General features: G+C 45.1%; 3 protein-coding genes, 1 non-coding gene and 2 pseudogenes across 4 annotated transcripts; 5 read left to right on the top strand and 1 right to left on the bottom strand.

Moving 5' to 3' along the window:
* Nucleotides 1-62,930: 62,930 nt before the first annotated feature.
* Nucleotides 62,931-67,695, top strand: LOC127198913 (40S ribosomal protein SA-like; annotated as a pseudogene).
* Nucleotides 67,696-108,963: 41,268 nt separating this feature from the next.
* Kank4 (KN motif and ankyrin repeat domains 4) lies at nt 108,964-156,855 on the top strand. Its single transcript, XM_051156827.1, has 9 exons — nt 108,964-109,168; nt 132,372-134,315; nt 135,650-135,761; nt 137,706-137,924; nt 139,399-139,486; nt 142,387-142,606; nt 146,477-146,619; nt 151,126-151,326; nt 156,700-156,855. The coding sequence occupies exons 1-9, from the start codon at nt 108,964-108,966 to the stop codon at nt 156,820-156,822; spliced, it is 3,255 nt and encodes a 1,084-aa protein (XP_051012784.1). The 3' UTR covers nt 156,823-156,855.
* Nucleotides 156,856-159,024: 2,169 nt separating this feature from the next.
* On the top strand, nt 159,025-168,275 carry LOC127198891 (rho GDP-dissociation inhibitor 1-like; annotated as a pseudogene).
* A 50,885-nt stretch (nt 168,276-219,160) lies between these two features.
* Patj (PATJ crumbs cell polarity complex component) lies at nt 219,161-503,493 on the bottom strand. The gene is made up of 42 exons (XM_051164507.1): nt 503,386-503,493; nt 489,562-489,617; nt 489,296-489,462; nt 488,549-488,743; nt 486,535-486,674; nt 485,187-485,382; nt 482,130-482,258; nt 474,484-474,702; nt 472,734-472,833; nt 470,252-470,343; nt 468,648-468,789; nt 464,095-464,235; nt 460,846-460,934; nt 457,585-457,641; nt 439,467-439,601; nt 430,212-430,373; nt 424,712-424,843; nt 407,666-407,875; nt 403,326-403,442; nt 401,324-401,728; nt 392,035-392,152; nt 385,978-386,152; nt 381,169-381,240; nt 379,170-379,347; nt 376,595-376,705; nt 371,604-371,681; nt 366,869-366,968; nt 333,188-333,384; nt 313,466-313,557; nt 292,682-292,754; nt 280,469-280,555; nt 262,457-262,528; nt 258,358-258,475; nt 256,403-256,578; nt 239,965-240,048; nt 232,821-233,014; nt 231,603-231,750; nt 230,588-230,674; nt 226,096-226,204; nt 225,517-225,554; nt 220,728-220,850; nt 219,161-220,065 (listed from the first exon to the last, which is right to left on the bottom strand). The coding sequence occupies exons 2-42, from the start codon at nt 489,581-489,583 to the stop codon at nt 219,916-219,918; spliced, it is 5,430 nt and encodes a 1,809-aa protein (XP_051020464.1). The 5' UTR covers nt 489,584-489,617; nt 503,386-503,493; the 3' UTR covers nt 219,161-219,915.
* Nucleotides 503,494-514,796: 11,303 nt separating this feature from the next.
* On the top strand, nt 514,797-514,898 carry LOC127207525 (U6 spliceosomal RNA). The gene has a single exon (XR_007832924.1). It is a non-coding gene; the product is annotated as a U6 spliceosomal RNA (small nuclear RNA).
* Nucleotides 514,899-514,983: 85 nt separating this feature from the next.
* On the top strand, nt 514,984-553,639 carry Tm2d1 (TM2 domain containing 1). The gene is made up of 6 exons (XM_051164495.1): nt 514,984-515,192; nt 517,357-517,426; nt 522,512-522,620; nt 528,143-528,234; nt 536,616-536,689; nt 553,512-553,639. Exons 1-6 carry the CDS (start codon nt 515,022-515,024, stop codon nt 553,620-553,622), a joined length of 627 nt encoding a protein of 208 aa, XP_051020452.1. The 5' UTR covers nt 514,984-515,021; the 3' UTR covers nt 553,623-553,639.
* The last annotated feature ends 23,077 nt before the right edge of the window (nt 553,640-576,716 follow it).

The raw sequence follows: 576,716 nt of genomic DNA, 5'->3' as shown, positions 1-576,716 counted from the left end.
TTCCATTGAACTTAACTACTGAATATAAAATTCTGAGATTTGGATTTATAAAATTTAGGCCAAAGAAAGTAGAAATATCTACTCCACCCCCACCTATCAAAAATAGGAAAAGTGATTATTCTCATTTAAAAAACCATGGTCTTTGGGATCAAAGAGCTTTTTACTCAGGAGGCATAAGAGAACTCTAAACACATTGCTGTGTGTATAGGGAAGTGTGTATGCATGCATGCTGGTGTTAAGTCATTCTGTTATTACACCATAATTTTTGTGCATATTCTATTTTTAACATATAAGATGGCCTTTTCTACGTTAAGAGTATGAAAACCACAATGATTTGTTAAAACAATTTAATCCACCACAATCACTTCATATTTACTGATTTATCACAACAATATTTATTGAAATATAGATAAAAGTTACAACTTTAGGTTTGCACACAATATATCTTTATGTGTTTGTTGTTTCAAACAGGCATCTTAAATTAATTTGTTTTTATACCTTCATATGTGGAAGATTTATGTTTTCAATTAAGGATTTTATTTGGCTGCTTGGAAAGAATCTGTCTAAATGATTATTTTTACAATCTTGAAGCATCGAAATACATCTTTAAAGCTCAATTCATTTGGAAGACGTTTGCATAAATTGCATGGCTTTGAGGTCGTACCATTTCAATTATTTGTCTGTAAAAGCAAACAGTTCGCTAACTGATGTTAAAATTTGCTTATAATTATAATATTCAGATTTTCCCATCATTTTGCATTATAAATTTTACAATAACCTTTGTTATCTCTTCATTGCTCTTTAATCTCTTTCAGTCAATTGAAATATAAAGGGCAAACAAGGTAGACTAACTGCTCAATTTTGCTGAAAGACACTGGGCTGAACTTTAACTTTATTTTTTAAAGATTTGTTTTTTTAATGTGTATAGATGTTTTGTCTCCATGTGTGTATGTGCCACACATATGTGCCTTGTATCCTTGGAGGCCAGAAAAGGGAGTCTCATACCCTAGAACTGGAATTACATATGGTTGGAGCTGCCATGTGGATGCTGGGGACTAAATCCAGGTCTTCTGCAAGATCAGCAAGTGCTTTTAACCCCCTGATCTTTCTTACAAACGTGTATTGTTCCTTATACATTAGAACCCTCAACACACTGGGACTTCTTGGAGGGTCCCTTTTGCTTGTGATGTTTGTATGGGCATCTCTAAGACTGTTCCAAATTACTTATGGTAACTCATTTCTAATATTTATAAACTGGCAATTATACGTTAATTTATATGTGTTTTAACTCACTTAAAGTATTTGTTTTTAATATGTATGAGTGTTTTGCCTGCATGTATCTGTATATAATATATACACACACATATATATGCACACAGAGGCGAGAAGAGGGCTTCAGGTCCCCTGGAACTAGAGTTACAGTAGGTTGCGAGCTGCCATGTGTGTCTGGGAATCAAACCCAGGTCCCCTGGGAGAGCAACCAGTGCTCTTTAACTGCTGAGCCATCTCTCCAGCCCCTTGACTCATTGTTAGTTTACTCAGGAATAATGGTTAATCTCTGTTGTTGATTTATTTCGACTACAGAAGCCTAGAAGGTTAATAAAGGTCACTTCTGTGTGATTCTAGAAGGATATTTCCAGAAGTGATTGAAATGTGGGGGGTAGCAGCTGAGGGGAGATGAAGCACCCCTCAATGTAGACAGTGCCATCCAACAACCTGGGGTTGCAGATAAAACAAAAATAGGAAGGGAGAGGTCTGCTAGAACAGACTTGCTCTTGGACTGTGCTTCCTGGCCCGTGAGGCAGCTGTCATGCCTCCAGGGCCCTGACACTGCCTCAGCTCAGGTCTAAAATAATGGAGTCACACAGCGAGGGACTGAAATCAGTGTGCTGTGGGCCCGGGCGGGCGAACCCTTCCTTCCTCTTTCACCGGCCCCTTCCAGGTATTCGCCCCAGCGCTGGAGAGACTGACTAACACTGCAGAGTGTTTCTCACTTCTCACAAGTCAGCATGCTTAGGCTGAGTGTGCCCTGGTCCGTGTAAACAACAAGCCTTCCAGATCCTCAGCCTCAAAACCCTCCTGGAGAAGAGGGGCGTGGCTGGCATGGCTTCTGGAAGCCGTCAGAGAGCCTGCCCTGCCGAAGCTGGCGGTGACCTGTTACTTTACATCTTTGCACAGCCCTGAGTGCTTATATCCCAATCTGTGTAAGGAGTTAGCTCTATTAAAACTCTGTTAAAAACGATAGCGTCAGAGCTGGAGAGATGGCTCAGCAGTTAAGAGCACTGACTGCTCTTTCAAAGGTTCTGAGTTCAATCCCCAGCGACCACATGGTGGCTCACAACCATCTATAATGAGATCTGGTGCCTCTTCTGGCATGAAGGTGTACATGTAGGTAAAACACTGTATACATAATATATATATATATATATATACGATAGCTTCTTTATTTCTTATTGCATGCATTCCTTCTAATGCTTATTTTCCTGTGATAAGAAAAAACACTGGGGGATATGTAAAAGTAACTTTTATTCCTATGATTTAATTATTGTCTCTCTAAGGCTTAACTGCCTCTGTCTGCTAACCTAGACCCAGATGTGGGAAGCTTCTGGCTTCCGTGCAATCTAATACAGGCCTAGAATGCTTATAGCCTCTGAGATCTTCTGATGAATAATCTCACCTTTTCTAGCTCTTTCTGAACTCTGCCTAGCTGGCTCATCTCAGCTATTCTGGCTCAAACTAAGCCGACTGATTCAATCTGGCTTCTCTCTCTCTCTTTGCCTCTGACTGCATTGCTCTGCCTGGCCTCAAGCTAACTCTAGCAATCTGTTCTAATCTCCTGGCTCCTTCTCATTCTCTGGCTCATTCTGTCTTCACCTATGTCTAGTTTGTTCTCATTCTCACAGTAAAAACTGCCTCTGAAGCCAGGCAGTGGTGGCACACGCCTTTAATCCCAGCACTCGAGAGGCAGAGGCAGATGGATCGCTGTGAGTTCAAGGCCAGCCTGGGCTACAAAGCAAGTCCAGGACAGCCAAGTCTACACAGAGAAACCCTGCCTTGAAAAACAAAGAAAAAAAAATTACTGTGGAGCGCTCCCTACTCACTGCCATGCGGCACAGGCAAGGCTGAAGATACCTAGAGGCCCAGGCGCCCCTACAATGGGCAAGTACATGATGAAAGGTGGTGAGGAACAGCCTGATGTGTATAGCCTGGCTGCCACCTGAGGTCATGGTGTGGTCCTGGCCCATGCCACCAGCCACCCAGGGCCATGTCTGGATCTGTGGCCGTGCAACAGCTGGGGTCTTTGTCAGTGTCCTCGGTTCATATTACCACCAAAGGCCATGTGGACATCCCTAGTCTGGCTGCCTGGGGCCATGTTGATGTTCAAAGGCTGTACAGAGCTGGCACTTCTTTCTGGCTGCAGCACCCAGTAGAGTGGCTCCCAAACCTTGCCTGGGCAACATGGTAGAGCTGGCTCTGGTGGTGTGGGTGTGAGATAGCTGACCCCTCACCTGGGCAGTGCTGTAGACCTAGCCCTGGTGACCTCATTGTGGGAAAACTAGCCCCAAGGCCATGAGAGCAGGAGAGCTGCCCATACCCTTTGCCGGCTGTGGCACTTGGGTGAGCTGAACTCACTGGGGCAGTGCTGGAGACCTGTAGCCCTGCTGGCATGGGTGCAGAAGAGCTGGCCCCAGTGGTGTGAATTTGAGAGATGCAGGCAGGAGAGCTGGCTGTGCCCCATCACCTAGGCAAAGCAGGAGAGCTGGCCCTAGTGGCACAGATAGGAGAGCTGGCGGGCTGACCAACTCAGCTATCAGGGCTGTGAGCTGACCCATCCCAAAGTCTACTCCACCTATGAAGTGCTGGAGCACCTGAAGGGCCAGTCCTACCGATTCAGCACTGCATGATCTTCATGACACAGGGCAGCAACAGGCTATCAGAGTATTGATAGTGTGGCAGAAGCCAGAGGCCTGGAACCAAACCAGTGACTCACTGCAATGACCATTTACAAGTAAAGCTGTTGGGTACACTGTGTGACACACCATGACACTGCAGCATGCAAAGGGAAATGGGTTTTGTTTATTTTGTTTTGGCTTTGGGGGTGTTTCAAGGGTAGAAGGCAGATATGGAAAGAAGTGAAGATGTGTGAGATTGGGGTACATGATGTGAAATTCACAAAGAATCAATAAAAAGTAAAAGAAGAAGACAAAGAAGAAGAAGGAGGAGGAGGAAGAGGAGGAGGAGAAGAAGAAGAGTTGTTGTGGTCATGGTGTCTTCACAGCAATGTAAACCCTAGCTACAACAAGAGCCTTTCCTTGGCACCCACTACTTCTGTCTGCGTAGAGCAGGGGGGCCCAAGCCACCTTAACTATTCGTGGAACTACTCTTATTGTTTCTCTCCTAACTTTGAATATCATTTCTTAGTCTTTCTAACTTACAAACCAGCCTGGCAGATGGATAAACAAAGGACACAGTAGGCTGTTCTCCATGTGAGGTCACCAGCAGTGACCTGGGAGGCTTGTCAGCAACATCAATGTTCTTTCCAGCCTGGCATCTTTTAAACAAAGTAACTCCAAGTCAAGGAACCATAAGCTGTTGAAAAACAACAGGCATCACACGGAGAACAAAAGTCTTCTGGGTAGTGTTTTATTTCTGTTGAGAAATTTTAATAGTTGCTGGAGAAAGAACATAAAGTGTTGAGAAATAAGACATCTGCATCATCAAAATGCTCTCGCAGAGGCAAACCAGACCCGTGCTACAATAAAAAACTCACAGCATTGAATCAGGTCTGGCCCTTCCCTAGCGTAGTCTTCTATGTGCACTTGAGATGATCTGGCAGGAGCGTGCATCACTGTCAGTAAGCACTTCTCCTTCCTCAAGAGTGATCACGGTCTTTTCACAGAGCATCTTAAACAAACACACCAAACATTTAAGCAACACAAACTTAACTCCAGTTTACTCGCAAAATTAGGATACCACAGAAGGGAGAAAATACTGTAGAGCAAAAGGGGTTTCCAACATTTTCAAAGCTTATTCATAATGGATTCCTACCCTCTGCAGTAATGTGTGTGTTCCTGGTAGAGTGACCACACCCCAGTCAAAGGCCTCATACTTTATGAATATGTGGGCAGCATGAGTTGAACTCAGTAGGTTATTTTTTTTTTTAAGACACAAGAGTATCTGGGAGGAATTAGGGGGAGACATAGGGATGTGTGTTCATAATACATTGCATGTATGTTTAAGTTCTCAAAGAATCAATAAAATTTTTATATTTAAAAAAAAATCATTCTCCAAGCCAAGGCCAAAGCAAACACTTCTCCTTGTCCTGTACCTTTGTAGGAATGGCTTCACCTGCCCCCCCATGGCTTCACCCGCCCCCCAGTTCTACCTCTACTGTTACCCTTGAAGATTCTTTCTTGATTTAAATACCTCACTCTATCTTCTTGTGAGTCTTTCCCCCCTCAAGACAGGGTTTCTCTGTGTAGCCCTGGCTGTCCTGGAACTCGCTCTGTAGACAAGGCTGGCCTCCAACTCACAAAGATCCGCCTGCCTCCATGTGCCACCACCGCCTGGCAACCCTTTCTTGTCCTACCCTTTTTTAGAAGTACATTTCAGCTCTGATGGGCCACTGCTTTCCTGACCCTGTGTAAGCTGGAGGCCGTCAAATTAATAATATAAGTAATACCCCGAGGAAACTAATATTCCAGCAACAGAATGGGTTCTTTATTGCTTTGTTATTTGGTGATTTCACACTGTACTTAGCTCTATCAGATGCTGTCGAGTTCTTTGTATATAAATATCAAGGTCTCTTTTCTTATTGCTATTATTGCTTATTTGTCTCTTAAATTTTTGTTGTTTATATTCATTACAAATGGAAATATGTCACATACGGAGATTTTCATCCAAGTATATTATATATATATATATATATATGTCCACAACCCATCCCTTCTTTTGTTCCATTCCCCCGACTAGGCCCCTTTGCTCCTCTGGACATACATGATGCCATGCATCTATGTAAAATCTAAGAAGGATTATCTCTAGTTGCATCGATTATTCTGTGAGCAGCAAAACTTTGTTTCTCTTTGTTCCTGAAAACCAATCCATTGTGCATATACACCACATCTTTATTATGCACACTCTCCTGTTACAGGATTGCTAGATTGAATCCATAACGTAGCCACTGTGGCTTACCCTTCCATGAACACTGGTATGGAGTTGTCTCTGTGATATGCTGGTCTGAGGTTCTTTGGGTAAACACAGGAGTAGTGTAGCTGGTACACCTAATAGTTTTTGAGAGCCCTCCATATTGACTTCCATAGTGGCTGGACCATTTCTATTCCCACTAGCATCATATATGAGTTTTCCTTTGTCTACACCCTTGCCAACCGTTGTTATCTTTTTTGATTCTTTGTTTTTGTTTTTGTTTTTTTGTTTCCTGTGTAACCATGGCTGTCTAGAACTCATTATGTAGACTAGGCTGGCCTTGAACTCACAGAGATCTGCCTGCCTCTGCTTCCCTGAGTGCTAGGATTACAGGCGTGTGCCACTTTGCCCGGTGTTGTTTATTTTCTTAATGCTCTCATTTACATTTCTCTGGTAGCTGGTGGGGTTGACCGAATTTTCATGTGTGTATTAACTGTTTCTGATTCATCTTTTGAGAAATCTCTATTTCATTAGTCCATATATTGGTTGAGTTGTTTGGTTTGTTGTTTAGGTTTCAGAGTTCTCTTATATTCTAGATGTTGGTCCCCTCTCAGTAGAGAAGGTTTCCTCCCATTCTGTGAGCTACATCTTTACTTGATTTTCTTCACTATAAGGAGGCTTTTTGGTTTCTTAAGCTTTTGTCAGTTGTAGGTGTTGTTTGCTGAGCAGCTACAGTTCTACTCAGAAAAGCCACTCACGTTTATCTTAAAGTGTTTCCCTGACTCTTTCCTCCAGCAGCTTCAGAGTTTAAGGTCTTTATAGGTTGAAATCAGGTGATACTTCCAGAGCTAGTATTTTTTGCTCAGGATTGCTTTGATTATCCATGGTGTTTTGTGCTTCTATATGAAACTTAAGAGTTTAAAATTTTTTCTGTAAAGAATGACATTGAATTTTTCATAGAGATTTTGTATATATTGCTTTAGGGACTAAGGCCACTTTTATAATATTAATTCTTCCAGCCATGAACATGAGAGATCTTTCAGTCTTCAGTGTTTTGAAATTTTTAAAGTATAGGTCTTCATCTCTCTTTTTTTTTCTTTTCTTTTTCTTCTTCTTCTTTTTTTTTTTTTTTTTTTTTTTTTGGTTTTTCAAGACAAGCTTTTTCTGTGTAGCCTTGGCTGTCCTGGACTCACTTTGTAGAGCAGGCTGGCCTCAAATTTACAGTGATCCACCTGCCTCTGCCTTCCTGAGTGCTGGAATTATAGGCATGAGCCATCACACCCACAGTCTTTTACATCTCAGCTCAGAATATTCCAAGATTTTGTTTCTTTGTTTGTATGTTGTGTTGTTTCTGCAATTTTGAATGGGATTGTCCCACAATTTCTTTCACAGCGTGCTTGCTTGCTACTGGTGTGTAGGGAGGTTGTGACATCAGTGTTGATTGTCGGTCTGACAGGGTCTGGAGTCACCTAGGAGACAAGCTTCCAGGCCCACGTGAGAGGGATGATCTAGATGAGCTTATCTTCTGCACATGGCTGTGAGAGATTTTCTCCACTAGGATAATTAAGGTGGGATGCCTTACTTTAAAAGTCTGAGTCACTGGTCCAGGCCTGGACCCTGGAGAGGATAAAAAGGAGAAAGAATGCTCAGTATCAGCGTTAGAGCCTCTCCTTTTTCATTTCTCTTTCTTGTTTGGTTTTTTGAGACAGGGTGTAGAGGAATTTTAATTCAGAACATAGCTGCTCTGATAAGAAATCACACCCAAAAGGCTTGCTAGGTCTGTGGAATGCAGACACGCCTTTAATCCCAGGAGACAGGGGCAAGCAGATCTCTGAATTCAAGGCCAGCCTGGTACAGAGCAAGTTCCAGGTAAAGAAAAGCTTAGGTCCGGGCGTGGTGGACTCTGGAGAGACAGGGTATGCAGATCTCTGAGATCTAGTGAACTCTGTTCAGGCAGGTCAATTAAGTCAGGGAGCTGAGAGGCAGGGCAGTGGAGGGGTTGAGTTTGTGGCAGTTCAGCTCATGGAATACTGGGAGGGTTTGTTTCACAGAGACAGGCTGAAGAGAGAACAAACTAGACACAGGTGAAGACAGACAAGCCAGAGAATGAGAAGGAGCCAGAAGACTAGAACAGATTGCTAGAGTTAGTTTGAGGCCAAGCAGAGCTATTCAGTGAGAAACTGAGAGAAGCCAGATTGAATCAGTCAGCTGGGAGAGGAGTTTAAGCCAGAACCAGTTGAACCAGCCATCCAGAGTTTAGAAAGAACTAGAAAGGGTGAGCTTATTCAGCAGTAAGTCTCAGAGGCTGAAAGCATTCTAGGCTTAGGTTAAATTTTATGGAGGCTAGAAGCTTCCAGAGCCAGGCCTAGGGTAGCAAACAGAGGCAGTACGCCTCTAAAGCAACAATTACCTAAGGGTAATAAAAGTTATTTTAAAAGCAAAGTTCCTTTTTGTAGCTCTGGCTGACCTGGAACTGGCTCTGTAAAACAGGCTGGCCTGGAACTCACAGAGATCCACCTTCCTCTGCCTTCTGGATTAATGGCGTGCACCACCAGGCCTGGCCCTCTCTTCTTTCTTACTGTGGATGCAATTTGAGCTGCTTTGAGTTCCTGCTGCCTTGATTTCCTAACCATGGTGGACTCTTCTCTGGAACTGTGAGCTAAAATAAACCCTTCCTTCCTTAGCTTGCTCCTGTCGTGCACTTTATCGCAGCAAGGAGACAAATAACTGAGAGAAAGCTTAGTATGTTATTTTTTTATCCTGCCACTTTGTTAAAAATGTTTATCGGGCCCAAGAGCTTTCTGGTGGGATGATTTATCATTATCATCATCACCATCGTCATCATCATCCTTTTTGTTTCTTTCACTTGTCTTACTGTTCTACGAGTTCGAGTACTATATTGGATAAGAGTGGAGAAAGTGGGCTCCCTTGTCCTGTTCATGGTTTTAATGGAATTGCTTTAAGTTTTTTCCCATCTAGAATAATGTTGGCTACAGGTTTGCTGTACATTTCTTGGTTACATTGGGATTGTTCCTAGTCTTTACAGGATTTTTTTCTTTAAAACAACATCTCACTATCTAGTTGATCTGGAGCTTGCTATGCAGACCATGTAAGACTTGAGCTCACAGATTCCCGCCTGCCTCTGCTTCCTCAGTGCTGGGGATAAAGGTATGCACCACCATACCTGGACCCGCAGGGCTTTCATATGAAAGGATGCTGCATTTTGCCAAAAATGTGATTTCTGCCCGTGAGTCCACTTATATATGCATCACGTCAGTTGATTTGGTTGTGTTAAACGGTCCTCTCCTCTCTAGAATGAACCTAATCTAATCATGATCTTTTTCGGGGTTCTTGAATTCAGTTTACAAATATCTTATTGAGAATTTTTACATTTATGTTCATCATGGAGATTGGCCTAAAGCTGTGTGTGTGTGTGTGTGTGTGTGTGTGTGTGTGTGTGTGTGTGTGTGTGTGTGTGTGTGTGTGTCTGTGTATTTGATTTAGGTATCTGGGTAAAACTGGATTCATACAGAATTTCTTCCTTTTCTGTATCTTGAAACAGTTTGAGAAGAAGCATAGGTGTTACTACTGCTTGAAAGTCCTGATAGAATTCAACACTGAATCCAACTGGAGCTTCCCTTTTTAAATTAGGATTTTCTTTTAATTTAATGCTTCAAGTTTATTGATTGTTATCAATTTGTTTAAATTTTAAAATCTCATTTTGTCTTAATTTTGATATGATCATTTGCATCTAAAAATTCATTAACTTCTTTTAGATTTTCCTTTTTAGTGGAAATATAAATTTATGTTACACACTAATGATTCTCGGACTTCCATTGGTATCTGTTGTGATGTTTCCCTCTTCATCTCTAGTTTTATTAATATAGGTAGGTCTTCTCTCTTCTTTTTCTGGGTTTGTCTATAGGTTTGTTGATCTGTTTTGTTTTGTTTTTTTTTTTTTATCCTTTCAAAGGCAATCTTGGCTTTATTGATTCTTTATATATTTTTTCCATTTCATTAATTTCTGCCCTGACTTTCTAATATAAGCACTTATAGCTACAAAATTCTGAGAACTGCTTTCACTAGAGCCTATGGGTTTTGATATGTTGTGTTTTACTATTTGTTTGATCCTGAGAAGTTCTTTTTCACTTCTTACTTTCATTGATAACAATCCAGATATTATTCAGTTGTGCGTGCTGTTTAGTAGCTGTGAACTAGCATGTGTCTCATCATTCCTCTTTCTGGTTTTGTTCTATGGTGGTTGCATAGAATATAAGGAGCCACTCTGGTTTTCTTATGTTTGCTGAGATATGTATTTCAATACAGACCTATTTTGGGGAAAGCTTTGTGGTATACACAGAAAACTGCATATTACTCAGCCTTTGAGCTGAGTGGCGTTGAAGTCACTCACTATATAAATTGTTAATCTATCTTGATGGATCATTCCCTTACGTGAATGACATGTTCTCTATTGTGTATTGTCAGTCCACGAATGAAGCTATATAAAGAGATTTCTGAGAGCTTGTGGGAAAAAAAACTCCAAGTAAACAAGACAGTCCCATGGGGACTGCATACAGCCTATGATGTGAGCTTGCCATGGTGACTGTACGCAGCCTGAACTCAAGTGAACTTTGCTCATCTGACTTTGTGTGAGCCTCGAAATATAAAGTATCTGATGCCCTGAGTAAAGATGGCTGATGCATGAGCCTTTAGCCTCATTTTTGGCTCCGCTCTCCCAGGTTCATTCCACCAAATAGAGCAACAGTGGCACCCGAACAGAGACTTGAAATTGGGTAGAAGGTAAGGCTCTCACAGAAGGAGATGAGTGAGTGTAATGGGACAGAAACCAGGGAAGGCTTTGCCTTATGTCAAACTTGTACATCATTTCTTTTTTTTTTTTCCTTAAGATTTATTTATTTATTATGTATACAGTGCTCTGCCTGCCTGTACACTTGCAGGCCAGAAGAGGACATCAGATCACATTATAGATGATTATGATCCACCATGTGGTTGCTGGGAATCGAACTCAGGACCTCTGGAAGAACAGTCAGTGCTCTTACCCTCTGAGCCATCTCTATAGGCCTGTACATCATTTCTTTTAAAAAGGGAGAATCACAAGGGTTAAAATCACAGCTGTTAGACTGCTTGCAAGTTGTTTGTGATCGTGATCATAAGCCTGGGTTTCCAGAAGAAAGAACGTTAGATGAAGAAGCACAGGACAGAGAGGCATATAGAAGAGGGGAAGAAATCCTTGCTCAATTTTGGAATAATTAAGGAAAATAAATTTCCCTATGCACGCACAAGGATTTAAGAAAGCCTATGAAAATGCTGTTTCTAGTTAAACAAAAATTATACAAGGCCCTCGGAGTCTTATGTCGACCTCATAGAGAGACTCAAAGATGCTATTGAAAAACAAGTAGGGGTGGGACACAAATCCAAGTATTATTATTAAAACAACTGGATTTTGATAACACCAGTGACAATTGCCAAGGATTAGTCAGGCCTCAGAGAGAGAGAGAGGAAATATGGACTTCCTAAAGTTATGTAGAAATGTGAGGACCTACAAACACAGAGCGAAATTAGCTCCTTTAGGAGCCTGTGCTGTTCAAAGACAGATGTCAGCAAATGATTTTCATTGTAGCCAATCTGGCCACTTTTTAATAAATAAATAAATAAATAAATAAATAAATAAATAAATAAATAAATTCTGCTGGACACATCTTGGCAAGGCAGGTAGAATAGACTCCAGGGTGAGCTCACACTTCCTGGTTGCCAAGACAGGAACCTTCGGGGTTTGGGTGAATATTTTAACCGACTCTGCTGTTTATTTAAATTCAGATGACAGCGTGTTGGGTGGACTAAGGAAGATTCAGAGTCTTCCAGACAAGATGGTTAGCTTTGTTACCCTAGTTTGCACAACCTCGCCCAAAATGAGTACCCTGGAGGCTCAACATGGACTGGCCTCGTTAATAAATTAGCACATGAAGGACAGAAGCACTGAAAATGCAAACCTACCTAACTTGAGAGAAAAGGAATGTCCCAGAAGGCTTGGGAGTGTAGAAAGGATATAATGGACGGAGACATTTAGGATGAGGCCCATGAGGATGGAGTCTAGTAAACGGAAAATTGGGCTGGATGGGACCTGAGTGGAGTGCAGACAGAAATGAAAAGAAAGTGAGAAAAAAGGGAAAAAGGGAGCCCACTGAGGTGGCACACACCTGTAATCCCAGCACTCAGGAGGCAGAGGCAGGCGGATCTCTTCTGAGTTCAAGGCCAGCCTGGTCTACAAAGCGAGTCCAGGACAGCCAAGGCTACACAGAGAAACCTTGTCTGGGAAAGGGGATAGAAAAAGGAAAACGGGTTTAGTGTACTCCTTCAAGCTAAATTTCCATGCCTTAAAAATAAAAGGTAAATACAAATTATTCAAATCCTATAAAAAACATGACAGTAATACTGAACTGCTAGCGCCTCTGTCTCTAGATAGTACTGGCAGGGAAAACCTGCGTAGGAAGAAAACCAGGAACAGCTGTGGCTATTGCTGATGAAAGCTTCTCCAAAGGGTTGGTGCAACGAGTTGTCTGTTGGAGATTAAAAGAAACAATGCAAACAGCCCTTACAATGAGTGGAGGCTTTAAATCCAAAAACGGTAACATTTGTGCCAGCTTCAGATTGCAATCAATCTGCTCTTTCATTAGGAGCTGCTACTTAAGGAAGAACTACAGCTATCTGAATCCACACTAAAAGAGGCATTTGTGTATTGTGTGGATTGTTTACTGCCTTTAAACTTACTTATTTCCCCAATAAGTGTTCCCTACAGGTATTATAGACAAGAGGATGAACCTTTAAAACGGATCTATGTACACCATAAGGGCCATAAGATACCAGCCCTCATGCTCGATTAGTAAGTCAGAGAGCCTGATGTCAAAAATTGATATGGGTTGATCCTTGCTGTATTATTTTACCCTTACCTACTGATTCGTTTTTATGAGCATTGCAGAATCCTACAGATTTTCAATTTATTTATTTCCTTCTTTCTTTCTTTCTTTCTTTTTTTTCCCCCCTTTCTTTTTTTAAGACAAGTTTTCTCTTTGTAGCCTTGGCTGTTGTCCTAGACTCACTTTGTAACCCTGTCTGTCCTCGAACTCACAGAGATCTGCTTGCCTCTGCCTCCCTGAGTGCTGGGGTTACAGGAGTGTGTCACTGCGCCTGGCTGGGTTTTCAAATTTCATTTGCAGACTAGGAAATCGTCATCCAGCTGCAAAACTATGGGGTTTTCTCATACAAGCTGAATTTCTGATCACAAAAATTTCCTGCCCTCTCCCAGTCCACAGGCAGATATTTATACTGATGTCTCATCTAATGGTGCAGGGCACGATTCACGATCCAGATATTCATCAACCTATTTTTTGTTTGTTTGTTTGTTTGTTTGTTTGTTTTTCAAGGCAGGGTTTCTCTGTGTAGCCTTGGCTGTCCTGGACTCACTTTGTAGACCAGGCTGGCCTCAAACTCACAGAGATCCGCCTGCCTCCGCCTCCCGAGTGCTGGGATTAAAGGCATGTGCCACCACGCCTTTAGGTTCATCAACCTATTAATATTTCTTTTTTTAGATTTATTTATTTATTACTTATACAGTATTCTGGCTGTATGTACAGCCGGTACCCCAGAAGAGGGTACAGGATCTCATTATAGATGGTTGTGAGCCACCATATGGTTGCTGGGAATTGAACTCAGGACCTTTGGAAGAGCATCCAGTGCTCTTAACCTCTGAGCCATCTCTCCAGCCCCCTATTAATATTTCTTTTCCCACCGCCCAACAAATAGAATTGGATGTTTGGATTCATTTATTATCACTGGTTCACAAACCCTTGTATATTGTTTCAGATTTGCTTACGGTGTAGGGCAGAAGGAAATAAACGAGCTTCTATCATAGTACGTCTTGTGTAAAGCTACCGTAACACTGATCTAACTTTGGATAGTATTGATTGTTTTAATTGTAAATTAAATACATGCATCAATGTGATCAGAATTCTACTTCCTTTTGTATTGCCCTCACAAAAATTAAATCAACAAAATTATACACGAGAATATACTAAATGTAATTTACAAAATTTGAGAGGGAACTTAAGTTTTGATGTTAAACAGTTACAGCAAGAAGTTCTTGACACATTTTTCACATTGCTCACCAGGAATTTCTCTCAAGGGTATGATTAGAAGGAGTGGTGGCATTCCTGGTGGCAGAGTATAACACAATGCTTTCACTGGTCTAATATAATTAATTGTGTTTATAATCTGCTTATTTATAGGATACTCATGAGTCAGTCAACAACATCTAGAATCTAAACAACTCTGGGCACGTGTTGTTATAAAAAACCAAAATCCCAACTCCTTTGATTTTACCAAAGAAGACTCAGGAGCCAGACACTGGGGTGAAAGCTAGTTCAGAGAGGCAGAGAAAGCACCCAGCTGACCTTCCTACTCAGCTGACGTCTCAGAAGGAAAAAGCTAAAAAGCTCTCTCCTCTTCTCCACGCTGCCTTAAATACTCTTCTCTCAATGACTCCCCTTTCTATTTACTTCCTGTCAGCTGCTGTTTCCTGTTCCTCGTGTGTTTAGCTACTGTTACAGGGTAGTCTGTTCTTTCCCATAGCACCAGGTTTGCCTTCATCTTTCCTGTTGGTCACAAACATTCTCCCCAGTAGCACCTGTAGAACTGGCCTGTGTTTTTCTTCTGTTATGACAGACACAGTATTCTAGGTGGCAGCTGTTGTTGGAGCCTCAAACACAACATTCTAAAGCATCCTAGGTTCAATTTTTCTACTAACAAATCTGCTGATATTATATGTCATTTGGGTATTTTTGTTTTGTTTTGTTTTGTTTTTGTAGTTTTCAGTGTACCTGGTTGTTCTGTGTGTTTAATGTGCTGCCTATAATGTGGTGTGGGGAGGTTCATTTCTGGTTGTGTTTGAGGCAAAGGAACAGTGACAGATAGTACTGTGTGCTCTGAGACGTTAGTTGCTATGGGTGTGACCTGAAGGAAAACCATAAATCAATATTAATGATGGCTATTGGGTTGGTGTAGAAAAATAGAAGGGAAAAAAATAAAAAGAGACAGAAAAGAAAATGGGGGTAGATGTGGCAGTTTTGGTGAAAAGCAGAGTAAAGCACGAGGTAAAAAAAACACAGCCAGATGGCTTAAAACACCCAGTTCTCACGAGACCAAGATGCCGAGATCCCACAAACTAGGGCAGTCTCTCTCTCTCTCTCTTTTTTTTTTTTTTTTTTTTTGGTAAAACCTGTGAAAAGGAAAATCAGAAGAAAAAGAAAGAATAGAGGAGAGGAGAGAGGGGGGAGGGTGGAGACACAGTTAGACAGAGCTGCCCTCTGAAATTGGCACTGGGTGCTAAAAAGAAACCAAAAACAAACAAAGAAAAACGAGGAGTAGCTTTGAAGAGAAGTGGGTGAAGAGGGGAGTATGAAGGAGGTCCAGATTGCTCACTGGCTCCAGTCTGGCAGCCACCCAGTCTTTGGGCAGTCCTTCATGGGTTGGGTCACACGTGCTGGTCACATCCCTGTGCTGTCCTTACGGAAGCCCGGAAGCCCGGGAGCTCCTAGACTCTGGAAGGTGCTCCTTTCCAATGTCCGGCACACCGCTTACAACCCGAGTTTGTGGTTTCCTGCGGACTGTGCTTCTAACCAGGTTTGTACTGAGTGATTCTGATCCAGCCTTTCTGGTTTTTTGTTTTGTTTTGTTTTGTTTTTGTTTGTTTGTTTGTTTTGTTTTTCGAGACAGGGTTTCTCTGTGTAGCCTTGGCTGTCTTGGACTCACTTTGTAGACCAGGCTGGCCTCGAACTCACAGCGATCCGCCTGCCTCTGCCTCCCGAGTGCTGGGATTAAAGGCGTGCCCCGCCTTTCTTTCCCCCAAAAGTATTCCTTAGCCATGTTTCAGAGGATCATCTCCCAAGAGTGCAGGTAGGTCATGCAGTAACCAGGCTCCCTAAGCTGCCACCTTAGTAGTGATCTTTCAAAAACAGGGCTCAGGGCTTCTGAGTGCACAAAACAGGGTGCTTTCCCAGTGTTCCTCCTTCCTCTACCAGGGCTGCTGCTGTCACCTTCTGTCTGCCCCTCCTTTTCTTTCTTTCTTTCTTTCTTTCTTTCTTTCTTTCTTTCTTTCTCTCTCTCTCTCTCTCTCTCTCTCTCTCTCTCTTTCTTTCTTTCTTTCTTTCTTTCTCTGTCCTGGAACTCACTCTATAGACAGGCTGCCTTCGAACTCATAGAGATCCTCCTGCCACTGCCTCCCAAGTGCTGGGACTAAAGGTGTGAGCCAGCACTGCCCAGCTCCTTCTCTTTCTTTAAAACATCAATTATAAAAGTACAGATGTTCTGTGCCCCGCTCTTAGCCCGCAGGTCACCATCTGTCCACTTCTTCTCACTGGAGGGAGAGCTTCCCAAACCAGGCCACTCCTCCTGAGTACTATTCTTACTTGACGCTGTCATTTAAACCAGGGTGGCTCCTGCTGCTCTTCAACTTCTCCCAATTTCTTACCCAGATGGTTTAGTCTTAGATCCTGGAATCCCCGGGTGTTTGCAGCTCCACTGAAAAGTCGGTTTTCACAACCCCCGCCCCCCGTCCCCGGATTTAGATCAAAAGATGGCAAATAAAAAATTGCTTATATAGTTACCCCCCAATACTAAGCTGCAGGCTGTTTTAAGAAGAGAGCTCCATGTGATTTATCTTTGTGTGTACAGTGGCAGTATACACACACTAAATTACCAAGGTCTTCGCTAGTCTGACTCTGAAGTTCAAGTCACCTCTTCAGGATCTCACAGAGGACTTTCCCCCCCTAATTTTCCTTCATGTTGGACAGTTATATTTTTATTTTATTGTTATAATATTTGCTATATACTGAGCTCTTGCTCTGCCTTGTTTTGTTTTGTTTCCCTGATGTTTGATGCCTGGTGTAAACAAAGTAATCAATGAAGTTTGAGTCCATTTTAAAAAATATTCTAGATCATAGGCTTTCAGAATGCATATATATTAACATTAAATATTATATTATTAACAGCATTAATAAGTTGTTAGACTTGAGTAACTAAAATATACAGGGCTTCCTCGTTAAAGAAGAGAGGACATACAGGAGTATCTGACCAATTAATAGAATATTTAAAGGGCACCTAGAAACTGAAGGAAACCTGAAGGTAAAAGTAAGTGTGCCCCATGGGAAGGGTGTCTTCAACAAAGGACACTTTGAAGCAGTGCAAGAAGGCTGCAGCAGGGCCACAAGCCTATCAACAGTAGGTGGCAGTCATATCATAGCACTGACTGATCCTCAGCCATCGAAGGAGTGACCTGAAAACGTCAGAAGAGAAACTTTATGGAGAACAGCAGACTGCAGCTATCCTACAAGGCTGATATGTCAAAAAAAAAAAAAAAAAAAAAAAAAAAAAATCACTATTTTCAGTAGCAAAGTAAAATTAAAAACCACAAAAGAATAGAAGACTAGTTCCAGGGCCATTCCGGAGCCCCATCTGGGGAGCGCCTTTCTTCCCCCAGTGGGGTGGATACCGTCCATGGCTTAAAGAGAGAGGGGGTAGGTCCGCTGGCAGAGTGTTTGCCTAGCATCTACAAACCCTGGGCTCGCTCCTAAATTCTGGGGTAGCTGAGCATGAGAAGTGTATGCCTATAATTTCAGCACTTGGAAGGTTGCAGGAGGATCAGAAATTTAAGGTCTCCCTTGACTACATACCCAATTCCAAGCCAGCCTGGGCTATATGACACCCTATTAACTGAAGAGGGTAGGGACAAAAGCCACAGGGAGTGACTATCCACAGATGGGGGGCGGGGGGCGCGGAGCCTAGGGAAAACCTTTCTGACCAAAGCCACGAATCTTCCCCTGCCACCTCCCCACCCCCCACCGACCACAGACAGGTTTTCTCTGTGTTATAACCCTGGCTGTCTTAAAACTCTCTTTGTAGACCAGGGTGACCTCAAACTCACAGAGATCCACCTGCCTCTACCTCCCAAGTGCTGGGATTAAAGGCATGAGCCACCACCACGCCCAGCCCAAGAAGCCATTTTAAAAAAGATACCTGCTGAGTCAGTCACTTGGCAACCCCGAAAAGCAAAAGGCCTTTTCTGAACCTCACATTTTGGAACTCAGAAAAAGTGTTCACATGACGGTACACTGAAACCTGGCCTGCAGAAAGCCTGTAGCTAAGTAAGGGAAACTGAGTCAGACCACGCAGTGTTCGGCAAGATGAAAGTCTGGGCTGAGCCATAGTCTGGGGTGGGCTACACAGGCACAGGGTTTGCACAAGTGTCTAAACCCTGCAGTGGGTCACCCAGGGGTATGGCTGACATCCACAGCATGACTGTTTGAAAGACCTCCCAGGTGGGCTGGTACCATCGTCATTGCCCAGGCGAGAGACCATGGACAGACTCTGACCTCTTGCGAAGTCCTTCCCTTCACTTGTGTCCCTCACAATATGTCAGGTCAGTGTAGTGCATCGGCTTCGTCTACTCTGCTCTCTTTTTACCTGCTCCCTCCACACACCTTCTTTTTAAAAATGGGTTTTCCCAAAGAACATAGGACTGGTTGGAGTTTGGAGTCTCCCTGTCTCAGCCTCACAAGCACAAGTATTGCTTTAGGTTACCTGGTTACCTCTCTTTTCATCCGCTGCTAGCCAGCCACAGCTGTCTCATCTCCTCCCTCTGTCCTTTTTTTTTTTTTTTTTTTTTTTTGGTTTTGGTTTTGGTTTTTGGAGACAGGGTTTCTCTGTGTAGCCTTGGCTGTCTTGGACTAACTTTGTAGACCAGGCTGGCCTCGAACTCACAGCGATCCACCTGCCTCTGCCTCCGGAGTGCTGGGATTAAAGGTGTGCGCCACTACTGCCCAGCTTCCTCCTCTGTCTTTATTGTTCCTGCTTCTGCTTACCTTTCCCTCCTCTGCTTCCTCTGACTTACTGATGCTAATGGTTCTTGCTCTGTTTATCCCTTCACATCCGTATCTTTGGCATTTAACATCTTAACACAGAGTAATGGAGTCCAATCAGCTATCACCATCTTCTCAAACGGGCGTCTTCAGGTGTGGCCGGTTCTTCAGATAGTCTTCTGCTTTCAGAGTAGTAGGCGGGATCTACCCTGGTGCCCTGAGAGTGTGGGCTGTGGGCCCAACACTAAGTGACAGCCACAGGGGAGAAATGACAGCTCAACCCTACTGTAGCCCAGCCCCATTTCAACGACGGCTGAAAGAAGGCAACCCACAAGCTCAACACAAGACCTAATAACGCACAAGCAAGAAACAGGAGGAACCAAGTCCCTCCAATTAACTCGCTGTAATGGGCTCCAACTGGAGAATTAGACAAAAATCTCAAAGAATGATTATACTGATCAAGAAAGTCAGAGGATATGAATAAACTTTCGGATAAATTAAAAGAGAAGAAACAGATGAGTAAAATGAAGTCGACACAGGATACAAATCAGTAAAGAGATAAAAATACTAAGAAAATAAATTTAAAAGCTATTTTATTATTTTCAGTGTGTCTGCATGTGGGTATGTGGATGTGAATGCAGGGGCCTATAGAAGCCAGAGCCATTGGGCTCCTTCGGAGCTGGAGTTACAGGTGATCACAAGTTGCCTGGTGTGAGTGCTGGGAACGGAACCCGAGTCCTTGAGAAGGGCAGCGAGCACTTTTGCCGGTTGAGCCATTGCTCTAGCATCTGAGAAAATCAAATTTAAATACTGGGAAGTAAAAAGTTCAACAAATAAAGACTCATCAATAGAGTGAATAGCATAGAAGACAGGAGGTCAGAGATTGAGCAACTTGCAGACAATGACAACAAGAAGTTAACAGGAAAACTATGAACAGCGCATGTGAGGTCTATGGGAGCCACTGAGGAACAAGTCTTGGCACCATGAGCATAGAAGAGGTGGAGTTTCAAGCTAAAGGCATAAAAACTTATTCAACAAAAATGTTCTAGATCTAGAAAAAGATTATAGGAGGCATTTAGAGTATCAACCCCACAAGATTGGAAAAAACCCACCATGATACATTATAATTGAAACACTAAATAAAATATGTTTTCATATATATGTGTATATACATATATATGTATATGCATGTAGGGAAGAAAAGAAATTGGGAAAGAGACTAGTGGAAGGGAGGGGAAGGAAGAACTAAGGAGAGAGAATGGGTGGGAGAGGTGACAACACGCTTGGAAGAAACTGTCCTTATGAAAAAACCAGCACTGTACGGATGTACTCAGTGGGTACATGCTGATAAACTACAGAGCTAAAGGAGGTTCTTGAAGCAACATGAACGACCTTTGCACTGAAATGCTCACCAGACTGCAGTACTCCGTTCGCGATTCTAATCCCAGCCCTTTGAAGAACATTCAGCTATGTTTACACTGTGGTGAATAGTGTGACTTCTTTATCCCATGTAGTCATGGCCTAAATGACACATGCACAACCTGGCATGTTCAAACACTTGAAATGAAGATGAACCTTCAAGATAAAAATAAAGATGACAAAGGACAGGTCCCCGTGTGTTTGAATATGTAATCGTACACGTGAACACGGCTGTGGTGAGCTCTGGGATCTGGCAAACCTGTCGTATAGAGAGTCACACATGAGCATGACGGCAAAGCCCAGGTGTCTTGCAAATCTTAAAATATTTCTCTCTGTACCCTGGCACAAAGTTTTTAAATCTCTGGGATTTGAAAGTATCTTGACACACAGCTGTAATCCCAGCACTTGGGAGGCAGAGGCAGAAGCAGGCAGATCTCTGAGTTTGAAGCTAGCCTGGTCTACGGACTGAGTCTATGGCAACCAAGGCTATACAGAGAAACTCTGTCTTGGGGGGAAGTATCTTGACCTTCTATTTTTAACTATTGATTAATGTTCTCAAGCCACCAAATGTTTTACTTTAGAGATTCCAAGCCACCTCCTTGGCACGCTCCTTCTAAGTCAGTGAAGATCACCTGATTCTTAGGGTCAGCAGGGTTCTCAGGGACTCGGACACTAGCCTGATTTTATTTGAGCCAACTGATGAGAATACAAGCAGCCTCATGATCAACAGAGTCCTGGCAACAAATACAACTTCATCCCTACCTGAAGGCTTTGTGCCCAGGTATAAGTTGTTGTGGTAGTGGGCATGGAACCTAGGGCCTCATGGATACCGCAAGGGTGCGGCCACTGAGCTATATACAGCACTTCTGTGTTTTGAGACAGTCTCGTTTCTGTCTCAGGCAGCCCTTAAACTTTCCCCACCCTCCTGAGAAGCCAGAACTACAGGATTGTGCCACCGGGCCTGGCTATACTTTCTAGTTCTTCTAACCTGAGCAACTGTTAGGAACGCTGCTATTGTCAGTAGGCGACCCACCAGGGCTGCTTGTTTTCCTCTCACTTTTCTGGGCTATAACTGTGAAGGGGCTCTGACCGGTTTCATAGGACTATCATCTTAGTTACGTACGCAACAGAAAGCAGTCCCTTCCCATTTGACTCAAATATTAAACTAAAAAACAGTATAAAGAGATCAACAATCAGACCATTATTTCTCAAACCCTTTTTTAAAAAAAATCATTTTCTACTTTAAGGGTTTTTTTCCCCCAGATAAATTTCCCCAAACAATATTTTCTTTATTTTAAAAAAATAAGGTGATATTGTAGACATGTGTGTTTCTATATCTCTTAGCCCTGTGGAGAACACAAATCGTTCTAGCCTTGGAGTTTGCGGGGCATTGAGAGTGCAGTACAGAACAATTAAGAAATTAGAGGTCAAGTGGGAATCACTCAATATGTATCATTTTAAATCCAGAGCCCTCATTTATTTATCTGACCTTAAGGTACAGTTCCTGGGCTTCCTGAGCAAAAGTCCCCATTTTCCTTGTGCCCCTTGGGGCAACTGAGCAGAGATTGGTGTAGGTTAGAGCCCCTGTAAAGTAAGGTCTATGGCTATTACCAGGACACCAATGAAAGCGTCTTCTTGAGGTCTGGAGAGATGGTTCAATGGTTAAGAGCACTTACTGGTCTTGCAGAAGACTCGGGTTCTGCTCTTAGCACCCCCATGGTGGTTCTCAACTGTCAATAACTCCAATTCCTGAGGATCTGATGGCCTCTAACTGGGCCAGGCATGCACTGGGTGCATGTAATATGTCTGGGTAAAACATTCATAAATGAATCTTTTTTTAAGAAAGCATCTTCTCATGTGTATGAACATTTACTCCTGCTTATTTGAAATCCCACTAGCCATAACCAACTACCAGTTTAAAAAATGTCGCAGTGTCTATCAGGAACTGCCAACTATACTGTGAGTGACAATTCCCTGCATGAACTCAGACTGTGACTTCTCTTCAGGGAAAAGAAAAATTAAAGGTCTGAACTGATACACCCTTTAGAGCAACTTCCTTTATGAAAATTACCAGACATTCATTACTTAACCTAAAGGTAAAGCTAATCCAGCACCAGAGATAGGGACCAGTCAGCCTAGAAGAGAGCCAGGCCAAAGAGGAGCAGATGGGGCAGGGGTGGGGCATGGGCAGGAGCGCAGGAAAAAGTAAAATGTCTGCCTTGATCCATACATTTGATCTTCTTTTTCTCAGCCAAGCCTCACACACTAAGCAAGTCCTTTACTGCTGGACCACAGCCCAGATGCTTACTAGGAGGTTTACACTGCCACCCAAGAGCTTGGTGAATAAGGAGTCACCTACTTAGCAAACCAGTCAAAGCAAAGGCATTCGATGTGGCAGAGGACAGAAAGTCACATGGTGTAGAAATAATCCTTAGGCACTGCACTGTTCATCTGGTCATAATATTTAATCATTCTAAGGATATTAGCAGTAAGTAATGACTTCCTTTCAATTGCTAGTCTCTTCTTCCAAGAATGCACAACTCCTACTTAGCACCACTTGAGGTGTAGTCTTTGGGGAGTCGTGAGAATTCAATGAAGTCATAAAAACAAAAACAAAACAAAACAAAACAACAACAACAACAAAAAACTGGAGCATTTACAGTGCGATTAAGAGAAAGGTGTTCTCGCTCCCTCTCCCTCCCTCGTTTTTGGGCTTTATGAAATGAATAGCTTACCCATCACCCATGTCTTGTCATAATGTCTAGCACCATACCAGTCCAAAAGCAGCAAGGCCACCCAAAGACAGACTGAAACCATGAGCCAAAACAACTGTTTCCTCTTTATAAAGTGATGGTCTGAGGTGCTTTGTCACAGTGAAGGACAACTGTGAAAGATACCAAATCTCTAGGCACTGGAAACGTTGTCTTAATGTTTTCTTACCACCAGCATTAGTTTCATGTAGTGGCAAATTAATAAAATTCAGTGGCTTAAAAACTGGTGTTGTAAATGTTTTACCTTATAGTTCTTGAGGTCAAAATAGAGAAATCAGCTGCACTGGGCCAAAGTCAAAGTGTCATTAGATGTATTCTCCTCCTGGGATTCCCTGAGGGAGATGTATTTCCTTGTGTTCCCAGATTCCAGAGGCTGCCCACATATCTAGGCTTTTGGCCTCCTTCCATGCTCAGAACCAGCAGTGACATCATTCTGGCCCTGCCTCCACTGATACATCTCCGTGATGATTAACTTTTGATAGTCGGTGCCACTAGACTAAGAAACACCTAGGGTGTGGTGAGGCACCCCTTTGGGTGTATCTGTGAGGTGTTTTCAGAGATTTACTTGAGTAGGAAAGACTGGATGCATGGCACCATTCCATGAGCTGGGGTCCCAGACTGAGTAAAAAGAAAAGCAGGAGAGGGTGACTTGGACCCATTTAATTTCCTGACTTTGAGTTCAACGTGGCCAGCTACAGCGCACTCCCATGGCCGCGGCTTCCCTGCTGGCTGGACTGTAGCCCCTGAAACTGTCAGCTGAAATGAACTAGCCCTTGCTCAGACTCCTTTTGTGAGAACAATGAGAGAAAAGTAACCAATAGAGTCTTCTCTAACCCTGCTGCTTCTTTATGACGCCCCTTGTAGCCTGCCATAGTGACATACGCCCATAGGCCCAGCACTTGGGAGGATGAGGCAGTAGGATCAGGAGTTCCAGGCCGTTCTCACTGGCATAATGAGTTTGAGGTCAGCAGGGCTGCAAGTCCCAAAAATCCCACACAACACACACATACAAAGAGCTTGGTGGTAACAGGGGATTACTCCCTAGAGCGTCTAGAATAAATCTCATCTCAAACATCTTAATCACATTTGCAGGACATATTCATACATTAACTTGATTAAAAAGTCTTGGACATTTTTTGGAGGGGAGGGGAACAGAATCTCATTTTGTGGACTAGGCTGGTCTCAAACTCAGAGATCCAACCGCCTCTGCCTCTTGAGTGTTTGAGTTAGATGTGTGTACCACCATATCCAATCAAAAGTCTTAGAAATCTTGAGGAGCCATTATCCTGCCTACCATCCCGGGGGACCCACCATAGTGATGCTGACTGGGAGTGGGCTTAAAAACACTGGAATAAAATGGAGGAGCTCTGGCCCTCATTCTCTCAAGGTGAATTAGAAGACTTACCCAGAGCCCTTAGCCAAGGGTTTTCTTTACAGCCTATCCTTCCATTGGCTTCAGTCCACAAGCCACCCAGCCTTTCCCTTGACACAGGACGAATTTGCTTAGACCCGCAACTTCCCAAACTCTGCAGTCCTTAAAATACGATTCAAAGCTGCACTGCAGGCTCTTTAGCATACCACAGAGATTCATACAGGCTGGCTCGAGGGACGGAGACATTTGATTTGGTGGCTGGTCTAATATAGCCCCCTTTCTGGCACCACACATTCAAGTTTGTGTTTATTCTTAATTATCAAGGATAATGTTGGAACCTAACATGGAATGTCAAGAAGCCTGGCATCCTCTGTCTTCTCCAGTTGGCATCCCTTCACACTGGATTGCTCTACGGTTCCCAGGACATCATTCCCACCTTGGAAAGTCTAGACAGCCAAGGCAGACGGCCATGAAACCTTCCTTATTCACATTCTAGGAAGAATCCCACTTTCATTTCTAGCTCTCTTTCCTTTACTGTGTCCCTGATTTGATACTTGAGTCATTCCTCATGGTCATGCTTGTGGAAGATGAATGGCAGAAAAAAATTTCATTTTAAACATCAGGATTTTAGGAGGTGAACTCAGGGCTTTTGTACCTGGTACCTCTTTTGGGATGAATCCTAATTGTGGTAGATAATTTACAGACCAGAGAATTTCTGGAGTGGGAAGATTGGCCTGCCATGAAATCTGATCATTTTGTCTCCAGATTAGATTGTGCTTTATTGTGATCAAAGCTGGGTTTGGTGATGCACACTTACAATCCGAGCTACACAGAAGGAGAAGCCAGTTTCCCCTTTGTTTCTTTCTTTCTTCTTTCAAACAAATATGAAAGAGATGATAGAAAGAAAGAACTATAAGCATGTTTTAGTTACTTTTCTATTGCTATGATAAGACACCATGACCAAGGCAACTTACAGATACAGAAGAGTGTATTTGGGGCTTACAATTTCAGAGGGTTTGAGCCCATGGCAATCATGGTGGGAAGCATGGCAGTAGGCAGGCAGACATGGCACTGGGGAAGTGTCTGGTAGCTTATCCACAAACACAAGGCAGAGAAAATGAAAAATGTGGTCCTCTCTGCCCCCAGGATTGTCGGCCACTGGCCCATGAGGACAAAGGGAGCAGAGGCAGTGAACGGGGTTTGGAGGGCCAATGAGTTTGACAGACAAGATTTCTGGGATCAATTTCAGAGAGACAGCTCATTTTATTGTTTCAGGGTTGAGGTATATAAACGCTCTTAGGGTTACAGATGAGAACCTGATTGTCATAACACAGTACCTGATTATTATATGGGCAGGCAAAGGGGCGGGACTCATGCGTTGAGTCACATAGCTCTGTGCAGGGTCATAATCCAGATACAGTCATGCATCTGTGCCTAAAGACACTCTCCAGATAAAGTTAGTCAGAAAAGAGGAATCCTTGCTAAGAAAGACTTCCATTTTGCGCCGAGCTCAGAGAGTTATCTGGACATGGTGGATTGTAGCTTTAATAGCAGGGTCTTCCATCAGAAAAGGGAGAGAGAAGAAGCCAGGCATGGTGGTACATGTCTTTAATCCCAGCACTTAGGAAGGCAGAAGCAGTTGAGTTTCTGTAAGTTCAAGGCCAGCCTGGTCTACAAAGAGAGCCCAGGACAGCCAAGGCTACACAGAGAAACCCTGTCTTAAAAAAAAAAAAAAAAAAAAAAAGGAAGAAAGGAAGGAAGGAAGGAAGAAAAGGAGAGAGAGAGAGAGAGAGAGAGAGAGAGAGAGAGAGAGAGAGAGAGAGAAGTAACTGGGAAAGGCATAGGCTTTTCAAAGTTCATCCCCAGTGGCACATCTCCCCCAACAAAGCCACACCCTTTAATCCTTCTCAAACAGTTCCACCAGTGGGATTGGAGGGGACCAAGCATTTACAGATATGAGCCTCTGGGAGCCATTCTCACCCAAACCTCCACAAAGCCACAGCTTAGTTTATCTTATTCAGCTTGTCAAAACACTAATTTCCTATAGATCTCCCAGTATGAATACAGTTCAAATGATTATCAATAAACGGTTCGCCTACCTGTATATTGCCATACTAAATCACTGCTGCTACCATCTGCGATGGTTAGCTCTTGTTAACTAGACACAACCTTGGATCGCCTGATATAAGAAGATCCAGTTCACGGTTGGCAATACTATCCCCTAGGCACGGGGTCCTGAACTGTGTAAGAGTAGGAAACTAAGATGAGCACAAGCAAACAGACGCATGTGTATGCATCCATATCTCTGTTCTTGACAGACAAGGTGATGTGACTAGCTGTGTGAAGTTCTTAACCTGGACTTTGCCACAAAGATTAGCTGTAACCTGGAATTATAAAAACAAGCAACTCTCCTCTTTCCTACTTGTCTTTTGTCAGAGTATTTAGCACGGCAACAGAAATTAAACTAGGACACCACCCCTCACAAGTTTCTCTTAGCTATCCAAGAACTGAAAATCTAATTCAAATGACCTCTCTTTCCAAACCACCCTTCCGCCCTGGGCCACTGGGGTTTAATAATGGGAGCCGAGGAGTAGGTCTGGAACGGAAATCACTTCCTCCTTGGGAAACAAGGGGTCAGTGTGGGGGACGGAGCAGCTGGGCCCCACACAGAGGCAGCTTTCTTCCAGTGGAATGCCAAGCCCACGAATGCCCTGCCCTCAGCTGTTCCAGTCCCTGTTAGGACCCTCTGTTCTGGGGCCCTAGAATGGGACCTGCAGGTCAGGCCTGCTCTGTAGCCCAGACTGGAGTCTCCAACCCCATGGCAGCCTTTTCTCTCCATCATGCTAGGCTAGGCATGAGTTCCCTGTCTACCTGAGTCCGGGCCTCATGGGGTCTCACTGAATCTTCTCAACTGACCTAGGTGTTATGATCTCTGTTTTGTGAGGAGACTAAAATCCTGCATCCATCAGGGATTCAGCAGAAAGTAGATGGCGTCTGTAGAGGATTTAAGAAGAAGGAGTGACTACTGACGGAAATGTGAGCAAAGTTAAGAATGCCAGCAAGAGTTGATGAGGCCCCCTGGGATTAGAGAAAGATGAAAGCCTTTACCATCTCTAGACTAAAAGGGAAGAGAGAGGTGAGAGTCACGCAAGCCTACAAGATCAAGTGAGGGAGGAGTGCACTAAGTGAGAAAGAAAGATGGACACAGTTGTATCTTCCACAATGTCTGAATGTATTAAATAAGAATAAATTCACAAGCCACATGGGTTTTGTTGCCTACAAGTGGTCCTTATTTTCCTTGATAGCTGCCCAAAGCAAACAGAGCCTCTTTTGTTCCAATCTTAACTACTAACATTAGCTCTCTCATGACATAATATGCATACATGTGTATATAGGCATACATATACAGGGACAGTAATATATATTCTGTAATACATATACTCTGTAACCTATAATAACAGTATGTAACATATATGATATATAGTATATTGTAACTATATATTATGCAGTATTTAATATTATATAAAATATATTATATATATAAATGTGAAGTGTTTATATATAGATAAAAACATATAAGCCGGAGGTCATGGCTCAAGCCTTTAATCCTAGCACTCAGGAAGGCAGAAGCAAGAGACTTCTGTGAGTTTGAGGCCAGCCTGATCTACAAAGTGAATCCAGGACAGCCAACGCTACACAGAGAAACCTTGTCTTGAAAAAAAATACATTTAATATATAAAAATAAAATTATATATAAATGAAAGCAACATATTTATATAAATATTTTATATTATATTAAAATTATATAATAATAATAATATAAAGAAAACCAGACATACATACACACAAAGAATGGCTATAGGGCTAGAGTTCACAGCAGAGTTTAAGGAATTTCAAAAGAGAGGTCATGAAGACAGTTAGATATTAACAAATGAGTAGGTCTGGTCATGGAGTCTCAGTGGAGCTGTCCAGGCAAAGTGGAGATAGAGGCCATAAAGGGGATGTCAGAACCAGGTCCAGATGGACAAACGAGTGGACGGACAAACACCAATTCACACAAGGCCATGCCAGCATCAGAGCCCAAGCTGGGATGACACCCCTGGAACAGCCAGAAATTCTCTGCCTTTTAGATTCTTTGGTACACACACATCAGGTGATCAGATGACAGGTCAGTGACTAGGGATCTCTTTGTAGGGGCCAGGTGAGTGGTGTCACCCTTTTCTCAGCCTAGTGTGCTTGATAACGTCTCAAGTCTGGATTTCCTGGTATGAGTTAAATATATATAATCTGGATTTGCTTTGATAAATTTTTAAACATTTTAAACATTTGTGTGTGTGTGTGTGTGTGTGTGTGTGTGTGTGTGTGTGTGTGTGTCTACGTTCATGTGAACCAAATGCGTACAGAGGCAATGGATCTCTTATACCTGGAGTTACAGGTGGCTGTGGGTCACCTGATGTAGAGTGCTGGTACTTGACCCATGATCCTCTGCAAGAGCAGTATGCATTGAACCACCGAGTCATCTCTCTAGAATGTATAGATGTTCTTGTCAGCCTTCCATTGCTGTGCTAAAAACTGACCAAAACAACAACTTGAGAGATAAAAGAATTTGTTTGGCCTACACTTTCACATCACAGACCACCACTGAGGAGAGTCAGGGAAGGCATGCAAGCGGGGACCTAGAGACAAGAGATGGAGCAGAGGCCATGGGGAAGCACCGCCTGCTAGTTCGCTTCCTGTTTCTACCCAACTTGCTGCTTTATGCAACCCAGGACCACCTGCCCAGGCATGGCACCACCCTCAGTGAGCTAGGCACTTCTCCATCAGTAGGCAATCAGGGAAAAGCCCCATAGACAGGTCCATAGGCCAATGTGATGGGGGAATTTCTCAACTGACTTTCCTTCTTCCTAAGAGTGTCAGGTTGACAACCAAGAGCAGCCATCACAGAGTGTGACACCATTTTCACCTCCTGTGTGTGATGCTGGACAGATGATACTGGTCACACGCCCGTCAAGGTGCAGAGTCATCCTGCTCCGTGTTTGCACTCAAAATGGAGTCAAATGCTGCTTGTGAAATGAATTCTCACAGCCTGAAAAATCCACTGTTTGATGTACTATGAGCAACCTAGAGCAGCTTGGTCACAACATGGGGAGGTGGGCCGGACTTCAACAACATCCCCGCTCATCTTCCATCTCTGTGTTTCATTGATCAAACCCAACTGGAACAGGAGGACAAGGGAGGCTGGAGTCGTCAGCCCAGAGGTCATAGTCCTGAGGGGCAAGAGAATTTTCACACAAATCCTGAGAAATTAGTAATCAGACCAAAGTCCCGTGCTGGATTTAAATCGTGCAGGATTCTGCCCTAATGTCTTCCTTTTGTTGTTGTCATCACTGCACACTACACACGGAAGCTACTGCGATTGGAAGGAGATAATGTTCAGCTCACAGACCAGTGGAAGCCAACATCTATTTAAAGACTTTTAAAAAGAGTTTTGTTGGGCTGGAGAGATGGCTCAGAGGTTAAGAACACTGATTGCTCTTCCAGAGGTCCTGAGTTCAATTCCCAGAAATCACATGGTAGCTCACCACCATCTATAGTGTGATCTGATGCCCTTTTCTGGCCTGCAAGTGTATATGCAGGCAGAGTGTTGTATACTAAATAAATAAATAAAACTTTTTTTTTTTTTAAAGAAAAGAAAAACTTAGAGAGAGAGAGAGGGAGGGAGGGGGAGGGAGGGAAGGAGGAAGGGAGGGAGAGAGAGAGAGAGAGAGAGAGAGAGAGAGAGAGAGAGAGAGAGAGAGAGAGAGAGAGATTTGCCATTTTTTCCTCCAAGATAGGGTCTCTCTGTGTGTCCTTGGCTGTCCCGGACTCTTTGTAGATCAGGCTGGCCTCGAACTCACAATGATCCTTCTACCTCTGTCTCCCTGAGTGCTGGAGTTAAAGGCATGCACCACCACACCCAGTTTGCCAAATTTTTTTTTTATCACAACCTTTCAAACTGTTTTTTGTTCATTTATTTTTGGTTTTTGGGTGTTTGGTTTTGGTTTTGGTTTTTACATACTGGAGATTCAAAAATGTAATTAAACATAACTTTTACTCTTTTTTTAAACTGCATTAAGCATGCAAATACTCTTGCTCATTGAAACACTCTTGGCGAAGCCCTGACATAAGAGTTGACACAGAGAAGATGAAGATGTATGCAGGGGAGAGGATGCGCTGGAAGACACAGGCAGGGCAAACAGCGGCTCCTCCAGCAAGCCTGGCATGAGGTTAGAAGGCAGGGGCCAAAGAGGAAGAAGTGGGAGGGCTTTATGACAGCGGTGAATGACAGGGAGTGACAGGGCTATACTGGAAAAGAACGAACAGAGGCTGGGATATTATGTGGGTCACTTTCTGACACACTGAGAATAAGAAGGATGCTTCAAGACAGGCAGACCATTTTTTTTTTTTTTTAGTGTACATTATTGGGGTTTGGAAGAATGCTTCCTGCTTGAGACCCAAGAGTGGCCAGCATGCCTGAATGGAAAACAGAGTGGAGGAGACCTCCTAACAATATTCATTGCATGTTTCTCTTTCCTAGAAGAGGATGTCCCACAGCGATGACATATTCTTAAGGTGTCTTGTGTGTGTGTGTGTGTGTGTGTGTGTGTGTGTGTGTGTGTGTGTGTGTTTAAAAAGCACTGGTGAAGAATGAAAAGAAAAGAAGAACAAGAATAGAGTAGTCAGATGAGTCCCATCTCCTTTCAGCCAGAGCATGTACTCCACTCAGTAGCTGTAGGACCACAGTGGGAGGAATGACTGGCTAGCAATGGCCAATGAGCAGAGAGGCAACAAAGAGGCAGGAGCAAGGGAATCCTTTAAACTTGGTGATTAGAAGGCCGCTGTCTTATCAAAGCATGCTTCTGAGTAACATTCCAGGATGGGTAGCTTTGAAGTGGATGGTATGGAAACAGACGGACTTTTTAAGAATGCTTTTGCTCAAGGCTGAACTAGGATTAAATGTGCATAATGACTAGACATTGTACGCAATAAAAGCTTGGTATCAGGACTCACTCACGAAGACATCATTTTAAAAGGATAACTAGAGCCTACATCCTAAAAAACAAAGCTTCTCTCACTCTTGTAGTCCATTTGGCTTCTATACCAAATTACCATAGCCTGGGTGCTTACAAATAACAGACACTTATTTTCCATGTTTCTGGAGGCTAGAAAGTCTGAGACTAAGGTGCTGGCAGATTTGGTGTCTGGCTCAGAGGTGGCCATCTCCTCACTGTATCTTCACGTGGTAGGAGGGTGATCAGCTCCCTGGGACTTCTTTTGGGGAGTGCTAAGTAGCCATCTTGATGGGCCCACTCTATTAGCCTAGGCACCTTCCTAGCATCACCATGGAGGTCAGTTTCTGCATGTGAAGTTTGGGACATAAATATTGGGTGAAATAGTACTGGGTGAATAAAAAAATATAACTCATGACTTGACCTGTCGAATTCCTGGCGCTGACAGCTTATAGCAACAGACCCGGCTGCTTTCAACCTTGGTGAGAGAAGCTTTTTTGTACAGTAGACAGCAGTCAGTGTAGCTGCGTCGCTGCACTAAGAGACCAGGTACTCAATCCTGAATGGGATATCTGTGTTAGCCACCTGCACCAAGGCTCGAGATATATCATGGAAAGAATGCAAGGGCCAGAGGATGCAGATGTGCTGTGGGATGCTGTCTTCCGGGCACGACATAGCTAGTACGATCATGAACTCTCAGCACAAGACTGTGAGATCAAGCCATAGCATAGATGGAGGAGGAGATCTCCAGGCCCCACGCTTTACTGAGTTCTTTGGCAGTGGGTAAATTGCTGAGGGAGAGAGAATCGTTGCTTTGAGCATGTGTGTGCTGTTAAGTGTCCCACTGCTGTAGTCCCACATGTATGTGCACATGGGCAGCACTAGCTAGACTTAATGGGTAGAGAAAGAGAGGGAGGGAGGAAAGGAAGGAGGGAAGGAAAAAGGGAGGGAGAGAAAGAAGGATATTAAATTAGGAGGGGCGTTTTATTGGGATATGGGGAAGTTGAAGGGAGGAAATGGGAGTATATATGATCATATTTCACTGTATACATGCGCAAAATTCTCAAAAATAAGCATTGAAGACAACAAATTCATGATACTCAACACACAAAGGAAGGTGTGGGGAGGGGAGGTTACAGAGAGAATAGATGTTGATGCCGGAGCGACAAATCGCCCCTGAAAGAAAGAGCTGGCATCACTTGTAGGACTGGTGCCATTGGGTGGATGCTAGGGTCTTTTACAGGATGGAGGAGGGATTGCAGGAACTTGGTGGAGGACATGTGAAGGCTGCCAAGCATGAGAAGAAAGGGAGCAGGAGGGAGGCCGGGGAGACAAAGAAAGCAGAAGTTCCACTCCAGGAGCCTTCAGTGCTGTAAGTTTCACGCACCTATTAGAAGTAAGTGTGCTGATGTCACCATGGGTGTGGCGTCTGGAGCTAGAGGAGAGAACGGAGCTGCTCATAGAATTGGATAGTGTTTGTTCCTTGAGCCTCTGGTGATGCCACCTGGTGAAGAACGTAGGTAGAGAAGGTGCCTAAAGACCGAGCCCTTGGGCACACCTGCATTAGAGGCTCAGAAGGAAAAGGTCACAGGTCAGTGTTCTTCTAACAGGAAGAACGCTGAGAAAAGTGGCCATCTTGATAAAGTAGTCACAAATGTTTGTGTTATGAAAAATGATGCAGCCAGGGGGAGTACCTTTGATGGCCGATGGTGTGAAAGAGGTTTATTGGGGGATGGAGGAGGAGTGAGGACCCGGGGAAGGGATAGAGACAGACAAGTGGATGTATAGACAGACAGACAGATAAGGAGAAAAGCCATTAGGGCAGAGAGGAGAGAGAGAGAGAGAGAGGAGGAGGAGAAGGGCATGTGCAGGGAATACAGAGAGGGAATGTCAGGAACAGAGAGAGAGCTAGGGGGTGGACAGGTCCTTTTATATGCAGAAACACACTTGGCACATATGGTGCACAGGTGGCAGGTGATGGATGGCAGCAGTTGATGATGTAAGCAGTTGCTAGGTCCCTGAGAGCAGGCCAGTGGAATTGCCTATACACGAACAGTATGTCCATACCCACTACAATAGCCAATGTGGTAGCAGGTATCTCAACAGGATTGCCCCCTTTTTCTTGCTTGGTCACCCCAAAACCACCTACCCAGAGTCAAATTGACAGGAGCTCATTGAAACATCAAAGACTGTGCTCATCCAAGGTACCTAGCCATGGAGTCAGTGCCCAGCCCAGCTCCAAAGATTCTATTCTTCAAACTACTATAGTTTCCTCTATAGTTGGATGGTGCTTAGCATGCACAACTGCATGGGGCAGCTTGCTCCCTTTCCTATCATATCCAGCAGCCGTGACATCTACTCTAGAAATTTCTTACAATTTTAAAGTTAAAAAGCCCTTCCAAGCCAGGGCTTGGTGGTGCATGTCTTTAATGCCAGCACTCAGGAAAGCAGAGACAGTCAGATCATTGTGAGTTCGAGGCCAGCCTGGTCTACAAAGTGAGTCCAGGACAGCCAAGGATACACAGGGAACCCCTGTCTGAAAAAACACACACACACACACACACACAAATCCTTCCAAGGCCTCCTAATTGAGATAGATAGATAGATGATAGATAGATAGATAGATAGATAGATAGATAGATAGATAGATGGGCTTATCATGGCAATTATAGGCACAAACATGAGAGCCAATGGTGTGACTGGTGATATTTGCTATTTAAGATTCAGTTTCTTCTTCTGCTAGAAAAGGAAGAAAATTAGCCACAACTTCCAAGGACTTTAATGAAAGTTGGTGTCAGGAAGAGTCACATGCAGTCAGATGCACATGCACATCTTCAATCCTAGGTCTTAGGAGGCAAAGGCAGGTGGACCTCACTGAGTTTGAGTCTAACCTGGTCTACATAGTGAGTTTCAGGCCAGCCAGGACAACATAGTGAGACCCCACCTTAAATTTTTTTTCAAGTAAAGAAAAGGTTTGCATACTTTACTCAGCGCTTGCCTCTTAGCTTATTTGTATTACTGCAACTTCCTCACCTTGGGAATTGGCTCTCCGATAAAAAGCCGATTTGGCTCAAATGCAAATTAATGAGGAGCATCAGCTCAGGAGGCAGTGCAGAACTGGCACAGCACAGCTCAGCAAACAAAGCCATCTGGGGCTCTGTTTGGGTCTGTTATTCTTCCTGTTCAGAAAATGCTTGTTTTATTACAAGTCTTTTTTCTAAGTTACTTACCATGAAGGCCCCCACGGCCCCCACTTAGTACATGTCAGGAATTTGGGAGTTTGCGAACAAGAGAACTTTGAACTTTGAAAGCCTCCTGAGATCTGGGATGTGGGCCCTGGAATTCCACGTGGGGTGAGGCATTAGAAACATAGGGTAAGCAAACCCAGGAGACCAAACAGGGCTTACGGCTCATGTGCAGTATACCCTGTTTTCTCAGTTGTGGTTTGCTGGGTATCTAGCCAAACACCCCCCATGTTTCTGAAAATAAAAAGAGGATCTGGCTCTGGCGTCCATGTAAATTGACTGGTAGTATGTTTGTATTTCTTTCTGTGCGCCAGGTGCATCATGTGTAGCCAGGTTTTCTTTCTGCCTCTTCTGGATTTCCTCTACAGCCCATCCGACGACCCAGGTCCGTATCTGAAAGTGGTAACAGGAGAGACCTGGCCCGGAGCCCAGAATCTTCCGGGTTCGGGCTGAAATGTAAAGACAGCCTGGGCTTTAAATGAAGACAAGGAGGAAAAAAATGTGTGTTCCAGGTTTGACATTGTGGTCCTCTGTGCCTTGATTCTTTCCTGTCAAACAACAATGTTGTCACTAATAGTTGTGGGGGAAGGTGGCTCTCTAGTTTTCAAGAGTTCAACATACTGAATGGAAAAATAAAAAGAAGAAGAAATAAAACAGAAAGGACATGACTGCTCCTAGGCATGGTGGAGGACATAGTTTATTGTAGATAAAAGGGAGAGCGTGGGTAGAGGCGGAGACATCTGGGAGAGTCCAGAGTTGACCAGACCGAGCTGAGCCTTGTGGGAGAAGGGAGGAAGAAGAGACAGTGGAGAGAGGGGAACCGGGTACAGAAGCCAGGAGGTCAGAGGTACAAAAAGGGGCAGGCAACCAACCGACATGTCTGGATTATATAGGAAGAGCCTCTGGGGGAGGGGCAGCCCAGTGCCTGGGCTGAAGAGTTGAGGAATATAGGGGCCAGGGTATGGCAGCCATACCCTGTAACAGGTAGGGACTGAGAAAGGCTGGGAGAACCTGGACGCCAGGCCTGCTTTGATATGTTAAATAGCCACCTCAGCAGCTTGTTTCCACTTGAAACTTAGCACATATCAGTGATAAGCAAGCTCACTGCAGATGCCACCTCCAAGCTTACCTCAACCTTCAGAAGCATGAGCAAAGTCTGCGTCCTTGACTCCTTCTCAAGAATGTGCAAGGTAAAGCCTTGCAAGAGAAGTAACGATTCATCCTACTTTCTCTTTTTCGATTTCTTTCTTTCTTTTTCTTTTATTTTCTTTTTCTTTCTTTCTTTCTTTCTTTCTTTCTTTCTTTCTTTTTATTTTTTAACCAAGACAGGGTTTCTCTATGTTGCTCTGGCTGTCCTCAAACTAGCTCTGTAGACCAGGCTGACCTTGAACTCAGAGATCCACCTGCCTCTGCCTTCCCAGCCCTGGGATTAAAGTCCAGTGCTGCTATACCTGGCTTGATGTTACTTTTTTTTAGTTTTGGGTTGGTTTTTTTTGTTTTGTTTTTGTTTTTGTTTTTGTTTTTTGGTTTTTCGAGAGACGGTTTCTTGTGTAGCCTTGGCTATCCTGTATTTGCTTTGTAGACCAGGTTGGCCTTGAACTCACAGCCATGTGTTTACCTCTGCCTCCCTGAGTACTGGATTACAGGTGTATGCCACCATGTCTGGCCTTTGATGCTACTTTTGAAATAAATCTTGTATTATGGGAAATTCCTACTGTATGAGAGAGACCAGCTCCCAAGCCTTCCCCTTTCACTATATCCTTTTTTCTCCATCAGACTATTTTGAAGCAAATCTAAAGTCATACATTGTTTTCCCTATATGTAGAAATCTTTAAATTATTAGAACGGTTTTAACACAATGATAATCATCACAAAACCTCACAAAATTAACAGGCCTGAGCTGTGCAGAATGGTGTACACCTGTAACCCCACCACTTGGAAGGCTGAGGTGGAAGACTGTAAGTTCAAAGCAAGCCTAGGCTACACAGAAAGTTCAAGGCTAGCCTGGGCTACATAAGAAGACCCTGTCTCAACCCAACCACTCCTCAAATGTAACTGTCTTCAATATCTTTATCTGGTTGTTTCGTAATTATTTTTCATATTTTAAGTGAAAATCAGAATCCAAATAAAAACTATGTATTGTACAGTTAATATATAATTGTCTATTTTTGATCTTCAGATCACATAGCCCTCATCTTTTTATCTTTCTTTTCCTTTTGTATTAGAAAAGCTAGGTCAGCGTTCTAAAGGGTTTCCTATAACTCTGCACTTTGCTTATTTTATCTTCACTTAACCCTTTGCTTATGTGGCCTAGAAATTTGCAGTTAGATCTAGAGACTTGAATAAATTTCAACATGAGGGATTTGGGCCAAGAATGTCTCAGAGATGTGTCCACCAGGAGGGAAGTGATGCCATTTGTCTCCTATTAACAGCTGTTGGAGGTGATACTACAGATACAAATTACTGACGGTCAGTTTATATAATTTTTTAAAGTTAGTATATTTAGCTGAAACACCATCTAAAGAGAAACGTCTTTTAAAAGAATAGTGGAGGCTGGAGTGATGGCTAGAGACACTTTTCCTGCAGAAGGCTCAAATTCAGTTCCCAGTGCTCATACTGGGCCGCTCGCAGCCGTTTGTTACTTCAGAGCCAAAGGATCGGACTCCTTCTAGCCAACCTGGGCACCTGCGCTCACGCAGTGCACATGAGTTCATGCAGCCTCACACACATACACCTAAGTAAAAAAAAAAGAATCTTTAAAAAAAAAAGAGGGTTCTTTCTCACTATGGACTGAAATGCATATCTACAAGAAAGACACTAAATACTTGAATCTCTTATTTATCAATACTCAAAACGAGGCAGTTCCCCACAATCCAGCTATCATCAACACAAAATGTAAATGTAGCAAGATGAGTGTGCGTCTCCTGGCACCGATGGCTTTGCTCACTGGGTGATTTCCCTGCTGCTGGTCAAGACACTGTCCCTGCCTAGCGCACCCTCTGCATTGATAACCAGTCCTTGTCCTTGCATTTTAGAATGACAAGGAAGACCTAAAGAGGAAGTTTGTTCACAGTTGTAATCGGCACAAAACAGCTCCGGTTGCTGTTTCTCACGGGCCTTGCTCTGTTGTTGCCCTGCCCTGCAAGAAGGCCTGAGTCACAGTCCAGCTTACACAGTTGCCACCCGCGGGGGCATTACTGTCAGGATAACTTCCTCCTCGGTCTCCTTCCTTGGTCACTCAGTGTCTTCTGCCCAAAGAACCGGTTACAGAACAGCAGAACTGAGAAGCACCATGGTCATCTACCAACTTTCTCTAAGATAATGACGTAAAGGTCTGGTTTAAACCTGAACAAGCAGCATACAAGCAACAACAAAGGCCCACAGAGGGTTACCCACCCCAGCATGTGCCTGCATGTCCATCCTGGGGATTCGAAGCTTGGGGAACTTAGAGTCCAACACATTTGCTCCTCAGATGCTACAAGGAACTGGGGAACAGCTAATATTCCTAGAAGGCCTTGTATGTTCTACCCATTAACCCACTATGAGGGACAGCCATGTCCCTTTCTTAGGATGTGGCTTTGTGTGTGTGTGTGTGTGTATGTTTATGTGTATCTCACAGCTAACTCCATGATACAGTAAACAAACAAACAAAAACTTTTAAACATTATTGGGGGCTGGAGAGATGGCTCAGAGGTTAAGAGCACTGGCTGCTCTTCCAGAGGTCCTGACTTCAATTCTCAGCAACCACATGATGGTTCACAACCATCTATAATGTGATCTAATGCCCTCTTCTGGCCTGCAGGTGTACATGTAGATAGAGCACTGTATACATAAAATGAATTTTTAAAAATTTATTGCTTATGTGAGTGTGAGTATATGAATGTCTGTGTGAGTGTGTCTCTGTGAATATGTGAGTGTGTTTGTGTCAGTGTGTGTCTGTGTCAGTGTGTGTGTGTGCTTGAGCACGTGTGAAGGTCAGAAAACAACTTTTGGGAGTCAGTTCTCTCCCTCCACCTTAAACACTAAAGATCTCTGGAGATCAAATCCAGGCTGTGAGGGGCTTTCACTGGCTTGGACATTCTAGCAGTCCCAAAGAAGAATTTTTAGTCCTCTGTACTTTGAGTTTTCTAATCTCAGAAAAATTAGCAAAATATGCTTTCAGAATGAGCTCTTTATGATAAATGTAAAATTTCAAAATATAAACATACTTTCTTCCACAAAGAACCCTTCCAAAGCAGAGGGCCTGATTTAAACCAACATTTCAAATGGAACACAGGTGAAGCCACAAGGCTAGGATCCAGAGCAATATGGGGTTGTACATATAATAATGCTACTGCTTTTGTGCACTTGGCACAGCAGTTCATGGCGATGCAGGAGACCCACCATCTCCCACAGACTGAAATGCTATGCCTTGCCTATGCTGGGGGCTGATACCAGAAGTGGCTATGTGGACTGTGGCACGTCCCAGCTTATGGTGACATTGTCCCATAGGTCACCCTCTATAAGAAAACACACCCACAATTTAGCTTAGAATTTGGTGTCAGGAATACATGTCTTTGTTTCTTTCTTTTTTTTTTTTCAAAATTAGAAAGGAAGGAAGGAAGGAAAAGAAAGATAACAGAAAAAGAAAAAGAAAACAAATCAAACACAATTTATTGCCTGTTTATGGCATGGGAACATTAGTCTTTCGAGTATGTCTTTTGAAGGGTGTGAATTGCTTGGGTTTTGCTGATGAGAGAATGAGTTGGCACTAGGGCACAGAAGAGCAGTAAAGTTTCTTTTTATAAATCAGACACCGTCTGGGCAATGATGATGCACGCCTTTAATCCCAGAACTCAGGAGGCAGAGGCAGGTGGATCTCTGTGAATTCAAGGCCAGCCTGGTCTACAGAGTAAGTTTCAGGACAGCCAAGAAATCCTGTCCCAAAAAAAAGAAAAAGAAAGAAAAAAAAAAACAGAAAAAAAAGAAGAAATAAAAGAAAAATAAATCAGACACCACTCAATGCCTAGTTTTCATTTTGCCTAGGCTGTTGGGAGGCTTAGCTGTAAAGGGTGATGCCCTCAAAGGCTGTTCTATTCCAGGTTCTAATCTCAACTGTTAGCCCTTTCCCAGGGGCTTTGCTTATTTATATTCAGCACTCTAGTGTGCAAATATTTTCCTCAGCAAAAGTGTCAGAGGTGGAATGGAGTTGTGCCTGAGTTCTACAGTCAGGTGGACTGAGTTTGGTTTGGCGGAACATCACGCAAGCCGCCTCTCAGCTGTGCGCCTTGCTGACTGCGGCATGCTGCAGCGCTCGGAGCACGCTTTTGCAGAGGGTCTGGGAGAGAGTCCACATGCGATAAGGGTTGACAGCACATAACAGCAAAAATGAAAGCAGCGCTGCCCAACATTTAGACCCTGTAATGGATACTTTGTGTGCATATTTGACCACACATGCCAGGCCCATACTTGCCAACTGTAACTCAGAAGCTTTTATCACTGTGAACCAAAATTCTGTATTATTGAAGAACCTCTGTATTTCCTCACCTCAGCCCTGGTAATCTTATCCCATTTTGTCTCTGCGAAGCTGACTAGAAAGCACATCTGAATCAGATGGCCATTTTATGTCTGCCTTTTGTCACAGTCCAGCCGTGTTGGTAGCATATATCAGACTTGCCTTCTCTTCAAGTTTGCTTTGTTTAAAACCTATTCTCATTTGACGGTGCTGTTTGGATGCTTGAAAGCAAGTCTCAAACCCCTGGGTGACATAAAATGGAACATCAAACCATCTGTAAGTGAAAAATACACTCAAGGCCTACACATTAATTTCCCTCATGGCCGTGGTGGCACTGAGCATGGAATTTTTTTATCATGGAATTTATGGTTGGAGAAAGAAAAAAGGAAAAGAAAAGCTCTTGTGTGAGAAGGTGATTTGGTCCATGGTCTGTGGCTGTGAAGAAACAATGACCATGGCAACTCTTTAATTGGGGCTGGCTTCCAGGTTCAGAGGTTTAGTCCATTATCATCACTATGGAGGACATCCAGATCCGCGGGCGGGGTGCAGGGGGTGGGGGAGGAAAGAGAGAGAGAGAGAGAGAGAGAGAGAGAGAGAGAGAGAGAGAGAGAGAGAGAGAGAGAGAGAGAGAGAGAGACTGGGCTCTTGAAACCACTCCCAGTGACACATTTCCTCCAACAAGGCCACACCTCCTAATCCCTCTCAAGCAGTGTCACTCCTGGATGACTAACCATATATGAGCCTATGGGGCCATTCTTACTCAAACCACCACAAAAGGGACCAAGATGCTGAATGAAGTCTCCAAAGCTCTGCTCTTCCACGCTTATCTTGGTGTTGGCACTGGTCTTGGCACTGGCCTCCTGCTGCTGCGCTTTCCAGAACCAGGAGTCGAGCGTCTGTTTTGGAAGCTATCTACCCCACTGGCTGGACCTGTAGAGAAAGAAGGTGATAATGCACCTGGAAGGAAGGCAAATCATACTCAGTGACGTGAGAAGGGAGAAAGTTGTTGCAACGTGGAAGAATACTTTAAATACATGATTTAATACTGAAAGCATTTCCTTTTCAGAACAAGGAGAAAACCAACCTTGGGTCATAGAAATACATGTAATTAAAGTAGGATCATATATAATTTTTAGGTCTTAATTTTTTGGTATATCTTCAAAATGTATGCCAAGTTATATTTGTATAAAGACATATAAACGCATACTAAACTCTCATCCACCCCCTGCTGTGTTTCAAAGTCATCAACATGAGCATGATTTTTTTTTCATCTGCATTCCTAGCCATCTCCTTCCTTTTTATTTTGGAACAAATCCCAGACAACATATTTCCTCTATAAATATTTCAGTATGTGTGCCTAAAATATAAAGAATGAAAACCCCAACAATAGCATTAACCTATGTGAAAAATGAACAACATCCTAATTTTTATAAATATCCATTCAGTCATTTCTGTGGTTGCCTTCGATCCTACAGTAGTGCTGAGTGCTTGTTAGGATCAGAACCCATTCATTAAACTGATTATTTCTCTCAAGTTGCCTTCTATTCACATGTTCTCCTTTTCAGCACTCCTGCCTTTTAAAATCCCCTGCAATTAACTTGTTCAGAAACCAGGTTGCCTTTCCTGTGGACTGCCCACAGCCTGGAGTTTTTTCATGGAATTCCCACCACACTTTTTACCATCTTCTGTCTGTCAGTCTGTCTGTCTGTCTGTGTCTGTCTGTCTGTCTGTCTCTCTCTCTCTCTCTCTCTTGCAGTTTATGTAACTGATAAAGAGGCTTGATGAGAATCAGGTTTGATTTTTTATTTATTTGTATGATTTTTAAAAATTTTAATTTTGATAAGAATATAGGTGGTGGTGTCTATTTCACCAAGAGCCTGGTATTATTTGTCTCATTTTCATGATGTCAATATTTATTAATGACTACGTGGCATTTCATGTAGACTGCAAAGTGCTGACAATCCAATTCCCACCACTTCCTGTGTAAATTAAAATCCTTTTATGTTGGGTGTGGTTGTGCATGCCTTTAATCCCAGCACTCAGGAGGCAGAGGCAGGTGGATCTTTGTGAGTGAAAGGACAGCCTGGTCTGCAAAGCAAGTCCAGGACAGCCAAGGCTACACAGAGAAACCCTGTCTGGAACAAAACAAAACAAAACAAAACAAAAAGTCCTAGCTGTCCTAGACTCACTTTGTAGACCAGGCTGGCCTTGAACTCACAGAGATTCACCTGCCTCTGCCTCCCAAGTGCTGGGATTGAAGGCACCATGCTCCGCTCCCCCTTTCTTTCTTTCTTTCTTTCTTTCTTTCTTTCTTTCTTTCTTTCTTTCTTTCTTTGTTCTGGTGATGGAGATCAAATCCAGGGTTATACAGGGCTTTACCCACTTTAAGCAACTGGTTTCTCACCGAGACACACCCCAGTCCTCTTCTATCTTTTGCAGTGAGGTCTCGTTGTGTTACTGGGGTTGGTCTTGAATTCCTGGTCTCAGGTCACCCCGTCCCCTCACCCCCTCAAGGCCTGTGACCACACATCCAGCCCACTGCACTACTACTTCCGAGCCGGGGTCGGGGTGCTCTTGGCAGGTTACAGAACCCCTTGAAACACTGACTGGTTTGTCACCAAACTTGAAGTTTGTAGCAACTCCCTCACTGGGTTAATGCATTGAATAAGCATACTGGGGACACTTTGCCCAGGAGCTGACATGAGGAAAGGGCCCCAAATAAATGAACTATTTACCTATGACCTTGGAACTTGGAATAGAATAATCTGAAAGGAAGTGCCATTTTATAAAAGATTCTCCTCGGGGTCTTTCTGAACCCGGTCGTCTCTCAGGACATTTACGCTCCTGCTTTACCAAACCTTACTTTTTCAGACATGGAGCTCTTGAGAAATGGCTGATTCCAGTTCCCTCAAGTAAGGGAAATGAAGCAGCTGCCAGGCGGGCTGGCTTCCTTGAGTGGACAGAAATTTCTAGAGCCACACGCACACAGCAGATAAGGGCTGCTTCCCTTTATAACGAAGGTGAGATTTTTCCAGAAGGGCTTTTCCTTTTTCCACAGCCAAGGTCCAGCCAAGGCTCCTTTTTCTTCACCCCGCATTTTTCCCTCTGTCACTTTCTGTCTTGAGTTCAGTTTGTGCTGGAAGTTGGGGGTGGGGCCATTTTCTGCGCCAGGGAGCTAACAAACATCAGAGTGACTTTGAGCCACATGGAATCCTCCTAGCTAACACAGAAGAATGACTTTAGCATCCATTCATGCACCCTTACCCAGGTCCTAAGATTGCCCTTTGGAGCAGGAGAGCGCACATCTGAGAAGAGCGCTGGCTACTATTTAGAGGACCTAAGTCCAGTTCCCACAATATGGCTCGCAGCTGCCTGCAATTCCAGGTGCAGGGGATCTAACATTACTTACATACACACACACACACACACACACACACACACACACACACACACACACACACACACACACACAGAAATAAATAAGCAAAATAAATCTCTCTCAAAATTGCCCAGCCGCCCCCCAAAAAAACCTATGGGCACAAAGAAAAGTGGTATGGAGGGGACACCTCCTTCCACAAGAGAGACAACAGCCATAACCAATGGTAGTTAAAATACCATACGAAAGAAAGAAAGAAAGAAAGAGAGTACATATGGCAGTGTAAGCACACGTTAGGTCTCACAGCCTTCAGGGGCCTCTGCAAGTGGCGGACTTTGTAGCTGGAGCCTTGTTGGCTTCGTGATAAATCTGCCCCTGCTTATCAGGAAAGCTCAGTTAACAGGACTTTCTGGGAAACTTTTTATAGACTAGAGACTAGTTTATTAGCCTGTGGGTTGAGGCATTTCCTTATTTTCTAAAACTGTACAGTCACCTTATTTAGCAGCAGAAGACTATGCATGACGGCATTGAAGCTGGGGGAGGGGGGGTTAGCAACAGCCGCACCCAGAATAGTTATGAGGGCACACGAGCCTTGGCAGTGCCCAGCAGCCAGGTAGTAAGTACCCCGTGGAGTAGAGGCAGCCCAGCCACAGAGGGAGGGGCCGCTAGTAATGTGGTCAGTAGCTAGCAAGGCCAAGGAAGGCAAGAAGACAAGTCCCTGAAGACCTCCCTACCCCACTCCTACGTCTGCTCCCCCGCTCCCAGCCTCCAGCCCTCAACCCCCAATATGGAGCTGCAATTATGCTGACAAGCTTGGCTAGAGAATTTGGATCTGTTCCCACTGTGGCCTTACTGCTATCCTTTGTGTTATCAGGCCTTGAGCCTCAGCCAGGAGAAGCACCTGTGTGATTCCACGTGGCACTGGATGCTTACCGTCCCCTGGGAGCACTGGGCCTCTGCACTCCAGAGACCACAAATAGACTGTTGTTGCAGATGACGCATCTCAACCCAGGCCCCGGCTTCTGGTTTTGCATTTTCACGAACAGCTAAAAGTTTAGCTCAGAGAGTCAGTCCCAGCATTCTCAGTTTCACCCAATGTTAAGGGTTGCCACTTTGAAACCCAATTATTTCAGAAAATCAGGAAATGACTAAGGAATTAATTAGAAATTATTATTTAAATTAATGGAGCTTCCAGACCTGCCCTTGTGAGCTTGGAAACAGATCCCTTTTTGTTAGAATTCATAAGAGCTGCCCTAGAACTCGGCCCAAAGTTCCTTAGATGCATATCTCTGTAATGAGCAAGAGGTTTGGAAATGCACCCGGCTTCTGCAGTGTGCTTTATTGCTTTTCAAGATGCAGAGTGTTTTAGCTATTAAAAAAAAAAAAAAACAGCACCACCGCCACTTCCTACTTTTATTTCCATCTGCCCAGAAGAAACACACAAAGCGTGAACCTGTCCCGTGGCATGTTCTGTGGGGACAGAAGGCACATTAGAAAGACGCAGTGAGACCATTTGTGGAAGGACTGTAGTGCGGTCTACCTATGAGTGAGAGAGAGAAGTGCTCGGTGGGCAAGTCGCTCTCAGACAAGGCTGACAGCCTTATGTTTAATCTCTGAAACTCAGGTTAGAAAGAGAGCTCTGAGCCCTACAAGTTACCCTCTGACCTCTATATGCATGCCATGGTTGGAATTCTTGTGCGCGTACACACACACACACACGGACAGGGAAACAGACACAGGCACACAATAAATGTAATTTGACATTTTTGAGCTACAACTAAAACCCACATTTTAAGAATCAGTATCACTTGGCATGGTGGCGCACACCTCCTTTAATCCCAGCACTCAGGAGGCGGAGACAGGTGTATTGTTGTGAGTTCGAGGCCAGCCTCATCTGCAGAACAAGTTCCAGGACAGCCAAGGCTACACAGAGAGACCCTATCTCAAACCTCACTACCCTCCCATGCCCCACCAAAAAAATAATTGTACCAGCAGGAATGGAGAGGTGGCTCAGTGGTTAACAGCACTTGCTGCTACTCCTGCAGGAGACTCAGGTTCAACATGGTAGCTCACAGCTATCTGTAACTCTAATCCCAGGGGACCTCACACTTTCTTTTGGCCTCCATAGGAATCAGGCATGTATGCGATGCATAGATATACACGCAGACAAAACACTTATAGACAGAAAATAATAGCCAAATTATGGAAAAAGTTGTTTTTTGACCTCTACATCACCCCCCCCCACACACACACAGGCACACATATGTCACATTCACAAATAATTTTTTAAAGGACTATATCAGGAATTTATGGAAATTCTTTATTCAAACTCCCCTGCCATGCTTGCTTTTGTGTATATGAAAGTAAATTAGAGAGGAGCCCTTTCCTTCCCAGCCTGGCACTGTAGGGTTGCAAAGAAAGATGGTCTCTTACATAACTGCCATGCAATTGTCAAATTCAGGAGGTTAGTAGTGAAAAGCCCCTGCACTTGTCAGTTATCTTAGTCTCATCCGGCGTTGCTGTGGACGTGTTAGGGCTTACACCAGATCCGACGCTGCACGTATCACTCCTCTTTAATCGCCCTCAGCCTGAGACCCTGCCTAGCCCCTGGAGGCCTTGACGTTTTCAGGGTTACAGACCAATCATTTTGGAAAATGTCCTCCAACTCAGGCTTATCTGACGTCTCCTCGTGGTGAGGTCCAGATTTTGTTTCTTTGGCAGAGTTGCCAGGGAGTGATGCTGTGCACTTGTCTCCTGTGTTGCTGGGAAACCAGCCTCTACCCCAGATAAACCAGCATTCTCCAGGCTTCTCCCCTCCAGAGTTGCTGTTCTCTTTGTGACTAGCGTGCTATGTGGAGACACCTTGAGACCGGACGTATCCTGTTTTGTTTTGGTTTTTTTACATCTATTTATTTATGGGGCAGTGCATCACGGCATGCCCGTGGAGACCAGAGACCAGCCTGTAGGAGTCACCTCCTTCCTTCCACTACAGGAATTACATAAATAACAGTGTGGGCTCTCGGGGGCTGAACTCAGCTCACCTGGCATGGCAGCAAGAGATTTCTTTCACCCACTGAACTATCTTGCTGGCCTCATCAAAACTGTATACACATAGCAGCATCCGCAGACAATTCTTCAGTTGTTATTATGGGTTGTTTATTCTTCGATTTTTGAGACAGGATCTCATGATGTAACTCAGGCTGGCCTACAGTGCACTATGTAGCCTGTCCCACACCTTCCTACTAAATCCTCCCAAGTACGAGGATAAAGAGATGTACACCACCATGCCTGGCTTCACTGACAACTCTCACTTTTATTAATTATTGATGTGACACTTGTCAAATAGTTACTGTCCAACTGTATCATGCACTACACATGTTTTGGTTGGCATTCTGTTATAAGAATGTGTCAATGCATTTATTTTTATCAGCATGGATTTGAGTTACAATTTTACTCACTGGAGTGATAAAATCTGTTGCTCTCAGTATTTTTATATGTATATTCTCTCAGAGTAAGCTGGCCATCGTGTGTTTTTTGTTTTGTTTCTGTTTTGGGGGTTTTGTTTTGTTTTAATTTTATTTTTTGGTTTTTCAAGACAGGGTTTCTCTGTATAACAGAGCCCTGGTTGTCCTAGACTCGCCTTGTAGACCGGGCTAGCCTCTAACTCACAAGAGATCTGCCTGCCTCTGCCTCCTAAGTGCTGGGATTAAAGGCATGCATCACCACACCTGGCTTTTCTTTTTCTTTTCTTTCTTTCTGTCTTTCTTTCTTTTTCAAGTGGAAGTTTCTCTGTGTTGCTTTGGCTGTCCTGGACTCACTTTGTAGACCAGGCTGTCATTGAACTCACAGAGATCTACCTGTATCTACCCCCACCAAGTGATGGGATTACAGGAATGTACCACCATGCCCGGCTGGACATACGTTATTTCTGAGTATTATTTTTTCTCTAAGATAAGGTATTCTGGGCTCAAAATGAATCTACTCCTAAAGTCAGCTTGGATGTATTTCATAAACCTCAACATGTTTCATGATTGTTCAGTAAGTACAGTAAATGCTTAAACACACTCTTGACCTTTGCCCTCGTCAATTAACCAATGCACAAGTTTTCACACATTAAGGTAGTCTGCTGTGGGTTTAGATATAAACAGATGTAAAAGTGAAACAACGTAGAATCTACAAGTGCATATCAGGGTTAGCACGATCTGACTGCAGAGGGTGCTTGCTGTAAGTGGCATTACAATGAACTTTTCGATTAAAGGTATTAATGATTTTTTTTAAATCTTATTTACTACCTCTTGGAATTCAAAAAGCCTAAGCACTCAATATGTGAAGACCTTAACTTAATAGATGAAGTTTCAGAATTATTAAAAGAAAATCATTTTGAGTGTGTTCAGACTCTGGAGGTGCTGTAGGATTTCCTCCATTGGTGACATGTGTCTCGCCAAACCACACTTACTGGAACTTGAAAATCCAAGATTAAGGCATTGAAAGGAGAGGTTCTCAAGCAGAGCAGAGTCAGCAGGCGGGGGCCTCATGCTTGCATCAGTGTATGGTGAGAAAGGTGGAGAGGCACTCTGGTGCCCTCTGCCCTTCTGTCTCTCCTCCCGCCCCGCCCTTGCCATCCTCCCCCCCCCCCTGCCATCCCCCCCCCCCCCCTGCCATCCTCCCCCCCCCCCCCCCCCCGCACCAATGAGGACACAGTGCTCTCTGCCTTTCTTATGTTGAGAACACTAAAGGTATACCCAGTCCAGACACCGACCCTGTTGCTGTCATGATCTTGGACATCCCAGACCCCAGGACTATGAGAAACAAAAATCACCCAGTCTAAAGAATGTTGTCACAGCAGCACGAGATGACTGCTACATCTTTCTTCAAGGTAGAGTGTTCTTAAGTTGGTTCTTACCTGACTTATAAAACCTATTATGCACTGAGTGACTTGCACAGAGCAGAAATTTACTCATCACAGCCCAGAGCCTGGGTGGTCCAAGACCAAGGGACCAGCAGACACTGACAAGGGCCTTCTCAGCTGCATCTGCACAGGATGGAAGACAGAAGAGTAAACAGGCTGGGTGCAGCAGGGAGCTTCTTTAGAATTTCATCCACCAGGGAGCAGCCCCCGCCCCCGCCACCCCCCACATCCCTGCAGCCTACCTGGCTCTTACAGTCTCCTCTTCATCCTATTAGTGGGAAGCATCCAGATTTTGGAGAGGGACACATTCAAAGCATGTCAACCCTCTCAGCAGTATCAACTTTGCTCCTAAAGCATCCTTATCTGATGCAATATTTGTGTACCGGCTTGATTTTCATCAGGATATTTCTCCACTGTATCTTTTCTCAAACCTCTATAATCAATATTTGTTGTTGTGATTCTGTATATTCCTATGAGCAATATAGAACTAGACTTATTGTTCTTAAATTTGGAGGTCTTCTTTTAAAGATTTTGTTTGGTCATTTACATTTATTATCGATCTTTTTTGAGCTTATTTATAATATGTTGTTTGGTTTTTTAAATTAACTATACATTCTAATTTTCTAAATTTATTGAATTCATTTGTACCTCTTTCTTAGAATCTGACCCATTCATTTGCTCTGTCCACTTTGTTGATAGAGGGTTTTTAGTTTGGGATGCACAGCTAGGTCAGCCGTTAGAACTGGTGGCTGCTCTTCCAAAGGAGAACACGCACACTGGACAGGTCACACTACCTTCAACTACAGCTCCACAGGGTCTGACGCCTCTTGGCCTCCGAGGGAACCCAGATGCATGTGCACGATAAAAGCATTTATTTTAAAACGCTTTAATAATATTTCGTGGCAACAATATGCATGGCAGTGATGGCGCACGCCTTTAATCCCAGCACTCAGGAGGCAGAGGCAGGGGGATCTCTGAGTTTCAGGCCAGCCTGGTCTACAGAGTGAGTTCCAGGACATCCAGGAATACACAGAGAAACCATGTTTCAAAGTACTCAAAATAACAACAACAACAACAACAATAATAATAAATTCCTTATAATCCTGCTAAGTTTTGTAGAGTCTTTAACTTAATTTCTGCTTCTATGACTATATATCTTTTCTATTTTTTTCAACATAGCCAAAGGTTTATAAATTGTATTGACCCTGGCAAAGGATCAGCTTTTACTTTCATTTATTTTCTTGACTATCTCCTGCTTTTCGTTGTATTAATTTCTCCCCAGCCTTAGTTTTTGCTCCTTTCATAGGCTGTGGTTGGGACTTGCTCTGGGTGATGCTTTTCCTTTACAATAAACATCCATGCGATACCTTCTGCCCAGGCTCCAGGCCTCAGACATTTTGGCTCATCAAGGCTTTGCTCTCACTGGGTTCAAGGCATCCACGTATCTATCACCACCTCTTTGACCAGAGCTAGTTGGAAGCATCTGCTGTATTTACTAATGCGTACGAACTTCCAGGATTCCTTTTCTTCTCTCTCTCTTTCTTTTTTTAAATATTTCTTTCTTTCTTTATTATGTATACAGTGCTCTGCCTGCATGTACGCCTGCAGGCCAGAAGAGGGCATCAGATCACATTATAGATGGTTGTGAGCCACCACGTAGCTGCTGGGAATTGAACTCAGGACTTCTGAAAGAGCAGACTGTGCTCTAAACCGCTGAGCCATCTCTCCGGCCCCAACTTCCCGGATTTCTACTGTTTGATTTCTAAAATATTTTACCGTGGTCAGAAGCCTTCCTTGAATGATTAGATTTCTTTTGAGTTGATTTTTTTTGGCAGGTGGACTGGAGAGATGGCTTAGTGGGTAAAGCACTGGCCACCAAGCCTGATGGCCTGAGGCTCATTGCTGAGACCCACATGGTGGGAGAGGAGAGCTAACTCCCACAGTAGCCCTCTGACCTACACATGCATGTCATGAATACATAAAATAAATAAATGTAATAAAAATGTTACTGTTTTGTTTTATGGTCTGTAGCAAAAAGTTTTCCACACATACTTACTATACAATCTGTGTCACTAGATGGGGTCTTCGACACATGCTTACTTGAGCTCTTTAATAGTGTTATTCACATCCCTGATCTTCTTACTCCAATACGGAGAGAAGGCTATTTGAATCTGTAGCTATAATTTTTAAGCTGTCATGTCTTCTTTTAATTCTTTTAGTTTTTGCTGAATGTATTCCAAAATCCCAAAAGTATAATTTTATTAGTTTAAAAAAATTCATTTTTATTTTATGTGTAAGAGTATGTTTGCCTGCATGTACGTATGTGTACCATACGCATACTTGGTGTCCTCAGAGACGAGAGGAGGGTATTAGCTCTCCCAGAACTGGAGCTACACACATTGTGACCTGTCATGTGGGTCCTAGGAACTGAGTCTAAGTCCTTAGAAGAACAGCCACCTTTCCAGCCTCCCAAAGGCACAATTTTTAAAGCAGATAGCTCTTACCAGGTATGAATTTAGCGGTGCGAATAGATAACTCTGTGAATGATTATTATGTCTTCCCGCTATTCGTTCTATCAGAAAAACAAAGCAAACAAACAAAAACAGAGAGCAAGTGCTGCTGTTTGTTTATAACTATACTGTCTTATCTAAAGCTTACTTTATCTGCACAGTGCAGTTACTCCTCATTTTTGTTTAGCACGCATGCTTCTATCCCTTTGGTACCTGAAACTGAATCTAAGGCCTTAAGTATACTAGGTGAGTGCTCTACTGCCAACCCGTCTGTCCTCCGGCCACATATTTTCTATCCTTTCATTTTCTTTCTTTCTTTCTTTCTTTCTTTCTTTCTTTCTTCCTTCCTTCCTTCCTTCCTTCCTTCCTTTCTTTTTGTGGTTTTTCAAGATAGGGTTTCTCTGTGTAGTCTTGGCTGTCCTGGCCTCACTTTGTAGACGAGGCTGGCCTCGAACTCACAGCGATCTGCCTCTCTTTGCTTCCTGAGTGCTGGGATTGAAGAAAGGCATGTGCCACCACCACACCCAGCCTATCCCTTCACTTTCATTCTACTGGTATCATTGAGTATGAGGTCAGAAAGCAGCAAGTGATGTATTTTTGAGGCAAAAAAAAAAAAAAATGTCAGGGAAAAATTTAATTGCCAGCAAAACCATCCTTAAAAACTCTATGCCCAGCTAAACTATCCACCAAGGATGAAGAGAGGAGCCAGGATGGTGAATCTGAGTCTCAGGTGTCATTGTTCTGAAAGTACTGAATTTCAGGCCAAGCCTATGACTTTGAAATCGGATTTGTGCTAGTTACAGGCTGAGATCTTCAGCAGCCTCAAATGGTAGGTGGGACCCCTCAAATGGTAGGTGGGATCCCCGAAGTTAAGGAAGCAATTTTATTACTTAGTGAAGTTAATAATAATAAAGTACAGAGATGATAACTAAATTAAACCCATGGATTAATGTTTCTCTGTGATATTTAGGTCCAAGTGTTTGGTTAATCGTGAAAACAGTATATACACTTTTGTGTTTGGGTCTGGAGAGATGGCTCACTTGTTTAGAGCACTTGCCAAAGGCCACCAGACACACATGTGGTTCAGAGACACTCACACATACACAGAGAATAAAAAACAAATAAACCTTTAAAATGCCCAAAAGTGTTAAGGAAATCTGACATCAATCACACCCCTTTTATTTAGAAATGTTTGTTAAACTTAGTGTTTTACTTTAAAACATGCTCAAATTTTTTTTCTAATTGCTAGAGGTGGAATCTAGGGCCTCATGAACATTGCTCAAACTTATCACTGGAAGCATCGGGTAGGTGAGTTATAGCAAATTGGGGGTAGAGCTGCTCTAGAGTTGTTCATTTGTTTTGTTTTGGTTTGGTTTTTGTTTTGTTTTGTTTTGTTTGTTTTGTTTTGTTTTGTTTTGTTTTTTAGATATTATCTGATGACTTAGCTTTTTGGTCAGTGAAAGTGAATGGATGAAGATAATCCATTCTGAAAGGATTTACCCACCAGTCACAGGATATTAGGTCAGACACAGAAACAGGTACCAAGCGGCTATTACCTAGGCTAAAGATAGCACAAGCTAACTGGCACTGATCTGCATCACTGTAGCTCTCACAAGTACAAACTACCAACCAGTCACTCAAACTGTGCAGAGTCTTTAACACAAGTGTGCCTTTTTTCCAGAAAACCTCAGTTCATCATTTTTTGTTTGTTTGTTTCGGCAAAATCTGTAGAGGATGCATTCTAAATGCAATTTATAAAAATATGGACCAGGTGCCCAGCTCGGAGGTCTCAGGGAAAAGTTGTGACACTGTTTCTTGCTGGTGTTTGAGGTGACACACTGGCTGGTGACACGAGCAGGTGGTTTCCGCAGAGCCATCACTTAATGTCTGCTTTATTGGAAAGAGGATATTTCTTGGTTGTGTTAAACTGGGCTGCTGATGCACTTGGGGGCCTGCTTGATGAACCTGGACCAGTTTCTGTCATTCGGGATGTGGGAACAAAGGAGAGATGTTAGATCTGGGACATGTGACCATCTCAGTGTTGCAGGCTGCTGTCACATGCACACACACACCACCAAGCCGCTCCCGCGCCCCCCCCCCCCCCAGGCAAAGCAGCAGGCAAGGGCTGCAGGAAGCAGCAGTTCCCTCACTGTGGCCATGGCACAGCCTGTCTTGAGAGCCTTGGTGGTGACATCATGGGCAGCTATTATCTAGGCCGCTTCCTGAGCAGTCATCAGCCATTGGGAATCAGAGCAAGCCAGTGGGGGTTCTGTGTGGGCTCTGGTGGCCCCAGTGCGCAGACTGAATGAGTGCTTGAGATTGCTCAGTGAGAATGCAAATGTTTTCAAGGCTCTTATGAAAAATATCCTTGGTTTTAATTAACATGAAACAAAATCCCAGGGGTTGTAGAGGGGCCTGTCATATTCATATGTTTTCCTTAGCATTCCTTTAAAACTAAAGTCTAATTCTATGTCTTTCAGGAAGTAAGTCTCAATAAATCTCAGCAACTGATAAGACTTTTGTGGAGAAGATGAAGGCAAATAAGAGAGTGGAAATTCAAGACACTATTATTCTGACACTGAAAAGTCCTGTAACCACATTTTATACTCCTGTGCCAGGCAGTGGGAGCCCAACAGTCACTCAGCCTTGTCATCGCATGTGTGAGATCTGACCTGATTTAGAAGCACACGGCAGAAAATTCTCAAATACCAGCTACTTAGGAATCAGAGGGAGCTACTAGAGTTTGCTAATTCATATTATTTTAAAACTTTATTTTCGTGCGTCATTGTGAATTTAGGCTGTGTGTGTGTGTGTGTCCAGCACTGGTGTCTCAGAGTTACTATTGTGATAACACCAAGACCAAAAGTAACTTAGGGAGGAAAGGGTTTTGGGGTTTTTTGTTTTTGTTTTTGTTTTTGTTTTTTTTGCATAACATTTTATTTTATTTCTTTTTACAGGAGTTACTTTCTTTCCCTTCACTTCTTTTTTTTTTCCATTTTATTATTTTATTCATATTACGTCTCGATTGTTAGCCCTTCCCCTGTTTCCTCCCATTCTTCCCTCCCTCCCACTTCCCCCCTTCTCCCCTCCCCTATGTCTGTGATTGAGGGAGACCTCCTCCCCCTATAGATGCTGGAAAGGGTTTAATTTGACTGAGACATCCTGAAGCACAGCCCAACGAGGGAGCCCAATGCAAGAACTCAGAGCAGGAACCAGCAGGCAGGAACTAAGGCAGAGGCTGTGGAGCTACTTACTGGATCACTCCTCAGGACCTACTCAGCCTGCTTTCTTTTTTGTTGTTCTTGGTTTGTTTGTTTGTTTGTTGTTTGAGACAGGGTTTCTCTGTGTAGCCTTGGCTGTCCTGGATTCTCTTTGTAGACCAGGCTGGCCTCAAACTCACAGAGATACACCAGCGTCCACCTCTCCGAGTGCTGGGATTACAGGCGTGTGCCACCTGTTAGCCTGCTTTCTTGTAATAGCACCCAGGACCAGGAACCCGGGAGTGGTGCCACCCACGATGGTCTGAGCCCTCCCACACCAATCTCTAATTAAGAAATAGCCCTACAGCAGCTGTTCTCAGCTTGAGCCAGGACCCTTTCCCAAGGGTTGCCTAAGACCATCAAAAATCACACTGTTGTTCACATCATGAGTCATAACAGTAGCAAAACTACAGTTATGAAACAACAAAAGTAATTATATGGTTTGGGTCGGCACAATATAAGGAACCGTGTTTAAAGAGTCGCACCATCAGGAAAGTTGAGAACTAGTGCGCCACAGGCTCCTCACCTACGGCCAGATCCAACAGCGGCAGTTTCTCAATTGAGATTTTTTTTCTTCTCAGATAACTCCAGAGTCATTAGGGTTTTCATGGGGAATGTCTGTAGAGTGCTCTGGTCATATTAACATTCTCATACTGTTGATTATTGTGACCTGCCGTTTTCATGTGTGTGATGTATTCTTTACAGTCCAGCTTTCGCTACTGAAATTTATCTCTTTCATCATTCCTAGGTATTTTGTAGCTCCTGGAGATGGCGTTGCTTTCTTGACTCTTGCTTCAGGTGATAAACTATCGACATTTGACAGCCGTGATGGTTTTTGTATTTCACAGCTTTGCTGACTTTGTTCTAATAATAGTGCTCTAATGGAGTCTCTGGGGTTCTTCTTCGTACGAGATTGTGTTGTAGAGGGCACCAGGTCCTTGCTCTCCTCTCACAGATAAAGCACTAGGGCAGTGGTTCTCGGCCTTCCTAATGCTACTACCTTTTAACACAGTTTCTCAGGTTGTGGTGACGGCCCCCCTAACCGTAACATTATTTCATTTCTACTTCATAACTGTAATTCTGCTACTGTTACGAATCATAATGTAAACATGTGGTGTGCAAGACATCTCATATGCAAACCCTTTGGGGTTGAAAGCCACAGCTTGAGAGCCACTGCAGCAGGTAAACCAGGAACGTTAAAGGTGCAGATTATCTCCTCAGCAGAGGAAATGCAGTTAACAGCCTGGTGATGTGTGCTGTCTGCAGGACCAGGCCACACCTGAACTTCCCCAGACTATTATGTTTATCCCTGACTCTTCCTCTGTAGACCTTTACCTAAAGCACTACTTTTCAGTCAGTGGCCTAGGGAAGATGACACGGGTACTGTGTAGACCACGCCAGCTCCTCCCCTGTGCCCTGTCGGAGGGGACGTACCTGTTTTGCAGAAGTTTTGATACAGTCTCACCTTAAGCTTTATTGTGACAAATGTCACCAGGGAACTTTCTCCCCAAAGTTGTTCTGTATTTAACTATGTCTGAAATAAATCGCCTGGTGTCAGAGCAGCACTAGCTAAGCCGTGTTGAACAGGATTTCCTTCTTGCCTCACACAGACCGTTACTCTCCGGGCGGGTCCCCGCATCATGTGATCTGCAGAGTGGCCACTTTCTGTTTTCCAGTTTCAGTGCCCTTTCTTTTGCCCCGTTGCTCCAGGTGGGACTCCTTGAATACTGTTGAATAAAGCAGTCATAGAGGGATCCCAGGCCTTGTTTAGCATCTGAGCTGTCGGCTTGGCACACATGGCTTCTATTATGTCAGATTTATCCTTCCTTTTGGAGAGAGGGTGTCACTAATTGGGCTGAAACTCATTATATAAATCAAGCTAGCCTCAAACTCACCATCCTCCTGCCTCGGCACCATTCGTGTTGGGATTACAAACATAAATAGGTGCACTGGTGAAGTATTTTCTTCCTGTATCTAATTTGTCCACGTTGTAGTGATGACATGATGTTGAATTTTATCTAATGTCGTTTCTGTATCCATCAAGATAATCACGTGGCTCCTTTTCATTTATTCCCCTTGTGTGTCGTATCCTAAAGCTCTTATACAGAGGTCCCAGACAGCAATGGGGTCCAAAGTCACAAAACCTGTCTGCCACCCATGTCCCCTCCCACTTTTTAAGGGTTTTTTGTTTTGTTTTGTATTGTTTTACTTTTAGCTATATGTATGGGGGGGGTGGGGGTGGCGGGCAGTGTATGCACATGAATGCAGGTGCCTTTGGAAGCCAGAGGAAATGGGTCCCCTGCCGCTGGAGTCACAGGTGTTTGTGAGCTGCCCAAGTGCATGCTTGGATCCTCCACAAAATCAGGAAGGACAGATTCTGAACCACGGAGCCATCTCTCCAACACACACACACACACACACACACACACACACACACACACACCTGCCAAGTTTCTATGCAGTTGTTGGCTAAGTGCTTAACCCTTTGAAGTGAGGGTAAAAATGTACATCTGTGAAAACTTACTGCTTAACAGACAGTTTTGATTGATTCAGGCTGTGAAACACTCAGGAAATAGATATTTGTTGGCTATGAATGCTTTGGGGGTATAAGTGGTGCCACTGAAATGTGTGCTTACAAATGGTTGAGAGAATTTTTCCACCGTACAGGCTTGTCATATTTCTGTGTGTTATTCACACAACCTTATGGGAGAACTAAGCAAGAAAAACCCACAAGAAGGGTAAAAATGGGAAACTGCCATAAAAGGGTGGCCTGGGGTAGATGGCTGTGGTCGGAAGACAGTCATTACATTTTTCAGGAATGCCTTCTGTCCTATAACCAGAACCTTTTGTGGTCTCTTGGCAACAGGCAGACCTCACAGACAAAAGCCTGACACCAGAATTAGCAATGCTGAGTCCTCTCAGGCAAAGGAAGAGTGCTTATGCTTGCAACTCTCCAGAAGCCTGTAAACGGAGCTGAGTGAGACCCAGTTCCCTCCAGCTGGTCAGCCCCGGTTATCACACTCAGCCAGCACTTACCGAGCACCTGTGCACAGCCATTAGGGATGTTAAGGGGTATTTTATTTGCTCCCTCCACACAAAGGTCAAGTTTTCGCAAAGGAAAAGAGTAAAGTGCATCGTGCCAGCCAGTGGGATTCCTTCTCAGCCTCCCCCTGCCACCACACGTTACCTCGGTGGCCCTTCACCCTGTCACCACAAGGGCCACACTTTGCCACAGAGACGTGTGGTGTGAGTGAAAAGTGAACTTTGCGCGGGTTCCATTGTGGTGATAGCTTCAGTGGTAGCAGGTGTCCCCAGCCTCGCCTGTCTGGTCACACATGTGTGGCTTGGGCCTGGAGATTCAACTTGGGAGTTGGGAAGCAGTTTCCAGCGCTGGCTCGTCACTTTCTTACTGCGTGGTGTTGGGTAAATGACAGAGCCTCTCCTGGGCTTTCCGGTGTCTTATTTCTTACATTGGAAGATGCAGGCTAGAGCGGGACTTAGCTCGAGGCGGTTATGAAGATTGAACAACTGACTCAGGTGATATGGTGTTTGGAAAGGAAGAGGCCCCCCGTAGGCCCACAGGGCGTGGCTGTGTTAGGAAGTGGTGCGGCTGTGATGGAGGAAGAGGCCACTGGGGCTTTGAGGTCTCCTATGCTCAAGCCATAGCCAGAGTGGCAATTTTCTTCTTCTGCCTGTGGCTCCAGATGTAGAGCTCTCAACTTCTTCTCCAGCATCATGTCTGCCTGCATGCCCCCATGTTTCCTGCCCTGACAATAATGGACCAAACCTCTGAACTGTAAGCCAGCCTTATAAAGGTGGCCAAGAATCAGTTTAGGCTTGAGATTCCTTTGGCTTCCCCACTGGGGCCAGAAATACCTATTGGTCTGCCAAAGCCAAATAATTTATTTAAGCCATTAGGTTTAAATCCGTTGGTGTATAGGATAGAAATAACCAAAAGGACAAAAGGGCAGAGGGTGTATTGTCATCAGCCTACCATCTTGGCCCCTTCCAGAGCGGTCAAAACCAGTTTCAAATCAGTGGGGGCTCTCTCTCTGGCCCCAAGCACCTTGGGGAGACTGTCTCCTGGCAGAGTGTGCTGGCAGTGCCCCCTCCTTCCTCTTCTCCCACCTCTGTCCCTCTCTTCTCTTCAAGCCCTTCCTCCAGGAGGAATGCCTTTGTGGCTGATTTGTCACTTGGCAGCTTCAGCTGTCACTCCTCTTTGCTTCCTGACCTTGACATTTCAGACACATTCCTGGCCATTTGGCCATCTTGTTCACTTGGTGTGAGTGACTGTGTCATCTGAAGGCTGACTGTCCACTTTCATGGCTTCCTCAACTGCCTACATCCAGAAGATTCCCAGCCCACTCTTCTGGGCTCCAGACCCCGGTGTCTTCCTACTGTCCTGTGAGGATGCTCAGAACTCAATCCTTCCAAAAATAATTTTTTAAATGCCCTCAGCTTGCCCCGTTGGTGTTCTTAGTCAGTGATATGAGCATCTGTTTAATCATCCAGACTTGAAACTTGAGCCGAACATCAAACGCGTCCTTCCATTCCTTACCCACAGCCTTACGCAGGAGGAAGGGTAGATGGGGATGTGGGGTGATACGCCTCTCAGGCCTGCAGGTATCAATTAAGAATGTCTCTAAGCACTGTCAAGAGAACAAAGCGACAGCATACAGACTGGGAAAAGATCTTCACCAACCCTACATCTGACAAAGGTCTAATATCCAAAATATATAAAGAACTCAAGAAATTAAACACCACCAAACTGAATAACCCAATTGAGAAATGGGGCTTGGAACTAAACAGAGAATTCTCAACAAAGGAATATCAAATGGCTGAGAAACACTTAAAGAAATGCTCAACCTCCTTAGTCATCAGGGAAATGCAAATCAAAACAACTCTGAGATTCCATCTTACACTCATCAGAATGGCTAAGAGCAAAAATTCAAGCGACACCACATGCTGGCGAGGATATGAGGAGAGAGGAACACTCCTTCATTGCTGGTGGGAATGCAAACTAGTATAGCCACTTTGGAAATCTATCTGGTGCTATCTCAGAAAAATGGGAATAGGGCTTCCTCAAGACCCAACTATTCCACTCCTTGGAATATACCCAGAAGATGCTCCAGCACACAACAAGAAAATTTGCTCAACCATGTTCATAGCAGCCTTATTCATAATAGCCAGAACATGGAAACAGCCTAAGTGTCCATCAGTAGAAGAATGGTTAAAGAAACTGTGGTACATATACACTATGGAATACTATTCAGCTATTAAAAACAAGGAATTCCCAAAATTTGTGGATAAATGGATTGAGCTAGAAATGATCATAATGAGTGAGTTAACCCAGAAGCAGAAAGAGTCAATGGTATATACTCACTTATATCTGCATACTAGCCCAAGGGGCATGTCCCACGAAAGCCTTCACTTATCAGGAAACTGGGACAGAGGACATCCTATTGGGACTCTAGATAAGAGAAGCATGGGAGAATAGCAAAGTAGAAGGATCCAGAGGGTCCTAGAAACCTACAAGTAGAACATTATGATAGGCAGATTTGGGCCCAGGGGTCCTGCTCAAACTAAGGCACCAGCCAAGGACAATACAGGCAGTAAACTTTAAACCCCTACCCAGATCTAGCCAATGGTCAGAACATTCTCCACAGTTGAGTGCCTCACATTTGACCATATCCCCTGGAGGGGGAGACCTGGTGGCACTCAGAGGAAGGACAGCAGGTTACCGAGAAGAGACTTGATACCCTATGAGCATATACAGGGGGAGATAATCCCCCTCAGGAACAGTCATAGGGGAGGGGAGTAAGGGGAAAATGGGAGGGAGGGAAGAATGGGAGGATACAAGGGATGGGATAACCATTGAGATGTAACAAGAATAAATTAATAAAATAAAATAAAATAAAAAATAAAAAAAGAATGTCTCTAAGACCACGCCCCCCACCTGCTCTCCATCCCCACTCTCTCTGCCCCTGTCAGGCTCCCACTATCTTGCTTGGGCCATGGACTTTCCTCTCCCACCATTTCCCTTCATGGCCTCTTCCCTGATGACATTACCTTTCTTGATGGTGGTGATCCTGCTTGTTTAAACTTCCCTTCTAGAAGCTCAGAGGGTCCCCACTTGCCTATCAGCCCCTCCAGACTCCCACCACCCCCACTCCACTTTTATTGCCTCCCATGCTTGAAGCCCTGCTGGTCACCGGCAGCTCTCTAAGAAGCTTCATCATTTCTTCTTCTTCTTCTTCTTCTTCTTCTTCTTCTTCTTCTTCTTCTTCCTCTTCCTCTTCCTCTTCTTCTTCTTTAAATACTTTTATTTTATTACATGTATATAAAACAAACTACATACAGCAAGGAGAACCATGTGACAATCATGAGAATAATGAGTTCTATATATGTTACATTCATAGTGACTTGGCCATCTGCATTCGTCCCATTTGAAGTAAGTGTCTTTCCTGTCTTGGGTCTAAATTTCCAAATGAAATTCAATATCTTTCCTATCTCAACTCTAATAGCTTAACTTCTTTAACTTAGTCTAAGACCATCTTGGGACATTACTGCTTCTTAATGACTTCCTCCTTCCTCGCCTCCGAGCACCCTCCGTTGCCCAGTGCCAGTACAGGTGTCCTCCCTCTCATGAGGCTTCCCACTCCAGGCCTGGCCTAGGCCCAGTCATGAGTGTAATTGAGCACTTTTTTCTCTGTGGTCACAACATTGTGTTCCTGCACTGTGAGCTATGCTACATCCCATAGCTGAACCTGCTGAGTGAGGGGTGTCATTCACTCCTGTCCACATGTCAGATTTGCACAGTGCCTAGCTGCTAAGACACACAACCGATGTCCATTAGACACATTGATCAACTAATTGGAAGTTTTATATTGTTCTGTCTGTAAATAAGGGTATTGCCTTGCGTGGTTCATAAAGAGGTTGGACACTCTAAAATGCAGTCATTTGGTATTTCTGAGAGTCCTTTACCCCAGTCCCTGTACTTTCTTTATCCAAATAGGCATGAGGGTCCTCTGCATACCTGGCTCTGGGCTGCTGGATCTGAAGGTCATGAGGAAACCGCTCTGCTTTCAAAATGTTCACAAAAGGGGCTACCTGCTGGATGCAGGGACAAGAACCCTGATGTCCAGACACGGGGTGCCTATTTTCTTTTTCAGAGGGCAGCTTTTTCAACTGGCAGGTCTGGTCCCTTGTCTCCTTACCAGCTTGTGTGCTGTAGGTCTTGTGCATCGCTCCCAGTTGCCTGTGGGCCACCCTCTTTGCTTCTGTCAGGGTTGCTGACTCCAAGGCACAGCCTTGCTACAGAACGAGGCCACGCCCATAGGATCTGGATAAAGGAGATTGATGAGGCAGGCATCTTCCCATGGCCACCAGCTCCTTAGGTCTCACAGCTATGCAGCCACCGAGGGCATCTTTCAAAAGAACCTCAGAACAGCTTGAGACACAGGCTCAGGGGCCTGGAGAGATGGCTCGGAGGTTAAGAAGCGCTGGCTGTTCTTCCAAAGGTCCTGAGCTCAGTTCCCAGCAGCCACATGGTGGCTCATAACCACCTCTAATGAGATCTTGTGCCCTCTTATGGCCTGCTGGCTCACACGCAGGCTGAGTATTGTGTAAATTATAAATAAATAAATCTTGAAGAAGAAGAAGAAGAAGAAGAAGAAGAAGAAGAAGAAGAAGAAGAAGAAGAAGAAGAAGAAGAGAGAAGAAGAACAGAAGAAAAGAGAAAAAGAAGACGAAGAAGAAGAAGAAGAAGAAGAAGAAGAAGAAGAAGAAGAAGAAGAAGAAGAAGAAGAAGAAGAAAGAAGAAGAAGAAGAAGAAGAAAAAGACATGGGCTCAGACTTGGTCCTTAGACTTAGCCTCTTCACACAGAGGGTCCCACTGAGCCTCCCTGCCCCTACCCTAGCTCCCCTTCACCCTGAATTTGCTTTCTTTCCCTTCAAGCACTGGTATAAGAGAACTGTATACCCTCCCTGGACCCATTTGGCCTTACTTCCTTCATTGAGTAAAGCCTTAGTTTGGCCACTTGCTTTGGGGTGGAGCCCCCAAGCTCCAGAGAATAGCCATCATCACACAGGAAACTGTGGGCTGAAGGTTCCATGGTCAGAGAAGAGTAAGGGACCTCTAGGGCAACTTTCTTTTTCTGCATCATTCTAGCATGCCTGACAATCGTCCTCTGCCAGCCACCTCAGGGGTAGCCTAAGTTAACAAATGCAGGCATCCCAATAGTGGGCAGTATTTTCAGGAGTGGTGGAAAGCCTGTGGAAGAAAGGGAAATGCTCCACAGTTGCCAAGGGGTCTTGCCCACCTCAGGTCGCTGGGGACCATTTTGAGGTCAGAGCAGTTCTTTTTCTGCCCTAGGGCCAGCTGGTTTAAGTAAAGAGCCCAGTACCTCAAAGGGCAGCTCTGGGTAGAACAGTTTTTGAAGTTTCAGTGTCAATGGTGCAGAGCTTACTAATGACTCTTCTGTCTCCGAAAACACTACGCCAGGTACACAGCCACCCACAACAAAAGCTCCTGCCCTCTCTCTTCTCCACCAATATCCAATTTCTAAACAAACCCTGTCTGCTTTGTCCTTCAGAATACATGACACTTGGAGCTATGCCATTGGTATCCTGCACCGCCTTTCTCCATCCCACTGCTGCGTACCTTCACCATTGCATAAAGCCTGACTCAGCCCACATTGTCCATGGTCTTTACGATTCTGAATTAACCTACTTTCTAAAGTGAATCCACAATCCGAAAACACAACTGTAGCACTTTGATTGAGGTCGATCGTATACATTCAGTGGCAGGAAGTACGAGCCACTCAGTTTGTACCTTCTCAGCAGAGGTGGCGTGAGCAGGGACCCTGCCTCTTGACTGAGCAGCTATTCTGTGAAGGTGTGCCCTTTTGTGGTGCCTCAGTTGCTGCCTTTTTGTGCTTTTTTTTTTTTTTTCATTGATTTCACTATTGAAACAGCCCCTGAGAGTTCTGTTGAAGAGTGAGCAGCAGGACAGAGGGAGCCAAAGCAGTCAAGGGCTCCACAAGACGACCTACAGTGTAACCTAACCTGGGCCCATGGGACTCACAGAGATTGAACCACCAACCAAGGAGCATGCGTGGGCTGGATCTAGGCCCCCTACACATATGTAGTGAGAGGATCAGACATTGCTAAAAAGGCCCGTGGCTAGAGTCAGGTAGCTTCCACAGGCACCAGTCAATCCGAAATGGAGTCACTAGCCTCCCTGGCTATCCCAGTTAGAGTCACACAGCCACAGATAGGATCTCCCTAGAGACCTTTAAAAGAGCCTGTGAACTCCTCCTCGGGGTAGCTGCTATTTTGTATTTTGTTTTTACATACTATTTGAGTCTGGGGTCCTCCTTCAGCGATTTTTGGACCCTTACAGTAGCAGATGTGCAGCTTAGTCAATATATGGGCCTCCTGCCTCTGTCTCTGGATCTCCTTCTCCTAGTGGGCTGCCTTGTCAGGCCTCAGCGGGAGAGGCTGTGCTTAGTCCTGCTGCAGTTTGAGGTGCTGGGTGGGTTGGTACCCATTGGGGGCCTCTCCTTCTCTGAGAAGGAGAGGGGAAATGGGGGAGGGTGTGTGGGAGGAGAGGAGGGAGGGGGCTGGGATCAGGCTGTAAAGAGTTTAAATAAATAAAAATAATAATTTTAAAAAAGAAAGAAATAGTCCCAAGGGTGGGGCTGAAGTGTTGTTCTGAAATGCAAGGAGATTATGAGTACCTTCCAGGAAATACCTGTGTCAGGCCAGCTTTGTTCAAACCTTAGCTCTCTTGAGTTCATTGCTAACAAAACAAGTACATTGAGTGAGGTGTCTTTTATCTGAAATACACAAAACAGTGTTGCATGTTCTTCAGTTGATAAAAACACTGCAACAGGACACTTGTTTTTAAACAAAATTTCAAACGTTTGATTTTACCAATAAAGACTTGGGAGCCGGATGCTGGGGTGAAAGCCTGCTAGCTCAAAGAGGCAGAGAAAGCACCTAGCCGACCTACTTACTCAGCCGTAGTCCCGGAAGTTTTTGTTTGGTTTTCCGAGATAGGGTTTCTCTGTGTAGTTCTGGCTGTCCTGGACTCACTTTGTAGACCAGGCTGGCCTCGAACTCACAGCGATCCGCCTGTCTCTGCCTCTGCCTCTGGGGTGCTGGGATTAAAGGCGTGCGCCACTACCACCCGGCCACACTATCTTAAATACTCTTCAATTCAATGTCCTTCTTTCCTGTTTACTTGTGTTCACTCCCTGTCAACTGGTTGCTTGCTCAGCCTCTTGGCCTAGGGTTAATTTTATTTAACTCTTGTTTGCAGAAAGTTCTCGGGTTAAAGGTGTGTTCTAGGAGCTGGGTGTGGTGGCACATGCCTTTAATCCCAGCACTCAGGGAGGCAAAGGAGGCAGACCGCTGTTAGTTCGAAGCTGGCCTGATCTACAAAGTGAGTTTAGGACAGCCAAGGCTACACAGAGAGACCCTATATAAACAACAACAACAACAACAACAACAACAAAACAAAAGTAAAAAGGGTGTGTTCTAGGGCTGAGCCACACCAAAACAAGAAACAGGTTTTCCAGTTCACAATCTTGGGGTTCACACGTGATCAAATATCCTCCAGCAGATATTAACCTTGGTTTCCCCTGCGGGCGGCATTGGCTAACTCCGTGCTGTGGTGATTTTATTGAAAGTGACTATTGCCACTGGTGAGAAGTACGTTGACATCAGACTTAAAGCAAAAATGAAAACTTAATTAGGGCCAAAGCTGCCTGTGTGGGAGCAATGCCAGGCAATAGTAGGTTCTCAACAAATACACAAATGAATGAACGAATGAATGAGAAAACACTTTGGACATTTTCATTTTCTTGTGGTTGTGAGCCTCCTTTAATGACTGAGCCGTCCCTCCATGCCAGGCATCTTCAAATGAAATTAATCAGTCCTTCCGTTATAAGCAAGGCAACACAAATCACAATCACAGTTTCTGTAGAAATCACAGCATTTTTAAATCATGTTGCATTGCAGACGACTTGAAATATAGTGAATTTTTATAAAGTCTTCAAATTTTATAGTAGATCATTTTCCCACTACAAGATAGTATCACATAAGCAATTCTGAGTCACAGATCTTTTAAAAATGCTCTTTTTAGTTTAGGTTTTTGTCATTGTATCTCTTTTTAAATTTTATTTTGTTTTATGGGTACTTGCCTGCATGTGTGTCTGCATAATATTTCTGTATGGCCTAAAGGCCTGAAGAGGGCATCAGATACCCTGAGCAATACATTTCGATAACTGAATATAATTGACTTGCCTTAATCAGGTTTTCTATTGCTATGACAAAACACCATGACCAAAGCAAGTTGGGGAGGAGAGAGTTTACAGAAGGGAAAGTAATGGCAGCTACGCCGTAAACCCGAAAAGGACCCGGGAGAAGCTGTTGCTTGCAACTCGGGCTATTGCTGCCATTGAGAATCCTGCTGACGTCAATGTGATCTCCTCCAGGAACTCTGGCCTGCAAGTCATGCTGAAGTTTGCTGCTGCCATTGGACCCTTCAGGGAGCCTCAGCTTCTAGTGGAGGCTGGTCTCAGGGCTGACCACCAGCCCCTCACAAAGGTGTCTTATGTCAACCTGCCCACCATTGCTGTGGGTAACAAGGACTCCCCTCTGTGCTATGTGGGCATTGCCATCCCATGCAACAACAGGGGAGCTCACTCCATGGGTCTGACATGGTGGATGCTGGCCCCGGAAGTACTCCGCATGTGTGGCACCATCTCCCGTGAGCACCCATGGGAGGTTATGCCTGATCTCTACTTCTACAAAGACCCAGAGGAGACTGAGGAGAAGGAGCAGGCAGCTGCTGAGAAGGCTGTGACCAAGGAGGAATCCAGGGCAAATGGATGGTGCCAGCTCCTGAGTTCGCTGCTGCTCAGCCAGAGGTGGCAGACGGGTCTGAGGGTGTGCAGGTGGCTATAGAGGAATTTTAACTCAAACTATGGCTGCTCTGGCAAGGGATCACATCCAAAGCCCTTCTAGGTTGGAATGCAGACACGCTGGGCAGTGGTGTCATAGGCCTTTAGTCCCAGGAGACAGAGGCAAGCAGATCTCTGAATTCAAGTCCATCCTTGTACAGAACAAGTATCGGGTAAAGAAAAGCTTAGGTCCAGGTGTGGTGGTGCACGCCTTTAATCCCAGCACTCAGGAGGCAGAGGCAGACATTTCTCTGTGAGTTCAAGTCCAGCCTGGCCCACAAAAGCGAGTCCAGGGTAGCCAGGGCTACACACAAAAATCCTGTCTCAAAAAACAAAACAAAACAAAAAACAAACAAATAACAACAACAAAAAAGATAAAAAGTTTGTAAAAGAAAGCACCCATATTTGAAAGTGATGACTAATTGAGTGGCAGAAAAAAAAAAATCAGAGAAAGATTTGACAGAACAGGATCCCCCCCAACTCTCACAAGAAGTGAGAGAGGAGTTACTTAAGGGAACAGCACAGAGAACGAGGGAGAGAGAAAGCATTTTACAGAGACGTTGAGAAGAGGACAAGCCAGAATATGAGGAGTCAGATGACTAGAACAGATTGATGGAGTTAGACTGAGGCCAAGCAGAGCAATTCAGAGCCTGTGAGAAAAGCCAGAATGATTCAGTCAGCAGGGAGAGGTGTTTGAGGTCAGAAAGAACTAGAAAGGGTGAGCTTATTCAGCAGTAAGTCTCAGAGGCTGAAAGCATTCTAGGCCTGGATTAGATTGTACGGAGACTGGAAGCTTCCATAGGCTTAGGTTAACAGACGGAGGGAGTAAGCCTCAGAGACAATCAAGCAGATAGGCCTAGGTTGTATGGAGGCTAGAAGCCTCTAGGACTAGGACTAGGTTAATTAGGCATATAAAAGTTACTTTCACAGGTGCCCTCTGTACCCATCCAGCAGCTCCCTCCTGAGGCCCAGAGCACCCAGACAGCCACAGAGGCCTGGAGCGCCCAGCCAGCAACTGAGGCCTGGAGTGCCCAGCCAGCAACTGAGGCCTGGAGTGCCCAGCCAGCCACTGAGGCCTGAAGTGCCCAGCCAGCCACTGAGGCCTGGAGTGCCCAGCCAGCCACTGAGGCCTGGAGTGCCCAGCCAGCCACGGAGGCCTGGAGCACCCAGCCAGCCACTGAGGACTAGTCAGCAGCTTCCACACCACAGGCCACCGAGTGGGTTGGAGCCACCTCTGAGTGGTCCTGAGCTGCTCTGCAGAAACCTGAGCAAAGGGAAAAAGTGGAAAGAAAATAAAGTTACTAAAATTAAAAAAACAAAACAAAAAACAAATAGCTTTAAAAAGTCCCACAGTCTTTACAAATTCAACACATTGAAATTTCAGACCCTTTACAATACCCCCACTCTGTGCATGCATGCGTGCGTGCCGGGGGTGGGGGGTGTGCGTGCATGCCTATGTAGTTTTTTGAGACAGGGTCTCTCTGTATAACAACCCTGGCTGTCCCGGAAATTGATCTGTAGACCAGGCTGGCCTCCAACTCACAAAGATCCACCTGCCTCTAACTCCAAGTGCTGGGATTAAAGACGGCACCACCACCACCTCCCAGCCTAGCCAATCTCTCCTAAAATCTAAAGTTTTTTAAAAGGTAAAGCCTGTCAACTGTGCCTTCCAGTAAAAGTGCTTTCATACTTCAAGCAGGAAAGATCAGGGCACAATCCCAATTAAAGCAAAGCAAAACCAAATTCCAACTGTCCAATGTCTGGGACTCACTCACGATCTTCTGGGCTCCTCCAAAGCGCTTAGGTCACTTCTCCAGCTCTGCCCTCTGTAGTGCACACAGCTGTCTCCCAGGCTCCAGCTGCCTCCACTCCGCTGCTGCTGTTTCCTTGATGGTCATCCCATGGTACTGGCATCTCCAAAACGCTGGCGTCCTTCTGCTGCAACTGGACTGCACTGTCAACAACAGCATCTCCTAGGCTGTCTTCATGGTGTCAAGCCTCAACTCTTCTGCAATGACCCTAGGCCTTCAACTGCCCCTGAAGCTTCACCTTCACCAATGGCCTCTCCTGGCCTCTTAACAGTGCCAAGCCTCAGTTGCTCCCCTTCATGCCTTCAAAGCCAGTACAACAAGAGGAACTCTAACATATTACAAAGTCTGGCTGTTTCAGGAACACAGCTTCTCTGTGCTCTCAGAAAACATGTCCCAGAAGAGGTCACCTCGGTGATGCTAGTCTCTTCTTAAGCACCGCTAATTTCCTAGCTCCAGCCAACCAGCATCAAGTTAAGTATCCAGCAAAGCAAAGTTTCACTTTAGACGTTTGTTCTGGTATCTTGTTAATCACAGCTGATTCTTCAGCCCCAGCTAACCAGAACCACAGGATCTTAAATCAAAATAACAAGGGGCCCCAACAGAGCCTTTCAGCTTCCCTCTGAAACTTCAGAAGCCAGGCCTCCATCCTCTGCTCTGCTCTCAGCCATCTTATCATCTAAGATCACACAGGACAGCCCACTGAGCTCTTAATACCCAACGGTTCTTCTAGGCCAAGGTTCCACAGCCCTTCCACAATCCTCCTGCAAACCATGATCAGGTCTGTCAAAGCAAGACCTCACTACACTGGTACCAATGTGTTTTAGTCAGGGTTTCTATTGCTGTCACAAAACACCATGACCAAAAGCAAGTTGGGGAGGAAAGAGTTTAGTTGGCTTACACTTCCACATAGCTGTTCATCACTGAAGGAAGTCGGAACAGGAACTCAAACAGGGCACGGTTCTGGATGCAGGAGCTGATGCAGAGGCCGTGAAGGGTGGCTGCTTACTGGCTGGTTTACATCACTTGCTCAGCCTGCTTTCTGATAGAAACCAGGACCACCAGCCCAGCGATGGCACCACCCACAGTGGGCTGGGCCCTCCCGCCATTGATCACTAATTCAGAAAATACCTTACAGCTGGGTCCCATGGAGCCATTTCCTCAACTGAGGCTCCTTCCTCTCTGATGACTCCAGCTTGTATCAAAGCCAGCCAGTACATGAGTTCTTCTGAAACCTCCTGGTTTCTGTTTTCTGTATTTAAAATAGTAAATATTAAAACACTCTGGGTAAGGTCCATAGGCACACAAGTACGTAAGAACCTTAAGCTCAGTGTGATGACTTGCCCCAGAATCCTAGGATCTGAGAGGCAAAGGCGGGAGACTGCTGAGTTCCATGCCAGCCTGGGCAACAGAGTCAGACTCTGTGTTAAAAATAATTAAACAGGCCTGGAGAGATGGTTCAGAGGTTAAGGGCATTGACTGTTCTTCCAAAGGTCCTGAGTTCAATTCCCAGCAACCACATGGTGGCTCACAACTATCTATAATGAGATCTGGTGCCCTCTTCTGGCCTACAGGAGTACATACAGGCAGAAGACTGTACAAATAACTAAATAAATCTTTAAACAAATTTTAAAAATATATATTTAAAAAAGGGGGGGTTGGAGAGATGGCTCAGAGGTTAAGAGTATTGCTTCCCAGCAACCACATGGTGGCTCACAACCATCTATAGTGAGATCTGGTGCCCTCTTCTGGCCTGCAGGTCTACATGCAGGCAAAACACTATATATTTTAAAAATAAATAAATCTTTAAAAATAAATAAATAAATAAATATAATTAAACAGGGCGTAGTGGCACAGGCTTTTAATCCCAACACTTGGGAGGCAGAGGCAGGTGGATTTCTGTGAATTCAAGGCCAGCCTGGTCTACAAGAGGTTCTACAGAGTGAATTCCAGGACAGCCAGGGCTGTTACACTGAGAAACCCTACCTCGGAAAAATCAAAATAATAATGATAATAAGTTAATTAATTAATTAAGTTTAGCCTTGCTTCAGGTATCAAATCAGAATTGAAGTACATGCCCAAACTACTTAGGAAAAATTTGGGTCCACAGAAAAATCTGCCTGCTGACACCATGGGCTGGCTCATTCTAAGGGCTCCTCCGTGAAGACTACTCCTTTGTGTGTCCCCTCAGGCAGCAGGAAGAGCACAGGGAGGGTGAATTACAGCGGCCTCCTCGAAGTGTGTCTGGTGTTGAACACATGCAGAATTTCCTCAGGGCCCAGGCAACGGCACCGTTCCAAGTTTAGCCTAGAGACTCACACACTTTGTAAATTGCTATTGGATAAAGATGAGTAAAGAACAGACATTGAGTAAGAACTTAGAAGTCCTTGTAGCAACTTGCACCTAATAACAACACAGGCTTGCAGCTTGCTTGCACGTTGCCGGGTTCGCATGTGGCTTAACTTCCAGAGTTCCGTGGGTTGGAGTGTTGGACCACTAAGAAGTCAGGATGGTGAAAGATCCTTAGGTCATTCCAGAAGTCCTTGGGACGGGGGAAGGCAGTTGGCTCTCCTGGGAGGCCCTCAGTTTCACGGCTACTGCAATAAAAGCACTAGTGTGGCTACTCCTCAGCTTCACTGGCTGTGTGACCCGTCATTCCTGTACATGTGCCCATTATGGTGATGTTGTCTACACAAGGTCCTTACAGACCTGAGCTGATGCCAAGGACAATCTGGGCCTCTAGATGCATCAACTTCTTTTCTTTATTTAATTAACCTTGTTGTAGTTATGCAGCAAAGCTATATGACGGCATCCATAATGTCACACCATGCAACAGGTCTCACGTGGGATGTTTATTAAGGGAGGGTTACAGAGACTGTCTCTGGATTAGGGGGGGAGGGAAAGAGGTGGGGGAAGGGAGCAGGTCCTTTTACAAGGCCTGTACAGGGAGAAGTATGCAGGGAGGGTGACAGTGGAGGTATGTGGCTGGTGATAACAAGCCCTGTTGTCACCAAGTCCTTGGAGCTGGGGGTTGGAGGTGCCTGATGGCTAACAAACCTTCCTTAGGTATTTCATTAGAGGCGATAGACTAATACATTTTTTTTTTAATCCTACAAAATCAGTGTTCTGATGGGCAGTGGTGGCACATGCCTTTAATCCCAACACTTGGGAGACAAAGGCAGGCAGATCTCTGTGAGTTCTAGGCCAGCCTGTCTACAAAGCGAGTCCAGGACAGTCAAGGCTAGACAGAGAAACCATGTCTTGAAGAAACCAACCAACCAAACAAACAAAACAACAAAATCAGTGTTCTATGGTGGGCTGGAAATTTATAAAACAAAAGCAAAACAACCACACATACAAAATATTGTTTGGTTTTTTTCCTCTTAGAATTTGGGATTCACCACCATGGGAGGGTGGTGAAGAGAGACAGAGTAGGAGATGGAGAGGGTAAGATTGGGCAATGTTCTGAATAATGGATGAATAAGATTCTGGGGAAAAGCCGGGAGGTGGTGGTGCATGTCTTTAACCCCAGGACTAGGGAGGCTAAGTCAGGCAAATTCTGTGAGTTCGAGGTCAGCCTGGTCTACATAGCGAGTTCCAGGATAGCTAAGGCTATGCAAAGAAAGCCTGTCTCAACCCCAAACAAGCAAACAAACAAAAAATTCTGGAGAAAGAAGAGACCATCCTCATTCTAGCGGATCTGGAGAATGTCCAGAAGGCAGGACGTGATGAACTGTTTAGACCAACATCCTCAGGCAGAGAAGGTGTCTCTTGGGTACTCCTTGAAGGGGGGCCCCACACGGTGTGTGCAGCAGAAGTAGGGAGGCAAGGAGTGGAGGAGAGTGCAAGGTTGGAAGGACAAGGCAGCACCAGGCTCTGCTGTACAGCTGTGTGGTATGTGTGTGTGTGTGTGTGTGTGTGTATGTATGTATGTCTGTGTGTGTCTGTGTGTGTGTGAGTGAGAGAGAGACAGAGAGAGAGAGAGAGAGGGAGAGAGAAAGGTGAGAGTGGGGGGAGCCTGGAAACACTTGTGATATCTGCTTATGGGTGTTGAAGATGGGACGCTTTCCTTTCCTGACAAGTTACAAAGGGTCCTTTACCACCCTGAATGGGATGAAATACACACACCTGAGTTTTAAATGGTAAAGTTCATCATGACAAATCAAAATTGAACTTACCTTCCTACTGCCCCTTTCAGAGAAGAAAACTTTGTTCTTCCATCTGAATGTACAAATGTTCAGATGGATTTCCACACTTGGGTGAACGAGTGCAAGGGCAGGCGTGAATGAGGAATGTTCTGGAAAGATAGCATGTTTCCCTTGGCACCCTCTCTTACTCTCATCTGCTTGTCTGGAATAGATCAGACCCACAATGCCTACATTCAGGGAAGTCCAGGAACCTATGACTGTCACCTTAACACGACAAAGAGACTTTGCAAATGTGATCATACAGGTTTTTTGAGATTTCAATATAATTATATCATTTCCCCTTCCCTATTCTCCCTCCAACCCCCCACGTGCCCCACCCCTTGCTTTCCATCCACAACCTCTTTTTATTTAATTATTATTACATATATGTGTGTGTATGTGTGTATGTGTGTATGTATATATGTGTGTATGTATGTATGTATGTATGTATGTATGTATGTATGTATGTATGTATGCTTTTAAATACAACCTGCTCAGTCTGTATAACATCACTTGTATGTATGCTTTCAGGGCTGACATTTTGTATTAGATTAGTTGGTGTGCTCTTCCCTACTACCCGGGGCTAATGAAATCTTGAATCTTGGAGAACCTACATAACAAACCAGCATAACTCCTAACTGCATCCTAAATATCTGTCGGTGTGCTTACAGATAACTGTAGCTCTCACCTTCATTAAGGAAACTTCTCTTGCATCAGACAGAGACCATTGCAGAAAACAAACAGGATTGTGGTTATTCGATTATTTAAGAAACTGTGAGAGACAAAAGGCAGAATGAATGAACGAACGAATGAATGAAACCAAGGGAGACTTGGTCTGACCTTAGGTAGGACTGTGTGTACTCACAGCAAGAAGTACTTTTGTCACCAACATGAGGGGATGGCCAAAAATGCCTACAGAAGAAGATGTGACGTGGCCCCCTATAGGGCCAGAAATGACTTCCAAAGTCTGAAAGGGAAACTGGGAAGTATGGTCTTTCAACAGAAAACTGTTAGTGGAGCCCAGTCCCACCCGATACAGCTAAAACTCAGCTCCTGCATGCAAGGCTCAGGGATCACTTCTGCAGAGAGGGGCAGAAGGACTGTCAGAGCCAGAGGAACAGGAGGTTTGCGTGAGGCTTTGCTTCCTAGAAACTGCGCTGTGAAATCTCACCACGAGACTGTCTAAACAGCAATAGATTGTGCTAGTGTGGATGGGAGAGGTCTGTCCTGTTTTAACTACTAAGATTGCTCTGATCTGTTACAGCTAACACAAGAGACCCACAAGCCATGCTTCCTCCCTCCTGCACGCTCACTTTCTCTCACTTAGCACTCTCCAATGGTGATTTCTGTAATAAGCAAAATGTCCTATATCTGCAGTGGGCACTAGTTACCTCTGACCACAGAGCCCTTGAAGTATGGTGACTGCAACTAAGCGGCTGATTTTCAATTTTATGTGATTTTAATTAATTTTATTTAAATAGCCACATGTGTCTGTTGCCTACCCCATGGGACAGCGGTGTGGATTTTACTACAATAAACAGAGAAAAGCCTGGGGGTAGCGATCAGTAGCAGAGTGCTCGCCTAAGATGTAGAAGACCCAGTGTTCCATTCCTACCCTACTGTGGGTGGAAACTCCAAACAAAAACAAAAAACAAAAAAACAAAAATAAAGCAGAGAACTGAAACACAGATGCCATGACCTATGCAGACCTATGCATGACCTATGCCATGACCTATGCAGACAGGCTGTCACAGGGCGTTTTATTTGTCATCATCAAAATGAAGTGAATATGAAAATAAGTTTTGCTTTTACCCAACTACAGGGTTGAGTGTGTAGCTCAGTGAGAAAGTGCATATTTAGATGTGTGAGAGCCTGGATTCAACACACACACACACACACACACACACACACACACACACACCACCAGCTCAGCGTCTTTTACCTGTCTGTGCCCACTGGACCCCTTAGTAAGAGATCTGGCCCAAGAGTCCAGGGTTCTCAGCTTAAGCATGTAGCTGCGGGGACAAGGACACAAGCCACTGTCCACAAAGCATCACCAACATATGTGAAGTAGGCTTTCTCAGTCCTGCATTTGCAAGTGAGGAAGCCAGGGGAGGTGAGCAACTAGCCCAAGCCCCCAGGTGGCGCAAGGCGCAGAGGCTGTGTTTGGAGCAGTTCTGAGGCCAGGGCTCTGGTTCTGAACCTCCGAGCTTCATCACTCCTGGGCACATTGTCTTCCTCTCCTTGGACTCAGGGTTCATGGTCCTCACACTGTCTGCCCTCTGGGCTGAGGACTTAGCAAAGGGAACAACTGTGAAATGGGAGGGGGGCTTTCAGAGTGCCAGCACTGCCCGGTGCCCTAGAATGATTCTGCAGTTTTCGTGATGTTGCAAAGACTTTACACTTTCCATTTGAGCACCTGCCGGAGGCCAGCTCAGCCCAATCATGGAAAAACCAATACCGCTTTGGAAAGGTCATCCCTGCTCTTCCAATTCCAGTCAACATTAAAAATGCAGATGCTTGCTATTTAAATACAGCAGCAGGCCACCCAGCTCGGAGCACGCAGCTCAAGGTAAACCACAGTGGGCAGCCATCTCCCACTGAGGCTCAGCAGGAAGGAGGCAAAGGACACCCAGAAGGGCCTGTGTCACACCAGGATGCTGGTGTCACCTCCAGCCCTGTGCAGGCTGGGTCCTCAGAGGTCATGCAGCGCCAGTCAATGAACCAGACAGCCATTGATTCAGTCAGTCAGGGACCTGCTGGCTTCCCTGCCGGTGTGCCCTTGTGCTTAGCACAGTGCCTGCTTCAGAGTCTGAACTCAGGAAATGTTACTGAATAAATGGATTGCTTCCTTTGCCATCTTTTTTTGGGGGGGGGGAATATTTTCTCATGTCCCAGGCACTGTGCTAAAGTGTTCCGATTGATGCCAGTATGAGCCACTTGGGAAAGTCAGTCCTGAGTAATTTACACCTAAGAAGGATAAGGAATTCAAATAAACAAATAATGCCAAGTGATGCCGAGGTACCAGTTTCATAATTATGGCTTCTAGAGATCTGTCCACAGTGCTTGGAAGGGTGCCTGCTAGAGAATGCTTGCGATGTCAGCAAGAAAAGTGGCCTAGAAAGAGGTGCCAGGAGCTATACCCAGAGCTGCCTTCCCCGCCATCCCCCACCTCCATCCCCCCCAATCCCCCAATCCCCCATCCCCCAATCCCCGCCCCATGTCCAGCCTCCTCCATCCACACAGTGAGCTCCGAGAGGGCTGGGTTGGACCTTACTCAGTACTGTCTCAAGTACCTTCCATGTACGGTCGCGGAGCTCTCTGAGCATCCCCACAGCAAACATTCTGAGGCAGTCATCTGGCTGAGCAGAAATGTGTGATGCGCTCAGATGCAGCTACGGATGGCCCAGGCCAGAGCGTTTTGAAGATGCAACTTCCCATCAGTGCTGTATTGCAGAGGCCCCTTGTCGTATCATTATACAGATGGGAAACAGAGTGTACAAGAAGCCAAGGTAATGTGCCTTGTGTGCTGAAGTGGAAGAGACCTAGTTTAAAGTCAGGTCTATCTGCTCTAAATGACAAAGTTATTCCAGACTCCCATCCACTTAAAATGATCAAGGTGTCAGGCAACTGGACAGGCTGGCATCCAGGGACTGGACAGGGTGAGCTAGCCTCACCCAGAAGAGCCAGGGAACAGCTATGGGGATAGGCACTGAGTGCCCATCAACTGTGACCACTCTGTTGTGTGTGGGTCCATAGCTCTACCGTGGGTTGCGCTGTCTCCCCAAACAATGATATTTTTAGCAACAGTCTTGTTGACAACAAATGATTAGCTGTCCAGCCAACTCCTAACCATCCCTCTAAATCAAGATGTCTTGTCTCTAGAGGAGCCTTCTGGATCTCTCACAGCCAGTTGCACCTTTATGGGTGTTAGGACAGGACATAGCTCAGACCTCTTCATGGGCTTCCTTATTGCTCTACTACATGGGGCTGTGGGCTCCTTTTGGGCAAGTCTGAGGTTCCCAGTGTCTAGTGATGATGAGTGATAAAGGTCCCTTTCTACCAAGAACTGCTGCTGAGAGTGCACCGAAAATGTAAGGTTTATGACTTGGACATATCCTCTGGCTTCCAGGTGTTCTTTTTGAAAAATTATTTTATTATTTTGTGTGTGTTGGGCAGGGAGGGAGGGGGTGTTTTGCCTACACATGTTTGTACGTTGTATCTATGCTATGCCCCTAGAGGCCAGAAGAAGGGGCTGGAGTTATGGATGGTTGTGAGCTACCATACAGGTGCTGGGGGTGGAACCCAGTTCCTCTAGAAGAGTAGATGGTGCTCTGAACCACTGAGTTATCACTCCAGCCCTGTCCATGTCGTCTTGAAGCCGTTAAAAACTCAGTAGAAAGACAAAAGTCCCTCACTTAGCCTTTCTCCTCTCCCTCTCCAAACCCATCCATCACACTCCAGGCACCGAGCATTATTCAGTCACAGGGATGGGGCTGTCCAAAGCATTAAAATTCTCCTGAAGTTGGCTCCTTAGTAAAGAAAGATAAACACATGGAATAAATATTAATGAGCTCATGATGTTCCAGGAAGTTGACATGTTTCACGTGACTTAAACCTCAGACCAACTATCCCTATCTTTTGGATATGTAAACTTAGGCTCAGGGTTTAGTTGGATGGATGGATGGATGAGTGACGAACAGATGGATGGGCGATGGGTGGATTGATGATGGATAGATTAATGATGCCTGGGTGGTAATGGCTAGAAGCTTAGGATCCAAAACATCCAGGCAGGGACTTTTCTTTCCCTGACTCACCTCAAGGAAGGTTGGAGAAGGGATATATTGCATAGATGCCCTCAGGGCAGAAATGGGAGAGGCACTATGTTTGTGGAGCTGTAGCTACAGTCAGTAGCACACTGTGTCACTGTGAGAAAAGGAGCGTAATGTATAAAGTCCCATATCTCTGGCCACTATTAACAAACTGTTTTCATGGGCAGTTTGGAAAGATGCTTACTTTACAGTCAGTTCACTAATGCACTCATGCATTTTCACTGCTCTACACACAGTCAACAGCAAAGGAAGAAAAAAGAGGAGGAGGAGAACCAACTCACAATCAGGACGGAGAAAGTAAGATACAACAGAACTCCAAAACAATCCTGAACTCTCCGGCCAGCTGCCAGGCACTGTCTGGCACTATGTGCATCTTCTGATGACTGCTCACACCAGTTCTGCCCAGAGGGAAGTAACATCATGTGTTGTTTCCCTCCTCACACCAGGCCCTAAGAAGAAAGAAAGGTTGGCCCCGAGTCTTTCAATTGCCAAGAAAGGAGCAGCCTCCACCGAGAGTCATATATGTAAGCGAGGCCTCTCCTGAGTCTATTGACCTGCAAGAGCATGGAGTTTCCTGGGAAGTATTTTTCCATAGGGGAAAAGGATGGTTCCAAACAAGCTAATGTAGGGTGTGGGAGAGACATGCTGTGCCCTTCTCCCGCCTCAACTTTACATGCTCCTGTTTGGATCCTGGGCTAGGTAGCCTGTGAGTTAAAACGGAACAAGCAAAGCCCTTTGAGTTATCAGGAGCCCGAGTCTTGAAACCACCTGTCTGAATAGGAAACCGGCAGGCAGATGTTCACCCTGGTGACATTCCCTGAACCACCATCCTGCTGTGTCTGGAGTGCTGGGCTGGGCTTGGGTGCTGGCACTAGAAACCAAGAGACATGGCAACAGCACACAGAACAAGTCCCAGAAGAGCAGCAGGTGTGGCAGGAGGCAAAGATGGCAGTGCATGGAGGCCACCTGGCAGCACCTGCACAGGAAGGCCCATGTAGAGGCACGGAGGTAGACAGACTTGGGTGACGCAGAGGAGGTCAAGAGTGAACTCAGCTGTGTATCATGAGGACTGTGCGAGCCGGCGTATTGTAATTTCTCAAAGTAAAAACATTTATAAAGACCCCAAAAGGCAAACTGGGCACAGTGGTACACACCTGTAATCCCACGACTCAGGGAGGCAGAGGCAGGCAGATCTCCATGAGTTCAAGGCCAGGCTAGTCTACAAAGTGAGTCCAGGACAGTCAAGGCTACACAGAGAAACCTTGTCTCAAAAAACAAAAACAAATACAAACAAACAAACAGACCTCAAAAGGCCTCAGGCCCAGTGGAGTTTTAGAATTATGTGAAAAATGTTGGTGTTTTTCCTTCTAAAAGGACAGTTTGACAAATGGGTCTTGGGTGACGTGGGGTAGGGCATCGTTTCTCAGCCTGGCTGGTTTTGCCCCACTCCACTCATCACCGACAGAAAAAGAGGCAGCCGCAGTCAAGTTAGGTTGGCTGCTGACTTGTGACCTATACGGTTCAGGGCAGAATCAGGAGCCAGCCAATCAGATCCTAACCTGGGGAATCTGAAAGATGGGGAGAAAACCTAGTGACAGCGACAAGAGACACCCCAAGACCACACGGTTCAGGAGAAACAGTACTCAGGGATCCCCAGCCCAGCAGAGCCCTAGCTCACTTAACCTCACTCTCTTTTTCTTGAGGTAACAGGGTCTGTTGGAGTGGGGGTGCCTGAAAAATGACCTCTACCACAGGACGAGTCTAGTATGAAGGGAGCCTGGTTACTTTGTAGTTAAAACAAGGACATTTTATCAATGTATTGCATTGCACTGAATTGCGCAATTTGACACAGTGTAGCCCAGGCTGATCTTGAGCACTCTCAGTCTCCCCCTCCCCCCCACTCCCTGCCCCCCTTTCCAATATTGGTATGGCAGGTGAGGGCCACCATGCCTGGCCACAAGGCCACTGAGAAGCACTGTGAAGAAGGTAGAGAGACTCAGGGTGACAGGCATTGAAGGCTCTGATGATCGATACCTCATTCAAGAAAGGCAAACCTTGAGTGGTTTCTTAGGTTAACCAAGGAGCTTGACTGTGTCACCTCCCAGCTTCCCTTTCTGAGAATTCAGGAAGAGATGTTCTTTTCTAAACCACTGTTCCACATCCCTAAAATGAAGTTGATAACAGGCCTCCTGGCCCAGTGAAGGCAACCTAGAAGCCTGACACTTGACCCAGAAAAGCCTGCTGATCTGTCCACTGCAAGGGTCCTGTGAACTCCATGAAAAGCAAAGGATGTAAGAAGAGGTTGAGAAATGGACATGTGGAATGTCCTCCTGGAGTGCCGAGTGTAGGTCTGTCCACGAGCAGGATCACACTCCTCTCTCTGCTGCCCTAGGACTCAGTAGGGTGGAGGCTCTAGGGTGACCCTGTCACAGGCACCCTTACTCACCGCACTTATGAATAGGAGCCTGTCTGTTTCTGTCTTAAAATAGCTGAAAAAGATATTTAAAATGAGCTTCCAGTTGGGTGGTCAAATGGCTTTTTATTGTCCCGCTCTCATGAGAGTTCAAGAATTCGCTCATATTTTCCTTTTTTCATTTATAGCACAAGTCATAACAGGAAGGGCCACTGCTCTCTGTAACTTCCTGACTCAAGATGGTTGGGCTGTCTAAGGGATCTTGGAGTCAAGCAAGCATGACCCTCCCTACCCCCCAGCAATGGAGTCCTCTCTCCAACACTGTCCTTGCCAATCAGCTAGCCTTAGGTCCCACTGCCAGGTATGGGAAACTCCAGACTCCAGTGGAGAAGCTTAGGGGAAGGGAGCTGAAGTAAAGTGAGAAGACCTAGCCATGGGGGCAGAGACTCTGACCCCCAAGGCCTCCTAACACAAGATGTCGCCTCTGTATACTCTAGCATAGACCCTGGCTAAAACAGGGGCTCCAGAGCAAACACGGTCCCTGCCCGTCTTAACCCTTGCCTTTTCCCTTGACCATTAATTTCACTCCTTGCAGTTCTTGTCCGTTGCTGATCAAATGCCTACACGGCCATTACACCCTCTGGAACCCTCTTCCTGATGGTTGTTCTGGGGCCCCTCCCCTCTTCACCCTTGCCTCCCCCCCCCAACATCCTCACAGAAGGGTCTCTCATGTTTGTCTTAGCAGAAGTTTTCATATCTTCTGCAGACCTTCAAGGGAAAAATGTTTTCTGGAGCCATGAAACTCAGAGGCAGAAGTGGCAGCTGGATTGTCCGCCTCTTCCACTCTACTGCTTGTCTATGCTCAATTCTTTTTTTTTTTTTTTTAAAGTCTCAGGCTACCCACCTCTCCTGATCCTGGGCATGGACCACTGGCCTACACTCTTCATAGCCACTCAAGGCCTGGCTCATGGTCTTGTTCTCTGTCTCAAGTCCCATGGCATCCCTGGAGATTTTATGTCCTGGGTTGACAGTGGATCGGTTTGACCTTCTGGGACTTTCTTTCCTCCTAGGCTGTCATCTCCATTCTGTGTCAGCCACCAGCCCCAGAGCTCAGCAAGGTCTTGGCCACAAGCTGGTATCTTACTCTCTGGTTCCTTCTTCCTTCTGCTCAGCTATGTCATGTCTCATCCTCATGATCCCCGCACACTGACCTACAAGGAACCTCGGTCTTTGGACCTTCGACTTCCGGCAGCCCACAGTTCTCTGGGCCACGAGTCCATCGTGTTGTTGAACCTTTCTCTCCTGACAAATTCCATTACATTCTACTAGCTGTAGCAGAAATCCCTCAAGCCAAATCCTTCCCTGTTGCTCTGCACAGCTCTCCCCTTTTGTCACCCTCCACTTTGACTTTCCTCGTTTCCCTCTGTTTGTCCAATCACCCTCTTCCTCTGCTCCATCACATTTCCAGGCCATCTGTCCTGGCCACACCATGGACGCTGCCTTCTCCAGAGTCAGTGTTAGGAGCTCCTGGCACAAAGCAGCCATCTTATCATGCCCGAGAGTTCGGAAAGTCAGGAAGTTGGATTGTTTCCACTCTGTTAAACCAGAGCCTCATCCGGGAGGACTTTGAAGTCTGAGAGTGACTTTATAGCTGTGAGCTAGATTCACCATGGCTTCTACATCTAACTCCTGAGTTAGGACGGTGGTGCAAAGACTGGGTCTTTTAGTCAAAGACCTACTTGCAGGCTCTCTAGGCAGTGGTCTTGGGTAGTATGGCTTCTTAGAGGAGATGTTTTGGTTTGCCAATGAATAGGGTAAAAATGGCGTTTATGCCTCAGAAATCCTACAACATCACTTCTACTACACTTCATTAGTTAAAGAAGTCACAAGATACCCAGAATTAAAGGGAAGATGGCAAATCCCCCATCACTCATTGGTGATAACATTACAATGAGAATTGGTCTTGGGGACATATGCTTTTAACCCCAGCATCAGGGAGGCAGACACAGGTGGATCTCTGTGCACTCAAGTTTAGCTAGCCTACCTAGTGAGTTCCATGCCAGCCAGAGCTACAAAGCGAGACCCCAATTTTTTTAAAGGGGCTTTAAGAACCTACAGGATAGGAATATTATTGCAGCATCTTTGAAACATATAATTAGCTACAGACTTCAGTAATCTTCCAGCTACTAAATTAAAAGGTGAAGCCTTAGTTACTTTTCCATTGATGTGGCAAAACTTAAAGAAGGCAGGCAGGCATGCAGGAGGCAGGCATGCAGGAGGCAGGCATGGAGGAGGCAGGCATGGAGGAGGCAGGCATGGAGGAGGCAGGCATGCAGGAGGCAGGCATGCAGGAGGCAGGCATGGAGGAGGCAGGCATGCAGGAGGCAGGCATGCAGGAGGCAGGCATGGAGGAGGCAGGCATGCAGGAGGCAGGCATGGAGGAGGCAGGCATGCAGGAGGCAGGCATGCAGGAGGCAGGCATGCAGGAGGCAGGCATGCAGGAGGCAGGCATGGAGGAGGCAGGCATGCAGGAGGCAGGCATGGAGGAGGCAGGCATGCAGGAGGCAGGCATGGAGGAGGCAGGCATGGAGGAGGCAGGCATGGAGGAGGCAGGCATGCAGGAGGCAGGCATGGAGGAGGCATGAATGCAGGAGGCAGGCATGGAGGAGGCAGGCATGCAGGAGGCAGGCATGGAGGAGGCAGGCATGCAGGAGGCAGGCATGGAGGAGGCAGGCATGCAGGAGGCAGGCATGGAGGAGGCAGGCATGGAGGAGGTAGGCATGCAGGAGGCAGGCATGGAGGAGGCAGGCATGCAGGAGGCAGGCATGCAGGAGGCAGGCATGGAGGAGGCAGGCATGCAGGAGGCAGGCATGCAGGAGGCAGGCATGCAGGAGGCAGGCATGCAGGAGGCAGGCATGGAGGAGGCAGGCATGCAGGAGGCAGGCATGCAGGAGGCAGGCATGCAGGAGGCAGGCATGCAGGAGGCATGCATGGAGGTGGCTGGCATGGAGGAGGCAGGCATGAGTCTTTTGAAATCTCAAAGCCTGCCCCTAGCCATACATTTCCCCCAGTGAGGCCACCCTAATCTTTCCTAAATAGTTCCACCAACTGGGAGACAAGTATTCAAATAAGAATCCATGGGGCTGTTCTCATTTAAACCACCACAAGGTAATGGTTTGACTTTTGCTGCATTTGGATTGTTGATTATCCCCTGTCTTGTCAAGATTTATATCCGCTCCCTGGGTTGCCACATTGTTATAGTTCTACAAGACCCTTATTTTTTTTTAAAGACATTGATTTATTATTAAGTATACAGTGTTCTACCTGCATGTACAACTGCAGGCCGGAAGAGGGCATCAGATCACATTACAGATGGTTGGGAGCCACCATGTGGTTGCTGGGGTCTGAACTCAGGACCTTTGTGAGAATAGGTGGCGCTCTTAACCACTGAGCCATCTCTCCAGCCCTACAAGACCCTTCTGTTCACTTCTGCCCACCTCCTCATATGCATGTCTGTCCTCCTGCCGATGAAAGTGCCCCATAGTGTGTCTGTGTGTCTATCAATCCACAACATACTAGGCTTTTGGCTCCTGTCCTGTAGTGTGTGTGTGTGTAGTACATATATATATACCTACATACATACACATACATGCACAGGTAGGTATATATACCTACATATATACACATACATGCATAGGTAGGTATATATACATATAGTCTTAGCTCCTAAATCTATCTCCTAAAAAACTTCTTTCTAAGAGTCAAGCCTGCCACTCATGAGCCTAGTGAGCATGCTCAAAAATGGCTCAGTTTAGACATCTCCATCTTTGACTATGAGCTTCTTCCATCTCTGGCATTATTTCTCTTATGGGTACCTAGTTACCCAAAATTTGGACCCTCCTTTTCTCTTATAGTTCACGCCTCATTATTTCTCAGGATATGCTCATTTACTTTGTAAATGTTCCCATAACTTTTATTTGTTGTCATTTTCAAATTAGAAGATTAAGAATCTAAGAGATTTGTTTTGTTTTGTTTTGTTTTTCTTTTTTTCTTTTCTAAGAGATTTTTATTTTCCAAGATTAAATGGCTTCTTATTCTTTCATGTGTTAATGAAACACATACTGAGTACAACTTTAGTTCTAATAACTGAAATAAAAAAGCTCAAGACAGAGTTCCTGGACCCTTCCATGGGAAAGATGAGCTTGTAAGCAAGCCATTCCTACAAGGTGTGAGATAAATACAGTGACTGTGACCGTGGGAGACCTTGGGTAATACCAGGAAAGACCCTCGCCTGGGGCAGGGCTGGAGCAAAGGTAGGCTGTATTCTTGCTATGTAACAAATTACCTTCTAGCTCTTTAAATAGTAAGATTTCGTTAGTGCAAAGGTTCATCTGGGTACAACTTAGATGGGTTCCTGGCCCTGGGCTGCTTATTATCCAAATGCTTGACTTGGGAGAAGGCTTACCCAGCGCACGCTCATTTGACGATCACCAGGCTCCAGCGACCAGGCTATTCCCAGCTACGCAGCTGGCTCCCCCACCCCACCCCACCCCCAGGGCAAGGATGCTGGGACACAGAGCGAGTGAGCAGAGAAGAGATGGAGCCCGGAAGTCAGCAGTCGGCCCTTTTGTAACCCAACCTCATGTGTATTCTCGATGTTGGACGGGAATGACTAGGTCCTGCCTGTAGCGAGAAAATTGCACAAGGATATGAGTGCCCAAAGGAGGGGGCCGGGGTCACTAGATCCTTCTCAGAAACCATTTCGTGGCCCAAAGGAGATTTCTTACCGTGACACCGGGACTCAGGTTAGGGCGTAGCTATTGACAGATGAAGGACTGCAGGACTGCCCTGAGCAGAGACTGCGGTAGTGACACCTGCCGGAAGTTGGAGAGAACCGGAAGCTGGGGAATCATAAGGGTAGGGAAGGCTAATCGGTTTGCTGTCAGCTGTGTGGGGCTATGAGCAAGGAGACTTTGACCACTGATTCTTGTCATCTGATGCATACACTCTGCCTCCCAACTTAATGTCAGATCCCTTGCTCAGTGTGTGCCTGCCTGTTAAAACTGTGTCTTAACCAAATTTTAACTGTTAACCAGCACTGAATGATACTCAGTGAAAGTTTTTTGTATGATAAAAATAAACTTAGACCTTCTTTACAATTATGGCCCAAGCTATCAGGACAGTTTCTCAGTAGGCCGTGTGTAGACCACTACAAATGAGAAGTAGCCAGAATTTCCAGTCATCTTGGCAGGAGGAGGGGGGGAGGGGGTGGGAGGGGGAGGGGCATGGACAGGGGGAGGGGAGGAGGGGGTGGGGTGGGGGCAGGGTGGGGGGGTGAGAGGGGCAGTATTCCCTACTACTGCAATGTATCTAGCTAGTTTTAAACAATTTTATATATTGAACTATGACACACATGGGAAAACTGCACAAGTAATACAGTCATAAGTCAATGAGTTTTCACAAAGTAACACCACGTCTCAGTCACTCAGACTGCAGAAATAGAATACTGTCACTCCTAAGCACCCTGTGTCCCTGTTTCCCTGAGGGAACTAGTATTGCATTTCAATTCCTTGTGTCTAATGTTATGTAAATGATTCACCAGTCTATACTCTCTGCAGTTCCTGTTTACTGTTCTTTTTTTTTTTTTTTAATGAATTACTTGTGTTGTTTGTAATATTAGTGTATTTTCACTGCTGTAAGTCATTTTAATCAACAAAGCCCCAGCTGATTTGCCCATGCTACAATGAATAGGAGTTTAAATAACTTTCAGTTTGGGGAAAGTATGAACAGTGCAGCTGGATCCAGTCATGATTATGCCCTGAGGTACATATATGCTCATTTCTCCAAGGCCTCTTCCAGCTTTCTTTTTCTTCTTTTCATTTATAGTTCTTTCTTTCTTCAAAGTTTCATGTATCTCAGGCTGGCCTCAAAAAAAAAAAAAAAAAAATATATATATATATATATATATCCAGGGATGACCTTGAACCTCTGACCCTCCCGCTTTCACCTCTGAGTGCTGGAATGTTAAGTATGTGCCACCATATTCAGCTTATACCATGCTGAAAATTGGGCCCTGGGGCTTCATGTGTGCACATATCTGCCTGCTTTTTAGAACATAGCACTGTAGTGATGAAGTGTAGAAACATTATTGATAGCTTTTTTTCAATCTGTGTTAAATATTTTTTATGTACATGTACAATGTAGCAAAATGACTCTCGTTTGTGGTGTAATATGATTTGCATATTCTTTTTAAATGTATTACTGGTAATGTTTAGAATTTAGAATTCAGAGTGCTATATTAAAACATTGATCTAATAGCATTGCTAAATCATAGGCAAGGGAAATAAAACTGGGAGCCATCCATTACTTTAGCCACTCACCTTCTCTTTACTCTTGATAGTTTCTCCGGGCAATGGAAGCTTAACCACCTACTTAACCACAAACACCGAGAGCCGGCGTTTACAAACACATTACAAACACATGCTGAAACAGATGCTACAACAGAGCTGAGGAGCCAGACGCCCTCACCCCGCGTAATTATGCTCTTCATGGAGAACTGGACATGATGCATAGTGTGGGGAGAGAAAGGCAGAGGTGCGGCTGCAGCAGAGCCCTCAGCTTCTAAGTTGGTCCCAAGTTAGCGGTACCTGAGAGGGATTCCCTGCAGAAGTGATTCTGATGCTAACACTGAGGGATGATTGTTGGCTAGCTAGACAATGGATTGGGTGAAGAAAGGTCTAGGTAGAAAAAAAAAGGACAGCAAAGGGGGATCTTGGAGTATTTAGGAGAACCAAGAGTCTTGGTGACCAAGGACTGTGAATGGAGAAGTCCCAAGGCTGGAGAGAGGGAGATCATGGCTAGCTAGGCTATGAGCCTTCTTCTTTCCTTCTTTCCTTCCTTTTTTTTTTTTTTTTTTTTGTTGTTGTTGGTGGTGGTGGTGGTGATAGTTGTTGGTTTGGGGTTTTGGGTTTGGGTTTTGGAGACAGAGTTTCTCCCTGTGTAGCCTGGGCAGTGTAGTCCTGCACTCGCTTTGTTGACCAGGCTGGCCTTGAACTCACAGAGTCTGTCTTTCTCTGCCTCCCCAACCCCTGGGATTACAGGCTTGTGCCCCTTTGTTGTCGGCTGGACTCTGAACCTTTTTAAAGGAACCGGACTTTATCTGGGACGAGGATGCATTTGAACAGCCTGAAAGCCACTTAATTTGAAGATTTTGAAGGATGAGTTAGTTTCAAAGCTGATGTAGCTTCAAAATACCGTGGAAACTCCAAGGAAGGTGTCCCATTGGCTGGTAGCATCAAGAATCCCTTCATGGAGGGTGCAATTGACATAGGAAAATAGGGTGAGTGAGTGAATGTGTGTGAGTGTGTGTGTGTGTGTGTGAGAGAGAGAGAGAGAGAGAGAGAGAGAGAGAGTCAGACAGACAGACAGACAGATCATGTGTTTGTGTTTTGGGAGTCAGAGAAGGGGAAGCCTGCATGGAATGAACTGCCTGGACTCATTTAAATGTAAAAAAAATGGTGGAGACTGGGCTGGAGAGATAGCAAGGTAGTTAAGAGCACTGGCTGCTCTTCCAATTCCCAGCACCCACCAGTTGCACAGGTTCCAGCACCTTTTCACAGACATGCATGCGGGCAAAAGACCAATGCACACATGAGATAAAAATAAATTTAAAATTTTTTTAGATTTAAGAACTTTAAAAAATGGTGAGACCCATTTGAGGAGTGGCTGGAGAACTGTGGGACACAAGCCTGGAAGGGGCGGGCTTCGGGTATGATAGGTCTAGAAGGCAATGGCGAAGAGTTTGCAAATGAGTGGCTTAGCTGGGTGCTTCAGCTGGGTGCCCTAGAAAAGTGCACCCCACAAAACCCTTAGGCAAACTCTTCTGGGAAAAACAATCCCGGAGAACCAGGCTGAAGGAAGGTAGAACAAGGAAGGAAAACGAGCTTCCTGGCCACCGTTCAGGCTCATGGGAAGCCGCAGGACTTAGCCAGTCAGTATGAGGCTGTCCGGCCAGGGAGGAAAGAACATTTCTGTAGCTTTCTCTCCGCTTTCTCAGGACGCGTATGAAACTGCTGTGATTCGGAAATGGCCCAAGGGACCAGAATCAGCCACTGCAGTGGCCATGAGAGCAGAGAACTGGCCCACAAATTAAGTCTTAGCAGGGGACCTGACCGCCCAGAGGGCGCTGTGTGCCAGTGACATCAGAGGTCCTGGCTAACTCTGTGGTGAGGGATGCTGGGCCAAGCCTTGTTTCTCCAGGAAACATCTGCTGAGAGTTAGAGCTGACAGAAAAGGAGCAAGAAAGGAAAGGATTTCTGAACCTGCGGAGTCTCTATCTGACCCTGAGGGGAGGCTCTGAGGGAGGATGGCCAGCAGCCATCCCCCAACTCTTTGCTCAGCCATTGCTTAGGACTTGCCCTGAGGAAAGGCACCTCAATCACAGACACAGAGGGTCATGGGGGTGTGAGGGGAGGGGTTCCCTGCTGAATTCAGCTCCTTCTGGCTCAATAACTGATTATTAAGTCTTCGGGAAATTTATGAGTCAAAGTTACACATAACCATTATTTAAAGTGAAATCATGCAAGCTTACAATTAAATAAAGACACACTGAAGGCAAACACAAGGCTGGCCAGATGTGGTGCAGTCGGTGGGGTGCAGGATGCCTTGGGTTTGGTCCCTGGCGCTTCATAAACTGGACTTGTTGGTACGTGTCGATCCCAGTGCTCCGGGGAAAATGAGGAGAACCAGACATTTGAAGGTTACCCTCAGCTACTGAGCTAGTCCGAGGCCAGCCTGGGGGATGTAAGACCATGTTTCAGAACAAAAACACATTTAAAAACCATATCACGAGGACCTGACTAGAGTGGCTCAAGGTCATTGGCCACGAGGACAATCCAAATCAGAGCTGGCAAGGGTAAGAGAAGACGGGACAGTTGTGCTCTGGTGGGTGATGACAGAAGAGAGTCCACAGACTCTGGGAAGTAGTTTGGAAGTTTCTCCTGAAGTTAAGCAGGGCCGGGTCACATGACGCGCCTCTTCCTCCTGCGTGTTTATCCTAAGGAAATGAACATCTGTGTTGACATAAAACCTCAGCAGCGTCCCAGACCTAAGGATATAAAGGAGGAAGCTTAATACGGCAGATGAAACTTGGAGATTTGTCGTGGTTTGAGACGTTACGTTACAGCCATCACCAGCACACAAGCGGCATGTGCTTCCAGTATGGGGAGATGGTTTTCTGGTTCACAGAGAAGTCATCCGTGCCACCAAAGAAGGAGCCAAAGTCTCCGCGTGCATCTTTGTTGTTTTAGCTTCAGGACATCCCCTAACATGAACAAGTCATGCTTGACTCGTGCTTTGTCAGTTGCGGGCTGGAGACAAAAGCTCAGAAGCAGGAACTAGGCAAAGAGCAACAGAAGTTTTCTGGGAGACTTCACTGGCTGGGTGGATCCTACTTTATGCTCGATCGTTGCTTCTAAGTTGTAATCGCAATGTGCACACGTGAAACATATAGTGTGTACTTCCTACTGCAGACCTTTTCTCCAGTGCGCCTACTTGTTAAATTTTGTTTGTGTAAGTTGTATTCCTGACCCTGGCTGTTTTCACAGTCACCTGTAGGTGTGGAGGGGAGAGGGGGGATTTTGATCTCTAGGCACGCATGCTCCCAGCTGAGTGAAACGTGTCCCTACTCTGCTCTGTCATTCACACTCTAAGACTAGCCCTGGCGGGCTGGAGAGATGGCTCAGTGGTTAAAAGCGCCACCTGCTCTTCCAAAGGTCCTGAGTTCAATTCCCAGCAACCACATGGTAGTTCATGACCATCTGTAATGTGATGTGGTTCCCTCCTCTGGCCTGCAGGTGTACATGCAGGCAGAACACATAATAATAAATAAATCTTTAAATAAAAAAAAAAGACTAATCCTGGCTTATCTAGAGCCCATGTTTTCAAACCACTGGGCTTTGGTGTCATTGTTGTTTAAAATAGTCCTCAAACTTAGTGTTCAAGTCCTGCCTAGTGCTCCTACAGCCAAGAAGCTTGTGACATATGTCATGGTGAAAGAAAGTATTACATAAGCTGTGTTTTGTTGTTAGTGTTCATCTGTGCCTGCTGTATGAGTTAAACTTGACTGGAGATTCGTAGAAACAGGAAAAAGAGTATCCTTAGGACTCTGTACTAACCAAGGCACCCACGAGAGTGTCCTGGGATGCATCTCCTGTGGAGAAGGGGAGATTGCTGCACATATTGGAGGGTTGATGAAACTGTGACCAGAGGCTCACCGGAGCCTAACTTCTTATTTCTTTTATGATTAACTATTCATTATTTCAGTGTTTGAACCAGTGTGCAGGGTTTACAGAACAAGAATGAGAACTGGGGTCGGGGGGCGGTCTATAGATGCAAAACTCCCCCCTCTGAGAGCTGGTTCTTAATTGTTTCCGGCACCCCAGTGACTGTAGGAGTTACCACATGTGGCTGCCATCTGCTAAACCACCTGCCTGCAGCCGTGCCGTGCAGTCCTCTCCTGGAGCAAGACCAGAATGTCGTTATCTTCCAGGCCTTGAGTTTGTAAAAGTCGGTATTCTGGTCACCAAGACCCAAGTTCAAACCCACCTCACTGCCTTTTTGTGTGTGTGTGTGGCCGCCATTTTGTAGATACGGTGAGGATCTCAGCGAGACCCATATTGAAAACGAACCGCCCCGTACAGTGCGCGGCACGGGGCAGACAGTGACCGTGCACTCATCTTCCGTAACTCCACACTCCAGCAGGGAGTGAGTCAAGGAAGGGACCCCCACCTCCTTCTTAGCCTGCACCCGGTCCGGATCTCGGCAAGGCTGGGTCTGCAGCAGTGCTGTGCCAGGTAATCCTACATCAGCTTTTGGCACAGATGCTCACCGAGAGGCTCAGTTGGTTTGCAGCGGAGGTGTTTAAACCTGAAAGTCTACAAGAGAGCTCTCTTCCTTATTATCTGTGCCTGTGGCTTCTGAGTGGCGTGGGGATGAGCGTGGTCGTGGGTGGGGGCTGGGGGTTGACAGGGTAGGTGTGTTTGCTTAGTGTATTCGCCTCTTCCTTTCTCGGTGCCTTGGCCTGAGCCTCAGAGAAGCCCAGGCTGCCCCAGCCTGTGACTCAGCACTACCCCGGAGACACAGTTCCACCTCTGAGTCATCAGGCTGAGTTGCTTTCGAGGATAGCAGTCTGGCACTGGCCTCCATCTTCTCGGGAAAGGTGCTGTGCCTCCACACCCCAGTGCCAGCCCCATGCCTAATTAGGCTCACAGTGCCCAGAAATCAAGGAACACATTCTTGGAGGTGTCTGAGAGTGCAGAAGGGTTCCAAGACTGAGACTTGGAATGCCCGGGGTTCTGTTCCAGCTCAACCAAGTAGCCTGTGTGCCCTTGGGAGAGTCACTGAACATACCCAAAGCGGCCTCACACTCCTTCAGAGGGAAGAGTCCATCTGAACTGGGGGTCTGCTGCACAACGATGTTGAGAGGCCAAACAAAACTGTGGGAAGCACAAGGTTACAGGGATGGGGCTTAGCGGTTTTAAGTACGATTTATTTATTTTTACTTTTTATGTGTGAATATTTTACTTGCACTGTATGTATTTGCTCCATGTACGTACATGCCTGGTGCCCCAGGAGGCCAGAAAAAGGGTAGAGTAGCCTGAAACTGAAGCTACCAATTGTGAGCCAACATGCCAACACTGGGAATACACCCCCCCACCCTACCCCCGCCGGCCCCGCAAGAGCATCACAGACTCCTAACTGTTGGACCATCTCTTCAGGGCCAGGGTTAACATTTTTAAAATGAGTGGTCCAAAAATCCAGAGATCTCACTTAAGAATCTGGGTTTCTGGCTTCTCTGGGACCACCCCTGCATCCCCCCCCCCCCCAGATGCTCCAGTCATTCATATAAGCTCCTTTCACTGGATGACAACAACTCCCCTCCCATAACTCCTTTGTGGGTCCCAGCACTGAGGCCAAGCCTCCATTCCCTTTTTTTTTTTTTTTTTTTTTTTTACTGCTATCGTGAAAGCTTCGTGGAAATGAAGTCATCCTAATAACTATGTTTCTGTCGAAACGGAAATTAAATGTCCCTTGATTCAAATTATCTTTCCCATCTGGGTCACAATGTCAAAAATAAAACTCCTTGGGCTGCTTTCCTGGCATGGGTGCAAGGAAGGTGGGCCAGGAGGGTCACAGCTAGGCTCTGGAGACTTGCTGGCTGCCATCTCCTTCCGCCCTGCCCTTTTCTGTTGGTCCTCTCTGTAGGGGACAGGAGAAGCTACTCCACTCCTCTTTCCGGGTTGGTGCCCAAAGTGGTCCTTAGCTATCTGTGCATTCAAAGCAAGTGATTTTGAACTGGCACAAAGCTGCCGCGGAGGTGCGTGTATGAAGAGAAAGACAGGATTTTAGTGGGGCTGCAGCGCTGATTTGGGAGAAATTGAAAGGAAACGACTCAGAAGACAGTTAAATCTTGTGATGGACGACCCTCACACTGCCACACCCCGGCTCACAGGATCTCAGTTATCAGGCCTTGGTTCGAGTACTAACCTGGGCAGTTACTATACTGTCTGATATTGTTTCTCCATTATTGTGGGGACAGAAACGTCTAGACTCTACAGTCTAGAGTCTAGACGAACTTAGAGAAACCCATGGTGGAGTCCTGGGGAAGTCTGGAAAGCGCGCTGTACAGGCTAGGAGTTATTTTGGTTTCTTTTCAAAAAGTTTTTCTTCTTAACTCTGTCCAAGGCTAAGACCCTCCCCTCGGTGTCGCAATTCTGCCCCTTCCTACACACCAAAGCCTGCGCCGCGTCAGAAAGGCGGGGACTCGGGTGGCGGCCGTGAGGATCCGGCTCCTGCGCTCCCAGTCCCGCAGCGGGCGCGGTGGGTGTGCCCGCAGCCAGTGCGCCCCTGCTCCAGGCCCAGACCGCAGACCAGAGGGCGCCTGGAGGGTGTGCGCGCCCCGGACAGCAGGGTGCGGCGGCGCGCGGTGCGTGCCAGGACGCGGACGGTGCAGAGGAGGGAGAATCGGGCCAGGGAAGACCGTGCAGCCGCAGCTGCGTGCACCCCAAAGCCGGTGGGCGCCCGCGCTGCTCCCGTACGGCGGTCGCTTCCAGCCAGAACCCCGAGGCGCTCCAAGGTAAGCGACCTGGTGCCCACTGGCCCAGAGCTCCAGCCCCCCGCGACGCAGGCTGCTCCCGCCGCCTCCACGACCCCTACTAGCGCGTGTCCCCGCAAAGGCTGCGGCAGCCTGAGCCCAGCGTTCGGAGGATCGGAGATAGTGTAGGAAGGTAGCCGCTCTCGCTTTCCAGATCAGGGGACTGAGGAGCCGGTGGAAAGGGGACCGCGTCGTCCTTGAGACTCAAGTAGTGCAGACCCTCGCAGCTATGCTCAGGGAGACTCTGCGGTCCTGGACGCAGCTTGCCGGACTTTGGGGGGGGGGGGCGCCTCCTGCCTGGCTTCGGGACTGCCTGCAAATCGCTGAGTCTCTTTCCTTTTACAAAACATTGCTCCTGGTTCCCAGCCGCACCTCTCTTCTCCTGGGTGAAGTTTCTAGAGCTACGATGGGATGCGACCTTGGGCAGAGAGGGAGGGCTGCCCAGGATCCCTGCGCTAGGCGCCGGTGTGCTAGGCGCTGGCTGAGGATACTTTGCCTACCCCAGCACCTTTTGCTTAGTTCTCCCCTCCGCTCCCCCATCCCCCACTCCCGCCTCCCCCAATCTCCTTTAAGGTCAAATCTTTGACCCCCATACTTTGTCGCTGCGCACTAGCCAATTATAGACAGGGGCTGGAAAGTCCATGTGTTCTACACTTGTCTGTAACCTTCTCTCACTCGTGGGTTGCAGAAATCCAGACTACTACTTCCCAAGCGTCCTGGGATGCAGACTTGTAGCATGAGGATGGGCATTTTTCAGGAGAGAGAGATTATTCCATTTCAAGGATGACCACTGAGGCTTTTGTACCAAAGAGGGCTGGGGAGGACCACCTGCAGCCAGTGATGGGTTTACTGCCGAGAGAGAAGGCATCTCTAGTTTAAAGTGCAATCCCGAAGGACCTAACCAAGTAAACAAAATTGGGTTCCTTAGCCTCTCAAGACCAGGCACAGAAAGACATGTTGCTACCCACAGAAGCAGAAGTCGGCTCTGATAGCGCCTTTGAGGTCCAGCCTCCCATCTCAAGGGGCTGTAACGTGTTCCCGGGCCAGTGAGCTGTTGGGAGTGATGCAAGGTCCGCATGAAAAGCACAGAAGTTCAGAACCGGGCAATCAGGCAAGGTTTTCAGATACAAAGGTAGTAAACAGAACGGTACACTGGCCTCAGGGAGCTTGAAGTCCAGTGACCAAGACGGAGGCGAAGCACATCACTTGGGTGTAGAATTCTGCATAGTTGAGTTCTTTGATTCTAAACTTGAGTTCCCTGGGAACAGTGATGGGCTGGCTGAGTGTCAGAAGTCGGAAAGCTAACTGGTTAGATGGGTAGGTAGACTTTCCAAAGCGGTCAGAGGCAGAGTCCTGTGCAGGAACTAAAAGCCTTTGTTTGCTGAGGACCAAGGGCCCAAGTTGGCTGCCCCTTAGCTCTGCATTCCACTGACTGGGCTAATCAGTGGGCTTTCTCAGCCATGATGTTGGACTATTAGAGGCCTCTGGCTAGGTCAAGTGTATAGGGGGAAATGACAGGGTTTGTTGTTTTGTTTTGGAGGGGGGGGTTGTTGTTTTTTGAGACAAGGTTTCTCTGTGTAGCCTTGGCTATTCTAGACTTGATTTATAAACCAGGCTGTCCTTGAACTCACAGAGAGCCGACTGCCATTGCCTCCCAAGTGCTGGAACTAAAGGCTCCCTGTGAACACAGTTTTTTTACCTACACGTTTGTTAAAATTCGTGGGCTTCAGAGCAATGGTTCTTTGCCATGTTGTTTCTCGCTGTTGCATCCAACCTGTAGCCTGAAAAAGCCTTTGCTCAGCATTCGAGGAAATACGTGTTGGAAGTGGTGGCTCATGCAGTCCTGTGCATTTAGACCCAGGGAAGAGGGAGGGCATGGGGTGGGGGTGGGGTGCCCGCATGACCCCTGCCAACCTCTCTAGCCTTGGTCCTGCCTTCTACCATTGCCTGGCCTTCTAAGCTGCTGTGTTTCACTCCAAATTACAACGGAGGCTGTACCTGGTGCTCTGTCTGACTCACCCAGTGAATGCACGTGCTTCATCAACTTCAACGGTTAAGTTTAAGCTCCGTAGAAGGCCTTCCTTAACGTGTGAGCTCAATAGTGTCTTTTCCTTGTTTCCAATGTCCTTGGGACATGTTCCTGAAGTGATGAGTGTCAGTGGCACTGCGTACCCCTTAAGTGGGACTCTCCTGCCATATCTGAGTCTCAAGTGCCTGGTACAGAGCAAAGACACATAGATTATTTTTGGAGATGGAAGCCACGCGGCAGTCTGTTTCATCCCTGGCGTTTAGTGAAGGCCACTACTCATGACTACAAGATGGGTGAGTATCTGGGTTTGTCTCGGTTCAGCATCAGCCTAAGGTAGAACAGGGGGAAAGCCTTCCTGTGGGCAGAGTTGACAACTAAGAAGACAGATGAGCCGTCTCCCTGCCCTGTGTGCCTCCTCTTGCCCCACAGTGGCCGTTAGTACATCTGTTTCATCTGATGGAAGCACAGGAACTTTGGTTAGCTTCTGAGCCATGGACTGAGTCTGATGGGCCAGGCAGTGAGAACAGAGGCTCAGCTACTGCCCTTGCCAAAGGCTTCTTCCCCACAGAGCAGGCTAGGAAGGGTATTATGGGGTGCTGGCTTGCTGCTGCTGGAGCCTTGCCTGCTGCCCCATGCCTTTTACAACAAGACACCTGCTGCGGGCTTTCCCATTCCTGTGTGCATCTTCGTTTGTTTAATTCATCCATCAAAAGGGCATCATGCAGGGGTGGAGAGATGGCTCAGAGGTTAAGAGCACTGTCTGCTCTTCCAGAGGTCCTGAGTTCAATTCTCAGTAACCACATGGTGGCTCACAACCATCTATAATGAGATCTAGTGCCCTCTTCTGGTGTGCAGGTGTACATGCAGGATACTGTATACATAATAAATAAATCTTTTTTTTTTTTTTTTTAAAGGGCATCATGCCTCTGTAATGTGCCAGCCACTGTGCTGGTTCCAATCTCTAAGTGTGTGCGCAGGGTGTGCATACATGCACGTGCATGTATGTGTGTGGAACACTCATACGTGCATGCATGCGTGTGTTGCCCAGTACCTTGGCATGTTGGTCCTGGATACTAAACTTAGGTCATCAAGCATGATGGCAGTTGCCTTTACCTTGCTAGTGTTTGAATTTTTTTCTTTTTCTTTTTTCTCTTTTTGTTGATTAATTTATTTATTTACTCTACATCCAGACCAGTTTCCTTTCCTCCTCTCTCTTCCCAGTCCTTCCACTGCATACACCTCCCCTCCCCCACCCATGTCCAGGGTTTGAATTTTAACAGTGTTTTCATATGTCATTCATGTGATCTTCCAATAAATAACTACGTATCAAATATCATGACCCACTTGCAGGAATGTGGAGGGGAAGATAGGGCAAATGCTTCCCAGGTCATCAGCGCATTTCAGCCTGGCAGATTACCCAGAGTCACTTATCTTCAGCCTCCGCCACCGGAGAGCTGATTACCCTGAAGTATGGCTCTTCTGACTTGCAAGGCAGATGCCTATAAGCTGGGAGGGAGGAAGAGAGGAGCTGGATAAAGCAGCGTTGACATTAAGCCCAGGCTTGAGACAGCGATACTGTGGTAAGGGACCTGCTGTAGGTTCAGCGGCACTGTCCACCTCATCCCTGGCCTGGCCCTTCCCTGAGTTCCAGAGAGCAGCCCAGCCACTGATCTTGTTCTAGGAACCGGACTTCTCTTCCCCAGGACCTGAAAGGGGTCAGACAGCCTGGGCACCGGGCAGCTGAGAAGGGCTGTGTCTGTGGAACTGGGCCTTTGGGGCAGGAAGGGTGTGGTGAGGACTCTCAAAGGCAAGAAGAGTGAGCTAGACCACACATGTTTATCCTGGGGCCAATAACCCCAAATTTTCATTTACAAAATTTAAGAGGAGTCAGTGAACTTGAATTGGGGGTATGGGGGAGAGGTTGACATCTTTGTTTGACATTTCGTTTCCAGTTGTCAGTGTTGGCAACAAACCACAGTATATGTTCAGGTTTCATATAAAATAAAATCACCAATAAAAATAATAGATCGTTCCACATTGCACTTTAGTTGCTATAGATATTGTGAAATATTATTTACCTTGATTGTGTTTGAGATGCCAGTAGTTGCTACATCAGCTTCTAAGATGTGTAATTTAATGTGTTAATAAAGTAACACATATTGCTGTATTACACACTTGGCTTTTCAAACTGTAATAATTATATTTTACTTATATTGGTTTTCTTTGTAGTCAAGTTATGTATTTTCTTTTATGTTATTTTAAAACATCCTACGAGAGGGTTCATAAGCTTCACCAAAGGGGTGAAGGGATAGTCAGGAGTCCTGAGAGGAAATCTCCCACCCTGACCTGTCATGGCCTCATCTGTCTCCCTCTAGTTAGCTTGGTTGGGGGGAGGTGCAGAGGGGAGACTCCTGAGTGGTAGTAAATCCCACTTAATAGTTGACGGATCCTCAAAGGCTCAGTTATGGTAGGGATAGAAGGCTTTGATGTACATCCCGAAGTCAACTTACAAAACTCAGGCAACACGTGGGAAACTAGTTCGGTCATTCCTAGCAGCCCACAAACCCAGCAGGCCCTGCTGTATTGGCTCCACCAATCGCTGGCCCAGCTGTGTTGGCTCCACCAATCGCTGGCAAACAGTCATTAGGAGGATGATTGTCTTCCTGAGCCTTAGAGATTCTGTGCGGAGGAACTAGTGATTCACTTGATGAGAGACACCCTCCAGCCCTAGGAAGAGATGCAAAGACAGCAGCGTTATGGAAGTGGTTCTGGGATGGAGGGAATGGAAGGAGGCAGTGTGGAGGGGCAGGAGACTGGCCAGAGGCTGATTGTGAGGAGCTAGGAGAGGGGAGAGCCACACAGCAGCTTTACATCAGGGGAATGGTTGGATTTTTGGCTAGTTTTTATTTACTTATTCAGAGACGATGGAGCCCAGGCAGGCCTCAAACCCTCAATTGTCCAGTTTCAACCTCCAGAGTGCTTGGCTACAGGCATGTGCCACTGGACCCACTTCATGCTCCCTTCCATGGGATGTTTAATGGTTTTAGACACATTGTGCCAAAAGTCATTGATCCTTACCCACCACCCAGCAAGGTAGGAGTGCCTTGGTCCTCATCATCACCTCCAAATGAAGTCCCAAAAGATTAAATATTTGCTTTAACATCATTGAGTGTTAAGTGGAGGGACCCAGGAGTTCAGCCCAGATCTAGGTACCGTTGGAACCCTGTACTTTTTAAAAAAAATCCCTTTAGGCAACCAGAGAAAAATCCACTTGGAAAACTCACTAGCCATCTTGTGTCAGTAGGAAAGTGATTGCTATCCACTCTCTTTGTCCCCTAGGGATCTTTTTAGCCTTTTCTCTGTTAAGACACCTTCTTTTCCTTTCCTTAACCCTTAACCCAAGGAAGGGCACAGTCTGTGGGAATAAAGACAGATTAAAAATTACAAATGCCCTGGAGTTGGGCAGAACTGAGTTCTAATTCCACCTTTGTCACCTGACTCTGGCCATCTGAGAAATGGGAACAATAATGCCTCCTGCCTGAGCACACATGCACTCTCTCTCTCTCTCTCTCTCTCTCTCTCTCTCTCTCTCTCTCTCTCTCTCTCTCTCCCCTCTCTCTCTCTCCTCTCTCTCTCTCTCTCCTCTCTCTCTCTCTCTCCTCTCTCTCTCTCTCTCTCTCTCTCTCTCTCATGCTAGCCGGTCTTTCACTTGTGGGCCTCCAGCCTCTTTTTAGACTGGCAATGTACCTTGTTCCTCTTAGGCTCAGGCTCTGCTAGGCGGGCTTCTGGGAGTCCCTCAGATGTAGCCTGGGGCAGCAGGCTTCACACCTCAGGGCAGCTGCCAGGCCTCTGCTGGGCGTTAAGGCATGGCACTGTCTCCTCACCCCTTCCCAGTGCTCAGCCTCACCTGAACCTTCTCACTAAACAGCTTCCCAGCAGCTGGTGTTCATCCTTTCTTTTTACAGGGCTCTTGCTCAGTCGTGGCACACACATGAGCACACCCCCATTTCCCTGAGTTACACACCTATTCAAGGGCTCCGTCACCTTGGCCTTGTTTTCTCCTCCTTTTGCACGCTGCCTCTTCTTCCCTCAGTGCCATCCTGCCCCTTTTGTTCAGCGGTGCTGCCCTCCACATTCTGGGCTCACAGCACTCCAACCAATGTGTATTATTGGAGGCGCAAGGAAGCTCCCTGGTCGCCTAGACTACCTCCTCATGCCATGAGGGTACTGAGGGCCACCAAGGGCAGGTACAGGCGTGGGTACCACCTGGATTGAGTGGCTGAACTGAGTGAGAACACCAAGCCTCCTGTTCCAGCTCCTTGCCTCCCTGCCAGGGTGACACTGTGTCTTCCATACTGTAGATAGAATGGTATTTTAGGTAGGGGGACATTGACGGAAACATTTTTCTGAAGATACGGGCTTGTGTTCCTTTTACGCTGGCCCCAGGCTAGCCACTTTTGGCCTACGCTTTTCCCTTATCTTCACCCCTGTCCCTCAGCATTTCCAGCCATCAAATGGAGCCCTGTATTATCTAGACCCATGGGTGATGCCCAGTGGTACCAAAAGGCTCTTGCCCAGAGCGCTGTGCCCATGGCCAGAGCTGAGGCCTGACATTCCCCACATTGGCGCCATTCCTTTGGACTATGGGGCCTTCAGAGAACTATTGTTTAAATACAGTCTGCCAGCCCACCACGGTGTAGTGCTGGTGTGGGGGAAGGCCAGAGCACTTCTCTGCTAGTCAGGTTCCTCCTGTAAACTGGGATGACAAAGACTCTTGTGGGATGCACAAACTCCCTAGCCCATATGTAACCATTAAAATTGGCTGTTCTCAAGCTGGGTGTGGTGGCTCATGCCTTTAATCCCAGCACTTGGGAGGCAAAGGCAGAGGCAGGCAAATCTCTGTGAAATTAAGGCCAGCCCAGTCTACAGAGTGAATTCCAGGACAGACACGGTTACACAGAGAAACCCTGTCTTGCGGGGGCTGGGTGGAACAAAACAAAAACATTGGCTGTTAAGTCATCAAGACTGTTAGTGAGCTCCTTGTTCTGCTAACAGATATATATAGGGTCTCACTGTGTCGTCTGGCTTGTCTGGAACTTACTATGTAGACCAGGCTGGCCTCAAAGTCGCTCGCCTCTGTTTCCCAAATACTGGGATTAAAGGATGTGCCACTATACCCAGCCCTTTTAGGTTCTTAATAAGTATTTTGTCTATTTAAGATATATGATCTCTTTGTTTGAGTACCTCTTTTCCCCCTGTTCTTCTTCACTCTAATTACGAAATGGTTTTGAATTCCATTTTCTTGCCTGTAAGGTTGGTTTGGAATCCCACTTCACTGTTTTCATTGGGGATTTGATAAGCTGAACCTACTGTGGACGCCTGGCCTACCCACGACCCTCATGTGGCTTTATGCCACCATATGGACTTTTGTGTCCTCCTGGCTCATTTTGAAATCCTACCCCTCAGTATGGTGGCATTTTGGAAGGTAGTGACCATGAGGGTGGCGCTCTTGTGAAGGAGACTGCTCCTTATCAGAGGAAACCCAGAGAATGTTCTCGGTTCTTATCCTTTGTGAGGACATAGCAAGAAGCTGGCAGCCTGTTACCCTGGAAGTTGGCCTCACCAGAACTAGCCCAGGCTGGTGCCCTGGCCACAGCCTTCCAGCATCATAACTGTGGGAAGTGTCCCTTATATGAGTCACCTTGTTTCTGTCACAGTGGCACTCTTAGGGTTAATCCTATAGGTGGTCCTTCTGTGGATCACTGAGAAAAAGGAAAGAGCCATGGAACTGATAGGCTCCCCCTCCTCCCTCTCTTTCCCCTCCTCCCCATCCTCTCCCTCTTAGCTGCCCGGAAAAAGTCTGGGTGAGGCACGCTGGCCCCCTTTCTCTCAGGCCATCTACCAAGGCTCTGAATTCCCTGGTACACTGCCCTGCTGCTCCTCCCTCCGTGCCTTGGCTGGTGATTGAAGTGAGAAGAGTGAGTTCTCTTCACATTGATACCAGGGTGGGAATCAGTGGCTTGAGAGACACCCAGGCTCTGGAGAACGCAGGCAGCGCCAGCCTCTCTGTTGTTGCCTGGGACTAGGATGGCTGTTTCCTGCCTGGGTCAGAGAGGAGTAGCCTGGACCTCCACCAGCCTGTTAAAGGGAAGGCAAGAGTACTGCTTCCAGAGCTGTTCTAAACCCACTGAGCCTCCTTTCCAGGGGTTTCTGTGAGCATCCCCAGCTTGTCCTGAGTCGGCAAAGCCCACTCTCTGGACGGACAACTGCCTGGACATCTGGAATCTGGCCAGCTCTTTGTGCACATGGTCTGCTCTGCGCCTCTGCAGTATGCTTCTCATCGGCTGGGAGGCCCTAACCCACTGTCCCATCTGTCAAACTTCAGCTGGCTTCCCAAAGCAGAGCCTGACTGAGGTGGAAGATCTCTTTCCCTAGAGCTGGAGGCTGGGAGCAAAGGGTTCATGGAGGTGAATGGTTTCTGGGCCCAGAAGCCTTGAGCTTCCCGCCGTGCCAGGGTGAAAAAACCATACTGGGATAGGGGCAGTGACTGGGACCATTAGCCTATAGCACAGCACAGCACAGCTGCTATAATCTCAGCCGAATAGCTGGCTCTCTTCTGAAATAAAAATAATGTGTGTATTATTGTTTTTGCCTGAATGTGTATGTGTGTGTGTGTGTGTGTGTGTGTGTGCGTGCGCGCGCGAGCGTGCCATGTGTGTGTTCAGTACCCAAGGAAGACAAAGGAGGCGCAGAATACCCCTGAAGTGGAGTAACAGACTACTGTGAGTCACCATGGGGCACCAGGAACCAAGCCAGGATTTTCTCTTAACTGCCGAGCCCCAAACCTCTCCAGCCCCGGGTCTCACACTTTTTAGTGGTCTGTGACCCCATTCTTCCTCTCATCTTTTTCTTCCTGCCTCCACCTCCCCTGCCCCCGCGCCCACCCCCCCCCCCCCGACTGACAGCCAGTAAATGTTTCCTGATCATGGGCACAGGCCTAGGCACTCCACTAGGAAGGACTTCGTGATCTATCAGAAGAAATAAGGAGATGGAGTTACGAAGCTATCTGATGTGGCCTGACAGACTGAGCAAATGCTGCGTGGCACAGGCATAGGGAGGGGGCCCGTGCCATCCGATGTGTGGGGTAAAACAGATGCCCACAGGTAAAGCTGTCCACAGGGCTGGATAGGAGTCACGACTAAGAAAGGAGGAGAGTTCCAGTCGGGGGGATGGGGGCCACACAGAAGGTTGAAGATGGCCACAAACCACTCAAAGTCATAACTGGCAGCAGCAGCAAAATCCCGTTTTGCTTTTGTTTTTTTCTTTCTTCCCATGTGTGATCTAACAGAAAGATCCCAACACCGAGAGACCTCAGCAGTCGTAGAGAGTGTGAGGGGATGCTAGTGGCCAAGAGTGATGCAGACTGGGTGCAGGAGCGGTTTCTGAGGTGACCCAGGGAAAGGCGGTATTAATGGAGCCTGGACTTATGAGCTAAATCCATGTGCTACTGGGGCAGGTCCCTGAGGGTTACCCTAATGCGGTAGGCATGATGCTGGCGTTGGCACAGACTGCCCAGGTCCAGCAGGGGCATGGGCTGCCTTTAGGGCAGGAAACATGGAGGTCAGGCTAGAGCTATGGCCTGAGACCACATTTCCTACTTTGCTGCTCACACTGTTTCATCTGGTGGCATTTGTTTGTTTTGCCTGTACAGTATTTTAAAAATGAATTTTATTAATTCTTTGAGAATTTCATGAGATGTGTTTTGATCTGTACAGTATTTTTTTTTTTTTAAAGGAATTCAGTCACCATTTTTTAAAAACTGGGTTTTACATAAGTCCACATTCCTGCCTTCTTCTGAGGAAAAAAAAAAATCCAGTGTGGAAAATGCCGGCCTTGAATTAACCCACAGCTCTGTCTCCTGAAGTTGAGCCATGGGTTTTCAGATAATAACTGTGGTCCCACAGTCACACAGCTTGCTTGAAATCTTCACAAAATACCAGTCTGGGATCAATGTCATGTGCCCAGAACGTACCAAATAATTCATTACGTGGTAGGAGAAAGGAAATTCCAAAGGACGGGCGTTGTGATCCCTTTATCAGATCGGAGCAGTGAATGCTACCACTCTTTGGAGAATGTTTAATTGTCAATTAAAAAAAAAAAAGTAAGCATTTGAGGTGGGTGGGCATCTTGGAGCCTGGGTGCACAGGAAGTGAAAGGGTGGGTGCCACACCAGGAAGGATGCAAATGGTGGGGCTGGGGGTGAACCCTTTTGATAGTATCAGTTCATAGCAAATATTTAAAATAATGGAGAAAACTCCAACTGTACAGAGCTGGTGGGTGAGGGTATTCGAAAGTTTAGCGCATGCTGCTCTGGACTTAGCACTGTCCAGGTAGACTCTCACTATAACCCTGTATGTCTTTACTTCGATAGAATAGAGATGAATGGATGGGTGGGTGAAAAGATAGCTGTTGATCTATAGATAGACATTTTATAAACCAAATCGGAGCCTTACGGTCCCGCTGCCTGTATCCTCTGATGCTCTGTCTTGAGCAATTGAAGGTCACTCATCATCACGTCCAGGCTTGTACAAAGAAAGCCTTATGGAAGGAAAGAGCAGGCTTTGGACTGTACCCCTCCAAACCCTCAGTTTTTCTTCCTCTATAAAATGGGAATGAGAGTTCCGTCCTTCAAAGGGCCATGGTGATGTTTTTAAGTACAGTGTGGAATGCCCTCAGTGCAGCTCTGGGGGTCCGGTGACCCCAGCCCACTGCACCATAGGCAAGAGCAAGCCCGGCCTACGTCTTCCATTCCTGGGATTCCACATTCTCCACCCTTCACCATGATGGGGGAGGGTTTGGAGGGAGAGCGAGTCTGGGATGAATTATAACTTTTCACTATATAAAATCTTCTTCTTGGTGTTGGCCAGACTTAAAATTTCAAGTAGTTCATTAACAGCACGATTCAGGACTTTTGGGGGTTTTTTTTCCCCTGAAATGCCCCTTTTTACAATTCAACTGAAGGAAAAGTCCCAAAGCCAAGTATGTATGCTCCGATGGAAAGGCTGTGTCCTGCCTTTGCTGGTCCTTGGGAGTTGGGGGTGGGGCGGGGTGCTTTTCTGCTAGTGGGGAAAGTCAACCCCTTAACAGAACACCCCCTTCCCCCCACACCTCCTCACTTCCCCAGCTAGATTCCAACAGCACTTCCATCTCCCTTGTTATGTTTAGTTTGTGTTTGTGCGTGCGTGCGTGCGTGCGTGCGTGCGTGTGTGCGTGTGTGTGTGTGTGTGTGTGAGAGAGAGAGAGAGAGAGAGAGAGAGAGAGAGAGAGAGAGAGAGAGAGAGAGAGAGAGAGTGCAAGTGCCCTGGGCAGCCAGGATCACCTGGAGCTGGAGTCACAGATGTCTGCACTGGAGCCGGTTGAGAGGGAACGTTGTGCTGGCCCTCTTTATGAACACTAAGTCATCTCTCCAGCCCAGTCCCTTTCTGTTATGTGACCTTTAATGAAGCAAACGCTGCTCTCATTGCCTCATTAATTCCACTCCCAGGACCATAGCTTTAAAATCAGAATTGCGAGACCAAAAAGGTTGAGAAGCTGAAGTCCAGAGGAGTTGTGATGAGCCTTAAACTCAAACAAACAAGCAACAACAAAAACCGACAGGCAAATCTGAGTTAGGATCTAGTCTTCACAGCTTGCAGTCCATACTCCTCAGACTACCATGTTGCTGCCTTGCTAATTGCTACCAGGCATCTTCTACAGGGGAATGGGGGTGGGGGAACGGGTCAGGGTTAGCAGTTGGGGGCTGGGGACATTTTTAAATTGTATGTGTACATGATGCACGTTTGTCGGCAAGTATGCCACAGTGCACATGTAGAGGTGGAAAGACAATTTGAGGGACTAGGTTCTCTCCTTCCAACATGTGGGTTCTGGGACCCAGCCTCAGGTCATTAGGCTTGGTGGCAAGTACCTTTACCCACTGAGCCATTTCACTGGCCCCAGAGGAAATTCTTTGGGAGGCAGGATATGTTTGGCACTGGTGCTCTGGGAGAGACTGACAGAAACAAGTGGAGGGGGTAGCAGTCAGGTCAATGGTGGGAACAGAGTGCAGGGAGGTGAAGGGGGATGGGGATAAGGGGATGGGGGGAGGGGCTGGGGGGAGATAGGGGAATGGGGGTAGGGGGATGGGGATAGGGAGATGGGGGATGGGGATAGGAGGACAGAGGGGGGATAGGGGGATGGGGATAGGGGGATGGAGGGGGGATGGGGGACAGAGGGGGGATGGGGATAGGGGGAGGGGGATAGGGGGAGGGGGATAGGGGATGAGGATGAGTAGGGAAGTAGGGGAGGTTGGTTGTGAATGACCTGCTACAGAGCCAGGGCACCAAAGTCAATTTTGAATCAGAAGTGGATCCAGGTCAGTTTTTGTGGTCACCGGAGTTCGTGGACCTTCTAGGCATTTCCTACCAAACCTCACCAGCTCTAGCCCCTTCTCTCAGAAGAGCTGTGAGTTCTGTTCATAGAAGCTCCTGCTTAAGTGGTCATACAGGCCTCACACATTTAGCCTGAACTTAATATCACTGTTGACTGAAAGACCAGTTTTTGCCAACTGCAGTATAGTTTGGGCCTCATTTGAAGCACTTAATAGAACGGAAAATAACAACAGGTAAACTAATTGTAAGTACATTTAGCACAATATGTCCAAGATGTTTTGATGGATACTCAATGTTAAGAGAGCATTAGTGTTTCATGCTAAGCCTCTGAAGCCCACCTGTGGAGCATTTTATTTAGGCTAGCCACAGTCTAGTGCTGTAGGCACAGGAAGTCAATACACTGACTTCCTGTAAGTATTGGAAAGCTTGGGCCTCTCTTCAAATGAATGCCTTGGGTAAGGTAACCAGTCAACAGACCTCAAATATCACATGACTCAGCTACATGCTTGTCCTTGCCATCCTGCCTGTTGGCGTGTATGGCAAGATATTTAAAAAATACCCCCCTTTCCCAATTCTCTCCTTTGCTGTGTGAATCTCTTTTGTGCCCTAGAGCTGCTGTCCGTCCCCCCTGCCCCCACTCCCCTGTGGTTGAACTTCACTGCCCCATTTCCCTAACTCAGGACAACAAGATAGATATGTATGAAATCTGTGCCCTTTGGCCTCATCTGCTACATGGTCCCACTCATATTTGTCCCAAAGACCACTCAACAGCCCCATTTTCCTCACTGCCTGGTACAACCCTCAGCTATTTTCCACAAGTTCCCAGATCCTCCCGGACCCCTCACCTGTGGCTTAGACACCCCCATCTTTGCCACCCGGTGTCTCTTTATCTTGCTTTTCCTTGCCAAAGACAAACTTTCAACGTCTTCTTCCCCTCTGCTGCGGCCAGAGCCTCTGGCTTCCAGTCTTAGGCCCCTCCAGTTGCTGATGTGTAGAAATCATCTTAACCTTTGGCTGGGTCTACTTGGGCTGCTGTCACAATCTGACATACACTGGGTGGCTTAAAAACCAAAAATGTTTGCTTCTGATAGCTGTAGAACCTGAACGTCAAAGGTGTGACAGGCTTGGTGACTTCCTGGCTCTCCGAAGGCATCTTCTCCATGTATGTTTTGATATGTGGGAAGGGCAAGGTAGCTCTTAGAAATTCTTTTTTTTTTTTCATTTTATTGTTTTATTCATATTACATCTCAATTGTTAGCCCTTCCCCTGTTTCTTCCCATTTTTCCCTCCCTCCCACTTCTCCCCTTCTCCCCTCCCCTATGTCTGTGATTGAGGGAGACCTCCTTCCCCTATATATGCTCTTAGAATAACGAGTCTCTTCTTGGTAACTTGCTATCCTTCCTCTGAGTGCCGCCAGGCCTCCCCATCCAGGGGACATGGTCAGAAAAGGGGCACCAGAGCTCATGTGAGAGTCAGATCTCACTCTCCACTCAACGGTGGAGAATATCATGATCGTCGGCTAGGTCTTGGTAGGGGTTCGAAGTTTAATGCCTATGTTCTCCTTGGCTGGTGCCTTAGTTTGAGGAGGACCCCAGGACCCAGATCTGCCTGTCATAAAGTTCTTCTTGTAGGTTTCCAGGACCCGGTGGGTCCTACTAGCTCTTGGAAACTCTTGTAGGAGGCTTAGTGGCAATCAAGAAGGCTCCACTTCACCCGCCAGAGCCCACTCCTGACACCACCATATCCAGGAGTGGATTTAACCTGAACTGGGGCACAATACTCCATTTGCAACACTTTCCCTGTGTGTGGTTTCCTTTTTCTTTTTGTTTGGTGTTTTGTTTGTTTGGTTTTTTGAGACAGGGTTTCACTGTGTAGCCTTGGCTGTCCTAGACTCACTTTGTAGACCAGACTGGCCTCGAACTCACAGCAATCCGCCTGCCTCTGCCTCCCGAGTGCTGGGATGCCACCGGCTTTTTTTTTTTTTTTTAAACATGAAATAAAATGACTAAAAGCACCCAGCTGCTGAGTCTCCATCACAAAAGGATTTAAGAATGAACTCAAAGGAAAGCTCAGAGACCATGTTATTAGTGTTTAAAAAGTAAAACCTCAAGATGGAAGCGGGCAAGATGGAATCTCAGCTGCTTCATGGAGAAGGAAGATGGAGAATCGCAGAGGAACCAGAGCAGTTGGAAGCAGCCACACGGTGGGGAGGAACCAGAGCAGTTGGAAGCAGCCACACAGTGGGGAAGAGGGCTTCAGAGAAAGAGCAGAGGAGTCTAAAGCACCAGGGAAATCGTGCCTAAGCTCTGACCAGGAAACAGAAGAGAAGAAACAGAGGACGAGCTCAGAACTGTGGGCAGACCTAACAGACCCTCACAGCAGCTCTGTAGAGACTGATCTAGGGACAGAGTTGGGGGCAGGATTACATTATTTCATTAAAGGAATAAGTATTCCTCCCATCTCTTTAGCATAGGATTAGGCGCATCTACCTTCCTGAGGGGTGCTAGGTGATTGGTCTTAACCGAGGAGACAATTACATGTCTCCACCCAGAGGTAGAGTACTTTCTCTTGACTACCGGGAAATCACTTTTCCTTGGTGGGTGTCACGTGCTACACTTGGACAGGCTCTACGCACTCCTTCCTCTGAGTTTCAGTGAGATGTAAGAGTTGGGCTGGTTATCTATACAGGCTGGGCCAGTGCTTACACTCCACCAATCTGTTTGTATCCCTTTTCGCTCCGAACCTACTTATGGTGTTCTCCATACGTGATAAAGGCTGCTTGGCAAGGCAGAGAGATCACCAGAGGCGTCTTCCCAGCTGTGACAAGGCTAAAAGCAATTCAGGAGGGCAAAGCTGGCACACGGAGGAAACTGCCAGCGGTGTAACAGGTTATATGCCTAGGCCTGTATTTCATATATAGCTGCCGTTGGGTCAGTGAGATGCTCAGTGGGTCAACGGGCTTTGCTGTGCAAGTCTGAAAACCTGGGTTTTATCCCCAGAACCCAGATAGTGGGAGGAGAGAACTGACCTCTGGCCTCCACAGGTGTGCTATGGCATGCTCCTACCTGCACGTACCTATCCACACACACAATAATACAAATAACATTTAAACATACTGCTGCTGTTCTTTTGACAAGCAACAATAAAAGGAGTGTCTAGTGAAGAGTTCTAAGTCTGGCCAAATTTCTCAGCAGACTCACTGCTTCCTTCTCTTCCCTCCCAAAACCGGTTGTTGAGACTGTGCGTATCTGTTGAGCACTCATTCTCTAAAGCCTAGCATCTGGGGCCATGCTTCGCTCACCCCAGGCCTGTATTCCTTCTTATTCCTCTCCTGCTAAAGAAGTTAGGACCAACCGGAGCAGACTTCCAGCCCTGCCTTCTCCATCACTGGCTGCTGCCCAGCATGCTGGCCAGGCATGTGATCACCTGAAGCTGCCACGGGTTTTCGTCTCGGCCCCATTTGCTTGGTGAACTCTTATTCATCATTCAAAGGCCAGGTCAAGTTTGCGATGGTCTGTCCCCTCTCTGGAATCTCTCTGAAGCTTTACCTGCCCCCTTCTCACACCAGAAGTCCTTATTTAAGTCTCTAGTTTCCACCTGGGACACTGGACTGCTCAAAGGAAAGAAACCCCTCTTATTCTTCTGCAAGCCCACAGAACCTGGCCCGATGTCTGGCCCGTTGTTTCAGACAGATGGGTGCGAGTGCACATCTTGGAGACTGGCCTTTGCTGCTCAGCTGCTTGACTCCCGGCTCATGAGTTGTGGCAACCTTATCGTCACTATCTCCAACAGTAATCAGAGAGACCTGGCCCCTGGGGCGTCCCTGGCTTTGGAGGAGGACTTGCAGGGGCCACATGCTCCAAAGGGCGATGGTGAAGGCAGCCTTTATGTTTGGCTTTGTAGGCGGAGGTCTTGGTGCTCCAGAACACAAGTGGGTAACACACACATGCCAAGCGCCTGCCAACTGCAAAGAAAAGGAGGCCTTGTGTGCACTGGCGGTGCTCCAAGGGAAATGGTCTGGTTGTTCTTCTGTGTTGAGCCGTAGCTCCCTCTTTTAAAGAAGAATAGCTCCAAAGAGATAATCTCTCATGGAGTCTAACACATCCTACAGACCAAACCAAGTTTCAAACCACTTGCTACCCTCAAAATGTATCTTGTCAAGGATTAATTGACACAACCAGCATATCCTCATGGGGCATGGCTGTGGGTCAACCCTGTGGTAGAGTAGAGCATGCAGTCTTCCTCGCTTTAGCTCCACCCCCTGTTGCCAGGGGTCTGAAGACCTTGGGCACATGGCCCTCTTCCTTCTCCTGGCCCTGACCTCTACTGGCTGAAGGCCTTACCCATGCCTGTTCTCCACCTTAGCATCTGAAGTTTGCCTCCTGCTGGTTCCCTGTTCTAAGCCACCAGCTTCCCTCAAGCCAGGCCCTTCTGGACAATTCTGGACTGAAGCGACTTGACTAGTAAAACTTCATCAGTTCTGTCCTGTGTGGTGTTTGTGACAGTGACTGACTTTCTAAACCTGTCTGTGTGTTGGCTTCTAAATCTCCACATAGGAAAGACGTACGGTACTGGCAGAGGACAGTGCCAGGCAAGAGTAAGCGACAACAGTTTATTGCTTGGCCTGTACACAGCTCTCCATAAACAAGGACAAAGCAACCAACAACTATTGAGTGCCTACTGTTTTCCTCCTTCCCTGGAACAACACGGTGTTAAGAATGGGTGTGTAGCTGGGTGTGGTAGATCATACCGGGAATCCCAAGCACTTGGGAGGTTGAGGCAGGAGAGTTGCCTTGAGTTTGAGGTCAGTCAATGTGGGCAACAGAATGACCTCCAGGAAAGTCTGGGTGATGTAGTGAGAACGTACCTGAATACAGAAGCAGAGTGGGAGGGGAGGGAAGGAGAGAGAGAGAGAGAGAGAGAGAGAGAGAGAGAGAGAAAGAGAGAGAGAGAGAGAGCCTCTAATAAGCAGACAACAGGAACAGGCTGGGAGATGGCTCCTTTAGAATGGTGCCTGCTGTGCAAGCATGGGGCGCTGAGCTTGGATCTTGAGCACCACGTAATACCTGGGTGTGCCGCCGACTCCGCAGGCCTGTAGTCCTAGCACTGGGGATAGAGAGACAAGAGGAACCCCTGGGTTTACTGGTCAGCTAATCCTACCAAATCTGTGTGCCCCAGGTTCAGTGGGAGAGCTTGTCTCAAAAATAGTAAGGCGAAGAGCGACAGAGGGGAACACCTGGCACGCCTGTCTCTCCTCCACATCCACAAGCACACGCACATGAACACCTGGATACACAAAACAGCAGGGTGGCCTTATGAACAGTGTTAGGTAATGAGTTACCTATAACTCCATCTTATAGCTGGGGAGCTCGGTCAGAAGGCAGAAAGACTTGCTCAACGGCAAGTCATTGCCAAACTCTGGAACTTAGAATTGTGCTGAGAGATTTTCGTCTTGAAAAACAAAACAAAACAAACAAACAAAAACCACAAGCAAAACAACAAAAAAAGGTTCCTTGTCACCCCAGTCAGACAGCAGATGCTAGTGAAATGTATTGAAAGATCACTTATTCATTGCAAGGAGGAAGGTAAGTTTGTTCAACCCATTTGGAAATCAGTGTGAAAGTTTCTCAAGAACTAGACATAGACACATCATTATGACCTGCCCTTACCACTTCTGGGTATATACCCAAAAGAATATAAAGTGACATGCCTCGTGTTTGTTGCTGTGCTGGTTATAATACTAAAAAAATAGAACCAGCCTAGATTCTTATCAATAGATAAATGGATAAAGAAACTCACAGGCTGACCTCAAACTCACAGCGATCCACCTGCCTCTGCCTGCGGAGTGCTGGGACTAAAGGCATGCACCACCACACTCGGCAGGTTTGTTGTTGTTAATATTTATTTATTTATTTATTATGTATATAGTGTTTTGCCTGCATGTAACATCTGCAGGCCAGTAGAGGGCACCAGATCTCATTATAGATGGTTGGGAGCCACTATGGTTTCTGGGAATTGAACTCAGGACCTTTGGAAGAGCAGCCAGAGCTCTTAACCTCTGAGCCATCTCTCCAGCCCCCCACAGAGGGATTTTATACAGCCATAAAAATGAAATCAAGAGGAAAAAAAAATGGATGCACCTGGAAATCATTATATTAAGTGAGATAAAAACAAAATTTCTTATTTATTCTCATACGTGCAATTTAGATTTAATTTATACAAAATAAGCATTAATACTATAAATATAATAAACAAATATTCTACTTATTATACAAAAACAGATGTAAAGTAGATAAAAGCACACAGGGTGACATATGCCTCTAATCCTAGTAGTAAGAAAACAGAGGCGAGAAGATAGGAAACTTGAGCCAGCCTAGGCTATGAAGCAAGCCGTGTCCCAAGAAGCAAGCAAGCAGAGCAGCCAGTGAAGAGGTATCACAGGGAAGGCTGGGTTAAAGAGAGGCCAATCCCGAGTCCTTCCACCCAGCCATGCTCACACTGTGGTGCATCAGAGCTAGAGGGCTGAACGCGGGACGGGGCTATGGCCTTGGGGTAGCTCCTGGCTTTTATGTGCAGCCAGGGCAGGCCAGGATTGGACAGCTGCTGCAGTGCGGCATCTGAGTCTGTGGGGGAAATGCTTCACAGGCAGGGAGGTAGGTCTCTGTAGTTACACAAGGCGGGAACCATGGATGTTGTCATCCCAGCTCTATACAACTCAGTGAGTGACAGGCAAACAAAATTAATTGGCAACCCCAAAACCCTTGTTTCTGTCTCAAAAATATGCCTTCGGAATGGAAATTTTGACAGAATGCTGGTCCTGCAAATAACATTGTAGTTAAAATTGATGACTGTGTAACTCAATGGCTGTTAAATAGCTGTTAAAACACCCCAAGTCTCCCTGGGATCTTTGAAGGTTATTTGAAATTGTATTTTATTGATTAAGTAAGACTGCACTTTTCCTACTCTACTCCTTGGCAAATAAATGTATTTATGGACCTATTGCATGCCCTGAAAATATTTATATTTTAATAGTCACTTGATACCCAGTGAGCATGGCTATGATAAAATCCACGTCTAGACTGCTTCCTTTGTTGATCTTTTAAAATTAAAAACAATGTATTAGTTTTTGTTATTGGTGCTTTGCCTATATATACGTCAGTGTACCACATGCTGAAGAAGGCTAGAGTTGTAGACGGTTATGAGCCACCATGTAGGTGCTTGGAATTGGACCCAGGCTCTCTCTGGAAGAGCATCCAGGTCTCTTAACATTAAGCCATCTCTCCAGCCACCATTGCTAATGTTTGGTTTCTTCTCTTTCGGTTTAGGCTCCAAACAACTTGTTTCACAGACAGTTACAGAAACTGGAACCCAAAGGATCCACTCTGTGCTTCAGGGCTTGCTCCATAGCCCGGTGTGGTGGCACACACCTTTAATCCCAGCACTCAAAAGGCAGAGGCAGGTGGATCTCTGTGAGTTCGAGGCCAGCCTGGTCTACAAAGTGAGTCCAGGGCAGCCAGGGCTGTTACACAAAGAAGCCCTGTCTCAAACAAAACAAAACAAACAGAGCCGGGCGTGGTGGCGCATGCCTTTAATCCCAGCACTCGCAGCCTGGTCTACAAAGTGAGTCCAGGATGGCCAAGGCTACACAGAGAAACCCTGTCTCGAAAAACCAACCAAACAAACAAACAAACAAAAAGTTTGCTCCATGAAGTTGGTCAAACCCTGCCTCTTACTAGGTCTAGGCCCTGAGAAGGATATAACCTACTTAATATGACCACTAGCCAGTTATATAAGCATCTGTACAGGGCAGTATGCACATAACAGTTACTATTATAACCATGTAAGCTATTTGTGTTATGCTTAAGCCTTAGCTCTCTCACCACTGAACAGTTATGATGCAGAATAGAACTCTTTGTGAGTAGCCATAGCTTTACCCATGAAGCCTTCTGGGTAATTTCTTTCTGAGGAAATGTAAGGCCAGCCTGCTTCATGGCTGTTCTCTTACTACATAGACTGGAAAATCCGCAGAGAATAAAGCCCCAGACACTGGAGCCAGCGCTGGGATTGCTGGGGAGAGGGCAGAGAGAACTCGGTGGAGGTGAATTGTGCCAGGTAGGGAGGAGGGTGATGGAGGCGCCAGGAGACGATGCGCAGAGGATGCTGGGAACAAAGCTCTCTGCGGCTGGAGCAGCTGCTCTACTGGAACAAGGCGCCCAGAACGGCACAGAGGAAAGCAGAAGTTTTGTTTTGCACTAAGAATGCTCTTCTTCCCCTTCGGTATTTTCTCTGGAGACTGCAGCGAAGGCTTGGATTGCTTCCAGTTAATTTTTTATCTGCTTAGCTGCTGTTTCTTTGAACACGGCACTGAGCTTGGACTGGATCATGAAGCAGCCATCTTTATCTCGTTTACAGAGGAGTCACAACTGCAGGGCCCCAGGTGTTGAGGAGGGACAAGTAAGGGATGGGATACAGAGAAGGCGCTTAATTGACGTTGGCAGCTGTTTTTATTATTGTGTTTGGTGCTGTCTCTGTAGCCAGAGGCTGCAAGCAAAGGTCACCAGTGGGAGTATGAGCAGTTTTCTGGCAAGCAGTCACTACAATGAAAGCTCCATTATTCTATTTGCAAACTGGGAATGCCAGCCATGTTGTTTTCAGAGAAACTACCAAGTCAGTTGTCCTTCAAAGCACAAGGCAGAGCTGGAGAGATGGCTCAACGGTTAAGAGCACCGGATGCTCTTCTAGAGGTCCTGAGTTCAATTCCCAGCAACCATGTGGTGGCTCACAACCATCTTTAATGGAATCTGATTCCCTCGTCTGGTGTGCATGGAAAACATAGCACTGGTATACATTAAACAAACAAAGCACAAGGCAAGCAAGCACCACAGCATGAGCTTCTAATGCAAACACTGGACAGGGGACTGAGGAAGCAGATTTTGACTTTAGCTGTGTATAACATACATGTGCCATGGGGCCTCAGTATCCCCATTAGCAAATGAAGCTGATGTCCACCGTCCCGGATGGGCACTCACCACTTGTAAAGCCCTGGCTGGAGCTGGGAAAGATTTGCAGAAGCAGGATGAGAGGCCTTTGACTTGAAAGAAGTTGCAGTGTGGCTTGAGGGAAGATGTAAGGAGAGGTCTAATGAAAGTCGGCCTGAGCCGGCAGGTGGTGGCGCACACCTTTAATCCTAGCACTCAGGAGGCAGAGGCAGGCAGATCTCTGTGAGTTCAAGGCCAGCCTGGTCTACAAAGAGAGTCCAGGACAGCCAATGCCACACAGAGAAACCCTGTCTTGAAAAAAAGAAAGTCAGCCTGTACCATGGTATATGTCCAGTCGTTGCATGATGCCTCTGAGCTGACTTCCAGAAACATATTTCCTTAGTGACCTCACTACTAATTTTAGTCTGTTTTCTAAGATAATTAATTCTAGGTAAGAGAATATCTGAAAGTGGGTAATTTCTCACGAATGGGCCTCTAGTTGACTCATTGTTCTTAGGGCTGGGAAGCCTCAGAGCACGATGCTGGCACTTCCAGAGGCACTTAGTGTTGTGCTAACCCTGTGAAAGAACACAGAGAGGAGAGAAAGAGACAAGCAATTAAGCAAGTAATGGGCAAACTTGCTTTTTTATGTGAGCCTACTCTCTCAACAGCTAACCCTCTCCCAAGGCATACCGTCCATATACTCATGGGGGCATAGCCCTGGTGACCCCTAACCTCTTGTTAGGTCCCACTCTCCAAGACCGCTGCCCTGGCTTAAGTTCCAACCCCTGAGGTTTGAGAAACACGTTGAAACACCTGCATTAAGCACAACAAAACAAAACCCAGGTCAGAACAGTACCCAGCCTTCTCGTGTACTGCCAGATGGCACACTGAGTGAGCCCCATCTGCTTCCAGAAAACATTCAAATCGATAGAAGTTTCTAGAGCCCTTTGTCTCTTTGGCTCATCTCCTCTGATGATACCCACCGTTCCTTAAGCTGACGTGTTGCTGAAAGTAAGTGCCCATCATCCTTATTTGATGCACATGGCAGACGTCTACTCTGCACACTGAACTTAAAGAAGGCTAAGTCAGGGTGTTATGCAACTAAAGAAAACAAAACAAAACAAACAGTATTGGCCCCTCGCAGATATCTGGGGATCACTTTTCATCTTCAGTTTTGTATAAACTGATTCCTGAGTGGGCGGGCTGTGTATATTGGAGCCAAGAAAAACCTTCCTCCCAACCCAGAAGGCAGAAGCCACAGCCCACGAAAGCTCTGAACAGCCTGCACCTGGGGCTCAGGCGAGGCATCCATGCTAGTGCCTCAGAAGGTTTCAGTTGGATTCTATCCAACCAGTCATGCTAGGCTGGGGAACTGCCCATAGAGCTGCAGAGGTGCCTCCCACCCCCACCATCGGGAGGGTGTCAGTCTCTGCCCATGAGATGTTCCCACTGAAGGGACCCAGGAAGGAGAAGTGGAGCTGAATTCCTGGGAAATATTTGCTCCAAGTTGTGGTTTTCAAACTATCTAGACGGCAGCCCACAGCATTGGAGCAAAAATCCTTGTGGTCTCATGAGTCCACTCACTCCCATGGTCCAGCAGGGGCGGGGATTGTAATGATGGATTAAAGAGGAAGAGAAAAACAACAAAGTGGTGATAAAGCAACTACTCATGATAGCAATCAACAAAAATTCCCTAAAATGATTTTATGAGTAACAGAAGTTAAAAGACTAATTTAACAGCCAAGCCTTATAGCTGGCTGGTGGGGGGGGGGGTTATAGTTGCAAGCTTTTAGCCCACTCTAGCAAGCTTGCAGAAGAGGAGTTCATAAAAGGATGTCAAGCTGCAGGAAGTTACTCCTCTGGCCTCCCAAAGTCACGACCCAGTAGTCTGTCTTCTGGACACTGCCTTTCAGGTGGGAGACTGGCCTGGACGTCTCCAGATTCCACTTGGCTGGGTCCTAAGTGAAGTGGGCTGACACTGTGAATTCCAGTTTCAATCTTGGAGACTCACAACTCCTAAGGAGGGAGTCCTGCACACAGGAAGGGTGTTCATTGAGTTCTGGATGGCTGAGAAAAGCACAAAAGGTCTTCGGCACTAATAACAAAACATCGTCTTTGAGAATGGCAGGAATTCCAGACCTTGAATACCCAGGAGTTTTGCAGTATTGTCTGGTGGTGATAGAGGCCATCTTCTTCGCACGCAGAATAGTCAATGTTCTTAGCATTCTTATAACAGACAAATTTGTTTATTTAGTTAGTTAGTTAGTTTTGTTTTTTTTTAAGACAGGGTTTCTCAAAAAAAAAAAAAAAAAAAAAAAAAAAAAAAAAAAAGACAGGGTTTCCCTGTGTAGCCCTGGCTGCCCTAGAACTCACTCTGTAGACCAGGCTGGCCTCGAACTCAGAGATGGCCTGCCTCTGCCTCCCAAGTGCTAGGACGAAGGGCGTGCGCCACCACAACCCTGCCAGTTTACTAATGCCCGTATTTAATTAATTCACATATTTTGTTTCTAATTCCTTGTACCAATAAAGTCACATGACTAGGTTATTTACCTTTAAGAATCAGAATTTGGGATCCATTTACATCTCTTTAGGGACCTCTCGCCCTCTTCCCCTGGACTTTGCTGTGAGAAATAGAGGTTTTAGAAGCAGGTGTTTCCAGGATCCCATTTAAGAGCCTGGGAAGATGAAAGTGGTGACACATGCCGATGATACGAGCCCTTGGGAGGAAGATTAGGTACTCAAGTCGTCCTTGGCTGCATAGCAACTCTGAGGTCAGCCTGGGCTGCAAGAAACCCTGTCCAGAACAAAACACAAACATGCACACTACAGAGGACTCGCACGAACAAGAGGAAGGCTTAGTGTTCGACATCAAGGAACCTCCTGTGTATCAAGAGAAATTAAACAACAGTACAAGGGCGAGAAAGGAGGGAAAAGAAAATAGATGGCAGTAGAGTGCATAACTAGCATACATAAGCAAGGCATCCAACAGACCGGCTTGAATAATTTTCAAATACATCTGATACGAAGTTAATATTTAGAATAATATAAACTGGACATGGTGGTACATGTAATGCCGGGGAGGCTAAGGCGGGAGAATGGTCGCAGGTCTGCAGCTCCCACAGCAGGACTCCTAACTTACCGTTCCTGAACGCCTGTGCAATTGGATTGCAGCCGTCTGACACCGGTGGCTTCCCTGGACACCTTCTGGCTGATGTGCGAGTGCAGAATAAAACTTCTGTCAGGGAGTGGGTTTGCAAAACAATGCGCAAGTCAGTGCTCTCCTGTGCAACCACGTGCAGTGATTACTATAAAGCAACCATGACTACGTTTTCAATTGCCTGTGTGATAAGACTTTAAATACAATATGGAAGTCACAATTGAATTTGTATTATAATAATCACTAGTGTGCTTATTTTCTGAGGAGACTCTATGCCAGATTGTGTTCTGCTCACACTAAAGACCCTTTAGTTGTGTTAGGCTTTTAATCTCCCTATATGCCTGAATGAGCTAAACAGTGCAACAAAGCTCATAGGATGGGAACTGGGAACTGTCCTTGCATCTGAGCATTGTCACCTGGTACAGTTTCTGTGGAGATGGGAGGGCATCTCATTATATGATTAATGAGGATCTTTCAGGATCTTTCCTTGAAAGCAGTTTTCTGTTTGTTTGTTTGTTGTTGTTGTTTAAATAAATGCCTTTATTTTGTTAAAGATTTATTTATGTATTATTTACACAGTATCTGCCTGCATGTGTGCCTGCACACCAGAAGAGGGCACCAGATCTCATTATAAATGGTTGTGAGCCACCATGTGGTCACTGGGAATTGAACTCAGGACCTCTGGAAGAGCAGACAGTGCTCTTAACCTCTGAGCCATCTCTCCAGCGGCCCCCTCCCCACTTTTTTTTCTTTCCTTTCCTTTTATTTTCTTTCTTTCTTTTTTCTTTTTCTTTTTTCTTTTTTGTTGTTGTTTTTGTTTTTGTTTGTTTATCAAGACAGGGTTTCTCTGTAGCCTTGGCTGTCCTAGACTCACCTTGTAGACCAGGCTAGCCTCAAACTCACAGTGATCCACCTGCCTCTGCCTCTCAAGTGCTGGGATTAAAGGCGTGCGCCTTGAAAAACTACTAAAGAAGGTGGCACATGGTTTGGGCTGTGTGGTTTAATGGGAAGGGAATTGGACTGGAAGGGAGGAAATCTGGCCTGCATCACAGCAGGGCCTTGTTTTAGCTCCGAAACGCTGAGAACAGACTTTGCTTCCTCATGTGGAAAGAGGGTCACCTTGCCTGCTCTGCTCCTCTCTTGGAGTTCAAGTGAGGGCACTAGGTGGGTTACAGAGACACCAGATGACTTCTCTTGTGTGTAATGCAGCCATTCAGCCCACAGCCTGCATGGGTGTCTCGCTGAGGGCCAGAAAACAGAGCACCATTTTGCTCCAGAGGGAGAGAGTAGAAGTGCCTGTGCACACGCTGTATCTCTGCCCTTCAGCCATGTCTGGTCTGATTCTCCTCCCAAGTGCTGGCTTGCATGTATGTGCCGCCAGGACCAGTTACATCTGTCTGTCTTTTATCCTGATAGCTAAGGCAAGCTGATTAGTGGTGCTAGCAGGGGCCTAGCACTTCCTACTGGTTTTGTTTATTTATTTATATACATACATATATAATACACACACACACACACACACATATATGCATGCATCTAATGTGAGCATGTGTGAGTGTGTGTGTGTGTGTGTGTGTGTGTGAGCGTGTGTGTGTGTGTGTGAGCGTGTGTGTGTGTGTGTGTGTGTATGTGTGTGTGTGTGTAGGTGTACAGGTGCATGTGCAAAGGCCAGGAGAGTGCTTCAGATCATTTGAGGCAGGAGTTAAGGTGAAGCTGGAATTACAGGCATTTGCATAACTCTGCTACCTCAGTGTGGATGCAAGCCCTGGTCCTCAAGATTGTTCAACAAGTGCTCTTAACCATGGAGCTGTCTCTTAAGCAACCCATTTTCCCCCTTTACTTTTAATATTTGATTTTTTTTCTTGAAGATTTAAGTGTGTGTGTGTGTGTGTGTGTGCTGTGTGTTATTCAAGCATGCTCTAGAGCATGTGTGCTCCATCTGTGTGGTGGTGAGAGGACAACTTGTTGGCTCTTTCTTTCCACCGAAGGGGTTAGTGGGAACGAAACTGAGTTTGTCAGGCTTGGCAGCTAGTATCTTTAGCCGTATCTAGCCCACTCACCCACTCCGCCCCCGAAGCATGATTTTTATATTTATCACATAGTGGTCAACTCAGGAAAATCAGCTCACACTTAACACCATCTCCTTAAGTATGTATGATGCATTATTGTACCACAGACCATCTAACTGTAACCCTGCACCCTTGATGGACCCACTCCCTCCATCCTTTCTACCCTCCCCTACCTCTGAGATTCACCTTTTATTTTATTGAGAGGCCTGGAGCAGAGGTGTTCTCCTGGCACACAGGCAGTGTTTATCCACAGTGGCCACGGGTAAATTCGCTTCACATGCTTTCTGGAGGCTGTGGTGGGGGTCAGGGACACAGATTCAGAGGCAGCCACTGTGGCAGAGGACAGACAGGAAGAGTATGGTGGAAAGGTACCTGGGAGAGCTATGTGAGATTCAGAGGACAGACACACAGACAGCCTTTGAGACTTGTGTCCACCTGTAGCTCAAGGGTGGACTTGGAGCACTTTGTCCTGAGAAAGGGAAAGCCAGCATCTGTCTCAGTCACACAGAGCAGTAGGGAGGGTGACTTGCTGGAGAGGCATGGGACAAACGAAGGGCCTTTTCTTATCCCTTTTTCCACAGAAGTGTCTTGTGTGTCTAGCTGTCCTCTGGACCATTCCGAAGTGATGGACAGAGGGCCTTTCTAATGTATCCTAGAGAAAATTTGCTCCTCAGGGCATTTTTCATATAACCTTAGCACTCAAGCTATGTTGGGAATCCTTTTCTACTCTGGTGATCTTGGTTAACCAAATACTTTTAACAACTGAAAAGCAAAAAATGCCAATTCTGTAGCTGTGTCCCTTTGGAAAGCCTGTTCATCTCTAGGTAAAGCAAGATGCTTGGAAACCTTCCAAGAAAGACCGAGAAGAACTCCATTCCACCCCAGGAGTTTGACTCCCGGGAGACCCAAGGTAATTCACTTAGACCATCCATCTTACTTTCTTTACCTGTACAACAGGAATACGTGACCCTGGCCTGGCTGCACTAAGCATTGGTGTTGGGGGATAAAGGGGACACAGAACGGAAAGGCGTGCTTTCTGTGTGTGTGTTAGTGAGGTGCAGGCAGCAGCTCAGGGTGAGGTGACACTCAGTGCCAGCATCAAGTGCAGCACAAGTTTGACAGGAGCCTGATCTGAGCTGGAAAAAAGAGCTCAGTTAATGTATACGAGAGGCAGCTGCCTGTGACATGTCTTAAGGGGCCACTTAGAGCCCAGGTGGTATCAGGGGTTCAGGCCTCTCTAGTACTGATGCTCTCCGAGCCCCTGCTGGGCCGTGTTACCCCTGTCTGTCTTTGATAGGATCAGAAGTGTCAGGTTTGCAGAGATTCGGCCCCATCTCACACCTGCCTCTGCTCTGAGAGCTGTAGCAACTCTAGACTGGACTCTGGGTCTTGTCTGCCATGTCTCTTCCATCACTTTCTTCTCTGTCTGGCGCCTGCACTCTGCCCTGCCAAAATGCCGGGTCTTCCTTCCAGCAGGTAAAAACCAGGAGCAGGAGCCATCTGGCCCTGGGAATTCACTAGGCATCTTTCTAGCATCACCCCCACCCTACCAGCTTGACTTTAATTCACTTGAAGATCCAAGTGTGGCTGGTCCTGGGGGTTGGGGAGGGGAAGGATGCTTCTGAAGCTGAGCTCAGGAGACAGTGAAACCAAGAGTGTTTCCAGTCCAAAGGGGACTGCACCCCGTTCCAGTCAGTGTTGCTCACGAACTGTAAAGCGGGGAAGGGGAAGTAAGGCCCTGAGTTCCCAGATTCGGAGGCAACCAGGAAAAGATTGTGTGTTTTATGGGTGCCTTAAGATGTGCCCCTCTGAAACAATGGCAATTCCCCAGGAACAAAGTTTGTAGCTGACGGCTCTGAGCAGCCTCCTTTTTCCTGTCTGATCCCGTATTAACTTATTGAGCAGTGAATTCTTTCCTGACCCAGCTTTGCCTATTCCAGAGAGCAAAAAAGGAAGTCAGTATTTGATTTTCCAATGAGGTCACGGATCACCTGACCAACCTTTAACAAACAGCTGGGAAGTGGACTGGGCTGTTCAGAACTTACCAGTCCCATTCCTGCAGCTTGAAGCCGGCCTGGTGGGAGGGAGCTGAGTCCTTCCTGCTTGGGCTGTGAGTGAAGGGCTTCTTGAGGAAGGCGATGTATACAGAGCTTGCTTCCCAGCAGGCCTCTCTTCTCCAAGAAACCCCAGACGTAGCTGCTGCCATGTGGGCAAAAACATAAGAGAAACTAGAAGAAAAGCATGGAAATGGAATTAATGCAATTGTGTCAATAATATGTGCCTTAGTGAGTCCTCTTCCTCCTCTCTCCTTTCTCCTCTTCCTCTCTCCTCCCTTCCCCCCACCCATCCCCCCACCCTCTGCCCACACACACCTTGGTAAGGGTACAAAGTGATCCTGGCTGAGAACTCAGCAGGTAGAATCTTTTAGTAGTGCACCTCACTTCTTTGGTACCCCATCTTCAGCCATCATAGCTTCTTAACACAGGAAACAGTTCCTCTTGGAAAACTGGGGGTCCGGGGATGGATACTGAAAGTTCTCACATCACTGGGGTAAGGTCGTCCTGGGTATTGGAAGCATTCATTTCTCTTGGGAAAGAGTGCTTTGTCTCTGTCGGGTGATCACGAGGGGACCGGCAGGGCTGCTATTTGGTGTGCCACCAGGCTAAGTATTTGACTTTGTAAGGTTGAATTGTCCAAGAATTCTGTGGCAGTGAGGCTGTGCACTGAGCCAAGCTCTCTTTTCAAGGAAATCCAAGGTGCTATTTATTTTGGCATGCAGCCTGTTCTGTGATGAAAAGTGGCATTTTTATTATTGCAGTATAAAGAGGGGTTTGAAGAGAACAGAAATGCAGATGCAGGTCTCAGTTTCAGGACTAAGGAAGGGACGCTTTTTTAATGTTTCGACTTGAGGTTAAATGAGGTTTGAAAATAGTACCATAAAAGGAATAAATGTGGGTGGGGGTATGGCAAGGGTGGTGCCGTGCAGGAGTTGGGCTGACCCAAGGGAACCATTTTTTTCTTTTTCTTTTTTTTTTTTTGGTTTTTTTTTTTTTTTTTGGTTTCCAGACAGGGTCTCTCTGTGTAGCCTTGGCTGTCCTGGACTTGCTTTGTAGACCAGGCTGGCCTCGAACTCACAGTGATCCGCCTGCCTCTGCCTCCCCAGTGCTGGGATTAAAGGCGTGTGGGACCACACCCAACTAGGAAACCGTTTCTAACAAGGCCTGGCTGCACAGAGACCATCATGGCTGACACTGACTGCCTTGATGGACTGCACAGGCAACCTCAGGCCCTTCCTCCTCACCATCCTTAAGTTTTGAACAGCATTTGCCCTCCTGCCCCTAGTTAACTGGGGAACTAAACTTTAGGCTGGCCTCTTAGCCCCTGGCTGCCTCACTGTCCTCATCTGTAATTCAGAGCCAGGTCTCAGGCTTATTTGCTTGGGGGAGGGGGGAGGCGACACCCAGTGCTTGGCTCCTGTTTATTCCTCCCCACAGTTCCATTTGGAGATGATGGATAAAGTTGTTTCCTTCTTTTCCTTGCTTAAGAATCACACACAGAATGTCCAACAGGCTTTAAGTGGAGAGTCCGGGGGTGAGGGGGGGGGTGTGATATGTGGGATGCATCTTGCAGGAATTCTGACCTTCAGGCGCCCTGCTGATAAGGAGAGGAGCTAGAAAGATAAAGCTATGTACTCCGAAAAGGTTGAGAGTGTAATAAGCTGGCAAGAAAGGCTGGGCCCTAACTGAGGATCCTTGAGCCTGGGACACACCATGGACAACAGCAGCAGATCTTCACACCGGAGGTGGGGGTCGGGGGTGGGGAGATGGGGCAGCTGGTAGCTATAAGTGGCTGTGTGTCAAAGCCCAAATGCCCCAGATAGTTGCCAGGTTCCACGTGGAAGGGGGAGTTATGCCCGACAATGCAGTCCTCACACTCAGGCTTTGTGTTTCAAGTCGAGTAGCCAGTGCTAGAGCAGTAGACTTTGTCTGCTCATGTGACTGTCAAACATCCGCCCCACTCCAAGGAACCTCCCTTAGCCAAAACTCCAAGATATCTACTGTAAGCATTGTGGGAGAAAGCGGACCCAGCTGGGGTGGGGAGGAGACTGATGAATTCCTTCATTCCCTTTCGCGTTTAGCGCCCTTTAGAGTGAAAAGCCGTGGGAGCCTTCCTCAGAGAGCTGGGTTCCAACTCCATTTAATATCTGTAGACTTGAAGCGATTAGTTTAAGTAAACTACAAGTGGGGGCGGGAGGGGAGGCGGAGCGTTAGAGGCCTCGGTAGAGTTTTTCTGTCCTGCAATCCAGCCAAAGGCAATAACTCTAGAGATCGCAGCCACAGGTCCAGCTGCAGGTGGTGGTGTCCAGGTCGAGAGGCAGAGTCAGGAGGCCCGAGCAGTCCTTTCTTCTCCAGGCTCAGAGGCTTTTCATGAATTGAGTAGAGATGGAAGAGGTATTGGTCAGAAACAGTCCCCTCTCAAGGAGAACAAGGGACAGACGCCACATGGGTGTCTACCAAAGGCCAGGTGTTCACAGCCACTACCCCTAGAACAGACTCGGGGCTGGCTAGGCTAGAGCCCCTGCTACACATGCTTGTTAGGGGCCTTCACTCTTAGCCTCAGTTTCCCCATCTGAACAATGAGACTAATAATCTTACTGGGTTAAGGTAAGAACCATATGGGACAATTCATGTACGTTAAGGGCTTCCATCCCCACCCTTATGTTATAGTATGTGGGGGAGCAGGAAGCAAGATAAGAAAGGTTAAGTGAATAGGTGGTTACATCGGGCGTTGTGGCGCATGCCTTTAATGCCAGCACTCGGGAGGCAGAGGCAGGCGGGTCCTTGTGAGTTCAAGGCCAGTCTGGTCTACAAAGTGAGTCCAGGACAGCCAAGGCTACACAGAGAAACCCTGTCTCGAAAAACCAAAAAAAAAAAGATAATAGGGGGCCAAAACTCACTTCCCAAGCTTGGCCACACAGTCTACCAGCCTTCTGCCACATCGTGCCCCTCCCCCAAATGCCTTGCCATTTCACCACAGAGGCTACAGATATGAGGTCATGGGAGAGTCTCCTCTTTACCACACAGCCAGCCCTCCCTCACCCCAGGTTAGAACCGTCCACGCTTTTCCACTGTTCCCCTCCAAGGCTACTCAGCTCCAAGATAACTCTACCATCAATAACTCACCGGGACTGTGATCTTCGTCATCCCTGGCATGTCTACTCCAGCTCTGTTCCCTACAAGAATCCGGGTGCTTGCTAACTCCAAACATGGTCAACACTGGCATTTTTGCAGGAGGGACTCTGCTTCCACAAAACACGTCTGCCCTTTGAGGCTCAGCCAGAGTTCGGCAGAAACAGCCCTGTGGCTCATGGGGGGCAGGGGAGGGGGTGGGGGGGCTGTGTGAAGGATCCCAGGTAAAAAGCAGGCCACAGGCTTAGGAGACACAGACAGCACTCACACGATTTATGTCACACATAGTATTGGGCAATCCTGAATTTCCCTTACCTGGCAGGCAATAATGTCATTGATTGATTCTCCTCCCCACCCACACCCACCCCCCACCCCAGCCCCCCACCCCCGTCTGATGTGTGTCCTGGAGGGTCACTTCTCATTCCTAGACCCTTCCCTCATGTCTAGCCCCCCTGATCCCTTCTCTGGCTATTGCCAGGCACGATAAAATTCCTAAAACAACTCTACTCTCATTGCTGTGGAAAATGTATTATTCTAATGTAAATTGACTGATAGCCATAAAAAGCCAGTTTCTGGGTGACTTGTTGTGATAGGACAGGAGCTAGAGAGGGTCCTCAAAATGGACTAAAACTTTGAGAACTGGTGGCTGACTATTTCTTTTTTCTTTTCTTCCAGAACTCTGCACAAATTGCACAGGCTCAGCGGATGTGGAGTGCCTGAGACTGAACGCTGCATTCACATGATGGAGAAGTCAGATGGTAGGCAAGGGGATTCCCATTCCCTGATTTAAAGGCTTAGTTGGTTTGGAAAGGGTTAATTAGCACCAGTCCCTGAATGGCACCCCAGAGAGGAAAGAAATTCTCCAAAGGGGCAGTGCTGTGAACGGTAGTGGATGGTAGAGAAGGAAAATTGAGTCTTGTGAAGTTAGAAAGAAAGAAGCAAAGAAAGAAAAACATTAAATGCGAATAACTTTTTTTTTTTTTTATCTCATCCAACTATCAAGAATGGAATAGTATTCCTACCTTTATCACCTTAAAAAATGAGGGCATAAGTTTTGTGACTTAAACAACATTTATTATTTTTCAAAAGTTCGTGGAAGCCATTGGAGGCAGTGTTCTGGTTTAGGCAGGTGTGGCTGATCTCTCTTGGGCCTGTTCATGCTGTCTCCTTGATGGTTAGGCTGGGTCTAGGTGGTTAAAAGCGGCCTTGTTTGGGTGTCTGATCGTTAACTCGTGGGCCATCCGTAATGACCTAACCACATGTCGCTCATCACCCAGGAGGATAGCTGGGGCGTCTTGCCATATGGAGGCAGAGGACAAGCACTGGAAGAACAAACACATCTTGATGGGCAGTCAGTGGTCACAATTCTGTCTGTGTCATGATTGCTGACCCCCTAACCCTCAGCCAAAGCCAGCCACAAAAACAGTTCATGGACTGGGTGGTAGAAGAGTTACCCACCGGTGTATGATAGTGGGTATTTCCCCCAAACTAGCTGTCATACCTCATCTATAAGTGAGTAGCAATACTGTCTCCCATGGCTGGTACAGAGGGAAGCAAGATGGCTCACGTAAACTCACTGAGTAATAACCGTCTAGCATAGTGAATGCCCCCTCCCAAGAAACACACTGCAGGTCACCCACACTCCCCACTCTGAGGGTCTTTTTCCAGATCACCCAGCTTCAGGAAATGGGAGAGCCCACAATCTTTCAGTCACATGGCCCTAACTAGTTCAGGACGTAGGACTAGAAGTCATCCGCAGCCCTGCCTCTTGCTTGTATCCACATGCCCTGCCCTATATTTCTGGAGCTTGCCACTCCCCCATAGAGAGCTGCTTTTCCAGAGCACCCCTGGGAATGGGCCCCTGCTCCACTTCAGTATCACTCCCCTTCAGTGACTGACCTACTCCCCAACCCAGTAACTCAAGAAAGGCGCCCCTCCCTTTGGGTGCATCCTCTGTATCCCGACTTCTTTTGTTTCAGACGGGGTGTCATTGTGTATCCCTGGCTGGCCTGAACCCTGCTATATAGACCAGACTGCCAGAGATCTTGCCTGCCTCCTACCTCTACCTCCCCGGAGTGCTGGGACTCAAGGCATGAGCTACCATGTCTGCACTATCTTGGCTTTTCAAAGAAGTTCACTTAATATCCCTTCTTTGCAGCTTCTCTTTCGGCCACTTTTTCTTAGTTCTGTCTTTCCTATTTCCTGCAGAAACTGATGGCAGACATTTTGTGCTCTCTCTCTCTCTCTCTCTCTCTCTCTCTCTCTCTCTCTCTCTCTCTCTCTCTCTCTCTCACACACACACACACACACACACACACACACACACACACACACACATGACTTCTGATTGATTCATTCACCTGCTATACTTCAGATAGTTTTTGAGGTAATCACTGTCACTCCCTCCTCCGTTCCTTTCCTACACCCTTCGTGTATGTGTGTGTATGTGTGTATGTGTGTGTGTGTGTGTGTCTGTCTGTCTATCTATAGTGGCTGTGTTTGCAGGTCGTTTCCAAGTGCCCACCACCCAACTTTGCTCTTTTGAAGCAGGACAGTTCCCAGCAGCTCTGAATCTCCTGTAGCCTGCGTTTTCTCTTCTCCCACCACTCCACAATTTGTTGTCCCCGTTTACCCAGTAATTTGGGGGAGCTTTCACCACGGCCCCCCAATTAAGCTCTGAGCCTCACAGAGTTAGATAGCCCAGGGAAAGTCCACAGCCAGTGGTCCTCATCAGGCTGTCCCCATCACAGCTCTAGGAGCCTCAGTAAGGGCCCACACAACCAGGTAGGCAGGCATCATTTCCTCTACTTTACAAAGAAAGAAAAAAAAAAAAAAAAAAAAAGAAGAAGAAGAAAGAAAGAAAGAAAATGAGATTCCTTTTCCAGAGCCACACAAACAGGAGGGTTGGTTTACCCGACCTAACTTTAGTTTTGAAGGGAGCCAGTTCTAAGTACTCTTGCCTTGAGGCCATGCCTGAGCTCCTACAAACCTGTCACCAGCTAGAAATAACAAGAACACAACATAATGTGAGCTTGGGTCTCTGGCATAAGGGCTGAGGTTCCAGCATGATTGTGCCCCTGGGAGAAAAGAGGAGAGCAGAGGGCGGGTGGCATGCAGAGCAACGTTGAGGATCACCAAGTTGATCTGTGTGTGTGTGTGTGTGAGAGAGAGAGAGAGAGAGAGAGAGAGAGAGAGAGAGAGAGTGTGTAGAAAGATGCCTCTTAAACTTCTCACCTCTAAAAGAAAAAGATATATTTTGGGGGCTGGAGAGATGGTTCAGTGGTTGGGAGAACTGGCCGAACTTCCAGAGGACCTGAGTTCAATTCCCAGGACTCACATGGCAGTTCAAAACTGTCTGTAACTCACGCCTTCACGCAGACATACATGAAGGCAAAACCAGCAATGCACATGAAATAGATAAATTATTTTTAAAAATGTATTTCATTTATGTGCATATGTCTGGGTAAGCATACATTCTGTGGGTGCCTTTGGAGGTCAGCTGCAGTTCCAGGCAGTTGTGAGCTGCCTGACATGCGTGCCCTGGGGATGAAACCCAGGTCCTCTGGAAGAGCAGCAAGCACTGTAAGTGCTGAGCCATCTCCTCAGACCCATAAACCTCTTACCTCTGATGTCTTCCCAGTTCTAGGCTCCTTTAACTCCCCTTGGCTCTCAGCTGAAAGATTCGGCCTTTCAACACTCTGCTTCCACTTGATGTTATATACTCACACTCCAGAGCTGGGAAACTTGGAGCGTTTCTACTGCATAGAGAGAGGCAGTAGACAAATACAATAAACAGAGCAGCCTCTCCTTTAGGAGAATTCTCTCCTCTGGGTCCTGGATCTCCTTGCTTAACTTTGGACAGACATCTCCTCTCTGACTTGGCTTGTCCTCCTAGTCCAGGGTTCTCCTGAGTGGACCAGTAGGTGTCCAAGTACAACTTGGGAAACAGATGCTATAACGGAGAATGTTTTCATTACATTGATTGCAAATGTGTCTCCTTGGGAACTGGGCAAGATGGGGAAGAAAATTGTGTGGGTAGCTGGGAAGTTGTGTGGTTGTGTGGAGGGGCACAATGCCTCCTTGTCTACCTAAAGTCTGAAGGGCAGCAGGGGCCCACTGCATTGGAGATCTATTCAGCAACAGAAACACAGAGACTTCATGGTCAGCTTGGCTCCATCCCATTCTCCAGCGATGACTAAGCAGGGATGCGCTGGGGAGGCATGTAACACCACTGCAAGGAGGCGCCATCAGACACACAGCCCCAGGCAATCTCCCCCAGCAAGCCCATCATTAGTGCCTTTTTGAAGCCTGCCTCTTTCCCTCCAAATTACTTTCAGTTTCTCTCACCTTGGTCTTATCAACGCTCTCACTACTGGTCCCTGGCTTCTTTTTTATCTTTCTTTTAATCTTTGGCAGGAATGTTCATTTTGAGCTGCACAGGATGTCACACAACTATAATCCCAGTGCTCCAGGGGCTGAGTGACTTAGAAAGAGTGATTTAGTTCGAGCCAGTCTGGGCTACACAGTGAGACCCTATCTTAAAACCAAAGTAAACCAAAGCAACTTTAAAAAAAATTCTTCTTGAAATTTGACCAACTCACCTTTTATTTAGAGCCTGATAGTGAATTCCTGTTACCTAGACACTAAGTCACGTGGTTGGCATACGTGCAAGTTGCTCCATGATCCAGCTTTTTTCATTTTAACTGTCTGCATTTTGTCTTTCTCTCCCTGCTCCTCCACCCCACACTTCAAGTTGTGTAGGTAGACTTTGCCTACCCCTGACGTGCTGTGTGAGCTCACACGTCTGTGTCTTTGCTATTTCTCTGACCTCTACCTAGAGAATGCCTGTCCTGACTGCCTGTTGCTGCACAGGCCACCCTGAAACTCAATGGCCTCCCACAGTAGTTGATTATTGATCCATACATATTTATCTGGGAGCTCCTCACCTGGGGTCCTTCATATAGTCAGATGCTCCTAGCATTTGGGCTAAGGTGGCTAGAGCTGTCCTTTTCTTTCTGTCCCTCTCTCTCCATCCTTTCTTTTTCTCCAAATAACAACTTTCTTCTTCTTCTTCCTCCTCCTCCTCCTCTTCCTCCTCCTCCTCCTTCTTCCTCTTCTCTTTTCCCTCCAAGATAGGGTTTCTCTGTGTAGCCTTGGCTGTCCTGGACTTGCTTTGTAGACCAGGCTGGCCTCGAACTCACAGAGATCCACCTGCCTCTGCCTCCTGAGTGCTGGGATCACTGGCGTGTGCCAACATACCTGGCTTCCGCCTAACCTTCCTCACATCATGACAGCCAGACAGCCCCGGAGATTCATCTCTCGGTAGCTGGCCTCCCAAGCATTCTGAGAGTCCCTGCTAGAAACTGCCAGTTTCCTTATGACTTAATTTTTGAGTTCTCTTAGCACCATCGCTGCCGTATTCTTTTCAAAGCGCTGAAAGCCGGGAGAGATCCAAAAGTGTGAAGGAATAGGTGCCTCCTTCTGGGTGGAGTTAGCTTGCTTGTGTAAACAGGCAGGGAGCTGATAGGGCGAGCTGTCTTGGGGATAAACTGCTCCAAAGTCATTTACCCTCTCGTTCTGGAAAATTCCTATTTGTTCACTTAATATTTCACGTTAAGTCACTCTTGTGAAGTCTCCCTCCATTGGCAAGGCAAGTCTTTCCTTTACATCTGAGAAGATACTTTCAGAGAAAGGGGGAAAGTAAGTCACTGAAGAAGACAACCGACCGTCTACCGTGCCATTACCCAGCACATTGCATTGTGCTTGCAGCTGTCTTGTTTTTTGTTTTTTGGTTTGTTTTTTTGTTTTTTGAGACAGAGTTTCTCTGTGTAGCCTTGGCTGTCCTGGACTCACTTTGTAGACCAGACTGGCCTTGAACTCACAGTGATCCACCTGCCTCTGCCTCCCAAGTGCTGGGATTAAAGGCATGTGCCACCACGCCCGGCCACAGCTGCCTTGTTTGATCATAAATCCTTTGAGAGAAATGGCTGTTCCTGACTTGTCTTTGTGTCTCTAGATATATAGCTCAGCAACCAACACATAGTTACTCAGTAAATAGAAGCTGGGGCAAATGGATTGAATTGCTGATCTTTTATATTTTTGCACTAAAACCCAGCAATCAATCAACCCCAGCGAGTGTGTGCTGGCCTTCCCTCATTCCCAGTGGTGAGTCATGTATGCTCATATCCACCATGGGACCTCAGTCCTCTACCTTTTTTGCTTCCACAAAACCAGTAACTATAATATTGAGAACATTTATCATGCACCAGGCATGGGGCTGAGTATAATATCATGTTCATTATTAATTAATCGGCGCTCAAAATAATCTTACATTGCCTATTATAATTCCCACTTTGTGGATGATGAGACACAGAAAAGCTGAGTAAATTTCCCAAGGTCACAGAACAGACCATAGACTGGGCTGTGGTATTCCTTCTATTTCTCTGTTTGATTTTTTTTTTTTTTTTTTTTTTTTTTTTTTTTTTTTTTTTTGCTTTTCTTTTGAGAGAAAGTATCACCATACAGCTCAGGCAAGCCTGGGACCTAAACTCCTGCCTCGGCCTTTGAGTGCTGGGATTATAGACGCGCACCACTTCCCAGCCAGGCTCTGTATTCTTGACTTCTGAACTCAGCTTCCTCACACCATGTTCAGAGGTGACAAGGGTGTCATATGAAGAGCACCGAAGGGTCAAAGACTATTTAGCCTGGGCTGGCAGGGGTGGGGGGGTGGGGTGGGGGATGGGGTGGGGTGGGGAGGTGGGGGGTGGAAATCCATGTGCAAGTCCCAAGTAAGTAGTCTTTGGACTCCCACGACTTCTGTGGGAGTCAGGAGGGAGACTGATGGTAGCTTACAGGAGAGCATTCTCCCTACCATGTCTCTCTCCCACTAAGGTTCACGCTTCCCCTAAGAGGCCATGGGACCCACGCATCTAGGAAGATGTACTATTGTCCCTTTTTGACATTTATGGGCTCGCCTCCCTCGACAGTTGTTTCACAGTCCATGAAAAGGGTGGTATTGCCTCACTAGCACGGGCTTTTAAAAGCAGAACTCACGTTGTTACCACCCTAGGCAGTTCAGGGGGAAAGAACATTGGGTATCCATGACCTGTTTCAGTTCCCTTTGGTCTTTAGGTAACCAGAGGCTCAGGCACCCCAGGAGCTTAAATAATGCAGGAGTCAGGAGTCATAAATTATCAATAGCTTAGCCTTTTTTTTTTTTTTTTTTTTTTTGCCAGATTTACTGGAGCCTATTTGAGGCATGCCAGTTTCTTTTCGAATGCTGAGGCAACTGTCTATCTCATCCTTCTGAATCTCCCGATTCCATAACAGCCAGTTGGTACCCTCCTCTGGCAAATTGCCAGACTTCAGCTCAGCAGATACAACCCAGAAAAACAGTGGGAGACGATGCTGTTTTCCTTTTTTGCAGGCATGTTCATGATAACCACTGAGGTGGCATACTGAAAATGAGAAAGTGTAGATGTTGGCTAAACGCGCATTGATTTGATAAGACGACATCCCAGCAGAGGCACCAAGCCCATGGGTGCCGCAGCATCCTTCGGTGTGGCCAGAGCATTGGAGAGAGGCCTCATATAAATATGGCAGTGGAAGAAGTCAAAGTCACAGACACTCAGCCTCATTTTTAACCTTGTGCATGTTTCTTTATGCCTTGTGTTTCCCAGGCAAGGACCCGTCCTCTCCAGCGGATGAAGAGAAAGACCCCCCAAAGAGCCTCCCTTATTCTGTGGAGACCCCGTATGGCTTTCATTTGGACTTAGACTTCCTCAAATACGTGGATGACATTGAGAAGGGACACACCATCAAAAAGATCCCGATCCACAGGAGAGCCAAGCATGCTAAATTCAGTACTCTGCCCCGAAACTTCAGCCTTCCTGACGGTGGGGCGCGCACCCACGCTGCTCCTCCCCAGCAAAACTGGTCTCCTGTGGTGCGCAGGAAGATATCCCTGGGGACCCAGGAGCAGTCTCAGTCTCTGCAGCCAGGGAATCTCCTCCCCCAGGCCTCAGTACAGGGCAGTGAGCTGAGCTACCAAAGGAAGGCCCTGTTGACGGAGGATACCAGACAGGCAGAGGTTGGTGCTCATGAGGAGGCCGGGGCGTGTAGCCGGCCCCAGCTTCTGAGAGCATCCAGCATGCCTGCTACGCTGCTGCAAAACCGGGTCCCCGAGGAGCCTAGCCTGACCTCGGGTCCTTCCACACTTCTTGCCCTCCCTCTGCTCCAGGATGAAGGCGGTGTCTGTGATGGCACCTTTGACCCTGCTTCTGAAGGGCTCACAGGTTTCCAGGCGTCAACCCAGTCACCAGACAGAGACCTGGGGGAACTGGAACCAGCAATTCCAGAGCTGGTCTGGGAGGGGGCTGAGCCTGAACAAGTCGACATCAGGGTTTCAAGTCACCTCTCTCAGCCAGGCTCTCCCCCCTCCTCAGTCCAGAATGTTCCCACAGCTCTAGAGGAAGTAGAAATTCAGCACCAAACTAGAAAAGCAGAGATGGTATTAACATCCGACTCTTCCACTCCAAGCCCTCCCCCTCTGCCATCCCCCATCCCTGAGAGTGAGCTGTCCCTGGAGGAAATTGAGCTCAGCATCAGTGAGATCCCACCTCCTCCACCCATAGAGGTAGATGTGCAGAGCATTGGCATCTGGGTAACAGAGGAAAGCCTGGGCCTGATTGAGAGGGATACCAGCAGTGTCTCCAGCCTGAAAAATCAGGTCTTGGCCCTTGAAAACAAGTTGTCAGGGAGAACAGAGGAGCTTGCCCACGTAAGAGCTGCCCTCAAGCAGCAGCAAGAGGCGACCAAGGCCAGGGAACAGAGAATTCAAGAGCTGGAGTGCACTGTAGCCCACTTAGAAGAAAGGCTTAGTCAGGAGAAGGGCGGCGATGTTCTGGACCGGACTGATGTCACCATGAACACTGACCCCCTTCAGGAACTCATCCCCAGAGAGTCATGTGACAAGAACATTGGGGTCAACCTGCTGAGCATCCCAGATCCTGAATGCTGGGCGCCTAAAGCAGAAAAGAATGGCTTCCCGTGGGTCCAAAACAGTCACAGACAAGGCTATCAGAGTCCCACAGAGCTTGTGCCACCACCCCAGCTGTCACTGCCAAAGGGGCCTGAGCAGGTCCTCGCCTCCTCCTTATGTAGCTGCCTCTCCATGGAACTCCGGATTGAAGAAGAGGCTGCCGAGCCTGAGAGAGGTCCGCAGGTGGGAGCTGAGGATTGGGGCAGGGCAGCAGGAGGCTCTCCCTGGGATAGCAGCAGCAGAGAGTCGGTGGCCTCGGTGATCAGAGAGGAGGCCAGCTCAGAACCCCCAGGGCCAGAGCGTCCAGGAAGGCCAGCGAGTTCCCCACAAGATGCCACAATCGGTCAGTATGTTAAGAAGATCCAAGAGCTACTGCAGGAGCAGTGGACCTGCCTGGAGCATGGCTACCCGGAGCTGGCCAGCGCCATCAAGCAACCTGCCTCCAAACTCAGCAGCATCCAGAACCAGCTGCTCAGCTCCCTCAATCTGTTGCTCTCCGTCTACTCAGCCCAGGCCCCAGAGCAGAAGGAGCCCCCTGCCCCACCCTCCTCCACCCCTCCACCGCCGCAGCCTCCGCCGCAGGGTAAGTACTGATACCTATTTCTCCTTTGCATGACAAATTGTAGCGACTAGGGGCTTTAATTCTATGCATATGTTTTTTGGGGAAAAAAAACTTGAACACCGCCAGTGACTCGGGGTAGTAAAAACTGGTCTGTGGAGGCCTTGCTACTGGGTTGTGTTTAGCTGCAGGGCTGCTGTATACAGCTGCATAAATTGCACAGGCCACAGAGAGGGGTGGAGGAAAAGCCATTTGCCAAGCCTCAAGCCTGCAGTACTGAGTCTTCGCAGTCCTAGGCCATGAGTCATACTGCCTGCACATGCCTCTCGGCTGTCCCTCCTTTCCTTCCTGGACCCTAGAAATTTCCACCTTCCTTTCTGGCTTTTCACATCCAAGGTTCTCTCTAGCTTGAATTGGAAGGAGCATTATAAAGAGATCTGAAATCGTTTGTTTACTGCTTGGAGTGTGAGAAGATAAGGAAGCGGGAGGGAGGGAGGGAGGGAGAAACGGCTGGAAGGAGGGAGTCAAAGGAGGAAGGGAAGAAGGAATGCTCTCGTACAGACGTCACCCCTTAGCAGGGCACCATAACACACTCCTGTAATCCCAGCACGCAGAGAGGCAGAGTCAGGCAGATCTCTGTGAGTTTGAAGTCAGCCTGGTCTACAAAGTGAGTCCAGAACAGCCAAGGTTACACAGAGACACCTGTTATGGAAGAAAGTGGGGGGGGAAGCCACCCCTTAGCTGAGCAGGAAAGACTAAGTCATCACACAAACTCTTCTCTGTTGAGCAGAGGGGAACCACGTGTCGTTCCTTGCAGAATACAAGTGGGTTCCCAGCCACAGGTCACAAACTGCTGCCGCCCTCTCACTTTCCTGCTACTTCTAGATTTTCCTGTGGAGGGACTGTCCTCCATGCCATTATATAGCACAAGGTTTGTGACCTGGTTCACGTAGCAGTCATGAGTCCAGTGTCATCACAAGTGGCAGTTTGCATGCCACCCAAGGACTGCTGAGATGTCCCTGAGAAGAGATGGGTGTAGATCAGCATCCAAAGTTGTGCCATCCCATTCTGTGTGCATGTCTGAGCCCCTGATTTCCCAGCCCTGAGATAAAGACCACGCTGACACTACACACGTGGTTGTGAGACGTGCTCCAATACCTACTCCGACACTCAGACACAGAGAGGGACAACATTCCTAGGAACAGGCTGCGAGTGTCTCTGACTACTATTCCTTAAAAACCTGATCTGCATTATCTGCCCCTCTTTCTCCCTTTTCATATACCCATATCCTCTTAAAGCAATAGTCCTAGTTTGGTTGCCCTGAGGTAATTCTAACCTGTGATATTGTGTCTGCCTAGAGATCTCTCCATCGACCAGCCTTAAATCCATAATGAAAAAGAAAGACTATGGCTTCCGTGCAGGAGGTAATGGGACCAAAAAGAACCTTCAGTTTGTTGGGGTTAACGGTGGGTAAGCATCGCCTGTGAAGCTCAGACTGCCTTCCCTGCTACCTAACCCACTGCTGTTCTTAGTGCCCTTTCCCTGGGGGATATGTCTGTCTCTTATCCTTCTGCAGGGGCTCAATCTCTGTGGCTTGTTAAAACTCCGTGTCGGGTTTGCACATGTCTGACTCCTTGCCAACTGTGCTGGTCTGTTGGAACCTCTACTTTTAGTAATGCTTGTCCCGGTCTGTCCAGGGCCCACTGCCAGGTGGCTTGTGGGAGTTTTGGGGTTTCTGGGCCCTGTGAGGAAGGCCTCTGACTTGAGCACAACACGGAAACCAGCTTTGCTGGTTTATTGAACTTTAAGTTTGATCTCTTTGTTTATTGCCAGTGCTGAGACTTGAACCCAGGCCCAGGCTAGCAGGAACTCTGTCTACCACTGCCCACCCAAGCCCAAACCAAAAACAACTAGTCTGTTGGTACAGAACATAAGCCAAGCCTTCTCTAGGCTGGGGGTCTGAGCATTAGATATGGTCGGACAGCAAGGATGCATTCTGAGAAAGGCATCCGTGGGGGATTTCATCACTGTGTGAACATCAGACACAAGCTAAGGCATTGGTGGCATCTCTAAGCAATATAATCTGGGGTGTATGCAGTCTGTGGTTGAATGAAACATTTAAACTACCTGACTGCAGCCGAAATTGGTTGTTTCACACTGTTCATTAAAAGACAGCTATATGCTAGGTGACTGGGTTAAAAAAAAAAAATCAAGTAAATCCTGGTTGCTACCTTTAGCTCACAGGTAAGTAAAAAAACAAAGGGAGCCCAGGGAGCTGGCTCTGCAGGTAAAGTGCTTGCCACCAAGCCTGGGGACCCGAGTTAACACCCAGGAGAAAACTGACCCGTGTGTGTGTGTGTGTGTGTGTGTGTGTGTGTGTGTGTGTGTGTGTGTATCTGTGTGTATGCATGTGTGTCTGTATCTGTGTGTGTGCGTGCATGTGTGTGCGTGTGTGCACATTGTGTGTGTTGTGTGTATGTGTGTGTGCACATTGTGTGTTGTGTGTGTGTGTATGTGTGTGTGTCTGTCTGTATCTGTGTGTGTGCGCATGTGTGTGTGAAAGAGAGGGGAAGGGAGAACACAAATAATACATAGATGTAATACAATTTTTTTTAAATTTAGAAAGAAGGAACTGCTGATTGGCAGTTTCCTTGGCAAAGGAGTACAAGATGCTCCGGAATCCTGAAGGGGCTCTGGCCCAGACCTGAAAAGGCCTTGATGGCTTGGCCACCTTCCTCTCTTTCTGTTTGCTTGCCCTGCCCAGAGAGTCATCTCCTGGCCACTCCTTAGTATGTGTCACTCTAGAACCACGGTGCTCCTTGTGGCTGTACGCCAGGGACACCAAGCTTTGGAAATTCTCCATTGCAAACTTGGAGACTGGCACAGTCAGCTTGGAGTACATGCCACATACTGAGAATGCTAAAAAACCCCAAAGGTTCCGGTATCTCACACACACACACACACACACACACACACACACACACACACACACACACTTCATTTCTGCAACAGGATCTTACTTTGTAGCCCAGGATAGCCACACACTCAGCCCTCCTACCTCAGTCCCTGAGTGCTGAAATTGCAGGTGTGTGCCACCATGCCCAGCTGTAACCTATGTTCTGCTGGAAGCAAGTCTTCCTCCTTTACTGTCACTCACAGACATTTTTATGTGTGGCTATTGTCACATAGGGCCTGCATGAAGTAGGTATTGAGGGGTTCACCATTGCCAGATGTAATCTGGGCTGGAGTAGGGGGCACTTAAGGAGGAAACGTAAGGTGGACGTGGGGATCCTGAGACTTTGGGCTCCTCTCTGGACTTAACACTAGGACCCCAGAAGTATATTCTGGGGTTGACGTGAACCACCAGCCCTGGTCAAGAAGGATAACCCCAATGGCCTTTGTCTGTTTCCCTAGCTATGAGAGCACGTCTAGCGAGGACACCAGCGGTGAGGACAGCTCCCCTGAGGACTTGTCTGACAGTGAGACCGAGAAGAAACATGATTTCGCAGAGCCCAGAGAGGACAGAGACATGCACCCACATTGTGAGGCTGGCCAGCGTGTCCCTGAAGGCAGCAGTGACTCAGGCCACACAGGTGGGCCTGGGGAGGAAGTCTCTCACCTGAGGCCTGAGAGGTGAGTCGCGTGTGGAAGAAGTGGAGTGTGTGTTCCTCTAAAGAGGGGAAAGAGCACATTTCTCCTTCATCTAGTCCCGTGTGTGTGTGTGTGTGTGTGTGTGTGTGTGTGTGTGTGTGTGCGCGCGCCTTTTTACCAATCCATTCGGCAGTGTTTGTTAAGGTTCTATTTTGTGCCAACCCCTGTGCTTAGTGAACTAAAGAAACGTGACTCTTGCCTTCATGAGGAACAACCCGGATATCCCATGTTCTTTGTATATATAAAACCAGCATTTACTGACACTGTACATATGACGGACTTGACACATGTTATGTTATGGAATCCTGAAAGTAGATGTGGAAAACAAAGGCATTTGGGGATGAGGTGACGCCTGGAGTAGGGCAAGGATTTGGGCCCAGGGACTTCTGATTCCTACACAGACTCTTTTTGTTTTTGTTCTTTTTAAAAAATATATATATTTTATTAATTCATTCATATTACATCTCAATTGTTATCCCATCCCTTGTATCCTCCCTCCCTCCTGCTTTCCCCCTATTCCCCTCCCCTATGACTGTGACTGAGGGGGACCTGCTCCCCCTGTATATGCTCATAGGGTATCAAGTCTCTTCTTGGTAGCCTGCAATCCTTCCTCTGAGTGCCACCAGGCCTCCCCATCCAGGGGACATGGTCAAATATGGGGCACCAGAGTTGGTGTGAAAGTCAGACCCCACTCTCCACTCAACTTTGGAGAATGCCCTGTCCGTTGACTCTTTGGTCATAGCCTGAGTGCTGGAGTTTCATGTGGCGGCAGCACCACACTTGCAGTTCCACACTTTGACCACCAGGGAAGCAAGGCAGTAGCAGCCATTATCTGAGGACTGTATGAAGAAACACGACACCCAGGACCACTGACGTCATCTCTGCCCTCCTCAGCCTGAGAGTGGAGGATGTAAGCACAGATCTGACTGTCAAGCAGACCCACAGGCTGCTCCACTGCAACAGCCCAAGACGACCATACTGTTCAAGAGAGGATGCACACCTCCTCACAGTCATGGCAGAAGCGCTTGTCACCATGGCACCCAGCGTCAGAAGTTCTCATTTTACCAACTCTGTTCGTATTTCTGGTGTCCTTCATGGAGGACTAGCTGGAAGAATCTGCCGGTATGGGCTGGGTTCCTTGGATTTTTCTGTACATCCAGGCAGAACGGCAGTGCTTTCCTTCCCGGCATGGCAGTAACTACCACTGAGCATTTGCCCCATGCCTGCCTCATCTGCTCCAGCCCCTGCCAAAAGCAGCATGAAAAGACAGAGTCTTCTGGCCTCCAGAAGCGCTCAGATGCTGAGCCACAGCGAACTGTGAGCAGCCATGTTTGTTTCGGACTGCCCCTCATTGTGCGACACACACGCTTGATTGTTTGTGCGGCTGAAAGTGGAGAGTGAAAGTCCTTTTTGTCAGCACGTTGAATTTGATACATAATCTCTCTGTTTTCTTTAGATATAAACCCTCAGAAGAATTTCTTAATGCATGCCAGGCACTGAGCCAACACCTGCCAGAAACTGGGGCCACCACCGAGCAGCTCTTGGTACTTGGATTTTCCATTGTCACACAGAGGTTTCCTGTGGGGTGACTTTGGTCCCTTTTCTGAGGCTGCAGCATGTGTGTGTGTGTGTGTGTGTGTGTGTGTGTGTGTGTGTGTGTGTGTGTCAGAGTCCTACTCCTCGGGCATTCTATGATTTACCCAAATGCTGTCCCTTCAGGAGGTGGGCTAGGCTGAGGAAGTAGTAGGGTTAATGTATACAAGAAAACTAAGCCCAGTATTGTTTTATAAAATTATCTGTATTACCTGTATTATCTGTAGGCCCGGTTAGCAATCAATTAAGACACAGACACTTGTTATATTTTAAAATAGCCTTAGTTAACCTGGGGCAGGGCAGATATCAATCCTCTAAACTACCTCCCATAGTGGGACAGGCATGGGATCCCTGTCTCAATCCCACGCCATCTGCTTCTAATAACTTCTATCAAGTTACCTCCCATCCATAATCCCACATACTTGCTCACGTTCTTCATCTGGGCTGGATTCTCCATTCATGCCGTGGGCCATGTGCTTCTCCAGCTAACCCATGGCGGCCTTCCTCTCTTTCCTTCAGGTCTCTCTCTTCTTCCCAGAATTCCTTCCTCTCTAAGCCCCACCTATCTCCTGCCCAGGTGGGATGGCTTTTTATTAAGCAAAAGGTAGTCAGACAGCAAGCAGTAATTAGCATCAAAATACACCAGATTATCCCCCAACAGCCCAGCACTTGGGAAGCAAAGGCAGTCAGGTCTCTGAGTTCGAGGCCAGCCTGAGCTACAGAGTGAGTTTAAGGACAGCCAGAGCTACACAGAGAAACCCTGTCTTAACTCCCCACCTCAACCCCAAATGAAGGTAGCCATAGGCTCAGCGGCATTTTACCATGTATTTTAGACTCTGTGGCTTAGGCATCAAAATGCCTAGCAGCTCACAAAATCATGGGTAAAGTGGAAAGGACATGTAGGACATGACCTAGGTTTTACTTCCAGGAGTTAATTCAATGCCCAGGGCCTGGTATCCCCATCAATAAATGACAGTGATTGGTGGCCTGTCTCCATCAACCTTGAGTACCCACATTTGAGTCCACCATGTCACAGCTTTGCTTAACGTATACTGATAGGCTAAGAGGCCAAAAATAAGAACATACCTTCATTCCATCTTTCTCACCCTCATGTCCCATGGGGATTTGAACCTGTAATTCTTATGTTCTGTTTTTAATCAGGAGACAGATGTCAGACCTGAAGTGGAAAAACCTGTAAGCAGACACTTTCAGAGGCCATTTGCTCCCTCAGCGGTGTAGCCCAAAGATTAAAAATGACCAATTCAGCAGCATTTGTTATTCGCCTGACCTATTTATTTGTTTTTAGCTGATTTGGCAAATAGCATTTCCCAGTTTCCCAAAGAGACTGTTAAGGGGCCAAACATGAGATGGATGTTGATGGAGACTCCTATGCTCAAATTATATAACTAGGCTCTGTTTTGACTATTCATTCATTCATTCATTCATTTTGAGGTAAGGTTTCCCATAGCCCAACCTGATCTCAAACTCATTATATAGCCAAGCATGACCTTGAACTTTCTGACCCTCCTGCCTGTGCCTGATTTTAAGTGGCATTGAGAACTGGATACATCTAACAAGCATCTGCCAGCTTCAGCTCTTTGTTGAAAACTGACCACTATGTTCCCTAATACCTGGGCCTTCCTGCAGAGTTTCTTTCTTTTTTTCTTTCTTTCTTTCTTTTTAAGATTTATTTATTTATTACACATACAGTATTCTGCCTACATTACATGTGTACCTGTGCACCAGAAGAGGGCACCAGATCTCATTATATAGATGGCTGTGAACCACCATGTGGTTGCTGGGAATTGAACTCAGGACCTCTGGAAGAGCAGCCAGTGCTCTTAACCGCTGAGCCATCTCTCCAGCCGCCTGCAGAGTTTCTTGTTTCCCTAGATAAAGAAGATATTCTGATATGTAGGAATGTTTCAGCCACAAACAATCCTTCTGTTTCTGCTCTGGAAACATGACAAAACCCCACGTATATGCAAGCTTGGCACCACTCCACACTAAATCAAACCTTAGGATAGGAATCCCTTCATCTCTGCCACCTTTCCCCTTCCTGACAGACAAAGTAGGTTTTATAGTTACCTTACCAGCCTTTCATGGTGCACGCCTTTAATCCCAGCACTCACTTGGGAGGCAGAGGCAGGTGGATCGCTATGATTTGGAGGCCAGGCTGGTCTACATAAGTGAGTTCTGCGACAGCCAAGGCTACAAAGAGAAACTCTGTCTCTAAACAAACAAGCAAGTAAAAATTACCCTCACTCTATAGAATCATGGAAACCAGGAAGCTAGCCCCGTTTTATAGCAAGGACAGGAAATGTTCAATGGAGGTGTTTGGTCACACAGCCGAGCCAGGACTTACATCTATACAGTCACGTGCATTTAATAACTAACCCTGGGCTGAGCCAGGACTTATATCTACACAGTCACGTGCATTTAATAACTAACCCTAGTGTCCCTTCCAGAATGAGCATACAACCATTTAAACAATCGCATCCCAGGAGCACCTGTTGTCCTTTAGATAAAATATAAAATATTATAAACATGTGCCCTTAGCTATTTGGGCTGTCACACAATAGAGCTGATGTCTCCACTTTGTATCTGTCTTGTGCATGGTGCTAATGGGTGGGAAATGGGGCCCTGGGAGGATCACACAGGCATCGAGTGTGCTGTGGGATTCTTGTTCCTGCCATCTCAGATCCCCCAGATAAATCATTCCTTCGAAGAGCTGTGGAGAAGTGAGGGATGAGAGGCATCCAAAGCTGGCCTGGCCAAGTGTCACTAGGGTCTCTAACTTGGGTTCCCAGGCCAGGGAAGCTCTTGTAACCAGAATCTTGTGGTGTTTCAGAGGCAGAGCTTGAATACCATCAGTCAAGAATGGTTCCGTGTGTCCAGCCGGAAGTTATCTAGCCCTGCCGTGGTGGCCGCCTACCTCCTTGAGGTCCAGCCTCACTCTCCACATCTTCTGAAGCTGCTTGTCAACTTGGCTGACCGAAGCGGGAACACAGCCCTTCACTACAGTGTGTCACACTCCAACTTTGCCATAGCGAAGCTACTGCTGGACACAGGTCAGAAGTGTTGTTACAGGCTGTGTCCCTCCTTGAAGGCCACCTTCTTGCTCTTATAAAATGGGACATATCTATATTGCCCAAGCTACCCACCCCTGCCCCAGCCTCTTGAGCAGCTGGACTAGTCAGGCTCCTCCTGTATCCTCTTCTCGTCATGCTGCGTCTTGTAGTCCAGGGTCAGGGCCAGACCATGTGTCTGCTATTTTCTTTTCTTTTATTATTTTTTTTTTCCTTGGGCTTTTTTTTTTCAAGCCAGTGTTTCACTAGGTAGCTTAGGCTGTCTGTAACTCACTATGTAGACCAGGTTGGCCTCAAACTCACTTGTCTGCCTCTGCCTAGCAAGTGCGGGGATTAAAGGTATATTTTGTTGTTATTGTTGTTTTAATATTTACTTATTATTTATACACTATTCTGCCTGTACTCCAGAGCAGGGCACAAGATCTCATTATAGATGGTTGTGAGCCACCATGAGGTTGCTGGGAATTGAACTCAGGACCTTTGGAAGAACAGACAGTGCTCTTAACCTCTGAGCCATCTGTCCCGCCCTTTGTTTTGTCTTAGTGAGTGTGGAAACACAGGTTTACATGTCTTCCTTGCACAGGGCCCTCACTAATCTCTGCATTGTATCATTTTACAGGATGCACAGCTTATACAAGTCCCCACTGCCTGTACTCTGTCATTTCTTCTTTCAAATATTTCTTATCCTTGTGTCATCAGTATTTGCAATTGAACAAATTAAGACTGGGGCTACAGAATTTGCTCAAGTTATACAGCAGATTTTGTGTTTGGTCTATCCAGCTCCGGAGCTGCACCATATCTTAGGAAAGGCCACCTTCTCTTGTCCTCATCAAATATTATTTAACAAAAGCATGGGTCTAGTTAAGCAATTTGACAGATTTATCTCTCACCAAGTATCTATTGGTTACCTGTGACTTATGAATTAAGGATGCAGAAGTGAGCCAGGAATGCGCCCTCTGTTTCTCAGAAGCTTATAGTTTAAGTCAGAGCTGGGACTGGAAAGATGGCTCATCAGTTAGGAACGGGCCATACGTCCAGAGGACCCAGGTTCAATTGCCAGCCCCCACACAGAGGCTCACGGCTGACTGTAACTCTAGTTCCAGGGGATCTTATACCCTCCTCTGGCCTCTACGGGTAACAGGCACGCATGTGGTACACATACACACGTGCAGGCAAGACCTCTATACACATAAGATGCTAAAATAATGATAAAAAAATCAGAGTAGCCAGGCATGGTGGCTCACACCTTTAATCCCAGCACTCGGGGAGACAAAGGCAGACGAATCACTGTGAGTTTGAGGTTAGCCTGGGTTACAAAGAGAGTCCAGGACAGCCAGGGCTACACAGACAAACCCTGTTTCAGGGGGAAAAATATGACTTGGGTGGGATGATGACCTAGAAGAAGGATCTAGATGTTATTTCAAGATGCAGAAGTGAGATGAGTCCAGTTCATGAGCAGGAAAGGTACCAAAAACAGCCTGAGAAATGCCCAAGGAGAGGGGAGCACTGTGAAAGATGAGAAATGAAAAACTACCCGGGGCCAAAGAGCTTCTAGTTTGGACAGTAGGTGAATGGAGGTTGGGAAGGTAAGCAGGAGCCATACGTGTAGGACCTTGGTACCGATGGGATTTGAGTGCTGTTTGAAAGGAAGCTGAGCCGGCTTTTGTGTAGGAAGTACCCAGCCAACAAACCCTTCAGGAAGTGTCACCTGCTGGTAGGACTGGCTCAGCCACAGTTGAGGAGGTGGCGGGCAGAACAGAAGGCATCGCAGGGGTCCACATAGAGACAGTGTAGGCTCGCAGTAGGTGTAGGTGTAGGTGATTGCCTCAGAGGGGTGGAAGAGACCAACTAGCTGTGAGGTGGAAGAAGAGCACCATGACCTGTCAAGCTCAGGTGGCTGAGAAGCTGACGATTCTAAAGACAGAGAGGGCTAGTGGTGGGAAACGCTGCATTTAGTGTGGAGAAGGTTTCCAGTTGCCAGTGGGTCAGAAGGGGTCAGAAGGGTATCGATCTCATGTATATAGATAGGTGATAGATAGATGCAATCAAAACACTCATATATATGTGTGTGTGTGTGTGTGTGTGTGTGTGTGTGTGTGTGTGTGTGTATATATATATGAAATATAAAAACAAATTCCAGATCCAGGATCTGAGGAGATGGTAAAGGTGCTTGCTGCCAAGCCTGGTGAACTGAGTTTGAGTCCTAGGACCTACATAACTGACTCTTGAAAAATGTCCTCTGATCTCCATGTATGCATGATCACACACACACACACACACACACACACACACACACACACACATTTTTTTTTATTAAAAATAAAACCAGACATGACAGCTTCTGTTTGTAAGCGTAGCATTTAGAAGGCTGACACAGAAATATTGCCATAGATGCAAGACCAGCCTGGGCTACAATATGAGACCCTCTCTCAAATACACCCAGCAAGCAATTGTTGGTTCACCTTAGTTAAATAAGTGAGTGGTAGATGGATGGCTTCCATAAACTTCCATTTGACACAGTCCTGTTAAGTGGACTTGAGGTTCTTCCCAGGAGCAGCAAACGACACGCACAGTGGCAGCCTAAAATTCTCTTTGGTATACTGACCTCATCAAAGGATTAAACTGGAGTTCTGGCACTGAGCCAGCAGGACTACTCTTCTTCACGGGTTCAAGGCTGCCATCAGAATAAAGAACTTAGTTGTGTGTGGTACTAGTGCATGGCTCTGTTCTGTTCTTGGGCCCCTTGTTGGGGGTGGGTTGGCAGAGCAGGAGCAGCAGCCACTACGCTGGTCTAGGTGAGAATGCACATACATCTCCACCTACCCACAATCCTTACGTGGCTGTGGACCAGACACTAGTTGCATTTTCCATGTGAGAAAAGAGACTCAAAGATGTCACTAGTGAGATTCAAGATTCAGAACCAGTAAGTAGCTAAGTCAGAATTCCAAACAAGATCTGAATGTTTCTACTGCCCAAAGCAGGTTCCAGGGATTGGACAGTGAGGACTGAAAACAGCCGTTATGTGCATGAAGAAGCCAAAGACTACAAACATAGGGCCAGATATAGCCCTTGTCTTCAAGTAGCTCCAGGACTTGATGCCTGCCTAAAGGGTTAGGTGAGCCAGGCCAGAGTCAAGAATGGATGGCCTAAGATTTGACAGTGGTGAATTCTTGCTGCAGCTGACCAAGAGACCAGCCAGCACTCATTTAACTTGAAGCTTTCGCCTTTGGCACACTCAAGTGGCTGGGGAGGAGCTGAATGCTTCGTTCCTCCTCAACATCAGATTTTTCACACTTCCAAACCTGTTTGTCCTGCATTGTTTTCATGGCCCTGGCACATGGTGTGTGAGCCCTCGGGAAGGCCCTACAGACTTGACAGTCATCTTCAGCTCCGTGTAATATGAGCTAGCAAGAGTGGGCCTCTGGGCATACAGATGAGCATTGTGGGGGTGGGGGGGGGGGGGAGGGTGAGCTCTGCAGCTGGATTGTCCCAAATCTTGCTGGGACCTTCTCCATCATATGGATAGTTTATGTGACCTCTCTGGATTTCAATATCCTCATGTAAGGAAGACCACGTGTTGTGCCTGGGGTTTGCAAAATAAAGTCATTGTCACTGACCCCTGTCTGTGTATCTCTGGCCCTTTGTGATCCTCTCCTGCTGGGTGTGCTCAGAAAACCTGGAGAGAACATTAGCCGCTTCTAATGGCTGCTAAAAGTGTAAGCGGGTGACTCTGTTGTGGAGACACCATCCCACAGTGTTTTAGCTAGCAAGCAGCACCTGTGGATTGTTGAGGTGCAGGGTGCAGTCCGGCTATAACCTGGGCTGCTCCAGCACCCGTTCCCTCCCCTGTAGGTGTCTGCAACGTGGACCTTCAGAACAAAGCTGGCTACACTGCCGTGATGATCACCCCCTTGGCTTCTGCAGAGACGAAAGAAGACATGGCTGTTGTCTGGATGCTCTTGCGAGCAGGGGATGTGAACATCCAGGCAACTCAGGTAAGTGGAGAGCACTCGCTCTCTCTGCTTCTTGACAAATGTTTAACACCCTCTGCTTTCACTCTGCTGTCAGAGTAAGGGAGTTCGGGGAGATCTGTGGAGACTTTTCCATTCCAGAAATGCTGGGGCCCCCCAAAATGGAACCTACCCAAAGCTCTAACATTTGATCTTTCTTAAAGGCTCTCGGGACCTAGGCAGGTTGACACAGGGGTCACTAAGCATCTGGTTTGTGCTCTGGGCTGAAAAGGGGGCAAATTCCTCCTGGACAGGACTTCACTGGGTGGCTGCTGCAGTCTGTCACCTCTGTGAGTGGCTCACCACACCTTGACCCAGGACATTTAGGAAGCTCAGTACTTTAGAGTTAACATGTCCTCTCTCCATAAAGCCTTTTTTAATTTGGTTGTTATTGTTGTGCTTTTGAGACAGGGTTTCTCTGTGTAGCCCTGGCTGTCCTGGAATCCACTCTATAGACCAGCCTGGCCTTGAACTCAGAGGTCTGCCTCCTAAGTACTAGGATTACAGGCCTGTGCCATCACACCTGGCTATTTTATTATTTTTAAGTGTGTGTGTGTGTGTGTGTGTGTGTGTGTGTGTGTGTGTGTGTGTGTATGTGTGTACCTACCAGGTGTATGCAGGTACCCATGGAGACCAGAGGGGTCAGATATTCAGGAATTGGATTTACAGGCTATGTGAGCTGCCCCACATGGGTGCTAGGAACCAAATTCATATCATCTTTTAGAGAAACATACACTCTTAGTCACTGAGCCATATCTCCAGCTTTCCCCCAAAGCCTTTTTTAAAAACAGAGTCATGAATCTCAATCAGACCAATGGAGAGAGAGTGTGGCTGACAGAGCAGGCAAGAGCTGTCACTAGTTACTCACTCCCTGAGGCTATGAGGATGCCTGCCTCCAAGGCCTCTTCTTACCCAGAGGGTTACTGTAGAATTCTGCTAGGACTGAGCAATATACCTCCCATGCCTCTTTGGTCCTTAAACTAACCAGGTCTTAAACCACTCCTGTCCTTCCTTACCTCCTTATCCTTCAACCAGAATGAGTGATACCTGAAGTAAGGAGTGAGGGAGGGTAAAAGGACACACACACACACACACACACACACACACACACACACACACACACACTCAGCGGGGTGGACAGGGGAGATATGAATATATTTGTAGTACTAGTAGCACCTTCAAGAGCCACTCTCATTAGACTCTACCTCCTCCCAATGAGTCCACGCACTAGGTAACAAGCCTTTAACACACAAAGACACTTGTCAGCAAGCCACAGCAGTTGTACTAGAGGAGAGAAGCCCTGAATTCGGAGAACATCAATGTTTTATAACATGCAGTAAGCAAGCCTGACCTGTCATGGGAGACATTGCCTTTTCAAAAGCTGTTTGCTATGTAAACACACTTTAAAAGATCATCTGGGGGTCAGGAGATACAGTTCATTGCTTAAGAGCCATGGATGCTCTTCCAGATGGCCCAGATTCAATTCCAAGCACCCACATGGATGTTCACAACCATCTATAACTCCAGTTCCAGGGGATCTGATGCCCTCAACTGTCCTCCTTGGACATAGACATACGTGCAGTCAAACCACTCATACACATCAAATAATAGTAGTAAAAATTCAAAGTATTTCTGTTGTGCTCCACTCAGACAGTAGCCTGAATGACAGCAAAGTCACTTTGCACAGCTCACCTAAGTGCTTTCAGGGACTCGGGAGATCGTTCAGTGGATCCCCACATGCACATAAAAAGCTGAGTGTGGCTTACACACACCTGTAATGCTCGGTCTGTGGTGGACAGAATCAGGAGCGATGCTGAGGCTGCTGGCTGCCAGCCAAGGAATAAGATGGAGAATTGTAGAGCACGAATGTCATACACTCTCACGCACAGCTACACACACACACACACACACACACACACACACACACACACACACACACACACAAGAGGGGGGGACATCACTTGTGAAAATTGCATGTTGCTGTTGTCTAATAACTTCCTGTTCATGGCAGCACACGGGTGTTTGTAACTCACTTTCTGGTTTTCAAAGTATCCTCACCCACGTACAACTGCTATTCCATCAAGACTCCATACAGTGTTTTAATTTTAAATATTACCCTAAAAAGCATGTTGGCTTTATAATAATAATAATAATGATAATGATAATGATGATGATAATAATAATAATAATAATTATTATTATTATTATTATTATTATATTATCATTATTAATTATTATTATTATTATTATTATTATTATTATTATTAATACAGTGCTCTGCCTGCATGTACACCTGCAGGCCAGAAGAATGTATCAAATCACATTACAATGGCTGTAACCTATTATGTGGTTGCTGGGAATTGACTCAGAACCTCTGGAAGAGCAGCCAGTGCTCTTAATCTCTGAGCCAACTCTCCAGTCCCTGATTTTTTTTTTTTTTTTTTTTGGGCGGGGGGAAAGAAGATGCTCACCATGATGAAAAACAGCCCCTCCTCTTTTCAGAGGTGCAATGGGTTCTCGGGAGGGGGGTGTCAGAGTCGCACCTGGGTCACCAAAGGAAATCTGGGGATCCAAACCTGCAGCTGTTCTCCTTGTGCCCCTGGGATTCTGTGGGAAGGTGGCTGTGCCCAGCAGTAAGGGTGTGAACTAGGGTTCTCTGAGGCACTGTAGGGCCTGGTGTATATCTACTTTGGAAGTGACCGATACTGAGCTAAGTTGTATTAATCTAGCCGGAAGGAAGGTGAGGAGGAAGAGCCCCGGAGTCAAGCTGCTGGGCAGACAAGAATGCTGTTTGCAGCGCCACCAGCATGAGTAGTGGTTGAGAAGAGGACCAGTTAACCTAGTGAGCAAGTGTTACCCCCAGGGCGAGCAACACTCCCAAAGGCAAACATGCCCCTCTGGAGAGGTCTGTCTGGGTTCCAGAGAAATGGGAACTCAGAACACCTAGGAACATGTACACTCACCAGCTGAGCAACTACTACCCACTGCCTCTAACCGCCCCAGTCCTCCCACACAGGAGACCGTGCAGAGCTGAACTTGAATGTGTCACCCACACCAGTGCTGAGTGGCAGAGCCAGGAACTTACTGACTGCCGATCCCCTTTCCTATGGCCAAGGTGACTGGACTCCATCAGCAAAGCATCCTTGGTGCTTTTGACATGAAAGGCATTGCTTAGAGCAGAGGTTCTCAACTGTGCAAAAGACCCTTTCATAGAGGTCGCCTAAGACCTTCAGAAAACACAGATACTTACATTAAGAGTCATAACAGTAGCAAAATTACAGCTGTGAAGTAGCAACGAAAGTAATTTTATGGGAGGGGGCGTCACCACAGCATGAGGAGCTGTATTAAAGGGTCGCAACATTAGGAAGGCTGAGGACCACTGGTTGAGGACCACAGAGGATCTGGAGGGAGAGAAGGCTGGAGCTTGTCTTATTCATGGGAACCTGGCACCCCAGCGGAGAGACGAGCCTGATCTTCAAACTCAAAAAGATTTGGGAAAATACAGTAAGTCAGAGGGAAGACCAGGCTGGCCTTGAACCCACAGAGGTCCTCCTGCCTTTGCCTCCCAAGTGCTGGGACTAAAGGCGTGCACCACCACCACCTGGCAGAAGTGTCACTTTTTAATCAGAAAAATGACCACCTCATATTACTGTGTTTATACCCTTTCTCTTACTTGATTCCTGTAAGAACCACATAAGGCACACAGGAAAAATAATTATAAGATTAATGTATAAGCAAAGGAAAACCAAGATGATTCAGGGAGAACGGCAACCCAGCATGGTCACACATTACACTGCAGAGACACAGCGTGGGGTGGTTATCTAGTCTAACCCATTGCTGTGTCCACTGATGGCCAGGGGGAGATGAAAGATAGCCATGCTGTCACTGACCACAGGTTAGACACAATACAGGGCCTGCAAACGGAGATCTTGTTGAGACAAGAGGGTTGTGGGTATCCTTAAACAAAACCCAAGAGGCATCGAGCCGACTGAGGTTCTCTGGAGAGAGCAGGCATGTGCTAAAGCCACAGCCTTCATCTGCTCCTTTGGTCAACACTTGCCATCACGTACTTGCTGCTAGGCCTTAGGGAGACTGACACAAGAATAACGGTCCCTGGGGGAGTGGCCCAGTAGCAGAACACTTTTCTAATATGTGTGGGGCCCTGAGGAAGGAAGGAACGAAGGAAGAGAAAGAAAGAAAAAAAGAAAGAAAGAAAGAACAGCCCCTGCTGTCAACTTCTTAGCCCCTAAGAGTAAAGAGAAATTGGAAAGCAATCAGTAAGTGCTGTGTTGTTGCTCATGCTGGGAAGCCAGGAAAGCTTTGGAAAGGGCATAGGGTTTGACTGGAGTCATGGGAAAACAGAAGTTAGCCAGAAAGAAAAGGATGTGTCTGGTGTCACAGGCAGAGGGAATATACAATCCATGGCCATTCGCTTGAGAAGTTTCACCGGGCACGCTCCACTCCAGCCTGTGCCTGTCACTCTTTGTGCAGGGAGGCCAGACAGCACTGATGCTAGGAGTCAGCCACGACCGGGAGGACATGGTCCAAGCATTACTGAGCTGCCAGGCAGATGTCAACCTGCAGGACGATGATGGATCCTCTGCACTTATGCTGGCCTGTCACCAAGGCAACGCCGACCTGGTGCGACTGCTCCTGGCACATCCAGCCTGCAACAGCAGCCTGACTGACAAGGTAAGATTTACAGGCAGTTAACCAGGAGCTATTTAGCACCTGTCCTGAAAAGTGTCTTGTCAGCCACAGGAATTCAAGAAACCATATGGCCATAGCAATAAAGTCGACCTCATATGGCTGGCATAGGGTTTAAATGGCATAACGGATGGCAAATGCTCATAGTCTTGGTGCTGCAAAATTCAGGAGATTAAAACACTGTGCTGAGGAGATGTGCCTGGGCTGGGCTTGGGCCCTGAGCCTCCTCTGGCAATACCAGCATGTGGCTTTGAGGCAGCAGCTTGAATGGGACAGCTCTGTGTCCAGAAGAGACTTTGGGAAACCAGGCGATGACAGTCTATAGAGACAGCTCTGTAGTCATTAAACTGACAACACTTCCCATGACACAGATCTGTTTTGTGGAGTGACCCATTCCACCAAGCAAGCCTGTTTGTTGTGGTGCAGTCAGCGATAGTAAACTACTTTGTAAGACAAGAGCCTCTGGAAGGAAGAGAAGGTAGCCAACATGTTTAATGATATCAAGGATCAAGGCGTGTGAGCCTCATGACAACCTGTGAGGTTGGTTCCACAGCTGCCGCCGTTTTGCAGGAGGAAGCAGAGTCACCCAATGGTCAGGTATATGCCCACATTGCCCAGATGGTCGAATCCAACTCCATGCTAAGCTCATGCCCATGACCGGAACTCTGTCTCTCTAATGTCTCACTGAAGGAACCTAGCCTGGCCACTGGATCCCCTACATGTAATAGAGTGCTTGCCACAGGTGAGCAACCCACCAACAATCGAATGAATGGCCCCTAAACCTTAGGGTTTGATCACAAGAAAGTGACCACGTTGCTGATCGTTATGGTGGGCCACATGTCCACAGCACCTGTGAGGCTAATCTTCAACTGCCCATCACCCCTGATCAGCCTAAGACTACAGCAAGCAGTTCTTGGAGCAGAGACTGAGTCTGGGGCCCAACACTAGTAGCATTAATGTTGGCATTGTAGTTTAATGCTATAAACTGGCATCTTTGTGCTCAACATCCGCAGTTCAGAGGGAGCAAGAGTCTGGAAAGGAAAAGAGCCCATTGCTAAGCAGGGATAGCAGTTCTTCCTGGACACTGTTGGACGGCTCAAGAATGATTGCTAGGACTGATTTTAAACTCAGCATTCATGAGTTTGGATCTGAGTTCGGGGACTGTGTGCCTTCTGGTAGGTGAACAGATCACCCTAAGTCTCTGTGCACACATCTGTAAAATGGGTATAATGGCGAGCTACCCAAATGCTTAGTGTTTATAAGGCACCCTGCTGGCCAGGACCACAACACCTACAGCAAAGGTCCCAGCATTTCAACAGGCTTACCAAATGCCTTGATGTTAACAAGTGTGTGTTGGGAGTGAGGACCATGAAGACCTGAAGTCAGCCAAGCAGGGAGACTGGCCCCCAACTGAGAAGCCAGCCGGCCACCTCCTGTGGTCCTCAGGAGGGGTGACATTGTCATTCAGAGGACAGTTTGGAACTGTCTGGAGACATTTGTGTTCCTCACAAGTTAGAAGAGAGCTCCTGGCATGTAGAACCAGGAAAGTTGATGAACATATGCAGTGCACAGGATCAATAAAGAATTATGAATTACCTAGACCAAGCCAGGCACGGTGTGCGCACCTTTAATCCCAGCACTTGGGAGGCAGAGGCAAGTGGACGTCTGAGTTCAAAGGCAATTTGGTCTAAAAGCAAGTCCCAGTACAACCAGGGATACACAGAGAAACCCTGTCTCAAAAAACCTGGTCAAGGGTTTGGGGGAGGGAGAGCCAGGGCGACACCAAGGAGCAGGCTACTGCAGAGCAGGGCCTGGCACGGCAGCGCTCAGTGCTGGAGGAAAGGGAAGGCCAGCCCATGTGACCTTAGCCGGGGCTTGTAGGAGTCACCCAGGGCCTAATCGCATACCAGCCTCTCGGATCAGGCCTCACTGAGGATCCAACTTCTTCAGGGCAAGGGAGAGCACAGGGTCTCCAGCAGATGAGTGAGAACTGCTGATGAGATCCACCAAGCACCTAGTACCCAGTGTCAGCTCACATCATAACACTGTCATCCCAGCCATCCCCTGTCTTTGGAGGCTCAGATGTCCACAGATCTCCCGGAGATTCACTTGGGACAGAGAATCGTGCTCTGGAATGTTTTTTTTTCTCTCATCCACAAAGTTTGATAAAAGTACAGAAAACTGCAGGCACTTTCCCTAGGCTTAGGAGTCAAGTGGGGGGTGGGGGGGACTACTATGCTTTCTCTGGGGGCCCCTCAGCGTGACAAGGAGCAGTAGTGAGGCCTGAGCACCAGATGCCAGCTTCTCACTGGGAAGGGCTTATTTGGAGGCTGTTTCAGAACATCCATCAGATGGGAACATTTCTGAGACAGATTGTGCTTTGATCACCTTTACCTGATATGCAGTGGGTTCGTGACGAGTCCTTGTCATATTGAAAGACCCTGTAGCGTGCATGTGTGTGCACGCGCGCGCGGACACACACACACGCTGTCTGTGCAAACCCTCCATTCTAGCTCACAGTCAAATGTGTGCCCAGCCTGCAGTGCTGTGGAGTATGGCTCAGCCTCCTTCTGGCCTCCCTTCCCCAGACTCTGGGGGAGGCATTTACACGCACGGACACTCTTCCTAGGTGCTCTCTTTCTCCCCACCTCCCATTCTCCTGTGTGCAGCTTAGAAGCCCACAGACAGAGGTCACCATCTCCAGATGGAGCCTGTCAGGAAACGCATAGCCTCTGGGACTGGCCCTGTGGCGTTTTCCCATGGTAACAGTCACCACACACGCTGTTTACAAAAAGCCCTGGATGGCAAAGGCCAGCTTGGAACACCCGGTGAGGACAGCCCTCCCCCCCACCCCCACCCCTCCCCTGAGACAATGCAGGGCTCTCTGCTGAACAACCCCGCTCTGCTAACAGTACAGACACCTGCCCTGGCCTCGCTCCAGGCCTGCTCAGTCAAGAAAAGACTCCTCAGCATCATTTGGCTCCTTTACCAACTTGAACCAAACCCCTCTGCCTGCGCAGTCCAGCTCTCGAAAATGCTTAGGGCTGAGCAAGGCTGGGAGCCCACCTGTGCCAGGACCAGGCCGACTGAGCTCTTACGCTTACAGAAACCAGAACTGACCCAGTGATCTCAAAGACTCCAGCCTAAAAAGAAAAGCGCAGGTGGTGCAGCAGATGAAAGGGTAGCCTGGGATACATTAAAGGCTAGCCTGGGATACATTTGACCAAGTCACTGTTTCAAACAAAAGCAAGAGGTGGAGAGACGGCTCTGAGGCTCTAGGAAAGGATCCGGGTTCAGCTGCTAATACCCACATCAAGTGGCTCACAGTGCCTCTAGGCTCTAGGGGCTCCAACTCTGTAAACATCCACACCCACACACCCACACACCCTACACACCCTACACACACACACACTTTTTTAAAAAAATCATAAAAATGACAAAAAAGCAAAAAAGGAGGAGGAGGAGGGCGAGTAGAGAACTGGCCTGGCATATCAGAGGCCAGCCTCTTTGAGCCCCAGCACCACACAAAACTGGGCCACAGTGCCATACAGACCTGTAGCCTCAGCACTCTACAGGTGGAAGCAGGGAGATCAGGAGTCCAGGGCCATCCTTGACCTCAACTGATTCCTGGCCAACTTGGTCTATATGAGACCCTGCCTCAAAACAACAGTGTACTCCTCCCTTGGAGCCCCTCCCACCCCGGTCCTCTCTCTGCTGCGGAATTAGGAATGCTAGTAGAACTTCGGTGACAGTTGGGCTCCATCCGCTGCAAAGGGAGAAGCCTAGAGAACTTGACATGTTGGCATGTCCCACCTGCTCCTCTGAAAGATGTGCCGTATTTCAGGAAGTTAATTCCACTCTATATAGTCACAGTGAGAGCAAAGTGTACAGTAGGCAGCACAGACAGCCTCAGACTGGCTTTACTGCTGAGTCAGTCATCAAAAGAAGTGCAGTTTCAAGCCAGGCGTGGTGGTGGTGGTGGCGCACGCCTTTAGTCCCAGCATTCGGGAGGCAGAGGCAGGTGGATCGCTGTGAGTTCAAGGCCAGCCTGGTCTACAAAGTGAGTCTAGGACAGCCAAGGCTACACAGAAAAACCTTGTCTCGAAAAACCAAGAAGGAGAAGAGGAGGAGGAAGAGGAGGATGAAGAAGAGGAGGAGGAGGAAGAGGAAGTGTAGCTTCAAAGCCATTTAGCTTTCATAAGAGACTGGCTGTCCCCTCGGAGCTCACCCTCCGACACGCAGGCATGTAGGCTTTCCCTCCATCCCTGTGCAGCCAGCAGCCCTGCCTAAGGAGGCCCAGCTTCTTTAGACTGCAGGACTCAAGCTCTTGGCATAGTGGGCTGTGCAGTGGAGGGAGCGTTGCAGTGACGTCAACCCGGGAATTGTCCACTGGCTCAGTTGGCAAAGAACTTGCTATGTAAACATGAAGACCTGAGTTCAATCCCCCAGAACCCACAGCTGTAAAAGCATCCAGGCTTGTAGCACATGCTTGTCATGGGCCTGCTAGCCTTGCCCACTTGGAAAGTTCCAGACCCTGTCTCAAAATGAACAAGGTAGACAGCACCCAAAGAACAACACCTTGTGCTGAACTTGCACGCACACACACACACAGTGAGAAAATGCGTTGCCAGTGAGCTTACGATTGTGTACACATAGAAACAACCTTCCAGTATGTGGCAAATTTCTAGAATACCATGGGCTGTTTTAGCAGCCTCTAAGAAGACACCTACATTATAAAGACTAACAATGGGGAAACATCTCCTAGTACACTGCAGTAAGTTACAATAAAAGGAGGTTCAAGGTAGATTCAGGCCACAATTCCTCTACTTTACAACCAACGATAAAGCCGAGTGGTGGCAGTGCACGCTTTAATCCCAGATCTCCGGAGGCAGAGGCAGGAGGATCTTTGGGAGTTCGAGGCCAGCCTGGTCTACAAAGGAAGTCCAGGACAGCCAAGGCTACGCAGAGAAACCCTGTCTTGAAAAACAAAAACAAACAAATAAAAAAACGAAACCAAACAAAAAAACAAACCCAACCATAGATCTGCCCAGGAGCAAAGACATCGGAAACACAACAAAATGCTAATGTTCACTTAGATCTCTGTACTAGGATAGGAAGTGTTATTTTCTTTCCTGTATCTTCCAACTTTCTTAAGTGTTGAAGGTCTGGCAGCTCCTTCTCTGTTCCCACTAGCACAGGCTCCCCAGGACTGAGGGCTGCCCCCGGGCTACCTGAGTCACATCTCCCTCTGGTTTGCCTGACATTTTCTAGCACGCTTCTCAACATGGTCCCTACTCTTCTCAAGGGGCTGAGAGGCAGATAAGATGATTTCTTTCTTTCTTTCTTTCTTCCCTTCAGGCTGGCCGAACGGCTTTGTCCATCGTTCTGAATTCACCTGCCCACGTGGAAATCGCAGAGCTTCTGCAGGCCCACTTGGAGCAGGGCAGGGCCCAGGGCCTGTGGGAGCTGAAGAAGAACTAGCAGCCAGGAGGAAAAGGTTCTTTTTCTGGACTGCCCCCCTCCCTGCCCCCGTTGCCCTTAGAGAAAGCTGGGGTCACAGCTAGAGGGCCACCATTCAAGAGAAGCTATGTCAAATATGCCCAATACATTCCCGTCATGTAATTCTGCTCATCAAGATGCTTAGTAGCTTTTTGCCTCAGGCCCAGCTCCTCCCCCACCCCAACTACGTGGGCTTGAAAGCAGGGTGTGAGGTGCTGAGTGCAGGCTGCAGTGGGGTTGTCCAGAAATTCAGAACATCTTCAGCATTGAATTCCTCTCGACTCTTGTCTTTGCAGCCCTGTGTAGTGAGCAGGTGGGTTAAAAAGCACCTTTGCACAGTAGAAAAGCAATACTTTTTACATGGGACTTTAAAGTGCACTGTCTTTTTGTTTTTAATCAAGTATGTATACAAATATGTCTTACTGAATATGCATGTCTAGAGAGGATGGGAGAGGAAATCTAAATTCAGGCACACCGCGACACTTCTGAGCACTCCAGGGCCTGCAATTTCCCTTTCGGAAGTAAGCAGAAAATCTGATCCAACAGTTAATACTAGGTGCATGTTGACAAAGTCCAGTTATTTCAGCTGTTCCCACACGATGAAAGAAGCAAGCCAGGCATGGTGGCTCACGACGCCACTTATCCCAACAATTGGGAGGCAGAGGCTGGCAGATCTCTGTGAGTTCAAGACCAGCCTGCTCTACAAAGTGTGTCCGGGACAGCCAAGGCTACACAGAGAAACCCTGTCTCAAAAAACAAACAAAAACAAACATTCCCAGCTTCTTGCTGGGAATGGGTCATTGGAGAAATCAGCATCGTTCATCCATTGCTGGAAGCACACGGCCCTGTGAGCAGGGAACCCCTCTTGAGAACTTCCTGGCTCCTGGCTGCACAGAAGTCCAGCCTGGGCTGCTACCAGGGCAGAACTCTCTGGACTGACATCGCTTAGCTTCCATGTCTCCTGGGGTCTGCACACGAAAGGCTCATAGTCATAGCTCTGAAAGTTTCATGCAAAAAAAAAAAAAAAAAAAAAAATACACACACACATGCACATATGTTTCCTTTATATAAAAGGAAGAGTGTTAAAACTGATAATATGTAAACACAAAGACAAGCATTCTCATTTAGACTGGACTGTTTATTTGCTTGGTACCCCTTGGGTGAGTCACAAAGCCCTGTAGGTGACAACTTCATCGTCCCCAGAATAGAAGTGACCATACAACTACTTCTGAGAGTCTTCATAAGAAATAGCTTGCGAAGGTTTTGGAATCCCAGTGATAACCCAGAAAGACTGTTTTCAGAAACTGCAGCAGACATCTTCCCACAGTGTGATTTGTGAGAGATGTCCCCAAATCCCATGTGCAGATGCCTTCTCAGACATGAGAATAATGATGCAACAGATGAGCTTTAAAAAAAAAAAAATGCTTTGAGAAGATTTATTTCAATGTCAAAATACAATGTAGCAGCAAGCACGTACGTTAATAAATGTTAGCTTCACGCTTTGCAAAGGTTAGTGTGTCTCCAGCCCCTGGGGATCTTGTTATGCAGTGGGTCTGAGTGAGGCCTGAGTTTGTGTGTCTAACTGGGCCCAGAGGATGCCGATATGGTCAGGCCACAACCATGTTTTAAGTAGCACAGCTCCGGCCCATCCTTATTGTTTATAAATTAAAATGTTGCTTCTCAATCAGTCTGAAAAAAAAAATCTCTTTGCTCCTGCTTCTTGGGAATTTGCAATGCAGGCCATATGAGCTAATTTCTTTTTGTTACTACAAAACAACCAAGGAAGGGGGGGGGCGGGGAAACACCCAAGGAAGGATGCGTCTGAAGAAAAAGAGAGTATGTTTTAGTCCACGGCTTTGGAATCTAATCAATGTGGTTCCAGGAGCCTGTATAGTGGAGAAAGGGATCACAGCTGGATAGAGGAAGAGCAGGGGGGGTGAAGTCCGGGTTTTGTTGTTGTTTTGGTTTTTCAAGACAGGGTTTCTCTGTGCAGCCTTGGCTGTCCTGGACTCCCTTCATAGACCAGGCTGACCTCGGAACTCACAGCGATCCTCCTGCCTCTGCCTCTCTGAGTGCTGGGAATCACAGGCATGCGCCACCACGCCCAGTTCAAGTTCAATTTTTGAACAGTGATCTTGTGACAGCTGCCCTGGGTCCCAGGAGAGATACCATACCATCGACAGCATGCCCCTAGGTGACTCAAGGGCCCCACCCCTTAAAGCTTCAGACTTCTCAGTGCAAGGGTAGGTAGGGGTGGGGTGCTGTAGAGACCGCCACAGCCGGAGCGGGTCAGAGAAACCTCACGGAAGAGGCTTTGAGCTGAACATATTACATCAGCCAGGACGTCCTAGAGAGCGCGGTGAGATTGAAATGATCATGGCCCCACAGCGATAGGATTTCAGATGACTTCAGCTTCAGTTCACAGGAGAGATTTGGGAGAGAGGAAAGACATATGGTCCTGTTTACTGTATTTTTATATTAGAGATTTGGACTTGCGCCTAAACTTGAGAGGGCTGTCACACAGACTATGTTAAAAATCCAAACTGCTTTCAGGGAAAACACACATGTGTGCTAAGCTCTACTCTTAAAATCCCACTGCTGGGGGCTCCGGTGGGAAAAGGTGCTTGCTGCCAAGCCTGACGACCTGAGTTTGATTCTCAGGCCCCACATGGTGGAAGACCAGAACCAATTTCAGCCAAGTTATCCATCCACCAACTGGTAGGTTTTCTTTTAGTCAGCAAGTTATCCTCCACATGAACACTGCGCACACTGAATGAACGAATAAATAAATGCAATTTAAAAATATTTCTAATCCCACTGCTCAGCTGGAAATAGAGCTGAGGGATGGAGCACTTGTATGTTTGAGGCTCTTGGGATTATGAGCAAAGTGATGTTCACAGACTTAGGACAAAGGGAAGCAACCTGTACCTTCCTTTTCCCGTTAGCTGGGATGCTGTAGCCATTCAGCTTGATCCATAAAGACAAAGCTAATGCTCCCAAAAACAGAGCAGGAGACAGAAGGAGACAGGGTCCTGTCACAGCTGCTCTGGGCTGCCTATTCCTCGTTTAACAAAATCTAAAGGTGTTCTCACCTGTGTGAACCACTGTCAGGGACATCTCTTCTAAAGGTGTTCTCACCTGTGTGAACCACTGTCAGGGACATCTCTTGCAACAGACAGCATCCCTGAAACCTCAAGACAGTCCAAGGGCATCAGGATAAGCCGTTCTGATGCCAGGTGTGACTGATGCCGGGCGTGACGGCACATGCTCTTATTCCCAGCACTCGGGAGGCGAGGCAGGAAGATCTCTGAATTTGAGGCCACCCTGGTCTGCAGAGTAAGTTCCTGGACAGCCAAGGCTACACAGAGAAACCCTGTCACAGGAAGACAGATGGGGGGAGGGAAGGGGAGTGAGGGAAAAGAGGAAAGGGAGGGGAAAAAAGAAAGGGAAGAAGGAAGGAAGGAAGGAGGGAAGGGGGAGAGAAAGGGAGAAAAGAAAGAAAAACCAGTAAGTTTGACTTCCAACTCTGCAAAAATTAAATAAATAAAGTATATGTAAGGAGTGTGTGAGTTATATGAGAACACGATGCCATTTTTACATAAAACACATGGGTGTATGGCAGAGGTAGGTGGATTTCTGTGAGTTTGAGGCCACCCTGGTCTACAAATCGAGTTCCAGGACAGCCAGGGCTACACAAAGAAACATTTTGTACTCAAAAAAATGAAAAAAGTTGGGGGGAGGTTTGGATAAAGCCATTTAGTTCTCACAGAAACCTTATGGTTAAGTGCTAATATTTTTTTTCTATTTTACATTTGAAGAAACAGAACCAAAATGAGTTGAATTATTGTTTTATAAACAAAACCCCAAATGTTTGATTTTACCAATAAAGACTCAGGAGCCAGATGTTGAGGTGAAAACTTTCTGGCTGAGAGAGGCAGAGGAAGCGCCCAGCTGACCTTTCTACTCAGCTGCCATCCCAGAAGGAAAATAAAATGCCCTTCTACTTCTCCACGCTGTCTTTAAAACCCTTCAAACAGAATGTCCCTCCTTTCTACTTCCTGTGTGTCTTTCCTTTTTTTTTTTTTTTTTTTTTTTTTTTTTTTTTTTTTGAGACAGGGTTTCTCTGTGTAGCCTTGGCTGTCCTGGACTTGCTTTGTAGACCAGGCTGGCCTCGAACTCACAGAGATCCACCTGCCTCTGCCTCCCAAGTGCTGGGATTAAAGGTATGTGCCACCACGCCTGGCCTATGTGTCTTTCTATCCATCCTCCAAACTTTTTCTCACTGTTTTCTTCCTATGTTCACTCCCTGTCAACTGGCTGCTTGCTCCATCTGTTGACCTAGGGTTGACTTTATTTAGCTCTTGTTTACAGAAAGCTCTCGGGATTAAAGGTGTGTGCTAGGGCTGCGCCACACCACAAGAAGCACAATCTCAGAGTTCACAATATGATCAAATATCCTGAAACATCAAATAACTCATCCAAGGACCACACAGCCTAGTAAACTTCAGGCCCAGGACCACAAACCAGCCAGTCAGGCTAGTTTTATGTCAGCCGGACACAAACTATAGTCATATGAAAACAGGGAACCCCAGTTCAGAAAATCCCTCCATAAGATGAGGCTGCAGGAAAGCCTGTAGGGTATTTTCTTAATTAGTCATTAGTGGGAAATGTTCCGGGACACTGTGTGTGGTTTGCCCCATGAGCTGGTGGTCCTAGCTTCTATAAGGAAGAAATCTGAACAAACCATGAAGAATGAGCCAGTAAGCGTCACCCACCCATGGCATCTGCATTAGTTCCTGCCTCCAGGATCTTGCCCTGTTTGAGTTCCTCCCCTGGCTTTCTTCAACAACAGACTGTGATATGAAAGTATAAGCCAAATAAACCGTCTCTTTCTCAACTTGCTTTTGGTTGTGATGTTTCTTCATAGTAATAGTAACCCTAAGACAGGCTCCATGAAAAAATTCCACTGCCATACCTCCTAGATCTTTTTTTTAAAAAAATATTTTATTAATTTATTCATATTACATCTCAATGGTTATCCCATCCCTTGTATCCTCCCATTCCTCCCTCCTTCCCAGGTTCCCCCTACTCCCCTCCCCTATGACTGTGACTAAGGGGGACCTCCTCCCCTGTATATGCTCATAGGGTATCAGGTCTCTTCTTGGTAGCCTGCTATCCTTCCTCTGAGTGCCAGCAGGCCTCCCCATCCAGGGGACATGGTCAAATATGGGGCACCAGAGTTCATGTGAAAGTCAGTCCCCACTCTCCACTCAACTGTGAAGAATGTCCTGTCCATTGGCTAGATCTGGGTAGGGGTCCAGATCTTTTCTTGCCCCCCTATTAATACCCCAGGCTAGGGAAATGGTACCTGGCTGCAGAACACAGACACTGCTTAAAGCACAAAGCTGCTTTGGGGCTGAAGGTTAAGGCAATGTCTGACCTGCAGGTCTGTCAGGGCCACCTCTTAGGTGACAGTTGGGGGTTGGAGGGATGGCTCAGCAGTTAAGAAGACTCACTGTTCCTCCAGAGGACCTGGGCTCAATTCCCAGCACCCACATGTCAGCTTACAAATGTCTGTAATTCCAAGATCTGACACCTTCATGCGAACACACATTTGTGGGTAAGGTTGAAGTCTGACTTCTTTGGATAGCCACTTTGTGCTCGATCTATGAAGGTGGACTCCCATTTCTCAGCAGGTTCTCACTCCACCTGACCTGGTAACCCCAGATTTTGTAAGGTGTGTCACTAGTACTAAAAGAAAGAAAGAAAGAAAGAAAGAAAGAAAGAAAGAAAGAAAGAAAGAAAGAAAAAAAAAAATACAGGCCCGATCCTTTCCTAATAAGGAACTTTAACAAGCACAGGGTATTTCCAGAAGTACCCCACCCCATGCTGAGATCCTAGCTTCCAGCAAATGGCCCTTAACTGTACTGAGGAGTCATCCCCTCACAGTAGGATAATTAAATACTGTTTTCTCCTTCTTGTGATAGGGCCCCGTGCTACTGAGGCATTGTATCGCTGTATGTAGATTAAGCATCCTGGCACCCTTAGCCCTAGCAAACCAGACACATTCAAAACTTGTGCTCATGCCCGGGATCATGCTCTCTTGCACGCCGTCCCTCCTCCACAACCGTCTGAGACTCCATTTAATCCCGGGGTAACCGTCTCTAAATGCCCAGTGGTCAAGCAGCAATGGCAGAACCGCCTCTGCAGCCCCTGGGGCCTGCTCAACCACTGCTGATAGCTTGGTGCTGCCCCCTAGTGAAGCACTGCAGGGCCTGCATCTCACCCTGCCTGCCCACGGGCTTTGGAACATTGACCTACTTCCCCTGCTGTGGCGCCAAAACAAGGAGCTGTAACACTTGTGCGGCTCCCGAGTCTTCGTCTTCGCTGTCTTTTGAGACTTGCAGTATCTTTCTAAAAATAGCTACCGTAACACCCAGTGTGGAAACTCATGTTCCACTTCCTCCGGAGAGGCTGGGAACCTGACTTTGTTCCCAGGCTGCGAGCTTCACCCCGGAGCACTTTAATCTGCCCCTGAGCAAGAAACGGGACCTTGGGACCTTTGATCTTGAGGTCTGTTCCTTCTTGCCAGGAGGAAAGTAACACCTGGACTGACCGGCCGGAAGTGGTACCCAGGCCGGACACTGGACAAAGAACGGCATACATTCAGGCAAAACATCAGTGCATATAAAATAAAAAAATAAATACATTTAAAAAAAAGTGTGACAGTTGTGATGTCAAATGCCTGTTTCAGCATTTCTTGAAAGAAAGGAGCCTCTGTTGGGGGCACAGACGTCTGAACCTTGCATTGCTTCAATGGCTGGAAGAAGGAAGTCTTTCCTGGACCCTAATTTGGGGTTGAGTCCCCAGCATGGTGACTTCACTGACTCCTGGACACCAATAAAGCCTTCCCACAGAAGATGTGGGGTTTTCTGAATCTCCACAGAAAATTTCTTGGGTGTATATATATATATATGTATATATATATATATAGATTATTTTTTTCTTTTCTTTTCCCTCTTATTAAGTGGCCCTAGCTTGTTTCAAACTCACAGCAATCCTCCTGGCTCTACCTCTCAGGGGCTATAGACACGCCCCCATCACATCCAGACAGGTCCGTGGGCATCTTGAAGGACATGACCTCCCTCGCTGACTACCACAGAGGTGGCAACAGAATCTGCTAGTCTAATGTCCACACGGGTCACTGGAAAGTCTTGTTAAAGCACAGGAGTCTGGGTTGGGTCTGGGATTCTGTGTCCTGTCAAGGTCCCAGTGCTGCTGGGGAGTAACCCACGGTGGAAAGCGAGAGACCAGACACCCACTCTGGGACGTCCTCTCGGAGGAGGTGGGGGGGGGGGGGGGTAGAGAAGGGGGCAGGAAACTTTGCTGTATACTATTTGAGACCTCATGATTTTTTTCTGTAATTGTACACAGATGCCATTTACTTTAGAAAAATCAGCTGAAGGCCGGGTGTGGTGATGCCCGCATTTAATCCCAGCACTTGGGAGGCAGAGGCAGATGGATCTCTGTGAGTTTGAGGCTAGCCTGGTCTACAAAGTGAGTCCAGGACAGCCAAGGCTAACACAGAGAAACCCTGTCTCAAAAAACCATAAAATAAAGATTAAAAAAAAATAAAGAAAGAAAAATCAGTTGAGGAGGAACAAGGACAGTTTCACTTAGCCAAAGTTGGCCTGGAACTCACTAAGTAGCCAAAGTTGACCTGGAACTCATTAAGTAGCCAAGGGTGACCTGGAACTCACTAAGTAGCCAAAGTTGGCCTGGAACTCACTAAGTAGCCAAGGATGACCTGGAACTCCTGATCCTCCTGTCTCTGCTCCCCAAGTGCTGTGATTTCAGAGGTGGGCCTCTGAACCAGCTCTGGAAACTACAGATGTTGAAAACACTAATTCTAGAATCAAGTTTAAACTTTGAACTCTACCACCAATGGCCGTCAGTGTCTGCCACACCTGTTTCCCTAGCGACTGGCTCTTTCTGACAGAGTCTTCTCCCAAGGACCCAGGCCATCTACCTGCCCCACAGCCTCGCTTCTCCCCTAGATTCTAGTGGCTTCATTTTAAAAAAAAAGAAAATAAAATAAATTTTTGTTGTTTGTTTGGTTTGGCTTTTTGAGACAGGCTCTCACTCTATAGCCAGCCCATGCTGGTCTAGCCTTGCCTCCATCATGACCCAAAAGAGATAGTCAAGATCAAATGAATTTCTCTTATCTCCCAGACCCCTCCATAGTCCGCACAAGTATTTGCTGGTCACATTTGATGACCCTGGCAACCTCTTTTCATGCCCCGCCTAGCCTGTGTCATCGGGAAGCAGGAAGCCTCCCCTGCAGCCCACAGTGACTATCCCACTGCAGGGCTTATATAGCAAGCTTAGCAAGATTGAATACTGAAATACCAGGAAAGGTCACCACCCATGCCAGGGAGCACAGGGCCACTAGCTGCAAAAGACATGCTCTTATTTCTAATCAAGAAGAAACTACCTCCCTGGGATGATTTGCCTAAAAACTGTTTATTGTTTTTAAATTGCATGTATTATCTGTAGGCCCAGCTAGCGATCAATCAAGACACAGACACTTGTTACATTTTAAAACAGTCTTAGTTAACCTGGGGCAGGGCAGATATCAATCCTCTAAACTACCTCCCATAGTGGGACAGGCATGGGATCCCTGCCCCAATCCCATGCCATCTGCTTCTAATAACTTCTATCAAGTTACCTCCCATCCATAATCCCACATACTTGCTCACGTTCTTCATCTGGGCTGGATTCTCCATCCACGCCGCCGGCCATGTGCTTCTCCTCCATCTAACCCATGGCGGCCTTCCTCTCTTCACTTCAGGTCTCTCTCCTTCCTCCTTGTGGCAGCCTTTCTTCTTCCCAGAATTCCTCTCTTTAAGCCCCACCTATCTCCTTTGCCCTGCCCAGGTGGGATGGCTTTTTATTAAGCAAAAGGTGGGTCACAGAGACAGCAAGCAGTAGTTAGCATCAAAATACATCAGACCGGCCCTCAACACTGTTTCTAGCGGGCAGGGTTGGTGGGAAGTTTAAGGACTAAAACCTGTAGAGTCTGCAAGGGCATTTGCATTGCAAAACTTAGCTTTTGCTTTCCAAGAAGGGTCTCACTCTGAAGTGCAGGCTAGCCACAAACTCCTGCTCTGTACTGGGACTACAGGCATGCATCACCCACCATGCCCAGCTGCAGAGCCATGATCTTCACAAGCAGAACGCACTTTTATGACCTAAGAGAGACCCTGTTTACAAGAAACCTGCAACAATCCTCTGATACAAAGCAAAAGGGCTCTGGGTCGGCCTCGCACACACCTGGCTACCTCTGACAAAATCTATTACTCAGAAGAAGGCACAGGCTGATATTTTTCACTTAATGTGCCCTAGCCAGTCAGCTAAAGAGAAACTGAACCTCCCAGCAACCAAACAGTTCTCTAGAAATGTGGGAGTGGGGCTGGAGAGATGGCTCAGAGGTTAAGAGCACTGGCTGCTCTTCCAAATAGTCCTGAAGTTCAATTCCCAGCAACCACATGATGGCTCACAACCATCTATAATGAAATCTCGTTCCCTCTTCCAGCATGCAGGTGTTAAATAAAACTTAAAAAAAAAAAATGTGTGAATGGAGCAAATGCGTTACCTGCCTGCAGGAAGAGGGCTGAAGACCGTAATCTAACCAGGGAGATTTTAACGCACAGAGCTACATGTGTGCGCTCAAGCCCAGCAAAACGGCCAGGAAGATTGTGTTATTCCTGGCTGAAGTCTGAACCCTGGGCGGGGCCTGGAGAGATGCTCAGCAGCTAAGAGCACTGCAGCTTCAGTCCCTGGGATCCTGAGCACTCTTCTGGTTTTCTTGGGTACCAGACACTCCACTCACATGGTACACAGGTAAGCGTGCACACGCGCACACACACACACATACACACTGATTTTGTTTTTGTTTGAGACTTGGTTTCTCTAAATAACCCTGACTGTTCTGGAACTTGCTCTATAGACCAGGCTGGCCTCAGACTCCAAGATCCACCTGCCTGTGCCTCCTGAGAGCTGGGATTACAGGCATGCGCCAGCACAGCCAGCAATTTAAATCTTAAAATTAAAAAGAAGAAGAAGGAGAAGAAGAAGAAGGAGAAGAAGAAGGAGAAGAAGAAGAAGAAGAAGGAGGAGGAGGAGGAGGAGGAGGAGGAGGAGGAGGAGGAGGAGGAGAAGAAGAAGAAATTTCAGCTACCATTAACCCTTAAGATCAAAGTCTCAAATGGGAAAATTGAGGAAGGATAAAAAAAGTAAGAAAACTAAGAGACATATTCTTTTTTAAAATAATCATTTAATATGTACTGGTGTTTTTGCCTGTTTCACACATGTGTGTCTGTGTGAAGATGTCAGATCTTAGAGTTACAGGTAGTTATGAATTGCTATGTGGGTGCTGGGGAATTGAACCCTGGTCCTCTAGAAGAGCAGTCAGTCAGTGCTCTTACCTGCCAAGCCATGTCTCTGGCCCCCTCGGCTTGTATTTCTTTTTTTTCTTTTTTTCTTTTTTTTTTTTCGAGACAGGGTTTCTCTGTGTAGCCTTGGCCATCCTGGACTCACTTTGTAGACCAGGCTAGCCTTGAACTCACAGCGATCCGCCTGCCTCTGCCTCCCGAGTGCTGGGATTAAAGGCATGCGCCACCGCACCTGGCGCCCGGCACCCGGCTTTTATTTCTTGTTAGCTGAGAGTCAAGTATTTTGACACAGAGGAGGGAATACAGAGGTGGTGGTTGGTGTCACAGGCTAGGGGTGAGCACCAGACAGCAGGAGCCCGCCACTGAGCAGCTGGCCAAGAGACTGAGCAAGGTGACCACTCTGTCAGCTACAGGACCCTAGCCCAGAAGAGCAGCCAGGAGCTCCAGGAACTGGGCATAGATGGTGACCTGCACAAGGACAAGGAGGTCCTACAGGGCCCAGTGGCTGTCTCTGCAGACCCCAATGTCCCCGACCTGGTCATAGCGACCTGACTGACCTTTGTGCAGCAAGGCATAGGTAATCTGCCCTAAGGAGAGCTTAGAGAAACAGTCATTTGTATTGAAAAAAATAAGGGTGGAGTACACGTGAACAGAGAGATGGTGTCAGGCATGACGCACACCCAGCATACACACAGGACCAGCAGTAAGACCGACAGGAATGACTACACGGTCCACAGCTATGGCCTCTGGGCTGAGGAATATGAGTTCCTGACACCCACGGGGGAGGCCCCCCAAGGCATGCTTGCTTTGGGAAACCATAGCATTACATTCCAAATCTCAGATGGTACCAAGACTTAGCACCTGTCCTTGGAATGGAACCTCACTATCCGAAAGGAACGGAAGAACACCCAGCTGGGAGTTGGAGAGGATGACAAAGAGAAGGACCCAGATGTCGCTCCCCATCCCAAACAGAAGTGCTGACAGCGCCTTCCCCATTCTCTCCCCAGGTGGCTCTTCTATCGGCTCCTCCTCCACCTCCTGCCCACAAGCCACCGTGGTCTCTAGTGTCACATTGCTGCCTCTGCCTGTGCAGTGGAGGGGGGTCCCGCCAGGTCCCTTTTGTCTTCCCTTTCTCAGGCCCTAACTGTTGGGCTGCCCAGTCCACTTTGTCCCTGCCCCAGCATGGACCAAAGGCTGGGGTGCCCTTCAGTCCCATCACTCTCTGGCCAGGCCATCACTTCTAACCTCGATGCCTTGACATGTGGAGCAAGTACTGGGCCATCGCTCACTCCTAACTTACTTGTCCACATGAGCAAGTTGTCTTGCCTGTACCCATCCTGTGAGCCACCAGGCAGGTCTGGGATGTGTTGCTGTTGCTTCCCAGAGGCTTAGCCAGCCCTCACCACGGCCAGGGCAGAGGTGGTGGTCCAGCAGCTAGGGCAGGGCCAAATTGCCCAAACCCAATGCCTCTATCCCAGTCTTGATGGGGGGTGGGGCTAATTTCTCTGCCTTTTCAGGCAGCATTTAGTCTTTTAGAATTTGGTTTACTTTCCTCTTCTACAAAGAGCTTTAATATATATACACACATATATATATGCACACCCACACACACATATATATAATTTTATTTGCATTGGTGTTTTGCCTGCATGTATGTCTGTGAGGGATGTCAGGAACTGGGACTCTGGAACTGGAGTTAATAGTTGTGAGTTGCCATGTGCATACCAAGTATTGAACTCAAGGCCTCTGGCAGAGTAGAGTGGTCTTAACCTGCTGAGCCATCTCTCCAGCCCCTACAAAGAGCCTTTTAATATTGTAGTCCTGCTCAAACAGCAAGATTTCTAGTGAGGGGCAAACAGCCAACCAACCTCACTTCCACTGTGTGTAACCTTCTGCAGGCAATTGTGGGACTAAGGACAGGAAAGGTGGCTGGCAACCCAGTGTGGCCAGGAGTAAACTGGCTCCTCATCCTTTCAGGACTCCCCACTGATGATGATCTTGGTATTGGCTGTGTTTCTCGCTTCCAAAATCAGATCACATGAGCCTATCCGATAGGCTAACCCTGCAATCCCATGAGCATTTATGATTGCTCTGGTGTTGGAATTGTACCCAGGGCCTCAACTATTAAGTAGGTACTCTACCACCAACGCATATAACAGCCATTATATATTTTTCTTTTTGGTTTTTTGAGACAGGGTTTCTGTTTTAACCCTGGCTGTCCTGGAACTCACTTTGTAGATGAAGCTGGCCTTGAACTCAGATATGCCTGCCTCTGCCCCTCAAGTGCTGGGATTAAAGGCATGCGCTACTACCATCCATCTTTCTGTTTGTTTGTTTGTCTTTGAGACAAGGTTTCTCTGCGTAACAGCCTTGGCTGTCCCAGACTCTTTATAGACCAGGCTGTCCTGGAACTCAGAGATCCACCTGCCTCTGCCTTCCAGAGTGCTGGGATTAATGGCGTGTGCCACCATACTTGGCCTACTTGTCTCTTTTAAAATGCAGGTATTGTAATTAAACTATAGGTTTCCTTAAGCAAAGACCCACATAATTTACCCAACACCAAGATTAGTAGGGAGGCCCGCCTGAACTATTAAACCCGGTGCCTGGCCTGCGGTGGCGCCAACACTGGTAAAACTCTCAAGAGGATACAACTGAAGGTTATATCTTTCCTTAAACCTGCATGAAATGGGTTTTTCACCTCATGGACAAAACAATGACTCATACTGAAGCATCTATCCTGCATTGCTTTACTGTTGTGGAGGATGAGATGTCCCCGTAGACCATTATTACTAGCTTTGACTACGCCATCAACCTCCCATATAGTTGGGATTCACAAGCTAACATGCCTAGTTCACATCTAAAGCTTGAAGCCCTTGGACATCCTGTTCAGTCTCCCTGTGCGGCTCAGTCTGGTTTCTGGTCCCTAGATTCACTTATCCCTCTATAATCTCCTAGTGGCTGGAACTGAAGGTTGGGGGGAATTTTGATTTTAAGGTTATTACTCGTAGGGGGATCTTTGTCTGCATTTATCTCATGCACCACGCTTGTGGTACCCACGGAGGACAGAAGAAAACACTGGAACCTTGGAAGTGGAGTTACAGATGGTTATGAACTGCCCAGGTCCTGTGGAAGAGCACCTAGTGCCTTTAACCACTAAGCCATTCACACTAAGCCATTCATCTCTCCAGCCCCTGAATCTGTTACTATCTAGTTTGTGCTAATTTGTTACGGTGGCACATCTACAAGTAGACACGGAGTTAATTTCCTGGCAGGCGCTCAAAGTGCGGCAGCGCAGCAACAGACAACACAAGATAGCTCGGTGGTTCTAAGTGCTGCCTACTCGTCCAGAGGACCCGGGTTCAAGTGCCAGCACCTCCCAGGTGGCTTGCCATCACCTGTAACCCGTCCCAGGGCACCAGGCATGATGTGGTGCACACAAACGCATGCAGACTAAACACTCGTACATAAATAGCTTTTTAGAGAAGCAACACAGTAGCAAGGGCGATTGTGTACATTTTACATCTGACATTTGTGTGTCCGAGTGGTGGCACAGCAAAAGAGTTAGTGACTCTTGGTTCTGCCCCAGCGTGTGGGGGCATGGGGGACACACACACAAACCAGGGGTGCTTAGCACTATCCATCTTATGTAGACTCCCCAACTTTACAGGGGTGGTAGGACTCACTCAGTTGTCCTAACTTGCTCCAGGACTAGACATAATTTTCATGGCAAAGTACTTAAAAAAAAAAAAAAAGCCCACGATTTCAACCCTTGCCGGGCTAAGGCGGGAGGGTGGTCCTAGCTGCACAGGGGGGGTTCAAGGACAATTTGGGCTGCTGGGCTGGGGACCATTGCAAAATGGAACATTCCATTCCACTCTCCTTGATTTCTTTGGTGCCTCCTCACTGAAGACCATCTACACACTGTCACATATTAAGATAAATGCTCCATTAATGGATGGGTTGAAACAATAAAATGTTAGAAGTTATTAGACAATGCAGTTAACAGCAAGGCACTCTAGTGTGAGTAGGAATATTAAATAAACAAACGACATCTTAAAACCTCAAGCTTTAATAGAAACATTCCAAAGGGCAAACGATATAAGTAATGTAATCTGGGGATTCAGTCAGTCTATGCAGCCATTCTAACTCTGCCATCCCATTGTGGCCTCTAGTACTTTTTACCTCTTGTACAGTTGCAAACAAGGTGCATCCTTATCAGGGCAGATAGCTATTAAAAAGCCACGTATGCTGTCTAACTCAACCAACATTCAGGTAGTGACATTGCTCCCCCCCCCCCCCCCCCCCCCGAAAAACAAAGTCAGCTGCCCACCCTCCAGGATAGAGATGTGATGGTTTTGCGTCTAATGCTAATCGGGCTTTTGGACGTACTTTGATGGACAGAAAGCATCCAGATTGCTAAAGTATATTGTCCAACCGTTCTTTCAAAAAGGGCATAGTAGAAATAAACTTCATGAATTCTTCAATATCAAAAAATACCTTGGTTTTACCTTTAAACTCAAATGCCAGTTTGGCAGGATAAAGGAGTCTCGGATGAAAGCCTTCTTCTTGAAGAACTTTTATGATTCCAGACCACTGACTTCTCGCATGTATAGTGCCAGGTGCTAAGTCAGCGGTCAGTCTGATTTTTGACCCTCTGTAGGTTATTTCTTTTCTTGCTCTGGAAGCTTTCAGGATTTTTTGTTTATCACCAGCACTCCAAAACTTCACCAGGATGTGTCTGGGCGTGAGTCTGTGTTCATCCACGGAGTTCGGGATTCGATGAGCACTGACAATCTCGAGACTCTGGTCTTCTAGCTCAGCAAAGTTTTCTTTAATTATTTCCTTAATTATGTCTTCTGCGCCATTCTCACGGTTTTCTTTTTCTGGAATTCCTATCACTCGGATGTTGGAGCTTCGCAGTCTATCCTCTCTCTCTCTCAGCTTCTCTTTAACGTCGACCTCCTTGGCCAACCGCAGCGTCTCGTTAGTCAACTCCTCCACGATGTCTTCCTGCTCGTTCACTCTTGCTTCAATCACACGAGCCAAGGAACTCAGATCATCCACCGAGCTCTTCATGTTTAAGACATCAAAAAAGTAAAGTTTCTTGATATTTTCAACCTCCCTTTGCATCTGTCTGATGATACTGATCACACCTCTCCTGAAGTTCTCTTTGGTTTCATGGAGCAAGTCTGCCATTAGCTCTTCCATCTGTGGGGTCTTGTTGTAGCTCTCTTTTTCTATGTTCGTTAAAAGTGGAGCGACTTGTGATGGGACACTCAGGTTTGTATGTGAATGGCTCTTGGCACCATCACTGCCTGCCTGCTGTGATTCTGATGGGGAAGCCAAATATAAGGTGAGGCAGGGTGTTGTCCCAGAGCGGTGACCGTGGCTCAGGACACCTGCTCCTCCCTCCTGGCTTCGGGGTGCCTCCTGGCACTTCATCAGCTTTTTCTCCTTAGAGTCCCAAACCAAGTAACTAAAGGCAAGCTCTTTAAGTTCATGGAAGGTCTCCTTTTTTTTACTCTGGGACGACGTGTTTTCGTTCACTTCTTCCTCTGATTCAGAATCTACTACCAAACTAATCAAGCCAATGTCCTCACCACTCTTGGGGATTGTCTCCACTCCATGCTTTTCTACCACAGTGAGGCCCTGGAAGACTGAGCCTTGCGTTTCATGTGGTACGGAGGCCTCTTCCTCCTCCCCTACCTCTGAATTCTCTTCTCCCTCTTCCTCCCCGCCTGAGGTCTGCTCTTCCTCATCTTCCTCCTCTCCTGAGCCCACCTCTTCCTCCTCTTCTTCCTCCGTCTCTGAGGCCTCTTCCTCTGAAGTTTCTCCTTCCCCTGTCTCTGGGGTGTCTTCTTCCTCCACTGTCCTCGAGATCCCTTGCTTTTTGAGAGTTTCTTCATCCTTCTGTTCTGCTTCTTTTTGGTAAGTCTTCACTTCCGGACTAGCAACTTTTACCTCTTTGATGAACAGGAAGCTCAAACCATCACCTGCTGTTCTTCTGGCTTCGTGCTTCGGATCTGCTAGAGTTTTACCCTAGAAGTTTTTTTAAAAAAAAATCCTTTAAGTCATTTTTTTCCCCCAGTGAGTTAAAGGTTCTATTTTACCCTCTAAATTTAAAATACTTGCCACGACAATAAACAAATATCTGTAAAATTGCTTAAGTATATTTTTTCCTGTGTTGATAAAGAGGAAACTCAGGGCCTTAACATAGTAAGTGACAAAGCTCCCACACTGCACGTGGCAGATTTATCACCTAGCCTCAAATACAGGATTCGGTTTCCTATTGTGATCCTAACAAATTGCTTCTTCCAAAGTACTTAGGACACATGTGCACAAGATCATGCTGCTCTGACTTTCTATTCCTTTCATACTTAATGTGTTGCATTGGACTGACCTGGCACATTTAATGATCTCTCTTCTGGTTTAGCAGAACCTTATATAATTAAGACCCTTGTAGCTGGGCGGTGATGGCTCATGCCTTTAATCCCAGCACTTGGGAGGCAGAGGCAGGTAGATCTCTGTGAGTGCAAGGCCAGCTTGGTCTACAAAGTGAGTCCAAGAAAGCCACGGCTACACGGAGAAACCCTGTCTCGAAAAACCACAAAGACCCTTGTAACCCAGATTCACCCGAATTCCCTCTAACACAATTTAACCTATTTGTTCCCCATAAATTGTATGTATTTGTGTGCGTGTGTGTGCACATGCATGCTACAGCAATCAAATGGAGGGCAGAACAGCTTGTGCGAAGGGCTAGTTCTCTGTTCTGCCATGTGGGTTCTATTCATCCCTATTCATCCACTCAGGTCACCAGGCTTGTGCAACAAGCACCACCACCCACTAAGCTACCTCACCAGTCCTCAATTTTAACTTCTTTTTTCCTTTCATTATTATTATTATTATTACTATTAATATTATTTTAGATAGTTATTAACAGTCTAGGCTAGCCTCGAATTCATGCCAATCCTCATGCCCCAGCTTCCACTCCCAACCTTCGTAGATACCATGCCTGAGTTATATGGTTATATGAGGATTGAACAGAGACCTTTGTGTGTGCTAAGTATGTACCAGTGCATCTGAGATACATTCCAGCCCTCCATTTGGTGATGTGTGCTGTAACCCCTGTACTCCAGAGGTGGAAGCTGAGGAGGAGCCAGCCTGGGGGGCCTTCATTAAAACAAACAAACAGTAAATTATAAAGTAGTGAGCAAGTGAAATAAACTGGGCCACTGAGTTTTGAGTCCAACCTTTACAAGGTGGTACAGATTCCAGGTGTGTGAAAGCCCTTAGTATGAAAAGCAAAAGCATCATGTTTACCAAATTTTTAGAGCAAATCACAAAGTAGAAAACTACAAAGTAGAAAATACAAAGGAGAGGAATATCACTCTCCACAAGAGTTCTTTTAAACCGGGCGTGGTGGCGCATGCCTTTAATCCCAGCACTAGGGAGGCAAAGACAGGCAGATCGCTGTGAGTTCAAAGCCAGCCTGGTCTACAGAGTGAGCCCAGGACAGCCAAGGCTACACAAAAAAGCCCGGTCTCTAAAAACAAACAAACAAACAAACAAACAAACCCAACAGGAAACCTAAAAACTCAACAGAGGCTTGGAAAGAAGCTCAGCCTTCCTAATGGACTGATGTAAACCCAAACGGCAGAGCTATGGCGCACACCAGCCAGATTACCCATAAAATCTTACAACCAGGGAGAGGCAGCTGTGGGATTTCTCACACGTACATGCAGCAGTACCACCAGCATGCACGTAATAGACATCATCTAATAAATCAAAATTTTCTCAGGAAACGAGAGAGAAATCAGAGCAGGTATGGTAGAACACACCTGAAATTCCAATACTATGGAGGCTGAGGCAGGAGAAAAGTAAGTGTGAAACTGGTCTGGGCTACACAGCAAGACCCTGTGAAGATACCTGCAGCCCATAGCAATCTGAAATTATTTATTAATCAATTGAATATGGAAGAAAAATGAATGGAAGACTTGAGCCCTTTATAAGGCAGGAAGACAGAGTGGTCAATAAAAAGCCCCTTTGGCTTGAGGCAGGGCTAAGTGAGACACCGAGTGCAGACTGCAGTGAGAGGACAGTTGAAGGTAAGTGTAAGGACTCAAGGCATGGCCAAAATGGCTAAGGGCTCTTGCAGAGGACCCAGGTTCAGTTCCCAGCACCCACATGGGTGGCCCATGGGTACCTGATGTTTCCTTCTGGCCTCTCAGGCCACCAGGCAAGGCACACACATGACTACAGCTCTTACACATATAATGAAATATTTTTAGAAAGAAAACTGAGCCCAGCTACTTATACCCAAATAGCCCCATTGCTGGTCCCAATGCTTAACGCTTTGGTTGCACCCACTCATCTGTTCTCTTTTAGTGGGTTAAAAAAAAAAAGATACTCAGTTTTACCCTTAAATTTTAACATACTTAATATTTTCCTATCAATTTCTAGAACTCCTGTCAAGCAAACCTTGACTCCCTGGCTCATCTCTCCCAACAGGACTCTTGCTTCCAACTTAAAAGTATAGTATTAATATGAATAAATTAATAAAAAAATATTTTTAAAAGTATAATATTAGAATTTTCACAGTACGCTTTTCTTTAGGAATGATCTTAGATTGGACTTACTCCTCAAAACAGCCACACTAACCCTGAGCCCTACACTCTTGAGGGCTTACCAGTCTTCCTTGAGTGCTTACCAGTCTTCCCTGAAGCCCATTTCTTCTTCCTGTTTCATTTCCTGGGAGTACATCTTTCAGTAATTCTTTCAGAAAAAGCTTCCCGTTGGTGAACTGTCGGAGGCTGTGAAGGTCTGAAAAAGCCCTGGTTTCGCCGCCACACTTAAACGCTAGCGTTACCGTGCACCGCAGCTCGGGCTCCAGCTCCTTTGCCTTCAGGAGGCGGAAGACCTGGCCCCACTGCTGCCTGACGTCCAGCGTCGCTGAGGAGAAGTCAGAAGCCAGCCTCAGGATGGCTCCTTCCTCCGGGGCGCTGTCTTCTCTCGGGGCATATGGAAGGCTCTCGTTATTCCGGTGCCCTGCTTCTTTGGCTGGTTTCGTGTTTTCCCCTTCTAGAACTTCTCCAGGGCCACCGCTCTCTGTACGCCCGTCACCGGCACCGTGCGGCCTTTCTCCCACCCCGCCTAGCGATGGTTTCATGGCGTGGCCGCTATAGAGTGGTTTCGCCTTGTCCTGCTTCCTATTCAGTTTACTCCCGCCCTTGCTTCTCGCAGTCAGGTTTTCAGTGTCCTCTTCTGTTCCTGAAATTTCCTTTTCCGCTTTCTCTCCTGGTTTCAGACATCCTGAGGCTCGATCTTTTCTTTCTTGGTGCTCTGTCCCGTCCCCCGAACCCTTCACCTCAGGAGATGCACGTTTTATCATCATTTCCTTTAGACCATTAAGGCTTTCTCTCATCTCTATAAACATTGTATCTTGCTTTTCCACGAAAGCATTAAATTCCTTCATCACGACTGCCGAGATGTCACTGTACTTTAAATCCACCGATGCAGCCATTTCTCTCTCCGTGGCTCCTGGCTCAGGTTCTTTCTGCTCCTTTTGAAGCCTGGCTGCTTTTGACTGCACACCTGACATTGTAGATGCACCTTCTTCTGGTGAGGATGCCAGAAACTCAAATCCTAAGAGAAAAGAAAGGGGGGAAAAAAAAGTCATCTGAAGCCCAGAAGTGGTGGCTTAATCCCAGTACTTGGAAGGCAGAGGCAGTTTGAGTCCAGCCGGTCTATAGATCTAGTTCCAGAATAGGCAGGGTTACACAGAGAAACCCGGTCTCAAAAAAAGAAAAAGAAAATAAAACTACGCTATGTGTATTTCATAAATATTTAATATAGAGCTGGAGAGATGGTTCAGAGGTTAAGAACACTGGCTGTTCTAAAGGTCCTGAGTTAATTCCCAGCAACTACATGGTGGCTCACAATTACCTATAATGAGATCTGGTGCTCTCCTCTTCTGGCCTGCTGTCTCACATGCAGGCAAAATAGTGTATAAATAAATAATAAATTAAAATATTTAATATAAACCGTCACCAATGAGATGGGCACATGGGGCTGGGCATAGCTGCACACACCTTTAATCCCAGGACTTGGGAGGCAGAGGCAGGTCACTGAGTTCGAGGCCAGTCTGGTCTACAAAGCAAGTCTAGGATAGATAGCTAAGGCTACACAGAGAAAAACCCTGTCTTGAAACAAAACAAAACAAAACACCAAAACCAAGAGAGAGAGAGAGAGAGATGTGTACATGTTTATGATCACAAGAAAAGGAAAATTCAGCTTATGCATGATGATAACTAAAACCCACTGGGGGCAACATGCCCGTGCACATCTGTAGCTAGCTCCACCTAGTTAGGAGATCAAGGTAGGGAGGGGACCAGGAGTCTGTAGGCAACAGGGTGAGATTCCCATCTCTCAAGGGCTGGAGAAGTAGCTTGGTAATAAAGCACACATAAAATAGTTCTAAAAAAGAGATTTTTAGCCGGGCGTGGTGGCGCACGCCTTTAATCCCAGCACTCGGGAGGCAGAGGCAGGCGGATCGCTGTGAGTTCGAGGCCAGCCTGGACTACAAAGCGAGTCCAGGGCAGCCAAGGCTACACAGAGAGACCCTGTCTCGAAAAACCAAAAAAAAAAAAAAAGAGATTTTTAAAAAGAACTGGCAAGCCGACATGGTGATACATGCCTTTGACCTCACTGCTTGGGAGTCAAAGGTAAGTGACTCTGTGAGTTCAAGGCCGGAGTGGTCCACATAATAAATGTGAGAGCTACATAGTAAGATCCTGCCTCAAGAAATGTAACAGAGCCGGTGAGATGGCTCAGAGGATGGGGAGTTTGACCCTAGGGACCCACAAAGAAAGACAGAACCCATTTTTACAAACTGACCTCTGACCTCACATGCACACCCCCACACACAAGAAATATAACAAGAAACTAAACTGAAAAATAAAAGGAAGTTTTGAGGTCAACCTAGGAACATTATTTTTCAGGAGCACAAAATGTTAATTCAGACAGGTATAGTGGTACAAGCCTTTAGTCCCAACAGTCTGAGAGGCAGAGACAGGTGGATTATGATGTGAATTGGAGGTCAGCCTGGTCTACAAATAAGTCCAGGACAGCCAGGGCCACACAGAGAAATCCTATCTCAAAAAAATCAAAATAAGGGGCTCAGCGGTTAAGAGCACTGTCTGCTCTTCCAGAGGTCCTGAGTTCAATTCCCAGCAACCAACCACATGTTGGCTCACAACCATCCTTATGGAATCTGACTCCCACTTCTGCTGTGCATGAACAGAGCACACATATACATACAATAAATAAAACCTTAAAAAGAAAAAAAAGAAAGTTCTGTCTTGTTGGGTGTTGATGGCTGACAGCTTTAAAAAACAGGAAAAAAAAAAAAAAAAAAGTTGGACACTCCCTGAGGGAGCCAAAGTAAATTCCATTCCTGTTCCTCTTCCGAAAGGCCCAATCTGTGCGTAAGAGCTTTTAGACTGTGGCTCTCCAAACAGGCAAAGTAGGAAAGGAGAGGCCAGTCCATTCCAGCAACAGCATTTAATATGGACAGGATGAGGGAGGGCCTAACACTCCCACTACAATGAGCACAGTAAAACATGCCTTTTACACATGTGTAGTTTAGTCAAGAACCCCACTGCACCCAAGGCTGCAACCCTAACCCTGACAACCAGAACCCAGTGACATCACTCACTCAAGATAACCAGACAGTCCTAGAACCCTATGACACCCACTGGACAGTATATAGATAGCCTGCAGGTTATGATATGCACATCTGGAGGGTCTCCCACAGGACCCTGACCATCAAACCAGAGATTACAGAGACTGGACCTGACTTTCAGAGAAGGTACATCACACAGGCTAGGGGAGACCTTTCCTCTTGCTGTGACACCCTGTCAGAGGCGGCACCTGGCATGGATTCCAGACCGACTGTGGCTATGTTTAAGCACAGAAGCCCGTCACCTGCTGGCTTAGCAGTGCAAGTCATACCCACACTGCCTGAAGAACCAGAAAACAGACAACCAAGGACAGATACTGGGAAGACCCAAAACCATCTCCACGGAAACCAAACATCTTGAGCAGCAGGGCCATAAATGAGCATTTGGCAGAGGATATAGGGGACAGGTCTTTTGACTTGGTTTCCTAAGTTTTCCTTTACTGTCACAAAATACCTAAGACAAACATGTTAATGAAAAACAAGGTTTCTTTTGGTCAAATTTCAGGTTTTAATACACGTCTGCTTGACCCCCCCTTGGGCCTTTGGGATCAGCATGTCTCATGGTAGAAACTTGTGGAGGCTGCGCCTGCCCATCACGTGATAGGGAGAAAGGCACTAGGACCTCAAAATCTCTCGTGTGACCTCACTGTAGGCCCACTGGGCTGTCTGCCAAGCTGGCAGCATAGGCTTGTGGCGACCACACAGGATGCAAACGGAAATAGCTCTTCCTCGCTGAAAGGTGATGCCCACCATGCAAACAAACGAGAGCAAGGGAAGAGCATAAGTAGGTTGAGGTGGGTTTGAGGCTCCTTGCACATGCTGGGCTGACCCAGGAGCCCCAACCTGCTGCTCCTCCTCCCTCTGAAGTGCTGGGACCACTGTTGTGTGTGACCTCTGTTTCTGACAGTGACAACACAAAACCTTTTTTTCGAGACAGGGTTTCTCTATGCTATCTTTGCCGTCCTGGCCTCTGTAGACCAAGTTGACCTAGAACCCACAGCCATCCGCCACCACACCCAGCTTCAAGACAGGGTTTCATTCAGTCCTACCTGCCCTGAAACTTGCTATGTAGTTGAGGCTGACCTTTAACCTCTGTCCCTTCTGCCTCTAGCTCCCAGCTGCTAGAGGTCTAAACCACCATACGCAGCATATAACAGTGTCTGAATTTTTTCCCCTCCTTTTCACACAGGGTTTCTCTGTGCAGCCCTGGCTGTCCTACAATGTACTGTATAGACCAGGCTGGACTCGAACTCAAAGATCTGCCTGCCTCTGCATCTTGAGTGCTGGGATCAAGTGTTTGCTCCACAACTGCCCAGCTCAATGTCTGGATTTTTATATTTGCTTAAACCCAAGGCCTTTTGTATGGTGGACGAGCGTTCTCAGGGATCCCTAGTCCCTGAGAAAGTTTTAAAGCATTAATCTTCTTTGCATGCTTCCAACACGTCTCTTTTTAAGATGTATTTCTCTATTATGTATAGAGTGTACATGTATGCCTGCATGTCGGAAGAGGGCCACCAGATCTCATTACATGTAAGCCATCATGTGGTTGCTGAGAACTGAACTCAGGACCTCTGGAAGAGCAGACAGTGCTCTTAACCTCTGAGCCATCTCTCCAGCTCCCAACATGTTCTTAACACAGTCCAAGAGCAAAACAAATGTGTCTATGTATTATATATAAAGGTACAAAGGTAGGTGAGGCTTTAGCCAGAGGGCTTGCCTACCTTGTAAAGGCCCTGGGCTCTGTCTAGGCAACGCCCTCCACCCCCAATGCCCAATTCCCTTTAGACCAGGCATGGAGGCTCATGCCAGTAATCCCAGCACTAGGGCAGCTGAGGCAGCAGGGTTATACAAATAGACCAGCCTGGGTTACAGTGACTCTATCTCAAAACATAAACACACACACACACACACACACACACACACACACACACACACGGAAAATTAAAAATATATTAGATTCAAGGAGTTCAACCATCAGGATCCATATGGTCCGAGAGAACTGACTGCTTCAAGTTGTCCTGACTTCCACATTGGTGCCTTGACACAGAAGCACACACAAATAGATAAAACACTATTTGAAAACTTAAAACACAGCACTTGTAAAGTCAATCAGGAGGATCTCTATATATCTGAGGCTAGCCTGGTCTACATAGAGAATTCTAGGCCAGAGATACACAGTGAGACCTTGTCTTAAAAACAGCCAAAGAAACAGCAACAATGTAGAGAATAATGTTTTCGTATTTAATCTGGAAGTTTGAAGCACATTTGTTTCGCTTTATTTTGGTTCAGAACTTGTTAGAACCAAACCTGCATCAGCCCTCCCTCTGCCTCACACAGGAAGCCAGCACTAAGCTGAACGCTGGGGATACAGGCCTGTGCCGTGAACCGCGACTTAGAAAAGTTTTCTTAGTTATGTCCAAACCCAAGAATTCTAGAGACTAGTAAAAAAGAAATACTTCAATAACTGTACGAGGCTAGACAAAGCCGGGTGTGGTGGCACAAGCCTGTAATCCCAGCACTCGGGGAGGCAGCGGCAGGCAGATCTCTGTAAATTCAGGCCAGCCTGCTCTACAGAGCTAGTTCCAGGATAGCCAAGACTACATAGAGAAACCCTGTGTAGGAAAAAAAAGAAAAAAGAGCACACATCCAGCATTTAGAAGGCCCTAGGTTCAGATCGCCAACATAACAGAATACATCTGCGACTTTTAAAGTTCCTGTTTAATATGTATGAGCCTCCTTGTCAAACAGGAAACACCTCCGGCTCCTGGAGAGCTTATATATTGAGAGAAGCTAAAGTTAAAATTTTGTAGAAGAATACAAAATATTACTACACATGAAAAAAAAGCTAGTATAGTTGAAGAGATCACAGAAACAAACAAGGCCACTGCTCTGCACCCGGTGCACAGAACTCCCAGAAAGATGCTGTGTCTGCTGAGTCCAATTGGTGGACTAGATCCACAGTACTGGGGAGACTGGAATGCTGCTGCAGGTCCAGGGGTTAATTAATTATCTTATCTTGCACCAGTTCTAGCTCTCCAGGACACCATTCATTCCTTGACTGCCTGTGTCTTATGACTAACAGATAAGAATGTCCTAGAATCCATTAACTTAGCAGACCACAAACCCAAAGGCTAAGAGCTGAGAATGTTATCAGGCAGCATCTCGGGCCTGCAGAAGCTTTCCCAAACCCGCCGGGGCCCCCCCTCCCTGCTGGACCCACAGATGCTCGACGTCCTGTAAAACCATAAAACTCCTTGAAAGAAACTACTTCCATGCTGGGGTATGGAATTCGTGGTAACCTAAGCCTGTGTTCCTCAGCTCTGGACAATCAAAATAGCTCCATAATAAAACTATCTCTTATGTCCTCTAAGATAAGAGTTGTGGTTTTTGAAATGGCACCAAAGGTAAACTAAAAGCAGGGTGAGTAAGACTGAAATCCTAGCACGTGGGGCCGAAGCTGAGGTAGGATACACAGCCAACTATCAACCTACCCAGGGCTTTTTTAGTTAGACCCTGCCTCAAAAACAAGTCAAAAAGCCATCCACCCGTCCACTCGGCCATGGGAAAACCACTTGTATGGAAGAAAACCAGGCGTGTTGATGGCTGGTAATCCCATCAGAAGGATCAGCTCAAGACTGCCCTGGCTACACCTGGAGGCCGACCTGGAAGATATTAAGGCCCCCACTTCAAAAGGGACAAATAAAGAGGAGGGGCTGGCTCAGCAGCTAAAAGAGTACTGGCTGCTCTACCAGAGGACCTGGGTTCAAGCTAACAAGCCTGAGGTTCTAGTTCCAGGGAATCTGATACCTTTTTCTGGCCTCAGCTAATGCACACACCCACGCACGCGCGCGCACACACACACACAGAGGCAAAGCAACCACACAGACAACATAAAATTAAAAGTAAATAAATAATAAATAAAAGGAGAAATCTTTTGAACCAGGTCACAGCTGTGACCCAGCACTGGGGAGGCTGAAGGTACAAGGCCAATCTCTGCCACAGAACAAGATCTTGTCTTAAAATAAACCTTAGGTGTGATCCAAATACATAATAGATCTCAGTACTGGATAATTTGGTTTTACGTTTTTGTTTGAGAAAAGGGTCTCACCATTCTGCAGGCAGGCTTCCCAAGAATTCATTATGTACCTCAGCTGCCAGGAACTAATAGCAACGACCCTGCCTCAGCCTCCCATGTGCTGGGACTGGACCCAAAGCTATCACATTTGACTCAGAATCAGTAACTGAAAACCAGTACTGGGGATAGGCATCACTTGTTCCCTAGACTTCTGGGTGACTGACTTGGCAGAAGCCCCACTGTTCACTATGGGACTTTCTGTGTGATGCACCACCATGGAAAATTGGGGAATGCGTCAAACTGTTGGGAGGCCAGATAGGATGAGCTCAGCAGTGCAGCTTCACACAGCAGAGCGGGACCTGTGCGCCAGCTGCAGGTCCACTCTCGAAAAAGTAAGAAAAAACCTAACGCAGGGTACAAAGGGCAAAGTCAGGAGAGCGACCACTGGAGTCAGGATAGGAGCTTAGAGGCTGTTTTTTGTCTAAAGCACGGGCTCCTCTGGGATCCAAAGGTCGAAAGCCTTGCAGCTGCGCCCTTCATCCGGGGCATGGTGGCGTCCATGCCACCGCAGCAAAGGCAGGTAGAGGCTGGAGGAATAGGAATTCAAGATCGTCTTTGGCCTCACATCAAGGTCAAGGAAGCAACCAACTCAAAAAAAAAAAAAAAAAAAAAAAGGCCAGGCTGGGTGGCCTAAGCCTTTACCGCCACTTTGGGAGGCGGGGCTGAGATGAGGAGTCACCCTTGGCCGCCCACGTGACTTGGAGGCCAGCTTGGGCTCTGTGGGACTCTCTGGCAAGCACATTATCAAACCAAATCAATTACAAGCAAGATGAGGAATTTATTTATTTTTCTTCATCAGTACTGGGTGTAGATCCAGGGCACAAGCTAAGCACCCCCAGCTACACACACCCTGACAACCTCTAAAGTGTGGAATAACCCACAATCCTGCCTGCTGGGAAGTTGAGAGAGGAGCTATACAGTAAGGAGCAAGTAGCTAATTTGAAAATGCAAAATGGAGATAATAAACATCTGAAAAGAGGACAGAGTATGACAAGAGGGACCAGGCAAAGGCCAAGGAAATGCAAATCCAGAAGGCTCTCCCCACCCCTTGCCCCCCAGAAACAGGAAGACACACCCTTCCCTCCCCTAAAGGCCTGAGTCTGACTTGCTCTGTTAAATTCTCCGAAGTCCTCACAGGCAGCTTTTCCGCAGCCCAGAAGGCCCGCCAGAACCACTTAAATGCAAATCAAGCTGCTGGGGCTGGGGAGGCAGAAAGCAGGTAATCACAGCCCTACCAGCTCGTTAAGGGAGTCAAGCCGGTGCGCCCTCTGCGCACGCCTTTAATCCCAGTACTCGGGAGGCAGAGGCAGGCGGATCGCTGTGAGTTCGAGGCCAGCCTGGTCTACAAAGTGAGTCCAGGATGGCCAAGGCTACACAGAGAAACCCTGTCTCGAAAAACAAACAAACAGACAAACAAACAAACAAAAAAGGAGTCAACAGCGAACCACACCACCAACCCAACCAGAGCTCACCAGCTTCCCAGTCACTTGCCAGCTTTAATGACGGTCATCAAACCTGACTTGAAACACGCCTACTTGGCTCAATTCTTCACCCTAAGGAAGTTCATGCGTTTCGGACTACAGACGATCTCGGGTGGGGAAAAGAGATCTCACATGTTTTGAGACAGGGTTATCACTAATCTGTCCCAGTGAGTCTTCAAGGGAACCTTTTGCCTCAGGACCCGAAGTAGCTGGGGCCATAGATAGGTATGATCTACCCGTCTGTTTTCTGCTATTTATTATTTATCTGAGACAGGGTCTCTCCAGATAGCCGTGGCTGTCTTGGAACTCAACACGTAAATCAGGCTGGCTTCGAACTCAAGAGATCCATTTACCACTGCCTCCGAGAGTGCTGGGTTCAAAGCTCGGCTTCTTTTCTGCTTTCAACTCCGGGGATTTAAAATGATTCTTAGTTTGGGCGTCAGTGCTCTCAAAACATTCTTGATACTAGGTTAAAGACCCCCATCCTAGATTACAGGCAACACCCACCCCACTTCAATCCAAGACACTTCTGTCACATTCCAGCGGGTCCTTCTCCAGAGCCCCAAGAGCACACTGCAGCTTACCCAAACCCGCGCCTTCTCCGGCAAGGAACCAGCTCTCTCTCCACAGGTCAGGATTGCTCTGTCCACCTGCACACGCGTCCCCTTAGTACCTGGAATTAAGTGCGCATCCCAAAAGTCAAGTTGTGACTCATTGTGTAGAAAACCACCCACGTGTCAACAGAGATCTTAAACGTGTGTTTGTTTAATCAGCATCCACAAGGGACACTGAGGTGGGGGTAGGGAGAGGGAAACACCCGGGACCCGAATTCAAGGAGGCAAAAGGAAGGCGTGAGGATGGCGGCTTCTGCCCCGTGTACGACACTAACACGGCACCTTAAATCGTTTGAGAAAAAGAATTCTGCCCATTTTTTTTCTCTAGCAAACTTTTTAAAGAAACTGGTGGAAACGCCCTCCCAGAGTTAAGTGTTCGACGTTAGAAGTTGGGAAGGGTCTGAAAACCCGGGTCCCCCAGGATCTTTGCAAAGCTCCTTCTAAGGGCGGCCTGTCCAACTCATCTCCGCCCTCGTGCAGCTCCCGCCGGGCTGTCTCGCTGTCCCCACTTTGCGAGTGGGGGAGCGATTCTCACTCCGTACCCCGAAGCTGGCCAGGCCGAGCGGGGTGAGACGCACCGGGACAACGGGGCCAACCAGCCCGGAGCAGCCTTACCTGAAACCACGAGGTGCGGCTCGGAGGTCACACGCGCCAACAAAAGCGGTCCGGGGCGTCTGGCCGCAGGAGGACTCACCGACCGTCTGATGCTGACTCCTCCCCTCCCTCTGCGAAGTTTACAGGTTTCTAGGCCCAACCCCCTCGCCACCCGCTTCCATAGCCCCCTCCCCGAAACTCATTAGGGCTTGAGCCTGCGGGGCATGGTGGCCCATGCCCACAACCCATACACTCTGGAAGCCAGTCAGGGCGCACATTTATTGAAAAGTTAAAATTGCCTCAGGGTTGCTCACGGTAACCAGCTGGGGGAAACGTTTGCATGCACACACCCCTGTCCTGACTTCACGCCCTGGTCGCCCTGAAAGCTAAGAGCCCAGGTGAGAACCTCGGTGTCACTCTCAGCACCTCCCTTGAAGCCGATTGATGAGGCAGGCAACCCTCCGACACTTTCCTGCTCCAGGACATTTGCACTGGCTGTCTTTCTACGAGTACTTCGTTTCCCAGGTCACCTTTAGCGACCTGTATGCAGCTAACTCTCAGTTTCTGATCTTCTGGCCTCCACTTTTCCTAGAGCGGGGATTACAGGCCCATGAGCCAGGGAGGAAGTGACTTGGGTGTGCAAGGCAAGCACTTCGAGTTACTCCACCAATCCTCCGTACTTTCTCACTTCTTTCAAAGCTCTCTGTTTTTTTCCATCCCCAAGCCTCACAGGTCAACGATTAACTCCTGCAGGCATAGCGGCAGAGCTTATAGACCTCCAGCTGTTCTGGAGATAGAAGGATCGCTTTGTGCACAGGAATCTGGGCTAGCTTGGTTACTATAGTGAGACCGCGGTCTCTTTAAAACAAAATCGAAGATCTTCTTTAAGTGGCCTCTGAGCCAACCCTTCCTAAAGAAGACACACTCACTACCTCCAATGACAAAGCTCTGTCATAGCACTCTGCACACACACACACACACACACACACACACACACACACACACACACACCACACACTTTTTGGAGACAAATATCTTGCTAGGTAGCCCAGGCTAGCCTTAAACTTCCTGTGTAGCTCAGATTGACCGCAAACTCCAGGCACGCCCTCGGTTTCCACCTTCCAAGTGCTGGGATTTCAGGTGCACAGCTGCTCTTGATTGCCAGTTACCAGGAGCCAAATGTATTCAATAATTGCATTTACTTTTCACATCTCTCTGTTCCCCACTCCCTTGCAGAATGCAATTTCAAACAGACAAGACTTGTATCTTTCTCACTCACGGGTTTATTCACTGTATCCAGGATCGGGACTAGCATGTGCTGCAGGCTCTTGTTAGACCACGCCTCCTGCCATAGCCGCCTGCCAGATGGCACCACTAAGTGTTTACCATCTTTTCTGCAGGGTTAAGAAGGTTGGCGCTACAGAGACAGCTCAGTGGTTAAGAGCACTTGCTGCTCTTGCAGAGGACCCAGGTTCAACCCCCAGCACCCACATGGTGGTTTACAACCATCTGTAACTCGTTTCAGAGGATTTGATGACCCTGCATGACCAACCATACGCACAGGGTACACAGATTTATATGTGCGAGTAAACAAACAAATAAAAAGAGGATGGTTTGCTGGATACGGTGGCACACACTGTTAGTCACGGCACTCGGGAGGCAGAGGCAGGTGTCTCTCTATTAGCTTCAGGCCACTCTGCTATACGTCGGTGAGTGCCAGGACCACCAGAGCTATATAGGGAGATTTTGTCTTTTAAAAAAGAATGTGTGCCAGGCGTGGTGGGGCACACCCTTAATCCCAGCACTCGGGAGGCAGAGGTAGGCGGATCGCTGTGAGTTCGAGGCCAGCCTGGTCTACAAAGTTAGTCCAGGACAGCCAAGGCTACACAGAGAGACCTTGTCTCGAAAAACCAAAAAGAAAAAAAAAAAAAATGTATGAACCAGGTGGGCCCATGCCTTTAATCCCAGCAGTTGGGAGGCAGAGGGGCAGGTGAGTCTCTGTGAGTTCAAGGCCAGCCTAGACTATAAAGAGAGTCCAGGACAGCCAGGGCTCGGTGTAACAGAGAAACCCTATCTAGAAAAAAAAAAAAAAACAAAAAAAAAAACAACAACAACAACAAAAGAAGGATGTTCAGGCATTTGTCCTGAGTTAGAGATTTTGGGGTTCTGAGTGGCTGGGCTCAGGCAGAAGGTATTAATTTATACAGCTAGCTCATGAATAGTAAAACCTCACTAAGTTCATGTAGTGAACTTTTCTTCCTTTTTCTTTTCCTTTTTTTTTTTTTTTTTTTTTGTAGTTTTTCAAGACAGGGTGTCTCTATGTACCCCTAGCTATCCTGGACTTACTTTGTAGACCAAGCTGGTCTCGAACTCACAGCAAACTACCTGCCTCTGCCTCCCAAGTGCTGGGATTAAAGGTGTGCCCCACCACCCATGCCCAGCTATCTTAATTACTTTTCTATTGCTGGATGAGACAACGCGACCAAGACAATTTAACTTGGGGCTCACACTTCCAGAAGGCCTGAGTCCATGGCCATCATGTGGCAAGCATGGGAGCAGGCAGGCAGGCATGGCTCTGACACAGTAGCTGACAGCTGATGTCTGGGAGTTTTCTGAAACTTCCAAACCCATCTACAGTGACCCGCCTCCTCCAGCAAGGCCACACCTCTGAGTCCTCCCCAAACCCTCCCACCAACTGGAGACCAACTATTAAAACAAATGAGACAATGGGAGCCATTCTCACTTAAATAACACATTAAGAATGCCCCTTCAGTTGGGCCAGTGGTGGGTACAAGCCCTTAATCCCAGCACTCAGGAGGCAGGCAGGTGGATCGATGAGAGTTAAAGGCCAGGCTGGTCAACAAATCAAGTCCAGGACAGCCAAGGCTACACAGAGAAACCCTATCTTGAAAAACCAAACAAACAAAAAAGAGAGAGCCCCTTAGGGGCATAGTGTTGCATGCCTGTAATCCCAGAACTTGGGAGGCAGAGGCAGCTGGATCTTTGACAGTTCAAGGCCAGCCTGGTCTACAAAGGGAGTCCAAGGCTATTCAGAGAAACCCTTTCTTGAAAAACCAGAGAGAGAGAAAGACACAGAGAGAGAGAGAGAGAGAGAGAGAGAGAGAGAGAGAGAGAGAGAGAAAATATAAAATGATAGAAAGTCTACAGGTACAGCTCAGTAGTAGAGTACTTGCCTTGAATGTAAACTGTCCTAGAGTCTACCCTCAATCAACACGCACACACACACACACACACACACACACACCAGGCATACACATATGCACATTCAAGGTTGAATGTCAGTTATGGTTCATGAAAAGACAGACGTGAGTTAGAGCAGTATTAAATGTACTGTAGGAATGCAGGCAACAATACAGAATACAGTTAGCCATTCAAAAATGTTCTAATTTATTTATTTATTTATTTATTTATTTATTTTTATTTATTTATTTTTGGTTTTTCGAGACAGGGTTTCTCTGTGTAGCCTTGGCTATCCTGGACTCACTTTGTAGACCAGGCTGGCCTCGAACTCACTGCGATCCACCTGCCTCTGCCTCCCGAGTGCTGGGATTAAAGGCGTGCGCCACCACGCCCGGCTGCTCTAATTTATTTTAATGCTATCTTATTAATATTTAATCTATTTGTGGGCGTGGGGGCGGTAAGTGTGCCACAGAACCTGTGTGCTGCTCAGAGGACAACTTCCATCACTCTTCTTCCAACACGTAGCTCAGTTCACCCAGGTTGGCAGAAGCACCTTCATCCAGTGATCGGCTTCCCCGGGCCCTAATTTCTCTTTCTCTTTGCTTTGCAATGCTGGGGGAGTTTTTGGTTTCAAATACATTAGACAAGGCCTCTACTGCTGAGCTATACAAACTGGCCTAATGTCCTCAACTGCAAGGAACACGGAGGAGAAGGCAGGGGCATCAGGATTTTGAGGCCGTCTTCAGCTACACAGTTGAAGGCAGCCTGGACTATAAAGGGACACTGTCTCGCACTTGGGAGGCAGAGGCAGGTGGATCGCTGTGAGTTCGAGGCCAGCCTGGTCTACAAAGTGAGTCTAGGACAGCCAAGGCTACACAGAGAAATCCTGTCTAAAAAAAAAAAAAAAAAAAACTAAAACCAAAAACAACAAAACAAAACAAAACAGAGAGAGAGAGAGAGAGAGAGACACTGTCTCAGCCAGGCATGGTGGTGCATGCCTTTAATTCCAGCACTTGGGAGGCAGAGGCAGGCGGGTCTTTATGAGTTTAAGGCCAGCCTGATTTACAAAGAGAATCAAGGACAGCCAAGGCTGTTACACAGAGAAACCCTGTCTCAAAAAACCAAAAACCCCCAAAACGAAAAAACCACAACAAAAAGAGACACTGTCTCAGAAAGCCAAACTAAGCAAACAAATAAACAAACATTAAAGAAGGAGTGGGAGTGAGGTGATTCATCTGTGACAGTGCTTGCCTTGTCTGTCACAGATGAATGTTAAAGTATCTCATCTCCAAGGCTTGCTACCTGTGTCCTGGAAGCATCTAACCTCCCCACAATCTAATTTAGGCCTAGAATGTTTTCAGCCTCTGAGACTTACTTCTGAATAAGCTCACCCTTTCTAGCTCTTTCTAAACTCTGGCTGTCCAGTTCAACTCAGCTGTTCTGGCTCAAACTCCTCTCCCAGCTGACGGATTCAATCTGGCTTTTCTCAGTTTCTCACTGAATTGCTCTGTTTGGCCTCAAACTAACTCTAGCAATCTGTTCTCATCTTCTGGCTCCTTCTCATTCTCTGGCTCATTCTGTCTTCACCTGTGTCTAGCTTGCTCTTTCTTCAACCTCTCTGTAAAACTCTCCCAGTAAAACTGCCTGTGAACTGCTACAAACTCAACTCCCCCGCACTGCCTCTCAGCTCACTCTCAGCAGAACTGCCTGAACAGCACTGACTGGAACTCAGAGATCTGCTTGCCCCAGTCTCTGGAGTGCTGGATTAAAGCATTTTTGCATTCCAGCCGGATTACACAGACCTAAAATATCTTTGCATGCACTCTCTTGCCAGAGCAGCCATGTTCCTCTGCAAAAAAGGACTGATGTCACAGTCACTGTGACATGCATGTGTCCCCACAGACTCATCATACATACATACGAATAAACGCTTTTCACATGAAGGAATAGAGAGTAAGGAAAAAGTATAGATTAAACTTCAATCATACAGCTTTTAGTGGTTCACATGCCTTTAATCTCAGCACTCCAGAGGCAGAGGCAGGCAGATTGATTTGAGTTCAAGGCCAGCCTAGACAGCCGAGGATACACAGAGAAACCCTGTCTCAAAAAACCAAAACAAACAAAAAAGTATTGATGCTGGGCGGTGGTGGTGCATGCCTTTAATCCTAGCTCTTGGGAGGCAGAGGCAGGCGGGTCACTGTGAGTTCGAGGCCAGCCTGGTCTACAAAGTGAGTCCAGCCCAGCCAAGGCTATATAGAGAAACTGCCTCAAGAAACAAAAACAAAAAAACAAACAAACAAAAAAAAAAACAATAAAAAAAAGAAACAAAAACAAACAAACAAATAATAATAATAAAATAAAAAAAGGAAAGTTTTGTAAGGAACAGACACTGGTAGCTGGGCCTGGTGGCGCACACCTTTAATCACAGCACAGGGGAGGCAGAGGCAGGCAGATCTCTGTGAGTTCGAGGTCAGCCTGGTCTACAAAGAGTGTTCCAGGACAGGCAGGGATACATAGAGAGACCCGTTTCAAAACCCTGTCTCGAAAAACAAAAAACAAAAACAAACAAACAAACAAAAAGAATAGACACTGGGCAGTGAGGTCTGGGCTAGCCTGATCTATAGAGCAAGTTCCTAGACCACAAGGGTGTCGCGAGCACTGAGTACTTCGCACTCAGGATCCCGAATGAACTCAATCTGAGACTGCTCAGTGGTGTTGCAGTTGCTAAGTTTATTAACATAAACGGGTTCAAGAATATCAGTCACCACTACACAAAAACAACACCAAATCAGTCCAAAAACACAAATGGCCAAAATCATATAATAATACCATTCCATACTGTTCTATCTTATACTCAAACATTCATAACTATCTTAATTCTAATAGGAGTAGCATCTAACATTCCTAATCAGGGTTATACGACCTGATGGAGAGTCGTGTCAGCGACGACAGGTCCAGAGCTGCGACTTCTGATTACAGCAGTAGGGTCCTAGGAGCTTGAGCCGTCATTCGTGTTTGGGTATTCGGGCAGAGTCTCGGTCTGTTTGGTGGACCTCGTTCCGGGCAGTCGGGATTATGCGGCCATGGTGGAAGCGAGATACTGAATGGCTTTCGACCGCGGTTTATATACTTTTCACCGAGTTTGTTTACTCTTTATCACATCACACACTCAGGTCTGCTTATCTATTACTATACGCCACTCATGTTTACTAGCTCAGCTGGCTACAGCTGTCCTTATCACTTCATAACACACTTATTATGGTTTTCTACACTGAGCAGTTGACATTGCTCTTACATGCTCATTACAAAGGGCTACACACAGAGACACTCTGTCTCAAATCTGTCTCTGTTTCTGTCTCTGTCTGTCTGTCTGTCACACACACACACACACACACACACACACACACACATACACACACTCACACACACTCACAATGTAGACAGAAACACAAGGGTTTTAAGAACTGGCAGACCTGATGAAGCTGTAAGGGCTTCTGTCTACTTACCATTTCAACCAACCAACCAAACAAACAAACAAACAAAAAAAAAAGCAAAAAAACTAAAAAAAAAAAAAAAAACCAACTAAAAAAAAAAAAAAGGCAAAAAAACTGGGGTCAGGCCGTGGTGGCACATGGGTCTTTAATCCCAGCACTTAGGAGGCAGAGGCAGGCAGATCTCTGTGAGTCTGAGGCCAGCCTGCTCTACAGAGCAAGCTCCAGGGCAGCCAGGGCTATTACACTGAGAAACTCAAAAAAAAAATGTCTGGAGAAAACAAAAACAAAACCAACCCCCCCCCCCCAAAAAAAAAAAACCTCTGGGAAATGGAGAGGTGGCACAGTAGTTAAGAGCAGTCAGTGTTCTGGGCAAAAACAAAAACAAACAAAAAAACAAAGAAAACCCCAAAAACCCAACAACAACAAACCCAACATTTTTAAAAACAGATTTATTTATTATTTATACAACATGTGTGCCTGCACACCATACGAGGGCACCAGATCTTACTTTCCACTTTAAAAAAACGTATTTATAGGGCTGGACAGATGGCTCAGTGGTTAAGAGCGCTGCCTGCTCTTCTAGAGGTCCTGAGTTCAATTCCCAGCAACCACATGGTGGCTCACAACCATCTATAATGCAATCTGATACCCTCTTCTGCAGATAAAGCACTCATATGCAATAAATAAAAAATAAGTAAAGAAGAAAGTATTTATTATTGTATATACAATGCTCTGCCTGCATGTACAGCTACAGGCCAGAAGAGGGCACCAGATCTCATTATAGATGGTGTGAGCCACCATGTGGTTGCTGGGAATTGAACTCAGGACCTCTGGAAGAGGAGCCAGTGTTATAAACCTCCAACCCATCTCTCCAGTCCCTATTTTCCACTTCTATTGATGTACCTGCAAAAATCACTTTTTGAAGATGTAGTCATTTTTATGTATATGAGTGTTTGAGTTTTTGTTTTAGTTCAGTTTGTTTGTTTTATTTTTTTGAGACAGGATTTCTCTGTGTAGCCTTGGCTGTCCTGGAGTCTCTTTCTAGACCAGATTGGCCTCAATCAAGTTCACAGTGATCCTCGTGCCTCTCCTCCCTGCTGGGATTAAAGGCATGCACCACCACCGCCCGGCTGTGTGCTTGGTTTTTTGAGACAGGATCTCACTGTGTGGTTCTGGCTGGCTTGAAACAAGTTGGCCTCAGTTTGCACTAATTCTCTTGCCTCCGTCTCCTAAGTGCTGGGTTATGGTGTGAGCCACCATATCTACCCTGGAAACATGTCTCATTCAGTCCCTAACTTCTGAACCTACTTTGGTTTCCCAGTGGAGGTTCTTAGTGTAGGAGGCCTAAGTTAGGCTCTGTCTGGCTACAGAGGGAGGGAGTGTGGATCCCAGCCTCCTGTGGTGGCCGTAGGGGAGAGACAGCTATAGGGACTGCTGTGGCTCAGTCCTGTGGGAAGCAGCCCCTGCATAACTCTTAAATCTAATATAGTCAGCCTTAACGCCCATTGCAGACAGGAGAAAAACCTTACTGCATCGCATCTGCAGGTTTCATGTATAAACAGTTTCATGTTTGTTTATATATCACACACATATTACATACATTCACATGTTCCATAGTCCCATTTGCTATGTAGCTTAGGATGACTTTGAACGCCTGACCTTCCTGTGTCCTGAATGCTCAGATGACAGGCATGTGCACGATGCCAAATTTATGCAGAGCTTTGTGCATATGAAGCTACCGACCGAGTTACATCTTCAGCAAAGACCAGTTTTATTAACGGTTCAACGTGCAAGTATTACGTTCATCCTCAATAGCATTTAGAAAGTGTACATACATAAAGTAGGTTCTAGCAACAAGGCTCCCCAACAGTGCCTACCCCGGAAGTAGAGAGGAGTCGTGGGGCCCCAAGCCCCCAAGAACGCACATTCGTGTATTATTGCAGTGTCATGGGCAACTGCTCCAGCTGGTTAATGGGAAGGGGAGACCTGGAAGGCAATGGAACTTCGTCTTGGGGACTAAACACCAATTTCGAAGGATGTGTTCCTTCCTGTGCTGTCTGTCGAGAGCCTGGTTCGATGTGAGGCTGACATTCAGGAAAGTCCTGAAAGCCCTCCTTGCACTCCTGGCTTACCTGCTTGGAGAGCTGGTCAAACGCCTCATGGTCACGGTGTCTCTTGCGCCACCACGTGGCCACCTGCGGTATCGAGGCTTCTGTACTCCGAAGCCCCGCAGCAGGGGTAATCAGAAGATACAGCAAGTTTAGGAGGGTGGATTTCATTCACGCCTAGTGTGTGCTCAAGCAGTGTGGCCTTCCTTGCCGAGAGCTCTCAGTTTCAGCAGCCCGAGTTCCCTTATTCCTTATACTGTGACTCAGGTAAAACTCTACCTTTGGTTTCCGGCAGAAAAGAGCTCAGGAAGAGGAGCCAGATATGCAGAACTGAGGTTTACTAAAGGGCATTTGAAATCTAGGTTTTCAGCAGCTGGAGAAAGAAGGCGCTGGGAAGAAAGTGTGGGCTTCTCCCAGAGTCCCATTTCACTGCCTTTAAAATGGCCGCGTTCTTGTTCTCCCTGTTGGTGGGGTGTGAGGCTCTGGTCTTGGAAGGACAGCTAGGACTTTGGACAGGAGGGTTACAGAGGTGCATAGGGCAGGATTACAACAGGCAGGGTAAAGCCCTTCTTGAGGGAAGGTAGGGGAACATTCCTGTAAGCAAAGACAGCAGACTCTTTTTAAAAAAAAGATTTATTTTTGTTTTTAGGGCTGGAAAGTGATGGAGCAACCTTTAATCACAGCACTCCGGAGGCAGAGGCGGAGGCGGAGGCGGAGGCGGAGGCAGAGGCAGAGGCAGAGGCAGAGGCAGAGGCAGGCCGATTTTTGTGAGAGGCCAGCCTGGTCTACAGAGCGAGTTCTAGGACAGCCAGGGCTACACAGAGAAACCGTGTCTTAAAGAAAACAAGACAAAAGCATTTTTTAGGCCAATATATTTTTAGGCATATGATGCATATGACAGCAATCCCAGCTGCAAAGCATAGAAGCAGGTGGATCTCTGAGTTTGAGGCCAGCCTGGCCTACAGAGGGAATTCCAAAACAGCCAGGGCTACACAGAAAAAGCCTGTCTCGAAAGACACCAAAAAACAAAAAACAAAAAAGTCCAACGACAACAACAACCAAATACAAGATTTTAATTTTGGAGGCAGGTGAGATGCCTAAAGCACCCACATGGTGGCTCACGACTTCAGGTCTCAGACATCTGAGGTTCTATGCTGGTCTGCTCAGGCTCTTACATCTGTGTCATACATATAAACCCATGCAGGCAAGCACACACATAAAATATATAAATAAATAGTCTTTAAAAGATTGTAATTTTTGTTATTTTAAAATATAGTTCAGGTACATGCAATACCTGAAGGAGTCAGAAGAGGGCGCTCTACCAACTGAGCTACATCCTCCGCTGAGATTCCCATATTGTAACAGGAAGACACTGTAAAAGCTGAACTAAAGCACAAAGTAAAGATAGATGCAGAGATCAAATGTGTAAACTACCATGTCTTTGCCTGCTCCTTGGGCAGCTGCCTTGACTTAGAACCTTTAGAAATACGTCCTGGGCTAACTCCAATTAACGACATTAATTTTAGAGTTAAATGGCCAAAAAAAAAAAAAAAAAAAAAAAAAAAAATATATATATATATATATATATATGTACTTTTAAGAAAAATACCTTTGCCAGGCGTGGTGGCGCACGCCTTTAATCCCAGCACTTGGGAGGCAGAGGCAGGCGGATCGCTGTGAGTTTGAGGCCAGCCTGGTCTACAAAGTGAGTCTAGGACAGCCAAGGCTACACAGAGAAACCCTGTCCCGAAAAACCAAAAAAAAAAAAAAAAAAAAAAAAAAAAAAAAAAAAAAGAAAAATACCTTTGCAAATTACTGCATTATTTTTGTTATTTTGTTGTTGTTGTTGTTGTTGTTGTTGTTATTATTATTATTATTATTATTATTATTATTATTATTATTATTATTATTATTATAGACAGGGCTTCTCTGTATAGCCTTGGCTGTCCTGGACTTGCTTTGTACGCTTGAACTCATAGCGATCAGCCTACCTCTGCCTCCTGAGTGCTGGGATTAAAGGCGTGCACCACACCAGTGGTGTCAAAGCTCTTTTGGCACAGCAGTTTCTAGTCCTGTGGAAAGAGGCAGGGTCCCTGAGGAGCGTGATGTATAAAGTGTCCACTTCACTAATATATTTCCATAGCATTCCCTAAAAGGATGATGTGTAAAGAAAGACACAAGAACAATACATTATTTCAAAATGCGTATTTAATGTCATTCCATCAAAATCAAGCAGAATCATACTTGAAAAGCATTAACACTTAAGCATTATCTCTTAAGGTGCATTTTATTTGGGCTTCACTTGGTATCTGGGCTTGAGGTGTTCGCGCAGGTGCCATTCACACAGAACACTGAGGTCGGTGGCTTCTTGTGAACTGGGAGATGAGATCCTAACAAAACCATGTACCCTGGATACATCAGAAATTCCAAAACCCTATAGAATCTCAAAAAACTTAATACGAGTCACTGAAATACACTCTCAACATAAAATTGAGGCATCCTGCATTTTAGAACAGCCACAAAAAAAAAAAAAAAAATCTCAACAAGAGTTAATGCACTTTGTGATTACATCTTCTCAAAGGTAATCTCAGTTTAAAATCTCCCCTAATTAAATAACACTTTAAACTAGGGCCTGTTAAATTCTGGTAATTACTGAACAATTTGCAGCATTGAGTTATAGTTAAATAATGGCGGAGCTATGTCTATTGCTGATTCCGTTCTCACCCCGCCTTTGTGGTCAACAGAGGACTCTACAGTGCTCAGTGCTCAGCATTGCCCCTTCCAGCACACTTCACTCTGCAGGTGCTCTCGGGCTTTCTTCACTGCAGCGCTCCAGGCAGCAGGAGGCGGAGACTGGGAAAAGCAAGCGAGGCACTTCCCTTTCTCACTCCCAGGTCATTTGCTCAGTTACCTGACCTTCTAGTGCTACGCAGAGCTGCTGCAGGCCGAGCCACTGTACAGGCCAGCATGGAGGTAAAGCAAAGGAGAACCAGACTTGCCACGCACTTTGAAGAAGGCTGAGGCCACTCAAACTCACTTATTTCTACTGTGTGGTGTGCTCCCAGGTTTCCCCCCCCCCCCCCCCCCCCCCCCCCGTCACTGCAGCCTGCAGGGACAGGGAATGGGTGACACTGACCTGCTAAGACGCCTGTCCCTAGGGGAGCTGCCCAGCAATGTGAGCGAGCGTGGCTAGAACTCAGCACTCTGAGGGCTCCTCGCGTGCGTGGAGGTCGCAGACCACTTGCTAAGCAGTGAGCACGAGATGGACTTGACCATGAGTGACACGCAACAGTCTGCAGTGACTCCCAGTGTGAGTAGTTCATTGTGAGGAAGTTAAGTGCACTGCTAATGTGCTCTGGCTTATTTGAAGAGACAAATTAGCATAAGTACATCGCGAGTTAAGGTGACAAGCTAAGCTTCTGTTTCCACTCATTAGATGGAACCACAGGAGTTTGCAGTTAAACCTCTGTGGGAGTGAGGGGTGTACATAGGAGGCAGAGACTTCAGCTCCGGTTTCTGCAAACAGAGTCCGAGCCAGTGATGTGCCGAGTTTTATCCACACCAGAAGCCATAGCATTCCGTCATACCCTCCTCAAAGTCTATGTCATGATAGGAACTGCAGCTCACCGCAGCGCAGTCACGACCACAGTCCCTCTGCTGCTTGCTCATGCGTAACTTCTTCCAGGGGCTCACCACTGACAGCTGAGATCTGGTCCCCTCGCTTTAATCGGCAGTCCTCTGCAGCTGCTCCCTACAAACAAGAAATGGTCCAGCTTAACTCAGTGCCAAGCAGTTTAGATCAATATCAAACCCTCTACCCTATGTCTATCTGCTTATCAAAGACTTACTTTAGAACTTCAATTAATTTTGTTGCTGTTGTTTGTTTGTTTTTAATTTTTGAGACAGGGTTTCTCTGGCTGTCCTAGAACTCACTCTGTAGACCAGGCTGGCCTTGAACTCAGAGACCTACCTGCCTCTGCCTCCTGGGTGGGGAGGAAGAGGCGGGGAGAGGTCAGAGGACAGTTTGGGGGGTCAGTCAGTTCTTTCCTTCCACCATGTTGGTTCTGGGGATCACACACAAGTCCTCAGGTCTGCAGACAAGTGCCTGGGGGTGGGGCAGACAAGTGCCTGGGGGAGGGGCAGACAAGAGCCTGGGGGTGGGGCAGACAAGTGCCTGGGGGTGGGGCAGACAAGAGCCTGGGGATGGGGCAGACAAGTGCCTGGGGGTGGGGCAGACAAGAGCCTGGGGATGGGGCAGACAAGTGCCTGGGGGTGGGGCAGACAAGTGCCTGGGGGAGGGGCAGACAAGTGCCTGGGGGAGGGGCAGACAAGTGCCTGGGGGTGGGGCAGACAAGTGCCTGGGGGTGGGGCAGACAAGTGCCTAGGGGTGGGGCAGACAAGTGCCTGGGGGTGGGGCAGACAATTGCCTGGGGATGAGGCAGACAAGTGCCTGGGGTGGGGCAGACAAGTGCCTGGGGGTGGGGCAGACAAGAGCCTGGGGGTGGGGCAGACAAGAGCCTGGGGATGGGGCAGATGTGCCTGGGGGTGGGGCATAGAACGAATGGAGGCAATTTTCACTTTAAAATGAGAATCTAAAACTATGACTGTTACTGGAAATACTTGGGATTGAAATGGGAAAAAAATGCCAGGCGTGGTGGAACGCTCCTTTAATCCCAGCGCTCTGGAGGTAGAGACAAGCAGATCTGTGTTTTAGATCTACAGAGCGAGTTCCAGGACAGCCAGGACTACACAGAGAGACCCTGTTTCAGAAAAACAAAACAACAACAACAATATAAAAGGAAGAAAGAAAGAAACAAAGAAAGAAAGGAAGGAAAAGAGGAAAGGAAAATCTGGAAAACGATTGGCAGGATGTGTTTCCCATCTCTTTGCGTAACATTTGGGTACTGTGAAAGCTAGTCCTTGGAGAAAGGCTGAGAGCACACAGGCACTGAGTCCCGGCTACGCACACGGGAAAACGGAGCCAGAGACTTTCAAGGCCCTTCAGACCCATGACACCCTGTGGCACAGAGGCCTGAGGTGCCTGGGCAATGGTCCCGCGTTGTGAATCTACAAACAGGGTAAAGCTCCTTTGTGAATTATATAATAATAAGTGTGTGTGTGTGTGTGTGTGTGTGTGTGTGTGTGTGTGTGTGTCGAGGTCTAACTAGGGAAGGAGAGTAAAGCTACACAGCTTATAAGTTCGTTCGTTCACTCACTCACTCATTCACTCACTCATTCACTCACTCACTCTCTCACTCATTCACTCACTCATTCACTCACTCACTCTCTCACTCACTCAACTCACTCACTCTTACTCTCTCACTTTCTCTCACTCTCTCTCTCACTCACTCTTTCACTCACTCATTCACTCACTCGCCCACTCCTCACTCACTCTCTCTCACTCTCTCCCTCTCACTCACTCACTCACTGACTCTCTCACTCGCCCACTTCTCACTCACTCACTCATTTTTTGAGACAGGCTTCTCATATAGCCCAGATTGGCCTTAATCTCACTAATGCAGCATGGATGACTTTGAGGAACCCCCCTTTCGTCACTGCCCAAGTGCAGGTGTGCACCGTGCTGCAGCTTGCTCTGCACACCTGCCATGGCCATCTGAACATCTGACTCTATGCTCTGTTATCAGTGTGGCACCTGTGAGTGAAGAGCGCTGGACAACGAGTGAGTGACCCAGGGATTCCATGGTAGCTGTGCTCCCCTGCTACATGCCCCGGCTTGCCCATGTTACCTCCCCAGACACTCTAACACAGCCATTTAGTGCAGTTGAGCATTCCTAATCAGGGACACTCCCCAAATTTGAAAAAAAAATCTGCCATACTTTTTTTTGTGGTATGATATTCAAAGTGGAAAATTCCATGCCACAAATCTGTTCATGACAAAATTACTAGAAACATTGTATGACATTATCTTCAGTTTTATATATTGATATATGAAGCTTGAGTGAATGTTTTTCCATATATGGAAACATCCTATAATCTGAATAAAATATCCCAAATACAAAATAGTGTTATTTGGAGCACTTTTACTCTGCACTCTCAAGTATTCCAAACTCATGTCTCACACTACCCAGGGCTTCTGAAAACTCTCCTAAATTTTCTGAGTTGGCCTATATTGTCATCTTTTTTCCCTTCATTCCTTCCCTTTGTTTTCCTTTTTTTCTCTTTCCTCTTTCTTTTTTTTATTTTATATTTATTTATTTATTATTATGTATACAATGTTCTGTCTGCATGTGCACCTGCAGGCCAGAAGAGGGCATCAGATCTCATTATAGATGGTTGTGAGCCACTATGTGGTTGCTGGGAATTGAACTCAGGACCTTTAGGAAGAGCAGACAGAGTTCTTACCCACTGAGCCATCTCTCCAGCCCTCCTCTTTCTTTCTTTTCTCCTTCTTTCCTTCTCTCTGTCTCTCTGTCTCTGTCTCTCTTCAAGACATGGTTTCTCTGTGTAGCCTCGGTTATCCTGGACTCACTCTGTAGACCAGGCTGGCCTCAAATTCACAGTGATCCACCGGCCTCTGCCTCTCCAGTGTTGGGATTAAAGGAGTGCGCCACCACACCTGGCTCCCCTTTCTCTTTCTCAGCCGGGTCTCACCTTGTAACTCTGCAGGCCTAGGACTCACTATGTAGAGCACACTGGGCCCAGCCTCACAGAGAACGTCTGTCTCTGTCTTCTGAGCAGGCCTGTTTCTTATTGGCTGCTGAGCGGACTAAGACCTCAGGCAGCTTTGACTTGAAAGTTCCCTTTTAAGGCTTATTTTTAAAAGCTACAAGCCTGGCTGGACATGGTGGCATACGCCTTTAATCCCAGCACTTGGGAGGCAGAAGCAGGTGGATCTCTGTGAATTCAAGGCCAGCCTGGTCTACAGTGAGTCCAGGATAGTCAAGGTGAAACAGAGAAACCCTGTCTTGAAAAAAGAAAAACAAACAAACAAACAAAAAAACACCCCCCCCCCCAAAAAAAAGCCATGTGCCGGCCGGCGTGTAGGTATGACACATGAGTACAGGTGCCAGAGGAGGCCAGAGGCCAGAGTCACTGACTCCCTGCAGCTGGTGCTCCAGGCAATTATGAGTTGTCTGATGTGGGGACACAGGTGCAGGGAGCCACACTGCAAGATCAGCACACACTCTTTTTTTTTTTTTTTTTTTTTTTTTGGTTTTTCGAGACAGGGTCTCTCTGTGTAGCCTTGGCCATCCTGGACTCACTTTGTAGACCAGGCTGGCCTCGAACTCACAGCGATTCGCCTGCCTCTGCCTCCCGAGTGCTGGGATTAAAGGCGTGCGCCACCACGCCCGGCTTCAGCACACACTCTTAACTTTTTTTTTTTTTTTTTTTTTTTTTTGAGACAGGGGCTGTTCTGGACTCACTTTGTAGACCAAGTTGACCTTGAACTCCTATCAATCCCCCTGCCTCTGTCTCTTGAATGCTGGATTAAAGGCATGCACCACTCTTGAGTCATCTTTCCAGCTCATGATTGGAAGTTTTCAACCAAACATGCACCTGGTTGGCAGGCCCATAACAGCTTGCTTGCCTCAATTTTAACATGCTGTGACATGCCATACTTCTAGAGTGGTAAAGAATCACACTGGCTACATTAAATAATCTTTTAGTCAAGGAACAGAATTATTTTAAAAGGTTTTTTTTGGGAGCTGAAGAGATGGCTCAGAGGTTAAGAGCACTGGCTGTTCTACCAAAGGTCCCAAGTTTGATTCCCAGTAACCACATGGTGGCTCACAACCACCTATAATGTGATCTGATGCCCTCTGCTGGCATGTAGGCACAATGCAGGCAGAATACTGTATAAATAATAAATAAATCTTTTTTTAAAAGTTTTTGTTTGGTTTTTTGAGACAGGACTTCTCTGTGTAGCCTTGGCTGTCCTAGACTCCCTGTGTAAACCGACCTGGCGTCAAACTCACAGAGCCCTGCCCACCTCTGCCTCCCAGGTGCTGGGATTAAAGGCCACCACGCCCAGCTAAAAAGAAGCTTTGATGTGTACACCTACATGCCAGGTTTCACGGCTCCAGACGCCTCAGTAGGGTGCTGAGGGAAGTGCCCCATTCAGAGAAGTATCCTATGTGAAGGCAGCATGGGGTCCATGTGCCTAGACTTCTGTGCTCTTACATCTTGCAGGAGAAACAAAGGCAGAATAATTTTTTAAAAAAAAACTTTACAGAGTTGGGCGGTGGTGGCACAGACCTTTAATCTCAGCACTTGGGAGGCAGAGGTAGGCAGATCTCTCTGAGTTCAAGGCCAGCCTGGTCTACAAATTGGGTTCTGGGACAGCCAGGGCTACACAGAGAAACTCTGTGGAGGGGGAAAAAAGAAGCTTAAAAAGCATCACTGGTTAAGTTTATTGATTCTCTAATTTTAAAATTCACATACCTTGGCCGAATGCAAAGAACAAAGTGATTAAGAGAAAGGTTTAGCACCCTCAGTGCTACAGGGCCAAAAACAGTTGTTGTGACTCAGGCTCACAAGCAGCTGAAATCTAGGCATGTACTACAAGGATTGGCCTAATGTTTAATGTGATACATGCATATGTGTATATACATGCACACATGTATGTATGTATGTATGCACATGGCATGTTATATGTATCTATATACATACATATGTGTGCACACACACACTTTAATGTGCTTGTGTACATGTAACTATTAAAGTCAGGGGACAGCTTTTAGGGCTCACTTCTCTCCTTATACCATGGAGGTTCTAGGTATTGAACTTAAGTTGCCAGTCTTGGCAGCAAGTGGCTTTACCCGCTGAGCCATATTGCCAAAATCCCTCCCTCCATTTTGAGTGTGGTTTGAACTGTAGGGCAGGTTGGTCTAGAACTCACTCTAGCCCAGACTAGCCTTGAACTCACAGCAATCAATATTCTTTTGTTTGTTTGTTTTTTGTTTTGTTTTGTTTTTCAAGACAGGGTTTCTCTGTGTAGCCTTAGCTGTCCTGGACTCACTTTGTAGACCAGGCTGGCCTTGAACTCACAGTAATCCACCTGCCTCTGCCTCCCAAGTGCTGGGATTAAAGACGTGTGCTGCCACCACCCAGCGGCTTTGGATTTCTTATCTTTCTGTCTCTACCTCCTGAGTCCTGGGATTAGAAATGCGTTTTACCATGCTTAGTCCCCTGTGGTACTGAGAAATGAAGGAGGGCTTTGTTCCTGCTAGGGAAGCATCCAGGGACTGAAAGCATCCCCCATTGCCCCACCCTGACTTGGTTTTAAAGGGTTGTGGTAGCTTGAAAATGCTATTTTTGTATTCTGTCATATTTGATGGCATATATGATGAGGAAATAAAGTAGGAAAAAACAATATTTTTCTCCAAAAGTATCATTTAGGTTGATAAACCATGACCCTCCCCCCAGTAAAGCCCCTTGTGGATGGCTGTCATCAGGAGACTCTTGCACGAACTGTTAACCAATAGCATTCATTGAGCACACACTATAGCAGGTGCTGATGAGGAAGTGAGGAACAGTTTCAGGCAGCACTTCTCAAAGCACAGTGGCTCTCTGCCTGTCTGTGCTAGAATAGCCCCAGGGAATGTGCTAAGACCAGATTCCCACATCTACTGGAGACCGTCTCCTCAGAGTCTCCACATACAGTGTTGTTGAGAGCGTGTACAGGTGCAAACACAGGCAAGTGGAGTTGAGGGGCTGGTTCTCTCCTCCCGCTATGTGGGCCCCAAGGATTGTGCTCAGGTCATCAGACTCGTTGGCAAGCGCCTTTACTCCTTGCATCTTAGAGCAGGGAGGGACTGGTCTATAAACCCACCGTTTCTTAGGACAGAGGGCTCAGACTTGTGTCAAAGCCATGAGAAGCAGTGTGAGCCCAGGCTGTGCTGTGGTGGAGCAGAGCCTTGGGGGAGATAGAGAACCCTGGCTCCTTGTCAGGTCAGGACATAGCATGCAGGCTGGTCACACACACACACACACACACACACACACACACACACACGCACACACGCACGTGTACACACACACACGCTAGAAGCTGAAGCTCAGGGGTTAGGTCCACTCTGCATTACAATACTCACTCCGTGTCTTCCGGATATTGGTCAGCAGTCGGAGAGCCAAGTTGAGGGCCGGTGGACATGATTTCAAGCTGAGTAGCTATGGCACTTATGTTGGTATCTGCCACGACCTGCGGGTGGGATGGCAAGGCATTTTGCTGTGAGTTGCAAGAACACTGGGAAAACCATGGCTGCATTCTAATCCTCATTCGACCTGCACATAGCACTGGACAGGATGGGCTATTCATCCTTTCTCTCTCTCACTCCCCTTTCTCTCTTTCCTTTCTTCCCTCATCGTCCTCCCTTTCTTATCCCTCCCTGGCGTGAAACTCTCAATAGTCCCGATGTACCTTCCCCAGTGCTGGGGTTTCAGTGTGCACCTCCACGCTGGGCTGCAGACTTTGGTTCTCTTTCTCTCTCTTGGTTTTTTGGAGACAGGGTTTCTCTGTGTTAGCATTGGCTGCCCTGGACTCAATTTGTAGACTAGGCTGGCCTTGAACTCACACAGATCCGCCTTCCTCTGCCTCCCGAGTGCTGGGATTCTTGTTGTGAACTTAAATATCATCAGGGATGACAACCCCCAGCTCGCTAGCTCCAGCTCTACCTGACTTAACTCCAAATCTTCATGATGTCCCCGGTCATGCCATCAGGAACCCTCTGCCCTGTGCCTGTGCTCTGGTAGCCTTCTGCACTCCAGGGGACCATGGCCTGTTCTTTCAGTTTCACGAAGACTTTGGTAGCATCCTTGACTTCTCTGTCTCTGAGCTTTAGGTGCTGCAGGCCGACTGGCAAAGTCATCTCGTGTGGAGTTCTACAGGAGCCATCGCCTGGCTGCCTGGCCTCACTGCTCCAGACTCTGCCTGAGACTGTCTGCAGAGAACTAGATGCTGTGGGGCCACACACTGAAGTCCTTCCGATGACCTTCAAGCTCTGTGGCACCTCTCCTAACAGTCTCCTGTGTTTAGCACACTGACCTTATTGGCACCTCACAGCTGCCCCAGCCCGACTCCAGAACAAGCCCCGGCCCCCCTCAATCTGGAGGACAGACTGCAACACTGCATAGATCCTTAGTACGGAGGGACTTGATTTGACGCAGTTCCAGAACAAACCGACAGAGGGCGCACACGCCTCAACTGTGAACCAGCTGCATTGCCAGTAAAGCAGAAGGCAATGGGCCGGAGGAGAGGGTCAGAATACATTTGGGGGATCATCCCAGAGTAGGGAAAAAACAGTTACACGCAATCACAGAGCGTTCGAGAAATACAATCATGGGAAGAATGATCGAGTAAATGGGGCGATACTTAGCATAAAAGCCTATGGAAGAAAGGTCAAGCCCCTGCCGGACTATACAAGTCTCTCTTCTCCCGCTGCACCACCCTCCACAGATCTGAGCCTCCATGTACACTGCCTGACCTGTTTGTTTGTTTTGTATTTTGAGACTTGGTTTCTCTGTGTAGCCCTGGCTGTCCTGGACTCGCTTTTGCAGACCAGGCTGACGTTGAACTAGGCGCCTGGCTCACTGCCTGCTCTTAAGGCACACTCCTCACACTCTATTCCAGCTCTCAGCCAGCCTGGGCCTCCCCACATTCTTTTGACTTTCCTGCTGCTGGCAGGGTCTGCTCTCTGCTGCCTTTTAGCTTATCTCCCGGGCCAATCAAGGACCCAGGCAGCTTCAAGCTCAGGTGACAGCACATCCACCCCCTGGGCTTAAGTTCCAGCAGTGTGCTTACAACCCAGATGCTAGGCTCTGCCCAATCACCAATTTGGAATTTGCGTTTTGACATCTCTCAGCTTATCCAAGTTAAGACAACAAATCCTAATTTGGATTGGGGATGTAGCTCAGTGGTAGAGGGCATGCATAGCATGTGTGGGACCCGAGGTTCCATTCTCAGAGGGCACGCACACACACCACACACACACACACATGCTGCTTCCTCTCCAAACTCTTGACCAGAAAACCCAACCTCCTTATTCAATTGACTTTTTCTTTAATTTTTATCTTATTAGCAAAATGACACCCCTATGTCCCAGGTTATGAGCCAACCAGGGATAACCTGCTGTGGCTGGAACCTCAGACAGGCGTTGAGGTGCTATCAACACAGGTGCTCAGTTTGAATATCGATGTTGGTGCCTCCTGCTCCCAAATAAGTAATAGTTCACAGAAGTTCCGAACCCTTTTCCGTCTGGTCACTGTTCACCTGCCGTCTTCTAACCTCTCTTACACAACCCAGTCATCTTTCCAGACATGCTGGTACTCTTCTGCTTAAAACCTTTCATCGCTGTCCCTTGTTCTTGGGATAAGAGTCTAAGCATGTGTAGCACACACATACACAGAGCGCACACACACACATGCTCTCACACACACACATAAACACACCTGTCTAACTGAGGTTCTCTATTCCCACTCTCTCAGTCTTCTAGTGGTTTCTCCCTGGAAATCTCTATACAAAACCAGTCTGAATAGCAGCTGTCTCCATGTGGCCTTCTCTAGTCTTCCTGCTTAGGCTAACTCGTCCCGCTCTCTTCTGCATTCTCCACCTGTTTCTCAGGAGCTGTGACAACACGTGTTTGTATGCCTGTGGGTTGTTTCTCATCTCGTCTCGGGTCCCATGAGCAGCAGGGTCATGCTCCAGTGTGTAGTAACTGTGGCTGAGGAGGAGCCTGGGAGAGAAGGTCTGAGCCTTCACAGGGGCAGAGAGACATAGAACAAGAGAAAATCTAACAGGCAGGCTACACTCCACAGGGACAGAGTAGTGACAGAGAGACTCAAGGAGGTCCAGGCACTGACCCAGCTAACAGCATTTTGAATGTCATTTCATTTTGTTTTCTTAAAATTTATTTATTTATTATTTATTGTATATGAGCATTTTATCTGTAGATCACATTACAGATGGCTGTGAGCCACCATGTGGGTGCTGGGAATTGAACTCAGGACCTCTGGAAGAGCAGGCAGTGCTCTAAAGCACTGAGTCGTCTCTCCAGCCCTCATTTTGTTTTCAAATGATTCATTTTTATTTGATGAGCACTTGTGTTTGCCTGCATGTGTCTTGTGTGAGGCATTTTGGATTCCCTAGGACTGAAGTTACAAACAGCTGTGAGCTGCTGTGTGGGTGCCAGGAATTGAACCCTGGTCTTCTCAAAGAGCAACAACCTGTGGGAATCAGTTCTTTCCTTTCACCATGTAGTATTCTCAGGCTTGAACTCAGGCCGACGGGCTTGACAGCAAGTGCCTTTATGTGCTGAGCCATGTCACCCACCCTCTGTTTTGTTTACAACTCCCTCTTCTTTCTTTTCCTCTCTTGTGAGTTCTCCTGAGTGTTTTTTCACTTAATGTGACTTTGGACCTCAGGAACAACAGGCTTGACTGGTGAGTTTCAAGGCAAAGGGAAGAACTGCCACTAACCAACCTTCTCAGCACCCAGCTTGAGGAAATGGCCCATGATAATGATCAACTAGACCAAGATGACCTGCCGCGGCAACTCCGAGTCTCTCTCCCGTGTGCTCAGGACTGCTGGCAGCAGCTGAGACCGGATTCTCGGCTCCCTCTGTCCTGCTGTGATCACCCAGCTTATTTAATAACACTCCTTTCCTGACCTCACTCCTCCCCTGTCTCCTTCTGGTTCTGTGGGGTTACCTATGTAGTCTAGGCTGGCCTGGAACTCATGATCCTCCTGCATCAGTGTCCCAAGTGCTGGGTGTGAGCCACCAGGAGCAGGCTTTGTGGGAAATGTAGCTGAGCCCAGTCTGTTGGGACTTCTAGGAGCCACAGCCTCTGTTCCTAACTCTATTAGGAATGCTACGGAGCAGAATGGCATAGTTAAAACACACAGATCTCACGACAAGCAACATTGAAAAAGCTCAAGCTGTCACCATAGGTTATGCTCACGGGACTATGTCATGGCCCTATTGGACGAAGCCGCAAAAGTCATTGAAACATTGTCTGTTTCCTTACTTTCCTTTTCTTTTTTGAGATGGGGTCTTACAAAGCAGTCCTGGCTACACTAAAATTCACTATATAGACAGGATGGCCTTGAATTCACAGAGCTTAGCCCCATGAGCCTCTGCCTCCCGTGCGCTGGTTATTTCGGGCGCGCCCTGCCACATCCAGACCCTCCCCTCTCTTTGGAGACTATGCAGCTCACTTTGTAGCCCAGGTTAACCTGAAACTCACAGCTGTCCTATCTCAGCTTCTAGAGGGCTGGGATTACAGGCAGAAGCCACCACTTGTGTTATGCCTATAGATATAGAGGCCACACAACAGGTATGACACAAAGAGATGCATTTGGTGGAAGGGAAGGGGAGAGGAGCTGGGGCCCGAGTGGGCCATGAGGGGAGAGAGAGAGGCCCAGGAGATCGAGGGATAGTTAGGGGTGCCTCAGATACAGGGAGGGGGAGAGAAGCCCAGGTGGAGAAAGAACACCCAGAAATGGGTTGGTCCTTTATAGGTGGTGGGCAGCTGAAGTGCACATACCTGGTGGCAGCAGATGATGACAACAGGTTGCTAGGCAACCTATATGCTAACACTTCATCTGGCTAGAATCTAGTACTCTTTAATCAGATGTTGGGAAGCAGTCACCTGGCACAAGGGGGAAAGAGCTGCACAATTTATTTTTCAGACATAGCTGTGTCCCTAGTTCCAGTCCAGTTATACTCATCCTAAAGTTTTAACATTTGCTGGAAAATACAAAAATCCTGCAGGATCCTCCCTACAACTAGCTCTAAAATTAAAGGGGTCTCTTAGCCGTCAGTAAATCCTAGGGAACCACCCAAAACACTCCTGCCAATCTTGTAGGAGTGGAACCCTCTGGCCAAGTGGTATTATGAAGGACAGCACAGACTCTTGTGGGGAGACCAGGACAGCAAATCTGCCACCTGCAGGAAGACTTTCCAGCCCTAAGACATTTGTAGCCAGCACCTTTGTCTTGAGAGCAGATTGACAAGTAAGTTGATAGGCTGTGGCTAAGGCCCGCCTGGGGCTTGGCTTGGGAGTGGGGAGGAGCTACTGTCTAAGGGTTAGGTCAGTGGTGTCCAAGTTCAACCTAGATGTCCTGCTCAGCCTTGTCTCTGAACACCAGGGACTGGGGACTGTGGTCTCAGGTAAGCCCGGGGTCCTTTGGGGAAGCAGGGGAAGGCCAACAAGCAGACAGGAGATAGACTTTACTTTTCTTTATCAAGTGAATCTTGGACTTGTTTTGGCTTTTTTTTTTTTTTTTTTTTTTTTGGTTTGTTTTTTTCCTTCAGCTTCACTGGGTTCTGAGAACAGAGATGGGGCTCAGGAACACAAGGGAGAAAAGTGCAGTAGGTGGCATGTGAGGGGTCACATGACACCCTGATGGTCAAAAGGGAGAGGGGACAAGAGGGATTAGAGTCCCTTAATGAGACCGGTATCACAGCCTCTGCAACTTCAGGTGTTCCAGCCTCTGGGTCCCCTGGCCTGGATAAGTGAGATCCTATAACTGGCTTGGCAGAGCCGAAGATGCTCTAAAGAGAAACCCGTGTCTCTCAATCTATCACTCTGTTAGAACGATGGACTCTGATGAAATGAGAATTTCCCTGGGAATTTTATGCTAGGAGAAGGAGAAGGTGCCAGCTAGAGGGAGCCCTTGTTTTCAGGAAGGAGACACCACATGGTTGTGGCACCTCCCTGGGTGAGACAGGAGTCCAGACAACGGCAGGCAGTGGTGTCGGACCCACTCTCGGATCAGGGCTGCTTAGGTGTGCATATCCTCGGCCGTCCCTTTGAGCTTCAGGCTCACTTCAGGGTCCTAAGATGGACTGTGGGTGTGGTCACTGGATCTTTGTCCTTCTTCCCAGTGTGGTTGCACTGAACAAATTTCCCTTTCCTGCTTCACACTAGTAAGTGGCTCTTTCAGTTGGCTTACCGTGGACGGCTTGGAGCAGGAGCGGTGACTCCTAGCTTTGTGACAGTCCCACCCTCGGGTCTGCGGTCTGGCCTTCTACCGCATGTGGACTGGCACCCTTTCCCCTCTTTCCCCGGAGGAAAAGGACAGTTGGGAAATATGGATGATGTCATCCTGCTCAACCACAACCCTTCAAAACATTAACCTGGTCAAAAGTATGTGTGCCCTCCCATTTGTGCCTCTAGTTAGGCACCATCGGTCAGGGTGGGAGACCACACAGAGGGGTGGGGGCGACGGGCATGAGCCTATTTATCCCAGTAGAGCTGCCTTACTTAGAAGTGACTGCATAATTTTAGATTCTTTCCACCAGATGTTTAATGGAAGCATTTTGTCCCCCCTCCAGGTGTAGCTATTATTAAACACTTAGTAATTGCAGGCCTGAGGCGAGCAGCCCAGTGGTCTGGAGGGAGAGTCCCAACTTCTCCAAGGAGGAAGAGGCCAAGGAGAACTACGTGACTTACCCACCCAAAACTATCCGCAGGAAGGAAGAGGTGGCTAGCCTGTCATTCCAAGGAAAAGGAGGTCCACTCAGAGAAGGCAAGAAGAAGAGCAGCAGCCATGGAAACAGAGGAGGAAGTGGGTACAGAGACCAGCTCGCCCGCGGAGCCCTGGGAAGTTACCACCGCCAAGGAGGAGGAGGGGACCGCTCAGCTGCTACCCAGCCAAGGCGAGCTGCAGGACAGAAAGGCTCCAGAGGAAACTCTGTCCCCCAGGCCTAAGGACCGGGCGGAGATGCCTACGGGGTTGGAAGATGAGCAAATAACCGTGTTCCCCCCTCCCACTGCCCTTCCCTGCCAGTGTGTGTTCCCCCCTCCCACAGCACTGACACCTCACTCCGTGTTCCCCCCTCCCACTGCTCTTTCTGGTCAGTGTGTGTTCCCCCCTCCCACTGCACTCACGTCTCACTCTGTGTTTCCCCCTCCGAATGCCTTGTGCTCTCGCTGCGGTTCCCCGTGCAGTGGAGTTTCTCTACCCACTTGTAATTCCTTCCGTTTGCTTATCGGTGTTCACCTCTCAGGCCACTCTCCTTGAGAAAGGGTTATTTCATCAGACACACTGGCTTGTGCTACAGCTACTGGGACGCTAAATGACTTAAAATAAATAAAGCCGAGGGCTGGAGAGATGGCTCAGAGGTTAAGAGCACTGTCTGCTCTTCCAAAGGTGCTGAGTTCAATTCCTGGCACCCACATGGTGGCTCACAATCATCTATAATGAGATCTGGTGCCCTCTTCTGAAAACTGTATAAATAATAAATAAATAAATCTTTAAAAAAAAAAAAAGCTGAACTTAACTACCCTTTGTTCAGCAGCAGGTCACTCTGCTCAATAAACCTTCTGGTTGAGTCATTTGTGCATGTCTTTACTGCATGGACCACAAGCTGGGTAGCTCTCCTCAAAAACGGGTTGAGAGCTGGTTGGTGGTGGCACACCCCTGTAATCCCAGCACTCGGGAGGCAGAGGCAGGCAGATCTCTGTGAGTTCAATGCTAGCCTGGTCTACAGAGCGAGTTTCAGGACAGACAGGGCTACATAGAGAAACCATGTCTCAAGACCCAAAACAAAAACAAACAAAAAAACAAAACAATCTAAGAGTGTAGACTGTAAGACGCCAGAAGGGCAAATTTGGCTGCTAGACACAGAGCCCTCTAGTGGCTCAAACCCTTGGAGTCACCTGGAGTACTCTAAGCTTAGATTTCTCCCAGGTTTTTTTAGATTTTTATTTTTCTAGGCAGGCACTCCAGGCTGTGCCCCAAAACAATTTATGGGGACATCAAAAGGAGTTTTGCAGTTCTCAGACCTCACACCTCAGATTTTGTAACAAAAGTGAGACTCCTGACCCCTGTCTGCGGTGCCCGTCTTCAGCCGCTGTGTAAGGAGAGAGCTGTGACGTGGGGCAGGGGAAACCTGTCCGACCTGGGGAGGCTCCGGCTCATGGCGCCCTCAACCCTCCTGTCCCACAGCTCTTTATCCTCTCCCAGCATCATGCGGCGGCTTCCTCTTCTTCATGAACCCCAATGTCACTTACCCCTCGGCCCCTGCACTGTGTCATCTGCAGAGCCAGGGCACATCCTACATCAAGGAAACCAGAATCTCTGGCAACCTATGGAAAATAGCGCCTTGACTGGGCAACCAAGGTTAACAATTCTCAAGCCTGTGGGCATGGTGGCACAGGCTTTTAATCCCAGCACTTGGGAAGCAGAGGCAGGAGGATCTCTGTGAGTTCGAGACCACCCTGGTCTATACAAAGCAAGTTCAGGTCAGCCAAGGCTACAGAGAAAAAAAACCATGTGTAAAAAAAAAAAGAACCAAAACCAAACAACAACAAAAAAGAACTCTCAAGCCAGCTGGCATGGTGGCTCATTCCTGTATTCCCAGCACCGGGGAAATTGAGGCTGGAGGATTGTTATGGCCTCAAGACCAGCCTGGGATATCTTGTGTATTTTTTCCTCTTCTTTGTTTTCATACTTTTTTTTTTTTTTTTGGTCTTTCAAAATCTTCCCATGTTAGCCTCTTGAGTTCTGGGATCCTAGGAGTGCTTCTACATGGTAGAAGGAGAAAATGACTGCTGTGAGCTACCCTCTCAGCACCACACAAGCAGGCACAGATGCACAAAACAAATAAAAACATCAGGAGAAAGTCAGAGTCACCCACCAGCGCCTAATGAAAGCGTCCCTGCCCCTCCATCCCTCTTCCCATCTGACAATATTCCAACTCTTCAACAGTATCTTTCAGCATTTGTTTCCATGTTCTTAAATAACACAATTTTACATCTATTTGCTGATTTAACTAAATTAATTGGTATTTTAAACGAGGAAGACAAGACTATGTAGCCTAGGCTGGCCTTGAACTCACTCTGTAGCCCAGACTGGTTTGTGGTAAATTTCCTCCTGAACACGCTACTGCTCCTCTCTGACAAGCTTTTAAATGATCTAATCATGTCCTTGTGTGGACGACACAAGCTTCAGCTTCTTCCACTGAAAAGTCATGGCCACTCACGGGCCCCCAACCTCCTGCACTGCGATGCCTGGCTGTATTTTTTAAGTGGTGTAACAGAAGGCCTGGGCTGCTCTTGCGGAGAGTGGGGACTGAAGCAGAGGCCCGCAGTTGCGAGGAGGAACAGCGGCAAGCTTGTCACTTCAGCCTCATCTTCTACCATCTCCTTTGCTGCCTTCAACTTTGGGCCAGATTCCTGTTCAACTCTGTGCAGTAGACATGTTAATCATTTAAGGATGTTCCTCTAGCAACCTCCTGTTTCAAGGCTGAAGGCACCAGATAAGGAAAGCAAAGGTATTTTCAAGGTTTGCAGGGGACATCCTAACCAACACGTCTCCGACCACAGCTTTTACCACATCCTGCTCCAAAGTGACGCCTACAAGTCACTAACCATCCTCTAAATCTGAAGTTGGCCTAACAAACTCCATCTTGCCCTCCAGATGGCTTTCTCTGTGCCATTCGCTGCTTGGATTCTAGGATCATGAGTCTGACAGACAAACATCCTGAGAATTAGATCAAAACTGCCCCTAGCAGCAGTGATTTCCTTGTCCTGATAAGACTCCACACGGCCAGTCCTAGGACAATGATCAACCAGACCGGCCTGACCATGACTGTGCGCTAAGCAACACCCCCTTGACTTCTGCCTTGTTTACTCCATGGGGGGTGGGGGTGGGGGTGGGACAACCGGAAGACATCCTTTACTTCTGTCGTTCCAGTGTGGGCAGACTGAAAACGAGTCCCTTCGTGGCATTCGCCGCCACCTGTCTCATTCTCAACATGTGATGCAAGTGGCTACCCATGGGTCTTTGGGACGCCGAGAACCAGGTTTCCTTGGCTCATATTTGAGGTGGAGGGTAGCCTGGGTAGCAAGAAATGTACAACAACAACAAAAGGACAGGAAAAAAGTAGGACAAAAAACCTCCCAAAGTCATGACTTAAAATTTACCTAAATGCTACTCTTACTAAGCCTGCTACCTCCTATATTTTATTGTTTCCTTTATTATAGTGTTAATTTATTTCCCAGAGTATATAGTTAGTACATATTTTACTTTCTATGCTTTTATTAGATCAGCTTTATATTTTCTTTGTTGTTTTTTTGAGACAGGGTTTCTGTGTGTCTCTGTGGCTGTCCTGGTCTCACTTTGTAGGCCAGGCTGGCCTTGAACTCACAGTGATCTGCCTGCCTCTGCCTTCCTGAGTGCTGGGATTAAAGGCATGTGCCACCACGCCGGCTGCTTTACAATTTCTAATACATTTCAAACTTCCGGGACAGTCAGATATATTAGATACTCAATCCCTCTTTTCTCACTTTTAACACCGCCCCCACCCCACTTGAATCAGGATTTCTCTGTGTAGCCTTGGCTGTCCTGGACTGGCTTTGTAGACTAGGCTGGCCTGGAACTCACAGAGATCTGCCTGCCTCTGCCTCCTAGACTGCTAAGATTACAGGTGTGTGCCACCACACCCAGCTTCCCCCTTTTAATTTAATTTTATCACCACCAACCCCCCACCACTACCATTATCACCAGCACCAGCAGCAGCATGTGTAAGTCAGAGGACAACTTTTCAAGAGTCAGTTTTCTTTTTCCACTATGGGATCTGGATTGAAGCCACTTTGTCAGGCTTGGGTGGCAAGTGCTTTCCTCACTGAGCTACCTCTCCCTCTATTTTCCTTTTTAGGTCAGAGGCATTTCTTCTCAACATGTTCTTCCTTCTGTTCCAGTTGGACAGACAGCTTTCTGTGCCCAACTGCCAGAGATTTCACTGTTTTCCAGCAATGCCATGTCTTCTGTGTTATTTTGTTTACTTGTTGGAGTACTCCTTAAAGCAATTCTCTCAGAAAACGAATTTCTAAAGAGCTAGTACCATTTAAATGCCTTGCTGTTTTATAGCTAGCAAGTACTTTTGTCTTGAAAAATGTCATGTCTGGGTAGGTTTTATTCTTTTTCTACTTAATATGTGCACTGATGAATTCCCCCTCTCTCTGTATTTCTGCTTACAACTTCTACTTGTTGCACATTAGGTTTCTTGGCTTAATCCCATGGTTCCCCTTCCTTTCCCGTCGCTCATGGGGGGCACTATGGATTGAATCCAGGACAAGCACTCTCCAGCTGAGCCCCAGCTCTGTCTCTTAGCTGTCTTCATAACTCTTCTGCTGCCGGGGCCGCTTACGTCAGTTCCGCAAGCTCCGGAGGAGGGTGCCCCTGAGGGGTGACCAAAGAGCCACTTCATGTACAGACTCTTTGTTGTTGTTGTTTGGTTTGGGATTTTGAGACAGGGTTTCTCTGTGTAGTTCTGGCTGTCCTGGATCTACTTGCTTCTTCCCCCCTGAGTGCTGGGATCACAGGCGTATACAGACCACCATGCCCGCTGTATATGGATTCCTAACTATTATCTCTTTGATTTAAGGATTTTCTTCTGATCCCCAAAATTGTTCCTAGGCTTTGTGATCCATCTCTTCCATTTTAGTTCATTCAGTCAACCGGCATCTAATAAGAGTAATGTGTTAGGCAGTGGGGGTGCTAATGCTACAAGTCTGAGTGGTTTCAGTTTGCCCTCATCTCCAGCACTGAGCATGCGCAACATACTTCCTTGGCCATGAGGCTGCTCAGCCTGGCCACACCAGTGCTCCTAAAACTACAATGCCATCAAGAGTACATTATTCTGAACAAAAGATGAGACACTGAGATCAGAAGTTCAAGGCTAAGCCGGGCGGGTGCCTTTAATCCCAGCACTTGGGAGGCAGAGGCAGAGGCGGGCGGATCTCTGAGTTTGAGGCAGTCTGGTTTACAAAGTCCAGGACAGCCTGGTCTGTTACACAGAGAAACCCTGTCTCAAACAAAACAAAACACCAAAGAACAGCAACAACAACAACAACAAAACAAAAACAAAAACAAACAAACAAAAAAACCAACCAAACAAAACAAAACAAAAGTTCAAGGCTAGTGTTAGCTGTATAGTGAGGCCAGTCTGGGTTATCTGTTTAATTAATGTTGCTCCAATTCACCATTTCCCAAAGCCCATCTCTATAAACTGTCCATGATAGAAATGTCTGACATGGTTTTTCCCGCCTCTTATGTCCTCAAAAAAAGGTATAAAATTAGAAACATTTATTTTTCTAGTGGGCTGGGCTGGTAAGTGGTTAAGAGAGCTTGATGCTCTTACAGAGGACCTGAGGACCTGAGCTCGTTTCTCAACACCTGCCTTGGGTGGCTTACAACTGCAGGTTACTGCAGTTCCAGGGGGTCTGATGTCCACTTCTGGCCTTCTTGGGCATCTGCACACATGTGGCATTTACTCACAAAGACAAACAGACAGACAGACAGACAGACAACACACACACACACACACACTTATATATAAGTTAAAAAAATAAGATAAATCTTAGTACAAAACAAAAGCAAACTTTTTCTTCTCTAGCAGAGACTATGGTACCTGAATTAAGACCTGAGCAGGACAAATTCCCAAATTACAAGAAGCAAATGCAACTAGTGACACTTCAAACAGCCTAGTCAACCTCAGCTGCTTAGTCTGGAGCCTTCAGGGGCACGGACATCTGCTCCTTCTTAGAGTTAGAGACAGTAAGCTTCCAGAAGTGTTAGCTGCCTCTCTATTCTCCACTCTGCAGTCTGATGAGCCAACTGTAACATTTCCTGGGCCAACAGCACTTGCTGACGCCTTTGTGTGAGACTCTGGAAGTCTTTCCCATGGGCTGGGAAGATGGCTCAGCCTGTAAGGTGCTTGCCTTTAAGGCACGAAGACCTGAGGTCACTCTCTGGCATCCATGTAAAAAGCAAGAAGTGGTGTGTGCCTAGAATCCCTGGGTTGGAGAGATGGAGACAGGCTGGGGCTTGCTGAAAGTGGACCGTGACAGAGGAATGACCTTTGTCCTGCACACATGCATAAAGAAACATGTCTCTTTTCATTTCACCAGGCACAATTACCTGGCCTTTTTTTTTTTTTCACTTCCCTGCCAATGGCCTGTCTGACAATAAAGATAATTGCCTAGTGATGAGTCAGCTGCCATGTAAGTGTGTTGCATATTGTTTTAGTTCAAGCAAACACCATATGACTAGAAGGTGCTTGAGAGGGGACACTGCTAAGCTTTGTGTCTACTGTGCTTGTGGTCATCAAACTCCATTTTCCTTAGTGTGAGTGCCTCAACCATGGACTCCTCAGAGGGTCCACTGATCTGTGCAAAGCCCAGATGAGATCTGGTGCCCTCTTCTGGCATATAGGCATACATGCAGGTAGAGCACTGTATACATAATAAATAAACAAACAAACAAACAAATAAATCTTTTAAAAATATATTGAAAGGAGCAGTTGAGCAAGAATGAAGTGGTGCCTTTGTGAGTTTTGTTGTTGTGAGATAAGGTTTCAGTACAGATTTACCTCTATATCACCAAGACTGACGTTGAACTACTGATCCTCCTGCCTCAGTGTCCTGAGATGTGGGACTACAGACATGGTCACCAAACTTGGCTTCTAAAAGCAAAGTTTTTGTTCGCTTGTTTTTGTTTTTTTGAGACAGGGTCTTTTTAAGAAAATGATTTATTTATTTTTATTTTATGTATGTTGATATTCTACTTGCTTTTGTGTGTGTGTGTGTGTGTGTGTGTGTGTGTGTGTGTGTGTTTGTGCGTGTGAGATCCCCTGGAACTGGATTTACAGACAACTGTGAGCTGCTATGTGTGTGCTGGGAGTTGGACTTCCTTTGCAGGAACAGCCAGTGCTCATCACCCCTGAGCCATCCCACCATGACAGGGTCTTAAGTGGCCCAGGTCTGGCCTTGAACTAATTCTGTAGCCAAAGGCAGCCTTGAACTCAGTATGAAGCTAAGGGTGACCTCGGACTCTGCATGCTCCTGCCCAACCCCCATTGCTGAGAGGTGCCACGTCTCCCAAGGTAATTTTAATATTTAGTTACGATTACACTTTTCTACTGTCTTTTTGTGGGTTTTTGCAGGGTGGGGTGAGGAGTGCTGGGACTTAACCCAGAGTTTTGTGCATGCTACACAATGTTCTAACGCTGAGCTCCAGATTGTGTCATGTTCCTTGTGGAAAACGGTGGCGATAAATGTACTTAGTCAGTGTGTAAGAATGCCCATAATCCCAGACACTAAGAGAAAGCCCTCTCTTCTTGCTCAGGTTCCCACCTGAGGCTCTGCTCCCTTGCGCATCCTGTGACTACAGCTGAGAAGGAAGAGTGCGCTTGTAACAAGTGACTCTAGGGGTCAGTAGGACTCGAAGGATGGGCGAACGAAAAGCAAAGCTCCTGAAAGTAGGAATGCGAGGAACTCTGCCCAGAAATGTCCACATTGTGTGGGGACCACACACAACCATCGAGAAGCAGGGTTGAGGCTGTCCACGCACTGTTTTGGTTGGTACTCAGCAGACACTTAAGGACCCAAATAACATTTGGCCTAATGCATCAGCTCTTTTGAGACCACAGACAGCGTTTCATGGCCCCTGTTATGTCTACCTTGCTAAAGGCTTTGACACATTGACCTCGACCACTGAGATCTCAGGGCTAAGCACCACAAATCACTTCTCTCAAATGTCATGCTTTTTCCACTCAGTCTTCTTATGCTAAGGCTAGAATTATCTGAGAGCTGGCTGTGTGTTTTATTCTTTTTACCTGTAAATCATTTTATACTACCTCTTCAGCAGTAGGGTGATTATAATCCTTCATTTTAGGGCACTCATTAAAGACACTCACTGGTAGTGCGCTGCCTCTTAAGTCTCTGCACGGGATCAATCTTAGCGAAAGTGAAGGGCGGAGAGGGAGGGAGGGGAATGAGCAGCACGTTTTGCTTTTACTTCCTCCTGTATTTCTCTCTGCTTCTGGACAATACTCATGGGGCCACAGCTGATCAATAATTGTCTGCCTTAATTGATGACTACAATGCAGTGAGAGCTGCAGGGTGCTGGCAGCCATCCACAGCACAGGAGAAAGAGCATTGAATTTCTCTCTGCCATTAAAGGGACAGGAAACAGTGCCTGCACTGCCCAGTAAGTCTTTGGATATAAGAAAGGAAATAATTTCCTATTCCCAGAAAACTTCAAGTTACAAAAGAATGCTGGAAGCTAAAAAGCCTTGTTGATTTACCACATGAAGCTGAGAGTAATTTTTTCTCCCCTTGTTACACGTTCGTATGGCCCTGCTCATGCCTGTGTGGGTGGCATTAAAGAATTTCTGAATAAAAATAATAATTTCTTGCTTTCAACTTTCACCATTCACATGAGCAAGCACCCTGGTGGGTGGCGATGCCTACTGGGAGTGACGCTCTGCTTGTCTTTCCTGCTGCCACTTATCTGCCTCTCCCAGCCATGTCTCTCTCTATTGATGGAAATACCTGCAGGATAATGCGCCCGAAGGCATTCTTCAGTAGATTCACTGCGTCTGTGTGAGACAGTCCATCCAGAGGTTGTCCATTGATGCTCACAATCCGATCTCCAACCTGGAAGGACAAAAGCGTGAGAAAATCACGATCATTACAACAAAATTAAATTTGAGAAGAATGTCTAAAATTCTTTGTAAGTTACAGTTCCTATCTGTCTCATTGGTGAGAGCTGGCTTCTGCGGGGTGTGGGGACTTTTTACGGCTTTCCCCAAATGCAGCCTGATCAGAGAGACAAGAAGGGGGCCAGATTTGATTACTAAAAGGCACTGCGGGTCACTTTGTATTTTGGTGGCCAGCAAGAATGGGGTTCACAAACTAATTGTTCAGTGGAGCTCTGAAGCAGAAGGCAAGTATTAAGAATAAAGGACAATAGGAAAAAAATCATAAAAACGTTGATACTTTCAGTTGGGGGAAAATAGCAAGATAAAATCTGAGTTAAAAAAAAAACCCCAACAACAAACAATTTTGGGTAAATGAGACACCACAAGGGTTTGAGAGGATGGTAAGGAGATTCTTTCTTCCACTCTGAAGCTTTGATAAAAAACATTTTATGGATCCTTAATGAATTTCAGGCCTACAGTCTTGGTAATATATTCTGCCCTCAGCATGAGTGGCTGATGGCTTTTGCAATTCAAACTTTAACCAAGGTCCCTGTGGCTACAAGCTCCCTCCCGACCCCAGCACAGGCTATCAGCCTTCTGTCATCCCGTGGTATCTACCTTAAGCTTCTGGGTCCGTGCGGCCATGCCATTGGCCTGAATCATGGCAATAAATATCGGGAGATCTCCTAAAGGACTTCCTTTTCCTCCAGCAATACTGATTCCAAGGGCGTCGCTGGGCTCCTACAAAGAGAGAAAACAGAAGGCCTGCATGTTGAATAGTAGGCACAGACAGACTGTCCTCTGACAGTACCAAACAAAAACTCTCCATGATGTAGGAGGCAAGAGTAACTTGGGAGCTAAGTGCAGGGCATCACTAAGGCCTGTGTCGCCTTGTGCAGTCAGGTCGCCATGGGGACCTCAGAGACGTCCGTCTCTGTGAGCCTCTATCCCTTTGCACAAGACGGGAAGAAGACTGCATGGTACACAGCGATAATCTGAGAATAAGGAAGCTAACCTACTGCTGTCCTGGCCTACAGAAGAGGCTCACTAAAAGCCAATAGCAACAGTAAATTTAAAACAAAAACAAAAACAAAAGCCATTACTACTGCTCAGTGGAGCGGCCAATTTGACGCAGGCTTGGCAAGTGTGTTCTCATATGGTGTTTGTGATTAAACTGCCACACATATCATGTTCTGGGTGTGAACAAACACACTTGGCTTCAAAAGAGCTGCGTGGCTGCATTAAACAAAGGCTCCTGGAGGGTGCCCGCTGTTGTGACAACAGTTTGGAGAGGAAAGTAAAATAGAAGCGGGAATCTTTGCAAAGATGGACCCTTGTGTGGAGATCTGGCTCTCATCCCACACCCTCCCCCCACCATAGGAGGCTTAATATTTTTTTAAATGACTGAAAGAACAAATGACAAGTTGCATTGGCACTCACACCACGTCCATCTACTGCTCCTGCTGACTATGAAGAAAAAGTCTTGTCAAAAGGCAAAAAACAATGGCCTTTGACTTCTGTAACTAAAAGAAACTAAAACTGTGGTGGAAAGTGAACATTTGGAAAAGAGAAAACAGGGGCATGTTGCCCAGTCTCACCGCATCTGTATGTGTGCTTGTGCATGTGTGTGCATGCACGTGTGTGCATGTGTGAACATGTGCATGCATGCATGTGCAAGTGTGTGAGTGTATGCCTGTGTGTACATGCACATGCATGTATGTGTGTTACATTTTTACTCTGAGGGAGAACCCCAGTCAAACTGGGAGCTGAAAAGGTGGCTGCACTCTTCTGATGCAAACCCCATCCTTCTGGCAGGAAGACCCAAACGGGGCCTCCCTGGCTGCTCGACAGTGCAGGAGGAAATGCAGAGTGGAAAGAGTCAGAGAGCGCCCTCCATCCTGAGCACAAGCGCATGGGATTCTCAGGCTCAGTTCGAATATACTAAGTGTAAAAAAACCCTCAATCAGCATACCAAGGGTTTTGATTATTAAACTTTACTTGAGTTATCATTAAGGCAGAGAGGAATTTCCCTCTCAGTCTAACTGGGCTGACTGCCTGATAAAGCATAAGCACCGTTATTCCTCAGGGTTGCCCAGCTTAACTTCCAGGATAAAATCTAAAGCTTGTCAACATGCAGGAAAATGTAACCATTTTTCTGCTAATGCTCTGTCGTCCAACATATAGGACAGCTGAAAGTAAACACTGTAACACTGTTTCATACAGAGTTGCATGGCCTGTACCAAGCCCCTGGCTGGATCCCAGCAATGGAAACAGAACAACAGAGGCAGGAGCACTATGTGAGGGAGAAGGTCTGCATGGCCATACAGCTTCTGCTCTTGAAAGTTATCACTTAAAAATATTGAGCACTGGCTGCTCTTCCAAAGGTTCTGAGTTCAATTCCCAGCAACCACATAGTGGCTCACAGCCATCTACAATGAGATCTGGTCCTCTTTTGGTATGCAGGCAACATTGTATACATAATAGATAAGTAAATAAATCTTTGCAACATTGTATACACAATAAATAAATCTTTGCAACATTGTATTCATAATAAATAAATAAATCGTCACAACATTGTATACATAATAAATAAATAAATCTTTAAAAAAATATTCAGAGCCAAAGGTGGGCAGGATCCCAGCATTCCAGGGAATAGAGGCAAATGATTTCTGTGAGTTCTAGGTCAGCCTAGTTTACATAGCAACTTCCAGGCTAGCCAGATCTACACAGAGCTATCTCAAAAAATAAAACAGAAACAAAAGAAACTTAGAAAGCAAGCAAATAAAAACAAGACAAAACATCACAGCTTAGTGTTCATCAATTATACCTAAAAAAAAAGCTGGAAATCAGAACAAAGCATCTTCAAGATTCCATATGCAAAGAACTTAATTACAGACTTGTAGGGCTGGGAGGAGCTCATGGTAGAGCATGTCTTAGTGTGCAGGAACCTCCAGCTTTAATCTCCATAGCCCAAACCAAATAAAATGTTACCAACAAGGCAAAACTCTCTACCTTAGGGCCATGGAGATCCTTCAGAAGATTAAAACCCAAGCCTGGTCTGATTTCAATCCCTGTAATGCCAGCCCTCTGACATAGAGTTGGGAGGCAGAGACAGGAGAAGTGCCTGGAGACTCACAGGCCAGCAAGACAGCAGTTTCAGCACAGCTGCAGAAACTGGAGACCCTGTTCTAACAGGGTGGATGGTAAGCGCTGACTCCCTCAGTTGTCCACTGACTTCCACAAGTGACTGTGGTGTGTGCATGCATGTGAATACATAAACACACGCTCCTCATCCCAGATGATATAAACAGATTAATGACTGTTATCGTTAGTGCTGCCCTGTGGTAACTAAAATTTAGAATAATTGTAATGCTTAACTTCTAGGCAGCTTCTATCCCATTTTCACAGCATTTGTGTCCAATTGATACCTTCTAAATGCACCTATAAATTCCAGGAGATGTTAATATATTTTTATTTTATGTGCTTGCGTGTTTTGCCTATATGTCCATCTGTGTGCAGGGTTCAGAAGAACCCAGAAGAGGGTGTTGGATCCTGCCCTTAGTTACTTTTGGATTGCTGTGAGGAGATACCATGTCCAAGGCTGAGATCTTATATCCATAGGCACAAGGCAGATAGACAATGACACTAGCCCTGGTGTGGGGTTTTGAAACCTCAAAGACCACCCCTAGTGACAACACCTTCTTTATGAAGGCCGTACTTCCTAATCCTTCCTGAACAGTCCACTGACAGGGAACTATGGGACCATTCTCACTTAAACCACCACAGAAGCCCTGTAACTAGAGCTATAAACTGTTGTTAGCCAACACTGGGAATTGAACCCAGGCCCCCTGGAATAGAAGCCAGTGCCATTAACTGCTAAACCACTTCTCCAGTTTCCAAGATATATTTTATTATGAAGTCTGTTCCTGGACCATGTGAAAACAGGCCAGGTATGAGCAGGCCTACTATAGAAACCTGTAAAAAGAAAGGACTGAAATGGCTAAAAATAATATAAAATATTTTCAGAATCTTGGACTACTTTGGTCTTAACTGCACCTGTGTTTTTATCTGTTTGTCATTTCCTACTGGTGCATTTGACTTCTTCCTCACAGAGCATCTCAGCTGCAACTTTAGTGGAAGGCTCAGGACAAGTTTGGTTCAATTATAGCCTAGAAGGACAGTGCTACTTTCTGGCATTCAGGAGGGACCTAGAATTACGTGCTCTATATATCTTATCTCATCTATTTATTTTTGGCTTTCTAAAATTAGGGTCTCTGTAGGCCAGGCTGGCTTGGAACTATGTAGGCCAGGCTGGTCTTGAACTCATGGCAATCCTCTTGCCTTTGCCTCCAAATTGTAGAGATTACAGACATGAGGCACCAGGCTCAGCTCAGCTAATGCTATTGATGAGAAGATTGAGGCTGACTCGGTGAGATCAGTGAGCTGATGTTATAGATGGGTTGTGTCCCGTCAAAGTTCAACATTGAAGCTCCAAGCTTGAGATGAAAACAGAAGTCTACTTTCTAACATTCCCAGACATCACACATAAACTGAAAACCAGAGCCTGAAAATGAACTGGACCCCACCTCACACAATCGTTTCAAAAGAGCAATTCACCAACACATAAAAACCTTTAATGAAAAAGCACCCCCATCGCCCTGGAGATGGGATCCACGGCCTTACGTTAGCTGGCCAAGAGCTCTGTGATCAAGCTGCACCCATGTCCCAGGCATGCTTTGGATCTAATAGCTAGCTTCTTTCCTAGGAACTAATCCTGAGGTGATTATTCATGTTATAGGCAGAGGTATACCTACGGCAATGTTTGTTATATAAGGTAAAAGTTAAACATGGGGGCTGGAGAGATGGTGAACAGTTAAATCATTTGTTGCTTTTGCAGAGGATGTGGGTTCAACGCCCAGCCCCCATGTAGTGGCTCACAACCATCTGTAACTCAGGGGGCACGTGGCCCACTTCTGGCTTTTGCGGGCAACAGGCATGCACATAGTGCACAGACAAACCTGTAGGTGAAACACTCAAACACATAGAATAAAAATAAATCTAAAAAAATAATGATAATGAAACATGCTAACTGTTTAATGAGAGGAAGCTGGTTAAAAAAGTTCTAGGCACACCCAGACGACGGAGTGACTATTATACAACCAGCAACAATCACCTTCTGTGCTGTCAAGAACGCTGACGTCATGCAGAGGGTAACAGGATGAGTTACAAGAGAATGCCCAACATACTTTTTGTTGTGTGAAATTCAAACACACACACACACTATTATGAAAAGGATACACTTAGAAATTCACGACAGTAACTTCACTAACTTAGAAGAACATATAATCTGATAAATTACACCCAGAGGGAAATGTGTCAGCGACAACGGAAACAATGGCCGACTTACCCTGACTATCTCCACAGTCCTCGGGCCCACCTCTGTGCCTACGGATAAAGAGGCAAGACCATCCATTAATGCTTATGAACCAGACGGAACATGTGTAAGATGTATCACTCCCACAAGGGCAGCAGCATTTTCCCAGGTTTTTCAAGAAAGGAGACTAAATCGAGCAGGCTATACCCTTCCTCAGCATCAGGACCCGACTGTGTCTTTGGGGGCAGTGTCCCAGATGTGGCTGTAATCATTTGTGGTCCGACTAAAGCTAATGAGCAGCAGCAACGGCCTGAGACATGGTTACTCACAGCTGGGGAACAATACACTTGTGTATTTTTCTGCCCTACTCAAAGATAACCCGCATCCAGGAGGGCCTTAGAAAGCCCTGCCTCCACTCTGTTCTCCAGGGCATACGCACTTCTAACCTCCAGCCACCTGTAATGCACTCACGTTCTCTCTGTACACAGTCGTGCTTTCTGATGTACTCTATGTTGTTGCTTTTCTGCTGTTCATGGGATCTGTGCCTCCCCCCACCCTCCTATCCTCTCGAAATAGGCCACACTAAGTAGCTTAGGCTGGTCTTGAACTTACATTTCTGGGGAGGATCTGAAGGTCTTTTTGTGCCAACCAGGTTTTGTAGGCCAGTGATGACTGGGGCAAAGGAAGGCCGACAGCTGCTGTGTGCACTGTGCTGATCCCCCTGAAAAGGAGACACTGTAGTCACTCGGGTGCAGGCCCAACCATGGCCCTAGAGATATACCCTTAATCAGAGCCTGAAGAAGCCAAGAGAGAAAACTAGTCCCTATGCTCACCCTTACCACCCAGTCCCCCATCTAAACGATAGTTCCTTTGTGTCTCCACTGCGGACGCCTGCATCTCAGTTACAGTAGGAAGACAGCAATCTGAGCTGGGTTTGTTGCACATGAAATCAAGCATTTTCCCAGTTCGCCGCAGTGTTACAACCTTCAGTGACTGGCCCTGTCCTCTGAATGCACAATCAACACGACCTTGCCCCCACCCCAAGGATCCAAACTACATCCCATGTTTTGCTTAGCTGAGTGTGTAAAGTTTGATCAACAGAAAGCGGACTGTGTAGAGACTTCTAGAGAAAGCAGTGGTGTCAAGGGAAGAGCTGGTTTTTAAGGATCGCTTACTTTTATATTATGAACCCTGTCCTACAAACAGAAATGGTCCAATCCAACTTGCTATACCTTTTATTTAAGTTTTCCTCACTTAAGTAGATATTTGAGATTTATAATATATAGTCATTTATGGCTAATGACTATCCAAAATCCCACACGTTAGCAAAGGCCTGTTCTAATGCAGGCCATATCACATCTATTTTTTTTCTACTCAATTATCAAGCCTATGACCAATTGTGATGAAAACTTAAGCTAAGACTACATCACTATTACCATATGGTAAATTATAATGCATTTGTTTCTGAAACAGGGTCTTGCTATGTAATGCAGGACAGCCTTGAACTTGTATTTTCCCAAGCACTGAGATTACAAGTGTATGCCACCAAGCCTGGCTGAAGCTTTATTATTCCTTCTTTCTTTTTGGTGCTAAGGATCAAACTCAGGACTTCATGCATGTCAGGCGCAGGTACTATACCACCACAGCTTAAGATCGCTTATTTAACTGTGGAAGAAACTTTAAGACATTTAAATATTTCTTAAATGAGAAAGAGTTCAAGTAAGCAGAGAAGTTTTATAGATACAGAATTACAGATATACCTAGATTCCATAATCGAAAATCTGCTTCATTTTCATGATACACACACATGTATAATCTCAGCACTGGGGAGGTAGAGCCAGAGGACCCTGACTCTGGACACACATTTTGTAGTACCCCTCACAAAAATAAACTGAAAAATAAAATGTCTATAATTTCTTTCTATTTTATATGTTTAAGCAGCTGGAAAAGGGCATCGGATCCCCTGGAACTGGAATTATAGATGATCAGGAGCCACACTGTGGGTGGTGGGTACTGAACCTGGGTCCTCGGCAGGAGTAACAAGCGCTCTGCACCCCTAAGCCGTCTCCAGCCCCTGCCACGGTCTTCACCACACACTCTCCATGCATCGCTAGCTCTTTAAAGGCCACTTTCATGGCGGCGGCGGGGGGGGTGGGGGTGGGTAGACATCTGATACTTTAGGATAGACTCACTTTTCTTTGGTGTGGCACAGGGCTTCTTCCACTGTCCTAAGCTGACCTTATTTGCTATCTAATTGAGCATGACCTTGAACTTGTGATACTCCTCTCTGGGTGTTAGACTGGCAGGTGTGTGCCACCACACTCAGTTTATATGGTGTTTGGGATACAAACTTATGAACTGGCAGTTACATTTAACTACCAAACTGCACAAACTTAACAATTAGGGAAGATGTATTATTAAAAAAAAAAAAAGATATACACTGGGAATACACTCTTCCAGGGGGATGAGACATCCATTGTACCCACCAACTCAGCTGTTAGTCTGGGGTGGGGCGGGTCAGCTTTACGTCCAGCATGGTTCAGCCTGTATTCTAGTCTCCTGTGTACTGGGCTTTAATGGAACCATTCAACCCAGATGAGTCCTCTGCCCAAGGAGAAGCCTGCCTGAGGCCGCTGGCTGCAGCTCCCACTGCCGACTTAAGTCTCCAATGAATTCCTGACTGTTCACTCGTGGCAGCACTATGTGTGTGCCTATGTTTGCTGCTAATTACAGAAGCCAAGGGTGGAGGCAGAAATCCATATTTAATGCTGTGGATTAGGTTTCATTGTTTGAACATTCTTATTTTTTTTTCTGAAATTTTATTTATATAGATGTGTGAGTATAGTTGTCAGATTCCATAGACCTTGAGCTAAAGACAGTTGTGAGCCACCACATAGGCACTGGGAACTGAACCTGGGTCCTTTGGAAGAGCAGCACGTGCTCTTAACCCTGAGCCACCTCTCTACCCTCTGTTTTGAAGATTCTTGAAGTCAAAGCAGCTAGTATGTGATCCTGTCTGATCAATGATATATATTTAAAATTCTTTTATTGTATTGTGTGTGTGTGTGTGTGTGTGTGTGTGTGCGCGCGCGCATTATGTATGTAGATCCACACATTATAGTATGCACATGGAGGTCAGAGGATGACTTTTGGGAGCCAATCTATCCTTATACCACAGAGTTCCAGAGATTACATTCACATCATCAGGTTTGATCGAAAGTGCGTTGAAGCACTGCCTCACTGGGCCTCAGTGACAGCCTCACTGAAACACTGCCTCACTGGGCCTCAGTGACAGCCTCACTGAAACACTGCCTCACTGGGCCTCAGTGACAGCCTCACTGAAACACTGCCTCACTGGGCCTCAGTGACAGCCTCACTGAAGCACTGCCTCACTGGGCCTCAGTGACAGCCTCACTGAAACACTGCCTCACTGGGCCTCAGTGACAGCCTCACTGAAACACTGCCTCACTGGGCCTCAGTGACAGCCTCACTGAAACACTGCCTCACTGGGCCTCAGTGACAGCCTCACTGAAACACTGCCTCACTGGGCCTCCGTGACAGCCTCACTGAAACACTGCCTCACTGGGCCTCAGTGACAGCCTCACTGAAACACTGCCTCACTGGGCCTCAGTGACAGCCTCACTGAAGCACTGCCTCACTGGGCCTCAGTGACAGCCTCACTGAAACACTGCCTCACTGGGCCTCAGTGACAGCCTCACTGAAACACTGCCTCACTGGGCCTCAGTGACAGCCTCACTGAAACACTGCCTCACTGGGCCTCAGTGACAGCCTCACTGAAACACTGCCTCACTGGGCCTCAGTGATAGCCTCACTGAAACACTGCCTCACTGGGCCTCCGTGACAGCCTCACTGAAACACTGCCTCACTGGGCCTCAGTGACAGCCTCACTGAAACACTGCCTCACTGGGCCTCAGTGACAGCCTCACTGAAACACTGCCTCACTGGGCCTCAGTGACAGCCTCACTGTAACACTGCCTCACTGGGCCTCAGTGACAGCCTCACTGTAACACTGCCTCACTGGGCCTCAGTGACAGCCTCACTGAAACACTGCCTCACTGGGCCTCAGTGACAGCCTCACTGAAACACTGCCTCACTGGGCCTCAGTGACAGCTTCACTGAAACACTGCCTCCCTGGGCCTCAATGACAGCCTCACTGTAACACTGCCTCACTGGGCCTCAGTGACAGCCTCACTGAAACACTGCCTCCCTGGGCCTCAGTGACAGCCTCACTGTAACACTGCCTCACTGGGCCTCAGTGACAGCTTTTGTTGCCCATTTTCTAACACTAATGAGACCAAGCAGCGCTGACAGCTTTGCAGAAGCAGCTATGTCAACTACAAATCCAGGCCACCTCAGGCTGTGGGGAGGCTGTAGCTCCAAGGCAACTAGGAGAGGACTAAAAGTCACACTTTCACCTCAAAAAAGGGGGCTGTCCATAACCTCCAAAGAGACTAGGGGTTACGTGGAAACTTGTAGAGCTGACTCATGGGCCAAGTGGGACAAAGGGTGTCAGCCATTATAGCACACGCACAAATCACTGCGAAACTACTTCATTAAAAAGGTGGTACTGACATCAGTCTTGCAAATAAATATATTTGCTAACTCACAAAATGTCACCCGCTGCCATAAGAGAAACCCTCATACTTTGCTCTCCTAGGAGTACATCATTAATTGCCCTCAGCATGTGTGAGTGGCTATTCACAAGTTAACTTTATAGCGAGGTTTAATTGGATGAACAGAACAATGCTGTGTTAATGAGGGTCAAATTGCCACCAGATGTTACCTCTTTTTTTTTTCCTTTTAAAAATAAACACAGCTGTGTACATGTGTGCACAGGCAATATAGACTAGTGAGAGAGAAAAATGGCCCTAAGAAAACACTTTACAGGCAATAAAGCAGAGAAAAATGTTGGGCTTAAGGAATTTCCACCCCACCTTTCATTTTTATTTCAAACACACAAAAGCACACTGGTGTGATTATGTGGCACAACAGACATCATATCTAGACAATCATTTACAAAACGAAGACCTTTCTCCCCCAGGCGCAAGGGAGTAGGCAAGTTGGCTGGGAAGGCATCAACAACCTGGCTGTTTTGTGAGGTCTTCCTCGAGGAGGCCCAGGAACCGGCTCGGAGTCTCCCGATCTCCAGCTGCACCAGGCCCTGGACACACTTGGGAAGACAAGAAATGACGGAAGTGAAACTCGGCAGCATTTATGATCTTCAGCACCAAAGCAGAGCCTGCAGTCATGTCTGTGGCCAAGGCTTCCTGGAGGGTAACTAGGCCAACAGGCAAAAAATGAGAGCCGGTCATCAAAGCCCAAACAAACCGGAAACACAGCAGCTTCGTCTCCGAGCCCTTCAAATGCATCACACGGGCTTGGTATCCATCTGCCTTTCTTACCTTCCATCTGCCTTCTGATGGAGTGTTCGTAAAGAGCCCAGCAGTCAAGCAGCGGGAAGCGCAGAGAGGGAAGTCCAACAGGGGACGGGACACAAAGCCAGGCCTTCCTTTGCAGAGCAACTGACAGCTGACCGGACCAGGAACCCCGATTATTTAAACAAACCCATCTGTCTGTGCTGGTTGCAACCACGGGGGAAGGAGGTCAGGAGGTCCTGCCCCATAACTGAGATGTCTCAGCTTAAGACTTCCGCAAGCTCGCCGGAGCCCAGGGTGGAAGCAACCGGCCCGAGCACAGCTTTGTGGCTCTTTTCATTTGTGAAATGAAGAAGCCAGTCAGGATGAGCTTTAGTGTTTCCTTCTAGCAATAAAGTTGGGTTTGATTAATGCAGAGGGAGGGGTGGATGGACGCTCTAGGGCACACACTCTGTCCAGGGAGCTGGTCGACAGACAGGTGTGACAGTTGGAATGCTCACTAGCATGAGACGCTGCCTTAAAGCCCCCAGGCAGGTCCTTTTGTGTGCTTCGTCAGCACAAAAGCTTTCCTTTAAATCTGTTCTTGGCCATTTAAAACAATCAGCTGTTATATTTCTAGTAAGAACAGAGCAAAAGCACCCAACCAAGGCCAAGCAACTGGACAGGGCCAGTTCTGTGTGCGCTGGTCACCGCAGCCAGGTGGGAAGCTGCTTAGGGACTCACCTTGAGGATGGTGGCCACTGTCTCCTGTGAGGCATGCCTCATGTCCTCTCCATTCACAGACAAGATTTGGTCTCCTTGAATCAACCTCCCATCGAGGTCTGCGGCTCCGCCTTTCACAATGTCAGAAATAAACACTCCAGTTCCACTCCTGTTAATGTCACCAAGCATTGCGGGATTGGGTCAGGCAGTCACTTAGTAATTAAAATTAGGCCTGCCTTTACAAAGACTAAAAATTCAAGATCTAAAACTCAGATGTTCTAGAAACCAACCCATTAAGCCCAATACCACCCACTAACTTCCTAAATAATAACATTTATGATTCAATTATGCCTACCTGTGCTATGTATTGTACATCCATCTTCCCTACTGCGCTCTTATTTTTATTGGTGGTATAAACCTGTGATGCCAGGCTGGCCTTGAACTCACAGAGACCCGCCTGCCTTGACGCCAGAGTGCTGGTATTAAAGGTGTGCACCACCATGCCTGGCTCCCACCACTCACTTTTTAAAAAGGCAGAGTTTGTGCCTGGAGTACCACTCCATGGCTGACTGCTTTTTGGTGTGAGCATGGTCTTGGGGTGATCTCAGCACTCCACACAGACATGAAGCGAGCAAGCTGTTCTCCTAAAGAAGAGTCATTGCTAATAACTTCCCTTTCCTAACAAATGAAACCCATTATTTACAGTTCATGTGTTTATGTTAATGTATTTATATGTTCATGTGGCTGTGTGCATGCCTGCACTTGCATGGAGGTCAGAGGACAATGTGCAGGAATTGGTACTTTTGCCATGTGGGTCCCGGGGGATCTGAGGCAAGTCATCACTTTGATGGCCCCTGCCTTAGCTCACGGGGCCTTCCTGAAAGCCCCTAACAGTTCTATTGTTAATCTCTTTCCTTTTGTCATTCCTTGGTTGTACCTCATCACCCACAGCCTCCCAAAGCAGGCTGGCCTTGAACTTCTGACCCTCCTGCCTCCTCCTCCTCAGTGATGGAATCATAGGGCGTGTACCGTAGGCAGTTCCCCTGGTCCTGCTTGGAGCTGAGTGCAGACTCGGCATCCAGCTGGAACCATGAGTGTGTACCGGGTCCAGCTGTATCAACAGGACACCCTGAGAAACCCCATCGCTGGTTCACAGCAGGCCTGTTTCTCCGTGTTTAGAGGCACTGGCCCCTATACTGAAGAGGGAAGGCCGACCTTCACTTGAACAACCGTTCTTACCGCTTCCCAACAATGCTCAGGCCCAGGCCGCGGCCAGCCTTCTTGTGCAGCTCCGCAAGGAAGACCTCCAAGTTCTCCTCATCTCTGTACTGGGCCTCATCTCTGTAGACCACCAGCCGCACCTTCTGGGGGGTCTGCCTCAGGGCCGCGATGGCTTCTTCATGGCTGCAGTTTCTCAGGTCAGCCCCGTTCACCTGCAACACGGCCATCCTGACACAGGCAGCTTACAGCAAAGGCATTTCAGCTTGCTGCCGCTCCTTGCTCCAACCGGTCAGAAATCTCAAGAGATTCCAGGGCATTCCCAAAGCATGCCACATGACCGTCAGGGGTAGGAGCTGCTTCTCACACAAAGACCCCACCCCACAGGGATGGGTCGGTGTGCGTGGTTTTGTATTTACACAGCTGCAGACTTCATTGTGCAGTTAGGGGAGCTGGGGTGTGTGTGTGTGTGTGTGTGTGTGTGTGTGTGTGTGTGTGTGTGTGTGTGTGTGTGTGTGTAGGTGGTTACTTACTCTTTGAGGAAGAAGGGAAGTAGCTAGTACAGTTATCAGCCCAGTTACTATTTCTGGCCTGTTTGCTTGTTGGGCCTGACTCTTACTCTTTTTTTTTTTTTTTTTTTTTAAGATGGTCTCACTATGTAGCCCTGGCTGTCCTGGAAATGCTATGGAGACCAGGGTAGCATAAACTCAGAGGGCTGCTGCCGCTGTCTGCCAAGCACTGGCATTAAAGGGCTGCACCATTGCAGATCTGGCTGGCCCCTCACTCTTAATTGCTTATATCATCTTTAGAAGTGACCCAGAAGGAAATAAAGGACAAGTGTCTCCAACAACTTCAAAGAAGCCCATGAAAACTTCTCAGTTGAATCTGATGGCACAGGCAGAGAATGGCGGCCACCAGGGAACATAAGACACTGCAAACAGTTGGCAAAGCCACAGCTCTGTTGTTGAGTCACAGATCTGGGTATCTCAGGGCCCCTCTGAGCCCTACTTTCTTGCTCTGTTATATGGAGCACAGCCAACTTATTAAGTAAATACTCCCATAGTGCTTGTAATGCCAGTCCTTCCTCATGGATCCCCCAAGTGTTATTAGTATTAGCCGTATAAACACTGGTTATTACTGTAATATCTCCACGCACATAATGTATTCTGATCATATTTGTCCCCTTTTTTCCTTCTCTTGTGCCCACATTCTCTGATCTTCATACTTCCCCCTCCACTCTCACGACTTCCTCCCACATAGACATCACACATGAGACAAAGCATGTGATACTTGACCAAGTCTGACTTAGGCTGCTTACTTGCTACCCAGTTCCATCAGTTTTCCTGCAAAAGACAAGATTCTACTTTTCTCTGTGGCAGGACAACACCCCATGTGCATACGGCACATTTCTTTACCCACGGGTGGGCACCTAGGCTGATGCTATGGCTTGGCTATGGCGGATAGTAGGACCACAAAGCTGGACAGAGCATTTATGCACCTGTAATGTCAACACTCAGAAAGCTGAGGCAGGACTCCCACATAAGCTGACGTCAGTTACACAGCAAAACTCTGTCTCAAAACAAACAAAGCAACAACAAACACAGCAGTACCACAGAGAACATGGTCTCTTGCCGTGGTCCCTGTAGCTGTTTGATGTAGAGCCTAGTCACGGCAGGCCCTCACACAAAAACCTGAAAGGAGAGCTGGGCATACAGTTCAGAGAATCTTCGTCAGGAAGCAGTAGAGATGCTAAACAGATACTGTTTTCAGCTGGGCGTGGTCATGCACACCTTTAATCCTAGCACTTGGGAGGCAGAGGCAGGTGGATCGCTGTGAGTTAGAGGCCATCCTGGTCTACAAAGTGAGTCCAGGACAGCCAAGGCTACACAGAGAAATCCTGTCTCGGGAAAAAAAAAAAAAAAAAAAAAAAGACACTGTTTTCCTCCAGTTATGGTATTCTTTTCTTTTCTTTCTGTTTTTTTTTTTTGTTTTTTGTTTTTTGTTTTTTGTTATAGTTGACAGGTAACACTGAGTATCTTGTATTGCTCTTTTTCTAATGTATATTGAGGCAGGGTCTCTCACTTGAAGCCAGAGCTCATCAATCTGGCTAGTCTCCGTAGCCAGCTTGCTGTGGGGATCCACCGTCTCTACCTCTCAGGGGCTAGGATTACAGGCCAAGCCTCTGCCTGACACATTTATGGGTGCTAAGGAGCTGAACTGCAGCCCTCACTCTTAAATAGTAAGTGGTTTGCTCACTGGCTCATCTCTATAGTTCCTAACTGAGACAATCTTTCCTTTCTAGCCCTTTTCCCACACAGCCCCATAAGTTAGGATCTACCACAAAGAGTAAACGACTGACAGTGATGAGTGAATTTCTACAAAGAAGAAACTCAGGGGCACGGTAGCCAGGTCACATCTCGGCAAAGAGCCAAACAAAGGGACGGCTAGCCCCAACATGGCCAAGCAGAGGCAAGAGTGGAGGTGCTTCTGACATGTGACTGTCCCCCCTTGTTCTGGTATAGCTCTCTGTGTGCCCCAGGAAGGTCAAGCCTGTCTCTGAACTTGGCCTCTTCATCCGAAATGGATGGGCTGAAGGAAATGCTGTTTTCCTCTGTGCGGGACCCCTCATGATTCCTTCAGGCCACTAAATGCTTTTACATTGTTAGTGAGGAAACCCGCAGAACAAAGGGAAACCTGAGCTGAGCTGATTATTTTCCTGTAGCCCAATAGATGGCACACAAGACCGCTTCTGTTAGTTAAAACATGAGGCAGCCTCACGGACTGAAGGTGAACTTTGCAAGCCATCTCAAAGGCCTCAGCAAATACACAAATAAGCAAAGGCAGTGTCATTGCACTCTAATGCTGCAAAGACAGTCTCATCCAGGTTCTGGCACTAAGGGGCCTGCTCAGATCAGAGTGACCTTAGCCTGGTTTCCACGTGCTCAGCTGATCAAGAGGCAGCTCAATGAGACAAGCAGTGCAGCGTGGCCTGAGCACTGTGGACAGATGCATCCTTGGAAAAGCAGGCATCACAGCATTGCTTACTGAGCCCCGGGGGTGGTGGGAGTGGCCTCATGGTTGAGAAGGGCTCTGGGAGGTCCCGCATCACTTCCTTTCAGTAGGAAGGACATGTGGGAAGTGGAGGATGAGCCGTTGCCAGACGGAACCTCTGGTTACTCATTATTTTAGTTGATGGGGAAATTCAGGAATTAACTCTTAGGTCTCACTTAAACAGGAGATCAGGTAAGTAAGAGAAGAGACAGGCCTAAAAAAATCCATCAGGAAGAAGACAGCACATGCTCATCAATGTCAAAAAATTGTTTGGTTGTGTCTTTGGAACAAAATCTGGCTTACCCTAATTTTAACATCAGGATACTATGATGTCCAATATTGACTGTCAATTTGACAAGGTCTAGAACCCACTGGACAGGTAGACTCGAGGTGTGTCTGTGGATTATACAGAGCAGGCTCCCTGGAGGAGGAAGGCCCACTATCATATGGGCAGGACTGGTCCACAGCTATGTCCCAGATTGAGCAAGGGGGAGATAGTGAGATGAGCACAGCACTCGCTGCCCTCTGCTTCCTGAATGTGGATGCACTGTGCCCAGCTGTCACTTATCCCTGCCACCACACTCCTGTCCACAGGCTGTATCTTCTCGAGCTGTGAGCCAGACAAGCCCGTTCCCTTAAGTTGCTTTTTTCATGTGCTCTGCAGTATCAATGAGATGAATAATTAGGAATGGATATCACGGAAGCCATGGCAGACCGGCCTGTGGAACGCAGAGGACCCTCTCTAGCAGAAAATGTTCTTACAAAAGAAAGCAGCTATAGCTGTAGTAAAAAGACAGAAAGTAGTGTGGCTGGAGAGGTGGCTCAGAGGTTAATAGCACTGTCTGTTCTCTCAAAGGTCCTGAGTTCAATTCCCAGCAACCACATGGCGGCTCACAACCATCTATAATGTGATCTGGTGCCCTCTTCTGGCAAGTAGGGACACATCCAGGCAAAGTACTGTATAAATAATAAATAAATAAAAGAGATAGTAGTTTTTAAAAATGGTATTGAGAGTTGAATCCGAGCCCTCTTCCACGGAGTCACGTTTCTGACTGCTGTGGTAGCTAGTATCTGTAAGCCAACAATTGAGAGGTAGATGCAGGAGTAACAGGAATTCAGGTCCAGCCTCAATTATATAGTTACCTCTGAGGCTAGCCTGGGCTACAGTATGAGGTCCTCTCTCAAAACAAAAATAAAAGTGGCTTAGTTTGGGGTGGCAAGGTGCCTGAGAAGGCAAAGTCACTCGGTACCAAGTCTGATGACCTGAGTTTGATCCTTGGAACTCACATGATGGGAGGAGAAAATGGTTTCTTCAAAGTGTCCTTTGATCTCCACATGTGTGCTGTGGCATGTACACATGTACACACACACACACACACACACACACACACACACGCGCGCGCGCGCGCGCTCATACACATATAGGCAATAGATGAATAAATGTTAAAAAATTTTAAGTTTTAACTAAATTTCACTGAGTTGCCTATCCTGCCTTGAACTCAGTTTAAATCTCTGGTAGGCTTTGAAGAACTGTGCAGCCTCGTGAGTGCTGGCACCTTAAGCCTGTACCACTAGGCCCGGCAGAAAAACTCTATTGAGATATAACTGATATAAAAACAGGTATAAGCCAGGTGTGGTGGCACACACATTTAATCCCAGAACTCAAGAGGCAGAGACAGGCAGATCTCTGAGTTCAAGGCCAGCCTGGTCTAGAGAGAGTTTCAGAACAGCCAGGGCTGTTACACAGAGAAATCCTGTCCTGAAAAAAAACTCCCAAAAAACTAAACTAAAACCAGGTATACATATTTTCTTAAAAAAAAAAAAAAAAACCCTGTTCTATATGTATCAGTATTTTGCCTACATGCATGGCTATGTACCTCCTGCATGTCTGGTGCCAGAGGCCAGTGGATTCCACAGAAGCTCATCCACACTAAAATCATTTTGCTAGCCCAGGAATGGCAATTCAAGTACATGGAAAAGTTTCTAAAATGACGAAGTTAAAAAAAACACTGGAGTTTTGCCAACTTGACATAAGCTGGAATCATTTAAGTGGGACCCATAACTGCGACTGTGGCTTTCGGGCTGTGAGACGCCGTGTGGATGCTGGTAACTGATCCGAGGTCCTCTGGTCTTCCAGTGCTGTGAGCTGCTCAGCCAACTCTGCAGCACCTACTTCTAATATTAAACCCACTCATTGTGAAATGCCAATTATGACAATACCAATGGGCTAGAAAATCTGGGAAGGATAAAACAGGGAGCAGAAGTACCCCCAAACTTCTGACCACAAAAGAACACATCATGTTACTTTCCTAAGACGCCCTGCTCGTGCTTCCAGCCTCATCCACCACCTGCGTGTCACACAGCCAAGGCCTGCATCCTAGTTCACACCTGTAAGTGCACTGGGGGCTCATCCTGACCCGTGTGTCACACAGCCAAGGCCTGCATCCTAGTTCACACCTGTAAGTGCACTGGGGGCTCATCCTGACCCATGTGTCACACAGCCAAGGCCTGCATCCTAGTTCACACCTGTAAGTGCACTGGGGGCTCGCCCTGACCTGCGTGTCACACAGCCAAGGCCTGCATCCTAGTTCACACCTGTAAGTGCACTGGGGGCTTGCCCTGACCTGCGTGTCACACAGCCAAGGCCTGCATCCTAGTTCACACCTGTAAGTGCAGTGGGGGCTCATCCTGACCTGCATGTGTCACACAGCCAAGGCCTGCATCCTAGTTCACACCTAGCTTGGGTCTTCTTTCACCCTCTCATCTGGGTTCTGCAGTCTCCATTCTACCTCTGTTTCCAACGTGGAAGGTGGAAGTGAGCCACCCAGGGGAGAAGTCAAATTCTGTGATGTCATTCATAACATGCTACATTAAAGACACAAAGCAAAAACTGCGCATGCCTACCGTAACGTCTACTCCATTAAACTCATCCAACGGGAGCGACAGACGCTAAAGTCTCACGTCCTCGAACCCTCTCTCCTACCAGAGCCTGGGCTGAATGGCTCCCTGCCCACTGGTTCCTTACCATCCCGTGGCCCTGAGCTGAGCCGCCACTTATTTATTTATTTATTTTTAACATGCCAATGTTGTCAGTAGAGATTATCCCATGTAATGAGTTTCGCTTGTCCCACTTTCAAATATTTATTTTTCTTGCTGGGCATGTTGGTGCACATCTTTAATTTAATCCCAGCACTTGGGAGACATAGGCAGGCAGAGATCTGTGAGTTCAAGTCTGGCCTTGTCTACAAAGTGAGTTCCAGCACAGTTAGTGCTGTTACACAGAGAAACCCGTCTCAAAAAAAAAAAAAAAAAAAAAAAAAAAAAAAAAACCCAAAAAACCTTATTTTTCATATTTTAGTTACATATATGTGTATGTGTTTCTGTGCATATGCAGGTATGTGTACAATAGTGCCAGGGGTCAGACTCTCCCTAGAACTGGAGACACAGGTGGCTGTAAGCTGCCTAACACAGGTGTTAGGAGTTGAGCCCAGCTCCTCTGGAAGAACAGTACAGGCTCTCAACTGCTGAGCCATCTCTTCTGCTCCCTAGCACCTTTTAAGAGGCTTTAGCAGTTTTGCTAAATGACAGGCAAATTAAAGAATTCACTCAAGCATCTCGGTGTGTGGTAAGTACAAGATGCCATCCAAAGGGAAAGAGTTTACATTACTTACTGACTTAAAAGTGCTGGAGCTTGTGAGGCATGGCTTTCCTCTTTACAAATGGGTTATTAGAATTAAGAAAATGACTTGTGGAAACAGAGTCTTTAAGATTGCAGGTGTGTGCTGAAGTATGTGTTTGTATGCATATGTTTTTTAAACATGGGATTTAGTACGGAATAACAGAGACAAAAAAAATCAAATTGCAATATTATATATCCTATCTGACATAAAAATGTTAGAACTGTAAGTGGTACTTTCTTTTTCACTAAACACTCTCAGAGTTGATAAACAATGCCATGATTATAAACCAGTGAAAGAGGAGGATATGACGTATGCTTTGTTTACAGGAGAAGAAAACCACTGAGGGAACAGCTGAAGAGAAGAAAGAAAATTTGACTTTATGGACAGGTGTCCATCTTATTCACTGTCACGAAGTGCAGCTCGGAGTGAGGCACCTGTAATATCTGGTCTCCAGCCCACAGCCTCCCATCTCTGGCTGCTGCGCCTTCTTCATATACTTCATGGATAACAATAGCACCCTACAAAAAAAAAAAAAAAAAAATCAACTTATTCTCAACAGCCAGAAATGACCTTAGGCTAGTATCCAGATAATGGGCAGCTAGCCACAACTGGCCACTGCTTACTGCGCTTGATGAAAACATAAGGAAGGAGTACAGTTATAGGTTTAGGAGTTTAATTATGTTTTCCACAGATGATTATTTCGCGCCTTTGGGACAGGATTTGCTTTGGATTCCATGTTAAACTTCCCTCACGTTTTTACTGTCGACCTCGAATGCTGCTGCTGTGTTCGAACTTGAGGTGAACTCTGCATCATTTACTTTTTACTGGTAACTTTTAACACAGTGTCAGGTGTTTATTAGAGCTCAAGGGGTCAGCACAGAAGTGTGGCCTGATCCAGGGTTCTGCTGGGCCTATTACTTGTGTAATGAGAGAAAAGAACGTAGTGAGATGAGCTAGCACACAAGGACAAAGCAGCTGTGGGGGGAAGCACAGGCTAGCGGTGGGATTGGAACTTAACATTCTCGGCCAAAAATGTAGGACACCATCTATGGCAGGTAACCTTTGGTTAAAAAATCTGTCTTAATTAATTAGTTAAAAATAATTTGCATCTCTTCATATTAATAACCTCATTTTTCTGCTTTCTTCCCCCTATTTCTTATCTGAATTTTAAAAATATAATACATTTTGGTTATATTTTCCCTCAGTTCATCCCAGGTCCTTCCCACCTCTTTACTCACCTAATTTCCTGTTCTTTATTTTTTTCTCTCTCTCTCTCTCAAAAAACAAAACAAAACAAAAAACAAAAAAGATAAAAAAATCCAAAATCCAAAACAAAACAAAGCAAACCACCATCAAAAATCATTAAAGACAAAAAAGGACCAAACCGACACAACACAAAACAAGCAAGGACAACAACATTGAGTCTGTCGTGTGGTGCAGCTGCTCCTGAGAACGGGCTTCCCTGAGGATGCGATGCTGGACCCAGTGTCACTCCACTGCAGAAGAGTGACTTTCCCTTCCCAGCAGCTATCACTGCAAACAGCTCCTTGGTTAGGCGTTTACTCCCTGCCCCAGCCCCCTTGTGCTGAGAATTTATCTGTTTTGAACTTGTGCAGGTCTTGTGCATGCTGTTATAGTTTCTGTGAGCTCATATGTGCATAAGCCCAGTTGTCTCTGGAAGATCAGCCCTGCTATGTCTGGAAAACACTTTTTCCTTGGAGTCACCTACCATTTCAGGTTCTTATAATCTTTCCATCTCCTCCTTCGCCTAGACCCCCAAGCTGTGAGGAGAGGAGTTTGATGAAGACACCCCATTTAGGACTGAGTGCTTCAAAGTCTCTTATTGTCTGTATATTTATCTACTCTCATGTTCTTGGCAGTTTTAAGAGTTTCAGGAGTGGCTTCCGTCTCATAGAATGGCTCTTAAATCCAATAAAAAAAGTGGTTGGTCACTCCCACAACATTTGGGCCACTACTGCACCAGTATATCCGATAGGTAGCTCACTGCTGTAGGCCTCAGAGTTTGGAGCAGGATGATAGTGATGATTAATTTTTTTCTCCCAGTAATATGCAAAGTGCTTTCTAGCACCACAAACACTCGTTGGCAGGGGTGAATCTTCTGTTGGGCACCAGCTTGATTTCTTCATGTTTGATGATATAAGTAAGTGGCATCTTCAGCAGTACGGCCTTATTTATTGCTGGGTTGTGGAGGGTAACCAATAGCCTTGGCAACAGCCTGTGACGTGATGGTGGGTGGGGGTGGTCTATAGGACCACTTTGGTCAACTCAACAAGACACAACCCACTCCTGGCACTGGTGGTTTACTTGGTGGCATAAGATGTCAAGTTGGGACATTGCTTCTCTCATTAGATGGTGACTTCATTTAACTTTCTTTCATAGAATCAGGCATGGTCTTTCACACCTTTAATCCTAGTGCTTGCAGAGTACCAGCCCTAGGCAGAGGCAAGCAGAGCTCTGTAAGTTTGAGTCCCACAGAGTCAGTTCTAGGCTAGCCAGGGCTACATAGTGAGGCCCTGTCTCAAAAACCTTAAACTCCTTTCCCATATGTCCGTATCACCTATATCTGTATCTACACACCTTCCACAGCACCAGGCTGCTTTGTGACCTTTCATGTTTGTGCCCTATTCCCCCGCCTCTTCATCATTATCCTAATTTTCCTCCTCCTCTTCTTCCTCTTCTTCTTCTTCTTCTTTTTGTTTTTTTGAGGTAGGGTTTCTCTGTGTAGTCTTGCCTGTCCTAGACTTGGTTTATAGACCAGGCTGGCCTTGAACTTACAGAGACCTACCTGCCTCTGCCTCCCAAGTGCTGGGATTAAAGGCGTGCGCCATCACAGCCCAACTTGTTCTTGTATTCCCCTCCCCATTTAGTCCTCCTATTTTAGTTTCCCCTTTATATTTTATAATACTATATTCTATTTCCCCTTCCTTGAAAAATCCTTTCCTTTCCTCAAGACCTTTACTAGTCCCTATAAAGCTAAAGCTATAAATCAGAAAGCTATATTCTGAAATATAGCTAAATCTTAAAAGCTAATGTTCATGTAATAAGGAAAAACATGCAATACTTGTCTTTTTGGGTCTGATTTACCTCGTTCAGAATGACTGTTCCTAGCTCCACACGTTTACCTGAAATCTTCAAACTTCATTTTTCTTCTTTAAAGATTCTACACTCAATCTATCTGGCTCTGGGTGGGAGATCTTTAATTATTGCTTCTATTTAATTTGGAGTTACTGGTCTATTAAAGTTGTTTATTTCATCTTGAATAATCTCACCTTTCAGTCATCATAAAAATTAACACCCATGTGAAGGATTCACATGACACCTCAGATACCATGACAGAGAAAGTGACGATGTCTCCATGTACACACAAGACAAGAAAGCTGAGTGGAGACTATTTGGAAAAAGAAAGAGACCAGTAAGAGAAGGTAAGAGGCAGAGCAGGGTACTAGAAGGCAAACATGATTAAGGTGTATGAAGCTTATGTGTATAGAATGTCCTAACAAAGCTGGGCACACGCCTGTAGTTCCAGCACTCGGGGAGGCAGAGGCAGGCGGATCTCTGTGAGTTCAAGGCCAGCCTGGTCTACAAAGTGAGTCCAGGACATCCAAGGCTACACAGAGAAACCTTGTCTCAACCCCACCCCCCCAAAAAATCCAATGAAAGTTCTTAGGGAAGAGAATCAATAAGTTAGAGGTCTATAATCAACCCAAAGCTCCTGGAGGGCACTTTCATGTCATTATGACACACTTCTTAGTACAACAATTAAAGGAACCCCCAGAGCTGGGCAGGGGGCCCTGATCCATGTGCACGTGAGATCCTGTAGTAGCAATGGTTTTTAGCTCTGACTAATGACACGCCTAAATCAAAGGGAGGCATTTATTGCCAAGAGTTTTTCTGCTGCTTCTGGAGAATGACCCTGAGAAGACTTACTGGGCCAATGGCCTGAGGTGATCTCAGAACACTACCACATCGTACCGAGGCTCACTTGGACCACGGTTGTGCAGAAGGAAACTGAGCAGGCTCCAGGCAACCCAGATGGAGCCGGTCTGTAACGTCTCACCACTCCTGGGTTGGAAGACACCCACCAAGCACAGAACTTGTTTTTCACACAAGCACTCAGATCTCTGAACGTTCTAAACAGCAAAGCTGAGTTTTCTGTGCCTTCATATTAAAAATAAAGGCAAACACCATTAACTTCCAATTCTATAAAATTGTCTGGGCCTCTTTAAAAATGGTGGTGAGAAAAATGGATGCATACAAGAGGAGATCAGATCCGTATTTCTCATGTGCACAAAAATCAGCTCAAATGGACCAATGACGCTGTTAGGGAGAAGGTAGGGAAAATACTGCCTGATAGTAGGCACAAGCGAGGGCTGTCTGCACAGGAAAGTTAATTTCCTGATGGTTGCATTTATTTCTATGCAGGAAATAATTGCAACAATCAGCGAGCAGGATCTCAAGGAATTGAAAAGCTTCTGCAGAACAAGGCAAACACTTAAATGAGTGAAGAACCAGCCTACGGAATGGGAGAAAAATCTTTGCCAACCATGGGCCTTAGAGGCTTAATATCTAGACTATACAAAGAGCTGAAAAGCAAGGAAACCATCTTATAGAACAACAAGAAAACAATCCAATCAATAAAATGGGCTTGTGCACAAACAGACAGTTCTCAAAAGAGGAAATACTATTAAACTTGAAAAAATGTCCAACCTCGCTAGACGTCAAAGAAAGGCCAACCGAAACGATATTGAGACTCTATCTCAGCCCAGTTAGAATGGTAGTCATCAAGAAAGCAACAAAAATGATGCCAATGAAATGAAAAATGCTGTAGGTAGGACTGAAAACCAGCCACAGTCTCTATGGAAACCAGTGTGGAGGTTTCTCAAACACTTTTGGGTATTTGCCCGAATGGTTCAAAGTCAACAAATCACCTAGATTATTGCACATCTACGTTTATTGCAGTTGTATTCACAAAAGCTACGTTATGGAACCAACCCAGGTGTTCAACAGAGGAATGAGTAAAGAAAATGTAGTTTAGACAAACAATAGAATTTTCCTGCCACAAAGAAGAAGGATGTAACATCACTTGTGGGAAAATTGGTGTAAAGAGGAGACAATCATATTGAGCCAATCAGACCAGTCTCAAAACATGTATGCTTTCACTCCGTTGTGACCCTTGGATTTTATATAGTCACATAAAATTATGCCTGCATAATTAACTCAACATTAATTGAACTTAGAAGTGAAACTGCCTAGGGGGACAGAGGGCTAATGGGGGGAGGGGGAAGGGGAAGAAAAGGAAGGGCAGGGGAAGTGAGGCCTGTGAGAGGAATGTGCTCATATACCGGTGAGAAAATTAAACACAAATTAAAAAGATTACTTTTGAATCCAAATCTCTTTACATGTTTCTTGTCCCCCAAGAAATGCTAGCTGTAAAGGCAAGACACTGTCAAGAGTTTCGAAGAAGTGCCGGGCTCCCTGCTAGCGATGTTTGTGATACGCAAATCCTTTTGCAGAAACTCCGTTTATTTTTATGTTCTTGCTCGATCACTGCTATTTCTCTGTCTCAGTAAAAACAGAAGGGAACAGAAGACACCATACCTTGCCCCTGCCTCTCTCGCTGTGCATTCTAATGCTTGAAGGTTTTCTATGAAGCTCTGAGGGAGGCTTGCATTGAGGGTAGCGAGATGAGAAGTTGAGATCCAGAGCTAAGTTAGAAATGCACGCTGGGGAATTGAAAGGCAGGTGGATTTTGTTTTTGTTTTTTTATTTGGAATTTCAGGGTAGGAGAGTAGAGGAAAGAAGGTCCTGGGTCAGGGCATTTCAGGGGTCTACTCAGCGACATTGTATTAAACTTCTCGTTGCCCTTGGAAATGGATAATTAGATGAAAATAACGGGCCACTGGTGAGGAGCTTACTTGAATTATTTTAAATAAAAATGTGGTGTCTTCTTGTCTCACTGCTGCCCTCCTAGGCCTGGGTGCTCTGCCCTGCGGGCGTCTCGTGGCCCCATTTCCAGTCTGCACAGATGATAAAGCGCTTTGTCCCACCTGGTACCCTCAGACCCCGCTTACCAACACTAGCAACTTGTCTGCATCGTTTTAGCTACAGAACAATGTTCTCTACAGTATCCCCCCCCCCCCCCACACTAGCCAGGCTGTCTGCTCAGGCCCTCCCAGCCCCTCCCTGGCCCTTCTCTCTCTTCTGCTTGTTCTCCTCCAGCTCCACATGAAGACTGTGGTGGTCGGCTTCTCCCCACTATCCTATCTTACTCCCCTGTTTCCTTCCCTTTGGACTCTTTCCTTCCTCCACACAGTCCATCTTCTACTTACATATATGCCACGTATGTATATTATTTACAATATGTATATAAACATATAACATATATGTATTTTAAACCTCTAGAATTTGTATCTGGGAGAAAACATAGGAGCTCAGTACTGACAGTTTCTGGTATTCATCTGTTCTGGAAATATCCTATCCGTCATGTCCTTGTAGGTTTCTGCTGGCTTCGTCTGAGGAGATGCCTTATAGGCCATGATGAGGAAGGAGGTGGGTCTCTGGAGTAAGCCTTCTCTGTTCAAAGTCAAGCACTGCTCCTACCAACCATGGGCTGAGGGAAGGCCATTAGCTGTTCTGGAACAAGCCATCTACACTGTGTATGGCTGATGGCCATGTCTATGTCTCAGCACGAGTAAGAGAATAAGCTGTCTTGTTACTAGTCGGTGAACACCTATGTACCAAAGATGCCACACACTTGCCAGCTGTGCTGTCACCTGGCACTGCTAGTACTGCGTGAGGAAGAGCAAGTGCAAGCTTGCAGGCTTCGGCTAGAATAGGTATTTACAGCCTCTGACAGGAGAGTTGGAGGTGTAGGCTCCCACTGTGTGACTAATGTCTTTGAATAGTTTACTGTGCTCTTCTACAAAGGCTAGAATTTTCCATACGATTAGTTCTGTGGGTGGAAACGCTCCCACCTCAGTTCCACGAGTGGGCAATTTTGACTTGTGGAAGGAAAGTAGCCTTGGGCCTAATGAGGCGTTGACAATCTATGGATCCCAGTGACAGGAGGTCAGCTCTACACTGCACTGGTGTGAGCCAGCACCTCCTCTTCCCATCTAACAGGCCCCCCCTTTAACTATGCTTATTGCCTTGTTGTCTTTATCTTTTCTCCCGCCTTTACCTTTCCAGAGCTGTTTCTGAATCTTTTTTCCTTGGACGGGGCAGGATAACACACCCAATGGCACACTATATATCACCGACAAGCTGATGCTTAAATACACATTGAGATAGTTTCTTTATATGTGTCTGGAGTGTGAAGGGCTTGACTGTTGAAAGGTTCTGCTCAGTTTTTCCTGGTCTGGCCTTCTCGCCTTCATTCCTGTCATTCGTCCTTCCTGTGGGTCACCACCACATCTCCTCACACCTGTCTACCCACAGTCCCATGCTCCCTTCCCTGATGCTTCTCTTCAGAACTTGGTCTGCTTCCAGTTCATCTCTGTGTCCTGGTGCTGACCTGGAGCAGGTACTCAACATGTGCTCTTGTCAATGTTTATCAAGAAAACATCAGCAATAGAAAAAAAAGAAGCTCAAAACGACTCTGCATGGGGAGGTGGCTAAGGTTAGTGTGTCTCAATTTTATTTCAACCCAACCTTCTGAGGGCAAACCGTTAACAAAACACCCAACAGAAAGTGCATGGGAACGCCACATGGATTCCCAGAGAATTTACGTTAGCTCTGAGAACCATTTAAAGGAGCCAAGCACGAGACAGACTTAATTATCGCCGAACTCCACAAAATCCCCAAATTCCTCCAAGGGGATTAAAGTCTGAATTGCTGGAATAGAATTTGATAACATGTAATAACAGAGCCGTAGACACAGGCAAAGTCACCGCACACTGCAGCCCACCAATCAAATTTTCTTTACTGTTCAAGCTGCCAACAAGTAGATAAAGTAACTCATAAACACACCAGTCACTCAGCAAAAGGCAATTTTATCACTGTCACAATAGGCCCATAACACTTAAGGAAGCCATGTGTTAGAAAAATTAAGTAATGCGTTCTGTGGGCTAAAGGAGTTTTAAAAGCTCTATGTGTGGGTAGACTAATCTAGATGAATGAGATTTTTATATTTAATACTTGTAGATACTCAGGAGATTTTAGGACAAATTTTGATTGGGAACTCCATGGTAGATAATTATGAAGGTCTGTGTCTACATGGTTTTGTGTCCTACTTGCAGGCATGCTTTACATATTTGGGATCACTGTAGAAGGAAAGCCAGTCTTTGTCACGCTAAGAAGAGCCTCCACCACACTCCCGCTTGAGAACTCCTCACGGATGTTTTAACCACAGAAAAGTTACACATTAAATCTCACATTTAAGATGGAAAACATTTATCAGTGTTCCTCAAAAAGTGTCATATCTGTTATCCTGCCTCCAGGGAAAAACTGCTCCTAATGAGAAAGACCCACGAGGAGCAAGAGCAGTTTGAAATACATTCTGTATTAAATGGGCATTTCTTTCTTTTGAGAGAAATGATGGTTCACACTTCTGCGAACCATGCCACTTTCAAAAATGACTTAATAGAGTTCTTAGCTGTCACTGTTCAGAAATCACAGCAGATACCACCTATGCAGTGCAGAGCACTGTGCTCTTGGCTAAAAGGCCAAGCCAAGAAGGAGAGCTAAAGTGAGGTCAGTAAAAGCCCAAACTATACTTAAATCCTCGCTGAAAACACAGGACTGAATTAGCTGAATATAAGACACTGGGTTAAGCTGGTGGAGTTTATTTCCTTTTGAACAAAACTGCAAGCTCAAATTATATCTGTATAAATACAAACAACATGTTTCTTATGACTCTTCTTAAAGCCCAGATTCTTTGGGTCTCTCTCTCTCTCCCTTCACCCGCCTCTCGTGTGTGTGTGTGTGTGTGTGTGTGTGTGTGTGTGTGTGTGTGTGTGTGTGTGTGTGTGTGTCTGAGCCCAGGGCCTCATGTATGCATACTAACCCAGTGCTCTACAACTGAGCTATGTTTGCAGCCTCTCAACCCAAAGCTTTAGGAAGAAAGCTTTTCAAATACACTTCAATTAGAATTTGATGTGTAGCAGGATCCAGACTGGGAGTTTGAGAAGGTGAGGTTTTCTGACATTCTGCAGGTAGCCTCCTTAAGTTTCTTTGCTCATGACACTAAACAATGCCAGTGTAGCACTTCATTGAACAACGTGACATCTAATGTCATCCTAGCTTTAAAATTCTCTCTCTTAGCCAGGTGTGTGGTGGATGCCTTTAATCCCAGTACTCGAGAGGCAGAGGCAGGTGGATTACTGTGAGTTTGAGGTCATCCTGGTTTACAAAGAGAGTTCCAGGACAGGCAAGGCTATTACATAGAGAAACCCTGTCTTGAAAAACAAAACAAAACAAAATTCTCTCTCTCTCCACACATTAAATGAAGTATTTACTAATAACAAGGGTCCCCAAGCACAGACATCTAAGTTTCAGTGTTATGTATGGTAAATAAAGGGAGGAAGATATGGCAGTACAGTCTAACTGTGAGACTCTGAGAGATGCCAACATTTCTACTTTTCCCGTTACCATGGAAACTCCAACATATAAATTGTTGCTTTTTTCCCCTTGGTGAAAACATAACATTTTATTAGTTTTTCGAGCATTTCGCACATGCACACATTGTGTTTTGAACACAACCATCACCTTCTTAACCTGATCCACTTCCTTCATTGCCTTCTTCAAGAAAGATTATGATACAAGGAAATTTCAATTTCTTCTTTCTCCAGTAGCTGTGGGTTCTATCTCCAGCACTAATAATGACTTGCATAAACTGGGCCTGGTGACGAGAGCCTGTAATCCCAGCTACTTGGGAGGCTGAGGCAGGAAGATGCTAAGATAAGGCCTGCCTAAACTACAGAGTGGGTTCAAGAAAGCCTGGGCAACTTACTGATGCCCAGCTTCTAAAAAAGAAAGAAAAGGAAAAAAAAAAAAAAAAAAAAAAAAAAAAAGCAAACAAAGGTCTAATTCAGAAAAGGCTTAAGAGGAGTTATGAACATCTCTCACCATCCCAGCAAAGACTTTGTTCCTGATTGGTACAGGGTGCTTGGCATTACTTCATCGATTCATGAAATATTAAAGAGTAAGAGGGGACTTGCTTTTAGTACCTCATGAGAACATTATTGACTGAAGGCAAAATGAAGTAAATAGATGCCATACTTTTAAAATACTAAACAATACTCTGGTTTCTCTTCAGATCATATAAATCTTTCACCTTTTACTAAAATACTGAACAATCTAGATAAGTCTTAAGGTCCGCGCGCACATGCGCGCGCGCGCGCACACATACACACACACACACACACTTTCAGGGGTTACGAACTTTTGTACACTATTTACCAAGTAAATAATATACAAAATGAAAGCCACAGCCATAAGAGTCACCACAAGAACTGCTGTGAGTGCTCACAAACATGTTAGACTCTAACATTGTGATAAGCTTTCTCTTAACCTCAAAATGAAATGTTTACATTTACCTAAAATTGAGTTCTTGTGCCAAGCCTGATTTAGCAAAAAGTTGATATTCATAAACATGAATATATTGTTCATACTGCAACATAGATTTATTAAAGGAAATGAGATAATATTTGTATAACAATTTAATCATTATATTTATTTTATTTTGAGATTTTTCCCTTTCAAAACTTCCTATATGCCACTTTTCACTCTCCTTCAAATTCATGGCTTCTTTCTTCCTCAGTAATTGTTATTGCATGCATCTATGTATGTGCATTGCATTTTATAAGTCCCCATAGTGCCGTTTGTTCTGTATTTATTGAAATTGTACTCAGTCTGCATATTACTGCTTGAAGTCACATTCTTACATGTCCAAATGCAGGGCACTACTCATTAACATTCTCCCAGTGTGATTCATAGAGGTTTTGTAAACTTTGCTTGGTTTTAAAGTAAAAGTAAGGTAAAAAAATGTTTTGTATAAAAATATATGACTTAAGCAATAATGATAAAAGGAGCTGGGCTTTGGGGATTACATGCCAAGGCAAGCTGTGCCTCTCGTGAGATAGGCTGTGCAAAGCTCACAGGAAGGGGAACAGCAAACAAGCAGTGTAAAATAGCTTTCTACCCTGTTTACTTTAAAAACACCCAGGAGTTTAAATTATTATAGTCCTATTTTCCAACTGTCAAAAGCAGCAATAAATAAGTGAGAGAATATAATATGACTGGGGTCAAATGGGTTTCTTCAGGGTAGCTATGGCTGTGTCAAAGGGAAGACTGTCTCCACTCTGACTTCAGGGCCTCCTGCCTGGCATCTTAGTAATGCACAGTCGCACACAACCGTGCAAGAGAGATCGATAAATTGGTATCATCTCTATTTATAGTAATAAATTCAATTACTAGGGCATGCTGTGGCTTAGGGGTAAAGCACATGCTTAGGTGTGTGAACCCTTGGATTCAGCTCCCAGCATATAAACAGATATCAAATCAGGCGGTGGAATAAAAAAAGAAAAAGAAAAATCAAAACTTGGACAGAAATGATACAATTCTAGATCTGATAGCCTAAAGCCTTTAAAAAAATTAATATCTACATTTTTGTTAAAAGTAGGAAGATAGAAAGAACTGGGAAATGTTACACAAAGTGAGATAACCCAGGGCCAGAAAGAAAAGAGTTCATAATCTTCTCATATGAAGAATATTCTAGCTTCAAACTTTGAGAACTGTGTGTTTAACTTGGAGCGTCTGTAGAAGTCAGGAAGCCAGAAAAGGTTCAAGAGACAGGAGAGGGGACGCGGCCTCAAGGGAGAGCTAAAGGTTCAAGTGGGGATGGGGTGGGGGCTGGCAGAGGGACTGAGGAAGAAGAGAGGGTAGAAAGTAGATTAGCCACAACTAACAGTGCACGGAAAAGTCTTAGGGAAATCCATCCTTCCGTCCCTCCTTCCCTCCCTCCCTCCTTCCCTTCCTTCCTTCTTTCCTTCCTTCTTTCATGGATTTAAGCCCGTTGCTGGCAAGGTCCTGGATGGGTGAGCACGACCCATCACTGTTAGTGTTTGCTAAATGGTCATGCTGTTGAGATGTTTTTTAAGTGTTTATGTTTATACACACAGACATATCAGTGTTGTTCTCGGCCTTCATCAGAGAGTGTGTGACTGCAGTAGCCAGAAATTAATGCAGGACTCACTCACAATCAGACAGCCAAGAGAAAAGGGACTGACTGCCAAGTGCTCAGCCCTAAGTGGGACCTCTATATCACCAGCCTCTTAACCAAGGCCCAGGGAACATTCCGGGAGGTGGGGCACAAAGAATGTAAGAGCTGGAAGATGGGGAGTGCTTTGAAATGTCATCTGGACACGCCATGGCCACCTCAGCCTTGAACTCCCAGCAGGCCCAGCAACATGACAGCATGGATAGCAAAGGGCTCAGGAGGCCTTATCCTCAGCGAAGGAGCTCCAGGGGCAGGAAGAGGCACTGTGTGTGTGTGTGTGTGTGTGTGTGTGTGTGTGTGTGTAGCAACAGAGGCCAGAAGAAGGCACTGTATTCCCTGGAGCTGGAGTTGTGGGTATCTGTAAGCTACTCTGTGTGGGTGCTGGGAACTGATTTCTACTTCTCTCCAAGAACAGACAGCTCTCTCAAGCTCTGAGCCATTTTTCCCTCCGGAAGTATGGCCGCTGTTGGGCTTGCAATGCTCTGGCGGATGGCTCCATATATGGGAGGCACGAATGGGCTCAATGGGCTATAAAAAAGGAAAGTGAAGGCCATGAAGATAAGGGGGGTCATGTAGGGTGGGGTCTGCAAAGTGAGAGTGGGGACTGAGGGACGAATATGACCAAGATACTCTGCACATGAATAAAATCATCAAAGAATGAAAAAGTAAATAAACAAGGGCCAGTGAAATGGTCCAGCAGGTAAAGGTCATGTTGCCCAAAAGAGGTTAAACTGAGGTGCTCTCATGAGTGAACAGTGCTGCTCCTAGAAGACATGGGCTACTAAGTGGAAAACCTAGTTCAGGTACTGATACCTCCTGTGAGACAGTGTCAGGGAGGCCCTAGGGCGCACGGAATAATACAGAGGAAGGCCGTTGTTGAGTTCAAACGCCGAGATCCACAAGGTTGAGGATACAACACTTTCAGCAATGTGGTGTGTGCGCGCGCACACACACACATACACACACACACACACACACACACACTAAACAAAATAAATCCAATACGTTAAAAATACATTTTAAAAAAATCTGTATTTTAAAATCCCTCTTAAGAGCTGACCTGCCTCATTTTTAGTGGAACAGCTCCCAAGTACAAGAGCAGAGCCAGTGCCGTTGTCTGTGTTTTTCTTGTAACAAAGCTCTATGTAGCCCTAGCTGTCCTTGAACTCAGAGCTCCTCCTGCCTCTGCCTCCCGAGTGCTGAAATTAAAGGCACGTGCCTCCGCTGCCTGGCCCTCACATCTGAGAATCTTACACCAAGAACCAGCACTGTGCTTTGCTCTGCTGGGCTAGGCGCAGCCGCAGTGTCTACACTGGGGCTGCCGGGAAGGGTATGTAGAGAAAGGCCTGTCAGCGGCCCAACCAAGATAACAACTCACTCCTTGAGGTTCCTTTCCCTTTCTAGCATCCCCATGCCTGGTGATAAAATAACCTCCAATCATCTGCAGTGATATGTTGCTTCTTCAAGAATGTGAGTGTAAAACTCCCAATCAGGAGACAGACATTTTGAGAAGGAGCCTTTAACAGGTCTGAGAGGAGCTGGCACTAGGGTTTTCAGCAGGGTAAGTGATCTTCATCTTCTACCTGCAGACTAGATGGCATCAAGGAGCTGTGTGATATTTTACGGGGCAAAGGAATGGTCCAACCAAGTCAGCAAGAGCAAGGGAAGACAAGAAAAAAGACACACACACACACACACACACACACGGAAGGAAACAAACTATCAACTAACACCCCAGCTTTGCTGCACTATGTGCCTTATCTGGCTTCCACATAGCATACAACAAATAGTCTATACTAGTTAAATTCAGAAAATGCTTCCTACAGCATTCCTTTCTCTACCCTCTAGAGCTCTGAAGTGCTACGATTTCTCATTGGTCGATCCCTACAGGGATCCATGAGCACTAAAAGGCCTTAGAACTGATGAGCAGCTCCACACTCTTCCAGGGCAGGGTAACGGCCACTCGACTTCACAACCCAGGTCAAAGCGAAACATACGCAAGTGATCACAGAAGGCTGTGCTCTCCAGAGGCCAGCCCGGCAGCGGCATCACAGATGGGAACAGCAGAGGCAGACAGCTGCCTTCGAGGACGGGACCAGGTGCGCCTGTAAACCTGCTGAGGGGGGGTCTCACCCTTGTCATTAGCTCAGGACTTTCAAAGGCTGGTACAGGTGACTGGCTGGGACATGTGATCTCCCTCTGTGATCTCAGGAGCCATCTGTCCTAGCAGAGAGGACTGATGAGGTCTTGAGAGATTAAACTCTGCAGATGGCCACGCTTGGCTGGCTACATAACAGAGAGGACATGGGATTGTAATTGTAAGGGGTGGAGAGAGGTCAGACCTGCCCTTCCCTGCACCCCACCTGAAGTAAGTCTAGCCAGCGGATGCTCTGTTCATACCCATCTCATCATTTCCTGCACTGTCTTTTCACAAACTCCCACCTTTATTTGCAAATTTCCTGCTGGCTAGATAACGGGCTCCATGCGTTAGCTCTCATGCTTGGTGTGAAGATGTGGGGGAGCAATGCAAAGGGGGGAAGATCTTCACTGCAGGAACACTGTGTTTAAACACCTTTCACTTCTACTCACATTTTGGTCGCACAAAGATGCCAGCCCTATATATTTTCTGTAGCTCTCGCACAGCTTTGGATGAGGCACGGGAGGCTAGGGAATAGGAGCAGTGCCCATCTCTCATGTTAAGTGGTGCTTATCGTCCAAGGACACTGGGATTTATAGTTTCAAATGGCAGAGCCGTACATTAGGAACCCCAAGATGCTCTTGAAGAACTTTCATCACTGCCTTTCTTGAGGTAGCAAGAGAAGCAGAGCAAGATACTCAATAAGGCCGGGGTTGCAGGAAGAGGAGGCTGGGGGATGCCCAGACAGAGGCCCGAGCGCAGGCCAGGGGTAGAGGGCAGCACACATATCTCAGTCAGGAATCCTGAGGGTCCCACACAGAGTGGAACTGTATTAATACCAACAGAGGGGAGACAGCAAGGTCAAGAATCACTTAGCCAACTCCACTCTTCTGAGTCTTCTGGGAAATCTAGGTCTGTCTCAGGCTAAGTTATAAAAAGAGATTTAAGCCGGGCACATGCCTTTAATCCCAGCACTCGGGAGGCAGAGGCAGGTGGATCCCTGTGAGTTAGAGGCCAGCCTGGTCTACAATGTGAATCCAGGACAGCCAAGGCTACACAGAGAAACCCTGTCTCAAAAACCCAAAAACAAAACAAAAAACAAAACCAAAACAACAAACAAAACAAAACAAAAAAGGAGACTTTTTTACAACAAAGAAATCAGATGGTTAAATGTTTTTAATTTTATGTGTATGTATGTGCACCATGTGTGCACAGTGCCCAGGTATTGAATCCCATGGAACTGGTGTTGTAGACAGATGTGAGCCACCATGTTGATGATAGGAATTGAACCTGGGTCCTCTGGAAGAGCAGCCATGCTTTTTACTATTGAGCCATCTCTCCAGCCCTCAGAGGGTTAAAACTCTGTTACATAGCCCTGAAAGAATTCAGTATAGAATTGCTCTAAAATTTAATTTGTTTTGTTTAAATACAGCTTTATTTATACAAATTTAATTCTTATAGTATTTAAGATATATCTTAGAGGAAATGGGGAAAAAAGAGGGAGCTAGAGGGCTGAGAGATGGCTCAGCGGTTAAGAGCAGTGACTGCTCTTCCATAGGACCTGGGTTCAATTTCCAGCACCCACATGGCAGCTCACAACTGTCTAACTCCAAGATCTGATACCCTCACACAGACATATACGCAGGCAAAAACACCAATGCACATACAATAAAAGTAAATAAATAAATTTAAAAAAAAAGCAGGAGCTAGACCTAGGCCAGGGCATAGCTTCTCGATACTACTCCGAAGGCCTGGGTATCGAAAGGATCACTGTTCTAAACCATTCCCTAGTTTGCGCTTTTATAACATGTTTGAGCTTTCCTGTAACTCCGTGAGTCATGATGACTACAGTATTATATGAACATCACATTGTTTAATGTTACAGCTATCACCCAAAAGGAAGCTGTAAGGAAGGCTCTCTCCTTCCTCAATGACAAAAGCCAGACGGACACAGTATCCCAAGCTAGATAAGAAATATAGGAGTTTAGAGTGTTATGGAGGCAAAGGCCCATGGGAGGGGCTGGCAGCTCAACTGGCTGTGGGCTTGGGCAATTCCAGCACCCCAGTTCCATCCAAGGGACATCACACTATGCAGGATGCCGCATGCAGCAGTGTCTGACTGTAGAGGGGAAGTTAGGACATAAACGCCCTCAGCCCCAAGGTTGTGGTCAGGCACCCGGAGTCAGAGTCCTTTAGTCAATAGCATCAAGCTCAGCGCGCACTCACTGCTGGGCTGGCTAGTTCACGGGAGGGTCAGCGGCAGGTCAGGATGCTCTAGGACAGGCGGGAAGATGCAGAGGGGTCAGGCCTGCAAACCAGGAGCAGGGGGACCATGCTTCTGTAGCGCCGGCAGCGCCTGAATTTCCTCATGTTTTAGGGCACACACACTTATATTTTGTTTTGTTTTGCCAAGGCTCCCATTCAAGCATCCTGGGCCATGAGGAGTCTCAGCAGGTAACTCTGTGACAGTAGACATAACTTACTTCTAGTTACTCACCAAGGGTGTGTCTTTTCCTCCTACGATACTGAGACCGAGCCCTGAGCGCCCCTTGGATATTTCTATGATCATTTCCTGGCCAGGGACAATGGGACAGGTTGCAGGGTCCACCGACAGAGGCACAGGGTCCACCCAGAGAGGCTCAGGGTCCACCGAGAGAGAAGCCTGGCAGTTACCTGCAAAGTGATAAAACAAAATGACTGGCAGGTAGGAGACACAACCCGTCTTGCACTCATTGGAACGCAGAGTTGTGTGTTTATCACTTCACTCTTTCCACATGAGGTACTATGAAGGGAGAAGTGGGGGGGGGGGGTCATTGCTTTCCTCACCCACGGGATGTGACGTGACACTGCTACGGCATTCTCTGAGATGAAGACATTTAATTCTTGTCAACTTATCAATTTTAGGTATACTTAATTTAAAAAACCTCAAATCATACCATGAAAAAATTTGAGACGGCTAAATGTCTAGGCACACAAAGGCATATACTGCCATGGGTGTAAAGACTATTATGGCAGAAGACCTGAGTTTAGGAGAACGTTTGTCTCAGTAGGTCCTAGCTTCAGCCTCCCTTACTGCAATAACTAAAACAAAAGAAAGAATTTAAAAAAAAAAGTGCTAACGTTTCCAATGAGTCTAACACATCAACTAAGATGTATAAGGGACTTAATCAATAAGTATATGACTGAAAAAATTATTTTGAATTTATCCCTTATATCATAGGCTTAGCATCCCCAAACCCAAAATCTGAAAATTTTTGATCATTGATATGATATCACAAATGGAAAATTCTACACATTACATGTGATGGGAGAAAGTCGAAATATAGTCACACCCAAACAGCCTTCAGGCTGCACAGAGAATATATATATATATATATATATATAAACATAATGGATTCTGTACTCAGATTTGGATGCTATTGGCAGACTATCTTACTATATATATGAAAATGTTCTAAAAGCTGAGATTCTGGGTCCAAGTACTTTGGCAAAAGTTATTCAACTCTTATGTTCACAGGTAAACACACACACACACACACACACACACACACACACACACAGAGAGAGAGAGAGAGAGAGACAGACAGACAGACAGACATACAGACAGACATACAGAGAGACACAGAGACAGAGAAACAGGGAGAGAGATATGTACACATTTGTGTTATAATATAAAAATTACTTACTGAGACCGTAAGTAAAACTTTTATTAACAGTTACTGATATTTTCATTTAAAGAATTATTTATTTTCATTTTATGTACATTGGTATTTTGCCTGTATTTGTGAGAGGGTTGGGTCTGCTGGAACTGGAGTTGCAGACAGTTGTGAGCTGCCATTGTGGGTGCTGGGAATTGAACCTGGGTCCTCTGCTCTTACCCGCTGAGCCATCTCTCCAGCCCTCCAGCCCCAGTTACGGATATTTTCAAGCTACAACACGAATCCATCCTTGTCTCCTTCTCTTTGGCTTTCTTTCTTTTTGAGACTAGATTTCCTAGAGCCCAGGCTGGTCCTAAATTCACTTTACAGCTGAGCATGACCTTAAATCCCTGAGCCTACATTTCACAAGTGCTTGGATTATAGGTACCACCATGCCTGGCCCTGGATACCAATTTCTTTACTGAGAAATAAATCTTCAAATGCCTTATATTGATATACATAATGCTAAAAACTGGCTTCATTATGAGTGACTTAACCTTAATCTGTGGGAGAGACTGACAGGCCGTCTGTAGGCTATTGTTTCATCAAGTGCCTTTTCTGTTCTGTGTTTATATTGAGTAAATATTAGGCAACCTGACAGTGGAGAGATCAGAAAACAGTGCAGGAAGTCGGGTGTTTGAGCTCAAAGGTCAGGAAGCAGAGGAGCCTCCTGGTCTCACGCTTTTCTCAGAGCATCATGACATTTTCCTTCTCCAAAGGTTCACAAGGCAGTTTTGGTTAGATGGAGCCGTACCAGAGCCTGTGACGTCGGCATCTGCTGACTGACCCATGGGCGCTGGTGCTGATGGGGTCTCTTGTGAACTGAAGGAGACTTGTGCTGAATACGTTTGCTGTTTCGTCTGGCAGGCAGCCTACAAAAGGAAGCGAAATCACATGGCTGGCAAGGACAGAGGTAAGAAGAGCACTAGAACTGCAGCATACTGTGAGCAAAACAGTGGCAAGCTCCCAGGATGTTTTGAGGCAACAGGTTTCTCAGAGAGGAGGCAAAAGAGAGTTAGGTCGGTTTTTGTCCTGCCTCCTACCCTACTTAACTTTGCTCCTACAAAAAGGGAAGCAAGATACGAGTGGAATATTAACTTTGGCTGACAAAACTCCCAGTGAATATTAGCATTACTAACTTAGAGAAGTGAAGGGCTCCATGCCTTCTCAAGAGTTATGTAAAGAGCAGTGGCAGGGACCTGATTTGTCTGCTGGGTTCCAGGAAGTGCCAGGCTGTCCCTGGCCTCCAGAAAGATCTGCTCCAAGGCTGCTCTTCAGACAAGGCACATTAGGCCAGAACAAGACAGTTCTAGCCACTGTGTATGCGTATTATGCTTTCTAGTTTTCAAACTACTATTATCCAATCACAAGGACAGCCCTCAGCATTCGACACTATCATCATCGCAGCTAATTAGCGGCAGAGGTCGGCTGGAAGTCAGTCGTTGGAGAATGCTACAATCAGGGTAATTATGGAACAGCTGCTAGGGTGTGGTTCTGGGGGAGGGTGTTCATTTGGCTCTGTAGGTTTTCTTTTTATAAGAAAATATTTTGACTTTTACTTATTATCATTAGTGTCACATCTGGAGATGAGCTGAGGGCTTTCTGCAGTCGGTTCTCAGCTTCCTCCCAAATGAAGCAGGGTGTCTCTTGCTTTTGTGCTGGGCCCTTTGGGTCTCTCCCACGTGCCTAGAGGTGCCGGAGATGGCGTCTGGCTTTTTAAAATGTGGGTTCTGGGAACGAAGTCAGGATGTCAAGCTTGCTGGGCGAGGCTTTTACCTGTTAAACAGTCTCAGTGGCCCCTCTATCATCATCTTTAATACTGACTAGATCCTTGCTTAAAAAGCCGTTTCCTGTCACATAGTTACTAACAAGAATAAAGTGTGTGTGTGTGTGTAGGGGTTATTACTAAAAACTGGGGAGGGGGGCAGCAGAGAGGCTCACGGCTGCTTAGGGGCTCTAAAGAAACCCATGGCCACACAGCCTCGCACTCATCGGTGTCTCTCGGGGAGAGGGCCAGTCTTCACAACATCAGTGAACACAAAGAAGCACAGAGGCTGGGAAGTTTGCGGCCACTACTGGGCTTTGTGACCGCAGATGTCATCTGAACATTGCTAGTGGACAGCTGTACACTGTGAGGTGAACGCAAGCATGGAAGAGGAGCTGCCCCAGCGGTGCCTGCTCCTCCCTCCCTGGGAGAGACAATGAAGGACTGGTGAGCTTTGGATTAAAAGCTTTAGAGTCAGAACATTCCGTCCACAGCAGCAGCCAGCTGACTGGGCTTCGCTGGAGTGCTGCCCACCCTCCATGGCTGTTCTCTTGTGCAGTCACAGGAAAAGGCATCATCACCTTCCAGGGGTGACCGAGCACAGTCTTCATCAGGCAGCGAAAAGAACGCAGAGAGGTTTAAAACACCATCAGACTACAGAGATGTCTGCTGTGCACCCTAACACCTTTTGAGTTCACTATCAGGGCAGCGGCAGCAGGTTTTAAAGTGTAAACATTTTTGCTTCAACTGAATGTAGTTATTATTTTTTAAAAATTATTTCATTATTTTGTGTGTAGGGGTGTGTTGTCTGGGTGTACGTCTGGGCAGCATGTTTGTGCAGTGCCTTTGGAGGCTAGAGGAGGGCATGGGATCTCCTAGAACTGGTTTTACAGATGATTGACAGCCACGATGTAGCTCAAAGCCAGGTCCTCCCTGGAAGAGCAGCCAGGGTTCTTAACCACTGACATCGTCCCTCCAGCTCAGACTGTAGTTATTTCTCTTCCTTTCTTCCTTCTGCCCCCCCCCTTTTGTTTGTTTGCTTGTTTTTTTTGTTTTTTGTTTTTGGAGACAGGGTTTCTCTGTGTAGCCTTGGCTGTCCTGGTACTTTCTCTGTACACCAGGCTGGCCTCAAACCCACAGAGATCAGCTTGTTTCTGCCTCCACGTGCTTGGATTAAAAGGCTTGTACTACTGCTGCCTGGCCTGATGAGTTATTTCTAAAGTTCTCTTTTTGGTGTAAGGAATGGCACCCAATGCCGCAGGCGTGCTCGGTAAGTACTGTGCTACCGCAGGCGTGCTCGGTAAGTACTGTGCTACCGCAGGCGTGCTCGGTAAGTACTGTGCTACCGCAGGCGTGCTCGGTAAGTACTGTGCTACTAAGTCATACTTCTAGGCTACACATATTTGTTTTTATTTAGGCATCTACCATAGAATTTTAGAGAATTTCCAGAGGCATTTTGTTTGGAAGTGTTTGAAATATATACTTTGGGGGGGGGGGAGTTCAAGAGATGGTTTCTCTGTATAGCCCTGGCTGTCCTCAAACTCCGAGATCCACCTGCCTCTGCTTCCCAAGTGCTGGGATTAAAGGCTGTGCCACCACGCCCGGCTATCATATACTTTCTATATAGTCTTGTTATCTATTGTTCCTGAGTAATGGAGATTTTAGTGACACAAAAACATGATCTAGGGCTAGAGAGATGACTCGGTGGCTAAGAATCTGCACTGCTCTTGCTGAGGACCTGAGTGTGCTTCCCAGCACTCACATCAAGTGGCTCTTAGTCACGTGTGATTCCCTCCAGGGCGTCAGACTCACTGTTCTGGCCTGTGCAGGCATCAGCACCTGAGTGTGTTATGTCGACTTGACACAGACTAGAGTCATCTGAGAGGAGGGAATCTCAGCTGAGAAAATGCCCCCCTAAGATTAGCTAGAGGCAAGCCTGTGGTGCTTGATGATTAGTAAGGGAAGGTCCAGCCCATTGTGGGTGGAGCCACACCTGGGCAGGTGGTCCTGGAGTCTCTTGAAAGCAGGCTGAGCAAGCCCCAGAGCAGCACTGCTGTGTGGCCTCTGCATAAGCCCCTGCCCTGCGTGCCTCTGACAACGATGAGTTGTGATAATGGAAATATAAGCAAGATAAATCCCTTCCTCTCCAACTTGCTTTTGGTCATGGTGTTTCAACACAGCAATAATAACCCTAACTAAGACATGTACACATACTCACGTGTAGACACTTACATAGTTAAAAACAAAATTAATCTTCAAGTATAAACTAGTACACGCAAATGAAGATCAGGAGTCAAAAACAAGAGAAAAGTTAATAGCAACAAATATTCGACAGACAAAAGTTGGTAGCTTACTGGGTGCAGGGCAGAGGCCAGACAACGCCGTACTTGAGAATTAGGAGATCATTGTGAGTTTGAGGCAAACCTGGGCTACATAATGCTCTGTCTCAAAATTAAAAACAAAAAACCAATCAAACAGTTCATAGGCGTTAGGGCCCAACACATACAGGACATTTCATTCTTTCATTCATTCAGTGATGTTCTCAGACCTCCAACTTTTTTCTTTGTTTTTAATGTGAGTGCTCCGCCTGCATGTACACCTTCCGGCCAGAAGAGGCCTTAAGATCACATTATAGATGGTTGTGAGCCACCATGTGGCTGCTGGGAACTGAACTCAGGACCTCTGGAAGAGCAGCCAGCACTCTTAACTGCTAAGCCATCTCTCCAGGCCCCAGACTTACAGCTTTTTAAGAAAAATGACATTCAAAATGTATTGTAATTTATATCTTTTTCAAATTACAAATTCTTCCATTTGAAAAATTTATTCATGGCATTGTGTAAGATAGGATGGTGTTACAATGTAACTGTAAAAGGATGTCTTTAAAGGGTGCCTTTTAAACATCTGGTTAGGTCACCAGGACAGAATGGTGACAAGCGGACACTTTGGCATTAATTATGCGTTGACACCAGGTTTTGACTTCCTGCCGGTAAGAAAGGATGTGACATCACAATCATGTCCTTTGCTTGTGGAGTGCAGTTTATATGGCACTCTACCCCAACAGAGCAAATCCCAAACATAAATTACACACCCTGTCAGGTGACTCCAATGCCTTCTGCTGCTCTGCCACCATGCTGTGATCAACCACCAGGGACAGGTCCTCCTGAAATGTAAAAGGTATGGTCAGCTAGCAACATTGTCCCAATTGCACTTTCTGTGTCTGGCAGTGACCTGGGCTTTGGTCTGTCTCAAAAGTGACCCCAAGCAGCGGGAACACATTCTCCATCCCCTGCCTCGATGGACTTGCACAAGTGAGCGCACGCTAGTCCTATCAGTTAGTCTTTGTTTTTGTGGTTCGTTCATTTCCCCCTATTACACTAGCTGTCCTATATTTGTATTTATACTGAATATGAAATATACTTCTAGGGTTCAATTCCAGAAAATAGAACACCCCCTGCCGCAAGATACTCACCTAGAAACTGAAAGCATGCCTGACAGAGATACTGTGAGGAATAAAGGCAAGGCAGTCCTCAACTCCAGGAGAGAAGCAAAGGATGAAGTTGTGGGAGACCGACACAGACACAGGGGCCGTGTCGGCTGACGTGCTGGCTGGCCAGAGTGTGTGCGTCTGTCTCTCCCGTCCCAGCCTCTCTGTGTAGGTGGATTTACGGCTACAGCTTCCCTTGATGGTTTGGGTTAAGGCATGAGCTCCTGCAACTTGGCTTGGGCAAGGCAGGGGCCATGAAGGGACAGGAGAGATGCTGATCTGAATGGCAGAGGGCATGTTTGCTCAGGGGAGCAGGAAATGAGGACAGAGTGGCTCAGGGCATGGAGTGGCAGGAATTCACAGTCTGCTGACTCAAGCAAATCTGTGTCTGCTTTTGACTCTTCTAGCTTTAAATCCCTGCATGATTTATGTGTGTGTGTGCACATGTGTGTTAGGTCTCAAACCTGGGACAAACAGCTAACTGAGGGACCCAGTAACATATTAAAGCTGATGCTGGTCGCCAGATTCTCCCAGCATCCCTCAGTCTCTACCCGTTCGTTACAGGATCCTCTGGCTGGCATAACTACCTCTACCCCTCAAATCTCCACCCCACAGACTGGGCTGGGCGCCATTCCCACAGCTGCTATTTCCTATACAACCCAGTCATTTTGGTTACTCCAGCCCTTTCACCTCTTGCCCTCTTGGCCGCTGTTCCCAGTTCCCCTCTTTTCCTTTTCCCTCTCCTCACATGGCCCAGCTCAGTCTGCTGGTCAAGTCCACTCTAGATTCTCCCAGATGTCTCTGTCTCTGCCTGTTTTCTCCTTTATTTCTATACCAAAAACTTCAATCCCTTAGGAGCAGCCGTGTTCTCCTTTTCCTTCCTACTTTTTTTCTTTCTCTTTCTCTTTGAGGGAGACAATCGCACTATGAGGATGGGATAAACCAGCCTGCCTCCATCTTGGGCTTGAAAGCCATTTTATGATAGAGACAAACTAGTGCCCATCTTGTAACCTTAACTACAAACAGTTCTGTGCCACCTGTTCCAAGAAAGGGCAATCATGCCTTTGTTTCAGAGAGTTGTTATGACTGCCTTGCAGCTGTGCCTTTGTTTCAGGAGGCTGTTATGACCACCTTGCAAACCTACCTTTGGTTCAAAAGTGACCAGCTGTTGTTATGACCACCTTGTTATGTTTAGCTTCTGTAATCCTGCCTGTTTGCCTGGCAAACCCCCCATTTGGAAGCCCCTCTACCACCGAGCTATAAAAACCCTTATTGTGTCCCTGTCCAAGGCTGACCTCTTGAACCCATATACATAAATAAAAAAAGCTTGCTTTGCTGGCTGTTGGTGGAGCACACTTTTAATCCCAACACTCAGGAGGGAAGGGGAGTCTCTGTGATTTTGAGGCCAGCCTGGGCAACAGAGCGAGTTCCAGAACAGCGAAGGCTACAGAGAAACCCTGTCTCGATAAACAGATGTTGAAAAGATTAAGCAACGCAGTCCACGAGTGTGTTCTACATGGTACCCAGCAAATACCCAAACCCATTAAATCCATTCACAGCGACAGTGAATGGAAACGGATGATGGGCCCTCCTGCTCCCAACTGCACCACCAGGCTGTAGGAGCCAGTGATCTGTGTAGGACCCCATGCAGGGTAGGGCCCTCCTGCTCCCAACTGCACCACCAGGCTGTAGGAGCCAGTGATCTGTGTAGGACCCCATGCAGGGTAGGGGCCTCTTGCTCCCAACTGCACCACCAGGCTGTAGGAGCCAGTGATCTGCGTAGGACCCCACACAGGGTATAGCCACACACCCATTCTTCCACGGCCCCCTCACACGCCACGCGTAGCCAGAGTGCAGGTACAGAATGTAGATTGGGTTATAGTCTCGTCCTGTGCCATCTGCTCTCTGCTGCTGCACAGCCTGGGAGAGTTAACTCCAGCATGGATTTGGAGACTGGTGCCTAGGTCCTCTGTACAACAAGACTACCTTTAGTCCCTGACTTTTTAGGGCCACATGTATTTTTCTCATTTACATCTCTGTCATTCCATATGGGAAAAAGTTCCTAGATCCATTTCATCCAATTCTTTACACTTTGTTACAAAAGATTGTATGATATAAGATGAATCTGTAAGTCACTTCAGACCACCTTCCTCCCACCCTGCTCTGTCGCTGGTTTTTTGAGGCAAGCACTCTCTCTCTCTCTCTCTCTCTCTCTCTCTCTCTCTCTCTCTCTCTAGATTAAGACATGATCTAAACAAGTGCTAAGTGCACCAAAATTTAAGAAGCTGGTTTTATTTTTATTTATTTATTTTTTAATATATTTTATTAATTTATTCATATTACATCTAAATTGTTATCCCATCCCTTGTATCCTCCCATTCCTCCCTCCCTCCCATTTTCCCCTTACTCCCCTCCCCTATGACTGTGACTGAGGGGGACCTCCTCCCCCTATATATGCTCATAGGGTATCAAGTCTCTTCTTGGTAACCTGCTATCCTTCCTCTGAGTGCCACCAGGCCTCCCCATCCAGGGGACGTGGTCAAGTATGGGGCACCAGAGTTCATGTGAAAGTCAGACCCCACTCTCCACTCAACTGTGGAGAATGTCCTGTCCATTGGCTAGAATTCCCGAAATTTGTGGATAAATGGATTGAACTAGAAATGATCATAATGAGTGAGTTAACCCAGAAGCAGAAAGAGTCACTTATATCTAGACACTAGCCCAAGGGATATGTCCCATGGAAGTCTTCACTTACCAGGAAAGTGGGACAGAGGGGAGGACATCCTATTGGGACTCTAGGTGAGAGAAGCAAGGGAGAACAGGGAAATAGAAGGATCCAGAGGGTCCTAGAAACCTACAAGAAGAACATTATGATAGGCAGATCTGGGCCCAGGGGTCCTGCTCAAACTATGGCACCAGCCAAGGACAATACATGCAGTAAACGTCAAACCCCTACCCAGATCTAGCCAATGGACAGAAGAAGTTGGTTTTAAAAGCACATAACATAGGTCAATTTCAGGCAGGCCACCAAAGGACACACTGGGAGCTTGTGACTGTGGCCTCCACTTTGTGGCCTTCACAGGTGAGAGGAGAGAAGGGCACGGAAAGGCCAATAAGGCGAATGGGAGTGCTGCAGAGCAAACCCAGGCTGCATCATAACCAGGAGCCATGGCAGCGCACCTTTTAGTTTATATCAAAAGCAAATGCTTCTCAGTGACGTTCATGCTGCAACCCTGCTCCAGCCCATCCCATCCGCCCAGTGAGGGGACAACAGGGATGTTTTCCCCAGTGTGAGAAGTAGCAAATTTAAATCTTTTCTACCAAGTAATATACAACGTGTGTTTAGAACAAGGAATTTGTGCAAATATTCTCCATGCTGTAAAACCTTTGTGTAGAGAAATTTTAATCTAGCAACCTGGATGCTCTGGCAAGGGATCACATCCAAAGACCTAGGTCTGTGTGATCCCACTAGAATGCAGATGTGCCACACACCTTTAATTTCTCTGGCTGGAATACAGACTTGTCCTTAGAACACAGCTTTAATTCCAAACAATGACGGTAAAGTTAGTTTGTATTAGGAAGCACCAGGGTTTGAAAGTGACATCTAATTGAGGGGCAGACAGAGTAACGAATCAGAGAAAGATCCGACAGAATGAGTCAGAGACGGGGTACGCCCAACGCTCATGAGAACAGACAGGAAAGAAGCTGCCTAAGTGCAGAGCAGAGTTCAAGAAGAAACAGACAGCGCAGGGAAGTCCACTGAGTAGAGAAGAGTAGAGAGTTCAGTAGAGAAGGTGAGCACAGTACATTTTACAGGCAGTTTGGTTCAGAAGCTGAGCAATTTAGGAGAAGCCAGCTTGAATCAGCCAGCTGAGAGAGGAGTTTGAGCCAGAACAGCTGAATTGAACCAGACAGCCAGAGTTCATAAAGAGCTGGAAAGTGTGAGCTTATTCAGCAGTGACCCTCCCAGAAGTCAACTGCCTGTGGGGAATAAAGTTCCTGTTACACCTCTGTTCACTCCAAGGCCCACTGTTCTAGTCTAGGAACCTTATGGCCTGCAGCCCTTTCCCCTTCCATTTCCTGTGTGCCAGTTTTCAGAGTAGCCAACTGCATAAGACTGTGAGGTCAGACCCCAGCCACAGGGAGTTGGGGAAAGGGTAAGGGACACAGCTACCGCCTAGTTAGAATAAAAAATAAGTGCATTTCCTGTCTCTGTGTGTTCACTCAGGGTTTGAGCGCATCCTCTTGATCAAGCGTTTAATTTGCTTTGTCTAGACATTTGGTCAACAGTTGGCCTCTTTGAGGCCTGAACCTATTTCTAACACTAGCTATGGATCACAAACCCTAATTTAGATATCGCCCAGAGCAAATACTAACTTGGTTTTCCCCTTTTCTTAAATTGATTTTACATTTATTGCTCACGTGTGTGTGTGTGTGTGTGGGGGGGGTACATGAAGGTCAGAGGACAATTTGTGGGAGTTGGTTCTTTCTATTTAGTACGTCCAGAGGTCAAACTCGGGTCATCAGACTGGATGGCAGATACTTCTACCATTTGAGATAACTTGCTGCTCCCTGGTTGTTTTTACCCCCAAAGAAGAAGGGCCAGCCAGTGGTGGTGGTGCATGCCTTTAATCCCAGCACTCAGGAGGCAGAGGCAGAGGCAGGTGGATTACTGTGAGTTTGAGGCCAGCCTGGTCTACAAAGGGAATCCAGGACAGCCAAGGCACACAGAAAAACCCTGTCTCAAAAAACCAAACCAAACCAAACAAAAACAAAAGAAAAAGGGCCAGAAAATATGGTTTCCAACTGCTTCTAGTTAACAGGGAGAGTGTTTAGAAAGATCAATTTCCTCCTCCTTTTTCTTTTAAGAGTGGGTAAGTGGTAACAAGCTCCCTAAAGGGATTTGTGGGTAAGACGGAACTCAACATGTGTTCACCAAGGAGGTACATGGTGTCAGCAGAGGAGCCCTAGTGTATACTGCCTTTTCCTACACCCTGGAGGGATGCTTGCGGGCTTGACCAATCACAAGGGGATGATTCTGCACGGGTCTGGTTGGTAGGTATCTGGAAATCATAAGTTCCTCCATCTTCCTCTCAAGGACGAAATGACAAAACCAGATTTTGTGAAAAGTCTGGCTCTGCACACTACCTTCTTTCTTATGCTGATTATCTTGAGCGTGCGGCTGAAGGGCTAGGGGCTGGGGTAGAACACCTGCCTGCTGTGACAGCTAAGGCTACGGACCACATGTCAACTGTGGGGCTAGTCACGCCACACATTTGTTAATGTGCAAGTGGACTTTTGTGTTAGATACTACTGTATGCTCTGTTTTAGGACAGGCACAGGGGTGCACATCTTTAATCCCTGTACTCAGGAGGGAGAGGACGAAGAAGAGTTCAAGGTCATCCTTAGCTGTATGGTGAACTAAAGACAGCCTGTGCTACAGGAGACACTGTCTAAAACTAAAGACAAAACACAACAACCCCAAACCCATTCATCTGTTTTTTGAGTTTGAGTAACTAAAACACAGAGATGACCAAGCACTGCCAGAACCCAACGGAGACACAGCTTGCTCTTAGCCAAGGCACAGACCACGTGGGAAAGAGAACACACTTCCCCTCCTGACCACGTACAGAAGTCCCCAGTCAGGCTTGCAGAGTGGCTCCATATTTAGATTTGGTACCAAGTCAGAACATGTACTTGTTTATTTTTAACCCGAGATTTAAAGCAAAATGAAAGCACTCATGGCTGCTGCAAGTGATGCAGGCTCCTTCCCTTTGTGTCAACACACAGGCTTAGCACTTGCTCACCTTCCAGCAACTGCACCGACAGAGCTCTTGGTGCGCTTACTTCTGAACATTTTAGGATGCTGACTTTGCATCTTAGCTCCTCAAACAAATGGGTATAACAGGTTTGGTTGGCATCAAAAGCCTTGGCACAGCGTGGGAGCTCCGAATGGATGCATGGGTCAGCGGATGCACTTCTGAGGGTTAGTTCTTAAGCTGTATTGGATTTCCCTAGATGATAGTTATGATGAGAGGTAAGCCTGCCTGAAATCTTAAAAGCAGACTGACTCCTTGTCTTAGTTAGTGTTCTATTGCTGTGAAGAGGCCCCATGATCAAGGCAACTTATAGAACAAAGACTCTGTTGGGGCTTGCTTATAGTGTCATGACCACCATGGTATGGAACATGGCAGCAGTCAGGAAGGCATGGTACTGGAGTAGTAGTTGAGACCTAAAATTTGATCCATAAGCAGGAGACAGGGGTGTGTGCGGGGGAGGGGGCGGTGAGGGGTGGAGGGAGAGAGAAGGAGAACACTGAAAATGATATGGGCTTTTGAAACTCAAAGCCTATTCCTCACAACAACACACCTCCTCTAGTGAGGCCACACCTCCTAATCCTTCCCAAATACTTCCACCAAATGGATACCAAGTATTCAAACATATGAGCCTGTGGACACCACTCTATTCAAATCACCACACTTCTGTTCTGAAACTAGGTAATTAAAGTACCCCTCTCTCTGGACACAGTAACAGCCTAAGAGTAGTCACCGGGACCAAATGACAACAAAAACCTTCAGATTCTAATGATTCGAGAGGAGATGTCAGCTCTGTTCTGGCTGAGGCTCAGCCCCAGGAGGGATGTACACACTGCGCTGAGGAGGCGGGTCTGGCTGAGGACAGGGCATGAGCACAGCTGAGACACCCCTGGCAATGTGGTCTGCTGGTTCTGACTGTTCCTGAGTGTAGTGATGACTCCGTCCTAGTGATTTCATCTTTCCAGTGATTGATAGTTGATCACAGCAGTGCAGGTGACATGGACAACACCTGTAGCCTTTAAGTAAACTTCTACTTTTGGTTAAGTAAAGTCACTAAAGACTCCAACAGAATCTGGACTTTTCTCTTAAAAATGTGTTGTTTATGCATAGAGAGAAACTATCCCTTAGCCTACACATTCTACACATTCATGTTTTCATAGTTCAGGAACACAGCTCAGCGACCAATGTCTACGGAGTTCAATCCAAAGGAATCCATTATATTCCCAAATCAGCTTGCACTCTGAGAGTCTTCCCCACTGCTTCCGAATCTTTTAAGGAACCACAGGTTCTGTAGAAAGTTTCCTTCTTCTCACTTGGTCTGCTAAGCATAAGGGAAGTAACAACTCCCAGGTGACAGTTACGGCTTCAACAACAGAAGTCCGCAGATGCTTGTCCAGAAGTCTGCACCTGATGCGTCCCCAAAAGACTGTAGGAGAGGGGACTAAATGTGTTCCATACTAACCGTTCCAAGCTGATAGGGAACAGACTCCAATTGTCCCTTTTTAACACCAAGAATTTTTGGAGGTGGGGTCTGCATGTTGTATAAGGTCAAACTCTGTCTCCCAAGTAGCTGGGAGTCCGGATGCATAAGGATCCGTCCCTCCTTCTCTTTAAATCTGCATGTGTGTGTATGTGATATGTGCTCATGTGTATGTGAATGTGATGTGTGTGTTCATGAATGAGTGTGGCGTGTGTATGCCATAGCATGCACATAGAGGTCAGAGGTCAATGTCAGGTTTGCTTGAGACAGGATCTGTTTGCCATGCCAGGCTAGCTGGCCTGAGAATCTCTGGGAATTCTATGCCTCTACTTCCCATGGGATTTGAACTCATGTCCCTGTGCTTGTACCTTTGCCCACTCTTCTATATCTCCAGCCCTTATAATTACTTCTTTAAAGTTGTATTCAATACCATCTATGACTCTTTTCTCCATGCCTCAGTTTTATTAGCTGTAAAATGGGTTAATAATGGGGTTGGGACCAATTTTAAAAGGTTATCACCGTTCCAAACAGTATGGATTAGAATGATGCCTACATAGGTCTTAGCTTCCTGGGTCTTAACATTATACCAGCAGGCACGGCTTCTCCAGGATGCTAACTGTTGCTCACAGACCAGTCCTGGGATGTGATATTTTCCAAGAAGCCGGAACTCTGAATGCCCTGACTGGCTGAGACAGCTTGAGTATCATGCCCTGCTCCTTCTGTCATTTTCTGTCTTTGATAGTTGATGACTAGGGATTACAGCTGTAGTATTTCTTTCTCTGTTTAGAAAGCATGTTGGCAACAAGTGAATCTTTTCAGGCAAATGCAAACTCAAGTTAAGTCTCAGGGGACTGACTACTGGGCAGGGGAGGTGAAGAGGGGTGGTGTGGGGTGGAGGGGAGCAGGAGGTGTGAGCTGGGTTAGAATGTGTCCTCCCTTACATCTTTACCTTCCTTGTCGCTCCTCAGTCTCTGCTGTTTGCATTACCATACAGGAGGGAAGGGGACGGATGGAAAGGCTGAAAGGGTTTTCTTCCATGTCCACAAAACGGATTTGATTGGGAGCTCACTGTCATTTTTATGACTTGGAAAGGGAAATTTATCATCTGAGCAAATCCCAAATGCTTCCTGAGACAGAGACATAAAGAACAATGAGCCGTGGAAGACGCCACGTATGTGAGCGTGCTTGGACTCCACAGTGGCCATCTGCGCCCTGTCACAGGAGAGTGCTGGCTCAGCCCATTTCCGGCTCCTCTCAGACCCTTGCTGTAGATGCTGCTCCTTTGGTGCATCTGAAACAGTCGCATCTGTTGGAGATACCAGCTAGGAAGCAATCTCTAACAAACCTACAGCCACTAGAAAAACTGAGACTGTTTTACAGCTGAGTGCCTGCCGGTGCTAAGATCAGGGAAGATTTTTAATCAAGCAAAATAGCCCAGTTTGATAAATGACATTAGAAGCTAGAAACTACATCATTGCCCTAAAAGTCAGAATTCCAAAGTGACTACGACCTCTTCTCAGCATAGCAGTTTCTTCCTCCAGTTCTCCACTCGATCCTTTTTAGAAGTTAGCGACAGTCTCAACCTTCTGTGTATCAAGCTTAAAAACACAGGCAGCCTTTTCTCGTTTCTCTCTGTCTCGGTTTATTTAACCATGTGCAGTGAAACAAAGTAGACTCTTCTCCGGCAGCAACAGACTGTGAAAATCTCAAACTGACCTTCAGGGATGCAGCTGGCCTTCCAGAGAGGACAGCAAGAGAGGCTAAAGAGACAGTAGGTGGAGGGCTGGGGATGGAACTCAGTCCATGGTGGTGCACACCTGCAATCCCAGTGTGCAGGAGGCGGGGCAGGGAGAGGTGGACTCCAGGGGCTGGCTGACTAGGGAGGCTCAGGGAGGCTGACACACACACACACACACACACACACACACACACACACACGTAGAAGGTGTCTGACGAAGAGACTTGAGGTTGATGTCTGCCTGCCATCCCACCACATGTGCACTCTCCCTCTACCACACATGAGTCTGAAGCCTTGTACGCCAAAAGTGTGTGTGTGTGTGTGTGTGTGTGTGTGTGTGTGTGTTGTAAAGGGCCATCTCAAATGAAGAATGTCATGGACATGACATTCTTAGATTCAACTTTGTGAAGAACTCTTTGGTGGCCACTAGTTTGGTGTTTTCTAGTAACTAGGGGCGGTGGGTAGGAGACTGCTTCACTGAGCTCTGAAGTCTGGCAGAGCCATCATGGTGTTCCTCCTCACAGGTTAGGTGTGCTCTGCAAAGCTGACTTCCGCTTTCCCTGGCTCAATACCATCTCTGAGAAGCGTGTGGCTCAAGCTGCCTTTCAGACATCAACATCAGTGAGTCAGATATAGAAGATTTTGGCTCCTTATTGCAGGTATAGGCACTTCCGGTGATGGGGACAAGCAAGGCAGGCAAAGGGTTAAGAGAACATCGAGACTGGAGGGGCCAAACAAACTGGCAATGCTCAATGAATCAGGGTTAGGGTTATCCATCTGCAAAGAAAAACTGGGAACTGGAGTTTATGTATAAAGCTGTACACATGAGCTTCTATGCCTGGATGTGGAGCCACGGACAGCGATGGCTGCTGGGGAATGGAGAGTAAGTTTTCCTTAAGGGTGTGGGTTTTGCTAGGTCAGCCACTATCCAGCGGATGACCATGCACTGGAAGAGTGTGCACAGCAGAACTGCAGTCAATGTGTTAGTAAATTAAGAGGGAGGCAGAAGGGGAGAGAGAGACGGGAGAGTGGAGAGGAAGAGAGACAGAAGGCAGAGATTTAGCTGGTGGTAGAGAGGTGGGGATGAATTTGGGAGGAGTTAAGGGTGGAGCTGAGGGTGACTCTAATCACAATACACTATACAATTCTCATAATTAGTAAAATTACTTATTTATAAAAAACTTAAAAAGCTGCTATGGATAGAACTTGGCTTGAACATCTTTGGAACATTATGCCGACTAAGGAAAGATATCTGCTGGGTAGGTCAGGTACCAGCCACCAGTGTGAGCTGTTCTGGATCAAGCTGTACTCCTGAATCTGAACCATGTTCTTATGTGGTTATACTTCTTAGAGGCAGTTATACTGCAGCTTCTAAGAAAATATAGACTGAAAAATAAGAGCTCTGGCAACTTGGACATTTTCTAGACAAAATGTGGTGTTAATGGTAGTTGCTGTTGACTGAAATGTTCCTTCAGGCAAGTGCTGTTGGTTTTCATGAACTGACTCAGACTCAGGGGTGGAGGAGTCAGGGATGGGCAGTGTGAGCCCTTTTGAGCAAGGACTGGCAGAGGAAGCCTCGGGCATGGCAGGCTCTTGGGTTATGCTCAACAGTCCTTGCAGTAGGAGAGGCCAGTCAGACCAGAGCATCCTGACATGCAGGCACTATTTAAAACTGATCTTCTCTGAAGCGTGTTTGCAAAGCTTACACGATTCAGGCATTTCAAGGCAGAGAGTGGGGTGCTCCTAGGACCCTGGCAGTTGGGTGATGGAGCCTGAGATGGTAAGATGAACTGCCAGCTTCCATTTGAGTTTTCATGCCACAGACTATTTAGGTCAGTGAAAGTTAATTCCGGAAACAGCTTGTTTCCCCAGGCACCTCTGTACCCTATAAATTTTAAAATCACCACAAAGAAACTCCAGGTTGGATGCCACTTTGATGTATATAGATTTCCCCCACTTTTATGTTCTTCTGCTAAGGGCCAGAATTATATTTGATGACAGACAAAGAGCAGCAACAAATGCCACTGACAGCATAAAAACGAAACAAAACAAAAACCACAAACTTGAAACAACTTTTTAAAAACTGTGAGAAATGGGAAATGTTACACAGACCACTTTTGAAATGACATGTGTCACTTGGCACACACTTGCACTGCTGCTAATTTGTTTCACAAAACAGAGAGAGAATGCAGGGCACATCTGCTCGGGCCATTTTCCGTGGGGTGGCCTTGGGTTGCTGGCGAAGGCCTATGCGTTGAAGGTAAGCATAATTTCTGTCACCCTAACCCTGTGGAAGAGGCTTTAAGGAACACGTATAGAAGAAGACTTGTGTAATGTGCCAAGAAAAGTGAGTCCTTTTACTGTCTTCTCTGTCGCCCTTCCTTGGAAACACATGCCAGCCTCGTTGCTGGAAAACATGTTTGCTGTACACGCTCGCAGTTCTCAGAAGAATAAGCACCACTGTTGCTGTATCCTGCACATGCCCACTGCCTCCTACCCAGCCTTCCAGAGTCCACTCTGGTCAGTCCCATCTGCCATCTGCCATCTGCCACATGGTGACTGCAAGAACTTAGAGCCAGCCCCTGCAGCCCTCTGAGGCTTTCTCTTGCTTCTTGTCAGATCAAAGGCAGCCTTGTAATGTGACTTGGCTCTTGCTGATTTTTTCCTCCCTCCCTCCCTCTCCTCTCTTGCTTTGCTTTATTTTTAAATTATGTGTATGCACTTATCTGTGTGGGGCGTATTCATGAGTGCAGGTGCCTGTAGAGGCTAGAAACACGGGGTCTTGTGGAGCTGCCTGATGGTGGCGCTGGGAACCGAACTCGGGTCCCCTGTAAGAGCAGTGTATGCTCTTCACTGCTGAGCTATCTCTCCAGCCCCTTCTTTGTTCATTTTCTGCTCCATTTCCAACTACAGTCAGCCTTCTGTGCTTATTTAACACAGGGTATGCACCTGCGACTCAGCCACGACAAGTGGACACTACCAAATGCCTACACATCAGAAACAAAACCTGTGTCTGTACTGAACACATATAGACTACCTGTCCTTATTCCATAAGCAACAAAGTACAGCTGTGTAAGGACAGCAGCAACACATAACAGTATAAGGTATTAGGTATTAAGGTAACCCAGACCCGTCTTAAAGGAAAGAAAGGACTGTGCGTAGGTCAGAGCAAACACCACCATTTCACATAAGGGACTTGGGGACCTAAAGACTTCGTATCTTGAGGGCCTGAGGACTGAGCCCTGCTTAGAGACTAAGAGATAATTATATTGACATCTTCAAATCTCAATTCAGATGCCTCCAGATGAGGCCCTCACTCATACGACCCGTGAGCACCAAGTACTTTTAGTTCTGAGCTCTGATCAAAGTAGACATTTCGATATAATTGTGATGCACCCAACACTGGAGTCAGTATCTACTTTTACCTCCAGCGGCAGATGCCTAGAATCCTCCCTTCCCAGTGTTGCCGGGAGTTAATGAGTGGGGTTCCAGCTCCCCACACCCCAGAGCACCTGCTGTTATCTGCTGTGCCCTGGCTGCAAAGCCGCACCTCACTGTGACTCCGACCACCTGTGAAGCCACATCTCACCTCTGATGTGCACTTCTCAAGTGGTAAATATCTTGAGCATCTTTCCCATACTCGCTCTATATTTGCATATCTTTGGAAAAATATTAATGTTCTTTCCCATTGTTTGCCTTAGCTATCTTTTTATTATTTACTGCAAGGTAGTTACTCAGAATTACTTTATCAGTGACTGTGGTAGCACAGAGAAAGAGATGGCTAAGAAGACAGAAAAGAGCTGGGTGTGGTGGTGCACGCCTTTAATCCCAGCACTTAGGAGGCAGAGGCAGGTGGATCGCTGTGAGTTTGGGACCAGTTTGGCCTACAAAGTGAGTCCTGGACAGCCAAGGCTACACAGAGAGACTCTGTCCCGAAAAAGAAAAGAAAAAAAGAAGAAAGAAAAGAAAAGAAAAGAAAAAAGACAGAAAAGGTAAATGGGCTTTACAGGAGAACAGAAAATTATGAGCCAAGATAGGGTTAAAGATACAGAGGTTGCAGCCAACATACAGGTCGGTTACAAGAAAGCAATGAGCACACACCTCCATTTTACTCCGTCTTTCCCACCTAACCACCAAGCTTCTAAACATGGGAGCCCAGTATGAGAATTTGTCCATCTCAAGCCCCTTGGAAAAACACAGGCAGGCATGGTGCTACATGCCTAAATCACCAGCCTGTAAGGTTGGGGCAGAAGGATCACTTGTTTGAGGCTAGCCTAGGGTACCTGCGGGGGCAGGGGGTTGTCTAACCAAACAACAAACAAGTCTGGAGTCCTGCTCATCACTGGGCTCCCTGCATACACGAGAGATGATTAGCATTTCCTGTCTCAACAAACAGATTCACAATATTTCTTTTAAGAAAAGTCATATATGTGATCGGCACAGCAATGGACTGGGCTAGAGTCTTGGCTGTGCCAAGTTCCTGTTGTGGAGTCTCAGAGGAAAAACTGCCACCCTGTGAGTAGATAGAGTTCCTCAGCAGCCAGGTAAGGGCATGACCACACACACCTGAGGGTTCACAAGGCAGCCTCTGTGAACATGCCCGGCACAGGCTGGGTTTGGAAATATTTCAGTTGTCTATGCATAGCTTTAATGACTAATGTAAAATGTATTATGTGTAAATTTCATCTCTTTAGTGACCTGTTTCTATCTCAGAGGTTGTGTGCACCTGGGTGCCTGTGCATGCATGTGTGCATGTGACGGTCTGCGTCTCTCTGACTGGCAGCTCTACACAGTGCTCTGGAGTGCAGCCTCCAAGCTGGGTCATTTTAGGCAACGTATTCCATGTCTCAGCAGCGGAGTTTCCTGTCTCTTGTTACTGCTTTCACATTTGAGCGTATCTTAGAACAGTTCTTCCTCCTCCTCCTGCTGCTTCTGGACACCGGAGCCCCAGGCTCTCCAGGGCGTGGATGCCAAGACTTGTCCAGTGGCAGCCTGGCTCTACAGCCTCTGGACTTGACTTCCTTGCTTCTTCAGCTTACAGACAACCTACTGTGGGATGTCTGAGACTCCACAGTCAACTAAGTCAGTTTCCACAGTAAACCTCCTCTCACATAGACATCTTACTGGCCTTTCTTCCGGGAGGACCATCAGTAGGTTAGTACTTGCATTCTGGGGTTGACCACTCATTAACGCTTTAATAAGAATTACAAAATCAACATCAAGAACAAAGCCTCACTTGGTGATTATGAAGCCAGGGTATGGTGGCCCCCCATCTGTAATCCCTGCACTTGGAAGGCAGAAACAGGAAGCTCATTCCAAGTTTGAGGCGAGCAAGCCTGGAGTCAGACTCCTTGGATCCAGCCCCTGGTTCTACCCTTTCCTAGCAATATGGTCTGAGAGGATAGAATTAACCTTTCTGTACCCCAATTTCTGCACCCATAAAATGGGGAAGGGAAACAAGGGTGGGCTTTAAGAGTTAGAGGCATAGAGCAGTGCAGTGTCAGGAATATCAGCATTTATTTGGAAAGGGGTTGCTTCTGAGCAGCCTACTCCAGTGCTTGCTCTCATAATAAGTAGTTATTTATAGCTGGCTGTGGAATCTCACGGCTTTCATAGCGCTCAGGAGGTAAAGCAAGTTTGAGGTCATCCTATGTTACATACTGAGTTCTGGCCAAGCCCAAACTAACAGCTCTTTAACGTATCCTTTCTCCAACATAGAAGCTTGTGTATGTGGGCAGATGACCAGTTCTCAACAGCACAGAAACAACACTGCACAAAAAGACAAATAATCATTTAATTTAATAATGTAATGAATTAATCTACAGTCCACAGTATAAAGTCCTTCAGCCCTGGGACTCCACTGTTAAGTCCTTCAGCACCCTATAAAATCCTACCCCTTTCTAAGATACACCACAATTCATATTTGCTGGTTTTCTCTGATGCTGGCAACTTGATCTGGAGCCTCAAGCAAACTAAGCATGTACTCTACAGTGCCTACACTGCTTGGGCCATCTGGTAAACCTCCACTAATGTATAACACCCTTTTCAGTCTTCTGTCTTCTCTTTTCCAAAGGTCCATCTTAAAGAACCTGGCTCAGGACCTGACCGCTAGTTTGGTTGTCCAGACAGTTTATTGTTCTAACTGATCACAGAGATAAGCTCCTGAAGAACAAGGCGCAAGTTCTTCCAACTGTCTTTAGTGTCTGCCCAGTACCTGATAGGTCCTTGACCTTCAGAGGAAAAGAGAAGCATGGGATTAATGCATTGGACTGTTCTTAAAAGTTAAGGGTAAAAACAGTTACAGCCTGTAGAGACCAAACAAGGACACAATCCTAGGATAATGTGGATAGCAGGTTAGAAAATACCGCTGTGTTAATTATAGTGCTAATATTCACATTTATTAGGGCACACTTTTTAATTAGCAGCAACAATGTTCATCTTTCTCTCTCTGCTCTGAACTCTTCCAGATGCCTTTGGCGAATCTCTTTCTCATATCTACAATAAAAACCTTTCCCTAAATCATGGCATGAAGTAGCCATGACGTCAGTTTATAGACTAGAGATTCCTTATCTTTGCTTCCTAAGTGCTGGAATTACAGGCAGGCTGCTATGTTTGCCCCACTTCTATGTGGATTCTAGAGACCAAATCCAGGTCCCCATGCTTGCATGGAAAACACTTAACCCACTGAGCCATCTCCCCAGGCCCAAGAGTACATTTGGTGGCCTGTGTAGAAGAGGCTAAGGCCAAAGCCAGTTAGATCTGCCTGCTTCTGCCTGCTGAGTGCCGGATTAACGGTGTGCCGCCACAACAGGTCAAGGCCAAACTCACAATATTTTATATGAGAACTATTATGCTAGAAAAATGTGCCTAAATTCAGGATACCTATCCTCTCTCGATTAGCTCATCCATAGAATCTACTAGAAATGATAGACTACCAGAGAATAAGGAAGATGGGAAGGGAAGGAATAAAGAGAAGGGAGATACAACAAGAGGAGTGGGAATCATCCAGTTAGTTTTGGATGAATTGATATCTAAGAATACATCCAGATTAGGCCCACATGTAGTACACAAACATGCATGCAGGACACACATACACACACACACACACACACACACACACACACACACACACACATACACACACACACTTTAAAAAAAATAAAGCTCAATACTGCAGACCTCTTAGGTTGCCTGAGCCCCATCTCTCAGTGCCTTCCCTTCCCGTTTCCTCTGGGGATTAAACTGAGGGATGTTAACAAAAATTATGCTGCTTTTAAATGCTTTTCTCTAAAGTATCCATAGTGATACAGTGTCTCAAAGACTAAGTTAACTTGTATTTAAGTTAGTGCAGATATGCATCCTATCCTTTAGAATAGGAACCGGGTCCTCATGTGTTACTATTGCACCTCATGATACCAAGGGTCTTCAGTGCCAGGAAAGTTTGCACAGGGTGGTTTGGTACAATTTTCACTCTTGCTGAAGAGATGATCTGAAGTAGAAATGACCTTTCCTTTAAGCCTGAACAAACCAGTCCACTCTGTTGGAGATATAATTTAAGCCAGTTCTAATACATGTTATTTTTCTTTCTTTCTAAAAGTTGAAAGAAGACAAATAAATGGATTTATTTACCTTCTCAAATTCCAAGTAAAATAAAACATCAACTTGTTTTAAAATCATCTAAGTGATGAATTTTTCAAGATCTATAAGACATTTGAAACACAGATGGACAGGGAAAAAAATTCACATTCCTTCCTAACAACTGTAGCCCAACTTTGGAGGTGATCAGCTACAAACTGGAAAGGAATATTATGAAATAAAAAAAGGCATGCTTTAAATACGAAATACAAGCCTGATAGGGATAAGAGAGCGAAAGAGAGAGAGAGAAAGAGAGCGCAGAGGGAGAGAGAAAGAGAAAGAAATAAGAAGGGCAAGAGAAAGAGAGGTGGCTTTGTTGTTTTTAATAATCCTGGGTAGGGCCATACCTAGTGGCAGGCAGGTAATGACATCATAGGTTGCTAGGCAGACTGGGGCCAGTATGCTAACAGCATGGACACCAGAAAGTCTGGGCACATACCTGCCACTAACCTTTGTAAGAAAATTAACTTTGTGTCCTTATCTATACAGGAACACAGCAGAGAGCTTGGTTCAAACAGACAATTCAACAGCAAGATGTTGTATCCACCTGGATGGAGAGCCACAACTTCCTTCATCCCATGACATTCTAGCCCATTAGCAACTGGGTATCTTTTACTAGGAATCAAAGAAAACATTTCCTCCTGTGTTGATAAAGTTCCTTCAGTCCAGACCCTGGAAATACCCAGGACTGAACTGGATTTGAAGTGGTGGCTAACTGCCACGTTAGTCCTGGGCCGCACATCTCAGGGGTGGTGGGGGAGGAGCTGTGCCGTGAGAACCAGTCACCTGCTGAGTGGAGAGCTCTTCCTGTCTCAGAGCTCAGGGTACCCAGTGACCACGACAGCAGACAGCTAGTCCTTCCTAAGGTGGTAAGAGATGGAAGCCCTGCACCCCCGCCCCCGCCCCCTGCGCCCCTGTTTAGGATAAAGAGATGGCAGGACACTCACCGGTTTGGAGCTCTCAGTTTCAGGCAGGTGTTTCGCATCCACACCGCTGTCTTCCTCACTGCTGACAGGTTCAGTGCCACCCAGATCCTACGGGACAGCAAAAGGAAAGCAGCAAAGATGTTACTCTTCATTCACACTGTCTCAGACAGCACACACTGCACAGCTGTGGACGCCGTGCTCCTCTTGCTAGTGGACACTGGCTCCGCGGAAGTCGTTCCATCTTTCTTCAGAACAGAAGGCCAGCGGACTCCTCTGTCCATTTGTTTTATTAGGCACGATTCCTGCGACCTGGTATTAGTATTCCCCGGGAAAGCTGGTCCCTGCTTTCTCTTCCAGGCACATGCCCGGCTGTCTCACGTCAGGTCCCTTCTCTTTTTGTCAATAACTTGTCAGTAACAGGAACCTGGACAACAGACTTTGTTAGTTCTGGCAAGGAGACTGAAAAAGAGGTGTGCTGGGGGCTTGCTGGAAGTTCTTCGTTCATCTTCTGCTCTTTCCTTCCTTTGTGTTTTACTACTTACTAGATGTTTATGCCCACATATTCAGTTTTTATAAGCCAATAGACACTGAGGAATTATTTCTCCCACAGAATTATAATCATTATGTTCCTAGACAGCATAAGTATATGGTTGAACGAATATAAGTCACTAAGACACACAACTATTTTATCAATTATATAATAAAAGAAGTAATTGAATATTCAAGGATTAAGTTACAAAACATAAAAGGCATATGAAATAGCAGATGGTTGCTCTTTGCTAGCAGAAATAATTACTCCCCAGCACGCAGTTGGTGGAAGAAGAGAACCAGCTTCCTTTAATTGTCTCCTGACACCCCCTACCCCCACTAAATAAATGTAATAACAAGTAAAAGAATTTTTAAAGATTTTGTTTGTTTGTTTATTTATTTATTTATTATACAGCGTTCTGCCCACATGTATGCCAGAAGAGGGCATCAGATCTCATTATAGATGGTTGTAAGCCACCATGTGGTTGCTGGGAATTAAAATCGGGACCTTTGGGAGTGCTCTTAACCTCTAAGCCATCTCTCTAGCCCCAAGTAAAAGAATTTTAAATATTTATGAGTAAGTATTATTTAGCTTTGCTCTAGGTATCTATACTTTCACCAAGAGGCATAGCTACTTCATTTGCAAAACACAGCCAACATTTTACTGGAAAATTTTAACAGCCTACTTACATTGTTTTTAGGCTGCAGCTGGACCTCAGAGTATAAATATTAAATCAATTCTAAGACCTTCCCCCCTTAATTCTAGAGACTCTAAAGTCATGTGCTTTCTGTAGCATCACCAATTTTCTCTTAAAATTTTCTTTCATTGGGCCAGGCAGTGGTAGTACAGGCCTTTACCGTATTTTTCGGACTATAAGACACACCTGACCATAAGATGCACCCAGTTTTTAAAGCAGTAAAACAAGAAAAACGGTAAAAAAGGCAATTGGACCATAAGGTGTACCCTAATTTTCCCTCCACTTTTGGGAGGGAAAAGTGCATCTTATGGTCCCTTGGGAGGTAGAGGTGGGTGGATCTCTGAGTTCAAGGACAGTCTGGTTTACAGAAGGCGCTCCAGGACAGAGAAACCCTGTCTTAAAAAAACAAAAAGAGTCTTTCACTGACAGTTTTTGGTTGTGAGCCTAGCCTTTAACGGCTGAGCCATCTCTCCAGCCCTCACTGACAGTTTTATAATTTATAAATTACACATTAGTTGTTTCCACCCCTGGTCTCTGTCTCCCCTCCCACTAAAACCCTTCCTTACCAGCCCCTCCTGCTTTCTGTCTTTGTGTGTGAGACCCTCTAAGTTCAATGCGAGTTTCTTGCCTGAGCACAGGTGGAAGGTTATTTACCCGAGCAAGGGCAACAAGATGTGACAGTCCCTTTCCCAAAGACTGTTAACTGTTTAAAGCCCTCAGGGAGGGGTAGGACTTAGGGACCCTCCCCCACCCCTAATCCATGATGAGGTGTTGACTGGCCCAACCCTGTGCAGTACTGCAGGTGCAGCGAACAATTCTCTCAGTGGTGCTTTCCACAACTGCACAACACAAGTGTAGAAACACATTCAACAACCACCATAGGACCTGATGAAAAAATAAACAAATGACCAAGCAATGATCAATAGTTAAGGAAACCTGATATATACTGGTGTGAACATGGATAATACAAACACAAAGTGAGGTTACAATCATAAGACTCACAGCACTGGGGCCTAGAGTGTCCTCAGTCCCTGGCACTCTGCAGCTACACACATACAAGCATGTGTTGGATAGTCTGCTGCGATTCTTATAATGCGGATAAAATCTTGGCATAAAAATGTATCTAAAGACATAATTCTGTGTTGGAAAGTCACCCGGTACAAGTGGCACCCAGTACAAGTACCAGGCATGTCCTGAGCCCTCAGCGGCAGCAATCGCTGCTGAAACTGTCGACCCAGGTGCTGTAGCACAGGTAATAGTTGTGATTCTGAACACCTATGTCTGCTGACCATTACCTCCACGAGGCTTCATCAGAGGTATTCCCAGGCAACATGCTGTTAATACGCATGACAAACGAGGCTCCCTGTCCAGTTCTCCTTCCAAGGCACTATCCTTGCGCAACGGCCGTACAGCAGTCTTACAGAGGCAGCTGCATTTAGGAGTCTCAATTACAATCCACAAGTGTTTGCCATTAGAAGCCCCACTGTGTTTGCCTTGTGAGCTGTAGTGCATTTTCCTATTTCATTCTGCGTTCACGTGATGCTGGGGCCAATGAGCAGTGTAACAGCCTGGCTGTTCATGAAACCGTTTTCATGGCTTACCTAGTCATAAACAATCTGGTTGGATGGAAGTATATCCTTTGAGTGTAAGAACCTCGAAACAGCCAGTAGGACTTGGACCAGCACCAACAATCTAGAAACTCCTGGAAGGCTTTGATCTTAGCTGAGTGTCCTGAAGGTTCAGGCTCAATCAGAGCAGTTTCAAAAAGCTTCTACCAGACTTTGGGTATCACAAGCCTTAGTGAACTGTAGATGAGTCTCTCTCCTCAGCAGCTTCCACCCAAGAGACAATGCTTTGCTTTGAAACAAACCCTAAACGATTTGAATGTGACATGTGCTGAGATTGGTGTAAACACTTTCCTCTGGCTAGGCAATTAGAGGCAATTACTGGAGAAACCTCCGAGCTGTCTGTCTCCTCTAGTGTTGCAATAGTAAAGAGGCTTTTCTTGGGCCACTTCTACTTTTGGTATTGTGGGCGGAGGTGATCACGAGAAGGAAGCAGCAGCAGAGGCAGCAGAGTGACACTGCAGTGACAGCGGAGTGGTGGGTGGGCTCAGGCTGAGCTGCAAAAGGTAACTGAACAGTTCCAGAGCCCAGCCAGGGTGACACCAAGAGAAACAGAGGTGGAAAGGCAGTCAAGAGCCCAGGAGGAGAAACTGCCAGAGTCCCAGAGAGCTGTCAAGCTGACGTAGGGAGGAACTGTCTACAAACAAACAAACAACAAAAAAACCCTCAAAGAAATAAGTATTGGGAACAGTCATCTGCCACAAAGTAATGTTTCAGTAAATGACTTATGCACTTGTTATATTATATTTTATATTGCTTCATAAGAAGCTTCTCTGAAGACAGCTCTCACGAAGCTCACGTTACTGTCTCTCTACGGCAAAGCACTTCCCCCTCTGTTATTTATTCGCATCTCTCTTGCATCCCAATTATGCATACATGGAATCTATCTGAAAGATCTCTGGTGCCCACATCTGTGCTTCTTTCATTCTCTTGGTTTGATGCAGGGATTCAGTGCTCCTGGGCCTGCCTCACTTCAAAGGCCATGCTCTCAGCTCTGCTGTATTCACCTCCTAAACGCTCTCTTCTGCGTTTAGCTGGACATGCCTCCATTAAGGAGGATATGAAGTCCAAATCCAGATGGAGAGGAGACTCTGGCATAAATATAAATAAATAACAAATAGGGTGGGGCATTGAGGATTGTTGGAAACAAGGCATTTACTTTCTAAGCAAGCTAAGGTTTATATAAGAGTGTCTGTGCTTAATCAGGACAAGAACAAAATTTTAACTCCATTCTGAGAACAGAATGGCTCACACGGCAAGGAGCTTTTACAACAACCCACTTGCCAAGAGCTTAAAACATGGCAAACAGTCAGGGACAGGAAGGGAAGGAGGTCAGCAGCATGACTCTGAGGAGCCAGGATCCCTGGTGGCTTGAGGACCATCTGGCTGAAGCAAGGCAGTCACAGACAAGATGAGTCAGCTAATCCAGGGGGCAGGTGTCCGCTTCTCTCTTGGCGATCTTCAAACCACCTGTTCAGTGTGGCTGGCTTGGCCAAGCCTGCTCACAGCAACTCCCGCAGGAAGAGCAAAGTCAGGAACTGAAGGCAGGACCACAGATGAGGAAATGGCAAAGGCATCAACACCGTCACCCAGAGATGGTAGAGGGGTGTGTGCGTGTGTGTGTGCGCGTGACTAAGGACAATTTTCCCACATCTTCTAAAGTTCCAAACTTCCCTTCCTTTGCCGGCCTTCCTGGGAATTTCCCAAATAAAGTAATGGTTGTTTTTTCACTTATTTTAATTAATGTTTTAATATTTTTTAATTAAAAAAAAAGAGGGTGCACTGGGCTGGGACTCAGACCAGAGAGCCTTCCTCTTGCGGTAGATGAGAGCCAATACAGAGACCCAAAACTGGAGACAACACAAAGTGACAGACTTTGGAGCGCTCAGCCCTAAATGGAATGTCTTCAACAATCTCCTCCCACTCAGGGCTCAGGAATACGTGAAGAAAAGGAAGAAGAAAGGCTCTAAGAGCCAGAGGGGATGGGTGACACTGAGGAAACTGTTTTCCAGACACAGCAGTACTGACGCATATATGAACTCACAGACTGTGGCAACACGCACAGGTCTGCACAGGCTCCAGCCAGATGGCCCCAGAGGCGATCTCCAAGTGACAAACACTTGCAAAAGAAAAAAGTTAGTTTTCTCCAATGGAGTCTAACTAGGGCATAAACCACACTTAAGGGCAGGTTCCAAGCCTAGCAGTAGTGGCCAACACAAAACGAACTCAGAAGTGATTTGTAGATTTTTTTTTTTTTAATTTTACTGGTCTTTTGCTTTTAAATTATGGTTCCATATTTTCTTTCTTTCTTTCTTTAACGATTTATTTATTTATTTATACAGTATTCTTCCTAAATGTGTACCTACACACCAGACAGGGGCACTAGATCTCATTGTAGATGGTTGTGAGGCACCATGTGGTTGCTGGGAATTGAACTTGGGACCCTTGAAAGAACTGACAGTGCTCCTAACCTCTGAGCCATCTCTCTAGCCACCAGGTTCCTGATTTTCTGTTCTGATAATTTTGTTTGGTTTTAGTGTGTGTGTTTCTTCTGCTGTCTTTGCTATTTATTTATTCATTTTTACTCATTTATATTCTGGCTTGTTCCTTTTTTATTATTTTAATTTGCCTGTTTGTTTTCTAAATAGAGAAAGAAGCACTGGCATTGAATGGGTGGGGAGGATGTGGGTGGAGATGGGGGAGGAGAAACTATAATCAGAATATAATGTATGAATTTTTAATTGCTAAAAATAAATTGTGTGAGTATGTGTGCACAAGCATGCACACTGTGAGAAAGCACTAAACCTGGAGCTCAGGGCTGGAGAGATGGCTCAGTGGTTAAGAGCCCTGCCTGCTCTTTCAAAGGTCCTGAGTTCAATTCCCAACTACTACATGGTGGCTCACAACCATCTGTAATGTGAACTGATGCCCTCTCCTGGCCTACAGGTGTACATGCAGGCAGAACATTGTATACACAATAATAAATAAATAAATTTGTTTTTAAAAAGTGTGAATGTATTAAAAAAAAAAAAAAACCTGGAGCCCACCGACAGGTTAGACTGGCTGGCCAGCACTGGGGTGACAGACACACTCTACCACTCAAGCCCTCACGCTTGGACAGTAGGCATGCCACTGAGTTACTCCCTAGCCTCCTAACTTAATCATTTTCGAGCCAAAGTCTCACTATGTAACGCAGGGTGTCCCTGGATTTACAATCCTCATCTCCTTCCGAGTGCTGGGGCTGCAGGCACTGGACTGTCACACCTGCTATTTTGCTGTTTTGTTACTTTGTTTTCTCATTTACACAGTTCAGCCACGGTTTCTTATCAACTGGATGGAAAGAGCCTTGAGAGCAGGAATGGTGTTTTGTTTGGGAGCAGAGCACCAGTCCAGCGGAGGAGGCTCTGGTGCTTTAGAAGGACACTTCTGAGCACTTCGTAGTGTTGTTCCTCCCAGGTCCTCATCCCACATGATAAGGATACATCAACAAAAACAACTGTTTTCCTCTGACCTGAGATGTCACTAAGCAACATAATATTTTTAAAATGTAGTAAACATGTCTCCTGGTATAAAGAAAGCTTGTCTGTTTTCTTTTCAAAATTTAAAGATAAGGTCTTACTATGTGGCACTGACTGGCCTGCTGACCTCCTACTCACAGAAATCTCCCTGACTCTGCCTCTTGGTGCTGGGATTAAAGACATGTACCGTCATACCCAGTTTAGGTATCTTTATTTTAGAAATAAGATTCATGTTTATTGTTTTAGACTGTTTTATGTCTGTGTTCCTAAATCTAATATATTTTTTAAAACACCACACAGGACTTTTAACTCTCATTGTAGAAGTAGTTCACAAATATTTCTTTTTGGAAAAAAAAATTCAGCTGGGTTCCGTGGCACACACCTGTAATCCCAGCACTTGGGGAAGTAGAGGCAGGCAGATCTCTGTGAGTTCGAGGCCAGCCTGGTCTACAGGGTGATTCCAGGACAACCAGGGCCACAGGGAGAAACTCTGTCTTGAAAAACAAAACAAATGAACAAACAAATAAAAAGGAAGGAAGGAAGAAAAAAAAAATCCTGCTTACTAGAGATGACAAATTGAGTTTCTCTCTCCTAACTGCTATCAGGAACATTGTTATTAGATGAGTCAGAATTCCAGAAAGGCAGTGCACCATTAAAGGTAAAATGGAAATTACAGTAATGACTGGCCCTCTGTAATCACCTCCTCAGCTCTCTGGATGCCACGCCCTCTCAAGTGCTATTCAGAAAGCACAGCCTGGAGCAAAAGGGAGCTAAAAGCTCCTGCAGTGGAGAAACAAGATGCTGGCCTCCGCACAGAGGAATGCTGGGAATAGCAAACATCCTGGTTCTACCTGAGCCCTGACTCAAGTGAGACCACTGCAGAGACTTTTTAATTGGGATTCTCTCCTAAATTAAGACATCTTTCTTTAAGAAACACTTATTTATGTGTGTATGAGCATGTGCCAAAGAACAAATGTGGAGGTCAGGAAACATGAGAGAGAGGGCTGGCTCAGAGGGGGCTAGCTCAGAGGTTGAGCGCCATGGCAGCTCTTCTAAAGGTCCTGAGTTCAATTCCAAGCAACCACATGGTGGCTCACAACCATCTATAGTGAGATCTGGTGCCCTCTTCTGGCGTGCAGGTGTACATGCAGGCAGAGCACTGTATACATAATAAAATTTTTTTAAAAATTATTTTCTTAAATACTTTTTTTAAGTTAAAATGTTGGGCTGATTGGCCTAGCATAGTGGCACATGCCTTTAATCCTTGCACAGAGGCACAACACTGTATATATAATAAATAAATAAATATAAAAGGAAAGAAAGAAACCATGGGGGAATAGTTTGGGTTCCCATATGGTTCCAGGGAATGGACTCAGGTCTTAGTCTCTGCAGCAAGTGCCTTTGTCACTGAGCCATCTCACATCTTTGACATTGACACCGCTGACATTGCTACTCAGCTAACCCTGAATTACAGCCCTGGCCAGATCATCTCGTCATCCATGACGCTTCTAGCAGCTCCAAGTGCCCACAGCATGTCATTTAGACATTCTGGAGTTTAGAACTAGTCTCTCTCATGTAACCTTGGTCTATTTCCCAATGCTTCTATCATTTAATTTTATCTCCCATCCCTCTCTGGTCCCCCAACCACTACAGTGTCTTCTTCCATGTTGTGTTATTCCCATGTCCTGCTAAACCATTTTAAACACATGGCGTAATCCAGATTGGCTGGGCTCATCCCTCTTGCCTTAGCCTCTAGTGCTGGGAGGCAAGTGCTGCCACACATGGCAGCGTAGCACATGTTTTAAGTCCAACAAAGAAATGAAATGCACACTAATGCTCATTGCCCCAATAGCCCTAATGAGCAAGGAGCAGACCCACCGAAGCATTTGCTGACAGAAGGACAGTGAGGCCCGTAATACACTGTGTAGATGTGACTGTAGTAATAACAATTTGTGATAGAATGGGCAGACACGAGCACCCTGCAAGTGCAGCAGCCAGGTCTTCAGCGTAAAATATCATGATTTCACTAAACTATGGATTCTAAAAAAATTATGTTACGGAAGCGGAGAGTGGTGGGGTTGAGAGGACGTAGGTCAGTTAGATTGGGCAAATAAGTGTTAGACTAGAATGAAAAACAATGCCTGTAGTTTTGAAAATATTTAAGAGGCTTTGTTGTTGTTGTTGTTTATGGTTTTTTTTTTTTTGTAGTATATGTTGAATTAGGAGATTGTTATATAGCCCAGGTTAGCTTGGAGCTCTTACATAGCCCAGGCTAGCCTTAAACTCACTATTTTTGTCCTCAGCCTCAATGCAGGGATTATAGGCATGTAGCACTCTAAGAGATTTCAAATAATCTTAGCACATATACATAAAACAACAAAAACTATATGAAGAATGCATACTATCTAGTTTGGGGTAGCCAAAGTATATATAGTAAAAAAAAATAATGTTGACTCTGATAACTACATATAGCTTCCATTTGTCAATTCAAAAATTAAATAATTTAATAAAGAAAGAAATCCTATTTGTTCATAATCACTGACAATGGAAGGTGCCAGAAGCTGGGATGTGATAATGTGAGCACAATCGAGCCCCAGTGTGCGCCAGGGTCCGTGCAGGCAGCTCACAGGGCTACAGCTAGGAAGAAGACCAGAGCAGAATGCCCGGCTTCTGAGCTTGTGCTCACGCGCTGTGCTACACAATGCTATAACGGCCTCACTGTGGCCAAGGGTGCCGATTAGAAATGCTACCAATGCTGTAGAAACCTGTGCAACTGTGGACTCTTTTGACTTAGAACTTGATTCTCATTTCTCTCTTTTGAGGTACTGAGAAGAGGCTTCACAGAGAAAGACAGACAGGCTCTGGGGGGTTAACTGCCTTTTCCAAGGTCACATGACCAACATGCAATTGGCAGAAAGAAAGTCAAACAATTCAACATCAACCATCACACTCCTGGTTTAATATCTGGTAGTATATTTTCTTTGACTCTACCAGCACATAACTGCACTAAGTGATTTGGCTAGACATAAGAGCTTAATAAATATTTGCCAAATAAGGGAAGGAATGTGAGATGCCACTAGCATTCAATAAAAGTCAGGTTGAATTACCGTTGTCAGGTTCAACTTAACAGTGGCGTGGCTGCACTTAACGTACAGTGTACAGTTTAAACTGGTTCTTCCTGCCATCCACCTTGTAAGTTATGCTTGAACACTCAAAGAAACACCTATGCACAAAGGCAGGGTGGCTGGCGTGTAGGCAACCAAGGATGGAGTGGTGAAGACAGAGCTCACCACCGGAGGGCGCCTTTCCCTAGGACACAGTCACTAGAGCCAGCATTGCAGAAAATGTAATTCATATGGCAACGATGTAACAAAAACTGGGGCGCTGCATTCTTAAAAAAAAAAAAAAAAAAAAAAAAGAGGGTGGGGGTGGGGGGAATATATTATACTTATGTAAGCACCTGGTTTGGCTTAATGCTCTTTCAAATGAAATGCTGACAATGGCAAACTGCAAATGACTCAGCTATTGTGATCTTGAAAATTACAAGTGGCATCATTTATACTTCATATATACTAGCAGCCTGCTTTATTTAATCCCAGAACTTGGGAGGCTGAGGCAGGCAGATCTCTATGAGTTTGAGAACCAGCCTCCAGCTAGTCTATATATGAATATAAGTTCTAGGCTGGCTAAGGCTACAAAGTGAGACTTTGCCCCCCTCCCCACCACCCAAGGCAAAACAGTCTTCTAAATGTTCATAAGACAATAATACTCTTTTGAATGACACTACCATACCTTTTCTGGCTAATTACTGATTCATCTGACTAAGATATAAGAAAAAAATTTTTTGTTTTTTTGGTTTGCTTTTGTTTTTCAAGACAGAGTTTCTCTGTGTATAGCCTTGGCTGTCCTGGACTCACTTTGTAGACAGGGCTGGCCTCAAACTCACAGCAATCTACCTGCCTCTGAGTCCAGAGTGCTGGGACTAAAGGCATGAGCCACTATGCCTGGCAACTTAATTCTTTTTTAATGGTGACTAACCATTTCTTTGATTAGCACAATTTTTTAAAAACAAATTTTAACAGCTTGTATTATATACTTTAAAGATTGAGTTAACATTTGAATAAATGACAATTCACCTGTGCTGAACACTTGCTCTGTGGCATGAGCTATCGTGCCAATTTCATATACACTGTTTCTTTCCAGTCTTGGCAAATGCACTGCCTTGGTGGTCATTGCCAGGTACGCACAGAGGCTGCTGCTGACTGGCATACCTGCAAATGTGCTCATTGGTCCATGGTTCAGCCTCTGTGTCTCTCTCAAGGTTGAAAATAGTAATACTGCTTCGGTCTGGATACAGGAATCATGAAAGTAATACTGGAAGTACCTAGAGAGGACCAGGCTTAGCTGGCAGCCCCCGCAGTCACCTGTCATGTGCAGCCCCCTCAACAGGAAGCTGCAGACACCAGCTGGCCAGGGACACAGGAAAGAAGGCCCATGGTTGATATCCACAGCCATTCCCAACAGAAGAAAACAGGTGAAGGCTGCTATACAGCTTGGTTTGCTCTGTGATCTCAGAACGTACCTGTGCATACATTAGTTAATCTTAGCAGTGAGGCAGAGGCTACTGTCATTGTGCACAGTTAGAAGTGGGTCAAAGGGTGACTGCACCTGCAACTCTGCAAGGGACAGTTGCAGGGTCAGAACTGGCAGTTGGCTGTGGGGCCTCGGCCAGCATGTCTTCTATCTGGTCCAAGTCTTTCCTCCCCATCCCCCATACAGTCTCCTGGTGCGAGACACTGAACCCAGGGCCTGGTGCATGCCAGAGACTCAGAGACTCTACTGCTACATCTCCAGACCCTTTGAAGTCTTTGATGATGATGATGATGATGATGATAATTATTGCTGGGCAGTGGTGGTGCATGCTTTAACCCCAGCACTCAGGCGACAGAGGCAAGTGGATTAGCCTGGTCTTTAGAATGAGTCCCAAGATAGCCAGAGCTAGACAGAGAAACCCTGTCTTGAAAAAATGAAAAACAAAAACAAAACCAAACCCAAAACAATGTGTCCCCCAACCCCTAACCCAAACCTCAGTAACGGCAACACTGCTGAAATCATCTCTATGGAGACAATGCAACAAAGTTCTAACTTGTAGCTTTTCTGACAATAACTGGTCAAAAAAGATAAAAACTGCAGCTGGAAGAGCTTCTGATTCAGTGGTGACTGGTCTTGACTGGATTCAGAGATGGGGTGGTAAGGCACACCTCACGGTGCGTATGTGAGGATGTTTCTAGAGACACTGACCTATGGAGTAGAAACTGGGGGGGGGGGGCGCGGCGGGGGAAGTCAGCAGCACCACCTTGAGGCTGAGTGCGCAGAAGGAAAGGGGGGGTGGAGACGCCAGCCCGCAGGTGCACGTGCCATCACAGCTGCAGCGTGCTGAGGACCTCACGGTTCAGCTGCTTCTGTCGTTTAATGCAGACAGACTCACACCAACAATTCCCCAAGGCTTTGACCTTCAGCCATGGCCTGACACCGCACTGCAGCCCCTGTGTTCTGAGGCTTCCAGTTTCCTGTACTGCTGCATGGTTCTCTGGACTTTGATATAGAAACTGCCATTGCTAGGTCACCCAGGAGATCTGAGGAACTTTGTATCTCTGAAGAGGTAATATTAGCGAGTTGACTCTAGCACCTGCATCTAGCCCTGTTTCATACTGCATAATCATACTGCAAATGCCTTCTGTCTTAGGCAGGACCATTTGCTAGTTAACAGATTATTACATGACTAAAAAAATAAAAAAGGAAGGTCTTGTAGAAATGGTGAAGAATTCATTGAGTGTACTGAGAATGCCTTCTGAGCAACCTTACCTCCACAGGTGATGGGGAATTGGATGGCACTGGGAAGGGAGCGACGGCCATCTGGTTGACTGCGTCTTCATTTCTGCGGAATGGCCAAACAGGAAGAATCAGCAGTTAAGTTAAGGTCCTGGATCCAATTACAAGTGCTTCCTTAATTCTCAGTTCATAACGAGCACACAACCCCAGAGGAGTAACCGTGTGCACAGAGTGCTCGGGCACACGAAGCTAATACACAAAGGTGGGAGTGGCACTTAAGAGAGACAATTACTAGTGACACAGAGTGATGATGCTCAGAGTTAGGGAATCCAACTGAGAATGTCCGAAGCCATCAAAGATAATTTTGGAAAGGCATCAACTTTTTCGGCACCGTGGAACATGAAATTTTCAAACGGCTGTCCAAACATGTAGGTCCCACTTGTATCTACAGTGTTGTGCTCTGGAAACGTTTCCAGCCTCCTCAAACTGTGCTCTGCCAATGAAAGACACCAAGATAGCTACCACAAGCCCTGTATGGTGGGCTGTGAGGAGGAGGGACGGATGCGGAGAGCAGAGCTCCGGGAAGACTGTGCTGTTTGCCGCCTTACCTGAGCAGAGTAGGGAGGAGCTGGAATCTAACCAGCAGGGGAAAGGTACACAACCACCCCTAAAACACCAGTTCTGACCATCTGCCTCATTTCCACCATGTGACCAGCAGACAGCAGGCAGCGCCTCGCAGGACATCGTGACTGTCCTACAGTGTCCACTCATCCTGCAGGGCCAATATAACTATGGTAAGATTTATTTATGTGAAGTCTTGTCTTTCACAAATAAAAGCACGAAAACTCACGAAGATGCTTTCTGCTTAACACACGAAAGCTCGTGATGAATTCAATGTGAGAACATTCACTGACCATGCATGAGGCCCCAAGTTCAACTCTAGCACTAAGAAGAGGGGGAAAAAAAAATAAACGTAAGACCTCATATGTCTTTGCACACAAAAAGGTGATTTACCTAAGATGGCACCTGGGTAACAAGTCCATTGGTCCATATCATTCCTGTCTAACCCGAGTCATGTCCCTACTTCCCCAAAAGGCCTGTCTCCATTCATTCATGAGCACCTATCTCTCATTCGCCAGTATGCTTTAATAACCTCAGTGAGATGACTGGCTCCTCTAACGAGGGCCACACTTATTCTTCCCCACTTTCATATCCAACCTGGGATTCCTCCAGGGCTCCCCATCTGCCTGTTAGACTCCCTACCTCAAGGTTCTCTGCTGCATGTCTGACAAGCATCTTGAGAAAAACAGAACTCAGTCTGTATTCCACTCAGTCTCTAGACTGTTCTACAGCTGATCCTCCTCGCTAGAGTGCTCACGAAAGGTTTGTATTTATTTCCTGTCTTATGTTTCTCACCATCTTCACTGCAGCACATTCTTCATGTAGCAGAGTTATAGTGGCCTTAATAGATAAATCTGACTCTGTTCATAAGCACACTGCCTCCTCTTTGTCATCACCTTCTTCTGCTTGAGACTGAGTTTCATGTAGCCCGGGCTGCCTGCAGACTTCCTAGGTAGATGGTGATGACCATGACCTTTTGACTTCCCTGTCTAATAATGTGATTAGACTTCTATCCTGGCTTTAATCATCCTACCGCTTCTTAGGACAGCGAGGAGGGATGGGAGGAGCCCATCTCTAGCTGTGGGGCTTTGGGTAAATCACGTCTCACAGTTTTTGTTTCTAGACTGTTAGTAGAAGTGGAGACACAACTATCAGAATACGAGATGGTGGCTATTCTTTGGGAAGTGGAGTAGAGAACAAAGAAGGGAAGGGCTGGGAAGATGGCTAAGTTGGTGAAGTGCCTGCTACACACACAGGAGGACCCGAGTTCAGATCCCCAGCGCCCAAGTAAAAACCTCAGCACAAGGCCCCTTGCATTGAAAACATGGCTGCACACACATTTTGAGGTTGTGATGAGTTGTCTCAGGGTATCCACTTAAAATGTAGTCGCTTTCCACAAATTAGTGTGACTCCAGTGCCATTTAAAGTCCACTAATTTTTTTTAAAGCTCACATAGTAGAAAAACCCATAATTACTTCTAATGGAGAGAAGAAAGCTTCTATAAGAAGTCACAGTTTATAGTCTTTTATAATGCACTTAATATCGATTGTTCACAAAGCCAAGTCAAGCTATGGAGGGCGGCATCAAAGTGATTTCAAAGAAGAAAGACACAGGAGACGGAAAACAGAAGAAAAGGATTGACACTGAGGACAAGCAGCAGGCCAGGTGACTTCTGGGGAGTCTCCCAGCCCCCAGCAGTCTAAGGTTCTCCTAAAGACTCAAATCTGTTTGCTTTCCAGGTGGCTTTTAAACAACAGTGAACATTTCCTAGGCACCTCATGAGATACAACTTAGAGCTGCAGTTGACTGTGTTTTTATAGTTATCTTACCCACTGAGAGAGGCAGTGAAGCCCCAAGCAGAAACAGAGCGAGAACTATTATTCCAGCGTCCATGTCCCTGTGGACTGCAGTAGCCCCATCCTAGGCGCTATGTTCGAAGATCCCCAGTGGATGCCTGACACCAAAGTAATGGACCTTCCCTCTACTCAATGCTTCCTTTCTGTTGCTGTGATAGAAAACCCTCGGCCCAAAGGAAACTTAGGGGAGGAAGGGACTTATTTGGCTTACACTTCCAGAGCACAGCACATCCCCGAGGGAGCCAGGGCAGGACCTCAAGTAGGAACTTGAAGCAGAAACCATACAGACAACGCTGTTTGCTCGCTCATGCTTAGCTTGTTTTCTTACAAAGATCAGACCCACGTACCCAGGGATGGTGCTGCCCACAGTGGTCTAGGCCTTCTTATGCCAATTAACAAGTTAAACACCACCACCACCCCCAGGGGCAGGCCGCTCTGATCTTGGAAACAGCTCAATTGAAAAATCCCTTCTCAGATGACTCCATGCTGTGTCGATCTGGGACATGTAGATATCTAGGAATCATCTACCTGTCCAACACAGTGAGGAGTTAGCATAGAAACACAAGACAATGGTCCCAAGACACTGAAAAGGCTATGTGAATAGGCCCTCATCTGAAAGCACAGGGCCGACACTGGTGAACAGCTGGGTAAGCGAGACCATGGCGTAGGGGTGGGAGAGGTCTCAACCTGCTTCCCTGAGTTAACAGCAGTGTTCTGCCTGTGGCCAGCCAGTAACACATTTACACTAGATAATACAAACAGCCTGCCTCAATATGAGTGGATGGAACATACAGGTACCTTAGTTTGGGGCAACCAAGTTCTTCATCCAAGAGACTCAAATTTTAGAGCAGACACACAGAGCTCAGGAGTGTGTCATCAAGACACTACCAAAGGAAGTCCTCCAGTTAATAAGGGCTCACGAACTCCCCTGTGCTGACAGCTCTAGAGATACCTTGGTGTCTTCTCCTTAGAAGTCTTAGCAGTTCCTTTTGACAATCAACCAGACCTCATAACAGTGTCTCCCCATTTTGTTCAAGACAGAGTCTCATGGATCCCCAGGCTGGCCTTGACTCACGAGCTGAGAATGACCCTGGATGTCAGATCCTCCCACCGCGTGTGGACCACAGTCCTCCACCACGACCACTGGTGTATGTAGCACTGGACTAGAGCCAGGGCTTGTGTTGCTAGGCAAGCACTTACCAACTGAGCTACACCCCAGCCCTGCCTCCCGTTTAATTCAAGCTGGGTAGGGTTTAATTGGTTGAAGCTCAATGATATCGCTCATTGTATTTTGAATATGTAAATCTATTTGACACATCTTTATAATATGAATATAAAAATGAATAAAACATGATTCCCACCTTAACAATATTAGCAATTAGTGAGGAATAGAGCAAACAAACAAAATTACCATTGTAGAATTACTATCCTGGGGCTCTCTGGTCTGGTTTTTCTCAATAGGATATTAGGGACACTACCAATTTAGTCTCTTATTTGTAGAATGTATTTATAGCAAATTATATTTTGAATCCTGACTTAAATTCCTCTTTGTTAAAAAATACACTCGTGGGGCTGCGAAGACAAGCCAGTGGGTAAGAGTATTTGCCTGCTGTGTAAGCATTAGGAGCTGAGTTTAAATCCCTGGCACCCATACAAAAAGTTGGGTGTGGCCACACATGCCTGTGACCCTAACACTGAGGGGTGCAGAGTCCTAAGAGTTTACTGGCTGGGCAGCCTAGCTCAGATGGTGAGCTTCTGGTTCACTGAAAGACCTGTCTTAAGGCAAAAGGGAGAGAACATTACTCTGTGTTGGTCAGTAGGGCAGCCGCAGGTGGTGCACGTATGTGTACCTGTGTGCATAAACGCAGAGGCCAGAGCAGCACACAAGCATAGACATGTGCCACACACCCAGCACACCCACTGAGATACACTGGCACTGGTAACAGCCAAGCATCACGTATCAGGAAGAATGCTTAGAAGGCTGTACAATTGTACACACAATCCATAGTGAGGCTCAGTAAGTGAATGGACTCACACAATCAGCTTATACTACTACGTGACACAGATAATGTCAGGATGAAGGGAGATTATCTGACCGTCCCTGAACTGATCGATTTCCTTGAATTCTGAGCTAACAGGAATTCTTCCTGGAACACCTTGAGCTCAAAGTTGTGGATGGAGGGGGCTGCTGGAGGAGGGGGAGGGGGTGAGTAGGGGTGGGGTAGGGCAACTGACCGCACTTCAACCTGAGCCAGCAAGGAAACAAGGTTTAGTAGGAAGGAGGTCACAAGAGAATTTGCCCCACAGCCACACACTTAAGCCTCACTGACACCCCTGCCCCCTCGATTTCCACCCTGTGAGACTCAAGAGTAGAAAACCTAGCTACGATACGAGACCCACAAGCAGAGGTGTTGTATATTAATGAGAGCTCAGGTTTACTCTGTGGCCAGGCTGGCCTTGGACTCTAAATTTTCCTGCCTCAGCCTCCTGAGTGTTGGGATGACGGGCATTTGCCATCAACTGAACAAACATGGTGATCAGAAATAACATTTGAGTGCTTGCTGTATACCATTTAAACTAGAGTGCCTCCATGTGTTAGGTTCCATTTTCTTCATCTCTTTATTTGACATGCAGGTAAAGCTACCCACCTAGGTTACTAAATCACAAGAGCTATAATTGAAAACCACGGTCTGGCTTCAGAACTCCCACTCGTAACCTTTGCACTAAGTGTTCCCTCCTGCCCCAGAGCCACAGATGTCAGCTTCTCTCCTGTGCGCTCTTAAACCCACTTCATAAACTCCCTAAAGGGAGAGACACACAAGGCTCCAAGCTTGCTCCATCTACCAACTGCAGTCTCCCTGAGCACCATTTTCACATTGTTCACCCCTTATACAGATATAATGGCGAAAACATGCTTTAAAACGTCATTATTTTAAACAGCACGTGGCAGGGCAAGCAGTAAGCCACACAGCAGCAGAGCACACTCCCCCCGTGACTGCAATCACAATGACACGGCTTCTTCCTCTTGTAAGCCAGGCCAGTACTTAACTAACAGTCTTTTCTGCTATGGCGATCATGGGAAGACGTGCTGGCATAGAACGTCTGCAGCATGGATGCCTAAATGCTCAGCCAATGGAGAGGCATGAAATTTTGCTGAATTTTGATGGGATATAACATGAAAAAGAAATAAACCCTTGCCATTAAAAATTATTAAAGGGCTGGAGAGATGCCTCAGCGGTTAAGAGCACTGCTTTTCCACAGGACCCAGGTGGGATTCTCAACACCCACCTGGAGGCTTACCATTGCCTGGAACTCTAGTGTTCGGGAGACTGACACCCTCCTCTGGCTTCTGCAGGCTCTAAGCATGCGTGTGGGTACACAGACAAACATGCAGGCAAAATATCCATATACACGAGATAAAGTAATTAAAAATAAATTAAAATGACCTTTTCTTAATATTATTAGCATGTATGTATGACTAATATGTATGTGTGCACGTTGGGGGTGAAAAGGCAACTGAGGAGCTGGGCTATCTTCGCCTTTATGTGAGTTTTAGAGACTGAACTCAGGTTCTCAGACTTGTGTTATAAGCATCTTTTTTTTGGGAGGGGGAGTCACCTTGGGGCACTGTTTATTACAGAAGCATAGCTGAGTCTATCCTGAGACAAACATGCTATATGTAATTTTGTAGAAGAATATTTTTTAAATCATGCTTAGAAGCTTATTTATAATACTTCAAAATTGCAAATGCTCACCTAAAGGAAGATGGATTAATAAACTTTTCTACATCCACAGAATGGAATATTACTCAGCAATAAAGGAACAAGTTGTGATGACTCCAGCTGACCCTGACTAGCAGGTCATTCTTTAGTGACAGGGTCTTAAGTGAGAAGAGAAGAGAGAAGACAGGAAAGCTGGGACAGGAGGCCGTGCACAGGCCGACAGCTCACACAAGTGAGCATATTAAGAACAACAACATTTTGTTCATGCTTTTAAATTTTTATTTATTTTTATTGTATGTACATTGGTGTATTGCCTGCATGTATGAGGGAGTTGGATCCCGTAGAACAGGAACTACAGACAGTTGTGAGCTGACGCATGAGGGCAGGGAATTGAACCCAGGTCCTCTGGAGGAGCAGCCAGTGCTCTTTTTTTTTTTTTTTCCCTTAATTTTTATTTTTTTTTCAGTTAATCTTTTTATTTTTATTTTTTAAAATTAATTTTAAAATTAATTTATTCATATTACATCCCTTGTATCCTCCCATTCCTCCCTCCCTCCCATTTTCCCCTTACTCCCCTCCCCTATGACTGTGACTGAGAGGGAACTCCTCCCCCTGTATATGCTCATAGGGTATCAGGTCTCTTCTTGGTAGCCTGCTATCCTTCCTCTGAGTGCCACCAGGTCTCCCCATTCAGGGGACGTGGTCAAACATGGGGCACCAGAGTTCATGTGAAAGTCAGACCCCACTCTCCACTCAACTGTGGAGAATGTCCTGTCCATTGGCTAGATCTGGGTAGGGGTTTGAAGTTTACTGCTTGTATTGTCCTTGGCTGGTACCTTAGTTTGAGTGGGACTCCTGGGCCCAAATCTGCCTATCATAATGTTCTTTTTGTAGGTTTCTAGGACCCTCTGGATCCTTCTACTTTGCCATTCTCCCATGCTTCTCTCATCTAGAGTCCCAATAGGATGTCCTCCCCTCTGTCCCAGTTGGTAAGTGAAGGCTTTCGTGGGACATGCTCCTTGGGCTAGTGTGCAGATATAAGTGAGTATATACCATTTGACTCTTTCTGCTTCTGGGTTAACTCACTCATTATAATCATTTCTAGTTCAATCCATTTGTCCACAAATTTCAGGAATTCCTTGTTTTTAATAGTTGAGTAGTATTGCAGTGTAAATGTACCACAGTTTCTTTATCCATTCTTCTACTGAGGGACACTTAGGCTGTTTCCATGTTCTGGCTATTATGAATAAGGCTGCTATGAACATGGTTGAGCATATGTCCCTGTTGTATGCTGGAGCATCTTCCGGGTATATTCCAAGGAGTGGAATAGCTGGGTCTTGAGGAAGCCCTATTCCCAGTTTTCTGAGATAGCACCAGGTAGATTTCCAAAGTGGCTGTACTAGTTTGCATTCCCACCAGCAATGAAGGAGTGTTCCTCTCTCCCCACATCCTCACCAGCATGTGGTGTCGCTTGAATTTTTGATCTTAGCCATTCTGATGGGTGTAAGATGGAATCTCAGGGTTGTTTTGATTTGCATTTCCCTGATGACTAAGAAGGTTGAGCATTTCTTTAAGTGTTTCTCAGCCATTTGATATTCCTCTATTGAGAATTCTCTGTTTAGTTCCAAGCCCCATTTCTCAATTGGGTTATTCGGTTTGGTGGTGTTTAATTTCTTGAGTTCTTTATATATTTTGGATATTAGACCTTTGTCAGATGTAGGGTTGGTGAAGATTTTTTCCCAGTCTGTAGGCTGTCGCTTTGTTCTCTTGACAGTGTCTCCTGCCTTACAGAAGCTTCTCAGCCTCATGAGGTCCCATTTATTAATGGTTGACATTAAGGCCTGGGCCGTTGGTGTTCTGTTCAGGAAGTTGTCTCCTGTGCCAATATGTTCCAGGCTCTTCCCCACTTTTTCTTCTAAGTGGCTTAGTGTCTCTGTTTTTATGTTGAGGTCTTCGATCCACTTAGATTTGAGTTTTGTGCAAGGTGACAAATATGGGTCCAACTGCATTTTTTTTTTTTACATGTAGACATCCAGTTAGACCAGCACCATTTGTTGAAGATGCTATCCTTTTTCCATTGAATGGATTTGGCTTCTTTGTCAAAAATCAAGTGACCATATGTGTGTGGATTCATCTCTGGGTCTTCAATTCGATTCCACTGATCAACCAGCCTGTGGCTGTGCCAGTACCATGCTGTTTTAATTACTGTTGCTTTATAGTACAGTTTGAGATCAGGTTTGGAGATTCTTCCGGAGCACCTTTTATTGTACAAGATTGTTTTAGCTATTCTGGGTTTTTTGTTTTTCCATATGAAGTTGAGAATTGAACTTTCAATGTCTTTAAAAATTTGTGTAGGTGTTTTGCTAGGGATTGCGTTGAATCTGTAGATGGCTTTTGGTCAGATGCAGCCAGTGCTCTTAACCGCTGAGCCATCGCTCAAGCCCCGAAGTACAGCATCTTACACCCCAGAGCAGAAACAGGAAAGTGTCAGTGGAGAGCTATCGTACAATGAGATGGAGTCAGCCACATCGCACAAGAGGAAAATAAGATAAGTCACAGGTGTCACAAACAGAGAGCAGAGCAGTGTTGGGGCTGACAGTGCCAGCATCTTCTGGGAGGAAAAGCCAAGTTCCCAGGAATCAAGCCACAGAAGCTCCTTTGAGGCCCAGGATGCAGCCTTCTTGTTCTCTGCCTGCTTTGCTCACTCCCTCTGGTCTCTGGATTTGGTGCTGAAGAGATGCAGGTGTCTTTTGGGTATGAATAATATTAAAATATTGTTTTATGCTGTCTTGCTTTATTAAAAACAGCTGGCTATGGAGTTAGATTATGGCCCTCCCTCTCCTGACCTAAACATGTTTATTCCCAAATCTCTGTCCTGAGTCAGTTGGCCATCTGACTGAGACAGCAGAGGGAGAGGGAGAGGGAGGGACAAGGGGAAGGGGAGGGGAGAGGGAGAGGGAGAAGGAGGGGGAGATGGAGGGGCAGAGGGAGGGGAAGAACTCTGGTCATTCATCAGGTCAAAACAAAACAGCCTAGGAAAAGGCATATGTGTTTGAAAATGGCGGACAAGCTATTCCCAATAGTCCTTATTGCTGCTTATCTCATCCTTTTCTTGGTTTTATTTAGCTCTCTAAGACTTTTGGTAAAGTATAAATTATATCCCAAAGATTTGTAAGACTATTGTGCAAACTTTTGTACCTCAAGATTTGTAAGTATATTGGGTATTATAAAAATTTGTAAAACCTCTAACAAAAAGCCAGGTGTGGTGATGCACTCTTTTAATCCCAGCACTTGGGAGGCAGAGGCAGGCAGATCGCTATGAATTTGAGGCCAGACTGGTACAATGCGAGTCCAGGACAGCCAAGGCTACACAGAGAAACCCTGTCTTTAAAAAAACAAACAAAACAAAGAAACAAAAAATTTGGAACAAAAGGGCTGATAGTAATCTATACATAGGTATCTTAAATTGTTATTCATGCTTGTATGTAATTTGGAATCAACTCTTGTTTCAAAAAAAAGATGTTAAGCAGGAAGGAACAGTAGCCATGTGACTTGCCACCACCTTGGCTGATGACCCCATCATGGGACAGAAGCAACCATGTGGCTGACAGCCATGTTTACTAAGGTTAAAGAGAGTCCATGCCATGTGACTTCACCACCATCTTGATTAAGGCGACCATATGGTGTAAATCAACCAAGGCAGCACCCATAAAATTTCTTAGTTCTTAGTTCCACTGAGCTCCCTCTTATCATTGTAGTTCTCTCTCTCTCTCTCTCTCTCTCTCTCTCTCTCTTTTTTTTTTTCTTTTTCGGTTTTTCAAAACAGGGTCTCTCTGTGTAGCCTTGGCTGTCCCGGACTTGCTCTGTAGACCAGGCTGGCCTCAAACTCACAGCAATCCACCTGCCTCTGCCTCTCAAGTGCTGGAATTAAAGGTGTGCGCCACCACGCCTGGCTGTATCTCCTTTTTAAACTAATTAGTCTTCTAGAAAATTTCAGAAAAGAAACAATGTACATTTGAAAAATAAGGTATGTTCAATAAATAAGGTTTATAAATACCTAAGTTCTATTCAGGCTAGCAGAAATTGACTTGAAGGTATGTATACATATGTATATGTCTTTGCTAACTTTGTGAAGCTTTAGTTAATTAGATAAACTAACTTGTTTAAAAAAGTATGATATTTTATAAGGGTACACTATAAAAGGATCAGGAAAATAAGGTCCCCAGTCTCTCTGTGGACTGTACTTATAGTTTAAAGTTTTATTTTGCTGCTCAATGATTTTCAATTAAATCTTCAATTAAGTTTTAAGGCTAAACCATAACAGGGATAAAAGTATAAAATCCTAATTTTGTAAAGGCTAATTTTGTAACTTGCTAACTGTTAAAGATAACTAAGACGTGAAATTTAATAGTCACCTTATAAATGATCAGATTCCTTAAAGTGCTCAGAACTATGCTTGTAGTCATGTGGAGTGCAGCTGTAATTCACTTACAGGGGTGAGCTTTATTTAACCTTCTGTATATGCTACCAAGGATGAGCCTGAGGCAAGTGACAAAAACAAGTAAAGTCTGCTTAAAATCAGGTGTACTACCAGTCTAGATGATGGGCCTCAAAGTGCTCAGAGATCCGTGGAAAATGGCATTTTAAGATGTTTAATGAAAAAACAGATTACGCTTCTTGCTCACATTTATCCTTCTCAGATCTCCAATGATTGTTGATGCTGACTATAGACTTCAGTTTAACTGACTCCTGCTCTAGAGAAACCAGGCCCGCCTTTCACTTTCTAGGTCTGCTAGGTCTGCTGAGAAAGACAGATTCACAGACAGCTTACCTTGCTGACAGGCCTCACACTGAAAGAGATAAAGTTCTGGAAACGGTTTCAATGTGAAAGCAAACTCAAGCTATCATGTTGCTACTGCTAACTAAAACTGTGCTTTTTACTATTCTTTATTTAAGGGAATGTGCTTTGCAATGGCTGTTCCAGTAATCAGCCTTCTGTGTCTCATAGCAAACTGGATGAAAAGGAAAATAAAAATGTAAAGTTTATGAAAGTTGTGAGAGTTTAAGAAAATAATTTAAGATATGCAAACATAAGGTATAAAAGTCTGAGGAAGAGATTTAAGGTATATGAAAAATGAAAAAAGAGTTTCATATTTTTTCCATCTCACGATTCTATTATTATATCAAGGCTTCAAAACGTCACAGTTTGATCATTAATCAGTGGAGATGAGATGAGCTATTATTCCAGCCCAGGTAAACTACTATTACCATAGCCACAAGCTCAAAAATTTAAACCTCCTCTGGTTGTTTTTATGTATAGACTTAAAAGTGTTTTGCATTGTAGCCAGGTGGTGGCGGCACACGCCTTTAGTCCCAGCACTTGGGAGGCAGTGGCAGGCAGATCATTGTGAGTTCGAGGCCAGCCTGGTCCACAAGGTTAGTCCAGGGCAGCCAAAGGTACATAGAGAAACCCTGTCTTGAAAAACCAACCAACCAACCAAAACAAAACAAAACAAAAAGTGTTTTGCATTGTGCTGAAACCATTTCTGTTCAATCTAGGCATATCCAGCTCTCTGGACAGAAGGAGGAATGTTCATGTTCTTAACCCAGAACCATCTTTTGAGCCCCTGACTTCGTCTATAGCTCAAAGGGGTAAGTCTGCTCCAACTGTTGGCAGACATGTTAACTGCTTTCCCTACAATGAGGATTTCAGTGCATATCACAACAGTGGTAATGGTCATATATCTAAAACCGTTATCATTCACATACACACACACACACACACATACACACACACACACACACACATATATATATATATATATATATATATATATATATATTTTTTTTTTTTTTTTTTAAACTTAGAAGCTCATGAATCCTTCAAGGATTTGTGACTTGGATCTACCCTTCACATATCAAATGGGTTCCAGGTAAATACTCCCATCATGTCAGTCAACAACCTAAGTTCCCCCACCTATTGCTTACCCTTGAGGGCGGGCTCTCTTTTCTCTCTGTCTTGAGATCCCTTCCACAGCCCCAATGGAAAGAACCAAAGTCCCAAGTGTATACCCAAGATAAAAGCTTTCCCCTAAGACCTTAACTCTGTTCCTAGTCTACATCATCTGTCCCAGAAGATTTCCAGCCAACTGAAAACTGAAAACTGCTCCAAACATGCCAGCCTCAGGTGGTCCGTTGAAACAGGTGAGCCTTGGACTTGCTGAAAGCTGGTGTAAATCGATGCATTTCCTACAAGCTTCAGACCTGCTGGGACAGCACTCCAGATTGCTCAGTCTCTGCCTGCCCCAGACGGTCCAGCAGAACCTAGGCAACAAACCAGGTATCCCCTGCCCCTTCCTGGCCTTGGCCCCGCATTCTAACTTTCTTGGACCCTGACAGTGACATCTCAATTTCAGTTAAGGAACAATTACAGAAGAGAGTATGCCATTCCTTCTCCTCAACAAAAGGCCGGAATGTTGGATCCAAAAGAAACTAGTGGTTATCTACCAGGAGGAGGCAACTCCCTTCTCTCTGGCAGAAGGGTCAAATGGCCACCTTTCGTGCCATGCTGGCCTCCATGCTCCTTCAGGGTTACAAACACCTGCTAAGAGTCAGAGTGGTATAGATCTTGCAGAAAGGGTGACTTAAGATGGGGGCTGGGATCTGAGTAAACAGCTCACTTCATGGTTACCAAATCTTATACGGACGAAGCAGGTATTTATTTCCCCTGGCTCACTGCTTTGTGTACCCTAATGCTTATTTGTTGGTGTCAGTGTCCACCTCCCTGTGTTCCCTCCAGCCAATCAAGGACGAAACAAAACAATACTAAAGATTCCACAAGAATGAAGTGTGACCTTTGCCTTTAAAAGTGGCCTTCCACTTTTAGCTGGGGCTCAGTCCCAAATCCAGCCATGGGAGGGACCTGAGGACAGCTGCAGCTGAAATAAAAATGTTGGGCTAGTTACAACTGGATAGAGTTGGGCGATGTCTTCATATTTCCTAGCTCATCAACATAAGTGCAGTATTTTGTGACTGTGACGTAGAATTGCAGATGCTTAAACTTCCAGGTCTTAGGCCCACATTACCATTTTTATTATTTAGCTGTTACCCAAGGCACCAAGCTTAATGGCGACATTCTAAAGGTGCTGCTCTTCTTTCTTCTCATCCCATGGTCCCATCCCAATCCACTTATATCAACCACCTGCTCTATGACGAGAGAATCCCTACAGGTTTCCTTGATCTATATCAGAACTAATCCAAATCACTCCCCTCTCACTAGGGCCAGAGTAAGACCAAGACTTATCTTCATCTGTGCTGTTCTGCTTCCTACACGAGCACCCGTTCACATGTTTTAATGGTTAATTGCATGGGTTTACAAAAGATGTATACAAGCAAACGAATGATCTCTCACAAAAGTAAATGTGACTCCGAATGCCTAATCCTTCCCTCCTGTTCATCAAGTTAGATCTCATAAGTCAAAAATGCAATGAGATTTTTGTTTTGTTTTTTTAATGTGCATTTGTGTTTTGCCTGCATGTATGTCTGTGTGAGGGTGTCAGATCTTAGAGTTATAGACAGTTGTGAGCTGCCGTGTGGGAGCTGGGAATTGAACCCAGGCTCCTTTGGGAGAGCAGTCAGTGCTCTTGGCTGCTGAGCCATCTCTCCAGTCCCTGTAAAGAGAGTATCTAAAAGCGTGAATCCAAGCTGGTATTTTTGGATGTGCACTGCCTAGAGATGACTCTGACATTCATATTAATTTCAAGCCACTATCATCCTTCAGGAATATGGGCAGGTCACACTATTTTTAATTGCCAAAACAAGACATATGTTCAGTTGATACAGTAGGGCGGCTCCCATGGTGAGCTCACTGTTGCTCTGTAGGGCCTGGCAGCTAGCACTAACCTTGCCTAGGGTTTCAGTTTCCTTTGGCTCCTTTAGCCCCGGGAGTTTTTGCAAAGTACACATTTTCCACATGTAATTACATAATGGAGAGAGAGTTGTTATACATGACATTTAATTTTTGACAGTGGGCAAAGGCATGACAGGAGCTACAGGCAAGATCGTTAATCTCCTTGGCTCCCGGCATGCCACACACAGCTACTCATCCCCGGCACGAGCACAGCCTCCTCTGTGCAAACTGGCTTGCCTGCAGAGAGGGAAAGCACACAAAAGGACTGTATGCACAGACCAGGAGCCTGGACTGCAGCGTACGTCCAGATGGTGCAGAGGTGAATCACAATATGACGAAGTCCGTGTGCGCTGGAATCAATATAATAATTTTATATATATATATATGGAGCAACTATGTAAACTGTGGGTACTTACACATAGTAACTGATGTGCCCTAAAGCTCAGAGACGCCAGCAAGTAACAGGTGAACTAACGTGAATGGAGACCAGTGTTAAGCGAAGCGGACATGGAAGTGATCACAGGCACAGGCAACATTACAGCCTAAGAAACCCAGTTGACTAAAACATGACTTGTAGCACATTTTAACAGCCTTTCCCCCAGTGCTAACTGTACCTCATAACCTGTAGCCAGTTCTCATTTTTTATTTCAAAGGGCAATAAATTTGAAGAAGAGTCACCAAGGTATAAAAGCCAGTAACTTTGGTATAATGGAAAGGCTTCAAAAATTAGTAATTTCAACTAAGGCAGGAAATGTTCCTGAAATAGAGTCATCAGCTACAGAAAACACAGTTTGTATATATATGCAGTTTCAAAATAACATAACCCAGAACAAGTGATATGGAGGTTAATCACATCATTGGTGATGATTCAAGGGTGAACTTGCTGAAATTTCACAACAAATCAACTTTTAGTTCCCAAATGGGCAAAATCAGGGTTCTTATAGTCTGAAAATGGTAATGCACAAGAGCTGAAAGATGTATGTATGTATGTTTGTATGTATGTATGTGAGTGATGAGCTGGGCAATCATGAGCATAATATGCTGGCCAGTATCTATGATGCACAGCCACTGTGAATACACGGACACCCATCTCCTTCATCACCCACAACCTAGGTTCAAATTTGGTCCAACTCCACCACTAATGTCCCAGAGGCCAGAACAGGTGACCTCTGCCCAGTGCGCCACGGAGCAGGAATAGGACACTGCATAGGAAGTGGATGCAAATCTATCAGTGATCTCTGTTTGTTCTATACACATCTGACGAGAAACGAACATTTGCTTCAAGTGGTGACACAATTTGATGTTACTTACCGAAGTAAAACTGGTATATTTCACTGACACGGGGTTCATTGTATTAGATGTTTCTCTGCAATTCCTTATTAAAGGTATTCGGCTCCTTGTTAGTAATAATGTGTAGCGCACTTGAAAAATAAGCTAATGATGGGGATTTGATGCCTTTAATAACATTTCCAGGAAATGATTTAACGTACTTTTTCTTTTCCTGCTGTTTATTCATTATGCTGCGATGAGAGATCCTTCCAGCACAAATTTGCTTTGTGTAACAACTCTCAAAGCTGGAGCAGCATAAGAAGTGCTTGTCAGCAAGGCTGACAAGCCAGGTCCCACGGCAGGGCGAGAGAACGGACTCTCATTAGTTGTTGTGTGACCTTCACACTTATGCTGTAGAACACAAACCACCTATAATGCCCTCAACACACATGCACAAACACACATATACACTCTCACACACACAATACACATTCTCTCTCTCTCTCTCTCTCTCTCTCTCTCTCTCTCTCTCTCTCTCTCTGTAAGGAACACCTAACATCCTGAGATTAGACAGAGCACAGAGAGTGCACTTGCATACCGTTTCCTTTCTGACTTCCTTGCCTCCATTCTCCCGCCCTCCCAGCCTGTCCTGCCACACTCATAGCTGTCCCCACAGCAGCGCGCACTGCTGAGCCCACACGCACAGGCAGTCATCCCCGTTCAGGCCTGGAAAGCAACTAAAGTTTGCCCAGCTGGGGTGTAAACAGCTGGGGTCCAAGTCCTGGGACAATGAACCCAGACTTTCCTCTAATTTTCCGCCGGGCTCTGGGGGTAGGCTACTCAGGAGAAGAGTTCCTTCTGTTTGGGCAAATGAAAGCTTAATTCTTTGTCTGCACATAAAACACCAGATACATATCAACTCAGCCCAATAAAGCACCACACTCTCCATCCTGACTCAGCTGAAGCTCATTTTCCTGTAACCTTCAAAGTGGATATAACAAGAAATTATACAGAATCATTCCGACAGTTTTTTCCCTCTATAGACCTATTTGTGCGTGCGTGCGTGCGTGCGTGTTTGTGCGTCTCCCCCCACTTTTGGCAGTATTGAGACTAAAATCAAAGACCTCCACATACACACTGGCCAAGCTCTCAACCACCCAGTACCCTGCCAATCCCGTTTTATTTTTATAGAAATAGAAAATTCTTTTAAATTTATTAATCTGGGAAAATTGTAAGAAGCTGAACTTAGACACAAGAATTTTGAATTACATACATACATATATTTAAATCCACAAAAATTACATGATTTCCACTAGAACTGCTCTGTGATACTTAAAAAAAGAGAGAGATTTATTAAATAACATTTTCTGTCCATCAGATGCCGGCATTATACAATTTAGTGATCTTCAAGAACAGTACATGCTGTATGATCCAAATGTTTGTGTCCCCAAGCTTATACGCTAAAACTTAATTACTAAGGCAGCAGTGTTAGTCGGGGCCCTTCTGGGGGAGAGTTACTCATGGAGCAGAGCTATCTTGGGAGTCTTGCTCTTAGGAAACAGGCAGAAGGAGGCTGCACTGACAAGTACAGAACTGGAAAGAGACAGGAAGCAGCCCTCACCAGACACCAGACCTGCTGGCGCCTCGGCCTCAGCCCTCAGGATTGAAGAAAGAAACCTCTGTAGTTTATAAAAGCTGCCCAATTTACAGTATTAATTTTAATAACAGCCTTAAAGGAACACAATAGTTTCTCATCAGATTAAACCATTTCAATGTACATTGATAACTTCTAAATTGCTTAACACCACCTTAGTAAATGAACACTCAGCAGCCTCCTGCATCTTGCACACACCATTAACTCAGTAAGCAAATTCTCACTTGATTCACTCTGCTTAAAAAAAATCAAAACAAAAAGCAACTGAAAAACAAAACCTTGAAACTAACATAAGCGAGCCAACAAGTCCTCACAGCTTTTGAGACTCTACACAGCTCTGTCTCCTATGGTCAACTTCACAGTGATTCATGTTTCTCTGCAGGTGAAGGGTTCTGACTCCCAAACATTGTGCTGCATTAAATTATTTCCTTTGACCTAAGCCCATTTCCTTTCTGCTCCTTTAAAACAGAAGGCCGAGAACTGGCAGTAAAGGCCCAGCAACACTGAAACAGTAACAGCGTGGTTAGCAACAGCAGTCGTAACTGTGGCCAACATCATGCACTAAACAAGGAGAGCCAAGTGCTTTTGTTTGCTGCTATAATAAAATACAGATAGAAATGCATATGTAACACACATAAAATAAAACACCAATGGCTGGGTAGCTTATAAAGAAAAGACATTTGTTCAGCTCGTGGCTTTCTTTTTAATTGAAAAGTATTTTTTCATACAATATATTTTGATTACATTTTCTCTTTCCTCAATTACTTCCAGATTCTCCCTATGCACCCAAAATTTATTTTCGTTTTCTCTTTTAAAAAATAAATATATACAAAAGCCAAGAAAAAGCATCCCCTAATAGAAAATCAAAATAAGCGAAAGATCAATAAGACAAAAAAAAAAAAAAAAAAAAAAAAAAAAAGCTAAAACAGAGAAAAATTTAACAAGAAGTCTAGAGAAATACATTAACGTTGTTTTGTGCTGGTGAGCTACCCCTGGGCATGGATGGGATCTGTCCTGCAGTGTGGTTAATACACTCAATGATACTCTACTAGAGAACACTGATCCTCCCTCTGCCAGTGGGTACCAATTGCAGGCAGCTCCTTGGTTCCTTGGTTAGGGGTGGGAGCACATGCCCCTTTGCTGTTCTCAGTGTGGGGACCCCATCTGGCTTGAACCTGTGCATGCTACCAGTCACTCTGGGTTCACATGTGCATCAGTCTTGTGTTTAGAAGACGCTGCTTCCCTGGAGTCATCCATCACCTAGTTCTTACAACCTTTCTGGCTCTTCTTCCACATGGATGCTGAGTCCTGAGGGGGAGGGTTTTGATGAACACATCCCATTTATAACAGAGTACTCCAAAGTCCTGCGCTCCCTGCACATTGCCCAATGTGTGGGTCCTTATGTTAGCTCCCATCTACTGCAAGAAGCAGGCTCTCTGATGAGGGTTGGCTCATGCCTTTAAAGGCCGAATACCCAAACCCCATCGGACAAGCTGTGGTGAAGGCCTGTAAATGGTGACATGCTGTGACAGTTTGTAAGAGAGGGGGAGACAACATAGAAAGACACAGAGGGTGATGCTGGGATTAGGCTCAGTTGTTTTCTTTGTTTCAGTCTCTTTGCGGTGCTGGGGACAGAACTGAGAGCCTCATGCATGGTGGGCAAGCGCTCTGCAAAGCTGCAACTCCATCCCAAGCGCCTGTCCTCTGAAAGGCCGTTCTGCCTGGGACAACTCTCTAGCCATAAGCTTATATTGTTATAAGAAACCAGCTTCCAAAAAAAAAAAAAAAAGAAAAAAAGAAAAAAAAAGAAAGAAACTAGCTTCAAGAAAACTAACTCTAATCCATGAGAAGTGCCCTAATGTTCTAAGGGCAATGGCCAGAGACTCACACACTTTTAAGCCCCTCTCAAAGGTCGCACTATTTATATGATCACACTGAAAACCAAGCCTTCAACATATGAAGAGGACACTTGAACAATTTCAAAACCACAGCAGGCACACACACATGTGTATAATTCTCACAGCTTTCAAGCATGTCTCCAAGCATGACCCTGCGACCTGTGTGGATTTCTTTCAACAGACAGTGCAGCCTTTTCAGTGATTTAACTAGCCTCAAATGTGCTCAAGGTACCACAGGCAAACAATCTTTGAAGCACCTAACAACTGGAAGAGCAAAGACACCCCAACGAGAGCACTGCCAAGTAAGCCTCAGGAGGAGGCAGCGCATACACAACAAGATCTCCTCCGCCCCTGCAATCCAGAACTAAGAAACTAGACAGTGGGAGAAAAGGATGCAGCTGGAGGGCTGCATCAGGAGAGAGCACAAGGTTAGGCCGAAAGGTGACGTGGGAAGGATGCTCAGCTGCACCACAGCCCAACCTGCTAACAGAACTAACCCCTCCACCCCCGAGTGCCAGGGCTCCCAGCAATGACAGGGCTCTCATGGGTGGTAATTAGTAAGAAAGGAAAATGATAATCGTTTTCACAACAGGAAGGCACTGAATATCCTTTCGGCTCTTACTGTATGCTTCTCAGTGTGCCGGTCACGTGATATGCATGTTTTCCAGGGCCAGGCATGAAACCCAGGCCGTGAGTATTCTAGACAAGTGCTCTACCACCGAGCTGCATCCCCAGCCCATAGAGATTATTTTCAAAATTTGAAAAACATGCAGTTGTGTCTGCATGTATGTGTGCATGTGCACACCAGGTGCCCATGGGAATCAGGAAAAGGGCACTGGACTCGCTGGAGCTAAAGTTACAGGTGGCATGAGGTACCACCTGTGCCTGGGAATTGAACCTGGGTCCTCTGCAAGATCAGCCAGGGCTTTTAACCACTGAGTCATCTTCACAGCCCATCACTGAAAAAAATCCAAAACAAAACAATGAAAGGAGATATCCATTTTAAAAATGGAAATGGAAGCACAGGGGAAAAGAAATCCAGAAATATTTAACAAGCATGGTTCCTTACACCACCTATTAACCTAATACCATTCCAGTTAAACAAAAGAGGCATAAGCAAGCTCAGCTGCTGCTGATACAGATCCCTGGCCTCAGATGTACAGACTCCCAACTCTTACTTGCAAGCCCTGTCGGACTCAGTCAGCTGGTGGGTGAGGCGGGCCAAGTGTAGGACCCTGAGCACCAGATCTGATTCGCCCAGGCTACATCTCTTACCAGCACTCTTGTTCTTAATGACAACTCTCATGCAGCTCAGGCTGGCCCCCAACTCTCCACGTACACAACAGCGACCTTGAACTTCTGACCCCCTCCCCACTCCTGCTGATTCAGGGATTACAGGTGCACACTTCCTGTTGCTGGGGATGAAGACAGGATGCGGCACATCCCAGTGAGTAATCTACCTCTTCCTCATGCCCACAGCCCTCACCAGCAGTCCTCCACTTTTCTGGGTTCTCTAACTGTTTGCTCTTTCATGAAGACCATAATGAGTCAGTAAATATGCAGCCATGTGACAGTAGTGAGAGAGCCCCATTCTATCTCTACAAATGTAAGCATGCAGACACTTCACTGATAACAATAAACTCAATTACCAATTCCATCTTGTGAAACATGGAAAAACAAGAAAAATCCTGGAGTCGAAACAGTCCACAGTTTTCTTAAGGCAACAGAAAAGGAAAGTGTTTTCGAATATAGTGGCTTCATTAGACAAAGCAAAAATAAAATATCAATGCCGATAATGGTATCGGAAGAGGAGGATCTACAATTCAGCTCACCTGATGAGGACCAGTTTGACCCGCTTACCTGACGAGGACCAGTTTGACCCGCTTACCTGATGAAGACCAGTTTGACCCTGGTTGGGGCGGTCTTAATGATGGCAGATGCATTTTGATGACTTCTTCCATAAATGATCTGATTGTTTATCTGTTTGGGAAAAAAAAATACACTTGTAAAAATACAACCTATATATTTACGCAATGAATAAATATACGCATATAAAAGTATACATGTCAGCAGTTGGAGTTACACAGTAAGCCTTCACTGTTGTGTATGTGTAGAATTCGGTAGTGGTCAAAGTCACTATCCTTTGCACTAGAGATCCACAGGGTGATTCTAAGTAACTGTGAAGAGTCTCCTAAATTCAGCTGTGGCAACTGTGGCTAATAAAAGATTAAATGCCTTAACCCTGTTGCTAAACATCACGAGAACAGTAGCTGAGCTCAATGCAAAGTTTTATGACAGATATTTCACTATGGCTTTTTCCGATTCCCAAGAGTGTAGAAAATAGCCCCAGCTACAGTATATACAGAGCTCTGCAAGGCCCATTACACACGGTGCTGCAGTGGGTCAGAGTTATTCCATAGAATAAATTTCATTACCCAGGAGATAAATATTATATACCTGTCTTAAGTTGGATTTTAGATAAACTAATTACATAGGACATCTTACTGTAGACATCCAACGAGTCCTCCGCTCATGTCCAAGATGCACTGGGATTATGATTTGACTAGAGTCACCTAAATATCATAAAACAGTAGACCTTAGCTGTTTTTAGCTCAGATCTTCCCACCGATATATTATGATAATAGCTATAATTATTCTCTTATATCCTTCACTCAATTTTGTTTGATAAGTAGCTGACGAGCTGTACTCTTACGTTATCCCTATGTGGCTGTGGCTCTGATAACTTCTGCCATCTTAGGGATGGTTCAGTACATTCAGCGATACTCAAGGGATGAGTCCTTTGAAATCGGTGTTTAGCTGGGTGCGGTGGAACACTCCTGTAATCCCAGCATTTGGGAGGCAGAGGCAGGTGGATCGCTGTGAGTTCCAGGCCAGCCTGGTCTACAAAGCTAGTCTAGGGCAGTCCCGGCTACACAGAGAAACCCTGTCTCAAAAAAACAAAAACAAAACAAACAAACAAACAACAAACAAAACAAAACAAAGAAATCGGTGCTTAATCCACCTTGATGTCTCTGTAATGCTGTTGGAAACATTGCTTCATCACAGGGGCTATAATGAGAAAGTAAAAGGAAATAAACACTTTAAAAGACGGGGAGGGAAGCAGAGCATTCTTAATTGTCTTAAAAGCCAGACCTTCCTCAGGCCTAGGGAGGGGCAGCCACAGCTAGGTGGCCTTTCCCAGGCCTGAGGAGGGGCAGCCACAGCTAGGTGGCCTTTCCCAGGCCTGAGGAGGGGCAGCCACAGCCAGGTGGCCTTTCCCAGGCCTGAGGAGGGGCAGCCACAGCCAGGTGGCCTTTCCCAGGCCTGAGGAGGGGCAGCCACAGCTAGGTGGCCTTTCCCAGGCCTGAGGAGGGGCAGCCACAGCCAGGTGGCCTTTCCCAGGCCTGAGGAGGGGCAGCCACAGCCAGGTGGCCTTTCCCAGGCCTGAGGAGGGGCAGCCACAGCTAGGTGGCCTTTCCCAGGCCTGAGGAGGGGCAGCCACAGCTAGGTGGCCTTTCCCAGGCCTGAGGAGAGGCAGCCATGCTCTTCTGGCTGCAGCTTCACTCTGCCTCTTATTCTGTCAGGTTTTCTCTTGTTCTTTACCAGGATCATTAGCCTCAGAGGAACACACAGCTGCCCACACTGCCAGTTATCTGCTGCTTGCTTTCCCACATGTGAAGGGAATTCACACAGCTGCTCCAAAGCTGTCCTGAGAACCGTAAGGAGAAAGGCTGTTCATGGGTGGCGCTCTTGACATCTGAAGGAATTTTCTGTCCATTTATTCAGACACTCATCTTTTCTGCTGTTAAACTTTAATAGTCATGCTTGAGCCCAGATTTCCAATATTAACACACTGATACAGAAGTACTCATAGTTTCATGGCTTCATTTTTCATACACGCAGAAATGCACATGGACAGACACAGGCAGAGACAGAAAGACGCGGTCTCCTTCCTGTCCCTTCTGCTTCCCTGCTTGTCCTTCTTGGTGCTGGAGATCACACGTGGGCCCTTTCATACACTAAAAATGCACTGCTCAGCACACAGGGGGATACCAACCTAAATAACATCTTCTTCAACTTGGTCACCAGGCAAAGGTTCTGAGAGTAATGTGAAAAGCTCTGGTAGAACGGTGCCACGGTTGCTGTGGCTGCTGCAGCTTTCTGCAGTGCCAGCAGCTGTGGCCTTGACCGCTGGGGCAGCTGCTCACTGGAGATGCTTAGGAAGTGTTACGCAGTGGAGAGCTGGGACCAGAGCAAGCAACTCAAAACACACAAGAACCTGCAGTTACTAGATTAAATCTAAAAGGAAAACTGAGACCTCTACACACACACACACACACACACACACACACACACACACACACACACACTCATACACACACACACACACACACACTCATACACACACACACACTCACTCATACACACACACACTCACACAAATAAAAGGTTACAACAAAGCCTTTCTGGCTTTAAAAATGGCTTATGAGTACTTGCAGCCAAACCTGAAGACGTAAGTTTCATACTGGGGACCCATGCGGTAGGAAGTGAGAACAGACTCTCACAAGCTGTTCTCTGACCTCTATACACATATGTTCTCTCTGTCTCTCTGTCTCTGTCTCTGTCTCTGTCTCTGTCTCTGTCTCTCTCTCTCTCTCTCTCTCTCTCTCTCTCTCTCTCTCTCTCTCTCTCTCTCTCTCTCTCATCTGCATACAATCATGGTGGAAACTGGAACACTAGTCAATGGGATTGTATCATAACAAGACACGATTGAGTGTGGCAGTTCATTCCTGTAATTGCAGCACCGGCACGACTGACGCGGGAGGATGTTGAGTTTGAAGCCAGCCTGGGCTATACCAGGAGGCTCTGCTCAACAGAGGGAAGAAAGGAGACAAGAAGAGAGAGAGAGTCCCTCTACTATAGAGGATACAGCAGTGAGGAGGCCATTTGCAGACCAGGAAGGAGGCTTCATGAGAGTCTAGCACTGTGATTTCAGGCTTCCCAGTGTACAGAACTGCAAGGTGTATGTGTGTGTGACCTCAGCTACTTCAGCATTTGTTATAGCCACCCAAAGTGACAAAGGCAATTGCTTGAACTAATTTCTGTTCTTTGAAACTGAATTCTCTTCACTGATACGGTTTCTTGTCATTCTAAATATCTACGTTAACCCTCCGCAGTCTCAGAGTCTGCGGCTCTCAGAGGCTAAGAATGTTGTTGCCTTGGTACACACACACACAAGGAAAAGGAAGCCAACTTTCTGTCCGCAGGAGATTTCCATGATGCTGATGCTGATGATGATGGGATTGAATCTAGGACCTCACACATGCCAGGTAGGTGCTCTATCGTTCAGCCATATCCCCGGCCCAATCTTTCTCTATGCCTACCTCCTTGTCTGTCTACATCCATCCATCTATCTATCTATCTATCCATCCATCCATCCATCCATCTATCTATCTATCTATCTATCTTCTATCATCTAATCATTTATTTAGACCATCCATCCATCCATCCATCTATCTATCTATCTATCTTCTATCATCTAATCATTTATTTAGAGACAAGGCCTCACTATGTAGCCTAGGCTGGCTTGGCCAGTGTGATGCCCCTGCCTCAGCCTTCTGAGCACTGCGGTCAGAGGTGCCTATCACCACTCCCAGTGCTGTCTATGCGCCAGACCAGCCATTCTGGTTTTCTGAGTTGCTGTTGGATTCCCCCTTTTTACAACTGACATCAGGGGACTTCTGTGACTCTCTAGATATTAATTTCTGTCTCAGATCTTGACCCTTGGTCCCAGAACAGCAACAACAGGTATATTTGTGTGAGTTAATTTTCTCCCAGGCTCTGAAATTCAAATCCTATTTAGGAACAAATTATAGCAAGTCTGCACTCCAAGGCCCCAGACAACAACCACGCCTGCATTTCCAAGCTGGTGAGTCATCCTGCAGGGTTCCAGCCACCTGATCTGCCCCTCAGGGTTTGCCTTTGGCCTCTATAGTGGGAAAGAACAAAACCTTAATGCGAGGGCAGCCCTGAGCTGCCAGGCTGGGAGCATTGGTTGCAGCATTTGTGGTTTCAACAGAAGCAGAATTGGGGTTAATCCAGTGCAGATTCAGCAAAAGTAAATGGATGTAAATCCTTTTCTGGCGCTGCATAAACTTTCACTTTAAAGGCTTTTAATGAGATTTGTTTTTAATCAACTTAATTATGAAAAAATATTAAAGAGATAAGTTTTCAACTACTTCTAATTTTTCATAGTTCATCTGAATAGGAATATAAATATATGCTGAAAAGCAGCTCAATTAAATCTACTCAAATGACTTATCAACTTTAAAGTAAAAGTTAATTAACTTAAGCTAGGGTTGAACATATTAATTATACTAAATTAATATTTAATTCAAGTAACAGATTTGCCCAAGGCTTGAACATCATATCATAATTTATTACATTTAATACTTTCCCTCCCATGCTTTCTTTTTTAAAGCAAAATGACATATTATACAAACTGTAAACTATTATTAGGGAGCTGACCTGAAATTCACACTACACGAGTGGCTGATAATGGAATCTGAGTCCTTCCCCCATCTGTACCTGGGAGCACCTTCTGAATGTCCTACTTCTAAGGTATTGGAACCTATACTTTGACTTTTAAAACAATGTTGACTGAATCTAAGTCACATGGAAAGGCCAACGCGTCATGTTTCTAACCATCAGCCCTTTGGGTTCTGATAGTGAAGCTCGAACCCAGTGCCTGGAATACGTCAGGTAAGCGCTCAACCAGCAAAGAACATTCCAGATCTTTAAAACTTTATTTTGAGATGGAGTCTTAATAAACTGCCTCAGATTACAAATATGCACTGCCCTGCCCAGCTGCCAGCCAACTCTTGATCAAATAATTCCATTTCTACCAATTTATCCTAAAAAGGTTAAAAACAGGCACTAAAACGTCAGCATAGCTCCACTTTCAGTTAAGCAAGAGCAGGGAAGTTGCAGGTTTGCTGATCGCTCACCATGACAACACGAAAGACAAGTTCTGTGAAAAAGAACTGATGAAGATGACACGTCTGGGATGTGTGGTCATAAATGACTGCAGCACTGAGTGGAAATGTAGCAGACATCACGTAACCACTGTTAAGAGAGAAGTTTCTGGATGGGTGGTGCACGCCTTTAATCCCAGCACTCGGGAGGCAGAGGCAGGGGCATCTTCGTGAGTTTGAGGCCAGCTGGTCTACAAAGTGAGTCCAGGACAGCCAGGGCTACACAGAGAAACCCTGTCTCAAAAAAACCAAAAAAAAAAAAGACGGAAAAAAAAAGATAGAAATTTCTGCATGGGTTTAAGAAACTATCTGTAGCAGTTGGGCTCTGTGGTGAGTTTTCTGCATCAGTATTTTAAAACACTTTTATCACATTTTATTTATTTTGTGTGTACACACACACATACATGCACATCTGTCATGACATGAATAGGAGGCAGTAATGTAGTCTTCTCCCTCACCACAGGCTTTGGGGACCAAGTTCAGGTCATCAAGTTCGCCCGGCAAGTGCTTTTCCCACTGGTCATCTGTGTGACAGTGTATGCTGTGGTCACAGCATGGGGACGCTGATGCAGGTTTGCAGGTTAGGGTTAAGTTAGCCTGGGCTACACTGTGACATCTGTCTATAAAACACAGCTTTGTGCAGGGTGGTGGTTGCACACACCTTTAATCCCAGCACCTGGAAGGCAGAAGCAAGTGGATCTCTGTGAGTTCGAGGCCAGCCTGGTCTACAAAGCAAGTCCAGGACAGTCAAGGCTACACAGAGAAACCCTGTCTCGAAAAACCAAAACCAACCAAACAAAAACAAAAAAACTCCCCCTCAATAAAAACAAAACATAAAACACAGCTTTGCAATAATCAACAAATACGTTAGGAAAAAAAAATCCATTTTTTCCGAAGAAGAAGAAGGAGAAGGAGGAGGAGAAGAAGAAGAAGAAAGAAAGAAAATAGAGGGTGTCCTATTACTATCATACAACAGGAGAGGGTAACAAAATAGTGTAATTTACTTGTTACCATGAGTTGCTATTAATTCTGCAAAACAGTATGTTTCCCAAGGCATTTAAGCTACTCCACCATAACTCTCAAGGGCATGTGTCTTTTTGTGTTTGTGCATGTTCACGTACACTTGTGCATGTGAGGACATGTGGTGGCCAGAGGTCTACCTGGGTCGTCTAGTTGTGTTTTATGATTTTGTTAGTGTGTGGGTGTGCATGTGTGTATGTGTGTGCGGGCATGTGCGTGTATGTGTGTGTGTTTGCACATGCTACAAGGTGCCAGGAACATTGTATTTCTTGGAGCTGGAGTTACAGTAGTTGTGACCTGTGCAATGTGGTTGTTGGGAATCGAACTCTTGTCCCCAAGAAGAGCGAGCGCTCACTCTTGATCTACCTCTCCAGTTCCACACCTTGTTTTTAGAGACAGTCTCTCACTAGGACCTGGGCTCTCTCAGTAGGCTAAGCTGGTTAGCCAGTGAGGCCAGGGATCTGTCCTCTGTCTCCACTTTCTCAGTACTGCAGCTACAGAGCTTGCCACTGCAACTGACTTCTTACATGGCGTTGGGGACCATACTTAGGTCCTCACGCGTAACTCTCCATGCTATTCGTAGCCAGGTGAGCAGACAGGACTCAGGTGCCTAGTGACCTGGACCCACTTTACCAGGTGCGGTAGCATAGGCAAGTGATCTGTGTGAGCCCGAGGCCAGCCTGGTGGTGTACACAGCAAGGTACAGGCCTGCTGGAGCACATAGTGACAGTCAGTCTCAAAACAACCAAAACCAACAAGGCAAACTAAGAAGATCAGGGTGTGCTGCGCTACGGTGGCAATGCTTCGGCTACGGCTTCCTTCTTTCTCACCATAGCTGACCTGATTACAGATCTACCCCAGTTCTCAGTGATGTATTTTCCTCTTGTGTTCAAAATGCTTTATATGTCCCTTTACAGACCCGGTCAAATCCCTGATCACCAGGACTCTCCTAACTCTCCTCCTCAGAGGTCCAGCTTCTCGTTTTTTAAGCAGTGTTCAAGTTTTACTGTCATTGTGTGCATGGTTATGTGTCTCCGTGTATGGTCGTGTATGGTCACCCTCGCTGGTGCATATATGTTCCACATGTGGAGATCAAAACACAACGTGCAGGAGTAGCTTCTCTCCTCCCACCTTGGATTCGGGGGAATTCTGGCAGTATGCCGTGCATGGCAAGCACTTGTACCCACTGAGCCATCTCACTGGCCCCAGTTCCTCCTTCCAACAGTCACCTTATTAAAAACCTGTCTGCAGAGGCACGATGCCATCCTTCACACCTAAGGACACTCAGCACATGCCTCACACAGTCTAGCACTGCCCTGGCACAGGCAGCAGACAGCAGGACCTATGTAGATGTAACGAGGACACGGAGCCTCATAAGCTCAGTGTCTTAGGAAAGAGTTTAAAGTTACGCGCAGGGATGCTGCCAGGATGCAGGCTCAAGTCTCCAGATTCCGACACCTTGAGTAAGTCTGGGGCCACTGGAACATGTAACAAGGGTACTCAGGAGGTGTCAGGGAGCATCCGAGGCGTCTCTTAATCCTCAGTGTAATCAGTCACACGTGTCCCAACCCCAACCAACTACCAACTCACGCAAGAAACCTCACCACCCCCCAATTCTCCTTCCATTCTCTGCATGGCAAAGGTGGAAGAAATTTCAGGCTCTTAGCATTCACCCACCCCTCACTCTTTTTTTTTTTTTAATTAATTTATTCTTGTTACATCTCAATGGTTATCCCATCCCTTGTATCCTCCCATTCTCCCCTCCCTCCCATTTTCCCCTTACTCTTCTCCCCTATGACTGTGACTGAGGGGGATTTCCTCCCCCTGTATATGCTCATAGGGTATCAAGTCTCTTCTTGGCTACCAGCTGTCCTTCCTCCGAGTGCCGCCAGGCCTCCCCCTCCAGGCGACATGGTCAAATGTGAGGCACCAGAGTACGTGAGAAAGTCGTACTCCACCCCTACCCAGATCTAGCCAATGGGCAGAACATTCTCCACCCCTCACTCTTGCTCCTGGAGGCAACTCTAGTCACCGAAAGTAAAACAAAACGTACAAGAAGGCAAAGGGGGACTTGTTGGGACAAGAAAAGGAGTCATGAGGAGGAGACAGGAGAGGGTGAATGTGACCGAAACACCTTACATATATGCAGGCAGACGTCACAGCGGAGTCCATTCCTGTATCGTTTAGGATATGCTAATGACTCTTTTAGAAACCTACTCATCAGAGAATAGCACTACTCTCATACTTCCTTATGCTAATTTGTACGACATCCATACCTAGCGTCTATTAGGCTGGCTAAAACTGGTAATATCCACACTTACCAGCTTGAAAGGTAAGCATAGTGTTCCTATTACATAGTGAACACACACAACCCCCATACACACACAACCCCATACACACAACCCCCCATACACACACATACACCACCCATACACACACAACCCCATACACAACCCCATACACACACAACCCCATACACAACCCCATACACAACCCCATACACACACAACCCCATACACACACAACCCCATACACAACCCCATACACACACAACCCCATACACAACCCCATACACACACAACCCCATACACAACCCCATACACAACCCCATACACAACCCCATACACACACAACCCCATACACACACAACCCCATACACAACCCCATACACACACAACCCCATACACAACCCCATACACAACCCCATACACAACCCCATACACAACCCCATACACAACCCCATACACACACAACCCCATACACAACCCCATACACACACAACTCCCCATACACAACCCCATACACACACAACCCCACACACAACCCCATACACAACCCCATACCACCCCATACACACACAACCCCATACACACCCATACACAACCCATACACACACAACTCCCCATACACAACCCCATACACACACAACCCCATACACAACCCCATACACAACCCCATACACACACAACCCCATACACACACAACCCCACACACAACCCCATACACAACCCCATACACACACAACCCCACACACAACCCCATACACAACCCCATACACACACAACCCCATACACAACCCCATACACAACCCCATACACACACAACCCCCCATACACAACCCCATACACAACCCCATACACAACCCCATACACAACCCCATACACACACAACCCCCCATACACAACCTTATACACAACCCCATACACAACCCCATACACAACCCCATACACAACCCCATACACACACAACCCCCCATACACAACCCCATACACACACAACCCCATACACAACCCCATACACACACAACCCCATACACAACCCCATACACACACAACCCCCCACACACAACCCCATACACAACCCCATACACAACCCCATACACACACAACCCCCCATACACAACCCCATACACACACAACCCCATACACACACAACCCCATACACAACCCCATACACACACAACCCCATACACACACAACCCCATACACACACAACCCCATACACAACCCCATACACACACAACCCCCCATACACAACCCCATACACAACCCCATACACAACCCCATACACACACAACCCCCCATACACAACCCCATACACACACAACCCCATACACACACAACCCCATACACACACAACCCCATACACAACCCCATACACACACAACCCCATACACAACCCCATACACACACAACCCCATACACAACCCCATACACAGTTTTGCTTTCTAAGGTTTCAGATCAAGCGTGGTATGAAGGTATTTGATGAAAAATTCCAGAAATAATTCCTACTTTTAAAAAATCAGTTTTTGGAGCTGGCAGTGTTGGCATATATATCCCTTTAGTCCCAGCCTCGGGAGGCAGGTCTCTGAGTTCATGGCCAGCCTGGCTTACAGAGCAAGTTCCAGGACAGCCAGGGCTACACAGTGAAACATATCTTGGAAAACATAACACAACAACAACAAAATGGTTTTGAAATCTGCGTACAAAGCTGCCATTCTCACTCAGGCCACATCTTTGTTGACCCAGTCCTTCCCCACAGGCATCATCCTCCCTTTCCACAGCTCACAATTTGGGTTCTGCATACTCCAGCCTTTGGTCCAGGGGTCCACACACTGCACACACCTGCTGCCAGCTACTCCGTTATTGGGTCAAATATTCTCTGACAGATACACTTGTTAACTGCCGCAAGCCATAAAACATTCAGCTGGTGACTCAGATACCCCAAAGAGAATCATAATATGACCCCTTTAGGAGGAAACACGATAATACCCTCACACAGTAAACTCATTTGACCTTTTATTCGAGTGCTTTTGTCTAATTGCTATACATGGAGTTACTGTTAATATCGCCCTCTGCTTATTTATAAACTCAGTTTTGTCATGGGTATATACGTACCAGGGGAAATCTAGCACAAGCTGGGTGTTGGGATTTATGCCTATAATCCCAGGTCATGATGCTAATGCAGGAAGACTGACCTAAGTTTAAAGCCACCTTGAGTTACTTTGTGAGTTCTAGGTCAGCCTGGACTAGAAAGTGAGAACTTGTCTAAAAACAAAAATAACAGTAGTGATGACGGTGATGTTGTGAAAAGTGCAGAAACCCAGGCAAGGGAGCCAGAGCTTCCAAGTGGCATACTTCTTCCCCAACACCTGGTTCTTGTGTTTCAGTTTCCCTTAATGATGTCGGTTTCTTCTACTCTTGATATTTAATTTTCACTGACACCTTGGCTGGATTCTGAATCACCTAGGAGACACACCTGAGAGCTTATTTCCAGAGAGCTGTAGTGAGGGAGGAAGGGTACACTCTGCACATGTCTGGAACCATCCCACAGCTAGAGTCCTGGACCAAAAGGAAAAGGAGACGAAAAGATAATCTAAGCCCTAGCCGTCACCTCTCTGCTTCCTGGTTGTGGAGACACGTGACCAGCCACCTCGAGTTCCTGCCTTAATGTCCCTGCCGTGAGGGACTATGTTCGTTTACGCCATAAACCAAAAGAGCCCTTCCCTTCCTTGAGTTACTTTTGTAAGGTACTTTGTCACAGCAATGAGAGAAAATAACTAATATGCTTTCATTTTTACTGTGTTTTCTCTCTACGGTCTTAAGATAATTTGGCTCACTGCAGAGAGCAGAGAGAGTCTGTGAGAGCAATAATGAGGGCCGCAGCCACAAGAAGCAAATGACTGTCATTCCTTCTGGAAGACGGTAAGAGTAGAGGCTTCAGCCAAAATATCCCAGTGACACACAGACAATGAGGTGCAAGGAAATAATTCAAAATTCCTCCTGCAGGCTGCAGTCAGAGACAGAAGTGGCAAAAATAAAACTAGTGGCTTCACAGCTGCGAGCACAGTCAGAGGGAACCAGGACACTCAACGTGAGCGAGGTTTCACACAACACTTTCTATGCCTGAAAATAAACCCTGCGTCTAGAGCAGAAACCAGGGCAAGGTCTTCAGTGACAGGCTCAGGAGCTCACATGCTGGGCCACCAGTTCAAGGGAGGGTTGCCCTCCTTCTTTGGTTCTTAATAGATGAGCATAAGCTCATTGCTTACTTTCGTCTCTTGATGAGCTTAGAGTGGTATCACATTTTAGGAAAATGAATAATATAGTATGAAGTTGCAATCTGAGAAACTGAGGCAGAATAGAAACGCAGAGACGTTCAAGGATCATGGGAAGGAAAAGGCGCCTTCCACCTGGGCCTGGTTGAGACGTTTGCCAGCTCGGGGTTCAGAATCTTGACACAACCAACAAATTTGACGCAAAGAGTACCTACATAGACAGGCCAGGTGTGACAGTGCACACCTTTAATCCCAGCACCAGGGGAGCAGAGGCAGGTAGATCTCGGTGAGTTTGAGGCTAGCCTGGCTCATACTCAGTCTAAAAGAAAACAAAATATGTATGTAGAGACAATATTTCCATTTTATATAGGTATTTAAAATAAGAAAGTTCCAATAGGAACCAACCATGCTTAAGACCTAAGTGCTTGGGACCTTTGAGTTTAACCTTATTTTTCCCCAAGCTGTAAACTTATATATTTCTAAAAGTTATACAAACAAGATTATAAACTTTTTTTACTTGTCTTAGTTTTCTTGTGACCTATTAGATATTCTTTTGAGTTTTCAAAAGAAAAAAAAAAAGAAGAAATAAAGAAAAAGGGAGGGTTATTAAACAAAGAAAGTAACTTTAGAAGCTACCAAAATAATATATATGGCTAATGCTAAGCTAAGCATGACACTACAAAGTCCACACCCATGTCTTTGGTGTGAGGAGGTTCATTCTCTCTCCCTCATTGACTGTGTTTAAGTGGTTGCTCTCCGCAGTATCCACTGAGGCAGGGTCTCTCAGCTGTACAACGCAGCCAGTCTGCTTAGCTAGCCCGCTCTAGGGATCCTCTGCCCACTCAGTGCTGGAATTACAAGAAGGGCCCCAAGCCCAACCAGCAACTACATGGGTGTTAGGAATCCGAACCACAGCCCTCATGCATTTTACCCACGGAGCCACGTCCCCAGCCCCTAAATACACAGCTTTGCTCCAAACTGACTTGGCCTGTGTTGGCATAGTGCTCTTGTTGACTGGGTACAGTTTACCCTTGTTCATTCAATGTTGATTTCTCCAAAGTATCTTCTGTTTCAAGTTTATGTAAACATGTCACCATTTGTTCTCTGTGTTGTCAATAAAAACAAACTAGCCAATGCTGAGCAACAACTGAAAATAGGGTGGGACACCCTGATCCAGTGAGGGGAGGAGACAGAGAAAGAAGGAGAGGTTGGAGCCAGGAGGAGAGACGGGGAAACATCAAGGGAGATGATGATTGAAAAGCAAGTTTAGTGTAGGGATCTGAGTGGGACGACATTATACTAGTAATTACTCAGCAGCGTTGTGCTGTGGGCTACTAAACAGATCCTGGTCTTTCCGTGTGGTTATTTGGGAATAAAGCTGGTCAAGAAGTAACCACTAATTTCATTAATGATCAATATTGATTTAATAATTCAATATTAAATATTAATAATCACTCAACATCCTGAAATACTTTTCTGCAGTGGAGTCAAGGATCTCACCTTCATCTAGGTGAGGCTCTCTGAAAGAACTCAGGTGAGTACAGGTAATAGCTGTGTCTTTCACTCCAGGACAAACCTCTACTGGATACATTAACCTGTTCTGAATTAACTGCATCTACCTACACCCGCTACATTACTTTTCTCACTCTTATGAAAAATACTGACATATGAAAAAATTGTCTGAAAAAAAGCAATTTAAAGGGGAAAGAATTTATTCTGGCTGACAACATCCATTTTGTTTTAGAGAAAAGTACATTAGCAGGCAAGGAAAGCACGGTAGCAGGAGGCACCTCACACTCAGGAAGAGGGGGCAGGCTATAAAGCCTCAAGGCCCACAGAGGGTCTACTTGTTTGTTTGTTTGTCTGTTTTTAAAGACAAAGTCTCAACATGTAGCCATGGCTGTCCTGGAACACTCTGTAAAACAGGCTGAACTCAAAGTCTGAGATCTACTTGTCTCTGCTGCCCAAGTTCTGGGATCAAAGGTGTGAGCCACCATGTCCAGATGAGGCTACACTTCTTTTATCTTGTTTTGTTTTGTTTGTTTGTTTGTTTGTTTGTTTGTTTGTTTTTGAGACAAGGTTTCTCTGTAGCTTTAGCTGTCCTGGACTCACTTTGTAGAACTCACAGAGATGCGCATGCCTCTGCCTCCCAGAATGCTGGGAATAAAAGCGTGTGCCACCACGTCTGGCAAGGCTGCACTTCTTAAATGTCCCACAACCTTCCCAAATCATGCCACTAGCTGGGGATCAATTGTTTAAATAAATGAACATATAAGAGACAATTCCTTTTCAAACTATAGCAGCCACCTCCCAAAATTATAAGAATTTAATACAGAACTATGTAAAATCCAAGTGTAAGACTCAGGAAAGCCTGCCCCCTGCCCATTCCTGCCCCCGTCCTCCTGCCTGCAGGACCAGGGTCGAAAGTGCACTTGCCTCTCTAAGGCTGTTGAGAGCTGACAGACAAGATGCATGTAAAAACTAGGCAAGTCCGGCAGGTATTACCACTCAGGGTCTACACAGATCTCCCCACAGAGCCCAGTTCCCTGCCCCTTTTTAATGACAGGTCCCTCATACTCAGGGATCCGACCTTAGTTTATCAGGAAATGGCTAGCAAACTCACATAGCTATGGCTCACAGTGCTGTGGTGACCAGGGTTCTGTACTCTGTGCCTGAGGCTGACCACTCACTCAGCTGTCCCCATGTCCCCTCTGAGCTTTTGGGGCCGCAAACATTACTTTAAGAATCACAAGATGGGATGTGTGAAGGTCGTGTTTAGGACCTGCTCACAATACTCGTCTGTGTCATCTTTGATCAATCCATTTTTAAATAGCTCGTACATAGCTTCAGTTTGTTGAGCTAAGAGTCTCATTTTATAGTCCTGGCTGGCCTGGAACTCACTTTATAGACTAGGTTGGCCTTGAACTCACAGGGATCTGCCTTTCTTCCTGCCTGGTGTGCTGGGATTAAGGCATATGTCACTACAGCTGGTCAAACACAGCTTTAATATGTAATATATTCATATTTAAGGTGTCAAGGCTGTTACACTGTGACACTTTCAAAGTTACTGCCACAGTAAAAACCCGGTCAGTCAATTCTGCATGACTAGACAGACATTAAGTATCACTTCTGTCAGAAAATCATGGAGAAACCATAATTTTATTTCAATTTTGCAATCTTATCTCTTTCTATGGGTTTTATATCCTGGGGGTTTTTATTTCATTAAGTACTTTAGGGCAAAGTTATTTTGTTAAAAAAAAAAACAAAACGTGGAAGGCTTGGGCTTCTGGGTATAAATTAAGAGATTTTATCCTGTGGTTGCACAAGATCTAGTGATCTACTTACGAGCTTCCAAATCACATCCTAAGTCATACCTGAGCTTTCCAAAATATCTCAGATGTGATCCGCTGGCACTGAGCAGAGAAGAGTGTGAGAAAACTGCACAGAGCAGCGGGCAGCGCCTGGTCAACCACTCCACTTCCATGGCTATAGGTTTATTTATTCCTTATGAAAACAGTGTCACCAGAGATCTGAATGTACCCCTAGTTTTACATCTCTCTCCGTGGAAGGCCCAGGAGGTATTCACGCCTTCTCTCTCCCATCGTGCACACTGGACAGTCCTGCAGGTGCCCAGCTCCATGGGAGCGCCTCATACGTGCACAGCTGCCCATGGCAGCCCATGCGCCACCTTCCCTTCCTTCCTGCTTCTGCTTGAACCTGACAGAGCACTCAGACTTCCTGCACAGCACCTCGGCCCTGTATCCCCACGCGTCACTGGTGGGAGGGCTACAAATAAACCCTATATTCATGTGACAGCGCCATGCCCCAGCCTGCACATTTTCTGGACCTAATTGCCCTGGGAAAGCCAGTGGTCTAGTGTAAGCCTCATTCTGTGTACGAGGTAATTATATGGTAATGTCTTTTGAAATTAATTCAGTTACATGTACACCCCCACCCCCCACATTAGAATTGAAAGTAAGGGTAAAGGAGTTGAGATTTAATCGCCCTGTCTTCTGGGAGCTTAACAGAAAATTTCCTTTACACATGAACTGTGCCATCGACCCACAGAACTCGCTGACTGTTCCACCATAACAATGCAATTGCACGCCAACAGTGCTGCGGTGTCCATGGGCCCCAAGCCAGTCACACACAGGGCTCTGGGGAGAAGTAGAGTTTCTGGCTTACAAGAAGACAGGACGTGCTTTGATAATTCTTCACTTCTTAGCTTGACTTCAGAGTCTTCCCTGAGTGAAATCAACTATAGATTATAGGAAGCAGTGAGCAAAGGATGACGTAACAGTCATGGCAAAGTAAGGATGAGGATATGAGCAAGAGCTAGGAAGACAAGCCAGACACACAAAAGGGCCAAATTCAGGGTTGAGGCCATAAAAATAAGCACATTTGGGGTGGGAGCCACCCATGCTCATGGTTGCCCCATTTCCTAAAACGCCACTTGCGCAACTCAGTGTTCCCAACCATCCAGGGCTAGAGACCTTGTATGGTGAGCCACTATAAACGTCCTCTGAGCTGGTGTGCTCAACGTGCATGCTGTAGCACCAGTGAACCTGGGCTGGGAGGATCGCTTGAGTCTCAGCAATCTGAGCCAAGCCTGGGTAATAAACGCATTTCCACCCCAAATACAAACACACAAAACCCATCTCTGAACTGCAGGACTGGGAGCCTCTGAGCTGTTGGCTGTGTGAGAGTCCCCGGAGGGAAGACAACCGAGACAGCACGGAAGCTCTACCTGAATGTCCCATAGGCATCACGTCTTTACCATCGCACTGTGCATGCACGTCTTCTGCAGTGTTCTATAGAATGCATAGGTGGGTGCACACTGGGAGAACTGCTTCCCCAAGGTCTCTAGCCTGAAAAATGGCAGTAGTAAGAACTTCATAGGCGTAAGGACAGGTCACCTGGGGCCTGTGACTGATACATGAAGTGAAGGGTCAGGAAGATGTGTCTTAGAGCTGTGGGGCTAGGTGTTATCTCTACGTAGATAGGTAGCAGGTTGGAATGAATTTAGGATGTTATCCACCCAAAAACTGCAGGCTGTTTAGGGAAACCCTCTCATTTATCTGGGGTTCGTCAGTGTTGTACTGAGTATATGGAAGATGAAAAACTGTTGGTCTGTTGCAAGTACTATGCTAAACACCCTCAGCTGTCAAAAGCATTGGGGTCAAAAATTAAAGTACGTCTTCCAAGGCTCATATATGTCTGAAACTGTCCTCTAAGACACCCTTCACTTATGCTATGGTGACAGTTCATTTGTTACCAGAATCTAGTGATCATCAGACTGAGAAATAAAGCACAGTGCTCCTATGAGGCCGGGTCCTATAGGTTACTCTACCTTGAGTCTGGATAACACAGAAAGGTTACAACTCAAATTAACACGTTCCCACATACTGCAGTGTTTTCATCCACCCTATAGACCGGAACATCATAATCCAGCAATCTCTTGGATCCAAACAAATGGGGGTTTAATGGTTGTCCTTCTTAACACTATGTCAAAATTCAAACCCTATCACAAAGAAAAACTAGCCCAGATAAGACTTATTTTCTTTCTATTTATTTTATGTACAAGTGCTCTATCTGCATGTACACGTGCATGCCAGAAGAGGGCATCAGATCCTAGTGTAGGTTGTTGTGAGCCACTATGTGGTTGCCAGAAATTGAACTCAGGACCTCTGGAAGAACAGACAGCCCTCTCAGCTTCTGAGCCATTTCTCCAGCACCACCGCCCCCTTTTTTTCAGGTGAGACTTTCAGCAGGGAATCAAGGATCTGCTCTTGTGAATCCATTAATCCACACATGGGACTGACAAAAGCCTTTTTCAAAACTGGTCTGCTCTAAACCCAGAGTGGTTGGGTCTTTCTGGCACTCCCTATGTTTCACTAGTTGAGGCCCTGGGCGACCTTTGGACACTGCCAACAAGGTCACTGCCAGGACCTGGAACCATGAGTCAATATAAATTTCTTGGTGGGAGGAGGTGGCACAAAAGAAGAAGAGGAGGAGGAGGAGGAGGAGGAGGAGGAGGAGGAGGAGGAGGAAGAAGAAGAAGAAGAAGAAGAAGAAGAAGAAGAAGAAGAAGAAGAAGAAGAAGAAGAAGAAGAAAGTCTTTTCTCCATAACAGCCTATGGCAATGTAGCTACAGCAACAACGAACAGTTAAGACAGGAAGTGAGCACAGGAGTAGAGCACTTGCCTAGCATGGTCAAAGGCCCCGGGGTTGATTCTCAGCCTTGCACACTTGTACTTACACACACACACACACATACACACACACACACACACACACGTACAGAGGCAGAGATAGATAGATAGACAAACAGAGACAGACAGACAGACTGACAGAGAGATATCAGAGTCTATTCAAAAACCACAGGGAAGGAAGGCAGTGATGTCAGTGCCCACAGCATGACTCTTGGAGTCTACCGAGCCTAAGTTCTTTTCTTGTTAACCCTTTTATTGATAGGAATGTTTTATCTGAATATATGGATGTGGGGGACACATGTGCCTGGTATGTATGGAAGTCAGAAGAGGGTGCTAGATCTTCTGAGACTGTGGGTGTTGGGAACAGAACCTAGTTTCCCTGCAAGATAGCAAATGCTCGTAACTGCTGAGTCATCGCTCTAGCCCCCAAGCTTGAGTTCTTACCCAAGTTTAGACACTGAATTCTATAACAACAAAGCATTTATAATCCAGTTTTATTATTATAAAATGACAGAAATAATTTCCATTGAAAGTCCTTAGGAACCCCAAAGACAGATGTGTGGCACACAGACATGGCAGTAGCAGTAATCTACTGAGCTAGCTCCCATACTCACCTTTATCACTTCAGTCTCATCCCAAGGGAGTCTATAAACATGAGCTAAAGGCAATAAGCCTGAAGTGTGGATTATAACAGTAAATATATTCTGTCAACTTCACTGTTATTTACTTAATAATTACAGCAGTCAGTGCTAATCCCCAGCGTGGGCTCACTTTATGACACTGAATTACAGAACAAGAAAGGCATTCACAGGAGTGGTGTCTCTGTAGAGAAGGGTGCTGTGTAGAGAGGAGCTACAGGGCCTTGGGAGAGCAGGGCAATGCTAATGTCTGTGCGCACTGGCCGCAGAGGCCCCAGGTGTGGGCTGAGGGCCAGGAGTCTGAAGGGGAAACTACCCACACAAGCTCAGAGGCCCCTACTTCCTAAAGACAATGTGATGCCCAGTGTCCTGTGACTGACCTCCCCTATAATCTACACGCTGGAGAGGCCTTAACAGTGGGCAAACACAAGCAAGAAGTCAGGACGCCAGCTACCAAGTCCTCAGAACAGGATAACAACTGATCTTGTCTAGTACCAAGTCTGCACTATCTGTTACCTATTATTATACTTTTCAGTTCATAATACAAAGGCTTTTCTGTACCTTAAAAAAAATCTCTTTTCTCTAAACTGGAAGCTGCTGAATGAAGGAACTGTAAGTACTCGTTTCCTTCTGTCCTAATGGACAGTTGAAAACCAGCTAAATGAAAGAAGGAAACACTAACGTCAATAAACTCAAAACAAAGGCCCCGAATTTAAGCTTAGGAAAACAGAACACTGTTGGAATACTGATGAGGTCATCTGAGTAGTAGCCACCTGAGCACTGGTCTGCTCTCTGCTTTCTGTCTCTAAGTAAGGAAGCCATGTGACCTTAGCTCGTTACCAGTGTGTCAGACTTTAGCTTTTCCCAATAAGAAGTCCACAGACTTAGTACCTTGGCTTATTTTACTTTGCTTTGGCAAGGTCTCACATAGCGAAGGCTGGCTCAAGCTCACCATGTAGCAGAAGCTGGTCCTGAACTTCTGATCCTTCTGCCTCTCCCTTCCAAGCCCTGCAATTACGGGCGGGGACACCCAGCTAGCTACATACTTCTTTTTTGGTTCCAACACATTCATAAAATAATCCAAGCCGGCTTTTCTGTATGCTGCCCTAGCCCTGCACCAGAGGGCAAGCTGAAACAAACGGCTCTCACCTCTAGCAGCTCATCTCCAACCTGCATGCGTCCATCTGCAGCCGCTGGTCCCTCGGGGTTGATCCCCACCACAAAGATGCTCATCCGTGACCTGTCTTTGTTGCCAGCGAGACTGAGTCCCAGTCCGTTTTTATCCTTTTCCAGTTCGATAATGTGTAATTCTCCAGGCAGGTCTGCATATCTTTGTCTGATCTTTTCTATATTAAAAATGAAAGAAAAAAAAAAAAAAGAGGGCATGAGTTTATTAAGAAGATATCAGCATTTGGCCATACTTAGTGTGGTTCACCTACGGTGCTCTCTTACAATAGATCACTTAGTGTTTTCATGGCCTTGTGGGTAAGCTATAGGTAGCAGTTATTTTTATTTCCACCTGAGCTTAGATTACCTACAAAACTTCTCACTTCTGGTTCCCACTAACCTGTTTTTCCTTCAGCTACTTACCAAAATATAGGGAACTCATGGCTCCAAGCCTCTACCTTGCCATGAAGGGTTAAAATATTCACTAACAGTGACATATGACCAAAGTATTTGGTTTTAGAGATAAAATATTGAACCAAACAGTTATTTTTTTCTACTCTCCTCAACTTAATGCTTGGCCAGAAAAAAATCAATAATTTATTATACTTAAAATATAGTTATTTAAAAATATGTTCGTCATACTAGGGATTGAACCCAAAGTCATGTGTGTGATTGACAGGAGCTTTTCCATTTGCATATAGCACATAAAATATACTTTAAAAATATATAAGCAGCATAAAATAACCCTGGATTAAGTGAGTAAGTGGATGAGACATGAGGATGCCTGTTTAGTTGTCAGATCTGGAAGCAACCACTAATGCCCACACAGCCATCAACTGCCATCAATAGCCATCTAGAGCCATCAACAACCGTCAATAGCCATCAACAGCTGTCAATAGCCATCAACAGCCATCAGTCAGTGCCCTGGTTCATCTCTGTGGGGTTGTACTTCTCCTTCACTGTGTTGAAGGTCCTTTGTTCTTTTGTTTTGTTTTGTTTTGTTTCTGAGACAGGGTTTCTCTGTATAGCTTTAGCTGTCCTGGACTCCCTTTGTAGACCAGGCTGGCCTCAAACTCACAGAGATCCTCCTGCCTCTGCTTCCCGAGTGCTGGGATTAAAGGCTGTGCCACCACACCTGGCTATTGCTGTTGTTGTTGTCATTGTTGAAGGTCTTAATAAGTCATGGTTTATGCATATTCAACCATCTCACCATCTTCTGTTTCACCCTGTGTGCTGGCTAGTTTTTATTAACGTCTCACAAGGGGGCACCACTTAGGAAGAGGGAGCCTTAATTAACTGAGAGGAGCAAGCTAGTCAGCAGTGGCGTTCTTCCATGTTCTCTGCTCAGGTCCTGCCCTGTTTTTCACGATGGACTAGAAACTGTAAGTGGACATAAATCCTTTCCTCCTCTAGTTGATTTTGGTTATGGTGTTTATCACAGCAACAGAGGGAGAGGTAAGAAGCCTTGTCAATTCTTCACCATGGTCTAAACTACGTAGCTCGGCTGCTGGTTCCGAACAACCAAACCACACTATAACCTCAGTAGAGACAATAGTGCTCACACGGGTCTCACAACCCGCACAGTGCTAGCCCAGGAAGTAAAAGTACAGGAGTGAAAAGGAAAACTGAATGCAGGCAGGTTTGCGTATGTGAGAGTGGCTACAGATCACCAGGACAGGAGTCACCAGCAGGCAGACGTAAACATGCTTGTGACGAAGCTGGATGTGATTGAAGGTGCCGTTAGGGTCAGCATGCAGGAAGCTAAGGGAGGGGCTCTCCAGCTCAGGGCCAGCCCAAGCTACATATACAGCAGAAGAAGAAAGAAAGAAGAAGAAAGAAGAAAAAGAAGAAGATGGAGAAGAAGAAGAGGATGGAGAAGAAGAAGAAGAAGAAGAAGAAGAGAAAAAGAAGGCAAGCAAACAAAAACCAAGGACATATAATACACATGTGTGGTCCATCTTTAGCTTCCTGAACCCGAGGGCGCTGACCGAGCAGGCTGGATGGGCAATGAGCTCCAGGCCTCCGCTGCTCTCTGCCTGGGGCTGGGATTTCAGACCTGGTTCTGGGCTGGAGATTCCAACCCAGGCTCTCATGTTCCCACCATGAGCACTTTACCTACTGAGTATGTGTGTACGCACGCACACACACACACGCACATACACACCACACACACATACCACATGCACACACCACACATATACCACATACACACAGCACACACATACACACCACACACACATGCACACAGCACACACATACACACCACACACACATGCACACAGCATACACATACCACACATACATACCACACACACACACACCACACACACACACGCATGTACCACACACACACATACACACATACACACACCACACACACACACTACCCTGGATACTGTATCGGTTTTTGAGGCTGGTATAATTTTATTTTGCTGCCGCTGTTGTTTACTCAGGCAGTGTGTCATATAGGCCATGCTGGCTTCACACTCGGTATGTAGCTGAGGATGACCTTGAACTTCTGGCCCTCCTGTCTGATCTCCCAAATGACAGGAGCGACAGGGGTGCAACGCTCATGCCTGGCACAGTTCTGACTTTTCACTCCCCTAACAGACAGAGATTCAGCAAGAAATGAAGACTGCTCTCTTATGAAACTTGTTATGTAATCACCAATTTGTGGTTTGGATGTATAATGTCCCCACAGCTTTTGCATGTAGACTTGGTTCTGTAATGGGGCTGAGCCAGGGCGTGGGGCCTGAGTGAATCATAACGGTTCTCACTGAATCAGTAAAATAATCTGTTATGGATTCATAGCTTAAGGGACTTGGGGAAAGGGTTGTGTTATAAAAGCAAACTCCATTTGCTTCCTGGCCACCATGAAACCACAATTTAATACAACTCAAGCTAAGAACATATTCGGAAGACAGTTAAAAATCAGGGAATTTTTTTTTGTGGAAAATCACCATGGCAGTAGCCTAAAGGACAAGGTTCAAAGATGACATTAATGGAGAGAGATATGAATTTTTAAGATTAAAAATAAAATAGCTGGTAAAACAGAAGGATGCTTTCTGACGTTACATCAGTGGGTAGGAAAATGTAATGAAGAGATGTTTTAATTCATCAAATAATTAATCAACAGAGGTTTTACAAATAAAGAAGAAAAAGACATCTAACTCCAACGCATAGACTCAAAATCCTCAGGTTTGTGAGGAAATGCTCAAATTTCCGAGTGAATTTAGAATTGCAAATTAAACGGAACATCCAGGGCAGGGATTGTAGACCGAGAGGCCCTGAGTTCTATCCCCCTCCATCCTCACAAATACATGGCATATCAAAATAGTAAGTGAGATATTAAATAAACGAGGCTTTTAAATAAAGCATAGTAACAGACTCCCAAGGCGGGGGGGGGGGGGGGAACTTCATCACTAGCCTTCGCAGAGCTAAGGAGATACACTGGGGCTGGGATGCTGAGCATAAATGCTCGAAAGCAGTGATTCCAATCTTGCCATATGCAGCTCCCCCATTTGACACAGGTGCTGCCTTACGGTTATCACTGCCGCGATAAAACACCACGACCAAAAGCAACACGGGGAACAAAGTGTTTATTCCACTCACAGTTCCAAGGAATAGCTCATCATCAAAAGCAGTCAGGACAGGAACTCCAACAGGGCTGGAACCTGGAGTCGGGAGCTGCTGCAGAGCCTATGGTTTGCTCAGCCTGCCTTCTTATAGATCCCAGGCCCACCAGCCTGGGGTGATACCGCCTGCCATGGACTGGGCCTCTCGTATTAACAGCTAATTAATAACATGCTCAACAGGCTTGCCTGCTGCCTGATCTTATGGAGGCATTTTCTCAGTTGAGGTCCCCTCCTTTCAGGATAGGTGTCCAGAGGACATGGAAGAGACTGACCCCAGAGCTGTTTGAGAAAGCAGAGAGTTGGATGTAACCAGGGTGTCTCAGCATGCCATCGACGAGCAGACTTTTAAGGCAGTGTTGAGTGAAAGAACGACAGTGTGAGATCCATACCGTTCCCGCATCATTGACTCAAGACACTAGAAAACACATGAAGCCCACAGTGCACATTTGCGTAAAGAAAGAACGTTCAGAACATCAGAATGGCTGCTTGTTGAGGGCAGAGAGAGGAAGAAAAGGGGACAAAGAAAAGCAGAGGCCTAAAACCAGTGAAGGCTGAAAACTGGATGGTTTTAGAAAGACTTTCATTAATATAAAGAAAGTTCCAGATTCAAACTTACCTGGTCAATAGGAAAGAAAACAAAAACAAACAGCAAACAAACAAACAAACAACCCAGTCTTTCGAGGCCACTAACTATAGATTCAGTTGCTTAGCTGTGTAAGCCAGTGATGACAAGAAGGACTCTGCTTTGGTAAATCTCTGTCACACCCAATAAGCAGAATTAACTGTGCTAGGCCCATGCAACCTCTATGAACTACAAACGGACCCTTAGGGGCTTGTGATGGAGTAGACAAAGAGTTAAGTTTAAATGCGTCTCTCATTTGTGAATCTGTTCACACGTCCAACCTATTGGTAAAAATAAGGTTTCCTTAAAAGCAGATGTTCCCTAAAATAACCTTAAACAGGTATCCAAATAAGGCAGAGGAAAGAGAAAAACATGATTTTGTTCCCATTGCTTAGTTAATGATGTTTGAAATTAATCTTGAGTTGATGACAAAGTTGTTCTCTTCTTAATTTTGTCAGCCACAAGGAAAACTGCCTTTTAAACGTAAGAGAAGCTTCTGTCATGACGACAATAAAAAGAAACGAAAAGCAAACAGCCACTCAGTCTCCACTGGCAGTCCTGGGGAAGAGGCCAACAACACCATCCTCCCCCCTCCAGGCTGCTTCTCTGAGTTATTTATTCCCTGTGAGGAGTATGAGGCACACGTTCTGAAGAAATGTCAAAGATCACTGCAGGACCAGTGCTGCCCATGGATGTAAACCATGAACACAGCTGAAAAGCAGTCAAGCAGTTTCAGTTAGGGATGATGAAAATGCTCTGAGGCTATGTAGGGATTGCTGTGCCTTATCAGGGAACTTAACGATGGCATACCAAACACCATTAAAAGTGCTAAATTTGTCGTGTTGTTTAAACATACATACACAAAGTCCTATCATTAATCTAATGGACCTCAGAGACTTGGTTCTCATATTAATCCACGTAGGGTCCAAGACAGATTTATTATGCTTACTTTGTGAGATTAGAAGGTTAATTTTCCTGACCTGAGCTTTTAAATGCCTCAGTTATATACCCACTGAGTCAATGACCAAATATTAATGGGATCCACTTGACACTAAAGTTGTAAAAGAAAAGGAATTCATTTAGTGAAATCTGTCACAAGCACACATAAGACTACTTGTAACTCAGGTAAATGAAAGAGCTTCAAGAAAATAAAAACTAGGGGCTGAAACTACTTATTTATTTTAATTTATTTATGATACCACCCCCAGAACCAAACCCAGAGCCTTACATATATGACAAACACCTAACCCTAGAGCCACATTCCTAGGCTCCACCCATCTACTTAGTGAGTGAACAGGAAAATCAATACTGCCCACAAACTGCAGTCAACTAAAGATAAGACTGGTTGGTACATAGTGCTGGAGCCTTGAGGTCACTTCCAATGATTCTGCATCTAGCTTGCTCCAGTTTTAACTTACTTAATGCTTACAAATGAGCTAGTCAGCTTCCAGTAACATTTCTTTATGGCATCTTCACTTTTGTAGACAGATACAGTAAGTTCAAATTGAAGCTCAGCAGAGCAAATCCTGGAACCAGAGTTGAGCACTCCTGCACGGTTTGGGAGTTTACTGACAGTTCATGGGGTACACTGCAGAGACTCTGGTGAACCTTTCACTCCATTTTCTTTTTCTCTGGTAAAAACGATCTACCATGCCCACATTCCAGCTGTGTGAAAGAAGGCAGAGGCATGAGGCCCCTTGCCAAGGGTGATGCGGCCAGTAGCTGACGCGGATGTAGCTCTGTGTGTCTTCACAGTACTATCCTGAAAGATCTTTCTTGATTTCTTATTCGTTCAACCCACTGCTGCCAGTATCCAAGTCATACTTTGGATGCGTTTAGTTCAGGCTACACTTGCCAAAAGGCATAAACATTGGATGCCCTAAGGCTATTCAGTTGCTCTGTGCTACCGATGCAGATACAGCAGTGCTCCCTAAGAAGGGCACAGGAAGTCCATTTCAGACCCAAAATCATACAGCTTTTCCAAGGAGCCTCCTCTTGCCCCTAACAGTAGCACAACTTCATCTGTAGACTTATGTTGAAAATTTATTAGCATTACTAGAAAAACAACTAATATGCGGACATTATCTTTCATAATTCACTCTACTAGGGCTGTGATGGTGAAGTCTGGTGGCAGGGTGTGCTCTGCGTGGACAAGGCCCTGGCTTCAATCTCCAGCATCGCTCCAAAATAAAGCCTGCAGCTCTCACCATCCACCAAGAAGAACACCAGGAAGGCAAGCGCCGGCTCAGGACACACTACTCACACGTCAGCCCCAGAATTTATATTACCCTACAGCTTGTTTTCAGACTCACAGCTTGGCAAGGATTAGAAGCCAACCACCCTACTTCTCTGACACACTGATTTTGCGTTCCCCATCCCTAGGATGAAATCAAGTCAAAGCACTTTCTCCTACAGCTCCCGTTTGGACTCTTGAATTCTGTTTTACAGATAGAAAATGACTTTAGAAGAAAGATTTTGTAAAAGGCCATGAAGTTAGCATAAACAGAAATTAAAAGCAATTATTTTCTATCAAGTCATTTTACATGTACCCAATCCTACTTTTAAGATGAACAGACTTTAGATTTCTTCTTCCATCTGAGGCGCCATGTTTAGATCTTATATGCTCTCAACAGCACCTTACATGAAAGAGTCCTCGCCACTCATTCCCTCTGTTAGTTTGACTTTTTGTCACAGGTGTCTGCCATGAACCTTCAATGGGTAATGAAAAGACACTGCTTTTCCCCCTCTACTACTCCTCAAACATGGTGGCACTTTTGAAAACAGTGACTGGGCCCCAGGTGCTGAGCTTCCACACTGGTGAGCCTGGGCAATGCTTATGAATCTGTCACTGTGAGAAGGCACTGATGTGACTCCTGTGGGTCAGCACAGACTCCTGTGCAATGCTGTGTGCTTTCCTGCAAAGACCAGGGCAGGTGCTCATAAAAGCTCACAGGTGTCAGCTTGAAGTCGGCCCCTCACAAACTGCATCTCGTCTATAACCCCTGTTTCAGGATTAGATATGAGAACTTTAGAAGCCCAGTCATGTCTCTCCTCCTTCCCACATCCAAGTGCATCCTCCACCTGCCCCAGAACCAAGCAATTTCTAGTAACTGTATTCTACTCAGTAGGTATAATGAAAGGCAAACTGTAGTTTCAAATGGGGAAAGAAAAGTCAAGTTAGCATGCTGGTCAAGCACAGAAGTTGGTCTCTGTCTTTGAAAAATCAAGACAACATTCACTAACTCCGAAGTTTCCATTCTGGACTGCCAGGCAGCACTCAACATCTCTGTAGCACCAGGCCTGTGGGTGCCACAGCAGGGGAACCCCAAATGGGGCTGAGCTCAGGGCCACCAGGAGTCCGTTTCATGACACGACACGCAGAGAGGGAAGAAATTGTATGAGAGAACCGTTCTCTTAACACCAACACCACCAACAATGTATAATTTTAGAAGATATATATGTGTGTATATATATATATATATATGTATATATATATATATGTATATATATAAAATCCAGCCAGATTCTTCCATAAAATAATGACTTAAAATTCATGTTTACTTTTATTTACACAAACATATATACATAATCCAGACGTACCCACTGACAAATTACATGATACTAGGCTTAAGCATTAAAATGGTGTCAAGGTGATGCAGGGTCTTAACCACATCTAATTCTATTTCATGTTAGTCGCTGTGGTGTTGGGGTGAACCCAGGCCTCATACATCCATGCTAGACATGTACCCAACTATGGAGAAGCCACCTCAGTTACACTGAACTTTTTTAAAAAATCATTTATTTATTTATTGAGACTGTCTCATTACATTGCCTGTTTTCCTGAAGAATTCCTTTACGTCAAGAGTCCCCCTCCACCTCCCAAGAAGCTGGACCACAGGTACAACCAAACCGCCAATCTTCGTAAGTTCTGTCGACTTGTCTATCAGGTGCAGGACAAGCCCCCAACCACACAGAACTTGGCAAGTGAGAAATTGGCAGAAACAAGAACGTTACTCGTTGCTCCTGAAGTAGGCCATCATGCCTAGAAAGGCTTTCTGATCTGTTCTCAAGCAGGTTGTTAGGGTCACCACGGAGATCCTCTGACTACACTGGGGGCAAGGAGCACGCTTCCGTCTGATGCCCTGTCTACTCTGGGGCAAAGAGCGTGCTTACCTGAAAACACAGGCCTCAGGAGAGCCTTCACAGACACACTGCCCACATTTATCATTCACGTCTCCAAGACTGCCCATTTCTTTATTAAGCTTATTGCTTTCTTTGGAATTTATTTCTCCCCAAAAGTTTCTATGTCATACAAAACTTGTATTTAATAAAGTTGTTTTCTTTCTTCTGTTACATTACACTGGGCCCCTAGGTGGAGAGATGCTATTTCTCCATGCACTTCTGCAGAGCCGGGGAAGTGGCTGTGTTCCCATTGCAAACACACTCCACGTCCTTCCCTTTCTGTCCAGAGACCAGATGAGGAAACACCGGCACCCCTCTCCCCCACGCTCACTCACGTACCCTGAATGGACAAAACAATCCAGTAGCTCTGCTCGGCGGTCATGTTTGTTTTAAACATAGATTTTTCCACTCCTGTCAAAATGTTATTTTTTTTTAAATGTCCAGTTCCTTGTAATTATTTATCAATACATCAGATGTCTTTTTCTGTTCAAGAAGCTGAGGAGGGTTCTCCAGCGGGCCTGGAGTGCTTCGCCATCCTCACAGGATATTTGGTGTTGCTAAGTAACAAAGCCGTCTTCCCAGAAAAACATCTAATTCAAGCCACTGCCCAGGATTTTAATATCAAATGCTCAACACACTGGAATAAAGATGGTTTACCTCTCTGACTTGTTTCCAGTAATAACGGATCAGCTAATACAAAGGCAGGCAAGGTTACCAATAATAACGGATCAGCTGATACAAGTCAGTATTACCAATATCTCTGCCTATGCAGTAAGTACAGCAATATCAAGCAATATCACTTGCTAAAAATAAGTTACGATGAATATTCCAGTCTCCCTTTTTTCTTATTCAGTAAATAACTTTTAATTTTTGAAGTCAGGGCATGCAGACTTGAGAGGTAAAAATATCTGAAGGAAAACAACAGCCAAGCGGAAGAAACAAAATGTGAGCAAAAGTGGCAAATTTCAGGTGCATATTCATACTGAACAGGAAATGATGACAATATATTAGCATAAACTGAAATTGCAACCAAAAAAGCAAGCTGTGAAGCAGAGTCGGTATTTTTGCCAACATACAGCCCTGATAATGTTCTACAAATCTATTTGGGAAATTGGCGATCAAAACACAAAGCCACTCATCATCACAAGAGCAACCAGCAGTCAGGCTGCTCGTACGTGCTGGACACTGCTCGCTCGCAGCACAGACAGCCCAACTCCTCTGGCTTTCATAAGGAATCTGGAAGAAAAGGAAACCCTCGGTCTTACTCTGCGGGAACTGAAGCACAGGTGACAACAGTGACTTGCAGTGTGACACAGGGCGCTGATGTTTGGGAACCCCAGAGAGTTTGCCTCTGGAACCCAGGAGAGAGTCTGGGCCAGAAACTGAGAAAAAAAAATTTTTTTTAAAAATCTGTATTAGATAAAAATAAAATAAAATAAGATAAATTAAGAGACAACTTGAGCGAGACTCATTACTTCCTGAAGAGAGCATACAGTGTGTGTGTAGGGGTTGGGAACTAGGAGGGAAATCTACAATTTTCCCATTAGGTGAACCAAAACTAATCCAGTGAATATGCTGACAGAGAGCTTAAACACAAGGTTTTATACAGGTGATAAAAATAAAGTGAACCCTTCTTGTTAGACACTATGGTTACCGTTTGGCACACTGTGAAGTGTCAATTAGAATCTTCACAACATCCACTGACAGTAGGAAAAACAAACACATCATAAGAAAAATGAGGCAGAGAAGCAGACAGACTCCATCAATAGGCTGGGACTGCTTTATTGGAACACTGAAGGCCTCAGCCTTTCCACAGGATGAAGGTCGAGCAGGCTTAGAGGGCTGAGGGACAGGAGAGACACACACACACACACACACACACACACACACACACACACACACACACACACACACACACACACCAAACCAATACAACAACAACAGCAGCAGCAGATAAGCAACAAGAAAACCCAGGGCAGCTACCAGAAGTTACAGCTGTTTTCTGTGGTTGGACGGGAGGCCGGGTGGGTTGTTTTCTGTATCTGAGGAACGTTACATCCGCAGGTGGAGCAGAGTGATCAGGCTAGGGCTAAGCAGTCCTTTCTGGCTGGGAGCTTTTACCTGACTCAGTTCCTTACCACCTGAGGCTGTTACCCAGCGCACGGCCCGGCACATTGTTACACTTGAAACAACAACAAAAGCAGGTGCTTCACAGGGAACATCATAACTGCAGATCAGAAACACGCTGCTGCATCAAACAAGACAGGCAGGTGTGTGTACCATGACCCCAGCTGTGGCCAGGGTCACAACCGGGCATAATTAACCTATGGTTTTAGATGCCAAGGAAGCTGTGCCCTTTGGCAGCAGAAAAGCAGCAATGAGCTAAAGAAGCTCTGCTTGTTGTTACAGTTGCTTTGATGACCCAGATATAAGGCCTTGTGCAAATTCGGGAAACTTTAGTACAATTGTCTAGCAATACATTTCAGTGATATACAAACTTTGGATATGAACAAATCAGAAAACTTGATCTAATAAAAACTGATTATGGATTATATATTAGGAAAAAACACAGGAAAGTCCTGGGTGTATTAATGGCGCTTTCCTCTCTCTTAAGTCAGGGTCTCCTCAGTCTGGCCGTGAACCCTGACCCTCCTGCTTCGGCCTCTGTCGTGTAGGGAGTACGGGTGTGTGTGTGTGTGTGTGTGTGTGTGTGTGTATGAAATGACAAAATATATAGGAATGCAAAAGGAAAAGACAAGTAATGTGTAGATGCAAGAGAGGTAGAAAAAAATTGGTTATTACTGCTGTGATGAAACCAGGACCAAAGCAAGCTCAGGAGGAAGGGGTTATCGCCTTAGGCGTCCACATCACAGCCCGTCACTGAAGGAAGCCAGGGCAGGGACTCAGAGTGGGAAGTGTAGGAGCCGATGCGGAGGCCATGGAGGGGTGCTGCGCGCCAGCTTGCTCTCCATGGTTTTTACAACCCACCTTGGTTTTTCCCAGGACCACCCAGACCCAGGGATGGGCCCACACACAATGCCTGGGCCCTCTCTCTCATATCAATCACTAATAAAGAAAACGTTGCCCTACAGCCGGATCTGATGGAGGCATTTTCTCAATGAGGTCCCCTCCTTTCAGATGGCTGAGACTGGACCTGCAGTTGTGTCAAGCTGACATAAAAGTAGCCACCACAGTATATACTGTACACACTCAAGACACATAGTGGAACCCACTGTTCTCTTCATGTGTGCAGAGGTTTGAACATCGCACACTGAAAGACAACAGGACAAAACCACCGACCCACCCTATAATGCATGCCTGTTCCTTCTCGCAAAGAGTGAAGCTGAGGCCAGCGCCAGGACTGGAAATTGCTCAGTGTACAGTTCCTGAGCGGCATACGTGGGGGTCATATCTGGGTGTGCCCTACTCCAGGTCCCGTATTCGTGCCTATGATAAAGACACATGCTGCAATCTCATCAGTGAGGAAGACAAATCTAAATGGATCTATGTCAATTTGGAATTTCTGACTTAGCGTCTGACCTCAGGGCTGGAACTTAGGAGTTTAACTAATCAGTGGTGAACACAGTGCTACTTGGAGAAAAAGAGGACATGGAAAGATCAAGAAGACAACTGAGGGATGATGGGGGTGGGGAGCAAATTTAGTGTATTTTACTAGAAAGACAAAACCTGTAAGGTTTGCGAGCTCTGTGCTGTGTGAGTGAGGAGGTGGGAAGGCTGACAAGGGAGCTAAGGTTTGACGCTCAAAGCTGAGGAGAGTAGCGCAAGAGGCGACAGTGGGCTGGCTTGGGGTAACACAAGGACCAATGGCTGACTGCGGCTTGGAGTTTCAGAATGAGAAAGACAATCCTGGAACTACAGTGAGGGCCAGGCCACAGAGCAGCTAAGACCGAGGATAGAGAGGCTGAAACAGCGAGAGCCGGGCCATAGAGAGAAGCTCTGACCGAGGATAGAGGCTGAAACACTCCGAGCTGTGTGTGGGGAGGAGGAAGAGAAAGCCTGACCACTCGGCAGGACTGAACTACATACCCAAGAATGACAGCAAGTGGATGTAAGTGACTGGAATCCAGGGGAAGGGACCAAGAGTCATTTAAGAAGACAGAGTAGTAATTTTACTCCATTTATTCATTAAAAAATCTTAATTCCAGCTCTGCAACAGGCACTATGCTACTTACTCTGGAGTGAATGAAAAGAAAAGACTGAGTAGGATACTGTTGAAACCACCGCAAGTTCCAAATATGATAGGGCTGTGTCAGTCACGTGGTGGCACACAGTCAATTATGTGTGCAGTCAGTACCTGACCGCTTAGCAACCGTACTTAGTTTGGGGAGACAAAGGAGCCAGTCCAGAATTCAAAATCAAGGACACTAAGGGTCAGAGAGATTAAGAAAAAACAAATAGTATATCAAATAACAGAAGCCGAAGTTCCTCGAGTCAGCCCAGTTTGACTACCGTCAACGTCAACACTGAGGCGCCTGGGTCAGGTCGGAACTGAAGGTGCCGTGGGCCATCTTCGCTTCCCACTTCACAGGTCTCAGCCTAGCTCCTCCTTTCTCTATATCAGGCCATGAGACTGACGGCTCAGGAAAAGTGCTCTGGTAAGGAGTGGCATGGAGACGCTTTGAGGCAATCAATCATGCAGTAGGAGAGATAGGTGGGCAAATGATCAATCTACAAAAACAAATATAGGTTCACTGACCATCTTATGGTTACAACGACACGAAGTCGGGTTAGTGCCGAAGGGAAAGTGTATCTATGCCAGTAGGGAAGAAAGTAACATGTGTACCCATGTCCAAGGTTTGCCGCCACACTCAGGTGTCCATGAGGCTTCGTGGCCAGAGCAACAATTTACAATACCCGTGTTTCCCAAATTATGGTCTCTGAACCAGATGGGGTAGGGGTCCATTTTCATTGCTTTCTGTGCTCTGTGTCAAATCTACAAATTCTAGCTTTCTGGAGACGGGGCAAAGCAGTCACTTTTACTATATTATCTTAGTAGGTCTCTATAGACCCGCTGCGATGGGCTGTGATGTGTATTGCTGGTAGAATATCCTGAAAACAAGATCCGAGTATGCATAAATCTTCTGAGATATCACCAAACACTTTTTCAATTTGAAAACATCACTGGGAAAAACAATATAATTTTAAAAGTACTCTTTACAATAGCATGAGCTACACAGTACTTATCAGAACAGGGAGTGGCTTTTTGTTTGTTTGTTTGTTTGTTTGTTTGTCACCATAGGAGCACTGTGTTGTGAATGCCCTGTGGTGACGGTGACAGCATAGCAGAAAGGTGAAAGAACTGCATAGATTCTGTTCCCAGTCATTGGTGCTAGCCCTGGCACTGGCAGCATTAGGTGTTTAATTATATTTTCTGGAGGGGGAAAATGATAGTTTCAGATAATTAAACTGTAGTAGAGAGTAGAAAAGGAATTATAACATGGTATCTGCCAGGTGACCTGGCCTCTTGGTGACAGCAAATAGGAGGCTCTTGTCTACATGTGTACCTGCAACCAGGCCTTGTATACACAATTATTTCAAATGACGTGGGGTTAAGGTGCAGAGAGGAAGGAAGCAGAATTCTAGCTGAGATGTGGCAATGCTCCGTTGAGCTGTCATTAGTCATTTTCATTGTCTGTGTTCGGCACTGTCTTGTTAGCACTAGGGGAGAAGAAACTATCCTAACCATTATAGGCAGAGCCGAAGGGTTAGCAAAAATTTATAAATGGTATTTAAAGGCACAGACTTAGAAATCCCTTAGTACCTACACTGATCAAGAGATAGGTTACAAGTTAATAAAAAATTATTACTAGAAATGGGGACAGAGGCCATTGGCACAGTATTTGCCAAACACACAATAGGCGCTGGGCTTTTAGTTCTTGCTTTTGAGACTGCATCTATTCATCTCTTGCGGAACTGGAAACTTGCTATGTGGACCAGGTTGGCCTTAAACCAACAGAGATCCACCTGCCTCTCCATCCCAAGTGCCACCATGGTAGGTAGGCCCTGGATTTTTTAGCCTTTAGTAGCTCATATTAACAACAATAACAACACCTCTGAAATAAAACAAGCACACACACATGCACACATACAGGCACATACACACAACACTCCTACTGCAGTGAGTAAAAGCCCGAGAAGATTAAAATGGCAATGATGTCTTTTTTGGTTCATTCATACATCTATTTATTATTTAGAAACAAATTTTAGGTTCAAGGATTTTACTAAAAGATACGTGGTAAAGTTAAAGAGAGCTGGTTTCCATTTTGCTATTTTGTACCTATTAACCTCTTACAAAGCAGTTAATACTACACTTCCATCACGTTTCCAGCCCAAGGAACTTGAGAACTTAGTTAAGGATGTAAAGACATCAGCACAGTGCCCCATGCCTACCAGATCACTGTGCCTGGAGTCTGTTTCCTCACCCAACACAGCTTACCCTATCTCCTACAGAGTTCCTAAAAGCTCCATTAAACCAGTTTTAATTACACAGCATGTTTTAAAATTACTGTTATAATTGCCTTTATTTTACACAAGAGTAAACAGACCACAAGAGTTTAACTAACAGGCACAAAGTTGCACAGAAATTAATTTTTAAACAGTGACAAAGAATATCCCATGAGACCTTTGAAATTTGTTTAATGGGGAAAAAAACAACATGAATTTTATCATTTGTTTTAATGTGATCTAAACAAAATTCATTTCACTCAAATAACACTAAGGCTGTCAACAGAGCTGGAGCCCAGCGCAGTGGTACAACACTTGCCTTGCACACCCAGAGCCATGAGTTTGAGTGGCACTATTTCTGAAATAAATAACACATGAAGAAAACAGAAGAAAGCAGCTACCAGAAGACCTTCCTGCTGCACAGAGTGCTGGGGGTTTGTTCACACAGTTCTGAGGCCACGGGGAGATTGATATGGAACTGTGGGGGGGAAGAACCAGTGGGGTTTAAAAACCTGACTCTACTTCATAGACAAGGAACCTCAGGCACACAGTTTACTAAGTTCAGCCTCAAGGAGATAATCCTGCCTGCTTTAACTCGCAGGCTTCATCCAACGGCCCAAAGACCTATGGAAGAATAACAGCTGCTGTGCTTGAAAGGGGGCAAAGGAGCTGCAGGTTTTAAGGCCAGTTTTGTGGCTCTGAAGCTTTGTTAACAAGACTGACGGAAAGAAGACGAGATAACCCTTCTTGTATTTCTGCTTCAACGAGTATGAAACCAAGTGACTGAAAACACTGGTGGTGATGTCTTTTGAATAGTCAAAGTATTCTTAATTAAAAATTAACCCCTTAAGCTGGGTGCTGTGGCAGAGGCAGGTGGATCTCTGTGAGTTCGAGGCCAGCCTGGTCTACAAAGCAGAGTCGGGACAGCCAAGGCTACACAGAGAGACCTTGTCTTGGAAAACAAACAAATAAAACTATTCCCCTAACAGGGAGAGAGGGAATGAAGGGGTACTGCAGATTTCACTTTAGGCCAGTGAAATCGTCCTTTGCGCCCTGCTTGGGCAGAAGTGCTCAGGTGTCCACTGAGCCTCTGTCACAAGCTATGGCATCTGCAACAGTGAGAGAGGGGTCTACGCAAACTCCATGGTGGTACGATAAGCACGTGGCCGGTCAGTGCCTTCATCACAATTGTTATGCTCCAGCAGAAAACACTGATGAGCAAGGGAAGGCGAGGGCCAAGGGGAGGCGAGGGCCAAGGGGAGGCAGCTGGAGCTTTCCTGTGGGCTTAAAGGTAGCTTTCAAAGCAGAGTCAGGTAAACAGGGTCTACTCCCCATATCACAATATATATTTTTTTAATGTTATACAGAGTTTATTAAACGAGCTTGGGGAGAGAAGGAAAGGGGAAGGGGGTACCCCAGAGAGAGAGAGAGAGAGAGAGAGAGAGAGGAGAGAGAGAGGGAGAGAGAGAGGGAGAGAGAGAGAGTGAGCCATCACAGTATTTCTAGAAGGAAAAAAGGCAAAGTCTCATGACCTAAATTTGGTGGTGGGTTTCTTGAACATGACACCAAGAGTAAAGATAGGCAAACGGGGATGATGTCAAAATCACAAGTCTCACTCGTCCACAGGTTGAAAATGCACCAGCTGAGTGAACAATGCACTTGACAGGTGGTTCATTATTTTGAGTATACACTGAAAAACATTGAATTCATCAACAAAATGAAACAATTCACTTTAAAAATGGGCAAAGGACATGAAGAGACCCTGTTCCAAGATTACATACAACCGCCAGGACGCACGTGAGGACATGCTCAGCATCAGTGAGCACGACAGAACAAGGATTGAAGCCAGTCAACCGTTATCCCACTTGGATGGCTGCTATGAAAGATACAGTCTTGGGTCCTGTGCATGCATGAATGTTAGATAGTAAAATGGTGCAGCTGCTATGGAAACAGTAAGATGATCCCTCAAAAAACTTACAAGTCTAACTGCCACGTGACGAGCCATCCCAATATACTTCCAAAAGATCTAAAAGCAAGTCACAAAGAGATCCACATCTTTATTCATGGCAGTGCCCACCACAACTGCCAAGAGGTGGAAGCAGCCTACATGTCTACCAATGACTACATGGAAAGTCACTGTGGGGTACACACACAGTGAAATACATGCAGCTTTTAAAGTGAAGAGAATCCTGTCATGTATCACAATACGTGTGAACCCTGATGACACTGTGCTAAGCAAAATAGGTCAGTCACATAAGGTCAAATATTGTAGGGTTCTTTTTAATGAGGTATAGTCAAAATCACAGGAATAGGAAACACAATGGTGGTTATCAGGAGCCAGTGGGTTGGGGGGGGGAACGAGGTGTGGAGGGAGCAGTGCTGTGTAATGAGTATAGTCTTAGCTTGAGAGGATAAAAATGCTCTGACTCGCTCAGCCTTTGGCTCAGCGGGTAAGCACTATTTGCTGCCAAGCCCCAAAACCTAGTTTGATTCTTGATACCCACTGTGGAAAGACAGAACCAACTTTGTAAGGTATCTTCTGATCTCTATACATGTGAAGTACATCTGTGCGCATGTACACACACACAGATACACACACAAAGACAGCGACACCCACCCACCCACATGCGCACACACACGCACACATACACACTGACACACACACACACACCAAAATAAAAAGCTAACCTCTATAAAACTACATACACGAAAGTGTTAAATGGTACATTACATATATTCTTTCTACAGTAAAAGAGGACCTGCTTTAAGAAGTCCAGCCTAGAATTTGTACTTCAGGTTCTGTTGTGATGTGTGTTGCATTTATTCCAACAACAAAATGAATCAGGAAGGAGGCTGCAGAGAAAAGCCCCACTAGGGAGGAGAGGCTTCTCCCACATACCTGAAAAGTCTAACAAAAAAGGTTTTGTTCTGAACTAGGACTGTGACAGTGACATAAAACAGGTACCGAATCCTGTCAAAAGCAGCCGCCAACGCCTTCACCAGCTCCCTTCTCACAGAGTGGTAGCCTGTGTCAGCTCAGGGGCTGCTCCTGTGCGCAGCTGTGAAGCATTTATGACTGCGCTTTGGGCTTTAACATATTTTCTTTTTTGCAATATTTTTTTTTTCAGACACATAGATGTCACAGCACTGATCTGATCCCATGTTGAAAGCAGCTGACAGGAGGAACCAGGCCAGGGTCTTACACGTCCGTGGTTAGCTGCTCTCCTCACAAGAATCCAAAAACAGTAAGGAGGGGCTGGACCTCAGAGTAAGAAGTGAGCAACAGAGCTAAGACAGAGCAAGCCTAGAAACAGCTATTTGACACCAACCAAACATCTTTTAGGGGCAATTCCCAACTCCAGTGTGTAATGATAGCTGTGAGTTATCTTGTCTGGGAGCTGAGAGGGACTAAGTGACCTTCCCAGAAGTGCCAGGCTGTGGAGGGCAGGCCCCCACTTACCCAAGGCGTGGATTCTTTTCCACAAAGCTGCCTGAAGGTCTGAAAGCCAAGCTCTTCCTACCTGGTGAGGCAGTGCTGACAGCCACTCCTGCAGTGGCCAGGGGCCCGATCAGAACCAACTCCACATGGAAAGCACCCACCAACTCATACAGGATGGTGCCCTTCAGATGTTGAAAATGGGAGACTGAATACAACTCACCCTTCCCAGGCAAGTCATCTTTGTTTAGATGTCAGGGAGTACTATGGTGGTAACATCACCCAGAGTCAGCCAAGGAGGAGGCTCCCAGGACAATCCGATTGCCTGGTTCGAAGAGTACCCGGAGTCATGGTTAAGGCCTATGTCCAGTTTCCCAAGAATAAATCCCCAAGTGCTTTGGGGGAGCACGGGCCACCCAGTCTCCTAGATCTCCAGGTCCGAATCCTTCTGCAGCCAAGGAAGAAGACTATGGGGCTGGGCTCTGGGCTTTGGGCTTTGGGGTTTGAACCCAACGCCATCTCTGCCAGCTGTGGCTGAGAACGTCTGGGCTGCCTTTGACTAGACTTCCCAGAGGTTTCAGATGCAATGTGAAAGCCATAGCAGTCCTGAGCTTGGGCTGCTAGCCAGTGTGTGGTGAAGTGCCCTGAAGCACTTTCTTCCTTCCTGGGCTTCCCTTTTCACAATCCCAGGCCCCATATTTGTGGGTTACCTGTGACAATCACACTCCACTGTCTGAAGGCTGTCACACCCTCTTGTTCTCCTTACCTGGGCTAGTGAGGAAGACACTTAGCTTCCTCCAGGTTTTTGACCTTCCCTTTGTGGTGCCAAAAACAGAAGTAGAATGTTCCACTGTCTGTGCGGGTTCATGGGCTACCCATTGAGCACTGTCCTGTTCACTGACAGGTTCTGCAACTTTTGACACAGAGTGCAAACTAAGGAAAATGGATGCAGGGAGACTGAAGACAACAACGGAAACTCGCACTACTGGGAAAAGCAAAACCTAGGCAGCCAATCCCAGCACAGCACTGCAAGCCACAGCCACCGTGCTCACAGGGGAAAGCAGTAATTAATCTTATGAAAACAGATTGCAGATCTCAGGGGCCCGAAGAACAGCAAGGAAGCTGCCACGGGCTCCGTTACTGTGCAATCCTGATTATCACCTGCCACACTGTCACTTAGTAAGGAAGAATCAAGATCAGGAACTGAATAAGGTACGAGTTACCAAACACGCAGCACAACGCCTGCCATGTGAGGAGCAGTGAGGAGGAGACTGGGGTGGTTCCACGTGGTGTGGAGAAGCAGTCACAACTGACACAGAACACAGGCATGCCTAATCTCTACAGACACAGCAAACTCTTCCAGCAAGTCTGGTTATGTCTGGAATTCTCACACTTGTGAGAAGGAGACCTACAAGTTTCCCCTGGGCTCACTAGTGATTTCCAGGCCAGAACGGGATATACAGTGAGACTGCTTCAAAAAAATCAAAATGACAGAGTCAGTCCCTGCTCTCCACATAACTGTGGAGAATGTCCTGTCCGTTTGGGTAGATCAGAGTAGGGGTTCGATGTCTACTACTTGTATTGTCCTTGGTTAGTGCAATAGTTTGAGCAGACCCCCCTGGGCCCCAATCCACCCATCACAATGTTCTTCTTGTAGGTTTCTAGGACCCTCTGGATCCTTCTATTTCCTCATCTCCTATATTTCTCTCACCTAGAGTCCCAGTATGATGTCCTCACATCTATCCCAATCTCCTGGTAAGTGAAGACTTTCGTGGGACATGCCTTTTGGGCTAGTGCCCAATTATAAGTGAGTATATACCACGGTGGGGAGGCCTGATGGCACTCAAAGAAAGAATAAGCAGGCTACCAAGATGAGACTTGATAGTCTATGACCATATAGTGGGGGAGGAGGGCCCCTCGGTCTTAGACTTAGGGGAGGGAAATAGGGTGAAAGTGGGAGGGAGGAACGGGAGGGTACAAGTGATGGGATAACAATTGAGTTGTAATCTGAATAAATTAAATAATAAAATATAAAAGAAAAAAGACAATTACAAAATTATTATCTAAATTAAAAAAAAAATGAGCTGGGTGGTGGTAACGTATGCCTTTAATCCCAGCACATGGGAGGTAGAGGTGGGCAATCTCAGTGTTCAAGGCCAGTCTGTTCCACAAAGTGAGTCTAGGACAACCAGGGCTACACAGAGAAACCCTCTCGCAAAATTTTAAATGAACAAATAAATAGAAAGATAAATAATCCTAACAACAAAGAAGCATCATAGTGTTCCTGCTCCAGGCTTCAGATGTAATCTCTCTTTGGAACTCTGTATACTGTAAGACCCTTGCTTCATGAAACCGTGAGGATTCCCACTCCCAGGATGCACTCCCATCTGTGCTGGATTTGTTAAGATTTGAGGCAGCAGATACTATAGTACATCGAGCGCCTGATGCAGGCATAAGAACTACTGAGCTAAGAGCCAAGTGCAGTTCAAGACACTATTGAATAAAATACCAATACCACCCTTCTCAACCAGGACAAGCATCGCAGTGAGAAATGACTCGAAGCATAGGCTTTCCAACCTTTACCTAAACACTCGTGAAGCCACCAACTCACCCATTTCCATCTGGCTAACATCAGGAGAGCTGCCACTTCTCCTCTGAATGCACTAATTTTCCCATGAAGGAAGAGAAATGTGCTGGCGCCGAGAGGGAGGTCTGGCTCATGCTGCGCTGCGCCGCGCCGCAGTGAGGCGACCCTTCAGTCCACAGCAAGCCTCCTTTACTATAGTTGTCCCAATTCACTCTCTTGCTTGAATGAGAACATTCAATATTAAAATGTAGAGTGCTGAAGAACGCAGGGAATGTTTTTCAGAATTCAGACCGTCAGCATGTTTTGGAGGTAGGGTAATCTAATTTGCATGTCTATCTGCCCAATGAGCGAATATATATAAAAAAATACAGTACCAACTAAGAGAACAGTTTCCAATTTGACTTCGCAAATGGAATGAGTTATTTGAAAATATGTACAGTTAAAATGTGTTAAAAGTACTGACTGTGGAGTCATGTATGCCAACTATAAAATAAGAACAACAATGCATAAATTTATATGAGAAACTATAAAGAAAATAAAATGCATAAAGCATTTAGCAGAGTATAGTAAACATTTTAAAAAGGGAAATAAATGGAACTAGAAATTACATTTCAGTGGTCTAGCATACAGGCTCATTGGGTTAGCTACAACTAGAATTTCCAGTTCAGAAAACACTTCAGCTTCTAAGCTAGAACACAGCGGGAGAGGACCGGTTTCTCTCTCTCCCCTCCCACTGGCCCTGCTCTCAGTGCTTCCTGCTCTCAATGGACTTTCAATTCTCGCTGCTGTTCCCCCCTCAAACTCCCACACCTCCAGTTTCTGTCTCACTATGTAGCCCCCAGCCTGTTCTCAAAATCACAAGAATCTTCCTACTTCAGATTTCAAACACTGCAATGACAGACATGCCCACCTTACCTGGCACACGTGCGCGTGCGCACACACACACACACACACACAGAGGGTCATGACAGTGGATCATGCCTGTGCCTCCCAAGGGCTGGGATTAAAGGCGTGCGTCACCATGCCTGGCCCTGCTCACTTCTTTTGCAGAGAACCCAGGTTTAGTTCCTAGCACCTACATCAGGTAACTCACAACCTCTTGTGACTCCAGATCTGATGCTTTCTGACATTTGTGGGTAACTACAGGTGTTCGGTACACAAATTTATGTAGGCACATAAATATACACATGATGATGATAGATAGATAGATAGACAGATAGATAGATAGATAAATAAATAGATGGGTAATAGATGGTAGATAAATAGATTAGATGGAATAAATAGAAGTCAGACAGAGAGACAGACAGAGACAGATAGATAGACAAAGACTGAATTTTTTAAATGTTGAAGATATTGCCATAATGTCATGAGCAGTTAACCCTGAGCAGAAGCACCATGACCACAGCTCACAGCTCACAGCACAGAGCACACAGCACAGAGCATACGGTGCACAGCGCACAGCACAGAGTGTACAGCGCACAGCAGAGCACACAGCACAGAGCACAGAGCGTACAGTGCACAGTGCACAGCACAGAGCACACAGCACACAGCACACAGCACAGAGCGCGCAGCACACAGCACACAGTGCACAGCACACAGCACAGAGCACAGAGCGTACAGTGCACAGTGCACAGCACAGAGCACACAGCACGGAGCACAGAGCACAGAGTGCACAGCACAGAGCACACAGCGCACAGCAGAGCACACAGCCCAAAATGTACAGTGCAGAGTGCACAGCACAACGCACAGCACACAACACAGAGGTCAGAGCGTACAGTACACAGCGCACAGCACAAAGCACAGCATACAGTGCACAGCGCACAGCACAGAACATAGAGCGTACAGTGCACAGCGACAATGCACAGCACAGAGCATACAGTGCACAGCGCACAGCACAGAGTGTACAGTGCACAGCGACAATGCACAGCACAGAGCATACAGTGCACAGCGCACAGAACGTACAGTGCACAGCACACAGCACACAGCACAGGACACAGAGCATATAGTGCACAGCGACAGTGCACAGCACAGAGTGTACAGTGCACAGCACAGAGCATACAGCGCACAGCACACAGCACAGAGCGCAGAGCACAGAGTGTACAGTGCACAGAGCATACAGCGCACAGCAGAGTGCACAGCACACAGCGCTCAGCACACAGCACGGAGCGCACAGTACAGAGCGCACAGTGCACAGCACAGCACACAGCGCAGAGCGCACAGCACACAGCGCAGAGCGCACAGCACACAGCGCAGAGTGCACAGCACACAGCACACAGCACACAGCACAGAGCGCGCAGCACACAGCACAGAGCACACAGCACACAGCACACAGCACAGAGCGCACAGCACACAGCACACAGCACACAGCACACAGCACGGAGCGCACAGTACAGAGCGCACAGTGCACAGCACAGCACACAGCGCACAGCACACAGCGCAGAGCGCACAGCACACAGCACACAGCACAGAGCGCACAGCACACAGCACACAGCACACAGCACACAGCACACAGTACACAGCACACAGCACACAGCACACAGCACACAGCACACAGCACGCAGCACACAGCACAGCGCACAGCACAGCACACAGCACAGAGCACACAGCACACAGCACGCAGTACACAGCGCAGAGCACACAGCGCATAGTACACAGTGCACAGTACACACCGCACAGCGCACAGCACAGAGCGCACAGCACACAGCACAGAGTGCACGGCGCACAGCACACAGTGTACATGCTCATGAGAGCGTGCACTTACAGTTAGTTACAGTCTTAAAGCTTCATATGCTATTGTGATTAAATGCAAAGGACGCAAACATTCCTAATGCGTGCATCCACGCAATGCAGTTTCCAGAAAAGGGCTATGGCAACTCCTGAGCTTTATCATGGCTTTCATACACGAACAACCACAACTTCAGGGTGATGAGGAGATTTAAATGTATTTATAATTTGGATTGATCTAAAGAAAAAAACAAACAAAGAAAAACTGAGAAACTAAAATACAAAAACAACGAGCCAATGGGGTAAGGAGTCTTGAGAGAAGCAGCCTGCTCAACCAGGTTCTAGGCTGTCCCCACAGTTTGTTGTCAATGCGAGTTTAAGCAGTACTGAAAAGATGACAGATGGCTAGCAGAAAGCAATTCTAACTGCACAACAGCAACAAACCCAGAGAAGACAGTTGTCCCTGTGGGGAATCTGTGACGCACTGTTTAAGAGCTCAAGTATTTGCTGGAAACTAAGTATGTAGATTGGATAATAGGTCATGTAGGACCCTCACAGCAAAATGCCCGGACGTGATGCAGCAGAAAAGAACAAAGTTAGCGCTCAGTGCTCTTGAGAGAACAGCCAGGGGCAAGGCTTACTGGCTTAAATCGGGACTGCTGCATAGGTCGTGCTAGTACACGAGAAAGCCCAGTGTGAGCCACTCTGTTGAAAATGCCCACCTTACCTGGCACACGCGCGCGCGCGCGCGCACGCACACACACACACACACACACACACACACACACACACACACACACACACACACACACACACACACAGGATCATGACAGACAGTGTATCATGCCTGCACCTCCCGAGTGCTGGGATTAAAGGCGCGTGCCACCACGCCTGGCCCTGCTCACTTTTCTTGCAGAGGACTTGCACAGACAGTGGTACTTAAGAAGATCCTTATTGGTTCTAATGATTTTATATTTTAAAGGATAAAAAGGAGCTCTGGTCTTAAGACATTAATTTTTTAAAAAGTCAAACAGAAGCTTATGCTATTTAGAGTTCTCTACTGTCACTTGAGCAATGATTTTCAGGACATATGTTTAGCAGGGAGGTTGCTGGTGATGTTTGCAGAGGCTGAGCCCCCCAACCTAATGAAGCAAATGATCAAATACTATTTAGGGACTATTTACAGGTTACGGAAAAGCAGCCTTTTGTGTGATGCTCTGATTCCTTCGTGACGCTCTGCTTTCATCTACATCCAAACTGCTGGCTGCTCAGTTTTAAAATTGACCAGAATACCCTTATCCTAATGTAAATACTTTTCCCTTTTCACCACAGTGAAGCCACAAGTAATGCTAATACGTGTCTGGGAGATCTCCCTCTTAATCATGATGCTGAAAGGCAAGCACACTGCATGCACAGAGTATTCAGGACTCTGCCACAGAAACTACTAACACATTCTTACAGTCCAACAAGCTGCCTCACTTTCCAAAACCACCCTAAGGATGGTCCCCGGCGAAAGGAACTGAGAGGCTTCCGGCATGTACCCACCTTGCTGGTGCCGAGGAGCCCCCACTCTCTCACTTAGGAGAGATGCCTTAGCTTACTGCTGTTTAGATCTTTAAAGCAATATTCTGCGCGAACATTTGAACTGCCTCTGACTGCATTCAGCAAGCCCTGCAGATCTCGGAAGCCACGGAAGTCTTACCTGGGAACCCCGCGTGGACCATGCTGCAGGAGTGCTCCCCTAGGGCTTCTGCATCCCTGAGTCAAGGCTGGAAGCGGCTCCTCTCTCTCTCCACAGACTCTGTCCTCTCTCTCCCCACGACCTTGGGCCTGTTTTCTTTTCTCCTCAGATTTTATTCTTTTGGGGGGCAACCTGTCACTCTGTTCCTATCATGGGAAACAATCAATTAAGCTAATTTCAAGCTCTCCCTCGGGCTAACACTCGCATCTGCCAGGAGGTGAAAGCTGCCTGGAAGAAGACTGCCGGAGAGAGGCGAAAACCCCGGCTTCTCCTCGGATGCTGCAGGCTGCAGGCTGCTGGCTCTGACACTCGGCCACCCTGCTCACACAGGGACTGCATGCTGTGGGCTTTGACACTAGTGACTGCCCACACGGGGAAGATAGCTCTATTTTAAAGGAGGAGGCAATAGAAATGCAACTACTTATTTTGTGGCCATTTCAACTGATGCCGTGTTAATATCCCATTTTTCCTACTGAGAAGCACTGCTTTGCAAGGCAGTATTGTCTTTCTAACACAATTTAGAAGTGGCTGTGGATTTGAGCTTGCCCCCCCAGTTCAGAACAGTCATCAACTTTTCCTTACTGCTTCCAGCACAAAGTCAGGTTTGTCATACAGTATTCAGCCCAAACTATGCCTTAATTATGCCTCATTAGTGTCTATAACATTTTAAATGCAAGTTAGCTTTAGGGGGGAAAACTTCAAGGGGAAAAATGTAATTTATAGAAACTGTTAAAACCAAAAACACCTGAGGCCACCTCACCCACCCTACCTTGCCCAGCCCAGGCCAGCACACCTCAACAGACTGTGGCAGAGATGTCTGTCATTTACATTATATACCAAATCTGTCATTCACGTCAGGGTTGTCCAAACTTTCTGTGTAAATGGTAGGTTTAAAAAAATCATTTTTGTGGTTTCTGCTTTTTGAGTCTGGTGGGGAAAAAGTCAAGAACACACAAGGCAATTTAAATACAACTCAAAGGTGTTCAACAATACCCTTTTAAAATTTATACTTTTGTTAAATTCACCTGAATTATATCAAGGGCTGAACCTTAGAACAATTCACAATTCAAAAAAGCTAAAGTAGGAAACTAGTATTTCCTCTAATCACATAGCTAGTATATAAATACTACTTATTCCACTTAATTATAAATCGAAAAAGTCCATTCAAGGGCAATTGACTATGCAGGACATAAGCAAAATCATTTCTATAAAAACTAAAAGAATTTATCTTAATCTGTCTTCCTATATTTCCCCTCCACTTTGCATTATCAAGAATTAAAAGGAGAATGTAGAAGCCAATGTATTTAGAAGAGCTGGCAGGGGCTGCTCATGCTGCCTTGCTAATTGGCAGTGTGCATTCTCAAAGCGCTTTCCATGCTTGGTTAGTGACTGCTGTTGACTGTAGTGACATCTATTGGTGAGGCAGAGACCAACCAGAGTCCACAAAGGCCCCGACAGGCAGTTAACCAAGGAGGCTACTGGCTGCTCAAAAGACCTTTCCTCACCATGTGTTTGCTCCTCCTTAGAAACAGAGGCAAGCACGGGGTGCAGAGGCCCAGACAAAGCGAACAAGGAGGACTCAACCACTCGCCCCCAGAGTTTTGAGCCCTAATTGGTCACCAAATGACTAAAGGTCAGCCCTGAAGCTGTATTCATACAAGCAACACTAAACGGACTCAGAAGGCTATATCTGTATCTGTGCATAAACAGATGTAACAATAACAACATGAAAAGAGACCCTGAGTTTGAGAGGGTCTGAAGGGCAGCAAAAGGAGGAAGGAAGGTTATGATGTAATTACATCCTAGCCTTCAAAAGTGAAAAGAGAATGCACCGATAACTGGTTAGACCCCAGGTCAGCAGCACCCTAATGGGTCCTATAGGGACCAGACACCCCCCGGCACCCATTTGTCCAAGTTCTGCAATTTAGTGTGCCCATCCACCTCCTGGAACTTAAGAGAGTTTAGTAAGGAAGACAGATATGAATCTAACAGTCCCCTTGAAAGCTATACTATGGTAAATTTTATAAAGCAATACGTAAGGGTCACGCACTGGGCTAAGGAATCAGGTATAGCTTCCAAAGCTGACAAGAAGCGAAATCAGCAGGTTTAACAGCCTTCAAACATCTTCAGAATATCACACGAAGATGCATGTGGAGCTTTAAGGAGAACTATGACACGCACTATGCCCTCAGTAAACCCTGGCTGTTACCATGTTACTGTAACTGTGTGTACTGCCTGGTTTCCGTCAACTTGACACAAGCTAGAGTCATCAGAGGGGAGGGAGCCTCAATTGAGAAAACGCCTCCCTAAGATCTGGCTGGAAGAGGCCCCAGCCCATTGCGGGTGATACTACCCTTGGGAAGTGGCCATCAGGCTGAGCAAGCCACGGGGCCCAGCCAGTCAGCAGCACCCCTCCACGGCCTCTGCCTCAGCATCTACTTCCTAGTACACACCCTGCATAAGCTCCTGACCTCGCTGCTTTTGATGATGAACTGTTATATAGAACCGTGAGCAAAACAAACCCTTTCCGCCCCAAGTTCCCTTGGTCGTGCGTTCCATCACAGCAACAGGGACCCTCGCTGAGACCCTGTGGGATGAAGGATGTAGCTGGAAATGCAGCCGCATTGCTTGTCGTGAAGGGGAAACAATAAACAACGCAAGTTTCAGGTTGGGAAGGGGAGATGGGAGATAGTTAGGGCTTAAACTGAAACTGAGAACAGAAACTAAGAGGTCAGCCTCGGGCAGGACTGAACATTTCATTTTGTTGAAAGGATTTAAAGGGCTGGTGGGAAAAATTCAGGACATCTTTCTCACAGCCGAATGCAAATCTGAGTGGGAGACAGAGAAACGAAGGCCTCACTGTAGAATAAGTGAGGTCCCCAAGCCCTTGCTGATTCTAAAACCCTACCAAAACATGGTTTTCAACTTTGGTGTGCAAGGCTATTCCACATGGTTCTAGTGTCCTGTCTGCTGCTGTGACAAACATCATTGCAAAAAGCAACTTAGAGGAAACAAATTATTGAGCTTTTACTTCCAGGTCACAGTCCTTCATTGAGGGAACTTGGAGCAGGAGCCAAGCAGGAATGTTGAAACAGAAACAATGGGCAAATGCAGCTTGCTGACTCACTTGCAAGACTCACCTTTAGCTAACTTTATTACACAGCCCTTGTACGTCAGTGACTATTAAGACGATGCCCCCCCCCCCCCCCCGCCACCAGACATGCTCACAGGCCAGTCTCACTGGGGCAGTCCCTCAACTGAGACTCCCTTCTCAGTGGCTCTAGATTGTTTCAAGTTGATAGCTAAAGTTAACCCAACAGTTTCACATTATCAGTGCATGCCACAGGAGAATGCTGCAACCTCTGATGGTAGCAGTCCTGTGGGTAGCTAAGCGCCAATGAGGTACTGTGGGGCCAGGAAAGCTGTGCAACCTGGGAGCCAGTCTGAAGTAAGAGTGAGGTCGAGATGTGTCCAAACCCCAAAAATCTTGTTCTAAGACCCACAGGAGTAAGACTGCTTCCTCCCTGCTCTAGGCCTGTGTGTCTGTGCACACAGCTTTCCGGCCCTCATCTCTTCCACTCTTGAGGTGATCGCCTACCTGGTGGCAAGGTTTCAGGTTAAACTTCCTCACTCCTTATAAGGGCATGTCCAGCAAGCACCTGGAATTCCTTTTCATGTAAATGAAGCATTCCCAGCATCTGGGGGGGGGCCAGCAGATGAAGTATACTCACCCCTAAAGCCTCTTGCTACCCACCCCAAGGTTTATATAGCCCTTGCTACCCACCCCCAAGGTTTATATAGCCCTTGCTACCCACCCCAAGGTTTATATAGCCCTTGCTACCCACCCCAAGGTTTATATAGCCCTTGCTACCCACCTCCAAGGTTTATATAGCCCTTGCTACCCACCCCCAAGGTTTATATAGCCCTTGCTACCCTCTCTCATTCCAGCCTGGCTAACTCACCCACGCAGTGCAGCCCGGTGCACCACGGTGCCTGGATACCCCAAGGAGAAAAGCAGCACAGTGTATGCCTGAGTTGCTCCTTACTTCTTGTTTCATAAATTTTAATTAAAATCCAAGCAACTTTGATTAATTTACAATTACAAGATAATTTACAACTGGTCTTCAGAATGCCATAAAATAGTTCAATAAGGCAAGACAAGGCATCTAAAATCCAAGGCCTCACATACCCGCAGTGGGTACTGGCTGTGGTATTTAATTCCCCCAAAAGTGTGAGCAATACTTACTTAGGCTGTGTTAGTAAGCACCCTTTCTCTTTGTCCTTATCAATCACTTGGTGCTACATTCGGCGGCTGCCTATGTCTTTAGCACCCTCACATCTTCAGTAGCCTGTCACAGCTAACCTCTGAGCTGAATGACAGAAGCCTCCCAGAAACTGTGTTAGAATCTCATGGAAGTGTCTTCTGGAAACTGCCTTGCTGGGTCACCAGGCAGAGCTATCCCCAGATCAATTTTTTGCCCTTTGTTTTTGTTTTTTGAGACAGGATTTTTCTATGTAGCCCTGGTTGTCCTGGAACTCACTTTGTAGAACAGGCTGGCCTCGAACTCGGAGATCCACATGCCTCTGCCTGCCCAGTGCTGGGACTAAAGGCGTGTGCCACCACACCCGGCTCACCCCCAGATCAATTTTTAAAGATAAATTTTCAGTTACGTATATGTGTGGATACATGTACGCGTGCAGGTGCTCATGGAGACCAGAGGCATTGAATGCCCCAGAAGCTGCCCAACATGGGTGCTGGAAAGCAAGCTAGGCCCACTGCAGGAGCAGTGTGCACACTTAACCGCCTCTTTAGTCCTCACATTATGCTTAAGTAAATATCGTCAGCTCTCAGGACACTACCATCCCCATCAACAGTTTCCATTAGGTGGTTCTTAGGGCAGAAGAAGTAGAATCACCTGAGAATTGTTTAGAAATGTAATTTGTAGGTCCTCCTTCATCTAAAGACCCCAAGTCTGGGAGCAGAACTGTCAGTCAATGCTTGTCAATCTTCACAAGTGTTTCTGATGAACTCTAAATTTTGAAAGCTGTAAGTCTAGATTAGTACTTCCCATAACATAGGTCATGAAATAAACTCATTTTCAACCAGTGCTTAAACACCAAAGACGGGACAGAAAAAGAACAAAATTCGTCACAGTGTAAAAGTAGCATTTGGGCAACATGTGCCTCAAATACACGTGCATATTTCTACACATGCATCTGCACGGTTGTTATGATTTAGGCTTTACATGTCCCTCAAAGCCCATTTGTTAGCACTTGAGAGATGGCTCAGTGGTTAAAAGCGCTTGCTGCTCTTGCAGAGGACCCATGTTCAAATCCCAGCAACCACAGGCTGCTTCATTAACATTCACAATGCCATTTCTAGAGGATCTGACACCCTTTTCTGAATTCTCTGGGCACTAGACATGCATATGGTACAGAAATACATACACTCATACACATAAAATTAGATAAATAAATCTAAGAAACAAAAGTCCCACTGTTAAAGGTATGGCAGGTGGTCAGGAGGCTCTCTACACCCCAGGTGGGATCTAAAGTCAGGTGTTGAGGGTGAGCATAAAGGGACACTGGGACCCAGGATTTCCTCTCTCTTACCCGATATTCAAGCCTCGCATTTCCACACTGTCCTCCCCTCTCCCATCCTCTGGGATCTGAACAGCTTTTAAGTCAAATGACTCTAACTGACATATTACACAGACACAGGCTCAGATCCACAGGGCGAAGTGATCTGATCGGAAACGTTTGCAGCTGAATGAAAAGAAACTTTTCCACATAAAAGCTGATTTCCTTGGAGCTTTCTCACAAGATGGGCAGCTAACGCTGTTGCAGGGCGTGGTCGCAGTGTTTTTCATCTATCAGAAGACAGCGTGAGCCAGATGGTTACACTCTTAGTTCCTTAGTCACGAGGATGATATGTCAGTCTCTGAACCATGCTACCAAACGTGGTGCCACAGAATGCATTGATTTTTTCTCATACTACCGTTTGCATTTTATTTTATATTTAATTTTTATTTCCACTATATTTTATTCAGTGCTAATCACTACTAAAACAGCTGATTGTTTACCACCCTTCTCCTTCATTAGAATAGTAGCTAGGAGAGGAACATTCCCAGTCACTTTCCCAGACACCTCAATAGTACACATGCATCCGTGACACCCCGTCACTAACCCTAACCTATACCAACTCCAGAGCTAACAACTAGCAAAACCCTCTAGCGGGCTCTGCAGCCATGTGCATCTCATGGCTGTGATCTTTCTTATCCACCAGCACTGCCAACAAGTGAATCTGAGCCTTCTAGTTGTAGCCACAGGCCTTGGAAGAGTTACGGAATATATTTTGCAAAATACAAATTGAGATAAACAGTAGCCCGACTGACTTTTAGTTTAGGCCAGATGAGCAAAATATTAAATTAGTAAGAGTTACAGAACGAAGAAATCCCATGAGATCTATTCTAAAGGAAGTGCCCGAGGCCGGAGGCTTTGGCTGCCGGTGTGCTGTCAGAGCTACGCAGCATTTCTGGGGGTTTACAGGGAAATCAATGATGAGCAGGAGTAAACACCGAGAATGAAAAACATCACAGACAAAAGAAATGGAGAGAAGATTCTTAGACACAGAGAAACGGATTTTCTGGAGAAACCATGAAATAAAAATTTCTGTAGTTAAGAGAAATTACCAGTTTCTCCTGTCCTCACTCATATGTGCATGTGAGCGTGTGCACACATGACCTGGGGAGATGCTGCTGTTTCCCAAATCTTATGGCATGAAAATGCTGTGAGCATTAAGTCCACACCATCTTGTGCCTTTGTCTGCACTGTGAGACATTTTAAACAGCAGCGAGGCTCTGCACAGTGCTAGGGTGGAAAGCCCATTGCTTCCACTTATTGACTGTGTGACTTCAGGCGCATTCCTTGACTTCTCTGAGCCCCAGTTTCTCTGCCCATATGAAGCAGAGTCCTGTAGGACATCCAGTCTCTTAGAGACAAGTGAATTGAGCCACAAGTAGACTAGAATTGGCATTGTAATCAGCTGCCTTAACAGCTGCATGAGAGCAAGACTGAGCTCATCCCCATCAGCACTGGGAGGGGAGGCTGATCTGGCACCACAGAACTGTGTCCGTTTGCCACCACTGCCACCCATGCCGGTGACTCCACCACAGAAAAGGAGCTGTCTACTCATTTTACAGTTGATAACATTTATACACAGCATATTGCACTCAATCAAGCTTTGTTAACTAGCGAACATGGAGCAAGCAAAGGGCCGCAGAGTATACATCAAGCGTTCATAAAGTCAACTTGACTATCAGTTATATTTTTATATTCATTTCTATTTATTCCTGTTTATAAAATAAATAAGGTGAACTTAATAATCACGACCAGCAACAAGAACAGCAAAGCTTTGGAGACGTGGCGTGTTAAAACCTGTGACTTCACTCGGTCCTCACTATTAGTGGCCACACTCTGAAGGGAAGAGGCCACACTTAGGTCCATATTCTAAAAAAGGGCTGAGCCCACTTCTAACTTTTAATTTTTATATCAAAATAGTTTTTCTATATTGTAGTAAGAAAAATTCTCTTAAAGGAAGATGCATTTACATATACATTTCAAAGGACACAAAATTCATTCTTGAAAATGCCCATCAATAGCTTTTTTGTAGGTTTACAATTGCGCAGCACTGTCACTATTTACTTTCCAAACCATTTCCATACACCACTGAAGAAATTAGACAAACAGCCACCAGGCTTAATTGTACATGCTGTACGTGCAAAAAGAATGTGGCTTCTTCACGTACCACCTCTAGCTCACCTCTGTCCACATGCATAGTTGATTCAAGCATTGCAAAATAAAATCGTGGAACAGATACCCAAGACGTCCACACGACACGCCGCATGCCCGTGCTAACGCGCCAGCAGCATCGGCTCTCCTAAAGGTGAGTATCCAGAACTGACCCCGATGCCCAGTCACACCGCTAGGGTTACAGCCCCGACTCTCAGGGCTTAGCAGTTTTGTTTCACAACCAATAAGTAAAATTACAGCATCACACAACATAACTTTCTTAAGCATCCTTTGTCAATTTCAAATAGAAAAGCCTAGGAAATAAAAGCCACAGGAGTTTCGAAGATTAAAAACTTTATTTTTAGCACACGTTCACGCACATTTTTGAAGGCCTACAGCCCCATATTGTGATTCACAATAGTCACGGCAGCGTAATTTAATAAATTCTGCATCTACCCTAAATAATGCAAAGGAACTCACTGTCGGTCAGGGCACATTCTTCCTCGCTTTCCTCACTGTCAGCAGGTGGAGCTCTGTAAGGAGGAGGGAGCTTCATCGGCGGTGGAGCTGTTCCATATCTCTGAAGGTGCAAAAGCCAGGAAAAGAGTTACTTATGCTTATGCAATCCTCTTCAGTGGAAAAAAAAAGGCAATCTGAAAATAAGTCGGTTGCAGGTAATTTTAACCATAGCACAATGACCGTAAAAAAAAAAAAAAAAAAAAAAAAAAAAGTAATTTATTTCCTCCAGTTCCTGTTATTTTATTATCATAATTTTATATATAAATATAGCAATGACTCAAATAGAATTCAAAGAGCACAGCCCTTTTAGAAGAACACGCCTCTTCCCCCATGAGAAAGGAAACCCTGTACACCCCTCTGTACCATCACACTCAACCCTCTGCAGTAGAAACAAAATAATTCATGGATTTTAAAGTTAAGCATAAAGGTGACACAGCCCCATATACCAAAATTATAATTATTCAGGTTTTTTAAGTTACAGAATTACATATTATCCTTTAAAAGTAAATGAAATATCAGATTTTATAAATGGATGTGTTCCTCTATGGTTTGTAGTTAACACACATTTAGTGTTAGAGATGGGCAGTGGTTATAAAGAATACTCTGAATTTGTATAGCAAATGACATAGTCACAATACGCGAGCCCCAAAGATAATTAAGGTGAAACAAAATTTCATTGTTAAATTACCTTCACAGAATGAAGACACATTCTTGAGCATGAGAAAAAAATGAAACATGCCAAACTTTACAGAGCTGCCAGCTGCTGCAGGTAGGAGCTAAGATGCTCAAGCCCCTCACAAACTCCCAGACGGCTAGATAGGATCTGCCTTCCTACAGGACTTCAGGAAAGTGCATTCAATTATGCTTTATCCAACAAAAGCACTAATGCAAGGTATAATACCTCTGCTGAGTGGACACTGGGCCATTAGAGACGAGCCACGCAGTGAAGTCCTCCAGGAAGCTGACACTCTCTAGGGTTCATAAAGGACCACACACTGCACTTCTTGAATACACTGTCTAATGAAATCAGTGATTACATATGTGTGGGCAATACAAAATATTAGGATGCAAGAGTGTTGAATAGAAGTTAAACGTGAAACATTAATTAAGAAACAGGCCAGAATATGACAGTTGTATTCTTTAAGTTGAAAAAAGGTGAGTAAAATGAAACAACAACAACAATAACAACAAAACAAATGACCATACCTTGCCACCCCACCCCCCAAACCCCTTCTTCTCTGAGAACCAGGCTCTTCAGTGTCAAAGATGATCCTTCAAACAAGGACACTGGCTGAAAGTCTTACTGAGAGCTAAGAATTCCAGCTAATTCAATTATATTCTGTCAACACTCTTGAGAGAACACAGGGTAAGTATGTCCCAATCCAGGGGGGCCTGGGACCCACCATCTTTCTGCATTGCTTGTGGCTTAAGGTGTGCACCATGCACACCCCCGGCCATAACTTGCAGGATTAAGGTGTGTACCATGCACACCCCGGGCACCTTCCTGCTCACACTAAAGAAGGGCGTGCACATGGCCAAACCTTCCAGGCATGGATAAAGCTCCCAGTGCTGGAGTACGCCACAGATGACATCATCAAGCGTGACAGGGAACAAGTCACACTGAGTGGCAGCCTCAGCTTTAGTCCCAAGCACATGATGGCCTCCCTCCATATTTGCTGGGTGTCTGCTGCTGCCTGAAAGACGACAGTGAGGCAAGCAATTCTTTTTGTTTGCTTTTTGGAGATATAGTCTAATGTGATGTACAGCCCAGGCTAGCCTCTAATTCTATTTGTGGCCAGAATGACCCTGAACTCCATCTCCCACATTCTGGGATTCCAGGTGTGTCCTACACTAATGACTGTGTGGGATTCTCCCTCGCCAGCAGCGTGCAGTGATGGTGTGTGGGTGAATACAGCTTTCTTGTCTTGTGAGACGTGAACTAATTTTATATCTAAATTTGAGCCTTAACTCCTTGCTTCTCTTCTAATCCCTGAGCCAGGCTTACCAACTCTTGCTGTTCTTAATAGTGAGTTAAGTAAACACTCAGCACCTGCACACTTTTCACAGTTTTATCACTACTGTTTTTATTACTTTTTCTTAAATTATACACTGGCAAGTTTGGAAGTGCCAGTGAGACGCTCAAGGAGATCCACCTTCACTAATTAAACAGACACCTCAGATATGCACCAATCTGTGAGCTGTTTAAACTCATTTACACGACGCAGTTCTGAGGGAGACAGAACTCTGCCACATTTTCCTACCTTTCTGTGGCTTATTTCCAGGCGTGTTTGTGGTCTGAGTCTGGTGCTCACTTGGGCTGTAACTTAACAGCAATAAAAATGAATGTTTGGTGTTATGTCCGCCACTGGGTGGCGCTCAACAGAACAACAAGCCCCTCCGTGCTCCATGGGGATCTACTGGTTGAGGAGTTAAGAGAGAGTATGCTCCTCCTGCCTCTGCTTCCTGTGCCGTGTAAAATGATCCATGTTGGGCACATTGAGTTCTTTAAATGAGTTTTTTAGGTTCTAGAGCTGTGGAGCACATAGATACCAGATTTATAAATTGTTCATGGTTATTCTACATTTCTAGAAAGTTCTTAGCATCAAGGTGGGATGATGGTCCCATAGAATGTTTCTTGTGCTTTGTACAGATTTGTTAAAATGTGAACATTTTCTAACTGCTTTGTGTAGTAGAAACCAATATTTTTCAGGATGCTGTACTTCATTCTTGTAAGGATTTTTTTCTTTATTGTCACAGTCATAATGCTGAGATTTACATGTAAGTTGTCCATGGTGCAGAAAACAGGCTACCTTACCAGACGCTCCCTAACATGTACAGTTAACTGTGGCGCTTACCTACTGTTGCAAGCCATTTGGTTTTTTGTTGTTGTTGTTGTTGTTGTTGTTGTTGCTGTTTTGTTTTTCATTGTACATAGACACATTGTCTGTTTAAGAGGCTGCTGGAATTACAGAGAATGCAGCCAAACGGTAATAAACAGTGACAGTTAAAATGTAAAAAAGAAAAAGAGAGAGAGGGTGTGTGTGTGTGCCTATTAGCATCCTGTTTGACCTCGTGCTAGAACATGCTTTGGTCCTAAAGAAACACTTCTCTGACTGTTTGCATGTCTGCCTGCAAGGGACGCAAGGTTACACGGCTAGGACAGCAGCTAAACACTACCTGCCTTTCAAGGGAAGTTCTTACTGCTTATCCTGAATGTGACATACTTTCCCATCTTCTGGGTTTTTTTGTTTTGTTTTGTTTTTTATAAACTTTAACAGTCCTTAAAGCGAAAAAGTTTTCTCATGAACTTAAAAATTAGTGTTATTTAAACTTAATATTTACTTTCCAGAAAATATTGAAACTGAACATACTATTTTGAGTATGCTGGTTTTGTGATAATTAAAAAAAAATTCCTTCTTCAAAAAAATGACTATCTCAGAAACTTTAAAAGAATCTAATCATTTTCATGTGTTTGTGGAGGGGGAGACTGAGGCAGGCGGTATGTGCACGTGAGTTCAGGAGCCCATGGAGGCCGACAGGCTCGGATCCTTCAGAAGCTCGAGTTACGGGCAGCTGGGATCTGAACTCACGTCTCCTGCAGTCGCTCTGCATCCTCCATAGCCCTGAGATCCAGGGCAGGCTTGTCATCTCGGCACTTGGGAGATGGAGGCAGGAGCCTCAGGACACCCTGCACTAGATAAGTGAGTGTAAAGACAGCCTGGACTACACAGACCCTCTCAGAAAAACAAGAGCAAGTAAACAAACAAAAACAAAAATTAAATACAAATCAAGACTCACATAGTCAACGTGACTTGATAATTTTCTCAACAAATGCCAAAACAATAATATTATACAAAGAACAGTCTAACTATAACCAAAAAAAGTCAAAAAGTAATAAAGTCTCGACCACAAAATGTAGTATTTCTAGGAGCAAATAATAGGTTTCTACTTTCTGAATTGTGAACATTAATGAACAGAAATAATTTCTAAATTTACATAGACTCTAAATTTATATAGAAATAAATGAACATAACCACGCAAGACTTTAGAGAAAGAAAAAAACAAACAAACAAACAAAAAAACCCACTCTACCAGAACACAGGACTGATTGCCAGGCATCAGTAACTGAGGAGCAGAGCATGCTGGGATAGACGACAAGCTGATAAGAGCAAGGTCAGCAACCAGTCTCCCTCCACAACTCCAGCCAGGACAGGCTTGTACTGTAAACTCTATTTTACTCAGTAAGTTCTATTTTACAATAATGTGCCAATTTCTTTGATGGGGTAAAAACTGAAGAAGCATCCTATCTGATATCATACCCTAAGATAATTTTTAGGTCAATAAATTCTATCAGAATAGATGCAGGAAAACAAAATGGGTGATTAATTCTGACTGATGAAAATAATTTTTCCTGAGTAGAGGAAAATTTTGATGTAGATCTTCCTAGAGAAAAGCAACATGTAAATGATAAACTTCCAGTTGTGACCAGCATGCTCTGGGAATGGTCACCCAGCTGGAACAAACAGGAAATAGTGACAGATGTCCTTGGTTGACTGTGCTTCACAGGCCACCAAGCCTATGCTGCACATGGTTCCTGCTTCATGTTGTCAAGAACCAGGCTCACGTACAGCAGAAAGCCAGAGCTCACCTCAGCAGGCTCACCTCCCACTGCAACCCCAGCGCCGGCTCGGCTTACCTTCACTTGCCTTTCTTGAGCGCCTTGGTCTTGGTTTTTGGCAGGGGCTTTGCCTTTGTTCTGCACACTTGAGATGACCTACCAGCACCAAAGAGACGGGGAGAAGTAAGGAAAGTGGAGTAAGTTCACATGTCTTTTTCTGAACTTGCTGTGATGGTGCACAGCCACAATCCTAGCCCTTGGGAAACTGAGGCAGGAGGATCCTAAAGCCTGAAAAGTGACTCAAGGCCAGCTTGGGTGACACAGTGAGTGTCTCACAAGAAAACAAGGTGAGCACCTTTAATCCAGCATGTCAAAGACGGATGCATGAGGGCTATGTGAGTTTGAGGCCAATCTGGTCTACACAGCAAGGTCCAGGCCAACCAGGGCTATATACTGAGTCCATGTCTGGGGAGAGAGGGAGGGAGGGAGGAAGGGAGAGAAAAGCATCCCACTCCCCACTCTCCCGTCTCCCCACTTTCTTGATTTTCTTTTAGTATGGTGTTGGTAACTTTTCTCACTCTGCAGCTCAGGTAGGTCCAGCACCTGCTATGTAGTCTAGGCTAGCCTCAAACTCACCATCTTCCAGTTCAGGGTCACAGGTGAGTGCCATGGAGGCGGGTGCCATGCAACTCATTCCTTTCTGTTTGTTAGTCTGTTCCAGAGTTCATGCTGGGCGTGGCAGTGAGCAAGCTGCAGCCCTTGGTTTTGTGGTTGTAGACAGTAAGGACTTAATGTGCCTGTTGACTTAATCTCAAGGTAAATGTATGAGAAATTCAATGCAGGCAGTCAGTAAAAGTAAATGAAGTGAAGAAAGTATGCGCTTAAAACCATGTATGTCACAGGAACAAAGACATTTAAGATTTGTATGTAAGGTGACCACGGTCATTGAAATATCTCCTTGTGCAAAGGAGGTTTCAGTGGTGACCTCAGTTAGATGCTAGGAGACAGGAGCCTTCATTTATTTGACTTCTGAACTCCCAGCTGAAATCTGTTATTTAGCATACTTCATAGACAATAATTAGCTCACTATCACTGTTGGCAGATGGATAAATGGCAAATTTATTTCTTCTATCCAATGGGAAATGGAGTTGAATGCTATTTTTTTGTAATTTCTGTGGTTAGCAGACTAGTTTGATACACAGATGCATTCAGTAAGTATTTATTTATAAGTAAAAGAAGTTCAAGTTTATGATTTTAACTTGCTTTCCCTTGCTCTCTCCCTCCCGCCCCCTCTCTGTCCTTCTTCCTTCCGTTGTCTGAGGGTTTCGCCTAGTCACTGCACGCATGCCTCGTCTCCGTGGAGGTCAGAAGAGGGCATCAAACGCCCTGGAATCACAGTTATAGGCAGCTGTGATCCACAGGACAGGTCCTGGGGTCCTCTACAAGATCAGCCAGTGCTCTTAACCAGTGGGACATCTCTCCAGCTCCTTGAAGTTCATGTTTATAAAACACTACATTAATTCTTACTGATGCTGACAGCACAGATTTCTCATTTTGATTGGCTTATGGCTTTTGAGACCAGAACTCACACATTACTCCACCACTACTTAGAATTTGGGGTAGTCCAGGCTAACCTGCAGTGTGTCTGTGAGCCACCATGTTCAATGAAAGGTACAGCCAGGAGCTGGCTTGTCCTCCTGGCTCTCTCTCTGCAGCAGTTGTCTTTGGCATGTGACTGCTATTTCTCAAATAATGTCCCTTTGTAATGTTATTTATGCAGCATCTTAGAGAAATATGGTCTTTTGAGCCATGATTTTTCCAGTCCTACATCCTGAATCCAGAGGTTTGCCATGTTAGGCTCTCTACTGCTGTGCTGTACCGCTGACCACTCGTGATCGGGCTCAGACTCCTCAATCAGCTAACACAAATAATTATGGCATAAAACCTGATGGCTGACATGAAGGTAGGAAAAAAAATTTTTTTTTCAGAAAATTAAAAGAAGTGCCTGTCTAGTGAACATTAAAAACAAGACAAAACCATCCACTTTGATCTAAATGCAATTTAAGATAAAATTTTATTCACTTTTACTATATTAAGTAAATGAATTCAGAAGTCATAAGGGCTGAGAAATGCTTTGCTTCAATAAAAACGACTGCACTAAGTTCTTTAAAAGGTTTATTTGTGTGTGTGCATGTGTGTGCGTGCGTGCGTGCGTGCGTGCGTGCGTGTGTGTGTGTCTTTAAAAGCTAAAAGATGGTGTCAGATCCCCTGGAGCTGGTATCACACGCTGTTCTGAGCTGCCAACCATGGGTATTAGGAAGCAAACTTGGGTCCCGGGAAGAGCAGCACATGCTCTGCCCTGAGCTATCTCTTGGCTCTGGCAATAACTCACCTGTCAGTCAGATTCCCTGTGAGCACTGGCTCTGTACTTCCGCCTTACTCAACATACACTTAACAACCTGCTTACAAGATGACAGCCTACAGGCAAGTGATTCTTCTCAAAACCCAAAACCAAAACAACCCGGGGTCGGCTTCCTGCCATGACAAAACAAGGCAGAGAGATAAAAGGCAGGCAGGCGCTGAGAGCTGTGCAGCGTCCGTTGCCTCACATGATGTCCCCGTTCTGAGGAGCAAACACATCCGTCTGTATATACTAGCCACCGGCAATGCTCAGAAGGTACAACGCTCACCAAAAGCATTACCTCTTACAGGAAAATAGAAGGCCATGTGTTCATGTAACAGTGAAAAGTAAATTCATGCGATGAATATGAAAAATGCACACGTAGGAAAAGAAGGGCACCAGTGTAAAGCCGTGTGACAAGGAAGCACAGCCAGGATGCTGGACAGAAAGAAACAGCGCATCACACTGCTCCTGGGGGAGTTAGACGGGTGTAGCACAGAGATGTGTTTACTGAGTGCTTGGAGAACAGTGAAGTTCAAATTTAATTCCTAGTGGTGTTTAAGGGATGGCTGAGGAGATTTTACAATTTCAAAAGGGTTGTTTTGTTGTTAGAAGTAGGGGTGGGGTATAAAAATACACACAATGCTACCACCGAAAGCAGTTACGCTATTATACGGAAAATATTTCCTCGGCATAGAAGTTCCCGAAGGGAAGTGCAGAGTGAACACAGGGTCTGCTCACAAATGAACGCCTGCTAAGTAAGGTGAGTGCTGTAAACACCCGAGACTCGGAAGTCCAGGAGGGGGTGTGTCTGTGCCGGTCCTGGTGTGGCCACGAGAGCTGTCGTGTGGCTGACAAGGACAAGGATGATTTTCCAGCATGAAAACACTGCCACACATTAGTCCTTTGAGGGACACAGCATTAGGAAATGATTTCTTTTTAGGGTTTTGAAGAAAGCTCAAAATTTAACATGAACTGTGAAAATGTCTAAGACAGCTGGGCAAGATGGCCTACACTTGTAATCCTAGCTCCGTGGGAGGCAGTAGGCTCAGGAACTGGAACCCAGCATGGACATCTGTGTAAGTCTTTGTTTCACATAAAAATTAGGGGCTAAAGATGGAAGGGGTGGTTAGGTTGCTTGCCTAGCATGTGAGAGACTCTGGGTTTGATCCCTAGCACTTGGAATTAATTTAATAAAATTAAATCTGGAAGCGGGGGAGGGTAGCTCAGGAGTACAGTGCCTGTCATGCACGAAGCCCATTGTTCGATGGCTAGTACTGCAAACTGTAGGAAGTGATGAAACCTCAAGGGCATTGTCTGCATCTGGCACCTTCCATCCTGAGGACTTGTGGCAAGAATTAATCCGAACCCCTTTAGCAAAGGTACGAAACTTGATTTGTCATTGGCTTGGGAGTTACTCTGGGCTGAGCCAGGTTAAAAACGGAACAAGTCAGCCTGGTGACTAACCACTGGTAAGCACATACTCAGGGATGGAGGCCAGAGGCCACAGTTTGGCATCCTGCTCTGCTCCCTGGACCAAGTGACATGGGCATGGGAAGATGCTGAGGCAATGCTCCTGTTTTTACAGCTGGGCTTATGTTGTCCATGAAAAGCCTTGTATCTCAGCTCACTAGCCACAGCTCTAGAGGCTCGACATTTTCAGTTGAATCTATAACCATTCAAATGTTCTAAATAATTTTCAGCAGGGCACTTAAGGTGAGCTGCATAACGCAAATCCTGGGTGACTCATTTTCACTCACAATAGTTCCTTAGGATGTGTCATTTGGCAAAGAACAGTCTGGCCAAATTTCCTATGGAATGCAATTGTAGAAATAAAAGCATAGCCACAACTACATTCCCCATATTACAAGATGTGGTAGTTTAAAAACTGGACTCCAACGAGCTTAACTGAACCTCAAAACATATGAGAAGAGAGGATGTGTGCAGCTCACCCTCTCAGTTAGTCTCACTGGGGAGAGCAACACACTGAGAATGGAAGGCACAGTGCTGGAGCACGGCTGCACAGCGGAGCTTCCCGCTGTGGCCAGTGCTGGGGCCCCGTGCAGAAAGTGCTCTTCTGTGTGTAAAGCATCCCATCAGAGCCGGGGTGCTGGGGCAGCCAGCGATCCACTCAAGTCTTATCTTCTGTATTCCCTGAAGGTCTACAAGGGATACTGTTAACAATGTGCTCCTACTGTTCGGAAGTACAGACCGCTCCCGTTTCTGGGACTCACGACTATGGAGATTTACACAGCCTGTCACACACCAGCACAGCACTGACAAGGTATCTGTGTTTACAAGAGTCAAGCATGCACAGCATCAGATGGCTTCTCTACAAGGCTTTTATACCTGACTCTATTTATTGTCACACAAGTGAAGTGGTGTGTCACTGTGTTAGCTGAACTGGAAAGCAGGCAAGAAGGGACAAAAAACAGGACCCTGTGACCCTTAGGCTTGTTTAAACCAACGTACAGGGTCCTGACTCAACTTAGGCCAGCATATCAAAATTTGGTGTAAAAACAGAAATCGACAGAAAAAGCTAAATCTGTGTGAAGCTAATACATTTCCTACTAGTAAACCAAGCAGCGGCAACGCTGTGGGGATACTGGGAGACAGAGGTGAGTGGGGTGAACAGAACAATCCTGTTGAGTTAGGAAGTAGACCTCACCCTTGGGGTGGATGACAGGCTCTGCACCACGAACACCACAGGGCTTCCGGCGCTCTTGATGGCCTCTACGGCTTCTGCATGGGAGGCATTCTGCAGGTCTATGCCAGACACCTGAAACACGAAGAAGGCATTCTTGTTAGAAAGGCACCAGACTGTGGGCGGGCTAGCCCAAGGCCGTGTGCGTCATCCTGGGTGTGAGAAAAGCCAGCAACTAACGCGTTTGACCGCAGCTAGGGAGTGGAAACCACCATATGAGAAATGCTCTACTGTTTCACACACACTGTGGTTAAGGAAAATAATGTTTCCACCTGGGGTAGAGGGCAAAGAGTTCAGTTGCAACAGCAGTCCCACCTTCATTATGATGACCTGAGCTGGAAGCTGGTGAGGTTCCGTCCCAGCCGAGGTCTCTCCGCAGCAGCACACGGCTACATGTAACAGAAGCACGCCATGGGGCGGGAGTGGGGAACCTTGCCAGACTTTCACTGTCTCTCCATTAAACTGAGCTACTTAAACCATCATCACAACCCAGAATCTGACTACATCTCGGTTTGTGCTAACAAAAGAAGTGTCCAAACACACGTAGGTTCTTTTATTGAGAGCACTTACAACCTTCAGGGCTCCTTGTTATGGAAACTCAGAGCCTAACTTACTAAGAGGTGCAGAGTTTCCTAAAAGCACACAACCAGGGCTTCAAGTCCAGTACAGAACAATGCCTTAGTGGCTAGGGTGGGTTTCAGTCAGCGGGGTCAGCACAGTGCTACAGGGGGATGAAGAACAGGACTGAAGGATGGATGCTGGTGCTGCCCTAACGGAGTCCACGGTGGGAGATGGGCATGGTGACGAAGGGAACTGACACGGGGAAGCAGCGGACCTCGGTTCTCCCAAGGTTAGAAGAAGGATGCAGGAACTCGCCTGCTCACATGCATGAGGACATATTTCTGAGAAAGAAAGCTTAAGGAAGTTCTTATGAATCTGAATCTTTCATGTTATTGCTTAACGATACCTATTTACAACATGCAGACAGAACTCACACTGGTTCTGAATAAAAACAAACCAAATTCTGCTTTATAGCAGGAGTCACAGGAAAAAAGGAGACAAATGATTCATCGCACTTGACGCAATGTGAGGTAAAATGTAATCTCCAAGGCCCACCATTAACCTTAAAAAACTTCAAAGGTTTATCTTATTTCTGTGTATGTGTGTACACGTGTCTCGTATGCGCCAGTGTACACGTGTCACACATGTGCCAGTACTCGCAGGGACCAGAAGAGGGTATGCGATCCCCTACAGCTAGAGCCATCAGCAGTGTGGGCAGCCTGCAGAAGGCAGTGGGAGCATATTAACCAGGCCCTGTGGAATGGGAGTCAGGGCTTTCAGCCACTTAGGCGTCTTTCTAGGCCCCAAACTCCTAATTTAGAGAAGATGAAAGCAGGTGGCCGCTCAGGGAGAGGACAAGCACATGGACACACAGCAGCCAACAGGACACAAATGAAAGCTTCAGCAGGGCGTCACTGCCGGCCTCTTAGTGTGCCACATAGACAACATCGTCTCTAGGTGGGGAATGTGGACAGACTGAGTCCTTCACTCATAGCTGGTAGGAATATAAAATGGCTCAGTCAATCCCGAGAGGAGTTTGATAGTTTTAATCAAATTTAAAAATGGACTTAGCATAAAATCCAGGCAAGTAACGCTTGCACAAATTCCAGAGAAACAAAACACTTGTTTGTGTTTGGTAATTACACACTTGGGGATGGTGACATACACCTGCAGTCTTGGCCGAAGGTGAAGGTGGGATGCACGGGAGTGTATGGCAAGCCTCCGCTGCGCACAGGCTCAAGGCCGACCTGGGCTCCATGGCCCTACAGATGACCACTGCGGTATCACCCAACAAAGCCCAATGCGTGCATCCGTTCTGATCTCAGAGAATTTTGAGTGTTTTCACAGGCATTTAATATTTAGCTGCCAGGGCTGGAGGGACCATCTCAGCAGATAGGAGCATTTGCTGCAGAGGTCCTGGGCTCAGATCCCAGCACCTACACGGCAGCTCGCAACCACCTGTAGCTCAAGTTCCCAGAGCATCTAAAGCCATTTTCTGGCCTCTGCAGTCTCCTGTACTCACAAGATACCCACACACACACGTTCATGCAGCACTCACACACATGTGTAAAGATAATGAATAAAGGATGAATCTTAAAAACAGATAAGATTTGTCTCCCCTAAAACTGAACATACATGAGCAATGGATCCGTCCCCTTCCAAGGTCAACTTCCTTCTGTAGACAAGATGCAAGCACAGAACCCGGAAGTGGCAACAGGGTCTAGGGAAGCAGCTGGCATCTGTTCTATGTACAGTGCTATGCTAAATCCTTTGGTCAGCTGGAGTTCTTGCCGTGTCATTTTACTTGCTCCCCCCTCACAAGCTAGAGATGCTCAGAGTGTGCATATGGCATACAAACTAAGGCACCACAAATGGACGTTACCGACTCAATCCAATCACACTAAACATGAAGTTTGCTTAAGTGACGCTTCCACTGACGCAAACGTTGTGAGTAAAACGTTGCTTCAACTTCACTTACCTCAAGAATTTTATCTCCAGTTTTAAGCGCATTGGTTTTCCCTGCAGGACTGTCTTCCAACACTTGTCTGATGAATATCCCTTTAAGCTCCTCCCCGTTCCTCAGGCGTTTTATAACTGTTTGTCCACCAACAATGCTGATGCCTAGAGACACGTTGGGCTCCCTAATAATCTCAACACTGTAAAAGGGACAAAGAAAATACACTCCTGAGTAAGGTAATTAAAACTGCTGTATTGTCATCGTAAGTGTTCCATGTGTGGCATAGCTGTGGCTCATGTTTTATGAAAATTTGCTAATGTACTTTAGAGATGTCATATGAAGGATGCTAGCTCCAAAATTATAAGATCCTACCGAGATCTGTGACATGTAAAAGTTTAAAATTTGAAAAGATAAATCTCTCAAATAAGAAACAATTCTTGAGATTCGAAGATGAGTTAGTTAAGACATAACATGCCTCTCTACCAAAGTACGATCAGTCCGCTCACTTATATGAACAATGCCAGCAGAGAGACACTGAGAAAATAACAAAGAGGTGAAGACTCAAGAAAGCACACATTCATTCTAACAAAGCCCCTGCTTTCCAGAGGAAACTAAACTTGTTACTGCAGCTCACAATGCACCGCCCTTCCCAGGGAGAAGGTTTGAGTGTGAGGTTCTTTGCAGAAGGTCACCGTCATCCGCTTTCAAGGTTACACGGCTTCCTTGCTTTCTGCTTCTACATCACTGTTTTTTACTTACTGATTCACTGTTACTTGAGATGGTCTCACTGTATAGCGAGGCCAGCCTTGAGTTGGAATTCTTGTTTCAGGTCCCCAAGTGCTAGGACTACAGGCATGTGCCACCACGTCACCCACATACCCATACACATACCTAAACAAATATTTGGTTTTTATGCAGTGTCACTTAAAAAACAAAAAGGAAGTATGAAATGAAATTTACTCCTATGTAAGTTTTGCTTTAACTACAGAAGCATGACCAGGCGTCAACTCAATTTTAAAATTACTCCAAAAATACATCATCAGAGTCTCTAAGACAAAACTCAGAATTGCAAAATAATGGTGGGTTGGGTGGGGGGTGGGTAACACAGCATAAAAACAGAGGGGAATACTGAAGGACTTAATAATCATAAAACCCAGGTGGCCTGGCAAGTACTTGTACAGACAATCGCATACAAGAGAAGATGAGCTGGTCTGTGAACCCAAACCAGACGCAAACAAAGTCTCGCCCGGGAGAGGAGAGAGAGAGAAGCTGGTCGGCGCGAAGCCCCAACCACCATTTCTAGACCTGTAACTGTGGAGCACCTACTGTGGTGGCACCTCACCGATAACTGACTGTGACAGGCACGATGTCCATCACTGACTGCTTCCAGAGGGACATTTCTAAGTCGCTTTCTCTAAGACAGCATCAAAGAGTTTGCTAATATTGGCTAACAGACTTTAGACAAGACAAAAGAGAATTAAAATTCAGCACAGAAAATATTACTTATTTTAAGTCTCAATTACAATGACTAAGTGCCTTGGTTAGGGTTTCTGTTGCTGACAAGACACCATGACCAAAAAGCAAGTTGAGGAGGAAAAGGGTTTTATTTTGTTTTGTTTTTTGTTTATTGTTTTTGGCTTGAACTTCCATATCCCTTTTTAATCATCGAAGAAAATCAGGACAGAAACTCAAACAGGGCAGGAACCTGGAGCAGGAGCTGATGCAGAGGCCATGGAGGGGTGCTGCTTACTGGCTTGCTCTTTATGGCTTGCTCAGCCTGCTTTCTTGTAGAGCCCAGGACCACCAGGGCAGGCTGGCACCACCCACAGTAGGCTGGGGACCCTTCCACATCCCACATCCATCACTAATTATGGAAATGCATCACAGCAAGGGTCCCCTCCTTTCAGATGACTCTAGCTTGTGGCAAGCACCCCCAAGCCTAGCCAGCACACTAAATAAGCTGCAGAACAGAGCATGGGTGGGTGTGCTTGAGCTGAGGAGGGCAGTGGCGTGCACTCACATTCTTGGTGGCCCCCAGTGGCTGAAGTTTGGTGTTTCCTCTCCTTCACCCTCCTCTCTCTCAGGTAACTCACTGTAAGGGAAACACAAGACAGTCTTATTTTTGAAAGTCCTTAGACGCATCAAAACTGCACGATCTAAAGGTAAATAATTAACCTTTAACCTTTTAAAGTACTCCCACCAATAAATAAAAGCAAACATTCACTGCTTTACTACTTGATGCAGCAACCTTTCACATGGCTCCAGGGTACCACAGAATGATTAAAAACTGGTAAACACGATGTTCTTATTCTAAAAGATTGCCTTTAATTTGCACAATCTCACATTTGCACTGGTACCAACATAGACCATTTTTTTCTGTTCTGTACAGAGTCTCACGTTGTACACCAGGTGTGAGTGACTATGCCTGGCCTAAGTATGCTTCTCAAACCTTGTGCTGATTGGCCGACCAGCTCACTGGACAGTCCAGACACCCACTGTTTTATTTTTACCTCAGCAAGATCAACTTGCTGAGCTGGATAACAAGAAACGCTGAACTGTAACTAGTGATAACTGGTTATAGAGCAACTAGTTAGAGTGCTGACTGTTTTTGCTTATGGTGTTTATCACAGCAACAGAAAGCAAAGCAGAACAAGTAGGGGTTTTAAAATTTTTAGTTTTCACTGTTTAAATTAGAAAAAAAAATCCCTTGGTATTTGTGAACGTTTTCTTTGCTTTGGTTTCTGATTTTTTAAGCTAAGGGATGTAATTTCTATAAGGATGACATAAATGGCTTCCATGGCCCATTTACGCTGTTGTTACAGGAATTACATCCCTCACCAGGACCAAAAGCAATCTGGGGAGGAAAGGGTGTATTTCTCTGGAAGCAGAGGCAGGAACTCAAGGCAGGGACTGAAACAGAGCCCTTAAGAGACTATGATGCAAAGTGGCCCTGCTGCACAGCTCAGGGTCAACTAACTTTTCTTATACAGCCAACGCCTGAAGTGGGCTTGCCCCTCTACAATAATTACCCTCAAAAAATCCCCCACAGGTACGCCCCCAGGGCAGCATCATTCCACTGTGTTCCCCTCTCCTTTGGTGACTCTAGGCTTGTGTCATGTTGACCCGTGAGGCTAACAATGACACTATTGGTTCTCACAAGCAGTAGTGAGAAAGCAAGACAGTGTCTAGCACACGAAAAGAACTGGATTTCTTTTTCTTTGATAAGGATATAACAGGAAATCGTCTATTGGAAGAGGCTCAGCACATTTTCATCACCTATTATCACTCCTCAAGGGGCCGGTGAACACACACTGTAACTTGTGACAGTTACCCGTACTCTAAGTAAGGTTCAGAAAGTCAGGAGGGCTGTACAATTGAACAAACAAATCCACGTTACCACAACAAATGGCTATACTGCCTAATCTGAATTAGAATCCAACAGCATAAGTCAGATGCCTCTATTGTACATATTGGGATGTAAATTTGCACAAATATTTCAAACACTGAGGAGACTTAAAATTATTTTTGGATTGCTTTCATCAATATTTTTAGTTACTATACTCAGTAATGGGTTTCATAGTGACACTATCACACCTCATTATACTTTGAGCTTATTTCCCTCCCTGTGAGGCTCCCTAACACTCTCTTAATGGTCACACACACACACACACACACACACACACACACTAGCTTCCAGCTGCTTTTGCTTCACTTACACACTCTTACCTTGTCCTGTGCCTTCCCCTCACTTTAGACCTCCACCTCCCTTCACGGCACTCTTCCTAGTACTGATTTCCCTCCCATCCCACGCACACAGACACACAGACATAGACACATACACAGACACAGACAGACATAGGCAGACACACAGACACAGACACAGATTCACACACAGACACATACACACAGACACACACACAGAAACATACACACAGACACATACACACACAGACACACATACACAGACACATACACACACAGACTCAGACACATACACAGACACATACACACACAGATACACACACAGACACATACACACAGATATATACACACACAGACACAGACAGACATAGGCAGACACACAGACACACAGACACAGACACAGACACACACAGACACAGACAGACATAGGCAGACACACAGACACACACAGACACACACACACAGACACATACACAGACACACACAGACACATACACAGACACACACACAGACATAGATACAGACAGACATAGGCAGACATACAGACACACAGACACAGACACATACACAGACACACACACAGACACATACACACACACAGACACACACACACAGACACATACACACACAGACACACAGACAAACACACAGACACACACACACACAAAAGTATCAATCTAAACCTAAGCTCCACATGAGAGAAAAAACATGCAACACTCATCTTTCTGAGTCTAGCTTATTTCATTTTTGGTTTTTGTTTGTTTGTTTGCTTTTGTTTTTTGGGAGGGGGTTGGGTTTTAGTTTTGGTTTTTTTGGAGACAGGGTTTCTCTGTGCAGCCTTGGATGTCCTGGACTTGCTCTGCAGACCAGGCTGGCCTGAACTCACAGAGATCCACCTGCCTCTGCCTCCTGAGTGCTGGGATTTCAGGCGTGTGCCAACCGGATGAGTCTAGCTTGTTTCTACAGCTGAACCAAATCTTGTGCATTTGTGTCACACTGTCCTGACCAGTCCTTCTCCTGCTGGACACTTAGGCTAGTTCTACTACTCAGCTGCCATGAATTGTGCAACAGTGAACACAGATGTGGAAACGTCTCTGAGGCATGCTATCTCAGAATATACAGACGTACACTAGCTCAAATTCTGACTTTTTTTTCTAGCACCTCCTTATTGATTTTCACAGTTGCTGTACTACATTAAACTCCCATCAGAGTGTACAAATGCCATTTAGCATGAGGATATCCTGGTTATTTAAAGACCACCTTTAGGAAGAACTGTGTATTATTCAGGGAGGCTCCTGGTGGAGGAAATAGTTACTTGTGAGCCTTCGGCCTGAGTCTTGCCTTGTGAGACTAGGAAACACAGTTCACAGAAACTCCCCTAACATTTGCTGAAATTTAAACACTTTCTAAATCTCTGACAGCAAACCAAAAGCCAACACTGGAATACAAGACTGATGTCTTGAGATAAAGGTCAGTTTGGAGCCTATGTGCCTGTGCCTGCACCTGCACCTGCACCTGCCTCTGTGCTCACCTGTGGAGAAGATACAGGTGGCAGAGTGCAACTTGGTTCTGTGAGGCTGGGACAGTTAAGCAATGCACACCCATGCCCACTCTTCTTTGCACAGAAGGAGATGGGCCTGACCTGTGTTTCTATCTTTCCCAGTTCGTCAGTTAACAAACTCTGGTTTAGGGAAACAGCTTCACTCCTGTCAGATCCAACTAGCAACACTAAAGCCAAAGACAAACTAAAAACCCCAAGGTGCTGACATGTCATGAAGTCTGTTCTCAACCTTTCCACTCTGAGGTACGTCTCTAGTGCAAGACTATTGCTGGCTTATCCATGTGCTTCCCTCTGCAGGCTGCCCTGCACTGCGTTTATATATTTATATGTACATGGATATAATAATATACAATAAATGTATGACTAAAATCAAATAATAAAATAAAATATAAAAATAAGTATACAAATAAAATAGATATAATAAAATATAAGCGTGTGCATGCACGTGTGTGTGTACGTGTGCATACTCCTTACCTTGGATTATCTAGGCAATATGCATTCCCGTAGCCTTTTCGCATGGGCAGGAGTCTCAACACTACCCAGTCCCTGCCATGTCCAACTTCTGACCTTTCTCTTCCATTCTCAACGGTCTGATTTTCACCCAATAGCAAAACACAGAGAAACAAAACTGCTCTGTGCTTAAAGAGCCACATAAAAATGTTTATTGTGGCCTGTTGTTGGCTTTCTGTAGCTCCTGCCCTGCTTTGCAATTCATCAGCTTTAGACTTGGTTTCCTCCCCGCTGCTCCTTCCTCTCCCCAGCCAGGCCTCGGGCACCACCTGTGGCAAGAGTTCAAAGGCCACACTCTCCTGGATGATCCTTTAAACCCAGGAGCTTCACCTATTCTTGACCATGTTCTCAATGACAGATGTCAGAAAACACCTTAATCCCAGATGCAACGGCTTCCATTTACTTTATGGATTTAGGGATATTTCATCCTCGACATGTCCTCAAATAACCTGTTTACAAGCCTTCACCTTATCAGAGAAGTAATGTCCCACCATAGCTTCCTACTCTAGAACCATGCGTCTTATGGCGTGTCTTGGGCATGACTCCAGATAGACTCTCCAAGGCTTGGCTCTGCACATCCTTTTGTCCTCAAGCCCACTTGCTAGTCTGTTTATAGAAACTCTAAATTAACAGCCCATTCTCTAAGCAAATACTGTATGCAATCCATTATGTGAATAAAAATATAGAATTCTAGGTGTGACGTAATTTTAAGTAATATGTAAACTTTTACTAGTAATTGTGTAATATAGGTTTAGCCATAATGTTCTTCTATATTTTCTAAGCGTTTCACTAAAATTGCACATTCTTTTTTTTTAGAAACAAAAGCCAAGCCACAGTGGGCATGGAGCACAGGGGAGAGTTAGCTGGGGGGCTGGGGGTAGGGGATGAAGTAGAATAAAGGACAAAGTCACACATGTAAGAAAATGACACAAAACATACCACTTTATATGACAAGTTAATAATAATAATAAATAGTGGATACATTATTCTGTGTAACTTCCCAACAACTTTTTAAAGGAGGAAGAAAAAGGGAGAGGCAGAGGAAGGACACCATACCATGCAGCATTTGCGTATCTTGAAGACACCGTTCCCATGTGTGAGGAAGGCTTGGAGACGACCCGGGCGCTGGGGAGTCGGTACAAAGGCAAATCTTCTTGTTCTCTTCTTGGGGCAACAGCTGGAAGATCGACAAGCATGCCGGGACCTTGCACATCACTTGGAATCATCATGCCTGAAGAATCCAGATAACAGGAACATGAGACACATCGTTAAAGGGCGCCCACTATCGGGACGACCCATTCAGCTAGGCGAGGAATGACATTAAGGTACGATGTGAGAGACGTGATGCAGCAGCAGGAAGCGCCGCTGCCCGAGAACAGGTGGGGGCTGCACAGAGAAGTTACATCTCCAGTGTCCTCATGGGGGACAAGCAAATGAGCACCACTAGGTACTTTGTCAATATAAAACAACTCCTTTACACCTTCTAATCTCACCCCAGGCCACTCTGGTCATGGGTTCTCTGGCATTTATTCACCAAAACAAAACAACCCCATTGATTAACAACTAAGGAACAATTCTTAAAATTTGAAAGGTTTAGTTTAGAAACATCAGAATCCTTTTATATCTGTTGACACATTCTATGTTCACAGATAACTGTAAGAAATAAAAGACATTATTAGTTATAGTTTGTGAAAAGGGAAATTCAGGTTAATGATTTTGCTAATTTTTCATCTGTATGTGTGCATGTGCAAGAGGGGTGCACACATGCCACAGTGCTATGTAGGTTAAAAGACAGCCTGTAGGACTTGACTTTCTTAGGTCATTGGGCTTCGCTGCAGTACCTCTACCTGCTAAGCCATCTTGCTGACCTGATTTTGTATGCCTGGCCACCAAACAGCACAGGTTGCCATAATTTATTTAAAAGTTTACCTTTGTTAGGCCCAGTTCTTATTTTAATTTACTTATGGGGGTACACACAAGCGTGCAAAGATGTGTGCATGGGTGCACACATTTTCCCCTACCACTTTCGGCCCCACTGCCTTGAGACAGGGCCTTTCAAAGAACCGAAGCTCACTGTTGAGTTGTCAGAGGGTGCTCAGGGCCAGACTACCTTGCTTCCCAATGCTGGATTACAAGCACATATGCCCAACTTTTCAAACAGCTGTTGCAGAGTTTACCCAGACTTTTATGCTTGTAAAGCAGGCTTTTCTACCCATCGAGTCACCACCTCAGTCGTTTACTTTAATTCTTGTTGTTGTTGTTTTTCAAGATAGAGTTTCTATGTGTAGCCCTGGCTGTACTGGATTCGCTTTATAGACCAAGCTGGCCTCGAACTCACATTTATCCACCTGCCTCTGCTCCTGAGTGCTGTGATTAAGGACATGCACTACCACACCCAACTACTTTAATTCTTACTATCCTCTTCCTCCCCCTCCTCCTCCTTCTTCTTCATTTTTGGTTTTTGAGAGAGAGTCTCACTATGTAGCCCAGGGTAACCTCAGACTCACAAATATCTGCCTGCCTCTGCCTCTCAAGGGCTGAGATTAAAGTATGTGCCACTATGTCTGGAAAAGTTTTGTTTTGTTCTTTGTTTTTAGTATGTGTTTGTGGGTAAGTACGTGTGTCCACAGAGGCCAGAAGACGGCATCAGAATCCCTGGAACTGGCGTTATAGGTACTTTATAAGCGACTCGTTTGTTGTGGGTGTTGGAAGCCACACACTGCTCCTCTCTAAGAGTAGCAATCACTCTTAACCACTTAGCCATATCCCCAACCTTAACTGTTATTTTTAATTTTCAGGATGTATCTTATGCTGTGCGTGTGCACAGTGCACCTGTGGCAGTCAGGGGACAACCTTCAGGAGTGGACTCTCTGCTCCATCTCATGGAAGGTCTTTGTGCCCCTACTGCTGCGTGAGCGTCCACACTTCTCCTTCTGCCTTCCATCTCAGCACTGGGATGCTGGGACCACAAGTCACACCGACGCAGTTGGCTGCTGCTTCTTTTTCTTTTAAATCTGGCTTTTTATTTGAGTTCTGCCAGTTAAACTTGGGTTTTCAGGATTACATGGCAAGTGTTTTCACCAAATGAGCCAACTTGCTGCTGCTGCTGTGTGTGTGTGTCTTCTTCATTATTATCTACCCCTTTATTTTGTGTATTTATTTGTGTGGTATGCACACATGTACATATGTTCACATGTGTAGGCGCAGTTATGTGTTCATGTGTGGAGGCCTGAGGTGATGCACTGTCTTTTTTGGTCACTCTCTACCTTACAGATGTTGGGTCTCTCTGTGCTCACTGCTACAGCTAGTCTGGCCACACAGCTTCTAAGGACTCAGTCCACAAGACATGTGCAAGACATGCCACCTGCGTCCTCTTTTTCTTTGCTCAATGAAAGAATGACTAAGGCAGACTGAGGAGGCTGTGGCCCTTGTTAGAGGCCTGTAGCCACACCAACATCAGCCTACTCATCACTAAAGTATATTTTATCCAGGGACCCAATATAAACTCTCAGCCAGTCTGTCCTCACATTTGTAAGAACATAAGGAATTCTATACCAAATGCCTTCTTGAATCTGTGTCTTGGTCATATTTCAGACTCCTGAGTCTCCAGAAAGCAGGAACTGACCTGTCAGTCACAATCTGCTCCACTTTTCCTGCGACTGTCACTCACACTTCACCTGGAATGACCTGTCTGTTAAAGGACCACTCTGCATCGTAGATGACCACTCCTTCTGTTCCTGATCTTGTCCAGAAACTCAGAAACAGATAGATTAAATGGCAACACAGCAGAGATGGGGTGAAGAGGATTGCGTGCTCAGCTGCCTTTCCCGGCTCCAGACACCGTCCCTGCCAAGTGCTAGGACCTCATTCTCGGGGTGGGGCGGGGGTGGGGGATAGTCAAAGCGGGGCCTGACAGCTCAGGTGTTGCCTGTGCACCACAATTCAATGGGTGGGAAAGCAGTGGTGCAGCAGGACCCTGGCAGCGGCTGTAAGTCCAACCAAGGCTCCACTTGCCAGGCAATTTCCCACACAGTCTACTGTTCTGCGGTGCAAGTTAATGCCAGTTAGTTACAGCTTCTCATGCCTGCTGCCCACACCTTTGCCCACTGCCACCTCTCTGGCCGTTTGCCAATGTGTGCCCATTTCTCACCTCTTACAGTGTTTGACACAGACTTTATAGAGCTCTTCGCCATGTGCTCATAATACCCACCAGCCCATAAAAGAAATCATGTCCTGGAGGTCTACAGTTCTCTGTGCCCATGTCTGTAATGGGCACAGAGGTTATGAAAAAAGGGAAGTTTTTTTTTTTTTTTTTTTTTTTTTTTAAAGTCTCCTGGATAAATAGGAGTTAATGTTCACAGAAGAGGAATGGGGAAATTTTCCCAAACTTGGTTTGGTGCAGGAACAGAGTGGTATGGAGAAAAAGCAAGAAGAACTTGCGTAGAAAGAATAAGTGGTTTGCGTAACTCAGTAATGGAAACAGAAACAAGTGAGTTGACGTGTCCCACAACCACACAGGCAGCATGTGGCCCTCCCACTTGACAAACACTCTGCACACTGTGATAACCAAGCCGGTGACAGGGCTCACCTCCAGAAGCTTAGCTTGCAGTAAGAGACTGATTGAAAATAGGTACACACAACAGAAACCACCCCAGAGTGGGCAGTAAAATGAAAATGAATCTTGAAGCACTCATTTACAAGTTTGCTTTGACAAGTGATGGTGTGTGAGTGCTTTAAAGAACTTTGTTGGTATGTTTTTCTGTTGTTTATGTTGGCGATGTGTTGACTGTGTGCTCTGCTACCACTGAGTCACATTCGAAGCCCAAAGTCATCATTTTTGGATTAACCACGGGGTCATGAATGAGCTGTTACACAAAGCTATCGATAAATGGTTTTAAAATTAATTGTCCTGTAAACATAGGAGGGTTGGTTGCTGAAGGAGTGGGCAGTGAGCTGCAGATCTGAAAGGGGCTCTTAAGACTCTCAGATGTGAACTTTTGACTTTTCCAACTGAGGGAAGAGAGGCCTGGAGAAGCTACTGGCAGATTATTGGCTTAGTACAGAGGAGCCTCGCATTCGAACAGGGGCTGCTGCTTGCTGAGCAAGGCTCTCAAGAGGAAAATGCAAATCAGAATGGAAGCAACACAACATGCCTGCTGCTGAGATGTGTGTAAGCCCACAGGACCAGCCCCAATCTAGGTGTGCCAGTCACTGCATTCCCTGACATGTGTACTCATAAATGCTTCCTGAGCAAGGACAAGTCCAAGACGTGGAAACCTGAGCAGCTGTGCCTGGTGGTATTTTTAAGAATAACTACACACGGCCTTGTATAGTTGGTGTTCCCCCAACTCCTCTCTGAGAATCTATAGACAATGAACGATTCTGGGAGAGGGAATATTATTTTCTTCAGTAACAAGCTGTCCACGCTCCCATAAACAATGCCCTGTATGTGCTTCTGTAAGAAACCTCAATGAGTGTCCCTGGGTCATTGGCTGGGGGGAGGGGTGGTAGGGGGGAAAGGAGGGGAAGAGGGGTGCAGGGGAGGGGTGGTGGTGGGGAAGACATGAAAGGGAAAGGGGACTAGTTACAGATCAATGGAGTGAGAGGGGGGACAAAGGAATAATGGAGGGGAACTGACCAAAATACATCAGGAATCTGAAAATATCATAATGAAACCCATTCTGTATAATTAATATATGGTAATAAAATCCAAGAATAACATTAAATGGGACAGCACCCTTAAAACGTTTCCTCAAAACCTTTGGGGAAGCTTTGTTTTCATGCACAGTCGTGTGGAAGTATCACTGGAGGATTTGACTGAATGGTGATAAATTGGATAGAATTATAAAGGAAGGAGGGAGGGGGGAGAGGGAGGGAGGGAAAGGGGAGGGGGGAAGGTAGAAAAGACAGGAAGGATTAATAAGGTCCCAAGCAGTGCCAAGACACCTAGAAATAATGGCAGTGACCAGGCCAGGGCGGTATGTTCATCCTTGTCATAAACCATGAACAAGTAAGTAAGTACTCACTAATCAGAAGACTGCAGAAATGCAGTCAGCTTTAAAAAGTGGACTTACTAGAGACTGGGAAAGAGAAGAGCTCTGTTCTCCTCCCAGCCATGAGCCTGAAAAGCTGCACAGACTCATCTGACCACACGGTTCCACAGTGAACGCCCGTTCTGCTCACTCTGGGGTGGACCAGCATCAGCACTGCACGGCTTCCTCTGTGCTCCACCAGGGCTGCAATCTGTGGATTTCACTGAACACAATCTTGATCTCACACCAAAGTGTCATTACTTTATAAAGTTCTCTCCCCTAACATCATTGCGGAGGGCTTTCCACCAAGCAAAGGCCAACAGTGGACAACAGCACACACCCTGAGCAACGCTCTGAGCCTCAGTGTGATGACAGAAGTTGCACCCATGGACTGCAATGCTATAACAATAGCTAGTATTTCACTGTTGGAGGAATAAAGATTATTTTTTAAAGTCAAGGCTTCAAAAGTATATAAGAATTGATATTCTGGGATAGCAAAAAAAAAAAAAAAAAAAAAAAAAAAAAAAAAAAAAGCTTAATACTTTCAGAACTCTTTAATGGAACTTAAGTTATTAATGTCTAGAATCAACTATAATTTATGCTTCATAAATGTTTAAAATATGCACCTCTTTATTAATATTTTACGGCTCCACCCAGTGAGCTAGCAATTCCACTTAATAGCGTCAGAGACTTTAACTTATATTAGTAGAGACATAGCTCACGGGAGCGAGCAGGCTCACGTCCGACCTACGCTGCTCACTACGCAGAACGAGGCAGAGAACCAGCAGCCTTCTCAGCACACAGAAAGTGGATGATTAAGTTGAAATCTCAGCCCAAGTTTTCCTGAGACAGACGAAGTAACAAACAGTTTTGAGAGCAACAGCTCAGAATGAGAACGTGAGAGACACTGGGAGGAGATGACAGGAGTGGAGACGGTGTGATTATGTTTCCATTTCAGAACATTGGAAGCAGCACGATGACTGCACACGTGACAGTATGACTGATACACCGTGTATGAAGCATAGAGCTTACGGACCGAAAATCGCCTCACTTGGGCGTCTAAGAATCAAAGCTCACGCACCTAAGTCCAGCCCGCTGCTTGAATGAAGGGCCTCCATGTCATCAAATTCACCATGCTGACCAGTTCCTTCAGAGGAGGGTATGGGTGGCCGGGAGTCAAGGCCAAATGTGTCTTTCATCTTGAAAAGGAAGAAAACGAGAAATTTGGTGTGTTAGGAAGCAATAAGAACACCACAGTGCTGTTCAGACGAGATGGTGGAACAACGGGAAACTGGGCTGCAAGCTGCTGAATGTGCTGCACCCGCATCCCGGGGGAGGGGGCCAGGGGAGGGGGGTGGTTACTCTGCCATGAGCGGCAACAAATGCTGCATGAGCCTGGACTCGGAAACCCTGGATATTTAGGAAGAGTTTTGTCTTTGGAGCATTAACAAATGGATATAAATGAGCACATTCCAGAGCAACAAAAATAAATAATAAACAAACAAAGACCCGGCCGTCAACCAAGTCATTTGGTGAGACATACAGCATCCCAGATGGGTTCTTCTGACGCCCAGGACACTGTTGCTCCCTCTTAGACTTTGCTCTGCTTCCCTGGCACACTTGTTTTGTGTGGTGCCTGTACTTATTTTTGTTTTCCAGACGTGGTCTCCCAGAGCAGCCCACACTGGCTTTTAAGCCTTCCAGCAGCTGGCCTATAGGTACATACCTGATGCCTGCCCTGTGGACTGCCCCAAAACAGCACGTACAGACTGACAAGCACTGCTGACAACTTAGTGCCCTTCCTCTGGCTTCCCTTTATAGCTATGGATTTTATGGATTCTTTTTAAAGTTATACTTTCCCAGAATGCTAAAGCACTTGTGCCTTTGCCCAAGTTAAAATAAAAATGCTCAGAGGTTAAATAGTGAGGTGCTTGAAACACACAGATGCAGAAAGATAACGCTGACCTTCGAGCTGCTTCTTACAAGAAGACAGAACGGAAATCTCCTCGTGAAAGACACTCTCCCTGAAGGAGGAGGGAGACGGACGAGCAGCTGAGGCCTCAAGCCTTTCCCTGACAAGTCAGTGTCTGAGGAGCTGACTTCAGCTCCTTCGGCTCCTCCCTAATGAGGCTCCCATGCTGAATAAACCTGTGACGTAAGTATGTATGCTTTTCTTGTGTTCATCCATTTTGATGCAATCAGGGCACCTGCAAGCTTGGAACCAGGACTTGTCTACCCCCACGGCTCCTAAGTAGAAGCATTAGAAGGCAGGCCTCCAGTAAGGTAATCAGGCCACGGAAGCAAAGCCTTAATGAAGGAAATCAGTGGGAAAGAAAAAGCCCAATAAGAGATTTCTAGACAGCCCACCTATATAGAAAGTTCCACTTATGAACAATAAATCGAGCCCTTCCTGAGCATCAAAACTATTGACACCTTGACCTTAGACTTCTCAGTCTCCAGAAGGATAAGAAATAAGTTTATTTCTGATATTAATAAGCTACCCTCAGTAAATGGTATGTTTGTTATAGCAGCGCCTAGACACAGACATGTAACATAAGTTGTTATAAATTCCTATAAGCATAAGCTAAAATTTCATGCTCACCATATAGATACATTTAATTAAGTGAATAGCAATGTTTAAAATGTTTGGTTTTAAGTTTTGGATTCAGAGTCCAGCTCTATATGCCTAGCTAGCCTCAATTTGTAATCCTCCTGCATCTACCTCATAACTGCTGGAATTACAAAAGTGTACCATCATACCAGGCACTATTTTTTTTTTTTTTTTTTTTTTTTTACTGTTGGAGATTTTGGTTGTTCCAAACAAAAATACGAAGTTTATATTTTCTATGATCACTTAGAACTTGAATGGCCACACTTCAGTGGTGGAAGGCACTATGAGAACTGCGATGCTGGTTCCTGCCAGCATTCCCCAACAAATCATGTCACAGAGAAGAGTGTAATGTCTGATGACCGACGAAGCCTACAGTGCACCACTTACCTCACATGCCCATGGGGTGAGAAGTAAGGTGTGACGGCTGTCCGACTGGAACAGAAGCAGTGATAACTTCCCAGAGAAGGGAGAGGAGGAGGTGGAAGGCATGGATTATTCAAAAAGGAAGATATTTTTAAATATTTTCGGATAGTTGGGATATTTCAAACCGTCAGTGGCAAGTCTGCTAATAACAACTGGTAATCAAGAAAAAAAAAAATCACCCTGTATCTGGATTTCAATAAAGCAGATTTGAAGCTTATTGTTTCTATTTTATTTTATGTGTACAGGCGTTTTAACTGCGTGTTTGTGCACCTTGGTGCTTGCCTGGTACGTACTGGGACTGAACACCAGTCCTCTGGAACAGAAACCAGTGCTCTTAACTGCTGAACTATCTCTCCAGCCCTCAGTAAAGCAAATTAGAAAGATTAGGCCTTTAGAAAATTAAATTTGTTTCTTTTTATAGAGAAAAAAATACATTATTATTCTCAGGTACATAATCCTGAAGCAAAATCAAAACAAAAACAAAACCACAAACAAACAAAAAACCCCCAAGACCTTTAAAAAATGGGCAGATGAGCCAGATGTGGTGGCGCACGCCTTTAATCCCAGCACTCAGGAGGCAGAGACAGGTGGATGGCTGTGAGTTCTAGGCCAGCCTGGTCTACAGAGTGAGTCCAGGACAGCCAAGGCTACACAGAGAAACCCTGTCATAAAAAAATCAAAAGGGAGAAAGACAGAAAGAAAGATAGATGAGCAGATGGGTGTAAAGTAGGTTTTTCCACGAATATATATTGAGACAGTAAGCATAAAAAGACACTTAACATCACTAATTAACAAACTCCAAATCAGGGTGCTAATGAGGTAGGTGTGGTGGTGTGTGTCTGCAGTCTCAGCTCTGTAACTCTAGCACTCAGAGACATCTAAGGCAAGAGAACGTAGAATTCATAGCCATCTAGAGAGCGGTTTGAACCTGAAATGTTCCATAGAGGCCGGGTTTTAAGTGTTTGCAACGATATCTGGAAGGATGTGAGGCCTTAAGGACGCAGGGCCCAGCAGACAGCAGCTGGTCACTAGGGATGGACCACGGAGGGCCCAGCCACCTCTGGTTCCAGCCTGTGCTCTCTATTAACCACCAGCGAACAAGCCTCCCACACACATTCCTGCCACCAAGAACTGTTGCCACCGTTGTGCCTTTCTTGCTGTAATGACCAGGTAGAAATCCCCCTGAAGCCAGTAGGCAAGGTAACCCTCTTCTTCCCATCAACCTTTCTGTTGAGTATCCATCCTCACACACAACAGGACAGCTAAGTAACTAAGGCATCAGAGCATGGGCAAATCGTCATCTCAGAACAAATCACACAGTAACACACGCCTGCTACTCACAGACACAGACTTGAAAAACTCAGGCCAATTAGCATTAGCAAGAGAGAAGCTGGACACTGGGCAATGGACACTGCGTGGCACAACTGCGCTGTCAAAAACCAACATGAGATCAGGATTACAAGCACCTAGCTCACACATCCCATATCCCCAGCACCCTATGGATTTCTTTTATCCACACCCCATGCTTTACATGCCCCACAAACATGAAAACTTCATATACAATGTTTAGCATTTGTTAGCTCCTCAGAAATCCAGACAGGGAACTTCCAACAGAATGCTTTGCCTAATAAGCATTTCCATTAATACGCTGGACCAACGACTGCTTTAGGGACTTCAAGACCAAGAGCTTCATATTCAATAGACTCTAATTTTAAGTTCCTTTCTTAAAAACCTGCCCTTGCACTCCTTGAAAATGCTTAGTGGGCACCATGACCTGTGCACTCACACAGTAACGCTATCATTCCCAAAAAAACACCAGGATCCTTTGGAGAAGCCCGCCTTCTGACTCAGCTTGGCAACCCACAAGAAGTGGAAACAGGTCCTGAACAGGTATTTATACACCAGTATTTGCAGCAACATTATCTGTGAACAATTATGGCAGAGGACTTGAGATGTGTTCTACTGTGGGCTGGAATGATCAACCTAGGGCTTTCCCTGAGGCCCTGGTGTATAGAGAAGAGACGTGCTAGGCAAAACCGCCATTAGCCTGGGCCCGGGCCCGGGGGGACCTTTCCCTGGGGCCCTGATGCATAAAGAAGCACAGTTCCTTCTCGAAAACCAGGAATATGCCTGGCAGAGCTGGTCATGGGCGGAGGCCAGGGCCTTGGCGGGGGGGGGGGGGGGGACACTGTGGCTTCAGATCCCCAGGACCCAATCTTCCCACCATATTCGTCGTCTATAGTTATAGGTCCTAAGAGCACTGTGTGCTAGATGGACAATGTTCATGAGATACACTGTGCAGTCCTTGTAGTGCAACATTGTTTAATTAACTTCCTGCTAACTCAGTCTCACCTTAGGACAGATTCTGTTGACTCTGTCCCACTTCTCCCTACAAATAGTATGTTACTATGAATAATAATAATAATAATAATAATAATAATAATAATAATAATAATAATTATTATTATTATTATTATTATTATTATTATTATTATTATTATTACTATTTTCCGAGATAAGGTTTCTTTGTGTCGCCCTGGCTGTCTTTGAACTTGATTTGTAGACCAGGCTAACCTCAATCTCACAGAGATCCACCTGCCTCTGCCTCCCAAGAGCTGGGATTAAAGACCTGTACCACCATGACCAATGTGGTGCCGTACTTAATAGGCTTGTTTGACCTAAGACGTAGCTTGTACAAGACCTCTAGGTCCCCAAATTTCTTCTCTGTCTTCTTTCACTATCTTCTGATCTCCTAGTCCTCTTTCTCAGGATCCTGTCATTGAAGAACTTGGGACTGGCCCCGGTCATGGCTCAGTAGCTAAAAGCACTTACAGCTCTTCCTGAAGTTGGGTTCAGTACGCAGCACCTACGTGGAAAGCCAACATGTGGCACATGAGAGAACGTTTTTGGAAGCTGTGAGTTGCTAAACAGATAATTTACACTAAAGACATCACATATTTTGAAGTTTAAAAAAAAAAAAGCCATTCTTTAGAGCTTTCCTCAGATGGCTGAAAACAAGCAGCTTTGGCTGGCCAGGTGTCACATGCCCACGATCTCAGCACCTGAGATATGGAGCAAGTCTATTTCAAAGATGATGATCTTTAAAAAAAAAAAAAAAATCACAAAGAGCAGGAAGTGAGGGGGATGCCAAGAAGCCACTTGTGGGAAGTATGCTGTCACATGTCAGTGAGGCAGGGTCTACTCCCAGGAAGAACAGTAGGCCTAATACACATGCCAGCCTGCGATGGCAACAACTCCGACACCCAACGAATAAACACTGTCACAAGATTCTGCACCTCAGGCTTGTACCTTAAAAGCTCATTTGTGTTTCTTATTTGTGCTTCCCACCGGAAGCGTCTCTTGTTCTCTGCTAATGTATTCTCTCACTTAATACATACTCTCCAAGGTCTGAGCCAAAAGGGGAAGAAAAGGTTTCCCACTGAGACCCACACAGGGCAAACCACTCTGCCACACAGCTGCAACACCAGTGGGCCTTGAAGAGCTTATGCTAAATGAAATAAAAGCCAGATATACAATGACAATTATCGCAACTTTCCTCCTAGGAAGTGATCAGATTTTTTTTAAATTTGTTTTTCGAGACAGGAGGCAGAACTGCAGCTAGTGCCAGGGGACGATGGGCCAGGGGAAGGCACTTACCGATCGGAGGGCTCAGTGTCTCTGTGTAGGAAGACACTGGAGATGGGCAGCGAGGGGGGCGGGTCACCTAACAGTGCAACTGTATTTAGTGCCACCAAATTGTATGCGTAAAAGCACGTAATTCAGGCATGAACACAATTTGGTGGTGGTGATGGGGGGAGCAACACAGATGCAGACATTTTCATAGCTCATCCTTTACCTCCAATGAAAGTAGGGGGTGGTAGAGAAGGGTCAGTGCTGGGTGTCTCGAGAATTATCCACGTACCACAAATACAGCCCCGCCACGACAGAAGCAGCGGTGGTCCTCTACTCTTTTGAGGGTAACCATAAATAAAGGCTGGGAACTACATGTTTACCAGATGTTTGAATACAGTTCTAAATCCTCTCAGGGACTGTAACGTTATATCATAATTGCTAACAGTATAGCGTAGATATCTTAGTTTAATCGGAAATCCGAAATGTTTAAGTACTAACATTACACAGGTAGAAAACTCCACACGTGACTTAATATGACAAGAGTACAGGTCATTACAAACACTATACAAAGTCACTGTGAAGTTAAACAAGTACACATGAAACAACAAACAAATGCTGGTTTTGGACTTAGCTCTCACTCCCAGCATATTTCACTGCATATACTGCAAATCTCCCGTCATTTCATCACTTCTGGTCCTAGGCCCTTCAGGTCAGAGATACCCAACCTAAACTGGATCATGGGTAACACGATGAGGTAAGGTTGCTGAAGCCCGTCGGTATCAAGCAGCAGGCAAACACTCAAGCCCATTCTGCCATCACTGTAGTGGGGAGAAGAGTTAACACAGCATGGGAAAGCGAGTAATATTTGAAGAAAACCAAGTGGTGGCCGTTCAGAATATATCAGAGCTGAAAGAATCTCCATCAATATGTCCTATAACCTTAAATCACACGATTCAATGTGAGAAGAGGCAAAAACCTAGCATTTCGGTTAAGTGTAAACACTATGAATACATATATTTGGCTATTTTAATCTACAACCATAACAGTTTATGTGTGAAAATGGACCAGTACTTTGGGCTGATTTTTATTTGGAGGTGTAAGTTACTCTTTCTCTATGAGAAAATGGGTCTACCAAGCAAGAACAACTGAATTACGGGAATTCAGAAAGAGAAACAAGAAGGAGGTTTAGGCATTGCACTGGTCTGAGTGAGGATGTCCCAGTGGGCCCAGAGGTCTAAAAGCTTGGTCCCCAGTTGGTGGTGCTGTCTGGGTAGGTTTAGGACATGTGGCCTTGTTGGAGGAAGTATGCCACATGGGGAGAGCTCTGAGGTTGTAAAGCCAGGTGCCAGTTCTCTCTCCCTCTGTCTGCCTGTCAGCTCTCATTTTCTAGGTCCTGCCAGCATGTTTGCCACTTGCTTTCATCATGGTCTCTAACCTTTTGGAACTATAAAACAAATAAACTCTTCTATAACTCATCTTGGTGATGGTGTTTTTGTTGTTTTTGTTTTTTTTGTTTTTAAAGCAAGAGAAAGTAACTACTATGGACAATTATACACCAGCCCAGAAGTTAAGATGCATGCCCTTCACACTGTAAGCACGGACTACTGTCTTGAACAAGCCTTTAATAGAAACCACATTATCAAAACACACAACCTTGGTTAGACATGGATGTCAGCTTTGGCACAATCCACAGTTACCTCAACTAAAGAACTGCCTCATGGATACTGGCTTGTGGCATGTCTGTAAGGGCACAGCCCATGGTGGTGGCCTACCTCCAGTCAGTTGTTCTGGGCTGTGTAAGAAAGCTAGCTGAGTAGGAGCCAGACAGCATACCAATAAGCAGTATTTCGGCTTCACTTCTCGCTTGTGCTCCTGCGTTGACAGCCCCCAGTGATGGGCTGTGACCTGGAGGTGTAAGCTGAGGCCAATCTTTCCTGATCAGGCTGACTTGAGTCAGCGTTTGTCACAGAAGCCAAGAGCAAACTAACAGGTACGAATTAAAGAACTGCCTCCTCTTCAACGCTATGTAGAAATGAAAATGATGTACCTGAGAAAGTGTGGAATGATCTGAAAGTTGTGAAATAATTTGAATAAAATTATAACTAAGTGCACATATATGCAAGAAATTCAGCCAGATGCAACATATAAGATATGAATGTTTGACTAAATGTATCAAGTAAGTATTCTAAGTTAAGTACCAACATGAACCAGTATTTCAAATTGTGTTTTATTTAAATGAATAGAATTTTTCTTTTTATGTGAAAAAACAGCCATAACAAGAGTGTGTGTACACGTTGGGTAATCTCTGATTCTAGTATGCTTATGTATGTGAATATTCAGTATGAAACTGAGCAATTAGGATCCAGGGAAGTGCTGGCAGAACGAGAAAAACTATTGTCACTGGAGTGTACCAGGGAACTCTGTGTCACTACATCCTGCATCCAAGATCATTTACAGATTAAAAACACTTGTTCCCTGGTAGGCTGTACAGAACCTTCTGCTGTGGCGAAGCCTTGAGTCTTCATCAATACAGCTACTAGGCAAGAGTTCCTTGCCTAGCAGAGGGACCTATAGGATTTTCAGGAGAGAAAGAGATGTACACGGGAGGCAAGGGAGCAAGCCCAGTTTCTGCTGCTCGTCACACAGAGGGACCAGCCTGAGCACAGAAAGCAGAGGACCTGTGTCAGCACACCACCTGTACTCCTTTAAAAAGATATCCTCTAGGGCAGGCAAGGTGGGCCAGTGGGTAGAAGAACCTGCTGATCTTGCAAAGGACTCGGGTTCAACTCCCATCACCCACACAGCAGCCTACAAGAATCTGTAAGTCCAGTTCCAGAGGATCTGGCTTCCTGTGCTAGCCTCTGCAGGCACCAGCCATGCACGCTGTGTATAAACATGCATACAGGCGAAATACCTAGACACATAACAAAGTTAAAACCACGCTTGAATCAAAACGTCATCTATAATAACTTTCTTCTCATTTGTCTGAAAATTAATTTAGGCCAGAAAATAAACAAAAAACCAAACCAAACCAAAACTTCAACAGGCAACTAATTAATTATAATTTTATTTGGAAATCTAGTTTAGTGGTGATGCAATAGTAAGGTTAACCTATGAAAAGGTAATGCTTCCTGCCAGGTTGTAAGCAGGCAGGGTCTCACATGTGAAAGTAATTCTCTGCCATACACCACTGTTGCATCCCATGAAGGAAGGAGAATGCTGTGAACAGCAAACATATAAACAATAATATATTGGGTGTTAATTTTGTCTTGATTTGACCTGACAAATATGCTACACACACAGACACACACAGACACACAGACACACACACACACACACACACACACACACACACACACACACACACACAAACAAAAAAACACATAGCCCCATTTCCCTAAGGGCTAAAAGAAAATTTAAGGATTAAAAGGGCTCTTTATTGAACTGAGAAATTAGAAGAAAAATGCCACACAGGATAGTGAAAAGCCGCCAGACAAGCAAACTAACCGCGCTCAGGATTCCTGAGATGTGGTGTGATACAAGGATGACGTCACACATACATAGCTACGCTCCTGGCAGTGCATCTTGCCAGCCTTTCTAACTGTGAAAAGCCCATTTCATTTCTGCTTTATCTGTGGGAGTAATAGAGGCGAGGAGGGAGGCAGAGCGGGGAGGAGGGGGAGGCTGTGTAGCAAGGCCGTACCATGTCTGCGGTGCTGTAGCCATACTGCGGCATCTCCTGGGGACACGCACCCCTCATAGTCTCCGCATCGTGACACTCTGGTACTTCGCCCCCTGAGAGGGTGGCATGCAGCCACTGTGCGCCAATCTGTAGTTCCTGCGTGGGAGGCACCTGTGTGACTTCCTGGATGTGTGGTAGTGGCTGTAGCTCCATGGCCCGGAGGTGCTCCTGATAGAGCTCATATTCCTCGTCAACAAGCATTTCTCTTTCCTCGCCCCCTCCCTCCAGTGGCGGGCTTAGAAATTCATGCATTTCCCAGGCTTCTGAGCTGCTGTCCACGTCCTTTTGTTGGAACTGCAAAGACTTTCCCAAATCCAGAAAAGGTTCATCCACAAGTTCTTCAAGATACGGCTCATCTCTAAATCCCTGTAAAGAAAAGATTTTTTAGAAAGTTGAGCTCCACTTGTCTTAAAGCTGCGCTAGATCCCTCAACCCAACCACGTGCCAAGCCTTAGCCAACGCATAAGAAACACCTCTTCCTCCATATCACCGAACAGGAAGAAGCTGCAGCCCACTCTGTACAGCCCAGGAAATGGACGTAAGCGGCAGAGCCGGCCATTGGCAAGGTAAACTATTTCGAAAGCTTCACCATACACTAACTACCCGACAATTGTCCATCACAGTGAGAAATCTGGTTAAAATGCTGCCCCCACACATGTAACTCATCTCCAACACAAAGTGTAGTTCATAAATGGAGAGTCACTTCCTACTTAGGGCAGCAAAGACGGAAAAGCTCAGGGGAGTCAAGCAGGACTAACTCTGGAAGCCACGGCTATCTGACATTTCAGAACACTTTCTTTTTATGTTTCCGAATGGCAGGGGATTGAACCCGAGGCCTTGCACATGCCAGAGAACACTCTACTCTGAGCTATACCTCTAGCCCTTAAAAAGAATTCCTTTCATAAATTAAAGGCATCACTGTATGTCAAGCACTTTCCTTTTAATAAGCCAAATAACAGAAACAAGATGTTCCCCTACACTGAGAATGAGAAAGAGGAAGAAATACAGTGTAGCTTTTGCTGAGCTTCTGGCCTAAGTCTGGTGAGCCCGTGGCTGCTGAACACACGGCTGCCTGATTCCCTACAGACCAACACTCCTTCCTCCTGCAAGCCCCACCCACGAGGCACCACCTAGTGTACCTGCCCCTGTGTTGTCTTTGAATAACTCAATACCACAGGCTGAAGCTTCATATTGAGACAGTAAACCAACACTGCAACCTGGGTCAAAAACCAACCAGAGCCAGAAGGATACATTTGAAAACACCATAACTATACAATGCTAACACAAAATGTCTAAATTTTCAAGAGTGTCATGGACATTAGGGGATGCCTGTTAGCCTGAGACCCTGTACATACATGTCTGTAGCATTACTAAACAATGGCCATGAAGTACACTTTAGGAATAAAAAAGGAATAATATATATATTGTTTATGATTGTAACACAAAAGGGGTTTGTGTAGACAGTCTTTGGAAAGTATTCAAATATGAAATTGCATGTTTAGCTCCATCCTCCTCTGCATTTTACATGGATGTCTGTTTTCAATGATACATTCTTTCTCCCAAATTTTAGGCTTATATTAATGTTTTAAAATATGGGTTTATCTTTTAAAAAAATATTTTCAAATATATTTACATTTATTTATTTATTTATTTGGGTGGAGGAAGGCATGTGTCTCAGCACATGTGTGGAAAGCAGACAACTTGTGGGAGTGAGTTGTCCCCTTCTACCTTGTAGGCTCCATGCAGATGTTGAGCTCCAGTCAGGACTGGTAGCAAGTGCCTTCACTGAGCCAGTTAGCTAACCCTAGTGTTTGCTTTCTGAAAATGCTTTGCATCTCTGTCATTAAAGAGACAATGTAAGACTAAATAGCCAAGTGAGTGGGAACAAGCTGTGTCTTCTTTATAGTAAGTTTAACTCCAAGAAAAAAAAAAAAATCAAATGACAAACAGCTTTACCAAATACCTTGGGTGCCTCGAGGATCAAAGATGAATGCATCTCATGAACAGCTTCTGGAGACTCGCTGTTGTCTTCATTGTTGTCTGAATGTGAAATAAAATAACTTCCTTCCTTCTCATCTTCCTGAAAATAAAACCACTTTTGTGATCAAGAAATTCTTCAGCTTCAATTTCTCTCCAGACAGTCGTCATCCAGTGCAGTCACTCAACAAAGTCTACGCAACGTTTATCACAAAGCAAACGTCCACCCACACACACACAACACAAAACAACAAAACCCTTGGGCCAGAACTTATCAACTTTATTCTGTAAAGAAAAGCCAGTCACCAGAAAAAGCCCTTGCAGGTACAGCTAAGACATGATCCAGGCCAAGCACAGGCTTAGGTACGTTAACACACTCACGTGCTTGTCAGCCACAGACACGCTAGATGAGGCAAGGCAGTGCCAGTCACTCAAGAGTTCCACATCCAGAATCTGGCTCGAGAGCCATGTCCTCAATTACCACTCCACGTAACCCCCATTCTACATATCAGCAAGGTGGGTGGCGAGGAGGACCACAGAGCGAGCCACAGCTCTAGAGCCAAGGGCTGCAGGGCCAGTGTGTCCTGCCTAGTGCTAAAGACACAGTGTAGTTTTTAAAGCCAATTCATTGGGTTTTTTGTATCCAGTATGTTTGAGCTACGTTTGCAGAAGAAAAGAAAAATGCTATCATGTATAAGATGACAATTTATCATTGTAGTTCTATGAGTGTAGTTATTATATGGCTTAATACTACAGAAGTAATTTTGTTCTACTACACATCGACAGTCTTCCTGTCCCTGCCTGACTTTGGCTCTTCTTACTTATGTTCTTCCTGCCTTCACTGGGAATCACAGGCGCATCACACCACGTCCTGTTTACTTAGAGTACACTACCATCCCAGTCACTTTCCCTTAATCTTGGCCTCCCATCCCTCACTGTCCTGGCAGCCTCAGACGCCGAGGAAGCGATGTGAGCCAAGTCCCACCTCACAGTGAGGCTACAAACCCCTCTCTGGCCTCAGCTTCTACATCACCCCCCCGCCCCCCGCAGGAAGCAGCACAGGAAGTAGACTCTGTGGAACAGGCTCTGTGTTCTCATACTGCCTCAGATGTCAAAAGCTGCTTAAAGGGCAAGGCTATGCTGCATCTGTCCTACAGGGCACATGTGCTAAGGATTTTCCCATACAGCCATGATAATCTAGCAAATAATTATCAGATAAAATACTTGTTCCAACCTAAAAAGATAAAAGTCATAAAAATATTAGTGTGTTCCTTCCTAATTGAGTGCTTAAAAAATATTTATTTATTTTATGTATGAGTACTCTATCTGCATGTACACCTGCATGCCAGATGAGGGCACCAGGCCACATTATAGATGGTTGTGAGCCACCATGGGGTTGCTGGGAATTGAACTCAGAACCTCTGGAAGAACAAACAGTGCTCTTAACCACTGAGCCATCTCTCCAGCCCCATACTAAGTACTTCAATTTACCACCTGTTGCTGATGGCAGTACATTTCATATATGAAAAAGTCAAGAACTTGGTTAGCCATGTACTAGACTTTTAAATGATATAAAGTAATTGATAATTATTATATTCAGGCATTTTGGTGTGTATAGGAAAAATATACACATGTGTGTGTGTGTGTGTGTGTGCGTGCATACACACACACACACAGTGCTGGTAGGGCATGTGCTTAGCATGGACAAGGTTGTAAAAACCTGGATAAAGGTCACATTGCAGCTTCCTAAATCAATAACACTGTGCAACACAATGCTCACTCCCTGTATGTATGTATGTGTGTGTATGTATGTGTGTGTATGTATGTGTGTGTATGTATGTGTGTATGTATGCATGTGTATGTATTTATGTGTGTGTATGTATGTGTGTGTGTATGTGTGTGTGTGTGTGTGTGTGTGTGTGTGTGTGTGAATGGAACTGTCATCATCTACCAAGCTAGCTAGAGGTTCCCGAGCTGCCATCATGCAGCATGCTAATTTATTTCACACATTAAAAGAAGTTTAGAATCAAGAAAAGACTTCAGCTCTTTAGTCTTGTTCACTCCGTGACAAATTTTTACGAAAGATTCATAGAATAAAACTGGCTGACTTCCAGTAAAATGTTTATGAACTGCAAAATTCTGCATGAGTACTACTTGCATGACCCACCGAGGAAGGAGGGAGACTCCCGAAGAACTAACATGGCCACTCTGAGAATGGGGCGCTCAGATCTCTACTGTAACCCCTCCCACTGGATTCTCGTGTAGCGTATGTCCATTTCAATCTGAACTGCCCTTAGTTATTCAGGGCAAAGCTAGAAATAGGCTTTCTGAAACCTGGTCTGACCACCTACCATGACCAAACTACTACTGAGACACATAAGCGAACTGAACAGGACACTGTAAAAAAGCAAGATTACACAGTGCTAAGAAAGGGTACAGGCTTACCACTGTCCAGCCGAGCTCATACTGACCCCAGCCCTTACTAATGATAAAACTTTGGGAAAGTTGCTCAGCTCGGTGTATTCATTGGCCCATTTGTAATGAGGGATAGAGAAGGACTCTTGGCATTGCGTTGAAGATAACACTAATCACTGCATGTGATAGGCCTCAAATTTAGTAATGTACAGTAAATGCTCATTTAAAACCAGATGGAGCTTCCTTCAACTTTGCCGGGCATGGTGGTGCACGCCTTTAATCCCAGTACTCGGGAGGCAGAGGCAGGTGAATACCTGTGAGTTCGAGGCCAGGCTGGTCTACACTGCAAGTCCAGGAGCACCAAAGCTATAGAGAAACCCTGTCTTGAAAAACCAAACCAAACCAAACCAAACAAAACAAAAAAACCAGATGGAGATAATCAAGTATTTGTTTATACCAAGGACCTCAAAAACATAATTTTAGGAACAGCATTTAAGGAATTTAAGAATAGTAACCTGACATAGTGTATCATACAATAAGATGGCCTCAAGACAACTTGACCACAGACAGGGTGTCAGTGCTAGGAATCACCAGACATGCTGACGACAGACGATGACTTCCATACCAACAAAAATAGTATGGTTTATAAATCCTAGCTCATTGTACCTGCGCGCGCGCACACACACACACACACACACCCCGACTCACTTCGTAGACTATGCTGGCCTCAAACTCACAGACATCTACCTGTCTCTACCTCCCCTAGTGCGGGGATACAGGCGTGAGCTACTGTGCCGGCTTCTTTGGACCTTCTTATCATCAATGTAAAGCAGTGGCTCTCAGCCTGTGGGGTGAAATGACCCTTTCATAGGAGTCATATATCACACATGCTGCATGTCAGATATTTATATTACAATTTATAACAGTATCAAAATTAGCTATGAAGTAGCAATGAAATAATTTTATGGTTGGGGTCACCACAATGTGAGGAACTGTGTTAAAGGGTCGCAATACTAAGGTTGAGGACTGGGGGCTGGAGACATGGCTCAGAGGTTAAGAGCATTCGCTGCTCTTCCAAAGGTCCTGAGTTCAATTCCTAGCAACAACATGGTGGCTCACAACCATCTATAGTGAGATCTGGTGCCCTCTTCTGGTGTGCAGGTGTACATGTATGCCAAACACTGAATATATGAATAAATAAATCTTAAAAAAAAAAAAGTTTGAGAACTACTCTAAAATTAAAATGCAAAATTATCTATTTTAATTTACACAAGGAATATGAATATAACTTAGAAGTTGATTTTACAAAAACAAAGGTGATGTGGAAGTAAAAGCGGCAGAACCAAGACTACAAGTGACAGCAGTGAGCAGTCACCTGTGTGCCGCATCTGACAAGTGACAGCAGTGAGCAGTCACCCGTGTGCCACATCTGACAAGTGACAGCAGTGAGCAGCCACTCTGTGTGCTGCATCTGACAAGTGACAGCAGTGAGCAGCCACTCCTTGTGCTGCATCTGACAAGTGACAGCAGTGAGCAGCCACTCGTGTGCTGCATCTGACGGCACTGCCTGAATTTCTGAAACCTGCTCTGCTGCTGTAAGCTTTTTCAGAACAACAGAGTTCGGTTCCCAGCACACACAGGGTGGCTCACCATAGCCTCTAACCACAGTTGCAGGGATCTGCTGCCCTCTTCTGGCCTCTGTGAGCACTGCATGCATATGCAGCCATCTCACACCTACACGTGTAAACACTGTCTCACTTGTTTCCCCAGGTCCATGTTCTTTATGGTACTCATTTATTCCCCTTATTTAGGCAGTTTAAGCCTTATAGGTGAGGCATGTTTGTCTTCCAAATTCGTGTTGCTAAGGACTGTGCTTTACTATTCCCTATACTAACTGAATTCAAAACTTACCACCAAAGGCTTACAGATGCCCAGGTGCACAGCGCCTGGCGGCACAGCCTTCAGCACTTCCACAGCCTCGGCAAGTGTGGCATTGTCCAAAGAGAACTCATTAACCGAGACAAGGCGATCTCCAGGTAGAAGCTCTCCACTTCTTTCTGCTACACCATCTGCTACCAAGGACCGAATCACAATCACTGACCTTGTGGGATCCAAGGGGTCCTGCAAATTAAATGAAGCAAAGTCAGCCTCTGAAAGGAAGTATGCGGCTTCTGAAAGCTTATCTTACAAATGTGATTTATCTCACACGGCCAGCACTCTATTGACATTCTATAGAGGTTTAAATCACTGAAAACACCATTCTATTTACTTTATAAAATCAAGCTTATTTCAAGGTGAAGATATAAATTAACAGTTTCAACTGCTGTCTGAATGCTCAATACGTTGATCCTTTAAGCCTTTGGTGGTCAGATCTGGGAATAGTTAGGCAAGATTCTCTGACACGTGTCAAGGCCATGGCCATCTGTGACTCCGGTGGTCCATGTGTAGGCTCTAAATGGAGTATAAAGTGGGGAGCAACATTCTACCATTCAGATGAGTGAACACTGCGTCCTTCTAGGAAACTACTTAAACTAAGGGGAAGAAAGAGAAAAATCGTTTAAAAGTGTATTTAGGACCTGGAGAGACAGTTCAGCAGCTAAGAGCACTTACTCCAAAATCACGGGAACCAGAGTTTGAATCTCAGAACTTACATAGCAAGTTGGATGTTGCCACAAATACCTATAACCCCAACTCCAAGTGGGGCAGGCATAGGAGGGCTGCTGGCGTTTTCTGGCTTCTGGCCTACTGGAGGAAAGGCCAGAGCAAGACTCAAAGAGAGACCCTGCCTCAAAGGAAAAAGCAGAGAGTGACAGAGGAGGGCACCTGGCACCCTCTTCTAGCCTCTGCAGGTACATGTACCTAATCTACACATACGCTCATATAGACAGACAGGCAGGCAGGCAACAGACAGACAGACACACACACTTCCCACACAACATGAGGTGTTCAGTGGTAAAGCGACCGCTTGACATGAGAGCTTCAACAGCACAATACAGGCAGGCATGTGCTCACACTGCATATTTTAAAATAATTGAAATTATGCCAGTTTAGTGGCCTAGGTCAGAATGCTTCCAATATAGATATGGGAATTCATGAGCAGGCCGACAGAAAGAGCTCTCATCCAGTGGGAGAGCCCCGCCTGCTCTCATTTGAGCACAGAAGAGAGCAGACACATCAACGCATCTGCTTGAGGAGCACCACTGCGCAGAACAGCTAACCTGGAAGCAGACTAATCCACCTGCCTTAGTTTACTGAGTGCTGTGATCACAGTTAGGAGCCACCATCCAAAGCTTACACACTGAATTTTACAGGTGACAAAAAGTGATGCTGAGAAAGTTAAGGAAACTAGATGCCACTAGCTGCTCTGTAGGGGTGGATCCAGGCTTCAGCTGAGCAGTCCCTCCTCCTGAGCACCAGGCTCTCCTGCTTGCCACCATGCTGTAGATACCCCGCGGCCCTGGAGAGCTCTGCTCGTCTTGTGTGGACACATGAGGCGGCGCTGTTGCTAAGCCTCCCTCATGAACCAGCCCAGACCATTTGTCCCTGCTGCTTTGTCCGACATGCACTGTTCTACACAGGCCACAGAGGCAGAACAGGGCTCTGCTCTGGCCGCTGGTACTGAATTCTTCCAGAGAGAAGAGGGAGAAAGGAACTGCCAGATTTTGTGTTACGTTCCAAACACTTTGGAATTAACAAAGCAAGGATTTGCCAAAATACAGGCTCTGTCTGTGAGAAGTGCTGGTGGCTTTTTTGAAGATTTCTAGTTGTGCTTTCCACACCTCAGGGCTTTTAGACAACAGCATCCTTTTCAAAGCACTGCATAGAATTGTAACAAAGTATACACAACAGCCTTTGAACTAATATTTCAAATACAGTTCTTTTTTTTTTTTCTTCTCAGCTGACCTTGACTGTCTCCCAAGTGACCAGATGCTGGGTAACTGTCTAGCACAAGCTAATGTTTAACACTGCATAATTTAGCAAGAGAATTTAAACAAACAAAAAACGGAAGGATTTTGCTAATAAGGCATGTAATATTAAGCTATAATTACACTGATATTTTCAAGTAGAGGGAGCTATTGTACAGGAAGAGAGCAATGGGACTCAGCAAAGCCTGTGTGTGTCCATATTGTTGCAGCAATATGGAAGAGTTGTCCACTTCAACCCCAGCAACCATGAATCAAAGCATGCTTTCACTTTGAAATATGAAGCCATTACATTTTAAGTTTGACACACTAATAAATAAGCTACACAATTATGTCCTTCATTTAGGATGTCAGTTTTAGATAAAAGGCTTTTTATTGGGAGGGGAGGGAAACTACATGAAATACACAGAAGGAAGCTGGCATTGCTTCCTATTAGTGGTCACTAAATAGTAAAATATACCAAAGTTAATGATTTCTCTAAGTTCTTTGTGACTGCTCACTCAATACCATCTCAGAGAACACTGACAAGGTGACTGAGCACGCTCCAGCTGAAGCTGACGGAAGCAGCTTTGACGATGATTATCATTATAAGAGGATGTTTCACTCTCGTTTCATTGAGAAATAATGAAAATAGTCCTGCTGTGGAAAGATTATGAATTTCATTTATTACAGAAAAGTCTTATTTGCTCATTTGCACAAAGCATAGTCTTTTTTTTTTTTTTTTTTCACAAAAACTAGTGTCAGGCACACTTGCCTACTACTAAAATGTACTCAGGGCCAGTGCCCTCGTTATTCAAACGTCTTATCCCTCTGCCTGGAAGCCAGAACCCAAAGATAGCTTCTTTGTGGCTTATAGAAAGAAAAATTAAGCATGTGTACACACCACCGGGAGCCTTCCACCATGTCTACTTGCCACTGTCTGAGGATGATGTTTCTGACTGTGTGGCTTCCCACATCCTATGCTGAGCAAGTGATTTCTGCATGGCCATCAAGGCAGCAGCTGTGCTTACCTACTGGGTGGCTGTTTTGTAAGGCTCTGCACCATGGAAAGTGCTCAAACACCATTTTGACCCATGCTGCTTCTCACTAGACACGCCTACTTCCTGAAAACAGTCCATAATATTATGCACATGGTATATCAAACAAGATGGTAAAGATGTTTCTCAAGATTGCCACTGAACCTTGAAGCCCAGCAACCACGTCTTTAATGGTTTCACCAGATTTTATAAGCTTTCACCCTAGCATGTGGGTGTGGATATGTGTATGTTTGTGGATGCGTGTGTGCGCGCGCACACACACACACACAAATACACACCCACACGCACGCGCGTGCACACACACAAGCACACACACACACACACACACACACACACACGTGCACGTGCACACACACAAATACACGCACGCATGCACCACAGCACCAGAGGACAATCGGCTGGAGCCAGTTGTCTCCTCCTCACGTCACCGTGCTCAGCAGTGTGTGCCTTTACCCGCTGATCCATCCTGACACTATCATATTTTCCAATCTCTCATGTTTCCCCTTTTGATAAAGAAAACCACAAGACATTGCCTTAGAGTGAACATCCAACAGAGGGCACTAAAGGCTGATTGTAGAGCGTGAGAAACACTTGCCAGCTGCCTTGGGAGGAAAGTTTCTCCTCTTTATTGAAGAGCTTGTGCTATCACACCTTCCATAGCACGTATCCCACATGTCTGTTTAAAGTCCATTTATGGAAAGGATGTTTCATGAGAGGGTTAAGTTTTTTAAAGGACAGGATCCTCTAATCAACCAGGAACAGCAAGTGTCCAGGGTACACCACACGGAGCCAGCAGAGCTTGTCCCACACTCACTGCTCAGCCATGGCGCTGGCCAGCCAGACACGTCTCACAAACCAGTCATGCAATCTGACTGAAGAAAGAGCACCTGGAAAATGTCAGAACTCTTGAAGTGATGCTAAGTTTCATTGTTATAAACACTGGAGTCTGCAGTGATTAATCAGAGGAGATCCAACCTAACACCAGACTTCTTTTCCCTACAGCCCTCAGTGGTATCAGCACACGCCGAGCACGCAGTGGCCCTTTCTCCCTTGCACTGAGATGTGTATTTCACAAGTCAACCTATTACCTTCCATCTCCTCTATCAGGCCCTCCCTCTCTACCACCCCCTGCCTTGTTTAGCCTCACACTGCCTCTTGCCCAGGTAAATGTCACAATCTGACACAAGGCCTACAGTCTCTAATCTCGTCCTTATCCGCCCAGTTTCTACAGAGATCATAGAAAGTTTAAATAAATAAATAAAAATGTATGTAAGAGCCCAGTTAGGAAGGACAAGACTGAACCAATGTCTTCTGCACCTGTGAACTCAAAGTAGCTGAGGCTGCCTGCAGGAGAGGAGGCCAGCCAACATTCTAGCAAAGACAAGGACGGCACACACAGCTCCCACCAATATCAGAAAAACTACTGACTGCTGATGACTTCTGGGGGTGGTGGAGGTCAATTTTCTCTAAGGGTGAGGCCTGCAGTGAATGATCCCACACTCTTAGTACATGGACAGCACAAATTGGACTCACAGGTCATTAAAGGAGAAAGGAAACTGAGGTAGCAGGGATGTAGGAAGGATCTGGGAGGAGTTGGGGTAAGGTTGTGTGGGTGAATATGATCAAAACACAGTGTACAACATTCTCAAAGAATTAATAAAGTTATGTTTAAAAATAAAACAAAACCTAAAAATATAATAGAAATATGATCACAACCCCTCCTATGCTCAAAATACTGTGGTGACGCCACTGTCTTTAGGATTAAATCCTAATTCTTTAAATTTTATGCAGAGAAATGCCTGTGGGCCTGCAGTTCTGTCCCATCTGTGTCCACAAGCCTGATCCTTTGTATCACAACACAGGACTACTAAAATTTGTGACACTGTATAAAATGTTCTTTTCGCCAGGAATATTGTTCCTGGTCACTCCCACTCATCCACGTCTTTGCCAAGGTTTCCTCCAACAAGACACTCTCCCAGTTTCCCAGAGACTCTTCTATTTAGTGAGGTCAATTTTAGCACTCCTCATATTTCCATACTAGCTCATGCTATATTTATTTCCAAACTATATAAATATATATACTAATATATATTCTCATACTATAGAGTCATTTAGGTGCCCCAGTTAAATGTACCCAGAGAATTTTATATAATTATATGATTTCTATAATTTTACTATCATCATTACAACTATCTTATTAAAAACAAAACAATCTACAGAGTGAGTTCCAGGACAGGCAGGGTTACACAGAGTATGTCTACTTATGCGCTGCTTTTCTCCCACGGGGCCACTATAATGTCTGCATCACACAAGTCACTATCAGACTAGTGGACAATAAACACACCCAGGGCAAGCCACCCACCATATGTAAATAATCACCACAACTGTCCATATTTTCCCAGTTCTTACAGCAACTCACTGGTCCTCAAAACACAGTGAAGTGGATACCATTACCACATGCACTTCCCGAATGAGAAAATGGAAAGACTTCAAAGCACAAAGTGGCCAAATGGCAGATTCAGAGTTTAAAGCAGTTAAGTTCCAGCGTATTCAACTCAGCTACTAAACGTCTTCTCTACCTGACATAAACTTGCTACTAAGCAAAGAGGCTGAAGGAACACAGACCCGGAGGAGATACAGCCATCACCTCCCAGTGTGCAGCTGAACCCTTCACGTGCCATACTTGGTTGTTAGGAGTTTATACTTCTAGACCTGGATAATGACACAGCAGACAGCACAGAAAGATGCGTGTCTCCAGACAGCACAGAACGATGCGTGTCTCCAGACAGCACAGAGAGATGCGTGCCTCCAGACAGCACAGAACGATGCGTGTTTCCAGACAGCACAGAAAGATGCGTGTCTCCAGAAAGCACAGAAAGATGCATGTCTCCAGAAAGCACAGAAAGATGCGTGTCTCCAGACAGCACAGAAAGATGCGTGTCTCCAGAAAGCACAGTGAGATGCGTGTCTCCAGAAAGCACAGTGAGATGCGTGTCTCCAGACAGCACAGAAAGATGCATGTCTCCAGACAGCACAGAGAGATGCGTGCCTCCAGACAGCACAGAAAGATGCGTGTCTCCAGACAGCACAGAAAGATGCGTGTCTCCAGACAGCACCACCTAGGCACTGCTTTGCCAAAGTTTAATTTACACTTAGCTTCTCAAGAGTGCAATCATCTGGCCTAAGAACACACTTAGAGCATAGAAGTGAACACATGACAGTCATTATGTCCAAATGGACAGGACTCCAAGTTTCTGAATGGCCTATAAAATGCATTATATGGACTTCGGTGTTCATCCCAGAGATCAAAGGACCAGATTGCATGAAAACTAAAGCAGAGCACAGCGTATCACCTGGGGCATGGAGAAGGCTCCCCCAAAACACAGCTTTTGCCGGTGACAGACATGAACAAGATGTGCAGAGCCCCAAGCGTGCTCCAAAATCTAGGCCAGAGCTACAACAAAGTAGCCTAGTAAGACTGGCAGAGACCACGAAGCAGGGTGCCGCACGAGGAGGACACAGCGGTCGGTAAGAAAACCAGCCAGTTGAATGACTTTGGGAAGAACCCTTTGTTGAAAATAACAGGAACAGGCTGGAGAGGTGGCTCAGAGGTTAAGAGCACTGACTGTGCTTCCAGAGGTCCTGAGTTCAATTCCCAGCGACCACATGGTGGCTCACAACCATCTACAATGTGATCTAATGTGCACTGTATACATAATAAATAAATACATTTAAAAAGAAAAGAAAAGAACAGGAACATGGGTGAGTATCTCCACGTTCATAGCTCTGTCCCCAAAAAGGAAATCGAAAACCGAAGTGCAACAACTTATTCATGGTCATAATTTAAAAAGGCTTCTGTGGGTTTGTTTATTTATTTAATCTACTCTGTATCAATACTCAAACACTGACAGGTCAGAGATTCAAAAACCACACAGCAGGAGTATATCAGGAGATAGACCCTCGTTTATTTCAGCTAGACATTTGTCCACAGGGTTCTTTACATTTGACAATATTTTGAGGTGTGTTTGTCATTTCATATGTGTGAGTGTTTTGCCTGAATGTATGTCTGCACCACACATGTGCCTGGAGACTACGGAAGACAGAAGAGGGCATCAGACCCCCTAGAGCTCGAGTCAAAGATGGCTGTGAGCCCTCGTGTGGGTGCTAGGACATGAACCCGAGTCCTCTCCAACAGCAGCAATCTTAAATGTCGAGCAATCCCTGCAGTCCTTCTGATAGCATTGCAATTGTATTTTATTTGTGTTCATTTTAGTGTATGTAAATGTGCCCACGTGTGTATGCAGTTACATATCACACCATGCATGTGGAGGCCAGAGAACAACTTGCAGGACAAGGAGAAGTCATTGTTTCATGAATGAGGCTGCTGGCAGTTGTCATGCTTCCATGGGTAGCTCCACACCATGAGCATGGACAGCGCGTTATCACTGTAATCAATGAGTTACCAAAGATGAAAAACACAGCTGATACAGGAGAAGGATATGTTGAGAGTGTCCCCTGAAGCAGTGCTGAGTGTTAATATTCAAGATACACTGTAAACATGGATGAAATTGTCAAAGAATAAACTGATCAGTATCTTTTACTAAATGGGCCAGCAAGATGGCTAAGCAGGTTTTTCCACTAAGCCTAATGACTTGAATTCAATCTCCAGGACTCACCTGGTGGAAGTAAAAGTTGTCCTCTGACCTAAACACAGACACAGACACAGACACACACACACACACACACACACACACACACACACACACACACACACACACAAAACACACACACAGTGGCATGACTATATGTGCAGGCACACATAGAGAAAAACATACAAATATAGACCATACATGCAAAGATGAATGAATGAAAAAGCAGATAAAATTTAAAAGACTTGCCCACCCCAAAAAAGTACCTTAGGTAGTATTAAAATTAACTAGCCAAGCTCTGGTTTAAAAGAAAGAGATGTAATCAGCTATGCCAAGGAAACTTCTTCTGATGAGCATTTACTTTAGGAATGAGAAGTGCATGCTAGTGAGTGTAAGATAATGAGTAAATGGCTGTAACGAGTCATGAGCAAACGTGTTCAGACTCTAACCTCATGTGTAACTATTTTATAATCCAGCAAAGCACTTACACTAGTCAAACCAATGACCACATTACCACCATGTTCCAGCTGCGTGTCCACAAAACACCTTTGACCTACTCAAGACAGATGAGCTGGCAGGGTTTCTAGTTCCTTGTGCTTTCCTGCTGCCTGAACTCCCTTAGGTATTGGGAACAGATTTTTCTATCCATTACACACAGAACAAGGCAGCTGCTGAACAGCAGAGCAAGCACAGTTAAAGATCAGCCGACAAGAAGTGGGCAGAGAAACTTGCTAAAAACCCAAATGGTTAAGTAAGCATAGCTTTGGCTATAAAACCCAGCACCTCCAACATGCTGGGTCAGCACCCTACCCCAGCCTAAAGGGCTAATCAACACTATTCCCACAGGAATAATTGTGTGCAGTTGCTTGTTAAAGAGGAGGGCTTTCTCTTAGCTCCTTTCCCTTTTCTCAGAAATTCTCCTTGGACATTAATATGCCCTTTAGTTGCTTCATCTTTTGAAACTTTTATTTCATATAGTAATTATTCACACATCCATGGTGGTCTGTCACTCCTTGAGCAGAACTTTTGCTGGTTACATGGGGTGGGGGGAGGAGGCAAATAAAAATAAAGCAAGGCAATATTCCTCATCTAAAAGCCCCGTTGCCCGACTGACATGCCTGGGGTCTCCTCAGGCAGGCAGGGTGCTGAAGCACAAGGAAAAATACACTGCTGAAATGTGGGTACACTCAAAAGTACCAAGCCATGAGATGTGGGTACACTCAACAGTACCAAGCCATGAGATGTGGGTACACTCAACAGTACCAAGCCATGAGATGTGGGTACACTCAACAGTACCAAGCCATGAGATGTGGGTACACTCAACAGTACCAAGCCATGAGATGTGGGTACACTCAACAGTACCAAGCCATGAGATGTGGGTACACTCAACAGTACCAAGCCATGAAATGTGGGTACACTCAACAGTACCAAGCCATGAGATGTGGGTACACTCAACAGTACCAAGCCATGAAATGTGGGTACACTTAGCAATACCAAGCCATGCATTTTTAAAGTGTAGAAAGTGAAGTTACTATAAATAAGAAATATCCTAGTATCTTCAGGGGGGGAAACACAGTTAATTAAAAGTAGTTACGATGCATGGAAAGTACAGACATGTAAACCCTTCTTTAAAACCTCTCAAGAAGAGCATCCGAGCCTATGCTGGCTTGGAGAGACCTGTTTCCAGTTCCCACTTAGGGCCATTGACATCTGCATGTAATTCCACCCAAAGGGTCCAATTTTCATTTTGTGAGTAGCAGCAAAATGTTCACAAATCAATAAACAGACACACTCACATACACAATAAAAAATTTACTAATGGCTAAAGCAAACCTCTCAAATATTAATTTTGGAATTAATTTTACTTCCCTAAGCTAGTTAATTTTGATTTAAACACAATTTTTTAAAAAAGGTTGTTTTCTCTGAGACTGGCATTTCTCGTCTCAAATAGAGAACAGCAGAGACTTTGGAGCTGTCAAAGCATAAGCTGAGATCTTGCACACACCACACGCAGGCTCCCACAGCAGTCATGGTAAACACACTGCTGCCCTGATGACTGTGAAGTTAGGAAGACCCGAGGAGATACCCATTTCTACAAAGGTATGCCTTCACCCCAAATGAGCACATGCCATCTGAGCACATGAACCTAAGCCATCTGTGCTAGTGTTTGCTCAACCATTCGTCAGACCTGAGTCATATCACATGAAAATTTAGAGTTGGTCTGTGGTCCCTGGATAGGCAATCGGGATCCCAGCAACACACAAGAGCAGCTTCCGACAGCATGGCATCCTGGCCCTCGTTCTCTGTGGGCCGGCAAGTACCACAGTAGCTACATAGGACATAGGATGCTCCTCCTTCTACAGTTTACTTTTAAGCCTTGACAGGCCAGTGATATACAGCACACAATGCACTTAATAAAGACTTTTAAACTAAACAGTAAAAAGGCCAAGGAGTTACACTGGGCACCTCAAAGTCAACCATACATGTTTTATGCTCTGGTAACAGAAAACATCACATCTCTGAAGAGCTTAGGCCAGGTAGGAGGAACAAATGCCTGTGAGACCACGATCTAAATGTTTCTCTGGGAAGATAAACTAGAAATGCCTCCTCTCTTTCAGCTGACCCTTAAGGAGAGAGAGAGAGAGAGAGAGAGAGAGAGAGAGAGAAAATCAGGGTTGTTTACACCTAAAAGCAGGACATTCACCCATCCCGACACAGACCCGAGAACTCAGCTGCATGGCAGCACCCTAATTTAGAGCTCAATTCTTGATTAAGAAGATTCAGATTGGTGGAAGAATTAGGAATAGACTGATGGCGCTGATATCAGAGTGAATATTAATACTCTACCAGCCTAGCTACAAACGACAATAAATCACTGCCATAATTAAAGCTGAGACAAAATTGATAGCTATATATTGCTATCACTTAGTCTCCGACATCATGGGAGACCATTAACTTCATGACTTACACACCTGCTTGTATTTTCCAGGAGAACCATCTGGATAAAGAAATGACTCCACATAAGACGTCAATGTGATTCATCTAAACACATGTGTCCCAAAATGGTGTTCCAGCAATTTGGTAAAACTGCATCAAAACTGGAAATGCACGCGCGTCTTTGATTAGCACACTCTCTTCTAGAAATCTGTCACTAGCTGAACTGCCACAGTTTTACAAAGAATATGGCAACAATCCACTACAGTATCATTCAGTCATTTAGTCTATACCACGTGGGTACAAGAGGCTAGTTGAATAAATTATTGTCTATCAACAATAATGTATTATGCAGTCATTAAAAAGAACTAGGCAGCTCTATAAATACTAAAGTGAAAGAAGATGTAATTGGTTACAAAAAGCAAAGTACTTAAGGTATGCATGATATATCTCACTTAGGTGTCAAAATGCAAAATTTATGTAGCAAAAAACCCTATTATTTATATAATCCTGTGTTTATAAAACACATCTTGGAGGAAAGACATGAAATACAATGGATCTTCCTGGAAGAGCTTTGAGTGTCACAAAAGGTCTGGGTGTACTTTTGAATATATGCCATGTGCATATATTACCACCTTTAAAAACACTGTAATATGCTCAAAAATCCAAAGAATTTTAAGTTATAAATGAAAGTCATATAGCCCTTCCTTTAAGTTTTTATACAGTCTTTATAAAATAGAGAGCTTGCGGGCTGGGGCTGAGCACGGTGGTGAGCAGTCTGCCTGGCACAGTTAACGGCTTTGCACTGCAAAATGAAAAGAACAACGAATTCTCTGAGTTAAGAGCTAAAACTGGGCAAAATTCCTCACAGATCCACAGGCAAATGGTCCAGGCTCAGCAGCAGCTTCTGCTCACGCTGTTCTGTTTTCACAACTCATTGCATGAAACCTGTTTCCTCAGAAAGAACTATTTGCACTTGCTGTTTAAGGTCATCATCTGCCTATGGCCTTTCACAGGCTTGCAGGAGGACCAACCATGTTCACGTGTGACTCGGCTGTTGAACAGTATTACCTGCCTATGGCCTTCCAAACAGGCTTACAGTAGGACGGACAGTCCTCACATGTGACTCAGCTCTCACTGAGACAAACACAGTCTTTCAAAAATACCTGCTTTGGCAAAGATTGAGTTATTCAGGAGGGGAGAAAAATGAAGAATAGGATGTAGGTTGGGGGAGAATTATTGGTTAATAAATTTCCCCTTCTAAATCACTGAAATTTAAAAGTACCAAGGATGGCAACGTCATGGCTAATGTCAAACATTTTCAGTGAATTATAATCATGAGGGGTTATTCAAAGTTCAGCATAAATCAAAACACCAGGAAATATCCACTTGCTCAGTTTAATTTATAGGGTCAACTGAAGGTAAAATCCATATAGTTCAATCTTTGCAAGCTTTTTGGTAGAAATCAGAAGTTAGAGACTCTCAGACTACCAACCTGCTTGACTAAGAATGTTAACACGTAAGAACAGGCTTTCAAACGAGCTGTCACTCTCTTCTGAAGCAGTAAACACTTCTTACACAGTGCTTGTGGACACACTGCATTAACTAACTCCTAACATTTACTAAATTTTCATATAGCACTAAAAGGAGAACACTATCTAGCAGCTTGCCCTTTAAATATTTTTTTCCAATTAGAAAAACAAAAAGACTCACTATAACCCATTTACTATAAGGATGTCCTATTTAAAAAATCTGCACAAAAATCTTCATAAAGAAATAACATCATATTATAATTAAAAGCAATGGATGTCAGCCCAATTGCTTGGGTTCAAATTTCACTTCTACCATATGCCTATTGCATGACCTTGGACTTAACACCTCCTTTATCTGTCCCTCAGTTTCCTTACTTGTTAAATGGGATTACATGGTTCTTGTGAGAAATGTATAAGCTAATATACGTAAAACAAGTAAAATGGTGCCTAACACAGAATTTAATAATTGGCACCTACTACTGCTATATTTGTGTTAATGCTGATATTAACGAGTATTAATAATATTTCATGAAATAATATTCAAAGGAGTGGGGTGAAATAACATAAAAAAAGGAGAGAAACAAAGCTGAGACTACTGAAGTCCAACACAGAACCCTCACTTACAGACTCATCAAGATACTATGAAGACCTGCAGCCAGAGCTGGAAGATGGCTCAGTGAGCAGACATGCCGGCTGTACAAGCCTGGGCTAAGGTCCATGCCAGGATGGAGTAGAGAGGAAAGGACAGAATCTACTCCACAAAGTTTTCCTCTGGTCTCCACACACGCACCTGCACGTCTAGGAACATGCTTGCATCTACATGTGTGTGTGCGCGCACGCGAACACACACACACACACACCACATACTAACGATGATGATGACGATGATGATAATGATGATGATGAAGAATTTCAAACTTATAGTCAAAGTTCCCAGGTGCTCTGATGCTTTGAAGAACAACTGATCACCTAGCAGCAATGCACTATCTCTACCACCCAGCCTTCCTAGACATGGAGGTCCACATGCTAAACACACAGGACAGGATTTGAGCCAACCTCTGTGGGGGACCGACTTGATCTCTGCTCAACACAAAAAACAAGAGCTTTATTCTAAAATCTAACCTGTCTAACATTTACTGTTTTCTCTGTTTCCTGTCCAAATATAGTATAAACTTTATGGACTGAGCTCCCACGGCTGCTCTCTGGCCATATGTCTGCCCTCTAGGACTCCGTGTCGGAATCAGCTCCTTCATCTCAGAGCAGGCAGGCAACCTTGCTTTGTTAGGCTGCTCAACTCCCATCAGTCTGGACAGCCTTGAGGCAGCCCCACCCCTCACTCCACAGAGCAGTTCAAGGTCCTTTGTTGTCCACTCACACGACCCTAAAGCTTACCTAGGTTTACGTAAAAATTAAACTTCTGAGCACTAATTTGCAGGGTAACTCACACGTGGCTCCCTGGGAGCTGGATGCATGATATAATATGATTGATTTCGTGACGAGCTTCAAACTCCATCAAAGGTATCTACTTATTAATTTTCCTAATCTAACTGTATCGCTGAAGTGTATATAGTTTAAACACTGCAATGTGGTACTACACTGAAGGACGGTATCAATAGCTGTGTGCTGACTTTCTAAACTGAATGAAGTGTAACAATGCTCACACTTCCGTGATTTTCTTTCCCTTACACACAAATTCATAATCCATATGATTTTTTCATGTGACATTACAATCCCTGTCCTTGAGAAGTTATATCAAAGAGACAGATGTACACAGTTTTCAGTTCTTAGGGCACAGAAAAATTCATTGGTCAGAAAAACAGTTAACTGAAAGTAATACTGAAAAGTGGAAGTGCAAGCTCTGTGCTGCTAGTGCAGACCTTTACCATGCAGACACCATGCCCTGTTCCTATGACTAGCAGTCTGGCTACAGTGTTCCCACAGTCCTACTTACTGTAGATATATAAACCTAGGAGGGCAGGAATCTGCTTTGGTCCTATCCAGCCACCTAATAAACTTACATAAAACACATCAAATATGAATATCACCAGGAACGTGACCTTTCATGATGTCTGCTACACCTCTACTGAGTTTTGCAAAAACTATTTTTCAACTTTAGAATTTTTTATCTGATCACAAGGGTCATGCAATTAAATAAATTAATGAGCTTACCACAAATCAAATACTAAACTGCATTTCCCTATCATCTGAACACTTTGGTAGGAAATGTTTTTTTTACACCCTGACAAATGCTACAAACGTACTGTGCACAACTGTGACAGCACTTAACATTTGACTGAGGGAAAATTCCCAGCATACATGTGGGTGTTTACCTTCCAAAGTTGGGCTATAAAAGAAGATGAGCAATCCCACTTATCTGAATTAAAATAACATTTAGGAAATTAAGATGTTTTCTATCAGTTCTCCAAAAAACACAAAGGCAAAATAATTCTCTGGTACTATTTTTTTTTTTCAGCAGAATTACATCATACAACCTGAATGGAAATCAATTTCTATTCATGCAGACTGTGAGGAGGATACAGGAAAACAAAACAAAACAAAGAAAAAAATGTGCACTTTTATAAAATTATAATATTCCAAAGAAAATAACAGAATCCAGAACGGAAACCCTGAGAACAAAATGAGGGAACAGTTCACACTGGAACAACTGTTTTTAAAAGTACAAATCTCAGAACTGTTAGAGATTTCCTGCCAACTAGCAATAAAACTGAGAGGCTAACAAGTGTTTCTTTCTTTCAGAATTCTATTAAGCTCAGAAAGAATTTTCTGCTTTAAGATGTGTAACCCTGAAAACATGAAGTCTGGGCTAAAAGTGTAGCTCTGGGCTTGACTGTTGCTCAGGATGTAGAGACTCTGCCTTTGACACCCCTAGCAGTGAAAACAGACCAATCAGTAACTATTTAAACCCTGCAGTTGGTCTAAGAAGTCAAATGTAAAACATATTTATCAATTAACTTTGAAAATACACAGAGATCTCTAAAACAATGGAAAGGTAGCTGAACACCAATCATATTTTAAAAGTGTTTACAAATTAAGCCTCCTCATCAAAGTAGTTAATAAATTCTCATTGACATTTGTTCATTTAATTCCAGTGAGTTTTGGCTGGCCTAAATTTTACTGAGTCTTTTATTAGCTACATATTAGGGGCTGGGTGACAATTCTACAGTACAAAGGGAACTAAGAGTTCTTACCAGAATCTCACAATTGACACTTCCTGATGACACTACTTCCCAAAACGCTCATCTCATATCAACAACTTATAATTCAATAATATCTTAAAAGGAAATTCTAAAAGCAGAGGCCTATCTGGCATGGAATATGCCAGCAAAAATGATATAATCTATTTTAGTAATTTAAAATCAGTAGTTTAAACCTTACTCAATGTTAAAGTATTTTTCTTGTGCTGTATTCTCTATGACATCACTATAGTACACAATGATTTCAGAGGCTGGAGACGCCTTAGCAGTTAAGAGCATTTGAGGTTCTTGTAAAGACCCCAAGTTTACTTCCTAGCACCCACATGGCACCTCCTCACTGTCTGTAACCCCAGCCCCATGGCATCCAATGCCCTCTTCCGACCAGAACATACACTGTGCACACAGATCCTGCAGGCAAGACATTTATAACTATAAAATATATGTTTTAAGAAACAGATTCATGGTAGCAAGCTGGCTCAGTGAGTGAAGGCACCAGCTGTCACATCAGACTGCCTGAGCTTCCTCTCCAGGGCCTATGTAGCGGAAGAGAGAGAGCTGACGCCCACACGTCGCCCTCTGACCTCCATGTGGGTGTATGGCATGCACATGGACCCATACTCACACGGCTAAATTAATGAATGAGTGGATGAATGAATAAATACAATATTTATACCTGGTTTTATGTAATCTTGCATCCTGTATGCTTTGACAAAGTACATATTGCTTTATTTACACTGTGACTGGGTCACACTAGTTTTAAAGTGTGCACCTTAGCAGTAGAGGGATCTGTTGTCAACACCTTTGATTCTTCCCAATAATCAGCAGCCCCACAGTGGGACAGTAGCTGCTAAGCTGCTGTAAAGAGCAGGTGTCCTGCTGTGCGCTGCAGTACTCCCAACCCCACATCAGCAACCTTACTCTAGCTAGAATTGGAGTCATAACAAATATTTAACTACAAAAGTGTTATGCATTTATCAGCAGATAGTTTCACCAAGAATATTTGTGCTGCAGTTCATTAAGACTGACATGTAAACAAGACCATAAAAGCCGTCACATGGCAGAAGGACAGAACACACGAGCGAGGGTGCCGCTAATGTGCACACATGACAGGAAGGCAGAACACAAGAGCGAGGGTGCCGCTAATGTGCACAGGGTTCTTTCTTTTCACTTCTGATTTAGGAGACAGAGTCTCATTATATAAACCACATTGGCACTGAAGTCCAAACTGGATTTGCATTCCTCCCACCTCAGCTTCCCAGAGCTTCTTTTTGAAATTTATTGTGAAAATGGTAGCGGTTATATAACTTACACACACACACACATACACTAGAAGCAACCTAGGTGAATAAATGTATATGCCTCATGGCACATGAAATATGTTTCAATAAGGTTGCTGTAGGCCCATTTTTTTAAAAGTTCACCAAGTTCTAGTCTCTAAAAGCATCAACTTTGTCATTCCCACCAGCTGCTCCATCGCAGCGTTCATGAACAGCTCCTAGTTTTAAAGAAAGTGACTGAAAGTGTAACTGAAAGTCCCCTTCTGTGGGATTCATTTGGCTGCAGTGTGCTGAGTATTTAACAGTTACCAGTTCATCTAACCCCGGCATAGAGCAACACCAGACCAGAGCTACACCATCAGGCAAACCCCTCTTGGCAGGTTCCTATACCTGATAATCCAAAATGCTGAATCCCAAGCCTCTGTAGCCTTTCACCAGCTCCACAGTCTTGACTTCAGGAGACCACAGGGCTAACTCTCCATCATCGTCATCCTCAATGCTGACATCTACGCTGCGGTCGACCTGAAAGGACAGAGCAGGTGAGTGCGGGAGCCACTGTCCTTTCTCTTCTAAAAAGAACTCGGTTCCTTTTCACACTGGGAAGTCTCTTCAGCATGCGTAGTTAGTTTTTTATCTTTTTAAAGGGGCATGCACTGGGTACTCACAACCAAAGATCCAAGCTTCATGAAACATCAGGCACTCAGCACTGCAGCTCTTTCACACAATTTCCAAATGGCTTCACTGAGAGTATTAACACTGACCTTTTATACTTCAATGAGCTCTGTCTTCCCATTAGAAGCATAAAAGGAAAAACAGGTAATTTAAGTAAAAATGTAAACTTCATGCAAAGTAGAGGCACACAGATGTTTTAAAAGCCATCCTGTAATTATAATTTTACTCAGACACAGAAAGAGAGCAGTCAACACACAGAGAAACCATTGCTACAGCCTCCCAGAAGACTTAATCACAGGAGGAGAAGGGAGAGGAGGCAATGCTGGGCAGGAGAGCTGTGGCCGCACTCGCATCAGCAGCTCCACCAGCTCCGTGAGCACTGTGTAGTTCTCCACGTAGAAACTAGACAGTGAGTTAGCACAGGCCCCGCACACAGGCTCTGTCAGTTCCCGTCCCTGGCGTCCCTCTCTTCTGGACTCTCTGTCCTTCCAGGAGCCCAGTGAAGCTAAAAGAGACACATCTACTCTATGGGGCATTTATAGCTGTGTATGGTTTTGCTCTCTGCTTAAGGTCTCCATAAACACCTTGTCCTTCCACAGACTAAACAACAATTTAGTTTTTTGAAGGAGGGTCTTACTCTGTAGTTCAGGCTAGCTTAGAATTCATTATGTAGCCCAGGCACGCCTCAAATTCACAACAATCCTGTCTTAGACTCCTGAGTTTGGGGATTTACTGGCATGAACCTCATATGTAGCTAAATAAAGCAGAGTTCTTAAAATCTTGGATAATCTCAGTAAATAAAATGAAAATGTATCATATCTACAAACAGTACTGAGTAACTGGTTTAAGAAAATTTACTTAATAGTATCAACAGGAGGGCTCTATAATAAGCTCAAAATTATAATTGGCTCAGATCTCAAACTATTGTTGGATAGATGTAGAACACTGAATCCACGCTGGACAAAACCTAAACACAGAAAGAATTTCTTGATTCTTGACTGACCAAACCTGAGGTAAGGGAATATTCTCCATTGATAATCACCACGTAGTTTAGTCTGATGTAAGGAGCTACGTTTTTATAATTGAAAAAAATGATTATAGTACACGTGGGTGCACCGCTCTGGCATACGTGTGGGGGTCAAAGGATTAAAGTATGTGTGCATGTATGTGGAGGTTAGGGTTTGGAGGTTAAAGGGCAACTCAAGGAGCCAGATGTCTCCTTCCACTGGTTCTGAGATTAACACCTGCTGAGCAATCTCACATACCTAGAGAGGGATATTTTAAAAAAGAAAATACTTCCACCTTCCAATAAAATGTTCCAAGGCTAATATGATTGGTGTAATATTGGTGTACTCACTGATCAATGATAATCAGAACTGTTGCTATGCCACCAAACCAGACAGTTTAACAACATAAAAGGGCAGGAGAGATGTGTCAGCAGTCAAGAGCACTTGCTGGTCTTTCAGAAGACCCCAGTTTGGTTCCTACCACCTACACTGGGCAGCATGCACCGGCCTGTCACTCTAGCACCAATGGATCTAACACCCTCTTTTGACCTCAAAGAGCACACATTCAGCATACACTCACGAAGTCACTCAAATGTACACATAAATAAAAAACATTTTTAAAAGAAAGAATATAAGATATATCAGGATAAGTGAAAAAAAAGAGAAAAATTGAAAATGAGCCAAAATTTTAAGAGATTACATATACCCACAAAGCACAAACTTATGGAAATGTCATGGCATCCCAGGTGCATGTTCTGCACCGACCTGGACTATATCACTGACACATCAATTCTGCACAACCCCTGCCTTTACAGAACAGAAAGTGGTCAGCCGACAGGCAGCAGTGCTGACTCCGGCGTGCTTCAGGCTGTTGTTCACCACTGTTCAGGATGTGGACAGAAGTGCAGAGTCAGCAAGCGGGGCTGACGACTGACACCCGACAAAATTAAACTAAAGGTGTATTTATCAAACTCCACAGGGAAGCCACCACACGTAGTTCAGTTTACTAAGAACAGCAAAAGTTACACAGTGTGACATGAGTCCCCTCCTTGAAATCTGCATCGTTTTGTTTTGAGACTGGCCTTACTCTCTAGAGATCCTGGATGGCTTGGAACTTGACATGTAGGCCAGGCTGACCATGAATTCACAGAGTTCTGCCTGTTTCTACCTCCCAGGTACTGATATTAAAGGCATATGACACCTCAGTTCTTTTTTTTCTTTTACATTAAAAACAGGTACCAGAAGCCAAGTGGTGGTGGCTCACGCCTGTAATCCCAGCACTTGAGAGGCAGAGGCCAGCCTGGTCTACAGGTTGAGTTCCAGGAAAGCCAGAGCTATGCTACACACGCACACGCACACGCACACGGTCTTGGAGAAGAAACAAACAAGAACAACAAAAATCAGGTATCAGTCAGGCATACAGGCACACATTTACAATGTCAGCACTGGCAAGACACCGACAGGACTGTGAGTTCAATTCAAAGACAGACTAGGGCTAAAATCCAAGCCTAGGCTACCCTGGGCTACATAGTGAACCTTGTCTGAAGAAGAGGAAAATCTGTCAATCAAGAATCTTAAGTTCTTCATATATGTATAGAACAGAATAAAGGCAACACGATGTCATAGAAAAGTTGAAGAAATGGCCTGTGCCCAAAAAGGGCCGACAACCTTCTTAGGGATCAGGGCTATCCACGCTATAAGATCTGTATCACAGCATGGAACTGTGAGTCAGCTACGACCTTTCTGATGACTTAGGATATCAGACGCCTAGATGGTTGTTTGGACGCATCAGGAACATTAGTCACCATTGGCATTCATGGGGCTCCTGACCTGTAGGTGCAATGCTAAGAGCTTGGCACATGTTACTGTATTTCCTTCTGACATGAGCTTCTGAGGACTCCAAGTCCTGTAAACAGTACCATTTGTCTTAGTTACTTCTTTAACACCTTGATAAGACACCATGACCCAGGCAACTTCTAAAAGAATGAGTTTACTTGAGGCTTAAAATTCTAGAATGTGAATCCATAACTATCATGGCAGGGAACACCAAGCATGGTACTGAGGCAGTAGCTGAGAGCTTACATTTTGATCCACAAACATGAGACAGAGTGAAGGAGGGAAGGAGGGAGGGAGGGAGAGAGGGAGGGAGGAAAAGAGGGAGGGAGGGAGGGAGGAAGGGAGAAGAGCTGGCAATGCTGTGGGCTTCCGAAATCTCTAAGGCTGCTCTAGTGACACACCTCCTTCCACAAGGCCACACCCCCTAATCCTTCCCAAACAGTTCTACCAACTGTGGACCAAGCATTCAAACACATAAGCCTATTGGGATCATTCTGACTCAAACCACACAGCATTCTTCACAACAGGAATACAGATCAATGTCATCTGCTCAAAGACACACAAATACAAAGTATGCAGGAACTTCAAAGAAGAATTCACTTCAATTGTAAGTCAAAGCATGGGTAGGTAAAAGAAAAGGTCCTGCGCTACACTGTCTGGAAAGGAGGGAAGTAGAATAAAGGGGAGGCTGAAGCAGGCCCTGAGCCTTTCACGGGCCGCACAGCAGAGCTGATCCCGATGTGGAGTCTGCAGGTGAGCTTGCCCTGGAGGTGTGAGCATGAGGGAACTGGCCCTTCCTCTTGTCTGCTCTGGGGAGTTTTAAAGAGAGAGATCCCCTACCTTCCCTTTGGCCTCATGAGAGCAGAACTGGCCTGCCCCTCACCTGCTACATCACTCAGGAGAACAGGCCCTGGACCGCACCAGAGCAGCACGTAGAGCTGACTCAGAATGCGGGCCTTTCGGATGAGTTTGCATGAACACAGGAGACCCAACCCTGACTTTTCCCCTCCCTTGTCTCTGGCCATCTATGGCAAGCAGGAGAGCAGGCCCTGGAGTCGTGAGAGTGGAAGAAATGGCCATGTCTGTTACTGGTTACAACACTTGGGAGAGCAGACCCTGTACCTCACCTGGGCAGCAGGGTAGAGCTGGCCCTGGCTTCAGGGGTTGCCGTTGAGCTGGCCCCAAGGGTGTGAGAATGGGAGAGCTGGTGGGGTGACCAGCTCAAATACCCCTCAAGTCCAGATCCAGGGCTCTCAATTGGCCCACCCCAACATCTAAGCCATCGATGAACTGCTGGAGTGCATGAAGGGGCTGGTCCAACAGACCCAATGAGACAAGATCCCTAGGACACAGGGAAACAACAGGATGTGTGCAAGACCCAGTGAGGGTCCAGTATTGATATAGTAGCAGAAGCCAGAGGCCCCGTATCCAACCAAGTCACCGCAATGAACATTAGCAAGCAAACAAGTGTGGACAAAAGAGTATGCTGTAGAACACACTGTGACACAACCACAGCTTCCACAATGATATTTTTATTCTTCTTTGTTGCTAGGGAGACTGTAAAGATGGAAGGCGGGTACAGGGGAGGAGGAGATGAGTGAGACTGTAAAGATGGAAGGCGGGTACAGGGGAGGAGGAGATGAGTGAGACTGTAAAGATGGAAGGCGGGTACAGGGGAGGAGGAGATGAGTGAGACTGTAAAGATGGAAGGCGGGTACAGGGGAGGAGGAGATGAGTGAGACTGTAAAGATGGAAGGCGGGTACAGGGAGGAGGAGATGAGTGAGACTGGTGGGCATGATGTGCAATGCACAAAGAACCATGAGAAGTTTAAAAAAAGAAAAGATGCGGCTCCAAAGGACATGTGATGACAACTCATGTCCGCTCAACTCCTTCTATGACTGCAGTACTCTCAGAACAGGGCATCTAACAGCAAGGAAGGGCCATATCCTGACTTTCTGCATTTATGATAGCTTCCAAACTCTCTCTGAAACTTACCAGAATTCTTCATAGTCTTAAGATCGTCAGAAAAGAAAGACTAAGGTAGTCAATACTCACCAACAATACATCTTTGTGGAGATGAAGTAAGTTGAAATAGAAGGCAAAGGCCATGAATATAGACAATTAATTTTTAAAAATAACAGCTGTGTTTTTTAAGGGTTTTCTAAGGTCAGACTGATACATATCAGTGTCCCTGACATTTTCAGGGACTTCTAGAAAGTCAGGTATAAACCCAGAATTTCAAACAGTCTATATTTGTTTAGCCAAATACAAAGGAGTAGATTGGAGCAGGAGCCTGTCTTTATACTGGAACATCCTCCTTGGAATGCCCATGGTCAAAGGACATACACAAAGTAACCATACACAGCCCTTATACCTCTGCCTCGAGAAGGGAAGGTTCCATGGTTCTCGGCTCATCAACTGAGGCCTCATCATCAAACAGCCGGCGACAGCAAACCAAGGTGAATGGTGGGGGCACTTCTTTAAGAAAGGAGACTGCTTCTCGGCGAGACTTCCCATAAAGCTGCACCCCATTGACCTAGAATGACAAGGGCTGTCAGCTGTGAACAGCTGCAAAATTACAAAGCATCAAAAAGAAGACAGGATGGCATTTCATTGTTCCTGTAAACAAAGGCCCTAATTTAATCATATCACTAATAACTTAAAACATCTAAATTAGCCTTTAATCCCAGCACTCAGGAGGCAGAGGCAGGTGGATCACTGTGAGTTCGAGGCCAGCCTGGTCTACAAAGCCAGTCCAGGACAGCCAAGGCTACACAGAGAAACCCTGTCTTGAAAAACAAAACGAAACAAAAAATCTAACTTAAGGCTGAATCTTGACTGAAAACTTGCAGCTGAATACAGTATAAGCTGTGTGCCAGGCAGCACTGCTCCTGCGTTGGAGACGCAATGCTTCACTTCTCTGAGGTGTCTCCTTCACAGAACCCTGTACTGCATTCTTCTGGTTCCCACCACCACTCCTGAGACCCTGCCAGCCTCCTTACACCCATTCCCCTCCACGTTGTCACTGTATGTCTGTTCACCTAGCAACCTGTGAGCAACTCTGACACTGAGCAGCTGGAGTTTACTGCCAGGCAGAGCAGCCCCCTCAGCACACATATGCAAGCCAGAACATCACCTTAGCACACGAGTCTCCTAGAAAAACCGGCGTTGCTGGTACCACTTCCATTTCCAGACACTGGAACAGGCGTGTGCAGTTCTAAGTTTACAGCAGTGTGCCTTGCCTTTCAAAAGGATATTTTTTCCTTGTTGATGATTAATCCACATCACCAAATATCATATACTTCGATACATACTAATATTTTGGATCAAAGATGATTTAAAATCTATATTGGGTGTATTGTGATTTTCACATACAGTTTTAACTCAAAAGTTCTCTCAGATCTGTCTGCAAGTCACTGAGAGTGACCTGTCAGCTATTCCTAAAAGCTGAAGAGGGAGGAACACATTCCACCCAACAACGATCTCTTTGGATCTCTTCTGCCTTCACAGGAATGTTGAGCGTTCATTTAATGCTAGTGGTATTTCTGCTGTGGCACCAGTCTCTTGAAGGAGTGGCGCTAATGCTTAGATAACAGGTAGGACTGACTACACCAAGAACACCCTTCCCACAGATCTACCACAGCACCAGGGAGAACACAGGACACTGGGTTGCTGTAAGCACCCAATCAGCTGCTGGGTAGTGCTTGGAGTCAGCTGTCCCTAAGAACCACTCTCCAGTCTGTGACACACCCAGCACTTAGTCATCAAACAAGACCCATCATCCCATCTCTTAATTATTCAGACACAGAATAAAAAACAGTGACAACAAAGCCACCTCATGGAGAATCTCTGTATTTTTCTCCCTCTACACCTCTCTCAAGTTATCATGACTATGAAGGGGCCTGGGGGACAGCAAGCCCACAAACAAGCAGTCTTCCTTGGAAGACTTCAAGTCACTCTCTACACAGAAGGGCCAGGGAGCTATCATGGTCACATCACTTCTCAATACTAATCTATGAAATAACCATAGAAAGTTCTAGAATCAGCAGGACGATAACCTATATTAAATACTCAAAGAGATACAACAGAAACAGAAACTTTAGTCATGTACAATCATTAGTTTGTGCTTCAACAAATTAGAAAGTCACTGTTCAGGTTTCTATCTTAGAGTACCTTTAAATATTTATTTAGCTCATTATTTATTCATTTGAATTGTCTCCACTTATTATAGCATTGCCTGGTAGTCCTCTTCACTACCTACTGCTAAAAAGACTGGTCACATTTCCCATTACCAACTCCTAGCTAAGGTGATTTACGGCTGCTGTAAATAGCTGTTCTGGGCTGAGACTTGGCATGGTCCTCTTACCCCAAAGCTCTGGTTTTAAGCTCTAAGATGTACATTAAACACACTGCGGGTGGGAGGGAGAAAAATGAAGAAGGAGAGAGAGCAGGAACAGGAGAGAGCAGAAAGAGGAGGGGAAAGAGACACTAACCAAAAGTTAGTTTATGTGGCCAACTTCAAAGGCTTTTTTTTTTGATGTGTACTTCCACTAACTCCAAATTTTTATTTTAGAAGTTTTATTTTAGAATTCACAATATTTCTCACAATCCTTCAACCTGAGGCCTTCCTTTAAATGCCATCAAGTCTGAACTATGCGGAGATGTCGATGAGAAAATGCACATGTGAGTAGAGGCTTCCGGAGCACTGGCTTACACATACACTTGCTAGCACGTCAATCCTCCTCGTGACAGAAACTTTACAGTTTGCATGGATGGCAGCTTTTTAGACCTTCACAAACATACAGCAGAGGAAGATGAAAAAACTCAGTTTTCTTGTGTGTTAAATGGTGTGCCCAGGGGAACACGTCGGGCTGTAGTAAGTGCAGAAGCAAAGACACTTCTATGCTTCTCGGTCTAGGCTTCTTCCTGTATCTCAACTTTCCTTACCAGAAATCTACACTTTAGATGTTGAACTATGGAGGCCATGAATAGCACTCAGAACAGAGGGCTTGCCTCCCATGCACAAGGCTAAACTTGCTCCGCAGCACAGAAGAACGAATGACGTGGAATATACCAGAGGCCACCTACAGCGGGATCAACTATGGTGCATGAGGACGTGGTAGAGGGATGGGAAAGAAAGAGAAGCAGAACAGTGTGAGCATTATGAAGAGAAACAGAACTGAAGATTCGAGGATAGAGAGGAACAGCCTGCTGTGAGTAGCCTGTCCTGCCACCTCAGGCCACGCTGCAGCGAAGAGCCATGTCTGGGTCTATGGTCATGCAGTAGCAGGGATCTGTCTCGATGTCTGTGGCTCATATTACCACTAAGGACCATGTGGATGATCCTGGTCTGGGCTGCCACCTAGAACCATGTTCACAGCTAAGGGCTCAGGAGAGCTGGCCCCACCCCTCACCAGCTGTAACACTTAGAAGAACAGGAGGTCCCACATCAGCATAAGCTCTGGAGAGCTGGCCCCTGCTGGCTGCAGCATTGAGTGAGCTACCTAGGGCAGTGCTGGAGAGCTGGCCCTGGTGGTATGGGTATGCGAGGGCTGGTGGGCTGACCAACTCAACTACTGCTCAGGTCCAGACCCAGGCCTTGAGTTGGCCAACCACAACATCTACCCCATCTGTGAACTTCCGCAGCATGTGAAGGGGCTGCTCATGCGGATCCCGAACTGCAGAATCCCCATGCCATAGTGCCACAGCAGGTTAGGCAAGAGGAGCCTGGGTAAGGATCCAGCATTTGTCGTGTAGCAGAAGCCACAGGCTTCAAACCAGACCAGTGACTCACTGCAATGAATATTTAAAGTAAATGTGCGTGGACAAAAGGACACACTGTACGCCACGCCGTGACACACACGGCTTCCACAGGAGATGCTCTGCTCGGTGCATGGGGTTTGTTGTTGTTCTTTTGTTATTTTTTCTTCTTTTTGAGGGGAGGTTGGAAAGACAGGGGGCAGATACAGTGGGACAGGGAAGAGTAGGACTGGGGTACATGATGTGAAATTCACAAAGATCCAATAAACATAAAAAAGAAAAGAATGAATGAGAAGAAAGTAAAACATGCTGATGAAATTGTGTTAACTTTGTGTGTTATAATAAAAAAGTCATTAAAAATCCCAACCCCTGAAACTTTTACACTTCTTTTACAACATTTTCACTTTTAAGCTAGGGGCCAGCATACTCTAAGCTTAGCTGAAGAATAGAGAAGTCTGTTGATGAGTGGGCTGAGGTAGATGAGTACGCTACGTCCAGTCTACTGCAACCTATCGAACACTGTTCTATTTATACTCTGGGTCACTGAGTTCCCATGTAAGAAGTAGGCCCTGGAAACCTAGTGGCATACTTACCACCTACAACTATAAAAGGAACCAAATTATTAACTCAGTTGACTTTATTCCTTCTGCATCTCTCAAAAATGGATCTTGCTTCTCAGTAGCTAATAATTATACATCACAGCCATGGTCTCCACTCCACAGATTGCTATCTCCAAGCTATGGCCATGCCTTGCCAATCAGGAATGATATGATCTTAGGACGAGAAAGAGAGCATCAGCCATCAGTAAAATTTATGGCATGAATCTTTTCATATACAACTCAAGGTCACTCTTGTCAGTGACCTAAAAATAACTACCTTTCCCTCATAGAGGATGAATATTTGAGAAGATGGGTATGTTTGACCTGACTTAAACAATACAGAACACACACGCTTATCAAATTATCATGCTATCCCATTGATATTCAAAAAATGGTGCTGGTAAAACCGCACTTCTACCTGCAAAAGAAATGAGACTCTTACTTTTCGCCCTGTACAAAAATCAATTCAAAATGATCAAAGACCTTAATTTCCAATATGAATCACAGAAGCATCTGGAAGAAAACATAGGAGTTAAGCTTCAAAGTGCTGGATTAGAGAAGAACTCTTTGAATAGAACATCAACAGCATAGAAGTGTCAACATCACGGACAACATCAACAGCATAGAAGTGTCAACATCACGAACAACATCAACAGCATAGGAAGTGTCAACATCAGGGACAACATCAACAGCATAGGAAGTGTCAACATCACGGACAACATCAACAGCATAGAAGTGTCAACATCAGGGACAACATCAACAGCATAGGAAGTGTCAATATCAGGGACAACATCAACAGTATAGAAGTGTCAACATCAGGGACAACATCAACAGCATAGAAGTGTCAACATCACGGACAACATCAACAGCATAGGAAGTGTCAACATCACGGACAACATCAACAGCATAGGAAGTGTCAACATCAGGGACAACATCAACAGCATAGAAGTGTCAACATCAGGGACAACATCAACAGCATAGAAGTGTCAACATCAGGGATAACATCAACAGCATGGAAGTGTCAACATCAGGGACAACATCAACAGCATAGAAGTGTCAACATCACGGACAACATCAACAGCATAGGAAGTGTCAACATCAGGGACAGCATCAACAGCATAGAAGTGTCAACATCACGGACAACATCAACAGCACAGGAAGTGTCAACATCAGGGACAGCATCAACAGCATAGAAGTGTCAACATCACGGACAACATCAACAGCATGGAAGTGTCAACATCACGGACAACATCAACAGCATGGAAGTGTCAACATCACGGACAACATCAACAGCATAGGAAGTGTCAACATCAGGGACAGCATCAACAGCATAGAAGTGTCAACATCACGAACAACATCAACAGCATAGAAGTGTCAACATCACGGACAACATCAACAGCATGGAAGTGTCAACATCACGGACAACATCAACAGCATAGAAGTGTCAACATCACGAACAACATCAACAGCATAGAAGTGTCAACATCAGGGACAACATCAACAGCATGGGAAGAAATAAGTAGCATCCCAAAGCAGAGCAGGAGGACCTCTTTACCAAATGCACTCCAGACAGTGGTTACCAAGGAAACTGCTAATCAACACAAAGAAACTGAGTAGATACTTTTCAAAAAAGACACAACAATGGCCATCACTGTTTTCAAAAGGATTTACTAGCCTTAGGTCATCAGGGAAATGCAAATTAGAAATACAGAATGCCCAGCATCAACGTATCTGGCAACAACTGTTGAAGAGGACGGTGGGTCATTCGCTTTGATGGGGGAACAAATTGATACTGCCATTGTGGAAATCATTTTGAAGGTTTTTCAAAATTAAAAATTAGAACTGCCATATGACCCCACTATTTGACTCTTGGGCAAATACCCAGAGAATTTTATAGCCTACAAAAGAGAGATCTATACTACCATGTTCATTGCTACTTTATTCACTATAGCAGAAAAAAGAGGTAAATGGGTGAGAAAAGCGGGTGCATATAAAGACGGAGTACTAGTCAGCGCTAAAGAAAAAATGCTATCAAAATCTGCGGGAAAATGGGTGGATTTAGGATAAAAAATACTAAATGAGGACACACACTCTCAGGAAGAAAAGTCATACATGCTCTCCCCCACACGCAGGGCCTCGGCAGTAACACATGTATATATGCAAACAGATGTACATGTAGGTACAGTGTAGCACATCAGGGTGAGAAAGGACCAAATGTAGGCCACTGACACACGTTATAAAAGAGAATAGAAAGCTATCTGTTTTTCTAGTTCTAACTGTCATGGGTTTTGAGTTTTGTGGTAATAGGTAAGTGCACAAAAATGTATTCAATAGTGAAATTGTAAAATTCAATGTGAAGCTACACAGCTTCAGTTCCAAATGGCCATTCTAACTGCATAGGAATTCGCTAAGATGTACAGACCTGGTTTGGTTAATTTCTGTGTATAATTTTGAATTTGCAAGTTTTTTTTAAATAATAAAGTTTATAAATAAAAAACAAGAATTAATAAATTAATAAAATAAGGGCTGGTATTAATAAAAAATAAGTTCACTGGGAGATTACACGCCTAGCATATATAAGGTCCTGGGTTCACTCTCCAATATAAACAAGCAAACAAGCAAACACTTTACTCCATTATACAGTAGGATTCTAAAACCGTGTCCTCTCATACTTGAGACAGAAGCTTCTAACTGTTCATATCATTCAACTCAGCCTTTCTCTTTAACGCATTTTAGGTAGGTAACAACTACTAACTAACTGCAGGTGCATCCAGCCTGTGTGTCTTCTTTCTCATTTCACTTTGATCAAACATAAATTTTAGAAATCTCTAAAATCAGGAACCATTACTACCAGGTCAATTTATTAAATTCAACCTGGTGATTTGAATGTGAAATATTCCCCATAGGCTTCTGTGTTTGGATACTTGTTTTCTAGACAGCTGGGGCGCTTGGGAAGGGTTAGAACCAATAGGGGCTCAGTGAAGGAAGTGGCTCAACGGTTACAGACCCTGAGGACTTAGAGTTGGGCCCCATTTCCTGTTCAGTCTATGCTTCCATGACTACCGATGCAAAGTGACACGCTGCTTCATGTGCCTGTCACCACAGTTGTCCACCATGATGGACTGTATCTCCTCAAACTGTAAGCCATAATAAACCTTATCTAAACTTCTTGTTGGAGGATTTATCATGATAACTGTAAAAGTAAGTAACACACTGGGGCTTCTTGTAGGTGCTTACTCTACAGTCCTCTGGTTCCCTAAGACAGCACTTTGCCATGCAGCTCAGCCTGGATTCACCCTGCCTTTCTCTTTATCTCTTTGATGGCCTCACGAAGCAGCGATGGAATAAACAAGAGATGAGCTGACAGGAGACATGAGCAAAAGTATTCTACCACAAGTTAAGAAGCCAGCATCACATTTTCTTCTATGTAAGAAATGTTGATTTCTGTGTGTTATGACGGTGGTAGACCTTTCCAATCTAATTAAATCTCTCCAGAAGGTCACATCAAGGCAGAGTTGCTTAGAAACCAGGTAATTAAACTGTGAATCCCAACCCAGTATGTGTAACTGAATGTAGGACCATCAAAATATCAATAGTAAAGGATTTCATATGTATAATAAGCACCAATTAACTTAAAATTGAACATGTAAGAAACCGAAGCTTTGTTCTAGCAGGACTTGCCATTGCTACATCACATGCGGCCTTGGTTTTGAACATACAACATGCACTGGACGATGCTAGTGCCACACAACACTAACAAGTATTGCCTAAAACAGTGGTTCAAAATGGAAACTATGCTTTTATTGATCAGTTTTTTTTTTAACTTATAGAAATGTAAAGTTTTAGTTGTGGATATATCTAAGTAGAACACTAGCCTATCATACCAAAGGTCCCAGGCTCGATCCCCAGCATCACCTCAAAGGGGGGCTGGAAGAATGCAGACCTGAAATACATGGTTGAATTCTTTTCCTGCTGTCATTCTTTAGCCTGTAAATGTCAAATAATGACATCTTATTACATTAAAATGTTTGATCTTTAAAATTGTAAAAATGTAAGATTTTAAAAATCTTTAATAAGTGGAGAGACTGCATACCAAAGAATTATTTTAAAATAAATTTATGACTTATTATCAGCAAATGTTTATGCCAATATATACAGGGTTTGGTAAAAATTGCTCAGGTGACAAAGAATTCTGCAGTGGAAGTTTCAGGTTCTTTAAAAACTCAGTTATGTTATGTAAACAGGTTTTTGTTTCAATCCTAAGGGTGGGATATGGGACTGCCTTAGTTTATCCATAGCTGGTAACAGCTTCGTTCTGCTCAAAGAGAGGCGTGGTCTTTGTAAGCTGCAGATAGTTTAATACCGAGGACTCTGAGAGGATATAAATACCAGAGCCCAAAGAAAGAAAAGAACGCTTCGAGACAGACAGAGAAAGAAGCCTGTGGCTGGACTGCTGGATATGCTGACAACTAAGATTGGTATTTTCTCAAAGAACTCCCCAACCCTAATCAGCCAGAACTAAGTCTAAAAAGTCTACATGCCCTGTCCCTTCTAACCTTCTTTCTCTCCTGCCTGGGTTCGGGGGGTAGATGTATTAAGGAACCCCAAATAAAATAGCTTAAAAACTAACGCTTACAAACAGTGCCTACAGAGTTCTGCCCCAAAACTTCTCTGGACTGGCAAGAGACTTGGTAGCTGGAGAAAGCCCATTGGAGGCAGCCCTACCGTGAGGGGAATCCTAAGGGGACAATCTTAAAGCTACACACAAGCCTGAGTTGCTCAGTTCTTCAATAATTTACAGAAATGACCAAATAGAACCTGAAAATAAATATGACTGCTGCTGCCAACAAGAATCGGGGGGCCATGGATGGAGCTGGAGAGTCGGCATTCAAGAGCACCTGCTGCTCTTACAGCAGACACCAGGCTTGACTCCCAGCACCTAGATCCTTCTTCTGATCTTCAAAGGCACTAGGCACATGCACAGTGCACATACATACATGCAGGCAAAACACATATACATCTATCAAACGTTTATGTCAATCATTTAGACAAGCCATTTAAAAGGATGTTCAAAGGCCTTAACAGCTAGAGAAAAATATGTTTTTTTAAAAAGTGGTGTCTGCTTTCTGCATTACCCAGTAAGCCGTTGGTATTTCTCGGTATAAACAAATCCCATTACATTGGCATTAGTGACACTGTTAATTGGTGAACTCACGTTCCTGGAACTTAAAATTTCTTGCCATGTCCTTTTCTTGCCCTGTATGTTTTACCTCAAGAAGTTCATCCTCTGGCTGTAGGAGGTTCAGGGTATCCACAGGACCACCAGGAGCAATTGATGAGATATAATGGTGCCCATCGAAGGAATCTACTTCCACACCAAGCCTCAGAGTGTGGATAGGCAGCAGCTGCAGAGAGCACACAACAGTGATATCAAACACAACAGGGACAAGACAGCTGTTAACCAACCCCCATCAGGTGCCATTCAGACACAAAACCCCATCTCTCAGAACCAGTAACTAAAATGCTAAAAGAAGACAACACAGGGAAAAGAAGCAGTAAGTATAAAGTTAGGAAAGGATTGCTCTTCCTCTTCTTCTGTGGCTTCTGTTCAGCTTGTGAAAGCGGATATAACGACAAGCAAAAGAGCCTTCCTTCAAGTCCAGGCTCCAGGTTCCTCGCCCTTCCCATGTTCCCAGTGTTCAAGCTGTGTTTCACTGTTCTGCTGTACTCCCCACCTCAGAGCATCCTACCTCCCCTCTATTCCCTAAGCAACCTCCATTTACACTCTCCCACCAATAGAATGAAACTTCCAGGAATCCCAAGTTAACAAGCATTCAAGTGAGGTCAGGACCACCCGAACACATCTCAGTCTCAGCTCCAACACACTGTGTTTATGATTCTCTTCTTTCTCTTACCTGGGTTGGTGGCCAAACTCTGAGCTTCGGAAATGGCAGGAGCTCTACCACTCTAATTCCAGCCTTGTTTTGTTCTGTTTTGTTTTTAAGACGGGGTCCCATGCAGCATAGGGTAGCTTCAGTTCACAATCCTCTGCCCTTTACCTCTCAAGCACTAGAAGTAGACACTAGCCTACCCACATACAGTTCTGTTTTCTGGATTGCCCCAGAGCATCACGGGTTGCTAGACACCCCCTTTGTATTCAGTCAGAGGTCAAGAGAACATTTCTGAGTTGGGGGAAACAACCATTTCTGCTCTGGGATTGCTTCTGTTCGTTTTGAAGAACTCTTGTGAGCTAAGACATGAGTCAATGTTGAAAGACTCTGTCAGAAAGATAAGTATCTTAGCTGCATTCATCTTTGCTGGGTATAGAACTCAGACATTTACCAAGCTTAACTTTCGAGGTGGATCCAAAGACTCTCGCCACAGCTATCTAGATGCAAGTGCGCCAACACTGTTTTACATTCGCTGTATTGGCGGTCTGCTTGTATACACACCAGGGCCATCTCTAATTATTCTAGACAAGGAGATCATCCTTTACAGGTAGCAGAGCATCCTCAATGTGGTTTTCCCATTGTTTCCTCTGTTCTCTATGATCCCTCATCCCTGAGCTGCTCAACCTTCTCTCGGGCAACTGTTTGAAGTCTCTAGAGCTTGAGTCACCTAGGGCTCATTTCCATCCCATAAGAGCCATGTGGACAAAAGGAAGTGGTACGCAGTCCAGCTAACTAACAGTTTACAACAGGCACAAGGGACATCTGGCCCCAGGCTAGCTTTCTGAAAAAAGAATTACTCTTAGCCACCAAGTACTCTGGGCTGTTCTAGCACCCTACACAAACAGCTGGGTTGTTGCTACTGGTCTCTGGGCTGTTCTAGCACCCTACATCAACAGCTGGATGGTTGTTACTGCTCTCTCTCTGGGCTGTTCTAGCACTCTACATCTATAGTTGAGTTGTTGTTACTACTCTCCCTATGTGATTTATTTCCCACTGCTGCAATACCACTCTCTTGTGTTGTCACTATCAAATCATGCCAATCAAAGAAGGAGCTGGATCACTTCCTTAGAAGCTCATTTCTGGGTAAGCCAAGACTCTCAGGTAAATGTTTCTGTAGTAAGCTTCCCAACCATTCCATTGGCCCTGCCTTCCCTTTCTTTGGGAGCCAGACAGCACAAGACACAGAGTTGTTGTGTTTTCCCACAGACCACCTCCCGTGGGGAGCTGAAGCTATCTTATAGAGAATTATAAAAGCAAATTGTTCAATTTTCAAAAATTCTGAAAGCCAGTTGTCAAATATAGCCATATTTGAAATTAAGTTGTATAAAGTTGCAATTAAATCATATTAAAAATAAATGTAATACTCAAAAGTCATCACTTCCTAATTATTTATATTTTGTTGCTTTATTTCCCTGAAGAGATATGCATCTGTAACACATAAATATTCTAACACCTCAGGGAATATCAATCAGGTAGACAACTGAGGCAAAGTAGCAGATGAAATGGGTGGCCTGTTTAGCTGCCAAATACAGCTGGGACAAGTCCTGGCTCTGCAGAAGAGCCTTTGACAATAAAGTGATATTTGTGAGCTGCTTTCCAATTCAGTCATCAGCGATGCCACGCTGGCACCTGGAACTGGCCACAGATACCAGTAACTGCTGCAAACTGGGTGGTTTCGTTCTCTTCCTGAGAGCTGCACTTCGACTTTTACATCACTGACCTACCATAGATCCAGGTCCTACTAATAGGCAACAAGCAACGCAAAGCGGCCTTGGCCTTCAGAACTGACATCCACTGTGGCAGAAGGAGTGATGTCTGGGTGCACAACAACCAGCCAACAGGCAGCATGATCAGAATGAGCCCATGGAGTGAAGAATGCAGTGAAACACAACCAAGTGCGGCTGCTAGTGACAAGCAAGTGTGCACTGATTCCAGCGAGTGCTGCAAGGAGATGCTCTCGGTCTCAGTTTAGGAACAACTGGTGGCGTCATTCTGTAAAACCAGCCAGGTAGGTATAAAGGGAAAGAGGCCTATGAGGGGATACTTCAAAGATAGAATGAGTCGGGCCTATGACAAGTCTGCTGGGGGCTATGGCAGAAGGTAAACAGAAGGGTAACTATTAAATCTTGTATGTGAACAAATGAGTAGATGGTGCAGTGATTATATATATGTACATGAAAATAACTACCCAACACATTAAAAAGTATTACTGTCCATACTCAGAAACCTTTACTATATACCTCATCAAAGGTGAACGGATAGAAAAGATAAAACAAGAGAAGTGTCTCTAATCTCCCTTCTAGTCCCCTCCAACTACTGAGCTATTCAACTTGTGGGTTCCCATTGCCTACATCTGTGGGACACTGAAGTCAAGCGCAGGCCAGGCACTGAGGGTCAGGAGAGACTCACTTGTGGCATGCCTGGCTCTCCACACACAGGGCTGAGCCCCTTAAGGCTACTTTTTCATATATCTGTAAATGCCATATACTCTCTAGAAAACTTAATCTGCAGACAAAATACATACTTTATCTTCAATCATGATGCACCAGAAATGTTTACGAACTCTGTCAATCCAGGGGAACCTACCTAAAATTAGTTCTGAATCAGAACTGGAGTGCAGCTGGGCTTCTGGGATGACACGTTCCATTGCTGCAGGCTTCTCTGCAGGAGCAGGACTGTTAATTACCTGTCCCATCTGCATTTAGCAGCCAAACAAATCAACTACCTCATCTTTTAGTTGTCCACCCCCTATAGTACACCAAGTTCCTAGGCAGAGCAGAAAGTGCGAAAATGACAGGAGTGGGCACAGCAGATGATTGATGGCTTCACACATATTTATTATCATGTTTTTTTGATGCTTGTTCTACTGAAATTGACAAAGCTATGAGCAGTGGAGTTCTCTTAATCCTGCCATGACAGGTAAAGGGTGTAAATTAGTAAATGTATGTATCTGCGGAAGGTGAGACCAAGGGGTATACTGTCAATGTTAAAATGATGAAGAAAGATGAGACTGAGGAAACTAGAGCCTCTAATCCAAAGTTTAAAAAAAAAAAAAAAAAGCCTCTCCTGAACCAAACTGCGATGCAGGCATTTGGCTAAGAGCTCTACATGTAGGATCCTAAAACAAGACATCCAAATGCTCAAGTGGAAATAGAAATACTATCGCTCCAGGGTGGAACACTTCCGGAAAGGACTTCTCCAAGGAGGTGTCAAGAGGGTGGAGGAGGATATTTCCAAAAAACACTGAACTCAAAATAAAACGGAACAGAACAGAAGGAACCGCATGGTTGGCTCTCCTCATATGCACACAAGTGAGAGCACCAAATACCCATTCATGCTCAAAAGCAGGAAGTTACTAAATTTAGTATAAACAAAAAACAAGTATTCCAAGATGAAGGCTACATGGCTTAAAGGAAAATGCTGCTTGATCCCCTCAGAAGGCATGAGAACAGCAGCCGGTCCAGTAAGGCACCACTTACTCAGCATTTGCTTATCTCCTCTAAAATTTTGATTTCCAATATTCAGAAACATATACTATGATAAGGAATATTGACAATCTTTTCAACTTCCTCGTAAAAGGCAAGCTCCAGGTGCCCTCCATTACTGTAGGTGTCATCTGCCTGGCCCATGTAGTATCTTGAGTTGTAATCTGTGTTCTAGCCCTGTATTTCAATCACTCTCTTCTATCTCTGATCACAGGGTTTCCTCTGCCTAGAATATGCATTTATTTTTTTCCGAATCCATTCTTCAAAATACAGCTCAAATGGCATTAAGCATTTTCCATCTGTCTTAAGGAAACACCACATCCTCCCTTGCGCATGCTTTAAGCATTTTTATAATACGTCCAGAGCCATTCTCAACACAGGAAGGAGAGGATGAGATTAAAATTTCTTCCAGGAGGGCCTAGAAGAATACTCAGTTTAAGAACACAGGCTACTTTTTCAAAGGATCCGTGTTTGGTTCCCAGCACACACAATGGCTAACAACCATCGATAATTCCAGTTCCAGGGACTCTAACGCCATCTTCTGGCCGCCATGGGTTCTATAGGTATATGGTGCACAGACATACAGAAAGGCAAAATACTCAAACACAAATAAAAGTAAGATAAATGTGAAAAAAACTCAAAAGATCTCATCCAGGCTTCAGAATTACACTACTGCTAAGAGAGAACAAAAGAGGCCGTGAATTCCTAAGCTAAGACCCAGAGCATCACCTTGCAGCACTTACTGTAATTAGTACCTATTTGCTTGTCACTACCACAGATCAGTGCATTTCTCAAAGCTCTACCGAGAAGCTTCTTGCAGCAGATAACAGCATAGAGACACTGAACTGATGAACATGAAGAGGGTAAGAAACAGGGTGGTGCTCGGCCTTCAGTGGGATTTACACAGCAGACTCAGTACACAGGTCCTTCAGGGTGCACAGACCTTTGAGAAGACAAAGCAGGAAGACTGTGAGAGCCTGGGCAGGGTTGACCACTTCACAGAAACCACGTTTGGCAAATATAACAGGGCAATTCCATATACGAATCCCAAGCAATTATGATAGCATGTCCAAGATCTGCATAAACAGACCAAAGTCCCAGCATGGCTGAGGAGAGGGAAGCAGGAAATCTTACCACGAACTGAGAGCCTTTGGCATTTGCTGTCTGCTGGAAAAGGGAAATGAAGTTTTCTATCAGCCAGAGCCCACGTGCAGGAGCGGGCACAATGACCTGGACTCGGTGAGAGGGAAAAGCAGCAGCAGCAACAACAAACGTGGAGTCTGTGGGTGGAGGTGTGAGAAGATCTAGATGGGCAGCTGGGAAAGGTGAATAGGTTGAAATGCATTCACTGCATGAAAATTTCAAAGTATACAATTTTAATCTTAAAAAATGAAAAAGAGGTAAGGCAGGAGACACTGTCAAGAGAACAAAGCAACAGACTACAAAACAACCCTGAGATTCCATCTTACACCCATCAGAATGGCTAAGATCAAAAATTCAAGCGACACCACATGCTGGCAAGGATGTGGAGAGAGAGGAACACTCTTTCATTGCTGGTGGGAATGCAAACTAGTACAGCCACTTTGGAAATCTATCTGGCGCTTTCTCAGAAAACTGGGAATAGGGCTTCCTCAAGACCCAGCTATTCCACTCCTTGGAATATACCCAGAAGATGCTCCAGCACACAACAAGAAAATTTGCTCAACCATGTTCATAGCAGCCTTATTCATAATAGCCAGAACATGGAAACAGCCTAAGTGTCCCTCAATAGAAGAATGGATAAAGAAACTGTGGTACATTTACACTGCAATACTACTCAGCTATTAAAAACAAGGAATTCCTGAAATTCGTGGATAAATGGACTGAACTAGAAATGATCATAATGAGTGAGTTAACCCAGAAGCAGAAAGAGTCAAATGGTATATACTCACTTATATCTGCATACTAGCCCAAGGGGCATGTGCCATGAAAGTTTTCACTTACCAGGAAACTGGGACAGAGGGGAGGACATCCTATTGGGACTCTAGATGGGAGAAGCATGGGAGAATAGCAAAGTAGAAGGATACAGAGGGTCCTAGAAACCTACAAGTAGAACATTATGATAGGCAGATTTGGGCCCAGGGGTCCCACTCAAACTATGGCACCAGCCAAGGACAATATAGGCCGTAAACTTCAAAACCCCTACCCAGATCTAGCCAATGGACAGGACATTCTCCACAGTTGAGTGGAGAGTAGGGACTGACTTTCACATGAACTCTGGTGGCCCATATTTGACCACGTCCCCTGAATGGGGAGACCTGGTGGCACTCAGGGGAAGGATAGCAGGCTACCAAGAAGAGACTTGATATCCTATGAGCATATACAGGGGGACGAAGTCCCCCTCAGGCACAGTCATAGGGGAGGGGAATAAGGGGAAAATGGGAGGGAGGGAGAAATGGGAGGATACAAGGGAGAGGATAATCATTGAGATGTAATATGAATAAATTAATAAAATAAAATTTTTAAAAAATGAAAAAGAGAATGGTGTGTTTACTAATTCTTCTACTTACTAGTTATATATGTCTTTTAGAGTTTTTTGGGGGGGGCTGCTGTTGTTTTTGTAGTGGTGGTTTTGTTGTTTTACTTTATTTAAGGTAGAGTATCATGTATCCTAAACTGGTCTTGAAATCACTATATAGATGAGGATGCCTTTTCCTGCCTTTACCTCCGACATGCTGGGATTATAGCCATGCTCCGCCACAGCCTGTTGGTGTGGTGCTAGGACCTGAGCCCACGGCTTTGTGAGTGCTAGACCAACACAGCTACACCTCTACTTATTTTGTTTTGGCAGGTCTTTATTTTATTTTAATTTACTTTCTGAGAATGGCCTAACTTCTAACTCTTCTTTCTGTCTCCCAAGTGAGGCTATTAAAGGTATGGACCAGCTCAACTAGCTGCACACGAACTTTGGAAAGACACTTTGCCTATCGTATGTGTAATTTCCTCCTATGAGAAATAAGAAAGGCATTCTTCAGACCAGGAGAAGAAACAATTTTTAAAGTAGAGACCTGACCCAGGTGACAGCATGGTGCTGTTACTGCAGGCTCTGAAGAGCCCTGCCACACTATCTGCTCACTACAAAGAGGGGTTCATGTTGGCAGGCTCAGGAAGTACATTCAAGATTTTATTAAGTAAAATCTGTTGATATGTCTCGTCCAAGCAGGAGAACAGGGCCTCTTTTTCTGTTTCTCATATCCAAGGTATTACTGATGCTCTCTCATATTACACTGGACAGCCAGCAGGAAGCTATAAGATGAAGCTAATGTTTCTCCTTACAGCACTGTGATCATCTTTAAGAGTAAACACTTGCCAAGAAAGCCATCGCTAAAAGTACACATATTCCCAGATGCGGGAAAACCATGCTGGTGTCGTGATTTACAGCTTCCTAGAAGTACAGCTGCTAATGCTCAAGCCACTGCAAAGAGCTTCTGCCTCACAGGAGAGCGTGATCTACTGTCACGGCTGTCACCTGTGCAGATCTTGCATCACCAAGGCTAGCTATAGGGAGGCAGCCATCTAAAGAAAGTCATATGCTGGCCACATTTGCTTCTAGTCCTGAGAGTCCATCTTCCTGAGGGACTGTGGGAAGGGTGGAACCTGGACCTCATATCACCACGCCCTCCTGCTTCAAACCTTCCATCACTGGCCCCTGGCATCTCAGGCAAAGTCCACGCCTAGCTCTCTGCAGTCCTCAAAAACCTCAGTTAACATTTTCCCATTGTTAAGCTGGACCCAGATCCACTGGGAAAAAAACAAAACAAAACAAAAAACAACAAAAACAAAACCCTTTATTCCTCCCACTCACCAGCCCTTTGCCACGGTGGGGCTGCCGCTCAGTTCCCACCTTGCCACTTTCTTTTCCCCAACTCCCTGTCTCCAAAGTGAGTGCCAATTAGAGGAGTAGGAAGTACAGTGGTCCACAGCACTCAGACAACTGGAGGATCCATTCCATACTCTTTAAAAAAAAAAAAAAAAGGCCACTGCAAGGGCTGGAGAGATGCTCGGCAGTTAAGAGCACTTACTGCTCTTGAAGAAAACCAGGGTCCAGTTCCCAGCACCCAGATCGCAGGTCACAACCACCTGTTTCAGGGGGATAAAACACTCTCTTCTGGTCTACACAGGCTCCTGAACCATCCAGGCATAAATACTTACACATGTAAAAATAAAATTTAAGATAGCTACAGGAAAGGAGTGAAGATTCCTGACACAGAGAAGTGAAAGTATTTGAGAAATATTGAAAAAAATAAACATGGAATGTCAATTATTTTGATTTGATCATCATACATTGTACACATACATACCCCAGAAACAGAAATATTATACATTAACTGAAAAAAAAGAATACAACTTAGAAAGTAAAATGAACAAATTATTCTTGTAAAACAAAAAACAAACAAACAAACAAAAAACAAAGAAGATAACTACTTTTTCAAAGATAGGTGAACAAGAGGACTTTGGAAGCCAGGTATGGTGGCACACACCTATAATCCCAGGTATGGTGGCACACACCTGTAACCCCAGGTATGGTGGCACACACCTGTAACCCCAGGTATGGTGGCACACACCTATAATCCCAGGTATGGTGGCACACACCTGTAACCCCAGGTATGGTGGCACACACCTGTAACCCCAGGTATGGTGGCACACACCTGTAACCCCAGGTATGGTGGCACACACCTGTAACCCCAGGTATGGTGGCACACACCTGTAACCCCAGGTATGGTGGCACACACCTGTAACCCCAGGTATGGTGGCACACACCTATAATCCCAGCACTCTGGAGGCAGGAGGATCTCTGTGAATTTGAAGCCAGCTTGGTCTATAAAGCAAGTCCAGTACAGCCACGGCGACACTGAGAAACCTGTCTGGGGGCTGTGGGGGTGTGGGGGCGACTTTGGAATATATTATTTTCAACTTCCCTAACCCTGCTGTTTATTCTGTATCATAGGACATATGGTCCATGGAAGACATTTAAACTTTTTTACAGCTTAGAAAGAAAAGTTTTATAAAAATGCAAATGGCAGGTTAAAGCAGCCCTTGGGCAGTGACAGGGCCCGAGCTCTAGGATGCCTTACACAGCTTCCCTGGGCTCTGCCATGCATATTTGGCACCCAGAGTTCTACTGACTCATGACGAACTGGTCTTTCCCAGTGTCTATTTATTTAACTGAGCATACACAGGAATGGGTTTCATTATGGCACTGATTTTTCTTTAGGGGTTTCCCATGCACCCCAGCTTGGACTGGAACTTCAGACAATCTTCTTGCCTCAGTGTCCCAATGCTGCATCACTCTCCGAGCTCACTATGGTATGTTTTTCAAACATATGGCACAACACTGTCTTCCTACTCAAATTATCCTTCATGTCCCCTTTAAAAATCAACAAATTAAATTTTTGACAGAATAAAAGAATTATAGCAGCAAAGTGCTCTTGTGCAGCTCTGTTCATCTGCCCTCACTTGCAGCAGTTCTCTGGATCTATAGGGCACTAGCTAGTGGTCCCTGCCTGTCCACTCCCGTGCCCCTGTCCACGCCCAGATTCTGAGCTCTATGGACAGAGACTGACTCATTCCTCCCCACAAATGGTAACACAGTATCTAGCAAACAGTGGGGATGCTAGCGTACATATTTTCGTAATGAGTGGCTGCACACCACGCTGCAGCCTGACGCTGGTGTCATGTAGCTATACAACTGTCACTCATCTTATAAAGCCCCCCACAACCTCACCTGTGAAATGGGTTTTGATTGGCTTATTACAATTTTATTTACATATTGTAGGGAGAAAAATAAAAAGGTACTGACTTATGACTTAAATGTATAATTGTAATTGTAATTGTGGCTTTTTTGTTTGCTTGTTTTTTGAGACAGGGTTTTTGTGTGTAGCTCTGGTTGTCCTGAAATTTGCACTGTAGACCAGCCTGGCCTCCAACTCAGAGGCCACCTGCCTGTACCTGCTGAGTATTAGGGTCAAAAGCATGTACCACCTCATCCAGCTTGTAAGTGGATTTTTAAAACTTGTGGTGGGAGTTGGAGTTACGGCTCACTGGTTAGGATCACTTGGTGCTTTTCCACAGGACCCAAGTTCAGTTCTCAGGACATACCTCAGGCAGCTCACAAACTCCTGTAACTCCAGCTCCCAGAATCCAATGTCTCTTTTTACCTATCTAAGCACTGAACGTGTGCGTGTACGCACGCGCGCACACACACACACACACACACATACACAATGTTAAAAGTTATGGTGTTTAAGTCATAAGCCAATAACTTAAAGAGAAATAGCGTACGGACCTTAATAATTAAAACTGTTAGGTGGAAAACTTACACATATTTTTGTCTTATACACATTAAACAAATGAATAGGTATACTGACTAAAAATAGACAAACATACACAAAAAACAAAGAAATATGAAGAGACTGATGCAATTTGAGGAAAAAAATTTTTCCTCTTCCACTGTATGGGGGAAAAACGCTAATACAAAAAGACTCTCAGATAAATAATGCTTTAAAAACAGAATATAAGGGAAAGGGCCTCTGAAGGATCACACTCTAAAAGCTCTGGACACACGCACCCAGGACAGAAATCTACCATTTGCCCTGTCCTTAGTAATGAAGACAATAATGGAGGAAACAAATAAAATCCATAAACAAATGCAGGAAGATGCAGCCAAACAGACTGAGGACATTAAAGAGTCCTATTGAGAGGAAATGAAGAAATCACTGGAAGAAATTCAGGAAAATACAAACAATCAGATGAAAAAATCAATAAAACAGGTCAGGATCTGAAGATGAAACTGGAAATGCTTAAAGCACAGACAGAAGAAAAATGGGAAAGAGAGAACTTAGAGAAGAGTGCAGGAAATGCAGAGGTAAGCTTCTGTAACAGAATTCAAGAGATGGAGGAAAGAATCTTGGAAGCAGACGATACAATCGAAAAACTTGATGGAACCATCAAAGAAAATGTTAAATCTGAAAAATTCCTGACACAAAACATACAAGAAACCAGAGACACCATAAAAAGACAAAACCTGAGGATAATAGGAATTGAGGAGAGAGAAGACTCCTGGCTTCAAGGTCCAGAAAAGATTTTCAACAAAATCATAGAAGAGAATTTCCCCAATTTAAAGAAGGAGATGCATATAAACATACAAGAGGCCTACAGGACACCAAACAGAATAGACCAAAAAAGAACCCCCCCGCCCCCACCGCCAAATAAAAATCAAAACACGAAATGTACAGAATAAAGAAAAAATATTAAAAGCAGCAAGGGGAAAAGGCTAAGTAACATATAATGGCAAACCTATCAGAATTACACCCGACTTCTCAGCAGAGACCATAAAAGCCATAAGGGGCTGGACAGAGGGCCTGCAAACCCTAAGAGACCACAGATGCCAGGCCAGACTACTATACCCAGCAAGATATTCCATGACAAAAACAAATTCAAATAGTACGCATCTATAAATCCGGCCCTACATTAGTTACTAGAAGGAAAATTCCAACCCAAAGTGACAAACTACAACCAAATAACACAGGAAATAGATAACCTCACTGTTCCAAACATAACCACACAAACACTCTATTGCACCCAACATCAAAATCAAGGGACTTAACAGTCACTGGTCATTAATATCTTGCAGCATCAATGGTCTCAATTCTCCAATAAAAACACACAGACTAACTGAATGGATGCAAAAACAAGACCCAACATTCTTCTGCATTCAAAAACACATTTCAGTCACAAGGATAAACATTACCTCAGGGGAAAAGGCTGAAAAAAGGTATTCTAAGCAAAGGGACACAAGAAGCAAGCTGGTGTAGCTATTTTAATATCTAATAAAACAGACTTTCAACCAAAATTAATCAAAAGAGATAAGGAAGGACACTTTATAGTGATCAAAGGTAACTTCAACCAAGATGACATCATAATTCTGAACATGTACACCCCCAATACAAGGGCATCAACCTTTGTAAAAGAAATGTTAACAGAGCTTTAACCACACATCAATCCTCACACAGTAATAGTGGGAGACTCAACATCCCACTTTCACCAAAGGATAGGTCAATGAAATAGAAACTAAACTGAGAAATAATGACACTAACTGATGGCGTGAATCAAATAGATCTAACAGATATCTACAGAATTTTTCACCCAAACACAAAAGATTATACCTTCTTCTCAGCACTTCACGGAACCTTGTCCAAAATTGGCCATATAGTACATGACAAAGTAAGCCTCAACAGATACAAAAAGATTGAAATAATACCATGTTTCCTATTAGACCACAATAAACTAAAGCTGGACTTCAACGACAACAGAAATAGCAAAAAGCCTACACACACATGTAAACTAAACAACTCTCTACTTAATGACAACTGAGTCAGGAAAGAAAAAAAGAAAGAAATTAAAGACTTCTTAAAATTGAATGAAAATGAAGGTACAACATATCCAAATTTATGCGATACATTGAAAGCAGTGCTAAGAGGAAAATTCATAGCACGAAGTGCCTTCATAAAGAAATTGGAAACATCTAGGCAACTAATGACACATCTGGAAGCCCTAGAAAACAAAGAAGCAGAAACACCCAAGAGGAGTAGATAGCTAGAAATAATCAAACTCGGGGCTGAAATCAATAAATTAGAAACAAAGAGAACAATTCAAAGAATCAACAAAACCAGGAGCTGGTTCTTTGAGAAAAATCAATAGGACAGACAAACCATTAGCCAAACTAATTAAAAGGCAGAAAGACACTATCCAAATCAACAAAATCAAAAATGAAAATGGAGACATAACAACAGACACTGAAGAAATACAAAGAATCATTAGGTCCTACTTCAAAGGTTTATATGCCACAAAATTTGAAAATCTAGGGAAATGGACAACTTTCTTGATCAATTCCACCTGCCAAAGCTGAATCAAGATCAGATAAACAAATTAAATAGTCCTATTTCTCCTACAGAAATAGAAGCAGTCATTAAAAGTCTTCCAACCAAAAAAAGCCCAGGACAGAAGGTTTCAGTGCAGAATTCTACCAGACCTTCAAAAAGCTAATACCGCTACTCTTCAAGCTGCTACACAAAATAGAAATGGATGGATCATTACCAAACTCATTCTATGAAGCTACAGTCACTTTGATACCTAAACCTCACAAAGACCCAACAAAGAAAAAGAATTTCAGACCAATTTCTCTATGAACAGTGATGCAAAAATAATAAAATACTTGCAAAGTGAATCCAAGAACACATCAAAGATATCATTCACCATGACCAAGTAGGCTTCATTTCAGGTATGCAGGGATGGTTCAATATATGGAAATCCATCAATGTAATCCATATAAACAAAGTGAAAGAAAAAAACCACATGATCAGAAAAAGCATTTCACAAAATCCAACACCCATTTATGTTTAAAGTTTGGAAAGAATAGGGATACAAGGCACATACCTCAACATAATAAAGGCTATAAACAGTAAGCCAACAGCCAACATCAAATTAAACGCAGAGAAACTCAAGGAAATTCCTCTAAAATCAAGGACCAGACAAGGCTGCCCACCTTCTCTATATCTCTTTAATATAATTCTTGAAATTCTAACTAGAGCAATAAGACAACAAGAGGAGATCAAGTGGATCCAAATGAGAAAGAAGGAAGTCAAATCCATATTTGAGATTATATGATAGTGTACATAGGTGACCCCCAAAATTCTACCAGAGAACACCTACAGCTGATAAACACCTTCAGCAAAGTGGCTGGATACAAAATTAACTCAAAAAAGTCAGTAACCTTCCTATATACAAATGACAATCTTGCTGAGAAAGAAATTAGGGAAATGACACTCTTCATGATAGCCACAATTAATATAAAGTATCTAGGAGTAATGCTAACCAAGCAAGTGAAAGGCTTGTTTGGGAAAAACAAAACAAAACAACAACAACAACAAAAAACTTCAAGTCTCTGAAGAAGGAGACTGAAGATGACATCAGAAGATGGAAACATCTCCCTTGTTCATGGATTGGGAGAATTAACATAGTAAAAATGGCCATCTTACCAAAAGTAGTTTACAGATTCAATGCAATCCCCATCAAAATACCTACACAATTTTTTAAAGAAATTGAAAGATCAATTCTCAACTTCATATGGAAAAACAAAAAACCCAGAATAGCTAAAAGAATCCTATATAATAAAAGATCCTCCATATGAATCTCCATAACTTATCTCGAGTTGTACTATAGAGAAAGAGTAATTAACACAGCATGGTACTGGGATAGCAATAGATGTGTTGAACACTGGAATCGAATTGAAGACCCAGAAATAAATCCACAAAGATTTTTGACAAAGAAGCCAAATCTATTGAGTTTCTTAATTGAATAGCATCTTAAACAAATGGTGCTACTCTACTGAATGTCTATATGTAGAAAAATGCAAGTAGATCCTTATTTATCACCATGCACAAAAAATCAAGTGGATTAAAGACCTCAACATAAAACCAGAGACACTAAATCTGTTAGAAGAAAAAGTGGGGAAGAGCCTGGAACTCATTGGCACAGGAGACAACTCCAACAGCCCAGGCTCTAAGGTCAATAATTAATAAATGGGACCTCATGAGGCTGAGAAGCTTCTGTAAGGCAGGAGACACTGTCAATAGAACAAAGAGACAGCCTACAGACTGGGAAAAGATCTTCACCAACCCTACATCTGATAAAGGACTAATACCCAAAATATATAAAGAACTCAAGAAATTAAATACCACCAAACCGAATAACCCAATTGAGAAATGGGGCTCAGAATTAAACAGAATTCTCAACAGAGGAGTATCAAATGGCTGAGAAACACTTAAAGAAATGCTCAACCTCCTTAGTCATCAGGGAAATGCAAATCAAAACAACTCTGAGATTCCATCTTACACCCATCAGAATGGCTAAGATCAAAAATTCAAGCGACACCACATGCTGGTGAGGATGTAGAGAAAAGGGAATACTCCTTCATTGCTGGTAGAAGTGCAAATTTGTACAACCACTTTGAAAATCAATCTGGCGCTTTCTCAGAAAACTGGGAATAGAGCTACCTCAAGACCCAGCTATTCCACTCCTTGGAATATACCCAAAAGATGCTTCACCACACAACAGCGACATATGCTCAACCATGTTCATAATGGCCTTATTCATAATAGCCAGAATCTGGAAACAACTTAGATGTCCCTCAGTTGAAGAATGAATAAAGAAACTGTGGTACATTTACACCTTGGAATACTAGTCAGCTATTAAAAATAAGGAAATCCTGAAATTTGTGGACAAAATGGATGGAACCAGAAATGATCATACTGAGTGAGTTAACTCGGACCCATAAAAATACATATGGCATATACTCACTAATAATTGGACACTAACCCAACAGGGATGTCCCTGAAAGTCTTCACTTAGCAGGAGATTGTGAATAGATGCTGGGTCTTCCTATTGGGACTCTGGGTAAGAGAGGTATGGGAGAATGAGGAAATAGAAGGATCCAGAGGGTCCTAGAAACCTACAAGAAGAACATCAAGGCTAGCACATCTGGACCCAGGGCGGGTCTGCTCAAACTACTGTACCAACCAAGGACAATACATGAAGTAAATCTAGAACCCCCATTCAGATCTAGCCAATGGACATCACATTCTCCACAGTTGTGTGGAGAGCGGGGACTGACTCTGACTTGAACTCTGGTGCCCCCTATTTCACCACTTCCCCTTGGTGGGAGGCCTGGTGGCACTCAGAGGAAGGGTAAACAGGCTACCAGGATGAAATCTGATAGGCTGTGATCATAGGGTTGGGGACAAAGCCCTCTTTGTCACAGACCTAGGGGAGGGGAACAGCGTGAAAGAGGAAGGGAGGGAGAAATGGGAGGAGACAAGTGAAGGGATAACAACTGAGATGTCATCTGAACAAATTACTTAAAGAAAGAAAGAAAGCTTTCCTGTCTGAAATTGCTAACCATTTGTTTTCCTGGCTTCCCCTACCTAGTTGCACTGCCTAATAGTCTCAGGTCACACGTTATCTTTAGTAAGTGACTAATTTTTATTGTTGCTGTTTCTTCCACTCGTGTAACGACCTTTTGATGTGTTCTCTTCTAGAACTCCACTGTAGCCTAGAGCACATGGCACCTGCCTACAGATCTGCTTCGTGCTCTGCGGCCTGTTCTGCTTGCTAGTAACTATGAGGATCCTAGCCTTACACTTTCATCATGTGAACAGGCACCAAAAGGCAAGCTGTATAATGAACTGAGCCTGGTCCAAGGCGTGCTTTAAAGCCAAAGGATTTCTAAAGCTCTACAACTATATGACAAAGGAAACTTAAAGCTAATTAGAAAAACTGTGAAAAGTAAAATAACTATTGAGTTTAGATGGGTTATCACATGTTCATTATTGTTTTGAACGGAATATCTCCCAACACATTTAGATAGATTTATAAATCAACAGCAACTGTCAGAAAGATGACACTGAAACTAATTTACAACTAGCTGTAAAGAGCAATGTTAATTTTACATTGTGGATCTGAGGAGAACTTGACCAGCCAGCCAGCATGGCGTCCATGAGGAAGTAACTTAAAATGGAGCTGAGTTAGGAAGGAAAAAAATATTCTCCACTATCAGCCTTGAGAATTCAATCTCATAAAACAAGGGCCAGCAAGATAGCTCAGGAAGCGAAAGTGCTTGTTCACAGGCCTAACGGCAGGAGCGCAATCCTCAGTTCCCACAAGGTGGCAGGAGAGAGCCAGATCTGGAGAGCTGTTCACTAATCTCTGCACCATGGCATGAGGTCTGTGGAGGGGGGTAGGGATGGAGGGGGGGAGGTGAACACCCACACCCATACAGAAAATCTAAAACAACAGCACAATCAGCAAACAATTATGGAGGTGAAAAACCACATATGCAAAGGAGGAAATAGTAAAACTATCTGAACAGACATTTAGCTTAAGAAATCCCCACGAAGGGTGTGTGTGTGTGTGTGTGTGTGTGTGTGTGTGTGTGTGTGTGTGTGTGTGTGTGTGTGTGTGTGTGTGTGTATGTGTGTGTGTGTGTGTGTGTGTTACAAGCACCGCCTTGGGTGCTCCAGAGCAACAGCAAGTGCTCTTAACCATTCACCCAGTTCTCCGTGTGTGTGTGTGTGTGTGTGTGTGTGTGTGTGTGTGTGTTACAAGCACCGCCTTGGGTGCTCCAGAGCAACAGCAAGTGCTCTTAACCATTCACCCAGTTCTCCAGCCCCAAAGAACTCACTGTAAGCACTGCACCTGAATGCAGACTGTAAGGCGGGCTCAGTGCTTAGGTCCTTGGAGGAGCACAATAGTGCTTCTGAAACTCTCTGGAAAAGAAAACCTTTCTTTTTCTATTATTTATTGCAAAAGATGTTTTAACCAGTTTAGGTCTGGTTGCCGAGAACAGAAACTACAAATCCATCTGTAAGGAGAAGACAAAAAGAACATAGAGAAAATCCTGCCTAACTTACATGATTGCGTGTTCTTGACAGCAGTAACCAAGCAGACTAAGCAAAGAATAACAAACACAGAACGCCAACCATCTTTTCTGTCCTTGAACATCTAGACATTTTGGTTTTTCCAAGCCTATCCTTGGTCCAGACTGTAGAAAGCCTTTCCCAGAAGTCTCCTCCATACAATGCCTGAAGAGCTGACACACTCACCTGTCATCTTCATGACAACTGTGGCAGTCAGCCCTGGGCTTCTGGCTTCTGGAAGAAGCAGGAGGATTCCACACTCATTCCTCCCCCACTGCAACAGCCATCTGCGTCCTCTGTGACTGAGCCCTGCCTCACTTTTTGAACCCACTCAGGACTGAATGCTGGAGCCTGGAGGTTACGCCACTCAGCCTCTTCAGTGAGAATGTAAGGACAGCTCATCACAGCGCTGAAACCAGCAGCCTTTAGCCAAGCGCTCACCTTTGAGTACTTCTGCAGCTCCTCATCGTCTGCAATCTGTGTGTCCAAAGTGGCTACCTACGGTTACAAGGAAAACATCTCTGTTTTGTATGAGCATAATTTCATTTCCTCTGCATTCTGAAATTCATCCCTAAACCCAGCACCCTGATGACTTACCTGAACACCTGTACCACGCATTTCTGAAATCCATACGTACAGCGCACATCAACGCACTTACTTTGCTTTTATTCTCTGCACTAATCTCTTCACCCTGTATTACCCAGGAGTTGAACTGAAGGTGACGTGTGAATTGATGCCTCATTCTCCCTCTGCATGGATAGGCTATATTTATTAACAGCTTACAGATGCAAGCCATCAATAAAGTACTTTTCCTGGCAAGGAATTCATTTCCACGGATGTCACCAATAAAACTCAAACTAATGTTTGAATAACACACACACACACAAGTATCTTTGGATATTGAGAGGCTGCTCAAGTTTTCATGAAGGTGTATTATGTCTTTATTCTGACATCAGTTCTAACTTACTTAGGATACCTAGTACAAGGAAAATGCTACATAAACATGTTTTAGTATATTATTTACCAATGATGATGTGAAAACAAAAGTCTGTACCTGTTCAGTGCTGATGAAAAAAAAATTCCCCCAAATGTATTTAAATCACAGTGAGAATGTGGAATCTATAAACATGGAGCCAAAAGATATGATGTTCTAACTATACCAACTTTAAATACTATGATCACCCAAATATTAATAAAATCCTAATTATAATGGATATATAAAAGTTTTACTCTTGAACATCAAGATGGCTTAGCAGGAGTTGGAGAGATGACTCCGCTGTTAAAACAGCATGGCTGCTTTTCCAGGGAATCTGGGTTTGATTCCCAGAGCCCGATGGTGGCTCACAACCACCTGTAACTCCAGTTCCAAGGAATATGTGTGTATTAAAGGTAATTTTATAAGACTGTGTTTGTTTTTTCAGTTTCTCTCTTAACCCAGCTACCACAGGAATAATTGAGACTCTATTATACTATTTAAACAAGCTTCACAGCATAAGAACTGAGCAGTTATTACTCTATTCTTAACCCTCTAAGCTAACTTCGCCTCTTCCCAACTTACATCCCAGAGACATGTGAACTTTGTAGCTTTTCCTGTTCCAGCTCTCTCTCCTCAACCTTGGCTATAAGCTGCTTTTATTGGCATATCAAGGGATAGTTGGGGAGCAGTGTTTATACAACATTGAGACAGGAGATTCTCAGAATAAGGATTGCAACCAGATATAAGAGGGACAGAAATTAGCATTTGAATTACACAATAACCAGATGCCTAAAAATATGGCCTCTTCTGGCCTGCCTCTTTGTGTACCAAGGACACTGGTGGTGCACATACATATACTCAGTCAGGCATTTACAAAGAAAATGAAATATTTTTTAAATGGCTCAGCAGGGAAGAGCCCTTGCTGTGCAAGCCTAATGAGCGGAGCGTAGTCTCTAAAGCAAACGCAATCCTAGAAGGAGCCGGGCTCCTGGAAGTTGTCCTTGCGCCTTCACATGTACACCAGGCATTCACACCCACATTCACACACACAGTCATAATTTATAAAATATTTAAAGTTTCACTCTTAACAAAACTAAGAACACTGCTGTTGTAAAATTTCAGATGCCATGGAGGCATGTATCAGTAGATGGTGACAGGAGGGTCAAGAGTTGAAAGTTAGCCTCAGCTACAGAACCTTAGGCTATGCAGAACTATGTAAGACCCTGTCTCAAGTCACTGTCCCCTCCTCCACAAAAAACAAACAAACAAGCAAACAGCTTAGCAGGACTCTGGAGGAAAGCACAATTTGAACAGTGCAATGTGCATTCACTCACTCCTCTGCCTTTCCAAGCTTCCGCCTTGTATCCCTACAACTTTAAAAGAAGCCCTGTAAGCAAAGTAAAATTCTCTCTCCCATTTTTAGCTTCGACTTCACCATGTGATATACAAAAATTTTGATATGCAGAGAATAAACCATTTACACACACACACACACACACACACACACACACACACATCCATCTCAGAACTTTACTTCCCAATATAGCACCATTAGTTAAAAGCTGGGCTAGCAGGCCGAAAGCTCTGAGTTTGAGCTATCAAAAATCAAGTTTGACAGTTCACGTCTGTAATCCCACAACTGGGGAGATGAAAGCAAGAAGGTCACAAGTTCAAGGTCATCCTTAGCTACATAGCAAGTTTGAGGCCAGTTTACGCTACATGAAAGCCTATTTCAAAAAATAAAAAATAAAAAATCCCACGATAAAACGCTGAGCCGCATATTGTCAGAGCACATACCACCGCGGTAGAGAAATGTGGCTGTCTGGGTAGTAGCCTCGTCGCAGCGTTCTTTGAACTGGAGACCCCGCAGTGACAAGAACTAACATGCAGGCCCAACATGAGCAAGAAAGCAACCATGTGACTGAGTGACACTAAAGCTTCTCTGGTGACAGTGCCACACATTCAGAATCAGGAATAAAGTGTCTAGCATTAATGACAACCCAGTATTAATGATCCTATACATAAAAATATGTGTCAGGGCTACATACCAGGACCTTGTCTAAAGAAGAAAATATGAAAGGCAACAGCTATTGTATTGCCATGTTTGATAAATACCGATGAGAGTTTTCTAACACAGCTTTCTGCTTTCATGTGGACTCACTTGGGGAAATGTAACGAATCCTTTACTGGCCAAGTGTAATAACAGGTGAAAGGAAGTCTAACGGCCTGCTGGCACTGTAAACTCATGCCTCACCTAAATTACTTCCCGTTCTTCTAAATACATTCGATAATCATTCTTCCATTTTTCTCATAAAACTGTAAGATTCTTTGTGAAACACAGGACTAATATCCATAGCCCTTTCAGTGTACAATAAAACAAACAGAACATAAAAGCAATCATAAAGATGGCAGCCATTTTAAGGAGCTGATTCAAGTTATAAATTTAAAGGCAGGCTCTCATCCTCCTAGTGTTCTTCTGCCTATTGGTGACCTAAATGGCTTCAACATGAACTGAGTGTCTGTTAATTGTAACTGAAGTTTGTGTACAGTCCTTAATTGTTCTTATGGCTTAAAATGCTTTAACGGTTGATTCATTGCTCTAAAAGGAAAGAAAGACAGGAAGAAAACCATAAAGGCAGCCTGCATCTTCTTTGACTCTCAGGTCATGTTAAACTATAGTAACATGAAGTGAAACTTTCCATTAAAAGATATTTTTTTAAACATACCATTACTTCATACTCTGGGCCCAGTAGATTTTCCCATCTGGATTTCAGATGATTTTCTGGAGAGCCAGGGCCTTTCTCTGGATATATATCTGTAAGAAAAAGAACGTTGAAGCTACTGTGAGCCAAACATGCTAACTAATAAATTCTTCAATAATAACTCAGCTTTGGTAGGTAAAGGGAAATGAGTAAAAAGGAAAAAATATTAATTTAAATCTACCTGGTAATGTAAATCAAAGTAACTTATGAGACTAATGCAAAATGTAAAACCACCTGTGGTGAAATCATGAGGGGCTCTTGTTCAGGAATACCTTAAAGCAAGGAAGAAGTGATGAATTACAAGTGAAATCTGAATGTATAGTTTATCCTATATACCTGGGTTAGTTTTATTCGTAGGTCTTATAAATTTGACTTAGATGTTAACCTTTTCAAAGAAGTACCTGTCCTAGCTCTCCGTTGAGGACATACATGAGTGTGGAGCTACCAGTGTAATCAAGTCACAGTGAAGCAACCCAGCTTCCACACGCCAGGACAGACAGAAAGGCTGTCCACCTAAAACCTGACTTTGAGCAGATAGAAACTCTGGCTTTCACGCCAGCCTCTTGTTACTGCTTAATTACCATTATCTGTTCAACGCTCTTGACTTAATGGAGCCATCGTTGCACAGGTGAGATCACTTTAAAGGTGGAGACAGAGTTCAAGTGCCCCAGGCCTGTCCTCTATATAGTCTTGCACAGACTCTCAGGGCGGCCAGCAGGCTGAAGAATGCCTGAGAGAGAAAAGTCTAAGCACTAAAGCCATCAATTGCGTTTACATCCGTACTAATAGCAGCAGATAAAAAGGCTCCACGTTTTGTAAGTTTCTCATTTCTGCCGTAAGATTGGACATGGCACAGAACACTTACCACAAACGACAGAACCATCTGCCTGCATCAGATGTAACCTGCAGCATCAGCTCTTTCATCTTCAGAGCAGCTCACTTTGGCTGCACAGAATGCCTAATTGCATACTACAAATCATTACGTTAAACAGGCTAACTTCAGAATCAGAGACAAAGACTAATGAACACTAAAGAACTCAAATTACTCCACTTACAAAAGAACGTCCAGGAAATAAAGATATGAACTGACGTGCTAGATCACATCTGGGGGCAGCTCATCAGGGACCCTGTTCAACAAGCACCAAAATCATCGGGTGGCAAGCACTGCTACGAACACTTCCTTCAGGAAGTATGAGTTCTTACCAATTTCCTGTTTTGTTTTTAATTTATCAGTGTTTGAGAGGAGGGGAGTGAGGGAGGTGGGTCTACAAGCTGCAGCACACACAAGGCCCTCAGAGGCCAACTCCTGCGGCGCTGGCCTTCTTCCTCCTCACATGGGTTCTGTGAATTAACCTTGGGTTTTCAGGTTAGCACAAGTATCTTTACCCACTGCGCCCTTTACCAAATTCTTTAAAAGTTTTAACATTATGCTGTTCAGTTTCTTCCAGGTGTAGCTTCATAGTTGCTTAATAACTCTGAACAAAATCTACAATGTACTAAGAGAATTCTGAGCTTACAAACATGATGGAAGTCAGGTGACTGAAGATTCACTGAAAAGGCTGAAAAAGAAAAAAGTCTCACCAATTCCTTCAGGGTGGTTACCTTTCAGATACAAAATAAACACACAGACAACTATGCATTTTAAAGTCCAGCTCAAAGGACTAAGGTTAGAGAGGGAGGTGGTTAATCTACTTGCAGCAACTTAAATAAAATAAAATAAAAATAAAAATAAATCTGCAGAAAAGGATAAAACAGGAGAGTGACAAGACTATCTTCATCACGCGCATGAGATAGACGTTAGGCTGGAGTCTAATGTCACAGCAGCCAAGAGAGCCAGGCATACTTGCAAACTGAAATTATACATGTGCAGGAAGAAAAAAATATGTCAAATTCATTTTAAAAGCATAAGAACCATGCTGAGTGTGGTGGTATATGCTTAATCCCAGCACTGAGAAGGCAGCAGCAGGCAGATCTCTTTGAGTTCGGAGCCAGCCTGGTCTGCAGAGCAAGTTTCAGACCACCAGGGCTACATAGTGAGACCCTATGTTTTAAAAAAGGAAAGAAGGAAAAAAGAAAAAGAAGAAAAGTCAGGGCCCAGCACAGGAGAAGCAGAGACAGGAACATTGTGCGCTCTAGGCCAGCCTGAGCTATACAGTAATACCTTTCCTCAAAAGCAAACAAAATCATGACAATAGTAATGAGACAAAATATTTTCCAAAGGTATTTCTAATTTCAAGTTTATTTAATTTCTACCTAGTAGCTCTTTGATATTTATCTGAGCTCAACTAAATTAAAAGAGTAACAATTAATTATACTCTAGTTGGATTCAAAGGAGGCAGAGAGCTCCTAAACTTTTATCTTAAGTGAAACATTAATGCCTTCCTTCAGGCTACCTTTCCTAACTTAAAAAAGGCAAAAGCCAGCTTCTCTGGAACATGGATGTTGTTAAATATTTTAACAAGTTTCACTTAGCTGGCAAAGCTTTCCTGAGCACTTCTGCAAAAGGGCCAAGCTGTAATTTAGTAATTGCAGAGGGGAGTCCCGATGATAGCTGAAGTCATAGTGTAAAAAGGTCAAAGTTGGAAACAACTCAAAAATTTAAATATACAGCAGCCTAGTCATTTGATGTGACATATAAAAAATTCATCTTACTAACTTTTATGAAGAAAACAGACACACTGATAGATCATAGAAAGATAGACAGATGATAAATAGGCTATTTAGATATAAATACAATTATACAAGTAAAAATACATAGTAATTAAAATGCTATATAGTTATTACATACTAATAAATATACATTTGAAACACAAATAAACAAAGATTAAAGAAAAATGCATTTGGTGCTCTACTATCAAATGTTAACATTATGTTAATGTTATATTTAAAACACCTCATTTTGTTAAATTTGGAGAGCGGGATATGAGGTTGACCCTAAGGCCTCATACCTGCTAGGCAAGCACTCTGCCATGGTGGTACATCCCTAGCAAGAGAGCCAGCCTCAGGGGCTAAGATGTCTCTCCAGCATGGGCATCCATCAGGTGGAAACTGCTTTTAGGCAGGTCTTTTGGTTACTACCTATTATTGGAATATTTATAGCTTTACAATGTTCTTGGTATAATATTGCCTGAGTCTGATTCAGTGGAAGCCACAGCATAAATGGCTAATAAACAAACAGGTTGAAGAACTCCACAGTAAAGGCTCTGGGCCTACCTGGCTCTTCTAAAGCTTGTATGGCACCGTCTTTTAGATTGTTCAGTCTTTCTCCAGTGTCTTCTGCTTCCATACCCAAATTAGTCTCTGTGTGCATGGGTCCAGTTAGTGCTGGTACTTTAGGTGGTTCTGCCACAGTTCCTAAAATAAGAAGTGTTGGCTGAAATCACTAGTCCTGTTTGAGAGGAAAGGTCACATTCAAATGAGTTTATTTTACTTCCATTCACCCTTTCCAGGACCTTGCTGCAGTTGGTTCCTTTATACTAAAGTGTTCTGAAGGATAACTAGTTAATTCCAAAAACAGTTTGATAGTATTCAAAGAATGAGGAAGTATAGAAAATGAAAGCGAAAAGCAAGGTTAAGCCATGACAAAACAGTAGTAGGCTCTTTATAACATAGATTTAGGAAAAAAAGGAAAAAAGAAGCCAACAAAAATGAAAAGGTTGTATGCTCTAGCCGTTATGGACAGGTATTAAGCAACGTATCCAACTAGGCTGAGCCAACATCAAGCACATGTGGACAGGCACACTAGCACCCTCAAAGACTGGAGGTGGAAGAACTCCCCTGAGTGCAGATGGAGCTCCTCCTTCTCCTCAGCTGAGGCAAGTAAAGTTGAGCAAAGTTACTGGCAAGTCACTAAGTATCTCTTAACCAATGGAAAAGATGCACAAGTAACAATGCAGAGAGCTTCATTATAAAAAAAACTTCCCATCATTTTAAAATAACTGTTCAATTTTAATACATAGTTTTTAAATGTACACAAATGTTTTGCCTTCATGTGTGTATAATACATCAATCAAGTGTGGGACTGCTCAGCCCAGAGGATAGAAGAGGGTGTCAGATTCCTTGCAACTAGTGTAGGCATAAGGCTATTGTGTAATTCAAATGCTGATTTCTGCATCCCCCATATCTGGTTGCAATCCTTGTTCTGAGAATCTCCTGTCTCAATGTTGTGTAAACACTGCTCCCCAATTGTCCCCTGATGTGCCAATAAAGCAGTTTACAGCCAATCACTGATCAGGGGAGAGAATAGGGCTGGACTTTCTGCGGCCAGGAGGAGGAGCTATAAGAAAAAGTAAGGAATTCAGCCACAGGAGAGGCCCAGAAGACACCACCGAAGAGGAGCTGGAGCAGAAAAGCAATAAAGTTCAAGTATCTCTGGGATATAAAATGGGAGGAAGCCAAATTAGCTTACAGGGTTAAGATTAGACTAGTAACTGCTTAGTTCTTGTGCTATGAAGCTTGTTAAAAGAATATAATAGAGTCTCAATTATTTGTGTGATAGCTGAGCTAAGAGAAAGTTAGGAGAGTTAAGAGAGAGAACAGTTTTGTAAAAGTAATTTTACCAATGTAGAGTTCTAGATGGTCACGAGCCACCATGTGTGTGCTGCAAACCAGATCCGGGACCTCTATAAGAACACCAAGTGTTCTTAATCATTGAGCCTTCTCTCCAGCTCTTTGTAAAAGAATTTTTATTAAAAGTATAAGGCTAGAAGGAAATCACCAAATTCAGGTTGTGGCATTTTAGTGGCAAAGACTAATCCCTTTAGAAACACAGAGAAAATCACAGGGCAGGGATGAGGGACTCATTTGGAAGCTACAAAGTCACCACACGTGGGACATGTGGCTGACGAAGGACTTTAAGAGAGGAATCAGGAAGAGTAGGAAAAGGAAATACAAAAGATATTTTAGAGCAACTGGAAGATGTGGTGTGTGTGTGTGTGTATGTGCGTGAGCGTGCATGTGTGTGTGTGTGTGCGTGTGCGCGTGTGCGAGATAATGTGTACCTGACATGTGTTTGTTGGTGTGCATGGACACAGACCACAGGAGGACTTCAAACATCCTGCTCTCCACCTTATTCTTTTGAGGTAGATCTCCCACTGAACCTGGAGCTAGGTTGGGGGTCAGGAAACTCCAGCAATTCTCTTGTCTCTACCCTTAACAGTGCTGGGTTTACTGGCACATGTGCAGCCATGCTCAGGTTTTTTTGCATGAAATCTGGGCATGCGAATCAGGTTTTGATGCTTGCACAGCAAGCATTCTTACCCTCTTACCCACAGAGCAATCTCCCTGATACCACCATCTGGGAAATCTCAAATACGTACCAAGTATTTGATATTAAATACTATTACTTCTCTTGGCTATGATAATATTATGATTGCTTAATAAAGCATCCTTATTTTCATGATGCCTACACCACTCACTCTAAGATGGTTCAGAAGAAACATGGGAAGATGACACCTGTCAGTCAGGGAAGATGGCACCTGTCGGGTCTAAGAGAAGGTGAGTGGTATTCATTCTATTCTGTTCCTTTTTCTAAATACTTGAAATGTTTTGACAACAAAGCACTCAGGCATACAGCCAGTTAAACGCCTGTGACTGTAACATGAGACTTTAAAACCACTTGCATAGTGTTTTGTGACTCATTAGTCAACTGATGCCACAAATAATGCATACATATTACTAGAATAAGAAATGTCAACCATTAATTGAAGTGTTATTTATTTATCATAACCAAGAAGAGGGCTTCAGTGAACACAGCATAAATACATAAATGAAACATCTATATACAAACAATAAATATTATTGACTCTTTTAAGAGGAAATCCAATCAATTGCTAGAGCATGGATGAGTGTGGAGGACACCATGTGAAATAAATTAGCTCAGTAGAGGGCAAACACTGCATGGCTCTACCCACTGGTGTTTTCTGCATAGTCAAAGTCAAATAGTAAAACGACAGATGCCAAGGAGAGGAGACTGACGTTAGTGACAATCAGAAGACCGGGATGTTCTACAGATAGGCTATTCAAAAGTGTGCACACAGCGAACAACAGAGAGCACTCAACAGTGAGTGTGCAGGCTGAGGCTCTTTTTAGACACAGGGTCTCACTAGGAAGCCTTGCTGGTCTAGTACGTGCAAGGTAGACCAGGCTGACTGTGCACTCTTAGCAATGCTTTTAAGCAGCACTCAGGTGGCAGAAGCAAGCAATCTTTCTGAGTCTGAGGCCAGCCTGGTCTACAAAGTGAGTCCAGGACAGCCAGGGCTACACAGAGAAACCACTGTCTCAAAAAAGAGAGTTCCTGGTCATTACCCATTGTGACTGAGGATGACTCCATTGCATGTGATGAGGTGAGAACTGCACAAAAGGAGAAAGTGAATGTGGCACTAGCGCCATCACTCTGCTTCCTGACCAAGTGATTTCCTCCTGCGCCCACACTTTCCTGGCCGCCATGATGCACACTGCACCATGAACTGTAAGCCAGAGCTGACCCTTCCTTCCTGTCTTAAACTGTTTGCTTGGTGTATATTTGGTCACAGCAGTGAGGAAAGCAACTAATATTTTTGTTTCGTTTCATTTCGTTTTGTTTTTGTTTTAGACGTACTTATCTTACGTCTATGAGTGCTCAGATGTATGTGCACTTTATGTGTAGCTAGTGCCTGGAGAGGTCAGAAAAGAGCATTTTGAGTTTGTTTTTCCTTTTTTCTTTTCTTTTAGTTTCTTTTCTTTCTTTCTTTTTTAAATTCAGCATGGCCTCACTGGTCTGCAACTTGCTGCATAGATCAGGATGGACTTGAGCTCACAGAGATTTGCCTATCTATGTCTCCTGAGTGTTGAGATTAAAGACCTCCATCATCACACCTGGTGCAATTGGAGTTAATTATAGTTCCTTCTTTGATGCCAGTCAGAGGGGCTGGAGAGACGGCTCAGTAGTGTAGAGCACTGGCTGCTCTTCCAGAGGACCTGGATTCCGTTTCTAGCTCCCACATGGCAGCTTAAAACTGTTTGTAACTCCAGTTCCAAGGGACCTGATGCCCTCTTCTGGCCTTCATACACACCAGGCATACATGGGGTGCACGGATATACATGCAAACAAAAACACTCATACAAACAAAATAATGAAGTAATTGTAAAATTGTAAAAATGCCAATGCGAGCTAGTGAGGAAGCAGAGGAAGCCAGCCATGCACCATCAGAGCTTCACTAACACAGCACAGCAAAGGTACTTATGCCAACACTGATGGCCCTAGTTCAATCCCCATATGCTGGAGAGGAAGCACTGTCTCTCAAAAGATGTCCTCTGATATCCATAAAACTATATTTTCCCACACTGAAGACTTGCTATTTCATAACTTTACTGACAAACATTATTTTTAGTAAAAATGTTCTTCATAAAAATTTCTATTTTATTTTCTCACCATACTTCAAAAGGCACATCAGAGAGACAACTACAGTAAAACACATCGTTAAAAGCAAGAGATTACAAAATGTCAAGGTATGAGACAAATGAAGGGTCCTGGATCAAAAAAAGTGGTTTGTGCCTCTATTGAGAGGCGCTCTGGGCTCACTCAGCCAGGCCTGCTTCCTGTCATGTGGGCTGGTGCACTGCAGCGGACTCGGGAAACGGCTCTGCAAGGCTGACTTGCCTCTCCATTACTGCATTACTCAACACAAGTGACGTTTCCTACTCAGCCTCGCAGAACAACCTCCATACCCTGGCCATTCTTCCAGACCAAACTCCAGGGAGAAGAACAGGGCAAGAGCATTAATTACCTCTGCTTGAAGGCTGTTCAAACGGAGACACAGATGAAGATGCTTTCCTGCGAACGAGCGTTAGGTGCACCACCTGCCCAGCATTCCGTAATATTTCTACAACATCCTGGTTGGCAACACCCTGAATGTTCACACCATCCACCTGAGACAGTAAGAGACAGGACAGAGTTTCAACTACACCACTAGCGCCAGTTTTGTTTTGTTTTTTTGAAACAGGGTCTCATTATGCAGTGCAGAGAGGACAACTCAGTAACTAGGCCAAGCTGGCCTCGGAGTTGCAGTGTTTATTGTCCTCAGCCTCCCGAGTGCTGGGATTAGAGGCAGGAGCCATCCGTCATGCCTGTCAGCTGCTCCAATCTTTAATTCTGGCAGTGCTAAATAAAACTGAGTAACTAATTTTATCCCCCAAATACAGCATATTAGACTAGAAAGCAGTTTTGAATTAAAAAAAATAGTTTTGCTAATGAACTTATATGCAAATTAGAAAATAAATTCAATCTTACAGTTTTAAATCACACATTTTAAATATCAGCCCAACAGAGGTTTTAATCTCTAATGATAGTCAACATTTAAAAATTTTAAAAAGCTATAAAATCTGGTTAATTGTTTGACATAATCCTCAAGATATACCAAAAATTCACTAACAGCACTAAAGGGTTACTATACCTGTGTGGTATTATTATGTGATATTTTCCAAAGAAACACACTGACCTCCCAACACTGGCTCTTCTGGTGTCCTGAAATATGTATGTGCAAGAAGCCTGGCAGGCCAGACTATTGCTTTAGGGCTCCTCCTCACTTTTCTCAAAGCATGCACTGCTTCTACTGGCCTCCAGACACTAAAATCACCAGAAGACATTTGCAAAGCCAACATTCCTGAAAGGTGCTTTCCCAGATGGACTCTACTCACAGCACCTGCATCTGATTCCATGTCAGTCAGGGTGTGACGTGTATGTAATGTGAACAGACAGCAAAGCATGTAGATATAGATTTACTGCTAAAGAGGGAGGCTAAGTTTAACTAGCAAAAGGCTATATTCTCACTTATTTCAATTTCTGGTGGACTCAAATTATTCTAAGTAGAGAAAACAGCAAAAAGAACACTGTGTGTAAAATGGGTAAATGCGTAGACTCTTAAAGACGGTTTCCCAGGGGATATAAAAATGTCTTTCAACCACATTTATATGCATATTTTTATAATGTATATTTATTCCTATCAATATGTTTAATGGAGTATTTCCTGTTTGACTGGGTTTAGAGACTCAAATCATATTAACAGCCTGAATCAATGTGATTTCACTGCACTAATAAAGTTAATTTTTTAAACCTTATAAGCTAGGCATGGCGAAACACGCCTGTAATCACAGCATTTGAGAGGCAGAGGCAGAGGCAGGTAGGTCTCTGAGTTCAAGGCCAGCTTGGTCTGCATACTGCTTCCTAGGCCAACCAAGGCTACACAGAGAGATCACGTCTACACATACACATACACATACATACTAAAAGCAAACAAAACTTTTAAAATTAAACTAAGTCATCTTCTTCTCCTGTATATGACAGAACTTTCTCCAACTTGATTCAAATGCCCAACAGAAAGCCGTTACTTACAGCCACTATTTTATCATTCACTTGAATTTGGCCATTGTGGTATGCAGCACTGTCTGGTATTATACTTTTCACATAAATCCCCGAAGCCTCCTCTGAAGGTGCACAGGCATACAGAAAAAGGAAGAAAGCTAAAATTAGGACCTGACTGCAAAATTCTTACCAAGAGGTTAATTAGCTAAAGAAGCTGACTTCATAAATACTATTTTGAACACATGCAAAGAAATTGATGGATTATTTCAAACTGTCAGCATCACAAGTGACCTGAATTAAAAGTGATTTGACTGATGACTCCCCTTCTGGAGAAAGAACCAGTAATGGAAGCTTGATAAAGGCATCTCTGCCTAAGCGGCGTTCTGGAGGGCCAGGACGAACCCTGGTCTGTCTCCACTCGCACTGCTGACTCAGCTCAAGGTCTCGTCATTTTTCACCAGCATCATGACAGGAGTCACATGTACCCCTGCCTATATTTAGTTCAGTGCTCATGTATGTCATCCAGATACAAAGAAAAGCGCATGTGGCCTTTTCAAAAAGCTAGAATGGGGGCAGGGAATGGCCTGGCAATCTGAGTTCAATCACAGGAGCACACACAAATGTGAGAGGAACCAACTCCACAAAGTGGCCTCTGGCCTCTACATGGGCAGGCACCCCTACACACGTATAATAATAATTTTAAAAGGTAGAAGGAGCTCAGCAACATAAAACAAGCCTTATATTGTAAAGTTACATAGTTAGCCATAAACAGCTGTAAAAATGATAACCATATAAGAAGTACATTCCCAAGAGAGAGAACTAGGAGGGAAACTGACAAACTAAAAAACTAGATCTTAAAGATTTTATTCCCAGTGCAACAATAATAATATGCAAACTTCATTGAATTACATCCCAGGTCTCCCATAACATGGAAAATAACGTATTTTTCAATACCATCTCCCACATCACCCAGTACAACACTGCAGCACATGCCACATGCTTTTCCAACTCTGAGTCTCTCATTGGTTTCTTCCCTATCTACTCCTCCTTTCTTGGGACCAGCTCAAACACTTCTGAATTTTCCTACACTTCAGTCTTTCATCTGCCGTGCTAGGACAGTTGCTGGCCTCTCTATTCAAACAGGTATTTTCAGTTATCTTTAAAGATGTAAAGGGTTCTTACACTTTAACTACACTCCCTGAATGGACTTTGTTTGCTTTAGTTTCTAAGAAGAAGTTTCTCTGTGTTGCCCAGGAGAGCCTCAAACTAGCCAGCTCACGTGATCTCACACTGCAGCTGCTGAAGGGGCAGATTACAGGGACCGCCCACCACTCCTGTTCAACACCCAGCAGCACAAACCAAAACCAACAATAAACTCAGTATCGTACAAGGTATCTGTATACATGTTTTTAAACCTGCTGACATTTCAAATGGCTCATTTGTTGACTCGCTTGCTTCGCCTCTCCAACACATCCACACCTACTCAGGTTCTGACTAAATAAGCTAAAAGGCTCCTTTCTGCATCAGTAACAGAAACGTTAATAGTTTTCCCGTTCATTAATTACTGCCTAGGCACTGAGGCCTCAACCACAACTCCTAGAGGATAGGGGGCTAACAACTTAATACATTTTGTGCATCATTATTTTTTACATCCATATTTAGCTTTAAGGGACTTATTTATATTCTGAACCTATAAAAGGGTGGCACGTAGAAGAATTAGAAGTTTTGAAGTCAGAAATTTCATTAGGCTAAAATAGCATGAAATGGTCTGACATGAGTATCATTCAGGCCTGTGAATACATTAGCACTCTTAATCTCTCCACCTGCTCCTAGTATGCACAGTTTTTTTTTTTAAAGGAATTAACTCTCTATATTTGCTATTTTTCAGAAAAACTAAAATACTTTTCATGTAACTACTAAATATTTTTAAAGGTTTATTTTTATTTAACATAGTAATTCTTTAATTACCAAAGGAAAACCAACAGCAATAGTTACTGCTGACTTTCAGGCACGTTTGAAAAATCTTATTCAGATACTTGAATCATGTATTCTCACACCACACTCTCCTTATATAAAAGAAAAAAAATAGTACTGATAAAACATTTGTTCTTTCTTACTTTTTTCATGATTAAACACAGAAATAATATATTTTGGGTATTTACAATATACAACATATGTAGGGATCAATTTATTTTATCTAAGACATAATACTGTATAATACATTAACAGTCACACAATATTCAAAATGGAACTACTTTATAAGCAAAGTGAAGCCCAAATGTTCCAAAGTGGACTAGATATTAAATTCCTTTGTTACTGACTATAAAGGCAGCCGTTAAACCACTGAGACAACACATGACTCTAATCACTTAAAAGTAACTGCTTGCTATTACAGATTCATGATTTTACTGTGAGTTTTAAATTAAAGTCTGCAGGCACTTAATTTTATTATGTAGAAACCTTAACGTCCTTTATAATTACCCCAAATGTGAAGCAGAAATGATTCACTTACCTGGATGAGCTGCTCCAACATAGCCAACAACTCGAATCCCAAGACTCTGTCCATCTTTTCTAACAAGCTCAACACTGTAAGTCTCAGAAAAAGAACTGTCCTGCAGGGAAACAGCACACGCACTGTTACAGCATCCACAGCCATTCTGTGCAGCCACCTTGCTGAGGGCTTTTTTTTTTTCTGTGACAAACTGAATCTAAAGATGGTTCCCATGATTCTCAAACCGGGACCCACTCCTGTACTTGTAAAATCACATGACAAAGAGGAGATCATTCAAGTGAGCCTAATCTAATCACAGAATCCTCTTAAAAGCAGACTTTTCTCCTGCAGGTAACAGAAAGGACAAAGAAGAAGATTTAAACGGAGGAGATTAACTCGCTGTTTGACGGTGGAGGGGTCACACAAAAAAGGTTGGGAACAAGGGAACCCTACGAGCCTGAACGGTTGGGAACAAGGGGACCCTATGAGCCTTAAAGGTTGGGAACAAGAGGACCCTACGAGCCTGAACGACGTCCTGGCTGGAGGCCAGCAAGAAGAGGCCCTCCATCATGCGCGACGACCTCCATTCTTCCATCAACCGGAATGGGCTCACGAGCCCAGGATGAGAACAGAGCCCAGATGAACCAACACCTTCACTCACCCTTTAAGACTCTAAGCGGAAAACCCAGCCATGCCCAAGCTGACTTCCAACCAAAGGTCCTGCTGCAGAGCTACCTGCACGAGAGCTTGTAGCGTAACAGTAGAAAGTTTATACAGCCATTTAGAACAACCTTAGGCTGCTTTTTCTGAATCATAAACCTAACAAAACATCTAGAAGTTAAGGGAAAGGCTAGTTATCCTAAACTTCAATATTTAATATTGTCTAAATATTTCTTCAAAGGAATAAGATATCTACACACCAATGCTGCTTTTTAACTCCAAGCACCAGCGTCAGAACTAAACAACAGCATCAAGTCCCCACGCATCACAGAGCCCCGCAGCCCTTCACTGGAGCAAGCTAGAGCAATGTAGGGAACACAGCTCGGTTTTCCTCACAACTTAGAGAAATTGCACAAAGTAACACCTAATATCATAGACAGAAAATGCCTGCTCATATGGCTCCCCAGTAGGGACAAGCAAATAACTTCAGAAGACCGAAGCGCTGCCTGTGAAGGGAAGGGTTGGCTTGCCACTTGTTACTCTTCCTGCCTCTTCATGCTTTTACTCATGGGGAACAGAAGGCAGGAAGTGAGGTTCAGTCAGCAAAGTGACTGCTGTGCACATGTGAGGAACAAAGTTCAGAACCCCAGACGTTAAAAGCTACACATGGTAACACATACAATAATCTCAACACTGGAGAGGCAGACACAGGACCCCAGGAGCCTGCTGGCCACCCAGTCTGGTTTAAAGGGCACGCTTTCAACTCTGAAAGGTCCCGTCTCAGAAATGAGGTAGAGAACCATAGAGGAAAACAATGACGTCTGCCTTAAAGGCACATGTGTGCGCACGTACTTGCACATATGCACATATCTATACACACACCACCACCACCACCAAAGAGAGGGGGGTGGAGAGAGAGAGAGAGAGAGAGAGAGAGAGAGGAGAGAGAGAGAGATGTTCGTGTCCGATGTTCATCACAGGTTTTCCTCTGCATCGCTATGAGCACTGAAGTGTGACTTATCCTAGTGTGCTCTCCCAGCTGCGGGTGTTTCTTATCAGGCACTGTATCACAGACAACATCTGATGTAAGAAGAACGGCATCTACACTCACTGCAGCAAGAGTCTTGTTGGCTGCAGCAGGCAGGGCAACAGGTAAGGATGCAGGGGTGGGAGGTGTTACTGCAACTTCACCAACAGGGTCTCTGGCCACCAGCATCCTCACAGAATTCCCACAGTTCCTTAGCACTTGAGCAACTTGTTCACTGGTCATCCCTTGCACATTTGTACCACCAATCTTCAAGATGTGGTCCCCTGTCTGTAGTCTTCCATCCTTTAATCCAAGAAAGAAAAGCAAGGGTTATTCGGAGAAATCAGTGATTTAGCTTAACTACTTAATAAAAACACATCAAACTTTGAATTCTGGAAAATTGACTGACAAAGCAACTTCAAATGCTAGACAAATATAACATTTCTAATGATCTACTCAACTGGCAAAAGATAAGTTCCCTGGTAGAACACAGAAGATGGAAGGATCCAGAATGAACTAAGGTATCAGAACTCTTAAAATAGCATCTGCTCAAGGGTTTTAGTGTATGGCTAACAGCTCAGAGCCAGAGCACAACGACCATGAATGCAAGGAGCAGACCAAAAGCTGGGGACATGCAGAAGGAAGGGCGGAATGAAAGGGCTCAGCATAAAGCTGAGGAGCCCGTAAGCCCCAAATGGTGAGCAGTATGCCTGGGAGCAGAGAGCTGCCATCACGGCTGGAAGAAGCTCTAGCAATGACCTCTAGGTCAGCGGCATGGACGAGGTCAGCAGTTTCAAACTGAGAAGGGAGAGATACGTGTATTTTCCAAGAATTGTCAACATGATTGACTGATAACTTCTACATGGAATGTCAAGAAAGGGAGAAGGAATCAGAACCCCAACATTTTAGCCAAGCAAGTAGAAAAGATGGACTTGTCGTGACCTGAGCTAACGCAGCCTGAAGAGTGAACGGGAGCAGAAACCCTGAGGGAGGCCTGGAGATGAAGAGTCTGAGATGCCCATCAACACCACGTGGGGATTATCAGGAACACAGCTAGATCTACAGGCTGGAGCTCAGGACAGACATCAAAACCACACATTTAAATCTGAGCACAGAAGCATTATATGAGAGGGATTTAAGGTCCCAATTCTGGATGGGTTTAGGGCAAGCAAATCTTAAGCTCGGTAATAAAAGTATACTGTTAGCAATGGTTGTTCTTTTAAATGTGTACATGTGTATATACTGTATCACAGACATAATTCATGAAAATATACATCAGTTAAAATTATTTAAAGAGTCTTCTTTTTGTGAAACTCTGAAATAGCTGATCCACTACTTTTTGCCTAAGTTTGTTTCATAAGAAAACCTGAATCCTATATAATTACCTTTAGTACTGTATATGAAAGACACAAAAATGTCAATAATGATGATCTAAAAAAATACATGCCTGCAAAGTACCTTACAGGTTAAAATAACATCTATGGCACATGTCTATGATCACAACACATGGAGACAGGAAGACTAAGGCCAGGTTGAACCATACAGAGAATACAAAACCAGCCTAGAATATATAGTGAGCATTTTCTCAGAAAACCAAAAAGAAAGCTAGACATGGTGGCATGGGTCTTTAATCCTAGCACTTGGGTGGCAGAGGCAGTGGGTCTCTGAGTTCAAGGACAGCCTGGTCTACAAAACAAGCTTGAGCACTGTCAGGGCTACACAGAGAAACCATGTCACATAAAACAAAACAAACAGAAGAAGAAGAGGAGGAGGAGGAGGAGGAAGAGGAAGAAGAAGAAGAAGAAGAAGAAAATGGAAAAAAAAAAAAAAAACAAACATGAAGAAGAGAAAGAAAGGGAGAGAATTAATTAATTCTATCTTGTTCAAAGAGTAATTTAAATTTAGAACAAGAAAATTTAGGTTTAAAGGGTTAGCTGGCCCAGCAGGGTGACACATGCCTTTAATACTAGTATTCAAGAGGCAGAGACAGGAAGATCTCCTGAGTTTAAGGCCAAGCCAGGTCTACATAGGAGGTCCAGGCCAGCTCTACACAGAGAAAGAAAGAAAGAAAGAAAGGAAAAAGAAAGAAAGAAAGAAAGGAAGGAAGGAAGGAAGGAAGGGTTGACTGATTTACTCATGTTCAAAAAGCTAGTAAGTAACAACACCAAAGCTCAATCCAAAACTGGCTGCCTGGCTGCTTGGCCGTAGTGGTACAGGCCTACGCTCCCAGCACACAGGAGGTAGAGGAAGGAGACTAAGGTGTTCAAGGTCAGCATGGGCTATGTAGCAAGTTCTAAGTGCCTGGCTTGCATGAGACCTTTTGGGTGGGGGGGGACGTCTAATTTAAGCAGCCCACTGATGTACAGCAGGCTGCTCTCTAATACACAAAGGATATATAAGACACTTATTACTTACTTATTCACCAAGAGACTGTCTATCATGATCAAAAGATTTTTAATAGAGTGAAGACTCACGTACTAAGCCAGATGTGCTCACAGGTACCCATAATTCCAGCAGTGGAAGCTTGGTGTCTCTCTCTCTCTCTCTCTCTCTTACACACACACACACACACACACACACACACACACACACGCACGCACACGCACACGCACACGCACACACGAATAAATAAAACTTTTCCAAGTAATAAAAGTTGTTTTTTGGGGTTTTTTTTTGTTTGTTTGGTTGGTTGTTGGTTGGTTTTTCGAGACAAGGTTTCTCTGTGTTAGCCTTGGCTGTCCTGGACTTGCTTTGTAGACCAGGCTGGCCTCGAACTCACAGCAATCCACCTGCCTCTGCTTCCCGAGTGCTGGGATTAAAGGCGTGCGCCACCTTCAGCAGCACTAATGAAAATGGGCATAGCTGCCTGGGAAGGGGACCATCAGGAACAGAAGTGGGGCCTGGCCAAAATGATAAAGACTGCTAGCTTGGCTAATGAAGAATACTTCACCATCAAGTATATGTTCAGTCACTTCTCGGAAACTATTTTTTCCTTATTTTACCTCAACTTTTAATTTAAGATCACGTAGATAATTTGCATCTGTCACTGAGAGTCAAACTTTTTTTCTTACAGAAAAACAGGTGTTTTTAAGGAATTAATAAGTCCAAAAATATCCATCAGGTTGATAGGAAAGACGTCAAAATGGCAGCTGTCTTGTCTAAGGCCAAACCTGTATTTCACTGATAGTCTCCTGTTACCATTCTCTTTCCACGCTGTATCTGGACACACTCTTGTTCTTTAAATCACAAAGCAATGAAAGCCGACAGGGCTGTCCAACAGCTGGGCACACTGCACACTGTGCTGTGCCTTGAAGTTGTGACCCTCCTACCTCAGACACTCAATAGTTATACTTCGAAAACAAAAATTAAGTTCTGAAAACACTTATACATTTGCGATACTTCTGTAGAATAAGGTGTCCTAGAGAAGCATGGCACAATGGCACACCTCTAACCCAGCACTCTGCGGGCGGAGGCAAGGGCATCTCTATGAGCTCAAGAGTAGTCTGGCCTACACAGTGAGTTCCAGGCCAGCCAGTGCTACATAGTGAAAAACCCTCTAAAGGTGTGCCAGATGCTATGAATACTAAAGAATATCTGAGGATTACTGAGAGATAGGCCTTTTGCTTCCCTTACCTGAATCTATGTATTTCCCTGTCCATAGAATTGCCCGTCTACATTAACTGACATATAACCAGACATGGTGATTCACATCTGTAATACCAGCACTCAGAATGCAGAGACAAACATTTCACCTTGGTTTAAGGTCAGTCTGTAGTCTGGCCTGTAAAGTAAGACTCATGGCCATGGCCATTCTAGGCTAGAGTAGACATGAAGGAAGAAGAAAGAAGAAAGAGGGAGGAGGAGGAGGAGGAGACGAGGAAGAGGAGGAAGAAGAAGCCGCCAACTGCACTGGTGTGACTTGTGGTCCCAGCATCCCAGTGCTGAGATGGAAGGCAGAAGGAGAAGTGTGGACGCTCACGCAGCAGCAGGACCACAAAGTGCTCTCCAGTACATTCCCACCCGGTTTTTATGTTTTGATGCTACCTTCTTCCTGTTCAGAGAAGATCTCTGGAGTGGTTTATCTTCATGGCCAATTGACTGAATTTGGAATTATCTAGGAGACATACTTCTGGAAACGTCGTGAGGGTGTTTGCAGAGCGCTCACTAAGGAAGGAAGACCCACCGTGATGTAAATGGCACCTCCCCATAGCTAGGCCCTGCCCTGGAGAAAACACAGTAGGCAAGCGCCACCATCCCCTGCTCTTTGCCCTCCACCCTTCCCAGCCACACGCTCATACTGCCACGAACTCTTATCACGACTGCGTCCATCACGATGGACCAAGAAACAGGATAAACCCTGCTTCCCTGGAGTTGCCTCCATCAGGTATTTGGTGGTAACAATGAGAAAGTAGTTACTACACTAGCCTAGGATGAGGAAGTGTTGAGAGAAAATGCTCACGCCTAGGTTAAAAAGCACCGGGTGCTACATGGTAGTTACAGGTAGAGCATTTGGAGGATTATATGACATTAGCAGGGATAAGAGGAAAAGTGCCTGTCACTCTCCAGCTGTGCAACCCTGGACCATTTCTTTAAGGTTTCCATACCTATAATTTGGAAATAAAACTTAAGACTGCTGTGAGGATTGCATTAAAACGATGTGTATTGGACAGTTGACAGTGTTTGGCACATGCTCCTGCTTCCCCATTACAAGTCTGTGATGGGCAGGCCTCGGGCCCCTCCTCGATGATCTGAACCAGTCACGAGCCCTTCCAGGAAAGGGTGAGAATCAGAATTGGTCTCTTCCCAACAGCGCCTCGATGGGATTAATCTGGGAAACCCTGCACATCACAGTGTCCTTGCAAAAACTCATAATGCACATTAGTATATTAAAAACTCCAAAAATTCTTCCAGTAAAGAAACTTATTTGATTTCACTTAAATTTATTTGGTCCTTTGTTTTTCAAAATAACTGCTGCACTTTGCAAATGTCATTCCATCTGGCAAAGAAGCCTGTTAAAATTGCTAAGAGGCAGGGGGCAGAGGGCAGGGGAAAGATAAATATAAAAATATTGTACAGTGTCTCACTCTAGGTTACAAAAAAATAAATGTTTTTTAAGATTTATTTTATTTGGAAGCTAGAAAAGTGTTCAGAAGTTGAAAGTGCTTGCTGCACGTTCATGAGGACTGGAGTTCAGACCCCAGCACCCATGTAAGCAGCCCAGGGCCCTGCCAATGCCTGCTACCCCAGCTCTGAGGGCCCCACACGCCCTTCTGTCTCCATGCGCATACTCACACACACAATGCTGCTCAGACACACAGACACACAGACACACATTTGTTTAGTGTATTTTATTTTATGTGTATGAGTGGTTTGCCTACATGTATTACATGTACCACATGCACACCTGGTGTCTCTAGAGGCCAGAACAGGATGTTGGATCCCCACTGCTCTTTAAAACTGAGTCATCTCTCCAGCATCCACTATAGGTATGCTTTAAAGACGCACACAGTGATCACACGTGTGTGCTGTCTGTGGCGCATGTATAGTGTATGTATATGTACACGCAGGTGCATACGTGAGTGTCCTGCTCTATCCCTCTTTACCTTCTGACTTGACACACAGTCTCCTTCACTGAGCCTGGAGACAGGCTGAGCCGCAGCATCCCTCTCACCTCCGTTCCCCATAGCAATTCCAGGCAAAGGAGGCCGCAGCTGCCTGGCTTTGTACACAGAGGCTAGGGATTTGAATCTACGTCCTCCCGTTTGCAAAGCAAGCAGTCTTACCCACTGAGCCATCTCTCTAGCCCTCAAAGCCCCTTTATATTCCAAAGAAAATGTAAAGACTGAGTGATGAGGTGCAAAAAGCTAAAGATGAGCAAACTATTCACTATCTTTCTGTTGGTTATTTCAAAATTCTGAATAACATGTTTTAAATAACTTAAGATTTATTTTATTTTTGGTGTAGAGCATTTTGCCTGCATGTATGCATATGTAATACACATGTTCTTAGAGTCAGCGGAGGGTGCTGAATAACCTGGAACTGAAGTCATACAGGCTCTGAACCACCCTGTGAGCACTGGGAGTTGAACTTAGGTCTTCTACCACAAGTGTTCTAACCACTGAGCAATCTCTCTGATCCCGTCCCTTATTTTTTTTAATGGCTAATTTACCCAAATGCTTTAAAGCAAAAGCAGGACTCCTCAGACATGCATTGGAAGGTCAAAGTTCATTGGCATTAATCATGTTTACTGCATCATACAGAACTTTAAGTGAGCTTGACAGCTGTCGTGAGTCTGGGCCCAGCCTTCTTCTGCATTAACCTCCCATAGTTTTTATTTTCCCTCAGCTTTTGTTATGATTGGTGCATACAGATGTGAACAGGAATAATCTTTACTATTATTATTATTACTACTACTACAAGAATCACTTTGATATCAATGGCACATGAAAGGCATTAGTCACCAAAGTCCCCATAGACCAAGTGTTAAGAATGTCTACAAATGAAGAGTGAGGCTGAATAACGACAGGAGACCCAGCCATCTTGGTCAGAAATAAGGAGCTGAGGAAACTGCTTCCCTCAAAGCTGAGTCTATACAACAAATTCATCATTTTTACTTATGTGTACATTAGAAAGGATGGGTTTATAAGATAGGTAATAATCAGTGAGATTTCATGTGTTTTCTGATTACAGATTTCAAGTTAGTTCTGAATTACCATGAGCATTCTATACAACATGAGCTCAAACTCAAGTCTCCACAGTAAAGCCTAACATCTAATTAGAGGCTGGAGAACGGCTGGCTCTTCCACTCGCAGCTCTTCCGGAGGAACCCAGCCTGGCTCGCAGTGCCTATGGAGAACACACACAACTGCTGGCAGTTCTAGCTCCAGGGTATCAGATACTCTCTTCTGGCCTTCGTAGCCCCCACACACATATGGCATACACAGAGATACACATACTGATAAATAAGTAAACAAATAAAACCAAATATAGTACTTAACATGTTCTTCCATATAAAATTTAGCGGAAAAGAAAATTATCAGGCTCTTACACGGCCTACTTGTTTTTCAAACACAGCTAAACAACAAAGGGTCCACACTTGACTTCTAATACCAGAAAATAACCAAGTGAAGTCTTACATGTACAATGTTGGTACAAATGGAGCTTTGTTTGTTTTGATCTACTATTAATGAGGGAGGGGCTTGTGTCATAGTGCACATGTGGACGTCAGAAGACAACTTCACAGAGTCGGTTCTCTCTTTCTGCCAGTTCATCAGTTCCAGACTCAAGTTCAGACTGCCAGGCTGTATAGCGCCTTCACCTGCTGAGCCGCGTCACCTACCCCAGGACAACGGCACATGCTCACTGAGTCTTCTGACTCTGTCACCGAGGCTCTATAGCACCGTCACCTGCTGAGCTGCGTCACCTACCCCAGGACAACGGCTCATGCTTATTGAGTCTACTGACTCTGTCATCGAGACTTTGAAAGACAAGCCAAAGAATAACACAGATGTTCAAAACGCAAATATTCATTCTTTACTATAAAAAATATTTTCTTCTTATGTAACCAAATCCTTGTTAATCACAGGTCATGAGAAAAAAAACTGTTTAAATAAAGCAAATTTATGGTAAAAAGTGTTATAAGTTATAAACTCTAATTATTAAGTCTTAATACAAAATTATTTCCAAATCATACACGTCAAATTTTATAAAAGTAAAATGATAAAACTTACTCGGTCTGCCAATCCTCCAGGGACAATAGTCCTTACAACCACGCCACTGGACTTTCCTCCAACTATCCCAAAGCCTAGTCCAGAGCCATCGTTAATGAGCTCAACATCTTCAGTGTGTCCCCAACACACCTGCAGATGAATGGCGGGCGAGAGACAGGGTTAGCAAAGCACAGTCTTAGGTTTCCCATTGGTACTATGTAACAGATTTTCAAGAAACTGAAAACTCATACAGTTATCTAAGACAGCTATCTACAGACTAAGATATGATACACAGGAAACAGACAGAGGACATGATGAATAAATGGACAGACTGACAGAGCAAGGCAGAGAGCCCTACCCTTAAGGGTGTTATAATTCAATAGAGAAAATAAGCATGATTAATTGAAATACAAGGTGGAATATCAGCTCATAAGATATTACAACTTGGGGCTGGAGAGATGGCTCAGAGGTTAAGAGCACTGAGTGCTCTTCCGAAGGTTCTGAGTTCAATTCCCAGCAACCACATGGTGGCTCATAACCATTTATAGTGAGATCTGGTGCCCTCTTCTGGCCTGCAGGCACACATGCTGTATAACTAATAAATAAATCTTAAAAAAAAAAAAAGATCTAAGATATTACAACTTGAAAAGGACAAGAAGCACTTCCCAATCTGTGCCATGACCAATGAATGTACATTTGCTGAAAGACGGGCTCAGTGTTACAAAGATTTTAGGAAGGTAGGGAAAGGAGAGTTCATAAAATGTAAACTCCAATGCAAAACAAAAGCTTAATGAAAGCAGAAACTTAAATTTAAAGTACTAGTGGCGCATACCTGTAATCCCAATACTCAGGAGAATGGGGGGGGGGGTCAGGAATTCACAGCCAGCTTCTGCTACATAGTGAGACCAAGGTAAACCTAGACTGCATGAGACCCTGCTCATAAATAAATAAATGTAATATAAAGAGAGAAAGCTTTCAACTAGAGGGCCAGACAACAGAATGAGCAAAAATTGGAGAAGACTAAGACAATGACTTATGAAAATTAATCTGTCAGCATTCTTAAGAACCAAAGGTTAAAAACAATATGACTAAATATGATTACAAAGCATAGGGAAAGAATGGAAGCCCTGAGTGACAAGGGCATGGCCATGTGAAGGACCCATGCCTCAGGCTCATGGAAGTGGCACAGCCTTCAACGGGCTCAGAGAAACGACAAAGCCCTCCTCTGGTCCATGTGCAAACACTGACAGTGTGTGCAGGTAATGTCCATCAGGGATTTCTCCCAGGTTCCTCCCCAGAAACTGCTCCTACACATTAGCTAAGTCAGCCTCTTCTTCAGATGCACACAGCAGCCTCGCCTCCCAGGTCAGCTACATAAAACAAACATGCTAAACTTCAGGGGGCCGCAGCTTCTCCCTTTAGAGCCCAGGCCACCCAATCTCAGGGTTCCTGGATTCATGCGAGGATGTGACAGAAAGACTAATTAGAACACTTAGGCGGGAAGACACGGGCCTCTAGCTATCAGACTCCACAGAGAAATGCACACACTTTCACAGTGCAACTGCAGGACAAAATCTGCTGGAAGATGATGCAGTCAGCGTCTTTAGTTAAGCTTTCTATTTTACAGGATAAGAAAGTAAGCGGGAGTATTGGAAATAAGACCTTCGTACCTGGAACAATAGCTACAATCGTAGATATAACAATGTTTTCTAAAATAAAGTTGAAAAAAGGATGGCAGCTGCCACTCACAGTGTTCACTGGGACCAAGCACTGCCAGCTTTTCAAACCTACTTTCTCTTCACACCTGAGAACTAGACACCATTATTGGTTCCATATAACAGCGAGCAAACTGGAAGCCAGCATGGTGGCCTATACCTGCACCCCAATACTTCCAGAACAGCAGCCAAAGGATCAGGAGCTCACATGAGACCTTGTCTCAATATTTAAAAAGCTAAAAGAGGAGAAGAAATAACCCAGCCACCTGAGGCGTGGAAAGGGCAGGGCCTGGTGGGATGCAAGCAGGAGAAGGAGGAATGGAGTGGGAGTCGACATGACTGCAGAGCCCTTGCTCTGCTTGTGCTAAGCAAGGTCCCGCTTCGTTCACTGGATTTATCCTATACACTGCTATATTGATACTGCAGATTATAAGGACAATGGTGACTTGTTCAGTTGCACTGTGATCTGTGCTTTACCAGTTTAGGCCTGCACCTCAACATTTACACAGCAGCGGCCTTGTTTCCCTTTGTTCCACCAAATAAAAATTAAACAAACGAGGCAACACTTGGTGTTACAAGGAAGTAAGACTTATGCCAAGTCACAGAGGCTCACACATGTAATTCCAGTACTCGCGAGGCACAGGCTAAGAGGATCACAGCTTCAAGACCAGCCTGATCTCCAGTGAGTTCCAGCCCAGCCAGAGTCACACTGTGACATCTTACCAAGGAAAAAACAAACAAATCACCACCACAACAAAATAGACCATTATGTTGGCTGGCAACATGGCTCAGCAGGCAATGTGCATGCCACATGAGCAGAATGGCCTGGGTTCAAATTCCAGGTATGAGTAAAAGCTGAGGTGAGGTGCACACTTGTGACCCAGAGCTGTGGGTTCCCGGTCCTTCCTGTTTAGCTCGGACTTTGGGCCTCCACGGTCAGTGAGACTAACTCAGAAGACGACAATGACAGAAGCAATTGTCTGACATCAACCTTTGACCTCCACACGCCCTGCCTGCATATGCATGTGCATACACACACACACACACACACACACACACACACACACACACACACACACACACCTGGCTATGTTAATCAAAAACCACAAGACATTACCAAATAAGTTACAACTAATATTCAATTTGGCCTCTACGTTAAATAATAATCTTCAATAAGGAAGCCAAACAGGCATTGAAAGGACAAAAACAAAACAAATTCCTCCAACAAACATCTTGTGAAGCTGCCATTTGGAGATATGATCACCTTTCTACAATAATGAAAAAGACTTCCAAATGACTAGCAACTACCCTTATAGTGAATAACAGAATTTAGAACAAAGTATGTCCCGAGCTTCTGACCCACCGCTTCAGGCAGGGCTGTATCAGCTGAACTGGTGGAAGTCCGGCCCTGTGTGTGACCCACTTCCCGGGCCACAACCAGCCGCAGAGACCCAGTGGCTTGTTGTAGCAGTGCAACTGCCTGCTGATGGGAAACGTTCTGATCCAACGGGATGTCGTTAACGGCCAAAATTTGGTCATTTTCCTTCAGTCTTTGATCCCTAGTCATACAAGAGAAGAAGAGGTGTTTTAAGCAGGGTTATAGCCTGGCCATGCGCACAGGCTGGCTGTGCTGTCCTATGAACCAGGTGCTGCACCAGCAGATAGGCTCCTCTTCCCCCACCCTTCCTGACGTTAGCACTGCCACTCTACACAAGACACTAAGTCACATGAGGAGACTGCACGGCCGGAGAGAAAAGCCTCAGACTACAAGATTTCTTTGACCAATGAGCCTACAATAGGCTCTGCCTAGATAGCCTGTGTCTGGGGTGCTGGCATCACTTTTGTGGCATGTATTCAATTTCCGTTCCACGTACAGAAAATATTTTGGATGACAAGATGTTAACAAGGTATTTAGAAAGTTTTCTGCTATGTTTTCAATGTCTGTACCCGCAAACTCATGTGGAAATTTAGTTTCCATTACAAAGGGTCAAGAGCTGGGACTTCTAAGGGAGGGTCAAGCTGGACAGGCTCTCCAATCATGGAAAAAACTGGTGTCTTCACAAAAGGGTGGCTTTAGTCCCCTGTGCCCTGTCTCATCTTGCCTTCAGCCATGTGATGAAAGAGCAAGAAGCCCCAGTCAGTGTAGACATCCTGACATTGGACTTCTCAGCTTCGAGATACATCTGTGTCTACCACAAGTTTAGAAACCTCACGCATTCTTTCCAGCGAAATGGACAAAGGCCAAGCCCCACAGTCACTTACTACTTCTAGAATAGTGGGACCGATTACAAAATACTAAGTATGTTAAACACCACTTCAAAGTGGTAAAGTTTATACTACTTGGATTATATCCCAGTAGATCTAATATTTTACATTTTGAGTTAGAGAGACTAGAAGTAATCATCTATAAACAGGTAAGATAAATTTGAAAAAAAGTCATTATTGACAGAATTTAGTGACCACACCCTGCCACTATTTCTATTATTCTATGAGGAACATGTGAATGGTGAACACAGGAAATGAGTCATAAACCAAAGACGCAAAGTTGAGGAGACAAAGACTTTGTGAGGAATCCTTCAAAAATAGCAGCAGGTGAATGTAGAGGTGGCAGGGTTAAGGAACCCTAATCAGCACTGGCTACTATGGTTACTGTAACATTTCAGAGCTGACAGGAGAAGGGGAACCAAGTACACAATGAACTCCATCCTCACCTGTCTGCTACACTTCCTGGATGGACCTCCTTCACAAAAATATCAAACAATCCCAGACTCTGGCTTCTCAGAGCCACCACACTGAATCCAAGTCCTCCCGCTGAAGGGCGCTCTATATCTATGTATTCAACATGCCGGCCCTAAAGAAGGGAAAAAAGAAACCCATTATGTGCACTTAAGTATCTCCTTTCCACAGGACCGAAACTGCTCGGCCACAACAGCTTCTACGCCATCTCTATCAACACAAACGTCTCAGCAGATTGCCGATCTGCTGGTGCTGGAAACCTTTTAACATGATTGTTTTCAGCAGAGCATACAGGGTACAGCACTGAGAAGCATTCTACAATGCATCCACACCACGAGATAAGATTCTGGGCTAAACAAAAACAGAAACACCCTTTCCCACAGTAAACTCTCAGTTACTTTGCACATAAATTTCTTTAAAGTGTCTTGATACAAAACACATTTAAAAAAAAGAAAGTAAATCAGATATGCCAGAAGCATTCTTGTGTTAGGCACAGTCAAAACCAGCTGTGTTTATATCATTGTTTTAAATTCTACAGCAATGAACTAACAGTCCATTCACTGGGTCATTTCAACGGTTACGAGTGTGAGGACTGTGGGCTGCTTCACCGTTTTGGTCAGCAACTGCATGGACAGGATGAGAGCCTCATCGATACCACCAACCACAAGTGCATCACATGGAGCACATGGAACTCAACACCAGAAAAAGAAATAAAATGTGTATCCACTACCATGACTTGAAATGAAATCTTTTGCAATTTCAAGCCCAAATTTGTTTGTTTGTTTGGTTCCTCTCTTTTGGTGTTTTGAGACAGAGTTCTGTATGTTCTTACAGCTTTCCTGGAACTCACACTGTAGACCAGGCTGGCCTCTGAGTCACAGAGATCCTCCTGCTTCTGCCTCCCAAGTGTCGGAATTAACAAGTGTGTACCTCCAAACCTGCTTTTTTTTTTTTTAATTGCCTTTTTGTTTAATCATGTATATGGGTATAAGTCTGTGTGTGGGTATAAGTCTGTGTGTGGGTATAAGTCTATGTGTGGGTATAAGTCTGTGTGGTTATAAATCTGTGTGGGTATAAGTCTATGTGTGGGTATAAGTCTGTCTGGGTATAAGTCTGTGTGGGTATAAGTCTATCTATGGGTATAAGTCTATGTGTGGGTATAAGTCTTGTGGGTATAAGTCTATGTGTAGGTATAAGTCTGTGTGTGAGTGTAAGTCTATGTGGGTGTAAGTCTGTGTGCGGGTGTAAGTCTATGTGGGTATAAGTCTGTGTGCGGGTATAAGTCTGTGTGGTTATAAGTCTGTGTGTGGGTACAAGTCTATGTGTGTATATGCAGATGAACTGTCTACTGAGGTCAGAAAAGGCTTGAATCCCTGGAGCTGTAGTTATAGGCATTTGTAGGCTACCCAACGTAGGTACTCAAGTCTTTGGCAAGAAATTCTAAATGTTCTTAACAACAACAACAAAACAAACAAACAAATAAACCAAAAAACTTCTGTGGTCTATCATTTAACTCATGAGAAGTATTAGGGGCTACAATTAAATTATCCATTCTAATGTTTTCCCAGGTTTTCCAAATCATACTAATTGTGGTAATTCACAAATCCATTTTGATATAAAATTAAAATAGAAATTTTCTTATGGTGTCCAGTTTTTGTTTGCTTGTTTTCTTTTGTTTTTCTTTTCTTTTCAGACAGGGCTTCACTATGCAGTTCAAACTGGACCAAATCAGAGATTCCCCTGCATGAGGCGCTGAGTGTTGGGCGCCAGCTTTTGCCGGCATACCTACTCTCCTGTATCTTAATTACAAGTTCCAACTCACAGGTTAAAAGTAGTGTCAATTCCTCACAACTACATAAAAACACAAGCAACCAAAATACATAGTAGCACATATTAAGGCAGAAAGATTTAAATATACATCTCCTTTTAAAATTGAAACAGAAGAAATAATAATAAAGCTAAATACTCCGTGACAAGACATAGTCATACCTGAGCCATCTGCTGAATGACTAAGTTAAAGTCTTCATTTCCTGACTTTGGAGTCCAAGGCAATAACCCAGACACAGCTAAATTACTGCAAGGTCTGTGTGCACTCCCATTTGCAATGGAACCGTCTGTGAACACTAACAAGCCCTTCCGAGAAAATTCAAAGTTGGCTGCAGAATCTGAGGGGATATGGCTAAGCTGTTGGAGAGAAAGACAATAAAATCATCAGCAGAAACCTACTGAAAAGAAACAGTTTCTATATATTACATTATCTGTGTAATTTATATACATATTAAAGAAGTGAGAGGCCAGGCATGGTGGCACCTGACTTCAAGACCAATAATCAGATACAGAAATAGGAGGATCTCTGTGAGTTCAAGATCATACATGCATACACTCACACAAAATAAAATGTAGCCAAAAAATGGAAATAAATAGATAATAAATACCAAGAGCTGAAAACAGAGTACAGTAGTAGAGTTCTAGCATACACAAGGCCCCAGCTCCACCCCAGCACTATACAATAAATTAAGTTGAAATCTACTTTATAATTTTGAAGAAAATGTTGAGATTCTAAAGCATTTGATCTTTACTTATTTATCACACCCCAAAGCCAAACATAACCCTCACCACCATTTATACCGTCCACCTGTGCTGCCCACAGCTTGCAGGCCCCATGCGGTCATCGCTAAGCTAGAGTTGCAGTCCTTCCTGCACCTCCTGCACTCCTCCACTGGAGCAGGAACTTACTTGTCCCTTCAGCTGCTTGACGGACTGCTGGAGTGTGAGGATCTGGTTGAAGAGAGGGCTCTGCAGCGTCTCATACAGCGCTGACAGCTTCTCGCTCTGCGCCGTGTCGCCCTTCTCCTGCAGCTTCATCCTCAGGCGAGCAAGGACCTGCAGGACCTGCATGTTCTCTTGTTACAGGAAGATGATCGGTTCAAGTCAGACACCATCTCACGGTCCACACAGAAATCATAAAGTAACTTAAAAATAAAAATATATAGCCTCTATACCTGCAGCAGGATTTTCAGGCATTTTGGATTATTCTTTTCAATCACTTTCAAAAAGCCTAAAGAAAAAAATTAACTTTCATTACACATTTCTGCAGTTATACAGAGAAAACTAAAGCAAACTTCAAGAATGTTCTTTATTAAGATTGTACTTAGTGAAATTCAAATTCAAACCACAAGAAGGCATCAATGTATATCCACTCAGATGGGGAAAGTTAAAAAATACTAAAGTAAGTGTTAGCAAGCCTGGAAAGCAGCTAGAACTATCACATACAGTTAGTGGGAAAACGGTACAATCACTTCGAGAAATTATTTGGTAGTTTATGTTTACTAAATTTTCATAGTTTAAATCATAAATAGTTTCTGATTCTTTTTTCCTTCCTTCTTGTTTTTGGTTTTTGAGGCAGGATTTCTCTGTGTAGCCCAGGCCACCCTGAACTCCCTCTGTAGACCAGGCCGGCCTTGAACTCACAGAGATCTGGCTGTCTCTGCCTCCCGAGTGCTGGGATTAAAGGCGTGTGCCATGCCCAGCTTCTTAAGTAGTTTCTTATAAAGTTAAAAATGTACCAATTATATAATCTACCCTTTCTACTTATAAACATTTACCCAAGAGAAATGAAAATATGACCTATATGAGAAAAAAATAGTATTATTCGTAAAAGGCCCAAACTAGGAATAGCCAGATGCCCAATCACAGACACAGAAATAAGCAAACAGATATTATACAAATATAACACTCAGGAGAAAAAGGCTGCTGACACAACTATAAGGATGAATCCCAAAAGCACTATGCTGGGTGGGGAGGCAGGGATGTGGCTCAGGGATAGAGTTCACCTATCTGCTAGGTTCCACCCCCAGTACCACACAGAATGGATTACTATAATCCTAGTACTTGGAAGGATGGGACAAGAGGATGGGAAACGCAAGGCCAGGTTGGGCTACAAGAGATATGTGCCAACAACAAAGCCAACAGGGCTGACTTCAGCATTGGTCATGATCCAAGCCATCCCTGCAAGTGTTCCCCAGTGTGAAAGTCCCCCAAAGACCTGCGACCCAGCCACCTCAGACACACTCCCCGTGCACTCAGCATCACAGCTGTACAACTCTCACAACAATGACCAGGGAGCTGCGAAAACACGACAGCCAGATGGCACCGTCCTCGTCTACACCAGCCCAGAGCCCCGGCTTGATGGCCATTAATCTAACTGTACCAATAAAGCAAAGAATCCAAGATCACAACTGTAAGGTGCCATTGTTCCAGCTGAACGTCAAGCTGACATGAGAGTAACGGGAGCCTGGAGTACAGATGCCAGTGAGAAGCAGGCGGGAGGGCGGACGCCATGAGCCTCTAGGAGGACCAATGTAGAGCTGTGTACTTCATTCACATTCTCTTTCCCCAGAATTTCAATTTCTAGGTCTTTCTCTCTCTCAAAGGGCACAATGATACACACACACAAGTATTTTTTTTACATACTTTTTCATAGAAAAACTCCTATAAAAGTCAAGTATCGCCAGTCACTGAAATGATAGAACAGGCTAAAGATGGAAGGAAGAAATGTCACAAGCATGTGTTCCCTCCTTCAGCCTCAGGGTGTTCCCAGGCTGCAGGCCTCTTGGCAAAAACACACTTTAACAGAGTCCTTTATTTTAAAATGTCAGGTACACAATCTGAGAATCCATGCATTCATGGGGCATGGCTGGCTGGGAAACAGGAAACAGATATTTTTGGTTTGCATAAGTAAAGAAAAGCTTATGGAATAAAGGCTTCCAAAATAGAAATGTTTTCCTTGAGTTCCAAGCCAGCAAGACCGAGTCTGAAAGCAAATACATAAAAAAATAAAAATAAAATAAGCATGTAAAAAACAAATTTAAAAAAGAAAAGAAAGGCATTCTTTAGAAAACTACTTCTGTACATATCTCTCAGAATTTTCCAGTCTTTTGAAAAAAAATTAAAAAGTAGGCCACTTTTCATAAGGTGTCTTCAAGAGTTTGAAAGCAAATATTTGCAAAGAAATATTTGCCTAGAAGTGCATCATCGCCACAGTCTAAGACTCAGGCCACCCCGGTGTTGTGGCTCAGAGAGCCTTGCCCACACTAGGCAAGCACAGTCAGTCTACATGCCCAGCCACATCGTATTTCTTATAGCCATAATTATGTGCCAACAGTGCATGCTTGGTTACCATTGACTAAGCAGTCTAATTCTGCAGGCCAGGCTGTGAGACCCTGACCGAGGTGAACTAGTAAGAGGATAATCTTCCCCACGTTAGAGACTTACAAGCCCACACGACATCCCTACTGGCCAGCACGGATTGGCTCTTTGCATCTCATTATTCTCTCCTGCTCCAGGGAACGAACCCCTGGCAACAAAACCATCTGGTTACCAACAAACCACTCACTACTCAGAATGAACGTGTTCTGAGACTAAATTTTACTTCAGTGGACAAACTAAGAATTTCAGTGAGAGGCTGTACATGCACTCGGAGGTGGTTTCCTATCAGACAAGGGGACCAGGCAGAGGACTTCCAGCATGTGGGCGTGGCTCTGTGAAGAGCAGGGAACAGACATTTCCGGGCTGGCCACGGCCCTCCAGCATGGACGGCTATCTGTGTCTGCCTCCTGCTGTACAGCTGGAACTGAGGACGATCTCAGACTCACACCAGACCTGAGCATGCGGGAAAATCTAATCTTGTGTTAAAAAACAAACAAACAAACAAACAAGGAAAGCACTACAACATGCACAAGTGATGGGAAGCAGCCTTAGGTGGATATCTGTGTTATTTCCATACTTCTGAATTTCACTGGAGAATTTTATAGAAAAAAGAAACATTTAGGAGGTAAAAGTTATTGCTTCCAAAAAAGAGAAAAGAAAAAATTGTAAAGTTAGCCTTTGAGGACTAATGTTATAACTCTGTGGTAGAACAAATGGTCAGCATGCATGAGGCCCTGGATTCAATCCACAACACCGCAGAACAATAAAAAACAAAAAACAAAAATTAAGTTGGGTGCAGTGGTCCGTGTCTGGAATTCCAGCACTCAGGGAGGCAGAGGCAAGTTGACCTCTGTAAGTTCAAGGCCAGCCTCGTCTACAAAGTGAGTCCAGGACAGCCAAGGCTACACAAACCCTGTCTCAAAAACAAAACCAAGTAAAAATAAAATTAAACAAAAAGTAGCCTCTTTTACTTTATATATTTCAGGGTTGCTTGAATTTCTATTTAAGAAATATGGGTTAAGAATGTAGTTCAGTGGTAGAATATTTATCTAACGTGTGTGAGACTCTATTCTTCACTTTTTATAATTTTAAAACAGTGGTGAAAGTGCCAAGTGTGGTACCAAGGCAAGAGGACTCAAGTTTAAAGCCGGCCTGGGTTACTGACTCCAACACAGTGAACAAAACCAACCTGGGTATAGCAACCTATGCATATCACACCAGGACACAGGAGAGTGAGGCAGAAAGATCTTGAGTCTGAAGTCAGTCTAAGCTATAAGAGACCCAACTTCACAGATAAGTAAAGGTAGGCATTAAATAAGCATAGTAAAAGGAACTGAAAGATAACGGCTAAAGTGGTCTAATGAGAATTAAGATATATAGCGAGATAACAACAACATCACGGGATCATCCCCCTGCAAGGCACACAGTAACAGCGGAGTGCACTGTACGCTGAGAGAAAGCTTTCACGTGAGCCTGGTGCTGCCAGCATGAAAGCCACAAATTCAACACCACATGCAGGCCTAGGGCATGACTTTGTTGGAGCAAACATATCCAGGTACACTGACTGACATAAGGAGTCTCTAGAAGAATCAGAAGAAAAGAAAGACCAGACTTACTACAAGTATGGACTGCAAAGAGGTAAGTACCAAGACTGGAAATGAGCAATCAGTGACACAGCAAGGTATGGCTGGCGTACCTAAATCCGTTCTTTCCTCAAGCCAGGCTTGGTGGCGCATACTTGCTCTGGGATGTGAGAATGGGAGGCAGAAAGATCAGGAGTTGGAGGGAAATCTGTGCTATATATCAAGACCCTTTCTCTGCAACAATCATTTTCATTTTTATAATAATTTCTTCTGCCTCTGAAAGGTTGGAAGAGGCACCGTGCTCTGTCAGTAGGTTGAGGCAGCCCTGAGCAGGCTGACTTTTGCTTGTAGTTGGCAAAAAGTGATCAGAGACTTCTAAACCAAGAAGTACTGGGTTCAGATTCCTATTTTAAACAAAAATGTATCAGACAAGTGTGGTGACGCATGTCTTTAATCCCAGCACTGGAGAACTGAGATAAAAGGACTGCCATGGGTGTGAACACAGTCTGGGGTATGCAGTGAGTTCCAGGCTAGCCTGGGTTACACACACACACACTTACATGTGTGCACATATATATAAAAATAAATAAATAGTATGCTTCAATGGTGTTCAGACTTTCTGAGAATGCATTCCCATCACTAAGAATATGTTGGGCTGGGGTAGAGTATTTGCCTGGATAAAGGAAGCCCTGTGTTCAAGCCACGCTATAAATAAATTTTAAAAATTGGCACAGATTTAAGAATTTCTATGTTTTTTTTAACAATTATAAAAATATATTTCTGAGGCTGGGGAGAGAACTCAGTGGATAAAATGATGCCGTAAAATATGAGAACAGCGATCGGGTCCCTAGCACCAACACAAACAGGGTAGCTGTGGAAGGTCACTTGTATTATCAGCTCATAGGATCCCCAGGTCAAGCTGGCTAACGCCTGCTGGATAGCAGAATCAGCCACCTCTGGTGCAGTGAGAGACCAGGCCTCAGTAAATAAAATGGAAAGCAATCAAGTGAGACACCTGATGTAAACCTCTGACCTCCACACATGTGTAACACTTGCATTCATGTGCACCAACATACATGCACAGCAAAGTAAATTTAAAATTAAAAATATATGCTACTTTACTAAGTGTATTTATAGTATTTATACTATATATACACACAATTTTAAAATGCGTAACAAAAACTTTAAAGGGGTACAAAAAACTGTAGCATCAGGACTGTGGAGATGGCTCAGCAGTTAAGAATGCTTACCACTCTTGCAGAGCACTAGAGTTTGACACTCAGAACTCTCACAAACACGCGCAACTCCAACTCAAGGCCTCTTCTGCCTCCTGCAGGCAACTACACACACGTACACACAGCCACACAGAAACATGCATACAGATGATCATAAATAAATATTTTAAAATTTTTAATTGTGCCATTATCTTCCTCCCAGTGGATAAAATTGAAGGCATCATGAAATCGATGGGAATAGAGATGACCTCAGTAAAGAGCAGCTGGTCATTCAACCCTCTGATTTGTGTTTAACAAGGCTGACTATGCAAACACAGGAGGCCTAGAAAATCACTGCAACTCTGGGGCTGAAGAATAGTTACATGCATTTACTGCTCTTGCAGATGACCCAGATTTGGTTCCCAGTACCTACATAGTGGCCCATAACCATCCATAACTCCAGTTCCAGGAAACCTTGTGTTAACAGGCACAAAGCATACACATGGTGCACACAAATAAATCTTTAAATGAAAAAGACAATTCCATGTTTCAGACACTATTGTTTTTAAACTATCATTATTAGTAGTATGCCTGGCTACCAATCAATTAAGACACTGACACTTGTTATATTTTAAGATAGCCTTAGTTAACTTGGGGCAGGGCACACATTAATCCTCTAAACTACTTCCCATAGTGGGGCATGTATCATACCTGCCCCAATCCACACCATCTGTTTCTAATAACTTTTATCAAGCTACCTCCCATCCATAATACCAAATACTTGCTAATGTTTTTCATCTGGGCCAGATTCTCCATCCAGGCCGGCCATGTGCTTCTCCTCCATCTAACCCATGGCAGCCTTCTTCTCCTCTCTTCAGGGTCTTTCTCCTTCCTCATGGTGGTCTCTCTTCTCCCCAGGATTCCTCCCCGCCCCCCTCTCTCCTCCTCTTCCCTGCCCAGGTGGGATGGCTTTTTATTCATTAAAAGGTGGGTCACAGAGACAGCAAGCAGTAATTAGCATCAAAATACATTAGACCATCCGCCAACAAGACACTGTCTAGGGAAGGGGACTAAAACTCACAAGTACATGGCAAATGCAGGAAAAAGCACAATGACTCTACAGCAGAGTACAGTCAAACATAGCTGACCTACTTAGTAGCAAACTAACAGGCTGGCCCTGGCAGAATAGCTTAATACAGCTCTTACTTAGTTTTACAAAGCACTAGGTTCAATCCCCAGCACATCCAAACGGGGGAAAAAAACCTACAGGCATGTTAGCCTAATTGTCAACTTGACACAACTGAGAATCATGAGGAAAAAAGAGTCTCGATGAAGGACTGTCTACAATGGTTTGGCCTACTGACATGGCTCTGAGGAATTGTTTTAAGTTAATTGATGTGGAAAACCCAACCCACTGTAGGCAGTTCCATTCCCTGGGCAGGACACTGCAACAGAGTGAAGAAAGCAGGCTGAGCATAAGCAAGGAAGTAATGATACATGCATTTTTCCCCCTCTCTCTGCTCTTCACTGTGAATGTGATAAGATTGTTTGAAGTTCCTGCCATGACTTCCCTCCAATAATGGGCTGGGTGCCTGGAATTACAAGCTGAATAACCCTCGTCTCCACTAAGCTGCTTTCTGTCAACATAGTCTGTCACAGCAACAGAAATGAAGCTTACAGTTTATGTGTAACCTGAGTATAATTTGCTGTAGATAGGCTACCTACAACTGGCCACAGTTAGACATTAAAACAGTGGAACACAATATTAAAGAATCCCAAAAGGGCCAAGGTGATGTCTCAGTGGGTAAAGCACATTCAAAGAAGTGTGAGGACGGGGTTTCCAGCTCCCACGTCAAAGCCTTACAGGTGTGGAAGCCAATGGCAATCCCAGAACTAGGAAGGTAGAATAGGGAATCCCTAGGCAAGCTAGCAAGCTAGATTAGCCTAATTGGTGAGCTCTGGGCTCAGGGAGAGATCCCACGTCAGCTTCAGGCCTCCACATGCATTCCATAGGTCCATATACTTGTGAGCAGGCACACATGCATGTATACATTACACATTCATATCACACACACATACGCACAACACATACAAAAAGAACAGGAAGCATATTGCTCTTCTTCTTTCCTCTGCCACCATGCGGTGTACACCAGACTCGGCTTTTTGCCATGTCTTTTCACAAGACTTTCAGAATCAAGCCATTCCTGGCCAAGAAACAAAAGCAAAATCGTCCTATTCCTCAATGGATTTAGATGACAACTGGTAACAACATCTGGTACAACTCCAAGAGAAGACATGGGAAGAGCGAAGCTGGGTCTGTGGGGATTCACAGGATCTATCCTGAGTCATGGCCATCCATTGACCCTACCAGTCGGACTCCACTGTGTTTAACCTGGAGACTTGTCATGTCTAAATCGGGGGTGTGGTTTGTTTTATATGTAAGAATAAGATAAGGATAGATACAAGGTACCAGATATTGTGTTGTATGGAGTTTATTAAATAAGCATTGGGGGAGAAGGAAAGGGGGAGGGGTACCCCAGAGAGAGAGAGACAGAGACAGGGAAAGAGGAAGAGAGGAAGAATAAGAGGGGTAAGAGAGAAGTTAGAGAAAGGGCTACGTGGACGATTTGTCTTTTTATATGGCCCTGGGCAGGACCACACCCCTGTGGCAGGTAAGCAATGACATCACAAGTAGGCAGACTGAAGCAGAATCCTAACAGTTTGTCAAGTAATAAAATGTAGAACTTAAAAAAAAAGTTTATTATGATCAGCAGGTCCTATTCCATCACTGAATAACAGAGTTTGGAACATGAATTTTTCATATCAACTGTAAGTTTGACTGAAGAAAATTATAATATTGTGGTTTTTAACAAATCCATATCTTATGTCAATACCAACTGATGGAATAGTTGGGAGAAGAGATTACTCAGAAAAAGAAATTGAATTTAATTTGCATTTCTCTTTGAAGGTCATTTACTGAAAAAAAAAAAAAAAATTCTGTTAACTCCTCAGATTGTGAATCGAAAGAGCCAGAGTGAGGGTACACCTCTTCAATCCCAGCACTCTCATGAGGCAGAGGCAGGCAGATCTCTGTGCATTCAAGGCCACCGGGGTCTACACATGAAGTTCCAGGCCAGATTCGTCTACACAGAAAGGGGGGGGAAATGTCCAAGACAAATTAAGAACCCAAGAAGCACACTTTTCAGACTTTTGTTAGCTCAAGAGAATTCAATTTCCTACTAATAAACATCTGATCATCTATTTAAATTTTTCTGAGAAAAAGGTCATTGGCTATCTTCCTGGGAAAGCATAGGCACTCGGTGAAGTGGGTGGTTCGTAACTCCTGAGCTCACTGAACCAGGAAGTTTGAAAAATCCATGAGCTTAATATTACATGTAAGGTCCTGATGAAGTTCTTTTAAAAATGAGGCCCATGAACAGCTTTAACTGTGCTTCCTTCAGAGTCAAAGGTCAGGATTTGTCCATCTTCCATTGTCCTTAAAGCTCAACATTTACTAGGTACTACAGACAGAATCTAAACAGAATCCAAACAAAAGAGTGGCGGTGGCTGCCACCAGGACTCTAAATAACTATCAGCTGTCATGCAATACAAACTCAAGCACTACACAGCAGCCATTAAAGGCCCATTAAGGGAGAGCTATTTCCCTCTGGTCAGGAGAGTGGAATCTGTGGCCGAGTGAAGACAACATTCCAGTTGGGCAGGTCAATCATCTGGCTAAGGGACCAGCCTCAGGAAGGCCTGATCCTCCTCAAGCTACAGCGGTCCGAGGAGTGACTGTGCTTCTAACGCCTTCCCAAGTCCTGACTCAGAAGGGCGGACTGTTCCTTGGTCCTCTCTATTTTTTTCCCTTTGGATGCTACTCAGAGCCTTAAAATGCTCTTTCTGGTGTTTTGAGCGTCTTGTTCTCCCTCTGGAGTCCCTCTGCCTTTTGTCACAGGCTGAGGGGCTGACCTCCATGACTCACTAAATAGCATGAATTCCTTTCTCCCTCTTGTCTGTCTGTCTCCTCCGGGAACCTGCTTAGATTTACAGCTGGTCCTCCAGGGGTTTTTCTTTTAACTCTAATAAAACTTTCCTCAAGCTTACTTTTCAGTTCATCCTTAAATTCTTTTAATAACAATACTAAAAACTCTAAGAGAGGAGTACACCGGTTTCCCTGGTAACATGTAGCAACTCCACCAGGACTCCCCAAATTTTCCAGCAACACAAGTTTTCTTGGTGAAAGTTTTCCTAAACTAACTGAATACCAAAAAATGTATATCCCAAGAATGTAAGAAAAAGCAATTCCAGAACAATGAAATGTTTTTAAGTTCACCTGAGAGCACATATGGAGGAAATAGTGAAATCCAAGTTGAAAGATATCATGGCAGAAGAGGACACCAGATCTCGTTATAGATGGTTGTGAGCCATCATGTGGTTGGTGGGAATTGAACTCAGGACCTATGGAAGAGCAGCCAGGGCTCTTAACCTCTGAGCTATCTCTCCAGCCCTATGCTCATGTGCTTAATGGATGCTGCAATCACAGCCCTCCCCTAAAAGGACTAGAATATTTAGAATCCACTAACGATTAGCTATAGTCTCAAGGTTGGCTTATTTCCCCCATGTACAGACTATGCCTCATGAGTCTCCAGGAAGTATGGTCATACCATGTTTTGAAACTCTAAACAACCTAGTAAACTGACAAGGAAGGCCAGTCTAGGTGTTGTAGTCCTACCAACCATGTCATGCTCCTTCCAACAAGTGTTCCTCTGCTGTTGGGTGCGTAGCTCACATGTGTTATTTGAACACTCGAAGGCTAAGGAGCGAGGATTGCTGAGAGGCACAGACTAACCTGGATTACCCTGAGTTCCATCTTAGCCTGGACTACAAAGAAAGACCCTATCTCAACCTCTTCCCAGAACAAAGGAAAACAAGAAGACATATGTCTGCCGCTGAATTAACTATTTTAACATCTATTCTTTACAACACAGGGCTATTCTGTATAACATTATCGCACTGATGTTCTTAATGGCTTATCATCTCTATTTCATAAACCCAGGAGATGTAGTAAAAACACAAGGAACAATGGCATGGAAAAACATGAAAAGAAGGAGGAAGCATGATGCCCCTGAGGAGAGTTAACTCATGAAGGAGGGAACTATCAAACGCTGCTGACCTTGCTGGTGAGTAGCTACAAGGAAGAAGACATTTCCAACTTGACCCTCAGCATTCACTCACCTCATCCGCCTTCACTCCCAAAGTTAGGAAGTTTGAAAAGAAAAAGAATTCAGGAAGAAAACAACAACAACAAAAACTTTCAAATATTTCATTGTGGAGAGGACTAAATAAAATACAGCATTTGGTCTAGCACATGGCCCACACTCAACAAACGAATATTTTCAATCAAAATTACACATTTTGAAATTTCAAAGAAGTTAATATATCATGTGTGATTTTGCTATATAATCAGTACTGAGAAGAGTGAACAATAAAACTTTCCATCAGTGCAATTAATACAAAACACATGATTTTTAAAAAAGCCTATATATTGATGGCGGGGGTGGAATGAGACAGGGTCTTACTATGTAGCCCTGGTTGGTCCAGAACTTGTTGTGTAAAACAGACTGGCCTACTGAACTGACTGAATATTCTAGAACTCAGAGATTCCTCAACTCCCTTTAGAATAATGGGAATTAAAGGCATGCACCACCACAGGCCTGGCTCATAAACTGGGATTTTAAAAGTCAGTTTAAAGCAAGCACTGTGGTACACACCTGTAATCCCAGCATTCCATAGGCAAGAGGATGTCGAGTTTGAGGCCACTGTCTCAAACACAAGATAATTTACACCGGACTGTTAATGCCTTGTCCAGCAAACGCCCTGAAAGGTAAACACATACGTAACCCTAACTAGCAAGAGCTAGAGGGATGGCTGAACACTGGGTGTCAATACCGCTTTTATATCGGATCGAAATTCAGTCCCCAAGCCCCACATCAGGGCACTAACCTGCCTCCCTCCACAGGCACCTGCATATACTCACACATACACTTAATTTTAAAAATAGTAACTATAGCTAGGAAGTGGTGGCACACACTTTTTATCCCAGAGGAAACAGAGGAGCGCCTAATCTACAGAGTTCCAAGACAGCTCGGACTGCACAGAAAAACTCTGTCTCAAAATAAAATAGAAGAGCAAGAAGAAATCCAAAAACAAACGAACAAAAAAGATAGTACCATATAAAAGAAAATTTAACTTTAATATGTATTTCACTTAATCCAATACATACAAAGCATCACTTAAATATACAAATAATGTAAAAATAAGATATTTTAAACTTTTTTTTACACTGTCTTCAGAATCTAGTGTACATTTCAGATTTACAATGCATCTTGGTCCCAGAGAACCCTGTTTCACTTGTGCTATTTTTCTGTGTTCACCGCAAAGTACTGACCTATTAAGTGTTTTTGAGAAAGAGCTTTGCAATGTTTTTAGCAAAGACTTTTGCCTCTCGGCTCAGTCTCTGACTATCCATGTAAGAATGCTTAGCGGCGTGAGTTCTTCCTGATTGCATCTGGCCTGTGGGAGAAAACTGCTTGTTGCAACAAGACACATTCTACAACTGTTCCCTTTCAACTTTTCGGAATCTCAGTGAGGCAGATCATTTCCAATCGGAGGACCAGCACAAACCATTTGCCAAGTTGTAAATAGAGCCAATACCTACCCTTAAACCCTACTGGGTCCTCAGCACCTATCTATTCATCTCACTAAAAATGTATTGTTTGTTGGTAGAGCAAGCGCTTAGCATGTCCAACGCCCTGAGTTTCCATCCTAAGCGCCAATAAGTAAATACAAATAAATACAAGCATCAAATTTTCTTCCATTTCCAACAGAATACACACTGGCAGCCCCAAAAAACATACAAATGCATACAAAACCTGTTTGAAAACCAAAAACAAAGTAAGAATGGTTATGTGCTCTCAAATATTATGGTGGACTAGCCCTGTTTTCTCAAGAAACTTAACCTCCCACCAACACCAGGAAAGATTTTGTGGCTTCCCCAAAGTAATACGTTTTCTTGTTAAACTTTAACAAAGCAAGCAAGTTTAGACTGCTTGGCTGTTTGGTGTAAAAATAATTATTAAACCCAACTGTAGGTGCTGGAAAACGCTGGGCTGTCTTTAAAAAAAAAAAAAAAAATCAAGGTTTTAAAGGAGATTTCATTATAAGAAAACACAGATCATATATTTCTATCTTTGAAAATAAAAAGTGAGGCACAGTGGTGCAGCACACGCCTTTAATTCCAGCACTCGGGAGACAGAGGCAGGCGGATCTCTGAGTTGAAGCCAACCGAGTCAACAGAGCGAGTTCCAGGGCACTCAGAGGTGCACAGAGAAATGTTGTCTCAAACTCTCCCACCCATCCACCCCCAAAAAAATTTTTTTTTAAAGTAACAGTATTTACTGCCTTTTTCTCAATAACGAACTGAGTTTCTGGTTCCCGCTAGCTCCTTTTTTCTTTTAATTCTTTGACAATTTCAGGCAAGAATACAGTTTAGTTTGGTCATTTCCACACACAAACTACCCCGTTACCCCTCCTCTCCTCCTCTCCTTTACCCACTTTCTTCGCAGCAAGTCTCCCTCTCGTTTTCATATTTATTTTTTGTTTTGTTTTGTTCCTTTTTTTGAAACTCGTCTTGTTTTCCCTACAATTAATTCATACTAACTTCATACAAGCACAATGGCTGCAGGCGGAACTCGGGAGCACTAGGGCACCTACTCAGTGTCGGTGTGGTCCTAGATAAAATTCCCTCACCACTAAAAACAACAACAATAAAAAAGTGGAGCTTATTAAGACTGTGCTCAATGGGACTGACAACTTCATATAACTCAGCTTTAAATCAAATCACTTCTGATGACAAGCGCACTGTACACCACCACTAAGAGCACCTAAACTAGTTTGGGTACAATCGCTTTACAGACTCTAGCAGTAAAAAAAAAAATCTTGCACATCTGCATTTATTAACGTTCAAATTATCTTAAAATGTCAATAATCTTTATAAAGGCCGTTAGGGCCCTAAAAACAACAAAAGGCCATGACTTCAAAGTCTGCAAAAATAAACAGATCCCTCTTTTAATCCCACCTCTCCCTTACTTTCCCTAGAAATCCGAAGCCAGGGGTAGGCTAGTTGGCCTGGAATGCGGTCTAGCAGTCGAAAAGCAACACATTAATTAACTATTCTAGGTCTCAGTAGGCTTTTTAATTAAAGACACACTCTTTGGGCACCTACCGATGCTGAGAGCATATAGGTCAGATGCAGAGGAGAGGCAACCTAGAGAAATCAGGCCCGGCAAGGTGTGACCTCTGAACCGCAGGGACAAAAGTCAACCAGGCATTCGAACCAGAAGTGGTAAAGAGCCCACCGGAGACATCAAGTGCGAGTGAACGCCCCAGGGGGAGACCCCAGGGCAGGCCGGGGGACACTCGGAAGGTGGGGACGCAGGACCTGACGTCAGGCAGGAATGCAGGAACTTCCCCAAAGGCTGAGAGAGCCACCTTCCCAGCTAAGCAGGGAACAGCCCGAGGGGCGCGAGGCCCACGCGAGGCCACGCCGGCGCCTCCGCTCCTGCCCACGGTCTGCGGGGGAGGCTCCGCCCCGCTCCGGGGAGCGGCGGCCGCAGGGATCAATGGGCCTTGGCCGGGCAGGGCCTGGAAGTCGGCGCGGGGCTCGTCGGTGGCCGGGGCCGTGGGCCGCCGTGGAGCCTGCGAGCTGCCCGGCGCGGGCTCGGGACGCGGTCGCCGCCCGGGGCGCCGCGAGCGTTACCTGGTCCGGCGACGGCGGGGTGGGAGCCCCAGGGCTGCGCGGGCACGGCCTCTCCCCGCAGCTGGCGGAAGTGCGGCGGCTGCGCTCACCTGGGCGGAAGTGCCCCGGCCTGCACACCTGGGCGGAAGTGCCCGGGCCTGCTCACCTGGGACTCCCCCCCCGAGGCACACACAGACCTCGGCCAGGGCGAGCCGGGGCGGGGCTGGGCGGGGCGACCGGGAGACCGTGGGCTTCTATGCGCCGGTGAAAGTCCCGCGGGTGAGCGAGGTTACCGAGCCTGGAGAGGAGGCCTGGGGCAGGGCGGACAGGTGCGGACAGGTGTTAGCGGCCAACCAGCGCTGATCCAAGAGCGAGACCCCAGACAGAAGACAAGTCCACTTAGCCTATGCCCCTCGGTCCCTGTCTTCTAGTGTCCCTTTATGTGTTCCAGATGTGCTGGCTCGACAAAAATTTCGTAAACGTCAATGTCTGTGTCCCCACCATCCTAAGTGTAATTATGAGTGTCTTTTTTTTAAAGAATTTTGATGATAAGCATTTACATTATCTAACACAGCCTACTCAGTGCTAGAGAGAATCAATCATCAGATATCTTATTGAATAAATGCACTATTATGCACTGTGATTGACGGGGATGAGAGATAAAAGGGTATCCTCGAAAGGTGAATGTATACAAACATCTGCAACGTGAGGACATTTGCTTGATGTGCACTTGGTACTTTATGGATGCATGCTTATTTATACAAAGGAAACAGCGTTTGCTAAGCCTTGTAAGAAGGAAGACAAGTTTTCCACAATGTAAGGAATAAGATGAAGGTGTCTATTTTCACCTTTCCTATTCAACATACTAGTGGAAACCTCTGCCGGAGGAATAGGCAAGGGAAGTTAAACAACGAATCATGGCTTGGCCGTGGCTCTGGAGTTTCAAGTAGTATTCTTGGAGGAAGGCAGATCTCTGTGAGTTCGAAGCCAGCCTGGTCTAGAAAGAGAGTCTGGGACACCCAGGGCTCTGTGTAACAGAGAAACCCTGTCTTTAAAAAAAAAAAAAAAAAAAAAAAAAAAAAAAAAAAAAGTATTTTAAACCCATCTCTAAAGAAGGTTAAAGAAGCAAGAAACCTTGTTTGTAGGTGTCATAATTTTATTATTTTTTATTGGTTTTTTGAGACAGGGTTTCTCTGCGTAGCCTTGGCTGTCCCGGACTCGATGTGTAGACCAGGCTGCCCTCGAATTCACATTGATCTAACTGCCTCTGTCTCCCTGAGTGCTGGAGCTAAAGGCGTGTGCCGCTGTGCCTGGGGATGCCATCATTTTAAAGGCAGATAAAACCAGTGAAGTTGTAGGACACAAAAATCAATAGACAGAAATCAAGGTTGGCAGAGGCTCAGTGCTTATTGCCCAAGCCCGACTGCCTGCTTTCAAGTTCTATCTCAAGAACCCATATAGTGGGAAGGACCAAACCAACTATCAGTTGTTCTGTGACACACACACACACACACACACACACACACACACACACACACACAAGAAAGAAAGCACACGGGTGTATAACCCCAGCAGCCTGAGTCCCATGGGTTGAGACAAGAGGATTGCTGTGAGTTCAGAGTAAACGTAAGGTACATAGTGAATTTGAGCCAGCTTGGACTACTGAAGAGCACAGTGAGACTGCTCTTGTCTCAAAAATAAGTAATAGAATAAAAATTTTTAAATCAATGGCGTTGTTCCAAAACAAGTAATGGACTTGCTAAGAATGAGGGTAAGAAAGCAACTCTATTCACAGTAGCAAAAACAAATACACAGAACGAACACCAAGTCTGCTATCTTAGTTTTTTACATGTGCTGGCAAGTTTTATGTCAACTTGACACAAGCTAGAAATACCTGAAATGAGGAAACCTCAATAGAGAAAATGCCTCCATAAGATACAGCTGTAGGGCATTTTCCTTTTTCTTTCTCCCCGCCCCCCCCCCCCGGTCATGGTTTCTCTGTGTAGCCCTGGCTGTCCTGGACTGTCTTGTAGACCAGGTTGTCCCTGAACTCACAGAGATCTGCCTGCCTCTGCCTGGGATTACAAACATTCACCACTGCACTGGCTTGTGGGGCATTTTCTTAATTAGTGATTGATGGGGGAGGACCCAGCCCATGGTGGGTTGTGCCGCTCCTGGGCTGGTGGTTCTGGATTCTATAAGAAAATGGGCTGAGCAAGCTTTGAGGAACAATCCAGTAAGAAAAAATATGCCTCTGTGGTCTCTGCATCAGCTCCTGGCCACAGGTTCCTACCCTGTTTGAGTTCTTGTTCTGACTTCCTTCTTTAAGGATGAACAGCAATGTAGAACTGTAAGCCGAATAAACCCTTTCCTCTGCAACTTTGGAAATGCTAACTGACACAAGTTAGTAGCAGTAATGAGGTATTACTGAGACAGACGTGACCACTTTGTTTCAGGGAAGATTGTGGTAAGACTTTGGAACTTTGTGCCGGAAAGGCCATTGAGTGTGCAGTGCTTAGCAAGCTGTCCTGTAGGAGCGTGTCAGAGTATTTTATCACAGCAGTAGTGTTGTTGACCCCTTGTCAACCTGACACAGAAACACATCACTGGTTAGGCCCCAAATCTTCCTTTCTTGTTTATCCTCAAGATCACGTAATAACACCGCAGTGCAAAATATTTTATAAACTTGAAAACTCCCCTAGTCTTTACAAATCCAAACACTTTAAAAATCCCACCACTTAGGCAGAGGCAGGCAAATATCTGAGTCTTGAAGCCAGTCTAGTCTATAGAAAAAATTCCAGGGCAGCCAGGGCTCCACAGAGAGACCCTGTGTGGAGAGGTATTGTTAAGGTGAAATCTTCTGGGAAGTGCTTCCTAAGAGTCAGCACATAGGAGCTGTGTTCCAGAGGCTGGGCAAGCCCCTTGGGGGAGCCCAGAAGATCATGAGTGAGTCCCAGACATTGGACTTTGAGCTATTTATACTGCTACAATTTGGTTTTGCTTTGTTTATGCCGTGCCTGTGCCCTAGTAGTTCCCTTTTGAAGTAAGCAAGGATTTAATGGTCTTTTGGGTTTTTGTTTTTGTATTTCACAGGAGCTCACAGTTCAAAGACTAAATTTTTAAAGAGATGTTTAGGTTTTAAAAGAGACTTTGGAGCTGGAGAGGTAGCTCAGTGGTTAAGAGCACTGTCTGCTCTTCCAGAGGACCTGAGTTCAATTCCCAGCACCCACATGGTAGCTCACACCTGTCTGTAATTTCAGTTCCAAAGGATCTGATACCTTCACACTAATGCACATAAAATAAAAAGTGAATAAATTTTTAAAAACGAGAGACTTTGGATTTTTTTTAAAAGGAGATTGACTTTTAAAGTGTTTGGATTTGTAAAGACTAGGGAGATTTTTTTTAAGTTTGTAAATTATTTTATGCTGTGGTGTTATTATGTGATCTTGAGGGCAAGCAAGAAAAGAAAGGTTGGGGTTTCACAGTGATGTGTTTCTGTGTCAGGTTGACAAGGGGTCAGCAACACTACCGCTGTGATAAAATACTCTTGACAAAAGCCACTTAACAGGAGTTAAGATGTAAGAAGATCTCTGTGAGCCCTAGACTAACCTGGTTGCTATAGAGGGTGCCAGACCTGCCAGAAGACTCGTGTGTGTGTGTGTGTGTGTGTGTGTGTGTGTGTTCATTTTTGTAAAAAGCAGCATAAGAGAGATAGTATATTTGGCTCATAATTACAGGTTGCAGTGTATCAGTGTCGGGAAACCACGGTGTCAGGAACAAGAAACAGCGAATCACCTTCCATCCACATGGAGAAAGAGCAAAGGTGGCTTTAAAAAAAAAAAAAAAACACAGTTCAGACTCCCCTGCTTAGGGAATGGTACCACCCACACTGTGCCCATCATCCCCATTGTAATAAAGCAGTGCCCCCCCAGACTCACTCAGAGACAAACCTGATCCCTGACAGATGCACTCAGAGACAAAACTGATCCCCCCACAGACACGCTCAGAGACAAACCTGACCCCCGCCACAGACGCGCTCAGAGACAAACCTGATCCCCCCCACAGACACGCTCAGAGACAAACCTGATCCCCTCACAGACACGCTCAGAGACAAACCTGACCCCCCCCCCCCACACACACACACAGACACACTCAGAGACAAACCTGACCTAGACAATCTCTCACTGAGACTCTCCCAGAGGGAGGGATCCTAGATCCGGTAAAGCTGACAACTAAAATTAATCATAATACTTAGGAATGAATTTAAGTTCATGCAACTTAAGTTATACAACACTGTGTAAAGAATGCAAACACAGATGTACATAGGTTGAGAGGATTAATACTGTTAAGCTGTTGACACCCACCCAAAGCTACTTACACATTTGGTGTAACTCATACAAAAATACAGTGAAGCTTTTTATAGAAAGAGAAAAAGCCGAATCCTAAAGTTTCTATGGAGTCACAAGAGACCCAGAGTGGCCAGAGCAACCTCAAGCCAAAGGAATGAGCCTGGCAGAGTCCTCAAACCTGCCTCCAGTACAGGATAAAGCCCCAGCAACGGAAACAGGATAATACCAGCACATAGACCAAAGAGTTGCATTCGCACCCAACTGGTCTTCAGCCAAGGTGTCAAAAAGAAATATTTAAAAGTGGCCAGGCATGGTAGTGCACACCTGTTATCCCAGCACTCACGGAGGCAGAGACAGGCGGGTCACTGCAAAGTTCGTCGCTAGCCTGGTCTACAAAGTGAATCCGGGGCAGCCAAGGCTACACAGTAAAACCCTGTTTCGAAAGAAAGAAAGAAAGAAAGGAAGGAAGGAAAGAAAAGGAAAAAAGCAGAGAGAAGAGGACAGTCTCTTCAATAAATGGCACTATGAAAATGATAACCCTATACCAAAGGATGAAGCCAGGCCCCTGTGTGTTACCACATGCAAAAACCAACCCAAAACTGACCAAACCTAAGTGAGAGATATGCCACTAACTACTAGAAGAACACAGGAGAAACGTCTTAAGACATTTGTGTAGATGGTGATGTTTTTATTTCATGTGAATGGTTGTTGTGCCTGCATGTGTGTCTGTGCAACAGGTTTGTACCTGGCACCCATGGAGGCACCAGAAGAAAACATCAGATTCCCTGGAACTGGACTTACAGAGTGTTTTGAGGCACCATTTGGGCGCTGGTAATCACACCCACGTCCTCTGGAAGGGTAGCCAGCACTTTTATTCACTGACCCATCTCTCCAGCCTCCATGATGATTTTTTAAAATCAGATTAAAGAAACAAAGACGATGAAATAAAAAAATAAATCAGAATTATATCACACTAGGAAATGTATAAGAAAAAACTAAGGGCTGGAGAGGGATGGCTCAGTGGTTAGGAAACTGGCTGGTTTTCTAGACGACTTCAATTCAGTTCCCAGCACCCAATGCCAGCTCAGAAGCGTCTGTAACCACGCCTATGTCAGCTACCCAAGTGTTTGGAATTCACAGGCGTTATAGGCAGGGTTACTGCTATTGGGGCCAGGAAACGCCATAACCAAAAGCAGCTTGGGGATGAGAGGGCTTATTTGCTTTCACATCACAGATCACTGGAGGACGCCAGGGCAGGAACCTGGAGGCAGGAGCTGATGCAGAGGCCATGGAGGAGTTCCCCTTACTGGCTTGCTCTGTCCATTAGCCCAGGGATGGTCCTGCCCACAATGGACTGGGTCCTCTCCTGTTGATCACTAACTAAGAAAATGCCGTACTGGCCTGTCTATAGCCCAGCCTAATGGAAGCATTTTCTCATTTGAGATTCTTTCCTCTCAGATTACTAATTTATATAATGGTGACATAAAACTAACCAGCACACAGGTTTATGCCACTTCATTCATCCCTATAAACTTTTAACCAAATTTTAAGTATGGTAGCGACCCCCTTTTTTTTTTTTTTTTTTTTTATGAAAGATTTTTTATAGAAACTGCAAAAGTGGATTGAGGATGTTGGAGAGGGGGCCTATGATAAAACAAAAGAGCTCACTGTAGCAAAGGATGTAGGAAATGAGAAAAACGTGAAATGGGACGAGAATACAGGATTGACAGCTGGGCAGCAGTGGCTCACGCCTTTAATTCCAGTGCTCAGGAGGCAGAGGCAGGCGGATCTCTGTGAGTTCCAGGTCAGCCTGGTCTGCAGAACAATCCCGGACATCCAGGGCTACACAGAGAAAAAAAAAGGGGGAACCGAAAGAGAGAGAGAGAGAGAGGGAGGGAGGGGGAGAGAGAAAATACAGGAGTGAAAAAAGAACATCCAGACATGGTGGCTCTGGCTCCTTCACCAGGGAGAAGAGACAGGAGAATCCCGTTAATACGTTTAAGGCCAGTGTAGCTACATAGCAACATCCCGTCTCACCTATTTGCCTCCCCAGTAAAAGCGCAAACACAATGATATTAGTTGTTTCATGATCAAATGAAGATACTGCAAACATGGGGAAGACTGAAGGTTAAAAAATGTTTCCAATTTTTATGTGTAAAATGTGCACATGTGGTTGTGGTGAAGACACATGCGGGCAGAGTAGGGCCAGAGGTCAACGCCGGGCACTTCCCTTTATTACTTCTGTATCTCATTTTCTGAGACGAGTTCTTTCAACTAACCTGTAGCTCACAGATTTAGTTAGACAGACTAACTGGCTAGCAAACCTCAGGGAGCCACCTCCCTCTACCTCCCAGCACAGGGACTCCAGCTATGATCATGTTGCTGTGCTTTTCACATGGGTGCTAGGGACCCAAATGCAGCGCCTCAAGATTTTGCAGCAAGCACTTTGCCCTCGGAGCCATCCCCCCAGCACCCCGATACCATGTTTTGAATCTGATGGAAAGAAATGTTAGTAGTGAAATGTAGAAGAGATGATCTATGTTGTTGTTGTTTTTACCAGCGGGGACTCTGATTAGATTAGTTTTAGATCTTCTGTATGGCATTCAAAGTGAAACATACCTTGCATGTTAAGAGTAGGTCATGGAGCTGGGCGTGGTGGCGCACGCCTTTAACCCCAGCACTCAGGAGGTAGAGGCAGGCGGATCGCTGTGAGTTTGAGGGCAGCCTGGTCTACGAAGTGAGTCCAGGATAGCCAAGGCTACTCAGAGAAACCTTGTCTTGAAAAACAAAAACAAAAACAAAAAAAAAAAGAAAGAAAGAAAAGAATAGGTCTTGGAGCTGAGGGGATGGCTTAGTTGGTAATAGTACTTGTGCTGTGGCAGACAGAGGTCTGGAGGTTCTGTTCCAAGCACCTGTATGGTGGCTCGCAGCCACCCATAACTCCATTGCAGGGGATCTACCAGGCACGCACATGTTGCATACACATGCATGCAGGCAAAGCATTTATATACATAATAGAAAAACAAATCTAAAAACTTAAAAAAAAAAAAAAAAGAGTGGACCTTATCATGTACGGTGAGGGAAGTGGCTACATATGCCAGAATGGGTCACGAGTCTGCATGTGGCCGCTGGAGGTAAAGCTTAGGTTTACTCCCCAGCAGCCACCTACTCTGCTTTTCCACATAGGAACTCTGAATGAACTTGGAGCCAGAAAGGCCAGGCTGGCTGTCTAGCAGGCTCCAGAGCTCAGGGATCAGCCCATCCCTGCCCACCTAGTACTTCAATTAAAAGAGTTGCAACAAATGTTGCCACACCCTGTGTGTTTGTTTATTTGTTTTTCTTTCATGCTTTTGGAGATCAAACTCAGATCCTTGTACTTTTGAGATGATACTTAACCAAGAGCCATCCTGTCAGTCCTGAACTGGCCTTAAATGGTGAGTCAGTTCATTTTAACTGGAGCCCATGCAGTTACGTTGCTGCAACAAAGTATACAATAAGAAATAGGTGTGAATTAGGAACGTGGTTAAAGAAAAAAAAAAGTCACGTGCAGAAGTGTGTATTAAGAATATAGAAGCTCCCCTGATGGTATTGCCAGAGGAAAACCTCATGTTATGTATGGTCAGATTTTTAAAAAAGTCTCGAGGAATAATCTGTTACCTCGTGTTTTCGTTCTAACCGGAGACAGGTGTGGGGCTAGTTTTCTCAGACATTTACTAAGTACAAAACTAATCGTCAGTGGAATTAGAATGTGTTTGTATAAAATCTTAGGAAGCAATGCTTCTGGGCATGGCCATGCATACCTTTCGTCTCAGCACTCAGGAGGCAGAGGCGAGCAGCTCTCTCTGAGGCCCCTGCCAGCCTGGCTTATGTAGCCAGTTCTAGGCCAGCTAGGCCACACAGTGAGACTGCTGCTTGTGTCCTTGACTTGCAGTAGAAGTCTGCAGTTTGGTGGCACTTTATCTGATGAAGAAACTTGGAATTGAAAATATTGAGGCTTCAACACAGGAGTTTCAAATGACTGAGAAACACTTAAATGTTCAATGTCCTTAGCCATCAGGAAAACGCAAATGAAAATGGCTTTAAAATTCCATCTTATACCTGTCCTGGCTAAGATAAAAAACGCTATTGGCAGCTTGTGCTGCTGAGGCTCTGGAGCAAAGGCAGTACCCCTCCTCTGCTGGCAGGAGCACAAACTTGTACAGCCATGTTGGAAATTAAAACGGCAGTTTCTCAGAAAATTGGTAGATCGAGCTACCTCAAGACACCTCTATGCTACTCTTAGACATATTCCAAAGGACACTCCATCCTATCACAAGGACACTTGCTCAGCTATGTTTGTAGCAGCTGTCTTCATAATAGCCAGAAACTGGAAATCATCTTCATGGCCCTCAACCACAGAATAGGTAAAGAAAATGCGGTACATTTACACAATGAAGTATTTACTCAGCTGCTGAAAAACAATGACATCATAAAGTTTTCAGGAAAATGGATGGAACTAGGGGAAAAAATCATCCTGAGTGAGGTAACCCAGACCCAGGAAGACAAACATGGTGTGTACCCACTTACGAGAGGGTATTAACTAGAAAGTAAGAGGTAATCATATGGTAGTCCACAGACCTAGAGAGGCTCAGCAACAAGGAGAGCGTAAGGGGGTGGGCTGCAACAATCTCCCATGAGAGGGAAAATATAATAGATTTCCAGGGTGGACTGGGGCACGGTAGGGTTGGGAAAAGGCACAGTCAGGTTGTAGGGAGAGGGACCAAATACTGCAAGAAATGATTGGAATTGGAGGGCATTTTGGGGGCCTGGTAGAAATTTAGTGCAATGGAAACTCCATGGAATCTACAAGAGTAACCCTACCAAAGACTCCTTGTAGTGGGGCACTGGGAGCCTGAAGCGACCATCTTCTGTAACCGGGCAAGGCCTCAAGTGGGGGATTGGGACACCAACCCAGCTACAAGACCTTTGACCTACAGTCTGTTCTGCCTGCAGAGTGTTCTGGGACTGGAACCTAACAGAATGGTCATCAGAGCGACCAGTGACGCTTCATCTGGCAAATGATGGGGGCAGATGCAGCGTCTCACAGCCAAACATTAGGCAGAGCTTGGGAGTCCGGGGGAGGAAGGAACCATATGGGCTCAGGGACACCACAAGGACCCAACCCACAGAGTCAGCTGGCCGGGACTCACAGGGGCCCAAAGAGATCAGGGAGCCTGCGGAGTTCTGACCTCGGCACTCACTGTATATGTTATGGCTGAGCACCTAGGTGTTCTTGTGGGGATCCTAACAGTGGGTGCTGGGGCTGTCCCTGGCTCCTTTGCCTGCTTGTGGGATCCTTTTCTCCTTGTCCAGCCTTCATATGAGCTATGTGCCTGGTCTTATTGTAGCTTGTTACGCCGTGTTTGATTGATGTCCCTGAGAAGCCTGCTCTTTTCTGAGGGGAGGCAGGGTGTGTGTGTGTGTGTGTGTGTGTATGTGTGTGTGTGTATGTGTGTGTGTGTGTGTGTGCGTTCGCGCGCGCGCGTGCGCGCATGCGCGTGTGCTTATCTGGGGGGAGAGAGGAGGTAGAGACTTAGAGGAGGAAAGAGAGGAAAAACTACAATTGGGATCTAGTATATGAGAGAAGAAAAAAAATTAGACTTAAGTTTTTATCAAATTTAAATAACTCAACACCATGTAATCGTGGCAACTCATGCAGTCATGAGACTACAAAAAGACAAGCTTCCTTACTGATATAAGGGGCTATTGAGAGGACGTGATATATCATTAATTCAAGAGTCAGTTTTCTATCCACATGATGCCTGAGCGTAAGTCAGGGCCCAGTGCTTGCTGGGCTGCTCTACCATCATCCCAGCTCAAGAGTCAAAAGTTTTATGGTTTCATCGCCTGTCTTATGGAAACCTTTTAATTCTCTTAAATTTACACATTGAGGAAGAGAATAAAGATAATCATTAAAACCGCAAAAGCAGAGACAGTAATGGGATTAACGAGCAGAGCCTCAGCATTTCTAGGTAATTGTCTTAAATCTATACTGAGATTGATACATAGATCAGCAGTATTGTTGCACTCAGCAGGAAACCATCTAATTCTGTCATAATTTCAATGAACATGAAGCACAGAATTGCTTCCTCTAGTGTTTTGGGTTTCCTTATGTTGTATTTTTTTTTAAAAATCTAGTAGACCTTTCTGAGTCCAAGTAGGAGCTCAATAGGAAGTTGCTTTTATCATCTTGTAAGATGTATAACTAATATTCTGATTATTTTTAAAATATTTATTTTATGTGTGTGAGTATTCTGTCTGCTACTTCCACCATGTAGGTCCCAGAGATTGAGTCTAACTTGGCAGGCACGGCTACAAGGGTGTTTACCCACTGAGTCAGATGTGTACCTAGTGTTGAGGAGGCCAAAAGGACGCCTTGGGACCCCTGGAATTGCAGGGGGTCTTTAGCCACTGCCTGGGTGCTAGGAACCTAACCTGGTCCTCCGTAAGAACAGCAAGTGCTGTCAACTCCCGAGCCGTCTCTCCAGCTCTGATACTTGGGTTCTTGTATTCTATAGAGTCCTTTATGTTGCTACACTGTATAATGTGTACCTACGTGAATACACTTAGGTGACTTAGTGACTAAGAAGAACGTGCTTTCAGAAATTTCTAGACTAACTAAATCCACATTCTTCCAACCATAGGGAAAACCCCATCCTTTGGGGCCTCCAGGATCAACGCTGGTGCCTACCAGGAGCCACAACCTGCCCTTGGGTGAGTTCTGGGTCCCTCTCCCAGCACTTCAGCGACACCGGGGGCTCGTTGTGAGGGTTCTCAGGGAATGCTACTAAAGCCCCCCCCCCCCGACATTAAAAAACAAAACAAAAACTATTCATATAAGTGTGTGTGTGTGTGTGTGTGTGTGTGTGTGTGTGTGTAAGTCAGAGGAAAACTTGTGGGCGTCCCTTTGCTCATTCCATCACGTGGGTTCCAGGGACTGAATTTGCTCAGGAATAGGTGCCTTAACTCCCTGAGCCATCTCCCAGGCCTGAGGTATGTTTTGTTTGTTGTTTGTTTGTTGCTTTTTGTTTTAAGCTCCCGCGCTTGCTTTTGGAGGTACATAGACTAAAGTTGGAAGGTTACAGAGATTAGCATGGTTCCTGCGCAAGGATGACAAGAGAACATATTTAAAAAAAAAAAAAAAAAAAAAAAAAAAAATCTCGCCCTTGTGACTGCGCAAGGTTGCCCTTGCCCAGTGGAGCCAGGCCCCTTTAAGGCCGGTCCTCTTCTCCAAGGCGGAACCGGAAGCGCAAGGACGCGGTGCCCAACATGGCGGCCGCTTGGCCCGCGGCTCGGGCTTCCCTAGCGGCCGTCTCTCCAGGCTTTCTCCGCATTCTGTGGCTCGTGATGGTCGCCGCGGGACACTGGGGGGCCGCAGCCTCTGGCGCCGTCGGGAGCGAGGAGACGCCCAAGTGCGAGGACCTCAGAGTGGGACAATATCCTCCGGAAAGCCGCCCCTCTCAGGCGCTCAGCGGGACCCTGGGCTGTGGGATGGGGGCCGCGGCGAGGGACCCTGGGAGGTGAGGGGTGCGCTGGGGCCGAGCCCCGTGTGCTTCCCCCTGGACCGACTCCTGGTTGGCACTTCCTTTTCCGATTGACCGTGCATTTTGCCGGTTTGCTCACTTACCCAGACACAACACACATACCTAGGCTTTGTCCCAAATACTAGAAATGCAAAATATTGTTAGAAGCATCCCTGAAAGTTTGCAGGTGTTGAGAGAGATTACTAGTAAGCCAACGTTCGTCTTTAACGGTACATATATCTCCTCCAGCCATCCTCACATGGACTGCCAGGAAACTGCTTCACTTTGTGATCTTACACATTTATTTTTATCATCATCATCATCATATGGTTTTTAATTAGAGATCCTCTTGGATGTTTTAAGATGAAATATATGTATTAATACTTTGTGAGAATTTCATCCAATCGATTTTGATCATATTTACATCCACTTCTCAACCCCAACCTCGTTCCAGATCAGCTTTGAACCTCACACACCCTCTTAACTTCAACCCCCACCCCACCTTTAAAAAAGTAATCCAGGGAGTCAGATGTAAGCTGCTCATATCCTCAGGGGTGTGGGGCTGTTCACTGAAGCTTGGTTGACCTAGGACCACACCCTTAAAACTCTGACTCTCTGATGTTGAAGCCACCAACTGGCAGGAGGGTAGGTGTTCTTACATCTGTTTTCTCATGGATAAAGCATCCGAGTGTCAGTGACTCCCAACTTAAAGGGCACTTATATTAATATAATTCGCACAGCAGTTTTGTCAGCTGTTTATTTACAGATTAGAAAGCTGAATTAGGATGAGATGAAGTGTCTTATTAGGAGAGCATAAGATAGAGGGACAAGATGAGCTGTGTGTTATACTCTCTCTAATAGCGATGTTTGAACAAAGCCTTGAGTACTGACCCGCTTGTATACGGATACTCAGACCTGCAGAAGCAAGGAGGATTCCTAAGAACATTCTTGTCCCATCTGCATGTGAGTTGAGGCGAGGCATCCACTGGAATTTCACAGACTGCCTCTAATCTGCTAATCCCGTCATGCAGGGAGTTTCTGACATCCTGTGTTTGGCATTGTCTTAGGAAAGACAGATCATCCTTCCAAGAAGCAAGTGAGGTAATTATAAACTGTTGAACCCTGGTGAGAAGTGACCAAGCCTGTAGAACTCTGAGGGGTGACAGCAGAATATTGCCTTAATGGCCTAAGTAAAAAATGACATCTCCAGCAGTGATTCTAAGGCCTAAATAAGGGTCAAGATGTGACTACAGACATCCTGTATGTACATTACCTACTCCCTTGGAGTGTGACCCATAACATCTTTAGACAATAAAACTTAAAAACATCTTATTGTTTTACCACCTGTTGGAGAGTGGTTTCCAAGAGCTTAAAATCCTACTGGAGTCACTGACCACACAGAAAGCAGCTATCTTCCTGTAGTCAGATGCAACATGTCCGAGGTCTGAGTCAGCACACACCGACATGACAGGATGAGCCGCTCGGAGGTTGAGCCTCAGCTTGTGCCTCTGTGGCATAGGAATAACAGTATCTTCCTCATTGGTTCATGTTATGTGAAATTAAGTGTGAATTAGTTGAATCCAGAACTCTGGAAACTGATTTGTTTTTAAAAGTAATTTGGACAAGACTTTTAATTTGGTTTGTTGTTTCGTGTTTATTTCCTAACTGATGTTCTTTGCAGATGGTGTCATCTGCTAGAACTTTTGATAGAAATTTCTTTTATGACTTCCCTATGATACTTTAAGTTTCAACTATTATCTAGGCAGCACTGAAAGTGTATTTGGGTGTTTTGTTTTGAGACAGAGTCTCACTAATAGCCCTGTTTATAGTCCCCTGGCTGGAACTCACTCTGTTGACCAGGCTGGCCTTACTCAGAAGAGATCCACTTGCCTGTGCCTCCCAAGTGCTAGGATTAGTGGCATGTGTGACCACACCAGGTTTAAAAGTGTATTTGTATCTGAATTTGATGATTAGTACAAACTCAGAGCCTCTTTGTACATGTGAATCAACAGGAGTATATAAGACATTTAGTATTTTGTGCTAAGAATATAATTAAAATTTCCTTAACTTTTTAAACATATATTTGTAAAGATCCAAAAATAAACGATGCTACGCAAGAACCAGTTAACTGCACAAACTACACAGCTCAGGGTAAGAGTCCCGAGTCATGTCTGTAAAATATTTTGTAAGATTTTTACCTATTTCAAGGAGAAAAACATAGCCCTTAGAGGTAATTAATAAATGTGTTTTATGTTGTGTTAGACATTATTGTTCACTTTTCAGAACAGTTTAGGTTTGGAAATTGATTAAAAATTGTCAGCATTCAATTAGTTGATTGGTTAATTAACTAATTAATTTTGGTGCTTGGTATTGAACCTAGGGATCCTTGCATACTCTTCTAGAGTTATACCCAGTGTCACTGTTTAAGTTAAAAAATAATTTTTCTTAATTATATTGCTTTCTATTATTTTATGCTCGTTTATCTTAAAAGTCTAAAATCTGTTTATATAGCTCATGTTTTTTAAGTTTCTGTTAAACTGATATATGAAAACATAACTTATACATATTAGTTGAATGATGAAATGTTTTGAGGTGTGTATGTGTGTAATACATGTCAGGATAAACACAACCTATCTCTTTAAAGTATTTCTAGCCTTTTACTTTCCAAGCTTTGTTATAGAAATGTCAGTAGTTATTTAGTCAGGGTTTTGTTGTTCCTTTGTTTCTTTTTCTTTTTCTGTTTAATTTTAAGACAGGATTTCACTGTCTTAAAAGCCTTGAACTCAAAGAGATCATCCTGCCTCTTCCTCCTCAGTGCTAGGCTTAAAGCATTACCATGCTTTCTTAGTAACTGTTTTATTGCTGTAAAGAGACACCATGACCAAGGCAACTTTTCTAAAAGAAAGTGTTTAATTGGGCTTTTCCTGACAGCTTCAGAGGTTTAGTTCATTATCATCATGGCAGGGACAGTGGTAGTATGTATGCATGGTGTTGGAGCAGTAGCATAGAGCCACATGCAGAGAGCAAGACACTGGGTCTAGAGTAGCATAGAGCCACTTACCAGTCTACAGGCGGAGAGCAAGACACTGGGTCTAGAGTGAGCTTTTAAAGCCTCACATCCTACTCCCAGTGATGTACTTCTTCCACCAAGGCCACGTCTCCTTATCTTTTTCAAATAGTGTCACTCCCTGATGACTAAGCATTCAAGTATATAAGCCACTGAGGGCCATTTCTATTCAGACTACCACACATGCCCAGCTAGTTAGGACTTTTATCTTTTGTTTTCTTATTTAATTAAAAATTTTTTTGTTACGTGTCTGAGTATATGTATATGCACTGCGTGCATGCTGAAGGCTATGGAAGTCAGAAGAGAGCATTGGTTTCCTAGAACCGGAGTTACCAGTGGATGTAGGTGCTGGACATCTGAAATACACATGAATTTGCAGTAGTCAGTTCCCAGTTCCCGCCTTTTACCCTGTTCCCAGGTATCAAGCTTAGGGTCACAGGCTTGACAGCAAGTGCACTTACTAAGCCATCTGCCCACCCTGGCTTTGTTTGCTTGCTTTTCTTTCTTTTTCTTTTTTAGATTTATTATGCATACAATGTTCTGCCTGCATCGAGAGGGCACCAGATTTCATTATAGATGGTTGTGAGCCATCATGTGCTTGCTGGAAGTTAACTCAGGAGGATCTCTGGAAGAACAGCCAGTGCTCTTAACCTCTGAGCCATCTCTCCAGCCCCATGTTTGCTTGTTTTTCAAGATAGATTTCTTTGTGTAGCCCTGGCTGTCCTGGAACTCGATCTGTAGACTAGGCTGGCTTCGAACTTCCAGAGATCCGCTTGCCTCTGCTTCCTGAGTGCTGACATTAAAGGCGTGTGGCATCACTGACTGACTAGGACAAGTGTTTTTAATTACTGGGAAAGAACTTGAAGCTGGGTGTGGCAGTGCAGTGCACACCCAGCACCAGAGAGGCTGAGACAGGAAGATATTGAGTGTGAGACCATGGTGGCTTATATAGTGAATGTGAGGCCAGCCTGCGTCCTATAGTAGAGGGAGTTTCAGGGGACAGGAAGCTGTTCAGTAAGTTATACCGAGCTGTATCACTCACATTATGCACTTGAAATATGAACTTCAGTATATCTTATGTGTAAAAACAGTATAGTAAGGATTTTATATATACATCAATTATCAAACTATGTCAGAGAAGTGTTTTGACAGTAGATAGATAACACCTTATTGTAATGATTTATTAAGGGAGCATCTCTCTAAATATAGTAAGGCCAGGTGAAATTTAGTAAAGTGCTTCCTGTGTTATTGTTCTGTTGCTTTGAGGAGACACTATGACCATGGCAGCTCTTATAAAGAAAGCATTTAATTGGGGACACACTTACAGCTTCAGAGGCTTGGTCTGTCATCATCATGACAGGGAGCATGTACCACATTAGAATTATAAATACTGTTTTGTCTCTTGAAGACCTAATTGTAGATATTCTGCAGACAGATTTAACAAGGCTGAATAATAAGAATAAGTTGATGGGTGGTGGTGGTACACACCTTTAATTCCAGCACTCTGGAAGCAGAAGCAGGTGGTTTTCTGAGTTCAAGGCCAGCCTGGTCTACAGCTTGAGTTCCAGGACAGCCAAGGCTACATGGAGACCCTGTCTAGGGGGGGGGGGGGGGGGGGGGGCGGGGAAGAAAGAAAGAAAAAGAAAATAAGTTTCCAAAGTGTGTTACTGTGATAAAATACTTGAAATTTAAAAGTGTAAAGGTGCTGGGTGTCATGGCGCACGCCTGTAGTCCTAGCACTCAGGAGGCAGAGGCAGGCAGATCACAGCCTGGTCTACAAAGAGAGTCCAGGACAGCCAAGGCTACACAGAGAAACCCTTCTCAAAAAACCAAAAAACTAAACCAACAACAACATAAACAAGTCACTGCCCCTGGGTCGCAGGCGAATTGCTGTGGTTTCTTTCAGTTGTGTCACAGTAAGTGTAGAGCTCTGGCCTTAGCTACAGGGAGTCTCAGTTGTGGTCTCTCCGCAGTTTAATATCCTAGTAGCATTACTTCTTTACTTTTTCTCTTCCGATTCACTTTATGGAATATTTTTAAATTGAACTGAATCTGTGTCTTTTATCTTTTTTTTTTTTTTTTTTTTTTTTTTTTTTTTTTTTTTTTTTTTGGTTTTTCAAGACAGAGTTTCTCTGTGTAGCCTTGGCCATCCTGGACTCACTCTGTAGACCAGGCTGGCCTCGAACTCACAGCGATCCGCCTGCCTCTGCCTCCCGAGTGCTGGGATTAAAGGCGTGCGCCACCACGTCCGGCTTGTGTCTTTTATCTTAAGCGGCACCTTGTTTTAGGATTTTTAACTGCATTAAGTAAATAAAGTTTATTGGTATCTGGTTTGTAGTATGAGGCTCCAATAGATATGGACTCAGGGTTTTTGACACTATTTTCATGTACTATTCTAGCCTGACAAAGCAGAGCAAAACAAAACCAAACAAACCTTAGAATAGTTACAAACCAAATAGAAAATGTTTTTCTTTCATAATAAAACTATAAGGTCTCTGTGTATATTATATTATACAAAATTCTATTTTTAGCATTTTCAAAAAAATGATTGTAGAGGCTAAAAATAGAGGTAAGCATTTGCTGAAACTACCCTAAAACTCTTGGTGCTTTTAATATTCATTAAGAGGGTGTACATCAGTAGTAGAGTACATGCCTACCTTAGTAACAATACTTAGTAAAGCATGCACTTTGTTTAACTTTGTCCTTTGTAACATACATGACCACACACACACACACACAGCAGTCATGCATACATACAAGCATATGCACACAGATGTCATTGTTGAAGAAGAAAATGTTTCTTGGGGCTGGAGAGATGGCTCAGTGGTTAAGAGCACTGCCTGCTCTTCCAAAGGACCCGGGTTCAATTCCCAGCACCCACATGGCAAGCTCATAACTGTCTGTAACCCCAAGATCTGATACCTCCACACCAATGCACATAAATAAAATAAAATATTAAAGAAAAGAAAAGAAAATGTTTCTTAAGATAAGCATGGTATCCCAGCTCTTGGGGTTGGGAGGTGGAGAAATAATGGACTTGGAGGTGAAGTTTGGCCACATGCAAATGAGCTTCAGCCCAGCCTGGCCTGAGTCCTGGTCTCAAACAAACAAACAAACAAACAACAAATGCACTGAGTACCTACTAATGCTATATACTTTGTGGTACATAGTTTCATATATTTAACCACAGTGGCCCTATTATATAGGTGATTTTAGTGCTATTTTTATCTACGAGGAATCCAAAGGCTGAAAGAGATAAAAATAAACCAGATAAGGCCATCCTTCAAAGTTCTTCTTTACACTGTAAAGCTGTAAAGCTGTAAAGAGGTTTTACTTTTAGGACATCGTCTACTTGGCACAAAGTACGTCTGCACTACTTGTAACGTCTGTACTACTTGTGTATATTGGGTCTTGGGTTGTGAGTGTAGTTTGATCTTGCGAAATGCTGAAATAGTGCTACACTAAGACCTAAAAAAGGCCAAGATGCAAAAATATTTATGGCAGCCGTTGTCTACAATAGTGTCAACTTGTTGCTGTGGCAAAATTCCTGATAAAAACAAAGAAAGGGGTTATTTTGGCACACAGCTTCAGGGGACACAGTCCATGGTGGCAGAAAGGTATGATGGCAGCAGATGGCATTGTGTTCATAGTCAGGAAACAGCAGTGAGTGCTCACTGGGCAGCCCTCTCTACCATCCCAGCCTAAGGAATGGTACTGCCCGCATTTAGGGTGGGTCTTCCCTGACTAGGCTAACCTTTACCTTAATTCAGATCATTCCTCAGATGTGCACAGAGTTGAGAGCCAAGATCAGCCATCACAAACAATATAAGCTGGAGATATAAACCACAGATTATGTTAAGATAACTTGACAATTACCAAATGGGCTGCCAACAGAAATACAAGTATTCTTTATCTTAGAGATGGAAATTTTAAGAATCAGTAATACTTTACAGTTCATCCTTTGTCATCAGAGGCAAGGGACTGAACTAGATGGGTACCATATTTATCTTCTATATAAATGCATTATATATGTACATAATGCAATTTTCCGACTTTCTGTCTAAATTAAAGTCTTCTGTCAAAATTTCAATGGGAGGTAGTGTGTTATAATGTTATAAGTTCTTTTGTGCCTTGCTAGTCTTGAAAAAAATTTAATTTTCTTTCTTTAGTTCCATGTTTTCCAGCACCCAAAATAACTTGTAAGGATTTTAGCGGTAATGAAACACATTTTACTGGAAGTGAAGTCGGTTTTCTCAAGCCAATATCCTGCCGAAATGTGTAAGTACATTACTGAAAATTAAAATGTTGTATCTTGATTTTATGAAGTGAAAGATGAGATGGTATGGAAAGTCCTGCAAATATGACATGCATGTTCTTGTTAATGTCAGACACCCAGAGTTGTTTATAGATTGTCTATAAGTTTATAGATAAAGTTCACCAGGCAGGGGCTGGGTTAACTTGTGAGATAGAAACTGACTCAGACCTTGTTAAGTGAGTTTATGTCACTAGTGAGTTATGGATACGTTTCATCTTCAAAACTGAGTTCAAGTAAATAGGTACTTTTTATATCAGAAAAACAATATTGTTAATTGTTTGTACATTGTGTTAGTTACTTTTCTCACTGCTGTGACAAAGTATCAGACAAAGGTAACTGAAGAAAGGATTTAATTTAGCTCACAGCATGAAGGACACAGATCACCACAACAAGGACAGCAGGCCGCAGGAGCTTGAGGCAACTGGGCTCACTGTGTTCATGGTCAGGAAGCAGAGAGATGAACGCCAGGCCCATTTACCCTCTTCCTCTCAGTCAGTCCAGGACCCAGCCCGTGGGACACGCTATCCGCATTTAGGGTAGGTTTTCATACTCCAACCAAGCCTAGAAACACCTTTATAGACATGGCCAGAGGTTTGTCCCCTAGGTAACTCTGTATCCTGTCATGCTGACAGTGTTAACCATCACCCGCTGGTTTCCCTTTTTGTAACATTAGGCAGAGTCAGAAGCTGGCTGAGTGTGGGCTGGGAAAGGAATGTCTCTATTTAGAGAACGTTTATTGTTTTCCTGTTAGAAAGCTTACATTGAATTTTCATGCTATAAGCTAAGGACATAATTACTTTTCTCACTTTCTTTTATTTGTAACATCATCTTTAAATGTTAGGACTATAAATAATTACATCTTATTTGATGGTATGTATTTGCAGTCATGTTAAGAAATAACTAATATTTGGATTTTTCTACAGCTTTTTTCAGAAGTCTTAGAATTAGCAATGTCAAAATTGTTGAAAGGAATTTTCCCCTAGCACTTAGGTATTGTTTTATTCAATTTTTAAATCATAGGTTGATATTTCTACCAATTAGCAGAACAGATAATATTAAGTGCTGGTATGAGAAAGATATCACGGCCCTTAATACACTAAGAAACTACTCTGTCGAGAATCGCAGCTCTCTCAGGTTGGATCTTACACCCATTGCCTGTCATGGTAACTATTCTCTGCTGCTTAGATTACAAGATAATCTGAATTTTATTACAGTGTATGTCTCAGGATAGATTAGGTGGAGGGAGACTGAGCTGTGCTAAATATGGTTGCAAGGCATTGATGTCAGTTTTTAATAACATAATCATTAAGGAAAACAAATATTCCAAGTCTACTAGCCAATTCATTCCCCCTCACAGTCAAATCAACAGATCCCCAAAACAGCTTTTTGATGAGCATAGAATCAGAACATGAGATTCCATTAGTAGATAGTTTTGGTGTAAGACTTGCACACCCAGCATGCCCTGCTGTGTCACATTTCCTTCTGTGTGTGCCGCAGAGGCCAGCTGTGTATAGACTCCCCGGCAAACACTATTTGCTGGGAGTTCCCTTTCAATTGACATATTTTTTTTTTCTACTCTTGCTAGCATATTTTTGAAACTATATAATATTAATACTTGGTGAAAATTCCATTCCAGTATTACAGATAAAGCCACTCTGTAATAGTCTCCAGAAACCGAAGCCCAGTAGCCACATCTATTGATTACTAAGCCACTCAACTATTTATACTGGTCATCTATGTTAGGTGGAACAGGCTAGATTGCTGTAAGTTTAGTAGTTTAGCACAGTAAGAGTTATTTTTCATGCACGTTGTGGTCTAGCTTGGGTTGTCTTAGAGTTCTGGATTATGATATGAGCAGATGCAGGTGAGGCTGCACAGCCATGCAAGGCCCGGCATTTCTGTGGCTTCGCTGCCTCTAGAGTCCCTTCCATCCAGACAGTGTGTGGAGAGGGGAAAGGGAATCCTTTGTAAGTGTATTGTAGGGACGAAGTCCAGAAACAGCACTAACTTCCACCTTCTTTCCATTGACCAAACCATGGTCAGTCATGACTGCTAGGCCAGCTGGGAGAGGTAGTCTAGGTGATATGAAAATTAGAAACAGCTTGGTGAATAACTAGGCGGTGTCTGCCCTGTCAGCATAATTGCTTTTGTATTTCATTCCCTTTTCCTGCCAATCATTTAAATAATTGTTGCTTATAATACTTACTTATCAACTATTAAACATTCTGTAGAGCCCTATACTGGAACTTACCAGCAATCCTTGTTTCTCTACCAAATGGTATTGATACTCCATATTAAAATTGCTCTACAACATTGGCTATTTCCTTCTTTTAAAATGCTTTCTTTTTTGGTTTCTCATATAAACTCAAATAAGAATTCTTTTATTATTATGCCTTAGCTCTTTTCTTTTTTTTCTTAAGATTTTATTTTTAATCTCTCCTTACCGTGTGTGTGTACATGTACGTGTGAGTAGTGCTCCCTCCACCCTGTGTGTGTGTGTGTGTGTGTGTGTGTGTGTACATACATGTTCATGTGAGTGCCTGAGGAGGGCAGAAGAGAGCGTTGGGTCCCCTCGAGCTAGAGTTACAGGTGGCTGTGAGCTGCCTGATGTGGGCTCCGTGAACAAAACTTTGGTCCTCTATGGGCAGCTGAATTCTTAACTGCTGAGCATCTCCGGCCACCTTAGCTTCTTTGTAAATGTTGCTATTCCCCAAACAATATCCTTGGTCCTGTATTTTGTTTGTTTATGAAGCAGAATTGGACTTTAATAAGAAAAGGTTTTATCAGGAGCACCACAGGGAAGCCACCAAGGCTGGCAGATCTGGACCCAGGGGCCCTGCACAAACTGATGCACCAACCAAGGACATGGCAAGCTGAGAACCTAGACTCCCCTGCTCAGATCTAGCCAATGGACAGCTCATTCTCCACGTGGGGAGCAGGGGAAAGAGTGGGGACTGCCTCTGACATGAACTCTGGTGCCCGTGATTTGATCACTGCCCCATAGTGGGGCTGCCTTGCAGGCACACAGAGGAAGGGAGTACAAGCTATACTGATGAGGCCTGATAAGCTGTGGTCACATGGTGGGGGAGCAGCCCCCACCTCCATCAGAGATCTAGGGGAGGGGAATAAGGCAGAAGAGAGAGGGAGGGTGGGAATGGAGGATAAGAGCAAGGGGATCACAATCAGGATGTAATGTGAATAAGTTATAATAAATAAAAGATTTAAAAAGGGGCCAGTACATTAAAAACAAACAAAATACCAAACAAAAAAGAGAGAAGGAAAAGAAAAGGTTTTAATGTAGGTTTAAGCGAGGGCATGCAGAGTCAGGGTGGGGTAGTGAGGGACATAGCTGTATGTGCCCTGGGTTAGGCTCCGGCTTCCTGCCGTTTCTGTCTTTGATCTATCTACCCTGTATATGTGGTCATCTTTATTATACCTAAAGCTGAACACAATTTATTTTCACCCTGATACTTGTCTCAGTGAATGGCACCTGTTCTACCCAATTTCTTAAGCATAGGCATTGCTCAGTACTTGGTGGTCAGAGGCAAGAGGATCAAAAGTTTGAAGCCAGCCTGCACCATGTGGTGTGACCCTCAAAAAGACCAGACAGAGAAGCCAGTGGGAAGCTTTGGGGTCAGTCTGTCCCTTCCCCATACTGTCCATGTCAAGTTTGGTTGCTTCTGCTTTCTTAGTGTCTCCTGGCTTCTCCTCTTCCTTTCCCTCATACCTGCTGTGTGGCCAGGCTTGATCTTGGAACCCCGACACACACACACACACACACACACACACACACACACACACACACACACACACACACACACACACATTTCCATCTTCCAAATGCTGGGATCGTAGCCCACCACATCCACTCGTAACCTCCTGAAGCTAAGCATTTCCTGTATGTTTGTAACTTAACTGTTTGATTTCTCTCTCCATCTTAGATTTACAAATAAGTCCATACTCACATATTCAGCTGCTTCATAGATACTTCAGATTCACCACCCAAAATAAATTTTGACTTTCCTTTCAAGAACCATTCATCTGCATTTCCCCCAACTCTTTCAACATCCTAGTGCTTATGATAAAATTTAAAGTGCTGTTATTGCTTCTTTTCTCTTTTGGAAACCTGAACATACTTTTGAACATACCCAAAATCTGATGATTCTCGGCACTTCTTTTGCTATTACTCAGTCAAGCCATTATTAATTTTCACCTGAGTATTTAAAAACAGTAAAACATTTGGTCTTTGTGCTCAAATTTGAATTTGTTAGCAGATATTGAGCCCTCGGCCCCCATTAACAGGGCCCTGTATGCTTCCCATGTCACTGTTGCTTAATTTGGCTTCAGGTTAATGGTGGCAGACATATAGAGGCTTAGGTGGGTTTGTGAGACTCAGCCCTCCTTTTGTATTTTGATGAGATAATCCTAAAAAGAACTTGCCTCAAGTGTCTGCCACATTCTTAGCTTGAACCCTAGAAAATCTTACTGACTCAGAGTGCATCTGTAGCTGTGGTTAGGCTCAGGCTGTCCCGGCCGAGGCAGTCAGCTGAAGCAGGCGTGCCCTGCTGAACCGCAAGCAGTCTGCCTGGCCTAGGTGTGAGACTGGGAGCTTGTTGCCTGCCGTAGGCCATTGAGGTTGGGGTTTCTGCTATGGCGTGCTTGAGACATTATTGATAAATACTCCATTACAGTATGTTTTTAGTGTAACGACCACAGGGTTTGAAAGTGTAAATCAGATCCTATCACAGTGTAAAACCCTGTGGACGTGTCCCACTTCCCTCAGAGTGAGAGCTGGAGTGTGGGTGGTGGCTAGCGGCACAGCTACTGCTTCCCCCGTCCCTGTTCCCTCACCCCTTAGCTGCTCTTCCTTTTCTTCCTTAATTTACTTCCGCCATGCTGGCCTTAATCCATCCCCCGTCTGTACACTTACTGCCTTGGACCAGCTGCTGCTTCCCTTGGAGATGGATGTGGCTTCACTGATGCTTAAGTCTTTGTCACATGTCACTGTCTCATCACTAGGTAACGCCCCAGCATTCTGGACTTTCTGTATACTCTGGCACTCTGAACTTGATAAACACCTGCTACTTTTTGTGTGTGTGTGTGTGTGTACTCTGGATTTGATAAACACCTGCTACTTTGTGTGTGTGTGTGTGTGTGTGTGTGTGTCTCATAATATCTGTAGCTTTCTAGCAAACTATACAGGTAGATTTTAAAATATGTTTGGGTTTTTGCTTACTGCCATGAAAATGTGAGTCTCTGGGGGACAGGGATCTATGTTGCTTTTATGCATTAAATAACATTATATTTAATATTCATTAAACATTCATTTTTATAAGCTTAGAATACTGTTAGTTACATAGCCTCCAAAAAAACAAGTGGATGAGTAGTCACCGAACAAATAAGTAACAACTCACAGATTTGTTGTCTAAAATGTTCACATGTTGGCAATGCATGGCTGTGACACTCGGGCTTTGATCCTATGCAGAAATGGCTATTCGTACAAAGTGGCGGTTGCGTTGTCTCTTTTTCTGGGATGGCTGGGAGCAGATCGATTTTACCTCGGATACCCTGCCTTAGGTGAGTAGTGCTTCACCTGAAAAGGAAAGGAAAAAAAAATCCCTGTGACACTTGTGTAGAATTTGTATTAAATGCACATGTGCCTACAGTTTAAATCCCCAATGTACAAGATTCATGTGAGTTGAATGGTATATTTTTTTCTGAGTTGAGAGTGTTCAGGCACTATTGGCCTCTCCTGTGTAGTACCTTTTGGAAACCACACTCTATAGTGAAGGCTTATTATTTGACTGGAACTGTTGTGCTATGCTAGGCTGTCCCCCGATCCTCCAGGCGAGATGGACAGTTCCCTTTTGTCATGGTTACTAATCCTTATGGAATCATTTATGTTCGACCATGAGTTTTCTAAAACAACACTTATATATGCTTACCCATGTTTATCTGTGTTTATCATCCTCTTTAAATCCCCTTCAGCAGTAGGAAACTCACCAGAGGATAAAGGATTTCCTGAGCCTAGAGGCTTTGCTAATACTCTGTGACATAACTGTTAAAATCTTTCTTTTATGCATAAGGAAATTACCATGAGACTAAGAGATGTGGCACAGGACATTTAGCTAGGGAGCTTGCTATGAACCCGCGTCTTCTGTCTTTGGAGACCATGCTTTACTTACTGTAGGCTTCTACTTGCTCATTGATCTGTCACGGAGCCAATGCAAAGGGCTTGGATTCTCGGCTTCCCAGCTGGCAAAGTTAGCTCTAGTCTTTTCATGTTACTGCCCAGCAGAGAGCCAAGAGACGTCTTCTGCATGGGCTTGGTGGGAGGTATGTTTCTGATACTCATATCCAAAACTGAATGTTATAGTACATAAATGAAAGTCAAGAGTTTCAGGGACTGTCTGTGTGCTGACTTAATTAACAAAGAAAATGAAACCTGGAGTGGTGGCACACATATTTAATGCCAGCACTTGAGAGGGAGAGGCAGATATCTCTCTGTGAGTTCCAGGCCAACCTGGTCTACATTCTAGGACAGTCAAGACTACGTAGAGCGACCGTCTCTCAAAAAAACAGAGAAAATAACTACAGGGTTGGCGAGATGGTTTACCTGGTAACAGAGCTTCCTACCAGGTCTAACAATCTGGGTTTGATCCCTGGGACCCACAGGATGGAAGGAAGGAACTGACTTTCATGATTTCTTTTTACCACTACACACAGGTTATGGCATGCGTGTCCACCCCACTCCCACATGTAAATAATGTAATAAAAGAAAAAGTAGCTGCATAAGCATTATGGAACTACTAGTGAAGGTTGCAGTGTGTATTTTGTCTTAGTATGGTCACTATTGCTGTGATGAAGCACCACGACCAAAAGCAGTGTGGGGAGGAAAGGTTGTTTTTTGGCTTGAACATTACTTTTTATCATCAAGACAGCACAGGAACTCAAGCAAGGCAAGAACCTGCAGTATAAAGGAGTTTAATCCAACAGCATGGCTGCTCAGGCAAGGGATCATATCTAAAGACCTTCTAGGTCTATGTGATCTGGCTGGAATACAGACATGCCCTTAGAACACGTTAACTTTAATCGCAAACAGTGAAAGCAAGATTCGTTTATAGAAGGAAGAGCAGGTTGAAAGTGACGTTGAATTTAGAGGCAGACAAAGTGAAGAATCAGAGAAAGATTTGGCAGAATGAGTCAGAGACACGACACGCCCAACTCTCATGAGAACAGCACAGGAAAGAAAGGCTACGTGAGAGCATCACAGAGGGAGAGAGAAGGAGGGCATGTGTGTGTGTGTGTGTGTGTGTGTGTCGGTTTTATTGGGGCAGTTTTACAGAGACATGTTCCAGAGAGAACTAGCCAGAGAATGAGAAGGAACCAGAAGATTAGAACATATTGTCAGAGTTAGTTTGAGGCCAAGCGGAGCAATTCAGTCAGAAGTCAGATCAAGTCAGTCAGTGTGGAGAGCAGTTTAGGCCTGAACAGCTGAGTTGAACCAGCCAGTGAGAGTTCAGAAAGAGCTAAAAAGGCTTGGGAATGGTCTCTCTCTCCCCTCACATAAGAAAATAAAAGTGGCATTTACGCTGGAGGCAGGAGCCGATGTAGAGTTTGTGGAGGAATGCTGGTCTGGCTTTCCCACTCTGACTTGCTCACCTTTATTTCGTTCCTTTCTTTCTCTCATTTCTTTTTCTTTTCTTACCTTTTTCTTTCCTTTCCTTCTTTTCCTCCTTTCTTTTTCTGTTATTTTATTTTATTTATTTTATTTTATTTTTTTTTTTTGTGAGACAGGGTTTCTCTGTGTATCTTTGACTGTCCTGGAACTCACCCTGTAGACTAGGCTGGCCTTGAACTCACAGAGACCAACCTGCCCATGCCTCTGCCTCCTAACTGCTGGGTCTAAGGGTGTGCACCACCACTGACCCAGCTGTCATCTTGCTTTTTTATAGCACCCAGGACCACCAGCCCAGGGATGACCCCACCCACAATGGGCTGGGTCCTCCCACATCAATTACTAGTTAAGAAAATAAGTGCCCTGTAGGCTTGCCTATGGCGTGATCTCATGAAGGCACTTTCTTTTCTTTCATTTGTTTTGCTTGTTTGTTTTTTGAGACAGGGTATCTCTATGTATCTCTGTGTATCCTAGAACTCACTATGTAAAATAAATAAATAATTATTGAACCACCTGTGCCTCCCAAGTGCTAAGATTAAAAGCATGCACAACCATTCCAGCTATTTAAAACGTTTTTAGCGTTATATTTATTTACTTTGTATTTAATTTATCTTGTGTGTTAAATATGTTTGTGTATCTCTGTTTGGGAGGTCACTCACATGCCACATGTTTCCTCAGCGTACGTGCAGGAGTTACTCTATGAAATACTGGGGACAATGGTTGAGATCTCTAGGAACTGGAAATAGGAGATTTACCCACGTATTCAGCGTATGGTAGCCATCTTCTAGGTGCCAGGCAGAAACAAGGCTGAAGCCCTGTCTTAACTGAGGTCCCATCAGACAGACGGGAAACAGCAGCTAAGAAGCACTTGGAAGAACCTTTTGGATTATAGCAGCTGCGATTACATGAGTGCTGTGTGTGTTGCCCAGGGCATGCAGTACTCCACTGTGTGTCCAGCACCAAGGAGAGAGGGGCCACCTCATGTTCACTCAATGCCTGAGTCTGTGTTGAAGGGTCAGTGCATCTGCTTTTAACAGTTTTGAATTGATTATCTGTAGCTATGTGAGGACCAGTTGTTTTTACAAGCATTTTACTATTTATTTATTTCACATGTATTTATTTGTTTGTGTGTGGGTGCTTCAATGACAGAACACCATCCTTGGGAGTAAATTATCTTCTACTGTGACCTCTTGGAGATCAGTCTCAGGTATCAGGCTTGGCAGCAAACACTTTCACCCATTGTATATGTGTGTGTGTGTGTGTGTGTGTGTGTGTGTGTGTGTGTGTGTGTGTGTGTGTGTGTGTGTGTGTGTGTGTGTGTGTGTGTGTATGTGTGTGTGTGTATGTGTGTGTGTGTGTGTGTATGTGTGTGTGTGTGTGTGTGTGTGTGTGTGTGTGAAACGTCTTTGCTGTTGGTGTTTTGAGTCAGTCTGTTTATGTAGTGCTGATTGTCTTAGAGTGTGCTGTGTAGAGATCTTCCTGCCTCTGCTTCCTGGGTGCTGGGATTAAGGTTAGTGCCACCGTGCCTGACTTTGTATTTTATTTTCTGCTACTAAATTCTTTATTTTCCTCTAAACCTTTACAAGCAGGCCTCCATTGTCAGTAATTTAGCATTCTCCCATGTTTTCACAAGAACAGCCTTTCAATCTCTCAGCATTCAATACCTTTTATGATCCCATTTTCCAAACATGTGCACAATTTTTTTTTTTTTTTTTCGAGACAGAGTTTCTCTGTGTAGCCTTGGCTGTCCTGGACTAGCTTTATAGACCAGGCTGGCCTCGAACTCACAGCAATCCACCTGCCTTTGCCTCCCGAATATTGGGATTAAAGGCATGCGCCACCATGCCCAGCCTCACAGTCTTTTAACAAAATTGTTCAAAGACATAAAAAGTCACCAAGTGACATTCTTCAAATCAACAGTTCCACTTTTCTGGCACCAATTCTATACTAGTTTCACTTTTTAAATTAATTAATTAATTCACTTTACATCCCAATTGTAGCGCCCTCTCTTCTCTCCTCCCAGTTCCATCCTCCCTCCCTCACATCAAGTCACATCAGGACTGAGCACATCCTCGTCCCCTGTGGCCTGGCCAGGCAGCCCCGCCAGGGGGGTTATGATTGAAAAGCAGGCAACAGAATCCATGCCAGAGATAGCCCCCCCTTTCCCCTTACTAAGGGGACCCACATGAAGACCCAGCTGCCTATTGGCTACATCTGTGTAGGGGGCCTAGGTTCAGTCCATGCATGGTCCTTGGTTGGTGCTTTATTCTCCACATATCCCCTTGGCCCTGGTTACTTGGCTCTGTTGGTCTCCTTGTAAAGCTCCTGTCCCCTCTAGGTCCTTCTATCCTTTCCCCCACTCTTCCACCAGACTCCCTGTGCTCCGCCCAATGTTTAGCTGTGAGTCTCACAATCTATTTCAATCTGTGTCTGAGTGGAGCCTCTCAGAGGACAGCTATGCTAGGCTTCTGTCTGCAAACATAGCATTAATAGTGTGAGGGGTTGGCTCTCTCTCATAGGGTGGGTCTCAGGTTGGGCCAGTCATTGGTTGGCATTCCCTCAATCTCTGCTCTATTTTTATCCCTGCACATCTTGTAGGCAGGGTAAATTTGGGGTTGAAGTTTTGTAGGTGGGTTTGTGTTCTCCCTCCACCTTGCTATTAGGAGTCTCAGCTAGAGTCACCCCATATCCTCCCAGTAGGCCATCCTGTCACAGGTCTCTAGCTTGTCACAGAGATGCCCCTGCCCACGGTTTCTCTTCTCTCCACACAAGCCCTCTGTCCTCCTGCTGCAGCTCCCCCAGCTCTGATCTCCACCCTCATTTCTCTCTTCCCTCTCCTGCCCTGTTCCCTTTCTTGAACGTCTTCTCCTGGCTATTCTATTTCCTTTTCTGAGTGAGATGTAAGCATCCTTCCTTGGGTCCTCCATGTTACTTAGCTTTGAGTCTGAATTGTAGTATGGTTTTCCTGTATTAATTTTCTAAAATCTGCTTATAAGTGAGTACATACCATGTGTGTCTTTCTGTGTCTGGGTTACCTCACTCAAGATGGTATTTTCTAGTTCCATCCATTTGCCTGCATATTTCATGATGTCTTTGTTTTTAATAGCTGAGTAGTATTCCATTGTGTAAATGTACCACAGTGTCTTTAACTGTTCTTTGCTTGAGGGACGTCTGGGTTGTTTCCAGTTTCTGGTTATTATAAATAAAGCTTCTATGAACATAGTTGAGCAAATGTCCTTGTGGTATGGTGGAGCATCTTTTGGATATATGCCCAGGAGTGGAATAGCTGGGTCTTGAGGTAAAGCTATTCTCAATTTTCTGAGAAAGTGCCTGATTGATTTCCAAAGTGGTTGTACAAGTTTGCATTCCCACCAGCAATGTAGGAGTATTCCCCTTTCTCCACATTCTCGCCAGCATGTGCTGTCACTTGAGTTTTTGATATTAGCCAATCTGAGCAGTATAAAATGGAACCTCAGAGTCATTTTGATTTGCATTTTCCTGGTGAGTAAGGACATTGAGCATTTCATTACGTGCTTCCCAGCCATTCGAGATTCCTCTTTGAGAATTCTCTCTTTAGCTCTGTACCTTGTTATTTAATTGGATTTTGGGGGTTGCTGGTGTTTAATTTTTTGAGTTCTTCAGATGTAGGGTTGGTGAAGATCTTTTCCCAATCTGTAGGCTGTGTTTTGTTCTATTGACAATGCCCTTTGCCTTACAGAAGCCTTTTAGTTTCATGAGGTCCCATTTATTAATTGTTGATCTTAGAGCTTGAGCCTTCATAGTGTCTCATAAGTTTGGGTATATTGTGCATTTTAATTGAATTTTAGGAAGTCTTTAATTTCTTTATTTTTGCCTGACCCAGTGGTGGTTGAGTAAGGAGTTTTCAGGTTTTGTTATTTCTATTGTTTAAATCCACCTGTAATCCATGTTCTGATAAGGAAACTCTGGAAGGTCTTTTTTTAAGTATCTCCTAGTAGTGTTTTCCCCCTTCCGTGTTTTAGATTTTGATTAGACAGGTCTTATACTCCTTTGGTTAGGCCTATTTAGAGGCATTTTACTTTTTGTTGAGGTAGTTCAGAATGGAGTTGTCTTTGTGGTTTTTTTCTCAACATGTATGTTACTAGAATATAGGAAGACTCCACATTTTCTATATTAGTTTTGTGTAGCTCATTCTGGACTCGAACTCTTGATCTCCCTGTTTCCTCCTCTTTGGCATATTCTACCAGTGTGAGCCGGCACTGTTGACGCTGTGTGAATTTTGTAGTCTGCCACTTTCCTGAAACTTTTCTCAGAGGTTTCTGGGTAGAATCTTTAGGGTCATTTATGTATGGAATCATGTGATCTATAAGAAAGAATGCTTTGGTATCTTCACTTTCTATTTGTTCTCCTGCTCCTTCCTTCTCTTGTCTTGCTGCTTTAAAACTTCAAGTACTTATTGAATGCGAGAGGGAAAATGAGCACCATGTCTTGTTCCTGAACTAGAGCAGGTGCTTACGTCCCTATCTCCAGTGCTGCTGACTGTGTAGTGCGTCACACGCCTGTCTTGTCCCTGAACTAGAGCAGGTGCTTACGTCCCTATCTCCAGTGCTGCTGACTGTATAGTGCGTCACATGCCTGTCTTGTCCCTGAACTAGAGCAGGTGCTTACGTCCCTATCTCCAGTGCTGCTGACTGTATAGTGCGTCACATGCCTGTCTTGTCCCTGAACTAGAGCAGGTGCTTACGTCCCTATCTCCAGTGCTGCTGACTATGTAGTGTGTCACACGCAGCCTTCAGTGTGCTGTTACGTTGTCTCCATTCCTAGTCTCTTTATAAGGCTTTTTTTTTTTTTAATAAGGCTTTTACCATAAAGGGTGTTGGCTTTTTGTGAAGACCTTTTCTGTGTCTATGCATGTGATTATGTGATTTCAAATAGTCAATTGATTTGACTCATCATTCTTGCATTGCTGTTAGGAAGTCAGTGTTGATAATGGTGAATAATCTTTTTGACATGTACTTGATCAGCCTGCATGTATTTTATTGAAAAGTTTTGCATCTTTGTTCATCAAGGAGATTGATCTCTGTTGTTCTGTCTTCATCTGGTTTTGGTGTCTGGGTAATACTTGCTTTGTGCAAAGAGTTCAGAAGTATCCCTTTGTTTTCCTTTTCATGGAGTAGTTTGGGAAGGATTGGTCTTAAGATTTATTTATTTTTATTTTATGTGTATGACTGTTTTGCCTGCATGTATGTATGTATACAGTGTGCATATCAGGTGCCCTTGGAAGTTAGAAGAAGGCATTAGAACTGGGGGTACGTGGGGTGGCACACAACTCTAATCCCAGTACATGGGAGGCAGAGGGTGGCAAACCTCTAAGTTCAAAGCCAGCCTGTCTACACAGTGAGGTCTAGGACAGTGAAGGCTACACAGAGAAACCCAGTATCAAAAAACAAAACAAAACAAAACAAAGAAGAAGAAGAGGAGGAGGAGGAGAAAGAGGAAGAGGAGAAGGGCATTAGGTCCACTTAAGCTAGCATTGCAAATGGTTGTGAACCACCATGGGGGTGTTGGGAATTGAATCTGGGTTTCCTGCAAAGAACAGGCAGTGCTCTTACCTGCTGATGCGAAATTTCTGGCCTCAAATTGGTGGATATGCATCTGCATCTGCCTCCTAAGTGCTGGGACTTAAGGTGTGTGCCAGCTCTCTTGATTATGACTACGTGTCTGATAAACAGGCGCTTTAAAAAGTCTAGGATGAACTCTAGTATTTGAGTTATTGGTCAAAGTTTGGAATTTTACAAGATCAGTGTTTTTCTGGAACATTTTCTTGTGGCTTGATAGTATAGATTTGAACTTCCTAGCTCTGCTCAGTAAACCTTGTATCACATAATACATTTTGTCTGATCATATCAGTAAGGGGCTTTGGTAATAACAAGCATTCTGCAGCTCTGGGGTGCTGGGGGTCTATTTGTGTTGCTGAACCCCTGTTCCTAATGGACACACACTTAGCCCTGGTGTTTGGAGGTATAAACACTAATTTTTAATAAGTTTTATATGAGTTTATTGGTTTTCATTTAGTTAACTTTTTGTTATATGAGTTAATAAGCTATTTTGTGACATCTTATGTACATGAAGTTCCTTTTAAGTGTTCTTGTATTTTTTCAGGTTCGATTTGATTTTTTTAAGATTATACTTTTTACCATCATGTATATAGAATACTTAATAGTTTAGTAGAAAACTAGAAACAGTTTAAGTATTTATAAGACTTTTTAGATTGTGAACTATTTTCCTTATGTTTTCCTAGGCTTGCTAAAGTTTTGCACTGTAGGATTTTGTGGAATTGGGAGCCTAATTGATTTCATTCTTATTTCAATGCAGGTAAGTTCATTTTAGTCTGGGACATAAACCACCTTTACAATCAACGTGGAGTTTGGTGGTCCTCTGTAGGCATAAGTGGCACCTCAAATGCATTGGGAGACCAAAGGGGATGCTTTACAACCTGCCTGCAGATTCTGGGCTGATGGGTTCTTTCTGGTTGCAATTTCAGTAAACATTTCTCAGACTGAAATTCTAAACACCATAGAATACTTATTTCAAAAAGGACAGCATGTTCAAAGGTGACTGTAGATATGGGCTTAAGTCAGAGATTTCCTTACTGGAGAATTTTCTGAAATCTTTATAACTTTATAACCTATTTTGTAATGAGTCTCTAAGGCAGGTTACAGTTATTTCTCCAGCTTACCATTCATTTGCCAGATAGTCATGATTATCTTGTCGGTTACTGGAATACGGCACACTGATGGGCTCTGGTGCACAAACCAACATGCCGGGGAAGTGCACAGGCGCACTCCATGAGTTACACTCTGTGCAGATTACGGAAATGATGACCTAGCTAATCTACTGAGTGAGGAAAGCAGAGCATAGGGGTAGTCTGCATGTGCCCAGTGGCAGTGGCCTCAAGCAAGACCTAATCCATCAGATTCAGTGTTCTCTACTCTTGAGATGTTCCTCTCTGTTTCTCTGTGATAGTGTCACCTTCTCATGCTACAGTGGCATTGGTGACTGGCACGCTACAGTGGCATTGGTGACTGGCACGCTACAGTAGCACTGGTGACCGACACAGTGGCACTGGTGGCCGGCACAGTGGCACTGGTGACCAGCACCCTACAGTGGCACTGGTGACTGGCACCCTACAGTGGCACTGGTGACTGGCACCCTACAGTGGCACTGGTGACCAGCACCCTACAGTGGCACTGGTGACTGGCACCCTACAGTGACACTGGTGACCAGCACCCCTACAGTGGCACTGGTGGCCGGCACAGTGGCACTGGTGGCCAGCACCCTCCAGTGGCACTGCCGGCACTGGTGGCCAGCACAGCTTAGGAGATGTTGTTCTTAAGCACTTAAAAGTGCTAACAGATGTTTCCTGTTAAAAACTGAACTGGGTTGGTTACTCTCAAAGCCTCTTCAATTAGAGGCAAAGATGCATATTGCCAAACCGCACTTAGTTGAGTGTTTGTGGAGCACCAGTGTCCTCAGTGAGGGAGCACCTGGTGTCCTCAGTGAGGGAGCACCTAGTGTCCTCAGTGAGGGAGCACCTAGTGTCCTCAGTGATGGAGCACCTAGTGTCCTCAGTGAGGGAGCACCTAGTGTCCTCAGTGAGGGAGCACCTGGTGTCCTCAGTGAGGGAGCACCTAGTGTCCTCAGTGATGGAGCACCTAGTGTCCTCAGTGATGGAGCACCTAGTGTCCTCAGTGAGGGAGCACCTAGTGTCCTCAGTGAGGGAGCACCTAGTGTCCTCAGTGAGGGAGCACCTGGTGTCCTCAGTGATGGAGCACCTGGTGTCCTCAGTGAGGGCGCGAGAGTGCGTTTAAATTATGTGTTGCTCTTCTTTCTCCTTCTAGGACTCACTTTGTACACTAGGCGGGCCTCGAATTTACAGAGATCCACCTGCCTCTGCCTCCCTGAGTGCTGGGATCACAGGTGTGTGCCACCACGACTGCCTGAGATTCTACTTTTTAACAGAAATATTTCCTTAGGGACAAAGAGCTTGACTTTTCAACCAGATATGGTGGCTCACACCTGTAATCCCAGCCCTTGGGAGATTGAAACAGGAGTTTGAAGCCAGATAATTTGTCTCAAACAAGCAAAAAATGTTGATTTCATTTTGAATAATTTTTTTCGATTTTGCTAAACCGTTAAAGCTCCTAGGCTTTTCAGTTCACCTTAGAACATGGATGATGTCAGAGCCACGAGATTCCTCTGGGGAAAGGCAGTCTGTTCTATAAAACACCCTGACTACACTCAGCCTTTGACATGCACACTGCTGAATAAAAGAGAGCCAAGTGTGCTCCTTCCTAAACCTACAGTGCTGGAGTGTGGCCCAGCCTGCTCAGCGGGCGCTCAGAGTGGGACAGCAGTGCATGAAAACATAAGACTGGTAAATCAAATCTATCCACAGCTTCTCACATTATTCATTTAATCTTGTTGTCATTTATTGGGGGAAATAAATTGGAAAACTAAGGTGACTAATAATGTGTGTTGCTTCTGCTCTGACTTTATTGGGTAGATTTCAGTTCACTTACCCTGTGGGGGCATTTAGTACCTTAATAACAAATGTGTAAAACTGGTCTGACTAATCCCTAAGCTGTGTTTTTCTCAAGAGACAGCATGGTGAGTGTTACTGCTTAAAGAATAATATTTATATTAGTCATTTAGATTAAAATTATCAGTTGTTAAAAGCAATGAAGTTCAAATCTATAAATTCTGGTACTTGTGTAGGCATTCTGATGCTAATTAAAATGTGACCCTGGTAAGGTGGTTTTCATACCCTTATATAAAAAGTAAACTTGGAGAGAAGTCGCTATGGACACAGTGGAATTCGACTTGTCTGTGGTATCAGGATGGACATGGCTGAATTATTGTTGTTTGATTGTCCACAGTTGAGTGAGTTGCTCTCCCACCAGCTTGATAGCTCCCTGGTGGATGATTTGCTCTGATCAGTATTTTGTTCTGTCACTATTAATATTTGCAGTCTTTTTATGGAGAAAGTAGAAAAAGGGTATGTTGGCTCATGGCCAACCAAGGGGCTAAGGCAAAGCAGAGCCATATAGTGAATCCCAGAGCAGATGGGCTACACAGTGGAACCCCATGTCAGCAACACACACACATAAACACTAAACATATAGTGAATCCCAGAGCAGACGGGCTACTCAGCGGAACCCCATGTCAGCAACACACACACACACACACATAAACACTAAACATATAGTGAATCCCAGAGCAGCCGGGCTACACAGTGGAACCCCATGTCAGCAACACACACACACACACACATAAACACTAAACATATAGTGAATCCCAGAGCAGCCGGGCTACACAGTGGAACCCTGTGTCAGCAACGCACACACATAAACACTAAAGCCCAAGCTCTGTGGAACGGCACACTTGCTCAATTGTAGCACTTGAGAGGTTGAAGCCAGAGGATTAGGAGTTTTGGGTCAGTCTGGGCCACATGAGACCCTGCCTCAAAAACAGAAAAAGAGAAAAGGAAAACAATTTGTGCTTATCTATCCATTTGTTTGTGACTCTTTATTTGTAAGTGCTCTGCCTCTGACCTACATCACCAACCCTTCTTTTCATTTCTGAATCCATTCATGACTTTTTACATTTACAGAAGGGTTGGTTTATGTAAGAAACCTGGCATTAACAGTGCAGTCCATTAACTGGGGCCATATATGTTGCTAAAGTTTAGGAATAACGTGCTTACTGATATGTAGCTGACCTTTGCTACTTTGTGAGTTCCATTTTTTGCCACTTTCCCCCCCCCCCCCCCAGTGTTTTACCTCCTACACCACTAGATAGGAGAGAAAAGAGGATAGAGGGGAGAGAGGAATTAGGAAAATCCCTAAATCTAATTTCTTTCCTTCAGTTTCTTTTTGACCATGGCTACTACACAAACCACAGCCAACCTCCTAAATGGCCACCAACCACCAATCTCACCTCTTGGGGCCCTTGAATTTATGTTCCGTCTGAAAAGTTCCCAGAATTCCAAACATCACACAATCGCAGAAATTATCTGCAGCTGGTAACACCACGCCTCTGCTAAGGCACGAGGCATGCCATAGTCAGCTCCTGGGCACAGTCCGCAGCACCCCGCATCTCTACACCTGGGATCAAAACAAAAGCTCATTCTTATAATATTTCTATGCGTGTTTCAGGATTCTTAAGAATGTCACTACACTACTTTTTTATTTAATTTGTTTTTATTGAAATGCCATTTGAATATGTACAAAAAATGGTTTTACAATAATAAGGCCAAATGCCTAACAACTTGCAGAGACAAACATTAGAACATTAATAAAGTTCAAGTAAAATAAGCTTTTCAGATGCAGTAGAATACTTAACAAAGTTGCCAAAATTCTCTTACCTAAGTGGACAGTTCAAAAGCAATACTTACATTCAGTAATGCTGAGCAACCATCACTGTATCCACCTACAAAACTTTTCTGTCACCAATAAAGAGTAATTACCAGCTTCCTCTCTGCATTTGGTGGCCTCTAGTTTCTCTGTCATCATGAACTGACCTAGATATTCTGTGTAGGTAGAATCAGACAACAGAGACAGTATTGGTCCTCTTTGCATCTGGCTTAGGATGTATCAGAACTTCATTCCTTTTAACTGTTGAACTGTATATATACAACATTTTTTTTTTTTTGGTGTGTATAATTTTATATGCCATCACACACACATACTCCACAATTTATTTAGGTATTTATCTGCTGCTTCTTGGGTTGTTTTTATTTTTTGGATGCCATGAATAATTCTGATATCCACATTTACACCCAAGTACCTAAGTATACATCTAGGGGAGGCAAACTCTCTGTCTGTGTCTCTCTCTGTCTTTGTGTCTCTCTCTCCCTCTCTCTCCTCTCTCCTCTCTCTCTCTCTCTCTCTCTCTCTCTCTCTCTCTCTCTCTCTCTCTCTCTCTCTCTCTCTCTCTCTCTCTCTCTCTCTCTCTCTCTCTCTCTCTCTCTCTCTCTCTCTCTCTCTCTCTGTCTCTCTGTGTGTGTGTGTGTGTGTATCTGTGTGTTTTCTCTAATGTGGAACTACCGATTGAAAATGTTGGGCACGTGTTCTGGCACTGACTTATATCCAGTCCCAAAGGTACACTCTTATATAAAACTATGTCTTGTTTTAAAAGGATGCACTACACTAAATCAAGAGTTAACAGACTGAGTGAAATGATATCTAGACCATATGGTCAGTTTCTGCAAATTAACAGTAACAAAAAACGGTAACCTAGTAGAAGAGCATAATAAACCAACAGGCAATTGGCAGAATAGTTTATTCACTAACTAGTAAGCAAATAAGGACATCTCCTGCGCATGTTCTCAAAAAACTCATATCCCTGTTTGAGCGTGCACAAAGATGTCCACGGTAGCCCTGTTTGTAGATCTGCCCACTAATCGGGACAGTAGTTGTAACAGTGCGGACCCAAACATGTACACAGGAATGTGAAAATGTCTTAAAGTCAGTTTACGGTCACAGTAACTTTAGCCAGATCTGGTGGCTCAGGCCTGTAATCTTGGCTACTTGGGATCCTGAGGCAGGAAGATGGCAAGGTTCAGGCCTGCCTGGGCTCAAGTGAATCCACTTGGTCTGTGTCAGTTAATGAAACCCTGTGTCAAAGTAAAGTGAAAGCCTGGAGAGACTGCTTAGCCTGACGAGTGTGCAGGAGTCCCTGATTCAGTCACCCTGGAACACAAACAAATAAGTGAAAAAGAATAACGAATTTTTAGCTATGAAGATTTATATCACAGTGCTACCAGATAAAATTTCAAGCAGTATTTAAATGTTTATTTTTATTTTATGTTTATGAGTGTTCTGCTTGCATACATGTCTGTGTACCAGATGCATTCCTGTGCCCACAGAGGCCAGAAGAGGGAGTCGAATCCCATGGATAAGCCACTGTTTGGGGAGCTAGAAATTGAACCTGGACCCTCTGGAAGAGCAGCCACTGCTCTTAACCTCTGAGCTATCTCTATGGCCCCACTCTTAGATAAATCTAAAGTAGATATTTATTCAAAGAATCACATTTCTAACAATAAGTACAGATCCAAATCACATGGCAGCTCACTTTGTGTGTGTAGGTATCTGTGAATAGGATGGTGGGGGGTGGGTATGAGTATATGCTCGGGCGGGATGGTGGGGGGCGGTTTGAATGTATACTCGGGTGGGATGGTGGGGGGTGGGTATGAGTGTATGCTCGGGTGGGATGGTGGGGGGCGGTTTGAGTGTATGCTCGGGCGGGATGGTGGGGGGCGGTTTGAGTGTATGCTCGGGCGGGATGGTGGGGGGCGAGTTGAGTGTATGCTCGGGCGGGATGGTGGGGGGTGAGTATGAGTGTATGCTCGGGCGGGATGGTGGGGGGCGGTTTGAGTGTATGCTAGGGCGGAATAGTGGGGAGCAGTTTGAGTGTATGCTCGGGTGGGATGGTGGGGGGTGGGTATGAGTGTATGCTCGGGCGGGATGGTGGGGGGCGGTTTGAGTGTATGCTCGGGCGGGATGGTGGGGGGTGGGTATGAGTGTATGCTCGGGCGGGATGGTGGGGGGTGGGTATGAGTGTATGCTCGGGCGGGATGGTGGGGGGTGGGTATGAGTGTATGCTCGGGCGGGGTGTTGTCAAGAATTAGACCAAGGGCATCAGGGATAAAGAGCAAGAGGTTCCCTCCAGCGCACCTCCATTTCCATGGCCAGGCCAAGAGAACCTGGGAGTGTTATTTCTTTTTTTTTTTTTATTAATTTATTCTTGTTACATCTCAATGTTTATCCCATCCCTTGTATCCTCCCATTCCTCCCCCCCCCCCCACATTTTCCCATTATTCCCCTCCCCTATGACTGTTCCTGAGGGGGATTACGTCCCCCTATATATTCTCATAGGGTATCAAGTCTCTTCTTGGCTACTTGCTGTCCTTCCTCTGAGTGCCACCAGGTCTCCCCCTCCAGGGGACATGGTCAAATGTGAGGCACCAGAGTATGTGAGAAAGTCGTATCACACTCTCCACTCAACTGTGGAGAATATTCTGACCATTGGCTAGATCTGGGAAGGGGTTTAAAGTTTACCTCCTGTATTGTCCTTGGCTGGTGCCTTAGTTTGAGCGGGACCCCTGGGCCCAATCTGCCTATCATATTGTTCTACTTGTAGATTTCTAGGACCCTCTGGATCCTTTTATTGCTGTTCTCCCATGCGTCTCTCATTTAGAGTCCCAATAGGATGCCTTCCCCTCTGTCCCAGTTTCCTGGTAAGTGAAGGCTTTCGTGGGACATGCCCCTTGGGCTAGTATGCAGATATAAGTGAGTATATACCATTTGATTCTTTCTGCTTCTGGGTTAACTCACTCATTATGATCATTTCTAGCTCAATCCATTTATCCACAAATTTCGGGAATTCCTTGTTTTTAATAGCTGAGTAGTATTCCATAGTGTATATGTACCACAGTTTCTTTATCCACTCTTCTACTGAGGGACACTTAGGCTGTTTCCATGTTTCTGGCTATTAGAATAAGGCTGCTATGAACATGGTTGAGCAAATTTTCTTGTTGTGTGCTGGAGCATCTTCTGGGTATATTCCAAGGAGTGGAATAGCTGGGTCTTGAGGAAGCCCTATTCCCATTTTTCTGAGATAGCACCAGATAGATTTCCAAAGTGGCTGTACTAGTTTGCATTCCCACCAGCAATGAAGGAGTGTTCCTCTCTCCCCACATCCTCGCCAGCATGTGGTGTCGCTTGAATTTTTGATCTTAGCCATTCTGATGGGTGTAAGATGGAATCTCAGAGTTGTTTTGATTTGCATTTCCCTGATGACTAAGGAGGTTGAGCATTTCTTTAAGTGTTTCTCAGCCATTTGATACTCCTCTGTTGAGAATTCTCTGTTTAGTTCCAAGCCCCATTCTCAATTGGGTTATTCGGTTTGGTGGTGTTTAATTTCTTGAGTTCTTTATATATTTTGGATATTAGACCTTTGTCAGATGTAGGGTTGGTGAAGATTTTTTCCCAGTCTGTAGGCTGTCGCTTTGTTCTCTTGACAGTGTCTCCTGCCTTACAGAAGCTTCTCAGCCTCATGAGGTCCCATTTATTAATGGTTGACATTAAGGCCTGGGCCGTTGGTGTTCTGTTCAGGAAGTTGTCCTCTGTCCAATATGTTCCAGGCTCTTTCCCACTTTTCTTCTAATGAGTTATGTCTCTGGTTTTAGTTGAGGTCTTTAATCCACTTGGATTTGAGTTTGTGCAAGGTGACAAATATGGGTCCAGTTTCATTTTTTACACATAGACCTCCAGTTAGACCAGCACCATTTGTTGAAGATGCTATCCTTTTTCCATTGAATGGATTTGGCTCCTTTGTCAAAAATCAAGTGACCATATGTGTGTGGATTCATATCTGGGTCTTCGATTCGATTCCACTGATCAACCAGCCTGTTGCTGTGCCAGTACCATGCTGTTTTAAGTACTATTGCTTTATAGTACAGTTTGAGATCAGGTATGGAGATTCCTCCGGAGCATCTTTTATTGTACAAGATTGTTTTAGCTATTCTGGGTTTTTTGTTTTTCCATATGAAGTTCAGAATTGAACTTTCAATGTCTTTAAAAAATTGTGTAGTTATTTTGATAGGGATTGCATTGAATCTGTAGATTGCTTTTGGTAGGATGGCCATTTTTACTATGTTAATTCTCCCGATCCATGAGCAAGGAAGATCACGCCATCTTCTCAGGTCATCTTCAATCTCTTTCTTCAGAGTTTTGAAATTTTTTTCATACAAATCCTTCACTTGCTTAGTTAGGGTAACTCCTAGATATTTTATATTGCTTGTGGCTAATGTGAAGGGTGTGGTTTTCCTAATTTCTTCCTCTGTAAGCTTGTCATTTGTGTATAGGAAGGCTACAGACTTTTTTGAGTTAATTTTGTATCCAGCCAATTTGCTGAAGGTGTTTATCAGCTTTAGGAGTTCTCTCGGTGGAGTTTTGAGGGTCACTTATGTACACTATCATATGCCGCAAAGAGGGATAATTTGACTTCCTCCTTTCCCATTTGGATACCCTTGATCTCCTTTTGTTGTCTATTCTGGCTAGAACTTCGAGTACTATATTGAAGAGATATGGAGAGAGTGGGCAGCCTTGCCTTGTTCCCGATTTTAGAGGAATTCCTTGAGTATCTCACCATTTACTTTGATTTTGGCTATTGGCTTGCTGTATATAGCCTTTATTATGTTGAGGAAATGCCTTGTATCCCCGATCTCTCTAAAACTTTAAACATGAATGGGTGTTGAATTTTATCAAATGCTTTTCTCTGCATCCAAGGAGATGATCATGTGGTTTTTTATTTTCAGTTTGTTTATATGATGATTACATTGATGGATTTCCGTATATTAAACCATCCCTGCATGCCTGGAATGAAGCCTACTTGGTCATGATGAATGGATATCTTTGATGTGCTCCTGTATTCGTTTTGCAGTATTTATTTAGTATTTTTTTGCATCTATGTTCATAAGAGAAATTGGTCTGAAATTCTCTTTCTTTGTTGAGTCTTTGTGAGGTTTAGGTATCAATGAGACTATGGCCTCATAGAATGAAGTTGGTAATTTTCCATCCATTTCTATCTTTTGGAGTAGCTTGAAGAGTATCGTATTAGCTCGCCCTTAAAAGGCTGGTAGAATTCTGCACGAAACCATCTGGCCCTGGGCTTTTTTTGGTTGGAAGACCATCGATGATTGCTTCTATTTCTGTAGGGGAAATGGGACTATTTAATCTGTTTATCTGTTCTTCACTCAACTTTGGCAAGTGAACTTGATCAAGAAAATCGTCCATTTCCCTTAGATTTTCAAATTTTGTGGCGTATATGCCTTCAAAGTAGGATCTTATGATTCTTTGAATTTCTTCAGTGTCTGTTGTTATGTCTCCCTTTTCATTTCTGATTTTGTTCATTTCATACTGTCTCTCTGCCTTTTAGTTAGTTTGGCTAATGGTCTGTCTATCTTGTTGATTTTCTCAAAGAACCAGCTTTTGGTTTTGTTGATTCTTGGACTGTTTTCTTAGTTTCTAATTGTTAATTTCAGCCCTGAGTTTGATAATTTCCAGGCGTCTACTCCTCTTGGGTGTTTCTGCTTCTTTTTTTTCTAGGGCTTCCAGTTGTGTTGTTAAGATGCTTATGTGCGATGTTTCCAATTTCTTTTTAAAGGCACTTAGTGCTATGAATTTTCCTCTTAGCACTGCTTTCAATGTATCCCACAAATTTGGGTATGTTGTTTCATCATTTTCATTGAATTTCAGAAACTCCTTGATTTCTTTCTTTATTTCTTCCCTGACCCAGGTCATTTAGCAGAGAGTTGTTTAGTTTCCACAAACGTGTAGGCTTTTTGTTATTTCTGTTGTTGAATTGCAGCCTAAGAGCATGGTGATCTGAAAGGATACAAGGTATTATTTCAATCCTCTTGTATCTGTTGAGGCTTGCTTTGTGACCTACGATGTGATCAATTTTGGAGAAGGTTCCATGGGGTGCAGAGAAGAAGGTGTATTCTTTCTTGTTTGGTGAAAGGTTCTATAGATATCTGTTAGATCCATTTGACCCATGGCATTGGTTAATGAGTTTATTTCTCGGCTTAGTTTCTGTTTCAATGACTTATCCTTCAGTGAGAGTGGGGTGTTGAAGTCTCCCACTATATTGTGTGGGGATCGATGTGTGGTTTAAGCTTTTTTAGGAGATCTTTTACATATGTGGGTGCCCTTGTATTGGGAGCATAGATGTTCAGAATTGTGATGTCATCTTGGTTCTTACCTTTGATGAGTTGAAGTGTCCTTCCTCATCCCTTTTGATTAATTTTTTGAAAGTCTATTTTGTTCGATACTAAAATGGCTACACCTGCTTGCTTCTTGTGACCATTTGCTTGGAATATTTTTTTCCAACCTTTTACCCTGAGGTAATGCCTTTCATTATGGGTGAGATGTGTTTCTTGGATGCAGAAGAATGTTGGGTCTTGTTTATGTACCCATTCGGTTAGTCTGTGTCTTTTTTATTGGAGAATTGAGGCCATTGATGTTGAGAGATATTAATGACCAGTGACTGTTAAGAGTCTTAATTTTGATGTTGTTTTCCAGTCGAGCGTTTGTGTAGTTGTGTTTTGCCATGGGATAGTTATCTATTTCCTGGGTAGTTTTGGTTTGTAGCTTGACCCTTTGGGATGGAGTTTTCCTTCTAGTACCTTCTGTAAAGCTGGGTTTGTGGATAGGTACTGTTTGAATTTGTTTTTGTCATGGAATATTTGTGTTTCTCTCCATCAATGGTTATTGATAATTTTGCTGGGTAAAGTAGTCTGGCCTGGCATCTGTGTTCTCTAGGGTTTGCAGGATCTCTGTCCAGGCCCTTCTGGCTTTTATGGTCTCTGCTGAGAAGTCAGGTGTAATTCTGATAGGTTTACCATTAAATGTTATTTGGCCCTTTTCCCTTGCAGCTTTTAATATTTTTTCTTTGTTCTGCATGTTTTGTGTTTTGATTATTGTGGCGGGCAGTTTTTCTTTTCTGGTCAATTCATTTGGTGTTCTGTAGGCCTCTTGTATGTTTTATAGGCATCTCTTTCTTAGATTGGGGAAATTTTCTTCTATGATTTGTTGAGAATAGTTTCTGGGCCCTGGAGTCTGATGTCTTCTCTTTCTTCAATGCCTATTATCCGCAAATTTCTTCTTTTCATGGTGTCCTTAATTTCTTGGATGTTTTGTGTCAGGAGTTTTCCAGATTTGGCATTTTCTTTAATGGTTGATTCAATATCTGTGATTGTATCTTCTAGCCCTGAGATTCGTTCTTCCATCTCTTGGATTCTGTTAGAAAGCTCACCTCTGTGTTGCTTGCCTTCTTCTCTGAGGTCTCACGTTCTCGTTTTTCTTCTGTCTGTGTGTTTATCATTGAATCCATTTTCATTTTCAGATCTTGAACTGATTTTTTGATTTCTTTCATCTGATTTTTTGTATATTCCTGAGTTTCTTCCATTGCCTCTTTATAGGTCTTCAGAGCTTGAACCGTTTTAGTTATCTCTTTCATCTGGTTGTTTGCATTTTCCTGCAATTTTCCAGTTCCACTCTATGTGCTTCTTTTATGTCTCTCACCTGTTGTCTGCGTCTTCCTGCATTTGATTACGAATTTATTTGTTTCCTCCATTATCATCCTCATTACTAAGGATTTGAGGTCATTTTCTTGTATTTCCGTTGTATTTGAGTTTCTCTGGGTGGTTTTCTTTGGGATAGCTGGAAACTGGAGACGCCATGTTGTTTTGGGGTTTTTTGCGTATGCTTTTTCGTTGTCCTTTAGACATCTTGCCGTCTTTGTTTTTGTTGGGTAGCTTCCAGAGTTGAATGGAGGGTGTCTGACGATAGATTCACTTGTTTTCTTACGATTTCCCTAGGCTGCGAGCTCAAAGCTTCACTGGTGTGGATGTTAGGAGGTTAGCCCTGTTGTTCTGGTCTCTCACAGCCAGTGATCCTCAGTCCCCCTCTGCTGTGGATCCTGCAATTGTTCTGGGTCTCTGAATGAGCGTTGGGTCAGGCCAAGGTATCCACAGCCTGTGTTCCCTGCCAAGTCCAGCCAGGAGCACTGGGACCGAACCACGGCAGAACTCAGCTAGATTCTCAGGGCCAGAACCGTCTGCCAAGCTCAGCAGGATTTTGGGCCCAAAATGCACACAGGGCCCAGCCAGAATTTTTGGGCTGGGACTACGCACCAAGCTCCACTAGGGCCTTTTGGCCCAAAGTGCGTGCTGTGGTCAGTTATTGACTCAGGGCCCGAACTGACCACCAATCTCAGCCAGGAATTCTGGATTCAAACTGTACACTGTGTCCAACCAGAGTCTTAGAGCTGGTGGAACCGAGCTCTGTCCAGCCTGTGCACAGCAGGAGAACTGCGGCTGCTCTGAGTTAGCGCCAGTGTGGAACAAGTGCTCCGCCCGGACTGTGTCCCCGCAGGGGAGCTGCCGCTGAGCTGAGGTGGTGCCTAGGATGGAACCGAGCACGTCACCAAGCCTGCGCCACAGCAGGAGAACTGGCGGCTGCTCTGAGTTAGCGCCAGTGGTGGGACAAGTGCTCCGCCCGGACTGTGTCCCCGCAGGGGAGCTGCCGCTGAGCTGAGGTGGTGCCTAGGATGGAACCGAGCACGTCACCATGCCTGCGCCACAGCAGGAGAACTGCGGCTGCTCTGAGTTAGCGCCAGTGGTGGAACAAGTGCTCCGCCCAGACTGTGTCCCCGCAGGGGAGCTGCCGCTGAGCTGAGGTGGTGCCTAGGATGGAACCGAGCACGTCACCACGCCTGCGCCACAGAAACTGCGGCTGCTCTGAGTTAGCGCCAGTAGTGGAACAAGTGCTCCGCCCGGACTGTGTCCCCGCAGGGGAGCTGCCGCTGAGCTGAGGTGGTGCCTAGGATGGAACCGAGCACGTCACCAAGCCTGCGCCACAGCAGGAGAACTGCGGCTGCTCTGAGTTAGCGCCTGTGGTGAAACCAAGTGCTCCGCCCAGACTGTGTCACCGCAGGGGAGCTGCCGCTGAGCTGAGGTAGTGCCTAGTGTGGAGCAGCGAGCTCAACTAAGCCTGCGCCACAGCAGGGGAGCTGTGGCCGGAGCTGAGTTAGTGCCTCAGGCAGAATTGCTTGCTGGGCCGGGCCAATACCCGGGACTCTGGGGCCGAACTGTCCGCCGAGTCCAGTCTGGGTCCAAAGGCTCCACGCGACCCAAATCCTGCCCCGAGTCCCCTCTCCCGCAGCAATTCCCACCAGCCACCACACCAATCGCCTCCACCAGAAGGCTATGAGCTGCAAACCTCAGCCGCCACTGCTGGTGCCGCTGGTGCTGCCGCCTCTGCCGCTGCCGCTCCGATCAGAGAAAAACCACACTCCTCCCGTGTGCAGGGGCACGCAGGTCCTCCGCACCCTGGTCCCTCCGAACCGTGGAGCACTCCTGCTGCCGTGATGTTCGGACCTCGGTGTTCCTGGCTCAGAAATCTGTGCAATTCCCTGAATTGTTCACTGGAGCCTCCAAACGCGGTCCACACTGCTCGCCGCCATCTTGGATCCCGGGGAGTGTTATTTCTAAGCCTAGCAAATTAAAGATCTTGCTATGGGATGTCATCTTGGTTTACTGTGTGGATTATCCAGTGTGATAACTGGCTAGTGGATGCCAGTTGACTGCAGAAGCTTGCAGCTTCAGTCTCCCAGAACTATAAGTGTCTGCCACCCGACAGCCTTTGTAGTCATCTGTGACAGCAGCTTTAGGAAATTGCTAGGTTTGAGTTTTGTGGCTTTAGGGCTTTGTACTTAGGAGACATAGTAAGATTATTGTAGAAAACTCTTAATTTAAATCTTTTAGTTCAATTTTTTTTTTTTTTACATTTGTATGTGTGTGCATGTTTGTGTGTGCAGGCAAATATCATGGCATTTGTGTAGAGGTTAGAGGACAACTCTGTGCATTTGGATCTCCTAAGATTGAACTTAGGCCTTCTGGCTAGACAGAAAATATCTTTATCCACTGAGACATCTCATGGACCCAAAAGTGCTCCTTAGAGTGTGTTGGTCCTCTTGTTCGCTTGCTTGTATGACAAGGAACTTTGAAGAACTGACATTAATAGCTTAAAGAAAAGTAAATGCTATAATATGGTTGCTAAGTTACACACAACATTGAACTACATTCATGTAAACTGTTGTGAGTGCAGGGAAGGGAAAGGGGACCTATACTTCGCGTTTTCTGTAAGTTAGTGGCTTACATCATGTTGTAAACCTTCTGCGCTTAAAACGAGTTGCAGATGAGCTTATTAGAAATGTATGATATTAAAAAGTCATCCAACCATCTATCACCTTATTTCTAACTTTTGTGTATTTTTCTTCAATGAGTAAATGCAATTATCAGGAAAAATAGTACAGGAAGAGAAATCTAATAGAACAAAAGGCTCAGCTCCGGTCTGATCACACACTCCAGTAGGAGGTGTTTTTACAGGGTGATTTGGCCCCTTTCCACCAGCTTCACTTCACTTCTTTGTTTTCTTAATAAAGTCTCAGAATATGCTACCTTCTAGTTACCCATTCTGCTCTTACCTTAATGTCCCTCGTAATCCCTCCTGACCCTAGCCACAGAAATGTCACAGATACATTAATTTTTACTTAAATTTATACATAGCATCCATAAATGTCAGACAAGTTAACTTAATCTTACGGAATGAAGCCAGCATGCATAGCGGCAGCTGACTTACATCACAGCTGCCTGTGTACACATTAGTTGAATCCAACAGAGGAATCTCCCTGTTGGCAGAGATGATGACTCAGTCACTGTTTCATGAAGATTGTTTGGCGTCTTCCTGAAATAGTGTAGGAATTACGTATTTGTTGAGTTGAGTTTTTGTTTTGATGAGATGGGTTCTCATGGTGTAGCCCAGGCTGGCCCAAATTCTTGAGTTCAGGCAGTTCAGTTCCTGTGTTTTCTTGCCTCGGTCCCCACCCCGGGTATCTGAGACTACAGCTGCATACACTGCATCCAGCCTTTTAAGTTTGTGAGGCTGCATAAACTATTTTTATATATTTAAACTAAAGGGTTTTGTTTTTATCTTTTAGATATATTTATTTTATGTGTATGAGTGTTTTTCCAGCACATATGTATGTGCACCACATGTGTTCCTGTTGGTCACCAAGGTCAGAAGAGGGTGTCAGACCCCTGAGAACTGGAGTTAAGTGGTTGTGAACCACCGTGTAGGTGCTGGGACCCCAAGCCAGGGCCTCCGCGAGAGCAGCAACTGCTTTTAACTGCTGTGTCATCTCTTCAGCCCTGGTTGTTTATTTTTATGAGACAGTCCTGTTGTGTAGCTCAGGCTGGCCTTGAACTTATGGCAATCGCCCTGTCTCTGTTGTCTCTAAGTGCTAGGATGACAGTTTTACATTACAACTTCCAGCACTTCTCATTTTTAAAGGAGAACTGCTCATGGCAGCTTTCTTCAATCTTATTGTATAACCCTTAGAAGAATATTTTTAAGTCTGTACCCTCTGCATATTTTTAAATTGACATTTAAGTTTTCCATCATAAATTTAAATAGTTGCATGGGATGTAATTTTAAATATTGACATGTTTAAATAAAACTGTTACATCAATTTTAAAATGTATCCAACAGACTATAAATACCACAAAAATTTAAATGTCATCTACTTTATAAAGAAAGGAATAAACTCTTCACAAACTTTAATGATTTTGTTTTTGCTTAAAATATGAAATGCTTTTATGTAAAGGTTCTAGAAAATGAGATATTTGTAACTGGCTTGCCGGCTAACACAACCTTGATTGGGAGACATGTTGGCTGGGTGTTTGGAATGAACCCAGCCCTGCACACCATGGGCCAGGCTGTTGGATTGTTTTCCCACATGAAAACTTGCCCACTATCCCGGGACCAGTAGACTCTAATAAGCTCAGAAACGTCCTTAAAATGTGATACCCCTTTAGACACAACAGCCAACCCTGACATACTGACAGAAACTCGGGGAAGCTCCCTTCAGGGAAGTGACTTACCACAGAACGCTGCATCCTGTGAGGTCCCTCAGCAGCCCATCTTTTATGCCAACAGTCTGGTCTCAAGGGCTTCTATAAGTTGCACGTGGAGATGCAGGCTCTCATTTCTCTATCTGTAAAATGAGCACCAGCACTCTCAGCGTTTGAGACGTAAAAGTGCGTCATGAAGCAGTTGCCACACCATCCTCGCTGCCACCACGCCTGTCCTGATGCGCTAGTGCCGTGACAGTGTGTGGACACCTGGTTACTGCACGTGAGACCATTTCACAGGCCCCATGGGAGCTGTAGGGGAGTGCTGAGGAAGCATCAGGGCATCCCAGCCCTGTGTTTGGAACTGAGGCCGCTTCACGTTGGGACTTTAGACATGAACATCCATGGCCGCCCACGCTGGGGAGGCCAGAGCAAGGGGTGAGGAAGTCCAACTACAGCCTAGTCTCCCAGCGCTTCTCTTTGTCCCATGTGCTTCTCCCTGTCGGTTTACATGTCCCCTACTTTTTTTTTTTTTTTTTTTTTAAGACTTGGGTTTTGGGGGGACGGGTACTGAAATTGTTTTATTGCTTACTAATAAAAAGTAAACTCAGATATCCTTTGTAAAAAGAATAACTTTTAAGTTTTTATCTTTTCTAGATTGTCGGACCTTCAGATGGAAGTAGTTACATTATAGACTATTATGGAGCCCGACTTACAAGACTCAGCATTACTAATGAAACATTCAGAAAAACACAATTCTACCCATAAGTGTTGAAGAAGGAGGAACAGTAAGTGATACGCGTCTCCCTGTAATTTTGTGTTTCTGTGGGCGTATGAGAAGAGGAACCACAGGAGGATTGGAGAGGTCATTTAGCATTCTACGCCTCTCACTTTCCTTTATCAGAAACAGCAGGTCCGTGTGCGTGCGTGTGTGTGTGTGTGTGTGTGTGTGTGTGTGTGTGTGTGTGTCTCCCCAGTCCACTGAAAACATTCTTTTGCTGCTCAGGCTCTCACAGTTTCCTATATAGAGTCTTTCTTTCCCGGGAATATGGTTTTTACAAGGAGAAAAACAACTATAAAAACACTGTATGATGGTTATGGCGAGGTGTGCTGTGTGCTTCTGTGTGAAGCGTGTTCTGTTGTCCATCTCTCTGGCCAAGATAGTCTTTTCTTTGATTCTTAATTTGGTTTTGAGAAGTCTTTTTTTTTTTTTTTTTTAACCTTTTTTAAGACACCTTTGACAATTTTGTACATGTATCTGACATGCTCTGGCTGCTCCCCTCCACCTCCTCCCCTCCCCTCCCCTCCTCTTCTTAGCCACTTCCCTGCCAGACTGATTAGCCTGTCTTCCTCGCAGGTCTCCCACCTTTTGTTTTGTGGCACTGGGACAGGGGCTTCTCAGCAGTGACCACACCGATGAGAACAAAGGCTGCCCCCTCCCACCAGCCATCGACTGCCACTAGCTCTCCTCTACCCAGGACTGGCAGTTGATGAAATTGTTTCTTTTCCTTTTTTGGGTGCTGGGAGTTGAACCCAGGGCCTAGCACATGCCACACAAGTCTCACATCCGAGCTCCATCCCTGTGCTGTTTCTTGGTCTTTCGGATAGATATCAGTGACAGTTTAGAGTGGCCTAGAACTTGCTGTTGCCCAGCATGGCCTTAAACCCCAGGTCGGCCTGTGTGCATCTACCAAATGCTGGGAGTGTAGGCATGTACCAGCATGTCTAACATTAATAGGACTTTCAACTTTCCTTTCCTTCTTCCCTAAATCTAAAAGCTGGAACATCTGAACTCTCAATGCCTTTGAGTACTTAATCTAAGCCAGGCTAAATGTACCCATAGGTTATTAGCTGGCTTCCATTTTTAATAGGTCTGTGGCTAAACTGAGAGGTGCTGCAATCTTCCTGGTTGAATATTTGCTACTACAAAGATTTAGCCCACTTACTGTGTTAGTCCAGTTAATAATTTTCCAGTGCTGTCCAGTTTTTCTCAGAAGGACATGGGTAGATCAGGAAAGCCATTTCCTGGTTCACTCATTCTCTGTATTGTAAAGCGTGTAGATGGCATGTTTTGTGCTTTCCTATCACAGCCCGCCTTCAGCTCTCCAGCTGCTCTCACACGGGCTGAGGAAAGGCAGGTTAGGTGTCCAGACCACCATTACAGGGCGCCGTCTTAGAGGCCAGGAAGGGAAGAGACTTGTGCTGTGTGTTGTGGTGTATAAGTGGGATGTAAAGCATACGTTTGCTTAGCAGGCAGGTTATTTTTCTCACACTGAAATTATTGAGTATATCTTACTGTTAGAGGATTGGATAGTGACCATCCCTACAGAATACAAAACTGATTGTCCCAGCTTCCTGAGGGCTGGGACAACAGGCATAACCCACCAGTTTGCTTTGAAAACCTTTCCTGAAGGGCACATAGTGCTCTCCCAAAGGACGAGCATTTGCATCCCAGTGTCCAGTTTGGATGGCTCACAGCTGCCTGTATCTCCAGCTCCAGGGTCTCCCACACCCTCTTCTGGACTCTCAGAGCAGCTGCATTTGCTTGGACACCCCCTCTGCTAACCTCCCCATACATAAATGCATAAGTAAAAATAAAATATCTCTTTAAACAATCCTTTATAAATAAGGGATTTTTAATTTTGTTATTCTAACTGTGTGCGCGCCTGTGCGAATGCGTGTGTACCTGGTATGCCTGGGGAAGGCTCCTCTCATCTTCCGCCGTGTGTACTCTGGGGAGCAAGCTCACGCCGTCAGGCTTGTTGGCAAGCACCTTTTCCCCCTGAGCCACCCATGCCCATCCCTATAGCATAAAAACTACTCTAAGAGTAAGAAAACTTGTCTCGATCAGCTGAAGCGTTCAGCTGCCTGTCGTGAGCAGGAGCTAGCTCAGTGGGGCACTGTGCATGAGGCCCCACATTGCATCCCCACTGGGAATGGAAGGAAACAGAAATGTGTCTGGGTAACTTGCTGAGCATTTTCTAACTGTCTTTTCCTTTTTTGTTGTAGGATTTGAGCCTCCTGATTTCAGAAGAGAGCCCTATATGTGGAATTCTGGATTTACTTTATGGCTTCTATATGATGTTTTGACATGTGCTCAATTTGATTTCTTGATTCAGTAAGCATATTCCTAGATTTATTTAATGGTCTTTCTTAAAAATCTCTATACTATTTTTCATGGGCTTCTGTCTCTATGAGATAGCTAGCCTATTACTGTGTTACTGTTATATTCCTGTCATGTCCTTTACATGTCACTTGTCATTTTTAATTGTGAAAAATAAAAATATATAACTTATTCACATTTTATTGACCTGTTATTAAGAAACCCTTTGTCATTGGATGGAGCTGTCGTCCACGCTGTGATCCTTTGAAGTGGTTAATGCATGGTGCGAACATACAGGGTTAACTCTGTTTGGGGCTGCAGCGTCCTGTGTGTCAGCCTAGGATGCTGCAGGCTGTGTCGTGTGGTGTCCTGGGAGCTAAAGACCACCAGTCTGTGGGACCATGAGGCACACAGATACTTCTGGTCTCTGAAATGTGAACTTTGTCTTTTTTGCGTGGAGAGTGTCACAGCAGCTGTAGGAGCCCAGGTGTGACTACTCCAGCTCACTGAAGTCACAGCTGACACTGGGTAGACAAGGTGGGGCCACCAACCAGACATCACCACTTGCCATCTGTGAACACTGCCAGGTTGGTGCCAGGACAAGAGCTCCAAGGGCCATACTGAGGTCTGAAGGAAGCAACGCTTGTATGTCAGCTCCTGGCTTTCTTACCGTGTTAGAGGGGCTTTAAGAAGATGAAAATCTGCAAAATGTCAGGTCCTTGCAATACTGCCCCAGCCTTCCTTTAGCAGCAGACACACCAGCGTGACCCCAAGGTCAATACCTTGTTCCTTGAGTAGTGTGTAACTAACTACACAGTGTGGCACACACACAGTATCGTGCTGCCAGAGATGGAAAAGTTACCTTGATTCCTGCATGATGGTGTAGTCATTCGTTTGACTGGGAAAGGAAATACTTTACATTTTAAAAAAAGACAGAATCTCATAGCCCAGGCTGGCCTTGAGTGTACTGTGTAGTCCAGGATGGCCTTGAAGTTCTAATACTCCTCCATCCACTTCTCAAGTGCTGAATGGCGTATCCGTCGCCATGCCCAGTTTATGTGGTGCCGGGGTCAAACCGAGGTCTTCATGTATGACGGACAAGTATGTACGCTACCTACTGAGCTGTATCTCTAGGCTGCAAAGTGTCTATATGTAGATGTGCTGTACGCAAAACGATTGTTGACTTTTACTTTCAGTGTGATTTCCATGGCAAGAACACTTTTAATTTGTCTGGTTCCCTGTTGCATTATATATGTAATGTGTTAGTGGATGCTTCTTCCTTTTGTGGTGGTGGGGAGGCGAGGGGCTCGAGACAGGGTTTCTCTGTGTAGCCTTAGCTGTCTCCTTTTGTAGACCAGGCTGACCTCGAACTCACAGTGATCCTCCTGCCTTTGCCTCCCTGAGTGCTGGGGTCAAAGGTGTGCGCCACTACTCCCGTCTTGTTACTCTTTTTTTTTTCTGTTTAAGTTTGTTAGTCTTTCCTTTTTTCGAGCATTGGTTCTTCATGACCTTTGATTAGTCTGTATGGATTTTGTATGATTGCCCTTGCTTTTAAAGTAGTGGGCAGACTCATGAGGTGGATTAGCTCAGTCATTCTAGGAGTTTACTCCTTAGCCCTGGGGTACGTGGAGTGGGTCCTTTCCGTCCTGCAGAAACATTTAGTGCCTGACAGTGGTCATTTACAAGTGCACGCCTTAGCCTGACAGGCTTGGTGCTGTTTCCGGGAGTACCCGTACCCACACACCAGGTTGCAGCCCCAGGCTTTGCTTCTGTTAGAGATTGCCTGGCCCTAGGCACTTTATAAGGATTGGAGGTCGCTTTTCACAGTGCTGGAGGCTGATCTCTAGTGAGGCCCTTGTGTATCATGACATGGCAGGGAAAGAGCAAGCAAATAAACTCAGGTCTCTTCCTCTTCCTATAAAGCCACTAACCCTGTTGTGGGAGTCCCACCCTCCAAGTCTTGGCTCTACCCATATACTACCATCAGTATGTGACAGGGGGGCAAGTGAAAATGGTAGCAGCACATAGATAAACTAAGGCACCTTTTTAGGGGTGTCACAAAAAGTTGTAGATCGGCAGCCCGCATTTCACAGGTCCACAAAGACTGTAAGAAATACACATTTGTGAGTGTATTCCTTTATTCCCTCCTGCTGCTGGGCGTCCACCAGGCCCTGTGTATGCTAAGCAAGCCCCATGCCTCTGAGCTACATGCTTAGGTCTTCCCCTTATATTAACCAAATTTGCATAGGAATATGTCAAGTAGTATTATCTGTTAGGCACCCAGAGAGCCGAAGAATCTATTTTTGTTTCTTTCAGGAATTTTTTATTTTATTACACTGAGTTACTGAAAGGCATCTTTATGCAAGTATGCAATATATTTCGAACATACTTCCCCCACAACCACTGCTCTCCCCCCCCCCCCCCACTTCACTCCCTCCCATTAATTTCCTTTGTTCCTCTAGGTCAGTGGTTCTCCACCATCCTGCTGCTGGGACCCTTTAATGCAGTTTTTCAGGCTGTGGCGTCCCCCAAACATAAAATTATTTACATTGCTACTTCATAACTGTAATTTTGCTACCATTATGAATAGTAATACAGACATCTACCATCTATGTTTTCTGATGCTCTTAGGTGGCCCCCCCACCCCCGTGAAAGTGCCCTTTGGTGCCCAACAAGGGGGTCGGCACCCACAGATTGAGAACTGCTGCACTAGATGGTGTCTTAGCTACTCTCTTGTCATCTGTACATAGGAGAAAAATGTGAGATCTGGGTTTTTGTTTCTGTTCTGAGAACTAGTTTGTTGTATGATTCACAGCCTTTCATTACTTTTCCTGTAAATGACACGGCCTTAGTCTTCTTTAAATTTGATCTTATTTGTGCGTGCTGTGTTGTGTATGTGTGGTGTGTCCCTGTGGCTGCATGCATAGCGCACGAGTCTAGAAGGCAGGGTAGTAAGGTGCTATGCGTTCTAAACCACCCTCCACCTTTTTGCCTGGAGATGGACTCTCTCATGAGCCGGAAGCTCACTGCTTTGCCTGGGATGCTGACCAGAGTAGTGCCTCTGTCCTCAGTGTTGGCGTTGCAGGTGTTCAGGTCAGTGTCCAGCTTTTTGTGGGGGTGCTGGAGGTTCCAGTGCAGGTGTTTATGCTCTCAGAGGATGCTCTCTTACCCATGAATCATGGTGGAAAGATTCCATGTTTCCTTATCTACGTCTCTGTTTACACACAGGCTGGCTCCTTAACTTAGCTGCAGTAAATTAGGTGTGCACTTTCCCCCTGTGATTTGTTGACTTGGACATTTTGTGTAATCCTCAGGAGTGCGTGGCTGGGTCATAAAACAGGTCTTTTTAGTTTGTGGGGAATCTCCTTATTGATAAGGACAACTTTTTTTTGTCCACATCCTCGCCAGCACCAGTTGTTTGTTTTCTTAGTGGCTGCCCAAACATCTAATGGCAAGAAACTGGCGGGAGAGAAAATGAGCTCTGACCACCCAGGGCCCCCCCTTTCGGGTGGAGCACCCCCAGGGCTGCAGTGCATCCTTCTCGCTCTGCTCATTACAACCCCTTGTGCTTTTTCCTGTTTGCAAAACTGACACATGTCTGATGCAGAACTTTTGGGAAGCACCAAAAGGCACAGAGAAAATAAAAGCTGTTTCTGCGCTCTCCTGTGCATGTTTATACATTTTTCTCACAGAAACAATAAAAATGCACGATTTTATGACAGTTTCAACCTTGTAAAGACTTTTGTATCCCAATGAATGTTTTTTTTAATTTTGTATTTTACACTTATTCATATTTGTGCATAAGTAATAATTATTTTTAATATTACATTTATTCATTTTGCATATGTATGCGTATGTGTGTTCAGTGTATGTCATTGCCTCCATGTGGAGGTCAGATGACAACTTGTAGGAATTACTTCTCCCTGTCCACCATGTGGCTCCCAGGCATCGAATTCAGACCATCAGGTTTGGCAGCAAACGCCTTTAGCCATGCACAGAACCATCAAGCCAGTCCTCAATAAATAGTCTTAAAATTTTTTTTTTATTTTGGAAACAGTTTCTTACTGTTTAATCCTATTAACCCGAAGCTTTATGATGTAGACCAGACCTTAAACTCAGGGTCTATCTGCATTTACTTCCTGGCTGCTTGGATTAAAAGCATGGGCCACCATGATTGGCTACAAAGTTAATTTCTGTAGAATAACCTATGTCTGCCAAATGCATGCACTCCTTTATTGCTTTATCCGAGCAGTATTGACCAGTTACCGCTTTTGCCCCTAGGTTTGGAATCTCCCTCAGGTTGCTAGGCTTACAGGGCAAACGCCTTCTCACGGAGTCACTTCACAAGCCCCGATTTTGGTTGTCATGGTCATATGTGCGATGTCAGTTGAGCAGGGTAATGGAGGAGAAACGAAGTGTAACAGCCTGACCCAAGTTTAACAGCATCATGCTAAGTTCCCAGCTTGCTTGGTGCAGATGAAACGTGAACAACCTCAAGAGGGAGGGAGCCTGTGGCTTCTCCTTCCTGTCCAGTCAAGCTGCCGCTTGAATTGATTTTTGACTGCTGTTCCTCATGTCTCAGGGCCTGGGGGAGAGGAGCAACGCTTAGAAACCCAACTCCTTCTGCAGGAAAGTGCAGGACGCATTGGTGGGGAAGTAGAAGTCTGTGTGACGTGAGGTGTCTGTGATGTAAGATGTTGGATGGTTGCCTCTTACCAAATTGCTTTCTGGACGGTGTGGTGGGAGATGTGACTGGTCGTAAGAGGGCTTTCATTCATACAGCCATCTCTTTTTTTCCCATGCCAAGAGGAAAAGAGGTAAATCAGTTTGAGGAAATGAAGAAACTGTACTGATTAGAGAGGAATCCATATGGGGGAGGAGAGCATAGCACGTGCGCACAACCTTGGCACTGAGAAGGATGAAGCAGGAGGATCAAAGGTTCGAGGCCAGCCTCTGCCACAAACTGAGTTCCGAGGCCAACTAGCCCAGAATACACAGTAAGCCACCCTGCGCATGCCCCAGATGAGTCCCTTTACCCCTGAGCTACATCCTCCAAGCCCCGCCCTTCCCCCTCCGCATTCTGAGCTGCCCTGAGTAGCCCAGTGAGGTTTGGGACGGAAAGTTTTTTTTTTTTTTTTTTTTTTTGGTTTTTCGAGACAAGGTTTCTTTGTGTAGCCTTGGCCATCCTGGACTCACTTTGTAGACCAGGCTGGCCTCGAACTCACATCGATCCGCCTGCCTCTGCCTCCCGAGTGCTGGGAACGGAAAGTTGCATTTGTAGGTAAGCTTAGCATGATAAAAATTATTCATTCCTGCCTCTTCTTGGAGCCTTGATTCTTCCTAAATATACCAGTCTTCTTAAAGCTAAGTTACTGTCTGATGGGAGAACCTTACGTTTCTAGGGGAAATAAAAATGTTTTTTTAAAGAAAAACACTTGTAAAAATGATAAGGTATACAAATCTGACTGTTTCAAATGTCAACGCTTTAAAAGTTGTTTCCCTTTCTGAGAAGTAGCGGGGGCTGGGGGGTCTTGGGGAGATGGGATTTGGGAGGAGAGGCTGGGGTAGGGGAGGAGGAGAAACTGCCATGTAAAGTATGAGAGAAGGAGAAAAGGAGAGAAAGTCGTTCCCGGCATGCAAATCGTATTCATCATGTAGCTTAAATGATTGGATTCTGTTTTGTTCTGTGAGCTGTGTGATGTTCTGTGAGCTGTTGTTTTGTTTTAAGTCATAAATGTCCCCAAATTTTTCATCAATACCAACATGAGGTTAAAAAGTTATTGCCAAAACCGAAGGGCTTACTCTTTCTCTGACATCTATAGCAACTTGATGATCCAAAAAGGTAGCCATGTTAAATTTGGGGATTGTATTTGGATGGCAGTGAGAAAGATAGTCAGGAGGGCCGGACTGTTTATTTTTGCTGTGAAGACAAACGAAACTGTCAACATCTGTAGGTGGTAGAAGCAGGCCCACCTGCTTTTTTTTTTTTTAATTTTTTAGTTTTTTATTTTAAAATAATGTATTCAGATTATACCCTGATTGTTATTCCCTCATTTATATCTTCCTGTTACTCCCTCCTTCCCTCCCTCTTTGACCCTATTCCCCTCCCCTAGACCTGCGACAGAAGAGGACCTCCTCCCCCACCAGATCACCACAGCCTATCAGGTCTCATCCTGATAGCCAGCTTCCCTGCCCTCTGAGTGCCACCAGGCCTCCCCACCAAGGGGAAGTAGCCAAATAGGGGACACCAGTGCTTATGTCAGAGACAGGTCCTGCTGTCTCCACAACTGTGGAGAATGAGCTGTCCATTGGCTAGATCTGGTTGGGGGCGGGGGGGTCTAGGTTTACTGCATGTATTGTCCTTGGTTGGTACAAGGTTGTGCAGGTCCCCCTGGGTCCATATCCGATAGCCTAACTTGAAGGAGAGATAAACCTGTTTTTTAGGATCCCAAGTGTGGGATCAGAACAGTCTTGTGAGAGAACAGGTGAGGTTAATCCACTAGAAGACCAACCACCTCATGTGGGAGCTTGATTATTGCCAGCTAAAAAGATCCTGTGAACAGACACTGGGAGGAGATATATAAATGAGCCCAGAACTGAAGGCGGGGCTTTTTGGAGACTTCAGATAGTTTCGGCTGTTCATCGCTGCACTTTGAGACCCTCTAGAGAAAATCACTCGAGGGAAGGCTTCTGGGCTCCAGCTCTCGCTGAGGTTCTGGGTTCTGGTTACTCCAGGTTCCAACAACAACAACAACAACAAAATCCTGCCAATTACGCCAAGAGAATTGTTCCTCAGAACTGATATCCTTACGGTTTTGTTATTATGTTCTTTAATTCTCTTTTCCTATTGTTTTGGTTAGTCAGGTTACAAGTGACGTACACTCGGTTAATAAATTGTAATAAAGTATTTTAGCTAAAAAAAAAAAAATCGAGCCTACACTTGATGGTCTTCTTGTGGGGTTCCTGGACACTCTGGGTCCTTCTAACTGCTTTATTTTCATGCATATACTTGACACAGTAGAATACAAGTAAAGCAGATGTGCCCATATGTATCATATCCTCTTCTTCCATCCTCTTCTCTGGGCATATTCACCAGGCTTTGTGCTGTGATCATTGAAATAGTAGAAACGCTTGAGGGAAACACTGCCTGGTGGTTGTCATTCACCCCAGTGATAAGAGGAGAAGCACAGCCTTGGGAGTCAGATGAGCTTGAGTTGGTGTCCTGTTCCTTGTTTTGTGACTCTGCGTGTGACCATTATGAGCCTCCTCTGTCCTCACGTGGATGGGGCCAACGACACCAGTCAGGTCCTATTGAAAGGCTGTATGATGCTCTAACAGTGTCACTCTTGGACACAGTTTAAAGGGATGGGATTGACTCAAGCAGGGGCTTATTAAATCCACAGAGTGAGCCTCCTTACTCCTTCACTACACTGTGCTTAGGCAAATCATCAGCGGGCTCAAAAGTCTCTATGCCTTCCTTAGACCTGTTTACCTAAGTTTTCCTTATCTCCATAATTGTCCTTATCTGCAGCTACTGGATGCAATAAAGACCAAAAAGAAAAGTCTCTCCTCAAGAATTAGTCTTAGTGGCACCTCACCCTTCTGAAAGTCCGTGGGTGAAGGGAGGCTGCTTTGAGAAGTGCGTGTTGCTGCTTTTAATCTTGAAGCTCCCTGGAGATTTTTATCTAATCGATTTGGAACTGTTGCAGTGAGGCAGGGTGGACTTGCTGCCTAAATTACCTTTTATTGCAAGCAGCCTCTGTGTGTACAATATGCGGTTGCTTTTAACTTGTCAATGTTATCAGACTGTGCCAAGCATGGAGAGATTAAAACTTGAAAAATGATTGAGGTTAGAGCTCTGCATATTCCAAAGAAAAATGTTTTACCAGAACCCTCTAGAAAATGTGGGGTTTTGGAGCCTTTAATCACATGAGCTAATATTCTATGTGATGAAGAAGGCACAATGTCTCATCTTTAATTTTTTCAGAAGACTCAAAATTTGAATAACTGTGATGATGCACGTGATTGCTGCACAAAGCCTGGAGGAAGGAGGCGCGGCTTCTGTGTCCAGTCTGATTGAGAAACCTTGTGAGACATGACAGAAATTAACCTAATACTATATCACATCGTTTTTTAGAGGTTCCAGAAAGAAAGAGGTTCATTTTTTATTAATTTTCATTTCTTGACCTATTGTGCACATCTGTGCTCTTAGCCTCCAATAAAATATTCTTCACCCGGTGTCTACAGTAATAAAAATTAAATGAGTAGGTGTCACACTCCTGATGCGCTCTTCCGGAGGCTGCCTGTCATGCTTCATTGATACCAATGGGTTCCTCTCCCTGAGTTGCTGAGCTTGCTTTCCTCCGCCTGAGGCCTCCGTTCCCAGGCACAGAGGGCTTGTATCCACACTTCGTCAGGCCTCATCTTGATCGCTGTCTCTAATGTTCTGCCCTGGTCCTCTTCCCTGAATGCCCTACTGCTTGGTTTCTCCTCACAGCATTTACTGCCATCTGGCATGACGTCCGGCTTTTTTCTGTCTTCCGTACTATATTGTTGGGTTGACAGGGGCAAAGACTTCGTCCTGGACTGCGCAGGATACCCCACACTTAGGAAGATGCCTGGAACATAACTGTTCAGAAGATAATTTTCGAGTAAGTGGGAACTCCAGGTTAGTTAATAGGAATGGCTCCGTGGGTTGATACAACTCCGTTGTGTTTATACACAAATCTTTATTCAATCACTTACTGATGTGCCTGTGAACCACAGTAGTGAGAATGGCAAGACAGCATAGTGAGAGGTGCAAGAGTGGCACTTACATCCTGGCACAACCAACAGCCGCCTCATTGGACTGTAAGGCCTGTTCAACAGGAGGCAATTCATGCCTGGCTCCGTATCCGCGGCTGCTGAGGCCGTGAAACCTAAAGCAGAGTCCACTAGTGTCCACTTCCCTTAACCAGTATGATTTATAACTTCTAAATACTCATCCTTAGCATAGATAAGGATAGCTCTCACTTCTCATCAGGGAAGTTTCTCTTTGCAGCCGACGGAGGCAATTTCAGACAGCTGAAAGGGATCAAAATGCAAAGAGCAATTGACTGTGGGGTGTCCTGTCCCAACTCACAAATCTACAACACAACCCCTACACCTACAGCTCAGGAAACATCATAGTGGGGGTGGGGTGGGGAGGTAGGGGAGGTGGGAATTGCAAAAGCCAAAGGACCAGAATGTCTTGCTGTGAGACTGTGTCTTGTGGACATGGCCCGGAAGCTGCACCATGAAATCTCAGCAATAGCGCTGTCTAAACAAGAACTAAACAATGAAAACACCAAACAACATGCCAGTGTAAATGCAGAAAATTTCCCCGGGGAGGGGAGGGAGGGGGGGGGGGAGGGGTGGGGCTACCGTATATGAAGAGCTTCAGGCAATTACCGACTGTGTAGAGAGGAAGACGTAGTGCTCCTCAGGGATGAGCCCTCTGTTTGTTACCCAATACCAAGTGGTCAGCCCCAAACACACATACAGAGGAATGACACTAAATGCATGGGGCAGGCTGTGTTCATATATTCATTAATGTGTGTGTGTGTGTGTGTGTGTGTGTGTGTGTGTGTGTGTGTGTGTGTAAAACAAGCACAGTTAAAGAAAAAGAGGCTTTGTGTTTCAGAGGGACTGGGGATGTGTGAAGGAGGAAAAGGAGGGGGAAATTTCTGTACATACAGTACACATATATGAAATTTAAAAAATATGCAGAGTCAGAGGTGGAAAGCAGCAGATGAAGCAGAGAGAAGCCACCACAACCAGGTTCAGGACCAGTTCTCCTACGTGATAATAATAAATAAAAAATAAAAGGACTTAAACCAAAACTAGGCAGCAGAGACGAAGAGGGAGACTGCGGGCTAATAAAAGGAACATGTCTCTAAGAGCACGTAGCTATTTTGAGAGGCTTTGAGATGGCACCTGACACTCAGGTACCATCTGCCAGAGGCAAAACTCCATGTTCTGTCCGTTGGCAACTTGTGATACAAAAGCAGCTTTTCCTGACGCTGTCCCTCCTCGGCACCTTCCGCAGCGGACCTTCATGTTCCTCGGAGAGCTCAGCTTGCCTTAGTGGAATGTTCCTTCCCGGAGAGCAGCGGGGATTATTGCGGGTGCGAAAAGAAGCAACAGACTGTGGGTTTCGGAATCAAAGTTACCCAGTCTGTCTTTTAGCAATTACTTGATTGTTCTGGATGTTTAATTTCTTCTTTTGTAAAAATGAGACTAATAGTACTCACTTAGCGGAGGTTCCGTGAAGATTAAACGCAATTAACAAACGCGAACGTGCCCTTCAAGATGAGACGGGTGTTCCGTCAGAGCCACGTTTCCCATAGAATAATTAAGTATTTTATCGTCTCGTTTTTCTTCCCCTGGCTTTTCCAGTGCGGGCCTTGGTTATTATTTTCTTTCTGTTTCCATGTTTGCAACAACTGTTGCTTTATCCCTCCAGTCTTAGGTTGAGAGAGCATCCACGAGCTGGCGCAGTCCACGACCCAACAGTGTGTGGCGGTCCAGCGCTACCCTCACCTCAGTGGTCCATCTTTCTTGCCCTCTATTTCTCATCCAATGGGTCACCGTCGCTGTTGATTATTTCACGTCAGAGCTACGTCAGAGGTTTCCACCCGTGGCGTGGAACCACTCCTTTATCTGCCGATTACAAACGCTATGATTTTCATCGAGCTACTTCAATGCTTCTAAATTTGGCTATAATTGTAGCTTAACGAGAACGGTCTAGTTTTGATCAAATAATCATAATAATCATAGTAATCAATTGATCAAATAATCAAAATAAACATAACATGCCTGTAAGGCATCTGGCGCTGCACATTCCTCTAAGTCAGTGGTTCTCAACCCTTTGGGGCCCGAATACCCTTTCACAGGGGACACATAATCAGATGTTTACATTATGGATTTATGACAAAGGCAAAATCACAGTTATGAAGTAGCAACAAAATACATTTATGGTTGGGGGTCAACACAACATGAGGCGCTGTATTAAAGTGGCGCAGCGTTAGGGGGGTTGGGAACCCCTAGTGCTTAGTGTGTATTAGCTCCCAGTCTGATTATTACTTACCAGCAGTTTAGTACTGTATGGCTTACTGTTGGGGTGATTTCCAAATGCTGTGGTTCCACTCTACCACAGCATTGGGTTAACACAACAAGGTGAGTTGCCTTCAGAGCTGTGCTCTTTCTGGAGGCTCTAACGGTCCATGACAAGACTCCATGACAGTCCTGGTTTCTAGAGGCTGCCTGCATTGCTTGGCTGTGGCACTTCATTGCTGCCAATGCTTTGTTGTCCCTTCTCTGATATTGACGCCTTCACATCCATTTCTCACTTATAAGAACCTTTATTACCTTGGGCCTTCCCAAATAATTTCCAAGTGAGGACTTTTGTCTTCTTCCCCCGTCTCCTCCTCTTCCTCCTCCTCCTCCTCCTCCTCCTCTTCCTCTTCTTTTGTTCTTTTGAGACAGGGTTTCACTGTGTAGCCCTGGCTGTCCTGGAGCTCACTCTGTAGGTGAGTTTTTTTAAATAATTTTTTTCATACAAATTATTCTGTTCATGGGTTTCCTTCCCTCAGTTCCTCCCAGATCCTTCCCACTTTCATATCCATCCAAATTGATGCTGCTTTGTTTGTTTGTTTCTGTTAGAAAAACCCGGCAAACAATTCAGAATAAAGCAAAATAAACAAACAAAAACCAAAGAAAAAGCATGAGAAACAAATACATAGGCATACACACACACACGCACACACACACGATCCATAAAACCACAAAACCATAATATGTAAGCAAAAGGCCAGTAAGACAAAACAGCAACAACAAAAATACCCAGATAAAGCATTATGACACACATACACACACACACACACACACACACACACACACACACACACTCTTCAAAAATGCCATTGAGTTCATTTTCTGCTGGCCATCTACTGCTGGTGTGGTTTGTATACTTAGTGAGATTCTACTCACTAAATTTCCACTGTAAGTAGGTAAAGACAGCTTTTGGGTTAAGGATGGGGGCTCATGTCTGTTTCTCCTCTCATCACTGGGGTCCACCGTGGCTCTGACCTGAGCTGTCCCTGTGGATACTGCCACAGTCTCCGTGAGTTCATGTGTGCACCACTCTTGTAGTACCTGGGAGGAACTCCTTGGTGTCTTCCATTCCCATTGACTCTTCCAGAAAGCTCCCTGGCCCTGGGCAGGGGAGCGGGGGTGGGGGAGGGGGAGGGGCTCGATGAAGACATCCCGTTTATGGCTGAGTGCTTCAAGGCCTTTCACTCCCTGCACACTGTCTAGTTGTGAGTCTCTGTATTAGCTCCCGTCCCCTGTAGGAGGAAACTTCTTTTAAGATAGCTGAGTAAGATACTGACATATCAGCACAACAGAATGTCAGTAGGGGTCATTTTATTGCTCTGTTCACGTAACAGAACAATAGGACTTGCTTTTCCTCTAGGACCATGGCCTATGCAGTTATTGGCCATCCAAGCAGTGTTGGCCAATAGGTTCTACCTCATGGAATGGGCCTTAAATCCAATGAGACATAAGTTAGTTACTGTTGGGCGTTTGTCTGATGCATTTTGATGCTCATTACTTCTTGCTGTCTTTTAACATACTCCAAATATTGCTGTCTAAACTTGCCTAAAAGCTTATTCCCGTTTGACCAATAGAAAGTCTGGGCAGGAAAATGGGGTGGGTGTGGGTGTGGCTAAGGTCCGAGGGCTTTTGAAAACAGAGAGAATCTTGGGAGAGAGAAGGGGACGGGATGGAGGAGGAAGAAGAAGGAACATAGCCATATGGCCCCAGAGAAGGGACTTTGAGGTTCTTCATGGAAAGAGATGGAGAACATTAGCTAGTATTTTGGGACTGTGAGTGGGAAGTAGCACAAACAGAAATTATTAGGAGCAGGTGGAATGGGATGGAGACTGGGAATTATTGGAGGATGGCTTAGGAGGTAATATCTGCCTAGGTAAAGGCTTATTCTAAAATACATCAAGTGTCTGTGTTTTCATTGGTTGCCAGCGGGTTAGAAAATACTGATGTAATGATAGCTAGCCTAATAATAGATATTTATTAGGCAATACTTCAAAATTAACCACAACAAGTTACTCCCACATTTGTGCCACTCTTGCACCAACATACTATGCAGACAGGTCACCATTGCAGATTGAGGGGTTAGTAGCTGGGATGATGTTTACCTTTCTGTGGCAGCACGGGGAGCACCTTCTAGTACCATGAGCGCTCGTCAGTAGGTATCTTAGTCAGTGTTCCATTGCCGTGAAGAGACACCATGGCCAGTGCAACTCTTTTAAAAAGAAAGCATTTAACTGGGGCTTTGCTTACAGTTTCAGAGGGTTAGTTAATTATCATCACAGCAGGAAGCATGGTAGCATGCTGGAGCAGTAACTGAGAGCTACAGGCAGAAAGAGAGAAAGAGAGAGAGAGAGAGAGAGGGAGAGAGAGAGAGAGAGAGAGAGAGAGAGACAGAGACAGAGACAGAGACACAGAGACAGAGAGGGGGGAGGAAAAACACTGGGCTGGGGTGTGCCCACTCCTAGTAACACAACAAACTCACACTTCCCAATCTCTCTAACCTTTCAAATAGTGCCATGCTCTGGCGATGCAAGGTCACTTTTTTTTTTTTTTTTTTTTTTTTTTTTTTTGCTCAGGTTGTAACCTAAGGCCCTGAGAACCTGCGTGTGAATATCTTTTGGGCTCATTTGTTCTGCCTACTAGACCAACACTGTAAAACTCAGGGCTGGAGAGGTGGCTCAGTGGGGAAAGCATTTGCCTTGTAAGCCTGAGGGTTAGAGTTTGGATCCCTGGAATTCCCATAAGGCAGATGGTGGTTCCCAGCCTCCCCTTTATCGGGAGATGTGGGATGAACATAGAAGAGCCCTTGGAAGATCACTTTGCTGGTTAGTCTTTTGTCATGTTGACGCAAGCCGGGGTCATCTGGGAAGAGGGACCCTCAGTTGAGAGAATGCTCCCATTAAGCTGGCCTACAGGCGAGCGCAGGAGGCGTTGTCTTCACTGATGATTGATGTGGAAGAGTTCGGCCCAGTACAGGTGGTGCCATTCCCCGCACCCCACCCCAGCAGAGGAATCCCAAGTTTTATATGAAAACAAGTTGAGCAAACCATGTCAAACAAACAGGTAAGCAGCATTTCCCCCATAGTTTCTGCCTCATTTCTTGTCTCCAGACTCCTGTCTTGAGCTCCTGCCCTGGCTTCCTCTAATAATGGCTATGTAAGCCAAATACCGCCCCCAAGCTGATTTTGGTTATGGTGTTTATTTTCACAGTAGAAAGAAACCTATGACATTAATATCTATGACATTAATATAGTTCAGCTAGTCGGGTACACAGACTAGGGAACAGTTAAGAGCGACTCAGTCCCAAACAAGGTGAGGACCAATACTTCAGGTTGTCATCTGACCTCCATATGGCACCAGAACACCTGCACTCACACACACATAGGTGAACACACACACATACACACACACACACACACACACACACACACACACACACATCATGGACAAACACAAAATAAACAAACAAAACCCCCATTTACCTATTCAACAAGTATTCCCAGCTACTCATTCTGACAGTCCCTGCTTTTATTTATTTATTTATTTATTGTTTGTTTGTTTGTTTGTTTGTTCTGTTCTTCAAGACAGGGTTTCTCTGTGTAGCCCTGGCTATTGTGTGTCTACGAAGTGTGAGCCATCGCACTCAGAGGCTTTAGATATGGAAGATGGGCTTATCCGTGCCAGCTCCAACTGTGCCAAGAAGAATCTGAGGCTGAGCTCAGATGGGAGTGATTTTGATCCCATAAGACTAAACTTTCTTCTAAGTGATCATGGAGACAGCGGTGATAAGTACACAATATAAACTTTCATCCACCCATGAGACCTTCCTGAGTACCGACTATGTAGTTAAGCATGTGCACACAAGGTGGGTCATGGGGACAACAAGCAGTAATTCGCATAAAAATACATTAGACCATCCTCCAACAAGAACCCCCCCGAGTATTTTGAAAAGTGGTTTATTACAGTTTTTTAGATGCTAAGAGAAGAACCGGGGAAGTCAGGTCCAGAAAAGGGGCCTGAGGATCATAAATAACAACAGTTTCTAGCCTCTGCCTTCAGGTGCTAGCTATCCTGGTCAGTGGGCAAGCAGGAACTCGCAAGGGGATTCTGGGAGGCCACATGTGTTCAGCTGCTGGAGTGCAGTCACTGAGGGAAACCGGCGGAGAAAGGCATGGGAGACGCCATATCTGTCCCTGGTCAGTGGGGCCAGTTGTTGAGGAGATGTGGGAACAGAGGAGAGAGCAAGGATCAGTGGGACCCTGTTAGCACTCTGCTTCTCTCAGCCACCAAGACTTTACTCCTCCAGGATTACTCTGGTGAGCTTTACTTTGCGTCAGCGTGAGTTCAGGAAAGACTGTGGCCCCAGCTTAGTCAAGTTAACCTAGTTCAAAACCATGGCCTTCAAAAGCATGCAAAATTTGCATCGGAGGAGAAGGAGCGTACAGGGACTGTTTAATAAGAGTGGTGAGCAAAGGTAGGGATCAGTGAGCCACAGTTTCTGAACAGATAGATCAGCCTCTGTGCAGCAAAGGGTTCGTGCTGGGAGATGGTGGAAGATGAGGTTGGAAACAGAGATTGGAGCCATTACTTGATTAACTTATTTGACCGTTGCTTATTGAATGCATAATTCTACCAGGTTCTGTACTTGGTGCTGGGGAACATTTTGAAAGGCCTTTGAATGTTATACTAAATATTTTCGCATCACTTTTGGTTTGTCTGATGGGAAGTAGTTGGTGCTTGTGTCTGGAACAGCTGGGCAGCTGAGTTTGCACATTGGTTCCACTGGCATTTAAACTCCTTTTCTGGGTTGGTCTTTTCAGATCATTGAACATGGCTGCATCCCATGCAACTGGTCGGCGCGGAAACACTGAGTCGCCCCTTCTCGAGCCAGCTTCCTAGACCCACTGGTGCTTACATTTCACTATGTATTATGGGATTCTTATTCCAAACTCAAAAGTCCTTTATTAGTCACTTAAGTGAGCTGGAGGAAAAAAATGTAGATTCAATTGTCTAAAGCCCAAATGCTTGCAAAAACAAATCTTCCTTCGGCAGCGTTCGGCGAAAATGTCAATGCATAATTCATTGTTGTTTGTCTTGGGTAATATGCGAGCTGCCTGTTAGTAAACGGTCACACCGCTTAGCACTGTGTCTAGGGCATTGCACAGACACTCCCATTTAACCCCTGCAAAGCCTCAGAAGGTAGTTGCTATCATTGGCTTCATTGTTCAGGTAAAGGAAAGCAAGCCTTCATGAGATTAAGTTCTCTCCCCAAGATAATGACATGAATAAGAAGCCAAAGGATGGATCTATTCTTTAACCACTCCACAGTTGCCTCCTCTGGGGCTTGGTAACAGGTGACTTGGAGACTCCTGCACATGGGTCAGAAGGATATTTTATAGGCAGGGCAGGTGTCAGGAAGACAGCACTGAGCGTTACCAAAGACATGCAGCAGTCAGGCATCTGTGCAAAGAAATCTGCAGAGAGCAGAGGGAGACCTGAGAGGTCTCGGGCTGCAATCCAAGGGTGCTGGCTGGCATATGGGCACTTCCTCTGGATTTCACGATGGGGCAACGTCTCTTGGGATGTTGGAGACTGTGTGGTGGGTATTTCCCCCACCAAAACTAACACCCAAACTTGTTGCTGTTTGCTGTGAGTGTCCTGTTATTTCTGCTGAGCAAGCAACCTATAAGGGCCTCCTTGCATACACCTGAGCGTTTGGATTCAAGAAGGTGCACTGGTCTTTTACAAAGTAAAAGCTGAGAGGGCTGGCCAGTGTGGTTCAGCAAGTTAAGGCAGTGGCCACCTAAGCGAATGGCCTGAGCGTGGTCCCTGGGAGAGACCCAACTCCTGCCAGCTGTCCTCTGACTTTCACGTGAGCCAGTGGCATACACATACCTGCACACGTAAATACTAAATAAATGTGATAAAATATTTTAACAGAAGAAACCGAAGGTCTGGGGAGATGGCCCAGTGATTAAGAACAGTTGCTGCTTCTACAGAGGACCCCAGTTGGAGTCTCATCACACAACTGCCTGTAGCTCCAGAGGATCTGGTGACCTTCTCTGGTGGCCTCAAGAACCTGCATCCATGTATGAAAACACACACACACACACACACACAGAGACAGAGAGAGAGACACACACACAGAGACAGAGAGAGAAAGAGACAGAGAGACAGAGAGAGAGATGGAGGGAGGGAGGGAAGGGAGGGAGGGAGGGAGGGAGGGAGAGAGAGAGAGAGAGAGAGAGAGAATCAGAAAGTAAACCAGGATACATTTTTTTCAAGGACTTTCCAAACACTTAGTGACTTTTGCTTCTTTTCATCTCTGTTTTACCAGGTCCCACTGTTATTGTTCTAACTGAAGTGTTTCAGCTTGGAGTCTGTCTATCTATCTATCTATCTATCTATCTATCTGTGTGTGTGTGTGTGTGTGTGTGTGTGTGTGTGAGTGGGTGTACTGTGGAAGCCAGAGGAGAATTTGCAACAGTCAGTTCTCAGGTCTCAGGTAGCCAGGCTTGGCACCTTTACCCACTGAGCCACCTTGTTGACCCCTGGTGAGTATGCACCTGCTGTAGGGTGTGTGTGGAGACCAGAGGAGAATTTGTGTGAGTCAGTTCTCTCCTTCCACCATCTCAGTCCTGGGTGCCTAAATTTTTTTTTCTTCACCTGCTGAGCCATGGTGCCAGCCCCCTTTTTGGAATACTTATCCCTTGGTGTGGAGTACAGAATTCTAACCCACTATACAGACTGCTCCTAACTTCCACATCCAAATGCAGGTTAACCCTGGCCCTCAGGACAGCTCTGTAAAGCAGGCAAAACTGAGGGAGGAGAGGGAGAGGGAGGGGAGAGGGGGTGGGGGAGAGGGAGGGGAACAGGGGGGAGGAGAGGGGGGGGGGAGAAGGAGGAGGAGAGGGGAGGGGGGAGGAAGACACTTGCTCAGCAAGTTGATGGTTGAACCCGGAACAGTGTGTGCTTTTTCCCTGCCCTCCCTTGTCACTAATGGTGGTCTTGGGAAAGGCAGCACTGTAGTTTTGAGTCAGTTTTGTACCTTTCTTCTGTTGACATCCCATTTTCTCTCCTGGGAACATTTTAATTAATCTTGGTGTGAAGACTACATGACATGGTGCTGCTGTTGTCTCGGAGGAAGGGCATGCAGGAATCCAAAGCACCCAGGCCTGTGAGCAGTGGGCTGCCTGCTGCACAGCACAGACTATCCAAAGCAAATGTGACAAATGGGCAGGATCTCATAAGTATTCCGGCTCTTCACTTCCCTAGTTTGATTACATTGTTCTGGATGGCATTTGGAACTTAGTTCAGGGTGCATATAGCTGAATTATGCAATTTGCTGATATGCAATTAGCTGGAGTAGCAACACATTCAATCTAATGGGGGCCAGACAGAGACTGCATAATTCTTGGGAACACAGGCTGATTATGCAGCTAAGTGATTTGCACTTAAGAGAAGTGCACCACGTCTCTCTGAGCCCATCTCTCCCACCCGAGCCTTCGTGGCACCTCCCCTCTGCCTTTTAGCTGCCGTGGTCAAATGTATTCTAACCTGTATCCCCTTGAAATGAGAACCTTACAGTTTGTATATAGACTTGGGACTCGCTTCCTTTTAAGTCAACCCTTTAAAATCCCACAGCGGGTAAGCAAATGAGAAGGGGGAGGGGGCATCTGTGAATCAGCACTCCTGCTTGAGAGTTAGGAAACATTTGAGTTGGACAATTTAGGGTGCTCTGTGGGATCTTTCTTTTCTCCTTCTTCTGGTTATGAAGTCATGGGTCAAATGCAAACGTGAGGCGCATGAAGAGATTTCTTTTTAAAAGCAAAGGGTTGCACTCTGTTCTTTCTTTCTTTTTTTTTTTTCTAACTTGAAAATGGATACCATTGAAAAGGGGCCTTTTTACGAGAAACTCCAATTAAATGGCAGGTCATTGAATGTGGCCGGTTTTAAGTTACTCTGATGATGATGGATTGCTCGTTTCATTTGGCATGTTTTACTGTTTCCCTGTATATTGCTGCATGCCCTGGATTGACCTAAATCCTTTGGGGGGGGAACCCCAAGAAATATAAAATATGGTGTCTATCCTCAGCCTCATTGGGAGGTCATGACCCACGGATACAAAGTAATTGAGAAGCAATGGAACAGCATCAAAATTAGGTGTCAAAAATGGTTGTTAAGGGGAATAAGAGATGACAGAAATCAGCGCTGATAATGAGGTGGGCTAGTTTTTCATCACTAGGGCCAGACCGAGGGAAAGGTAAGCCCAGTGCTTCAAGTTGTTAGAGCAAATCAAAATAACCATGCAAAGATGTCGGTTTCCACCCCCAATGTGCAAATGAACAAACTTGGGTACCATGATGTTAAGAAACGTGGCCCACAAACAGTGCAGAATTTGAATTAGGTGTGTTCATCTCCACATTTCCTTCTGGGAGGCATCCACGCAAGAGGCCATGGGAGATGGGTCTGTGGATGGTCAGACATTGTCTGGGAGAATTATCTATAAGCTCATCCCAGTCCCGTGGTCCTCTGATGTGGGGTGGTGGTAGGGGGCGGGTCATCTCAAGCAGTAGGTGGGGGTGGGGAGTGTGGAGTGGGAGGTTGTGTTCTCAATTGGGCATGGGGACAGCTCCTTTTTTTTAATGACTTGAGCAGAGGGATGCTGGCCTTATAGATACAGTCTTTCCTGACTGGAATAAGTTCTGTAAATAAGTTGCAAATGTAATTAAGTAAGAAAAAGACTAACTCTGCATTTGGGACTTTTGTTACTGGCGAGGAAGAGAATATGGGCAAAGATGAATGGGGTCACCTAGCCACCAAATTCCCTCTCTCCAAGAGAGAAAAGGGACACCTCAGGAATTGGTAGCCATGTGAGGCTGAGCCCAGCTGGCTCTGAGTTGTTTTCTATACTTTAGATTTCCTTCAGGAACACTTGGCCTGTACTAGTTCTGTAGCACTGTCTGACGATGATCTCTGATTTAGCTGGTTTCAACAGCACCATTTCAGCATGCCTGGGGGTCCAAAGTACAGGCATTGCTCAGCTAGGTCAGCTGATGAGGACCACAAATTAAGGATGCATCCAGGGCTGGACTCTCATCTGCAGGCTTGGCTGGGGACGCAGTACTTCTGAGATTAGTCCTCCACTCAAAGTCTTCCTGTGGTGCCTGTAATTACAGAGACAATCCCAGCCCCAGTCCCCTGTGACCTTTCTGATTCTACCTTCTGGCACTCTCCCTCTTGCTCCTCATGTCTCAGCCAAGCTGCTTTGCTTGTGTCCCTCAAATGTAGTCTGGAATCTCCTCAGTCTTTGTATTTGCCTTTTGATGCCCTCTGCCATGTCACTGACTTTAGAACTGCATGTGGCTGGGGACTTCTACTAGTCCAATCTCAGTCCTGTGTCATAGTAGGGAATCTTCCTGTTTGGCTTTCTCCATCTGTAATCACCTTCATCCCTGACTCAGTTTCCTTTTCCTTATAGCACTTTTTATCTGTTGTTTTTTTTTTTTTTTTTTAACAAAACTTCTTTTGTTCAAAAAATGTATAAGTAGTTTGGGATCAGTTTAGTAAACAAATTTTTAGAATAAACTGTAAATCTTCTTGATGTTGGGAAATCAAAGCTACATGGA

Source organism: Acomys russatus, chromosome 2 (assembly GCF_903995435.1).
Source record: "Acomys russatus chromosome 2, mAcoRus1.1, whole genome shotgun sequence".
Lineage (NCBI taxonomy): Eukaryota > Metazoa > Chordata > Mammalia > Rodentia > Muridae > Acomys > Acomys russatus.
The sequence above is the reverse complement of the archived record's forward strand: the minus strand, read 5'-3'. Positions and strand labels throughout refer to the sequence as shown.

Excerpts from the sequence above, each read along its gene's own strand:
- Kank4 (XM_051156827.1), top strand. The coding sequence starts at position 108,964 with ATGTCTGGCCCGTTGTTTCAGACAGATGGGTGCGAGTGCACATCTTGG. Across the intron at positions 137,925-139,398 it reads TCTCACCTGAGGCCTGAGAG|ATATAAACCCTCAGAAGAAT; the intron begins GTGAGTCGCGTG and ends TGTTTTCTTTAG. Across the intron at positions 142,607-146,476 it reads GAAGCTACTGCTGGACACAG|GTGTCTGCAACGTGGACCTT; the intron begins GTCAGAAGTGTT and ends CCTCCCCTGTAG.
- Patj (XM_051164507.1), bottom strand. The coding sequence starts at position 489,583 with ATGCCTGAAAATCCTGCTGCAG. Across the intron at positions 485,383-486,534 it reads CCAGGAAGTGTAGCAGACAG|GGATCAAAGACTGAAGGAAA; the intron begins GTGAGGATGGAG and ends TTGTATGACTAG. Across the intron at positions 430,374-439,466 it reads CAGAGGATGAACTTCTTGAG|GTCAATGGGGTGCAGCTTTA; the intron begins GTAAAACATACA and ends TTGTCATTCTAG.
- Tm2d1 (XM_051164495.1), top strand. The coding sequence starts at position 515,022 with ATGGCGGCCGCTTGGCCCGCGGCTCGGGCTTCCCTAGCGGCCGTCTCT. Across the intron at positions 517,427-522,511 it reads CACAAACTACACAGCTCAGG|TTCCATGTTTTCCAGCACCC; the intron begins GTAAGAGTCCCG and ends TTCTTTCTTTAG. Across the intron at positions 522,621-528,142 it reads CCAATATCCTGCCGAAATGT|AAATGGCTATTCGTACAAAG; the intron begins GTAAGTACATTA and ends GATCCTATGCAG.